At 36.9% G+C, this 565,064-nt stretch overlaps 3 protein-coding genes and 1 long non-coding RNA gene across 12 annotated transcripts; 2 read left to right on the forward strand and 2 right to left on the reverse strand.

Moving 5' to 3' along the window:
• Positions 1-15,530: 15,530 nt before the first annotated feature.
• SGCZ (sarcoglycan zeta) lies at positions 15,531-479,885 on the forward strand. Its single transcript, XM_066996283.1, has 10 exons — positions 15,531-15,784; positions 260,538-260,732; positions 330,943-331,044; positions 341,721-341,822; positions 388,746-388,833; positions 408,572-408,694; positions 433,923-433,995; positions 447,989-448,112; positions 459,783-461,400; positions 479,107-479,885. Exons 1-9 carry the CDS (start codon positions 15,746-15,748, stop codon positions 459,975-459,977), a joined length of 1,041 nt encoding a protein of 346 aa, XP_066852384.1. The 5' UTR covers positions 15,531-15,745; the 3' UTR covers positions 459,978-461,400; positions 479,107-479,885.
• On the forward strand, positions 32,452-139,806 carry LOC136790735 (uncharacterized). Its single transcript, XR_010831218.1, has 3 exons — positions 32,452-36,797; positions 38,390-38,440; positions 139,156-139,806. It is a non-coding gene; the product is annotated as an uncharacterized lncRNA (long non-coding RNA).
• A 21,110-nt stretch (positions 479,886-500,995) lies between the features above and the next one.
• Positions 500,996-556,984, reverse strand: SLC20A2 (solute carrier family 20 member 2). 9 transcript variants are annotated; one of them, XM_066996277.1, is made up of 12 exons: positions 556,835-556,984; positions 546,905-547,119; positions 531,715-532,265; positions 527,353-527,493; positions 526,044-526,129; positions 524,299-524,395; positions 522,206-522,322; positions 521,314-521,517; positions 519,259-519,847; positions 507,873-508,058; positions 506,507-506,591; positions 500,996-502,460 (listed from the first exon to the last, which is right to left on the reverse strand). In XM_066996277.1, exons 3-12 carry the CDS (start codon positions 532,001-532,003, stop codon positions 502,296-502,298), a joined length of 1,959 nt encoding a protein of 652 aa, XP_066852378.1. In that variant the 5' UTR covers positions 532,004-532,265; positions 546,905-547,119; positions 556,835-556,984; the 3' UTR covers positions 500,996-502,295. The 9 variants fall into 9 exon arrangements, with proteins under 9 accessions (XP_066852378.1, XP_066852374.1, XP_066852375.1 ...); XM_066996273.1 differs by lacking the exon at positions 506,507-506,591 and adding an exon at positions 507,075-507,159; XM_066996274.1 differs by lacking the exons at positions 506,507-506,591; positions 556,835-556,984 and adding exons at positions 507,075-507,159; positions 554,187-556,208.
• Positions 556,985-557,290: 306 nt separating this feature from the next.
• On the reverse strand, positions 557,291-559,716 carry SMIM19 (small integral membrane protein 19). Its single transcript, XM_048049749.2, has 3 exons — positions 559,503-559,716; positions 559,294-559,418; positions 557,291-558,196 (listed from the first exon to the last, which is right to left on the reverse strand). The coding sequence occupies exons 1-3, from the start codon at positions 559,676-559,678 to the stop codon at positions 558,129-558,131; spliced, it is 369 nt and encodes a 122-aa protein (XP_047905706.2). The 5' UTR covers positions 559,679-559,716; the 3' UTR covers positions 557,291-558,128.
• Positions 559,717-565,064: the final 5,348 nt, after the last annotated feature.

The following is a 565,064-nucleotide window of genomic DNA, read 5'->3' on the forward strand; positions in this document are numbered from 1 at the left end:
TGTGTTGTTCTCATAATTTTCCTGCAGAAGAAAAGGATGACTCACAAGTAAATGAAAGCCTGTTTCACTGGATATGAAGGAAATCCATTTTCTTTTTATGTGGTTGACATTCTTCAAGTCCAAGTCCATCAAACACTGTCTTTACAATATCTGAAAGCCCTACAGTAAAAATTTATTCATTTTTCGCATGCAGAGGTTGAACTCTCCCTTCATTTCTACAACAACAGAGGAATGAGCAGTCAGAATAGCCCATGCAGGAAAGCAAAGGTAAAGGCCATGGAAGCACAATCCAAGTCTCATGTATGCTTTCATACATAAAGATGCAGTGGCATTTCCATATGAGTTTGACATGGTCCGGAAGCAAAAGAAGTCTGGAAAGTCTGCCCTCATCACCATCTTTCCTCTCCCAGTGGCACGCGGAGCTAATGAAGAACTAATTCAGGCTAATTATACGTGTGTGATGCAGGACTTATCGCCAGCCCTGTGATACAGAGCCTTGTGACTCCACAGAGTCATCTTCAGACGTTTCCATTGTCTGGAGTGAATATAAAGCCATGAGGGCATTTGAATGAGATAAAGGGGATTCTGAAACTTACTGCGTTCAGGTGATAACCAGCTCTCTGTGTCAGCATGCATGTATTCTTGAGCAGTTTACTTACCCTGGCAAGACCCAGTGCTGTATCTTGGCTTTGAACTGTGAAATTGATTATTTTGATCTTTCATCAGGGGACTCCAAAGGACAAGAACTAATTAAACAAACCTGTGATGTGGGATTGACAAGCATAACATTTTCTTTCTTTCTTTTTTCTTTCTACCATTATCTAATGGGATTTTTAATTCTTACTAGGAAAAAAATATATATTTCATTAAATATGCCACAATTTAAAAGACACTTGATGACAGTGAGGTTAAAGAACTATTTTTCTGGCAGCTTTATCACAAAGTCATGGGACCAACTCACAAATAATACAGTCAAAATAACAAACTATATATTACTATTAATAATTTAATGTTTGTCACTTGTTTGCTTAATTTTATTTCTGTTTATGGAGAAGGAACAACTGCATCTTTTGCTAACTCATAAATAAATACATAAACTTTCAGCTCTTATTCACATGATATCTCTACAATGGAATGGAGCACTTAATATACTATGGTGCTGCTGTGCAGTTCCTGACGTGGGTTGAACCTATCCCCAAATGACTCATCATATTAGAAAGTTTGTTTGTACTTAAGCAAAATCTGACCATAGTTGTCAAAAAGTTGAACAGATTTTTTTTTTATAACACCCTTATACTGATTAAGGTAGGTTTTGGAATGAATGCAAAGCACACCTATTCAACCAATGTAATCAAAAGATTTTTCTGAGATTTTTATTCAAGCATTATTACAGAAAAAGCTAAATCTTTAAAATTGAAAACAAAAATATTTAATTTCTGCATGTAAACATATACCTCCTTTTTGTTAATTTAGGGCATCTGACTTGCACAGGAACAGGTAAGGAACATGAACAGGAGATGTTCAGCTCAGAGGTGAGGAATGACCAGCCAAGATAGGTAAAAGGTATGTTATACTGAACCACCATTCCTGTTTTTCCTAGAGGAAAGAAGTTCAGAAAAACACTCAAATATTAATGCATATCTTTTCATCATCAGGATCTCTTTTGCATTGCTTTTTAAAAATTGTTTCTAATTTTATTTTTAAAGTTTCATAATTGTATACATGCCTCTAAACTTGCATATCTTATTCCTCCCTTTGAAAGTAAAGGAGTCCAAAACTGAATTATTTTCTTTATATTTTCTTTATTCAATAGATCATATAATGAATTATTGTGCTGAAAATAAATTACATGGAACTGAAAACAACACATGCAAAATATTTTGTGTCTTTATACAGATTGTTATCTTTGACAGAATTTTTATCAGAGTTATGAGAAGCTGTGGTTTACATCTGGTTATTATATTGTTGTCTTTCTACAAAAAATCCACTGCAGCTTTATGATAGCAAATAGATCCTCACTGAACAGATTTTATAGAATTTCTTTTTTTTTTTTTCTTCATATGTAGTTTTTACAGCTCAGACAATGATCTGGGTGAATCTGGTGAGGGCAGTAGTCACTGTGAGTTCAAAACTGATTTAGCAAACTGTTAAAGCCTATTCTGTGATTCTGTGAAACTAATTTCTCTTGTGCAAGAAACACAAGTCATGACCTGAGTCCTAGGTTGGATAATACTGTGTAAGGCTGGTCAGAGGTAGAGCAATGGGAAGGGAAGCCTGGGGGAAGGTTTTGGATGTGGCAGCAGTGCATACAGCTGCATCAACAGGCCCAAAATATCTCAGAATATCCCAGACTGGGTGGGTGGTTTAGGGAAAGAGAATTCTTTGGGAAGGAGGCTCTGGAGCTAAAAGCAGGCAAGCTGACCTAAGCTTTTTGTATTTATGGAAACAAAGAAATCATGTCTGTCAGCCAATGCTAGTGGTAATAATGGGTAAGAGCATCTTAAAAACAAAGTAATCTAGTCATTTTTTCATTGACATCTGAATGTGGGGTAGCACAGGCCCATCCAGCGCCTGCCAACACCGGGGCTTCCCAGGCTGCGGGACGTTTTTGTAACTGCCAACAGTCTTAGGAGCTGGAAGAGTATGGATAGAGGGGGGCATGTGTTGTCGGGTCCATCAGAGGTGACGGATGAAGCTAAATTAATCCCAGCAGGCTGTCCGCCATGCTGCCCAGCGTGGCGCATGTGGAGCAGATCCAGGCGGTGCCAGTTGTGTGAGGCAGAGACAGCGCCTGGGAGACTTGGAGATCTCTCCTTGAATAAAAGGGAAGGTTTCCATAGAAACTTCTCTTTTATTTTAATCAGATTTAAAAGAGAAATTTAGCAAACTATAAAATCAAGCTTCCAGAGCCCAATTTCAGCTATTCCTTATTGATTGCATTACAAATGAACATAAAAGCCTGCAGCCTGGAACTGACAGCTAGAGACAGCCTTCTGCCAGCTCCATTGTTGCCTCTACCAGTGCGTAACCTCTATTAGGTGACAGTGGCAGCCACGCACGCTTTCTAGCACCCTCGGTTTTATAACAGGAGCTTTCTTAGGGCACCTGATCTAAAAAGCTCTTTGCTCGTTAATGAAAACACATCTCTTGGATTTAACATGCAATGCAGGCATCGCCCTTACACTGAACACCCCCTACTTCAGTAACTTACAAACAAGCAGACCAGATGCAAAATGGGCTCTTCGCAGCCATACTACATTTCCCAGGCTACTGAGAAGCTGGAGTGGGGCCTCACCTGCCCACCACCACCAACAGCTGGAGCTAGGGGCAGCCTCTCTGACCATCCCTTCTTGCAAGGGTCTCCTGAAGAGTAGAAGGCATCCAGTGGCAGCAATTTAATCAGTTAGCATCTCGGACATCAGCAAACACAATTTCACAATTTACTTCAACAAGAGCTTAATGTATTCCTGTGACAATCATTCAATTTTGTAGTTATTTTAAAGATGTCCATTTGTTCTCCCTCTTATGAGAGAGTTCCTTTGGACATTTCTTTAATATTCAACATACGCTAAAAGCAGAGATCTTGAAAATATTTTATCTTTATTTTCTTAATGCATTCATCTTGTTCCATTGGCAGGCTTTTAGTCATTGTTACTCCAGTCAAAACGAAACAAGTTTGCTGGAGAGGAGTAGGTGCAAAGCTTTCTAAACTGTTTTAAAGAGTCATTATATGCTGGCAATGCCCTGCACGCTCCCATAAATGTATTGATGCCTTTTCATCAATCCTATTCAAGGCACAGTTCTCTTTACCTGTTTCATATAAAAATGCTAAAATTTTCTATAAAGAAAGGTATCCATGGTCCTAGGTGGAGGACGTTAGGCCTAACAACCCTCCTAGTCACGTAATCCTTCAGTGACCCAGCAGAAAGGTGTTTTTTTGTTGTTGTTGTTGTTTTTTACATTTCTTTTTTCCAGTGTAACATTAGGAAAAAAAAAAAAAAAAGCTTCATAAGAGATGGGCAGGTTGTGACCCTAGAATGCCCCAAATATCAGAGGTTTGCCCCTATAGTGCTGGTTTGCATCTGCCCTGACAAAAGAGGACTTTGAATTCACATCCTCACAGGCAACGCAGCACTCAGTAGGCTGAAAGGGCAGATGGCACAACCTCTCAGCTGCAGAGAGTGAAGGATGGGATTGTCTGTACAGCCAGTTCTTTGTAATTTGGCACCACTATGCTGCGTTCTTTCCTTCGTCTTGTGAAAGGACCCTGAAAATTGGAAATATTCCCACTTTTAGCAAAAAATAAAACAAGATGCTGGTCCAAACATTTCTTTTTCTTCCATTTTATTTTAAAGCTGGACTTGTATCCTAAATGTCTGCTGCCAGGTTTCTGATGTGAGAATAGCTAGAAATAGCTGAAAGGTGGAGTAGCAGCAGTGTAAAGAAGGTTCTGGTGGCATATGCTACCTACACTACCTACACCTTCATGGCACTACCCATGTGTCCCCATTCAGGAGGAATTAACTTACCTATCCATGACGAAAACAGCCAAATTAATTTAAAATCCCAGAAAAGAACTCTACAGTTCAAACTCCTGTTCTTTCTCCTTTTGTCCTCTGCAAGCTTATATCTAGATTTCAAATTATGAAATATAGAACAGGTTGGAAATCACATATGCTGACTCACTGTGAATTGTTATGAGTAACTTAATAGCTCAGTCATCTAACATAGAGATACATTTACAAAAATATTGAAATCTGGGAAGAGGAATGAAGTGTAACAGAACATAAATAAAATGTTTTTGTGTTTTTTCTGAGAGGAGTGTTTTTATTCTCATCTTATATCTGACAATTTTTAGATAAGTATTTCCTCAAATATTGAAATATAGTAATGACCCAAAATAACTTTATTTTCTTTTGATTTCCCCCTTGAAATGGAAAAAGACACCCCAAAAAGGAATTTTCTCAGACTTCACTTACATCTCACCTAATTAAAATTTCAGTATTTTGACAGAGATAGTATCTTTTGCAAAGATTAAAAATGAATTTGCATAGTAATCAGAATCTTAATATTTTTAGCAATTTGTTTTACAGTTAAGGGTCAGTAGAACATGGACATAAAAAAATCACAAGTGTCATTTGTGCATAAAGATCTCTTCATGGTCTCAGTGCCAATCAACAGACGATGATGGTTTCTGGTTTTGTTTCATAAACTGCAAAAGTTAACAGAATATTATTCATTCTGGTTAACAGTGGACATCTCTGTACTTTACTGATTCCTCACCAATTTAAATTGAAGGATCAAATTGTCATCATCAATCTGTGCCTAGGAGTTGTCACTGTATTTGAGACCGCATGTTCATAGGTATTGCTCCAGAAGGCATATGCATACTACAGATAAAAACAAGTCCCTTCTACTTTTTTGCTCTATCTGTAATTAAACAAAAAAAAAAAAAAGAAAAAAGAGAAAAAAATTGTCTTCAACTGATTAACATTTATCACAAATTGGACTTACTGAACTGTACGTTTTACCAGGAAAATAAATAAATAAATAAATAAATAAATAAATGTTAGGCCCTTTTTGTGCTGCTGGCTGCCAGGTGGGATGTAGATAAAAGACAGGCTGGATGCAGCTCTTATAGACACTGGGAAGGCCAGTGTTTCATAGTAAAGCAGCTGGAACCACTGGCATTGGCAAAAATATTTAAATGGGTTCCAGTGAGCGCCTTCAGCGTTATAGGTGGAGAAATTCCCAAAACTGCCATGTATTTTTGTTGCATAAATATCAACAAGGATCATTTCACATTTGCTTGTAACATATTTCAGTGTATAAGCTTGCATATAGTCAGAGAATATTTCAGAGCACTAATGTATTACTACTACTTAACTATTACTACTATTTAACTCTTCTATGAAATGCAAAAATACATTCCTGGCTTTTTAGAGCATAGAATTTAAATATGACAAATAAGGAGTAGCAAAAAAGTGTGCCAAGAAGGATTTTAAAAAAATCTGTAAACAGGTTGTATGGATACATTGTTTAGACAAGTACACATCTTGCATTGCAAAAGGTTCATTTTTTGTTTGTTTGTTTGTTATTTGAAGTTTTGTCCCCTAGAACAAAGCCTTTCTTCAGAAATATCTCACAATTTTGTTTCTTGCAAATCCTAGCCCTTGCCAACATTCCTCACACAAAGAAGTAGGATTAATCCCTTGGAAAAGAAATAAGAAAATGTGGGCTAGGATTATGGAAAAATACTAGCAGCAGTAGAGAGTTAATATTAAGCACAGTTAATATTCCATCATTCCTAGATTTAACTATCAAGTTTGTACAGTTTTCTTTAAAAAATAAGTGAATACTACTATCAGCCATTATTGTCAGAGGTAACCCTATGCACACACCCTTCATATTAGGAGCTGAATGAATGGTTCATAAAAAGCATATAAAAGAACAGATGTTAATAATTTATTTAAATATAACCTTCTTGAAAAGATTAACTCATCACATTTCATCTTAAGTCATAAAACCCCTATGTTTATAATTACTAGTATTGATTATCTGTTTTTCCCTTCACTGGATGGGAATACAATGAGTATTAAAAATAGCATAAAAAAAATAGGCCTTTTTGCCTTTGTGGAAAGTGCTGACTTAATAACCCTAAAGAAAGTTCTTAACATAGAGACATTACAGTTTCACTCTTTCTGCCACCTAAAATTCTTTTATTTCTGCCTCTTAGTTCCACGCATTGAAACTGTGGTCCTCTAAATCTGATACACACTGTGAACAAATTTCAGATTGTTATTACAATTGTTACATATTAATTGCTCCTGAACTGTCCTGGATTTCTTATTTGCCTTCAGTTTATCTTTAGGACAGATCTGACATATGATTTTTGTTTTTCTTTGGTCACTGAGGCTTTATATCATAGGAGAACAAAAGGGAGAAAGTATGAAATCACAGTATGAACCACTTGGTCCTAGCCTGCACAAGTCGCTTCTCTAGGAGAACATCCTCTTCTGTGCAGTTATATATATATAGTAGTAATAGATGGCAACGTTCAAGCTTTCTTAGCCATTATGCTTATTAGTGCATGTGACATACCTCTCTAAATAGTCATCAGCAGTCGTTTATTAGGACTAGGTGGTATTTGAACCGTATTTGGGCTGAGAAAACTGAGCCTGTAGTGAACTAAAACCGTCAGAACAGTGCCTTCATTTGTTGCTGGTTTACTGAGCACAAGTCAAAAACTGAGATGACTATGGGAACTGTCATCTGTCTCAAGATATTCAAGAAATTCTCAGTGTGTGCGTGAATCTGAGAGGAATGGTGAAACTGCAGAACATTTCCTTATGAAACTTAACAGTAATGCTTCACTGAGATTAAGCAAAATGGCTTCCTTCCAGACTTCATTTCTTAGAACAAAAAGTATCTCCCTCCAGCACTAAGACTTGATTATACCCTCAGATATGCACAGCACTGAAAAGAGGAATAATTTATGCATTGGAAGGGCTAGCAGCAGCCTCCATGATGAACTGTTGTTCCTTAGGGACATCATCTTCCAAAAAGTGGTGCATTGTGCCAGATGCTCACAGTATTTCTGCTCTTAAATATTTCCCCAAATGTAGGGTAAGTTTGACCAGAAGCAACGTTATGTCCCTGTATTTAAGCATTTTAAAATGCTGTCTGAAAGGTATGGGAAAATTTTTATTCTGTACATGTTTCTGTACGTAAAGGAATAGAAAATATGAAAGACTTCTGAATGAGGTTCTGTGATTACACCATTTCAGCAAACCCAAAGTTCAAATATTAAGTTCCAGCAGGACACTGGAATACATATCCAGCAGTGACTTAGATCCATAACCTAATATATAAAAAAATATATATAAAGCTGATATAAATGAGCTATGTGCTTTCTGTATTGCGCAGAAAGGCACGTATGGGAACCCCAGGCTCAGTACACCATTTGCCTGGACTACACGATGTTTCCTGCTGCATTTAATCCAGTAATAGAGATGCTATTTTTTCCCATTTGTATTGATAAAAGCAGACTTATTGAACGTACTAAAATGAATATAATAACATGTAAGGCCATATAATGGTAATTTTATATATGTATATGTAATAAATACAGCAATATAATATAAAAATATAGCAAGATCATATAAAAAGTGTAGCAAGAATTTGTATAAGCACTGCATCTAACAAAGCCTGGTTTCCCTTAGATTTGTCTTATGGTTTAATGACATTTTAACTGAATTATACTAAGACTGTAGCACGAGCTCACCCCTGATTAGACAGCAGAGAATCCACCTGGGAGATAAGTCTAAGTGCAAAAAAAAAAAAAGCTTTTTTTCAAAGACCATTCATTGTTGGACCTTGCTGAAGATCAGCAAGGAGCACTAAGCTTGACTGAGTAGGGACTGCTCTGATGTCTGATAAATACGTGTTTATGATTAAAGCTTTTAAAACTTCTCTCCTTTAGATTTTTTGATTTCTGGTAAAATTTCATTGACTTTACCTTGCAGCTGCCCCCTTCATGAGGTATTAGCACAATCTTTGTTCTCTCATGTTTAAAGTTGTTTACCTTCACAAATGGGTGGGAAGACCTATTTAAGGCCTCTGTTAATGTGGGTTGAAGTTGGTCATTAGGTTCAAAGGTTATTAGTAGGGCTCTGACAGATGTCCATGAAAACACGCAGTTAATCGCATAAGTCCAAAACCATCCAAATGCCATACCTGCAGAAATCTGATTTACAAATATGTACAGATTGCACATTCACAGCACTTGGATATTTCTTGGTATTACTTTGGAATAGCTCTAGTTACAATTGTAAGACTGTTATATTTACGTTCAGAGCTGTAATCTAGCCTGATTCTGTGGGCAAGTATGCTCCTTGCTCAGAGGTATTATTAATATTTGTGTATTAAATATTAATATATACAGGTATCTTTGCATGGCACTTTCTAGATATTAAAAAGAAAAGGTCTCTGTCCTCAAGAGCTTACAGTCTAAATACCATTGCTGTAAAAAGCATTTATCTCCTGATAAAATCGAACTTACTATGAAACTATTTCTTTCCTTTGGAAATCACCAACTTCTCTAAGCAGTGCACTAGAAAATGAGTGTTCTTTCCTACATGAAGTGGGAATTTTGTTCCTGAATCATAACATTTATTTTAATTATAGCTACGGGTTTAAAGATTTTTCAACCTAATTATCTATTTGCATATTTACTCATTAAAATGCACTTTACTTGCTAGAGATCAGTAAATAGTATTGCTGGGAAGCGTAGTTGTTCAGGAGCCTATATGCATTAAAGAGGGGAAAGATATTTATTAAAATACCCTCAATTCTTTGAGTTATAAAATTACTGTATTTTGTTTAGATGAAATTGTGAACAGTGTTTCTTTTTGAGTACCCAAGCTGGTAGGCTGTAAATGGGATTACTATATAACAATACTTTGCAACTCAGACTCTTTTATTCATAAATTTACTCAGTTAAGTATAATTTCCTCCACTTTAGAGCTGTGCAGTAGTAAGGGAAGTGCGTTACTGAATTGTAGAATGTCACAGAGCGGGTCATTGGCAGAGCAAAAGCAGTATTCCAAACTATGTCCTCTCTTAGGCAGACTATTCTATACATAAATTTGATCTCTTGGAGCAATTTGGTAGAAAATGCATATTTTAATGAAAAATACTGCTTTATTTTTGCTCTTATTAAAAAAATATAAAAAAAATAAAAAACACCCTTTTTGTCGTCAGCTTGCATTTTCTCTGAATAACAAATTGCTTACTGTGTGTTACTTTAATTGGCAAACCAGGCATTATCATGATTTTTCCCAACAATGTACTACTATTATACCATTTCCAACACATCAGGGAACTATAAGCTTGATGGGCTGTATTTGAATCTCAAATCCTAAGAGTGAACACAATTTAAAATTGTTGTATTAGAAAGTACTTCCCCTCTATTAGCTTTCAAATAGGCCTTATACTGGCATCTTCACATGCAACCATTTGCCAAGTAGTTAGTGATGGAAACTTTGGAAAATGAGAAAGAAAGAGCAGAGACAGAGAAGAGGAAGAGTTATTCAAGGTGGATGGACTGATGAGAAAGGCAAGCCCAAAAGCTTTGGGAAGTCAGCACATGAGCTTTCCAAGAACTGCTTAATCTCTTAAGCTTTTATTATTAACATATCGGTATAAATATTGTTCTTATTTCTTCAGCTTTCCTATTTGCCTTCAGATTTCACTTCAAAGTTTTCTAGGATAACATGGAAGGGTAGCCTAGAAAAAAAAAAAAAGTGACCACAAGTTAACAGACCATCAGAGAATATAGTGCTGCAACTACATTAATTTGTATTCATGATCATAATAATTCCAAGTAAATGCAAACCGAGAGCATCGATCACAACATATATTTAAATATGCCATGCTTTTGTTCAATATAAAAGTACTTATGAAGTCTGTAGAAAAATGATTGGGATAAGTCTTAGCCATTTCCTTTTCCGATACATTTATTTGCTTGTGGTAAAGTTAAACATAACAGCTCATGGGAAACATTGCATTTATTTTCTCTCTGCTCTGTTTTTCTTATTATAATTTTTGGTTCTTCCTTACTTACAGCTCTCATAAGCCCTGGGGCAAAACACAGGTTTGTGGGCCCCTTTGCAACTTAGAAGCCTTTGCTAGGCCAATGAAAATTATTCTGTCTGGCCTGTAATGGGTTCTGGAGCATGGAAGATGGACTGGCATTTTATTGATTTCAGCCCAAATGTCCAGTTTTATGTTTCTCAGAATATTCTTAGTAAGAGAAAATTATAATATAACTTACATCTACCTATGTTAGCTTGACATCCACTATTATTTTTTTTAATGCACCTTGTGGAGCAGTATAAAAATATTTTCAAGAATATGGGTTTCCCTTGGGAAAAATGTTGTCATTCTGTTTAACTACGTTAGTACTCAATTATGCTCATCTTTGATGCTGAAGCCTGTATCCCTATCTCTAAATATTGGATCTGTGGTGCTTTTGTTTGCTTAGGAATGGAAAATACTTATGAAATGTATCAAATGTAATGCCTGTGGTTTCATTATGAAAGATTCCATCATTTTCAATTATTTCGTTATGATTGACATGTTTTTTCAGATGCATATGTGCAACTCTGGCTTGAGTTCAGGTAATATTTGTATTAAGTTACTGAGCATGTGGTTCTAGATTCAACCATCTAACTTCAGGTACTCCCTGTACAGTCACTTCCAGAGACTTCCAGAGACGATTCACACCTATAAGAAATAAGTCACCCTGTGGAAATTTTTATCTTCCTGCACGGACTATACCAAGAGTCTAGAGCAACCCAATAAAGTATTTATGACTAGAGAAGACAAACCCACCCAAGAAGCTCTTCTGGGCAACCTTGTCTTGGAATCTCCTCAATCCAAGAAAAAGTTTCTTCCAAAGATGAGAGACGTGTTGATGAGAGGACAAAGTTCTCTGTGCCCGTTGTTTGGGACATACACCTGTCTCTACAACTCTGGAAAGATAAAGAAATCATTATAGTGATCTAGTACTGGAAGTAGTGTGCCTGTTTAAGAAGTGCAATTTGTTGCTGAAAAGCTGTACCTTCTCACAGCACAGATTTGAAATGTTCTTCCCTGCTGTTTCTGTGGATCACAGGGGGAGTTGGCCACAATCCCTACATTAGCTTGCTAATACCTTGTGATTATAAAAACATTTTTGCAGACTTTATTTAGGAAAATATGCTCCCCTGCTGTTTGCATGCAGTCTTGAATGACTGCAGAATTTAATTTTCGGAAGCCCAGGAGGCAACTTTTCCCGATTTGGTAAAACTGAGCTCTGGCCTGGGCTACCATCGCAAAGTCCTGCCTATGTTTTCTGTCATGCTCTTGTACTTCCACGTGACAAAAACGTACAACAAGAATCTGCAGAAAGCAAGTATTTATAACCGTAATAAAAGGGAAAGGAAAACCAGAAGACTAAATACCAAAAAATAACCAAACTTTACATTAATCTAACACAAGTACTGCAGGGTTGAATACACAGTTTTTATGATGCTTATTCTTCCAGGATTCTTATCTTATACAATCCTTAATTATATCCTGACACATTATACTTACCGGGAACGTCTGACATAGGAAGACTAGGGCACATGAAAGACAGGACTTGGCAACAAAAGATTTTTGCGTAGTTGTTTATTGGCTAGAAAACAAAAGTTGGAAGCTGCAGATGAATGAAGACGATGAATACATGAATAAAGCCGACTTGTACATAAGAACAGAATTCTTTCACTGGTCCAGCACATAGTGACCTGCTGGACATGGGGCCTAAAGTCAAAACTACTGCTTGGTGACTTTGCAGATTGCTGCTTGCTTCGTGTTCTTCATTCCCAGACATTCATTTACAAGCACCAGGCTCAGGGCACATTTTCAGAGTTCAGACTCTGATTTGCTTAAAGATTTGCTGGTTTCTCTTTGGATCTAGCCTCTTGGCTTTGTTTCAATTCTCCCTTGTATTAATGCTAATGATAATATTTACCCTTACAGTAAAATTTTGTGTTGACACTTATGCAGAATACAATTGTTAACAGTGCTGAATGAAACAGAAGGCCCTCTCTAAGAAAAATAATTCCACATTGCATGCAACCACTAAGACACAGGGCCATACATGAATAATGAGGATGATAATTATAAATATCTGTGTCATCCCTGTCTTCTGAATGAGGGTCCTGCAATGAGAAAATAAATGTCTTACTGACTACACACAAGGTTAAAAAAACATAGGTATTGAAAGCAACCAGAAGTCTGGTAAGAATTATCTTTGGAGCACCTGACTTGGCATCAAAAAAAACACTTTTAAAGTCACTTGATGTGGCATATCACCTATGAAGAGTTAAACACTTTCTAACACATTACTCAAGAGACTGTCAAAATCGATTTTTGCCTTGTTTTCTAAGGCAATGAGGCTTATATGATTGCCCTGACAATTTTCCTTGTCTCTTCCCTAAACTCTTGACCAATTTCAACTGACCTCAGCAGAGGATTGTCAATGTATCACATCCCCATGTATATTGTGCCCGTATGAATACAAACTATGGAGTGCCCAATCCAAGGAACTCTGTGATGGGGCAACAGCAGCAAGGTAACAGCTCTGCAGACTGCTTGTTTTTATAAAGCTGCATTTTGTGAAGCTACTCCTTGATTTGCATGCGACCAGGTGTGGATTATGGAGAGGCTCAGGGTTTGCCTTACAGCATTGGCCAGGGCAAAAAGGTGCTCTCATATTATGTCACCTGGTTTGTGTCCCACACTGAGGCATTCCTCTCTTGTCCACAGGATTGCATATTGACAGAGCTGGGGAGGCTTAAAAGTGCCTTCTGAGAGAAGTTTTCCTTCAGCAGGGTCTCTTACAGAAGTCCCGCCAGTTTTGGTGGGGGTGTTTGTCAGGGAAAAATACTTTTTTTTTTTTTTTTTTTTCCTGTAGGTCCCACGGTACCTTGATTTAGCCTCCAGTTTGGCAGTCTTTCATTTGGACATGAGTCCGTTGGCTCAAACGGGAACTCCAGGCCAAGCCTTTAATCTTTACATATTGCTGTTCCAGATTAATGATAATAATGATATTTACAGTGCATTCACAACAAACCTGTAAGTCATGCACAATTTGTGCTAAGAGGAGAAATGTCATTTGACTGTGTCTGCCTTGCATTTGTAGAGTTTTCTAGAAGACAAAGGCTATATTCAGTCTTTAGAAATGGCTATCACTGGCCATCACCCAGGGCTTAAGCTTCTGTTAACCTTGCAGTGTCGGAAGCTGAAAACAAATCTGTATCAAACTGGAAGCACAGTTAAATCATCATGAATACTAACTCTATCTGAAGAAGCATGAAAAATGCCTAAGAGGAGGAGGTGATAGTACTAGAAAGTGTTAGTGTTGAATTTGCCATTCATGGAGTCAATAAATAAAGCCCCCAAAAGACCGAAAGCTGGAGACAAAAAAAATCATAGCCTTGTTCTCCAAAACTGCAAGTGACAGTCAGATTTATGACAAAGGAGCTTGGTAAAATCAAGATCTTTGTGGGGAGCAATTTGAATTTTTAAATCTCATTTTGTCACTTTTTTGGTGTCCCATGAGAGCCGCAAGCCAGCGAATCCTTTGGAAAAGGACATTAGCAAAGTGATGCTCTAAGGGAGATGTGGACTTAACCCGTGAGCCATCAGAAATGCTGCTCCACCAAAAGTGCAGTGCTTTACTGATACCCAACAGCTGAATGAAACCCACACACCTCCAAACCTCAGCCTAGGGAGTTTCACATCACTTCGTTAAGTCAGACACGCGTGGAGACCCCGAATACATAACATATATATACCATAAATAATGAGATCTATGTGTAATATAGGGAGAGGTGTACATGCACAGGGAGCTCGACACGAGGCTCCTTACAGCGGTGAGAGCTGCAGGGACAGCTCGAGCATCCCGGCGCCGGGGGGTGCGGGCAGGAGCCTTGCCCCCCCCCCGCGGCGTCGTGGCGGGGCGGCGCTGGCGGCCGCCGGCGTTAAGAACCGGGGCTGGGGGAGGAGGCGCTGCTTTGGGGGAGCCGGAGAAATCCCCCCCGTGCGGGCCGCGGGGAGAGAGAGAGAGAGAGAGAGAGAGAGAGAGAGAGAGAGAGAGAGAGGGGAGGGAGGGAGGGAGGGAGGGAGGGAGGGAGGGAGAGAGAGAGGGACAGAGGGGGAGAGAGAGAGAGAGAGAGAGAGAGAGAGAGAGAGAGAGGGAGGGAGAGAGAGAGAGAGGGAGGGAGAGAGGGAGAGAGGGAGAGAGGGAGAGAGGGAGAGAGGGAGAGAGGGAGAGGGAGGAGGGAAGGCAGTCACCTGGCGGCGAAGGACAGTAAAACAGGAAAGAAGGGGGAAAGCTCTGTCTCTCTCCCTTCTCTTCTGCAAGAGACCCACCTCCTGTTTTCCTCCCAACTCTTTTAGCCTAACCTTCAAAGAAGACCGTCCCCTACAGACTTTATTATTATTATTATTATTTTTAATTAGTATTACTGAGAGAATACCTTCAGCTGCAGAACAATTTGGGAGTCTATGCAGGACTTGGGGCATTTTGTTATCTCGCCAGCGAAATTGTTCATCGCTGTCTTGCACTCGCAGGGTGCTAAATTAGCTACCCGAGTAGGCATGACAGAGAACGGCTTTTATCAGAGACTCTTCTCTTCAGTTTGAACACATTTGCTTGAAATTTGCTGCATGATGCTGTCCAGGGAAGCCGGATTTTTTCTCGGGATGCAGCGATTCGCCAGCTTCTGAGCTTATTGCAGGAGAAAAAAAATAATCTTAAACTGAGTGGATTTTTTTTTTTGGCTGTCTCCTCCTTTCATTGCCAGAGGACGCGAAGCTCTTTCACCAGGGAAGGATCACCTGTCGCTTTAATCCTTAAGGGAGTTTTTTTTTTTTTTAAGTGAATTATTTTACTTATTTATTTATTTATTTATTTATTTATTTATTTTAACCGGTGGAGGCGTGATCGCGGAGAATGAGACTGAAGGGAGCCGCCGGGGTTTGGAGGACAAGGCTGAGTTTAGGCTGGAAACTGAGAGACTAGATTCCCACCCACCCCCCCCCTCCTTTCTGCCCCCCCTTTATTTTGTATTTATTTATTTTTTTAAAAAAAAAATCATTATTATTTTTGGCACAACTTCCCCGATTCCCGCACCGCTCCGCTCAGTTGCGCTCTATGGACAGATCCGCAAACCTGGACGCGGAGGAGCTCAAGGTAGGCGAGCGGCCGGGAGGATTTGGGATTTGGGTTGGATCCCGCCCTGCGCTTCTGCTGCCGGTGCGCGGAGCTCCCGCAGCCCCGGGCGGGGGGCGCGGAGCCGGGGAAGGAGGGGGAGAAGCGCCGGAGGGCAGCTGCCGAAGCCCGGCACGGCGTCCCCCTTTCCGCGGCTGTTTGCATTGTCGTGATAGTGTTAATGCTGCTGATGGTCGTGATGGTGGTGGTGGTGATGATGATGATGGTGGTGGTGGTGCTTCCCGGGTGCTCTCGGCGTTGCATCAGCGCCGGGCGAAGCAGAAAGCTCGCCCTGGGTGGAGGCGGTGGAGGACCTGCGGATTTCCCCGCAGAAGTTGCCTCCGAAGCCTTCATCGCCTGGGCATCTCCTCTTCCTCCTCCTCCTCCGCCGGGAGCGAGGGGAACCCCCCAGCTCCGCCCGCCCCCAGCACAGCGCCCCGGTCGCCTCCCCGTGCCCAGGAAGGGGCTGTGGGGTGCGGGGCAGGGGGCGCCGAGTCGACCCCCGGCTCCGGGGCCGCCGGAGCAATAAAACTTTGCGTTAGGACGGTGCCAGAGCGAGGATCCCCCCCCGGCCCGGCCCAGCTCCGTCTCCCTCCCCGCGGAAAGAGCATGCCTGAGAGCGCTGAGCATGCTCCTTTGCGGTGATGGAGATCCTGCCCACACCTGCTGTCAGCCCCCCAGCCCCGAGCTGGGGCTCAGAGGGCAGTCATGATAGTAAGGACAAGTCCTCTGTCCGTCCGGACAGGGGTTAAGAGGGCAGGGAGGAGAGCAGCGCTCGCGGGGACCCTCCTCGGGACACCCTCGGGCATCCCCGCGGCTCCGAGCAGGGCTCTCCGCCCGGGGAGGGAAACTCCGGGAAGCACCGAGGTGCTGCCACGGGCTCCCGTCCTTCTTCTGCGAGGCACATCTCCGAGTATCACCTGCCTGTAGGACAGAAATGAACAAACAGACCGAGCCCCCCGAGCCCCAAAGTCTTGCTGTAAATCCCCTAAGAAAATGCCCACCAGGAGGACAGCTGTTGGCATTAGATGTGCCAAGCGCAGGACAGAGGAGGCTAAAATGGGGGAAAGGAGCGCTTTGAGTAGTGCCGTGCTCTCCCCCTGCTCAGCCGGGCCAGGATTCGGGGGGCGATTGGTGGTGGTGGGGGGGGGGGGGGGGGTGGCGGGAGCCCGGTCCTCCAATTAAGGGGGAAAGTTTTGTTTTAGCCGGTTATTTTTAAAAGCTTGTCAAAGAAAATATGGCTATGGGAACACGACGTGTTGTAGGAATTGTCCTTAAGGACCCAGAGGCACATCCCACTGGGAGCGGGGCTGCTGCAGGGGAAGGGGCTTCCATTAATCTTGCAGTCATCTGCGCTGCAATTAAGACTAATGTGTACAGCTTATGCGACCTTGAGCGAAGAAGCAGCATAGCTGGGAAGTGGTACTACTTCTAAGCATCAGCACTTCTTTTTCTTCTTACTTTTATTTTTAATTTTTGAGGAGAGCTCCAAAGGGAGGCATTGCTGTAGCTGATGTTGGAATCTGGGCAACTTTCTTGGGCAAGCCACTGTGGCACAAGGCTTTTCCTGCCTCTCCCAGGCGTTTGCATCGCGACGTGGCTGCTGGCGAGCGATGCCCGCCACGAGCAAGGTGCCGCACGGTTGCACCGGAGCTGCCGGGGGGCGTGTGGCCAGCAGGGGGTGGCACAGGGCCGGCCAGCAACCCCAGCGCCTCCCTGCCCGCCACCAGGAGCGCCCAGGAGAAATTGCCCACCCGAACGGGGCTCTCCGTGCCGAGCAGTGATGCACAGCTCCTGTGCATCTCACGCTAGAGGTTTTGGGTTTTCCCGCAGTGCGAACCGGCCGGCCTCTTCCCCACCCGCAGGAAAATGAGGGGGGCAAAGCTCCTGGGAGCTACAGCGGTTCCCATCAGGTGACCCTGCGGCACTTGGGCACAATAAAGAGCAGTGCCAGCACCGCTCTAAGTTATGAAAAGCTTTCGTCAATTTCTGTCTAGGCTTAGGACTGAAATGACTTCAGTCATTTCACAGCTCCGCTCCTTACCCCTTAGGCCAACGCAGTCCCTTTGCCAGGCCAGAGGGACTTGTGGCATGCAGCTACAGGGTACCTGGGGTCCCTGAGGTGTCCAGCGCAGTCTCTGCCACATTATGTTGTGCAGAGGGTCACTATGATCAATGTCAACTACGGTTACAGGGAGACACAGCAAAACTTACCCAGAATCTTGGAAACAGGCTGGACAGTGTCTTTGGTGACACTGGGTTTCCTCCATGTATGCAAATAAGCATCAAAAAGAATAATGATAACTTCCCTGCTACTCCTACTACAAGTCAAATGTGCTGGCTCTAATGATAGTATATCATATCGATACTGGAAATATATATTATTTGATATATAAAGATTCTGTAAGTCTCAGATCAGGTATTAAATTTCAATTTGAAATGTGTGTGTTATTTATTGCATTGATTGTAATGAATTCTGAATTTATATATAATACTGTATAGTGACTGACCATTTTGAAAGGTCATTTTGTGAAAAACTGAACAAGTATCATGTGTGCAACACCTATTAATGAGGGTAGGTGTGCTTCCCCTTACTAGTTCATGCACAAATTCCTGACAAAACAGATCAGTGCTGAAAAGAGAGACTTCTGTAATAGAGATTTTTGGGCTGTTCTGCTTTTCTTTTGATCTGACTCAGCTCTCTCAGATGCGTACATGAACTTTCCTCTGACTTTTTAATTCACAAGCCTGTAGGGCTTTTGTTCTAAAGGAGGAGGATTGAAAAGAAACTAAATAATTATTGCATAGCTGGACTGTCTTAGGTCTAGTGTTGTCAAGTACTTTCTCTCACTTAAAGTATATGTGATTGCCTATGCCTACATTTTGAACATACATGAAACTGTATGGCTGCATATTATGTGTTTTATAGAGCTTTGTAGTTTGTAGATGTGTATAATTTTTACAAACTAACTTACAAACTTGCATTTAATGTATTCATTTTTTTTCTTAATGCATTTGTATTTAATTTCTTGAAATTGTTTTGAGTTTGTTTTGCCAAGGAAAGTGGAGAGGCCTTTGTGTTTGCTGGTCAACTGTTGATGTGTGATTTTCTTTGATGCTGAATAAGTCATTAGAGATTTTGTCCTTTGCGTTTGTCCAGTCATTGTTCAATTTAGAACTCCTTTAGTATATTTCTTGACTATTTATCTTATGTTTGTTTTGCAACCACAATTTCAGTGTGGTATTAGATAGTAGGAGACAGTATGCCTTAGTAGGAGACAGTATTTCCTGTAATCTATAAAGCACTCTGATACTTTTTTGGAGGAAAGTTCATTTGTAGTTGAATGTATGATAACAGTGGGATTCTTAGGATGGAATGAAAACTATCATATAGAGAAAACCATCTTTACACTCCCAAGATGTTATTTTTAATAGTATGTTTAAGTGTCTGAAAATTATCACTTTCAATATGCAAATAACATTAAATACTGTACATGATTTCTGAATCATTGTGTAACATATTAGCTGAATTTCTTTATTCATTTTGAGAGAACATTCATAGCCTGTTCATGGTTTTATTTTTCCTGGTGAAATAAAACTGCTTACTTAAGTTCTACATGAAACTGGCCACAGATGAGGTTTTGCAATGATAAATAATTTATGTAATTTATGAAATATTTCATAAAGAAATTCAAACAAGAAAACCATGAGAATTTAAACAAGAGATTATTCAATAGTTTTGTGGTCTTAAACATAACAGGGTTGTAAATTGCTTCACCATTTAAATCAAACGGATTAGTAATTGGAAGAATTCTGTAATTTTTTTATTTTATCTGTTTTAAAGAGGGAGACAGAGAAACTCATGTGCTTGGTGTGGTGTGGGAGGACTTTTGATAAGCCTGGGTAGGTGGTTATATTTCTGTTTTAAGTTAGTCATTCCATAATGAAAAGTATAGTACTCTATAACAATCATTATATTCTTAGCATAGTCTACTTCATTTATTCATGCTTGGGACACCGACATCTCTGTGTGGATACTAAGGCATTTGTCTTTGTAATGCTAAACCTACTCTATCCCACCTTTCTCTACCTATGTCCCTCCAAGAAATCATCATCTTTTACTAGGGGCCTATCAACAATACTCAGTAAAGACAATTAACCTTTGCATTCACAACCAGAAAATTCAGTCTTTAAACCATTCTTCATGAAAGGTCAAGCTGAAGTGGTTTTAAAGCAATATACTTGCAAATTCTTTTTCTCTGTGTTCCTATTGCAGGATTTCCTCTCAGTCTCCCAATATGTATGAAAACTAGATGTGAAGTCCAGGAGGCTGGAGAGAATTCTATGCATAAGATATAGTTGTTCAGCAGACATAGAAAAAAGGTCAAGACAATGGCAGTGTTCTCAGTATACACTTTTAGAAATCATTCTCATGCTATCACTACTAGGAAACTGTACTAACCTGTGGCTGAGCTTTTTGACATTGTACATTACAGCTGTGCTATGCTCAAAACTCTTTAAACGGAAAATACATCAAAATCTGAAGGCTTGGTTAAAAGGAAAAAAGCACTCTATCTTCCTGTTCTCCATGGCTTTTGGGATAAATATTGTGTTTTTCTCTGCCACTGTGTTCTGTACTTTAAAGAATAGATGTGAGAGATTTACATAAACCTTAGCAACACTATTTTTCTTCCTGAAATGGAAGAGGTTAGTGTGTGATACTGCTGCAAAGTGGGTTGATTCCATAGATCTGGATTTAAGACTTTGAGAAGAACGTATGCCTTACACTAGAGCCTTTCAAAGATAATCTAATTCACTAATGTAAAAATGTATTTGGGAGTCCCAGTCATGCTTTCTTGGTATGTCTTTTAATCTTTTGGATATTGCCTTCCCAATTTCCTGAATAGGTCATGAGCAAGATTATTTTTTAAGTTTTATGGCAAAAACATCACAGGTGACTTTTCCTGTGAAATCATTTCACCTTGCATTACTTTATGTAAACTTTGTAAATCCATGTCCAACATAGTAGTTTCTACTTCCTCTAAAGATCCATCATTACAAAGGACAAAAATAAGAGTTCGATTAACAAAGAAGCAAACATGACTCTTTCCTCGCTTTGACATGGAAGTTGCAGGGGCCTCTCCATGGAGAAATCAGTGTCATTTTCTTCTGTTTTTGTTTAAAAACCCAAACAAACAAACAAAAAAACATATAGAATGTGGCTTACAAGTTACACCACTGTCTTTATTTTGAAATACTCTGCATTTCAAGAGCTTACAGAAGACAAAAGTTCTGCTGTACATTAGGCTGAAGCAGTATAAAATGTCACTGAAAAGTGAGAATTACTTAGCAGTTCAAAAATGAAGATGAACATCTATCTACTAAGCCATCAGATCCTTTGATAATTCTAAGACATTGCATTTTAACTCATTCTACAAAAAAACCCTTCTTTGTGAAAAAGGATGTCATGAGCTTGCTGTTTGCGAGCACTGGGTTTTGTTTCTTCAGTGCCTGTTGGCTAAGCCACAACAGAGAGAGGTATAAAATGTGAGGCTTTATTCTCTGTTAGCAGTGTTACTACAGCCACACAAGGCCAGATTAGCAGTATTACTACATCACACAAGGCCAGATTTATGGGCGTACTGAGAAAGTCATAGAAAGCTTGTGGCGCTCAACACCTTTAATAAAAAATACTGTTATGACCATACCTCCCTTTTACACCTCTAGATAATACATTGAGGACAGTTGTGTGATTTAACTTCTGTATATTTGCTCTGCTTGAAAAACGCTATATAAGGATGGAGTATCTTTCTTCAATTTTAAATTAGCAGTGCTTTGTGAAATCAGTGTAGTTACATCAGCAGCAGCACAGCAGTGATACATCTCAAAATCAGTGCCACAAGCAGTAAAATGCCTCAGGCATGAAAACCTGACCTTTAGCCATATTTCTCTGTTTTATCATCTCTCTTCAGTTCATCCGGGCAGCATGGTCCAGAATTTATAGGCTCTACCTTCCTGTTCCTACAACTCTTAAACAGACAAATTAGAACATTAGTGAACAGAGGTAAAGTGAAAAATTACCTCCTTTTCAGCTTGTGAGAAGGTAATTGTATACATTTAATAAACATACACAAATGATTTTGAATGTGTGCATTCTAAATGCATTGCTTCTTATGCCACAATCCTGAGTAGAAAAATGTATATTTACAGCATCATGGATTCTGCATATGGCTTTTTAGGCTTTATCATCTGTATCAGGGTAGAAAGTGTAGGTTGTTGAACCAGATCTACTTAAGTATTTTTGTTATTTTCTCTCTGTAATATCAGTGTTCATAATCCTTCTGCTTCTCATTTATGTAGGTCTTTTCCTACTCAAAATTTTTCATAGGAAATTTTGAGTTGTATTCAAGAAAGGGGAAAAAGCCCCACCCTTTGTATTTAACACAAGCGATGCGATTACCCCAGTTCAGTAGGTACATAGGACAACAGCTTTTTAAAATCATTATAGGTTTTAATTCAGGAAAACCTTTATGGAAAATCAATTTAACTCAAAGTAGCAAAATTATCTGACTAATTACTACAAAAATATGTTTTGGTGTGCCAGGACTTGTAGCTGAGGAAAAAAAAAAAAAGCCATAAACCACTGAAATTACAGGTAGCATTTTGTCCATCTGAGGTTATTCAGTAATACTAAATTGTATTCTCTCTAGTTAAAGTTAGTCCATGTGCACAAAGCACTCAATGAACAGCACTGCCCATTAACTAGTTGAAGACAAGTAAATTAACTGTGTTAGAGGAGTGTTTTGTGTTTGCTCAACTTAGAATTTAATTTAACAGATCACCAACATACATAAAACAGTCAAAAGTTAAAGTAAAAAGTATCAGTAAGGCCTTTGCAGCTTTATAACCTGATATGTTTCTGCACATAAATCGACAGAGATGACAGAAGTCGAAAGGTAATTTAAAATTTCAGGAGTTAAAGGAAGAAGAGAGACAGCTGAACTGAGCCTCAGAATCTGAGTTTAAAGTAAGCCCTATGTTGAAAAGGGTATTAAATTTGAACTCAGAATGTTACCTAACCATCACACATTCAGTTTGCATACTGTATCCTGGGAGGGGGTCCTGGCTGGGTACCCCATCTCCACTCCGTCTTTCTTGTTTGCACTTCTTGTGGATCTGACATAAATGCCGTTTGGCTGTAAGTAGCTTAGGAAGAAGTCAAGCCATCAACAGCCTCATTATTAGAGCTTGAAGTCCAGGAAAGGTCATCGTTTCATTTAGGAGGTGCTACAAGAAAGGTACCCACACTACAACAGAGGCTCCATTCTGGAGAACAGTCCTCAAAAAAACCCACTTCATCCACCAGGCAATGACACTCTGCAGGTTCCTCAGTCTTCCATAGTAATGCTTCTTAGGCACGTCGACCACATCTCTAAGGACTAACATTTATTTGTCCCAGATGGACTGAGAGAAGAGGAGCGTCTTATGACCTGTCCTGCTTAGGGGCAGTGAGATTCATCTTTCAGATATGTTGATTTCTCCAGAGGACTGTGATCCAGTGTTCAAATTATGGGTTCATTACAAGATGAGTTCAGCACACAATAGCAGACCTTGGCATTCACTTGATAAATGGCCAAGCAAGGTAAACTGCCCACATCTTCCATTTAAAGGGAAAGAGTTTTTACTATTAGCTTAAGCTACTTATATTTTTAACAATAAAAGGTGATTGTACCACAACTTAGAGGTTTGTTTCAATTTTGAAGAAAAACCAATTTTCTGTACTCAAAGTGATTGCTTGGGTATCAGTAGAGCATTTAAGAATGTGAATCACAGTCTAATAGAGAGACTCCTGTCAAGGCTGTACGGTTTCAGGAAATATGTAAAATTTCTGTGCGCATCTTTTTTTTTGTTAGTGGTAATTTGTCTTGGCTAATTCAGGAGTCTCCCTGCTGAGCAGGCTGACTGTCGTAAATTCCATTCACCGGGTAATATATGTGTGAGGAAAGAAGTTGAATGATCTATGCCCCAATAAACAGCAGAGTGCATTTCAGAATGCATTACAGAGACTGGAAGTTTTTCCAAGAAGACTACTTGTCCTCAAGCTGAAACTCATGGCATTATTTATGGCTTTCAGTAGTTTGAAAATTAGCTGTGAATAATTGCAAACTAGGAGCCACTCACTATAAAAATACACTCCTCCAAGATGAAAAACATCCTGATCACCACTGAAGTTTAGAAGAGTTCAAGCAAAAAAAAAAAGTAAAAAATAGGACTAAGATCCATCTGTGCTTCGTTTTGCTTGAGTCATCACCAACAGATGGCAAGTACTCCGTAGAAATCACTCAACTGAATTACTCTAGTTTGTAGAGCACCTAAGGCACCACCCTTAGTACTAACATTATACTCTATGTCAAAAACTCAGTTTTCATTGGAGTTTCAGACAGCTACCAGCACACAGGCTGGTGCATTGTTATGCCTTCAGATACAGTACCTGTTATGTAAATATTTGTATTAATTATCTTCTGTTTTACTTCTTCTAAAACTAAAGGTTTTGGTCTTACCACAAGACTTCCTAGCTGTGTCAGACTTCATAGGTGATTGCAAAAATAGGCAGCAACAAGCTGGTTCTGACTGTCACTTCCTGTAGGGTTCACAAGTTGACATTACTATTTCAGATAGACTCCAGTTTAGAAATATATGCTACATGCCTTTTCCCAATGACTTCTGCAGTTAGGCAGACATGAGATGAATGCAGAAGCTCTCTGTCATATAGACTCATGTTTCCACTTAATCTTCATTCAGGGAAAATTGTTACCCATTTCATCAATATTTTATTAGATTTTCCTGAAAAATTTGGCGAAAGAATATCATTCTTCAGAGGCTAACAACAAGTTAGTTAGCATGTACTGTTTCCCCAGTACTAACACTGACAGTCTCTCACTCTTTTTTTTTTTTTTTTTTTTTTTAAGTATATCTGGCTTTCAGGAGAGCTAGATACTATCTTTAGAATTGATCTCATACCTTTCTCCATACGCCTCCCCCAACTCATTATGAGGTGCAAGTGACTATGCGATTGGAAAATGATCTATTTTCCCAGAGCAGACCTCTACTTAGTTAAGCTCCCTATTTCATTCAGCATTAATTTAGATGAGGTAGATAATATTCACTGTTCATGTAAATATGTGATCTACTCAGTCTACTGAGACCACTTGCACTATTGCTTAATAAAATTATGGGTATGTGAGTAGTGTCTCTGTTACCCATGTTAAAATCTCCATCATACTGCTGACAGTCATAAAGCAGAAGGCACCCTTTGCCAAAGTGCTGTCTGTCCTATTGAACTTAGAATTTTCTAAGCCTTGATTAATGAATGAATGTATCTAGTAGGCAGCAAACTGAAGCACGGTGAACGGAGCAAAGAGGGAGTGCTGGAGAGCACTGTACTGAAGCCTAGCACCTGATATGTCAAGAATTATAGATTATATTGAGTAAAATTCATTTCAGTTTTGGGCATAGGCTGCTGCATCAGACTACAAAGCTATTATTTTGTAACAGACATACATAGCTTGCCAACGCAGTTTTAAAATAGCCAAGTGGAATGTAAAGATTTCAAGTGGAAAGGGAAGGCTGAGTGGTACAATAACAAATGACAGCATAGTGATCATGTGCCGAGCTTGTGGCAAACTGATTCAAAATGGTTATACAGCTATCTGCACTATTATTCATGGTGATGCATCACTAGGATATCTTAATTATTCACAGATTTAGTGCTCTGTTTTGTAATTTATTTTATTTTTTTTTAAATCGGATAAACCCAGTGTTTCATGTTAATAGTACCACTCAGTACACAGTGTGTGTGCTATGTGCAATATGTAAATACACATGAGGAAATATTGGATGAAATTTATTTCTCTAAGAACTAGAAAACTCAAATGACTACTCAGAAAATTTGTAGGAAACACATGTCTGGGGACATTTGCTTTGGCATAGGAGGTGATGAAATGAGAAAATAAGAGAACCTATGAAAGCAACTGATGTTGCTATTGGCAAGTCTGAGTTGGGTGGTGTTAAAGATACTATCTTACTGTAGCAGTGGAATATTACTCCCAAATTAGTATGCAATGTTCTTTATTGCTTTCTGATCTAAGTATAGGACTGAAACTTGCACTCCTGGGCACTGCGGATTTCCCCTAAATCTGTGGTTGGCATCCATTTCACCTTGCTTTCACTGAATATTATCTCAGGGAAAACCTGTCCTCTTCTGTGGTACAGGTGTACAGTTCTGCTTCTTATATTGTCAGATAACCTGTTTGATATCCCTCTCTTTAATAAAGAGCTTATAGTGGTAGTAGAGACTAGTGATTACAAGTATTAACCTTGTTTCCATCTGTGGAGAAGATAGTCTAAGTCCGCTCTTAAAAACAAGAAAATAAATAGACTTACATTTGTCCCATGATGATGTTGTGCTTTTTCTTTAAAATCACAATTTAATTGCAATTTTTATGACACTATCATCATATCTTTGATTGTGTATATGCATGAGAAGTCATTTACATTTTAAACTACAGATATTTTAATAATTTATCACAATGCCAAAATATTCTATAACATTAATATGCAAAAATTTCCTACATCTTCACATGACTTGCCCCAAATAAACTCAGTGTCATGAAAAGGAAAGGAAGAATAGAGGATGACAGGAATGCAAGTCCACTTGAAGAAGCCAAGGGAACAACATGAGCTAAATGAAGATGCCTTCCATGTCTTACCCAAGTCAATGCAATACAGTTCTGTGCTTTTCCCTCACTCTTATCTGATCCACCGCAAGTCACACAGATTAAGCTTAACATTTCTAGCAGTGATAAGGTGCTAGAAATTTTAATTTTAGGGTCACTTTTAAATCAAGGCCCAAACTTGAGTGCAGCTGAATCAGCAGTAGCAAGTTCTGTTCAAGAGCCGGCAGTGGGCGGTGAGCAGCTGGAGCATCTAAAATTGGATCGTCACTCACAAAGTAGAACTAGGAAATCACAGTGTTAACTGCTTCTTCTGCATACAATATTTTTTCAGAGTGTGCATAAGTTGTGAATTGTCACTATCCATATTATTCCATAATTTGGCCCAAGGATCATGGCATAAAGGTAAATGGTTGGTACATTTACACAAATTGTCCACTTGCTGTAGAAGGTTAAGACGGTGTTTTTTGCTTTTTCTTTTTTCTTTTTTTTTTTTTTAATTTATTATTATTATTATTATGCGTCTGGTTTAAATAAAGAGATCTAAAATTGTCTTTTTTTTTTTTTCCTTTTTTTTTCCTTCTGGAATTTCCACAATGAAAAGAATATTATTCTATGCTAATAAGTTAAATATCTATTTCTACATCAGGTAAAAGCCTGGTTTCCCTTACCTGTTTACCCATATATATTTTTACACCAGTAACACAGAAAGAGTCATCATTTGAGGAACACTTTATCTGGAACAGATTTAAATGTAATATAGCACAAAAATGAAGCCAGAAAACAGAGTTAAAATTTTTAAATGATGAATTTTTATTTTGCACATAACAATTACTTCTGCTGTCAGCAGGAATAAAGTTTGCTATGGCAGGAAACTTGTAAAAAGTCAAATGTGTTCCTGTAAGATGCTTTGTCAGCTGCAAGTACACAAGAAAACATCTTTCTGGAACTGGGATTGTAGCTCCCTATTGTAACATTGATAAGGTTTGTGTCCTAAACACCTGCTCAGAAGTAGTTACAGAAATGTGATTTGAATGAAGAGAAGGAAATGCTGCACTCCTATGTGGCAAAGAAATCCTGCTTATTGACTTTCTGAGCTGGGGCCCTCAGCTAGAATACATGGGATTTGGCAGGTCATCTCCCAGTGAACTGAGAGATGCCTGTATCCAAAAGTTGAATTGGATTGAATACGGATGTCTTTGTGATCGTTTTTACACTTCATTAAAATTAATTCTTATCTTATATTGGTACAAGATGTATCACAATTAAACCTAATGAAAGACACAGTTCCTGTATTTTAATTTTTTATTTTTTTAATTAAAAAAATGCCTTCTGTGAACATATCGGGGAAGGCAGGTGGAGAGAGAATTACCTGACTGCTCAATTTACTCTATCTAGAACCAAATAATATATCTTTTTTTTTTTTTTCTCAGCAAAAAAATATACATTTAAAAATACACCTTTTAAAACAAGGTAAAATTGTAATGCATCCCTCACGCACAGTCTGTATCAGGATCAGTCTGATGAGTAGTTTGTTTTTATTGGTACCTTCTCCTGAAAAAAAAAAAAAAAAGAAAAAAAAAGAAAAAAAAAAGAGAAGAAAGAAAAAAAGAAACCATAAAGCTGTACATTTTTACAGGCCAGGGCTAAGAAAGAGATGGCAATGCTGTTTACCAGAGTAAATCAGGTACTGCTAACAGAATTTCAATACCAAAGGTTAATAATATCATCATCAGTAGCTCTTGAAAGAGACCTGACTGCCTAAAGGCAACTTAATTTTAAACACTGAGACAAGTCAATCAGTATACACCTAAAAATATGCATCAAGGGATGCTGTTTGCATACATTACAGCCTTGCTTTTTCTTTCTAACCTGTGAGATCTTGAATTCTTTTGTTCTTTATCAAAGAATGTTGGCACAAATATTTCTCCATAGGTATGGGACTGCTTGTTGCTGGTCACTGGGTAGAAAAAGAATTTCTCGGCGAAGGACAGGGCACATATGAATAATGTTCCACTCAAAATATTGCTATTCCTACCTCTCTCACTAGGATATATCTGGTGATGGAGGTGTGTTGATGAGATGAAAATGTAAATGTCAGCTCAGATGATGAACATTGACTGTGGCCAGAGAGGTTAGAAGGTGGGCCCATTTTCCCATTTTTACATTTTGCATTATCAGAATTGATAGTCTGTAACATTTAAAGTGGTTAAGGGCAAAGCAGAAAGGAAAATACAATAATGTTAGTAAAACCAGCTCAATGCTCTTGGGAATAGTACGCTGACTGGATCATGAGTAAATGGACATTTCTGACCAAGTACCAACAATTTTGTCAAGACTGTGTGAAGAAATAAATCTATGGAATTTAACTTCTTTTAAAGAAGACATTCTTTTAACGTCTTTCTAAAAAATTAACCAGTGCAAGCCCCAAGTATGTTTTGTGTGTATGTGTTTGTTTGGAATCCAAACAGTGTAAATGTAAGTAGGAACCTGCTTTCACTTGACATTTTTGCTTGCACATTTGGTCTGAATGTGCTATGATCAGATTTATTACGTGAGTAAATGTCCACATAGGCTGGTAGAAAAGGTATTTCTGTTCATGGTCATAGAGGTAAATTAAGTATTAGTTTCTAGTCATCTGCTTTGACTGTCAGCCTCAGGAAGAAAATAGCTCTGTACCTTTTGAGTCATGTGGAAGACTAAGATTTATGGACAATAATATAGTTACCCATAGACTCCTTGAAAGCAGTACAGCAAACCTGATTTTAGGTGCAATTTAGAACATAATGAATTCAAGCAAGTTGTAGTTTTATTGAGGGCACGCTCTCAAAACTTTTCTGAACGGTCATTTTGAAAGCTTACTACAAGCTAGGTCCAGTTATTAATACTGCAGCAAAATATCAGCGAAGAAAAATAGCTGGTGGCAAAATACTTTCTCCACAATGTATCAATTCTAAGGCTTCTTCCAGTTCTTCCATGTGTGGGATGTACACATGCCATCTATACCTCTCCCTGAAGAAGCAGTATGGAAGAAGCAGACATATCTGAAGCGACCATCACATGGGTCTTGTCTCTACTGTGAACAAGGCCATGGTAAAGAGATGCACCTTAGAGGTCATCTTATCATCTATGACTTAGAGTCAGCAGCAGCCTTGCCTGTTTTCTGCCTGGGTCGCTGCATCATCGAGACTTTTTTGCACATAAATTGACATAAAACCTAATACATTGCAACACATTTTTAGGACATTTAACCTTTGCTTCCTATCCTCTCAATAGACAGCAAGATCTGCATGAAACATCTGTTTTATCTGCACAATCAGAAGGGAAGATATTGTGCTGTTTTACAAACACATAAGCAGAAAATGACTCAACAGCTTACAGCTGATATAGATAAAGAGAACTGAAAATAGTAAGCACAGTATAAGATCTTGGATTCTATTTATTTTCCATTTTACCTTTTTACCTTAGTTCTGAGTTAGTTTTTTGGCCTTTCATTAGTTTTCTGAAAAACACCCCCTCTAAGAAAAAGATTTTTGCTGGCCAGTTTGCTCATAACCTATACTATACTGGCTGAACCGAAGCCATCTTTCTCTTTGAATCCTGCTCTTTTTTTTCAGTGCAATTCCTCAACCTTTTTTGAAGTAGTACGTGTATTAAAAAGTGTATTTATGTACATATGGAGCCATATGTGTGTACAGATTTTATAGGCATGTATATATTTTTTTCTTATTTTTAGAGTTTTAAAAATTCTTTTTAACAGCAGTACTTTAAAAAGTATTTTATTGTAAACTTAGTCTGTTGTTTGCATTTGATTTTATAAGCACTCATCAGAGTAATTTCATTCATTTCAGTAAAATGTGGAAAATTTTGCTGAGATTTTTAAATTAAAATTATTTTTCATGACCTGAAAGTATGAGCCCTACACTGTGACATGATTACAACAGAAGAAATATTTACACAGTAGGTGGGACAAAATCTCCTGTCATGGGGGGTGAGATAGACAACAGATTTGTGCTTGCTGACCTTGTTGCTGTCTAGTTGCTTTCTTTACTGCACATCCTCATTAACCACAGCAGAAGTTCAATCAACATGTAGAAGCAGGGCAGTGTGTGGGTCTAATTACTGCACCCGTGTGCATGTGCATGATGATGGGCATTCTGTAGACAAGTGTAACAACACAGTCAATAGGCTTCACAATTTGAAAGTCTCCACAATAATGGGCAAGGACACTTCAGGTTTCTGTAACTGCTGTAGCCATTAATCACTGTGAGGATCTTTTGATTGAATGCTTTTTCTTGAAGAGGCAGAGGGCATGGCACCCACCCAACTCCTGATCAGCAGCAGTGCCAGGGGCAGACTGTCCGACACTCAAGGAAAGATGTTGGAGGGCAGCTCTGGCTCTGCTGCAGCAATCCCAACCGCTGTCTCTTCATCCAGCTCAGACTCTGAGACCCTTCCCTTTCATGTTATAAAAGCTGCTCTGGTGAAAATACAGTGAGGTCTTGGGCAGTATTGTCTTCCCTCTATATCTATAAAGAAAGGCAGTCCCTGTTGTTGCCTCTCTCTAGCACCTGTGTAGCTCACCTTGAAGCATCTTTCCTCTCTGCTTGGAGATGGCTGAGTCTTCTTAACAAGGTCATTGGGAATTAATATATATGGAGGAAGTAGTCTCCTCTGCTACTGTCTTCAACTCATAAGATCAAGCTTCATCTCAGCTTCAAAGCAGAAAATCAAGCATAGGCTTATATTTTACAGCTAGTCAGTACTTGCAGGAGATGGAAGCCTGTGGAGGCTAGTCATAAGAATAAGGGGCAATGCTACAGATTTTGCAGCCATGTCATCAAAAATAGTATTCCTTTGTTTGCACTGAATAATTTGCAGTTTGTAATACAAAGAACAGAGATTTTATGTCTTTGTTTCCCCCCCCCCAGTTTCCAGCAAGAAAAACAAGCTCTCTGTTTCAGCAAGTGAATGCATTCATGCCTGTGATACATACACTATCTACGTGTGAGAATTATACCACACATAGTATGGTATGTTTAGGAGTGGTCTGCATGCAGATACCACATGAAGCACTGAAAATGTCTCACATAGTTATGGGAAACACAATAGGAATCTTTCTGCAAGTGATATAATTATTTTAGCCACGTTGTAACCAAACAATCTAGACAGCTCTAAATCTTTATTCACATGTAAAAAGATCATTTATGCATTGTAATGCACCCTTGTCCAAATAATTGTGCTGGCATATTGTATGAAAGTTTTTGTACAGCTCTGTAATAGCTATACTGTTGGATGACAGCAATATCATTAGTAGTCTAAGTATTTCTAACCATGTGCAAATTCATCTTTTATTCCGTGCTAATGTATCATGAAGTTTTCATCTTCCATATATTTCAAGAGAAATTAACAGTACTGAAATGCTTCCCAGGCCCAATCAGCTCTACTCATAAAGCCACACTTCCTCAGCAGAGAGTTGAACAATTTCATCTAGGTGTAGGGTAGAAGGGAACTTTGATATCCCAAGGCCTACACCTGGGGAAGGCTTTTGGAAAGCAGAAGGTGGTTCAGAGAAGAACCATAACACACGGAAGCTTGCCATTCAAGGTCACTTTGGTGAAGTGCAGGGCTGGGTAAGGCAACCTGAGGTAGAACTCAGTGATCTCAAATGTGCCCATTTGAATTCCTTTTGATGTGGTCCTCCACCAAATGTTCTTAAAACAATTGCAGCATAAAAATTTTCAAGAAAAGTAACTGAATAAAAGAGAAGATATATAGAATTAGTTCCACTTCTCCAGAAATGTAAATTGCAGAAAATACCCCTAAATACTTGTATATGGTGTCTCTGAGAACACTCCTCTGATAACTCATTATTGGTCTGATCTTCTGTGGCTGTTTTTGTGGTTTTAAATAACAGAAAACATTTCTTCTAACTCCTCAAGTAGCTTGAAACAGGAGCATCTTGAAAAATACCCCCCAGTGAAAGTCTGAATAAGCTTGGCCTGTTTAATTTAACAAACAAACAACGAAAAGACAGAGAGAGACTTGATAGAATGCAGGGTAACTTCAGCGTATTAAAGGACTTCAGTGTAATGCAGAAGGGCATAGTAATATGCGCTCAGGGCATGAACCTAAATGTATCCCTATCAGGCACAAGAATTTATAAAAGGGAGCATGATTAGCTGCTAGAGTAAACTTAACCAGGAAATAGATGAATTGTTGGTCCCTTGATGTTTACAGGTTGAGACTGAATGTCTTTCAAGAAGACATGCCTAAGGCAACCATGAATTATGCTTTAGTCTCATTTATGTTACCAGCTTAATATGAGTAAATAAGGAAAACAAGTGAAATAAGCCAATGACACCAAGAATAATGCAGTTGTTCCTTAAGACATTAAATATCTGGAATAATGGAGTGGTCTCAAAGTCTCTGACTGAAACATTGACAAAATGAAGCAATGTTTGCAAGTGCCATAAACACATTTTCAAATAGGCAGCAGAGAGTTGAGTAGCTATGTGCAGAGTAACTAATTTTCTCACTTTTGATTTTGGCCAAAGTTATGTTGAAAAGATATATTGCCTTTCTGAACATAGTGTAGTGTCCCAAAATCAGATGAATAAATGTGCAATAGTACCTTAGCTGGTGTGCATAGTGTACAAATTTCAACCACAGTTTGAACTTGATTGCATTTGTTATGAATTCCAATTTCTTGCTGATTTTTTCAAAATAATTTTGTTGCACAAAGGTTTCAAAAATAGATTCCTAGGAGATTCCTTTGTCAAACAGACATAGCATCTTTCATTTGAAAAATGACCCCCCTGGCCTAATAGAACCTAATAGAAAGTATTTCCAAATGGTGATTGTATTCCAGGCAGAAATTCAGAGCGCTATATTTTCTGCCTGAAAATACAATTTAGGAGTTGTAATATATTCCCCAATTAAAAATATCATGCGCAGCAATGATTTTATTATTCATTTTTTTATTTGGACCATTGAACTAATCTGAATAAAAGCAGCATCCTCAGGGGCACAAGTGAAGAGGTTCCCATTCTATGTTTACAAACATATCATTTGTTTTCCAGTAAAAAGGACAATAATTTTTGTTTGTTTGTTTAAAAAAAAAAAAAAGGAATTACTATGCCTTGCTGTGCTATTATTTTTAGTCTTTAGCTAAATACTTGTATTTCATGTCTGAAGGAAAGTACAGGATTACTTTCATGATTTTTTTGGGGGGAGGTGTGTGGGTAAATGGGTAATACTTCATAAAAGTAAGGTAAATAAACAGGAGAATGAGAAAGAAAATAAATGAAATCTCATGATTTTTAGCCATGAGAATAAAGCTAATTTTTAGTCATCTGAAAGAAATTGGAGCACATAAAACTTACAAATCAGAAACAGTTCCTCTTTATTTATTTTCTATTGCACTAAGCCTACAAGTGTAAACTTTTATTTCACATGCATTATATTTTTTTTCGTCCGTGTCAGTAATGATTGGAGTCAAGCTGTTACAGACTCAAGCTGCCAAGACCTGGCTCTGAAGCTCAGACTGTAGCAGCTGACTCAGGTGTGTTCTGCAGGTCCCAAATTAATCTCCCCGTGGATGTCCCAAAAGCATACATTGACACATGTATGTAATTGACACATGTATGTAATTGACACATGTAATGTAGAGTATATAGTATATAAAATAAACTATATGCTTTCCAAAAAATGGTCTACTTTTTCAATTGTATTAGGTGGTCTGATGAAAGATAATAGGGCATTCTTAAACATATATTTCTATAAACACAACTACTTTTACGCTTCTGAACATTCAAATACTACCTGTTTTTCGTTAACACTAATTTATAGAGGATAAGGGTTTATTAAAAAAAAAAAAGTTATTTGTCCAGGTTGTTTTTTGTTGTTGTTATTTTTGTTTATTTGCTTGTTTTAATTCTGGGGGCTTTTTCCTAGAGTTAAGCAATGCTGCAATGGCACCTGAGTGATCTCCTTTCCTGTGTAGATCTCCAGATATTGAAGTACTTAATGATATACTAGAATTAAAATTGAATAATGTGTATACATTCTCAAAGCTCTTTCTTTTGGAAAATACCATTATTTGTATTTTTCTAACATTTCTATTTGGTTCATTTTTCTTCCTATTGCTGTTGTGCCATGAGTGATATTTTCTACAGTGTGTTACTTCTACGTTATCATTATTTTTATACTATAACCAATTTTATGATGATGTTTATGCAGCTGAATTCTAATTTTGATTATGTCTAGCTGAAGCCAGTGCAAGTTCCAAACTAATTCTTCCAGACTAATTGTTTGACTCATGGCAAGGCATTGTGTTCAGCAAATGCAGCATAAAACGTAAGGATTGTGTAGACAAAGCTCAAAGGTAAACTTGGCGTTCTACTCTGCTGACAAAACTTGCTTATTTGTCTTGACATTCTGAACTGTTACACTTCGATAATTTTCTTTTGCACCACAAAATATATCTGGAGTATTACACAGCATTTATAAATTTTCTATCAAACACAAGACAGAAATTACATTGTCCTTTTTATTTGCTGAGTGCTATCTCACAAAGAAGTAATAGCTTGAGAAGATAGCCTGAAGCTTAGGATATGGTTATGGCCTATAAGTGCTTTGGTTTTTCTCAGCATGAGAGTTTGCTAATTCACATATTAATTGGTATTCACATATCATCACTTTGTCATTAGGAATCCAGTCAGTGCATTCAAGCACAATATTATGAAGATTATCTCTCTATATTTTCAGTTGGCACAGGGTACTTTTCCCTTCTTAAAAAAAAAAAAAAAAAAAAGGAAACTCATCCAATACTGGAGAGCAAATGATAGTTATAAAAGATTATACATATACATGGGTAAATTTTTTTTTAGTGTTTGCATGCTAATAAAATTACATAAAGACTTCTGTACATATCTCTTAAATCCATTATTAAATACAGCTTTGCTTTCAGAGAAAACCAGATTAAGCCACTTAGAGCTGTCTAACACTGGGTCACAAACAACAATTTTTCTTTCTTAGTAAAGTAGTTTAATCCATTAATCCTTACGTAAAATGTAAATGTTTATATTAGACAATTAGAACAAGGGGTTTTCATGCTCTTGTTCTCTTTCTCTCTCCATATACACCTGATTTATTATTCAATAACATATAGTCTTTCATATTTTTCTTTCTACACCGTAACTCCACTGTTTTAAAATCTAGATGTACGTTCTAGATGATACTAGGGAAAACAAGTTTTCTTATGGATAGAAATTGTAAACAAATGTTTATTACATTCTGATCTGAATTTCTGTCTATTTTGGATTTTTCTAATAAAATAGCTGTTATTGATTGAAAGTTTAATATTATTACTTTCAACTAGAAGCCAAAATATGTTAATTACAATTGTATCAGCATTAAGCCCCCAGAATTACAGAACTATAGTGGAAACTAATACCTCCATGGGGAAAAGTGAAAATTCTTGCATGATACTCTTTAAACCAAAGGAAGCCAAGGCAAATAATTTCAGAATTGTGTAAAATTATATGTTCTTTTATTTAAAGTGAAAACGGATGGGGGCATATATGCAAGCACTTTGGAGGAGAGGTTTAAGACTCAAAAAAAATCTCATTAGTTGGTGATTTGGTCTGAAAAGCAGAATGCAGTTCAAGCAGGACAAATGCAAATTGCTGCACTTCAGTAAGAATAATCAGCTGAGCAATGAAAGATAGAAACTGGCTAGCTAGGCAAAAGTTGCTTGAAAAATAAAAAGATTTGGATGTTTTATTGAAGGGAACGCAAGCTGCCAAATTCATATTGTTGTGGAAAATAATGAAAGAGAATAAATAAATAGTTAAAACATCTGCTATTATGGTTTGGGTTATTGCACTTTAAAAAAAATACTGACGAGATGGAAAGACTGTAAGGAAAAGCATGGAGAACAATCAGAAGTCTAGAAAGTATGACCTGATGAGGAGGGAAGTAATCTGTTTCCTTCAACCAGTGACAAGAAGTAATGAGCTAATGTTGCAACAAGGGATTTGTAGACGTTAGGAAATATTTTCTAGCTAGGAAATGGAATTGATTGCAGAGAGCTGTTGTGAAATAATAATCACAGGATTTTTTTATTTTTTATTTTTTTTTTATATAAATAGGTTACACAAAGGCTTGTGAGAATGATTTTGGTGCAGTTGGTACTGTTTTAAGAGGAAGAAGCAGATGAAGATATTCTGAGTTACTTCCAGTTCTATTTTATACGGCTAGTAAGTATATAGGTATTCCAGTATGAAATTACATAAAAAGAGAGGAAATTTAAAAGAAGTGAATGAAAGCTACTACCTCTAATACTTAAGTGCCTTTTGCTTTAAGCATTTTTTTTTAATCGTGACCCTCCTTAAATATCCTTCATGCTACATAATTCAGTTTCTGTGTCACCACTTAAAACAATGTCAAATGTCAACATGTTTTTCCTATACACTCCCCTTGTGCATGATAGGATGTACCTAGATGGAGAAACCTATAAAGGCATTACTTTATCTTCCCCTACATCTCTCTTTAGAACTTACTGTGGCTCTGAAGTTTACACAGTATTCAGCAAGTTACACCCCTGGAATGTTGTAAGACAAATTGTTATTTTTGTGGTTTCCGTGGAGAGAACCTCTTTTATTTTTTCCCCCATTCCTCCTTCCTCATTTATTACTTGCAGCACAATATGTCTTTAGATGTATGAAGAATTTGAGAACTCTCTCAAAATACTGTCTCCCAGGCCAAATGCCAATGTTCCCAGGAATGCCCACTGCTTTGTATCAATGTTGCTATAAAATCTAAATCTCAGCTCACTTGCATTTATTTCTGTCAGCTGATTTATGTTTCTAGTCAAAATGTTTTGAAAGCAGAAAATGTAGCTGAATGGCCTTCAAAAATAGTGGAGTACAAACTGAAACACTTAACATAGGAAAAACCTCTCCAATCTTACAGTTTCCTTTGGACTGTATTATTTCAACGTTTCATTCCTCCTTGAACATGTTTCCAGCATTATTCCATTTGGCCGCTTTAGAAGGAAGTCTGTTTCCTTGGCAAGATTACCCTGGGAAATTACATTTTCATATATTCTATTGCAGTGTACTCAGATGGTGCTTAGATGTAAGGTTGCTTATAATTTACAGTTGTGAAAATTCTAGAGAAATGAAACAAATGAAGGGAAATTCCATTCTCATTCTCTTGGACACCAGCAGTGACATCTAAAACATCTGTTCTCCCAAGTTCACTATAGCTCTTCTACCCTTATTCTGTACTCCTACAGCTCTGAAACCAGAACTGCAGTACAATACTATCTGCAATTCATCACACACCCATCTCACATTTTCCCTATTTGCTAAATCCTCTCTGTCCCCATGTACTCAGGCAGGTCCTAGAACCCTGCACAAGTTACTTGCTCCCATGCATGTCAGCATCTCCCATGATTTCTCTTCTCTTCTCTTCACATATTTTGTCCCAGGAATGACTTCCTACACACAATTGTGCTAAAAGCCTAGGCAGAGAAAATATTCAGTGACAGTAAGCCTATATAGAATGTGAGTTGTAGAAGTACATTTCTTTAAAAAATATAATAATGTGAAGAGTAAGGAAGAAAAAGTGTCACAATTCGCTGATGCAGAGTAGGACTTCTGTGCTGTATCACAGAAGTCTTTAGCAAAAAGCCAAATATGTTTTGCTTCCTGAGGTAGTGGGAGTATGGTATCAAGGAAAGAAAGGGAGAGGACTGTTTTATAACACAGTTCCCCTTTTATGGAAGTCATGAATTAAAACACTCCACAAGACTGAATTTCTCATTCATGGCCTCTGTTCCCCACAGATGGATGAAAAGTGGATAATTGTAAGTGAGGAAGCCAGAAGACCTGGTGCTGTAAGTACCATTACTGTGAGTCATGAGTCTGGAGCAAGTTTCTTTATGGCAAATTGGTATCTCTTACTCTTTCCATGAGGTTATTCATTCAATTTCAGTAACAGGCATCCCTTTGGGTCAGTCTCCTGCCATGTATATTCTTCCCTAGCACAGAAGAAGATGATGTCAGCATACAGTTACCTTTCTTTGACTTTGGAGACTGTTTTAACTGATGATAATTAGTAGACTTCCTTTTCAGAAATAAATTGTGAGAGACTGGAGAAAGTCTCTGCTAGAGCATCATGCTTGATTTAGTCAAGAAGTTGTTCTTTCTTTAAATGGGAACTGACCAGCAGGCCCATTATCACCAGCAATCTGCCCTCTGCCCCCTTTGGCTACTTAATCATAACTTGCCAGGATGCTGAAAAGTTGATTACTTGCTAGAAACTGATATACATATGTACATGTATATACTTTTTGTCTGTTTGTTTGTTTTTGTTTTTGTTTTGGGGAACAGATTGGTGTATTACTTTCCACAGTCAAGATATTAAACAAGATTTCAATGGCATGTGTCAAAGTTTAAAAAGTAATTTGTAGCCCATGAGAAACATTTTCCTCCTCTGTTGGAGAAGAGCCTACGGCTCTTCAGTTTTGAATCTCCTTAGATGGTTTGGGCTGTCTATAATTTTATATCCAGGCTTGCCTGACTCAAAAACATCACCCAGATTTCTGGACCCCAAACTATGTATTTCTTGAGTTTGATAGAGGTATTGTTACTGGTTCCATAGTATTAATCAATTGAACTTTCCACTTAAAGGGATAGTAGGAGCAAGAGCCTTTCTTTCACTCTGTTCACTCTTATTAATTCAGTTAATTTAGTTGTAGATTAGAAAACAGTTGAATTTTCCAAGATATAATTTTGGTATAACTTTTAAAGAAGCAATATACAAATCAGAGAATTAGATGATCTTGCTCTTTCTGGCAAGATTCTGGAACAAAATAACTGAAGACAAAGCAAACTCCAGAGTGCTAAAGTATGATCTTCAACTGTGGAGCTTTAAAAGCAAGCATAATTCCCCACATGCAGTACACACATTTTTCATGTCAAAGTTTTTGAAGAGATTCTCACAGTGTTTTTATGTTTCTCATTGAATGTTTTCATGTAATTTGCTAACACCATACAAATAACAGTGATAAAGATTATTCAACAAAAGGTATACCTTGCTTGTGCTATTTTTTATTTTGCGCTGTTCCTGGGTGTTGTGGTTTAACCCGGCTGGCAGCTAAACACCACACAGCCGTTCGCTCACCCTCCCCCCTCCCTCTCTGGGATGGGGGAGAGAAACGGGAAAGTGAAGCCTGTGAGTTGAGATAAAGACAGTTTATTAAGACAGGAATATAATAACAATAATAATAATAATAGTGATAATGATAATAGTATTAATAATAATAATGTGTAAGAAAACAAGTGATGCACAATGCAATTGCTCACCACCCGCTGACCGATGCCCAGCCTATCCCCGAGCAGCCGGCCCCCCACCCCGGCCAGCCACCCCTATATATTGTTTAGCATGACGTCAGATGGTATGGAATACCCCTTGGGCCAGTTTGGGTCAGCTGTCCTGGGTCTGTCCCCTCCCAGCTCCTGCTGCACCCCCAGCCTGCTCGCTGGCAGGACAGAGCGAGAAGCCGAAAAGTCCTTGGCCTGGTGTAAACACTGCTCTGCAACAATTAAAACATCAGCATGTTATCAGCGCTCTTTTCATCCTAATCCAAAACATAGCACCCTACCAGCTACTATGAGGAAAAATTAACTCTGTCCTAACTGGAACCAGGACACTGGGTTTTTAGACACTAGGCTGGTCATTGAGAATGACAGGGGAAAAGGAGTAGAAAAGCCACAGTTTGCAGCTCTTTTTCTCTCTTTAAGGATATGTGCAATTTTTTGCTAAGGCAGCTCTTGATTGACATCCACTGTTGGATTACTGGATATCTGGAGCATCAGAAGCTCCTCACAACCAGGCAGCTGCAAGGCAGGCACACTTGAGCAACAGTGAACAGTTTGACTTTTATGTCAAACAGTTCAGTGGCTACATAACTCAAAAAAGCCAGTGGAATAGGTGACTGAATAACCACAGAGTCAGAATTTTGTGAAAGTGTAAAATTCACATTTATGGGAATAAATATGAAAAGAAAGCAAATTGTAGAATTAAGATAAATTCCAGAGTTAAAGTAATTTATAGAGATTGCTTTATATATTACAGTTGAATCAATTTCTTTTGCCTAATTTAGAGCTAACGTTTTAGATTTTGTGTAGTTGTGTAGTCAAATGTTGATGTACCTAAGGGAAATTCATAATTCATAGGAAAAAGAAGGAAGAAAAGTGATGCAACTAGATAGGTTGGTGTATCTATATAATATGTATCTCATGGAAAGAGGTGAAAAAGGCTGTTTTTCTGACTGTTAGTGATAGAATAGGATTATCTTAACCAGGAAGATAAATTTAGTCAAAGACACTAGCACAAAAATTAGCAAAGAAAAAATGAATATTGCAGTAAATAAAATGATTTAACCAACTTGGTCTAGTTTAGATTCTCAGTGATACAATAAAACTAGGAAACTGCAGAACAGCTTGAGTTCCACAGTATCCATCTTTCCATGCTTAGCATATAGTAAATGATCAGTTAATCAAAATTTTTGTACTCTCCTGTTCTTTAAAGATTCTACTTTTAGATCATCAACTTATTTTAAGCCTGTGAGTGTACTTGAAAAATGGCTAGAAACCTTTTAGCTAGAATACTTACATGTATTACATTACTTTGGATTTGGCAATTGACTTCAATTATTATTCTTGTTACAACTGACAATGTAGAATATAATCTTTTAATGTTGTCTGCCTAATGTTACTGAAAGCTTGACTGTTTTTTTTTTTTCTTCCAGTTTGTTCAGTCACTGTTGAGCCATTTCATTATGATGTCTTTTGTTAGACTCTGAATGAAACATGACTGACATTACATGGCAGAAGTCTTTTTATAAAATAAGTTAAGAATTTGCACTTCTGTTTTTGAAAGTATCAAAGTCAAAAGTACTCAGAAACTTCATGCATGTTCTGTAGAGCCAAGAATTCTATAACTGCAACACCCCAAACCCTAAGCAGCTCAAAACTTCAGGCTTTTATTTGTTCTCAGTGAAGTTCTTTCCAGGGGAACACCACTGATAATTTGATAATTTGACTCATTTATACTATAAGTCTACTGAAACTTCTGTTAAGTTTACATTTCAACAACTTGCTAGTTCTGTAACAGGACTGAAGAAAATGGCATTCCTCTTCCCTGTTCCTTCTATAGAGGATGGTCATTCATCTTATAAAATCATTTATTGTATCTTTATTCATAAGGAAGCAGCAGTGATCAGAAATTCATATATAATTGTGTCTTTTCAAATTAGAAGAGAGCTCTTCAAAAGGCATCAATAGGAAAAGAATTTACTGATGTACTTGCTAATTGGTTGGGGTGGAAACGTGTGTCTAATTTTGAATTTTAATGTGTCGCTTTACCTTCTAAACTTTACTTCTTCTTTCATTTTCTCAGCTAGATTAAAGAGCATTTTCTTACCTATTTTTGCTTCTCTCCATAGAGATACTTCCATAGAGCAATCAAGTTATTCCTCTTACTTGTTGTTAAAAGAAACAGCTTGAGTTTTTTGAATCTTTAATTGTAAAACAGGTCCTTAGGTATTCATTTTTTGTTTGTGGCTTTCTTTCAATATTGTTCACAATCCTTGAGTGTCTGTTATGAGAAGGAAGTTCCAGAACTATTTAGAGATCTTTCTGATGAGCAGAAGAACAAGATATACTGCAGGGTCTCTGCCAGAATATACCTTTACACATAATAATATTCTCAGATAGTTTTGTATATATACACATATGCAAAGGTTATATTACTCATGGTGTTTCATGGATGACTTGAGTTCATGATCATTAATCTGTCTGCTGTCAGCCAACGCTTTCCAGAGCAATAGTCCACTCTTTTCTCTGTTTACTCTGTATTTAAAATGTATCCTTTTTTTCTAGAAATATATGTCCACTCAGTATTATTTAAATTCACACAGTCAACAGGGGCTCTGTCTCTTTTGTGGTGCCCAGTATCACAACTCTTTAGGTGACAAACAATAGCTGTCTGGTATAGTGTATGCCATTTCCCTATGTGTTGCACTTATTTCCTTGGCCATGCAGACCTTCTAACACAGCACCCTCTAGTCCAGTCCTAAGTCTCGACAGCAAGGAAAGTAGAAAGAAACAATTACTTTACTTCTTCAATAGTTATTAAAAGTTTATTATTATTATTATTCCACATTTATTTTTGCAGTCATCTTCTTAATGCATAATTTCAATGAACAATCTCTTTGTGGATTGCTCCAGTACTTACTGGGTAGCAGTGGTACTCACTGCATACCCATGGTATACAGTGTGGCAGGTGCCACAAAAGTTTTTAGGGAATCCAAACTTTTATGAGTTCTTCAATAAAACTACAACAAGCATGAACCTCAGTGGTGGGAAAAAGGAGTGCTACTACCATGGAATCTGTCCCTCAGCAGAAAATAATACATGAAAACACATGAAAACACACTAAATATCAGTTAGTCATTGATGCATATATCAATGATCTGATTTTTAAAGTGCCTCTACATTTTTCATAACATTCCTAAAATGATGTATAAATTATGAAACTTGTTGCCGTTCACAATTTTCACATCTTGGCTGTAAATCCTTGAACCATAACACCACATTTATCAACTATCTTGTCATATTTAATGTAATATTTTAAACTTGGGCTGTGATTATGTGTAGGTTCTAGCTATGGAGACTTGTTGGATTTTTGAAGTATACGTTTAGATACTGAGATACTGCATAATTTTAAAGTTCAAATTATTAAGGTTCCTTGTTTTCTTGCTTTGTGCAGATTTCAGCAATAATGTGATATCTTATAACAGCATTTAAGAACTGTACAGTATGCTCCATGCAGTACTGTGTAGCTCATTATGAGCCAAGAAGATACTTATGACATTTACTGAATGTCTCTTTCCTAGTTCCTAACAAGTAGCTCCTAACAAATTAAAACACATTAAACACATTGAAATTCATGAAGTACTGTCTGTGTCCAGTGGCTGCTGGATTAAGTTTTTATTTAGGCAGGTATAAAAATGGAGTTACACAAACTATGACAGAATGGTCAGCTTAGATTATTTAGGATTTGGTACCAGATTGATGGGCACAAACATAATTCCTGTGCATTTTACCAGTTTTACCACTATCAGGAGAATATGTTCCTGCTAGTTTACTTTCAGTATTACAGTCTGCCTCTTAATTTTTGGCATAAAGCAGATAAACAGATTTCTTCCAAATAAATTGCTCCAACTTTGTCAGTAAAATACAGAAACCATACAATATGTTGAACTACTGCTAATATCTGTGGCTGAGCTTTAAGCAGTGTTTCCATTCAATCCTATGTGTGCTGAAAACAAACAAACAAATACATATACAAACTTTATGTTGAAGTGTTGGTGAAAATAGAACAGGTATAAAAGTGTTTTTTGTTGTGTTTTTGTTTTGTTTTGTTTTGTTTTGTTTTAACTGAATCACAGAATCATAGGCTAACTTGGGTTGGAAAGGACATTGGGAGGTCTGCCAGCTTCTTCTAAAGGTTGTTCAGGGTTTGCAACTGCTTTGCAAAACCAGTTGGGTTTTGCAAAACCTCTCTCTACTGTTCCACTGTTGGACCATGGTCACAGAGGAAAAGGTTTATTTATTTTCAGTTGGATGAGGTTTGGGCCTTGTTTTTTCGTTTCTTTATATGTGTTTCTCAGTCCACATACTTAATGCTGTATTATTTTATTCAGGTTAGAGAAATGTTGCTTAACTGAGGAAAAATAATTAAGTATATAGTTGGAGTCAGATTTCAGAGTCCTGGGACCTCAGTACATAGGACAAATCTGCAGATCTTTCTGTGTTCAAACAACAAAATTCTGCCAGAGTCATATGTCCCTCTACACAAATAGATTTAAAACCCCTTAGTCTTTTGAAAGGCATTTTTACTTCATTTAAACTTTGCTGAGATTTGGAAGTGTTTTTGGATAATTCAGACACATATTGATACTGCCAAGGAATTTGTCACATGTGTTAGATGTAGAAAAGCTACAGACAAAGAAATAGATCGGCTTTGAAGAGATTCTCCAATTACATTGGCAGAATTGTTGCATGTGTATTCTGAAACAGTAGTTGCATAGGTGAGCTATGTTGGTTGCTGAAAATTGTTAAAGAAGAAGCAAAACACACAAAAAGAACAGTAACATGGAAACAAAACTAGCAATTGCAAAGGAGATACAAAGAAAATTAATTACAATAACAGCTCAGGACATAAGAAATATAAGTAAATGATAGGCAATTTGCATTACTTGGTTGCATTTTTTGTAAATTTGGACTACGTATTTTATTCAAAAGGCTCCTGGCCTGTTTGCTGTTCTATCCTATCTTTTTGCAGTGTATTGCTGCAGTACTCGAAACACAGTAGGTGGTATCCTTAAGCCACTATAGGAGCAAATTAAACATGGTTTCCTGCAAAATGCCTGTACAGCATATTATGAACTGCAATTTGCCTATGTAACTGAGTTACATAGTGCAAACGAAGTAGTGAGTAGTTTCAGTGGTCGTCTGACTCACACATTGACTGCTTTAATGATTTTGCTTATTTCAATTTTCATAGGTCTAATTATGGTCATTAAAGATATTTGTGTTCTCTCCATCATAATCATATGTTGGGTCAATGATTTCTCATGATTTATAACTGTTAATTGCTAACCAGGTGGCATAGGACTATAATAAACCACTTTGTTCATTAAAGCAAGTATTCTCAAATGGCCTGTTTTTTTAGCTTTTTTGGTTTGAAAATTTAGAAATGTCAGAATTAAATAGTATAATACCTACATTTCTTTACATCTCATGTTATATGGATTATATTTAAATCAAAATGAAGAAGTTGAAGAACTTTTTCTTTAGTGTGATATGCTGGTGTGAAAGACTGCCATTTTCAGTGTCCAGATCAGTGATAGATTCTGTTTTCCTAGACAGTTTCTGACCCAACCTAATTTCAAGTAGTACTTAACATCTGTTCTACTGTCTCTGGCATACTGCTGCTGCTACCTGTTAGAGGTCATGATCTACAGAAGCTCTCAGTATACCTGAATGTTCAAAATAATCCTACTGTGTAAACACAAGAATTTGTTGATTCAAGGTTCCACCTTCATCTATGAATTTATGCATATTTAATGTATCTTTGTTACCTTTAATTTCAAATGAGACCACAAGATTTGAGCTTTGTCCTATTAGACTCCCTAGGCTTTTTTCTTGAAAGACCAAACATCAGGTGGCTTTTCTGACTTCAAAGCTCCCTCTTTAGTGTCTTCTAACTTGACTATGATCTGACTGCAAGAGGATTAAATAGTTTTACCAGCTCTGGAGAGGCATTTGAACTTGAATAATTCTACCAGAGATATGGACCTGAAACTTCCTCTAAATCTAGTACTTAGCACAAAAACAAACCAACAAACATAGTTTAATGAGTTTAATTATGTATAGTTAATTATGTTTTTTAGTGGCATAAAAGTGAAGTCTGTTTACAGCAGAGCACACTGCTAGTATTCTGTTCCTGAAAAGGAGTTTAATATTTTCCACTTTTATTAATTTCAGGTACAGACGAATGTGAGAAATAGGTTTGAAGAGTGGTTCTATACTCTTTAGTGTCAGTAGTGATAAATCAGTGCTGGATTTACTGTCTATAAGCTGCAATACATTTTTAGAAATTTGCATCGCATATGAGAAAAGACAAAATGTGACCATCAAACATCTAACTCTTCAGTAGTGCCTTTTTCAGCAGAGAAGAAACAAGAAATAATATTGCCTAGTAAGAGGTCTGTGCTGGGAGCATTTCCATAATCCTCGGCAACAGTCTACTTTTCTGTGTTTAGAACTGCAGAGCTTCTGTTTTGTTATAGATAACTCTGTTCAGTACTTACAACATCTGTGTGTGGTGTAGAGATATAAAGCAATATATAAAGGCTTTTCTGCAATACACAATGCCAAAAACAAGAGAAGATATATTTATGACCTGAAAAACTGGGAAACGTTAATTTGGACCAAATCCATTTCTTTCTGATTTTTAACCCAGATAAGAGACCAGAATTTTTATCTGAATATAATTTTTGTGTTTTGCTCTTCACTAGCCAGAGTTGTTATCCTTTTGAAAATACTTCTCTCTCTGAGAAAGAAAACATTGTCATCCAATATCAAAAGTAAACAGAATTAACTTGATTCTTTTAAGAGAAAAACCTCACCAATTTAGTTACACCATAATCTTTAATAACATGTCGCTAAAGGTCAGAAATAACTATGAATGATTTTTAAAGTATGGTCATTTCATAAACAGGTCACACTCATTGCTATGTTTCTTCCAGTTTATTCAGGGAAAAGTAGTTTGGGAGATGGTGTGTTTTCCGTCTAATTTCTTTTTTCACAGGTACAAAAACCAACAACCCCAAAAAGTGACACAAAGTGACACACAAGCTAGAATTTAACAATCTTACACTTATCAAAGTCAGTGCAGAATCATGAAGACACATTTAATATATTGTTTTTAAAATGCATAATAATACTTCTAAGTTGATAAAAATAAATGTCTTTGTGAAAAAAGTGTGTATTTCTAAAGGAATGCAAGCATCTTTTATACTGAAACTTAACATGATTACTTATTTTAAATACACTATTTCTGTTCCTTGTATTAAGTAAACTCTTCTATTTCATTTTGAAATGATGTATATTACTTTAACTAACATGCTGCCTGGTAAGCATGTGATTGCTTGTATTAGTAATTGCATTTTCGTGGTTCAAACAAAAGAAGTGAATTTATCAGGGTAAAAGGTGAAGTGGATTAAGAACATTAGCTGAGTCAGATCAATGGGCCACCCAGTTTAGTTATTTTCCACGTCTAAGAGGAGGCAACAGGAAGTGCTAATTAGGGAATGCACCTGAGCCTCGCTATTTTGTGTGGTCTAGTCTTTGTCCTCTTCCTCTTCAGTATCTCAGAACCACTGTTTTAGGGGTGTTGGAGGGTAAGATCTTGCTTATGTCTTTTAATTTCCATTTATGTACCTGCTGAGTGAGTTTTTGTAGTCTTCTGAATTTACAGATACTATTTGCCTCCACGACCTTGAGATGTAGTAACAAATAATAGAAAGTGCTATTGTCTGTGTAAGGTACTCTTTCTTATTTGCTTTTACGTTCTTTTGCTAGTTTTATCAAGTAGCTCTTAGTTCTAGTATTATGCATTTTAGTGAGTAATAGTTATGTGTTTACTTATTCACTGCTTTCAGGAGTTGCTAAAGCTTAATCACGTTCCCTTTGTATTGTTCTCTCTGAATTAGAGAGTCCTAGCCTTCTTCATCTTTTGTTATATGACAGCTGCTGCAACACTTTAATAATTTCTCTTGCCCTTGTCTGTCCTTCTGTGGTTTCCACTGTATTTCTCTGGTATCTAAGTCAAATATGTCCTTCCTGAGATGTGGAGTCGCATGTGCTGCTCAAGATGTGGACTTGCCAAGGTTTTTAGAGGGGTTCTTTATAAACATGTTCCTTGCCTTACTCTTAATAACTTTTCTGAGGACTGCCCAACACCTTGTTTTTTCACTTTGAGTCCTGCTGTGTGTTGAGCTGATGGCATCAGAGAAATATCAATGATGACTCAACAACTGTTTCCTGTGTAGTTATTCTCAGATCTGGATTTGTGGTAGATGGTTTAGATTGTTGTTTCTTTACGCTTACATAATTAAGCATTTGCTACCTTTTCCACACTCTATGAGGACTATTTAGAATTCCTTACTATCAAAGAGTTCAGTATCATATGTCTACTGTGCACTTACCCTGTGAACCACCTCCTGCAAATCAATGTTAAGGATGCTGGATAGGACTGGTTCCAACAGTGATCCATGGTGGGCTGTTCTTCTTACTCATCTCCATGGGCATTGAAAATTTGTCATTAGTTAACTCAGATTCTTTGATAATCTCTGATGTGGAAACTTGTCAAATAGTTCTTAAAAGTATCATTTTTTCTCCACTTGATCCCCTTAAACACTCACTTACTGTTATCTGCTGAGACTCTGTGCAGGCTTGTGTGTAGGTTTTCTCTTTACAGAAGCCATGCTGGTTCTTGACAGACTTTGTACATCCATCTATCCATGTGTTAGCTCTTAGTTCATTCAAGTCTTAACTCACAAAGATTCGTTTTGTTAAGGATTGTGAGCTCTAGATAGGCCCTGGTGAAAGCTGCTATTTACATAATTGAATAGCATGACCATGAGATAAGACATACTATGACAAAGGATCCAATCTAACCACATAAGTATTCCTGCTACGAGGGGGAGGGTCATAGAGACTTTTTCTCTCTCTTGTTTCTTGTTATTGGTTATTTTGAAAGTTTCAGGCTCTTCTGCTGCTGCCTCTTATTTGAAATGCTACATCACTGAATAAAGGGGTCCACTTTTATGTGGTACTGATTTTCCTGGATAAAACGTTATGGAATGTGAGAAATGCTTATAGACTGATAATGCACATAATGAGGTTTCATGTCTGTGTATATATAAAATGCACACACACAGCATACAGCTTGTTTTCCAGATTTATTTTAGTATTTAAGCATGTGCAGCCAAGACATATTTGTCAATTTTAAAGTTAAATATTTTGGCAAATTATTGGTGGATGTTAGTAAAGCATTAATGTTCGATGGCTGAACTGATTCTGAAGAGCAACGAAGGGAAATAGCTCAGATAGAGTTATTACTCTTGTCATTATTAATGTGTACTTTAGCAGCACTTATAGTATTCCCAGTGCTTACTGTAGAGATAGGAGTATTTCTTCCTTGCTTCAGAGTGATCACAAGAAGTGCAGGTAACAAATGACAGTTGGGGGCAAGATATTATAAATGATTTAAAATGAAAATCAGGTATTACTAGCTGCACATCAAATTTTGATCATAACAAAAGTAATAAATGGAGAAAAAGAATTTAATTAAAACAGGAAAAAGGAATCCAGAAATGTAAATAAATGAAACTTACACTTCATTAATCTAATGGTAGTTTCTCTACTCATTTATAAAATTCCCTCAAGAAAAAAGTTACTTTAAAAAAAATTCCATTCAAATAGTTTCCTGTCAATAGTTTAAATTGATCACCAATTTCAAGCTAAGCTTCCAAAGCTAACCTGGGCTTAAAAAAATGGAGGAATCTTTTAGAGCTAGACAGGAATGATAGCCAAAGGATTCTGCACTATTACAGTACTATGAGGCATGTTGCCAAAGCGTTTTTATTTCTAACTATCCTAAAACAAGATTTCAGTGTAACTGTACTCTACACATTCTGCAAGTTTCCACACATTTGAACTTATGACCCTAAATGTTAACAGTTCAGGGATCTACAGCTGCTTACAGAGAATGAAATTTCCAAGATATTTTTTTTGCACAGGCTGTAGGAAATTGTAAGAAATGAGCCGAAGTGGCTGTCTCTTGCATACCTGAGGACAGAAGAGAGTGTGGATGGAAAACTACTATGTTAATTGCAAGGAGTTGAATACTCCAGGATAGTATATTAACAACAGGAAATCAACTACAAAGATATCTTTGGATGATGACTACAGATGGAAATGCATCCAGGAGGTTAACTTATCTAGGTGACAACTTAATGATCAAATTAACCAGGAATCTTCTTAGGTCTAGAGCTTAACTTGAGCTACTTCTTAAGTCTATGCATAAGATGGGAGAGAAGAAAAAGATGTGTAGTATCTTCATTATTATGAAAAAATCAAGATTTGCATCTTAAATTGATTAATGATTGGCTTTTTAAAAATTAAAAATCTCAAGAGGCTCAAATGTTAGTGTGAGAGAACTGTAACATACGGAAGCTTACACCCCAAAACATGGGGGATTTTTGGACAGGATGCATTTGTGTGTTTTTGACTTCGTGAACAACACAAGTTACAAGACTTTGAGTCTCACAAAAACAATTTTAGAAATCCTCAGGAAGTGAAGGCACAGAACATGTGAGAACTTGTTTTGTTTGCTTTCAATTTGAACACAGCACAAAAAAACATGAATAAAGTTATTCAGTTATTCTTCTATGAATGTCTGAATTGCAGAAAAAAATGCTCTTAGGATTTCTAGCTTGGTTTCCCAAGTGCTGGAGGATAGTTCTTATGCAGTCGTCTTTCATCCAAAGCACATAGAGTAAATATGAGCCAGGTCATGATATTGGGAAAGGAGGGTGGACCAGAATATGCATAAATTTTAAAGATACTGGAATGGTATGAAGTAATGGAGAAAACAAGGGAAACAAGGAAATGTATTACTAATGTTGTTGGAAGGCCTGAGATACTTTTAAAGCTATTATTAGTTTAATTTTTTATTTAAAACTATTATTCATTATTACTATAGGAAATGAAAGCACTTAGCAAATTCCAGAAGAAATCAAACTTATGTTTAAGGTTTTTGTCTAAGTAGCGATTGGAACTGGTAAGAAAGCATTTTGATCAGGATGGGAAAGAGTACAGATCAAATGTTCAAAGCATATGCATCCCAGGCTCCAAATGATATGGACCACACCACCTGCAGTGATTTATGAAAAGTTATGGAGAATTGTGAAGGTGCCACTGTGATACAATAAATGTTCTGCTGATCAAAAACATGATCCTGAAAACTGCAGCACTGTGCAAGAGTCCAAACTAAGTTTTGGTAACATACTGAAACAATGCTTTTACAAAAACTCCAAGTTTACTGAGCAATAAATAGATTATGGAAAGAAAAAAGAATATCAGGCAAACATAAACTTTATATCATATAATAAATAGCTGACAAAAGGAATGCAGGAAGTTTAATATATCTAAAATTTAATGAAACATTTTTGATGGCAGGAATTACTAAAAAATTGATTTGCAAAATCTCATTGAAAAGTTAATGGAAACTGGCTTGAGTAACCCAAGGACTGAAAACTGTCTGAAAGACCATAAACAAAAGGTAATAATAAGCAACAGCATATTGAGCTGAGATGTGAATGGCAAGAAAGATATGTACTGGGGTCTCACGGAAATCAATTCAACGTTTGATCTAATTTAACACTTTCATTAGTAACTAGCAAATGATATAACCAGCAAGTTAATGAGTTTCTTCAGATAAATATGTACTAGGAAGGAATAGAGTCACGAGTAAAGTCAGTTCAGAGATCTAGAGGTTAAAAATGGAACAAAATTATTTGATGTGAGAGGCCACAAGCTTTCATATGTGGTGGAAAAATCATTAAGGCATTGGTAATTGTGGACCTTTTTGTATTAAAGCACATTTAATATAGGGATAAGAAGAAAATCATTGCGTGGAAGTCCTGATCAGTGTTCTACATTTGGAAGTAGGTCTGTGTGCCAGAAAAAAAAAAAGGAAGGTGGTGAGTGTCCTGGTGTTCTTCCCTTAGAACATGAACATGGTGTTGGCACTTCCACACTTGTTATTGTGTCGACAGTGGCTAGTGCTTTGCTTTCTAGCAGTATCTATCCTTCATGTTTTCCACCCACTTGCAGACGACAACATAAATTGGTAAAACTGATGTGAGTGGAGAAGAGGAAAAGAATTTTATATGATTGCATTTGCATGGATTTTCAGGCTCAGACAAGAAACGTGTCTGCAAAGATTAAATCAAAAAAGAGGCTGTGTATTTACACTTAGCACTTTTTTGGGGCTGGTGGTGGTATTTTGAAATGCACACCTGGGCTGTAGATTCTGAGTGTTACTTTGAACCTGTTACTTTAATCTTTGCTTCCTTTGCTGGCTGTTTTGGTTAACTTTATTCAAAGTCAGTATGCAATAACAGACTGGTATGTCTTTCATAGTAACTCTGTTGCTAGTTTTGTTTTCTTGCTTGATATGACTATTTAATGCAACATTTTGTGCTGTGGGCTAGGATTTTCTAGAACAACTTTACTGTTCCAGCTGACAGTTACCTTTCAGGTGGTTGGATTATTCCCCTTCTCTTGGCTCATAAGCAGGAAAATGAGTTAATATTAACTTTAAGTCAATGAGGCAAAAATGCAAATTCAAAATCCAGCAATAGATCTGAGAGCTACAAAAGTTGCTCTCTTTTCCAGAAAGTGAGAAAATCTGGGCTGAGGCATTTAAAAATATTGAAATATATTTTATGGGGGACTTAGAGTATGTTTATCCTGCTTTGCAATGGAAACTCATAGCTTGAAATCTTGAGGTACTGAATGAACTGTGAAACAGAATAGTAGAACTGGATGGTGTCCCCACATCGCTTGGTTGTGATGATGGAAAGAATATCCTTTCTCATTGTATATGTTGATTTCCAGACTCTCAACTTGAAGAAAGACATGTTAATATCAGACAAGAATAAAAATTGTGAAACAGTTAATGAGAACAATTGCATTTATCTGTGATACTATTAAATTCTGAGTTTGAATTCTACCCTTTGCTTTTTGACTTTGGATGCTCCATTCATTAACTGATTGATAAGTTTAATCTGCCTTTTCTTCTATAAATTGGAAACAAGCAATAGGTTTTTCTAATATGAGTGACTATCAGAAGGGTTGCTGCAACACGTGCATGCTGTGCTGGATCTGAATAACATGTATTTCATTTTGTTCAGCATAAATACAGAATTCTCAGGTTTCATAACTTGTCTTTCAGTGGATGAAATGATATTGCGAACACCCAACAGGGAGTATGAGAGGTAGCTTGACTGAAGGACATTTTAAGCTCAAATAAATATCCTGTTTGTTCTTAGCTTTCCATTCTGGCATATAAACTACTTTTTTAGATGCTTGAAGTGGAATCCCATCAGTGCTTCAGATTACGACGTCCTCAGTTTTGCTTCCATTTTGTGTATAACTTTCTGTGTTTCTGAGTACAGCATAAAACCATCTATCTGATAGCTGTGTAATCATTAGCATGTAAATTGTGCTGCCATGCACAGCATTCAATTTAATGTCTAATGTATGTGAATGTACATGCCCAGATTGCAAAATACAGCTGTCTAAACTTATAGCAAACATCTTAAATCCACGTTTAGACACACACTGATTATAGATGTGCTTTTATATATCTCAGAACTGTGAATGTTCTCAGTACAGCTGGGAACTGAAAATCTTTACTCGCCTCATCATCAACTGGTAGCTATGTATAAGCTATATTAATGTTTTTTTCTAATGGTTTCCTTTGTGTATAGATTATCTGTGTTGATATTATAAGACAAAGAGTTGGAAAACTTACTTTTAGACTTAAAGGAGAAAGAAGGTGTTGTATTCTTAATCTAAATCCTACTTGAAAATGATAGTATTAAAGATCAATTTTCTGTGTTCAACTAGTTAATAAACATCTTCAGGGAGGAATTAGCTATAAATGACACTAAATCTCTTAAATTACAGAATTTGGTGTTTTATTATTAAATTATTTGGCTGATGCTCTTAGTCTGTAGATTGCATTAGCAAACATGATAAACACTTACATTTTCACTGTGTGTGTGTGCATTTATATACAGTGTAAATAATTTCAGCACAGGGGTGTTTTAGGCACTTGGTCAAAAGTCAGTGCCATCTGCACTGTTCCTTGAATAAACTGGAGTAGCATCAGACATCCAGCGGAGGGCACTTGTAGCCCTTCAGTCAGTCTGTTCTGACCGAGATGCTGTCTGTGCTACCAACTTCTTGTGACTGGGGCGGGGGGGAGTCTTTAAAGAGTCTTATCTGAACTGAGCCGAAGTACTATTAAGCAATTATGGATTATGCATGGCATCAGTTTGAAGATTTGCTTGCAGGTTTCTGCAATTAATTGGCATATTTGGCACATAAGCTGCTATCAAAAAGCAGGAACACCTTTCAAGTGGTTTCAGAACAGCAGCTTGTGCCTGCAGAAAGCCACCCTTGTACCAGGAGAGCCAAAAGCATTTTCTGCTCAAAATTGAGTCCAGCCTATTAGGATTGATAAATATTTAGACAATTACTTATTCTTTTCTGCTTTTCTTTGGGCAAAATGATTTGGTGTTCTTTGTGTGTTGGGGAGAAATAATTGAAAAGATCATGGACTGTTGTTTAAGTAATATAAATCACTACTCAAGGTTTCATATGGAAAATCATTTAATATCAAAACAATTGTATTTCCTTTTGGCTGTTAGTTTTTAAAGTCTTCAACTAATTATACCTGTGAAACCAAAGTAGGTGTTCAAGTCTGAGAGAAGCATATAAATTATTTGTTGTTCATGTAGCATCACAACCGTGATACTTATGTTCTGATACATGAACACAGAATTAAAATTTGCCGTGAAGAGTCTGTAGTCAAGTTAGGAAGTCCAACCTAAGACAGTTTAAGAACCGCTATGTCTAATAGATGAAATGTACAATATAATAAGCCCTGATGGGGTGGGGATGTTAATGTGTGTGACTTAGTGAAATGAAACTTCACCTTAGATAGTTCCTCAAATAAGCAGGTTTGGTAGCAGAACAAACACTTTAAAAATGCCCATATTGGGGAGGGGGGGAGGGAAACAGTCTCTATCGTGTTGAGTAACCAAGCATGCTCTTGCAAGTTGTTTCCAGGTAAGTCTCTTTTTTTAAACAAGAAAATTCCCATGAAAATTTAAAGCTGAACTGACTGAGATTCTGTATCACTATGGAAAAAAAGTTATTTTTTTCCTAAATACGTTTTATGAATTAGTCTTACTGAATGGATGAACTAGTCATTTACATTCTTGGCAAGTCTTTCCTCAGTTGCTGCAGTGATGCTGTGACTGTTGTGATGTATGAGGAAAGGAATAGCTTTCAGGAAGAGACTGATAGAACAACTGACGTAGTTTGAAGAAAAGGAAAAAGCTTTGTGATAAAATCATTCTGACCTGAAAGTTTGCTTGTGCGTATTGAGCAATACTGCTTGAGAGGTGATAAAAAAAAAAAGCCTTCTCCCTATAAATCATGTCTTGCTTAGAGTTTTTCTCCAAGGTGTCAACATACCAAACTAATTGGATAATAGGAAATGCGATTTGTCAACTAGTATCATCAGATTCATTCCAGTTATCCATCTCTACCATATTTCTTACCAGTGCCCTCTTGAATTGTCATTAAGTGAAACTGATGAGCTTCAGTGATAGCAGGGTCACCTTCTCTGGTTCACAAAGAAGCTGCTGAGCAACAATATTCTACAAAGGATTACAGAACTAATCCTCTAATTTCTCTCCCTCCGAAGACTGTGTTTCTTATCTGTTCAGGCTGGCATGACAAAGAAAAATGGCAATTTTTTTATTAACATATCTGTACATTACCTATGGCTGACATAATCCTAAATTTAAACAGTTATACTTAACACTGAATGAAAAGCAAGAAATAAAAAGGCAATAGCTGTATGCATCCTCAGGAAATAAAAGGGACTTGGAAGATATTTGACTGATGTAAGTCTGCTCTGTTTGAGAGCATAGATGTGCTGCATTAAGTCAGATGAGGTTTGTCTTTCTCAGATTCAAATTCTACATGTGGAAAGGGTAGAGAACAAAGTAGCAAAAAAGGCTATGTGGAAAATCTTGGGTATGTCTTTTCTGTAAGAAGATAGGGATAAATAATAAGCTTTTTCCATGCATATTAGTGATAGATGCCTTACTGTTTTGAAAACCCATGAAGTCCCACACCTGAATCTTTTCAAAGAACAATAAAAAAGCTACACTCTTGAAAGTATTGGGCAAATCTACATTAATATGAACCTAGCAGATAACTTTCTTTTTTTGTTAAATTCATCACAACTGTCCTTGATTAGTGTCTATAGAACTGGGAGCACTTGATGTAGAGCAACCAGAGGATGTTTACAATATTGATTATATGTTTTCTTGGTGTTTGTGGAAGGCGTTAGATAGCTCCACTAGATTGCCACTAGTACAAAGTGGCAATTGCTTGTGGGGATTGCTCCACTAGTACAAAGGCTACTGTTGTAATTAGTATTAAAATTTTCCATTTGTGAATGGCTGTTGGTTAGTCTTCTGGCACTGGATGGACAAGAACATTATAAATAGAAGAGAGAAAGTCCTAGCAGCCCTTTCTGATGGAAAGTACAGATCTAACCAAAACTTTGATTATTTATCTCAATATTCTCAGACTTTCATTAGTGGCAGACTCATGACTGAATCTTTGAAAAAAGTACAAGTCTACGAGTCTACTCTTGGTACATAATATGTACAATGAGTAGAGCTGGTACGAATTATATCGTACAGCTCTGGTTCTTCATCTTGTTAGTACTCCTCTGCTTGAAAGCTGTTTGAATTTTCAGCACAGACTAGTATTTGAATAAAAATACTACATGTACTTAAGTATTTGATGAACTTCTGAGACTGTGGATAAATGTTTTTTTAAAAGATTAAAATATGGGGGGGGGGGGGGGGGGGAATTGCAGAAAGGCAAGCCTGCAATGCATGGTATTCAGTCAAAGTCAGATGCAGTGGTAAAGAATTCAGAAAGCTATTTTAGTCTATAAAGGCTTGATACAAGATCAGATAGTAAGACTTAATTCCCAAAATTCAGTAAGTAGCAATGAATGAGGAATGGTGAGGAAAAGGAAGCAGCATTCTTTGTGAAAAGAGAATATTTGTTGTGATTATAAGCAGCCTGGACAGAGGCTGCTTGTTTTAATCTCTGATGCCATGCATCTACTTTCTGTCATTAAAAATCTATGCACAAAACCTATTGCCTGAATTACTGTCACGTGCTCGAAAATATAATTTATCATGTAATAACTTGCCTTATTCCTTAAAACTGCTTCTGATCCTCATCTGGACTAAGAGGTTTTTAATTTAAGAATGTGCAGGAAGGGATAGAATAGCCAGAATAATTTTACATCCAGTTGGGTCATTATCTATAGAGCATGCAAACCAAAAAACCTACCTAAACAAACAAAAAAACATTCCATGTGCAGTACTAAATATCAAACTTCTGCACTATGGAATATTTATTTTACAGTTTTAATAATGTTCTATAACTCATTCTGTTGAGCGGACATTTTCTTAACTAATGTAAGTTGTATCTTCTCAACGTCCATGGATTTTGCTTCTTCTGTACTATCGCTTTGGCATGTTGATTCAATGAATGTTATCTACTACTTTAGCAGCAAAACTGATGTGCACAAGGAGGACTTTGTTGATTAAATCTTTTTTGGAGTCTGTCACTAGTCACTGCCAACTCTAATAAATTTGTTCTTCCATCACATGTGCACCCTAGGCACTGGCTGTTTTCTTTCACAAGTTCACTCTTGTAGCATTGTTGTCTTATTAATTTGACCTCGCTCTCTTTCCACTAGCTTTGTTACCTCTGCTTGTCTCTCAAACAAGAAACACATCGTGATTTCACTTTGAATCTTGATTACTCTGTATGTCCGCCCTTCCCTGTATTTCTCCACTTCCAGTGTTTCCTGCTCTGCTTATATGAATTTCATTTTTTGCCTTTCAGTCAGGCTTTACAGTTAATTCTACTAAGAGCATAGAGCAAATTCTCACTAGAATTACTACTGAGTAAACAACCTACTTCACTTTCTTTAGCGTCAACATTTGTTATCTGCTGGTTCTGATAATAATTAGGTGATTACCTCTGAGCATCAAGTTCACTCCTGTTTTGCTTGTCTGCTCGCTGCTCAGATTTTGTCTTTTCTCTCTTAGTAAAGTGGTTTGGAGAAAATTACTTGTGTAGAGTTGGTGAAAATAGCATAAAAAAAAAACTTACAGATGTGGAATATTTTCCACAAGGGGGTTCTGAAACATTTTTCCCCACAGCCTGCTCAAAGCAGGTCCAGTTTACATCAGTTGGCTCAGCTGATTTTTACAATATATCCAAGGACACAAACTGCACAGCCTCCTTGGGCTACCTATTTCAGTGACTGACTATCCTCTGTGTGGACTACTCTCTAGCTTCTGCAAAGCTGCCTCTACCCTGCTAGCCCTCAATTTGTTACAATACCTGGATATACTCCCTTCCAACGAGAAACTTTTTGTTATATAGTTGCCAGGATTTGGTACTGTAGCTGAGAGTTGCCCTCTCCTGTTGTCTAGATATCATCTACCTGTAATCTAATGAGATTCATTACTGGAAAGAAACTTTATCCTTTAATTGAAGTTTGCCACTCTTATAAATGTATGCAATCTGAAGGTAACTTTTTGTCACTCTACATTTGCCTGAGAAATTAAATAAAAAATTATTCTTCATTTTAGAAACAAAGCTTGCATACAAAACATTTTGACTAAGCTCATAATTACAAAATAAAAGGAAAAAAGTAACAAACTGTCCTGATTGTATTCCCTGACAGGTGTCAGCTCAATGTTTTTGGCAAATACAGTAGTGGCATAATAATGATCTCAATGTTGTTCAGCTTTCCCTGTGTACGTATTGTTTGGGGCATTCAGCAATTGTCTTCATTGCCACCAAAGCAAAGAATGTGACAGTTGCATTTTTAGATGTTGAAGCAGTAATTCTCTGATATCCAGATGCATATTACAGGCAGCTCTTGTTGAAGTCAATATTGATTTAATCCAAATTACCAAAATACCTCTTAGTAAGAATAAAATAGAGAGCTCAGAGGAATATGGGAGACTATTGTGTGACTGAATATGACAACATTTTATTTTTGTTGATAAAATTATCTGAAAATTAACTAGTCATTACTGAAATAACATGCATTCTATAACTGAAACCATTTGCAGTGGGACATGCTCTCTCCAAGAGTTGTAACAACTAGAATTATTCAGCTCCCAGTTCTATAACCATGGGTGAATAGATGGCTACCGAATCTACATTATTACTACTGTATGGAAAAAATGCTGTTTCCTAATATGTTTAAATACAGCCTTTGGAACTGAAAACTGAGCTCTAATTTAAGGTTTCCACAGGGCAGACCTGTGTACATATACAGTCTGGAAACATCAAAGGAAAAAATACTGGAAAAAATACCAGATAATCTGTTGACCGGGATATCCTTATATCTTCTTCCTTCAGTCTGAAACAATATTAGTTTGACTCTTCTTCTTTAACTCACAGGGTAATAAAGCTAAAAAAATTCCACTGGATCAATTGTCTTCTTTCAAACATCTCTTAGTCCTACTTAGTCTTTTTCTGTGATCAGGTTTTCTTTACAAAGACTCCAAGTGATTAATACTACCTGTCCTGATAATAGAGCTAAGAAGTGAGACTTCATTTTTGATAGCTGCCTAGCACCTGCTAGAGTAGACAAACATGTGCAAGTAGCAAGATAACTTTGGAAGCAATTTGTGAAAGTAGAGTGGTTCTCCCCTTTTCTGTTTTGCTTGATTTGTAGCAGATACCAGGTTTGAACTTGAACAGTGCAATTTCTTGCTTTCATTTGTCTATCCTGTGCTTTCCTTTTTGCTCAAAGTGGTCCTGGGGAATGTTCAGAGCATTCAGGTGTCTTTCGGCCATCTGCTTCATGTCAAAAAGTTACTGATCTGTCTGCCAGGTAGGAAAGACTATTCCTCAATCTGTAATTTGATGCTGACATCTGGAGTTCAGGAGAAGGCTTATACAATTCTGTGATCTTTCAAATCTACTTCAGGTTTATGTGTATGTATATATATGTGTATTATATATGTCTGTGTATGTATACACGCTATTTAATAGGATTTACAAAGACTAAAAGAAAAAACAACCACCTCTGTCTTGATAAGCTAGCTTCACCTGGGCTCAATTTTTGTTGTAATATTATTACAACAATAGTTACTAACAAGAATGCTTCCACCTTGCAAAGGTGGAAAACATGGTCACTGAGAAAAATAATGAAGTAGTATAGACATTTCAAATCATATTTAATAACATGATTCATTCTTGTCTTCGTGCTTCTCTTTGAAGAATCTCAAAAATTCAGCTTTGAAGGGTAAGTAAAATGACATACGCAATGCTTTTAAAGACTCAGGCACTATTACCTCAAAGTAGCCTGGTGGTCTACCACATTTTATATTTCCCAGCTCTGTCACTTCCTCGCTTTGCTCCAAATAAACTTGCTTTACATTTTTTCCTGAACCTTAATAAAATTAATTTCATTTTTCTTATGAACACTTTTGATTTATATACCTTTGTATTAAAGTTGACATGGTAACATACTTTTCCCCAGTTCTTTCTTCTTCTGAGTTCCTTCCCTTTGTCTTTAGGGAATAGTCATGGAATCCCTAAAGACCACAGAATAAACTCAAAGATATCACCTCAATATGTACATAAACTAGGTTTTATGCTGTCCCAGAAGAGGTAGTGATGCTTGTTAAATAACCTTCAGAGAGAACCTGGGGCTTTGGGGATCTTCCAACTTATTTTGACCGTCTCCCTTTGATGTCCTGGACCTGTTGAGATCCCATGTTAGCATTGCTGCAGGCAGTTATTGCGGCAGTTTGGTAAAACTTGTCAGTAGATATTTTTGGTGTGTTTACAGTAATGTTCATATCAATAAATATAAGTCACTGTATAATGCTATGGCCTAAGTTAACTGCATGTTTCCTGTTGTGGTCTTCTGTATTCTTACTCCTTTGGAGAGCACATTGTGGATTATATTGCTATCAAAGCTGAAAAATCTTGGACTGTCAACAAGATATTTTGGTTTTACTAGGCCATGTCTCCTTTTCTGTATACAATAGATAGGCATAAATATTCAGTATTTCTAACCTGATTGTGTCAAACATACCTTAGCTAACATATAAACAGCAAAATGATGTTGAGATGCAAATGATTCAGGAGAAAACTTATTCCATGAAAATGACAGCTGCCTTCTGAAAATGGTCTTTTTAAACACAGAAAAAAACCTTTCAACGTGCACTTGTAGGGCAGATGGGATTGAAGTGAAGGCAGCTTTAGCAGGGTTAGGAACCAGAATCTTGCAGATTCCACATTTGGAAAAAAGTAGTGCAATGAGCAGCTGACAGTCTGGCTTATCATTGTAGTACAAAGCAGCAAAAAATAATTGTTTCTTGTACAAGGATGAGAATAAGAACAGGGCTAAAAAAGAGGATCCCAAAAGAATATTTCTATAGATGTGAGCTGCATCTGTCAAAAACTTGAAGTAGCATTTTTATTCCCTACCTAATTACTTTCTTAAGTTTTGCTTCAGTAACTCAGAACTGTTTAACTCTTCTCAGTTCAACTGCTGAGATTTACATTAAAATCTCACTCGTTTCATAACCAACATTCATCATAGTCTATTTATATGGGGTTATCTTCTATGAAAGAGCAAGAGTCTCTATTCTTTTTTTTGCCCATTTCCTTTACGTACCTTGGATATCACTGACGAACTGGAGTTCCCTGGCAAATAAAATCAAATTTGTTTTAATCTGTTAATTTTCTTGTGAAAAGAATGAAGAACTAAATAGACTTAGAAGATTATTTCTATGCCTTGACTGAACTAGAATTTATCAGTATGCCTATGAGACCACAAAGAGCAGTAATGAGAGAGCCATTACCACAAACCATGAAAGTTCAAACTTCGCTTTGGTGTGCCTCCTGACTTCTCAGTGTATAACCATATAATCTTTGTCATGCTTAAGTATTTTTCAGTGGATATGGGAAGTGGGGGTTGTTTTATGAAGTGTATGGGAGAAAGGTGAGAATAAAGGAAAGTGTACGCGTGTATGCTACTACAGACACACATGTTCTGTAGTATGGAAACAAAATAAATGAGCAGCTTCATCCAGAAATCTGATGGAGATCTGTGTGATGTCTCTAATTCTTGAACCTTAATCACTTAGTCCAAAACACCACATCTTTTGCTCTGGTAAATTCTCATCAAACATTCTTTTTGCCTTTCCTCAGCAGTCTGCAGTGAGGTCAATGCATAGATGACTACATTCAAACTTTTCCCACTAAACAGGACTTGTTTGACTTGGTTCTTAAAATTATTATGGAGGTGATTTTTACACGTTTCCAAGTGTCAAAATAGGACAGATTTTTTTTGTAAACTCCATAAACATGCTACCCTTTACAAAATGTGCAAATAAAGCATGTTCATCTTTATTTTCCTTGAAAATTAGTAGAATTTTTAACTGAATATTGTATTATTTATGTAGCACATAATGGAATTTAGAAAGGCTTCATCTGCCTCATAGTTGTTGCAATTTGGCATAATCATTTCTTCCAAAATTCTAGCTTCTTGTGAATGAATATTCTGGAGTAGTATGTGATTTATTTAATTATATAAGCATTAAAATATAAATAAACCAACACACATTGGAAAAAAAATTCAATTTTTCTACTTGAGTATATAACAATTTTGAACTCCTGATAACAAGTATACAAGCACTGAGTATTTTAAGGTAACATGGGCATATCATACAGATGATTATGTCCATCTATATCATCTACAGATGTGTTGATTTTCAAGAAAAAAGTGTATATTTGGTAACCTAAATATATCATCAATCTTATTTCATTCTCACTAGGCTTAGAAATGAGAACCTTCTAAACAATCAATTTCACTATTTAGCAATAGCGAAAAGTAAAGCCTAGAGCTATTTGAGCATACACGCATAGCATATGAGATGAAAATTCTAACCCAGATTTCCTCAACACTTGCATATTAACATCCTTTATGAAGTAGGGAGTTGAAATTTCTGCACTCAGTATAATTTTTCTTAAGTGTAACAGTTGGAGATTACAACGGGGACACCTCTGTAGTACACCTGAATTTCTTTTTTTCATATAATTTGCTGGAGGGATTTAAATAGGAAACAAAAGAGAAGGGCTGCTGTGGAAGTATGAAGGCTAGTAGACTGAGCAAGAAGATGAGAGTAGACAGTAAGGAAAAAACATATTAAACTGAAGTGAAGAGTAGAAAAAGAAGGATTTTCCGATAAGGCTGGAATGGGAAGTATCTGACAAGGACAAAAAAAATCCATTACAAGTGACAGGCATTTGAGAAACAATTTCAATTTCTAAGCTAACACTGACCTACTTTTTCACGCATGTAAATAGTCTAATAGGAAATTAAGATGGCATTTTCTCTGCATGACAACTCTAACAAAATTTTATTATTATTAGAAACAATTTGTCACCTAAGAGCTGTTGTTATCAGTATTTAAGTAAATCAATCAAAGCTGCTGTTTTTCCCAAGGTAGTTCTCAAATTTGGGAGTAACAAAAGTCTTTTTATGGTTTTAATAAAGCAAACAAACCGAGGAAGGAATAATAAAATGCATCTCAAAAGGATGTTATTTATTTCACTGTAATTTGTCACTGGCATGCTTTCTAGTCAAACAAAAGCACATCATGGGAAACAATGGCTTCATGTTATAAAATACCCAAGTGTAGTTAATATTACAGATTTCACATCAGGAAATATGACTTTATTTGGAGTCATACTTGCTGGAAAAGTGAAATATAGCTATAAAATATGCATACTGTGGATTACAAGTATTATTCGTCCTATAAATCCTCTGCTACTTCTTCATTTAGACATAACCTCAGGGATCTGAGGCAGACAAGGGAAAAGAAAAGCTTGATAGTACTAATTAGGAGAAAGAAGCTGATGGGAGAAATTGGATGAAAGACAGAAGGGAGAATGTGATAGAACAGGGGTTATGAAGGTGAAGCTGGAGACAAAGATGAGGTGGAAGGGAGAAATACTGGCAGTCATGGTTAAAGGGGTTAGAGCACAGAGAGACAGTTGTGAGGAGATCTTGAGCAGAGCCTGGTAAAAATGAGACGGGCTGAGACATATATTTTGGTGAAAGAACAAAAGTATGAATCATGAGGTTTGGGGACACCAATCCAGACTGCTCTGGGGAGCACTACCAATAGGTAGTATGAAAGCTCATACATCCTTGCTGTTTGCCATCTATCTTTGAAACCTGTGTATGAGTGTTTCTCACTCCATTTCCTGTGCTAGTTCATGGTGACAGCTTGCCGTTCCTACAGAATCCATCCTGTGTTTACACAACAGGAAGCTCTGAAATGTATTTTAATACTTCTGGTGCCAAACTCTGCAGACATCTCAAAAATCTTCTATGTGGAAATGATTTCAGTTTTTAAATTGCAAATGAGGCAAGCTTTGCACTGACAGTGTTGATTTATAGCATCTTTCACGTTTTGAGTGGCTGGTTTTGCAGACTTACCATTTTTCAAAGTTTCTGTGTGTCAGCCTATGTCAGTATACAGTCAATATGTGCTACTATTTTACATGGTGGATTGTCCAAATATCTCTAGATTCTGCTGCTTAGTGGAAGGTTGCTGTAACACCATGTGTGTTCTGATCCTGCTCCAAATACTTGGTGCCTTTAAAACCCAGATCCAAAGCTCCTTAGGATTCATCTCCACCCCATAACTTGCTTCAGCATTTGAGTTCATTCTTTGCTGTAGGTGTTCACCAGTATGACAAGATAAACCAAGATTTTAATCTAATAGCTCAATAAATGAAACTGCTATGAAATACTGACATGATATTAGAGAGAGGCAGTCATCAGGAATATGAATAAGCTGCTCACTGGTTGAATTGCCACTTTCCCTGCTATGGGGGAAGAGCAGCTGCCAAGTGCTAAGGCTGTTGGTTATTGATGTTAAAGGCTGAATGCCCTCTATCAGGACCATGCTTCAGTTGGTGGCTGGGGGCTGGTATTGATTGAGAAAAGGAGGGGGGGAAAAAAGGTAATCGAAGTGTACTTGGTATATGCTACAACGGTGGAGATAAGAGGTCTGTTTCTGTTGCTGAAGTCAGTAGGGATTTGCTACTGTCTTCCACACAGGGCCTCTGGCTCAGTAGGAACAGTTCTGTTCGTGGATCTGGCCAGCATGTCTCCACATTAGGCATTAAGCACTCTAACTATTTGAAAGAGAAACAAAGCCACTTAATATTATTTTAGAGGATCCCCACCTGTTATAGTGTAATAATTCTGCAACCATTGAAACTTTTCAGCCATCAGTAAGGGAAAACATTGACTTTTCTGTTCCCTAGGGACTTCTCTATGATGGCAATTAGAGACTTCCTATTAACCACATGCTAAGTGTATCTGCTTTTCTCTCTAAGTGATATTAGTGATGGATATTAGCTAGTATTTTACACTCACAGTTCTGCAAAAATCTTCAGTATCAGGTCTGAAGTTACAGGTTAAATTTTCTACAGATCTACTCTACTATTGATATACTTTTAAACTCCTTTTGTTTTATGTGTTGTTTTTTTTCAATGAAAATGAAAAAAAGGTACAAAATCCATCACAAATTTCCAAGTCTATTCCTATAAAACTTGACTCCCAGTTTCTCAGGCAACCCTCAGGTTGCTAATCTAAACAAATCCAAAATCATAAAAGCATATTTTGGTTTTTAGTTTTCTTTCAGACAATTAGTGTGGCTTTAATTGCAGATAAAATGCATCTGTATATTGTATTTTCCATCTTAGTGACAACTTCTTAGTCTATATTCAAATATATTCTCTCTGTATAGTTGTGTATATTTATTGATATGATTCTATCCTTACAGCATCTTCTATCATCTTAAATTATAAATTAGAGATTTTTCTTTAGATTTTAATTGCATAGAAGCTAGCTTGCAAGAGGAATTAGGACAGACCCACCTGGTAGCAAAAGAAGTTGCATACTTTGGATCCTCCTGGGACAGTCTGAGGCTGCCAGTTCCTATTTTCACATCCAAGTTTCCAATCCCAGAGGCAGAAAGTTCAGTTTACTCTGGTGACTGGAAAGAAACCCTGCTCTGTGTCTTGTGAGTAGAAAGAAAAGCATAGTTCATCTTTCTGATGGGCACTTTCATTATGGGAGAAAGGTTGTATCTTTCTGAAGAGCTTTAGCAGTTATGAGGTCACTAGTTTTGTGGAGGTCAGAAGTAGAAAAGGAGAAAAAAAATAGTCTTTAAAGCTCTTATCAACTTCAGTAGCTTTTTATGTGGTTCCCCTCTCTTTTTTTTTAGTCCTCTCAGTGTATGTGTGCATCATTTTTGCTGAAGGAAGAGAGATACGAAACTATAAAGATAACAGACTTTATTTCCCGCAGTTCCTGCTTAAGATGAATGGCCTCCTTGCTACTTAAAGTTAACATCAATCAGGTAAAGAGCAAAACTTCATTACAGTCCTTTTTGAGAAGAGTTGTTAATTTAGTCTAGTTGAATACATTCATTTTTCATGCTTTCTAAGCTATATTGGTGATCTAGGCATAATCTGGACACATTAAAGACCCGGAAATATTTCTGCCAATGTCTGTCTATAATGTCTTCACATTTTGACATAATTGTGTGCAGGCTTCTACATGCAGGGTGAATAAATGTGACAGTTTCTGCTTCTTAAAAAAAATAAATTCTATCAGCTTTGTATAATTGCATTTTTCACAGCACTGTCAACTGCGAAGAGTCTTTGACAAATCAGTAGTGTTCAGATTAAGCTCAAGATCCGGTACATCAACAAAATGGGCAACTCTTATCTGAATAAGGGAAAATAAACAGATTAAGCAGAAAGGTACTGTGGCACTTTACTGTAATAATTAGTGTTATAAGTATGCATAGAAACAGATTCTTTGCCTTTGCAGTGATCAGCCTGACAGCACTGGAACAACTATAGATTTTCAGCTTCTGCTTATTCCACTGTTGTTATTGCTAAAAGTCGGATACATAATTTGCATTTTGTTGGGTTATTATTTCTTTCTCTGTAAACCTCAGAAAACAAAAATACAATTTCCATCTATAAATAGATTGTGGAAACTGGAAAAGCTCCCATTCAATGTGTGTATGGGAAAGAGTGGTGAAATAATTTAGTGTCATGGCTATTACTCATATGCCACCTGAAAGATGGAGAAAGGAGGGGCAGCACTGGCATACCCAGATTATATTAAAATTGTAGAGTCACAGAAAATACCATGATTGCCAAAAGAAAGATTTTCAGTTGGAAACTAGACAATCATTTCAAAGATGACAATCATTTTATGGACACTGATCAGCCTTCCATGTTGATTGAAACATGTATGACAAATCACACATGCGTATTCCTTTAATGTATGAAGATTTACTTGATAGTGTTATCAATGTTCTTCTGTCAGAAATACATTTATCAAAGAGGAAAGGGGTAATGGAAAAGTGTGTTAAGTGCCTCCTCTGTTAGCAACCAGCTTTAGCATGGTTGAAGACCGTGACAGAGAACAGACTTATGCATTCTTATAGCCTTTCTAACCCAACTGCAAATGCAGTGATAAAGCCAAGCGAACACAAGTATTAAAGGTCACTTTTCTGTAGTTAAGATCACTTAAGACCATATATGTGATACTTCAAAAATTAGCTATATAAAAATAAGTAAGTTGAGGAATCAGCATGCTTTACATGGGAATAAGGGAAGCTATTGATGATGATGTGCAAATATATTTTTTTTAACCTTTAGCAAATGTTCAGAACTGCTTGTTCCACATGTGCTTTTGTGATATAACTTTAGGATAGAGAAGTTATTTTTTAAATTCAAATCTAATGGTCTTGCAAAATCATCTACTGCAACAAAAACTGCACAGGTTACAAAATCAGAAAATGCCTGGAGACTCTCTTGCATGTTATGACTTAAAGCAAACCTATGGCTTGCTTCAGGTCAGATTTTCTAAGACAATCTAACATATTAAAAAAAAAACAAAAAACTTCTTATGTTTCAGATTGTTTTCAATATCTTGAATGTTTTGGGGTTCCTCATTTAACTGACCATGGTAGTGTGTGTCTTCACCCTCAATTAGTGAAGCAAACCAGCAAGTGGAAAGAGATAACTGAATTTGTTTAATAAGAGAAGTAAAACAGGTCTGCATACACCTATACCAGTGACCTAGTACTCAGAAATACACCATATACTTCTCAACTCAAATTATTTCATTACATTTCTACTGTGGATTGGACTGGATGGGTTTCCAAGAAATTTAGAAATGGTGATACAAGTCATTTTGTGAGGAAGGTGAGGGGGGGAAGTCACATGAAATGAAATTATCTGTTCTTCAAAAGGAACATTGAATTTTGTATTTTACTGCAACAATTATCATGCCTTCCTCAGGAGTTTTGTCAAACACGTTGAAAATGTAACACCAACTGTATGTATTTGTCATACTTGTCAGCTAGCCATTTGCAAGCTATCCCTAGAAGACATTTTAAGGTGTTAGACATGCAAGGTGTTGCACCTAGGTCAGGGCAATCCCAAACAGGAGTACAGACTGGGAGAAGAACTCATTGAGAGCAGCCCTCTGGAGAAGGGTTTGGGGGTTGTGATAAACAAAAGGCTCGACATGAGCCAGCAGTGTGTGCTTGCAGCCCAGAAGTCCAACTGCATCCCAGGCTACATCAACAGAGGTGTGTCCCTTCCAACCTGAGCAATTCTATGATTTTACTTAACTTTAAAATTCTATTTTGTAATTTCATTTTCCTTTTGCGGCAGGTACTACAGCAAAAGAGCTCCAAGCAGGTTTATTTGAAGTATTTTAGTATTCTTTTGTACAGTTCCTTTAAGTATATATAATTATAAACAGCCTTCTATTTAATTTCATCTAGGCAATCTGTTGGACTTACCTTATTATTATCTCAGAAACACCTACAGATGAAAAAAGGAGGTTGACTATTTTATAAACATCTTAAGGTTTTAGATAAGTTATTTTCTTTCAAAAAGAATAGTGAACGTTTCCTGCAGTTCCTTTCTTTGAAATGACTCTTCATTATTCCTTAATTTTGGAGAAAAACTTTAAAAGTAGAATACTTATTCCACAACTTTCACATAGACCTTATAGAAAATACTGAGATGTCAGCTTTAAGAACTTATTTAAAAAAGATAATTCCCTTGCCATAATGAAGTGCACAGATATTCATATCCCTTATGCTTCTCTCCAGTCTTTCCAGAGTATGAAAAAATCATCCTGTATAAAATTGTACAGGAACCGTTTCTCCAAGTACATGTTTATACTGGATATATAATGGATAATCTGAAAATACTTAGAAAAAATATTAATAGGCTGCATATGTTTTCAGCACTTGAAAGCCAAACTGTGGTTGTTGGCTTACAGACTGTTACAAATTTCTAAATTAGGAAAAGCTAAAGATATTGTACTTCTGACTTCGTTTCCTGTCTAGCAGCTTTTTTTCATCCGTCTGCTTTGTTCTGTGTTGTACTGAGAGCAGAAACTTTGCAGTCTTTCAATATAATACATATTCAAAAGAGATTCCAGCACTTTGAAAACCTCTGGGTTTTAAGAGCAATATAATTTTATATATACTAACAAAAAATTAGTAATACAACATTTTGAAAATAATTGGTAGTAAACAGTCTTATCAGAAAAACTTTTTTCATACGAAGCAGAAACGATCTGTTCAAAGTATAATTTTGGAGAGGGATAAAGGGCCTGTTCATTTGTTTACTTTAATATTATGCAAATAAGAATGACATACTTCTTCACTTGTCACCTTCTGAACCTACTCTGAAATGAAGTTGGTCTATGAAAGTTTTTACTAGAGAAAAACATTTCAGTTTTGAACCATATACAGTGTCAAATCAGGGACTATATTAAATTAATGCTAGCATCAAGTATCTCTTGAGACTTAGTCCTACCTCCCTGTAGTTCATATTTTTACCACATTTTTTGTCACTGACTTAAACCAACACAACGACTATAGATGCAAGAATTCATTAACTGTTTACATTCATGTTTGTTCTTTTGAATTTACATTTGTAATAAGCAGTAAGAACTAAAAGATTAAACCCACTCTTTAACAAGCCATAGATACTCTGCTAATAGTATATCTCTGTTCTTACCTATTATGTAGTTTCCTGTAAATTACAATTTCAATAACGCTTTCTCTAGTGCGGCCACAAGAACCGTACTGCATGACTGATGGTTCTGAAGTACATTTCTGTTTAAGCAGCAAATAGTTGTGTCTTTTCTGTGTTACACTAGTGAATTTCAACAAATATCCTTAATTCTTGGGAAAGTTATGGATGTACTTAGAAAGACTTGGGGTGGGGGAAGTGTACTTAGAAAGACTTGGGGTGGGGGAAGTGTTCTTTTCAGTTCTTGCCCTCTGCAAGATGGTTTTGCTCTCTTGCTGGGCCTAAATGATGGTTGAAAAAGGCACAGGAACAGGTTAACTAAAAATAGTAGTATAAGGTAGGGGCAGCAAGAAATAACAGAAGACTGAGGAAGAAAAGAGAACTGAAGAGAGAAAAGGACAAAAAAAAAAAAAAGGTTAGAATGAAAACATAGATATCAGGAGTAAAGGAAAAAATACAGAAAAGAATAATAAATTCAGAGTAAAAATAATACTTGATATTAGATCTTTTCTATCCATTCCACTTTGAAATATTTCATAACATCGATTAATTATAGCTCTTCATCTTACATAGTAAAAACACAAAAACAAAAACAAAAAACTAAAAGATGTAAAGCAATAAAGAGATATTATGATTATGCAATAATGCAATAGCATTCATGTAAAACACTGTGTTTTTCAGGTAAAAATCACTTATTTCCATTTGGGATTGTCATAACTCTGCTTGGTATATTTGTCACGTGTCCATGGCAAAAAAAAAGGTTTTCATAACAATCTTGTTTTATCAATTAAAAAGTTTAAAATGAAACATTTTAATATTAATTATAATTACATAATAAAGACTTTGTATTTTAAAGCCTCTAAGCAAGAAGATATGTCTGTAATCTGGATATGTGGGAGAGAAACTTGCATTTGAACTATATATCAGATGATTGGAAGCACCTTGTTTCCTGTACTCCAATAAATTTAGGCTTGCAAAATTGATGAGCTATTTAGTTCTCCCAAAATAGTCTGGACCTTGTTCTTCTTGTTCGGATGGAAGTCACTTTCTGACTCCAATTTCTGCTTTGTTCCCCTTGCATGTGTGCTAGAAAATAACATTTTCCACATCCATGTTTCTTTTTTGACTGCCTGGCTCCCCATCATTTTTTGCTTCTGTCTTTTTATTCCTTTCCTTTTCTTGCTTCCTGCTTATATTCGGTCTCTTCTCATTCAATATTCAAATCTCTTCCAACATCATGAATTTTGTTGTGATGTAGAACCTAGAATCAGGCTAGACGAACACAGATGCAGTGGCCTTCCCTGATTGGCCTAAATGGATCAGCTGTTTGTGGGAGTGAAACAATGTGGAAGGTCATCAACTGATGCAAAAGCTGCACAAATATGTTTTTGACATATCGGTTTATGGAGATGAAATCTTAACATTCTATGAATTTTGAAATGTTTGGTAATAGTGGCAAGCTTATCAGTTAGCAAGGAAATCATCCTGTCAGGTGCTTCAGCACGTTTTCTTCTGAGCTGTGAGTTATGAGGATTTCTCCAAGGACATAACAGGCAAGTTTATAAAGTGGAAAAAAATAATGCTATAGATAAACAATGTGTAGACCTACAGATAAATATTTAAAGGGCAAAAAGAGGTATAAGTCTGACATATTTTTACAACTCAAAATTGATCAATTATTTTCTTCACCAAAAACAATAAACTGCCATAGATTTTGAGCAGTAATTAAAAATAAACAAACAAATCACACATTTCTTAAGGTTGTATAATCCAACAGCTGTGTGAGAATACCTTTCTCAAAGCCTTAGTCTTGGTCTGGAATTGGTGATGCTATGGCGTGTGACTTGTTGGACTGACCCACCTTCTTAAAGCAGATCCCTGAGGCTGGCCATTCTGTAAGCAGGCTGCCTGAATTAAGTGTAGGGCTCTGCACAGTGTTTGAGTTGGGGATCTTCTCAAACCACTCTGTAGGGAAGAAGTGATTAAGTTTATGTCTGAACAAGGAATCAAGCGTGCCATAACAGGTTACCAAATTTTGGCTATCTTACAAAATTATAGTATTCTACTTCAAAACGAAATAACAAAGGCCAAAGAGTTCCTTCTTCCTTCAAATGAATTATATAAAACCAGCTACCTTTGTATATGATTGGTTGTTTACACCAAATAACCTGGTTTTGCTATAGCCCATTATTTAGAAAGACCATAGAAATCTTCTCTGGGCTGCAGAAATATCTGTTATTGACCCTAAAAACACCACTTTCATAATTGACCATTTGTCATATTGAAATGAAACAGGAATTAATTGAAAGCAGAAATTATTTTTGATACGTTTATTCAAAGATGCCTTGTCCATCTTCTAGGACACTCTGTAAGAAGACAATAGCATTGATATTATTATTATTATTGTGACTGGTACATCTACCTCTGTTGCAACTATAGTTGTTTTTCACAACCACTACAACAGCAATCTTTATGTGACCATCTATCATACTAAGTCATTGATTTCTACAGAGAAATCAATGCAGAAAAGACATAGTATGATGTTATATTAGTGTACACATTTATGTGGCTTTTGGGCAATAATGTGCAATTCTTAATAGCTTTTGAGCATGCCAATTTTATTCTGTTTTATTCAATTGCTTTCAAAGGCTGTACTCACAAAGCAAAGGACCATGCAGAGTGAGGAAGAATAATGAAGTAGTCTGCAGTAATGGTTTGGTTTCCTGATAATTGTTTTTGCAACATTTTAAAGATAAAAGATTGGGTTAAATGTAATGTGGTCTTAGTTGGCCAATTTCTGAAATTGGCCTGTGTGATAACTTGTTCACGGACAGAGAGTAATCAAAAAAATTCAGACTGAGTAGACAAGTAAAGGTGTTAGGTATGCATTAGTTTAAATCTTTGGAAGGAATGCAACATGTTTTTCTTTATTGCTTCAAATAAAATTACTTACCAGATAACTTCTTTCAAATACTTATGTTCAATGGAATTAACAAGCAGAACCCCATTTGTACAATACTGATATGGTGTTTTGGCAGAAAAGAATATTTATTAACTCCAACTATTTAGCAAACTCATGCCTGTTTCAATGAATTACTTGGTTTCAAGTAGACGTCTCCAGAACTTCAGAAACAAAATACTTAGACTTTCAGATGTTTCTTAAAGATTTCCTGTGTTTATAAATTATTTAATTTTTTTCACATGAGCAGATTTAAGGGGCAAAATGAAACCTTCATCTTTCAAGGAATACTTTTTGCCCAACTCATTGTGATTAATTTTTTTCAAAATTTCAGGATGGACTGAAATCTGTTGATCCACATCTCTGAATGAAATAAATAATTTTGAATAAGTAGTGTTGAATGCTTTGTCCAAACGGCAAGCTTTCACACTTTCATTGGATTCCTTAGTTATTCCCAGAATTTTGGGCTGCTGTGGATCATGATATGCTTTTCCAAGAGCACAAAACTCTTAATTCAGCTCTGAAAGAGAATTCTCAAGATAAATGGATGTGGCTGAAACTCTGAGTTTAGACTTGCAGGAGCAAAAGCTCCCAGTTACAACTGCTTGATGTAGAGAGGAATTTCATGTCTGAGATGACTGATTGGGGAAAAATGTTCTGATACATTCAACTATATGCTGAACTGCAGTGGCAGAAAAGAAATATCAAAGTATGGAAAGCTAAAAAAAATGTTGGTGTGAGATGACCCTACCTAAGCAAATGGTTTCTCATAATTTATTTTGTTGTTAAATTTAACCATCATTTCTAAATATCTAATAGTCCTCCTGCCTGTTTTTCTTACAGCTTTTTCTTTTATCTCTAACTTGCAGAGATGTCCTTGCTTGCAGTCAAAGCTGTATGCCAGAGTACCGTGTTTCAGACAAGGTACAATGAGGACAGTGAGTCTTTAAGTAACTTCTATCACTTCTTTGTGTCTTGTTGCCACAGTATTACATTTAGAATAGTGGTTAGTATTACTACAATATTTCCTCCCCTATTGGTGAAGGGTCTAGAGGGGAAGATGTATGAGGAGCAGCTGAGGCCCCTTGGTTTGTTCAGCCCAGAGCAGAGCAGGCTGAGGGGAGGCCTCATGGCGGCCTGCAGCTCCCTCACGAGGGGAGCGGAGGGGCAGGCGCTGAGCTCTGCTCTCTGGGGACAGCGACAGGACCCGAGGGAACGGCATGGGGCTGGGACAGGGGAGGGTCAGGCTGGGCATTAGGGAAAGGTTCTTCACCCAGAGGGTGGTCGGGCACTGGGACAGGCTCCCCAAGACAGTGGTCACGGCACTGAGCCTGCCAGAGTACAAGAAGCGTTTGGAACACTCTCAGACACAAGGCTGATTTTTGGGTGCTCCTGTGTGGAGGCAGGAGTTGGACTTGATGATCCTTGTGGGTCTCTTCCAATTCGGGATATTCTATGATTGTATGATCTTCCAGTATTCCAATATGGCTGCTTAACATTGTTAATTATTGCCCTTTATTAACTTAATCACGCTGCAGACAAATATAATACAAATGTTTATCACTTTCAATAGTAACAGACATTGAATGAACCTTTAGGTTAATGTCTTCTAGTAAAACTTAGTGATTTAATTATTAAAGAGCCAAAGAACATGAGTGATGTGCAAAGGACTAATGAGTGATTTAAGAGATTTAATCTTGTATTAAGTATTTTTCTCTGATTGAATACTCTCAGCAGAGTATATCTGATCCACATTTTTTTTGAATCACTTCCTATGGGTCACAAGAAGTAACAAGATACAACTTTTGTATGCTGATGGAGATCACCTATATTAGGAAAAGGCATAAATAACTTTCTTAATCCTGTTAGCCACTAACCTTCCAGGTTGAATTTTTCATTAATCAGTACTTAATTTTTCTCTTAAGCAGTCTTTCACTTTTAGTTAATTTTTCTTTTTCTTTTTCTTTTTTTTTCAGCTAGTTAATTTCTGTTGACACTTCACTAATAATTTAAAAAAATCTATAAAGTCTCTGGTTTTCTATACTGTGTATTAAATACAAAAAAAAAAGATCATGCAGTAAAAAACAAAAACAAAAAAACCTGCATTTTACAAATGTACAAAGATACCTTCTAGAATTCTACAAACTTTTTTTTAAACTTCTGAGTTCTTTTAAAAACTGCTTTTAATGAAGTATTTTATGTGTAGTTTTTTATAAAGTACCAATATTAGTCATCTGTGTTTCAGATACAATATTATTGTCCCTCTTTGTAACAAATTTACCTCTTAATAGCCAATCCTTCTAATTTATTAAACTTCATGAAATATTCAGTAACTCTCCCAAAATGGCTGGTGCATATTCATTCATTATTCTTCTCTTATTTGTTTCACATCTATATGGGCTTTATATACATACTGATATACATACATGATATACATACATTCCCTAATGGTCATCATAAGGATTTTATTAGGATTAATAAAAGTGCTTGAAGAAAATATTTTATTGAAAAACACAAAATTATGTGTACCACCTAGGGTCAGTACATCTATGATGGAAATCAGGTTTGGCTAACTACTATTATTATTTCTGCAAATTTAGAGCTGATTTAAATTACCATATCAAGAGAGTAAAATAATCTTGATTCCAGCTGCTTCAAAACATGTGTTCTAGTCTCTTCAACCTTAATTAATATGTGGTTAAAATTTATTTTCTGAAGCCTAGTTTTTAAATCAATGCATTCATGTATTGGATTTTACAAAAATATATTTATATAGGATGTCTTGGGAGAGTTATTCTTAAGAGCCTTGTGGCCATCAAAACAAGCATAAACAACTCATTTCCTTCCTAATTAGAGAAGAAAACTAGCTTAAGCACCCCACCCATTTGTTCCATCTATCTAGCATTCAAACTCTTCAGTATCGTTGAACAAAGAATCCCTCCTCCCCTAGCCTAGCAATTTCGTACAGATTAATATTGGCTGTTCATTGACAGAATTAATTTTTTAAAGATTCAAAATACTCCAAAATCCTCTTAAACACTCATCTGCCCTCCAAATAACAGTTAAAAAAAAATGATTCAGGTGCTTTATACTGTAGGAGGAGATCTGTCACTTACTGCAGCTGCAATCCATGTCTCTTCTATCTGGCACAGATTTTCATCAGCCTCAACAGATGTAGCACGGTAGGTCAACACAGGGCAACCTAGCTCATCAGACCAGACTAATGCGTTGCTTCCTTTTATGGCAATAGTAAATTAAAATTCTTGCAGTATTCTTGGACTCTATAGCCCAGCAGTAATTTGGTGCATGTTGTTGTTGTGTCTAAGTATATTTTATACTGTTCAATGGATAGGTTACCGAAGGTTAGTTTTCATGTTTGTTTAAACCTCGTTCATTACTCATTTACTACATCCAAGTCCCTTGGAAGTTTTTCTTCCTCATTAGCTGCAGATAAGTCCATTAAGCTTTGACCAACATGGGAAAGAAAGAATCTAGATGGTGAATATTCAGTATACACCATTATGTAGTGATTCTTAAATAGATTTAAACTACTGAGGTATTCAGTAATGACAGTCTTATGCTAGATGGTTAATATTTACTAGTTCATAACAGTTGTTAAAATTATGCAAAATTAAACTGGAAGCACCTTAACATATTCCATACCTTCAGATGTGTAACAAATATATATCTATCTTTTTGCATACAATATGAATATGTAATAACATACTATGTTTTTAAGATACAATGATCAATTTCTTGGATCTTTCACTCAACAACCATTTAGAATACTTTCTAAAGGCCACTCAAGGCAGTAAGGTGGTATAATATACTCTATATAATATAATTATATATAATTATAATATATAATATTATTATATATTATAATATAATATATATATTATATAATTATATATAATATAATTAATATAAATTAATTATATTTCTAATAGCTTTACAAGATACAGGGTAAGGGACTATTTGGAATTTTAATTTCTCAGCTATTCTTTCGCATTTAAGTATGATGAGAAATTGCTCAGAATGAAGCTGTATTTTATAAATTACAAAGTACAAGGAATCTAGGAAAAAAAAAAGGAAAAAAATATGAAAGCTCAAATTAAATCTTTTGCCATTCTGAGAGTTGCCTTCATGAGCTTCAGTCTGGCAGAACATCTGCCAAAGATAAAACTAAGGTTGATAAAAGGAAGAATGTCTTATCACGCCATTCACAGCATAATTAAATATATATATATATATAATGTATGTATATATATCCTTGGAGGTATGATCCAAAGTTTTAAAATAAATATAAGAACTTCACGTATGAAGAGGACCTCTGAAACTGCCATGCTGAATGGACTTCTTGGTAGGACTAAGTATTATAGTAATATCTGACATCAGGTATTCTGAATTTGAAGCAGAATTATTTCCCAAACTGTGAGAATTCAGCAGTCCTCAGAGGGTATAACTAGATTTTCAATATCCTTCCTTGGTAAAGGACCCATTAGATGTGTATAAGAGATCTGTAATCTCAGATTACTCTCTTCCTCATGAGCAGAAAGTTTAAAGTGGAGAGCTTATGCCTGCCAATTTTGAGAGTTTATGTCCATTCCTAATTCTTGTGTAGCTTTGGGAGTTGTATGATTGGGACAGAAACTTAGGAAATGCTATGTTCATTCCCCAGAGATCCCAATCCTTCATGAAGCCATTAGTAATAAAAAAGCATAATGAAGTAGAAATCTAGCAAGAAAAGGGCACTCATATTTTCCCACATGTATGTCTACATGCAAAGTTTTGGTGCCATGCTCCAAGGACAGGCTCTGAAATATCTTCTTTGCCTTAACCTGTCTGGTGTGTTTACCAGCTGTGATTAGTGAAATACAAGTAATATCCCCAAACTGCTTTATATGTAGATCTGCAAAATTGATTACTAAGGATTAAGGATCAGATATTTTCAGACAGTGTATAACAAGTACCAAGACTACATCTTTGTTTTATCTTTTATATCTGCATTTCCCATGTGTCTATCACCGTATGTTTATTTAGTCTTTATGGTATTCAGCAGTTACTTGCAGCCTGAGAGTCTGACAGAAACTGGCTTCATTTTAATAAAGCATTTAATTTAGAACTCTAAATGTTTTAAATGTTTATTATTAATTTCTTCAGCATGTACCTGGTCCTACTTTCTCTTAAATGTACAGCTCCTCTACATTGTCATTTCACAGTCAAAAAACATTAGAGACAATCATTAACAGTATACAAAATCAAATGCAAACTGTAAATACTTGTAACTCGTGGCTGGAATTGCTCAGTTCATCTCTTAGATGTTTTGAATCACTAAAGAAATCCCTGTTCTCTTTTTAGGGATCAGGAGCTACTGTTGTCAAGGAACAAGAACTCAGATATTTCTCTTTGTGCCTTGGAGGACTATTTGTGGACTATTCATTTCATGACATCTGATATGCATGTACATTTATTTATTCCTGCATTATTATACCCCTCCTTTTGAAGATCTGTCCTGAACTCTCCAGAAACTGTGATGTAAATGCCACTCTAGTATGTAATCCAGTAGCTGAGCAAGAAGAAAAAATACATAGGACAATTTAGCATAAGGAAAATGCTTTTTGAAAAATTGACATTTTATCATTCAGTGCTGGAAGCTTGTCTTAAATTTTAGCTTTGATTCTCTAATTTCAGGACTAAGAAAATGTAATATAAGGTAACTGAGGGGGAAAGAAAAAGCTTCTTCACATTCAGTTTTCACAGCTGCAATAACTATCTATCTAATATTAAGTAATATTAATTTTATAAATATGCCTGTAAGAATAGTGGCCTCTCACTATCCTCCACCAGTTATAAACTAGTGCATACAAACATGCCAAATATAAACTCTGCACTAAACAACCTATTTTTCTGATAAATCAACTCTCTTTTAAGTCATGTCGTGGACATCTACCCAAAGAAAATAATAATTAATTCATTAAGTAAGTTTCATGTACCCTTAAGATATTTTAACAGCTGAAATTGTAACAGACCTCAAATTATTTCTTTCTAATTAATTTTTATATGGAACAGGAAAATTTGGAGGTAACTGACCTTTAAGTGGTAAAACCTCTTCTGCAACTGATGATATGAATTGTAAATGAAATTCCATTATAATGAGGGTAATGTAGCAACTACAGTAATTGCATTACAATGAGGAAAATTTTTGCCTTGAAAGATTTAAAAGCTAATTACTGAATGCCATGGTGAAACAAATGGACCTGTTTATTTCTATTGCGTTAATATCTGAATTGCTACTAAGCATTTTCTCAGTAAAGATATCTTCTAAATGCTGGTAGGTGCAAATATTTTTATTTAAGCTCCAAAACAGTTTTGTTTTTTTTTTCCTGCACTAGTTACATTCAACCTTACTGGCACAGTTGCCTGTTGCACTCCAGTAGAAAGGTGACTGAGGAAAAGTTGAAGTGCTTCTTCATCATGGTGAGTGATGAAGAAACTTTTCTCTTTTACAGTCATAATGGGAATCAGCTGGAGTCCTGTCCTGACAGGGTCTAAGTCACCCTTCTACTGTTCATTTACAGCCCCCTGGTTGTCCATAGGGCAGACAGCACAGATTTTATATGGGGTTCTCCTTTCATAATAGGGGGTGTGCTCATCCTATTTTTTCCCCCATGAAATGCTCTCTAAAAATCTTTCAAGAATAAAACCTCCACAAAATAATGCTTTTGACAGGCAGGGTGAGAGTCCATAAGTAAATGGAGTTTCTAATGAGATATATAACACACAAAAGAACCTGCTACCCATGTGTAATTTTAAAATATTTAGATTGGCCCTTCATATTTAAGTGTACATAAGAGAAAAGAAAAAAAAATAGAAAAGAAAGGAAAGAAAGAAATAGCACAGTCTGGCTTTTGTTTATCCTTTAGTCATTTAAATTTTAAAATAACCTTAAATTATCTTCAGAGAAAGTAACTACTTGAAATTATATGCTTTTCTCGCAAATCAAACAAGCAAATAGAAATGTTTCCAGTTAATGCATTTTGAGTTTATACCCTCCTTTAAACAGTGAGTATAAGTATTTACCGGGGTACTATCAGAAGCCAGTACATGCAGCCTAAGTAAAAGTCAGCATTTCAATGTAAAAGGTTGTTATCCAAAAGCAGAAAAAAAACACCAGTGTACAAGCATCTACTTCTCTTGTCAGTGGCTTACAGAGGTTTATGACACTCTCATTGCATCAGGTTCTGCAATATGTCAGAAGGTTGGGCTTGTGGCACTAGAATGAAGCGTTTTACTTTTCTGGATAGAAACAAACATCAGGAATATCAGTGCAACTTAGAAATGCTTCACAGCATTTCCAAGAACTAAGGTATACTTCCTCATCACCGGTTGAAACAGTTATAAAAGCAGGATTACAAGGAGTTAAAGCCCTATCTGCTTACTCACCATGCACAGCAGTGTTTTGAGGGGTGGTTGTGGGAGGGTAGTGGACAACGTCACAGCAACGTGGCTTTTTGGGAAGAGTGAATGTACTAGGATATCAGTTTTAGAACATCTCATTCTCATATAAAAGTATTAATTATTTGAATTAAACCAATTTCTTTTGGAAGGAAAAGCAGACAGTCATCAGGCACCCCATGAAAATATTTGAATCTTCAGTTATCTGCCTGTAAGTTCCCATTATGGTGGTCAGGCTTTGAACTGGAGAGATTTCAACAGAAAAGCAATGGTGCACAATACATCTTTTTGCAGAGAAACTAGCACCAAAGGATCTCACTGTGTGTTCTTGATTCAGCCCTTTTGGTCTTTTTCCACGACAACCCACATTCCTTTATTGTAATGTTCAACTCTCATCCTCAGAGACCCACAGAGACTGTTCCTCCCTTCAGGAAAGATAACAGGAAATTTGCCAGTAACTTCAATAGGGACAGGAATAAGTCATTTATTCTCTAACATCCAAACACATAAAAGCTTGTCAGTGTACAAGGAGGTAGTTTCATCCTTTTTTTCCCCTATTTTAGAGTCTATTTTCAAATGTTCAGACACTGGATCTTCAATGAGAAAAGTTAACTAGCCAGGATACTTAGAGACTTGGACACTATGAATAACTCTCCTGAAGTAAGCTAATTGTTTTTTTCAGAGACTAATATCTTACAGTGGTAATAATACAGGCTGTGACATTTACAGATTTCCTAAAAGACATAACTTTTAGATTAAAAATAAATAAGCAGGGCAGATAACCTCTGCAGCATGCACAACTGCCACAGGAGGGTTGAACTAGATGACCCCCAGAAAGAAATTCATCAGCCTAAGTTCTTCTGCCACATTAAGACTCATTAAACTGTAGTAACACAAACCAAAGAAGGACAAGCACTGGCAGTGGTTCCCAGGTGGGAAATGGATAACAGGGATGCTTCCTAACCAGTTTCTAATACAAGAAAGGTAGTATTTATATGGGAAAGACAGTCAACTCTGTTATAGTGATATAGCTGTCAGCTGCATTTATTGTCTTACCTTTTTTTCCCGGGAAAAGATTTCTCTGGCTTCCCCTGCATCCCCTATATCCTACGTAGCCTCCCTGGTCATGAGAAGACAGGTTTTTGAGGGGTGGGAATTGTCCCATGTTTATTCTACCTTTTTTTTTTTTTTTTAACACACATCATCAAGTAAGAAATAGAATAACTTAAATTGTGTCATGTAACCATGTAAGCCAGTTGCAATGGGGAATGTATAATTTCTTAAAGTCTTTCCTGCTTCTCTGGTTAAACATGGAACTAGTTGCTATTTCAAACTCTGCAATTAATAAAATTGGGTTATGACACAATAGAGATAATGGAACCCAACCACAGAAATGCCTTAAGAGAACCCTTCAGAGGAATATTTGGAAATATTTAAATAGCAAGTTCAAATGCATTTTTGCATTGAATAATCCTTGCAGAGTTGAATTTAATGAAAGAATGAACTTGGTTGGCAAGACTCAGGAGAGAAGATTATTAGCTGAACAGCTTTGTTTCATTATATGACTGCTAATTTAATATTCTCTTACAAGCTTAAAAATAGACATTTTCCTGTCATTTACTTTAAAATCATGCTTGTTTGACTTCTACATCTTAAAAGGTACAAAAATACTTGAAAGAGCTGTTCTCTGTATGCAGAAACCTTTCTTTTTTTTTTTTTTCCTGACTGTTATAGAGATCTATTATATTCGGAATGTTTCACTTCTATTATATTTTTGCAGATTTTTTTTTTTTTCAAAATTACTATGCCACGTGATATAGTTATCACAGAACAAGTGAGGTTGAGCAGAACCTCTGGAGATCATCTCATTCAGTGTTCTGCTCAAAGCAGCGTCAGATGGAGAAGCTTGCCTAGGACCATGTCTAGTTCAGTTTGTGCCCATTGTTTCTTTTCCTCTTATTGGGCACCACTGAAAAGAGCCTAGCTCTGTCTTCTTTACCTCTCCATCATCAGGTATTTATATACATCGATGAGATCCCCCTGAATTCCTACAGGCTCTGAGAATTCTGAGAGCTTGCTAGGTCTCATGATATTCAGGAACATTTCACGAGATATGCTCTAAGTCATTAACCAAGACTAAATTCTCTTTCCAAATTACTTTGCTCATACTTACATAGATGCAATCATAGAAACCAGCACAAATTGGAAATTTAAGCATCTGATTCTAATGAATAATTAATTATAATTAATTAATTATAATTAATCTCACCAGTTCCAAATGCAGAGGAAAGGGTGAATTGGTGAGTTATTTAAAAGGTGTTTTTTGAATAGGGGTTGCTGTAAATTGTCAGATAACATAGCAAGGAGCTAATCTATTAAGTGTGATGAAATTATTGTACTTAATGTAGCTAGGGCTTTTCTGAAGAGAGGGAAGGGGGGTGTGTGTGTGGTATGTCTAAACAGTTTATAATTTAAATTCCAAGCTAGTTCTTGAGGTTGGGGGAAAGAGAAGGAAAGTGTCAGGTAGGAAGTTCAAAGACTAATTTTGTCTGTCAACAGTTCCTCAAAGTATGAAATATGAACTTCCAGATGTGTAGACACAGATCTGAAATGAAAGGGTTCATTTTCAAACGTAACTCTGGGCTATCTTGTATTTGAGTGGGGTTTGTTGTTGTTGTTTTGTTTTGTTCCCCCCTCACACCCAATAATATGTCCGTGTGCTCCTTCTCCCAGTCAGCTCTGTGGTGGTTAACCACTCTTAATCAAAAACAGCACCTCCGATGCATTTTGTTTTTACTGTGCATGTGTAATTGAGTTGTGCAAATGCAGCAGAATAACTGCCTGTGTGATTGAGCTGGAGTTATGGTGATTATGCAGATGAATAATGCTTGTTTACTCAGGATTCTCTAGCACAAATAAAGGTACAAATATCCAAAAATCTCTTTAAGTCACCATTGCTGGAAGAACAGCTGCATTAAATGCCTGCCCAAAGCAGCTGGAGAGGTAGATATGGCTTTCCCTCTAGTGATCTTCAGAGCATCTCTGACAGCATTACAGGTGCCTTCAAACTTTAAACAGCTGGGTGGATAGAGAGAATAGACTTCTATAGGTAGCTGTGAAAGACTAATTTACAGCTTGTGGTTCTTATTATTTTAACTGCCTAAAGGTAAAGCTGCGTGTGGGTGGGTGAGTGGAACATTAGGTTGTTTGCTATCAATACAAAATACATGAGCTTCTGTGAGAATATCTGCTCTGTGGGGGTTATGTTTGCTAAGCTGTCAGCAAATGGTTTTCAGGTAAGCCTAAGCTCCCTGTTAAGTCCAAGTCATCATTTTTGACTTTTTCCATAGTGTCAACACCTGATAGTTTAAAAAAAAAAAAAAAGCCAATTTTTACTCCTAGTAGAGACTTCAGGGTTTCTCATTTGTTTTTAATTGCCTCATTTCTCTGATACTGTCCTTTCTGTGTCATTTTGAATCACTTTGCACTAGTTCATGTAAGCAACATTTAGTTACTTCTGCATTGCAGGCCTTAAATTTTTAGAGGAAAAAAAATCAGCATACCAAAGTGCCCTGAAGACACTGCAACAAAACTGCATGTTTCTGCTGGTCCTTTTATGTAAATGTCCATATTTAAAGAAAGGCATGACCTGGCTAATCAGCAAGATTTTACTGCAAAACTCAAAAGAGGTAAGTAATATTCCCAATTTGCAGTTTTTGCTTGCTAGAATTATTTCTCTGGAATCCCAAGTGGTCTAAAGTGCTTGCTCATCACTGTTGATGGAGGTATTTCTTCTCTGTTGCAAAGATATTCAGATAATTGTGCTGTTTGTATAACAGCTGTTTAGTCTACTCCCTGAGACCACAGGTTATATCAAGATCTTGAAAAGGAAATTGATTAATGTGATAAACTACCTTTTTTATCTAAGCTGAGTATTTGAAAATGCACTGTCACTTCTCTAACACTTGCTCACTCAGGCATTTATTCAGTGTCTTCAGGAAAAAAGCACTAACCTAGTCAAGTTAGATGGCAGTTACAGAACTTTGTTCATTTAAGTTTTTTCCTCTTGTTTTTGGATATGGTTTGAGGGAGGTGGTGGTGGTGGGTTGGTCTTTTATGTTTTTTGTTTATTCGTTTTCTTTTTTTTAAAGATATCACTTAAGCAGCCCTAAGTCCAAGCAGTCATCATTCCTTTAGTCTCTTTTCTTTAGGGTGTTGTAGCATGTCTCTGAAAAATTGACGTAACTGTTAAATCAGATTCTATTATGCTACTTAGGAGAAAATGCCTTAATTCATTTAACATCCCCCCTGTTTCATGGTGACCATGGGTGTTTCACTGTTACCTCGACTTGCAATACAGTGATTCAGTCAATGCATCATGTGGTCCTTAACACTGTCTAGTTTTATTACTCCAGTTGTTCAACAGCTGCTATTGATTTTTAAGCCTTGGATCTGAGAGAAAGCTAGCAGCAGCAGGCAACTGATGTTGCAGCTTATTCAAGGTAAGGGACACCTTTGGTCTTGCTTAGCTCATGAGACTTTACTCTCATTTTCTTTGCCCAAAGGACTGCTATGGCTCTGCCTGAAAAGGCTGTCCTGAAAAAGATATCAACGGAAGGGGAAAGGAGGAAGACAAGGAGGAACAACTGGCACCTTAGTGGTCAAAACAAAATAGCGCTAAACCTAAAGTGTTGAAGGCACTTGCCATTCACTCAGCAACGTGCCACAGAAACAACTGGATCCTTATTTAGTGTTCATGTAAGCCTGTACCTCTTACAGGGAGTTTAGTAATTTGTAATGAAAAGCATTGTTTTGAAAGGAAAAAAAAAATAAAAATCTGTGAAGTACTAACAGGGGCTCTCAAAAACATGACAGTGAGTATTTTTGTAACTTTCCTCCTTAAAATAGTTATTTCCAACACACGGCTATTGGCATGGCAGGAGGCACTAAATGAAATGCAAGTGCTATATTCAGAGTCTGTTTTCTTAATCTAGGAAGCAGCAGTACTTGACTCCTGGACCTTCTGACTTTGTGCTGTTTTAGACACCCTTATCTGAAATATTAATAATGAAGCATTAGAAACTCAGTTTGAAATACTAATCCAAATATTATCTTTCTAAGGAAAGCTCGTCCTTATATTTGGTCTGCAACCTTCTGAAGTGTGTAGAGTACTAGAATTTTGAAGTAACAAAGTACTTAATTGCTATGACAAAGTGTTAGGAATGAAGGAGGCAAGTAGAGTTGTAGAGGAAGGCAGAATGTTTGGTTTAAGTGATACAGCAAAATACCGCAAATGTTAAGTAATACAACCTCTATGAGCTGTGTGATGTTATTAATTTCAGCCTTGTACTAAGAGGAAAAACTCTTAGTTTGGCTAGTCCATTTTCAAAGAGTTGTTCATGATTTATATTTAAAAAAAAAAAAAGAAAAAGAAAAAAGATGGGTTTTAAGAAAATAAGACTTTATAACATGCTTGTAAATATGTATTGTAACAAAGTATTAGAGCCATTTAGCTGTTCTTTCTAGATGTCAGATAATGACAACTTGATTCCAAGGCTGGAATGGCAGCTGATGCTAAATGGTCCTAGTGGCAGGGCATGCTGCTAGTTTTGGTGTCCAGGATCACCAACTGTTTGAGAGAAAATAAAAATGACACCTGATGCCACATCTGAACAGTTAACAGACTTTAATGACAATGCTTTATGCCAAACACAAGGGACAGTTAGAGCACTGTACCAAGTTTTGCATGATAAATGCAGTGTGACATGACAATTAAAGATCATTTGGATCAAGTAATAACTGTCGCATCCAGCAAGCAGAGAATGTTTGACTACCAATTTGGCATGTGAGCATATGGCTAGACTCCATAATGGTTGTTACAGTGGTAGACCCTTCTAAATTTGCAGCTGCACCTCATCTGATGAAGCAATTTGAACACCATGAGATTAAGATATCAAAATACTTCAGATTGCCAAAATGCTCTGTAAGCATGTGAAAGGGAGGCCTGTAAATATTCTTAATGTGTAAAGCTTCCAAGCTGGTCTATTATAATTTTTATATATAGTTCCTACCTACATCTAACCAACACAAAATATGTCCTGTTTTTTTTTTTTTTTCAAGTGTATAATAATTGCCAAATCCTTTCAGCATGATTAAATGTGCTACACCTCCTATTTCAGTAAGAATTGCACTCCTCTACAATAAATCCTGGCCCATTTGAAGGATGTTTTCTGATTATCTACAGGAGAGTATTTCTTTTATTCATACATTATACTTACTGGCAATGGTATCAAAATGTCTTTCTAGGCACCAGTTCAGTAATCTAATTGCTTCTGGAATTTCATTGATTTTTATTTTTTAAGCAATTACAGAGAAGATTAGTTGATTGCAGTGATAGTGTTTTGAAGAGACTGGATTTATACAGCAAGAGGGTTATCTGTTTTTTGCAGAATCTTTTGGACTCTAAACAATGTAATAAAAAAGTCATATCCTAGAATAAACTTTTTTCTCTTGATGGAGGTTCTGGAGAAGAACCTCCGTGTCTGTTGATCCAGTGTTTTGGGGGGATGAAGAGGCTGTGTTGTCTATAGAAACAAGGTAATATTGATCCAGAATTTAGAGACTGACTAAATTAGATTGAATATGCTATTTTAACTCATTCACTGTTTCCAAAGGTGGAGGGAAGGGACAGATAAACATTTTAATCCAGGTGAAAAATTTCTAAGTGAAGCTTGTGTAAAGTTGCCAAATCAGGTATGTTTTTTTGTGGTCTGGATGCACATAAAGGCCACAAATATACCATTTTCCTCACATGGAGATGGTAGGTAGAAAGAAATTGGTTGTTGAGTTCTAAACTAAATCCCTACTGGGTTGGTCTGTTCACTGGAATGCATAAACGGTGTCTCTGTAAGGAAAACACACAGTGAAATATGCATACTTTCGATGAAGTAATTTCTTCCCTGCTCAGTTAAATAAAAAATTACCATGAACACCAAGCACAATTAAGTGAAGGTATCTTTTGCAACCCATCCTGTTGAAAATTTTACTTAAACACTGTGTATCTGAGATACTTAGCTAACTAACTTGGTATCTGAGACAGCAGGCATGACACTAAGTGCCTAAATTTTCATTTTTCTGTAAAAGGCTTGATAACAGGGAACTCTTTTATTTCATAACTCTTTGTTGGAAGCATCAAAGGGGATTTTATGTCATCCAATTTACTTACTTAAAGTTAGGTCCAGTGCTGAATTGACAAAGATGCCACATCCCTGGATTGCCTGAGTTAGTTTGAAATTTCTTTGTATCTTTCAGAGCTTAAGCTGTTAAAGGCCAGATGATATTTGAGAACATGTTTTGCCATTAACTTTAATTAAGCTTTGTCACCCATTTTAGGAGTCCAGGTATCTCCATTTCAGTTCTGACAGATCAGCCTATGGGCTGTTCATAATGCCAGAGGTTTGTTTAATAGAACATATGGGAGTGCTGGGTAACCGATAATATAATTAGCCAAATGATTACCTTTCTTATTGCCAACGTCCAAGATCAGATGGCCAGTGTGTGCTTGGATAATCAAGGTTCCTGTCTTGCAGGCTCCTCACTGTAGCTAATTTTGTCGTTCTTGGAGAGTGTGGGTATAGTGATTTCTATAGCTGACTTGTAGCTCTTCACTTCTGTTCCATTAATATTGTTGTAAAGATTATTTGTAGTCTTACAATCTTGTTTAAATCCAAACTATCTCATTGCAGGCTTCAAACGTAATTACTATGCAGTGTTAATTTACATTTTAATGGAGGGGGGGGAGTGGCAGAGGCACACCTCTCCTACTTCTCTACTTTGTGGATGAGGACATCTTATAGCAGTATCTGTTTTTCAGTTATTGAAACTGGATCTTTTTTTGCCGGTAGGACTACATTCCTTTGTCCTACAGCTACTAGTTTCATTACCCTCTTGAGCAAACAAGCTACTTGCTTCAGGGAAGAAACTTCTCAGCAGATTTTTAAGAAGGTACTTGGAAAATACTGCCAAAATGTTTCAGAATTTGTTTCACTGCTAAATAGGTAAATTAAATCTGTGAACAAAGGATCCAGATGTCATCATGAAATATCTTTGTGTCAGCCTCATCAAGGAAAGACTGAGCCCCAAATGCTCTCATAAATAATTTATCTCAAAGTATAAGTTTTTATGTGCTATATAAATGCGTGCATTACACAATACATATGCACAATATAAACTCTGAAGTATTTTAAAGTAATACTGTTGTCTTAGACTCAAGTGATCAACAGTGAGAGAAATGTTGGTTCTAGATGTCAGTATAGCCTTAACTCTGCCTCCACTTGTGCATAGTAATATCCATTGCATACAGAAGAAAATATTGGTGTTACATTGCTGTGTCCTCTAGACATCCTTAGTGCAGAGGTATAAATATCAAGGTTATAATGAAGCCAGATTCATTTAGTTCCACTGGCTTTCTGGACTTAGATATCTTTCTGTCTTAACCCATTGTGATTCAATTTAGTCAGTGATTTTCCCTTGACTTTTCTCAGAGAAATTATCTTATGCTACCCATGAAATATGACTTAATATATAGGAAGCATTTGAAGATATTTGCTATGGGACTCCGGTAAAGTGATAGTGAAACAATAGAGTTATTGTCCTTGCTATGAACAAAGAAGCAACATGCATTTGAAGTATAAAATATATATCACAGAATAGCTTTTGTTTTAACAAATGTGAAGCCTCGATGTATGCCAGTGCAGCTTGTGGTATGCAGCTCAAAACATCCACCTGGTGTCCAGCATTAGAGCTCTAATGGAAATTGTTTTCTGAACCAGGAAAGGAAGCGTTTTATCCCAGCAGAACGTGGGAATCCCTTGTACTTATATCTCTATAATTCTATATTAATATAATGAAATATTGGAAGTTACTAATGATTGCTTTGATGCCATATGACCTCATCAGAAAGAATTCCTTCATTTCATGTACTAGATCATCATGTGATGTTCATTGAAATGGGCAGTTTATCATTCCAGGTTCCTGGAAGCCAAATAAAACCATTGAAATTTAAATATCCAGCTCACAGACAACACTTTCCAGTAGGAAACACCTTGTTTGGTGATATATCTATGAAACAAAGATTGTTTGGATTGTTTGTTATGGAACAAAGAATTGACAGTTGATGCAAGCAATTGAGGGTAATGGTGATATCAGTTAAGATAGCTGAATGTTGCCAAGAAGAAATTTGTATTGGCAACCTCTGAAAAATATAACAGCTTTCAAAACTGTAGTTTTGTTAAAAGTAGTGTGATAATCCATCTATTAATAAGATTTTTGAGGAATCACTTTTTTTTTCTTTTCTTCTACCAGAAGAGCAGAGAATTATTTTTAGGGGATCTGGCTTAGAATATAGTTCTCTATCAAGAATCTAATTTTTTATTTACGTTACTATCTTACTGATTTCACTAAACCCAGCATTTTAGGCAGGATCCATCAGTACTACAAAATAACATGTAGCACAGATTTTGATTATACCTACCAAAAAAAGATTTTCTTGATTTCTTTGTCTTCTGTGAAAATAAGGAGCCAGGATTTCAGCTGCAGTATGCTAGTGGGATTGGATCATCTCTCTGGGTGGGTGTACAAAGCATTGCTGCTGACTCATTCATAGGATCGGTCAGTTCTGAATATTATCATGCAATTGTTGCAGTGTAACTGAAACCAACAAGTTAAAGAATGTGAAAACTTAAAACCTTCTATAAATGGACATTTTATCTTTGCTTAGTATGCATATACAACAGACAGATGCATGAATATTTATGCACGTGTATATACATACATATGGAAATATAGCACTAGTCACTTAGAAAAAAAGGCTATTTGTGATGAAGTTTTCTAAGGATGCATTTTACAGCGTATTATTGGAACGAAGGCTAGTTTCTGTCAGAGACTGGAGCATAGTGACATCAGGGTCAAATGTATCCTCATGTTAATTGGTATAATTAACTTATGACATAACATAATTTCAAGATTTTTCACTTTGTGAAGGGGGGAGAGAGAGAGTAGTAAAGGAGAATCTCATAAAGCTGGCAGTCTTCTTAGCAATGACAGGTGAGACTGATAGCACTGTGCTATTAGTGCTGCATGTATTCTCAATGCCCTGACACTAAAAATTCAGGTTAAGAAAAATACAAAATGCCATCCCTTTAGAAAGTACTGAAAATCCATATATTGTATACAGCAGTAATGCTCAGTCCATGCTCATTATTGATCTTCTCCAAAAACCTGCATGCATTCAAGCACATGCTAGTAACTAAAGTTGCTTTTCAGGCTACCTGTCTACTTCTGTTTCATTAAGCTCTTTCTGCTGTCTCCTTCATATGGAGGAAAAAAATAAAAATGAAAAAAAAAAAAACCCTTATTTTGCACTGAATTTTGAAATGTACATTTCACAATTATGTTCAAAGAAATTTCATTTTCATACAAAGTTGGTTAATATCTTAATTTTAAACCTTGCTTTTTAATCCTTATTTCTCTTTTTATTCTTACTCTCATTTGATTTTCTTTTAGTATTTACCATCATTATATAGTAGCCTTGTAAGAAAGACATGAAGAAATCACTAAATAAGGTATATAATAACAATGTCTTCTCTTTAGCTACTACAAAATTTTTCATGTTTGATACTGAATAATAATTGGCTTCACTTCTAGCTACCCTTCTGGATTGTCTCCAAGGCTGTCCACTGTATGCTAGTCCTCCTTTTTCCTACCCCCTCACCTCATATCCTGAGGGTAGGTGGTCAGATATGAATCCTTTTTTTCCTGAAGAAAGGAAATATCTGAGGCATAGTAGATGTTTGCCAGAACATTCACGTTCATCAAATAAATAACACATCATTTAAGTGACTAAACCAAAGACTGAAGTCTGCTAATACAAAAAATGCTAACCATTCTTTGTATTAGCAGTAGTTTTGCAACAGTTAGTGTCTACTTTAGCTTTTAAAAATCTTATTAAAGTATCTTTTATGTCACACCACCAACTTACAGGACAATGTGCACTCATATAAACCTGATTCTTCTCTGATTGATTATACCCTACAGGATCACAAAGTCAGCAAAAGAAAAATATATATATTTTTCTTTCATAAATGAAATTTATGCTTTCATAAAGCAGAAATGAAAGTAACTCTTAAATAGGGAGCAATAAGAAGCTGTGTAAAGAGGGCTACTTTACAAATTCTTGTTTAAGAATTTATAGTGCAAATGGTGTTTCCTGAACATCTGGTTCATGAATCCACTCTTCATGTAGGTAACAGATTAGCAACCTCTGTCATGCACTGTAGGTACTATTCCATCTCAAACCACTAACTGACCATTAACTAGCTCATCTGTAGGCAGTTCATCTATATGGAGTTAAGTGACATAAAAACTTTCATTGCCTGTAAGTAATTTCTCAATAAAGAGAGAGTAATTTTTTGTTGAGACATTTTTGTGGCAGGGGCATAGCTTTTGCACATTCAGATGATGTGAAAGAGAGGATGATGATCTGTTTATCTTGATATCTGCTCTGTTAATTATAGACTGTCATTAGGGTGAATCTTTCAGGCTGAGAAACCTTTCTCCATCAGTGGTTGAATGTGAAGGGCCTGCTAAAATGCATGTTTATTTCAACACATCCCTTTTGTAAATGTCTATACATTTGGATCTAACCTGAGGGCACCAACTTCTTGCCCAACTCTGAGCTTTTGGAGAGACTTACTCTTACCACCATACCATTACAGGGTACTATGGCCTTGCTGCTATTCATGCTGAAAACCTACTACTGATCTTTCACATACTATTTGTCCTGCACAGAAGAGGGTGGCTGTGACTGTAACTCTCTGTGAATGCCAACACCAGTGTAAAAGCCATCTAATGGAATACAAATGATTTGAAGACCTCTGCATGTGCAAACCTGTGGGAGCCTCAGTGGATGCCTCTGCCAAATTGCATTTAGTTAATAGCCATGCTTTTAAATCACGGGAAAATGTGCAGCAGCTGTTTACCTGGAAGAAGAGGGTTGCTATCTACTCTCTGCTGAGCTGACTCCTGGGTTTGGGGTGGGGTGGGGTTTCATTTCCTTGCAGTTACATGTTTCATGCCTTGCAGTTATCATTTCTTTCAGCTCATTTCTCAGTGTGGTGTCAGGAACATAATATTGTTTCTCAGTAGCATTCGATATGGCAGCCTAGCTCAAGGAGTTGTTTTGCTGACCATGCAACAAGGTGATGTTCTCAGAGTTTTGGGATTCCAGTGTCATGCTCCTCGTTGTGCATTTTCTCATGCTCCCTTCACCCAGTCTTAGGGGTACCAGCTGGTAGTACAGTCCAAAATCAATATTCAAGCACTTCTGCTTCATTTGTGCAAGTCCCCTTTCTATTTTTTGCTATAGCTGCTGTCGTTGTCTCCTGCAAGCTAAAAATATGTGTTCTATATTAAGCTGACTTAATCCTCTTACGACTGTTATGGATCTGTGCCATACCCCAGCATGTGGTGTCTGAGCATTGAGAAACAACCGTGGTCTAGACCAGGGTCTTAAGATACTGCTGTACTTCAGGACAGAGAGGTGACATTGTTCTGAATGTAGGATTTGACTTGGATAGTAAAATAATATAGCATTTGGGGTTTTCATATAGTTTCAGATCAAAGAGGGAAGTTTATTTCAACAAACTCACATTTCTAATTAAATTGGTTCTGATACATGAATCACAAAGTATCAGCATTTAAAAAAAAAAAAAGCTGAAAAAGATAATTAGAGGAAATTGTCCTCAGTCACTGAGCCTTTCTTATGCCTTTCTTTTATTCTACTGTACAAAACCTGTTCAGTCTCTACCTACTTCTTTTTCTTAAGCAGATATGGATATTCAAGGACAATTTCCTTAAAATTCACTTTGGAAAGTGAATATTATCTAGTTGCTAGGAGATAACTATTTGTTTCTCTAATAAGAGAACACTTTGGCTGCTTCTTGTAGGAGACCCCACTTATGGATCTCTGCTGTCACATTTTTACCTAGAGATAATAGGCTAACAAAAGCTTTTATACAGCAGTACATATCTGTAGATTTAAGCTAGAAGCAATTACTTCTAACAAAACAAGAACTCCAAGAAATGTTAGCTGTCCTTCAGACTTGTGCATTGTCTTAGGAAAAAAAATGACCTACAAAATCTTGAAAGAAACAAAGAAGAAAGGCTTCCAATTGTTATAAAGGTTAAACTTATGCATGAACAGCCACGTATAGCCATAGCTTGTATATGCCATATATTCAATTCAGTGTCAAAAAGCAGAAAACTGCATGGCAGGTTCAGGAAAGTGGAAAAGAGAGTTGGGCTGGATTGAGCTGCTAGTTCACCTATTCAAAAACGTACTATTGCCTATATTTGCGAGTGGTGTTCAAAACCTTTCCCTTCCGCTGAAGAAGATTTTTCTCCCTCAAGATTTCTAAGCATTGACCCTGGGAAACTGTGCAGGAGTAAGAACCTAAATTGCTTCTTCAGTGTTCTGTGTACTGAGGTTTACATGTTCAAGGACAACACTGCATCAGCATTGGTATGCTATACTGGTCTACCAGGAAACCTACAGACCTGGCCCCGGTACAGCACCTTGCCTAAATGTTCTGAAAGAACTTAATAATCTGGAATTCTGGAATGTTTAACTCTGTAACACCCACATCTGTATGAGCCATCACATTCTGTCTCTCATTTAGCAGTCTTGTTGTAAAACACTAATTTTAGTAGCACAACTCAGCTGTTCTAGGACTTAAGCTGCAGATTTAGGAAATGATAATGTTGGCATATGACTCCTTTTCCCACGTTGCTTGGCTTATGGATGGTGTATGAGAGCAAGAAAAGATCTTCCATTTAATATTTTTGTCTAGTATAATTTAAGGATGTTTCTACTAGGTACTGTGAATTATGAAGTAATGAGGATACTATACAGGTAAATGTGCCCTCTGAGTAATTTGTAGTTATAGAAATTGCTACAGATAGAACTACTCACACAGGGTATAGCTAGTTAATATGTCAAACTCCACCCTGATACTTCTCAGTTTTCTAAAAACAGTGATTTTGGAATTGGATCTCATTTATCTTCATGCAGGTAATCCCATTTTTTTCTGTAAATATCCTTTTGTGAGCAAGTTAAGACTTCAGGACTTCTTTTTTTTTAATTATTATTGTTTTTATTTTTTATTCCTAAATTCATGTACAAGGTTTTTATTAAGTGAAAGCTATAACTAATGTTTGAACACAGAATTATCTTGTAGGCTTTATACTTCTGGCTATGCCAGAGAACCTGCTACCCCCTTTGCCACAGGTATTGTTTTTGGTTTTTTTTGCTCAAATTCTGCTCTAAACGAGTAAAATTCCCATCTATGCATCTATGCAGTAGATGGAAAAGAAGAGGGAGGGAAGATGTTGGATATCTGCCACAACACCTTGTTTAACATTCAGTAGCTACTCAGCCAGCTGTTGCTGCTGTAGAATAAAAAACTCAAATACTGGTCCAAGCTTTCTGCTCTGTTGTGAAGCAGGTTTGTCTGAGAGTTAGGAAGTTACTGGCATTACCATTTTCTTGCTGTACATTAGAATTAATTTTTTTGTTTGTAGCTGTATCAAGGAATCAGTACTTTTGAGGGGAAAAAGAACACAAGATACGTCGTAACTGGTACTAGTTCATTCATTGAAGTGTCTTTGTTAGTAAATTAAGCTGATAATCAGTCTGCTAGATGACAAATGCAACGTTAGCCAGATGAGCTATGGCATCTTCAGTACTGGAAACATGAGGAAGATGACATGGTATAAACATGGAGTTGTTGGCTTATACAGTGCTGAGGACATTCATGTGAATGGTAGTCGTGTGGTTAGGACCTATAGACACAGGCTGGTTGGTAGAAGCAGTTGGTTGGAAAACTTCCAAGACCCTCAATAGAATCTGGGAAAAGTAAGCATTCTTTTACTCACTTACACTTCAGTAGGCTCAAGTTCTCTCTTAGTTGAGGTTGCAATTTGTTCAACTGTCAGTTAGAATTATGACTATTGGTATTTCTAACATCGCATTAGATTTCAACACATTAATGGTAGGATAGTTTCCTATGCCTCTGTGCTTGTCAGTGCCCTGGATTTCAGAGTATTCCTGGAAGAAATCAGAGTTCCCATTGGTCATACGCTTCCGAAATATTATCTTTTGAGTGCATCTTTACATATTTTGTCATGGCAAAGACTGATTTATGGCATATGCGCATCCTCCTTTAGCCCAGTAACTCTGTGAGTGGTTATGTGTCTGTGTCCCCAACTAGATTTCTTTGTTTCCTCTTTTGTCATCGCTACCTCTATGTTTCTCCAGCCCCTTCACAGTTACAACCTCAGAGTCTGGAAGTAAACTAACTTTAATATAGCAGTGGAAAAATAAATAAATAAATAAATAAATTCAAGCTAAAATATCTGGTTTTGGAGTACTTTCTTGCAGAATCAGTCAGTGTTGACATTTTCACCCTATAATGGATTCCAGCCACTGTTGCATTATCAAAGCTTTGTCCTGACACCTTCTTTGTTTGCCTTTCTTGGTACACAAAACTGGTGACAAAACACTGTTTGTAAAATTCATTACTTAAAATGCAAATTGACACATTTGCATTCTTCAAGTTCTGACTGTGTGATTACTATGTTGTGGTAACAGGTATAACTGTAGTAGCAGTAGCCATAATAATTTTTCAATTACACTGGTTTTGTCAAGTGTAAATCATCCTCGAGATGTAGCTGATCCTTAACAAGCCAGCTTTAAAGAAAAACATGAAAAAGTACTATAGCACTATCTATATTTTATAAAAGTGCTAACCCACACTTTATACCTAATTTATTTTACCAGATAACTCAATGCTTTAAGAGTCTAATTTAATTTAATTAAATTGAGATTCAGTATAAGGGAGGTAATTCTCATTCTCAAAGCAAAAATGTAATTAGGAATGAAAATTAATATTTCTTTTCATAATTACATATGAACATAGGCTATTTGACAAAATAATCCATGGATGTTCTGGGTTCATTGATATCTTAATTCACTGCAGCACCTACCCTTCACTATGTCTCATTTGGAAAAGAAATGAACAAATATAAGCTGAGATTCCAGCAGATGCATCTGAGTATGCTCAATGCCAGCATATTGGTGACACTTGATGACTGAGCAGACATTAAATCTATTGATATTGTATGAACAGTTATGTATGCATACATACATACATACTGAGTAACTGCCAGTGGGTAGCACCTATAATTTTGTGTGTAACTAAGGGCAGAAGAAAGCTCTCAAGACCAGAGATAAATGTATAAACCTTAAGATGGTGGGGGATTTTATACATCTTCACACTCAGTTTTTACTATTTGTGTTGAATTTTGCAGCTCTGAGAGGGAGGACGTTTTCTTAGTTTCTGTGCAACACACAGAACATTAACATAATTGAATAATTTTCTGTACCTTAATTTAAATATAAGTACGAGGCATCAATAGTCAGTAATAGATGTTATATTAATTCCCATGATTTATATCTCAAGTCTTAAGCCCCAAATAATTACAATTTATGATGTTATCCAGACTTTTTGATAAAGTCTCTGATTTTGCATTATTCTGAAGAAATCATCGCAACAAATATTTAGACATTATTTTGCCACGCTTTTTAAACATCCTTCAGGTTAAATGATCAGATGAGGTTAATGCAACTGCTGATTTTGTCAGTGAAGTGGCTTCTCAGCTGATATATTTTTACGGAGACATGACTGAGTTTGATTTACTAAACAAAATAGAAGGATCTATTATGCTCTTCTCCCCATATAATGAGTTTCTGTAAAATAAAGTAGTTACACTGATTGGAACTCTTGCTGGAAAAGTACTTGTTTCCTGTGGCTTTGCATAAATGTGTAACAAAGGGGAACTCAAGTTCTGGTGATATTTTGAAATGTAATGTAAATCTTTCTTTTGCTTTCTAGACATCTTAAACTGGAAAAAAATCTCAATAATACTTAGTCATTAGAAGCACTCATAAAATCAGATACGTAGGACTGGAACTTTGGGTTTATGCTGGTGCTATGTTAAGCTATTTAATATCTGTATTCTTGCAGTATCTTTATTTCTCACTTCACTTAATTGCTGTAGGACAATTTGAGGAAGAAAATCTGAAAACTGGAATGTTTTAAAGACTTGAAAAATACCAAAATACCTGAAGTAATTACACCTACGACATATAATGGAAGCACAGATCATCTTCATAAGTAGCTGCCACAATATTACATCTGTGATTCTTTTGGACTGCAAGTTGTACACATCAAGTAGAGTGCTCTAAATGGATGCATTGAACTCTGTCTCAGTGCTCATAAGTCTTGTGCAAATTGGGGAGTAAAAATGTTTTGGGTGCTTATAACTGAAAGAGAACTAATGAGCAGAAAGGAAAGATAGCAGATGCCGTTTTTCTTAAATGGAAGTGCTAGAGAATCAATTTACTACAGACAATTGTACATACACTCTGAACTTGTTGCTTTAGTTTCCCAAATGCTATAAATAACAAAAGCAGTTTCTACATCTCCCTGTGGAATGTAAATAGCAACTGTTGTTTACATGCTTACCGCCTGGAGCCCCAACATGGAGCTACTGGAAAAAAAATCTTTCTGAATAATATCCATCCTATGGTGAGAGTTCTGCTTTCTAATGTAAGCTTTATGCAAAGACTACTTATGTCTCCCAGGTTCAGAGTGAATGAAAAATATTGCCATTACAGAAAGCCTTGAATACTTCTTGGAACAGATATTAGACAAAATAAATCTGGAAATTTATATCTGTTTATCAACAGCGAGACCTTTGCTGTTTTTTTATTTTTTATTTTTTGTACCATGTACATGTCTGAATCTGGTTGCACAAACCTAAATGACAGCCTTGCCCCCAGCCTGACATAAACATGCCCTCCTTGCCCCTCCTGCTCTTCTATAACATCCTATTGTGAATGCTATGTGACAAGCAACTAATAAAAAAAAGAAAATTAATTTATTTAATGTAAACATATTACCAGCGAGGGTGCTATATTTTCTGTGCAAGAGCTGTGAATGAACAAAGAACAAAGAAGGATGAGCACTTCAGGTGAGATTCAGAGCTGTGAAATTAGATGTCTACCTTCAGCCCAAGTGTTCAGATGTCTCTCTTGGCTGTAAGCAGGAACTCAGTCCATACATTCAGCACAATCCAGAAAGACTGTCAGGGCGCTGGCTGAAATAACCTGAGTACTGGCCAGAGCTGTGATAGCAGGTGATGTAACACTGGAGCGAATCTGTAGAGCGAAATGGCCAGTGCTAAGGCCCAGATGTCCATGCTATAATATGGGTGTTTAAGTTTGCACTAGCCCTAGACTGATGCCTGTTAGTAGCTGGTGCTCTTCTGGCAGTTTTATGCATAGATGATAACCTTTTTGTCACTGCTAAGTTCTACTTTAAAAAAGAATTCCAAGTTTGTCCAATTATAGAGGGGTTGCCAGTGGGCTTGTAGAAGAAGAGAGCCTGCAGTTAGGCACGTTTGGGGGATTCATGTCCCAGATGTCATTATGCTACTGCTTTATTTGAGTAAAGTTACAAGAAAGGGTTGGGGTGAAGAGCAGCAGACTGGAATTATAGTCTGTGACATAAATTGAGTATGATCCTCCTGTTTTTCATCAAAAAGGCTTTCACAGTCAGTTTTAACTGAATGAATTAATCCTGTAACATAAATAAAATAATAAAACAAAAAAAAAACAAACATAAACCTCACAAAAACAAAACCTTTAGGACAACCAAGCAAAAAAAAAAAAACAGTTTATCCATTAGACGAAGTATAAGTCATGACCTCACGATATTAATTTGAAATATTCTAGTGTTTATAAATTCTGTTGATGTAAGAGTTGTATCTTGAATTGACACTTTTTTAAAGCTAAGTAACATTTCAAATTAATTTTCAAGCATTGTCTGTAAATATCAAGATGATGGATTTATGTGAATGAACTCATGAATATTCCAAGTACAAAGTATTCTATCCTCTACAGTGTTTGAACTTGTTAGACTTGTAGATATCACTGTAGTCTACTGGGGAGCCATTCTTCTGTGACATGTTTTCATTACTAGCTTTCATTAGTGCTTTTCGCACACTTTTCTTCGTGTGACTATTTAAATACTGTTACATAGAGGCAGCCAATATAACATTCAAACGGTAGTAGATAGATTTTTTGTAAGCATTAATTTGCATTTAAAAAATGTAAAATACTTAAACTGGAATGTATTCAGATCTTTATCTAAATACTTGTTGCAATCTAGTAATAAAGACCTGCTGCACTATGAGTAGGCACGTAAATGAAGGTTGATGGACTTCTCTTCCAATGTTTATTTCTTCCTAAGTGCACTCTATTAAATACTTTAACGCAGTTTGGATTTTCATTAGGCTTTCAGTTCTGAGCAGGATTCTATATGCATGTTTCTGTGATGCTCCAAAAATGTCTTCTCAACAAATGCACCTTTTTCATGGGTACACCCTAAAATCTCTGTCTCTATATAGATTAAAAAAATAAAATAAAATATATATATAAATAAATAATAATAATAAAATCTCTATCTCCATAAAGGTATTCCTGCTCAGAATTAAAAAGGGACATTTCAATTCAGCATCATCTCTGTAGCAAATGCAGTTTTGCAGGTGTGACTGCTGTAGTTGAACTAGACTTGTTGTTTATGTGTTCTTAACTCACCAGAGGAAACAACTATGTTGAGTGACAAAAAACTACTTGTTATAGCATTGTCATGTCTATGTATTTAGTATTCTTGACACGGGTAAACTGCATCTTCAAACATGGTTGCTTTAAGAATCAGGTGGAATGGAAGCAGCTACTATTCATTGTGTGAGTCAATGAGTGGAAAAGAGATTAGCAGTAGTTGGAGAAGCCAGACAAAGCTCAGAACAATGAAAGTTCAAGAAGACTAGTCACTCTCTGTGATGCTGTCTGAACAAGAGAGAAACTTAGACTGAAGGAACCAAACCAAGCTGGAAAATGGAGGACATGTAAACTAGCCTTAGGAAAAAAACTAAAATGTCAAGATAATATCAGCTTAGGTTGTGATGTTTAAGAGCTAGGGGGTGAAGAGAATCACTGTTTCTGAAAGGCTAGAGTTTGATGTACAGAAAGTTTCTTCCATATTGTCTCCTAGTGGTTATTAGAATGGAAAAAGACCAGTGTTGTGACCAAGTAGCTGAAATGCTAGGGATTTTTCATTTAATTTTGACTTTGCTTTGAATCTTACCAGAAGTGGGAGGACTACTTGAACAGATTGCAAGAATAGACTGCATTTTTACTGTTTTGTTAAAGGGGAGAAAATATACTGGGAGAGAATGAGAAGGGGAAACTGGAGAAATTGTGGACTTGTGCAATTATGTATGTTTATCACTCATGTTACTCATATCATAGTTATTTGGAAAAACAAAACACAAAAAAAAAACACAACAAAACAAAAAAGGCAATAGGAAAAGTGAATGGTAAGAGGAATGTAAATGCAAAGCAAAATAGGAACAGATATCTATACAATTTTATTGCAGGTGTCAGTGAGAACACTAGTTAGATAAAAGATCTTTCTCAGTTTTGTTGTGCTAAACATGAAATAGAATTTTTTCATTGCTGATACTGTGCACTCATCAATTCTGCTTTTCATCTGCAGTGTACTTTTAAAAAGGAGCTCGTTTAGTGTTTGTGTGTATGCTTTTTTCTCTGTTTGGTGGTAAGTGGAAATCAAAGCTTTGACATGTTCCATGTATAACAGTGAATAGAAAGCTTCAAAATGCAAATCCAATCATAGCACATCTATTAAAAAAAAAATAAAAAAAATAATTGAAGGATGTTTGAGAGGATGAGGTGAATGGGGCTGGTGAAAGCTCGTCAAAAGATGAAAGAAAATGCATTCTGGGCACTTGAACTATAAAAATACAAAACAGGAACTAGATGCAAATGTTTTTTTCTAAACTTAAATGGCCTTATGTGCACTGGTCTTCCTTGATATAAATGTTAAACTAACTTCTGCATAGAAAGGAAGAAGTGCATAACAAGATTTAGCTGTCTATAATAGATCTGGACAAGAGGTAACTTCTGCATCCATCGATGTTTTTTGCAGCTTTGTAAAAATTGTAGTTTCATCCTAATGTGAATCCCTTTGAATTTATTGCATATATGGTGCCTTAAATTCCATTTGGATCCATATTTCCATGACAGTCAACACTCTTCCAAGAGTGAGAATAACGAAGAAGAAAAAAATGCTTGCTTTTTTATTTAGATCAAGGACTTGGAGTCAATAATATGCTGTGAAATAGTGGCATAATTATATGCAGTCTTTGCTGAATGTATGCTTGTGATGTTGGCAAAGACCAGTGTGTTCCACATTACTTGGCCATTAACGAGGGATAGAGGTGATATGGGATAATTTTAGGTGTGAATTCCCAAAGGATTTAATATATTGAAGATGAATGTGAAGACCAAGAATAAAATGCTGCAGTCTACAAAACCAATTATGAAATTATGCCAGCTAATTATAAAACAGCTTTTCTTCCACTGAGTTAAATATCTTCTCACCAGTGTTTAAATAGTTGCTAATTCAGATGAATATGGAAGAAAATATGCCTTTACATTCTGCAAAGAACTAAGCAGCTGGTGGGATTCCTGAAGATTTTTTTTTTCTTGAAGCAGGATATTTTCACCTGAAAGCAGAAGTCAGAATGTGAGACAAATCATTGCCTTTTACTTCATATTCCACATGGAGTCATTGTATGATCTTTGAGTTGATCACTCACATTCCTCCTAGCCTACAAAACAAAATAGCATTCCTGTGAAGTCCCCTAGGAAAATGTTTTAGTAATATTTTTAGCTTGTTCCTATATATATGGAACAGGGTAGTTTGATGGCTCAGAATGGGGCTTTGAGATGTTTCTGCATATTAAGTAAAACTTCCATGAAATGTTGGAGCTATAAGAAACATAAATGAGCCAATAGCTGTCCCCCTACCATACCTAAAATGTTATAGACATTTTCTCTGCCTAGCAAAACAAAAAACAAACAACAAAAAAACTGTAAGCATATACAATGAGAAATGAGTATCACAAGTGGCTGTGAATCAGCACATTTCTCTCAACAGTTACTCAGATTTCTTATTTGAATTGTTCTAATATTCATACATACAGTGCCTGTTATCTATGAATTTTGCAGGTAGAGATCCTTGGGTCAGAAATCAGCATGCTTAAACAAAATTATTTCAGCCTGGGCTATTGCTAAGCTGACCTTGCTTTTTTGCTTTATTTATTCATTTATTTATTTTAACTTCTCTGACAGGAAACACAGACAATATGGTATCTTGGGGCATCCTATAATTACCAAATGTTGAGCATAATTATGTTCTCATAGGAGCAAAAGAAAAGTCATTCTCAGAATATGAACACTAGGAACAAACTACTAGAGGAATTACTGATGGAACTTGCTGTAAGGGAATCAACAAATCATTGTAATTGAATCCTTTAACATGAGCATAGACATTATCTTTATAGTAAAGAAGTATATAGGACATCATATTTCTGTGTCAGTTTCCTGAAAATAAAGGATAAATCATCCTCTTGAGATTCATGGCTCGTTTGATGGAATAGTACACTTTCACACATGAAGTGCACTTAATATTGCCCAGCACCTTGGAAGATGAAGAACTTTGAGACACCAACATTTTTTCATTTTTTGTGTCCGATCTAGTTATGGTTCTGCACATCAGCAATGTTAGCCAAATATTCACTGTCCCTTCTCTTAGGGGAAGGTGTATATGTACTCTGTTGCCAGTATCAACTTTCTGGTGTGGGTAACCAAGTAATTCGTAAACATCACAAAGGCTACTCTTTGTGCCCTCCATCTTCCCTGTGATTGATGGAATGTAACAGCAGTGTGTTGCTACATTATAGGAGTGGCTTTGGAGAAATCTGAAGAGTGTGTATGGTTACTGAGCACTGCTGTTCTTGACGCTAGGTGAAATTCAATCTGCTGTGTGAATTAGAGGTTGGTTTGCAGCCAGGGTAAACTGATGTAGCTGTGTTGACAGAGCTGCAAAAGAAAGCAGGGTACAATAAAATGTCTGGTGCTTTGAAAGCCCTTAAGATTTCTTTATAAGCATTGAAGCAGAACATGATCTGTTCTCCCTAGATTGGAAAAACAAGAAGGACTCCTGGCAGCATTCATAGTCATCCTGTCTAGGTAGTGGAGTTCTTGGTATTTAATTATGAGAGGAGGCAACAGACTCAGTTCTGCAGTGCTTTTGCAAGGGTTTTCAAATATGGCTGGCCTTAAGGACTGTGGTACAAGAGAACTGCAATAAAAGGAAGGGGGTGAATATGAAGGTGGTGATGATATTTGCTGAAGGATAAGTCACAGCAGCAATTTGAAAGTTAGTAGCTCATTAATATTCTACATGAAGTACTGCATATAAACAGGCAGTATAGGTATAGGAAACCACTGAAGGGGAATCATTATTTCCCAGTGCAGAATGTGCATGGGAGCTCAGGTAAGAAAATAAATTTGAAGTAAAAAGAATTTGTTAAATACCTTATGTATATATAAGAATTTAATTTTTTTTTAAATGCATCAACTAATCATTTATTAATATAACGTAGAAAACTCTAACGTGTTTCTAGTAGGGAATACTGAAGGGTTGAGACACAAGGAATGACATTATATTAAGAAGCTTCAGACAAGATAAGAAATATTTTAGTCTGGTAACAAACTCAGTACATAGTTTTATGACTTCCTGTCATCTGTAGGATGCATATTTGAACTGGGACTTGACCTTTAGTACAATAAGACCCTCAACATGTCAGGTGTCTGTGGTGTAGAATCAGTTTTTGTAAACAGGGAAATAAACATTTTGAAAAATAATTTGAAACAAAAGCTTTAGCAGACTTTCTCCTTCCCCTGTCATTGAAAGAAACAGACTTCCCACAACACAACTTTTTGCAAAAGGATGATTTAGAAACTTTGCTAGTACAGTTTTCTGGTGTAGCTCTATGATGGGCTTGGGCATCTCTGATTCTGGCTGATTCCGCTAGTGCTGCACAAGTCCTGTCTTAAGCAATCAGCACAAAACTAAAGACAGCACCTGGGATCAGTCACATATCCTTAATGGCTTTCAAAACACCTCTGCCCAGAGAGGGGAGATCTAGTGAACTAAATCTCAAAGAAACTTAAGAATGTTATCCTAGAACAGGTTGTTTGGAGATTGATGTGAATCATGCACAGCCTCTGATGGAAGCTGACCTCTCTTGGACTCCTTTCCTTTGAGGCATAGTACATCACTGTAGTAGGCAATGAACAGAATGGACTACCACTACTGGCTGATCTAGGGCAGGGTAAGGGAGAAAATGTGCTACAAATAAAGGACTTTTCCTCAGCACATCTGAAGTCAGAATGACAAGGAGCTGTTGGAATAACTTAACTTTTACTTTGTTGATACCTATGCTTTTCTCTGGTGCCATTAGCAACTTCATAACAACTGTTTGTCAGAGACTTTGAATTGTGGTGGTCTCCTTCAATTTGTTAATGTAGTTGTGTACAATTAATGTGTAAATTAATAAGGCTGTTTTTCAAATTTGGTCATTTGCTAAATAGACAAACACCTTTGGAAATAAAATCAGTGTATAATGAATGAAGCTGTCACAGAAGAAGAAAAACTTTCAGAAGCCTGAAACCTTGCTTGCAATCCCTAAATAGTGAGTTTCACATAACTTTTGAAACTCTAACTTCTGATCTTCATGGAAAACAAAAAATTAAAAATCATTGTATTTGGCAACAGATAATAACCAGTTACCAGTACAAGATGTGCAACTGACAGGTTGGGTTGCCTCACAATTACAACTTTGTTTATCGATTGTTTATAAATAATGGGTATGTTTATAAAAGGCATATGGTGCAATTAATTGATCCTGTGTTATGAACTCTTTTTCTTCCCACCAAAACCAATTACACAATGCAATGTTTTGGCAGAAGAATACTTCACAGTCCTGCTGCTAATGGATGGAAGGAGAAGGGTCAAGGGAGAGTTGGGTTTTAAACCTTTTTATGGCTGTGAAATGACAGCCTGTGTCTGAGGTGAGAGTGACAAGGAGCAAAGGGTGTGTACAGAGTCCTTCTGGTATGAGTCAGAGTGCCCTCACGGGCATGCAGTTGTGAACTCGGCAATATTTCAGAAATTTCTGCGTGTTTTTACTTTGAAAAGTGATATGTTTTACTAGCGCTGGAGATTCTTTAAAGAAACAAGGTGTCTTGTTAAATTCTGCTGCTTGTGTCTAAGTTTGATGCTAGTGCATTTGAAGACCATTTTATTGTTTCCCAGAACTTGTGCACATATATTCAAAGTAATCAAGGGTGGATGTTGAACACAACCATTCTTATCTGATCACACTTTTTGTATTTCCTTTATATTTCTATAAATAACTACATGAAAAAATAAAACAGGAGAAATTATAAACTAGGTTATTAAGTTTTTCTGTTAGCTAAAAGGAACTGTTGGAATTATGGCTGTCCTCTTCTAAGACCTAAAATATTCTAGACTTTTTTCTCCCATGGGAGAATATGCCAATGTATTCCTCTGTATTTCTTAGTCAACATTTAATAAGTTGTTAATAGTGATTCCTACAACTGTAAGCCCTCCAAAATGTACACCTACTCACTCCTCTTCTTCTTGAACTAAGAATGGATATCAGAATACAGCAGTCAATGGCTCTATGGCCAGGTGGAGGCTGGTGATGAGTGGTGTCCCTGAGGGGTCCATCTTGGGATCCCTGCTGTTTAATACCTTTATCAGTGATATTGGCAGTGGGATCAAGGGCACCCTCAGCAACTTGCCGAGGCGATCAGCTCCAGGACAGACACGTTCTGCAGCGGAGCGGGGGATCGAGACAGGCAGGGCTTTTTTTTTGGCATCCAGGCCACTTGAAGCAGCCGAAGGAGCTGCTGGGACCCGGCAGCCCTTGCAAGGGAGGCTGATGAGGTGTAGGCGGAGCCAGCAGCGCCCCCTCCCCGGCCGTTCAAAAGCAGCCCCTAGGGAGCGCGAGCAACCAGGAGGGCAGCAAACAGGGCGGGCAAACAGGGCGTGGTGCTTCAGAAAGGCGGGGCGCGGCAGTTTGCACGGCAGTTCGCGTGGGCAGGGTGAGCAGGGTGAGCAGGCAGGGCCCCTCGCCACTCTTTTGCAGCGGTCTTTCCCTCCGGTACTTGTAACCTGCCTGCAAGGAACCTGGCCGTGGTATCAACCAGGCAGAAAACCATGGCTTCCGCATCTCTTGCGGCCTCTCCAGCCGCAGTCACTGATGTGGCTACTCAGATGGAGGGCTCAGGGAAACACGCAGCCATCCAGGTCTTGGGCTGCAGGGTGTGCCCAAGTCTTCTGTCGGTATCTGACAGCAGCAGCGAGGGGTATGCCTGTGGGAGGTGTGGCCTGATTGAAGAGCTGCTCAGCCAGGTAGCAGAGCTTCGGGAGGAGGTGAGCAGGCTCAGGAGCATCAGGGAGTCAGAGAGGGAAATTGGCTGGTGGAGGTGTACTCTACTCTCTCTGTGACAGACTCATGAGCCTGCCATAGCACAAATGTCCCCTGCTATGCAAAAGACAAAAGTTCCCTCATCCCACCAGGCAGTAGGAGGAGACCTAGACCAAGGAGGGGAATGGAGGCAGGTTCGTGTTCGGGGTGGTAGGCAAGCCCTGTCCCTGCCCACCTCACCTTCCCATCTACCCTTATATAACAGGTATGAGGGTCTAGAACACAACAGTCAGAACAACGAAGTAGACGAAAGCCCGTCCCAGTTGGAGAGGATGCCTAAGGCAAGACAACCTATCCCCTGCATTGCTACATCAACTGTCAAAAAAGAAAGAAGGGTTGTTGTCATGAGGGACTCCCTTTTGAAAGGGACAGAGGGCCCAATATGCTGATGGGACCCAACCCACAGGGAAGTCTGTTGTCTCCCTGGGGCTCAGGTGAGAGACTTCACTAAGAAAGTCAAGCGTCTGGTACGGCCCACCGACTACTACCCGCTACTGGTCTTCCAGGCTGGTAATGACGAGGTAGCAACAAGAAGTCCGAGAGCGATCAAAAGGGACTTTAGGGCTTTGGGGCGACTACTTAAAGGATCAGGGGCACAAGTTGTGTTTGCCTCTGTCCTTCCGATAGGGGGGATCGATGCTGACAAACAGACTCATCACATTAACACGTGGCTTCGGGACTGGTGCAACCGGCAGAATTTCAGGTTTTTCGATCACGGGAAGGTCTACGTGACACCGGACCTGCTGGCACCAGATGGGATGTGCCTCTCAGAGAGGGGAGAGGATTTTTGCTCAGGAGTTGGCAGGGCTGATAGATAGGACTTTAAACTAGAGTCAAAGGGGGAAGGGGATAAAACCAGGCACGCCGGTGATGAGCTAAGGGATGGTGTGCTAGAATCAGAGGGACTGTGTGCTAGTGAGGCCCTTCAGTCGGCTACACAAGGTGCTGCGTGTAGGGAGGAGCATTTTAAGTGCTTCTACACAAACACATGCAGTATGAGGAATAAAATGGATGAGCTAGAAGTCTTGGCCCAGTCCCACAGCTATGACATCATTGGCATAAGTGAAACCTGGTGGGATGAATCCTGTGGCTGGTGTGTTGCAATAGGTGGTTACAGGCTCTTCAAGAGCGACAGGCAGGGTAGGCGAGGTGGCGGGGTGGCTATGTGTGTGAAGCATGGGCTGGACTGTGTGGAAATTCAAGTTGGCGATGGCAAAGTTGAGAGCCTCTGGGTAAGGATTAAGGGACGAACGAATAAAGGGGATGTTGTTGTGGGAGTCTCTTACAGACCACCTGGCCAGGACGACAACACCGATGAATTATTCTTTGCAGAACTAAGAGATGCCTCGAGATCAACTCCCCTTGTCCTAATAGGGGATTTCAGCTTGCCAGATGTCAACTGGGATCACCACACAGCTGACACGAGCGAGTCCAGGAGGTTCATAAAGCACCTAGATGATAACTCCTTGGTGCAGGTGCTGAGAGAGCCAACTAGGAAAGATGCCCTCCTAGATCTGTTGCTGGAGAACAAAGAGGGTCTTGTGGGAGACGTGGCAACTGGCAGCTGTCTCTGTCATAGTGACCATGAAGTGGTTAAGTTTAGAATTTATGGTGACAGAAGGAAAACTGTCACCAAAACTTCAGCCCTGGATATGGGGAAAGCAGACTTCAGGCTGCTCAGGGAACTAGTCAGCAAGGTCCCCTGGGAAACTGCTTTTGAAGGCATTGGCATCCATCAGTGCTAGTCAATCTTCAGGCACTGCCTCCTAAAAGCACAAGATCAGGCAATTCCAAAATATCGGAAGTCAGGCAAGCGGGGCAGAAGGCCAGCCTGGCTGACCAGGGAACTTCTACTGGAGCTTAGGTGAAAAAAGAAAGTGTACGGCTGCTGGAAGGAGGGTCAGGCGACAAGGAAGGAATACAGGGATGCTGTTCGTGTTTGTAGGGAGAAAATTCGTATGGCCAAAGCCCAACTAGAGTTGAAGCTGACCATGTCTGTGGGAGACAATAAAAAAGGTTTTTTTAGTTATGTGAACAGAAAAAGGAGAACCAAAGAAAACATAGGTCCGCTACTAGATGAGGAGGTTCTCCTCACAGACAATGATATAGGCAAAGCAAAGACGTTTAATGCCTTCTTCGCCTCTGTCTTCAACACTGATGATGGGCTTCGGGACCCAGGGTACCCTGAGCTGGAGGACCATGACGGTGGGAATGACAAACTCCCAAGTGACCCTGAACGTGTGCAGGGTTTGCTGCTCCACCTGGATTCATACAAGTCCATGGGTCCGGATGGGATTCATCCCAGGGTGCTTAAAGAGCTGGCTGACGTCATCGCGGGACCTCTCTCAATTATTTTTCAACGATCTTGGGAATTTGGAGAGGTCCCATTGGACTGGAAGCTGGCAAATGTTGTGCCAATTTTCAAGAAGGGTAAGAAAGAAGACCCTAGCAATTACAGGCCTGTCAGTCTCACGTCAGTGCCTGGTAAAATTATGGAGAGGATGATCCTTGAAGTTATTGAAGCGCACCTGGGGGACAATGCAGTCATTGGTCCCAGCCAACATGGGTTCATGAGGGGTAGGTCCTGCCTAACAAATTTGATTTCTTTTTATGATAAGATCACCCATCTAGTCGATCAAGGGTAACCAGCTGATGTGATCTTTTTGGACTTCAGCAAAGCTTTTGACACGGTTTCCCATAGGATCCTACTGGACAAAAGGTCCAGCATACAGCTAAACAAAAACATCATAAGATGGGTGAGCAATTGGCTGACAGGCAGGGCTCAAAGGGTCGTGGTAAATGGGGCCACATCTGGCTGGCGGATGGTCACTAGTGGGGTCCCTCAAGGCTCCATTTTAGGGCCAGTCCTCTTCAATGTTTTTATAAATGATTTGGATGTAGGACTAGAAGGTGTTTTGAGCAAGTTTGCCAACGACACCAAACTTGGAGGAGTTGTGGACTCGGATGAGGGTGGAAAGGGCTTGCAGAGAGATCTGGACAGATTGGAGAGCTGGGCGATCACCAACCACATGAAGTTTAACAAAAGCAAGTGCCGGGTCCTGCACCTGGGACGGGGCAACCCTGGCTATATACGTACAGACTGGGCGACGAGATGCTGGAGAGCAGCCCCGCAGAGAGGGATCCGGGGGTTGTGGTTGACAGCAAGTTGAATATGAGCCAGCAGTGTGCCCTGGCAGCCAGGAGGGCCAACTGTATCCTGGGATGCATCAAGCACGGCATTGCTAGTCGGTGGAGGGAAGTGATTGTCCCGCTCTGCTCTGCGCTGGTGCGGCCTCACCTCGAGTACTGTGTGCAGTTCTGGGCATCACAGTACAAAAAGGACATTAAACTGTTGGAGAGTGTCCAGAAGAGGGCGACGAAGATGGTGAAGGGCCTAGAGGGGAAGACATATGAGGAGCGGCTGAGGTCACTTGGCCTGTTCAGCCTGGAGAAGAGGAGGCTGAGGGGGGACCTCATCGCAGTCTGCAACTTCCTCGTGAGGGGGAGTGGAGAGGCAGGGGACCTATTCTCCATAATCACCAGTGACAGGACCCGTGGGAACGGTGTCAAGCTGAGGCACAGTAAGTTTAGGCTAGACATCAGGAAGAGGTTCTTCACTGAAAGGGTGGCTGCACACTGGAACAGGCTCCCCAGTGAAGTAGTCACTGCACCAAGCCTGTCTGAATTTAAGAAGAGATTGGACTGTGCACTTAGTCACATGGTCTAAACTTTTGGGCAGACCTGTGAGGTGCCAGGAGTTGGACTTGATGATCCTTATGGGTCCCTTCCAACTCGGGATATTCTATGATTCTGTGATAAGTTTTCAGGTGACACCAAGCTGAGTGGTGTAGTTGATAGGAAAGAAAGAAGGGATGCCATCCAAAGGGACATAGAAAAGCTTGAGAAGTGGGCCCACATGAAGCTAAGGAGATTCACCTGGGTCAGGAGCAATCCCAGACATGAGTACAGAGTGGGAAAAGAACTCATTGAGAACAGCCCTGTGGAGACGGGCTTGGGGGTTCTAGTGGATGAAAAGCTTGACGTGAGCCAGCAGTGTGGGCTTCCAGCCCAGAAGGCCAACTGCATCCTGAGCTGCATCAACAGAGGCATGGCCAGCAGGTTGAGCGAGGTGATTTTCCCCCTCTGCTCTGCCTTTGTGAGGCCCCACTTGGAGTGCTGCAACCAGTTCTGGGGTCCCCAGCACAAGAAGGATATTGATCTGTTAGAACAAGTCCAGAGGAGGGCCACGAGGATGATCAGAGGGCTGGAGCACCTCTCCTGTGAAGAAAGGCTGAGAGAGATGGGGCTGTTCAGCCTGGAGAAGAGAAGGCTCTGGGGTGTCCTCATTGTGGCCTTTCACTACTTAAAGAGGCTTGTAAAAAAGATGGAGAGTGACTTTTGACACAAGCAGATAGTGATTGGAAAAGAGGAAATCATTTTAAACTAAAAGAGGGGAAAGTTAGATTAGATGTTAGGAGGAAATTCTTCATGAGGGTGGTGAGGCACTGGAACAGGTTGCCCAGAGAAGCTGTGGATGTGCCATCCCTGGCAGTGTTCAAGGCCAGGCTGGATGGGGCTTTGGGCAACGTAGTAGTCAGACATGTCCCTGATGATGGCAGAGGGGTTGGAATTTGCTGGTCTTTATATGCCTTACAACCCAAGCAATTCGATCATTCTACGATATCCTTACCTATAATACAATTAAAAATAAAAATAATATGCTGTCTTCAAAAAGAGGAATATAACTTCAGCTCTTCCTTTTTAAAGGAAGCGAGGAACAGAGAAAAGTCCTCATATCTTGTTGACATTCACAAACTTAAAAGAGCTTGACATGAATGAATAGTAAACACTTTTTGTTGTTGATCTAGAAGGAAGAAAAAATCTCACAAGAAACTACAAGACTTATATTTGTCCTCAGTTTTAATACAAGTAGTGTCTCTAATGAGTTTAGTAATCATTCAGAGGTTTTCCTTATTTTTATGAGTATGCTATTTCTTCTAAGAGAAAATGTTTGGGTCACTGTATTTGAGTTTCTACAGCCTTTATTTTTAGTGCAGACAAGAGGAAGTTATTTACCACAGGAGAAATATTGGCATTTTTCTCATTCTTATCAAATCCTTCTCACACAGCATGTACACGTTCATTATTTTTTTGAATGATATTTGTTTTTATAAGCACTGTGGCACTGTGCCATATTCATTTGACAATGTGGCATGTGGCAAAGTACCATATATTATGTGTGAAAGGATTTCTGTCTCAAAGCCTTAACCTTAATGCTTTGAGAGAAGCTGGTGTATCTAAACATATGTGCCTGGTGCCATTTTAGATCCCTGCAATGTGTGAAATATCCTTGTGGAATCCTTCTAGTGTGGGAGGTGAAATGCCAGTGAAATACCCTTTGCTATTTAAAATGTCACCAGTCCCACGTCATGGACCCACTTCACACCCTCCAGGATCTTGGGACAGGGTACTCCAGGTGGCCCACCACAAACTACTGCCTTCCCTCCCTAAATGTGCATGTAGTGTGCTTCCCTATTTGCGAAGTGCTGCTGCAACTGGAAAGGTTCCTGTCCATTTCACTTGCGTTTTTTTGCCCTTTTGAGAAGGTGGAGTATGCTGTGGTTGATACAGTATGCACAGTAGCTCTCTCACATACTAAAATAGTTCTATAACTCTATCTTATCTAGGAAAAGGAATAAAGCACTGTTGATATATTTATTTATTTATTTATTTTTCCTAGGCTTTTGAAAATCACCTTCTGTACTACCCAATACAGGCAAAATTGGCCACTTTTAGTATCCCATAATATTATGTGGAATCCCTACTCTGTCAAGTACTGCAAAACAGAAGAATAAAATAACATCAATCTATGCAAATATAAAAATAATCCTTGCATATACTGAGAAAAAGAAAAGATGTTTCTAAGGAAGCTGCTGTTCTAAGCAGTAAAAAGGGGCACACAAATTGTTAATCCATCTTGCAGCTTGGCAGATTTACAAGACATTTTCCTGTTCAACTGAAAATATAGCAATAAAGCACTAAGGTTTAAATTGTTCCAAATCAAGCACTAAAGTGGACATTAATCTCTTAAACATAGAAGTTTAAAACACATTTTCCATTCTAATGAGTTATGATACATTTTTATATCTAGCAAAATGTATTTCTGTCAAATTATGCAATAGTTTTGACGAAAGTTGTAGAAACAGTTTGTAAATTTTTATATAAAGTTTGTGCAGACCTTTTCCCAACTAGATAGCATCCATCTTCTAATAAGAAACTTAAACTTTAAGATGATTGCAATCTTCATTTCCTAACAGGAATTATACGAAATGGCATTCATGTATCTTATGTGAAATTACTTGAAGATCAAAGTAGTATATGAAAGATTTTCCCATTAAGGACAAGCAACTTGTTAAAGAGCTATGAGCAGGTCTGGAACAGAATATAGTATCATCTTGTGAGAAGGCTCATAAATACTTCTCATGGCCATTCTGCAGAATAGTCTTTTTTTCTTGACATTTATCAGCTTAGTACAGGCTTCTTCTAGATCAGAACTTTTCTATATATGGAAGAGTGACAACTTTGACTTGATTTTTCTAAGGTTTTGCGTCTAATCACATGAGGATCCTCCAGCAAATATATTTGGGAAAGTTAATGTAAATAAAATCTTTTCAAGATATATTTTGCTCTGCATCTAACCGTTGCTAGCTAAAGCAGCAGTGCATAAGCATGCTAATTAGTTGTAGGAGCAGTGTTTACTTAGTAAAGTTGAGAATCACTCTCCTTAAATTTTTATGTGAAAGATGATTTTTTTTATAGTATTCTCCTAGAATAATTAGAAGAACAATCTCCATCAAGATAAACAGTAAATGTAGACCAGCACACCCTCAGAAAAAACTACAGCTCTAAAAACCTACCTTTGCTTTAACATGCCTAATGTGTTCTAAGTCTGAGGTCCAGAAATGTCTTGTAGGTCCTAATGTGCGGTGGGTATATGTATTGGGCATGCAAACTCTTCACTGCAGTTTTGGGAACTTTCAGCTGTCACAGCAAGCACTGGCCAGCATGTTTCATTGCCAGTGGGACCAAAAACCTGGCTAACAGCACAAATGCATCTCCATACAGTGCAGCATTTCTGACTCAGATGCAAGTTGCTCCTTTTTTTGCAGAGCCACTAGCGAACCAGTTGGTGTTGTACTGTGGAACATGTTAATCCATTGTGGGTGCAGGACCTTCCTTCTTTGGACTTGATGAAGTTCCTATTGGTCTGTTCTCTGCCTGGCTGCCCTGTACTTGACTGCATTAGCCATGCAGTCAATACAGTAGATAAGGCAAATAGAGGAAAGAGGCATTACTGACATGCCTGATGTTTCCCACTTTCTTTTTCAATAGTAGGAATATCAATAATAAAAGCTGACAAAACTTTAACCCTGCTTTGGTACCCTGGAAGACATTTTTCATTTGTTTGTGCTTTTTTGTTCCTTAAAATGTACCCTACTCCCCAAGCCCCATTCTCTTGTCCCTCCAATGAAAAACTCAGACCTCCTCGTGTTGCCTCCTAAACTCTACCACAAAGCACCCTGGATCTCTTCAGAGGTTGAGACAGCCACTGGTAGGTACACAAATTGTTTGAGAATGTCAACAGTGGTTAAGTTTCAGATAAATGGCTGTATTTGCAAAACCAGGTCAGTCTAAAACTTAGATTTTTCAATAATGAGTAATATTTGACAGAAATTTATCTAATTTAGGTTTAAAAAAAATCCTGATCTTGCATGTCAACTTTGATTTCTGACCTCAGTTTAAGAGTATGAAATGATGCCTTCTTTAAGATATAAAGTACCTTTTATAGTAATCTCTTTCTAATGATCAGTACTTCTTTTTTTTTTTTTTCCCCTCTGAATTATCATTACCCCACCATATTTTCTCTTTCCCACTTGCTCAGTATCTTGACCTCTCATCTTGCTAACCTAGCTTCTCTTCTTTATCCTGGATCAGGGTTCTAAGACTTTATTCTGCTTCATTTCTCAGAGAATTATTTTAGTAGCAACTCTGACAGCACGTGTCAAAAGAGTCATAAATTCAAATTCCCATTAAATTTCTTAGCTTGAATCTCTGTCACATCAATGTTCTTTATGTTCCTAGACTGAGAAATTTCCTTAATGAAGAACTGTGTTGATTTCTCTGGGTGGAAACATAATCAAGAGAAGCTGTGATCACCACACACATTATACATAGGACTATTTCATATTCACTAAAAAAACAGTTTCCCCCACCAGCCAGTTGCTCTATTTTCACTATGTGAGAATCATTTTAACCCATAACTGTGTGCAAGCAGAATTCATCCTCTGTGATTTTTCTGCTAAAGAGCAAAACAAACATGTTTTCTGAAGTTGCTATTTGCTTTCTGCTTTTGTCATAATCTCTGGGTGATGCTTTACCTCTTCTATCTGTTGTCCTGTGTTAGTTCCAAAGGTCTTTTCTTGTTTCTGATAATAATACTACAGTCGGTTTTATTCCTCCTATATACTTTTTCTTTTCAAGTATTCCTTCCATGCAAATGATGCAAATTGCTATACAAATCTCATAGTTGTCAGGTGGTTGCAGCAGGCTCTTTTGGAGGTGTTTGCTTCTGTACTAATGCATGGTATTTTACATATTGTCTCTTCTGTAATAATCTGAAATGGTTTCATCTTCAGTAATACCAGAAACCTATTTTCTTTGGGAACATGATCTTCTGTTAGAGCTTATTTGTCTCTTGGTAATTTAAGGTAAAATGTAAACTCTTGGTTTGACTCATTTTGGAGTGCATGTTAGAGAGTTTTGAAGAAAGCATAACAGCTTTTATTACCTGGCATCTTTTTGTTTTGCAGTTCAGTCTCTTCCTTATGTCACATTCAAGTTCAATCTTAGATGTCATTTATGCAATGAAGAGATTAAATTTTATATTCACTGATCCTTTTGAATAATTGTTTTCTTCCTTCTAACGTCTGTTTGTTCAATATTGTCCTCTCTACGTTTGCAAATAAGCACTTCTTTTACTACTTGTAATTTTGAACACATTTGTTTTGTCAGACTTCTCAGGTCTTCAGACAATATAGAAATCTAGGTGTTCAGTGCCTTTCATTTGTTTTCAAATAATTGCTGTTATTGTAATCAACTGAATGACTAATCTTCATTCCACTTCAAGAGAAATCCAAACAATCCACCTAATTGCTCCAAGTCTAATCTTGATTTCTAAGCAAAGTTTTATGGATATATATTTTGTAGGCAAGAACTTATGGAGTAAAGTAATTGAGAACACAATGCCTAAACAACTTACTACGTTTCCTAAAATGTCAGAGTTGTTACCGTTAGGTTCTTGTATTTCCCTGTTTCTTGCTAAATAGAATGTTTAGAAACAATACTAATAAAAAAACTTAATTGATCTTTTTAACTCTTCATTGGGTTTACTTTGACAGAAATAATGGAAGTTGATCATGAAGTTTTATCACTGCCTACTTAGATGACAAATACTTTTCAAGTTATTCTTCATAATAATGTAATGCAATTCCCAGTGGAAAGATTCTCCTGTGGATGATCCAGTATCCAAGTCATCATTTTGTATTTGTTGTACATTAGTATTTGCATTGCTCCTTGTTTCTTTCATTCTACAAAACTGAGATTACTGAGCAAAATGTCCACAGGTCCACCTATCTCTTGTAACTGTAAATGTGTAAATGTAATGATTTTGGTGTAGCAGGAATTCATAAGCAATGTAAATGTTGATCACTTTGATAACTATCTTCAGTCTATTTTGAGATGTGTAGAAGCTTGAAAATGCTATTAAAAGTTGAGTAAACACTGATATCTTTACTGAAAGGATAAATTGAATTCCTCAGGAAGCTGTTATTACATCATCACTTCTCCATTAATTTGTGAGAGAGATGTTGTTGCATAGAATTGGCAACAGTAAAGACTTGAATGCAGTAACCACTGATTATTACAGCAATTTTATCTAAATGTTCCTTTGTGATTTAGTAAAATCCTAACTTCTCCAGGACAGTGATGTTTGCAAGGAATAAGACTATTCTGGGGATTTGCAAATGATAACTTCGCACACCTATGTTTGACACTGAATGTGTCCAAGTTCTTCAAGAATACTTTTGGGGTAACATTTCATATATTTCATTCTTCTATTGCAAAAGAAACAAATGAAATACAAACTTTCTGGTTTTGCCAGACACTGTGTCATTTAAAAAATGTCACTGTGAGTTAAAATTGACAGGAGATTAGTTGACAGTGTGGATTATTCATTTTCTTTCATTTTATCACTAACTGACGAGAAAAATATTTTATTTTTTTTAAGCAAGAAGTCTTTCAATAATAATTTTCATCAAATGTTTCAAAAGGATTTTAAAGTGTTGAAATGATACATAGTGGCAGGTCTTTCTTATTACATACAGTGTGTATTGACAGATATTATATATTACTGTCATAGGTAGGGCTGTATAAATAATGCCATTTTTGATACTAATGGAAAGTGGGAGAAGGAAACAGTTTGATATGAATTGTTGTTATTCAGTAAAATAAACAAAAAAGTCTATTCAACTTCTCTACTCATAACAAAAGGAGACAGCCTTAACTAGATGGAAAGTATGTCCTTAAATATAAAACTTGATTTAGTTGTTGATATTTCACTCTTCAAAAATAGCCTGCACAAAAAACCAAACAAACAAACAAACAAAAAACTTACAAAGTATTACCATTTTAACTTCTTATTATTGTTATTATTTCTACTCACAAACACCTAAATCAAAAGTATTGGGTTGAGTATTACCTTCTCTTTCAGAAGTTTTAATTGAAAAGTTTTGCCAAATTTAGTCATTCTGAAATTGCTAACTTTTTTACTAATAAGTCTGTCCAAAAGAAATAACCATTACTACCATGTAGTTCAATGAAGTGCTTCCATGCATTCCTCCATTTTTTCCCAAGTCAGTCATTGATTTTTTTTCTTGTTTTGTCTTTGGAGGGCTAATGGAAAGAATTTTTCATAAGCGGAGACCAGGCCCCCAGTGAAAATGCCAGGAGAGATGGAGTCAGGTAGGACTTGGGAGAAGCAGGCCATGCTCTCAGTGTGACTGTTTCATCAGCTGGGAAGAGAGCAAGGAATGTCTTTCATAGAGAGAGTCTGGAGTTAGGAAAAATGTAGGTGAACCTGGACACCTCCTTCTGCAGAGACAGGGTGACTGGGATCATTGCCTAGTTTCTGTGACTGATACTCAGCCTTGTTCTCTCCTTGCCTTACCCTGTACAGATCTTCCTCCTCTTCTGTGTTTTGCTATCAGAAAAACAATTGTGGTGGATCTTCATGGGGGATGGCTGGAAGGGGAAAAGCTGGAACCAGAGGTTCTGGGGACTCCCGGGGACCTGCAATGGGCAAAAATGAGGACTACAGGTGACAAGTGTGCCCAAAACCCCACCTGTGGGTTGTTTTCTAGAGGGAATATTTATCTGGGAGAAGGGAGGAGAGATGTATTTTTTTTTTCTAGATGGCTTTAAAGGATAAAGACACTAAAGCTTGTTCCTCTGCACTGAGGTTTCCTATGTACATTTTAAAAACTCCAGCTTATTTTGCAAGGGAGGTATTAGAACATCCTTCCATTTGAAAAGTGGTCTTAAACACAAAATAAAACAAAACCCTCAGTCATAACATATATGTATGCATTTATAAAATAATTTGACTTTAATTGATAGCTTAGACTAATATTTGTTTATCTTAGACATGAAACAGTGAATTTAACTAGATATATCTTAATATATAGGTTAATATCATAATGTCTCAGCACTGTACCTAGATCAGTCACCAGTAGTCAATTAACTTCTCTTTTTTATGCAGAAAACAAAACAAACAAAAATGAAAAAAAAATGATTAAAAAAATTAATCTATGAATGAAATATATATATTTTTTTTTAGAAACAATCAATATAAATTAATAATTTAATGGAATAATATAAACAAATAAAACCTCAAAGGGACATTTAGGTTTTCACTGCCATTAAAATGCTTATCATTTTATGAACATGTTTCTGAGGATCTGTGTTTCTTCATTGTTATATTTAAAATATTCCAACTTATTTTCTAACTCTGCCTTTACATTCTCTTTTACTTGATTTTCTTAGCCAGAGTAGTAAATACAGTAAAAAGATTTCTGTTCTCTCTTACCTTTTAGTGATTATTGCTTTTTTTTTTTCATTATCTGTTTTTGCTACTGGTTAGATAAAAGTTGAGCTGAGAAGTAAGTCCAGTGATACACGGAGTCCAATATGCAGTTCCTGACAGTAGAAGATGTATCAAAAGAAGGCACAAGCACCTTGTAGAGATTATTATAGAATGACTTGATGATAGGGAAAATTTCTTAGTATACAATATTTTAAGATTTACTCATTCCCTCTAGGTTTCTAAAGCCTCTGTAACTAATATTCTCAGTTATTTAGTTTTTGTGTGCTTGCTTTTTTAATCTCCCAAAGTATTGCAGTCTGATAGATTTCTTCCTTGCAAGATATTGAATTTGGCAGTTTAAATATTACTATTAAGCCAGCTACTGTGTACTATATATTCTGGGCTCCATCCTAAACTTTCCTATTCAGACCTGGCAGATATAGCTGTTTGCTTACTTAACATGTGAAATAAACTTTTTTTTTTTTTTTTAAGGCCTGGTGTATGATATTTCAGTATTTACATTGTGGTAGCTGATATTTGTGATTATTATGATGTTGTTAATACATACTTCCTTTTTATTAATATTTTATTTTGAACAGTAATTGGAAGCTAGCAGTGTAATGCCCTGCATTGCTCTCAAGCTGTTTATTATTTTTGTCAAAGTCCCAGTTTGGTGGGTACATGGAAGCAGTGAAGATTAGGTTTACGCTATTATGAAGACCTGGCATTTCCCTGCTCTTTCCTTCCTCCTTCTTGTTTGCCACTATCCTGGATCCCCTTTCCCTAACTTTTTCTGCGCCCAGGGGAGAATTTCAATGAGCTTACTTGTCAATCATCCAGCTGCTGGTGGGAAGTGACCTCTAGTGATCCCTAGTCTCAATGAGGAACTACTGCAGATAACGGGAAGAGTTTTATTTGTCTGCAAATTGTAAAATGCCAAATGGAAAGTTACTGTGATAAGCCTCATACCTTATTGACATTCACCTGTCTGCATTAATAAACCGAGATTGGCAAATAATCCAAAAACCAGGATAGCTGTAGTACTGGAGGTAGGCTGAAGGGTATAAGGAAAGTCTTTCCTTTTGGGAAGAATATAACTGAAGATTAGGTAGCTCCATTTTCTTTTGGATCTCTTACTGCGTACAGTTTAGCTGCATACTGGAGGGCAAAAAATACATTACTCTAACTGGACATTGGTATATTCCTACAAACTTACTTAATAAATATCCCAAGTTGCATCCGTTATTTCTGGAATTATCCTACAAAATCTACAGATCCATAGCAGATGTTACTTTTGATTTATTCTGATTTCCTTTGTTTGGGAGGGCATGGTTTCGGATAATTATTTAAATTGCATAAGTAATTTCCTACTGTTTTCTGGAAGGCTCTATTTCCATTACTAGCACTTCAGGCTTAATAATTCTAACCTCAGGGTGAGGGAAAAAAGGGGATGAACTTGAGGAAAGCAAACAACAATAGTTAATCAAGTATACTAATGATGCAAAGCTTATTTTCTTCTGTATCTAAACTGTCTGTGCCAAACTAGGGCCTTGTCTAAGTTAGCAACTGGCAATTTGATTTCACTTTGCAATATCCAGTTCAAAACTTTCTTATATAATCTTTTACAACTGGACAATTACTTGTTTTTGTTAAAAAATTGGAGACAGAATTATAAATTATATAATTCACAACATTTTGCTTTGCTCCATTCTCAAGTCTGTGGTTGATTATTTTGGCTCATTAATCAAACAGCTTCTTCTTAGATAACTATTACTTACTGAAGCCATTAGATGAGCATCTGCATAAATATGACAGACGTCATAAGAAAATTATATTGCAAGCATTTTTTGCTTGCAATAAATTCTGAGAAAATATTATTGCATTGTTAAGATGTAAAAAATGCACAGAACAGTATGTTTCTATAGCTGTAAGATCTAAAAGTTAAAAATACCATCAGGGAAGTGATAGAATTCCTGTCAACACTTCTAAATTTAATCTAAGAGCATAACAGTTTCCTCTTGAGAAATATTCCTGAAAAGGGAAGATTTACAGAGAGGAGAAAACATTTCCCCTGTACCACTCTTTGAGGGAAATAAATCCCTGTCAGCACACTCAAATTTGCAGTTTTGGTGGCTTTCCAGGTGCTGTGCTGTGCTGTGCCTTCCTGCCCCACCAGCCTGTTCTGCCGCCATCTTGTTGCTTTTGTTGCTCTTGCCTTGTTCTCATGCTTACACTTCCTAACAAACTCTCTGCAAGTGTCTGTGGCCTTTGGAAGTTATCCATCCATTTTACATTCTGTGTCTGTTTCCAGTTTCCGTAATCAGAGTTATCTCCTCAGACTGTAAACCTGTGGAGATAAGCACTGCTTCTCCTTTGGGCACTGACGCAGTCTTGGTTGTGTCCAGAGCGCTGCTGCAGGGCTGTGCGATAAAGACGATTAAAGACTCGGTAAAAATCCTATTATACAGCTGGCTTGAAATGTCCTGATGAATACCTCATCTGTAGATGCTGATTCACAGAGCTGGAAATGTGTCACCTGAAATGTGTCACTTAGTCATCAGACTGAGCTGTCAGCAAACCCAAGGTGGAAAGCCCAGAGATGCTGTCTGGACTCGATCAGTCTGCTCTGTCTGTCCCTAGTAGCTGCCTGAAGCCTCATCTGCCTTTCCCCACCAGTGTGACACCACAATGCACTTAGCTGCTCAGCTCTTATGGTGTCACGTCACCTCAGATTTGCTGACCAGCCACTGAGCCCTGGCAGTTTTACTCAAGATAGGTACAGCACTTTTTCTCTCTCCTTTCAGTGGCTGAGAGTGCATCTTCCAGTGTAAAATACCTTCCCTGCTAACCTGTCTACTTTGTACCGATCTGTACAGAGCAAACATGTCTAATCCAGACTTCTAACCGGGAGAAATATGCAACGCTCATTACTGAAGTGAAAGTGTGCTGATTTCCAACATCTATCATCTCAGGATGCCATAAAATGTATTGCTGTATCTTTTCACCGATGTTCACTTACCTACACCAAGAATACCAACCTGCCAACTTAGGGCAAACTGCAGAGCGCTCCCAGAAGCATGGGCTCAAGTCTTATTTAATTTAGACCCTTGCTCCCAGCTACTTACTTGGGCCAGATGGAATGGGGAGGATAGACATGGGGAATTTCAGTGTGATGCAGTTTTGTCCATCAAAAAATAATGTGTACTGAATTCTACATAGCACAGTGTGAATACTTTGATCCTAAGCAAAAACAAACAAACAAAAAACAAAACAAAACAAAAAAAACAACAGTGGTACGGAAGGAAGACGTACAAAACACACAACTGTGTGTAAATTTGCTTTTGAGCATTTTCTTCAAAATATAATATAGTACTTGTAGTCTGAGGAGCTCTGGCAGACCATAACTGACATGCTTTGGGACCCCCTGGAAGCAGACCCAAACTGATAGGTAATACATAAATAAATGGATAGATAGATAAATCTGGGAAATAATTTCTGTGGCTTCTCAGATTTATTCTAGAATGAAAGCTTTGAATTTTTACAGAAAGACTGACCTGTTTTCTTAGACAAGCAATGGTCCACAAGAATTATTTTCTGATGATACTTTATGATACTCTTGATGCTTACGTGTTAAAAAAAATGTTCCACAGTTGCCTGCAAAATTAAACTTTTGCATGACATGCATAGAGTTGAGCAATAGGGAGTTCTATTGGCCCCAGTGTTTTGAGAGGTGAAAGACACTTTTTGGTCCTAGTACTTAAAATTCCCTCTGGTTTAGGTTTAGGAATCAGATTTCAAAGTTAACTGCTGCTGTGAACACTTGTGCAAGTAAATTTTAAATGTATATTTACTCATGTGGATTTGTTCATTCAATTAAAAAGGAGAAATATTATCAGAGCTTTCAGGTGAATAAAATATTCCTCTAAAATCTCCAATAGGGAATATCTAGAAGTGAAAAACTGCCTGCTTTATCTTAAATCAATCTTAAAATATAAAAATGTACAACAACATATTGAATCATTTTAATTGCATATGTTAAATGGAATATCTTTGGTATTAATTAATATTTAATAAATTGAGAAAAAAAACACTGAATATGCAAAGTTTTTCTTATTATTCTTTCTTTGTAATTAGGCTTTAACATTATTTCATTTAGAAATTGCCTCTTTGTTCCAAAAATAAATTTAAAAATATATAAATATGTGTAGACAGATTTCTGCCAGAATTCAAAAAGAAAATGAAGAAGATAGGTGAAAGGATGATAGAATGACACAAAGAACTGCAATAACTGCAGCCACAAGTTTAGGAGTTTGTTGATCTTCAGTCAGAAAGGCACTGACATAAGATTATTATTTTATATATAATTTGTAACATGATCTTAACTAGTTACTTAAAGGCAGTGACTATTTAGTGACTATTATGCTGAAGGAAACCTATACATGAAAGAGCCTGTAGAACATGGTATACAGCCTATACAAGAGGAGAAATATTTAGAGTGAACAGCCTGATGACTTGTTGATTTTACTTGCTAAGGTAATGTACTCTCTGCAGAGTAAACCCTCAGAGTAATGAAATAAAAGATTTTCAAGGAAAGTTTAGATGCATGGGAAACATTTATCAATTCTAAGATCAATAAGTCTGCAATATTTCTTAGGAAAACCTTGTTCAAGCTGTTCCATAAGGAGTAGTGAATCAAATAAAAGATGTGAAGATGTACATGAGAGAAAAGATATTGTTTCAGGTGAGGCATCTAAGAAGGCTGTTTGGGTCTCAGCAGTTCTGAATTTAATATTTGAAGAATGAAAGTCAAAGTAATATTTTGAGTTCAGCAATAATTCAGACTTTTTTTCTAATCTGCAACGTTACTGCCACCATTAATATACCATCTTTTATGGTACCGTTCATCTCAAACTTGTATGATAAATTCAGAAGTAGAACCAAAACATATCTTTTTATTTATTTATTTATTTATTTATTTATTTATTATTATTATTCTGGCTTAGGTATTTTATTTTTAAACTAATGCTTTGTTTCAGTCTTTCTTATTATTCTCATTCTGTTTTCTATAACTACTTTTTCTTAATTTTTTATTCTGTATAGCCATGCTGTTTAATACCAGTTTTGTTTTCTTTGACAGAAATGCCTTCCACTGGAAAGGGCTCTTGCTGTTAAAATGTAAGAATTACAACATGGCAGTTGTTTATTTTAAAATATATATACATATATAGGTGATTTTATAAAAATTTGGTCATACTAGGAAAAAAAGTAAAATGCCATTTTAAGCTAAAAATCTGACGACTCAGTGAAGACCTTACCATTTTTCTAGACAATACAGCATTAATAAATGTGAAGTGGGTCCTCTTCCAAATTACTGAAAACTGTCCCAATTCTTTCAATAATGCTACACAAAAATCATTCACGTGCACACTTGCACATTATAAACGTCAGTCATTTATGCAACAGGTATATCTGATTTTAATTTTCCATGTTAGTTTATTTGTTCCTCATTTATGTATTAGCGTGATATCCATTGGCATATGTAATTTTAATGTACTCGCAAAAATTAAATACATTTGGCATACAACAGTGGCATTTTAGTTTCTGTATGAATCCCTAGGACTCCATTACCTCTTTTGGTTTGAATGCAAATATCTGTGAGAAGCTACAACTTATTATTCAGGAAGCATCCTTAACTGTATCGAAAGGGGAAACAGATGACTACAGTATACTACAACAAGGTGGCCTTTATTTGCAGCAATTAGCTAGAAGCCCTTTATGAAGTGAGAATTGTGTAGCAGAACTGAATAGGGAATTCAGAATTCAGAATCAGTGGAGGTCTAAGGACTTTGTCCTCAGCAATTGCTTAATGTAGCTTAAATTACATAATGTAAAACAATCTATTTTACATGATTAAAAAAAAAGTTTATTTTCTTGTTAATGTTTAGTGCAATGTTAATATGATTTTAGTGTAACACATTTATTTAAAAATTAATGTGAGCATCTGCTCAGCTGTATGTGAGGAATGTTACAACAGGCAGTAAGATGCTGAACAGTTTTCTTCTGTTAAATCAAATCCATTTTCTCTGTGATGTATGCATACACAGACATGCCCAACAGAAAAAGCTGAGAAGGCAGATAAAGGAGAAGGGGATTCTGGGCTGGGAGTGGGCCTTACAGATTTGCTACAATATGAACTAAATTAAGTGGTCCTATAGTACAACATTTGGAAAAGCAAATAATTGGGACTGATTAAGATGAAAATTTAATTAAGGAGAATGTAATCTGTTCCTGCAAGCTTCACCATGGTATAGAGTTAAAGAACTTGCCCTTGTCCATAATTTTATCATGCTTAATTTAGTATTGTTTGGCATGGTCTACTTCTGGCTTCAAGGCAATGAATGTATTTTAAGCAGACTTCTTAGAAAACGGGTCTAAAATGAAGGCTATATTAACCTGCTAACCGATAGACTTGACAGCTGAAAGCTGCAAAGTTTATGAAGGTATTTGCATATGAGCCATAGATGCATTACTAGTAAAAAGGAGAGGAGGGGGAGTAAGTCCTTTCACTTTAAATAGCAGTAATATGAAAATAATTGCTCCCATACTTTACAAGAATTATTATTTCTGGTAGGCATAAAATGTAGCTGTCAACATGTTAGTATTAGCTATAACCAGAAAAAATACTCCTGGGGAAAAGTTTGGATCAATTTACCAATTACAGTTCTTGAATGCTCTAAATTATGAACAAGAGATACAGTAGCTTTCAATTGTATAAATTATCATTATATTTTCCTCTGCATTAAGGGATAGAATACAGTAGTCCCTCTTGACAGTACTAACTAGCCCACTGCTATATGGCAGTCTTCCTGATGTTTTTATATTATTTCTTCGGTGGCTATGTAATCCTGTTCTTTATGAGAGCTGGCTTGAAATAGGAAATTTCTTCTGTGACTAAGCCTATATACCAGCTCTACCATTTCCTATATACTGAACTTTTCTTCTTTTTGCAAGACATACAGAAAAAAAGCTGTAGTTAATGATGGCCTTGTCATTTTGCTGCCCAGCTGTGACAGCCAGAGTTAGCTGTAGGCTAAATCAGAGACTGGAGAAACACAAGCTCTGTGGCTTCAGAAATTTTCCATTCCTGAAATGCCTGTTGCTGATACCACAGTTGTTTCAGCAATTTCTGGGTTCCGTCAAATCCCTACTAAGTTATCGAACTTTTGAAGGTGTCATATCCTTGATAAAAGGCAAAAGGTCTGCTGCAACATGCATTGCCTGCTGGGATGTTGAACTAACTGCTTGTCCAAGCCTGTGAGGCTTTGCTCATTGAATCGTAGGAGGAAAAAATAAAATAATAAAAAAGGCAGCTATAGATTCTTTTCTTTTTTCTATTCTTAGAAATTTGGAAGACATAAAAAAATAAATAAATAAATAGCTCAGGTTACTTCCACAGTAATCCTTGCCACACATTTTTTTATGCTTACAAAATCTATGTACAAGTTACAACAATAAAGTTTGTGGAAAAAGTCAGCTGAATCAGCATCAAATTAAAACTTTTTTTGAGCTAAATATGTGGCTAGACTAGTTAATGGAGTGCATAAGATCTATAGACTTTGTTCCTAAGAAGGATTGAAGGATGTCAGAAAAAGTACAGGCACATTGAAGTGTTTACCATCAATATGACTGAATGTTAAAGAACACAGGGATGCAGGGATGAAAAAGCGTCTGGAAGTACCTTGTCCATCTTTCGACACATTATTAAGCCACACTAAAGGAAATATAAAACCAATTCTAGTGCTGGATGTATCCATAGCTGAAAGAAAATGATACCATACATTTGGATCATTGATCAGGCTTGCCAATTCCTCCACGTGTTGTCCTCAATTTGAATAGCTTATGTTGGTTTCAAAAAAGGAATTGGATAACTACTATTGCAAAGCTTTTGGGAACACTGGCAATGAAGTGAGTGGTAACTTACCTTCTCTCAGATCTAGGTCTTGGGTCCGAATGTTAAGTAGTGTGTGTATATATATATATATATATATATATACCTTTATACCTTTTGAGGACTAAGCCATATACTTCATATAAACTTTTTAGTAATGGATATGAATCTTAATGATAAATATGTTTCTGGGCTTAAATGACTATGAGACTGTGTAAATGAAACTTTCAAAAAAGAATTAAAAAAAGAAAAAAAGTGGTTAAAATCTTCTAGAGAGACAACAGGAATGTCAGAGTGGAAAAAAAAAAGAATAAAAACAATAGTAGATATCTTTTTTGAGCTAAATTGAAAGGTGAGATCTCTAAACTTTATAATCTTCTCCAAAAAGCAGTACTTCAGTATTTTCTCAGCACTGGCACATGTATGTATGCACATAAATATGCCAAACATTTGCATTTTAATGATACACAATTAAGATTTACAGGTGCTCCATAGATCTTGTCTCTGCTTGCATTTTTTGTGTCAAATTTTAAGTGCAGCATCTTTCCTGATTTTGCAAATATATAACATTTGCACTGGAAGAGACTGATTTAGCAAATGTGCTATAAAGAGAATTAATATCTAGTGTTTAGTATAAATTACTGGATGGCATAGACCTGTTAGACTAGTTTCTGCTGCTGAATTTGCAAAAAGACAGGATTTCGCGGGCTGTCTTGTCTGCTAATGTACTTGGTAGATCAATTCACTCACCTAAACTTCATATAGGGATCACTGCTGAAATGCACTGTAAATTAAGTCTTCTTATTTGCTAGCTCTCAGCAAGTCATCAGGTTTTGGCTGACTTTTTCAGTTGGGAAGGTCAAAAAGGTTCTAAAACACAATGTTGCTTTCAAAGTTTAGATTATGAAAACATCTGTTTTAATGGTAGCAGTAGTTGGGATCAGTGGATGCCCTACGAACTCTGTATACAAAAATAATAGTCTTAATTTATTCTGCTAAAGGCGAATATGTGGAAGGATCAGCAGCCTTTTAATTTCAATGGTGTTCCCTGGTGGGAATCTGCTTATCTATAGCTCAGCCGGTCCCCAAAAGACTGAAGCCAAGCAAATTCTATTTGGATGAAAGCTGGAAAAAGAGAGATTAAGAGGACTTGAACTATTTTCCTTTTTAGCTTGGTTTCCTGTTGCATTGATAAGCTGGCTGGTGAAAAGAATTGGAAAATGCAAGTCTATAGATGATTACAAGCAACAGTTCAATAAATGGTCATGTAAACATCCACAAACTTATACTGACTTGTAGCATTAAGCAAAATGTGTCTTTCTGTGGTATTACGGCGTAGCTTTATACATTACAGCACATTAACTCTGTGGGGCTGGATATACATCTTTACAAAAAGTGCAAGAATTGTCTTGTTTTGAGAGGGAATGATCTAATTAGACCCTGAAGGACAGAGTAAAAGCAAATGGACAACGGTAGCTTTAGAAATACATATTCAGTGGTGGGAGCATCTGCTTTATGCAAGGAATTGCCATTTTTCTGCTCTTCCCTCTGATTCACCTTCCACATTCTCTAAAGCCTCTATACCCAGGACATACCCAAGTCTGTTATGAACTGCACACCTTACCATAAAGAATTCATGCATCTCTGCATATCAAGTTTTTGAATTTTGGAGAGCATAGAAAAACAGTACATGGCAAGAAAATTAATAATCTGGAGAAAAGTTAACTTTCTGAGAAACCAATCTTTAAAACAGTTTTTCTAAAGAAAAAAAAAATGTACTGTAAAAACAGACTGTATCCTTCTCATTATTTCCTCGTTGTTTAACTGAGCATGAACCCAGAGAATCAGAAGTGTGGGGCCTTGCTCATCACATTTTGGAAAGAAGATGATCCTATATTATATGTTCAAATACGGCGATTTTCTAGTTTGCTAGCAGCATCTTGAAAAAACTTCTTGGAATCCCAATAGTTGTAATCACTAACATTTGCTACAAATCCAGGGTGTGACAGTTTATAATGTAACATGATTATTTTCAAGTGAAATTTCTTTTGATCTGAATTTTTACTTTACCTATGGGTTTGATTTAGGCCTTACTCCAAGTAGACTGTGGTCTACTGCAAGCCACCAGATTTTGTTTTTATCTACTTTCTTTCTCAAGATGCTTGTCTGTATGTTTAAACTTGCTTCTAAACTACCAAGATCTTCTGTTTTCTTTTCACCTGCTGATCTTGAGGGAAACTGATAACCTGACAACAGCCACCTGTAAAAGGACTGACAGAGAGAAAGAAATAAACTGCTAAACTGAAAAAAATGTGTTTTGCTGTTTCCTGTATGTCTCAGTAGAGTGATACTTATCAGCAAGAATTCTTCAGGGGATAAAACCCTCCGCTATGTCTGGGTGTCTACAGTGATGCTTCTTCTTTGTTGTAATTCTAAGCTGATAGCTGGAGAATGAAGTACTCCTAATCTGAGAGAAATGTGTTCTCCAACTCGGTGCTGTGAAGAGCAAAAGAATATGGTATGCCCCTGTCAAACCATGATCTTACTGCTAGACTGCATCTAATGTCTTTGGTCTCTTCTCTGGCTGTAGCATACCCTGTCTGTTTACTTAGTCAGGTGTGCACCATTCTGAGGAAGCCCAAATGCTGCTCTTCTACCATTTCTTTTCCTTCTGTTGTGTTTTAATTTCAGGGGAAAAAAAAAAAAAAAAAAAGTAGCTCTTAAGCTTTTCCTTCATTTTATGTTTTCTCCTAGGCTTACTCACTGTTTATGAGGGTATTGCAGGTTGCAGGAGAGATGGATTTGGGAAAAGCACTGATGTGGAACATAGGCCAGCAGAGGCTGCTCTGTTTAAATTTATAATGATTTGTATCTAGCTCTGTGAGCTTAATGAACTTTTTCTATCAAGTAATTAGACTACGGAAACAGAAGAAACTAGTTGACCTTTGTGGTTGTTCTCTAAGTGTCACAGAAAGACCTATATGTCATGATGGAGGTCCCTAGAAGGCATCAGCTCACCCAGGGTCTTTCTCCTGTGTTTATACTGGCAGAGCACAGTGCCTGGCCAACACAGCAAGGACACGTAGACAGAACTGTATCTTGTTGTCTACTGTTCCTAATGCTTAACCCACATGCTTATTGGTTTTGAGTATTTTTATCTTGGAAAGGAGATGAATGCCTGTCTCTATTTTTGAGGTAATGGTATCTCAAGTTACAAACAATGACGGTGATGCAGTTGCAGTTGATTTTATTAGGTCAGTTATGTCAGTGACATCAACTGTTGCTATTTATGGTGAATCTGTTAGCTATTGAAGGTGAAAGAATAATTCCAGTACTCTTAGTGATAAAGGTAATGAATTTCAGAGGAATTTTTTTTTTTTCACACGCAAGAGTTAGCCTTCAAATTTTCTTCTTGAGATAGAAAAGTTTAATTAACCTTTATCAGTTGCTCATCATGTCAGTGGATATACTTTGTCTTGTGGTGATGCGCAAATTCAGTCTCCATAAAATGTTATAATTAGTCCCAAAGCTGAGTCTCCTAAATCTAAGCAGAAAATGTTTGTTATGATGAAATGGTGACGACTAAAATTTGGCAGTGGAGTGTAGCACTGAATCATTACTACTGAATCATAATTACGGCCAGATTGGTCCACAATGTGTGGCTAGCGGCTGGTGACAAGGTATGCAATGAAGAATCACAAGATTGCATTACTGTCATAGCCAAAAGTTGTAGTAGTTTCAAAGATGTATAGATTTAATGAAAGGAATCTTGGAACTGCATGCTTGATAATGATATAAAAGTAACCACAAAGGAGAAAAAACTGTGTGTGTGTGGATTGGAGAACAAGTTAGCATAATTAAGAATGTATTGGCAAAAACAAAAGCCAAAGCATAAAAAATCACATTAAACAATTCAATAGCTCTCACAAGTCATTGACAACCAGTACCTTAAAATGGTAATATTACAGAACATTTATAACAAATTTTGTGTTCTGGTTTGCTTATACTTTTTTTTTTTTTTTTTTTTTCCCCTCTCTTACCATGAAGCTGATGAATGATGATTTGAAATAAATGAGATTTTCTAGGTAGCATTCTTGACTGGCCAAGTTTCTTTGCTGTCTCTCTGGAATAAGCCAGTGCATCTCTTAACTAATGGATCTGATAGAGATTCTGACAATCTAATCAAAAAAGATTAACTGCTGATATATTTTAATATAAATTATAAAAATAGTGCCTTTTTAGAATACAGGTTAATGGGCTGTTACAGATTTGTAGCATTCATTCAGAGGATAGTGGCTTGAAAGTGAGGGCTTGTAGAGTCAGGTTACCTACACAGTCCATTTTAGATACATTTGATATTTCCTGTATGTTTTATCACTTCCAGCTTTGAGTCTTTCTCATGTTTTTCTCAACAGCCAGAGCTACCTTTCTCTTACTTTTTCAACCTGTTTTACTGTCTAACTTGCATTGATCTTCATTCTGATCTTATCTGTTTCTTCTCTCCAACCTAGCTAGTTACATTAGCATTACTACTTTTGAGGAGAGAGACAGATATTCTCATAAGGGTTTTAACTCCTACATGTCTCACCTTTCCAAGTCCGTATTATATTCTGTTTCTTGTCTCTTCATGCTTGTGATGCAAAATTCAAGAGTTGCTTCCTTTCTGCATTCTTTCTGCTGGAATCACAATACTGCACAAAGCCGGAATGGTAGCCATGTGTGCTTTTGTAAGTGGCTTATCTGTATTTGTGCATACAAACCAAAACTGCAGTATATGTATATTCTTTGAACAATGCACAATTTGCCTATGTGCAGACCCAGTGGGTGAATTTTTATTCTTGTTTAGTCTAGTATAAGTGTGACAAGTGCATTTCATAAATATAAATTTCTACGGCATTTGCACTAGCAGAATAAAAGTTTAATTATGGTACAGTACAAACCACTTCCTTGGAAATGGGGGAAATGGTGGGCTAATGCTGCAAAAAAGAAGATCAGAAAGAAGAATAGAGGAGTTATGTATACAATATTTTCTTTTAATTTAAAGCTTTTGTTTTGTTTTATTTTTGCTTAGAAATCTGCTTTTCAGTACTTTGTTCAAGCATTTTCTGGTGTACCTCATTCAGTGACTGTGCCTGTAAAGGCCTGTAAGGACTTGAAGACTTGTTAATATATATGCATAGATATACCTCCTCCTGCAAGCATTTTGTAAAGCTTTTCCTAATCTTTGACCATTTTAAGCACTTGTCTTTGGATAGTTTTATAGTAGAAACTTGTTAATGATGATTTTATTATTCTATTGATAGCCTAAAAAAATAAATAAATAAAATCACGGTGTCTTAAAACTTACTAGCATCTATGATTTTGGGGGGTATGAAAGAGTCCATCTTTAAAGATACGTATATTTATGGTTCTCTGTATTCTTTCATGATTAACTATGGAGAAGTACGGTGGAAAAAATGGTGAAGTATTAAAAATTTCCCAGTTTACTGAAGCAAAGTAAGTATTTCGTGAAGGAATAATAGTTATCATACGTCAAGCCATGTTCTTGACTGATGTAATATGTATAATTTTAGCCTCTCTTCAGTTTTGTCTTTACAGTTTATTTTTTCTAGTTTTAAGTATTTACATAGCTATCTTTTTGTATTAAGGCCAGGGAAACAAGTAGTTCAGCCACTTGCCACTTGGGCATCTCTGTGGCAATTTATACCTCTGTGCATTAAGCTATTTAGGATGAATTCTTAAGTCTAAGTGATACTGTCACAGGTGAATACTGGTTCTTTTGAAATGCTTCTTCATCCTCTGCCCAAAATATTGCTAACAGTTGCAGAAATTACAAGTTTTATCTTTCTTAAAAAAGGAGAGGTTTTCTTTCCTCTTTCTTTAGGAATGAAATTCCTAAATTCCTTCCTATTACTAGGAAAAAGTAGTATTCCCTAATATTATTACTATTTTAATAACACCTATTAAAAACATTAGTAAAATTATTTTAGTAATAAATAATAAACTTTATTACAGTTTATAATAAATCAAAACAGTATACCTAAACTTTTGAGTCAGAACAGTTCATAGATTTGGTATCACTGTATTCCAGTTTGTTAACTGTAAATGCTTTAGTAGCCATGATATCCCACTGCCTTGTACGTTCTCCCAGCATCATGGTGCATGTTGCTATCTAGGTTTATAGGTAGAGAAGCTGGATTTATCAGCTTAACAAACACATAAATTTGCCAAAAAACAAACAAACAAAAAAAACCACAGAGAAAACAAACAAAAACCAACAACAAAACTAAAACAAAACTAAAACAGACAATCAAACAACAAAACAAACATAAAATAAAAAACTCAAAGAAAACCTGGATCTGAATGTATTTTTATCTAGGGCAAGAATTGGATGCATAGCACACTTTTTTCACTGAGTTCCTGTTTTGGTAATGGTTAATGGTTATAACATAGCTCTCACAGTGTGTTTTCTTTAAGGTATGTATTAAAACAAAATATTTAAAAACAGAAAAGGAACTTGGGTGAAATGATTTAGAAGAAAAAAGAAAAAAAAAGAAAAAAAAAGTCTGTCATGCAATCCAAGAAGATAAAAGGCAACAACCAATTTTTACATCCTTTTTGCAATACGAAATAAACATGCATGAAAAGAGATACTTCAGTTACTGCTTTCATTTGTGGTCACATGATTTAAAATTAATTTACCCTATTGTCCTGCTTTGAATGGCTAAATTCAGGTAAATTTGACTGAATGAGAATATAGCTGTGTAGCAAGTAAACAGGTTTTGTTATAGTCACTGTAAGAGCAGAAACAGTGATGGTGGGGGTGGGTTTTCTGTTGTTTTGTTTTTTTACAGGCAAAATGTACCATGTTTGTATTTATTGATGTGGGACTATTCTCTGAGTTACATTTTAATGTACAGTTTTTTACAACTTAATGTGTCAAGTATTCATAGAATTTTCAGGTAGAAAAATACTTTTAATACTAGTGAAATTTAAGATCCTAAAGTTTAGAAATGCATGTGTTAGCTTGGTTAAACCATGTTCTCCAACACTGTTAATTTCTGAAGAGGCAAAATGAAAATGAGAGAATAGATTTTTTTTTTTTTTTTAATTTATGTACTTCAAGTTTGTCTCTAGACAAGATAAGAGAGTTGACATAACTAAAAATGTATAAGGAAGCTGGACAATTTCAATGCTAAAATATCATTGCTGTTTTATAAAACTTTGTTATGAAAATGCTAGGAGTGGAGTTTTGACTCTTCCTAACTTTTATATTAGTAAAACTCATTTTACTCTTTCAAAACAAAAAGATCCATATGGATCCCTTAGAATCCTGAGAATCTTACTTTGCACAGGCACTTCATATTTACTTTGATAAAGTTCTTGCATAGACACAGACTTTTGTGCCAGGAATTATGAATACACTTCTATTTCTTCCTCTTCTCTTCTCTCCTCCTCCTTGCTTCCTCCTCCCCTCGCAACATTCTCTTGGTTGTCTTGTGTGTCAAAGCTATATTTTTATTGTTACATTGATGCTTGGTTTTGCAGACATTTCAATAAAAATTGGAATTTGAAAAAAACCCTTAGGACAGCACTGAATCAAAAGCCTTGCTGCTTCCACTACCATCTCCATGGCAAATTTGCTGAAAGAGTTTAAACAAAGTATGAATTTACTCCACAGCTAGATGGTAATGATAAGAATATGAATAAGGAACAATAACGCTTGAAATACTGGGTTATTAAATTAATTTCACTTATTGAAGCTGCTACCCAACATGGTAACAGGATTTTAAAAAATATTAATTGGATTACAAAAAGAAAATGCATGCTGACTCTGTCCTTTTTATTTCTTCTGGCACTCCCCATGGTCTTGGTTTCTGTTTGGAAAGCTGCAGTCTGAAAATCACTACGAAACAGAGCAGTCTATCTGAGATATCTTATATCCATTAAAAATATTCAAGCAGAGAACCCTTTTCAGCAGGATCTGAAGGGCATTGATAAATTTAGAAATTTATATTTTCTTATCTAATTTTATGTTGAAATGAAGCCATAGGTTACAAAGATGGAAACATGCAATAGTAACTGATATCAGAGCTTTTTCTTTTGCCCTGATTAGGTAAAGTATAGAGGAATGTACTTTATGAATCTATGGATATAGTTATTCACTTGTTTTTCTTCATTTTCTTCATTTAGATTCAGAGCAGCATGGTTTCCAAAGATGCTAGATATCCCCTAAACCTAATAAAGTCAGCTGAAGCTCCAGGTATTTTATGCTGCTGGAAATAGGACCTTAATTGTTCAGTGAAAAATATATAGCAAGCCTGTTTAAACAAATACTGCATGAGACAGTGTTTATTGGATTCTGATAAAGAGACAGCTTGCCAGAATTCATATGCAGACTAGGACTGTATTTTAATGAGCTACATTCATCTATCATAATTCTGTTAGCTTCAGAGAAACTACTACATGAATTACCCCAGCTTGCACTATTTGCAAAAAGTTAAAAAAAAAAAAAAAAAGAAAGAAAACATATTCTACAGCTAAGAATTTAGAAACAAATAGTTTAAGAAATTCTGCAGGGTTCTTGCCAAGAAAATCTTTAGAAAATCTTTGAGCCTTCCTATTCCACATTCTATTCAGCAGATCTATTCACCAAATCAGGGTTAGTTCTTCACAGTTTTGTTTCAATTGTGTTTTACACTTCAAAAAAAAAAAAGCGTACATCCTAGTACATCCTCATTGTTTCTGCCCATGGCATGTGTGGAGTTGCATCTGTACACACTTAAGGAAAAAATAAGCTTTTTCTTCTTTTCAGTCTACTTTGCTGCATTAGAATCATAGAATCGTCAATGTTGTAAAAAAAGCTCCAAGATCATCTTGTCCAATCATCACCCTACTACCAATGTCACCCACTAAACCATGTCCCTAAGCACCAACTCCAACCTCCAACATTCCAATGCCTGACTACTCTTTCTGAGAAGAAAAAATATTTTGGTGATCCTGAGAAGGGGAAGCACATAATTCATCTATATCCACAATACAGTTTAAAAATTTTCTCTGGAACAGGGTGAAGTCACTTCACAGTCTTTGCAGATAAAACAAAGACCATCAGGTCTCATCTGTGAATCCTCTCTGGCCTGCAGTTCTGATCATGCACTTTCTTCTTGGGCATTACAGTGCATGTGAAAAGCTGATGTGAGCTTTTTTCAAGAGTGAGAGCACCTCTGGTTACACCCAAAGAAAGCGAATACTAAGTAAAAGTAAAGTAAGCTGGCGATAGACAGAAGAAATGTTGCATTACCTTTTTTTTCCACGTCCATGTTTAAGTGACGGAGAGAATTTTGTTCTTTCTACAAAAAGACTCACACAACTTAGTCTAGGGCTCCTTCCAGAGAGATACCATTTAACTGAGTAGTGTCATTCTATATGTATCCAGAAAAATAGTCAATAGCATTAAACACTGAAGTATTTTTACAGTACTTTTTACAGTTAGAATTTTAGTTCAAAAACAAATTAATGAAACCTTGTTAAGCTTTCCCAATAAGCTTGCTATTTTGCTGTTACTATGTATTTCAAATATGAGGTACTAATATAGTAATTGCATAAGTAGATTTAAAGATGTATGCTCAACACTACAAAATAATGGTAAGAGATTTCAAAATATTTTCTAGTTGAATACCTGCCTAAGATCAACTGTCTTTTCTGTGATACATCTATCTTTTCTTTTAACAAACAAAACCCCAGAATGATAGTGATTCCAGAATCAATCTGTGCAATCTATTCTTACTTCATTGTTTCTCCCCATAGAAATACTTTCCTAATGCCCATCCTGAACCTAAGCTCACACACTACTCATTTCTTTTGCTGTTTAATGCAAATATTGACGAAGAGTTTAATTATGTTTCTCCTTGTACATTCTATGTATTTGAAGAATCTTGTGCTGTACCCTGTCTCTTCTCTTCCATTCCAGATAGGGACTCTCATTGCACAGTTGATTTGTGATTCTTGTGAGCTATAGTAATGCACAAAGTAACTATTAATATACTATTGTTCCAGCAATTATAGTGTTCCTAATGCCTTACAAGGTAGTGTCTGAGTTCAGTTACATCAATTCTGCTGTCAGCTGAAAAAGCAATGGAATGAAAAATGAAGATTAAAACTCTTGCTTTCTCCCCTAAATATCAACTTCTTCTTTTATTCCATATATGTATTGAACCAAAAAGTTTGCACACAAGTTCTGAGTTAGTTACAGCCTGACGGCAAGATGTTACGGTGTATTTCTTCTGCAGCTTGATTCACAGATTGTTACCTAGAGACATTTCAAAAATCCTCTCTGGTCCTGCCTTAAGATGGCACAAAAACATCCAAGTTCCTGGCATTAATGAATCTGATGGGAATGTTATCACAAATAACCGTATCATAAGAGAACATGTGTTGATATTTCTGCAGTATTTGTAGCTTTCCATGAAGAACAACTCCCTTAGTCTTTTGCAAGATAAAAATGATATTAGCTCCCTTATGTATGCTGGTCTGAGTCTATATAATAGTTATATTTGCAAATATGCCCCAGGAGGGAATTTACCAATTTCATGGAAATATGTTCTTCTTATCATGGCAGAAAGACTTGCCTTTAGTGGAGGAGGAGTTGAAGGGAAAGAGAAAAAAATATTTTTATTTTAAATAATAAATTCAAATTTCTGTGCTGCCATAGTAGCAGGCTCTTCTCTCATTTTTATTTACAGTTAGTATTTTGCGGAGCTTGATTCCAAACCTAAGGCTCATTTTTCTTAAATGTTTCTTATCACTCTTCTGGAAATCTTTCTCTGCAAGCACTTCTAATTTGACTTAATAGTATGCACGTATTTGAAGAGGCCACAGCCCCAGAATATCAGTTGGATTTCCTTTGGTCGTTAATAACAAAAACAAACAAACAAAAAAAAAAACCACTACATATGACAAAGATGAGCTTGCATTTGATCAGGTTATTCAGTTCCTTGCTAACTATCAAAAAACATATTGACAACTATTGTGCAACTGTCAAATGTAATCACCATTTGGTTAACCAGTTGAGAGTAAATAAAGGAAAATTAGTATTTATTATTATTCAGAATGGATAATACATTCTCTTCCAAAATCCACCTGACTTCTTATCGGCTCTTCTTAACATACACGTTTGTAAGAACAACAAGGAATATTACTCATTGGACTATTGCAAGGAAGCTGCAAGGATGCAACTTCCCCAATTGCTTCAACCTGCTCCTTTTGGTGTGCTGTTTCATATTCCATGAGTTTTCAGCAGTCTGATCACCTCTATCTTCTGATTTGTGTTACTAAAAAAAAAAAAAAAAAGGCACTAAAATTACACTGCTCTCTCAGTTGTTGAAAGTGAAAAAGGTACTCAGGTGTTGGTTGCAGCATCATTTACAGTTTGCTACTTGCAGTGACCTGACATGTGGTATGAGGGGCAATATCAGTTGCCCTGTCATATTTTCTGTTTCCTAAACTAGGTTTTCTCCTTCCTATACTGACCAGAAGAAAGGTTGTGTTCTTTCTGGTCTATCATGATAATCTGTTGGGCTGCCATATATTTGGGAGCCATTGATCTGGGGGAGTGGCAGGAGGGAACACAAAACACAAAATAACATACAGCTTTGTCGTTCTTTTCCACCAGATTTGCTGAGATGACTGCTTCCGCAGAGCACTGCTCACTGGAGTGCTCTTTCTCACCATGGTGGAAGTAGACTTGTGCCCTGGTTACCCTGGGCCTTGGCTATTGGTGGCCCCTGCAACTGTGAGACTGGAGGAGGGTAAGCTGGCTCCCTGGGTGGCAGCTGTGCTAATGCCAAGATAAAACCAAATGCTATTACCTCCATCCGTGTAGTTACCAGGGGACAACAGTATAGCCCCCAAGCTCTTCTAAATGGAATTGAGTTGAGTCTTCTCTGAGATAAAGGTAATTCCTCTCTTTAGAAGCTATGATATTTCTTCCCTTTCCATGCAACAGATTTCCCTTTTGACTAGAACAAATTATGTAGTTCTCACTGCAGAGAAATGAAAGAAATGCCAAGGCTATCATCCAAGGTAGAATTCAATTCTTACCTTTTCTATTATGTAAATGTGAAGCAGAACTATTATCTCTTTGATGGAGGCTGTACTTACTGAACATAAAGTAATACAGTTCAAGTGAAATTGCTAATAATTTTATATGGAATTACTGGTAGGGAAAATAACCTTTTTGTCAAAATATGACTTACTAAAAGATGATTCTCACCTTTACACAGAACCATAGTTACTATTGTTACATAAAGAAATAAATTCCTCTATATCCTATTTCCTCAGCCTGTTTCAGTTTTAAACCCAATTGTTCACTTTGTCTAGCAGATAGATATCTCTTTTGCAGGTTATTTCTTGAAAACCAAATGCTGTGTGTATATATATACACACACAGAAGGGCTGGCTGTAACATTGAGGCTTTCTAGATGGAAGTTTTAGGTAGCTAAATGTATTTCCTATTATTTTTCCAGCATCTTCACCTTTCTTCTTCCTGTCATGATTTTTTTTTTTTTTTGATTTATTGCGCTCCTAACTATAGTAGCGTATTTGTTACATACTTTAAAACACCTGCTATATGCATCTAAAAACTGTCAAGCAGAAAAAGAGACTAAATCTTTACTAGGGAGTCCTTCTCCATTCATATTTGTCAAGCATTCTATGCAAATTTCCAAAAGTCTATATTCATAAAAATAAATAAGAGACAGTTGGATACTATTTGACTGTTCTCACCATTTTTTTTCTTCTTGAGAGAAGAAAGCCTGGATTAGCCCAAGTTAGTGGAAATATACATACAAAATCTTAGACTGAATACCAGTATTTAGCCTGGAAATTATATATAACTGTTTCATTTGGGAAGGAGTAGGTAATGCCTACCATGCAAAGCCTCACACTTTTATTTATGTATTCTTCTCAATTCCTTAATAATCTGGAGTGTATAGAATTTCTGGTAAGAATGATTAAATGGTAGGTAGAGTGGAGAAAATGGAAATTATAGTCAAATGTAAATGAGTCCGTGTGTGTGTGTCTTTAAACTATATCTGTGGTTTGAATGAATAGGGACAGGGAGCTTGTTTAATTCAGCTTTTGACCTTCAGACAAGAGAAGGAAACCAAGGACTGATCTGAAAAGATGGTAGTGTTTAGGCAGTAGTCCGTAGCGATATTTGGGTAGTAAGGTCTCTCCTGCACTTAGGGCCAGAAGAAACAAAATTAGTCTGTTCTTATTGCAAATTCGCGTCCTCCCCTTCCACCAGTTGTCCAGTCTGACCTGAACCAGACTCTGGGTGAGTGCACCTTTGAGAATCGCTGTCCACCTCTTTCTGAAGCTAATTAGAAGGACAGAGATTTGTTCATTTTCTATGTAATGAAAAAATGAAAATCCTTTGAGGGTATAGTATTGACAGTCAATTATCTTTTCAAGAACGGGATTTAATTTTCAGAAAATGAATGCTATACACCTAAATGTATGCTTCAAAAGATGTCTAAGGAAAGATGAGAGAAATTAATTCCATTGTAGGTGGCCAATACTTTAACAAATAAACTTCTGCAATTATTTCCCTTTGAAACTGATGTACTTCTGAACTGTTTGAGGAGCAGAGGAAGAGGGCTGAAATAAAATCATGTGTATGTGATGAACAGTGTGAATTTCTCACATCTCCTTTTCGTAAGCATGAAGAGCTCCTTTCTTCTTTGATTCTATTCATTTAGGAAATGTGTGGTACCTCAGAGCAAACTTTGTTCCTTTTCAAATACTTCTCTGATTTCTTTAAATAAATATACATATATATATGTATATAAAGCTTGTATCTTTTATTTCATCCATTTCCTCACTCAACACTGGTTGTGAAAAATTTTCCTACAATATTAGATGCATAAGAAAAAAAAAATCCTTTCTTTTCTACCTCGTACACAGGTGATCCTGCTTTGGTGAAAGTGTCTTAGAAAAAGAATATTTTGGCAAACTAGTTTGACTTTGTTTTATGAAAAAGCCAATTTTTGTAAATGAAATACTGCTTTGCTTTTGAATATGGTCATACAGTTTTCTCTCATGTAGAGAAAATGGGGATTGCAGTCTGACAGACAAAACCTAGAGGAACTCCTTAATCCTCTTTTCCTTCTCCAAATACTTTTTTTTTTTTTCTAATTTTCCTGCAGGCAAACCTAGGCAGATTTGGTCTCTTAATTCCTTTGTACATTTCACCTGAATGAGTAAGCAGATGTTTGTCTTTATGTTTTACTTACATCATAAGATTTGCCTAGGTTGTTCATATCATTTCTCTTATCTAAAAATTTGGAATCTTTTAGGCTTTCTGCTATCATTTAATTTTAAATGAAATTAAATTGAATATCTTTTCTCAATGTGAAGGGCATATTAAAAATAATTTCTCCTGCATTTAGGAGAGAGCAAAAATTCTAAAACAAACAAATAAACAAAATCCTTTCTTTCTAGTAGCAACTTCATAGTAAGGGTACAAAAATTCCAAGCCTAAAGAACAGACTGCTTTTTTTCCCCAGTGATCCTTTCATTTTAATGAATTTATGTATGTTTGTCCAGCTAAACAGGATTTCACATCTATCACGAGATCACAGAAATGGTCTAACTTCAAAAATTTTAGTAATTTTTCAGCAAGTATTTTTAACTTATTTTCAACTATTTTTCCAAAACATACCCTTAGTAGCTAAGGTAATCAGGAGCCCAACGGTTTGATAGACATTATTGCTTTACAGACAGACAGAAAAGAGATCCCAAAGGCTTTGTACATAAATGTTTTAAGAATTGAGGAAGCCACAGGAATTGGCATTACATGCACAATGATTTTTGACTATGTATGTGATGTAGAACTTTTTTTTTTCTGAATATACAGTTCACAGACATTGTGTATATAAATATTGTCAGTTACCTAAGGGAACTACAGCAAAAATGTAAAGCAATGAAGTTTTACTTCTGATTTTGACAAGATTCAATAAAATATTTAATTTCTAATTTATGTATCTTTAATGAAAACTATAAAATAAAACACTAAACATAGGCACTGATGTAAAAATGTGGTTTATAATTAAATCCTTACTTGATATTCTATTCATCACAGAAAAAACAAGAGGTTGAGTGGAAGATGGCTTTATGCTGCTTCTCTTTGGGATGGGCTTGGTTCTCTGGTTCTCTCAACTCTTAAGTGTGTTTTAGCCAGCTAATATATAGTGTATATATACCAGCTTTCATGGGACTTTTGGGGGAGCTTGGGGAAAACACCAAAAAGCTTTTATTTGGCTAGTTTCAAGGACTGTTACCCAGACATCTAATCCTGAGTGATCACCTACCAGCTTGCTATGTTAGTTTTCATTAAAAAATAAAAAAAATAAAAATAATGTTTGTTTGCTTGTTTTTCTTTTAAATTGATTAGCACTGAGAGCATGATTGAGTAAATTTCTGGATAATTTAAAATATTTATGGAAGAACTAGAAGACCTAAATTCAAGTGCCCTTTCTTTCTGGTTTGCCACAAGGATCTGAATCAGATTTTCTTGTCCTAGAGGGCTAACTATTGGGTAAAGGTCAACAAGCACATTGGCTTTATCTGTCTAGCTAGCTGTTTGGAAACTTACTCCAAGTTAATAAATGCAAATCAAATCCACAAATAGTTTCAGGCTAAGAAAGAAATGCACATTCTTCATAAATTAATCTAATATAACTAGAACAGGATTTTACAATGCTATTTTTATAGACCATTTTTACAGTAAACTACATTTTAAATTTTTTATTAAATTTGCTCTGGATATCTCGTTATTTCTGCCTATTTTCTGTTAATGATAAGAGGTACTGGTGTCGTTATTGTCCTTCTAGTCTTAAGAAAATGCTCTTTATATGAACAACTTTATTCTCTGTTCTGTCCATATGAATACCTCAGCATTTTTATTGTGTTATTAGTTTTACTTTGGCAAACTTGTGTCTGCTGTATATGTGGTCGTAAAAGATTACTTGTAAAGAATTAGTAGCCATGGAATGTGGCCACAGGCAAAATATAACATGATCTTTCATGGGTTCATTTTTTAAGTGTAAATAGAATAAGAAAATGGATAAAAATAATAATCTGGTGCTGACAATATTGTCAAAATTGGTTAAAAATAAGTGATCAGCAATATCAGGGAAAAAAAATAATTCTGATGAGAGGCAATAATCATGAAACTGTATCCTTGTTTCCATATGCACACAATATTTAGTATAAGAACAAAAAAACAGGGTTGTAGTGTAAAGAAAAAGAAGTTTGACGTTCTATATTTAAAATTGCCATGGCTTTTTAAGAACCTTTCCATTCAAATTCTTTGGTGATCCTCAATACCTTTAGTTTAAGAGAATAAAATGTTCTGTATATTCTATGAAAGAATATAAAACAGCAAATTATTCATGCCTTAAAAAAGGTAATGCTTTGCCCTTCATATTCTAGTGTCAAGAAAGTCATGCTACATTAGTTTCATGCCATGCTGCAATAAGGACATGCAGTGAGAAAAATCCTGCTAATAAATTGCTGTGTAGAGAGCTAGAATTAATATGAATATCCAAGTCTGAATTTTGGTTTGCTTTTTATTTTTTTCATATCTTGTATATATTAAAAAAAAAAAAAAAAAGGAAAGAAAGAAAGGAAAAAAAAAAAAAAAAGCCTGCAAGCAAAATACATCAAACCTTAAGCTTATCATTGCAGGATATTCCATCCTTACCTCTATAAACTTATTATTTTTAAGAGTTTAATTTTCTATTCAAAATCTAATCAAAATCCAAAAGGTGGGTGTTTTTTTCTGTTGTTGTTATTTTTTTATTATTATTTTTGTGTAAATAAAAGAGAATAGAGTTGTTATGGATGAGGAGAAATATGTTGTTTAATTTGGGTTTCTGTACTTGTGTTGTTTGTTTTGGTTTTACTCTACTTAGATGTAGAAATTCAAACTTTAATAATGCAAAATTAGATCAGTCTAGAAAATGTGTACTAATAAAACTCTCAGGATATATTAGCATTAACTGTTACTTTGGTAAAAAGCCATATTTTCTGCAAAGGAATTACTTGAAAATGTTATATTAATACATTTTAAGGCTAAAATTTGAGCAACTGATAGCTAATTAATGCACCTCACTTCAGTAGTGAGCTAGTTAATTAGCCAATGGCTTCACCTTAGCTTGTGTTCACTCTTATGTGGGCATAGCTTGTGTTCTCTTCCTGATCTGTTCAGTGAAAATTGGCGTTCTTAATCTTTTCTTATTTTTCCCTTTTTTCTATTTTTTATTTTTTTTATTTATTTTTTTCCAATGGAGATTATTGCAGTCCTGATCTATGAGGTTGTTCTAAAGCCACTTCTTTATATTAATATTAATAGCTTCTCTCATACTGTGCTAAATATGCTGCAGCACTGAGCAGAAACTGTGAATCTCTTTCATCAGAACTTAGTTAATCTCTTTCCTTGAATTTGACTTTCTTTGCCAGGAGTGGTTCCTTTCTTGCTGAATGCATTTGCTTGTAATTTGATTATTGATCTTTGCCGAAATAAATTCTAATAAGTAGAAGAGAGAGATACCTGGGACACAAAATAAGGCATATGAATAAGAGAGGCATGTAAGCTTTGATTTTTCTGTATGCTTCTTTTTGCTAGCTGTTTAACTTTTTTTTTTTTTCCTACAAATTCAATGAGCTTTCTTCACTGAAATTTTAATACACCCTCAAATCATGCAATAATAATAATAATAAGGCAACAGATGCATTTATAACACCTTTCTGTTATGAAGAAAAATATTCAGTGCAGTAACTTCTGGACTTACAGGACCACGTAAAACTTGATTTTTCAGTTAACACTAAGATACAGCAGTGGGTAACTGCTTTGAGACAGTCCTCACAGCTGGGGTGGAGAGAGTTGCTTGCAAGCATTTCTGTAGTGAATGATAAAAAATTCCATGGAAGTCTCCAATCATGGTAACTAAAGAAAGTGAAGTTGAAAGTCTGAAGTGACAGATGATAAATTTTAGTTTAAGTACGCAGCTTTCACACTAAACGACCTTTCAGAAAGCTCATGGCAATTTTGTTGCATACATCAGGCAACTGCCTATGATGTTCTATTCCCACACACAGAAATTTGAAGCTCTCACGTCTTTCTATTATGAGAAATGTAACAAAGACTCGCATTATATTAAAGCTTCTAATTCAATGTGAAAGAAAGAATATTAAATCTTAATAGGGGCAAATTTAAAAAAAAAAAAGCATAACAAAAACAAAAGGTCAGAAATACAATGTTTTTCTCAAAAACAAAACAAAACAACAAAAAATAGATTATATCCTTTTGTTTTTGTAGCATTTTAATCTATTCTGCATCTTATTCGGTTTTGATGGCTTCCTGCAAATTCATGTTGTTCTTTATGTAATACCTGAATACTCTTCAGTTGTTTTTTTTTTCAGTAGACTTTGAAGACTCAATAGTAGTTTAGTAATTTTCTTCCTCCCATAAATATTATGGTACGGTAATTATTTTCACATTTGGTAATTGTCCAGAACATTAAATTTATATGGAGAGATGTATTGCTATTATACTTTTAACCCAATTGCATGCATTTCCCCATTTCTAATTCCTACTCCTGAGAAACTTGCCTCCTTGTAATGTAGATCAAGAACTTTTTAATTTGGCAGGGACTCTCACAGCCTCTTTATTTAATTTCCTATTTGTTTTTTTTTTTTTTTTTTGTGAGTGTGTGAGTGAGTGAGTGTGTGTGTGTGAGTGATGCCACAGGAGCCCTCTGTGAGAATGTCTCTACAAACCATCTCCTTTCAGTATTTTTGATAACTTCAGCATCAGGTAGTTTGTCTACACTGATAAAAAGACTCTGAGTTACCAGGGTTATCTTGAAATTGTGAGGCCAGGAGATAACTTTCCTGTGAAGGTTTGTTTTAATCTGAGCTCTGAGTACAAAATGCTTGTACTCCTAGGGGGAAAAGTGTCCTAGTATAAAATAACCAAAGGCAGAGAGACAAAAAAGTAAGGGGAAAAAAAAAAAAAGACAAAACAACTAACTGTACAGCAATTATTAGTTTCAGAAGAAAATGTTTATCATGTAGGTTGATGGGATCTGAAAGATGATTTTACATTGTAGTTTCTTACCAAAAATCAAATCAGTTTCTTCAGTGTTTCCTTCAAGGTTTTTATACCTAATTTTGAACAGAGTATGGTAGTTGCTCTTTAATATTTATTCTCTTATTATAGAATATGTAAACCAGTATGTTGTCTTAGAGCAGAATTGTTACTGAAATGCATTGCTATTTTAATTTGATGTTATTAGAAACATCATAATTTTATGGTTCAATTCAGTCATAATGTATTGGATGTTGTAATGTAATAAAAAGTTGCTTTAGTTAAAATACGCAAATGCAAGATTGTACTTTATTAATTTTTAACCAGACACTGAAATGACTGACACGTCATATGGGGATTTTGGTCTTTAACTTTATTTGCAGTGTCAGGAAATGGCTATATATGTGAAACAAATATTTGTATTATATCTCTCTTCACACTGTTCATGGTAACAAAAAGAATGCTGCTTGAAACCCTGAGGCACAGGATTAATTTGAATTATTGGACTTGGAGGCTTGAATCCTATTAGGAAAGGAAACCAACTCTTTACTGCTGACTAGAATTACTTTGAGCTTCTATTTTATTTATTTATTTTTCTTTCCTGCAGATTTATCTGTCTTATTTAGCACTGGGGCATAGATATTCTTAAAGATCCAGCACTGCCACATAAGCCATTTATGATAGATGATGATGCATTGGACCAATTCGCAAAAGGGCAAAGTAACCTGTCTGGGTGACTGGAATACTACTTAATCTTTTATACTTTACTTTTTCGTCATTGTCTGTGCATAGCAATCGGAATGGAGGAGAATCACCAAGTCACCTGCTCCTCAGATCAGAAGGTGATTGTGGCTTTGAGTCGATATTGAACAGCCACAGCACTGCCTGGTCAGAAAGAGCAAGTGTACTAGCCTTTTACTTCTTAAAGATCTCGGCTCTCATCAAGTGTCAAGGTTTGAAACCTGAAGGAGAATGCTGTTGCTTTACTGTGGATATCACATCACCAGCTGCCTTTCCACATAAAGTGGTAGATTTCATCATAGCATCTCTTCTGAAGAATCCAGGAGCAGAGTACCAAGGCAATACAGGTGAGTGATACAGTGACAGTCTCAGTGATGGAAAGCACTCCATGTACTTTGTCCTAAGAAAGGAACTTGATTTCTTCATTTTTGTGAATTTATACACATAATCACTTTTGAAATTGAAAATAAAAATGTGCTTAAATAGGAATAATGCAATGTAAAGATAGTTTTTCCCTAAATGTGAACAAATGCAAACTTTTGCATGGTTAGTACCAAATCTATTTCTGTAAGAGAAATTAAAATAATGTGGATGCTTTAAAATACTAGGAGTGAACCCAATGCTTTGGAAGAGCAGTGCTGTTGATTCTGTGGAATAAAAAGAAATGTGCTCACTTCAGACTGTAATTAGCTCCTAAAGATTATGGCTACTTCAGAGTAGTTGTCTTGCATAAATACACTCTGCTCTTCAAGAGTAACTGTGGCAGCAAGACCAGAAGATGAATTGATTTTAAAAATTATGAAATGATATGGACTGCCTAGACCATAGAACTTTTGCCTGGATCATAAGCCAACAACTGTTCAGTAAAGGTAGTCTTAATTATCCTCCCACCAAATTCAGGGTCTGTCGAATCCATTGATTCACTTTCTTTTATAAAGAAAATGCTAAGTGGCAGTAAAGCAGCATACTTTATAAAGAAGTGAAGTAATCAAACTTTCTGTGGTTCTTTGAATTATAGTGAAGTTCTGGAAACTTCATATGGTGATTATTGCCCAGTAAGAGATTTTATTCTACTACAAAATCTATTGTTTTGAGTTTTATTGCAAGTGAGCTTTAAAAAAGACAGACACTAGCACTGAACAGGAAGGGTGATAGCACATATTCAGTCTTGGAGCTGTAGTCTATAATACAAAACAACCATAATCCAGGACCTGAATAGGACCAAATTCTATCTATTAAGTGTCAAATGCCACACTGTCCCTTCCAACTCTCCTTGGATTCGTGGTTAAAGTCTTTTCTTTAAAAGTTGTATAACTTATTATCATATGTATCTTTTTTCTTTTTTTTTTTTTCCCCCCAAAATAGGTATCTTCTCAAGATATCTTACCAGAATTAATTCTTACTGAATATAGCATAATACAGCTTAATTTTATTCACTAATGTATTTTTAGATTCCACCATAACTCACATTTAATACTATGAACAGTACTAAATGCCCTTCCTTTTTCTTTCCAGTGATGCAATGGCAGTGATTTCGAGGCCTGGAACATGTGAACTTGTTCTCTTCCTCTCTCTTCCCTCACTGTAGTCCATGTCCCCACTTTTCCATCTCCTGGTGAGCTCAAGACGTTAGAATATTTTTCACGCAGTTCTTAAACTGAAGGAACGGTCTGCTTAGCCAACTTCATCTCCTTAGGAATGTGGCACATCCTGTGAAATAGGAGTCGATTATGTGAAATACTGCTACAGGCTTTCCAGCAGGCTTCAGTGGTTATACTCGTCTGGGCAATAAACATGGTTAGTTTATGTTTACTATTTACTGAATTGTTTAAGAGATAGTAAAAAAGGAATGCAAAACATTAAAGTGAGGTATCTTATCATACCTACTTAAACTTTCAAAGGAAAGATACTGATCAGAAGTTATAAATGACATAATAAACAACTTTTATCAAAAAGGAAAGACATTCAACAAATCTTTGGTGCAATATGAACATATGAGCAATTAATTACCTCGTTTTTAATGTGATTGTAAGAATATATTAAATGACTTACTTTCATGTATAGAAACCAGTGAATTACAAGGAAATTCTGAAGGTGAGTTGGACCTTCCAAAATGCCAAAATTTCAGTTTATCAGTAACGCTGCAGATATGCTTAACTATTTTACTTGATGAAACTAAATTTCTCAGTGTTCTGGAAAAAGCAGAGCTTCCTCTGAAAAAATATGGTGTTGGAGCCCATTGCAGTTAATATAGTGGCTGTCCTCTGCATGAGTTATATGGTATCCGGCATGTGTTCTCTGTGCTTTAGCTGTTCCTTCAGTGGGGACACTAAGGGGGCTTTCTCACCCTGTATTACTGCTATTTTGATGAAATAAAGAAAGCTTGATTGTGTGTAGGTTCTTACCAGTGTCAAATTTGGTTGAAGCTAAACAATTACTTTAAAAAATGTTTGTTTTTTTTTTCTCCTTTTCTTGCTTGAAAATAGCTACAGTACAGCTAGAGAAAGGACTTAGCATATAACGTAATCAACATCATTTCCTTAGGAAACCAAGCTAAGAAACACCCTTGTACACTCTAACTATAAGCAGTGGCAACATAGGAAATTATATGAAAAGCAAAGGTATCTTTTTCAATAGTATTTCCTCATTAATATTTCTTGGAGAAAATACAATATGCATATGTAGCAATAACTGTGTCGGGCAGACAATTATTTTCAATTAACTGTGCGTAAAATAAACTTTTCCCCTAAGTATTAATTTATTCAGTGTTTGTTGTCTTTTGAGTCACTTTGTACACCTATGCTCCCTCGTTCTCGTTTTTTCTCCCCCCCCCCTTTTTTTTAACAATGAAAATTCTAGATGAGCATTTCAGAAGAGTCCAAAATATATGGTTTGAATACTGTGAAGCGTTTTCTTCAATATAAAATATTACAACCTTTAGTCTGGGTATCTCTCAAAATGATGCGAGTTAAGAGTTGTATTGTTTCTGCATTCTATTGCATCCATTTTTGCTTGCTAATTAATATCAATCTGCTTTACAGTATTAAATTCAGTTAGCATACTTCTAAAGCCAAGATTATATTTTGTATGGAGCTATATGTGGAAATGAGACTAAAAGCAGTATATGGCGACACACATTTCAAAGACTAAATGGAACAGCACAGGTTTAGAAGAAACAATGATGTTTTAAATTTTAAATAATTTTCTAATTATTACATGTTATAAAAATACTTTGAGGATTTTTATGGACCCTACGAAGAACTTTTAGAATTTCCATAAAAAATAAATACTACTTAAGGTATTGTAGAAACGATAAATCTTTTTTGTTAATATAACGATTCAAAATTTTAGTTACTGTCCATGGGGAACTGTCTTTGTATGGCTTTCAAGATACCATAAAATGTAGGTTGAAATTAATATTAAAAGTTTTTTGTTTTTTTTTAGTTGCTTAAAATTATTATTTAAATTCCTTTTCACTAAAATAAACAGATGACTTAGACGCATCCATGTCTGTAAGAAGTACCTTCTTTTCTTGGTAATATAAATATTTAAAGTAAATTTAAGAGAAGTTTAAAAGAATAAGAAAGCACAAAAAGGTCACCCAACACATATTTTATTATTCAAAAGTACTTTATATATATCTAGAAAGATGCATAGGTGTGTTTCTTTTCTTAAGAAATGAAAAGAGCTGAGAAGTAGATACCGATCTCTACTAAGTTATTCATACAATGTTCGCAACATATAAGAACAGAAAAAACAGGAATTCATTACAGAATATAGTTTTGCCTTAGTTTTAGTCAGTATCGCTTCCATTTTTAATTGATTTTTTTTCCTCTTCTTGTTTTCAGCAATGCTGCTTTTTGAGCACTTATATTCTAAGAAAGGCAAGTAGCATCAACCCAACAAAACTGTACACAGTACTTAATCTCAGACTTTCTGTAATCTACCTTAAAAACTATACCATCATATTTTAAGAATGCCAGCTCAATTTAAGAAAAATAAAGTAGAAAAAAGATTTGCACCAGGTTTTCTATTTATCTGTTCTCTTGCCCCCAAAAGCTCCTACTAAAGTTGAGTGTAATAAACTTCTGAAGCTTCTTTTGTTAGGAAAATTATCTAGACAAATTCCTGATAAGATTTATTCTAATGTGACTCACATAAAAAACTGATTCCTATCTATTGTGCTCATATCTTATTTCTCTTCCAAAATCAAAAAAAAAAAAAAAGAGCTTGTAATGGTTTACCGTGATTACAAAGTGTGTATTGTGAATTAATAAAATCTCTATTTCAGCCATTAAGGATAATATACTTTAAGGTCCTTTCCAACCCCAACCCAAGCCATTCGATGATTAATGTATGCTTTTTTTTTTTAATATGCTGTATATAAAATATTAGCATGTTTTGCTAATTTGAAGATTGTTTTGTCGGATTTAAATACATTTTTTAAGATATGCAACTCCTAATACTTCCTGAGTCTTGTTTTCTGAGGAAATACAGTATTTTTTCTTTTATTTTTATTTTTTAAAGTATTTGCAAGTTCACTTATTAGGACAAGGAAGGGAACTGTTTCCTTATTTTACTTTGGTCAGCTATTCATAACAAATACTTTGCATATACTTGCAAACTTTGAATTCATAGTCCAGAGACTAAAATTCTATGAAAACTTAAGTGTCTGTCAGTTTGCGTTAAATCAGGGCCTCAATACAGGATGTTAAAGTAGCATTTCATCTTTATCCAGCACAAATGACAACTTGGAAATAAGGAATCTTTTCTGTATTGTCTGAGACAGAGGAAGAAAACCATGTCATTAATATACTGATAGACACATGTAGCCCTTGAGACTTCATCTTGGTAACCTTTTTCCAGCTAATCATAACAGCAATATTTTAAGCCTACAGATGTGGCAAAATACGGGGTACATATGAAAAATTATGTAACAAATTGTGCGTTAGCTTTCTGGAACACAAGAGCTTGTGTGCATTGTACCAATGATTTGTAAGAGATTGCATTTGCAAATTATGAACTTGTTTACACTCTTAGCCCATCGGAATTCAGCTGAGCTACACTTGAGCAGTTTAAAACTGAAAGGGAATTAAAAGTTTAGGAAACAAATATGAGTCAAATAAGGCATCCAATTCATTTCCTTCAACCTGTCTTTTAGAACTAGCTATATATATATTTTGTGTCACAGGTGTCAACTGTTGTATATGATGCTTTTCTCAGCAGTGAAAGCAATCATACTAATGGCTATGCTACTCCTGTGGATCATTAGTCCCATAGCTGCTACCTACTAACACATCTTTCTCCAGACCTTGGTTTTTGGGAGTTGAAAAGCACAGACTTTTCCCCCCCCCCCCAGTACGCATATTGTTTTAAATGTTGCAGTTGTGCTTCTGCTTCTCTGAATGCACACTTACTGCAAGTGTAAAGAAACCACATAATGATAATACCGTAAATCTTAAATAAAAAAAAAGTTTCATGTTGTTCTGATTCCAGAAAGTTGTTTTCCAAGTTTAAATTTATCACAGCTCAATAGATTGTTCCTTAGGTTGAAAAAATAATCTATATTGCAGAACTGAATACTGTATTTTTCAAATATTAGGAGTGTGTATCCCCGATAAACAACAAAAAATGTGTATAGAAAATGAGTTTAGCATTGTTGATAAATGACATAGAGAAAAAATATGATCGTTACATCTTTCTAAGCTTTAAAATTATTTCTACTAGAGCTTAGAAGAATATGTACTTTAGAGCACGACATACTGCTAAGAGGTAGCTAGAATGACTTTCCTTTTTATGCCAAGGTCTCTTCCCCCTGCTGATAACAGGTTACTCACAAGTTATTACGCAGAGGAAAACAGACATTTGTAATGAATACATCTAAGCAATATGCTATGTAAATCGGGAAACTGGGGAGAAACCCAATGCTTGAATGTCCACAATATGTAATAGTGTAGATTCCAGAGTTAATTTTAACATTAAATGGAACATTTCAAAGAAGGAAACTGAAAGTCTGCACAAAACTATGTAGATTTTCTGAAATGGAAACGCTTAGCCACATCTAAGCATCGAACATCAGCACATCCTTGAAGAGGAAAAAACCTGAGTAAGTCTGTTGAATGTGAGAACAATTTATTTTATTATTTTTTATTCTTTTTATTGCCAGAAACAGTACAGATTGTCAGTGCCAAGTCTACTGAAACTCATGTATAACAAGAGTGGAAAAATATGAAGCTGTATTAATACTTGCTCACATTTGCTGAAAATATGCTTAAACGTTAATTGACTAAACTAGGTTTTAATTTGTCACAAAGCTGTTTCCTTTCATTCCAGTTTTGATAGCTATTCTTAGGAAAAAAAAAAAAAAACATTGAAAATGACTACCGTTAGATACCGCCTTCCTATCGGTTGTATAGCCCAGGGCCTAATGAAGTCCTTCGCCTCTAATCCCATTTGCAAGGGTAACCCCATTTGCTAAGGTAACCATCTTCATGAACTAGCTGGTCAAAGAGCTTATAAAGTTAATTATGGGTGAAATCCAAAAAAACAAACAGTACAGTAGATTCTCCATGTCACACCAAATACAACAGCATGAAGTAGTAGTCATATGGAAAGTAGTCATAGTAGTCCCAGTACTTAAGATGAGCGTATTTTCCAGGTTTAGTGAACAAGCCTAATTATGGTGGGATTTCAATATACCAAATGACTCCGACTTGTTTTTGACTATAATGGGAAAAGACTCTGCTTAGTTAAATCACTGAATTCATGAGCCCTGAGAAGTCCTACTCTGCAGTAGAGGTTCACTGTCTGTTTTCTTGATTCTAATCACTCATTATACTTACGTTTATTACTTGCATGCTATTTTCTCTAGCCTGTATTTATGACTTAGTTGCTTTAGAAGTTTCATGAAGCTGAATATTATAATTTTAAATGTTAATGCTTCATATTTTGATAATACTAGACATCTGAAATGGTTGAAAGGCTGGAAGTAACTTAGCAAAACAGAAATATTTCTGAGAGTCATCTCATTTCTTTCACAGTTCAGCTTTGAAGGTTTTATTTGGATAAACTCTAATATATTTAATCAGATAACATGGGATCAGCTTGTATATTAAACTTGATTATGTGTAAAAGCCTCTAGCTTATCAGATGGAAATATGTTACTTTCAGTCACTCTGTTCTCTTTGTAAGCAACACTGTCTGAAATGAGACAAGATGTGTGCCTATTGTGTACATTGGGTTAACTGATAAAAGCATGTTTGAGGACTGCTACTGCATGAACTAACACTGCATTGTGATGAAGCACGTTGAGACTTCCATTTATGTTCTTGCTGCTAAATTTCAAGCTGTTTTTACTATACGTTATGAAAACTTTTCCCCCCCCCCCTCACAGAATTTCACTTTGAATTGTTTTTCCTCTCATTTCAAGGTGTTTTTCCTCTCGGTAGAATTTTCCTTCTCTGTCCCATGCCTATATCACTTTGGCCTGCCTCTATCAACTCTTCCTGGCCCTAAATGACATTGCCAGTTCCATAGGCTATAACTCTCTTACTCTCTTGTGGGCCTTTCCAACTGTCTTTTTTTATTTTTTTATTTTTTTATTATTATTATTGCCATCTAATAGAATGCGGTGGCTCTGCTGCTTTTTTCATTATAAAAGCCACCTCATCCATGATTCATTTAAAATTTCTGTTCAGTATTTGTTACTGGGTATTTATCATTTGAAAAGTTTTTCTACCTCTCTGTATTCTCTCATCCCTTTTCTCCTTTTGGTCATGCTAAAAAGGAGTAAAGGATACAATCAGGATTAGTGGGACTTGAACAAAATGTTGATTTCTGTGATGATGAAAACTCTAGCAGCACTCTCCAAAGGCTCATCTTGCTATCCTCTGGGTGTTTTACATTCCCACGCAGAGAGCACTCCTCAGTACTCCTCATCTGATCTGTCAGTAAAAAACCCAGCTGTGCTACTTACTGTAGCTCTAGGGAAAAAGAGACATTAGAGCAGAGACTGCTAGCAGGCAGCATATTGGGCTCCTCACAGGTGGCAGCAGCACCACTGCATCCCACCTACTTATGTATCTGACTCATTAGGTAGTTTGAAGGCTTTGCAGCACACACTCAATTGTGTATTTTGTTCTTTTTTTCATCATCCTTTTCTTAAAAAGATAACCACATGCATAGTGAGGTCCTTTTCTCCCATCAATGTACTTTTCTAACACTTTATTTTGCCTTCACCTTCTCTCCTTTCCTTTGCAAAAAGAAAATCACATTTACATCAAGCAAACTGGGAGATTTGTGACACTTCTTAATTGCTCAGAACATTAACATTATCATATCACACAGGTTTCTGTGAAAAATTTATAAAATAAAGGAATAACGATTTCTAATGCAATCTGTAGGTTATATTACTGATTGCTTTATAGTAAGAACTGGTATGTTGAACTAAGTTTAATACCTTCAGAAATCCATTTTTATAATGAATTGCATTTCACTTTCACCCTGTCCATTGAACACGCTTTGAAGGTTCATGTAACCAGCCCCATGCACATGGTAACAAATTCTCTCTGGAGTTCTCCAAAACCGGAGAGAAGTCCAGGTGCTGCAGAGCTGCCAGAAGGGCATCTTCTCTTTTTACTTTTTCCCATTTCTGCTCCAGCAGATGGATTTATCCCCCTGACTTGACATTATCTGGGGAGTAAGATGCAGTGGAGAGCTCAGGAGAAAATGGCTGATGCTCTGCCATTCAAGCTGAGCTTGTATTCACACAGGGTAAACTGTAAAAAGCAAGGTAACAGCCTATAGCAATAAACAGTGAACTTTCTAATCTACCAGCTCCAACCGCTTTCAACTGACCCATCTGCTATGAAAACAATAATGTTTGCCACAAGTATTTGCACATATTTGATACTGTGAAATTACATGTGGCTGAAAGACTATTGATTTTCTTTTTTCTATGCTTGTTTTGATTCCCTAGAACAATACATTGTACATAATATTTTGGGGTTTGTCTCTTCTGGGAGTCCACACTTTTTCAGATCAGACTGAGTAATTTTTAAAGTTGCTGCTGCTGTATTGATTTTCTGCCTGAATCCATTTTGCTAAGTAAACTGATATAGGAAGTAGGGCCTAAGATCATCTCACAGGCACAATAACCAAGCCCTGCCCCTTTCTAAAACACCAAAGCTTTATAATCTTTAAAACTGATTTTTATTAGACTTAGGTGACCTGTAAAATAGGAAAACCTCAGATCTGCTAGATAAGATGGAATAAAATTGAAGAAGGTGGTGAACCAATTTTCCCTCCCTCGCTGTGTCCTTGCAAGGGCGAGTCCTTTTTCATGGGTTTTCTGTTAGCCTTGAGACACTCCCCTACTGCAAAATCCATTCAAAAACCCCTTGTGGTTCCTCAGACAAGGTTTTTCTCTGCACTCCTGGGGAGGCCAGCTGGCCTATGCCTTACCCTGCAGGGAGCCAGCCCTTAAAGGCCTGCTGCTTTGCTTCTGGAAGCTTCCACTGGGCCAGGGCACCGCTGCCCCTCGTTCTCCCCTGAGCAGGGTGCAGGTGCTGCAATGCACACTCATTTCCCATCCATCCTTTGTCAGCTACAGTAAATTCCTCCTGCTGCTCCCTCTGGTCTCCATCGCTCTCTGAGGAAGACACCTTTACATGGCTGGACAGTGAGTCAGGGCTAGGGGGGCAAAGCTTTTCTTTCCCAGTGAGCGAGCGTGATGGAGCCATTTTGTCAGCCTGTGCCAAAATGGCTTCCAGGGCAGCAAAATGGCTCCCAGGGCATATGCCCATCCAATATGCCAAGCACCTGTTCTCCTAGACCTGTTTGTACTTTTTTTATTGTCTGCTTTTTTTTTCTTGCTGCTGTGCTTCTTGTTGTGTCAGCAGTAGTGGAGCTGGTGGTTCTTCAAAAGTTGGGAGGAAAGGGCACTAGCCCGTACAGCCCTGCACACACACACTACACACACACCAAGCAAGAGTCAGAGTAAGCAGGGCAGTATTTGCATCAAGACTCAGTAAACAGGCTTTATTTATTTATTTACTTAATGAGAGAGAGAGCAATTACTAATCAACTTGCACCACTTAAGATTACATTGGCTTTTATTCTGGAGTTCTGTGACTTCTGTGCCTCCTCCTGGAGAGGTAGCTGGCAGGGTTAAATGATTTTTCAGCAGTTCTTCACTAGTGGGTGCCCATTTCAGCACCCTTACAGACAAAAAATGCTCTGTTACTAAGACGTTGTGTTGTGGTTATCAAGTCTTTTTTTCATGCTAATGAGGAACAATTCAGAAGGAAAGAAACAATTCATAAAGTCTGGGGGGGATAAATTTTCCCCCTCCCAAATGCTGTTAGCTTAAATGAGCTTGTATGGTTTATTCACAGAGGTTTACAAAAACATGATATATTGCATGTTTCTTTGTGCAAAGCCATATGCAAGTTTTGTAATTTAAATGCACTGGCTCATTTTAGTGATATACTCAACTCTCTAAAACGTGAAAGTTTTGTAATAATGCTGGATATTCATTTCTATGTTTTACATGGTCAGTATAACCATCTACATATATCTGTTTCAATGTTAAAAAATACTGATGAATTATATTTTGCTTATTTGTGGTATTTTCCTGGCATGGGTAGTATTTCTAACTTCTGAAAAGATGCTTATTTGCATTCCATGAATAGTGGATTAGGAATTTCATAGAACTTAATTCAGTTTTGTTTTTACTTTTAAGAGGGTTGAATTTTTTTGGTGAGCCTTCATTCATTTCAGAGCTCCCTTGCTTTTAGAACAATACTGATGTTTTAAAATTCAGATCATAGAGGGACCGTTATTAAATTTTGTAGTGACGTTTTTCTCTTGGAATAGTGAACTATATCACCAGGGATCCATTTGATTATATTGTCTGATCTTTTGTATAAGAGACTGCAGACTTCTCAGAGGTTTTTTAGCTCTAATATGTGTCTTTTTCAGAGACCTTGATTTGGAAATGATTTGGTGCTTTGTAATTAATTCATTAACTTAAAAAGCTACTAATAATTCAAGCTTTTGCTTCTAGTGACTGAAAGCATTGATAAAAGTATGTGCATTAGAAAATTATAAGGTTACAGTTCTTTGAAACTGAAAGTGTTTGAAATACTTCCTGGCTGTGGAGGACAAAGAGGATATGCAATGAACTGAAAGCAAAATGTGTGGATTTTTAATAAAAGACCTAAAATCATTTAGCAAGTAAATAATTAAGAACAAAAAAAAAAAAGTTATGTACAGTTAAAGTGAACAGATTGACTACAACAACAGTAATTATCCCCTGGCTAGAGCTTTTACATAAATTTAATTTTCATCCTGCATGATGGTCACCAGCTTTGTGTAAGTGTTGTTGCTAGGTCAAGAAAACTCTTGTCTCTGGAAGCTTGATGTATCATGCTTATTAGAAATGAACAATTGCTGAATATTTTTCTCATTTTATAATGCTGTTAAAATCATTTTGAATTTTGTCAGTATGTATATGTGAACTTAGGTTAACTAGTAGCCTCTATCCTATCTTTTGTGGTCTAGTGTAATAAATACCTCATTTTCAAACCTAAATTAAAATCATCTATGCCATGGATTATAGCAAGTCTTCTGGTTTTATTTATGTATTTATTCTGCCAAATAGGGATAGTTTCTGCAAAAATAAGTTGTTTTCAAAAATATAAAAGTGCTAACTGTGAGCTGTTGTTACACAGCATCATCTAAGTAAGAGATTCTTGCTTCTTTACATCAGCTTGATTTTTGATGTACTACTTTTCTATGCGTTCATGTCTGAGATCTCACCAATACAGTTTTGTGAAATACACTTTGAGGGCAGTAATCTTACACAGTTTAAGCATACACAGTTGAAACAAATTGTCAATTTCTGTACAATAGTGGATGATTTCATAAAATCATTTTCCTGAATGTTGCTGCTATACAAATGTATGGAAGAGCATACTAAGCTGAAAAGAACTCATGCGTTTCTTCACTAGGTAGACTTCCGATTGGACCGCTGTACAGCTTTCTACTAAAATACCTATTCAGAAAGCTGCTCACTACTTTGAAAGTTCAAGTGAAGCCATTTTTAAGGTCAGATCTAAGGTTATTTAAAAAAACAAGCAAACAAAAACCCCACAAAACAACTAAAAACAAAAGTACAACCTGAGAGAAAGAGTATAGTGGCCTTAAATAAAGGATGGAAAAATCTGACTGGAAACATGATGGCACTGCTACTGTGTTGAGTGTGACAAGGGCAGGTGAATATTGTTTACAGTTAGAAAGGAAATATTTTACATGCTGTTATGGGTGACATCTGAAGAATGGGTTTTACCTTAAAGTACAAGTTTTGTTTATTTATGTCCTGTGTGGAATTAATAGCCAGGAAGACAACAACAGATTCCAAAATAAATTCATAAATAAGGTAAAGGAAAGGAGTGTGTGGATTTCTAACACCATGGATGGTGGTAGAGGTCTGGAAAAGTTTACTTTCATGGATGAGGATTTGTTTTAGGTGATTTCATAATTTCTTACAGCAGTTATTTAGGAAAAGACTTGGAAAACTAGTTTTTCTATTTCCATGTTATCCTGTTACGTTTCTGCTATCATATCAATACACAGAAAGCTGTGCCCAGGTTGAGCAAACCAGGGAGAAGGAAACCTGATTGATTGTAGGGCAGAGGCAGAAAAGTTGCATTTCCCTCTACTGGAGGAAAGAGTGAGAATACCCCAAGGTAGTCTTAGCAAAAGCTTAGCAGCTTCTCATTTCAGTGGAACCTTAAGCATGACATCAGGGACAGCTTTGGGTCTCATGAATGGCATGGGTCCTTGCTTTGGTGAAAGTCTACGTTGTAAAGACTTTGTATGAAGAAGGAGAAGGGACTTGAGTGGGGAGGGCAGGGTCAAACATCAGATGTGTTTTGCCTTATAGATTAAGGAAGAGAAACTGACTGTGAAGCAGGTGAGTAGCTGGCACCTTCTGCTTAAACTATGACATTTATTTTTACAGTCCATTGTAAGGTGTGTGACTGTGGTCATTCTAATATTTAAACATTTTGATTTGTGGATTTCATAAGTCATTCACTCTTCTAAATATTAGAAAAGTGTGTGCTTGTCCCCTCATCTCTTTTATGACTAATTAGAAGCAGGTCCAATGTCAAGACTTTTAATTACTCGCATCACTTTTAAATATAATGTAAAAAAGCAGAATGTGAGGAACGCTACCTTTTGTTTTTCTCATGAAGAAAATACATTTTTGACATTTTTTGTGCTTATGTATAGAACTCAGGTTTTGTTAGTTAGCTGCTTATTTCTTTTGCTTTTGTCTGCCCAGAAAAAAAAAATAAATTTCTCTTTTCCTCTTTCTCTTCACCTACCTTAAATGCAGTGGCAAAACAGTTCTTCCAAAACCAGGATCCATGTAGAACGACTGTCTGCCCACCCAGAACAGCTTTTCTTTTTTATTGATTGACAACTGCACTTTCTTATAGCACAAAGCATGCAATAGCATTTTCTTTTACAGACTGAAATTACATCATTATTTACATTTTCTCATTTTTCTCTTTTCTCAAAGAGTAATGAGTACAAAATTGTGCTGAGCATTGTAATACTATTGTCAGTAATACAGGGTTTGGCAATCTATTTGCATTACCAAAAGGAAAAGCATATCTTTGTGTTCATTATTGGTTAAGTTTGAAAGAGAATATCCAGAAGAGCTGATTTTCTAGTAGTTCAGAACTGCTCATTGGAACTTATCACTGCAGCTTCACAGGGATTAGCAAAGGTTGGACCACAAAACAAGAGTGAGTGGTATACATGATATTCTGCTGTGCTGCAGTGAACTGCCAATGGTGTCATATGTGTTGACTTTTAATAAGAATTAGAGTGTTTGCCGAGATGTTAGAAGGTTGTATGTTGAAGAGGGAATGTTATAACGCAAAAGGCACTTTATGCCATTTCTACATCCATTTTGACAACAGTAATTGGGGAAAAAAAAATCTGTAAATTATGTAACAGCTTTTAATGAGACTGGCCATTAGCAGCTGACTTTTCCACCCTTCATGTCGATGTAGTCTTCTGCTCTGTTGTCTGTTGCAACTCTGTGTAAAGGAGAAACTAGACGGTACCCTAATCTCAGGGGTTGTGCCAGTGCAGCCCTTGTGGATGAAATGCTTCTCTCTACACCAGGAGCACAAACGAAGCCCTGGTTAGGTATAATGAGATGGCTTGCCCTGTTGCATTTCCTTGCAGAAGCCTTAAAATCCCCTGTCATGACCCGTATACGATGGTTGCCAACACCACGTAGCACTGACACTAATTTTGTGCTGCAGCTCTCCTGAACCCAAGTGCTGCTATAGCACTTGGGGATTTGGGGAATAGTGGAGAAGACAGTAAGCTGATGCTGAGACTCCTTAGCATGCTGGGTAACTGCTCAGCACATCTGTTGTCAGACTGTGCCTGAAACGTATAGAAACAACAATCACTTGATCATGAAGTTGATGTAAAAACCTCCATGTGAAAAAGAGACTCACGTTCCTTTTATCTAAGATGCATAATGCATGTTTAGGAAATGTTAAAGTCCCTTGGTATACTTTTAATTAACATTTTTATAGAGGCATAGTATAAATTCAAGAACCCTTTAATATATAAACTGTTTTTTAAATACCACATAAGATTTTTATGAGAGATCCAATTTAATGAGAAATTGCTTTATAAAAGCTGCAAACCAAAACAATCTTGCCACCTGAGAGCTGAAATCTAACACTTTATTTGTAACAGTCAAGCTGTATCAGGGCAGTGTTCTGCCAGACGTTTTAAGCTTCTTAAAGATTATTTGCAATTATTTCTCGTGCAAAGCATAAATTCTTACGATTAAATACATTTTGAATAGCTTTCTAACATTTGTTTGTGAATACTGTTTGCTTATTTTGGGGATAGCATAGCTGGAACATTCCTTGTGTTTCAAACAACTGTGGGCAGCACAACTCTGTTCAGGAGGTAGCTCGTATGATTCTGTTTTAAAGCAGGTGTTCCTCTGATGTTTACTCTCAGTTGCTCAAACTTATGTGTGGCAGTGGCTGCTAATCACCAGGATTGAGGAAACACAAAAAGACTTATGAAACTATGATTTTGGTTGAATGGATCCAGCAAATATGGCTTTGAATTTGCAGTGAGTGGGAAGATTTGTGCATTTCTGCATAAACTGTAGAGGTAAGTTTTGTGCAGGAAATCTAATTATAGATATTTACATCAAGAGTAGCTATTGTGAAAATTCCACTGCTTTTTTACAGTAACATAGTCTTACTAGGAATGCGTCCAATCCTTATATACCAATTTAAAATTGCACTTTTAAGGAGGAGAAAACATAAAAAATAAAGTCACTAGCAAAGCAAAGTTCTGGGTTTATATTAATGCATTAAACATCAAGCGTGATACTGTTTTTAAATGAATATGACTAGATTGAGATTAATTGGAAAGAGAAAATAGAGTAACAACGTTGATCTCTTGAGAAAACAAGGCTGACATTTAATACAGCTTCTAAGTAAGACAAATGGGTTTTTTTTATATCATGCATGCTCTGTAACCATTAATATACTTGAAAAATGGAAAACCTTGTGGCTGCAAGACTTTGACACTTCTTTAAGTTTACCTGTATCAAGTTTTAAGACCTCTCCTTCCTTCTTTCATCCTCACCATCTCTCTCCCTCCATCCCCAGCAGCTTTAGGAATGCTCCTTGTGTTTGTTTTATTCACCTTCACTATACCTTTGCTAATCCAGGAAAAATATCATTTTTGCTTGTGAATTGAGATTAAGAAATAGCAAATGATGAATTCTGTTGGCAGGTCTCGCCTGCAGACAAATTTGAGTATGTTGTTCGTTTCAACATGCGTTTTTAAGTTGTTACTAGTAGTGCTGTAATCCAAAACAGAACCTTATGTTTTAGATATATGTTTCAAAAGACCATAATAGTCTCTGGATTTCTTGCATCTAAGTCTGCGGCATTAACTATTGGACAATATTCCTTTCTTACTAACATACTGTGGATGCTGTTTCATTTCTAAAATGGAATATTCCTCATTATCTTAGCAACAGCTTTTGCAAAAGACTTATTTCTCCCTGGCTGACAAAGCCACTATGAAATTGCAAATGATAAAAGAAATGGGAAGGAGAGTCCAGAAATAAATGGTGTAGAAAAAACTCTCTTAACCCATTCTTTAAATTCCGTTCTTGAATTTAGGAACAGATATTTGTAACACTACACTGTTGTGTCTGCTTTAGTTTAAATTATTTTTTTTTCTGTGATATACTTATATACTTTATGAGAATTAACTTCATCAGAAATTGTACTTTATTTTCAACTTCAGTTTTATGTAGATGATTTTTGTATTTTGTTAGAAAAGGATAGAATAGTTTAGCTGGAAAGGATCTACAAAGATGATCAAGTCCAACTGCCACTCTTCAGGGCTATCCAAAAGTTAAAGCATATTACTGAGGGCATTATCTGAATGTCTCTTGAATGCTGACAGGCATTGTGTCAGTGATAAAACTAAAAAGTTTTATCAACTCTTAATATTGAGGTGAATATTTCAATAACTTAATAGCATTATGAATTATTACTGTCTAAGAAACATAGTTGAAAACATCCTAAGGCTGAACAAATGCGAATAACAGGGACAAAAAAATAATAGCAAGTTAGTGGCATTTTACACAGCTCTGTTTTGCCACAGGTGTTACAGAACCTCTCCGTTCTGTAAAGAGTCTTATGAGGAGCAGTGCTTCCTGCTGCGTGAAAGAAACTTGAAGCGTTCATGTGTGAGCCTTCATGATACATTTTTTTTTCACTGTGTGCCATTCCTCTACTATAGATGCTCTACATGATACTGTTACAGGTGAATGTACATAAGAATTGAACGCCAACTCTGTTTTATTCTCTCATGTTTCTCCTGTCATGAGGACTATACAGAAAGGTGAACATGTACACCTAATGTTACTCCTCAAAGAATTCTTCCTAACTTTTTTTCAGTGTCAGCAGGAACTGAGTCAACTCAGTTTTATCAATTTTCTATTGGCACATATGCAAAGATGCATATTTATTGGGGAAAACCATGTAATGTGACTATTTGTGCTTAATATTTATGCATACATCTCTGTAGTATACAATTGTATGCAGGTGTATGTACTACAACCATTATATAATGATACACGTATGTATATGTATACATAAGCATTCGTACCCTTCATCACCCCATTTTCATCTGTACTGTCAGGTGATTCTGTAAAATTACAGTAAATTTCTATACTCTTGGTAGAACCTTGAGTTATTTCAGCAGGTCTTTCAGCCTTTTTGTTGATAAAAGTGCACATAGGGCAGGATCTTTGTCTTAATGCGTATTGAATAGAATGGATCATAATAATGCCACAGTCCAGCTCAAAACTTTCATTTGGTCATATAAACATAAATATAAAATAACACAATGCATGTGGTTTCATAGCAGTTGTTTTTTGTTTTTGTTTTTTTCCCCTAATGATTGTATGCCGATATTAATGTCGATGTAGTTTGTGGAGGTTGAAGCTGCATTTTACTATTATCTTCATGCAACTGAAAAAATAAATAAATAAAACAACAAAATGTGCAAAGCTGTCAGTTTTCAACAAATGGCAAAATTCAGGCAGTTTGAGTACTCTTGGTTCTTTACCTCTCTCTGAATGTGTATGTATATGCAGATATATAAAAAGACCAAAGCTGATTGATGGCATATTGAATGCAGTTGCTATTTTTTAATGTATAGCTAGTTCCATGTATATACATACTTACTCCAAATTAGAAATTATTCATTTTGACTAATGTGTTCTGTCCAGAACAGGTACTAAGAACATAGTAATAGAAACTTCAGAATGCTAGAAAACAGTTCTATAAACATCCGTGAAAAAATGTTGTTAAAATAAAGAAACACAAACCATGGCTGAAAGCATGTATTTTATTGTATCTGTGTGCAAGACCTACATGGGAAGGTAGGTAAGGACATAACCATGTTCCTGCTCAAGGATTCAGTGATACTCAGAAGGGCAAGCAGCCCTTGAAACGAAGTAAGAACTTCAATTCTGTTGCTCTAGTTCAGATGGTATTTTAGAGACCAGTACTTAGAAACATAATAAAGAGTTCAGAGGTTGTACAACTTTTCTGATGATACTGGTGATGTCATTTCTAACTACTGTGTTCGATTTACTTGTCTGCAAATCTAAAAGATTTTGGAATTTTGGGAAGAGCTCAGGAAGCAGTCACAAGCAAGGATTTGAGCTCATCGAATAAGGAGATACCAGAAGCTGTTTTGATTTATGAAACAAAATTACTTTTAGTTTCATGGGAGAAATGTATATAGCAAAAGATGGTTCTTGAGTCTAGGGTAAAAAATTGGAAAGAGATTTAAGATTCCGAAGCTTAGACTAAACTGATTCAAATTCTCCTTCTATGACCAAGTGACGCGCTTGGTGGATGAGGGAAAGGCTGTGGATGTGGTTTACCTTGACCTCAGTAAGGCTTTTGACACAGTTCCCCACAACATTCTCCTCAAGAAACTGGCTGCTCGGGGCTTGGACTGGCGTACGCTTCGCTGGGTTAGAAACTGGCTGGATAGCCGGGCCCGGAGAGTTGTGGTGAATGGAGTCAAATCTGGTTGGAGGCCAGTCACTAGTGGTGTCCCCCAGGGCTCGGTACTGGGGCCGGTCCTCTTTAATATCTTTATCGATGATCTGGATGAGGGCGTCCAGTGCACCCTCAGTAAGTTTGCAGATGACACCAAGCTAAGTGCGTGTGTCGATCTGCTCGAGGGCAGGAAGGCTCTGCAGGAGGATCTGGGTAGGCTGGAGCGATGGGCTGAGGTCAACTGTATGAAGTTCAACAAGGCCAAGTGCCGGGTCCTGCACCTGGGGCGCAACAACCCCAAGCAGAGCTACAGGCTGGGAGATGAGTGGCTGGAAAGCTGCCTGGCCGAGAGGGACCTGGGAGTATTGGTTGATAGTCGGCTGAATATGAGCCAGCAGTGTGCTCAGGTGGCCAAGAAGGCCAACAGCATCCTGGCTTGCATAAGAAGCAGTGTGGCCAGCAGGTCTAGGGAAGTGATTGTGCCCCTGTACTCGGCTCTGGTGAGGCCGCACCTCGAGTACTGTGTTCAGTTTTGGGCCCCTCGCTACAGGAAGGACATGGACGTGCTCGAGCGAGTCCAGAGAAGGGCGACCAAGCTGGTGAGGGGTCTGGAGTACAAGTCTTACGAGGAGCGGCTGAGGGAGCTGGGCTTGTTCAGCCTGGAGAAGAGGAGGCTCAGGGGCGACCTCATCGCTCTCTACAGTTACCTTAAAGGAGGCTGTAGAGAGGTGGGGGTTGGTCTGTTCTCCTACGTGCCTGGTGACAGGACGAGGGGGAATGGGCGAAAGTTGCGACAGGGGAGTTTTAGGTTGGATGTTAGGAAGTACTTCTTTACCGAAAGGGTTATTAAGCATTGGAATGGGCTGCCCAGGGAGGTGGTGGAGTCACCATCCCTGGAGGTCTTTAAAAGACGTTTAGATGTAGAGCTTAGCGATATGGTTTAGTGGAGTACTTAGTGTTAGGTCGGAGGTTGGACTCGATGATCTTGAGGTCTCTTCCAACCTAGAAATCTGTGATACTGTGAAATTAGAAACAAGTTGATTGCATTTATTTGAAAATGACGTCTGCAAGTATGAGGGAGATTCCATTACTTTTCAAATCATTAAATTTTTCAAATCTCTACTGTATGTGGGATGCAAAAATTAAGGCAAGTGATTTTATCTGGCATAGTTTTTGCAGAAGCTCAGACCAAGTGGTCTTTCAGTGGCTTTTTAACACAGAATATAACATATCTAATGAGATGCTTATTATGATACAATGTATTCATTTTATGATATACATTTCCTGCTTCTCAGAAAAGGAAACTATAAAATATGTTTCTCTTTATTATTAGAATAATAAATGCAGTCTGAATTATTGTAAATTTTGTCATCTCTTATTCATTGTTTGTTTGGCCAGTAGATAATTGAGGAGGGCAGATTGATGTTAGTAATATATGCAGAGCTGATGCAGATATTTTAAGAAAATGGAATAGAAAGTAGAAAGTTTTCCTGTTAGAAAACGAATAGAAAGTATTACACTCTATATGATTTTAATTGATTGTTTTTCATGTAAAATCAAATATCTCCAAAGTACTGCATAGAGGTTCACTCGGGGAGAGGGAAAGTTATTTTAATTGTGTTATATTGAAACATAAATCATCTTAGAGGTCTAAAAAATATTGTGTGTGTATGCTTTTGTCATATCATTCAATATGCTCTGAGTCAGATACCTAGTATGTTAAATGTAAATGTTAATCTTTTTCTCCTTCTCTGGTTGATTTATTGAGATTTGGAATTTGTTTTCATCAGGAGATTTACCTTCCTACCTACATTCAGAGAATTATTAGGGTAGATAAAGTCACATGGGGGTGCATTTCATAGTTGCTGAGATACAAACATATTACTAAGAAGCAGAACTATATCCGATCTAAGAAAAATTGGCAGAAATGGTATGGATGCTTTAGGATTAACAATTACTTTGCATTTATTCATGAGCAATTGGCTATATCCTTAACTTCAGCAACAATATTCTTTTTCCTTGCAGTGTTTAATTATGGCATCTGGATTTCCTTTTCTGCTTATGCTTGAAAATCTTGTCACACAGCGAGTATTTTTAGCTACTATAAATTAGTTCTTTTGAGTGTTAAAGTGTTTATTAACATTTTATGGGTTGTCCATTGGAAGAGATGGCATTCTACAATAGATAGTTGATGCTGCAAATGCTGTGAAATTCACAGTATGGCTTTAGCATATGGAATAATTATATGAAGCAAATATAATCTCAACATTTCTGTACAGAAAATTGTATTTATTTTTCTCACTCCAAATCATATGCAGCTTTCTTCCAAGTGGACACACAAGTAAGCTGTTTAATTTGTTGTGTGGTTTGGTATCCAAGTAAAGAATTGTTACTGCTCAGACTGGATAAGAAATTTTATTCTTATTTAGTCAAATTCTGCAGAAGTTCAGGAGGACTTACTGTAATAGTGTTCACATTTATACTAAGGAAGTTAAGAGTTTCTCAGGTTACTAATGGATATTCAACACTGTAGTTGGATTCTGTGTGTATATTCATAAATGCATTTCCTGTGTAGTAGGATAGTATACGTATATGCATTCCTATATGTAAATACATTTCAAGGAAGAACTTCCATAAGAAAATAGTTGATAGAATTGGACATAACTAAATATGGATTCATATGCTTAATGTTAATCATCCTGCCTTTGTCATAGGTTCTTTGGTACAAGGAAAAAATATGCACAAGGAATGCATTTTAATACAATTCAGATAGTTCTGTGGCAAGTGTGCGTAGAGGGAGGGGACCAAGAAGCACTTCTCTATATAGAAAAAACAATTATTGTTATGAGTTACAGATTAGAGTGGTGGGCATAATGAACAGTGCTTGATCTTTTCATAGAAAAAATGAAATTGTTTGTTCAGAACTGAATATCTGTGCTATATGGTGTACATCTCTCCAAGAAGAAATAGAGTAGTTTTGAAGTTGTTAAGTAAATTGGCAGCAACTTGAAATTCAGTATCTCAGTCCAAGAATGCTGCTAAATGACATAGCAAATCCTTTAATACTGTATTGAAGATCTGATCAAGGCCATGAACTGACCTGTTTTCCAGTACTGAAAGCAGTTTCTTCTGAACTGTATTTGAAAGTGAAATGGATTGACCTATAATGCTGATACTTAAACTACAGTTACAGCTATTGGATTACCATATGTTTCATGGACAGCAGTGAAAAGAATGTGTTGTGTTAGGGCACAATTTCCTTTTTATGTGGAATTCTTCATTTTTAAAAAGTACTTGGTGTCAGTAGTGGCACAAGCATATCTGGTATTAAATTGTCTCCAGCCTTTAAAGAGAGAGGAGGTCAGAAGAAATATATTTAATGTCGCCAGTACTAGGTAGAGGTTAGATTGTAGTAGGCAGTTTCTAAAAAGTGACAAAAATATAACCCAATTGCAAACTGCATGTAGAACTGTTATCATAGGTAAATAAATCATATAATATATCATTCAATAATAACTGTGCATGTCTAAATGAAATTCTGCAAACATGTATCATCATGTAACCCATAGGCAGTGTCAGCCAATTCCAAATATTTCTTGCTTTTTAGAGACATTCTTAGCTGATAGGATAGCATTACTTTGTCAAAGTCTACCATTTTAGTCGTGTATATACTCTGAAATCCTTCTTAGATCTTAGGGAGAACATTGTTTCAAATGGCAGTAAGTCAACTGAAAGAAGCTTGTAACATGGGTGCGCTGGATCACCCACTGGAATAGCCTTTTTTTTTTTTTTTTTTTCACCAAAGATACAGAAGTAATTTGCTTGTTTGAATTAGGCATGTAAACTTGCCAGTTAAGGTTAAATGACAGAATATGTCATAACAATATAAATGACAATGTTTGAATATTTTTGTTTGTTTGTTTTAAAGCAACTGCATTTTCTATTGATGTCAACAAATATAAGGAAGAAGTATGATGAGAAATTTGGGGGTGGGATGAAATGGTTTAGAAAGGGAGTGAATAACTACCACAAAAATAAAGGATATGGGAACTACATGGGAGTATAAAAGAAGCTGATAATTTTTTGAGCCAGAGGGAAGGTAAGAAGGAAGAGAATATATCAAAGAGTTTATTAAAAAAAATGCATTGAAATATCATTTAATGTTTTACGACAATACTGAGGATTTCCAGAACTTCTAGAGAAATAGGAGAGGTTCAGGGATGTTTCAGCAGGTTTAAAATAAGTTATAAGAAGTTTCTGGGGGCTTTGGAGAGGGAGGATGGTGTGGATTGAATTAGACCACCTTGGCTATATTTGAATAAGAATTCATTCCATCACCTAAACACCATTTTTATTCATGTTAACCTTGGGCTGGACCTTTCCTGAAAGCAAACAATGAGCCCTGTCTCAGCAAGGCAGAGACTTTCAGTGGCACTACAAAGGAGGCATATTAGCCAAGAGGAAATTTAAGGATTGGAGGCTATGCAAAACAAATTGGCAAGTAATAGAGTGAGAGTGGTGAGCAGGTGGGAACAAAATACTCTTACAACGTGGCTGAGAGCTGAGTTGTATTCCCATATTACAGACTAGGCACTTCCACTATACAGCAAACCAAGTAGACAGATGTGAATTTGAGATAAGGGCAGGCACCAGAGTCAGCTTTTGTGAGCCAGGGCATCACAGAAAAGGGGAAATTAAGCTGTTCTCATGGGGAGCAGCAAAGGCTATATTGGTGATTTTTAATTCTTTTTTAAAAGGTTTTACTGGAAGTCTCCGTTTGCTTATTGTGCTTGTAAAACTGTGATAGGTTTTTAATTTACTTTTTAGTGTTTTTAAATTTCCATTTTAAACATCTGTCAGGGTTTTGACTGTGCATTGTTAACAATAATCAGAAAAAAATGTGTTTTCAAGAGCTCTTTTGTTGAACTGGACCGAATATATTAATATTGAATTATTTGGTAGAAGGGACCAAAATTTAGGATTAGTGAATTTATGCTTAAGTTGAGAAGAAAACTCTCTGCTTCTCTGTAATACTGCCTTCTCAGTTATTCCCAAGAATCATTTCTGCTTTATGAATATAAACATGCAGTTTTCTGTGTCAATTCTTTCTTCAAATTCAGTCTGACAATGTATAATCTTGTTGTGAATTGTTTGAAAGAGTATCATATGACTATATCAGATTACTGAAGCAAAACTACTCAGTATTAATTTAAATGTGGGGAAACTACGTAGTATTAATACCAATATTAGTCTTTTTTTTTTTTGCTTTGAGAATTTTTGAAATGTATGTAGCTATACATACATATATACCTATATGATACAATGTAAGAAAAATAATTTCTTTGGTTCTTTGAGTGAGAATGGATTATACAAAACGATTAGGAAGTACTAGTTGTTTGACTCTAGATCATTAGTGAGTATTTTCAGTCCTAAATCAAGCACAAAGTATTTGATGGCTGATTTTTGACGCAGTCACAAAATTGCAAACAGGGAAGGGGGTTGAGTGGAGTTGTAACCAGTGTAAGTAGAAGAAAAATAAAAATTCATGTATAGGTAAAGGTTACTTTTTTAAAAAGTGAGTGATTTTGAATGTGTCAAAGTAACTAGCTGATTGTTTTGAAAACTTTTGAAACTAAAGGGAAGTGGGTTTTTTTGTTGTTTTTTTTTCCTGCTTAAGGACATAGATTGGATAGAAATATAATGGAATAACACCTCAAAGTTAGTTAACTGTGGTTGCATGGGTATACAAATATGTGAGATAACACTATTAAATATAAGGCATACCTTCTTTCCTCTGGAACTCTTAGTAGTTAAAAAACTAAGAATTTTGATTTTTAGTATTCAGTTTCAATAAAGTGCCAACTTGTTATTGGAAAAAAAAATGCATTTACCATCTTGTATCCCATCTTTTAAGTGTTATGCCCTTTCAGAAGGTAGAATGTTCTAATTGACATAAGACTTGGTTTTGTAGTTGAGAGAGGATGGGGGGAGCCCCGGTAGCACTGCATTCCATACTTAGTCCATCAACCTTATATGAGCTGATCCTTGATCAAAGACCAGTTCATGGCATGCTAAAAAGCAGCACCAAAATATATGTATATGACATCTGATCTTTCACTCTGATCTATTTTTTATCTTTTAGAAGAGCTATGAGTGAGTCACAGGGCTTCATTTATGTTAATGTTCAGAAATATGTAATGAGTTCATTCTCCAGAAATGTTTAAGATCTGGGTCTTTGGGAATTGATGCAGAGTCAAATTTCTCTTGAGATTCAAAAACCACAGTGAATACACATAGAATAATACTCAGTTCTTACATTATATTTTTATGTATGAAAACACAGCTCCTCAAACTATCCCAATATGGTTGTCCTCATGTGGAAGAGCTCTATGGCAATTTTCAATTGTAAATTATATATATCTACATTTTCTCTACTGTAGTAATTTTGATGCTTAGGATTCCTCTGTATACCCTCATTTACTCATGTTTGCCAGGTCACTGAAGAAAGGGAATTAGATTTTAGCTTTATGGGTGTAAGAGAGAATTTAGAGATTCTGACCTGAAGGAGGTTCTTAACCTCATATTTAGACCTTCTCCTCTTTTGTAGCAAAAGGGGAAAATTAAGTGTAAAAAGGCTTAAAGGATTACATTTTATCCCATACAGAACTCCTATGGTACTTGACGTGGGAACTTCTATAGTACTAAAAAATTCACCTTGAAGATGAGTAAAGCCATTTGAATTAACTTGTAATCATGCAGTAATTTTGGAATTTTATTCTACAACTACAGGAAACAGGAGGAACAGAAGCAAAGTATGTTTTTTGTCATACAGTGAATAGAAATGAGAAAGGAGTTCTGAGAAAGTGGGGAAAAAAAGTATGTTGAGATGTGAGGTAACTAAGAGTCATCCACTAATTCTGATTTTGGTTATTGTAAAGAGATACATGTCTTGATTGTTTCGTACAGTTTTTTAATCTTATTTTCAGATTCCTAGTTTCAGAGGTTGAAAAAAGCATATAGTCAAATGTGTTGCTGAAGCTGTTCCCCACATGAAGTCTGTCATAACTTAACAGCTCAATAAATCATAGGCAAATAAATATTCTAATTTAGTGGCTACTTGAATTCACTCTGATTATGTAATTAGATGTAATGACACAAGCTGCCATGCTGAAATGTTCAATAATCTGAGGATGAGGTGAAAAACACAACAATTTACAAGATAATATGTAGACATAAGGCTGCAGGATGAATGGTTCCTGATTACTGTACTTTGGATTTTCTTGGCATTGTGTATTGCAATTGGAACACCTAACATTCTGTTTAAAACCCTACATGTAAGATGCCATAGAAATTTTCATAACAGTATAGATAGTCTTGAGACATATGTAAGATTCCCAGTGAAATTCTTTACCAGGAAGTGCTGAGGGCAAATTGCCCTTATGGTTCCTAATTGCAAATAAGAATCTTGAGCATATGGGAGACCTGTGAGCTGTGGCTTCTTGGGTCCCTTTTCATTAAATTGTAGTATAAATGACCACCCTCGATTTTTTGCAAAGTGCTATAGAAGATCGTATTGTCCCTAGCTTCTTTCATATAGTCTTGCATCTAATTGTTACAGTTTTGGCTTGGATAATGGCTTCTTATTCATCTTGGATCTAAAAATCCTTTTACAACTGAGTGTAAAAGAAGGATGATATTGCTTATGTGCTTAACTCATTTGCTAATACAAAGTTTAATTTAAAAAAAAAAAAAAGAAATGTAAGCCTGCTTATGCAGTAAGCATTATTCATAACTTATTCTATCAATTGTGTTTACTGAGGGATTAAAACACTTGTGGAGTCCTTTCTTTGATAATTTTGCATTGAAGTTGTAATGTTTTCCCATGTCTGCTGGACGTATAATGTCAGTCACTTTGTGTTAAGTCTATCTGGTGTAACAAGTTTTGTGGGTGGTGATATTTTGCACAGTTTTTCAAATGTCCAAATGGTTAAAAGGTAACTAATAGTAAGTACTGCTGGAGTTGGGAGAATAACTGTAAAAAAAAAAAAAGTTTATTTTTTCATTTTGCTCACAAAGGAGAGATGTTTATTGTGGCTAACAGTGATGTCTAGGAGAACATCTGTTTAAATTCTAGGCATCTCTGTCAGACACCCATCCTTCCTCGACCCCACCCTGTTAATGACAGTAGGTCATGAATTATTTATTATACAGTGCTGTTTCTGTTTTTACCTACTTTGAATGTATTAAATGAATTTGTTCCCACTTGGCTTCTTGTAATGCTCTAGGATGAAGCCTAGAAAACAAATCTTGCAGGTGTTTTTATAGTCAGTGGTCATACATTTTGCTGGCAGTTACTCCTGCATGGCAAGATGCAGTGATTTATTTCTCTTACAATGTGTGTTAAATCTTTGCTATAGATTATACCCAGAGTTAACTTTAGTCAGTCTCATAGTTCAAAATAAATGGTAGCAATCAACATTCAGATTAGCCCAGTAGAGAACAAGAGTTCAAGAATCCAGACCTCTACAAGTTTCAACCACGCAAGGTGTACCTTATGCTGATCCTAAGCTTCTCAGGATCAATTTTTCCAGGCAACTGACACAGCATCCCTATTATTTTAAGCATGTCCCTACTAGCATGGAAAGAATGTTGGAGAGTAGAATGAAAGACTGTGCCATAAGGATCTTGCTACTAGCACACCGTTTAGCCTCTTTTGAGTAGTTTTAAAGACATTTAAAACAAGCTGGTCAGCAAGGCAAGAATCAGGGAATATCATCTCTAAAAAAAAAAAATGTTATTTTGTATGTTATTAGGAATTTCAAATTGGAATCACAAACTTTTTTTTTCTTTTGTCAGCAAATAATGTTTAGGTCAAGAATATGAACAGGTTATTAAAAAGGAAAAAAATACCATCAGGCAGGTTCATTGGAAGAGCCTAAGATGAGCTATTAGACATGAGATGTGAATTTATTCTCCAGTTCAGATGTATCTTATTAGCACAAGTTACTGAGTGTAAGAATAATTTACTGATGAGAGTACTGCTCTATTTTCCCTGTTATTATGCTTTACAAAAGATGCACCCCTATTTTATTCTGACATTAAGTTCTTTAGAAGTTCTTGGCAGCCATATAGGTTACTTTCACCTTGCAGTGGCCTAAATAAAGGATTTGACAAATAACGTAACCAATTAGCATAGACACATAATTGTCCGTTTGGATTAATTTCTCTGTAGCTCAATTTATTTGCTGCTGGCTTTATTAGAAACAGTGAGTGTGGTTTTATAGAGAAGTCAATACTAAACACAGCTGAAAACAAACAGGATTAAAAAAAAAAAGACATTGAAGATACAACTAATTGTTTGAAAAATCACATTCAACAGAATAGTTGAAGCAAAGAGGTGATGTTGTAAACTCAGGTCTCAGGTTTGGTAAACATTTTGCATCAATGTCAAGTCATCATTTCCTTACATGGAATTATACAGAACTGGGACCTTACCTTGTACCTTGCAAGGCTAGAAATAGGTATTCATAACTGTAACTTAGAAAAATATTCCTTTATTGCAGTAAATGTGTTTAACACTATTAAAACCTGTGGGGAAATAGTTTCAGAAATAGCCACAAATATCTTCTAGGAAGAGACTGTTGAGGACACGCAAGTCTCAGCAGAGTAAGAACTTTGTAGTGTCTTTATTTTAAAAGTTAGTGCAAGGTAGACTTCAGTACCTAACATGATAATGTTCAGTGTGGTCATGGGTGCAGATTTTAATTAAAACTTGTTTTATGATAATTATACTGTGGAAGTCTAGTCTAAATTAAAACATCAGTTGTTCTATTACTGTGCATAATCACCTTGAATGAAAAGTTATACTATAACAAAGATTTTATTTTGTCTGAGGATATGGACTAAAATGCTCTTCATATTAGAAATGTCAATTAAAAAAAAAAAAGTCAGTTACAGAAGTGTCAAAATCTAGTAGTCTTTGCATGTGACCTCTGTAGATCAGCCTCTTCCTTCCAGCCTCATTTTTTCCATCATCAGGATGGTTGTTTCATAAAACATACACCGGTTTTCTCTGTAAAAATAAGAGAACACGTGGGCGGTCGGCCTAGAACTTGAAGTTTGAAAAAGGACAAAGAAACCAATATGCAGTGGCAGTCTTGTAACAGGTTTTAACAGGAGAAAATGGAAAAGAGTTAAGTAACTTTTCCAGAACTGCCATGATTTTTGAAACTTATTTCTAAAACAGTTATTTTCATTTGACTTCAAACCTCAGAAGTGATAAAAATGGATGATATATCAATATGATACAACCTGTCCAGTGTCCTGTTGTACCTCCAGCAAGGTTTGGAAAGTACCAATAACCAAAAGGCAGTCATTCAAAACACATATTTGAAATATTGCCTTTCTACAAATGCTTTCCATGGCTCTCTTCTTTTTTTGTCCTCGGTAGGGTTCAAAGCCCTGCTTTTGGTTCATAAGTATTTCAGTATAGTCAATTTGAACCTTTCTGGAGCAGCCTGAGAGAAATCACGTTTTCGATGCACTGAAACTTTGAGTGTCAGGTGTTGGAAATAAAGCAGCACTGATGATGTTGAAGCTGTGATACTTTCTGCTGGGGTAGAATGTTCAATGGAGCTTAACATCAAAACATTCAGACCTAGTTGTTAAAGTTGTTATATAGTTAAAAGTCTAAGTTAATATCATGTAGGAAGAAAAGAAATTTAGAGCTAATTTAGTTTTTTGCATAATATTTTGGGATTCTTTATGTAGAATTTATTCTTAATGTAATGAAATGCTAATATCTTTCATTTTGGGTTTATTTGCTGGGGTGGTAGGAAATATGGGAAATTGTCAATATATGAATGTGACAAAATATTCTTGAATAATATTTTAGAAGTGTATTTCATCCTTAGTGGTGTGCCATTCCTAAATATGCCATATAGTAACATCTTTATTTCAGCTTATTTTTATCTTTGATTAATATGAAATGAAAAAAACACTGAATATAATTTTTCTTTGTGGGAAAGTGATTTTTTTGGATGATGCTTGTATAAAGAAGCTAAAGGTAAGTGGTTTAACCTCAAAATCAGTACAGACTTACCCATTAAAATTGTTTCTGTCAGCTGCCCCTCAGTGAAAATGCACTGCCAGAGAGTAGAGGAACCCCATTTAGTACTGTGTTGTCTGAAGTTTATATTCATAATTTAATGAGGGAAATAAAAGATATAATAATAATATTAGAGCTGAAACATGTATTAGATGGGATACTTAAATGTCCAGGTGCAGGCAAAAACATACACACTGAGTTTTGTCTGTTTTTTCTTAAATTCAATTGAGCAACAGCTCACACTGTGTAACAATAGCAGACTTCATATTTAGGAAAAATGCAATTCCAATTCAGTTTATAATGATGTTTTAGAGGAAGCTCCTGTTATTAACCATGTCAGTCTGATTGCTTTTCTGACTGCAGTTTTCAATTAGGCATAATCTGTTCTATTCATGTGTGAAAGGAGGGGAGGTAGGGGAAGAGTTTTTTGTTAGCAAATCAAGAATTTGAATAAGCACTTAAAAGAAAACAGTATATTATAGCTGTATGAAAGTTATTTTCTAGATTTAAATAAATGTAACTACCTTGATTAAAGGTGCCCTTTCTGAAATGCTGACCATCCCCAAATGCTTGAGAGTTCTATTTTTGTTAGACAGCTTTTTACTATCTTACCATATGACTGCTTTAAAACTAAGAACTATTTGCCCTCACTTATACTTTAATAATGAACTTGAACATTTAATACAGCATAAAATGTCTAAAGATACTGAGTCTTATTTTTCAGAAAGATGTTTTCCTACTTTTGAACAATTCAGTTAATTTAATAGGTTATAAAATAAAAATATATTTGATTATTAAAAAAAAAAAAGTTGCATTTCATTTCAGTTGTTTTCATAGCATCTGTCCCTTCCCCTTATCTCTCCTGTGCTTTGATAGAATAATGGGAAGACTGAAATCTGGGGAAGTAAGGGGAAGACCTACCTCTTTTGTTCTGAATCCCCAGTTGTGCATAGGTCTCCATATAAAGGAGCAAGTATATATGTATTTTATGTGTGTTTTTTTTATTTTTATTATTTATTTTGTTTGTTTACAACATATTTTGTGTTTCCTGTAATGGACTTGCATCAGGTAGGTGCACTCTGCCTGACTCTCCAAGCTTCATGATCTGTATGGCATTCTGCTCTTGGGAGGAGTAGGTAGAGGAAAACCATAGAGGGGTGTTCTGCCAAAACAATGATTTGATTATTGCAATTTGTTGCTTATAGAGTACAGTTCTTTTATGTTCTCTACTAGATCAGAAATAACTACAGTGACAGAAGCTGTAACTTTTCTTCTAATTTACTGCACAAGAGCTGCTCCTCTTCTGTTTTTGTAAAAGTCCTTGTGACCTTCCAGATGTGCTCTGCTAGAACATTAGGTAAAACCTGAAAGGGTCTGTTTCGAAGTGGGAACACAGAACAGAATCTCTATGGTCTTTATTGCAGTCTACCTGAAATGAAAAATGCTAGTTAAAATAGAAGGAAGGACAAATTGATAAGAATAGATACCATTAAAAAAAGTCATGCTATATGGAGAGGGGACTTTCAGTTCAGCAAAACCACATCTATTAATTACTGGCTGAATTAAATAAATGTTCTTTTTGTTTGTTACTAAGCACTTTGCCTTGCCTGCCTCAGCTTTTGGAGCTTCCTGCGTCATGGTATTTGACAAATTAGCAATACTGGCAGGCTTCAACTTCATTCCTTTTCGGTATTTCAGGTACCTTCTTACTTTCTCTTCTGTTTCCTGACCTATGTAGCCTTATGTAATACTTTTAACCTTTTGTTAGCCATGGGTGACCTTGTGTACTGTAGTTTATTTTGACATGAACTGCACATTGGAATGCCAGTTAATAGCTGCTTTTCTGCACTGATAACTAGCTAGCACTTTCTGGACCAGGCAGCAGCAGAAACTCTCTGCAGGTTCCTGGCAGGGATCATGTATTGATGTCAGTTTGCCTCGAACCTTCAACATTGTTCCAACTCTCATTGACTATTCCTAGTTTTGAAGGCATTTTCACTCCTCTTGTTTAGACAGTCTCTAGTTCCTCATTGGGATGCTGCCGTTAAGTTTTCCCTTAGAGGCTCCTCAGCTGCTCTGAACTCTTGTTCCACCATTCCAGCAATTTCATCTTCCTGTCTTAGGCTTTAGGCAATTTGGTGCAGTTTTCTAGTTTATCCTTGAAACTTGCAGTTGGTCTTTAATCTGTTCCTACACCTGACTTTTTAAAATCCAAACCCTGTATTTAAATATAGGAGTAGGATTAACATGCACAGCAGGTAATTGATTGTTCAGCTCTGTAACTGGCAAATATGGCCACTTAAAAGTGAATGCATGATCATAAATTAGGCATTCAATTTTGATTCCATAGGTCAATTTCATGAAAATAAGCAGTTCAAGTGAAAAAAAAGTGTTTAATTTATGCTATTAACATTATCTTAAACAAGAATAGGTGGAATGATGCCACAGCTGCACTCTGGAATTGCTTAGCTTTTAGGTAAAATTAATTTCAAAACTTCTGACAGTTTGAGTAACATTTTGTGATAAAGCTTCTGTCTTTGCTTGTAACACACTTTCAGGGAACATTGATACCACATTTAAAAAAAAAAAAAACTAGATCAGAATTTTGCTTTATGAAGTATGATCTCATTTGATATACTATTTATTCAGAATTTTGATTGTTTATGTGAGAAGGAGGGATACTAATCACGCTGCTGTGGTTTCAAGAGTAGGAATTAAATAATTCATCTCTTGTTTTAGCCTTTCTGTTACTTTCCATGGATGGCAGGCATTCTTAAAAATAGATGATTTTTTTGTTTTCTCTGTTTCTGAAGAGCGGTAATTCTTATGCCCTACTGCCAATAGTGCTGATGGCCAACACACTTACTTTTCATAATCAAAAATACTAGTAATTAGACATTCTATAATGAATGATAACTGCTGTTGGCCTAAAAAAATAATTTTCTGAGTAGGTCACCAGAGGTATCCAATCTTAATGTAGCTGATTTGAATGTCATGTAAAATGGGTTCAAAATGACTAGAACATGTTGCAAATTAACAAGTTGCAATCAACAAGTTTTGCTGTATGAGGTGTGTTTTTTTTTCTAACAACTGTCACAAATTATGGTTTGTTCACGTCTCTATATATTTGTCATGATCCTAAGTCATACTCTACAAAAGTACACGTCAATGAATTACTTCAATCTTGCCCTAAAAGGCACGTGTATGATCTCGGAGTCAGAAGACTTGAGTAGTGCTGAAAAATAAATCTTGGTCGCTTTTTTACAGTATGTTTGGTTTGCAAATGAAATTCTGGAAAACAAAAGCTGCACAGTTACAGACTGCAGAGATTTGTCTTCCTCAACTACCTCATTACAGTTCTGTTTGGCTGACTTGAAAATATTATTTACCACATGTTTTCTTGGCCAGGAAATCTTAAAAATCAATCAAAAGTTGTTTTTGAAAAAAAATAATTTAAATGCTGAAGTGAGTTTGTGTCCATATTTTCTGAACTGCTGTACTCAGAAGTTATTATTTCTTCCCACTATATAAGTGAAAAATGTAACATGTTTGATGAATGAATTTAGGAAACATTGTTATGTTTCAGTGAGTAGAATAACTTTTTTTTTTTTGCATTTGTAAAAAGGAATTGCAAGAATTTATTGTTTATGTGTGTACAGGCAGAATCTATTCTAAGGAACTTGGTTTTGATCTAACAATAAGTTGCACTGAATAGCCAATTCCAACTGCTTTATCATGGGCAGGAATTGGAATCCAGCTAATTCATTTTTTTGACAAGTTGTTTTATTTTTTATTTTCTAATCCTGAAGCTCTGTGGTAGCTTGCTTCTACAAAAAAAAAAAAATATATGATTTTGCAAGATTTGTGTAAATGACAAAATATGTTCTTAAGGTGCCTACAATTGTAAGTTCCATTCAGTGGTTAATAAATTAACTAGTAAACTACTTGTCTTTAGGTTTTATACAGTTCTGTGTACTTTCAGTGGACCAAATGATTAGGAAAAATGTAGTCAACTTGCTAAAGGATTTAGATTAGATCTTTTTAAAGAATGCATATCTCTTCTCTTTAGAAGATGTCTAAAACTCTGATTAAGGCAAAATTCTGAATTCTGTACTTTGCCTGTGGAATGTAATTTTAATTCTTCCCTCAACTCTGGACAAAAAGGCTGTCTTTTTAGAACCTTAATACTTGAAGGAAATCCAACACTGTTTGTGAAATGTTCCTGTGCTCAACTTTTGCGTTATAAAATCTGCAGTGATTGTCTTGAACAGCTGAGCAGAGTCTAGAATTAATTTTTTTAGATGCTGTAAGTGAACTCATATTGGTGCGAGCAAACAAAATGTAATTCTCTAAAACTTCCTGGGAATTTAAGAATTCTAAATGTATTTGGACAAATGTCTCACCTGTATACTCCTTGTCTAATATTTCCATAGTGGAATCATATATTAGAGTTTGTATAGTTCATTACATCTGTGTAGACATAACTAGTTTCATGAATAAACTTATGTTTCATGTCTCAAAACCTTTGAAATATAGAGACAGTATTTTTCACCTAGACCCACCAAAGGCACTTCGGATGTTATTTAATACTGTGTTGAATAAGCATGTTTCAAACCCTATTTATTTTGCACATGATATTGTATGAACTACAAAGGAATTTGTAGCTTCAGAATCCAAATCTTTACTGGGTTTGACCACTGTCGGGTTCAGATCTGCAACTACATGTTTAGGTCATTTATTGCTCTGTAAAGGTCTATATTACCTTTCTCTTTTTACCGCCTTTCCACTGCCTCCCCACCACCAAAAAAAAAGGTTATGAAATCTGTAGTAACCTGATCTGTGACCCTAGCCTTTTGGAAACCAGAGATTTAAATGGTAGAAGTACAGTCCCACATTTAAAAAAAAAAAAAAAAACTTGGATCCTTTTTGCTACAACTTTGAACAATTACATAAAATTTTGTAAAGGATAAAATCTGAAAATAATTGGGATTATATAAAAATAACCTGTCAGAGTTTTGGTAATTGTGCTGTTAATCTGAAGCTTACATCTGTGAGTATTCATGTTTTTGCATATATTCAAAATGTTAACAGTATGAAAACGAAAGATGGGTTGAAACAGTCTTGAGAATATAGGATAAAGAGGTTTTAGAGAGATGTCAGGCTGAGTATTAAGGAAAATTAAATGTTATGATTAAATGTGACATTTGGATATATTTAGATGATAGAATCATTAAGACAGTCAAATAACCTTAATTCTCGTCTTTTATAGTACTATTCACTAGCACCATAATTATGATTGTGGTATTTCAGTATTTCTGCAGATTATATTAATGCAACTGGGGGGACAAAAATATCTTTTTCTCCCTCTTACATTTTGGAAATATTTTCTGTAAGCTGTGTCATTACTATTCTGTGTCTACTGTAGAGATGCTCTTGAGAGTCACTGCCTTGTTTTGCTCAGACAAGCTGCTTTTGTTTCTAAAGGTTTAGCAAAACATTACATGTCAGGGCTACAATATGCTTTATAAAACCTATAAATTTTTTATTGAAGAAGTTGTCCATAATAGAGAATGTATTTTAAGTCCATCATACATATTTTTAGGAGCATCATTCCTTAGAGCATTAACAAAGGATAGATATATTTTGTTGTATAAACAGCTTATATTTAGTTCAAGTTATGATCATTAGTTTATAGAAATAATTTCCTTTGAATTTAAAGCAACATCACCAAAAATATAAATATTTTGGTTAACATAAAAAAAAAATTAACTAGTTCATGTAAAAAATAGTCACGTTTTAAAGACTTGAGCAGTTTGATCAAATTTGAAATTCATAATTGAGCTCCCTGTAAAATCCCTTTCTCAAATAACTTTATAAGGAAACAATACAGGAAATAGTAAAGGAGATAGTCAGCTGCCTGCAGGACTGTAAAAGATATTGAAATATTGAATTTTCACCTGAGAGATCTCAAAATATTTGATCTGAGTCCATCAAATTAGTGAATAAAGCATGTGACAGTTTAAAGTAAAACTAATTAATAACTGTGAAGAAGGATTAAAAGGAATAGGATATTACTAGTCAGCAATTGTAAGGAAACAAGAGGCAATATTAGTGTACATTCTGTCCACTGTTTGCATCTTAATTATTTTGGGGTTCTCACAATAAAAACCAATTTCAGATAGTGTAGAATCAGTGCTAAAAGTTAGGCAAAGTAGCAGTTGCTTAATTGCCATGTTACAGAAGGTGTTTTGATAGATAAAGGGTATTAGGGAAGAAAAATAGTACAATCTAACATTCTTAACCACCCTGACAGTAAAATAATATAATTAAGGATGTCAAAGTTAGAAAATACCAGAAATAAGACTAGCTTTATCTTGTATTGCATCTCAATCCTTGCATTTATGTGTAGTCTGTGTATTTCAGTAAGTATGTAGAGTTTCCATAGAAACTCTTTTCCCATCATTTAATAGGATGGACAAAGTTCAAAGAGTAAATGATAATTAATATGTATATATATATATTTCTTTTCATCAGTGTGTGCATGACCTCATTCTTCATTCATTACTATGTATTAAATCATGCTCACACTCTGAAGACAGAATTCTTATTTTGCTCTTTTTTTCCCTAATGGTAATCATGAAGCTACCTGAAAGCCTTCACAATCTTTAATTTATTTGTATACTATCATGAAAGGTGATATCCCCATTTTCATCCTTACTCTCATAGTAGGTGACAAAATAGGGGTCATATGATTTTAAGGCTAAATATTCCACTTGAGTGAATATTTACAGATGATTATCATTATGTAAGCTCTATTCAAGCGTAGCTCCTTTGGCTTCAAGTGCAGAAAGCTTTGAGCGTTTCTGTACATTAGATCCCATAGTCTAATTCAACTCTCCCTTGTGTTGTTCATTGAAATATACCCGTGTTAGTGTCAGACATCCCAAATGTTTCTCCCTGCAGATTCATTAAGGTACTTTGGTCAGTTTCTTCTGCTGCATTGCAGAAATAAAAGGACCAAAAGTAACAAAAAATTCAATATTTGCTGCAGCCCAGAAACTGTTTTAAACTGCTTTTGTGGTAACTAAGGTAACCTGGTCTTCCAAGAAGCTGCATTTATATTTATCAGTTTTCAGGATGTAGTTTTCTGTGTGTTTATTTTTAATATGCTTTTTCAAATTAGTATCTAGAAGTACACCAATGAAGAAGAGGCTTAAGTTTTTTCAGTGCTTGATGTAGGTGGTATGACATACGTATATCAGTCATAGATGAGTCATTTGACTTGGAAGAAATTAAGCCGACCTTGGTAAAGAAACAGTCGCTGAACTACTTAATGCACCTTGATCTTTGTTTTGAAGTTTTGCTTTGATGTATATTCAGGCCTGTGGGAAATGTTGCCAGCTTATGCTAATAGTAGCTTTTCCTGTAACTTGAATCACACATTGAATCACCGATTTATTTAGGGAGGGAGATTTTCTTGTCCAACCTCATGCTCAGAGCAGGTCCAATTAGATCCAACTATGCAGGTCTTGACCTATCAAGTTTAAAATATCTCTAAGGACTGAAATTCCACAATCTTCCAGTATTTCACCACTGCCGTGGTAATTTTTTTCCTAACACCTAATCACAATTTCCTGTTTGCATTTTGCATACAGATATACTATCTGTAGTCCCTTGTCTTAGCTTTGTTGCCCCCTCAGAAGAGTCTGGCTTGTTTTCCACCAACATCTGTAAATTACCCATGTTGGGTCTGCTGGTACAGGAAAGGTTCTGATGTGCTGGAGAAGCCACTGAAGGGGCTGCCAGCATGGTTAGGGATAGGACTGCATGCTGAATGAGGAGAGGTCGAGGGACCAGGATTTTGTTCAGGCTGGAGAAAGGACAGCTCAGCATCCAGCTGCCATCTTTCTTTCTAAAGGTGTTCAGAGAGAAGATGGGACTGCGCTTTCCTTAAGGATGTGCAAGGGCAAGAGGCAACGGTCACCGACTATAACAAGGAGAGCCTTAACTGGACATAACGAGAAGATTCTTTGCCATGAGAGTGAGTGGTTGTAGTCAGTGTCCCTGAAGACAGACGGTACTCAGTCAGACGCAGCTTGAAGGAGCCTGGGCCAAGGTGGAAGATAATTCTGCTTTAAGCAGCTCTGGACTAGAAGACTACCAGGAGTCCCTACCAACTTCTTTGTCTTTATGATGCTTTATTAAAACATTTCTCAGGCTAAAATTCCCCCCGTTATGATTGCTCATTATCTTTACTATATCTGTTGTCTTCTTCAGTGTACCCCTGGTGGAGAAGTGTATGAAAATTGTGTGACAAACCTTTTTATATGATGAAAAATACTGCTATCCTTTCATGCACAACAGCAAGGTACTGTAGATTTTTTCCTTTATTGTTTTGTTGTGCTTTTTATTAACTATGCTTCTTGCTTTTTTTTTTTTTCTGGTAAATGTGATGTGCTTAGAAGGGAACAAAATAATCATTCAGTGGTAGGTAAGGTCATTGGAAAGGTGAGAACAATGCATCACTAAAATCATAGCACAAAACAGTCAGGCTTGTAACTGACTTGCATTGAATTACCGGAATATTGGTCTGGCAAGCTCAGGCATTTCTCTGTGTGTGTGTGTTCTGAGAGACTACTAGTAGCAGACTACTACTGCTATGAGAGTGACTGCTTCAGGAATACGGTAACTTTTGGGAAAGGCAGGAGATATGATAGCAGCACTTTAAGAAAAGAAAATGTAGGAAGTATCCCCACAACTAGTGTGCATCTGAAAGGAAATTAAGACTTTGTATTTAAGATAATCTAATTTTAATGAAGTTTGCTTAAAAGAGTATATGTCATCTGTATTACCTGGAAAATGAAAGCTCAAATGTACACATTTTGTGTTTTTATAATGAAGGAATTACATGTTTAACATTGTATTTAATGTTCAAATAACTTTGGGTTTTGTATGTATGGTATTTAAGTTGCTATTTGAGGGCATTAAAGTTGCTTGTGCCCACTAAATGCTTGGACTGCTGTTAAAATCAGTCAGTTCTGGAGACAAACCTGATTTGGATTTGGCATGATTGTGCCATTCCAGAACTTTTCTTTCCCACGCATACTCTTGCAATTTCTCATGCTTAAGCATGGTTCCCTCACCACACCTTCATAGACATTTCCTGCACTCTAGTTTTTTAGATCACTTATGCGTTTACTGGTGATCTTTTAGTCTTTATTTTCAACAATGTGTTGTTTATTCTTTATAGCATGTTGTTTTAGCGATTACTGTACGTATCTGAGGTACGATGTAAATCTCATCCACTAAGTTTGTGTAAGGTTTAATTTGCTTCAACTGGTTTGGGGATTTTCTGAGGAGGCTGAAGTGTTACAAGATTTATTTATTTTTTCTGTTATTGTCTGAGATTTTTTAAGGAGAGTTTAATGACTAGATACTAAAATCCTGAAGACCTAGTTGGTCTTGCTGTAAAATAGTGGATGAATTTGGTAAACTCGGAAGGTAAACAACCATGTTTTACATGGCAGTGTGAAAGAAAGTAGAAATTGTGAGTTAATAATTTTCAGTGTATGAGCAGTATTTCTACTTAATTGCAATTTGTGTATTTTTTAAGGTATATAATAAATCAAGAGCATGGTGATGTATTTGGAAGTCAAACACAAATGGTAATCTAAATAGTAATATAATAGTAATCTAAATCCAGATTTATCCCCACTCAATTTGCATCAGGTCTCAAAAATACTTGTCTAGTTTTTTATCTTTTAAACTTAGAAATAAATAAATACATCCTGAAGTAACTCTTGAATATTTCATCTTGGACAATTAATAGAGCAGCAATAATGATCTAATTTATTCAAAGTTCTGTTGTTATGAACCTTATACCTTCATTTACTAAGGTAAAAGCCTTCACAAATTCACCACTGATTTCTGGTATTGATTCCTTCTCGTATGGAAAGAATATTTTTGTTAATGTTATTTCTACCCCTTTTTAAAATTCAGGTTTAAGGCACAGTATTGTCACAGTATTTTGTGCCTATCGAATTCATAGTGAATTTAGTTGCTTTCCTGTTAGAGATTTCTACACATCTTATAGGGCTTTTCTCTGACTGCTTGATGTTGTGTTTGTGATTGTGGCCTTATTCATTATATAAGATTATTTCATGGTTCATAGTTGCTGAGTGTTGTGCATATTGCCCATTTTGCAGTCTGGAGAAGTTTGGTTTTTTTTTAATTTATTTGTTTTTTTAACTTGATAAGAACTTCAGATCAATCTCTGGGGGAAAAAATATGCATTATGTTGAAGCATAGCTTTCTTACGGCTGTTACAGGTTTCTTTTCTGTAGTGTTTCTGCTGTCCATGTGTACATGAAGGCTGCAGCTTCAATGTGTTTCCCCCTGCCCCTCCCCCAGTGTAGTGCTTCCCATTAGTAAGAGGCAGAAATAAGTTCATAAAATAGTAAAAAAGTAGAGTAGACAAATTCTAATTCATTTGTAGTTAAAATACCATTCATAGCTCTTTTTCTTATTCCAAAGTTATAAATGCTATTTAATTTTACATGAAACATTGCAGAAATGTGTGTGTGTGTGTATGTATATATTTTAATTCAGAATTTGCAATTATACATAATTACTACAGGTAATACTACTGAAGGAACTTTGCTTGTGATTCGTGAGACCTCTTCTAAGACCTCAAAACTGGAACGAATGAGAAATGCTACATTAAGGTAGCACGAATGAAATAAGGAGTCATGCTTGAGTTGGAAGATTTTGTGACTGTTTAAATACCTGAGATAATTTACGGTAATCTTGAAAAGAAATAAAGCGCAATATAAATGCAAAATATGCAGGAAAAAGAAATTAGTACTTAGTAATATTACTGAGACACAGCGATATTGCTTCCCATTTAATTAGAATGACAAAGAAAGCAAAATGTTAACGTAGCTTTCTACAAGGAAAAAATACAAACAAAAAAAACATTATTTGGAGCTAAGCTCACTTCTCTCAAATAATCAGTATTCAAGAAATAACTGAATTTTTAAAAGTCAGGCTTTTACAGTCGAGTTGTTGAAAGCTAGATAAAATATATGGAATTTAAATATATATTTGTATTTATATCTAACAGAAAATACCTACAGATAACAATACAGTATTGTACTACAGGTAATCATTTGTTATACATTTTCTGAAGCGTAGACAATTTTTCTTCCCCTTGTGAAATAAAATAAACTTTGAAATGTACTAATGTCATGTTTCAGCTGTCAATTGTACAACAAATACAAAGCCTGTGACCTGTTCTTGTGAGGGCAACACTGTATTTTACTGGGTTATAAAACCATAGTTGTTTCTACACTAATTTCTCTTAATGTTTTGAATGGTGGGGACAATAATCCTACTGCAATGTATTTTTCTTTGTGTTCTCTGAAATCGAGAAATAGTTGTGTTTCCAGATAAGGGCTAACCAATACTTCTGTCCATCTTTTTGTGATTGGTTGAGGCTTTTAAAACCTGTATTATTCCTCTGTGAACTTATGATGAAAAGAAAGAGCTTTGGTCACAGAAAAAACACTATGACTTCCTAAATGTCAAGAGTTAAAGCAGGAACAGACTATGAGCGAGAAAATCATTCTTAATTAGTTAGAAAGTCTAAAATATTATAGAGAATCTGGCCTGAAGGAGATTTGGGGTGGTATTCCTGACTGGACTTTAGTTCAAAAGAGACATAAGTATATTGTATTTGTCAGGAAGAGGTTTATTGAACAGAATTTATAGGAGCTTTAAGCAACCGATATTTATAATTATGGCAGTGATTAGAGCAGCACTTTTGTTTGCTCTTACATTATATTTGGAATATTGCTGAAACTCATAGATACTTTTCTTCCAGGCTCTTTGCTGCATTTCAGGTTAATCCTAAGAGTTTATCTTCTGATATTTTACTTACAAGTCCTACAGTGAATGGACACACCTGCTGATCCCTGTTAGTTAACCACTTGCATTTCTGTTATTCTTGTTTTTTAAATCTATGGCTCAGCATTAGTAATCTGAGGTTCAAAAGGCTCCAAGGAAAAATATGTAAACATATTTTAATATCTTCTTTCATGCTAATATCTTCTTTCAAGAAGGTAAAAAGAAGATAAAAAGAAGATATGGCTTTTCCACTTGATAAAAATGAACTTAAAAAAAAAAAAAATTTTAATAACTGCTAGTGAGACAAAGGTTTGGGGCTGTAGGGAAGTAAAGTATTTCAGAAGTGGAGATATTTCCTGGAAAACATCTTCTTCTACTCATTTTTGTGGAAGACAAAAAATTGCAAAGGATGTCAAATTAATTCTCTCCATCCTTTTTATTACAAAATTTTACTCTGCTAGAGTAATAAGATGAGAGAGCTTGACAAATAATACATTTCAAAAGAAGTTTTAGATCTAAATGATAAAGAGAAGTTTGAATAGACAGACACAGGAAGTGTGTGTGTAAGTATCTGTGTGTGTAAATTTTTGAGAATTTTTTGGCCTTCTTTGGAAGGTCAAGGGTGTGAGGGAAAGAGAGTGAGATAAATGTAGTGGGTTAATTAATGTAATATATGGTCAGGATTTGGAATATTACTGTCTCACGAATTAGTTCACACATGCTATTTAAGAATATTCAAGGGAAATGATTGATTTGGATCATGACAGTGGCAAAACACTTGGATTATAGTATCTCTAAACCATTGATGATTGTTTGTCAATCTGCACTTCGTACAGTGGGTCATACCTTGTGTCTTGGACACTAGTTCTAGCTTACCTTTAGAATTCCTCTTAAGTGACTGACATTTTTATTTCCAAATACCAGGTGCCTGCTAAAAGTCACATGTAACGTAAAGGGTAGTAAATCTGCATATTTACATGAAGAAGGTAATGTTCTTTGAAATACAGACCTGAGGGCTAGAATTTATTTAGCTAATTTTAAATGTCTAAAATGCAGGCTTTTAGACTTGAGCTAGCAGTCTCCAAACTTGAATTCAGTAAAGAGAAACAGGAAATTCTGTGTCATGATTCATTTGACCTCTAATTTTTTATGATTGTATTTGAAGTCTTAAGTTTAATATTGAAGTAGGGGACAATCATTTTCTTTTATCAGCAAGATGTTACAGGTTGGCTGATGAGTTTGTATACTATCACATTACTGTTGCTGCGTTGTGTGATTTTTGTTTTGGTTTGGTTTTGTCTAAAAAGGTGGAGTGGGAAGGGACACAGTTTCTATTTTCTATTTTGTTTTAATTAGAATGCCCAGTACCATTTTCTCCAAAGTGACTATTGCAGAGATTGAAAAAGTTACCCAGATCAGTCATAAAAGACCTCCCAAGCGATAATAGAATGAGAAAAGATTAAGCACAACCTTGACTTCATTGCTCAACGTTTCATCTTTCTGCTTAGTAAAATATGAACTGAATAGAAGAGCAAAGATCCTGCAGTAATTTAGAAATAGAGCATTGGTTGAGTTCTTTGCCAGATATGCCAAACCTTTAACTGTGATTGATATTAGATCCTTTTGTGCATTATCTGCCAGTTGGAATGAAGTCTGGCATCCAAAAAGTGTTGGTTTTGACATTAATGCAGCTTCAGAGAAATTAGATTTTCTGTAAAGCTTTAGCAGCACTGAAGATAAATACAAAGCGTAATAAGCAGTGTAATGATCTTTGAATCTGCAGCTTCATCCTATCCAGTATCCCAGAAGGCTAATGTAATTTCAGAGGAAAAGGTACTAAGATGTATCACTTATCTTTCTCTTCCATGCCTATGCTATCAACTCAGATGTAATACATTAACATTTGAATTGGAAAAAAAAATTGTCAATCAGGAAATAGAGGGATATGTTCGAAGGCAGAAAGAAAAGAAAGAGAAACACAAGCAAGTTGATGTAGAGTGCTGTTACAAATTCTGACACACATTTAATATATTAAAGCCTCTGCTTTGAAGTATAAATAAAAAGCACATTCTGTCACTGATGTTATCATACTGATTTTGATAGCCTTTTATTTATGCACTACTAATGTGAAGACTTTTCTGTAAAGTAATTGTAGAATTTTGAGTTAATCAAGATATTTCAATACAAAATGTAAAAGGAGAAAAGCCTTGATGGCTTTAGAAGCTGTGAATAGATTATAACAGGTATGAATTAATTGAAATGTAAATTTTTATTATGACAGAAATGAGTTGAAGGTAGCATCTGTTCTTCTTATTCTCTTTACTCTACCAACTTTACTGGCCTTGTTTAGGTTTTTTAAAGGAAATCTGTGCAAACTCCAACCAGCTAAAATATAATTAACAAAAATCGTCTCAGTATTTTATAATTTCAGATAGCATACAGTTGGAACAGGAATGAATAGCTCAGGCAAAAAAATATCTTTAATACCCCGTTTAGGCTCGTGTCTTAAGTAACTGAAAGTCTGATACAAATATGGAGAAATAACCATTTTCTCAACCATATCTCTGACCCAGAGTCAGTTGTGGTGTTTTCACAGTTAATGTTACTCACATCCAGTCTTCTACTTAGTGATTTTTTTTCTTAATTTATTTTTTCCCAAGTGGCCAAAAAAAACTCAAATCCTTATTTCTGGTCCTGGCAGTAGAAGCTAGAGCAGCATAATCTCACTACATTTTTTTTTTTTAATTCATAAATATTTCTTATAGATTCCTGTTCTCAACTGTGTTCTGAAATGTTTGAACTTTCAGTCTGAAAGTAAGCACTTTCAGTTTCACTTTCAGACTTTCAGTCTGAAAGTAAGTAGGTGAGTCAAACCCAGAAAGTACTCTTGTTCATAGTTGCAAAATCATAAAATCCTTAAGGTTTCTTCAGCATAACTTCTAACTTAAATACATAATTTCATATTAGTGCTCAAACACGTGAATTTTAGGAAAATATTGGCTTAAATTTGGGCTTTGCATGTTCTGTCCACCTGTATTGTAAAGCTTATTTTCTACAGAACTAATATGGAGAAAATGCACTAGAAATATTGAATATCTGAGCTATTTGCTTCTGATTGAATGAAAATGTATTGATAAAAGAACTCTTATAAACTTCAATTTCACAATTTATAAAGTATCACAAAGAAGAAGGATAACTGAAGTCACTTCCATTCTGCTAATGAGTTTTTTAGTTCTATTTTAATGTGAAGCTGAGAAAAAATATAACAACTGGACTTAAAAACTTAAAAGGAAATGAAGTATTTTATGCCATTTAATTCTTTTTAGATAATGGAAGCATGATTGAGCATTTGTATCGTGGTTTGGTACAAGCCGCTTCAGCAGCATCTGTATATTCCAGTTGTTACTCCTCTGGTGAAATGGGAGTTCTTCCAGAAGTGTTTTTCTTTTGTTTATGGAATTAGATATACTGAAGCCTAATTTAATTATAATAAACGTTTTTCTTTATTATTTAGAGAGTCTTTGGAAGCTAAAGACAGACCAAAGAGGTATAGATCACTATGGAGAGTAAGTGAGCATTTAATTAAGTCTAATTGCTTTGATGTATGTAAAATGCAGCCAGTGATATTTTAAGTTAGATTGTACTTTCAGAGTAATTTCAATGCAGAAAATCTATGAATTGGAGGATAGGAGATCAATGTCCAACTACAATGATTTCTGTTTTCTTTGTGTCAGGCTACCTAAATCTTGGATATCAATGGATTTACACCAGTTGTAGTTTTGAGTGGCTGAAAGCTGTATTTGGATGTAGGGCTCCATAAACTCTGCATAAACTTAAACCTTTATGAAAATCTTAGGAACTTTGCAGTTATGATGATTAATGAACTGCAAGAATACTTTCTGGGGAAAGGAGTCTTACGTTATGGAGAAAGTCAGAAAAGACCTTTATTTAGCTTAAGACAGTCCATGTCTTGAGACATAAGATTTTTACTTTTTAGGTAGTGTTCTAGGTGTTGAAGACTACTGAACTTACATAACTAACTCAGTAACTAACTGTTGCAGAGTGAGGCTGTTAATTTCTGAAGTTATAATATAGGCAAAATTACATTGAATCGTGCATTGAAATCTGTGAAACTGTTCAACTTTTTGAAGAGAGAATTTTCAGAAATAAAAATGGGTTGCTGAAGCTTTTTCTTCCATGAACATTATATGCATATGGAGTTCATCATTTTACTTTCTTCAGATTCATACAGATGCACTCTTGTAAATGATGGAAATATAACAAAATTAATGCTCCACTGAAGTTGCTTCCCACTTACACTGTTTTTGTGTACTTATAGATTGAATAGAAGATATTTACTTATTTTTTGTACTATTTATGAACTATTTGGATTAAAAGGACAATTTAGTGCATATTAGAGTGGTTGAGACCCATAGAATTTCTTGGGAATGTATCAATATAAATAAATCACTTTTAAGGAAAATTTATGGAAGTTAATGACAGCTGAACTGTCCTACCTTAAGGAACATTATCTGCCCTGAAAGTCTGTGTGCCTGCCCTGCCCTGCAGCAGGATTACATGTATGGAAAATGGAGGGAAATACCACAAAAGTATAGTCCATTATTTAACAGAATCCTGTACTGGCTTTGAATGTATATAAATGTATATATATGTATCTGCACAAACATGCATAGGTGCAAAAATGTATACACATGCACACAAATATATATATATGTGCATATATATATTTGCAAAGATTTCTTCAACTTTAACATGGCATTTCCTGCTACTTTGATGTCATTCACAGGTCCCAGTTTCAAGTTAATGCATTTTAGAAATGTTGGAGGTTATTTTATTTAATAAAACATAATGCTGAACCTGAAGGAGAACCCCTTTGGTCTTGGATAACGCTTCATAAATAGCAAGTAGGCAGGTCTAGCTTAAGTGTCTTGGGAGGCCGAGCATTCTATCTGGTATGGTAACTAAGTGTTTTGTCTAAGAACTGATAGAGTTTTATCCAGTGTTTTAAAGCATAGCTTTTCCTTCAAATTAATGTCCTAATAAACGCATTTGCAAATCAACTTGGAAATAAAATATTAATTACACGAGCCATATACTAGCTTTATTGTTTAAAAACAGTTTGTTCCTAGGGATTATTTTTCCAATTCATTGTTTTTAGAAGCATTTAACCATTTATTTCCTAGCACAGTATTTTTGTACTATTTTAGATGGATTAGGCTTTAATTTGGGAAGCACGGAACTTTTGAAAATGCAGCAGAAGCGAGATGTAAAGCTGCATTTTTCAACACCATTATCCAAAGTGCTGTTGTGCAAGAGTTTTCTACTGATTTTTGTGGGTGTACTATATAGATAAACTATTGTTTAATCTGTTGATGACTGGGGGAAGTAAAAGAATTGTTTCAGTCTATTGTATCCATTCCTGAAGGTTGACCATGTAAATTGACTTCAGTCAGTATAATTCAGGCAAAGACGTGATCATCACAATTGTCATGTAGACAATAATGATGATTTAGGCAATATTTCTTTTACTGGTTTATTTGGTCTATTATAATATGAGAAGATTTGGTGTCTTTCTTGCTGCTCTTTTGCTGGGCAGTGATGCATTTTGTTGGGTACTGATCATGCCCAGGCACTGTTTCCTTTTAAATTGTGTGTTGCATTGTTAGATTTTGAGTTTTTCATTTTAGTTACTTGGGACATTTTAAAGTGTGTGGGATTGTTACTAGTAATGTAACTTACTAATAGTTAAGAATCCTTGATTATCCCTGTATTACAGAGGCCGTGTCTTTATGTTTCCATGTTGGTGTTCTGAAAATGGATAAGATACTGTGATTCAGATCTGAGGGCCAGGAAACAAGGTAGTCTTCCTGCTGTTCAGTTAGACTGGTTTGTTGGCTGGAACATAAACCACAGCTCTATAGCAAGACCATCTTTATGAATTTCCAGTAATATTCAGAGAATAGGTTGTTGGAACTTTTTTAATTTATTGTAGTTGAAACTCAATGCCCAACTTTTGGTAGCAGGGGGCTGCAGGGGTGGCCTCTGTGAGCAGGGCTCAGCAGCTGCCCCAAGTTACATCAGAGCGAACTCCAGCCAACTCTGCAGCCCCCATTCCATGTTCCCCTGTGCTACTCGGGGGAAGGATGTAGAAGAGGATGGATGGGGGGAAAGGTGTTTTTAGTTTGTTTTGAGTTTCTCACTGTTCTAGGCTGTTAGCAGTAAACAAAAAATTACATTAATCTCCCTATGCTGAGTCTATTTTGCCTGTGACAGTAATTGATGAGTGATCTCCCTGTCCTTATCACAACCCTTGATCACTTTCTCATCGTACTTATATTTTTCCCCTTCTTCCTTTGAGGAAGGGGAGTGAGAGAGCGGTTGTGGTGGAGTTTAGCTGCCCATCAGGGTAAACCAACCACACTTCACCTTTATTTTGTTGACTTGCTCTTTTGTCCTTTTAATGATTTGAATTTGTCTAAAATACTAGTCATCTTCCAATTTTTGCTTAACCCAAAGCTTTAAATGTTTCCACATTTATTGTATATAAGTTCTGATCTCCTTCGAAGTGTTACAAAAATAACTATTGACTGTTTTCCAGTCTCTATAAGAACCCAAAGTAATATTTTCTTAAATCTATTTTCATTTTTCTCCGATAATTAATATCACAATACATTTTGTCTCATTAATTTGTACTTTCTTTTGATTTTCTTGTTGTTCTAACACTATATGAGAACAATGAAAGGTGAGAGAAAAAAACTGAAGTTTTAGATGTTGATTCTAATTGGAGTGCTTGTGTATGAAGAATTACTTGAGTATATTCTGATACTGTAGTAAATACGAGTCACAGGCAATAGAGTAATTTCTGCAGTTGAACCCGGTGCTAGTGCTCTTAGAGATTTCATTAGTTCTAATTATAGCTAATTTATTTAAATTCCCATGAAAATAACTTAATAGTCTGGAAACCATTATATTGTATTTAGTTAATTACTTTTTAGTAAAAATGAGCAACCAGAACACAGAAGAATAGCAAACGAATACATCAGTCACTGAGACTTTTGAAAATCATTAGTGAAATCTTGGCTTGACTTGTCCACTTATGAATTAGTTCTTATAGCATATTTTGGAGCCATGTCTATGAAAGTGAGTTTGTACAGCAATCAAGGTTATCTGGGTTTAGTAAAGCCATACTGATGGTGTGACCTGGGGAGATGTGGGATTAGAATCTGCAGAGTTTTATTAATCCTTATTTTAGCAACGGTATCCTTACAATGCTATCTGTCACAACAACCGTGCTGACAGATATGCCTTTTCTGGAAAATTAATTTCTTTTTTTTCAGCAGCAGTGTTGTTCTAGAGAAAGGTTAATAGCCTCATCAGTGTAACAATTCCTTGATTAGTAGGGAGGAGTCATTTCATTTTTGTTTAAAGAAGGAAACAAAAAAAAAAAGCCGAAAGGAATTGTAGTGACTTTTTAATTCTGTGAAAGATACCTTTCTGGACAGTTTTGAATGTATTATTGAAAAGACCTTTCAACCTTTTTACAGAATCTAAAGAATAGTTAGCTACTTTTATGTTTTTTGTCAGTTTTAAATCTAATGTTCTTCAACATAGTTAACTTCTGTTTGTTCCAGTTTTTTGGATGAAATAGCTAGAATGAATTGTTCTCACCGATTCTGTGTACTTGTCACATAAATGAATCTTGAACGTAAGACTGAGAAAAGGTTATTTGTAAGATGATAGGCAGACTTTGTCAGGAAAACATAAATAAAATCTACAGAAATGACTGTAGTCCTCTGCACATTTTCTCCTGTAAATCTGTTTTCAGAACAAAACTCGAAAACAGGTAGGTGCAAAACTGTTCAGATTTTTTTCAGCTGCATTTAGTCAAAAGCAGAGGTTTCAATCTAAAAAGTATTAGCTTTGTAAAGACCATCTTGGTGTGCACTTTTTCCTTTTATTGAGGTGACCCATGACTCTTAATGACAGCAGGATTTTTTTCTTAGAGCCCCTGCACAGTATTCCAAAGAACATGACTCTGATTCTGTTTTCTTTATGTAGAGATGGGGAGAAAATACTTGAAAAGACGACCAAGAAACATGCAAATATAATCAATGTTTTTAAGAACCAGAAAAGAAAGAAAAAAGACCGAAGTTCCTTAGAAAAAAAATAATTTACGGGGCATACTTCATGTCTTTAGGGTACAGAAATTTGACACAGAATGCGTGGACTACTTTCTAATTGAGAGAATGAAATTATATGAAGACAAACTGGGAAATCCTGAGTTAAACTACCAGATAATGTAGCTAAAATTACAATAAAATTTCTTCTGAGCAAAGAGACTGAATAGATGGTGAGAACTAGGACTCTAATTTATGCTCTGCATTTCAAATGCAAGACCTATTTTATTAAGTACAGTACAGTTGTGCAGATGAGAAAAGGAAGGTAGGAATTGCATCTAAATTACTAGAGTCAGGTTCTATTGAATTCTGCCTGTCCGTGAATAGGTAATCATATTTTTCAGCTTGTGAAATAAGAAACTATGTTAGTTAAGTTAGTTCACATTACAATCCTTAAGAAGAAATACGGGAATTGTCCTACATTGGGACAGCAGTTGAACACCATGACTTTTTTTTACATCAAATGCTGTATCAGGGACCAAATACTTTGACAATGGCTGCAATATCCAGCAGTAAACTGCTCAGACAGACATTTCTTTTTATCACTGTTGCTTCATAATATTCAAAAGTTGGAAAATTAACAGTGAGTTATCTAGTTTTGTACTCTTTCATTGCAGAACAATGGAAGGTTGTTTTATGGCATGTGTGAAAGTAGTGTGTCCTGAAATAATTTAGTAGAAAGTTAGAATTGTACGCTTAAGTCTTGTTTTTTTCTTTCCTCTTATTTTTTTCCCCATCACTGACCTGCTGTGTTAAAATGGAGGATTCTTTGATAAATGCTGAGTGATTACTTTTTAAAATCTTTTCATTTTCTTCAACATCATGCACTAGTATTCATTCATTTACATAAATTAGTGAGAGGTTTTTAATTAGCTGTTAGAGATGAATGGTCACAAGGCCAAGCAATGTCATCTTTACAAATATGAGTTAAGCTTTTTGGTGAAAAAAGAGTATTTTTCACTCTTATTTCGAAGATTACATTTCATAGATTAAAGGAAAAGTAGATAGAGTGCTTTAAGGACTTATGCAATTCCCTTTCTCCACTTCGTTCTGCTAGTAGAGGTGGATGTGCTTGCTGTCTCTGATTTTTGTCTGTGTGTGTATGTATGATTTTTTTAGTTTCCTGAAGAGAGGTTAAGAATGACTGTTTTCTAAGTAATTTGTAGTCTGAGTTCAGGGCTATTTTTCTAAAGTTTGGATCCTGTTTTAGTGTGGGCGGGAATCACTCATCTCTTTTGAGCAAAAGCTTTAACCACAGTTCTCCTAAAACAAAGGACTTGACCCTTGCTTTGATTTTTACATCACAGGATAATGTTCCTAGTTCTTGAGAAGAGTTTTAAAAAGTGGCTCCAGGATAGAGCAAGGACTCTTCCACCAGCCTAGCTGAAGACAGTTTAAGCAAAGCAGTGAGAGGTGAGGAACCACTTCAGTGTTTTCCTATCAGTTACTGAGATATATTTTTTTAACAGGAACAAAACAGCCTTTTTATTTTCAATAAATAAATAAAAGCATTTCAGTGTTGAGTATATGCCCATTATACATGTTTTTGGAGAACCAACAGCAAGGGACATCCATTCCATGTGCTTTTTAACTAGTGCTGTTATTTAATAGTCTTTTGTGTCCATAACAATGTGCTCTCATGCATATTGCAAGTATGGTAGGAAAGACTTGCAGCGACATATGATACTTTGAATGTGTCTTGTAGTAGCATATTTGCCCAGCAACATATTCCATAGTGATATCTGTATATAGGACAATTGTTGAAATTTATTATCCAGCTATGGCTGTGTTGTAGGACTACAGCAGGCACCAGTTACGCTAAAAAAGTATCGGATGTTGTTTTTGCAAGGGTTCTGGGGAGAAAAGAGAGGCAAGTAAAATAGTGACTGCTATGTTAGATGTAATAAATGGCCTATGTGAATCCAAGTCCTAACTAAAGGACTAAGGGTGGCTGCTCTTTGAGTGGTTTTAGCTAATTTTTATTTTTAATTTTTTTCAGATGTTAGCCATTCCAGTAATCAATAGTTCAGATGTCATATCTTACTGCTTACAATGCTGTTCCATCTGCCGTCTCCTTTTGCTGATTTGATATCTAAAGATAAAAGTACTGACTGTTAACTTGCTTTTCTTACTGCTAAGATTTGTGTATCGTAGGCTGTTAGCAGGTGTTCTTCTGGGGTGACAAATGTAGTCTCTTCATGCTTCCTACTTGTGCCATCATTCCTTTGTGTTGTTTTCAATTGCAGAGAGGCGGAACATCTTTTTCATGAGCTTAGGCACTTCTCCAGGTCCCAGATTGATTTCATCTTGCCTGTCTTGTCATGTTTCTGAAAGTCCCCAGTGTTGTTGTTGACAGTTTTTAACATTGCAAGCTTTTTTTTTTTTTCTTTTCAGTTTTATTTTGACAAAAATGTCAGTAGGTTAAAACCAGGTACTTCACTGATGCTCTTCTGTAATGTCAACCACTAAATACAATTCAGTCTTACTCTGCCATCTCCTTTCAAGAGACATTTATTATTTGGCACAATTCTGTAATATGTTTTAGACAGTAGCTGAATGATCAGTTGTACAAACCTGTACTGTAGATATGAATGTCTATATGTTATAATATCTGGTCTTAACTAATTAAGCTAATTAAGACTTCTTAGAGGTACATATGCTTACTGTGGAGCAGCTGACCCCTGAAGGACTTCCTTTCCCAGGTGGTCAGCATTTTTACTGGATTTATGAAATCTTCACAGTTTCATCCGTTATGGAAAATGTCTTGATCCTAGCGTGCAGCTGGTCTGCCACACAAATATTTGTAGAAGATTGAGTTAAGCATCGCTCTGTTTTAGACGAAATGAAACAGACCTGATGACAGAGAGCACTTCTTAAAAGGAGTTACTTCTGTACATGAAACAAGTTGCAGAGACCAGTAAAATTGCTTGCAGCATCTAATCCCATGCCCTAACTATATTCTAGTCATTCTCAGCATTCTACTTTTATTTTCTTTTTTCTCAAAACAATAATGTTTCATCCATAGGGCACTGATGGGCTCAATGAAGGCTGAACATGAGGACTCACAATGATAAAAGTATAAATCTTTTTGATGTTTTCAGTTAGTTTGCATCTCCAGAATCCGTAGGATTTGGGGTCTGCTAGTCATAACACAAGGAAAAGGTGATTTTAGGTTCCAGTCATCTCAGGATTGCTTATGTTATTTAATTTAAGAGTTTTCAGATAAATAATCAATGCTCTTTGCCAGGTGATGATTTCATTACCTATGCCTTTTTTTCTCTTGTAGATTTTAAGCTGGGGTTTAGAGAAATAAAAGTTACCTATGATAGTGGGTTTTTTGAATATGAGCAGTTATCAGAGATCCAATAATCTTTAACAAATATGTGGCCATCCTAGCTTCTTTAGTGTTTTAATCAGTTGATTAAACCTCTAGTCTTTCAAATGATAGATCACTTTGGAATATTACTGTGTTCTCTGGGGGAATAAAGACCTCAATCCCTGATAAAAGAGTTCAGAATACAAGTAAAGAATAAGTTGTTTTAACTGCATTTCAAAGAGCGGTGACTTAGGTATGGAATTAATTCTTCAAAGGCTGTTTACGGCCAATTGTAACATTTGTTTCCTGATGGTTAATATCAAATATTCTTCTGTTAGAGATTTTTGCTTAAATAAATTGGTAGAATTTTGACATAATCTGAGAGTGTCTGAGGTTGCTGATTAGTCTGTGCAGTACTCAAAAGTACTCACTTCCTTTCAAAAACAGACCAGAGTTCCCTTCAGCTTTTGTACTCAAAAAGTACTCAAAGTCATCCACCACTGTGCTACATAGCCTGTTTTAGTTTTAGTTTTAACCTTTGCTTTCTTGTTTTGTTCATAAAAAGGCTTTAAAGAGTCTTATGATCTTAGTGGAGTCAGAGTAAGAGCTCCCACACCACCCAATCACAGTACTGGCAGTACTGATGGGAGGGCAGTGGCTTGTTTAATCCATCGTCCTATCCTGAAAAGCAAACTCTGGAAGCGGGACACATGTGTTGTGTAAGTATTGGGGAGGCAGAAAAGGTAATGATAATGCTTATTTCATATAGAGGGGAGTATATAACTAAAAGTAACCTGTTTGTCACAAAATGAAGGGGTTGTTTTGCTTCCTTGATCTTTGCAAAATGTTGGTCTTTCTGCAAGATGAAACTGGGGCTTGTAGTACCAACTGTTCATATGTAAAAGTTCATAACTTTTATCAGACATTTCATAGTGGTTATAAGAGACATTGGAAGACTTTGGTTTTTTGTTTTTTCTGGACTTTGGTTGTTGTTTTTTGTTTGTTTTTGTTTTGTTTGTTTATGCTTAGGAGAGTCTGTTTTTTACAGTCATAAAGTGGATTTCCTGTGCCTGGAAAAAGAAAGCAGAATATGCTAAGAAAGCTGTCAACATTTCTGTCTTCATTGGATTCCATGGTAAATTGTAATTTTTTTTTTTAGTATCTATAATGAAAATATGGATTGTTAATGTGAACCTTGAAGGCCAAATTTCATTCTCTATTCTGATGAGTTACAAGTGCAATGGAGGTGCTGGAGTGTTGCCTGCTTACATTAGAGCTGAAATTTGGCCCAGAATATGATGGAAGATAATTTTGAATATCATTTACCCAACAGCTGGTACTTAGCCTTCTCTGATTAAAATACAAACAGCAAGATTTGGTCTTCACCAAAGTCAACTGCAGTATATCTTACTCTAGTATGATTCAGAGTGGAAAGTGGTAATGCCAAATGAAAATATCCACAAAATATCTGCTGAGAAGAGTGACTAATGAAGAACACAAAATCTGCTTTTTCTCCAGAATGGTGAACACTTATTAAGTATGGATATGATATTTAAATCAAAGCATATAAATGCTTGTTTAGGAGCTTGTTTCCACAAGGTTGTGTCTTAAGTCCTTTTCATGGTATACATTTGTGCAGAGACACTGTAAGCCCTGAAAATTTCACATTCATAATATGAATTTATTTCTTTAAATACTTGGATTATAAAAGTCTGTATGTATCTGGTTCATCCTCTTCCTTCTGCAGTCAGCCCTTGTACTCTGACTAAGATTTAGGTGCTGTGACAAAGACTTGGTAACAATGGTCAGTTAATACTTGGAATTCTTAAAAGAAATTTAAATTGTTCAAAACCAAAGGTGTACCTAAATATTTTATATAAACCACCTATTTTTCCTAAAGCTAAGTTGAAAAGCAAAGAAACAGCAGATAAAACCTAAACTGAGTAAGGATCCATTGAGAAAGGCAAAGAACATTCAGTCCCAGCCGTATGCAGTTCTACATACATGGATGAGATTAAGTTGCTCCATAAACCTCACTTTATAGATGTTCATTTTCATATGAAAATAAACCTGAATTGTTCATTTTCACTGACAGGTCTGGCTTGTTTGAGAAGCTTGTTTCCAGTGCTCAGCATATGAGCACTAAATTTATGAGTAATTGGGGCTACAGAGAGAGAAATTACTGTCTTTATTTAAAAGCAAAAATGAGAAAACATCTTATTGGGAGTAAACCAAATGAAAGCAGTAATGAAACAACCAATCATACTTCTAAAGAGGCATACTGGGTGCTGTCACATGCAGTACATTGCAAACTGGAAATGCAAAGCAGGCTTTTATATGTATCCTCATTATTTAAGGTGTGAATCATGTACATTGCCACTTCTCAGACTGAGGATTTGAAAGTAGTAATGTGTAGTTTGTTATCAGGTAGTATTCGTTTTGCCATAACTGGGTGGTATTTCCAGTCTGAGAATCTTTTTATTAATACCGTGATCTTTTTCTGTATGTTTGAAGTTCCCATCTTTGCTATTTAATTACCTTCTAATTAAAATACCCATTTGAAAAGTTTATTAGGTTAAGCAGAGACAGTTAGTGAAAGGTGTATATTGTAGATTAAAACAGTGAGTCAGATGTGATGTAGAATTTAACCTGATCTATTTTGGAAGTCACTAATCAAAAGGCAGGAGTGTGAAGTGTGTTATAACCTCAATAATGACAGCCTGAATATGTATCAAACTTACAATGCAATCAGTATTCTTCAGGCTTTCCTCTGAGATTGCTTTAGGAGTGGGAAGACCTAATTAGAAGGCTGCTATAGTCCTACAAAATTCCACTGATGGACTGTCAATAGGGAATACAGGGTTATCTTTTCATCAGAACGTATAAACACATTTTCAGGTTTTTTCTTTTCCCCCTGCTGCAACTGAACTTCCACCAGGACCTGGGATACCAGAAGGAATTTCTCTGTAATTTTCTTCTGTGTTGCACTCTTCTTGATATACAAATCAGTGAAAAGATACCTCAAAATATATCATTTAGCATAGAGAATGCTGCAACCACATTATTAGTGACATTAATCTTTTCTATGTTAATTAAAGATTGGTAGTTCTGTGTACGTGTGACATAGAAAATCAATAAAATGCATTATTGCTTTTTTTCCTTTTTTTGTGGAGCCATTTTTCCTTACTTGCCACCTGTCTCTATGCTGAGAAGCTGATCTGTGTCTGTATGCTTACCAGGGAGCATTCATTATTTGCGAACATAATGGAGTTGAGTATTCCGGGTGTTACCACATACTGTTATAATCTTTCACATCCTGCTGAACCCAAAAGTCTAATGAATTAGGCAGGAAAGAAGCCAAAATCTAATTCAAATTTTAATGTAGTTAGTGTTGTTAAGTTATGCAAAATGGTTTTTGTTCAGTAATGAGGAATAAATAAATGGGTACCTGTGTCCTGGTCACGTATCTTCAGTAATCTAAGAACAGTTATCGAAAACTCTTGAAATTTAAAAGTCTTGACCATGGCATAATATCAAGTGACAATTAGTTCCGCCTTCACTTGTGGATGGAATTGTCAATGTGGTTAGCTCTCTTTACCAGCACTAACAAGAACAAAGGGAATCTACATGTGTCATTTCAGTGATATCTCAAAGAAGGCTGATCTCTGAAAAGACATCATATAAAACTCCGTAGATCTGGTATTTTATGAAGACATCTTTTTGCCAACTGATAATCTAGCAGATGGCATGCAGACTACTTTATCTAAATGCATCATTTTTATTTGGCGTGAATATCAATGTAATAATACTTTCTATTGAGTAAAAGGCACATTTCATTTAGATGGAATGTAAATCGGACATCTTTTTTTTCTATATAACAGTGATACAACACAAAAATAATGTACCATTTTCTCTACAGAATAACGCATTGATGAAAAGTAGCCCATCTCTGGGTGGAAAGGAGATGGAACTGAAAACAAAGATCAATGAAATTAATTTGCTTTAAAGTGTATATTTAAAGATAAACTAAGGAAGAAGGCTGGTTATATTACAGCACATTGCTACAATGTGTGCAGAATTGTCCTTTTTTTCAAGTCATTTAATTCATAAAGAGAAGCCTAGTTATGCTAGCACTAAATACAAGCTTACTGAAGGGCAAAACAGTTATGCAGTTTATGTTCTGAGCTATTTGGTGCCACAGTGAGAATGCTAGCAACTGTTTTAGATTTATCTGTAGTCTAGTACAGTCACGTTGTGATGACGTCGTCAACATATGCCATCTGAGACTATTGGCTAATAACAGGGTACACTTGAAGAAATGGATATCCATAACATTTTCTTCATTTTTTTCACAGGACAAAATCTCCTCTGCTAGGATTTGAATTCTCTATACTGAGGTTAGATCGAAGACAAAGGAAACCACTAAAATGGAAGTCTTTTACATGCTTTTTTTTCCCCCCTAATTTTTCCTTACTGTTTCTTTCAAAAGTGTGTCTCAATGATTTGTTGACCTGTGTTTGCTTGCATTCTAGTGAAAATTTTTGTGCTGACTTGTTTGTTATATTTTCTTAGAACCCATATGTGGTGTCACCTTCTGTTATATTGTTTCTGTAATCATGTAGGGCAAAATACCTTTAAGATTCCTGCTGCCAGGATAAAGTAGATCTTTTCTGAGCTAAAATCTATGCTACTGACAGGTACTTTTAAGCAACATTACTATGGTTCAAGGCTCTCCATGTTAACGTTGACTCTGCAGTTAGAGAATTCATTAGATATGCTTTATGAAATGGCATGGACTGCTTTTGTGATTCCATGCTCAGCTCTAGAGCAGAGAACAAAGTAATGTTAGCAACAAGTTTAAACAAAGTCTCATGGAGTAGATTCAAACTGAAAAGACCCTTTCAAAACAGATAGTGCATTAGGGAAGGGCTAGGTTATATCTGGAGTTTGGGTCTAAACCTGTGGTCCAGTTCAAACTTCCAGTCTTCTGCCCAAACATCTGGACATGAGTTGATGTTTGCCTCTTTGGCAAGATGTTCATTTATGATCCTGACTTTTTTTTAAAAAAGGACTAGGCAGTGATTTTTAATGGATTGCTTAAAGTAAAATAAGGGATTTTGTTTTCCAAATTACTGAGTCAGAGCTTTCAAAAATATTAATCCAGCAAAGTGATGCATGGACATAATTTCAAGGACATCATTGAAATGTGGTGTAGGTGAAATAGTCTTGGTGTGAACATTCATCTGTAGGAAGTGTATTTAACAACTGCTAATGCTTATGTTTTCTGATAATCTCATGGCCACAACTGTGCTTGCTATTTGTGGATAAATCTTTTGGGTAACAAACCAGACTGTTTTTATCAGTGGTGGTTTAAGTGTAATGAAGAAGACTTCTGCAAAGTATCTGTATTATATACATACATGCATGTATCCATCCATATTATAGACATATGTTTGTTACCTGTATGAACCATACATATAAATATATGCAAACTACATAAAACAAATACCTCTGTATTTTTTTTCTGTACAACTTCAAGCTTCTTACTGAGAAGTTTCATCAGTATTTCTCAGGGTACATAAAACATTCTGTGGAATTAAAATTCTGAGACTAATAAATGGAAATATACATGTTAAACAGTGACAGTTTGGATAATGATGCTTTCTGGTCTTTAAAGTACATTTTAGTTCTGCAGCTGTCCCTCATTTCAGAACAAAACACCAAGTATCTTTACCTTTATTTTTTTTCTATATAGGTTAATCATCAAGTTCAAAACCGGTGAAGTTTAAAGCTTCTAAAAATGTTGAGCATAAGTGTTGGTCAAACACTGTTCAGATTCATTTAAACATTGGTCTATGTTACTTGATCTTGTCTTTAGGATTATTGTCTTCCACCTTCATGTTCCGGTAATACCAGTGGGATGCCTCAAATTCAGTTAGTTTTTATTTAATTATTTTTTGTCTTGCATACAAAATGATCTTATGATTCATACCAGTCTTAGTATTATATCTAAACCACTTCAAAGAGTTCATTTATTTTATGATTCTCAGATATGTGAAATAATAAGTAATTGTGTCATTGTGTCCCAGTACATTGTGTCTTTCTTATTGTTGTCAGTTTGCAAGGTCTTCAGAATATGATTTTGTCTTCAGAGTTTGTGTTACTCTGCTTTAAGTGTACTTGCAGTCAGTTGTAGTCAAGAGAATAACAGACATCAATTTTCTGCCACTAAGTTTAGACTAGTAATAGTTTGGCCTTTTAAAGAGCACAGAGAAGCAATAGATGGTTGGGAACACATGTAAGTCAGAGAGGTTTGTGGAAGTGAAAGCTGTTTCCTGCTTTGAAAATCTAGTAATTGCCTTAATGGCTAGATGGAAAATTAGGGATGACTCAATGGAGAAGAAAAGGTGCTAAAGTGGGTAAGAAGACAGTAATAACGAAGTACAACAGGTATGGAATTGGGGATAGGCGAAGAAATTCTGTGGGAATGTGTCTGTAGTTTGTTTGTTCTTTTTTTTTTTTTCCCTCCTCTACTCCAAGATAGAACCCTTTCGCATATAACACTAGTTTTCACAATGCTGAAATGGTTGCATTCAGCCATCCAGCACAATTGCTGTGTCAGTGCTAGTCACAAGTTTGTGGGAAGTAAAATATAGCACCTCTTCATCCTACTTCCATCCCTATTGGCTTGGCAGAACAACGAGCTAAACTCTTGTTCCACTATGAGTGCCCTTCAGGTGGCTACAAAATGCTGAGTTTGATAAATGTATTTCTGCTTAAAGAGAAAAATTATAGAATAGAAATTGAGGAAGGGAAGAAGAGGATAGATGTAGAAGATAGGAATTAAAATATACTTTTTGGAACTGCATGTATTTTGGAATATCAAAGGTGGAAACTGAAACTAGATTCATAAAGATTTTAAGTCTTCACTTACAAGCAACATATATCACTTCATAAAAGTGATGGGAGCGTGGCAGGGAGATGTGCCTTGAGCATCATTCAGTGTAATACTCTGGATCTGTACTAAGTGCGTTTAATATGTACGTTAAGGTTTTATGTATTCATATTTTTTTTTGTATTCATATTTTTTTAATATGTACATTAAAGTTTTAGCCATTCACTGTGAGAATGAAATAAACTGTAAGTTTTATAGTTATGACCAACATCGTTCACACAGATGACAAATACCAACCAGACAATGAGAGGTCATGATAATCTTGGGGTGGGGGAAGGTTCTCCCTTGCCACCTACTACTGCTTTGACGTAATAGTAATATGATGACATAAAAGCATTTTTTTCGCTAAACTTCATAAAATGAAAATTTATAAGCAAATATGAATTCAGCTTTTCATGTAATTGATTTCATAGCCATATTTCTTTCACCCCTCTCCAAATTGTTTCACTCAACACGGTGTGTTTTCCTGACTAAATTTTGAAGGTATATTGCAAGTCAGTTTTTGAAAGTAAATGCTCTAAATTTTCTCCCTATTATTTAAGTTACATGAAATACCAGATTGCTTATGGAAACCTTGTATGAAATCAAAAACTGAAATAATTTTTAATTCCTTGGTAAAGTTCAGAATGGCAGGCCACTATATACATGATTTCCTCTATATTTAGATGCCATTCATGGAAAGACAGCATAAAAAAATATATGGTTTGTATTGCTTTATGTTGTCATATATTTACCTGATTTTGCTGTTTCATTTTCTAATGCAAACAGGTACAGGGTTACTATAAAATGGTATCTTTCATCTGGATGAAAGCTTGTTTCATTCTTTGAATAACACTTAGATCTTAACTAACATTTTGAGGAGGTTTTTTGGTATTTTGTTAAGGTGGTAAATATTTTCTTGGTGGAAAAACTGAAAAATTTTAGAGCCCCCTTTTCTAAGTCCAATTAACTGCAAATATATCTGGAAAAAGTGTTCACAAGTAGTTTTATTTATTTGCATACATTTTAATGCATAGATACACACCAGACATTTAAAAATACCTTGCATTTAGATGTCTATAATTACAGTCTATTTGCTGGAAGACATCTTAATATGAATAAAAGTAATAGCTTCAGTGCTTCAATCTAAAGTTTCTAAAGAGTATTTAAGCAGTTAACTTACGTTAATACTCAACTCAGTAAAAGAAAAGGTGAGGTTTTCAAATGACAGGTATATTTGAAGAAAGCCACTGTTTTTTTGCATGCGTTGAGTGCTGTTTTATTGAAATAGTTTAGTGGTCTAATGCAACACACATACAAAAAAAAAGTTTTCTCCACTGCTAAAGGCCTGTCAAAATAAGGACCCGGCTCTCCGACTGTGCAAGTCTTTGCATGAGTGGTGCTGAAGCTATTAATAGCAACTGAATGATTGCATAAAAGCACTTTCTAAAAGAAGAGAGTGGAAAAATGTTTTGTCCTCAAACCTGTTAATATAACTGTACCTTATTACCTTCTTGCTCATTAGTTCTGATATGGCACCTTCTGATAGGCTCTCCATTCCAAAAAAACAATAGATTTTATAGCTTAAATGAAGCCAGCAGGAGTTGATGATACCTAGCTGTTACTGTTGCTAAATGTAAAACATTAACTACACTGCCAATGATTCTTTTCTTTTTTTAAAAAAATTTGATATCTCTGAAATATACGTTCTTTTTATTTTTTCTCGATGTAGATTTTTTTCTTCATAAGTGGAATTTATAGATTTTCTTACACAAAGGATGTGTTTTATTTAGCCATCACTTTTTAATTAGATTGTTGCAAAAAGTTTCTTAAAAACTGAGAGCAAAAATTCACAACCAAACCTTTTGGTAACTGCCACCAAAATGAGCCTGTTCTAACCATATAGCTTATCTTTAAAAAATCTGGAATAGATTTTTCTTTAAAGAAAATATATTTCTACAAATGAAATGGTAATGATAATAGAAACATTAAAAAATATACTGAACAGTTAAATGCAAGAGCAAAATACTATAAAGAATAAGATATCCAACACCATGCTTTTGCTTTTTCTATTTTATTTTTTATTTTATAGCAAATAAAGATTCTTATATATTTGCAGAGTTAGAAATAAATTTCAGAATTTTGAATGAACAATATTATCCACTTCATTTGAACACGGTGTCCGGGCTTTTTAAAGAAGTATTACTGTTCTCAAATTGGAGGTGAAGAGAAGGAAAAGTACAAACTCAAAGTCTGGAAAAGATGTTGAAGAAAAAATGGACTCATTATATCAATCTTGTACTGTATCTGTCTGAAGGACCCATCTAAAAAATCAGCAAGGAAGCAGAAAAAGCTTTATGCATAAGATTAAAGATTTTCTTTTTATTTATCTGTTCATTTTTATGTGAACTTTTGGAGCAAAATTGTAGCTGAGTGTATGGAGAATATTTCCGTTATGATAGAAATGGATTTCCTTGTGAAAATCCAAAAATGGATTTTTACCATTTTATTTTATAAGAGGACATGGGAAGGCAAATCCTAGCTTTTGCAAGGACATAAGGCTGCAGATCTCTGGCTGGCTTCGCACAGAATCCATAGGTTGCTGGATACAGATTTTGCAGAAGTAACATTTTGGTACAGAGAGTTGTCTGTGATTTGTTTAATGTTACAGGGCAATTTAGGGCGGTCCCAGTATGTTGAAGTGTTTATAACAATGTATACAACTGGAATTTTAATAAGAAAATTTACTTTAAATTGTAGGTCTGTTCTTGCATGTAATTAACACAGTACTCAAACTGTAATCCTCATTTGTCATACAGTGTTGTAGAATTAGTAAGTAGGTAAATGGTGAAATAAAAAATACGGTAAACAGCTAAGAAAACAACTATAGTGGAAATGTTGAATTTCCTTTTTGTCTTACAACTTGTCAGTCCTTAAGATATTGTTTTGTTTTCTTTTATAACACTGTTGCAGAAAATATCAATTTCGTCTTCAACCAACCAACCAACCTTTGAATTGTATAGCTGTAGAAATCTTTAACACCTGAAAAACATAAAACACATTGTCTAGGTTAGGCTTATAGAACAACATTTATTTTTAAGACAAGTCTCATTTTTGTGATTTTGTTAGCTATTTTTTGAAATTTGAGACTGGACATATCATCAATGTTTTGAAATGGTTAGGATCCAATAATCATTTTCCACATCTAGGTCATCCACAAAAGAAAATGAATCTAATGTTTGTGATAGCTGTGATGTGAATCACAGTTTTCTGACATAAGTGGTACTTTCAGATAGTTGAAAATAGTATTTTCAGTAAGTTTGTCTCAGAACTAATCTCTTTTTATGTTAATGCGTTTTAAATGAGAAACATCTATAAAACTTCAGTCTCAAAATATTAATGCTTCTGAAGGCCCAGGTATCATTATCACTAGCTTGTATTAAAATCTCTAACTTACAGGAATAGTAAGGTGTTTACACTTACAAATACTTTCTCTTTGCAACTTATAGCACATATGCACAAGAGTAGGAAAAAAATTAATTGTGCTTTCTTAGAGTTCTGTAAACATTTTATTTACTGAGTCCAAAAAGCGGAAGTACTTTCTCATCTCTGCTGAATTAAAGAAAAGATTGGCTTTCATTTAGTCCCTGTCTCTAATTCTAGACAAAATGGAATCTACAATAATATTTGTTATTTTCACATACTGTCTTTTCTAAACAGATAATGCACCTATTTTTAACTGATTATTTCTTAAAAATATAAATTAAAGTAGAACTGATTTTGTGGTTTTGGATGGCGCCATCCCTAACTATCATTGCTTTTTATTAACTTGTTATGGTACAGTTTGACGGGTTTTTTTTGTTGCTTTTTTAGCATAGGGCTTTTGGAAAAAGTATGAGTCACATTTGATTAAAAAGGACTTTTAAAACTATTCAGGAAAGATAATAGGTTTTAACTTTTACAAATTATTTAAATGATAGATTGGGTACATGCCTCTGAGTAATTCATAAATGAAATATTTCTGTGCTCATAGCAAACTTTATAAAGTTAATCTTTTTAAAAAATTATTCTTATTTTCATATATTGGTTTTGGGTTGGAAACTACTTCAGTTTCAAAAGTAGGAGAGCATTCAATTTTTACATTAGAACTAACTTTAAAAAGTAAGACCTTGCACATGAGATTTCTTACTAAGAATTTTTGAAGTGTACTTAATAAAAGATGCAAAGCTTATGCTACCTGAATAAAATAGAGAATTAATGTCACCGGAAACCTTGTAGTATTAATGAGATGGTGCTTGATTTGGGTCAAATTGCGTATAATGAAAAATTAAATATTGTCCTTTTTTGTCTTTAAATTAAAAGTTGATACCATTCACATCTGTCTGCAGCTTTGAAAGTACCAATTAAAACCCTTACACATGAATTATGATTTTGTTTGTTTTTCTGTTTCTCTTGAAATCATAATGTCCAGTGTCTTGATACACATAAACTAAAACTCAACAAGCAAACGGGATAGTTGTGTTTTGTTGGTTATGATGATAAAAAGCATTTGAGGGAATGTAATTTGTTCATCTACAGATACAGATCTGTAGCTCTGCTTCTGCAAGTGAGAATGTGTATGGAAATGGTTGATGGTTGTTCCACTGAACATCTGAACCCTTGCATAAACAGTCCCAAGTAATTCTTGTCATAGTACTTGCTGTAAAATATATATATAAATATATATATATTTCCTGCAGAAATGTCATCTTTAGCTACTCAGACTCAGTTTAGGATTTGCATTTATTATGTATTATGTTTTAAATTGATCAAAGCATTTTGGCTTCTGTGTAAATTATGAATAAAGGTTAGAAGCTGCAGATTGTGATCATACAAAAACAGCTGGAAAGACTAGCACAGAGAAAGTCTCCTGCATATGCTGTCAGCATGGGGACCTCTACCAGCATGCTTAGGGCCATGGAAAGAGTCGTAGGAAAGTTGCTGTTTATGCAACTCAGGCTTGTTTTTTGCTATATATAGGTTTTTCATTTTGTAACAGTTTGGGTCTGTGTTTTTGATGTGGTGTCCCTGGTAACCTGAGAATTATCCCACAGTGTGGCGATGTTGTGTGTCAAAATGGTGTTTCTGCCTTTGGTTTAAATTTTTCAGTGTAGTTTACTTCTCTGGATTGAGTGATGCCAAGAGAAGTCGAGCTATGTTTAGTTTAAAAGCCATTTCCTGGTTTAAGTTAGACCCATCCTGACCTACTATATCAAGATGAGATCTCTGTAAACCAGGTAAATGCGTAGATGTAGTCTTAGGCGATATAAACTCAATTTACTTCTCTAGTTCAGGCATGTGGGCTTACTATTAAACAAGTGTTTTATATTTTCCTTGCATGTATTCATTGCATTGGTGAAGTTCAAGCAGATAACTGTGAAGGGTGGGAGGTAGGTGGCAGCTGAAAACTGGCAACGGCGTGGTTCCCATATGAAGCGTGATGCTGGTGGTGGAGGAAGGAGCAGAGCTGTGGGTAAACCGAGATCTCACCTCAGATCCACGTAATCTGTCCAGACAACTTCAGTGAAGCTGCTGGCTCTTTCAGATGTATTGGTGATTGTTTCTGTGATTTTCTTGTTCTGATGAAAAAATGGGCTGGCTTTTTCAAGGGAAATGTAGAGTTGACATCTGCTCTGTCCTGTGACTTACAGTTCCTTTTTGTGTGGTGTTAGCATGAATTAGAAAACATACTGTCTGATCAACACATTCAGGAAGAAAACCACAGAAAAACTATGAGAAATGTTAGTGGGTTTTGTGCAGCTGGTTCATTTTGACTCTGTAATGCAAATCAGAACCAAGTAGCAGGCTTAAAAAATGTGTTGCTTGAGAAATGTGTTCTGGAAGACTATATGCTATGCACTGTTATAGACAACAGCTCAGCTTAATAAAATATTTGATTCATTATTGATAGAGCAAATGGCATCTATTTCAGTTTCAAGCCAGTGGAAGAAATTTATCTTTCAGTAACATCTGCATGAGTCATATGCAGATATCACAGGGTGGCTTGCATACACGGTCTGTTTCTTTAGAAGGTGCTAGCAACACTAAGCAATGTATAAAAGGCCATGATCAAAGACATGGATGGTAAATCCTTAAATGAGGAATATTTTCATATGTTAAGCAATAATCCTCTACCAAGTTATGGAGAGTTGTTGGACTTGTTTTCTTCAAAATTTTCAGCTGTTGCATTGATGTCTTAAATGGAATTTATTGCAGACTCAGAAGCAAAGCAAATTTGATTTCTGCTTGAATGCTTTTGAAAATATTATGGGAAGTTTAACATATAATACTCCCATGCACACAGAATTTTACACTTTAATTTATAAATATATATATATTATATATATTACTGTAAATGCTGTTATGGTCTATCTGAAGCTCTTTGCTGTACTGAAGCCTGCATAAGAAGGCTAGTCTTCTGGGAAAGCTCTTCTGTGCTCAAGACTAGTGCTATTAATTGTGAGGTTTATGCCAGTGTAGAATGAAATCTGGAATTGAGTCTTTTTTAAATCTTTATGCTCTATATTAGGGGTATTTGTAGAACTCTGGGAGAAACTGTAACAGTGAGCAGTTCCTTGAACATAATAGCTTCATGTCTTGCTACAGAAACAGACGTGTAATACTATGAAGGTCCCAAAGTATTGAAGCTAAAGTTAATGGTATTTAAGTTCAAGTTACTGAGTTCAATTTAAATGTTGGAGATAGAATTTAACTATGATATGGGAAATTAGTCAGAGTAGGAGTTAGATGGAATTGCTCGGATGAGCTCTAGTGAGGAAATTAATGATCAGAGAAAAAATGGACTTTCCTGAGAATAAAATTGGTGGTGTACAGATGTGCAAAAAAAAAAAAAAAAAGAAAAAAAAAAAGATGACCTTAACACTAAGTTAGTAGGCTTTCAGTAGATGAACAGGCATGATTCTCCCTTTTTCTGCTAAAATAAGGACCATATTGTTATATAGTTGAGTGAAGACCAGGAATTATACACTGGTTATTAATATGTATCTGAACTGATTCTTATAATTCTGATTTACCTGGTGAATGTGTTCCATCAGACTTTCCTGTTGAAATATCAGCTGTACTCTGAATGTCATATTATTCTTATACAAAACACAGGATTTAACAGCAAGCAATTTTGCACCCAATCACAATCATATGATCAGCTTTAAATAGTGGCAACATGTATGCTCAAGTTTGAAGAACATTCCTAGTTTATATCCTGTTTATCAGTTTTAAAATTACTTAGGCAGCTGAAAGTTGCTACTTATTACTTCAGCATTTCTCATCATCTCAGTTGTGAAAATTTAAAAACCTCTAGTAACGTGATTTACTCTTTGCTTCTACTTGTGAACTTGGCCACTGACGTAAGTCATTTGAGTGAAGAAAAAATTACTCCAAGATTGTTAGACAGGCTAAGAATTGGGGTGCAAAAGGAATAAGAAAAATAGGGGCCTTTGTGGTCAAAAAAGAGCAAAGTTTTCTGCTTTAATTAGGTTCTTATAGCTTTGCATTTCTGTGACTAAGTTTCATAGGGAGCCTGTGTTGTTATTTAAGTTTAAAAATGTTTTTATTATGCAAACACTCTCATTCATGGGTGTGATTAATACAAGTTGTATAATTTGCATGGAAGTAAATTTCTAGTAATCGTATTCTTAATTATACTTTACTCTTGCCTCAGTAACTAATGATTTAATGTCCTATTGTAATATAATTAGGTGAATTTTAAGCTTTCCTTTTAGTTTCATCAGCTGTGATATGTATTAGTCTCCTTGTATTCATACATAGGTTTTCTTCAAAGTTTTCCTCTTAAAGGAGGCTTCTGAGCGAATAGTTTTGTATATTTCAATGTTTGGTTAGTCTAGTCCAAAAGTGTCTGCCTCTTTTATTTCCTAACATCCAATAGAGTTTATAACATATGGTTTTGCTGTGTCACCTATTTGTATTCTAAGAGAATTTCAGTTTAATAAGGGAGCGCAGCCTGATCGTGGGCAGAATAAAAACAGATAAAATTACGCTGCTGAGTGCCACTTCAGTAGTTCAGCGTTTTTGATGAAATGCTATATATAGTAAACAGAAAAAGCAAGTCAATGTGAGTGCTAATGCATGCACTCTTACAGTAGTTTAGATAGAGAATTTTATCATCAAAACATTGGAAATAAAGGGGATAATTCTTGTACAGAAATACAATAATTCATGTCCTTGCTGCATTACTCATAGAAATTCTTTACTGTTAAGTCTGATAATATACACAGTTAAATTACAATACCTGCTTTTTTTTTTTTTAAATTATTATTATTATTTCTGATGTTGCTGGAATAGCCCATCTGTAAATGTAGCTGAAAGAAGTTTTGCTCATCACAGAATAAATTCAGGCTACTGTTTGCTCATTCTTTAGCAGATGAACATGAAAACCAGAAGGGAAACTTGTGCTAGCCTGTACGTTCTGTTAGTTTTAGTCTGATAGTTAGTTTTGAAATAGTGGATCAGCTACGATGGGATATACTGGTTTTGTATGGTTATTTTTAGTGTCGTGTGTGACCAAGAGCTAGTTCTACCCAACTGCCCTGCAGCAAGGTGTAATGCTAACAGTTTTGCCACTGACATTGGAAATCAAAGCCCAAATTTATCTGCTATGCCCTCTGTAGTGAGAAGGTGAGGAAAGAAGCTCAGACGAGAGCCCCAGTGTATGCACTGCTGGGCCCTGAACACGGAGTGGGAGGGTTGCCCTACCTAAATATCTATGTTTTTGTGGGAGGGTAGGGTTTCCTTTGGACCTGCTGCTTAATATGTGGCTGTAAGAGAGCCTAAATATATTTCATATTGATTCAATTTATATAGGATAAATTCATCAGAATGAAATATCAGCTCTTTGTTGTAACAAATTATGTAGTTATGTTATATTACACTTCAATGATTTCTTGATTACTCTGCTAGCTGCTTTTCCATATATTTGTCTCATTGATGTCAGTCTTACCTCATTTACCCCACCATTTTCATAGAGTTTGGGCTTCTTTCCCCCTTTTGTTTTGGAATTCCCAAACCTTTCACAACTGCATCATATTACCTCTGTGTTACACCTTCACAATCTGTATTAATGTTTTATTGTTAGTGTTTGGTACCCAGCAGCATTAATAGTATCAGTGCACATGATATTTTTAAAATTTTGTTCAATAGTGAAATGTTAAACACTTTTGCATTAACTCCTGATGTTCATATTTTCATCCTATTACCATTTTAACAGAGGTATGTCATGCTACTATTTTTTAAGTACTTTATTATCTATATCATAGTTAACATTCTTATGCTTTCAGTCTAGTTTCAGACAAGACAGTTATGTTTTTTTTACAATTTTTCTCATAAAGATATTTAACTTATATTACTAGTTTTTTGTTCGTTTGTTTGTTTTCCAAAATGGACTGTGAGTAGTTTTATCTGTATTTATAAACGTTAATAAATATTTGAATTTTCTGGACTACAACAACTTTCTGTTCATATGTGCTTAAGTAAGCGAGATAGAACATGATTGCTTGCAACTAGAAAGCAGGTAGCAGATTATATTTCCTTGATCAGTTCACCTTTGAAATAAATTATAAAATAATTTAAAAGTTTGTAAAACATGTAATATTCCAAATTCAGTTCTGGATGATGAAGTCACATACCTGAGGACAGAATCATGAAATGCCTATACGAAAGGTTTTGAAAGGTAGTAGAACAACATTGTCTGATTCCTATGACTCATTCTTTTATTTGATGTTATAGTATGTAGCTTACAATGAAGGGTATATGGTTTTGATTCAGTTTTCTATTTAGCTTTCTTATGTTCAGATATGATTCTTCAGTTCTGCTTATATGAGACAGGGAGACTCCGTAACAGCAGAATAACAAATTACAGCTCATACCCGCTTTCTTCAATTGCAGTAATATAATTCTGTTCTCACTGCTTGAAGTCTAGGAGCAAAGTATATATCATCGTATCAGGAAAACCTCAGAGAGTTTTAACTTGTACTCAAATGTGTAATGAAAATCTTCCAGAAGTCAACAGAAAGTCTTTTGGATAAGCCTCTGTTTTAATACCTTCATCTGCTCATGCACTTCAGGGTGCTTTTCTAGTAGGAAGCTACATCTCAGATTGACTTTTCTTTTCCCCTCTTTTCTTTAAACTGCAACAGTTGACACACTTTTGTTGGTGGATTGCACTGCTGAGTTTCTGTGGGCTTTCATCTGGTTTTGGAAAGTAAATACTTAAGGACAGTCAATTCCCACCAAATACCTATTTGCTAGAAGAACTTGGCAAGACTTACTGGTTGTCATCGTGCTGTAGTTGTTATGGGCCAAAGTAATGTTATGGCACTGGAATTAGTAAAACTGGTTGCATAATCTGGATGTCAGTAATGTTCTTAGCCAAGCTTGCTTTGGTTTGCTTTCCTTTGGCATTCATGTTTGTCAGTGTAGTACCGGTCAGTAGTACCTTTTATGCAGGTATGCAACTGCTCTACCAGCATGTAAATAGCCATAGCTGTTTACATGCTCTTACCGTACCTATAAACCAGCAATGGAGATGTTCTCTGAAGAAGCATAAATTTAAACACAAGCTCCATCGTAGGCAATGAAAAACTTTAAAGGTTTCCTGCATTCCTAATGTCTGGGTTACTGAGTGAGAGCTGATGAAAACCAGGATGTATCGTGATTGCTACGAAGAGTAAGCCATGTAGTCCATGGGTCCTGCTACAGTCTTTTATAGCATCTTCGATCCTAGCTGCATCGTTCCTCACTTCTGTTTCTCAGTTCAGCAAAGCAGCATTTAGCTGGTAAAATCAGCCTTGGGCCCTTTCTGCTCCAAAACAGAGCCTGGGGGGGAAGGTGAGAGGGAAGTACTTCTCAGTAAATATCTGAAATTGCATTCATCTAAGCTAAGCAGATTCATGGAAAAATTTGTATGTGAAGACCTGGATAGAATTTGCATTGTAATGCATCAGGTAATAAAAATAGGTATTTCTACATTGCAAGATGCAATGCAGTTTCATGTTGAATTATAGCTGGCTTGATTGATAGGCGATTCAAAACTGGTGTGTTCTGAAAAAAAAATGTTTGAATGAGGAGTAACTGCAGCACAACTTCAATCAGTGATAAAGAGTTCGAAATAATAAAAATGAAAGCTTAAAGCAGGACTTGAAAAGTTTGTATGGAACATAAAGAAAAATATTCAGAACACAAATACAGTTAAAAGGACAGGAAAAATAATCATGGTGGAAAGATGACAGCTGCAAGGATCTAAGAAAAACTGTCTTTAGAATCTGACAGTCTGTTCTTTTGAGATTTCCAGCACATTGTGAAAGTAAATAGCTTTGGATAGGTCTAGAAAGAATTCAGGGAAGTACCCCAACTTGTAACAACATATAGGAACCTTTCTGGTTTTCCTGTTATTGACTCTCGGTCTGCATTATGATGGAAGAAATAAAGTAGGACAGATGTGGAAAAGAAACTTTTTCTTTATATAAGATATTTTATCCAACTATAAAAGGTTTGTAAAGGACTGAAATGTGAAGATCTCAGATATGATTAAAATGAAAAGTAGATGGCAAGTTTTTAAATAAGAATTCAAAGTCACAGCTACATTTATTCATGTCTATATTCTGTATATGATTCCTAGAAGTTAACTGTATACATTATATTGTATATACGATAGCTTTATAGGCAGTTAATGTGTACGTTATATTTGTGTGTTCCTTCAGTATCCAGGAAATTCTCATTTACTAAATATATTCTGAGGTACACTGAGGCTAATCATGGCCCTTTCTGCTGTTTCAGTTTAGTCCAGTGTTCACATTCATTGCTGTAATGTCAGGCGTTTATCACCGGGTGCCTGTGCTGAGAGAAGCTTAGTTTCTCTGGACTGTTCATATCATGGTGCTGGACAGTGAGTGGCTCTTCTAGAGGGCAGCTCATCCCAACTTAGAGGTGAATTACTGTGTCAAGGTGCTTATCTTCTGCTACTGTAATAGAAAAAGCTTTAGATAAATAGGCTGTCAATCTGGGAACTCATTTAAATGACTGAATTCCACTGCTGAGTTAGATGCGAGTGCATTTGAAGTGCGTGGGGGGATTTGGGTTTGTTTGTTCACAGTAGTGCCCCCTCCCCACCACGCCGAAATATTCTGAAAAGGTCTGGCTATTCAAATGGCTGCCTGCTTATTGCATATTGTACTTAGTGTACAGTGTACTTACGCTACTTGTTGATTAGCACAAGTCCAGAATAATGGGTGAGAGGAAAAAATAAATCCTTTACCCTTTAAATTCCCATGAGAACTAAGCTCTCCTGTGCTGGTCAGGGAGCACCTAACTACAATACAAAGCAACAAGAATTTCAGTAGTAATTGACATATTTTCAGCTAGGTAGCTGGCGATTAGTATTATTTACTTATGAGTTATAAATTTGCCTATTAATTATGTACGCAAAGAAAGCTGGATAATATTACAAGTAGGTAAAGGAAATGAATACTGAATGAAGAGTTGCCAGCTTTTAATTACGCAAATGAGCAGCACTGCGGAAGAATTATTTAGTAATCTTTTTGTGCTTAGAATTGCAAATCTGTCTCTATGATTGTGCTTATAACAAATGAAACTGGATTTGTGTAACCTCTTCTCTGTAGATCTTTTCAATTAATGAGATTGAGCAAAAGTATCAGCAGTCTTAAGAGACCATACGGAATGTGCAGTGGGTCAGGAGAGGAGAACTGAGATACTACTGCCAATTTTCTTCTTGTAGGGGATCCTCTTATGTTGTACTATATTATTCAGGAATCAACTACTTGTTTTTTTCTGATTTGTTTGTTATATTTTTATTAAATGTTTTATTAACTTTTTATAGTTGTATGTTGTTTTTATTTTTTATTTTTTATTTTTATTTTATTTTTTTTTTTTCCTGCTATAGAGCCCAGTTGGGTATCTAAGCTCTGACACTTCCCAAGCAACAGATTCTCTTAGACTCTCTCCTGCTTTTCCAGTAGTCTGAATTATTTTCCTGGGGTTCCGCTTGTTTCGACTCGTGTGAATTCTGCAGTCTGGTGCCACTCTTGCTGGCAGAGTACTTAGCACTCTGGCACTGGCTTGATGAGTAAAGAGCACTGAAAGAGCAGGCGAATTTGTAATCTCTTCACATCGCCCTAAAAATGTATTTAAGCTTCAGTAATGCCAACAGGCGCTAGGAAACGTGTTTTTAAAATTCATTGGGGGAAAAAAAAAAAAAAAAAGGAAAGAATAAAAAGCTCTGCAAAATAGTATTAAAATAGTATTATGGTATAGGGATACATGATGTATTACATGTGTTTAGGAGATTGTACAGTAAATGATGACTACATTGATCCTTCTTTCCTAACTGGTGAAAGAAATGGGAGTTAGGTGAGAGAGCACTGCTGTCCATCAGTGTCTAGTTTAATTTAGCTTTCCTTTTTTGAGTGAAAGACAACACTTGACTTTTTAAGTATAAAAAGTTACACAAAATCCTATGCAGGGGTATGTGTCTTCCCCTATATATATATATATATATATGGATATATATATATATGTAGGTATATATATATGTATATAGGTATATATATATATGCCTGAGAAATAAAGGGAATCTACCAGCCACCCATAGCCAGAAATACTACTGCTTACATTTCAGTGATGTATCTGTGTTACGCAAACAGGACTAATATGAGACTTTGCATAACATTGTGTAGTATTAACTTTGTGTAAGAACTTTTCTAGCTTTTTTTTTTTTTTTTGATGTGGTTGGGTGGCTTAAAAATGATATCTGGAAAAGAAAAATGCATACTTCTAGAAGTGGGAAACCTGAAACTCTGAATATGATCAGAACTGACCCTTGCCTATGGGCACTGTGCATGAGATCTGCCAAAATCTAGAAATATCTCTTCTGAATGGTAGCATTCCCCAGAATATCTTTAAAGTATCACCATTTGATATATTTTGCATTTGCATTTTTTTGACAGTGCCATTATATGAACAGTGATAAAAAGCACCAAGTTACAGGCTAGCTGTTGTTTTATTTGTCTTGAGCATCCAAGAAGTCTGGCTATTGAGTTGAAGTAAATAAATGAAGCTAGGTATGAAATAACATTCTAAAAGCATAGCTGTTATTGTTTTGTCTCTTGTCATTTTATTTATTTATGTATTTATTTATTTTACCTAGGGTTAGAGCTAAAGGATTCCAAAATTATTAGTTCTTTAAATATTAAAGAGTTACACATCATTATATGTGGAGGTCAGTGGTAAGGTTTAGCTAATACTTACTTTTTATAAAATTATTTATCTTCAATTAGCATGGATATGAAATTTTAGGTATCAAATTTCAAGTGCTGGTAGGAGAACAAGCCGTTAAGAAAAAGGGGAAAATATTTTAATAATAATAATAATAAAGTGATTCCAGGAAATAAGCAAATCTAATACCCAAACAAACCCTTTCTCAAAATAAGAGGAATTTGCAATAAAATTTCATGGAAGTCAGTATCCAACATACACTGAGCAAAGTGCAACAGAAGAGACCATACATGTAGACTCACCAGATGAACTCCTTTGGTGAAGTGTTGTGTAATCTGTGTTCTTTGCTCTGAACAGTGAAGTTGTGGTGAGATAATGTTCAAAATTTCACAACTTCTAGGAATTTTTATACTCCTCAAGTAAGTTTTTTTTTGTTTGTTTCAGTTAAACATCCTGCTCAGTACAAAATCATACGGCAGATCTCATTCTTAATTCAGTTGTTTATAAGCACTACTCGTTTGTTCAATAAACATGAATCAGACAGTGCAAAACAACAAAGTCTGTTTGTCTAAATTGAAAAAAAACCCACATGCAACCATTTGTTTGTATTTGCTTGCATATTCTTCTCAGAAGTTTAAGGCACTCAGTTGCTGTGGACAGCAATAAACTTATCTATATTATATTTGCTATGTAAATAAATCTTTCTTGTTTGGAATAATGTTTTGTTTTGCTTCCCTGCCCTTTATTTCTCCTATCTCCTCTATACATAAATTTTGTTGCCTTAGCACTTTATACATTTAACCATTACATTTTTTCAGTCTGATGTATTTACTTCTATGTTTAAGTGCATTTACTACCTTTCTGCTATTAGTGGCTTTACGGTATGCTTTTCACTGTTATCAAAGTAGTCTGAAAGTATTCCAACTTTGATTTCTACATAAGTCAAAAGTTAAAGTAAAGAAGAAAGATTGTGGTGTCTCCATTGCACTCCCTGGAAGCTTTGAAGGGATCTTATTCATTTTATGGTTGGACTACATTCAGAAACTATTCTTGCAAATGATCACTGTAACCTTGGTCTTACTCCTTTTTTTTCCCCCCATTATCTAATATAACTGTTTTGAGTCTCTGCTAAGTGTGAATGGCTAGTATAAATCTGAATCTGAGGTCTTGGCACCACAAACATCACCAAAAACTCTCCAACCCAAGTAGCTTGAAATTTAGATCTATGTTTTTACTTGGAGCATATATAATATAAAATTGTTTCTAATAAAAGTTATTAAACATTATAGTATGTGTAGAAACAAGAGCTAGGGAAACAGACTATCAGTTATTATAGCAGACTATCAGAAAAATCAAACGTTGTTCTGAACAGGAAAGTTTATGAAGACAGCAAACGGAAGATAGAGAAGTTTATTGTTGTCCACTGTTAATTTTGAATGGTTCTGCTGAGATTCTTACTAACGTAAAAATATACATGACTATTCACTCATTCAAGATATCTTCTGAAAACAGATTCTACTTACTGAACAAGTACACTGTAATGTGTTATGGGAGATTTTAATTCCTTGGTATTTTATTCACCTTTCAACATGTCTAGAAACGTAAATTATGGTTTTCTTTGTGCTTTTCCTGTCAGGGCTCTAAAACCTGTCCCAAATTATTTATGTGTGCAGGCATCAACACAAACCAATAGCAAAAGTCCTGCTTGTGTTTAGCTCTGGACATGTGAGTTGAGTCTAGTGATTGGAAAAAGAATTTACCGTGTTGCTAGCTCTTGTGTCCATGAAGAAATGAATATTTTTCATTGTCCCAAATACTGATAAATTTTCAATTTCATCTTCAGTAGTCATTATCATTTGTTCTTGTAAATTCCAAGAAATGAAATGCTCAAGGCTGGAAAAAAAACTCATTGTAATATTGATTCTGCTATATTCAGATTTAACAACTAATAAGGGCATATTCACAGCAAATATTACTAGATTCTACATTGCTCTTGCTCTGAGGTTATTCAGCAGCAGCAGCATGTGTTTCTCTCCTTAGACTTTTGCAACAGAGGCATTGCTAGAAAAAGGCTGGTATAGCAGTAGTGTGTTCTGCTAGTTACTTATTGATATGTCTTGTTAGGATGAAGAAATGTAAGTTGGTAAAGAGTGAAAAAATAATGATTATTTGCACTACTAAAACGAGAAAATAGTTCTCAGTCATTAAAAATAAATTTGGGTATGTATGTTGGTATAATTCTGTCACTTCTGCTTCCCTGACTTATAGTTGGAGATACTAATTTGGAGTCAAAACAGTGAGCAATTTGGGGCATTCTTTATAATTTAGAAAGACTTTGGAAAGATGGAAAGCACTTCTAGAAATTGTCTTTTATAATGGAGAAGTTAAAATAAGAAACGAGAATAGTTAGTGCTATTAATTAGTGCTAATAGTACAAGGAAAAATGAAGGGAGTTTCTAGGTTCAAAGGGATAGCTCTTTTTTTATATGTACAATATGTTTTTTTCCCCAAGTGATTAAGGGCATTCTTATAGAATACTTGTTTTGCTGCCTATCAAAGCTGTGCTTGCAGATAGTTTAAAAAGTTTCTGCTTGCCTTTGTTCATTTGGCATTTATAAATTTCTCATCTAAGCAGAAATGTATGCTTTTTTAATGAAAAGCAACAGAAATATGCCATTTTTAGAAGCTTGTTAGCTTGAAGACCAAAACCCAAATTAAAAGGATCTCTGAATGACATAAAAAGACTTACACATAGAAATCAGCTGAAAAACACATTTCCCACAGGACTTTCAATTACACATAATCTTATCATCATGACTTTAGTGTTTCTTTCACTATGCATATGCAGCTTAGCTTCGGGATTTTTTTTTCAAATATGTAAAATAAAAACCATGACTGTCTCTTATCTTTTTTTTTCCAAAAATATTAATGTGAATAGCATTCCAAAAAGGGTGCTGTTTATGTAGCGTTAACTGTTCCTTTCAAAGCCTTATGGTGAAAGGTAACAACTGTGGAACTTCTGAATAAATGCTAGTAGTTGTAGTTAGTAGGTGAGAAGATTGCCAAAAATAACTGAATGGGTTCCTTTTCTCCCTTTCAAATTTCTATGCCTAATTTTTATCAGTTTAGTAGTCAGTATGGTAAAATCTCACATTATTTACCAGCTCCAGATATAAATAAAAATATAATGCTTTTTTTTTTTTTTAATATGTACTTTTTATTTCTGCATCTAGTCTGCAATGTATTTCAGTAAGATCTAGAACTCAGAACTCAGGCAATCCTCTTTAATTGATGTTTCTACCGGAATAATTCAAGGCTGCAGATAATGCTAAGGAGTACAACTACAGGATCAGACCTGAATACCTTAATATGTCCTTGGCTTGCAGGTGAATTTCACTTAAAGTTCTCTCAAATTCCTTTTCAGAGTAGAGCTTGATTTTGTGGATATGGTTGAATTACTTGTCGCTGCTGTGTTGCTATTACATTTCTGAAATTTTCCAGCATGCTATTTTATAAATTTAGTTTCATATTCAACTCTTCATCACGTATTTGAGGAGCTTTAAAATGCTTTAATAATTTTGTAATTGCTAGGCTGTAATCTTCTAGAAAACATTGCTATTTCTAAGATTGTAATAAAGTAATCACTGACTTAATTGAGTAAAGATATATGTAATGCAAGTCTGTTAACTTTTTATTGCAAAAATAAACATGGACATTTGTACTTATAAGTGCTCCTGCTTATATAATTACTTGGTCACTTCTCAAAAAAATAGTAGTGGTATAGCTGAATATCATGTTCTTTATTTAGTCAGCTAAGGTTGTGATCCATGGCTCTAAATGCCTTAAAGTGGTTGTGCTGTTCTAAAGAAGCGGCAAGTTTGTGTTTTATGTATTGTCTGAAATGTCTGAAATGTCTAAACAATTTTTACAACATGTGGAAACGCATGCAGTTTTCTTTTTTTGCCAAGTTGTTGATTTCCTCTTCCTGTATTATTTGCCTTTTATTCTTCTTATTGCAGTAGCAATTAGATAATAAAATGTCATGCAAAAAAAAAAATATATATATATATATATAAAATTTCAGGATTGGATTTTTAAGGTTTAAGAGCTCCAGCCATAATTTGCCTTGAGAAAAAGCTTGACAATTAAGAAGCAATTGCAAGCATATTTTGTGGGTTTTGTTTTGTTTTTTGATTTTATTTTTTTTTATTTGAAGTATTGTGACTATTCTTAATTAAGAAAAAATCAGTGTTTCAAACTTCTTATTCTTCTACAAAGAAGCATAACTAAAATAAAATAAACGAGATGTAACAGATAAGTGCTTTCTTTGTTGCATGTCTACATTCTAGTCAAGAAAGGGGGGGGGGGGGGGGGGGGGCAGGGAGAAGGTGATTTAACTTAAAAAGAAAGCTGTCTGCTGTTGCAGGAGAGAATCCCATGGCCAGCCTATGCATCAATTCAGTTCTGAGATAGTTTAAAAAGATAGCTGTACAGGCCATTTTCCTCAGACAGTTATGAAAAGTTGTGTTAAACTAGGGAGGTATATAGCTATTTCTCTACAAGTATCTTCATAGTAATGTGTTATTGCAAAAATAGACATTTCTTACAGTAGGACTCTATCTAAATCTTGGATTTTGCATTCTGTTATTTGGAAAACAGTAAGCCTGCAAGAAAAATGCTCTGGAGATCTTATCAGCTGAAATAAATGAATACAAACATACTCTTTATAGGAACAGTCCTAAAGGTGACTTCTGGAATCTAGGGTGTTCTGAAATCATATTAATTCTGGGAAGACTTTACTAAATTCTTAAAAAGATATATTCTCCCAAAATGTTTAATTTGTCATTATATCTTATGGCACGGTTTCAGTAAATTCTGACTTTCCATATGTACATACTGTAGTGGATTAAAATAATATGTCAGTAATCTAAATTGTAATGATTTCACAGTATTTCTTTTGGTTATTTTTGACTTTTTTAAACATTTCAGAGAAATATTCCTACATGTAGAAAGGTGTGCATGTTTTTATTCTGTATGTGGCAAGCTTCATAAGATTTCATAGAATCATTAAGGTTGGAAAAGACCTTCAAGTTCATCTGGTCCAACTGTCCCCCTACCACCAATATCACCCACTAAACCATGTCCCTAAGCACCAAGTCCAACCTGTCCTTAAACACCCCCAGGGACAATAACTCCACCACCTTCTTGGGCATCCCATTCCAATGCCTAACCACTCTTTCTGAGAAGAAATGTCTCCTAATTTCCAACCTGAACCTCCTCTGATGCAACTCGAGGCCATTCCCTCTTGTCATAAAAGGAGGAGATGTTACAAAATGATGTGGAGGATCAAGGGGCCAACTATTCTCTGGACATGAGAAAAGATGGAGAGCAGTTCAAGAAGGAAGTTTTGGCCAGGAGATAGACAGAGGAAGACAGGCTTATTATAGTGGTTGTCTGGAAGTGTTCTTATTATTGGATGGAGGGTCAAAGTCTGACAGTGTATGGCTAACAAGATAGTGCAGGACAGAGGGGTTCACACACACTGGGCACTGCCTTAACTCGTGAAACTGAGGAAGCTCCTGCAGTAATGGGAAGCATTGTCAAAAGCCAAATGGAAGAGGTTTATTACTTAGGTAAATTGGACTGAATTCCATTAAAGTCAATTTAACTGTTATTTAGAGGGCTTCTTCATGAGAGCAGTAGGAAATGGATCATACACATGTAACTTCAAGTATTTGAGGATAACGTTCTAGGAATGAACTCATTTAAGATCCCAGTCTTCAACCAATGGCTAGGTAGTGATAAAATTAAAGTATGAAATGGCACGGAACAACCAGGAGGGAGACCCAAACAGGCTGGAGATAGAGACAAAAAGAAAAAAAATGTTTCAATTTCAAGTGTTGACAAAATTGATGAGGGAAGAGGAATACCCTGTCTTTTTCGAGGATAATGACTCAACTGGCATTTGGAGGGAAGGTAGTTGGGGAAAACTGATGAAGTACAGAATATATAGGAAAGCTTAAGCCAGGAGGGTTGGTGGTGATACATATTTAAAAATAAATGATAGAATCTTATATAAATCCTTGTGCTTTTCCAATGGTATCATAAATAGAAACTATTCAGATATTGTAGGATCAATGCACAATCAAGAAGGCAAAGCCTAGGAAAGATAAGGTCATGGAAACAAGATACTTCTTCATCCATCTTCTCTGTGGAGAGATAGGTACGAGTGTTCAAGTTCTCCTTTATTCTCCTTTACTGACAGCAAATTAGAAAGTCTCTATCAAATCAAACTGTTTATATAAGAGTTTGTAGAACAAACTGACAAAATCAGCTATAGTGAATTAGTTACTCCTAAGAGTTATTAAGAAACAAAACAGTGGAACAGATAAGTGCTAGCCGGGGTGTGTTGCCTCTTCCTTGAAACTGTGTTTGTATTAGGGGATGAGAAAGTGGCAAGTGTAATGCAGATTTTTTAAAACAGTCAAACCCCTCCAAGCAATGAGATTGAGAAATGAGGTTCTCTAGTTCAGAGAAGCTGTGGATGCGCCATCCCTGGAAGTGTTCAAGGCCAGGCTGGATGGGGCTTTGGACAACCTGGTCTGGTGGGAGGTGTCCCTGTTCGGGTAGTTGGAATTAAATGATTTTTAAGGTTCCCTCCAACCCAAACCATTCTGTGACTCTATGACTATTACTGTAACATTTCAAATAATTTCCTTTACAACTTTAGATACATTAGTAGAAATTATAATTGAGAATGGAATTAATGGCCTAATGTCAGGAAAAAAAAAGGTAGCATTTGTAAAAGGAGCTGATGGATACAACCTATTATAATTTTCTGAACAATTCAGTGAATATGTAGTTATGGGAGAATTTATTGACAGTTTTTGATTGACCTAGATTGCCAAAGGCTGTGCAACAATGGCTTTTGCGAGATGGAGGGACTGAACTAAATTAGCATCCACAGGATGAGAAGAAGGGTCCTGATTATTAATTTAGACCTATTTAGAAAATGGAAAACAAAGGGATATAACAGTAAGAATAATGATAAGGTTTAAAACTGAACCAATCTGCTGATTTGTGCTGTTATTCTTTACACGTGTTTATGTTAAAGTACAGACAATGAATTTGTGTGTGTAAAATAAGTATGTTGAGGATGCTTTTCAGGAGAGTCAGTATCTTTAGATACTGTGATATTCTTTAAATAGTATAGGACTGTTCCCCCTGTTTCATAAGTGATATGCAAGAGTAAGTAAATGTAATGTCAGTGTCATCTTGAGGTTAAATAACCGATGGAATGGAGTTCCATTTCAGCATACCAATCTAAAACTGTTTTCCTATAAAATATTTCACTGTTAATGTGGTGTGTGTGTGTAAAATACCTTTTTTCTCTTCAAATTTTTCTCCTCGTAATCAATAATACAGTATCTTTAACATTTATCTCAAGAAGTCTATGCAAAACTTAACAGTATCAAGGTAGGTCCAATATAAAATTAATGGATATTAATGATTCTTATATCAGTTGTTAGTATGAGTCACTTTTTCACTTGTTTCACCTGGCAATAACTTTTCCACTATTTTAGAAGGTTTTATGCCATGTGTACAGAATTTATCTCTCTCGTTAGTCCTATCCTTGTAATATTGCCACTCATCCTGATTATCACAGTAGTTCTGTTCCTTTAAGTGGCTTTTTAGGTATTTCAGAAAATTGGATAGCAGTTATGATTTTTCACTTTTTCCTAATGGAAATGACTTCTTCAGGCATGTTAAATCATGTCAACATTATTTTCTCTGAATATATCTAACACTGTAATTCTTGCAATTTTATGTTAGTTAAATCCATTACCAAATATTGGACTATTGGCACTTTTTGGGCAAAAGATGGAAACTGAAAAGGATTAGTTATAAGCAGAAACTTACTTTAAGGAAGGAGTAGATATATTATTCAGTCTAGCTTATTGTTGGAGAGTTGACAGATTTATTTTACAGCTGTGATGAATATGTTTTTTTGAACTTACTGCTCCATTTGTGGAATCAACCTAAATAACTTAATGTGGAAGTATCTTATGATTTACTTCAAAACAGCTGTTGTTTATACTTTAATACCACATCTTCAGTAAAAAGCAAGTTGTAGAAAAACGTTCATGAAGGTTTTCTACAGTGTCAGAGCGACAATTCCACCTCAATATCCTTGCTAAACAATTCCCAGCATTTTTTTGGCTTATTTTGTTGTACACTATTTTACATTAACCTGAGGATTTCAGAGAAATACTGCTAATGATACCTAGATCTATTTAATTCATTTTAGTTCTTGGTTGTGAGTTCACAGTTGTGTAGGCATAGTTTAGATTGCTTTCCCTAGCTACGTTACATATATTTATCAACTCTGATGGTCATCTGATACCATATTGCCCACACACTTGATTTGGAAAAGCTTTAAGAGTTTCCCCACAACCCAGAAGATCTTACTATCATTTGCAGATACCAACCACACAGAATACTGCCATCTCCAGATCACCAGTGAAGTCACTGAATGAAACTTGTGCCAGTCCTAACCAAAAACTTGGCCTCCATCTAATGGCAGCTTAGTTTTTCTGACTCTGCTGTGGAAATTTTTTAGTGCCTTTCTGAAAATCCGAGTAAGTTTTCCCCACTGGTTCCCCTTGTGCCTGTGCTTACACATCCCTTCCTAGACATTCCATGGGTCTCTTAGCTAGGACTTCCCTCTGTAGAAGTAGTGCTGTCTCTTTCCAACAGATGATGCTTGTCCATGTACCCAATGACATTTTGTGTTACAGACTATGAAGAACTTGCCAGGAATGGAAGCCATGCTCAATGGGCTGAAGTTCCTCAAATAACTTTTCAGGAAAGAAGTGAGCCTCCTTTGTAGGTGGAGGTTGTACTGACAACCTGCCACGGCCATGCTGCCTCAGCTTTTAGCAATGATGCTGCAGAGCTTTGCTGGCAGTTCCATACGTTCTGATTGGTACTCTTGGGTGAATGCTACTCAGATACTTACTGACATCTAATTTATTGACCTAACAGTCTGCTTGGACTGTTAAACACCTTTTTTGAGTGGTGAGGTTGTGGAAGTCTGCCTGAAATTTACTTTTTTCTCTATTTATTTGCTTAGGATTCTGTGAGCAGTTATTGCTTGTTTTCATCAAAATGCCAATCACACTCTTACTTAGATGTTTTCACAGAAAGGAATTAAGAAATATTAGATAAAATTGAGGACATAATCTTACCTCAGTATATTGGAGGATATCAATAAAAACGGTGTCAGTGTGTGTACGTACGTATAACAGGTGGTTGAATAATAAAAGGAAAAATACTAGCAATTGTGAGATACGATATGCAGTCTTAAATATCTAAAAAATAAGATGCATGTAAGAGAGTAAACTGAATTGAAAGTATTTTCAAAAAGAGTGTCCTATGATTTTTATTTATTTTTTTTCCACCAAACTGCACTAGTGTTAGGACTATATGTAGTACTATGTTATGTTCCAGGTCATTGATTAGGTGGTATTAATCCAAAAATAATTCCATCTGAGGCGTGCTAGGATGAAATACCTGTGATTCATCGGATGTACAAATATTAACCAGTTCTGAACATTGTGGAGAGAGATTTTCTTCCTACTATTATGATAAGCCAGTAATTCTCTGCTTAATGATGATTCTGTTTTACTAATCCTTTCAGTGTTTGTAAGATATTACAGTTATCTCTAACGTCTATAATTTGTGAAAAGCTTCAAACACAATCTAGTCATGCTGATCATCAAAAATAGTCTTAGTTACTCAAATAACAGAATGCTTACCAGGATGAAGATGCTCCACATACATTTTAATATGTTTTAAAATAGTTTTTAACTGTTTCTCTCGTATTAAGTCCTGGTTGATAATGGATGTGAATGTCCAGCTGTGTGTTTGTTTGTTTGTTTGTTGTTGTTGTTGCTTTGTTTGTTTTTAATATCATGTTCATAAGTATAGTTATAACTATAACTAGCCTTGCTAGGATTCTTCACTAGGTAATTCTTCACGGGCAGATATTTTACCTTAAGTACGAAAATGCTGTGAACAAGTTTCCTTTTTGTGAAAGCGTGTGTGTGTGTATGTATGCATATATTAATAGATTGTGCCTGGATGTCAGACACATGTATTCATGTTTCAGTATCAAATTTTTCATTTCACGGTGGATTTAATGTCCACTTCATCTTTTCTGTTGTCTTTCTAAATCAGATACATCAATGAGTGTTGTCTGTTTAGGAAAGCATGAGGAACAGACTGATTTGTTTATAGAAAATGCCATGGAACTTCTGTCATTTTATGAAAATTGGAAAGCAATTTTTAAATTTTAAAATATATTTTCTTATAGTAGTTGTTTAATGAAGGAAAAAATGCAAATATTTTTCCTTTTGATGATTAATTCATTTTAATTCTATATTGCATTGAAGTTTCAAAGCTTTTTAAGATCAATGATAGGTGAAATAATCATAATTCTGAAGTTAATAGCAAAATTATTTAATGCTTGTTTAATAAGGAGTATTTTAATCTCTGTAGCTTTTGGAAGCTCTTTGGATAAGTGCTATTCTTTCAGTCTTTCAGACATTTAAAAACATCTCATATAGGCCTAATCTTTCAGGTTATAGCCTGCACATGTGCTGTGGTTCTGTCTAGGACAAGCTTTTGCTTTTGCAAGGAGTATTATTATATCCCTGATTAAAACTTCAGTATGTTGATGTGTGTGCTAATTAGCTAAACACTCCCATCATTGACAAATTACAGTTTTGTAGGACCATAGGGATCTATTATGGGGAAAACCAGAGACATATGCTGTTTTTTGTTTTTAAATTGTGGTGATCATACTAAGGAGAAAATAGGTACAGGGCATAATGATCTACAATGCTTATTAATACATTTTTATCTTTCTATTTAAAGTTGCAGGTTGTACAAAAAATGAAGTGGGAGAAATCATAAATTATTTCATTTTCCTTTATAGAACACCTGCTGTATATCTTCATAAAATCTTGTACATCTGTCTGAAATATTAGCAGAATGAAGGTGGAACATAAATTAAAAGTTTGTCATAACTAATGACAAGAGGTAATTTGGCTGTCAAATGCAACACAACACAATAATTCAAGCAAGCAAATACTAACCTGTCTAGAAAGAAATGTATTGCCTTCCAAGTCTCTTTTCTAAGTTTACTTCAGAAGACTTAGGAAGAGGAAACCTTTGGAATGCACTGAGTACCCCATGACAGAAAAATGGATGCAGCAGTAAAAATACTGCTTGAAATTCTAAAGTCCCTTAATCAGGCCAGCATGTGACACACAACATCAGTCTTTGGGAAAAAAAAAAAAAAAATCTAACCAACTGTGTTAGATTTCATAGTCATTATTTAAAAACAAATGAACATGTCATCAGCAATCTGTGTGGTTTAGGGTAACTATGCATTCTTTTGTGGCTTCAGACACTAGATGACTGTTCTCACACTTACCTAAGAAAATGACTTCAAAATGCAGTCTAATTTAGAAACAACCAAAGCTCCCACTTTGGAATCTTCCTTCGGGAAGGAAATAGAGACAGGAATTATATTGCTGAAACATTATCTTCCAGACATGGTGAAATGCAGCATTTACCAGAAATTTCTTCTAGTGATGTCTGTGTGTTTAACCTAATCTTTTACCTTCAAACATTTGAAAGCCATCTATCAGGACTTAATATATAGAATTTTAATGCAGCATGTTTATTTTGATATGACGTTTCCAGATTTTGCAGAAGGAAGAAAACTTCCAAAATATGTAACACTCTCTTGTACCAAACGTAGGGAAGATTGTGCTGCTATTTGAACAGTTTTACCAGAGAAATGAAAAGCTGTCTTCAGATTCCTCCTTTAAAATAAGGAGTGGAGGCTACTATTGCAATACGATTTATGGGATTAGGGTCACGTTTCTTCTCTTTTTTCCCACCTTGTCTTCACTTATTTCGGGCAGTGTAAAGCACTCTGTCACCATGTCAGGAAGGTGATAGCAATATCTATGTAAAAAAGAATACTGTGTGAACAAAGCCCAGTTTAATGAGGAGCTTTTTAAAAGCTTCATCCACTGCTATTCAGATTTCTATCCATTTTTCCCCAGTTGTTTGTTGTTGTATCTGCTATATGAAAGAGCAGGTAATAGAAAGTGAAGATTAATTGCTGTGCTATATTTTTAATGATCAACTTATATTCAGGGTAATTCTGACATACTGTGTATTTTAGAAAAAAGATTAATTAATAATGGAACTTGTTTTATTATGTGTCCTACAGATGGTAGTTTCAAAAGTAGCTATTAATAAAGTTCCACCATTTCTTCAGTTCAACTTGGTTTATCAGAAATTTTGGGTTTTATTTCCTCACTGGAGAGTAAATGTGTTCTCCGGGAAGCACAAGTGACATTCCATTATGACAAAAGAGTCAAATATTTTTGTTTAACTACTTGAACTTATGTGTATATATATATTTACATAATATATAAAATCTGTTTATAATTATTATATATAACAGTACAGTTATAATTATATATATATAAGTTCAAGTAGTTAAATAACTATAATAAATATATACATATTAATAAATAGCATTTCTGAAAACATACAAGTGCATGTTAGAGAGTCCTGATCACTTAATTTGGAAGTTTTCTTGCAAAATCAAATTTTTTGAAAAACTAGAGATGGCTAATGTCTCTGAAACAGGTCTACAGATGAAGATTAGATTTTCACTTCCAGACCATTTTGAACTTTATATTTGGTTGGCAGAGCTTATTAGGGTTATAGGTATAGTAAACCAAATCTGACAAGTAATTAATTAATTTAGGGCACATTGTTCTCTTCTATTCTTCTCCTTGCTTGTTTTCACTGTTTTGGTTGTTTGTTTGTTTCTGGAAATAAGTAGGATTTTTCAGTCCAAATGACAAAAGCAATCAGAACAGCAATGTGAATAAGAAAGGATGGAGGGGGTATGTGGTGTTTAGGAGTTTAAGGAACCTCCTTTCCTCCTGCCAGTAATATGTGTTGAGATTGATCTAGTCCTTGCCTAGCTTACGTCTTTCTGATCCAGAGACAGTTAGAAAATAATTGTTTGCTCTTATCCTGGGAGTCTTTATATCAAACTTGGATAGAGACTTGTAGAGACTTGCCATTTTCCTACCAAGTAAATGTACGCTATACATTCAGATAACAAATTTTAAAATATATAGATAGATAGATAGATCATATGTATTAAAATAAAAATAATATTTATTGCAATACTATGATAATATTCTAAGATGTTATAATAAAATAGTTACTGCACAAAAATATTGATACCTGATTTTCAAACAGCTATTGCTCATTAGTTACAAGCTCAGAAGAAATGCTTACAAAGTGTTTTTTAAATGGTGTAGAATGGTGACACATCCGTAACAATACCATTATAGTCATGTTTTTGAGATACATCTCTGAATTCAGAATTTATATGGAGAAGATAGAAATCCATAGGTTGTAAGCTAATTCATTTCAGAAATAATAAGCTTCTTAGGAATATTTTACTCCTTTCACTTTCTTTTTTATTAGTGTTGTTACTTTTATTGCATATGTGAGTCATTTTATAGCACAATAATTGAAATACAGCTAAGGTGTATTTTCCTTTTTCGACTTGTGGAGTGTCGAAAATAGACAGTGGAGGTTTTCTGTGTATGTAATGTTACAGGTAGAGTTGTGCAGATTAAGCAAGTCATATGGTTTCTTTCTTTTCTGCATGGAAGCATGCTTTCCTTCCCTCCTTCCCTCCTTCCATTTTGAGTGGCAAACTGTGCATCCACAGCAATGGTTGGCCATTTAATTTCAGTCCCCTCACTGTCCTTTCTGCTGCATGGGGAAATGCAATTCTTTATTCCAATCATTGTAAGCAGCATATGCTTTTAGTACCTTTCAGTTCTTTTCCATAACAAGGCTCTGTCACCTGTTTTGAAAGAATAATATATGACTCAGATGAACAAATAGTACAGTGAATGAAGTTGCAGCATGAAGTCCATGCCAACATATATAACGCCATAATTTGCAGATAATCTAACTCATTGAAGAATCTGCCTCATCATGAAAGCACTAGAAAAGAAAATACCTTTTTCAAAAAAGGCAGATTTTTAGATAAGAATATGTTATGCTTCATCCTTACACAGAACTTGGTTTCCTAGGAGTCAAGTAGTCAGAGCATGCTGATACGTGTGACCTAGAAATGTAAATTGCAATATTAAATTCATTCCTTCTCCTGGACAGACACCCCACTTTCAGATGTATACATGCCAGATTGCCTTCAAAGCCTGTACAGATTCCCATGGATCTCATGAAATGATATCCTAGAAGCTTGACTATTAAGGCAAGAATGACTCTTTTTCTATAGGTGGAATCCATTAGACCATCCATAGAAGTAAAAGTTACTTGCTAACCAGTGTTGTCAGTGTTTCAGAAAGCAGAGTATTTCAGTGGTATTTTCCTATATGTTAACAGTATTTCTCATTGTTTTTTGTCTTGGCCATAGATAATTGGTAATTGAATCTAATTAGAATTAAAGGGACAAATAAATGTTCACTTTAAAGATAAATATTTTTAAAACTTTTTTCCTATGAAGTCAGATTGGCTCCAGACCAGGAAAGATACTACCCATCATTGAATGGATGTAAGCTTAAATTGTACTGCTTGAGATTCTCCTATACTATATAACAATAAAGAAAATGAAGAGACCAGAAAGAAATAAAAAATGTATACACTGTATGAAATATATTTCTGTACAGAGGGCTCAGGGAAAAGATAACAGGTTTTTGTTGTTTTTTGTTTTTTTTTTTGTCTGTCTGAAATTTAAGAGCCTGCATGATAAAGTGAGAGGCTTCTTACATAAACAAGAAGATCAATCTAGACTTTCTGAGGAAAAAGAATAATGAATGATTGCGATAACTCTTCCTCTTCTTTTTTTTCTTTTTTTTTTTGTCTGCTGGATTGATTTATGCACTATAAATGTTTGATTTCAGTCTAGATATATGAAAATGGGAGTGGCATAACATAGTATGTGTAGATTTTATTTAATTTAGCAGGAATAACATCACTAAAATTTTAGGCTAAATTATTTACAGACTGTAAAGGCCAGGAATATTGTTCTAAAACAAAGCAGTAAGCCCGTCCCTGGAGTTAAATAAATAAATAAAGTCAATTTTGGATGTCTCTAGTTATTATAAACAACTTGCTTACCTTTTACATGTTATAATTCCAATAGGGGTTGATTACCTATTTCTTGTAGTGTTTCAAGTAAATAAAGAAAAATTCTTATCCAGTCATAGAGTCCTAAAGAAATGGGCATTACTTTTCCAGACGTCTTACACATTTACTAAGTTCACATATGAAAAGCACAGTAATACCTTTCTGATAATGTAGATTGTAGTCTCAGGGAAAAAACAGTATGCAGATCTTACATTTCTTGGTTATATGTGCATTTGCAGTACTTATTGTCAATAAGTACTTTGTACTTATTGTAATTGTCAATAAGTTCCAGAACGTTCCAGAACGGCTCAGGTCCCCAACATAAGAAAGACAAGGACCTCTTGGAGCATGTCCAAAGGAAGGCCATCGGGCACCTCTCTTGTGAAGACAGGCTGAGGAAGTTGGGTTTGTTCAGCCTGGAGACAAGAAGACTCCAGGGAGACCTTATAGTAGCTTTCTAGTACCTAAAGGGGTCCTTCTAGTACCTAAAGGAGTCCTACAGGAAAGCTGTGAAGGGACTCTTTACAAGGGATTGTAGTGATACAACAAGTGGTAACAGCTTTAAACTGAAAGTGGGTAGGTTTAGATTAGATATTACGAAGAAATTCTTCACTCAGAGGGTGGTGAGCCACTGGCACAGGTTGCTCAGAGGAGCTGTGGATGCCCCATCCCTGGAAGTGCTCAAGGCCAGGCTGGATGGGGCTTTGGGCAACCTGATCTAGTGAGAGGCATCCCTGCCCAGAACAGAGGTGTTGGAATTAGATGATCTTTAAGGTCCCTTCCACCCCAATGTGCTTGGTGTGCGAACGTCGAAGAGTTGACTGAAGATTTTCTACCTGGGTTACAGGGTTGGAGGCTTGAGATGGAAAGAAGTTTCTACTTCTCAGTCAGAGTCCAAAGCACATTTTGTGCATGGTAAGAAAGTTTGAGGAGGAAGTGCATATCATCAGACAGACATCCTAAAAAGTAGCTCTGCAATGCTTCACTACTTCAGTAGCAATTTCCAGTATGTAAAGTGAAGCTCCTCTAGTGAATTTAAAAGCAGAGTAAAATAAATCACTGTTCTTCCACTAGTTAGAATCTGTGTGCAGAAGTGTGTTCATTGACTCTTAATACTCGTTTTAGAAGCCAAAGGTAATTCACATCTTGTCCTTGTCCTCTTCGTCAGTCCAGTTGTTTCTTGTTTTCTTTTTTCTTTTCTTTTTAAGAGGTATCAGAAATGCAGTAACAAAATTCCGTGTTCTCTAAGGTGTAGAAATAGTGTTATTCTAAAATACTCATCTAAAATATGATGATTTTGACTGAATTCTGAAAGTAATTGCCATTCTTGACTGTGCCAGACCCTCTTATCTCTTAACATTTTGATGTTCACCACCAGCTTTGCTTGTAATTCCACTGGTGATTTCTAAATTTTTTCCCATTAAGAACTGACTTATTGTGTCTTTTTATTTCTAAAATCCATCTTGCATTTTGAAATAAAGAATTGCTTTATGATTATTTTAGCATTCATAATACCAGGATTTGTAAAGTTCTGTAAATGCAATTTCTTTGTCTTGACTGGCATTTCTGTAAATAAATGATTGTGTACCTATTCTCTGAAGTTTTTATTGAAAATATTCAGTAAAAACAGATCCACAATTGCAGCATCACATCAGGTGAGTCATATCCTTATTTAATGTTGTAACTAATCCACCCACTGTAAATTAATTTTACAAAACATTTATCAGTGCTAATGTAAATGAATCCATGCTTGCATATTGGTCTTTGTTCTGTTGTTAATTTTTAGGTTGCTATTTTCTATTTTGCATTTCATTAGAAAGGCAGCTATTCTTTGAGGCAGAGCTGAAACATGTGAAGTGTTTACATTTTACCTCTTTTTTTTCTTCAGTTATAAATACTTTCTAAACCACCCCTCTAAATTAATCAAGTATTTCCTGCTTGCCACTTCCTTACATAGGCATACTCCACTGTTCTTCATCAAAAGCGTGAAGTATATATGCAAGCTAATTATTTCCATAATTCCCTGAGATACATATTTCCAATGCTTGATTGCTATTTCTTCAAACTCTTAACTGTTCTTTTACCTGACTTCATAGGTTCTATTTTTTGTGATCTCTCATGAGTTATAAATTTTAAAAAAAAAAAAAAAAAAAAAAGGCAGGAATTCAGAATCAGTGAATATTGCATTGATTACTCATTTGGACTCTTAGAGTGGTGTAAGATTGCACAATAGGTTCTTGTTCACCAAACAGATTCCTGTCTCAAATGATGTATTTATGACATGCATCAAAAAAAGTCCAACCAAATAATATCAAGGCTTAAAGAAAATATTCTATCATTGATTATTTTAGTGAGATTTTTCTTGCCAACTCTTTCTGTATTTATATAATACTACTTTTTTAAAATGATCCATCCTGACTAACTTTTAAAAACATTTTTTAAAGCAAGCTTATTACCTCTTATTCCAAAACTGTAGCAATATTTTAATTATTTGTTCAGGCAATTTGAGTTTACTGCAGTATAAAAATAATATATATTAATTATTAGCAGTTAGCTATTGTACAAAGGAGAGCAATTTTCAGAGCACCAGCAAAGTGATGAGATTAGAGTAATGCTTCTGCATGTTCCAGTTTGTCTTCATTAATTACCATCTTTAGTTCAGGAAATTAAATTAGCTTATTGAGAACTTTGATATATATAGAATGCTATAGTGCATATTTAAAACTTTTTGACTGTGTTTTTCACAGTTACCAGTGGCCCTTCCAGTAATGTGTTATTAGGCTAGAGCTTTTCATCTTACTCTTTCTGCAAGATGAATAGTGAAATGTGTTAAAATATTTAATAACAAATTCTATTTTTGTTATTGAAACATGCTAGAAAAGTCAAGATTGAAGAAATGTGCCTTAAGCTGGCAGTATGGTATGGTTTGTGATAGCCTCCAGTAGTTTATGCGGTTAGATAGTGAGGATGCTGATTCTCTAGTTGCATGTCATCCTGCTTGATAAAATACTGATTAAGTCTACAGCAAAATCATTCTTCTCAAATCTGAATGCTAGAAGTAAATAATGACCAGAATGGCCTTTAAGCCTGATTATGGGTTAGTTGAAGAGATGAGAGGTTGAAAAAAGAAAGCAATTTCAGTAGCCAGTTTATAAATGAAGCAGAAGAAAATTGTTTTCAGAAACAGTACTGCTTTAAGTCATGTTGCATGGAACTCAGACCATGGGTGATTTAGAAATGACTGTCATAATCTACCAGCAAATTATAGGCTCACCAAATATTCTGTAAGGAGATTTCTCTCATTAAACTGTTAAATTCTGAATATTTTATGGAATGCCTAAAGAAGACAAATATTTGTATTTCTGTAGCTCCCAAATGCTATTTCAGGTGCCCAAGAAAGTGGTCTCTTAACTACACAGGAAAATCTGTGATGGATGCATGGCATTTGTCAAACATCCTATACAGTTAACCTGGACAGATGTACACTGGAGTCTCTGTGTTTCACTAAGTATACGTAGACTTGGTAAGACATGGAGGTTTATTTACCAACAACATAACATAATTGCCAACTGCTTGTTCCAGTAGAAAACTCCTGTTTGCGTGGATCTTCTGCCTAAGAATCATGTGTCTGCAGTTGGCATTGCCTGTAAAATGCCTGTAATGAATCTATGTTGAAGAAAAAGATTGCTCTGAAAGAGAAGTCGCAGTTTGGAGGAGAGGGACAAAGAGCAGGATATTTAGTTTCTAAGAGGATTCTGATCAGAATCCCTAAAATATTGGGGATGACTAATGAAACTGAGTCAAGAAAATAATTATAAGCATTTATTAATTCCAGTGTGTTTATTATGTTGTTGCAAGTATTGGCGAGCTTTGGAACCCTGAAAATGCCAGTTTCCCTGTTGCTTTTGCAGATGGGAGAAAGCTTGACAGAGAAGCGAGGAGTGGAAGGTATGCACAGTGTTCCTGGTGTGTTGAGATCATTTTTTATAAAGGGATAACAGTGTCAGTAATATGCTGAAATTAGCTTTCCATAGACCTGGAGCTTGCTGTGGAATGTCTTTAGCATCCCCAGTTCACTATCTAAGACCAACCATTAAATATCCTGAAGCAGGAGGTGTTCAAAGTTTGCATCACCAGAAGTTTCTGTAGAATAGACCAATATATAGGATCTATCCACAGACAAACTGTGTTGCTCATGAAAAATGCATCAATGCAGTATGAATTTTCTTAAATGTTAGGGGCTGTATTTTTAGACTTCAGTATAGATCAGCAGCAATTCTCTTAATCCTAAATACAAAATCTAGAAATTCGTTGTAGACTATAGTCAATATTAGAAATATAGAAAAATAATTTCAGCATGCAGAATTGTTTTTTTGCAAACTGACTTTATACATTGTTTATTGTTACAAGTAAGAGAGGAACTATCCTGAACATTTCTGATCAAAGGGTTGATTCACTGATGAAGGCATAGGCAAAGCATAGGAAATTGTTGAAATTAGAGGTTCTTTTCTGGGCGCACCATACTACCATCATTTTGTTTCTGCCACACCTACAAAGTTTATCATTCCTGTTGAGATGCTGGTGAGAATGCTCATGACTGATTTTTAATTACTGTCAAACAAGATAAATTATCTCTGAATAAACATAAATTGTTTATTAATCTGACAGACTATCTAAAGGAAACTGGGGAGGCTTTTGCTTGTTGATAAGGCAAGTGCAATAGAGTGATAAAGGCAAACTGTTGAAGAAATAGTCTCCTCTATTTATTTATTTTGTATTTCCATTGTGTTGCTGCTGATTTTTGCTGACTTTGGAAGTTTCACAAATTTCCTAGATTGTGCTCTGTAAGAATAGCTTTTTGCTTTTTGACAGTCACAGCCAGTTCCTAGGGTATGCAAAGGTGTTTTCTGCTGATGCACTAGCTGGTTCCCCAGAATACACAGAGAATTAGCTTACTCTTGCCAGTTTTAATGGTGAGTGTTTGGCTTCTCTCCCAGTTGCTTGTTTACTGCAAAATCTGTTGCTTCTTGATTCTCAGTTCTGTCCCTTCTCCTATTTTACTATTTGTCTTCTTTCCATGCATTCTTCCTTCACATAACTGCACTGATTGGATCATGCCAATCTTCCCTGCTGTTTGTTAAGTAGTTTTCCCCCTTCCCCTTGTTCCTTCTCCCTAATTACTTACAAATTCCAGTATGAGTCACTTGTAGGGCTAGAACAGACTGCTTGAGGACATCTGCATGTTGTTCTTTTTATAGCAGTTAGCTGTCTTCCACACTAGCATCTTCAAATTTTTTCTTTTATTGCCAGTCTTTCTCTTCTTCCATAATTAAGGAATTTGTCTGACATTTTGCTGTGCCTAGTCTCCCTTGAATATTCTGTTCGCGTGAACCATACTGACTAATGACATCTGAGTCCGCAGTCTCCAGCTAATCAGTGTTTCATGTTTGTCAGTTTTCCATTTTGCTGACCCTAGCTTCTTGATGTGACAGGCAGCTGCACACTGCCTATTCATAGAGCTGGCTCAGTATATTTCCAGAGGTTTTCTCCCTTCTTTCAGTAGTGTTTGTAAGTATCTTACAAGATCAAATAGAATAGGCATTAGATGCTCCTTCAGTATCTTCTCAATACTAAAAAAACAACAACAAAAAACCCTTTTCTTCAATCAGTCTTCTCTTCATCAAGCTATATTGAGTGGTTGTCTTTTCATGGCAGAGAGAACACATCGTATATAGGCTGAGGCTCATTTAATCTTACTAATTTACAGGAAAGTCAGGAAAAATCTCCACCTGCATTAGACTATTAAAGGACCTAGCCCTGTTCCCTCCTGAAGAAATGAAGATGGTCAAGTGCAGTAAAGATGAGATATCTCATAAATCTCTCTCTGTATCTCTCAAAGTGCTTGAAAGAGCTAGAGGTTTTTGCCCACACAAATTATTTGAGTTCAGTTCTGTTGTTTAGCCTGTGATGTTGTTTGCATCCTTTGGAGATTGTTTAGAAATAATAATAATAGTAAAGTTTTTATTGCCATCTTCACCTGTTAATGTGCCTGGCAGATATGTGACATTGAATTACTATATATTAAATGTCTTCATTATTTAGTAAGTTTTTGGAACCCCTGTTCAATAAGGGAACAACTCTTGCATGGTTTATCTTCCATCCTCAGTACTTCAGGTGCTGTTTCATGCTAAATATGAACAGACTGTCAGGGAAAGAGTGTTTTTCTGTGTGCATTTTATGGGAGGAGAAAACAGACAGAAAGGGAATGGACAAACTGAAAAAGTAATTAAATATAAGAATAACTAATTATAAGAATAAAATGTGAGGGGGGATCTTAAAGCATGGAAGGAAATTCTGAAGGCAAAAATGGAAATAAATTAGGGACTCTGTCTCATGTATCATATAAATTAAAAACAGATATTTAAGTGATGAAGCAGTAATTTCATATCAGATTTCTGGTGTCTACCAAACGAGTCATCTGTTCTCTTTTGCTTTATGGTATCATCTGGAATACATGATAAAATTATAGACTCATAACTGAAATCTGTTTTTATTTTCTGGTTGTTTCTCCAACCATTTGCATCAATGTAATTTCATTAAAATACTGTTAGAGTATTTTGAGTACCAGGTTATGTATGAGGGTTATTTCAGCACAATAGCAGTAACCAAAATATTAACATTTCTGCCGTGGTAAAACACACCCATTGGGTGCTTAAATGTTTATATTTTGTTCTTTCAGACTGGACCAGCCCCATGTTGGTAGAGGCTATAAAATAAGAGATTGATATATGTATCATATGATATATATGTATATTATCTAATTCTGGCAGCGTGATTCATCTTCTTCTATTAAGATAAATTATGCTATTCTTCTGGCAGTACTCCATCAGACAGGTGAAATGTGGCTTATATTTTTAGAGCTCTGGGTAGAGGTAAGATTTTATCCATGTCTATGTCATGTTTATGTTCTTGTAAGATTTTTGTGTATTGATATTATAATTACTATCAATTAAGAAATCTTCTGAAAGGACAGGAAATCTAATTCATATTGAATATGAGGTCACCAAATTCACATTAAGAAGAAATTGGTAAATTAAAAGCTCACGGTAACTTCAGGACACGGTATTGATGTCTTTCACCAACTTAAGTCACAGAAGAAGCTCAATGAGTACAAGTCAGACCTTAAATTCATCATCTTATAAGGTAGTCTTATTTATCCTGCTGAGTATTTGAAAGTACGGAAAATTGACCTGGGATATTATGTGGGTTATGTGACAATGTAAACAGAAAGAGAGATTGCTCTGCATGGTACTTTGATGGTACTTTTGAAATTGATCCATTCTGGATCAAAATTATTATTGAGCATGTGTTTTAGCTGTTGTGTGGGTAAAGACAGCAGACTGGCAAAACTTGATTTTGCAATTGCCCAATAAGTTGAATGTTTCTGATGTGATGTTTGGGTAGCAAAAACTATTCTTGTGATTCAAAATGATTCCGTATACTGGAAGATCCATAATCAAGGTATCATTCAAACCATACATCATTTGACAGTATTTCTTATTTGCTCAATTGAAGTCAGTAAAGAAGTCGTGACTTAACTGTTGGTGTTGGTGTTCACAGAAAGGGAATATTGTTTGTTCTCTTCATTTAGAAATGTGTCTGTTTTGAAATGTAGTTAAGAAATAACTTTGCTCTCAGGAGACTGCAGTTTTATGTTGGACTCCTAAGAAATGCATGAAAATTTCACAGGTAAAATGGCAGGAATCTCTGGAGATACCTACCTGAATTGGCTAGAGTTGGAAAACAGACTGATAGTAATAACGATGACACCTTGCCAAGAGGAGCAGTATTAGCACTAGCATCTGCACACAATGCCAGTTTTTACATATCACTGACATTTGGGCCATTTGTTTAGACCCTACTACACTTGCATTGCACATAGTATTCTCCTGACAAATTTCAACAATTTCAGAAGGTTGTTTGCGTCCCTATTTTTTAACAGAAGCAGATGTGTGTTTACATGTTCTGACCTAATGGCTCTACTTCCAGAGCAAAATGGGCATACACTGGCTCAAATACTAAGGATTGCAGTGAATGCAAATTGAATGGTTTCTTTCTTCTGGAGTGAGACCTACTCCGTAGGATAATGTTCTCTGGAGTCTTCCCATCTATTGAGTCAAGCATGAAGTGGGCACTCGTGGAATGTTTTAATGTTTTGTAATGTGTTAGCATAATGCAAGTTTCCCTCATTCTGTATTCTTTATATGGATTTAAAATGTTTTCTTCATTTTTCCACTGTCCCCTCATCTTGTGCTCCTATGGTGTACCTGTTTCTTTCAGAGGTAATGCCGACGTTAAAACTCTCTCATTGACCTTGTCTTCTCTGCTGCCTTGTTAACACTTCCACTGACTCTTGCTTTACACCTTCAGTCCTGCCAGCACAGCTATTGCTGGAGCACACTGTGAACCAAATCAATGAATTTAATTGGCTAAAAATGCCTCTCCAAAAACATCAACTGTTTTTTGCTCAGAATACTTCAGTGGCATAATTGATTAGGTATGAGTAACCAAGGGAAGGGAAAAGGTCAGAAACTCCACAAACTGAAATAGGCATAAAAATCAAATGTAATGTCAAGTTTTGGCCTTGTTCCCTTCTGCTCATCTTTTCCTCCTACTTCTTCAATCTTCTTTTTATTGAAATAAATCTAAATTCATAGGTGTATAAACCATATTTTATCTTGTGTAGAATGAAATAAATTTACGCTACTTGATATGTTCTGTATGAGCCATATTGTATCTTTATAAGGATGTTCTTTTTGATTTAATTAAAAGTACCATCTACCCAAGTAATCAGTCGTCAGGTATGCCAAAGTATAGATGCTGAGGAAGAACTATAAGAATACAGAAAATATGTTGAATATTTGTCTTAGTTGTTTCTCAAACAAATTCGGTACAGCATGTTACTATTTAGAAACATTTCAAATCACAGAGTAGTGGGAAAAATATGATTCTAATCATTACAGATTACTTATTCTTGTTAACATGCTGTGAACTTCATTGTGCAATGAATATTGCAATTAAATGTGTTAAACACAGAACAGCTGTAAATGTTCCTAATAGTGGTAATAGGAACAGCTCATTTGTATCCATTTTTTTGAAGTGTTAATCTTATTGGAGAATGATATTCAAGATGGAAACATTTATTGTCCTTTTATAGACAATCGTTCCAATAACTGTTTACTGAGGACTAGCATCACAGGGAGAAAATTGTGTACCTCAGCTGCTGTCCTGCCTGTGGCTGTAATGAAGTCTCTGTAGTAATCTAATTCTATTGACTTAGCAAAAAAATGGAATTTTAATTGACAAAATAAAGCAAAGCAAATTGTCAGTAAAGACATGTGGACTTAAGCTTTGTTGATGATGATGTCAAAACTTTGTTCTGGCCTAGAAGAAAAAAACAGATTCTTCTGAATTATTAAACTTCAAAAGACATAAATTATGTAATCGACTGACTTTGCATACAGCTTTATAGAATCATAGAATATCCTGAGTTGGAAGGGACCCACAAGGATTATCAAGTCCAACTCCTATGGTGAGTTCTGTGTTATTTGCATGTTCATTCCTCTAGATTTTCTGGAGAGTGGAGGGGTTTGTTATCGTTGCTTAAGGAGCATGCTCTGAGTGTTTAGAGAAACAGAAACTCAGAGCTTTGAGTGTTTTGAGAAAATTTTAGAAACTGCACCACCATTTCTGAAAGTGGGCAGGCCAAAAATCTATGGCTGAATCAAAAAGCATCAAACTCTCAAATTAGAATCTTTAAGTCCCTCAGATTTGGCACCGTGTTCTTGCAGAATTAATCAGGTCTCCCAATGTAGTCAATCTGGAAGTAAGTTTTTCTTGTTGGACTCTGAAGACTGAGTCACTGAAACCTCTCTTGAATCATCTTTCACTGTAATGCAGTGCTGACCTAAAAATGTGGCCTTGTCCTAGTCAATATAGAATATGGAGTATAAAATATTTCTGAAATACTTTTAGTGGCACATAAAGCTTAACTGAGGGCCATACATAATGTTAGGACTTTCTACTCAGTAATCAGCACCTGAAGAGATTCATTCTAGGATTAAGGTGGTTTTTGGTGGTGTGGTTTTGTGGTGTGTTTTCTTTTTGTTGTTTTTATTTTCTGCCTGTTTGTTTATTTGGTTTTTTTTTTTTTGAAAGAAGTAGTCTGCATATGAATCTCAAATAGGAGTATTATTGAACAGAAGACAGGGCATGAGCCAGCAATGTGCCCTTGCCACAAAGGCTAATGCTATCCTGGGCTGCATTAGGCAAAGTATTGCCAGCCCATTGCAGGAGGTGATTGTTCCTCTGTAGTCAGCCCTGGTAAGACCACACCTGGAGTGCTTTGTCAGCCCAGTTTTGGGCTCCTCAGTACAAGGAAGACATGGAGCTACTAGAGAAAGTCCAACAAAAGGCAATGAAAAGGATGAAGTGCATGGAGCATCTCTCATGTGAGGAAAGACTGAGAGCTCTGTGACTTTCTAGCCTAGAAGAGAGAAGAGGAGGCTCAGGAGGGAACTCATCTATCAAGTATATAAATACCTAAAGGGAGGGTGCAAGAGAACCTAGCCAGATTCTTCTCATTGGTGCCCAGGGACAGAACAAAGTGCAGTGGGCACAAACTGAAACACAGGAGGTTCTGTCTGAACATCAGAAAACACTTTTTGACCATGAGGGTGACTGAGCAATGGAACAGGTGACCAAGAGAGATTGTAAAATCTCTGTCCTTGGAGACACTTAAAAGCTTTCTGGATGTGGTCCTGGACAGCCAGATCTAGGTGTCCTTGCTTTAGCAGTGGGGCTGACCTGATGACCTTCCTTCCAACTGTAGTGGGTCTACATGGCAAGGTTTTGGTAGCAGAGGGCCATAGGGGTGGCTTCTGTGAGAAGAATCTAGAAGCTGCCCCATGTTAGGTAAGGGCCCCACTGCTGACCAGAGCTGAGCCAATAAGCGATGTTGTTTTGCACATCTGTGAGAGCATATTTAAGACAGGGAAAAAAAACACTGTGCCACACAGCAGCTGGGAGAGTGAGAAACAGCCTTGCAGGTGCCAAGGTCAGTGAAAAAGGAGGGGGAGAGGTGCTCCAGGCACCGGAGCAGATGTCCTCTGTGGTGAGGACCATGGTGAAGCAGGCTGTCCCCCTGCAGCCCATGGAGTACCACAGTGGAGCAGGGTTCCATGCTGCAGCCCATGGAGGAGACCATGGTGGAACAGGTGGACCTGCACCTATGGAGGCTGCGGCCTGTGGAAGACCCCTGCCGGAGCAGATTCCGGGCCAGACGTGTAGCCTGTGGAGAGGAGACCATGCAGGAGTAGGTGACCTGGCAGGAGCTGCTGCCCGTGGGGGATCCAGGTTGGAGCAGTGTGCTCCTGAGGGATGGACCCCATGGTACGGACCCATATCTGGAGCAGTTCTTGAAGAGCTGCTGCCTGTGGGTAGGCCACGTCAGATCAGTCCAGCAAGGACTGCATCCCATGGGAGGGACCCCACAGCACAGGAGACGAGAGTGACCGAGAAGGAGCGGCGGAGAAGCAGCGCTATAGACTGACCATAACCCCCATTCCCCCGTTCCTCTGCGCTGCTTGGGGGGAAGAGGTGGAAGAGGGTGGATGGGGGGAAGGTGCTTTTGGTTTCTTTCCTTTGTTCCTCGCTTCTCTAGCTTGTTAGTAATAGGCAATAAATCTTACTATCTCCCTATGTTGAGTGTGTTTTGCCTGTCACAATAATTACTGCGTGATCTCCCTGTCCTTATCTCAATCCTTGAGCCCTTTTCATCATATATTCTCCCCGATCTTCTTTGAGGAGGAGGAGTGAGAGAGCGGTTGTGGTGGAGCTCGGCTGCCGACCCAGGTAAAACCACCACACCAACCTCAACCATTATGTGAAACTGGGACATACCCTATTGTGGGTCTCAGAAGAACCATACTCTTCAAATGCTTTTGAGTTATATTAGCAGTTTTGGTAGTGATTGATCCTGAAGATACTAAACAGAGGGGAGGAAAAAAATGACATAACAAAATAAAAAAACAAAAGCTGACAAATGTAAAATTGTCCATCAAGGGCAATAATTACACTATTATGTTTTTCCAGTAATGTGTAAAGTAGTGATGTGGCTTTTGTCATATCTAGCCAACAATTTGTGTCCCAGATGGACCATTTATACCTGGGTAGGTTGCTGACATGCTTTTGGTTGCCTTAAGAAACTCTTGAATGGCTAATACCATTAGGGTAAGACCCTGCAGGTCTTGTGTAGCCCACATACAGATGTTTTCAAAGGAAACATCTCTCCCTCCAATATTTATTTCTCTAAGAATGCAGCTGTATTACCTTGTCAGTCTATTCATAGTAGTTAGTTTGAGCCCTTTTAACCCGAGATGGTTATCATCTTCTTCTATTATTTTTAGAAACCAGTGACGCGGCAGTTAGCGAGGCAGTTAGCGCAGGCAGGAAGGGCGGGGACCCATCGTCGCTCTGTTGCAGCTGCCTTTCCCTTCCGTGCTTGTAACCTGCTTGTGTAGAACCTGACCACGGTATCAACCAGGCAGAAAACCGTGGCCTCCACATCTCGTGCGGCATCTCCAGCCACGGTCACCAGGGTGGCTACTCAGACGGAGGGCTTCGGGAAACACGCAGCCATCCAGGTCCTGGGCTGCAGAGTGTGCCCCAGCCTTCTGTCGGTCTCCGACAGCAGTGGTGGGTATGCCTGTGGGAGGTGTGCCCAGGTTGAAGAACTGCTCAGCCAGGTAGCGGTGCTCCGGGAGGAGGTGAACAGGCTCAGGAGCATCAGGGAATCGGAGATGGAAATTGACTGGTGGAGGTGCACTCTACCCTCTCTGAGGCAGGCTCATGAGCCTGCCAGAGCACAGGCGTCTCCTGTTATGCAGAAGACGGAGGTTCCCTCCTCCTGCCAGGCAGCGGGAGGAGACCTAGATCAAGGGGGGGAATGGAGGCAGGTGCCTATTCGGGGTGGTAGGCGAGCCCTCTCTCTGCCCACCTCACCTTCTCATCTACCCTTAAATAATCGATATGAAGGACTAGAACAAGACAATCCGAATGACAAAGTAGATAAAAACCCGTCCCAGCTGGAGGGGGCGCCTAAGACAAGGCGACCTACACATCGCATTGCCACATCATCCTTCAAAAAAGAAAGAAGGGCTATTGTTATGGGGGGCTCCCTTCTGAAAGGGACAGAGGGACCGATATGCCGACCGGACCCAACCCGCAGAGAAGTCTGTTGCCTCCCTGGGGCTCGGGTGAGAGACTTTGCCAAGAAAGTCAAGCGCCTGGTACGGCCCACTGACTACTACCCGCTACTGGTCTTTCAGGCTGGTAGCGATGAAGTAGCAACGAGAAGTCCAAAGGCGATCAAAAGAGACTTTAGGGATTTGGGGCGACTACTTAGAGGATCAGGGGCGCAGGTTGTGTTTGCCTCTGTCCTTCCGATAGGGGGGATCGAAGCTGAAAGGCGTGCTGTTCACATAAACTCGTGGCTTCGAGACTGGTGTGACCGGCAGAACTTTGGGTTCTTTGATCACGGGAAGGTCTATGCTACACAGGGCCTGATGGCACCGGATGGGATGTGCCTCTCTCGGAGAGGGGTAAGGATCTTTGGTCAGGAGTTGGCAGGGCTGATAGATAGGGCTTTAAACTAGAGTCGAAGGGGGAAGGGGCTAAAACCAGGCACGCCGGTGAAGACCTAAGGGAAGGTACGCTAGAATCAGAGGGGCTGTGTGCCAGTGAGGTCCTTTGGGCAGATCCACAAGGTGCTGAGTGTAAGGAGACGCACCTGAAGTGCTTCTACACGAACGCACGCAGTATGAGGAATAAAATGGATGAGCTAGAAGTCCTGGCCCAGTCCCGCAACTACGACATCATCGGCATAAGCGAAACCTGGTGGGATGAGTCCTGTGACTGGGGTGTTGCGATAGATGGTTACAGGCTCTTCAGGAGGGACAGGCAGGGTAGGCGAGGTGGTGGGGTGGCGATGTATGTGAAGCAGGGGCTGGACTGTGTGGAACTTCAGGTCGGCGATGGCAAAGTTGAGAGCCTCTGGGTAAGGATCAAGGGACGAACGAATAAAGGGGATGTTGTTGTGGGAGTCTATTACAGACCGCCTGGCCAGGACGATAGCGCCGATAACTTATTCTTTACAGAACTAAGAGAGGCCTCGAGATTAACTCCCCTTGTCCTTATGGGGGACTTCAACTTGCCAGACGTTAACTGGGAGTGCCACACGGCTGACACGAGCAAGTCCAGGAGGTTCATGAAGCACCTAGATGATAACTTCTTGGTGCAGGTGCTAATGGAGCCAACTAGGAAAGTTGCCCTCCTAGACCTGTTGCTAGAAAACAGGGAGGGTCTGGTGGGAGATGTGGTGATTGGTGGCCGCCTTGGTCATAGCGACCATGAAGTGGTTGAGTTCAAAATTTACGGTGACAGAAGGAAAAGTGCCACCAAAACCTCATCCCTAGATATGGGGAAAGCGGACTTCAGGCTGCTCAGGGAACTAGTCAGCAAGGTCCCCTGGGAAACTGCTCTTGAAGGCCTCGATGTCCACCAGTGCTGGTCATTCTTTAAGCGATGCCTCCTAGAAGCACAAGATCAGGCAATTCCTAAATATCGCAAGTCAGGCAGGCGGGGCAGGAGGCCGGCGTGGCTGACCAGGAACATTCTAATGGAGATTAGGCGGAAACAGAGAGTGTTTCGCTACTGGAAGGAGGGCCAGGTGTCATGGAAAGAATACAGGGATGCTGTTCGTGTTTGTAGGGAGAAAATTCGTGTGGCCAAAGCACACCTAGAGTTGAAGCTGGCTGTGTCTGTGAGAGAAAATAAAAAGGGCTTTTTCAGATATGTGAATGGAAAAAGGAGAACTAAAGAATACATAGGGCCGCTCCTTGATAGGGAAGGTCTCCTCACAGACAATGACATAGGCAAAGCAGAGACGCTTAACACCTTCTTTGCCTCTGTCTTCAATGCCGATGATGGGCTTCGGGACCCAGGGTGCCCTGAGCTGGAGGACCGGGACGGTGGAGATGACAAACTCCCAACAGACCCTGAACGTGTGCGGGATTTGCTACTCCACCTAGATCCCTACAAGTCCATGGGTCCGGATGGGATTCATCCCCAGGTGCTGAAAGAGCTGGCGGACGGCGGACGTCATCGCGGAACCTCTCTCAATTATTTTTCAACGATCCTGGGAATTTGGAGAGGTCCCGGTAGACTGGAAGCTGGCAAATGTTGTGCCGATTTACAAGAAGGGTCAGAAAGAAGACCCTAGCAATTACAGGCCTGTCAGTCTCATGTCAATGCCTGGTAAAATCATGGAGAAGATGGTTCTCGAACTTATTGAGGCGCACCTGGGGGACAAAGCAGTCATTGGTCCCAGCCAGCATGGGTTTGTGAAGGGTAGGTCCTGCCTAACTAACCTGATTTCCTTTTATGATAAGATCACCCGTATAATGGACCAAGGGAAACCAGCTGATGTGATTTTTTTGGACTTCAGCAAGGCTTTTGACACGGTTTCCCATAGGATCCTACTGGACAAAATGTCCACCATACAGCTAAATAAAAACATCATACGATGGGTGAGCAATTGGCTAACGGGCAGGGCCCAAAGGGTTATGGTAAATGGGACTGCGTCAGGCTGGCGGGCGGTCACTAGTGGGGTCCCTCAAGGCTCCATTTTAGGGCCGGTACTTTTCAATATTTTTATAAACGATCTGGATGTAGGAATAGAAGGTATTTTGAGCAAGTTTGCTGATGACACCAAACTTGGAGGAGTTGTGGACTCGAATGAGGGTGGAAAGGCCTTGCAGAGGGATCTGGATAGGTTGGAGAGCTGGGCGATCACCAACCGCATGAAGTTCAATAAGAGCAAGTGCCGGGTCCTGCACCTGGGACGGGGAAACCCTGGCTGCACGTACAGACTAGGCGATGAGACGCTGGAGAGCAGCCTAGAAGAGAGGGATCTGGGGGTCGTGGTAGACAGCAAGTTGAATATGAGCCAGCAGTGTGCCCTGGCAGCCAGGAGGGCCAACCGTGTCCTGGGGTGCAACAAGCACGGCATCACTAGTAGGTCAAGGGAGGTGATTGTCCCGCTCTACTCTGCGCTGGTGCGGCCTCACCTCGAGTACTGTGTGCAGTTCTGGGCACCACAGTATAAAAAGGACATGAAACTGTTGGAGAGTGTACAGAGGAGGGCTACGAAGATGGTGAAAGGCCTGGAGGGGAAGACGTACGAGGAACGGCTGAGGTCACTGGGCCTGTTCAGCCTGGAGAAGAGGAGGCTGAGGGGAGACCTCATCACAGTCTACAACTTCCTTGTAAGGGGGTGTCGAGAGGCAGGAGACTTTTCTCCATTAACACCAGTGACAGGACCCACGGGAACGGGGTTAAGCTGAGGCAGGGGAAATTTAGGCTTGACGTCAGGAGGGGGTTCTTCACAGAGAGGGTGGTTGCACACTGGAACAGGCTCCCCAGGGAAGTGGTCACTGCACCGAGCCTGTATGAATTTAAGAAGAGATTGGACTGTGCACTTAGTCATATGGTCTGAACTTTTGGGTAGACCTGTGCGGTGTCAAGAGTTGGACTTGATGATCCTTAAGGGTCCCTTCCAACTCAGGATATTCTATGATTCTATGATTCTATGATCTTCTTCTATTATTTTTAGAAACCAGTTGTCGAGTACCAAACTCTTGCAGAAGAGAAGAAGCAAATTAGCTGCTTCACCACATTCTGGAAGTGACAGCAAGAGCTTTGTATATAGCCATTAGACATTTTAAAAGCTTTCCGAGAAAATCCATCCTTTGATTAGTAAAGCCTTTTCAAGAGATACAAGCCACTTGCTTACCACCTTCTTCTTTATTGTTATAATAAACTTCTTATCGATTATATCCTGACTCTCAATTTTAGTGTCAAGGTTCGGGTATACACATACGAAGTACTTGAGTATTTGCTGCATAAGAAATATTGCAGTACGTTTTTCACTACATACAATAAACTTCCAGATAAATTCCGTAAAGAAAAAATGGAGTAATATTTTAACTGTAAGCTTAATTAATGCTACATATTGTGTAGAAAGGAAACAAAATGCTGTCGTGTCGCACAAAAGGAGAAGTGTCTAAAGCTGGCCAGGAGCTATGTTGCTGTCAGGGTGAGTGAAAAGAGCCAGCTGGTTCTGGTAAATTTGCATATAAGATATCCTGAGCTATAGCAAGTTATTAGCACTCTGCATTTGGTACCCCTTTTTTTTTTTCCCCTAAATGCTGATGTGAAGATTATTCCCTGCCAGCTATATATATATATATTTATTTTTTTTCTCTTCCTTAATTTGTACACATCATCTGATTGCTAATACGTTCCTTATCAGCCCACGTTATGACTTGATCCATACACTGTCAAATGATATTGGTATATTTTAAAATTTCTATATATGTTTTTCATCCTGTCTGTGAATTAAGAAAATAATGCACGGAGAATTAATCAGTAATGAAAATGTCTAGAAGTTGTGTCATGCATGTGATTGGCTACGATTAAAATAACTGAGGTAACACCAATCATACTGTTTTTTGGCTTATCTTTTCCACTATATGAGTAGTAAACAGTTTCAGACTTGTATCTGTGAAATTAGATGTTTATTTCTTAGGTTATTTTGAATATAGCTAAATCTTTGCTGTGATAATATTCTGTCAGGCTTGAAAAATGCTTGTAGCTTTAGATAAACATTGCCATTTATAATACAAAAAAATATATATATTAAATCATTCCAAGACATTTATTTCTACAGTTATTAAGGTTATTTTATTAAATCTTGATATGCCTGTACTGATAATTTCTGCTAATAAGACATATCAGACCAACAAAATGGAATTCTCAAAACAATAATCATGTAAGAGAAATAATGTTTTTATTTTTTGTTTCAAATATAAATATAGTAAATAAAACATCATGTTAAAATTCTAACATTTTTTAGAATATTCAATATTTAGAAGTTCTAAAGAAAAAAAAAGAATGGAAAAGGGAAGGGAAAGTTTTGTCATTCACCGAAGTTACCTGTGAGTGTCTGATGGCATCCTGTCTCCCGTTTTCGTGGGAGTTTGTTCAAATGCCTGAATATCAATGAGCGAGTAATCAAGCTTTCAATAAAAGCAGTCTTCAATGAAAATTTCAAACCAGTTTTAATCATTGTACTGATGTTTCAAATATATTCAGTTTGGTTGTTATTTCAGTTCTACACCCTTGGGAATGCAGGCAGGCTTTATTAATCACTTTTTTTTTTTAATCTGGTACTGAATAATTCTTTTCTCAAAGGTAGGAGTAAGAAAGCTTTGTTAATAGGAAGGACTGTCAAATGAAATGTATTAATTGAAGCTAGCAAAAAATCTGGGTCAGATTAGAGAGAACTGTGTGTCTCTAAGCAATCTGAATTACAACATTTGCTTCAGGGATCGTGAAACTTGAGACCTTCAGCTTGGGCTTCTCAGAAAACTACAAACCAGTTGGTAGAGAACAGGAAAAACTTAGTTTTAGAAAAACTAACTTTGGACCAGCTCTGATTGTAATGTCTCCAAATTTACATTGCGTGAAAACAAAAAGCACTGAAAGTAATGCCAAATTGAAGGGCAGTGGGATGAGTCTTCTGTTTTTCACTGGTTTGCTTATTGTCTGTACAAGAGTTTCTTCCTCTCCTTCCTGAGCTCTTGTTTCTCTTATGTGCAATGATGCTGACATCTGATGCTGATATTCCTGCTTGACACATAGATTTGGGATAGGAAAAACACGGGAGTCCCAGTCCAGTGGGATGTATGTGCATGAAAGAATTTCAGATCTGAAAAACATTGTAGTTATCCTGGCAAATCATTTATGAAGTTTCTTTCTTCCCCCATCCCCACTGAGATACCAGTCTTTTATTAGACTGCCTGACTTTCAAACAGGCATGAGTCATATCAACCTCTGTATATTCTCTCTGATAACTTCTGCTGTGTCTGTTAAGTATAATCATAATCTTCTGTAGTCATCTATGTTTCTTAAAGCATGTTGTGCTTTGATCAAAGGTATTGCTCCCAGTTTGGATTTCCACCTATTTTAGCAGCTGGACGCACATGCAGAGAGGTGATCTTCCTAAGAGCTCCTCACTGTGTCATGAGGAAGCTACTGCATTAAGCTCATTTTTGTTTGTTTGTTTGTTTGTTTGTGTTTTTTTTTGTTTTTATTTGTCAACCACACTTGGGAAGAATTTTTTAATTGCCTTCTTACAGGGATGGTATTACCATTTGGCAACCCCATCCCTACCATTTCAGATTATCAAATCTAAATCTATCTTCTACTACTACTACAGCTACTACTACTGCCTATTTTTCGCTTTCTGAGCAAAATGGCAAAAAACACCTTTCAAAACATATATTTATATTCTTGGGTAACTTTTTAAAAAATTTGGGATGAATGGAATCAACAATGATTTAGTAGTTGTTGAACTGATCCAGAAAATATATAGACAAAATGATTATATAACTTTTTTTACTTTAATTTTCTGAAAATAATATTTTTTTAATAAGACAGAAGTCAAATACCCTGCCTGCATTAACAGCAAATATTGGACTGTTTCTTCTGTTAGACTAACAATCTTTTAATTAAGAACAATGATCCTTTTATTTCTTTTGCTGGTTTTGAATCTTCTTATGTGACATTTAGAAAAGAGCTGTTAGCCATTAAGAAAAACTTGTGCTTGCCTAGAGGGTTATTTGCAAGTCATAATCAAGTTCTAAATGGGTTTTATAAACACTAGTTAAGTAGGTTGCTACTGTAACCTTAGGAATTATTCCAACAATCTCATCCTCTGGATTTAGATTATTTGCTCATTATCCTCTCCACATCTTTTGCTATTTTTTTGCTTTCAAAGTTTACCTCTGTAAGACATTATGATTTTTCAAAAGACTAAAGTAAAGTTTGAAAATGTAAAATGTCTCTGCTTCATTCATTAATTATTTTTAGGTATGAGGTATCTGTTTCTGTAGTACATAGTGGCCCCAAAATATCAATAGTGTGATCTTTTTATACTCTAATACTGAAGAGGATCAAAAAGTATAGGAGTAGCTGAAGATTAAAATTAAAAATTCAGTTGTGACATGACTAAATAGTTTACAATGCTGTGATAATTTCCTTTGCATTGTTTACGAATCTCATTCAATGTACTGTAAGAATTGATTTAATTTCTTTGTAGGTACTGAATAATGCATCCCATATTACTTTTGATTTGAATTAGAGCTCTCATTAGTTATGATACTACTGGAATTATTTTTTGTTTCTTTTAGTGTGAGTCTCTGGGTCGCTTATGATATTGTGATATTATAATTTTATGTGATATTATGATATTATGATATTGATACGTGCATATGTGCACTATGCAGTTTACCAGTTTCAGATGCTAAGACTGAAACCTTTGTTTAATGAAGCAATTCTTTAATTATTTTTGTTTAGTTGGGATCCTCAGGCATTGTCAGAAATCCAAGTAAACATTGAACCCATGGTTCTTTTGTCATCTTGAAATAGTCGCTGGTCATTTCATATTTACTATACCTGAATAATGGAATAGCATTAAGTTTAGTACTGCAATCAGTTTTCTTAAATATTCATCTAATAATGATACCTCTTCAATAAAATCTGTCAGTCAGCCTGTTTAAAATGTGTATTTTCATAATCTATTTTGAAAATTCGATAGGATGAAATAGTCAGTTGTCAAAAGTGTGTATGTTTATATGTATTTCTTTGAATGCGTGTACAAGTATTATTAAAGTGTGTGCGTGTATATATATAAAGTATATATGCACTTTATCAATCAGAACTCTAGGCTAAAACTCATCAGATTTATTAGGTGTGACCAGATTTTGAAAGATATTCTGTCATACTGTGTGGTTTGGCAAGGCTCATGGAGTTCATGTTTTAAAAATATTGTAGTAACTTACTTGCTCTTCCAGTGATCTGGAATTTCTGAAGTAAATATGATCTAATAATTTTTCAGTTACTGTGATAAAAGCATGATATTGACTGGAAATAGTCATCAAACTTTTTGTGTTTCTGTGTATTAGTACCTTAAACATTCCCAAGTGCTAATTCCCAGACCAAGCAGGACTTTTTTTCTCAATAATTTAAAAATTAGCTGATGAATTTTTACCTGAGTATACAATACATAGTGAGAATGCTGCCAATAATTGTAACATGGCCAGACTAACAACCCTAAAAGATAAAGCAAAAATTGCAATAATATATTTATAGTTATAGCATATGGCATATTCTTTGGGACTGCCTGTTTATTATTTAGGTATGTATTTATAGTTCTTAGAAAAAATGAAATCTTGATCCTTGGTGGTGGTAAGGATGAACTGATGTTACATGACTTTAGACAGACAAAATAGGAAATATATTGACTTGCCTGAAGTTGGATGACAGCTAGTTGGGTGTGGTTTTATGTTGAACAGTTCTGGAAGTAAAATGTTTATTTATTTATTTATTTGTTTGTTTATTTATTGGAAAAAATATTCAACAGATTTAACAACAACAAAAAAAATGCTTGTATATGATATCAAAAGAAAAAAAAAGTTATTTCAATAGAACATGTGGACTGTATATGAATTAACCTTTATAGATTTGTTCTTGTATAAAGTATCTGAGAAGAAGTTAATGGTATTCATAAGAATGGTCAGCTTCAGTTTGGGGAATTAAATTAGGGACTTAGCAGGGTTTTATTAATGTTGTTGAAACATTCTGTTTTAGGGGCAGTCCTACTTCTGGCATTCTCACAATTTGGAAGTTGATTTTTTGGCTAATTTTAATGGTGTTAATCACTTTGTAAGTTACATATAAAGTTGGATGGCAAGACAAGAAATGAAATGGTGTAAAAAAAAGGATGAATACTGTCATGATAAAGGGTAACATAAGATTTTGAAGTCCGGTAACATTTTGCCTTGGGAGGACTGAGGAATGTAACTGACAAAATTCCTGTTTACTAGCTTATTTAAAACCACCTTTGTAAACTTGGTGTTCCTGGTTTGACTTACTGATGCGTATTAGTGTTATTATATGGATGTGTATTCATGAATTCTGGTTGTAAATATTCACAGGGAGTTAATTTTTGCAGTTTATGTCTCGTTCATTAACAAGTGCATGGGAAAACCTCTAGCAGATGAGATGGTTACCTAAATATCTTTTAGCTTTACATTTTAAATATATACATATATAGACATGTATATTTATGAAATCAACAGTTGTTTGATCCTACAAAGGGATTTAATCTGGTTCTTATTTCTTATTGAATCAATTGACTGAGTTTTGCTCAGGCTGTTCTATGATCTTTTAGTAAAATGAAAGGCAGTCTTTAAATGTAAAACTGATCATTTTATCTGATTCATTTTGTGCACGTAAGCTTATAAACCATGAGAGAATTTTTTTGTTGGTTTGTTTGTTGGTTTTTTTCCACCCCCTGTGCACAAAGCCTATTAAATCCATGCTGTTATAGGCATATGTTTAATTTCATTTTTAATTCATGGAGAAAAGGTAATACCTCCCAGTCTAAAGGCAATGTGATATCTGAATATGAATATAAATACCTGTAAAAGAAAGTTAAGAATGTTAAAAAAAAAAAAAGTCTAAAAATGTAAAATGGTTTCTTCTGAAATGCCTTAAGCATTTTTGCTCTAAACATTTAATTGTAACCTCTCTAAGAACTTTGTAAACAGTTTCTTCTTGTTCATTTGCTAGAATAACTTAAAATAGTTCAGTATAAAAACAGAAGTTATGGCTAAAATTAAAGCTTAGAAGAGTTTTCTTTTTTCTGTTTCTGTAAAATATGGTACAAATAATGGCATACTTTTGTATAAAATATAAGTGTACATATAATGGCATAAATTATTAATTTAATTTGCCGAGTACTATAAAAAAGTGATAACTTCATTTTTGACATGCATTGCTAGAAACAATAGATTTTTTTTCTATTAGTATGAAATTGTTCCATGACTTATTTCTCCAAGACTGTTTTTTGTTTGTTTTTGTTAGTTTGTTTTTTCTGAATGACCTCACAAAGAACAGTAAAATGGTTTTGGAAGTAAAATGCAAGATATGTACATGAATTACTTTATTATCTTTTAGAATTTCTTGCTGATACATTTGAAACACAAATCCAATTTGAAATATCAAACAAAAGCTTTAATTAAAAATAATACAATGAAAACCACCAGATTCTTACTAAAAGCCTAGTTAAAATAGTAATTATATGTTTTTTCCTGAATTTATGCATCCCTTCTCTGCCCATAGAAATTGATTTCTTTATGTTCTCAGATAATCTTTACATGATAAAATCTATAAGATATAGGCCTTTCAGTTTTTCATTACTTACATTTACATCTTTCTTTTTCAGATGACACGAGAGCAGTATATATTAGCAACACAACAGAACAGCCTTCCAAGGACTGAAAATCCTCAGTTTTACCCAGTAGGGATTTATGGATGGCGAAAGAGGTGCTTATACTTCTTTGTACTTCTCCTGTTGGTTACCATGATTGTTAACTTAGCAATGACAATATGGATTTTGAAGGTTATGAATTTCACAGTGGTAAGTATCTCAGTGGCTTTATCCTATTTCTTATACTAATAACTTGTAGTTTCAGTTCTCTTTCCTTTATCATATTATATACAAATCCTATAACTTTGGATTAGAAATGGCATATACTTCTTTGAGCGTTGCTTCATATATTTATACTCTTTGTATATATTCTGATGTGAGTGGCCTGTGCCCTGTTTTTGTTAATATCTGCTGAAAATATACCTGTATCTTAGATTTATTTGTTTGCCCAACTGAAAGCATAACAGTGACTGCCACAAGTGTCTCTTGGTTGCTTTTCAGCACTGATAGCAAACAGTAGGAGTATGCTATGCCTGTTTTGTATGGTATGTTTCCTCTAAAGGAGAAAACCAGGTTAGTTGGGTTCAACTTGGGATGGCTTTTTTAGTATCTGTTGTTACTGTTTCTATAAAGCTTACTGTCCTCAATGGCCAGTAAAACTCTGTTTCACGTAGAACAAACAGTACCTGTTTTGATGTTGATAAGATCAGGTAGGTGGGTATAAAAACCACAGACATTTATGAGACAGCCTCCATCTGGAAACTTTAATAGCACCGAAGTGTTACTGAGTGTATTCCCAATGTACACGTACCTGAAAAATGTTTGTGTTCAGTAGAGGTTGTATTATCTGCCCAGCTGTTCCCAAAGCTTTGCTTGTGTAAAGGTGATTGGTGTGCTCACTAGTTGGCTGTGGTGTAGTATCTTTTTGTATATCAAAAGACAGAACACTCCTCGGATTAAAATAACAGTGGTTCTGCTCCAGTGTAATAGCAGTATAGTCTTTCTGGGTTTTGATGCATTTAATAGGGTATTTCTAATTACTAGGGTCATGGCACATTTCAATTCTGCATTAGTTTTTTGGAAATAAAAAGCAGCCAATAAAAACAGCCTTAAACACATCTGAAACTGTTCTATACTTGCCAATGCTCTCTAATACATAGTTTTACCTGAGATCGTTGTCTGGTGAGACGTATTGTAGAAATACATTGCAACTTTTGAGTTGCCAACAGTGGATAAATGTGGTATATTTGTATTTTGACAACTATATGACAATTTCATGTATTGAAGAGCTCGATAGAAGTTTTTTGTTGTTTTGTTTTTATTTTTTAGCATAATGTGCTTGCAAAATAGGACACATACGCTTTTGATACTCATATTAGAAGCATATTTAGGATATCATATCTGTTGACTTGAGTAAAATGGTCTGATATTTATCCAGAAGGGAATTAACCATGGAAAATTTAAAATATTGAGAAGATGTTTAAATAGCACAGCACTTTTCTCTGGGCAAAAGATTACATTCCAATAAAATATTTGAATCTACTGCTCAGAAATTTTATTTGTGTATCTCAGCAGTGGTAAGAAATCGGAAGTACAGCTTGAAATCTTTTGAATGGGAAAATACGTTTGTCAAACTGTTTAAAGAGCACAAAGGAGGAATCTCGCCGTGATAAAAATAATTGTTGAAATTGAACTGCTTGACATTTTGATATTATTTTAAATTCTTTGCCATTTTTGCACCAGCCAATATTGAGCTCTTTATGAAAATAACAGTAATTGTATGAAGGGGTCATGAAAAGCCAGGTCATGGGTTTTGTCATTGCTGGCTGACAGTTGCAATGATGTTAATGTGTGAGCTGTTGACTTTCTATTTTTAACTGTACAGCTGTAGCCACTGGACAACTGGCACAATAAAAGCCTTTCTGAGTTCAGTTCATAGATTCTCCAGTAGGGAAGTTTTCTGAATATACTGACCTTGCTTGTAAAGGTCATATTCTGAATCTGAGCTCATTATCTCACATTCTTTTTATGCACAAAGAGAAATATGGTCTCCCATAAGGCCACTGATTTCATAGTAAGGCAGTCAACTAAAGTGAAATTGTCCTTAAGATATGCATATTGAAAAGCCGATCAAACAAGCAAATTAAAAAAGAAAATGGTTTATTTGCAATTAGGCAAAAACATAGTACAGGCAGGTTTGTGCAAGTCTCTTTTTCTGAGATTAGCTGGTGTAACTGGAAATGGTAGATAAACTTTTGGGCATACAGTCTCTTCTTCCAATGTACAATGGAAGGAAGAAACTTGCAGGGTAAGTACAAGTTAAGAGTAATTTCCCGAGTTTAATATGTATCAGTTAAACAAGCAAAACCAAAAGTAATTAGTATCAGTGTAGCAGAGGGAATATTACATGTAGGAATCAGAGATAAAGTAATCATTTTTTGAAACATATTCCCCAGCTGATAGCTTAGTGGTGCTGTCCCTTAATGTCTGGTTGAGATCTGTTCCCTCACTGTTCAGTCATCTATTTAAAAAGATGCAATGTGAGAACTTCAATACAGAGAAGTCCCCAAACAATTCCACTGATAGATATATCTGTCTGTAACATACTATCTTATCCTGGGTTTATGCAGAAAGTAATTATTCAATAGTAGGTTATATTAGAGAAAGGTCTGACCTTGAACAAAATGTTCTGCAAATAACAGCCGTGAAACAATCCTCAGGCTAAACTCATCATTGGAATAAAGTTCTTTCTTGTCTAATGTGCATCAAGTGGATCTACTCTGAAGTGAGTGGTAAATTTTCAACCACTATGATATATCCTTCACTAGTGGAACCATCAAAATCTCTGAATTACATGCTTGAACTTTGGACTTCATCTATTGTATTAAATTATTTCCTGAAAAATAAACAACTGTTACCCTCAAGAATGATCCCAACTTTCCTCACAGCTCGTAAGCCTAATCTTCAAAGGAGACCTGATTCTTAGAAGAATCAAGCCAGAAACTAAAATTCATAGCTTTTCTGAGAATCAAAATCACATACCCGAGAGATGAGAATTTTATGGAACATTTATTATTTCCTTTCCTTGTACTAACATTGCCATGGTCCACAGGCTCCCCATGGAAATGTCTGTCTTTCACCTTCCCTCAGATTATAGTATCCTACCTCTCACTTAGTATAGGCCATGTGTGTTATTAGGTGTTTCAAGAAAGATGGCACATTCAAGTAATTATTTGGTGACAATTTACCCAGCGTAAATTATGGATATTAGGAGACATTTATTCTCAGAAAAAGTAGTCAGGCATTGGAACAGGTTGGCCAGGGAAGTGGTGGAGTCACCATCCCTGGGGGTGTTCAAGGAAAGGTTGGACGTGGTGCTTAGGGACATGGTTTAGTGGGTGACATTGGTAGTAGGGTGGTGGTTGGACCAGATGATCTTAGAGGTCTTTTCCAACCCTAATGATTCTGTGATTCTAATATGTATTAATATCCTGATTATTTCACTTATGCAGTATATATGAATTTTAAATGATAGCAATGAAATAAATATTTTTACTGTGCCTTCATTCTTGTCATATTGTCCGGTTCATAGCATAGGTAATTAGCTTATTTTTCTTAAAATATTTAATCACTTGAACATATTGTCTGATAACATTTTTTTTATTATTTTATAGAGTCTTCAAGTTACTCCAACCTCAATAGAACTATAATTTTATATTATTTACTCTTTATATAGCTGCCAGTGAATAAAGTATATTGACATTCTGTCAATCTTATTTTATAAAGGAGATTTTTTTCACATTTTTGTCACTAAATACCAGTGTACAAACAAGTGACTGAAAATTTTCTGTGGATATTTCAAATTACAGTTTAAAAGAGAAAGTTCAAAGTAGTCCTCTTACTGCTGTGAAGCAGCACTGTGAAGTGATATTGTGACGTGGGGCAATCAGTATAGGAACTTGAGATCTTTTGGTGGGGAGTCATTTAATATGAGTGCATTTATACATTTTCTAGTATTCATGCAATTGGCATTGATATGGGTGTTTACATGATACTGTTATTCCATTACATGTTACACTACATGGATGTTGGGGTTTATTAAAGTTGAAAAAAGTGTAATAGTAGGAATCTCTGTTGGGTTGGCCTGTGATTCAGCCACATATGATAGGAAATACTAGCACCAAATTGTATACTGGTTTCGGCTGTACAACTGTTTGCTTTTGTGTCTCTGTATTCTGCTTTCCTGCTAGAAATAGACGTATGAAAATATTGTTTGTTATGTTACCCATCTAAGAATGGAATCACACAGTTCAGGTATTTTTTACTGCTGTAGTTATAGCAATGTTGTAGTCAATTTTGTCTGATGTCATGGCACACTATTTTCTGTATTGTTACATGTTAAACTCCTCTTGCCAGTAGTACTGACTTCTTTTTACAATCAGGAATGAGACAACTCATCATTTGGGTTGGGAATGAGAAAACTCATCATTTGGGTTGAAACGTAAGCTATTCCTCGCAGAAACTGGAACTTCAATTTAGCTGTGAACATAAGCAGCTATTTGAATTTCCTGTCTGGAATTCATGTGCTTCATGTTCCCAGTTGATCATACTCTTCTTGTTGGCTGCCTAGCTCCAGCCCTGTGTATTTTGACAGCAGCTAGTTTGCAAGGTGGTTGAGTGCTTGCCCTAAGGTACGCATGCCAACACAACAAACTCTTTTTGTGTGGCAGCATATATAATAATGCAGATACATGCAACTATTAACTTGTCTCTGTATCTTTATAGATCGTCCCTATATTCTTCTAGGAATTTGACTTTTAGAGTCTTCTGGTGATTCAAAAATCTAAATCTGAATATTCTAATACATTTATTTCTCTAGACCAATGAACCCAAGTTCATTTTCTTGTTTTTTCGGTTGCTGTGGAAGAGCAAGCTTTTAACTGCTTATGCTGTTGGGGTACATACACCCATGAACAATTTGTCCATGGCAGCTTAGCACACTTCTCTAGAATGAAAAAGCAGCTGTTAGCTAATTTTCACTGAGGTGTCACATTTGTATCAGATTGGCATTTAAAATTTATGAAGTTGTTTAGTAGCTGTACTTATCTCAAAAATAATTTGATTGTTTGGCAAATAGACAACTTCTTTCATTTTCAAAGGCAGCAGTTTCTTATTAGGTTTTGAATGAGTATTATGATTTAATAATATCAGTTGCTGCATATTTAATAAAAATGTTGTCATATCTGCATATTTCATTTATTTCAGTGGCAATCATTTATTGCCGTTAATTTATACTGGAAGTAATCACATTTTCAGAGGAATAAAATTCAATATCTCTTAACTGGATTGAAAACTGTTACTCTACATCTTTCAACCTTTTAGTTTTTGAGAACCTCATGTCCCATCTGGGGATGAATGCAAGAAAGCTTTTGTTTCCTTTTTGTTTGCTCTTTTTTTGTACTGAGAATGATCCAGTCCAAAGCAGGCAATATCATTAATTATTAATGATTAAGAAACTTAGTCTAGATATCAGAGACCAATGTTCAAATTCATGCAATCTCCCATATAGATCATGTGCCAGGTAAGTGTCCTACTCAAAGGCTATTATTCCTTCTGATTGGATTCTTAATATTACTTTTTAATAGGTATATGAGCTCTGTCTTATTATCTTTTAATCTCAAACTTTAGATATCATCCCTATAAAAAGTTTTATTGAAAATTCCTATGAAATATCTATGTACTCATTAAAATATTTTCTGCTCAGAAAATATTAAAAATATTAAAAATATTTTCTAATCATATATTCAGAATATATTTTCTTACAATGCCTTTTAAGAAAAGTTCAGAAAATTGTCAGCTAGCTAAAATAAGTATCAGTTAAAAAAAAATACACATGTGCACACATTCACACAGATTCTTATTTATATAATTGACTGTTTTCATCTCCTTTTTATGTTGCACTGGAAGACAGAAACTTAAGATTCTTGAATGAACCTGTCAGCTCCATGCATGATCCAAGCACTTGCTAATAGCATGTCAGCTAAGGAATCTTGCTAGTAGTCAATTTCACTAGTAATTTTTTCACAATCCTACATTTTATTTTATTTTTAACATTTGTGTAGTGGCACACCTTTATGGAACTGGAGGCTATTTGGTAAAACTTGCATCCTCTTTTATTTGGAATGCAGTAGGTAGGAATGAATTGATTTATTTTTATCCTGTGTCACATAGTGTGTCACATAGTTGCTGTTCTGAGTACAATGATGAATTTGTTTTTAGTTGTTTCCAACCCCATTTTTCTAAATCACTTTGTATCTCATTTAGTATTTGTACCTCCTGTATTTTATATTTCCTTCTGTTGATCTTATGGGGGAAAAAATAACAAATTCCAGGGGCTTTGAGCGACTTGGTCTAGTGGAAGGTGTCCCTGCCCATGGTGGGGGGTTGGAACTAGATGATCTTTAAGGTCCCTTCCAACCCAAACCACCCTATGATTCTGTGGTTCTATGATCTCTTATTTGTAACATATATGTGTGGCAACAGACGGCACAAACAGCAAAATGTCACATATTTGATTAGGTATTTTACAGTGCAAGGCATCTTGCACAAAGGCAACTTCCTGTAAAAATTAGGAAGGTATTGTTTAAAACAGTACTATTTAACAGCATTTCTTATCAAATGTGAATTGTCTTGATTTGATGCGCAGGTTTCCTTATTTATTTTGGTTGGATGAATGAAGCTTTTAAATATTTCGTTTTGTTCCTGAGATGTAGATCTGTGCTCTTTAGTGTTTATTATTACAAATGATCTCTGATGGAGAACACATAGATTTCTCATTTTTATACTTGTTTAGTCATGCAGATTTAACGGCAGAAGATTAGTAAATCAAAGAATAACTACTTTGCACCCTACTTAACCTTGTAAAAATGTAATTTCTGTGTACACACAATCTATGAATGCAATAGTTTAAACAATTTCAACATGACCTTGTATTTGCAGTTTTGGAAAATTGTAGTATCCAGAATCTTGAAAGCTTGGGGAAAACAATGGAGGGTATAAATAATGTTTACTTTCCAAAGAAGCACTGAGAATGAAAGGAGGTATTTGGCTTTACAAGGTCACTGTTTGCTCATTTGTCTCACTGCTTCAGATTTGTTTCATGAAGCATCAGGACAGATTTGGAATATAAACGTAAGGGGCATAGATTCATAATTTGCGTCTTAAACCATGTTAGCCATCTAGTGTGCCACAGGTAACTTGCCACATGTTTCAAAAAAAAAGGGTGGGTTGGCTATGTCTTCCTTTACTACTCATGCAGTGATTCTGATATGCATTAAACTAAGACTCATGTAACTTCTTGTAAGAGTTTTAACATCTGAAGAGAATGCTGAGGGTGGCAACGGAAGGTAAAAAACAAGGCAACAGCAACTCTAAGTCTTCTGATAAGTTAGATGAGGATGAATATTATATTTATTATATTTATTTATTTGTATTTTCAGTTTGTGGAGGTCTGCCTTATATTAAATAATAATAATTTGTTTTAGCTGAGTAAACAATGTTTACTAGACAACTTATTATTAGTCATTCACTACGTAAATAGACCGGAACGAGTACTTCAGATTTTTTTTGAAATATTTGCTTTCATGAAAATTGAATTAACTTCATTTCCATTATTGGCTTTTAGTGGTGTTCCCTTTCCACGCGTAATCTGGCATGACATAAATGTTTGTGGAAAGTGAGACTTTCAAGAAAATATTATACAAAGATAATTTTGAATTCTTAAAGGTTTATCCAAGAAACCAGTTTCAAGAGTTAATTAGTCCAATTCTGTTGCTTGAATAGCAGATATTTTGAAGAGAGATGTTGAAGTGTTGTGTTTATTTTTAATTGGAATAAAAAGAAAAATATATATATATATTAGGGTTCAGGAAAATTATCAACACAAAGTCGTTATATGAAAAGAAATATAATCTAATGCATCAGTAATTGTGTTTGTCACAAATAGGGCAAATAAAGCAGTCTAGTTAATTTTATAGTTCAGGCCAAACAGTAATGTTTTGTAGTGTTATTTAGCAGTAATTAGAAAGATATGAAACCACTTGAACAAACTTTAGTTACTTAAAGACAGCAACAATCTGTATGAATAATGAAATGTGTCATGGTATCTTCTTTCTCTTGCATTATTGTTATGATTTATGTGGGTATGCAGTACAATAATAAATTACAGTCTGTGCCTGGAATCCTGTATTTATTCGTACACATCTTCCATCCTGAAATCAATAGAAATCCATATACAGAAGCAGCCTGTACTCATATCAGTGTAGCCTAAATTAGACCTAGCACATCTATAAGTTATAATAAATAAGAAATAGGAAGATAGAATATGTAGTGATATATATCTTACATGGCAGAGTATTTCCTTTTCTTTCTTATTAGTCAGGATATTGGATGTGTGATTAGAGTCCCAGGCAGGATTAAATGATGAAATCAATTTTTTTTTTAAGCAGGAGTAATACAGCAGTATGAACATTTTATCAAAAATGTGAATAATATATTTGTGTGGCCTTCAGGGGACCAATAGAAAAATTGAAAAGACCTTTACCCAAAAGATGCAATACTATTGGGGTCTGGTCATATTTTACTGTAGTGATAGATAAAATCTAGAAATAAAAATCAAGAAATCTCACAAAGGCAGAATAAAAATAACATTGCCAGAGAGAACACAGAAATAGTGGAACCACAAAAAAATAGAAGTCACTGTTATTACACCATCCAAAAGGCCTAGATTGCAATAGAAATTTGGCTGACCCTTCTTGAAAAGTCCAATGATTTATTATTGCCTGCAACATATTGCATACCCAGTCTGTGACATCATGCCATCATTCCAAATTAATCAGTCCAGCATCAACGATAAGAGACTCAGTGCAGATTTCTTTTTACTTCGCCATGCAATTAAGTATAACAAGTTGTTCGGGATTCCTCAAAGATCTTGAGAGTTTCAAGTCTACTTATTACATCTGAAAAAAAAAATCGGATCCACGTTTTAACATATGTAATATCAGATGTGTATTTTTTATGCTAAACAGGGCCTTTTTTATTTTCTTTGTTGTCTTCAGTGTACATCTCACTTAAGCCATGTTTGGAGGTCTGGGCATTCTACATAGGAATAGTAGAGGAGATGAAAATCTATTAGCTCTGTTGGATGAACATGCAATCCAAAAGATGTTTTTGCTTGAACTAATTGTTGTCAAATTATAGGTTAAGACATGCACTGTAATGTTTTACTTTATTTACCAAATGATGATGATAATTAGTGCTGAACTTGGTCTTTTACATTAGTCAATTTAAAGGAAAAATATATGATGCAAATAGTTAATAAGAAATTTGTTGGTGGATTTGTGCTCAGGGCAGATTGATGTAGGCTTATGTGTATATACAGATCCAAAACTTATTTTTTTCTCAGGACAGATATAAACAGTTTACATTTTGAATTTCCTGGGGGTTTCATAGTTGTGGGATTTTTTTGTTGTGTTCTTTTTGCTCTTCCATAATTAAAATGCTAACTATTAAGGGAAAGAGTTGCTATATATGCTTAGCTCTATATTATCTTACTCTCAGTTTGGGATTTTATAAATGATTTGCAAAGTGATTTCAATTACTTTATGATTTAATAACTACTTTTAGAATGATTTTTTTATTATCACTACCTTGAGTGTAATTTTTAATATGAATATATTAGAACGCTTATGGAGAAACAAATTGATTAGTAAAAGAGCCAGATGATTTTAAAATTAAAAAGATTAAAATTAAAAGATGCCGTAGAATTACTCAAGCTACAGTTTAGTTAGAGTTAGGGGGCACTTTTTCATGGCAACTCCAAAATTTCAGTGGAAAGAACCTGAAAGACAGATAGTTCTTGCTTTGCTATTTTCTATTTCAGTCATTATGATCAGAGATCTAATTCTTACATGTGTTGGAAAGATAACTTCTGTAAAAATTAATTGTAGTGGGTATTGTCATTACTTCAGTTAAGAAGTAATCCTACTCTGTAACAATTAAAATTAACTGTTTCCATTGTTGCCATTTCCTGAACAGATCGATAGTGATTAATAGGGGTTGGAGACGGTAAGAATTAAAGTATAAAAGACCGGGACAGAGATCAAGCTTTCATTCTGAGCCTTTCTTACTGCCTTTAGAAATAAAGGCAATGTTAGTGTGGAAACATACAGACATTTTTACACAGTACAAGTGTAAAAAATAACCATTATCTTTTCATTTTTTTCTGGATATACTGAAAAATCCTAATAAGAGGAAATAGAATGATTCTGCAAAGTCTCTTAAAAAGAATGCAGATGGATTTCTTGCAGATGTAGATTTGTTGCTTGTGTTGAGAAATAATTTATTATGGCCTCTTAATTTGTTTTTATCAGGCCCATAAGTTAAGACCCTTGTAGGAAATATCAAAATGGGAGCACCATCCATGTCTGAGTAAACATGTAATCTCTGTCTGGTCTTTTTTGTCTGTTTTGATTTGGGGTTAATGATGTAATGGTATATAAGCAAACTCATCTGTTTCCAAATGTCAAAATATGCAAACCATTTTTAAATTAGGTAAACAAACTTTAGCTTTTTTTGTTGTCATCCTCTACTTAAACTATTGCCTCAGCCATTTAAAGTGTAGAGTCTCCCTTCTGTCTAAAGAAATCCTATCTACAGGTCACTGCTGGGGAAACCCCTTTGCTGTGGTTAAAAAAGGGTCACACTCTTTTTGGGAGACCTAGACAAGATCTGATGGACAGACAAAAAGAGCAGAGTACGGAAACAGAGTCCATGGCAGATATGAAAGTTTTGGGGAATATGCCTTCTGTAAACTCCTGTCTCTTCTGATTTTTAACAGGCGTGTTCTGATCTCTAATTCTTAATATGAACTGTGGAAAAATAAACATCCTGTTATGAATTGTTATCTGAGCTTTGGCCTAACTGTCAAAGGACTGCTACACTCTTGTCTTAAGATTTAATAAAGCTATAATCTATAGCTCACTGAAGGTTAACAAAGCATTTACTTTCAAGAAAATAAAATTCAATGGCAGATGAAGGGCTTTATTACTATGCAAATTAAAAAATCATTTTCACAGTCTGAAGGGAAATATTTATGGATTTCTGATTCATGCTGTGTGTGAATAAAATTATTTCAGCTACCCTAAAGTTCAAGTGAAAACTGAGTTATTTATGTAAAGCAACAGTACGACAGAATACATGATAAGAATTTTTGACTAAATAGGCTTATAAAGGGGAAGCTGTTTAAGAATTTCAAACATTCTTAAACCATTGTTTCAATGAAAATTAAAATACAGATGTATTATACCATAGGATACAGTATCATCAGAGATTTTCAAAAGATATGAACTGAGCTGAAATATTCTAGCAGCGTCCTAGTACTCATTGACAGAAAATCTGAGTTTATCTGAGTAATCCAGTCACAAATATTTCACAATACTTTGTCCTAGTGAACTGAAATTGTTTGTTGGAGCACTGCTTCAACATTTAATAAGCTCACAATGTACAAATCATTTCTAGACACAGAAAAGATTTCCCGAAATAATAAATTTACATCATGTGGTCTGTCTGTCTAAAATTTTTATTCAATAACTTTATGACTTACTGGACTTCAGAACCACTGAATACATGTAGAGCACTCTGATAAAAGTTATTAGAGGTATTTCAGGAAATTTGTTCACACTTCTAAGGATATTTTTGTATGCTATAAGTGTTTTTGTTTGTGTTTTTGGATACACAGAATCTAGGACTGCCAAGTTTCAGGTTATCAGTTAATGGCTTGGTTTACAAAAAGTGATTGTAAATCAATCTTGATGATATGTATGCTGGTTTAAAACACTGTCCTTGCAGAGCTTTGCCTGTTGTTCTTGTAAAAACATCCTCCTGTAGATATTGAATGTGACTTAAATCCTTTTTGAGCATTAGGATCTTCACAACTATTTTTTATGTGATCTATAACAGGGTAGGCTCCGCTAAATAACAGATACGTGATAGATGAGTACTATCTTATAGAGGGTGTTTAAGAGCAGTATGTGATGACTCCATCTCTAAAACTTTGAAGCTTGATTGTGAAAGTATTCATTCTCTTGAAAGTGGAGTAGTAGTAGTGCAAAGTGCAAATACATAATTTCTGTGCATGATAGTGAAAATCAGTAACTGTGCATTGGTGGGTGTACTTGAGTGACAGGAATATGCCAGCTTCCTTTTTATTTACTGACGGTGTGACTGTTGTAGGTATTAATTTCAGGGGAGTCCACTAAACTAATGCAGTCAGAAGAAAGTGTCCATAAAGTGAAGAAGCAGGTTAAATATCAGGAACAGAGACAGACATTTAGCCTGCACAAGGAATGTTCTGGGGTGGTCATTCAGGTGGCTGGAGAGAGGTTGTGAAAAATAGAAGAAAGGAATAATGTTATTCTGACAACAACGTCTGTGGTTAATCTGTGGAGCACTTCAACACATGATGTAGATGCTAGAAGTTTATAAATGTTTAAGAAGTGTTTGGAAAATGCAAAGAAGTAAAATATACCAAAGGCTATCAAAGACAAAATAACAGAATGGTGGCAGATTTCTCAAAAATGCCATTATCTGAATATCCTGTTCTTCTGATTGGCTGTCATCTGCTTACTGCTGTCAGAAATGAAATAATGAACTAGGTAGACTTTTTGTCTCACCTAGAATGGCTGTTCTTAAATTTTTCTGAAAGCCACACTGAGGTAGTTCTCAGCTTATGCAGTGTACTGATAAAGCAAAGATTTGTATTGTGCAGTGCAATACTTTATGGCGTGAAAAAAAATAATAATTTAATGGTCACGTTTTGGCAAGAGTACTACGTGGTTTAGTCCCTGTCCCTGATCTGGCATGGAATTATTTGGGATCTTTACTTTCTGCCATAAAGAGGAAAAAAAAAAAATAAATGGCAGGCCTGGGTGCACAGCAGAACAAAGCTAAACCAAAGTGTTAGATTTGGATCCCTAACTTAAAGCACCATAAAAATGTGACTGTGCTTATGAATTACACCCAATCTATGTCTGGCTTGTTACCATTCTGTAAAAAGGTAAATAAGATAAATTCTGAAGGACTGATAAAAACAATACCAGTTTTTGGAATAAATGTATATGAATCAGTTTTGGGTATTTTCATAGTTTAAATTTTGAGGGTTTTTTTCACCTCAGATTTATAAATGTAAGTATGTTTCTATTGGATGTATAATTTTTGAAAAATAGTTCAAAATCTATAATATACTGTCTTGACTAGAAAGCATCAGTCAGTTGTTTAGCAATTTTTGCCTTTGGCTTCAGATACCTTAGGCAACGCATTGTACACTTGTTCATTTTTCCTTTGAGGTTTTATAGATGTTCTTTTATAAATAAGTGTTATAAATGTTTTAATTTTATGAAATTTGATTTAAAAATCCCATTCAAATTTACCATTGTTTGTTTGTTTTTTGTTCCTCTATCTCTTTATATTATAACACGTTAGAGAAGCAAAAGCACAGTTCAGATATCTCTCTGTCTTTTAAGAATTAATTATGGGTCTGTTACTTTCTGGTGTATAAACTCTTATAAGTGTATAAAATTATATATTGTCTGGTGTATAACCTCTCTATGTGTGTGCATGCCCTTTCTGTTTTCATGAGTGTATGAAACATACATGTGTACATATAGATATATATACACACACATATGTGAATCATAATCTTTCTTTCCTGGCTGCATTTTAAAATGTATCTGTTGATGACAAGAAAAGAAAGGAATAACCTGATGTTAAAAGTTATGAGATCAAAAAGTTGCATTAAAGGAAAAAAAAAAATTATTTCTGATGTTTAAAAAAAGGGGGGCTCTTAGCTAATAGCTAATAGAAATAGCCCCAGGCAGACATATATCCTGTAATGCAAAACAAGACTTATTTTTAAAACTACTAAAATTAAAATCATGACAGGCCTAGAGAATATGGTATACTGAAGTGTTCTAGTCTAGCTAGAATACTTAGCTGTGAATGATGATGATTTATTTTTTCAAAATGAATGTGATTGGAAAACTCGTGAATATTTAAAAACCAGATAATGAAATAACATTAATATATTTAGTAAAAATTTAGAGCATTTTAGTCCACTGAAAAAGTAACATGAACCAATGGGTCAATTAAAGTACCTAGACAGTGGTATGAACCTAGAGAGGTTCATTTCATTCTCATCCACATTAAATCATTTTCTCTTTCATACTCTTTAATTAAAAAAAAAAAAAAAAAAAAAAGAATGTCCTTTGAGTGGTGAGGTAAAATAAGCATTTTTTGTTAATTACGAAGTTGTATTATAGAACAGTGAAAAGCTGATTTTGAATTTTGGTAACAAGCAGCTTTGCTGGCTTTCTAGAAACACCTGATTCTTGGTTATTTTTTATGGATTTTGTCATACTCTTTAGTCATACTCTGTCTTTAAAGAAATAAATATTGTAACTTTTTTTTTTTCTGGTAATAATGAACATTATGGAAACAAACTTTTCTTAATAAGAAGTCTTGGAAAGGAAAAGAAAGAAAAATGGTACAAGAAATGAGGAAAAAAACTGGGGGAGAGAACAAACAATAAGATAGGAAAAAAATAGAAAAGGAAGGCGCTAAAGGGAGAGCAAACTCCGTAACTGTATTTCTTGTTCTTTCAAAAGCTCTCATGTAGGACTTTGCCTCGTTATGTTGTCACCTGAAATTAAAATAAAACTGGGTTTTTGAAATGGTTCTGGCATTTTATTCATGCAGAATTATACCGAATATACTTTATTATGTTTCATTAGAAATAGCCACTTGTTTAAACTCTCTCTGAAAGCCTCTCCTATAGGAAATAAAAGTATATTCTTAGCAGTTATGATTACCTTTCATGTCACTATCAGATAAATTGAATATGCTTAGCAATGCCAGTACTGCATTGTATGAGTTTTCACAATGCCTGCATGTTTTAACAAAGAAGCATGAAATGTATGATGCATTCATTTTTATACAATTTATAGGTTTAAATATATCTTGAAATATTTAAGTATGCTAAAAGAGCTTTAAATATCTAGAAGCCATTCGTTAGTTGTTCCTTTATTACTTTGTCCAATTAATGAAGGGCTATAAATTTTACATTAATTTAGAAATGCATTTGGCCTCTAACCATTATGATCTTTCAAGATGTGATGGTGACATAAAATAAAAACAATTGCTGGATGCTTGAACGATTTTAGAAATATTTATTACTCACTATAAAACTGTCTCTAAACTCTATAACGATGCTATAAAAATTACAGTACCAAGGGAGAAAGGTCTTTAGTAAGGACTGGATTCAGGCTGATAGCGAGGCAGAACAAAAAGGAGGAGAATGCAATGTGAGTCTCGAAAGTGAGTAGATTTAAAAGAAAAAGGGAGAAAAGAGAAAGAGAAAATAAAATGATCTCTTCAATATAAATTAAGTTGAAAGTTTCTAGGGGTTGATCTGAGGTTCATTAGCTGGGTATAGCTAGCTAAACAGACTCTAAGGAGAATAATTGGTGAGACAAAACACAGGTAAAAGTTGATAGTTCAGCACAGAATTATTGAAGCTGACAGCCTTCTGTTTTCCTGAGAAATGTTTGTGTGAAGTTAGGAACAGATGTTGAACAATATGGCACATGTGATTTCATGCTGTTTATGCAAGCTGACCCCTGGCGTTCTGTCTGAGGTCAAAAGATTTCCAAAATCTCAGTCAGCAGGAACAACAAACACATAGGTTGATGGCTGAAATCAGATGTATGTCTTGCCTTTCAGCACACGTCTGACGATTACGTATTTCAAATAAAATCTAAGGCTCACTAGAGAACACCTGAAATGCTAGGTGTTGTATAAATTTTCTGGGTTCTAAGGGTATGCTGGGTTTGCTGGGTATACATTGTATAATCTGTACTTATTTATCACTCTCCTTATTTGATTATTCAGAGTAGAAACTATTATTGCAAGTTATTCTTATTATGGAGAATTCATTTCAACAACACAATTTGTAATGCACAGTTTAGGTGAGGACATACTGAAATAAATTGGTAGAGTTAGCTAGAATTGCTTTTGTTACCTGAAGCACTATAATTATTTTTTTTTATATTAAGTAGGAAATATAATTCATGCAAATAAAGATGCAATTTTAATTTAAACCATAAATAATTGTGGTTTTTTGTCCAAATAATTTACATTGAGATTTTTAACATTTAAATGTTTAAGTACTGTTATTCAACCAAACCCAGTGTGTTTTAGTATCTGGCAGTTAACAGAGACATTTGTCTGTAGCTACTTTATCGAATGTACTTTTGCTACAAGTATTGAGGAAGACAGCAGAGAACTATTCAAAACCCTTGTTCCTTGCTGGCCTTCACTAAAGCTAACATTGCCGGGATAAATTACTGTATAACATATTTCTCACCTTTGGTTCAGACAAAAGTGCAGCATCTTCTGCCAACAGCAAATAGTGGATGGGTAGGGAAGAATGGAGAACAGGACAAGCTTATAGTCGTGCTTCCCCAGTGCTCTCCATGTTACAGACGGAAAGGTTCAGAGATTTTAAGTGAAAGGTGATAACATTGTGTTAAGAAGCAGTAGACGAAGTTGGGGAAGAATTACAAAGGTTTAAGATCATCCTTAGTGAAGTAGAAGGCAGAAAAATTTGGCTCTAGTCCCTTTCTTCACAAAATTTAGCATTTTTGGATCCTAAAATACCAAGAAAAATACAAGAGCAAAAAGGAAAAAATAACATGCCTTGAAAAATGATGTCATTTGTGTAATGGCAGGCAGATAATGTGATGGTAGATGATGATGAAACTGGGAAAGTCATTTGCGGAGTTGTAGAATGACTGCTTTAATCCTCAACTTTCCTTAAAAGGGTGATTTATTCATACAGTGCATTATGTTAAAGGACATACAGTATTTATTATGCTATAAAGCATCACAGAGAGGAAACAACAGAAGTTGTCAACAAAGCTGTTCTTGTTCTTAATATTGTGACATTCCAGTTAACCCTATGAGCTACATAAAAAGCTCTCTGCATGCAAGACAGGTGCTAGAAAGCAAGCCACCAGGAGAATGAGAACTCTTAAGAAGCAAAGGAGGTAGCAGGTGAAGCTTTACCAGGTGAAGCAATGATATTACCTTTTGATTTTTTGTTGTTGCTTGTTTTGTTTTCCCATTTTAATGACATTGTGTAAATAGACCTAAGCAATATTATTATCATGGGAAATGTTTTTCTTGGGCATTCTCAGCCAATCATATATTAAGCAAGCAAGGGAAGTTTGTGAAATAGAGCAATTATGAAATAATTATGAAATGATTATGAAATATTTGATGTATTTTTTTTACAGTGTTTGTCCATATTTGCAGTACTGATTCCTAAGAAACAAAGACTCCGATCATATATTATAGGGTTTATACATCTGTTTCTTTAACAGTGGAACTGATTGACCGGTTCCAAGGAGTAGTCACAAAAATTATTCAGTTCCTAAAGATTCTGTGAAAATAAGGAGGTCTAGAGACAAGAGACCCTATAAATATCTCAAGTAAAGGGGCAGATTTTCAAATCAGATCTTCAGTGACAGATCTTACTTTAACAGTTGTGGAAAAAATCACTTTGGAGAGAGCCCTTCCATATGCTTGAACAACATGGAAGAGCTCCAGTCACTTGGTTTTGTTTAACACCAAAATGAAGCATCAGTGAGACACCAGCTGCAGGATACTTGGAATTACGAGTCCAGTACTTACAGAGTTACTTTGCTTTATATCTTCCTCATTACCATTGTTTCCTCATCACTATGTATCATGATGAACTACCTTTATAATACAGTCTTTATTAAGCAGGGAGAAATAAAGGGTTGTATGTAAAAGATACTGTAGATTGGCCAGACTAAATTTGAATTGATTGTTAAACACAGGTTGACAGGAGGATGTCTGAGAGTGAAAGAAGAAGAGTCAGGCCCAGATTTACGTCCTTCAGACTTTCCCAGGAGAGTATAGGAACTGAAAGTAATGATGGTGATTTGCTTCAGAATCCAAAAGTTAGGGCAGAGAGGTGAGATGGCATCAAGGTTCTGTGATTTTGTTGGGAAGATATCCATGGCAGTTTTGGTTTTTTGTTTGCTTGTTTTTAAAAATATTTATTGGTTTCCCTAGTGGAAGAAAGGAAGTTTTCAGAAAGGAAAATATATTTCCCCATTATGCAGGGAGAATACTGTATAATTAATGCCATTCTTATGCACACAATAGACTATGTAAAATATATTTTACAGTTATCACAGGGAAGGTATGCTTGTCACATAATCTCCACATTTCAAAACAAATTGATATAGACGATAAAGAGCAGAAATTCTCAGTTATTGGTTGGACAACGTTTGTCACAAAATAGTGTTCCATTTCAGACCTTGTTTCAGATCTGTAATTCTGAAGAGAAACTCACAGAATAAATTCAGCAAACAATTCTTGGAACTAAAACTGGCAGCAACAAAAGATGCAGAAGGAATGAGATCAGTTTAAATACCGCATTTATGACATTAGAATTTTTCTCAAACCTCTCTCTCAGATCACCCATAATTTCCATAGATAATAACTATCTTTCTCTTTCTTGCAGTTCCTCCAAAGCAAATGACTCTTATTCCCTTGCTAATATCTCTTCTGCTCCACAGGTACTAACCATGCTTGTCTGTCACATTATCTAGCTGATTAACATCATTATGGTTCAGTCAAAGCCATTGTACTGAATTTCTGTTTCCTTGTGTGTCAGGTCTGAGTAAGCGTGTGAATTTATCCCTTTAACTATACCAGTTGGGCTAATAAGTGGTATTATTTTTTCCTGTAAACTGTTTTCTGCTTTCCAGCTATTTACTTCTGGAATTTCTTTGATGCCATGGGGGAAAGAACTCCATTCCCACTACATGGTTCTGTCCCTTCAACACTGTAGGCTGCCTGCCTGTGCAGTTCTGACTTCAGAGTCTGTTCATTGCATAGGTGAGCAGAACAAGGAACTGCAAGGAACTATAAAAAAAAATTAAATCTTTTAATTGTTGTACATGTATAAATCTATTTTTCTCCTGTCAGTTCATTTTCCCCATGGCAAAGGGCTGGGTAGCAGAAATAGCACAAACCAGTAGAGCTGCTGCTGCAGATTTCATGGCATTTAGACCACATCTTGACCCAGGACAAGTCAGTGCTGCATGCAGCTCCCATCGCCCAGGCTGTGGGCTGCTATTGCCATCTCCTGGCTTTCATGTTTTCCTCTTTCACTCTCCTCCCCCCTCTGTTTTTTGTTTCTTTATTTGTTTGTTTTTCTGTTTGCTTTCTACAACTTCCCGAAGAGGGGAAGCAGAGGGAGGTGCCGGCCACTACTCCCTGGGAACCAATGACAGGACATGCAAGAACAGCAGAGCATTGCACCAGGGAAGGTTCAGACTGGACATCAGGAAACATTTCTTTACTGTGAGGGTGGTCAAATCTTTGAACAGGCTTCTTGGAGAGATAGTGATGTCCCTGCTTGTTAGTGTTCAAGACTTTTGGACAATGCCCTCATGAATATGCTCTAACTTTTGGTCATCCCTGAAGAGGTCCGGCAGTTGGAGTGGCTGTTCACTTTGACCTTCCAACCAAGCTATTCTGTTTTGTAGGGTCTGACAGAAACCTTGACTGGTGTTTTGGTGCTCCCTCAGTTCAAGTAATAATACGGAATTCTGGACGAGTTATGGGCTTTGTCTGTGGCCATCACAATGAACAGATGTCATGATTACAGTCAGCATTGTATAGCGGTGTTTATGTCTTTGATTAGAGGATATATATTTTAAAAGTTTGGGGTCAAATAAGCTATTTCAGACTTAATATAAGCTTTGCAGAAAGGCCACAGCCTCAGCTTTTATTCATTCCCTTGGTCAGTAAGGACTGAGTGCACATTCAGAAGGGCAGAACTGAACACCATGTATTTCATTAGGCACATCACCTTCCCTAAGGTGTGTTAAAGAGTTCTCATTTACGTTAAATCACCACAAAAATCTGTTCCATAGGAACCTATTGGCAGCTGTTGTGAACTCAGCAACTACAGGATTCTCTTTGCAAAAGAAGTAACTTTTTACTGTAGACAAATAAGGGCAAATCAAATGCACTGACTCTTCATTTATCTCTTTTCTGGATCTGAGAAGACATAAAATAATCTTTATTATCTGCTTTAGAAGTGAAGTAGTAGAGATTTAAAGAAATCTTACAATAACTGCGTAATGCAGTTAAACCTAGGTAGGGCAGGCTTTCTACAATGAAGTCTAAGATATGTTGAAAAATAGTACCATAATATTAGATCTATTTGGTACTGTCATATGAGAAGATAAATTCAAATAGTGAAATATATCATAATAGCATAAACTATTACAGAGATAACAGTGTGGTAGTTTCAGTGATTGTTCCATAAAACAAATTCTGAGACAGAGTCAGGTCTAATTGTGCCAAAACCTCCAGCAGCTCAATTGGTATCACATAGGCGTAGTGCAACTTAGTTTTGCCAAATGTTATTTGTATAGGGATACATATGAATTACGTTTCTTGAAAAAGAGCCAAGTGTAATGTATGGACTAAACATTCATGGCACTTAACACACAGGCTCTAGAAATGAAATATAGTACTTCTTGATTTGTTGAATTCTTAGTTATTTGTGCCACAACTCTTCAGTAGGTATGAAAGCAATAAGGAATGAATGGGCTTGTTGTTTGTTAGCAGCAAAGTTTCAAAGCCACCATGTTACCACTCTGCAGTTTCCTTTTTAGGCTATTTTGTGAAATTAAGCTGCTCATTCGCAACTCTGAAAGCTGCTTTGGGACACTAATTCTGCTGCAGAAGGAGCAGTATTCTTTTTATAGGATTTATTTTGAAGAAGCTTTTTCATAGGATTCTGCCATATCTATTTTTCTTTCCACACAGGCCTGCTCGTTCACTTGCAATTAACCCTTAATAAGATGTGGGGTGCTCCATTTCTCTATAAACTGCAAGGAATTATGAGTCTGCAAAAGGAATTGGGTGATGTGGGGTTCTCTTCAAACGCCTTCAGCTTGGCACTACCCTGAAATGGAATATGTGAGGCAGGATCTGTGGCTTTGTATAGAAGAACATGTTTGTATTCAAAACACTGTATGGCTTCAGTGAAAAGCCATAGAAAAGGTGAAAAGTCAAAAAGCCAAAAAAAAAAAAAAAAAAGGAATCTGTACAAAACCATGTAATATGCATTTTTCCAGTCAATCATTAATAGGCAATAGAACACAATCAGGAACTTGCTTCAGAAGTTATAAACAATACAATGATATTGCATGGCTTGAAAATGATTTATTTACATTTCTTGATAAAGCATTGCATTTTGGTATGGAAACAGTGGTTTCCCTAAAAATAATTTGTACAGTTACCTTGAATAACAAATTAGTGACTTCAATATACGTGGTGGTGGTAGGATTTATTTCTTTGAGCACTGCAGTGTTACCTTGATGTAGATTTATAGAACTGTGCTTTTGTGCTTTCTGGAAGCTTTGCAAAAATCTATACTGAATTAAAGAACATGTTCTGAAACTTTCTGTGGAATGAGAAATTTACTCTGATGCCTTTAATGGAATTATTTCAGCTTTTATTAAGTTAGAATTCAGAATAATTAAACCCCAAATTTAGGTGAAGTTGGAAGATGAAAAGAAAGGGACTTTTAGTTAATTGTTTTAGTTGAAATTCTTTTATTCAGTCCAATGGGAACTTTGCTTCAGTTTTTTAATGATTTTGCAGTAATGGCTTTTCAGCTTATGCAATTTATATAGCAATTGTCTAATAATGGTGGAGAATTAACTCCTAATTAAACAGTCAAAAATAGTGATGCAAGATGTGGTAAAATAATAAGTGTCTTAAGGAGAAATAACACCGTCCTTTCCGTCCTTTGTTTTAGAGTGCTGTTCAATTACTTCTTTTGTTGTAAAAATATCTAACATTTCCGGTGCTATTTTACTGTTTAACAGGCCACGTCCATGTCCATTTGGCAGTAATTGCCATGATTTATTGAGAACTCTGCACTTTAAAACCCTAAAATTTGAAAGCATATGTGAATGAACAGAATTTGCACTTAGAGTTTTACACTGTGCCTAAACAGCAGTTGATTGGAAAATATTAAATATCATTCACTCAGTGAATATATGCTATGTATTTGAGTATCACGCGTTCTTCTTTGCTCTGATTGTCCCTTTCTCCACTTACATTTAAACCATGACATGGAATAGGATTAAGTATTAAAAAGTCGGAAGATTTTCTGTAACTTACAGAGCACTGCAATTTTTTAAGTGCATTAACCAGTGTGTGAGCAATCTGTGGACATTCTTCATTAATATCCTTGATGATTTTTTCTGAACATTCACAAAATGCTAATTAATATTAACCAAAATTCATCAGGATGTAAAATCCAACGAGGTAAGATGGCCTCTTTCATCACATTAAAATTGAATGAGTATTTTTTGTTTTGTTGTAGTTTTGAGAAAGTTCTTGTTCATTGAAAAAGTTCAATGACAATTGTCACTGGTATTTCCCTTTCAGAAGGATTAAATCTCTACTCATTAGATTAATAATTATGTACAGGTCATAAATGGCATGTAATAGCAAACATATAATAATTTACAAATCTCTACCACTACTTTATATACACTCAAATACATGTTTAGATACACCTAAAGTAATAAATTGTTTATACCGTCTGAATTAATAGTATGCCTGTACAACTCTGCAGGTACACCAGCTCAGTACAGACCTAAGAAAAGGAAAACTATAGAACCTCCCTGCATGTCTGTTCAGGCAATGTTTATTACTGGACTCTCAGATGTAATTATGCACCACTTCATGAGTCTATTGATAGGACAAGGAGTAACGTTTTTAAACTAAAAGAGGTGAGATTTAGATGAGATGTTAGGAGGAAATTCTTCACTCAGAGGGTGGTGAGGCACTGGAGCAGGTTTACAGGTTGCCCAGAGAAGCTGTGGATGCCCCATCCAAGTGTTCAAGGCCAGGCCAGATGGGGCTTTGGGCAACCTGGTGTAGTGGGAGGTGTCCCTGCTCATGGCAGGGAGACTAGAACTAGGTCCCTTCCAACCCAAACCATTCTGTGATTCTATGATTCATCAACAACAGTGACTCCAAACAGGTTTGGGCTCAATGGACTCAATTTGTTTAGTCCATTATATTGTGTTGTCTCTCAAACTATGAGCTGTTGGGATAATCTTGACAGTGAGAGAAGTATAATCTAAGAAAACAACTGCATGCATGTTTTAGATGTAAACCACATGTTTTAGGCAATACATGAGCTCATGCTGTCACAATGTGAATAACAGAAGATTGTTAGAGTTTCAGTGTAACTGCTATCAGACAAAAAGTTTGGGATTAGTTGATTTTGATATTGAGTGAAACAATGTGCTCTTTAGTCATACAGTATTGCTTGTCAGTGTCTTTCTTTCACTTGTCTGTATGTTTCCTCCCTGATTGTTCCTGTGATATTGGTGGTTTGGCCAATTTCCCATCCATTTTCCAGTTCATACAGTCAACACATCCTTACTTTGGCTACCACGATACAATGGGAGACAGTATCCAAAAGCTTTGCTAAGATCGAGATAAATGACATCAACTACAGAACAAGTCATTTGATTATAGAAACAGTTGCTTTGGTAAAGTGTGATTTGTCGAAAATCATGTTTTTGTTCTCTTTGTCCATTAATTGGAATATTTAATATAGCGTCAGTTATAAATGAGTTTAACACATTATTAACACAAATTCAAAATATATTTAAAAAAAAAAAACAGATTTAAGATTAAATCTTTCAACAGATAGAACACTGTTTGCTTTGCAGTGAAATAAATTGTTCTTACTGTTGCTTTTGACATTTTAATGAGTTACATTTATATTCACCCTCTGCAGGTGCTGGGATTGGAGGAATAGGTTACAAGCAAATGAGAAGGAAAGTAATATGTTAATTATTAATGTCTCTATGATGCTTGGTAATTCTTAAATTAATAAAGTAGCCTCAGGGAAGCCCCTTGATACTAAATTTTAAACCCAGTTTGAGAGGAATAATAGAGTGGACCATGGAAGCACTTGAAATGAATTACCAGAAAGATAGCAGATTAGCAGCCTCTAAACTTTTCCCTATATAGATTCAATCATTTGTTAAGCAACAAGTACAATACATCTTCAGAGTGATTGATATATCACATGATATAGCCCATACACTAAGGAAATACATAGGAGGTCAAAGGATTACTATTTTATATTCAAAGTACAAAGAAATTCAGGGAAATGGAAGTCTCCTGATCTGCTGAAAAAAGAATAATCAACTATAGTCTTAAATTTCTACCTCTGGAAACATTTCATTGTAAGCTTTTACAGCACTCTGGATTTCTCTGGAGTCATTTTACTTTGGATAAATCAGAGACTAGTCAACCATTCAGAAAAAAAAAATGAAGTAAATGACTGGTCATATTCTTTTTACTTGGAAAATGTCAGCAATGCTGGTTTCAGATGTCATTACAGCATTAAAGTAAGAAGAAAAAAAAAGGGGGGGGGGGAGTTATCTGCCTCCCTCCCCTGCCCCTCCTAGTTGTTACAAGTTAGATGTTAATGGTAATAAAGGAAAGGCTTTAAGGCTTTTCAACCTCTGGTTATAAATATTTCTACCAACAATATAAGAAAATACATATTTTCTTTAAAAGTGACTGTGTGAATTTATATATAAACAGAGCATAAAACTTACAAAACAAATTCGGGACTTTTTTTTTTGTCATAAAACAAATGTGAAAGGTCAAAAGAAACAGTGAATGGAACTTAAGTATTGTTAGTATTTATTAATTAGTTGTAAGTGAAGCCTGTGGTCACTTACTTTGGTAATACCTTACTCTGAAATTTAGGGAAAAAAGATGCAGGACACTATATATGACTAGATCATAGAAGAAAGCATGTCACACAAAATAACACTGTATTTTAGGAACATAAATTTCTATAAGTGCCTTAGCTAAGACTTCTGCAGTGGACAATGTAAGTAACTGCCTGTGCCTGGTTTCTGTAACTATTTCCTTGCAAATTATTTTCATTTCAGACAGATTTGTTTCCATTCAACATCATCTATGTTGTTTTGTTGTTAGTATTTTAACAATGTGCATCATAAAACCAAAATTAGAAAAGGTATTTCTTGTTTTAAAAGAAATCACAAGCTTAACTGCTTGTGCAGCTCAAAAGCTTGATGACATAAGCCAAACTTGTCTTACACAAAGATATGGCATACTTGTCTTCTTTGAAGATACGAGTAGATTTTAAAATTTGATTGTTATCTGCTGAGATATTAACATACATTAAAAATACTGTAGCAGACAATAGTCCTATTTCAGGATAATCTTCCAGTGATGCAGATCTCTGTTACTAGAGCTGCAGTTTTCTGCTAAGATAGTGGTACATTCAATAACTCTGCTAGAGAAATTAATCTTAATTTATATTTCATGGGCCAGATTTCAGAAACTGATAATATAAACTTAGTGTTATTTAAGTGGCATATCAGCTGCGTGCTTTTGTGGCTTAATTCTGTAGCGGCCTTTGTCTTTACAGAATACTGTGTATGGTGTAATACTAACACAGAGGTAAATACACTGGAGAATGGGTAACCGAAGCTGTTAGGGTACTGTGAGATGCGGTGCATGCTCTCCAGGTTATGACTGGGAAACCTGCCATGCTGCTGCATGCTGCTTCTCCACTCTTGATCCCAGCGCAGCTGCGTCTGGCATGAATTGTTATTAGACTAGTCTGCTTTTGTACGTGTCTTGTGTTGTTTGCTAGAAACATCTGAAAAATAGAGCGTGAGTAGTGACAGAGTTATTTAGAACAGTTTAGGGGGAGGGAGGAAATTGCCAAGTGGCTTCCTCCCTCTGAGGGAGGAAGAAAGGTCATGAAAAGATTTGGAATAGGCTCCTGTTTTGGTCCTAACCTTAAATCTAACTGGTCTTGTTTTCTTGTGAATAAGTAAATAAATCCTATTAATCAGCGCTGTGTCTTTGTCATCAGGTAAAATCATCTTCTTCTCCTTCTTTCACTTAACCTCTTCCATTGCTGGAGTGTAGAGGGGACACTTGAATGTGTGTATTTTTGTGTTTGTGGGAGATCTAACCTTGCTGTAACCTCTTTTGCCTAAAAGCAGCAGGGGCAGCTTGCCAGTCCTCCAGTCAGTCTCAGGGACAATCTACACCTCTCCGTCCCTCTCCTGGACTTTCTCCTTCTTGGAATAAGTAAGCTACCTTTTTCCCTTCTGTATTTAAGGGGAACTATCTGAGAGGAATTAGATGGACCATAAGGAGAGGGAATGAAGTGTAACTGCAGAGCAGGAGAGCAAAGGTGTCTATGGACACAAGGGAGTTGATAGGTAGCGCAGAGGTCTGTGGAACTAGAAGGGAAGATAAAACAGTAGTGGGTGGGGACAAAGAGTCACTAACTACCTGCCTAGGTCCCCAGTAGACTTCACAGTTCCCACAAACTCCATTTTTTTCTCCATTGGTTTCACCACCCATGAGTAACTGATAGAACCTTTTTTCTCTGGTTACTACTGCATTTCAAAGCTGTGAAGATGATACTGCTTTACTGCTTGTTATATTTTCTAACGTGAATTGTTATTAAAGGTTATTAAAAGTATTTTAAAAGTTATTAAAATGTTAAGATCGTTCTTCCTATTATATTTTGTGCCACAAAAGGTTACTGTACTGGTACAGGATTTTCCTCTGTTTTCAGAGTAATGAGTTCATTATTTTCTGCCTCAGAATAGAAGTACCTCTCATTTGGTAACTTGTACAAAACCACTAAATATCTAGAAGTATTTGGGTCAAAATGCCATCTGTAAATTAGAAGCAAGCACAGTCTTTGTCAGTGAGTTGTGAAGAATATCACTGCCGTCCCCTTCCCCCTCCCCGCCCCCCCCAAAAAAAAAAAAGATATACAGGTGAGATTGAAACTTAATTATACAAAAAAGGTGAAATTATATAGTGTGATCAGGGAGTGCTAAATATAGTATAATCAATTACATCAGTCAATTACTAGTAAGTTTCCAAGAAAAAATGGAAAATAAAATAACATTTCTAGCTAGTATTGTTAAAAGAAAAAAAAAACTTTAAAAATATATAAAAGCAAAAAAAAATGGGAAGGCTAGAAATGAGTGATATTTCCAGGTTCAATTCTTCCTTATTCTTTTAGAAATATATACATAGCCATCCTGCCTCTTCTTTACCTTGGCAGATGCTACAGTAGCAACATATGATTCTAGTGCAATTGCTAAGAAAAAAAAAAAAAAAAAGATAGTTACAGACCAACTGTATCTTGAAGTGTTAAATTCTGCCCTAAATAAGACCCTTTTCTCTTCCTTATGGGTTTGTCTGTCACTAATCCTAAAAGTGAAATGTATTAGTCTAAAATGCAGTGCTATTTTAATGTTAAGTCAAATATTCATTAAGTTCTAGTTGACCTGAACGGGAGACAGAAAGTGCTATCCACCACTGGAAACAAACAATATTTAATCTAGCAGTTGCAGAATCATTATGATAGTTTCTCAGGTGACAGCAGTAGAAATAAGTTAAATTGGAATTGCAGCATTATAAAATGGCATTTTATCTGTTATTGTTTAAATTATTGTAGTTCAGATTGCTGATCAAAGAATGAGGAATTAAGAATAGACTGTGTAATAAGGAAATGTGCATATTGTTAAGGTTGCTTTAGCATGAAAGAATGACCAAGGTTTCATTAACGCTGCAGTTTCAACCATTGGGTTAACTGCAGTAACATAATGAAGTGCAATTCTTCTCATTACTCCCGGGTAAGCCACACTAGTTAAAATCATAGAAAAACTAATCTATGTAAGTGGGAGATGATACTAGTAGCAATTACTGCATCAAGAACCTAAGAGAAATTTTAAAAACAAATTGCAGGGAAAGATTGGTTTAGATTTCAGGTAGAATAAAAGTATCTTGTGCTCAGAACAGATGAGGAAAAATGGATAGAACAAATACTTAATCTTGAATGAAAGACCCTAATAGATTTTTTTTTCTGTCATCAAATAAATTTTGAATACAGCAACCAATTTACTGTATCACCCTACAGAGATTCATGTAGCTACAAAAGGATCATAAATGGTAGGATGAAATATTTGGCGACTGTATAGCATTCATTAGCCTTTCAGCTGAACAAATCCAGGCTGAGTGCAAGAAAACAAGAGATAGAAGTTATGATGTGAACCAGGTTCTCTGGTATTTTATAGAAATTAATGGAAATACTGTAAATATTTCAGTCTTTAAGCACACTTGCACTGCACTAAAGATTGGTGTAGGAGGTAGTTTGCTATATCATTGCAAAATAAATATAACTTCCATGAATTAGATAGCTTTAGACATTAAAGCCATGCAAATGTATCCGTTACTTAGAAATTCTCTTTAAATGAAAAATGAAAAAATATTCAGTATTCTTATGGAAGAATATACATTGTCACAATGTTGCTTTAGGCAGAAATTCTCCATAATTTTCCAAGGCAACATTGGTGTTAATAGGCTGATTGTAAAAATTCTGATGGAGACCTTCTTAGAATAGTAATTTTCTCCATCGTCTAGATTTCATCAGGAATTTTTTAATGTTTGTATGTGTGTGAAAGAGTGAAAAATCAATGTTTTTGAAGAAATGCATCAGTTTTGACTCTTTCCTCATGTTAAGAGCTGAATTTCTAGATTCTCATTTTCAAAACTAGTTGCAGTCCAGTGGTCCTAAGTACCCTTTAGAGCAGCTACCTCAGAGCTCACCTGGGATGTGCTAGAGAATAGCTGTAGTGCTTTTTTTCCACAGGTGTGTGGAGTATGGATCTGTGTGGCCCACCACCAGCATTACTACCACAGTATGCAGGTAGAGAGCAGTGTGCAGACATCCCTGGTTATGTTGGTGGCATGTGGGTGGTGCAACTCAGTAATTTTTCCTTTAAACTGTACTCATATGTATTCTTTATTAGTACTGGTGTTAGATGATTATTCTGGTGTTACCTACAGGCATTTTGCAGTGTATGTGTGAGTCTCTTTAGAATACTTTATGATGAATTTACCAGGTTTTGATAGTACTAACACATATCAACGTGAATTGATATCATATTCACAGAACTTTTTTCGAAGGGACTGCATTTCAATTCAATAGGAGTAAGTAGATGTTGCACATGTATGTAGATTTTGTGATACCCAGTGCACTCACTTCCTTGATAGCTCTTTATCATTGCTAAATAGCTTTGAAATTTCATTGGTTTACAGAATAGTTAGATGTAATTCAGGTATGTAACCAAACTAAATATGTTTATTTAATTTATTTGATATTATTTATAACCATCTAACCTGTTTTGCTTTTGCTTTAATTAATGCTTTGTTATTTTTTTCCCAAATTTTCCATTTTTTCCTCCAGTGCCCTCAAATTAAATGGTTAGAAACTGTGTGTTCTGTTTCCTATAAAAATATAGATAACTCACAATATACATATGCGTGTTTGCTGTATTTGCTGTGATTATGGAAATAGTTTGCATACATATTTGCTGAACTTAAAGATCAAAAAATATATGAATATGGAAGGGTAAGAAAGAAAGATGATTATAATTAAAAAAAAAACAACATTTTTTAAAGCAAAAGTGTTGACGTTTACTCTGGTAGTTTTAAATGATGTAATAAATTATAAACTAGCAATAGTTTTTTTCTTTAATTTTATTTCATCAATATTTTTCCTGAATGTTAGAATATTTTTTAAAAATAAGAAACTCACACATCTTTTACAGTGATTATTGCAAAAACTGTAGAGAAATATAAAAAGCCATGCAGTGTGTCTGGCGTTTTCATTAATGTGCCTGGTTCCATTCTGTTATCTATAACCTGGTTCTTTATTCTGCTGATCAGCATTGAAGATGTACAGCATAAAACTGCTATGATAATACACTTGTTAGTGTCAGCATTTCTGCCTCATGTTGCTCAGTTCGTTCATCTAGGATAATCATATGTCATTGTGTACTATGTCTATAGGAATGGGAAGAGTATGTCCAAAAATTATAATCAAATTTTCAAAGGCTTACTGAAGTAACAGTGTTCTTGTGCACTTCCCATTTGGATCTTAATTTAGGATAGTGCTTTAGTGCCTCAGATTAAGTTTGGGAAAGTTTGTATTCTCTTTCTTTTTTTTCACAATTTAACAATTTATTTTTTGCTGAATTGGAAATGTATTTTAAAAATTTTGTCTGTAATTTACGCCACTCTCAAAACTATGAGAGTACACTATAGGTCAGTTTATGACCACAGTTATATTCACCATATTTTGAAAGACACATTTAAGCATAAGCTTTATTTTAAACAAGAAAGTATATCTGCCGAACCTATTGATTTCAAAGATTTGGTGCCTGAATTTTCTAATAAAACAGGTTATGTTCAGCATTATGGTTCCCGTTCACTTAGTGGGTCTCTTTTATGAAACAGCACGGTAGTTTTAAAATCTCTGAATATTCTTCTGTAGTTACAAAATCAAGTGTCCTCTAAAAATAAAAGGTTGTGATCCATTGTGTCACATACTGTTTCACTGTTTTTCTGCCCCCTTGAGAAACTTGTATATCAATTAAAATAAACTTTTAGAAGGTTCAGACTTTTTTGCTGATCTTACAACAAACTTATTTTCTTATTTTCAGTATTCTGTTTAGTAAAAGAAAATTAAATTAAATTAATAAATTCACAGGGACCTAATTTATGTGCCTGTGGTATTCCTAAAGGAACATAGTGCAGGTTTCACAAAACAGTCTGGACTGTTTCTGTACATGGATTACTGATATCAGGGAAAAAATCTGTAACTTAAAGGCTTAATAACCTTGAACAAATTTGTCTGAGTCAGGAAGTCCCAATTTTGGATGTTCAATAATCAGCAACAAAATGACCAAGCTGGGACATGGTATCTTGAAAACGTGGTAAAACCTAATAGTGCCATGCCTTCTGTGAAACAGCAACACCTTGAAGAATTTTGTTAAGTCCAATACAAATGACTACAGAAGTCTACAGTCTCTGAATCATTTCAATATGAAATGCAACAAATATCAGTATTTATCTTAAACACATAGATCACGGTTTTCTGCCACACAACTACTTGCTAAAACAAAATCTCAAAGCTAATGCATTACTGAACAGTCTGTATTTGGCTATGTAGTTACCTCATATACTCTTGGTCCCAGAACTATTTAGTCATGCTAACATTCGTTCTCTTCCTGGTATGAAAGTTTCTGGAACATTTGGATTTACTAGTATTCACAGCATCAGAAGTTTGAGCACCATACTTCTAAGTTGTTATCTCAAACCGTTATCTGTCCACTGTGCTTTTTTGTTTGCAAGACTTTTTTTTTTTCTTTCCTAAGAAGTCTCATAATGTGTTGGTGAATTTATACCCTTGAGATACACTCCTGATGTTTTACAGGAGCAAAATTATGCTACCTGAGGTTCCTCCATGTTGGCATCCCAGAAGTCCACCTCAATCAGCTAACGTATCTGCTCTCTCAAGTTATGTATGACAGGATGCATGTGAAGAATGAATACAGCTTTTACTCTGTTCCTATGATGAACTGGAAGTTGATCAGGTTCTACCCCTAGGCTCAATATAATTATCCCAGTGGTCCCAAAATACTTGCATTACCTCAATGCAAACTCACCTTAATCCACCAAGACATAGTTCCCACTCCCTTTTCATAGCAGATTTTTCCTTATTTTTATCAGTAAAAGAAAGCCAATTTTAGTCTATGTGCCTGACTCTGGCCATATATGGCCCTTTAGAAAGGAGCCTATTTTATAGCAAAGGATCTACAATTAACTGAGCATCTATTTCTATTTGTTGTTAGATGTCTTTATGCCCCACGGTTTCAAAGCTCATTGCAGGAGAATGCAGACATCTGCCCCTTTTAGTAACATGCTAGTAACACAGTCTGCAAGACAGCAGTGTGTCAAGCATTATATCTAAGCTTTGTGGTTAGATCAGATATTTTCATTTGATTACTGTGTTGAAACGTGCCTCCTACCAAGAATATTTCTCAGCTGTCACCTAAGTGGGGATTAACAATGACATATCAGGAAAAAAAAAAAAAAAACATCCTGCAAGACATGATTTCCGAGTATCATTGAGTAAAGCCTCTGACTCATTTTCTGAGTTCTTCCTCTTCCAAATCCTCATCATCAGTGTGCTTAGAGTTGTGAAGACACAGGTAGAATCTGAGTAAAAAACTTTTTTATGCCTTCTTGTAGGGCACATTCACATCCCCAGCAAATTCCGGTATTCTGTGACTCAGTATAGATTCACATATACAGTTGGACTTACCTTTTAACCTACATTTTCTTTCTAAAGCTTGCTAGAAGTCTAACAGCCTCAACAATGAACTATTAAAAAATCAATATCTCCCCATCTTGCAGCATACAGATGTGCTGTGATGAGCTCTGCAGCATTCATTAGAAGACCTTTTCGTGAAGGGATACAATGACATTTTGTACACAGCTATGTAGAAGTCTGTTTGGATGAAGTAACCTTTGCTTTCTTTGAAATGAATAATGATGGTTATTTTAAGAGGTCTGGAAAAGGGTAGAATACCTGCTTGGGTTCTTGTCTAATAACCTTTGTACAATGCTGTGTTCTTTCCATCATGAAAGACACTGGTGATTGATACAGTCATACAAGAAAGAAAAATAACCTCCATCCTTCCTAGCACAGGCAAACTGTATCAAGGAGCTTAATGAGTTTTAACTTCATAGCTTTATTTGCGAGAAAGCAAAGCCAATCCCAAGCTATATTATTACTGAGGTAAAGAACCATGTTTAAATTGTTGCAGGTTAATCTAGTGTAAAGCTATCTTAGATGAAAAAGTAGTAGTTCTAAACCTATTTTGAAAATGATGTTATGATAGTAGAGTATGGAAATTTTCATTTAGTATGGGTGTACAGAAAGCCTTAGAAAATGTTGATTATGTTTTCTCAATTCACTATGGAAAATTTGGCATAATATTTTAATTCCCTAGTAGCTTACACCAGTAACAATGTCTTTCAAGTTTTTCTCATCTGTATTTCAAGTTTTTCTCAGCTCTGTGGTCACTGCTGATGGTGCTGCCCCTTCCTACATTCCTAATATATCAAAATATCAATAATGTTCTGAATTATTTGTGGGACTATGATAAATATCCCCACTGAATTCAGAAAAAAAATATCTTAATCTGAAATAAAAAGTTTGATGTCACTAGAAGGTTTACTTAGGTTCAAAATGTAAGACATAAATGCTGATCTTTCAGCCTCTTTCATCTTTCAGTGATGCACAGCTGATGAAATCGTTTGGCCTTTCCTTAAATTCCAGAGATTTATACTTTGTCAGTTAAGGTTAATAATTATATAAATTAGAGGGAAACATTTTCTCAAAAACGTTCTATGACCATTTTTTGAAGGATACCACTATACGGGACTTAAAGAATAAACTTCATCGTTTATTTTCAGAAAAGGGGGAAAAAAAAAAAGAAAAGAAAAAAAAGCTTGCAGGGTTTTTAACCTTTTGTGCGTCAAACCTGCATTTTGTGCATCAGTGAAAAGAAATGTTTTTGAATTTACTTAGGAAATTAATACAACCCAGATTATATATTTGGGTACAGTGGGAATTAAAATTGTGTCTGTAGAAAAACAAAAAGACTGATGGACATATCAAAAGAAAGGAAACTCAGAAACCTGGCAAGCAGTTGCTGTACATAATCAACAAAAAGTAAGCTGCTCTTGTTGTGGTCTGGTAGATAAAGCCAGCACATAGCGACATACCACATAAAAAAAATGAATAAGTTCTGGAATATGGTCTTTGCTATACAAGCTACCAAAACTAGATATAATTATGTAAGTCTGAAATAGAATATATAAAGTTCAGGAAATGTGTTCCGATCTTAAGGGTACTTTTCCCAGCCACCACCAGCACTTTATCTTTGAGAGCTTGTACTTAAGAACAAGTCATCTCTAAAAAGGAAAAGTTAAAGAGCACATTGCTATTTTGGAGATAGTTGGTGATATGATAAATTAAGGGGATTCCAAGGTAATAGAGATGTATGTAATTTACATCGGTTTTTATTTCAGTGTATTCAGGGCTGTTACATTATTTTGTGGACATAACTACACTCACACATCAAAATCCACTACAGAAAATAACTGTTTAAATGCATTAGTCACACCACACTGATGCCCAGACCTTCAGTTTCTGAAAGACTTCATTTTTTTGCTAGGGTTTAACTACAAATGGCCTTACATGGTGAGGTACTATAGGAATCTGATCGGGGATGGAGTCTTACAAGACTGTCTGCTTCTTTTTTGTGATCACACAGGAATGAGGGAAGAGAGTGAGTGGAGTCTTGTTATTATTAGCCCACTGAATCTGTCAGACATTGCTAGGCAGGAAGAGGTCTGGAAGGGAATGCTGTGTGCCCTTTGCTGGAGATTTCAGTGCACAGTTATGTGGCCATGAAGTATCCAGAAGAGCAGAACCTAAACCAAATTAATAGGTTGTGTCTATTCCATCCTATAACTTATGCATTGCAGTTTAAGATCACACTGGAGAAGCAAACTTGATTCTTAACAGAAAATAGCAATCCATTACTGTCTAAATCCAAATCTGTCTGTCCTTGGAGAGAGTAAACACACACTGCCCCTTATGACAAGGATATATTCATTTACAATTTAGGAAAATAATAACTATTTCCTGCTGCCAAGAATACTTTAGTTACTTATTTATTTACTTACTAACTGTACTCTAGTGTAGATATGATTTTCCACACTGCCTTTCAGTCATTATTCCCACAGCATGTGTGTGAATATTCATGATTCTACTCTTTTCTGGATGTTCTTCGATAAAACCAGTGTCTGGCATTGAAAGGATGATAAAATCAGCAACCTTCCTGAGTGGGTAATGTTACTGCCCAGCAAAAGCTGAGGGACTGGACTTTGTCAGCAGGGATACTTCTTCTAGTCATATACCCAACCAAATCCACAACCCAAAGAGTTGTGGTGAATGGAGTCAAATCCAGTTGGAGGCCGGTCACTAGTGGAGTCCCCCAGGGCTCAGTACTGGGGCCAGTCCTCTTTAATATCTTTATCAATGATCTGGATGAGGGGATCGAGTGCACCCTCAGTAAGTTTGCAGACGACACCAAGTTAGGTTCGTGTGTCAATCTGCTCGAGGGAAGGAAGGCTCTGCAGGAGGATCTGGATAGGCTGGACCGATGGGCTGAGGTCAACTGTATGAAGTTCAACAAGGCCAAGTGCCAGGTCCTGCACCTGGGGCACAACAACCCCAAGCAGCGCTACAGGCTGGGAGATGAGTGGTTGGAAAGCTGCCTGGCAGAGAAGGACCTGGGAGTACTGGTTGATAGTCGGCTGAATATGAGCCAGCAGTGTGCTCAGGTGGCCAAGAAAGCCAACAGCATCCTGGCTTGTATAAGAAGCAGTGTGGCCAGCAGGTCTAGGGAGGTGATTGTCCCCCTGTACTCAGCTCTGGTGAGGCCGCACCTCGAGTACTGTGTTCAGTTTTGGGCCCCTCGCTACAAGAAGGACATGGAGGTGCTCGAGAGAGTCCAGAGAAGGGCGACGAGGCTGGTGAGGGGTCTAGAGAACACGTCTTACGAGGGGCGGCTGACAGAGCTGGGATTGTTCAGCCTGGAGAAGAGGAGGCTCAGGGGCGACCTTATCGCTCTCTACAGGTACCTTAAAGGAGGCTGTAGCGAGGTGGGGGTTGGTCTATTCTCCCACATGCCTGGTGACAGGACAAGGGGGAATGGGCTAAGGTTGTGCCAGGGGAGGTTTAGGTTGGATGTTAGGAAGAACTTCTTTACTGAAAGGGTTGTTAGGCATTGGAGTAGGCTGCCCAGGGAAGTGGTTGAGTCACCATCCCTGGAGGTCTTTAAGAGACGTTTAGATGTTGAGCTTAGTGATATGGTTTAGTGGAGGACTTGTTAGTATTAGGTAAGAGGTTGGACTGGGTGATCTTGGAGGTCTCTTCCAACCTAGACGATTCTGTGATTCTGTGATCCCTGCTTTGAGTCACGACTCATGTTCTGTCAGCAGGTAACAGTATTCAGGTTAAAATAAATAAAAATTTGATTAGAACAGAATACTGATATTGTATGTGTCTATCCTCAGATGGTGATTTAAGGCTTAAATACTGGGCTTTTACAATCCTCTCTGATTGTGGCATCTACATTGTTTTGATAATGATCATGCTTGAGAAGTCTTAAGATTTTTACAGATAAGATTTTGAATATAGTAGAATTACAACTACTGGAATAGTCTGGTGACTGTATGAGTTTTATTTTCTTTTGATGATTGACTCAATTCACACAGATTAGTGCTTGTGTAAACTAGAAATGTAACAGCAAAAGAGAACAAAATACAGACACTATGGTATAATTTGCCTCTGCTGTTTTATTTGCATCCCCTTTATATTCTAAAACATTAGCATCTGATATGTGACCACATACCAAAGTTGTGTATTGATAATGTAAATAGGCCATACGTGGAGGGAAAATAAAAAATGAAAAACAAAAAACACAACTGACAAATATATTTCATTGTTCACCCGAGTACTATTATTGCATTTTTGAAAGGCTCATCCCAAACTTTAAAGCATAGGCTGCACTTGTGTGTATGGAAAGCTGTTTTCTGACTTTTCCAGAATGACACAGATGATAATTTCAGCTAGTCTTTCCTGCTGGTACTAGAGAATTGGCATTGCATAGTCCTTTGCTATCTTAGGTAATATGCTTCAGCAATGGATTCAGTACTAGTGACTACTCACAAGATGTGCTTGGCAGCAATATACTCCAGATGGTGAACTAAAAAAAAGCTGCCTTTCTACAGCAGCAGTAGCATCTGGGTTTGTGGCTGCCTTTCCTGTTGATCTCTGCTCAACCTACTGGGCTCATTTTCTTCTTTTATATCATCACAGATATCTAATTGCTCGTAAGAAAGGCTCCTTTTAGGATGCATTTTCTTTTAATGAGAAGAGATTAGCTTTTCTGATCATCTTGATAAAGTTACAAGTTTGCTTCTGGAAGAAGCAGAATATGAGCCCTGTTTTTACTGTCATGAATCATATTTACCATGGACTAAATATCCGTTAGTGGTTAGAGTACAGTAGACGCTTCATTAGAAAAGACTCCAGTTTTCATGTGGTTTGAGAATTAAGCAGTGCAAGTGGGAATGATCTGGAGATAATCTTCAGCAGATTCACACCTGAAATAAAACTGTAAATTTAAATCTACACATTTACTTGTTACAGAGGCCTGCAAGAAGTTTAGAAAATCAGTATCAAGCTAGTTAAGGAATCTAAAAGGCAAATGTTTTGTAGCGAAACTTGAGGTGCATGAATTTAGAGTGAAGAACACTTGTCAAATGTACTGATAGGTCCACTCCATAACAGAAGAGCTTGATTGGGGTGAAAATAAAGCAACTTTCTCTGTGATAATGAGATGAACCTCTGAGACTAGTCATTGTTTCACATCAGAGTGAAACCTAGTTCTGTCATCACTGTTTTTTGTAGGAGAAAAAAAAATATTTGTTGGTGTTTGACAGTGTCTAGAAGGATGGAAGGTGTTGGTCAGTCCTTTATCTTTGGTAAAAATCTTGTGTGGAAAATACGCTCATTTGTCTCTGAACTTGAGGTAATCTCTGCTGCTTTAGTATTCCCCCCCCCCTAAAATGTTTGTTCGAACAGGAATGTAGATTCCAATAAACGCCTAGTATTTACAGGTTTAATGGCTATAGCGTGCCTTCATGAGTGAGTTTGGAGTTTTGAGTTAAGGACTAAAACAGTGGGCTTAACTTAAAAAGTTAAGGCTGTCTACAGCCTTACATGTATGCACCAGGTCAGTTTTCCCCTAAGACTAATTGTGTAACTGATGCTGGTTTGGTGTAACTGTAAGATGAGAACAGGATATAGCCTTACGGTAGGGTCACACACCATGCAGATGTGTGTGTGAACCCATGCAAAGAGGCAATGAGGACTTCTATCTTCCACTCCTGAACACTTCATTGGTAGTTTAGATGTGTCCGTGGTTTAAGAAAATATTACAGGCAAAGGAGATTTCAAGCAAGCAGGATATTCAAACTTTTTTTTTTCTTTATTAAAGCAAGCATGATATCTTATTATCAATTTAACCAATCATCAACTCTGGAGGTTTGAGTATAAAATTCTCCTTTCATTAGAGAAAGTGAGAGTCTTGCCATTAGTCTCACTGAAACAAGAGTTTTACTAACAAATTTTTATGAAAGGAGCCTGACAAATCAAGGTCCTTGGATCCCTAGTTTAAATTAAAGCCCAAATTGAACTTTGAAGTAGGATTTCTCCTGCCTGTTTCATAGACAGAACTGATTGGTTGAGATTAGTTGTTTAAGTGCTCCTCTATAATAACTCATGGAAAAAGGTCCAACCATAAATGTCGTTATTTGTAATACTGCCAAAGTGATAACTTTTGCAGCCTCATTTGTCAGGTAAAAGCTCACATTTTTTATGTGTGATTGGTTTGAAAATCCTCTCTTTGATAATGGCTCTCTGAAAAAACACAAACCATTTCTGTTAACAAACATCCTAGATTGCCTTGGTCTTGTCCAACTGTTTGCTTATTGTAGGTTTAAGTAATTGTGCATTCTGCAAGCAACAGAAGAATAATTCCTGTAAGTATTTGACTTCACAGTAAATTTATCTGTTTCTCATTTATGTTATGTATTGTATATATTGTAGTGGCTCAAATATTCTTTTTTTTGAAAAAAAAGTGGTTTTTTTGTTTTGTTTGTTTTTTAATTTTGTCCATGAAATTATATCTTAGCAACTAAGGTAGAACAATAGGAGTTTCTTAATTTTATTGAAAATTAATACATATAGCTTACATAAATTGATGCTGAAGTAATAATAAATGCTTCAGAACCTTTGCAACCCACAATATAATTATAATTATTTAAATGCCAGTCCCTAAAGATTGTGCTTTATGGCCACCTGTAATTTAAAATATTCAGTTGTACTAGAGAACTGTTTATGTGGTAACAACTTCATATCTTTGAACGATGAAGGCAAGATTTTTTTAAGATATTTTTCTCCTCCAAATGATCCATGTTAATACTAACATGATTACTACGTAACATGGATGACCCTGTCTCCATCCTGTCCTAATATTCTTCTTCAGCATTTCATCAGTGTAAAAGGGAATAATGCACAATATGCATACTTGCTCTGCTGAATAATGCTTCTAGAAACTACAAAAACAGGTAAAATGGGAAATGAATAATGTTACACCGTTCTGTTTGTAATGGCACATGACCCTCAGGAAATCTACTCACCTCCCATATGTATTGATATAAATTTTGGTAAGACCTGCTATTTCAATCTGACAAATAAATTGGTGACGGTAAGATAGCCCAATTCAGGACTGGAAAATGGGAGTCTGATAAAGAAACGTGGAAGTGGTGTATATGCATTTCAAGTTTGTATATGGATTTCCATACTTAGGCTGCAGAAATGAGAAGAACAAATGGGGTGCTAAGAGGAGAGTATGTATCTGTGTGTTTGTATCTGGTTTGCCATGACAGGGTTTTTCAGTGTAACACAGATGAACATACCCTAAATAAACAAGACTGTGTTTAGCACAAAAGATATATGTATATATATGTGTGTGTTGCAATGCCTCACATTTTGCCCATTCAATAGAACAAAGAAAGCTGGGGTTATTACAAAAAAGGGCAGGATGACTTCTGGAATAATATATATTGAAATGCAGGTTGTGTGTTTATAATTGCTGTTATTGTTGAAGGCCCCCATCTCTCCCAGAGAGCTGGTAGTCTTTGTCAAAAGCAATATGTCTCCTAACAAAAGAAAGATAATGGAGGATATATCCTCCTCATTTTATATATGAAATGAGACACAAGAAAATGTTGGTCTACCTAATCTTACAGTAGCAGCCTGAGGCACAGCTGGGAAGAGCAGGTGAAGACTTTGTCCTATGTTACTTAATTGCCTCATAAGGAAAAACGTCAGGGTTTCCCGAAGGGAACCTGAAATTATCAACAGCACCACCAAACCTCTGTGAATGTTTCTGAGAAACATGCATGCCACTTGGCAGCAGAAATGCAGTAAAGGTCATTTTCTTATTTCTCCAGTAGCTGTTTATACATGTTATTTGTATAAACTTGATAGCACTGATTAATATGATGGTGCAAACTTTTTTATTGCATTGCTGAAACCTATCAAACATTGCTATGTAATATAGACAAACTTACTGAAACCGCTTTCTCAGTGGAAGACTATGTCCAGTCACACAGAAAGTTTTATTTTCAACCAGAGTAGTCCCCTAATCTAGCTCAGACACAGCCTACAGAAGTGCTAGCACAAGGAGGAAGCCAGGTACCCATTGCCTAGAGGAAGGGTGAACAGATGCCCTTCTCAGCAGCAGCCTACAATTAAATTGGCTTAAACTGTTTTTTTTTTCAACACAGTTTCACAAAAGGAGAAAGAAATAGCAACAGCAAGTAAAACATCAAGAAAGGAAATAAAATGCTCATGTTAACCCCCCAGAGAAAAGAAACTGGGACCTCTTGTATCACCAGTAAGACAGAAGTGGTAGATTTATTTCTGTGTTAACTCAGTTCCCATTCATATTAATTCCTTTTGTGCAGCACAAACTAGTCATAAAATGAATTTTGGCTAAACCGAGATCAGAATTGCATCCAAATATACTATTTTACTCAGAGGATTTGACAACCAATAGGGAGCAGACAAACTCTGCAGGCTGTAGAAGAAAGCAAGAAAGTGCAGTCTATGACAGTGCTCCTTGACTTTCTACCCCTGCTTTGGGAAGGGTCTTCTTCACGAATAGTTTTCTCTCATTCTGCCCATGCTGATTTGCTTTGCTTAATGTCTGCATGTACAGCTTTTGTAAGCTGATCCTTCAATTTGCATTCCAATTGTCCAATTTAACTGTGGTAAGGGGAGATATGGCAAAAAGCACTGAGCAGTGCAACAACTCAATTAGTCATGAGTTTGGTTTTAGTGCTTCATTTTTGCGGATAATTAGTAGATTATCATAAGCACCATGTTATTATTGATTTCATTTTAAATTTGATTTTTGTAGTCTTTTTTTGTTTTTTACTTTTAATTTAACTTTTAGGATAGTAGAATAATGCATCTCTAAACAGGGCTCCACCATTTAAAATTCTCAGATTTTCACTGAATCTATTTAAAAGGAGTAGCCACAGCCACATCTACTTACAAATCCCCTCCAAAGGACTTATCTTTGTTGACCACAATAGGATTCACCTAGTACTGTTTAAATTAAATTCAGCTTCATAAAAATTCAAGTGCAATTAGCTGTCTTACTAGTTTCTGACAGCATAAACTTTTTTTGTTACGAGCATCAGCCATGATTTTTAGGGTGGAATACTTTTTTTTCGATTATGGGTTCAGAGTATCTCATGTTTTATACAATATCAGTCCTTTGCAAAAGAGTCACTTGGAAAATAACCAAAAATATTAGCAGATGTATATTCTATGGATATTTTGAACTTAGTATTTTATGAGTTTAGATGCTGATTGTTAATTTTTCTGTGATGCTTTTTTAGGGCACCCTGGACTTACGGGAGGGTAAATGTACACATTTCCTAAAGCTGCACTCAAGTTGTCATTGTGAAATACTGTTTGCACCTGTAATAAATGTTCACAGAGAAAATATTTTATTGTCTGGAGGAAGAAAAAGGAAAAAGAATTACTGTCATATCTTCATATTGTCCATGATTCTTTATCATTTTTTTCATGGCTTTTGTTTTGTTTTGTTTTTATATGGCAAAGATCACCAGAAAACTATGCTAACTGAGCCTGATTTTGTATATTGAGAGGGAGTCAAACTACTGTAACTATCACTTGCCAGATGTAATCATAAAAAAGGTGACGGTTGCTTTGAGACATTTTTACCAGAGCATCATCGCTGAAGAAATGATGTTGCCTGAACAAGTGTGCAGATCAAGGAGATTCAGCTCGAGCTGTGACTGTAGAGGAGGAGTTATATATATATTCTCCTTCTTCTTTGAGTTGCAGAACAAAGCTACATTTTGCCATTGTCTCAAGGAGTTAACGATGTACTGGTGTCTTAAAATGACATAAATACTGCAACATCTTGCAGTAACAAATGTTAATATCAATGTCGGCTGTGTGTATATTGCTAAGTTTAAGAGGATCATAGAACCACCACTGTCCTAGAGGACAAGTAGCATAGATTAACTACATCTGTAGTGCCTAGTGTTTGACTTGCCTCTGATTTGGATCCCATATGGTCCCTCTTGGTCAAAAATATTATCACTGTTTTTAGTTTTCAGTTCTAATTTTCTGAAATAATGTACTCCATTGATAAGTTTTGCATAGTACAGAAATAAGGCAATTGCATATCTTAAGATTTAACAAAAAGCATGTTGAGTTTGAGGTTGCAGGGTTTGTTTGACTGTGCTGAAGTACTATGAGTAAAATGAGGACACAAATGTGACTCAGACTTGTCCGTGCTGCCTACAGCAATGGCCCATGATGTGTGTGCTTCTGTTCTGTCACCGTGCTTTTGTAGTTGTATGAAAAACTTCAGAAAAATTGCCAGGAGGCATTGACATTTCTGCCTTTTTTTTTCTTTTTTTTTTTTTTTTGTCTTATAGTATATCTGTCTTAACATTTCACAGTCTTACTGCTATTACCAGGACTCATTGAAGACCCATCTTCAGGATTTTAATTCAAGATATAGTTGGAAGTTTTAAAATAGTATTTTTCTTACCTCTACACAGGTGTGTTTCATATAGCTTGGAATCTCAGCTTCAATTGTGAGTTACATTGATTTGTTGGGTTTAATTAGAAATGGGTATTTTATGGTACAAAGATCATATTTTCTTTCAATTTCTTTCTTTGTGTACCATGATGAATCTCCTCAACCCAACAAATGATTAAAGAATTATGTACAAAGTATGCTGTAGTGAGTATTCTGGATTAATTTAACTGACCAGTTTGTAGGCTATTCATCGGTTTAGCATTGTGTGGATCAGAAAATAGTGGCTAAACAATTTATTTAATGTGCATACACAATATATGTACAAAATAGACGTAGGTCCTGTTTGTAAAATTGCACCCAGTCAATATTATTTTTTGAAATTTGTTGCCATGAAACCACACCTTCTTTCTCACTCTGTTTCTTCTACAATGTCTTTTCTGTGTTCTGTTTTTAAAACCTCATAGCTTAGAATTGGTGACTGAGTAGAGCTTCCATTTTGGTCAACAAAATCTTTGCTGACCAAAAAGTGTCTCTTTTGTAAACCTATTCTTCAATGCATCCATTAGAGTATAAATATCCAATTTTACACACTGTTCTGTGAATATGGTTATTTTGTATCATTCTTCCTACAAATGAACCTACAAAAACTTGGATTATTGCTTAGAAAAGTGTGGTTCTTCTCAGCTCCTAAAATGGCCATCAGCCAATATATCTCCACTGAAAACAATGAAGAGGTATTTCACGGCCACGTCTTTTTAATCTTTGTCTTTCCTGTTGCGTTCATTTGCAAACACCAAAAATAGTGTTACTTTCTGTGTATGTGTAGCAGCTATCAGAATCATTCTAACATGATTGTTAACATGTTACTCTCTAAGGAGTATTAAAAGAAAAAAAATATGCATGGGGAAATTAATTCATCACACAGCTGGTAAAAGAACCACTGTGCTCATTTAGTCTTAATTCTTTTGTAATATGAACCAAGAAAGTACATAGATATTTTCTGTATTGTATCTTGCTTTTATATTTATTTCCTAGGTACTAAAATTTCTACACTGAACAGCATCGTTATAGAATTTTTCTTCCACATACTGGGAGTTATTTTTCAGATTGTGCCTTCTTAACTTTGAATCCTGTCTGTAACTTTAAAGATGGAGCTCCTTGAATCTTTAAAAGTAAAGTTTTGCAGTATTTTTTCCAGTCATTTAATAGTTTGTGTCACTTCTATAAACTTTTCTTCAATTTAGCAATGTATTTCATGTGTTTCTATTGACCTTTATGCTTTGAATTTCATATAAAGAAAAAAAAAAACATACTGTAGCTCTCAGAATGTGGCAGGTACCTATCTTTTTATTCCACCATGACTCAGATGAAAGTTTTCATTTTTGAGGTGAAAGTTTTGCAGAAACTTTTATTTCACTATAAAGACATATTTTGTTGGAAATAATATCAGATATGAAAAATTCTGTAATATCATTTGTTTCCCTAACACTGCCTTACTAGTGGAATACTCTTAATTTGAAACCTGTAGTCAAATACTTAGTTCTAAAAAGTGGTTAGTATAATCAAAATAGTGAAAGCCTAATATGCTATAATTTATTCTGACAAATTAATTGCTTCACTTATTATCAATTACATTACCAGCATTTACAGAAGTCTTATTCTAAATGCCCCCAATTCCTACTTACTCCTCTTGTATTTTGCTTCATGTAAAAATTAAAACTTGTAAATTAAGTAGTTTTCATCAAACTGCATCTGCATAAGAGCTTGCAGAAATTACTTATATGTCATTGATTTCTCCCTTAAGATGGATCAGATTAATTTTATCTCATTAAACTATCTTGATATCCCATCTCTGTTGCCTCCTCCAAGTCATTGGTAACGATACTAAACACATGAGTTCCCTGTGGTACTCCAGTAGCCACTAGCCTCTTGTTAGAGGACAACGACCATTAACTACAGTTAAAGTGAATCCAATCATCCAACCAACTTCTATTCATATAGTTATCCACCCATCCAGACCATAATGTCCTCATTTGGTTACAGGAATATTCTGGAAGAAAGTTTCAAAAGCCTTGCTAAAGTCAAGGACCCACTGTTCTCTCCTTGTCCACAAATCCAATAATTTTATCACAGAAAGCAGTTGGGCTGGTTATGCAATCTTTGATAAATCCAAGATGACTTTTCCAGTCACGTTCTTTTTCATTATTTGTCCAGAAGTGTATTTAAAGGGGATTTGTAAAAAGGTTTTTTCAGGGATCAAAGTGAGGCTGTCTGGTCAGCAGGTCCTTGGACTGTCCTTTTGACTCTTTTTAAAGATGATTGCAACGTGCCTTTCTCCAGTTGTTGAGCTCCTTCCCCATGGCTCATGATAGAGAGGGGTCTTGCAGGTACATCAGCCAGTTTTCTCAACACCCTCAGATTCAGCCCATTGGGTCCTACTGAGTGGGTCCTATTGACTTGTAAGATTTGAATTCCCTCAGTTGGTCCCTGCATCAGTCCTCATTCACTGCTGGTATCTCTCTTCTTAAAACACTTTGTTCAAGCATGGAGGCCTGGGAGACCTAGCAGGTGAGGATCAGGTCTCCCCTTTGTGTAACACTTACTTGATGTTAATGTGGAATATGCAGCATCACATTATATGTAATATTTAATATATCTAAGATCTCAGGTAAAATGAATTGTCTTCTATCACATCTTTTTTCATTCTTTCTTTTTTTTTCTTTTTCTCTGTATTGCCAGTATTTGTAAAAGAGCGTCAATCTTCTGTTTAACATTTACTGTTAAATCTGGCATTCTGCAACAATGAGAAATCCCAGTTTTAGTGGTTGGATTCTCTGAAATTTTGATGTAGCTGGTGAGTAAATAACTTGACTAGTAGAATTTAAGCTAAATTGCAATACACTAGTACTATTTGTAGGTTTGCACTTTGAGAAATAAAAGAAGAAAATGGGTTCCTGTTTTTTTTTTTTTCTTCTCCTTTCTTTCCCCTATGTTAACAAAGTAAATTCTCATTGGAACCCTACTGTTAGTGCTTGCCAATTACCTGCAACTGCAGGAGCACTGGTAAAGCATTGCCTTAATTAGGGAGGCCTAAAAATGCCCTTGAGAACTAAGCAAGCATAAATGTAGCTGAAAGGTTTTGTTCCTTCTTGACAGGCATCAAACTGTGTGCAGAAACCACTGATGGGTGTTCTTGGAAATACCTTTGCTAAGCTGCTGTCAATGTGCTGTTATTCAAGTTAGGTAAATTCACCATCTTGATATTAAGAAAAAATGTTTATGATATATATATAAACTATTACTGTTTTTGTAGTGCTAGGCAGATATGCAAGGAATCATTCAGAATTACTTGCTGCAGTTTGTTTATTATTCTGTGTCTATCAAACTCACGGTAAGACTTCTCAAAATATAAGTTTTAGAAAATATTTTTTGATTTCTGCAAATTGAATTTGTTTCTATATGTGTAAGAATTCTGTGGTTCTAGGAGGAGTGAAGTGAAGTGGTTTTGGAAGTGGAGGGTGCCAGACAGATTTTAGGGGAAAAAAAAAAAAAAAAAACAGTGCCTTACTCACTATATCATAAAATAAGAGTCTCCAACTCTGAAGTCAGAAACAACAACAACAAAAAAATCTAACAAAAAACATCAGGACAGAATCATCTGCAGAAATTCCATTTCATCAAAACAGTACGTATTGCCATCTCATTTGTTTAGAATTAACTCTAACAAAAAAGCTACCTGGTGAGCTTTTTTCCCAAGACTTCTGTGGATGTTCTGTATGAGCTGAGATAAATAACTACAGACTAAATTATTCCTGCTGCTTGTCAAGGAGTTAGGAACAATTAATGCTCTTTGTTCTCTTATACAGTACAATATGTGTTATTTGTATTTTAGTAGGTCATCTGAGCAACCAAGGTTTACCTCCTCTACTAAGTTCTGAAAGAAGTCATACATATAAGAAGAGGGCCTGGATGCCATCTCCTTGTTTCTTGGGGAGAGGAAGAGTATTTTCCTCATGAGGACATCTTAATTTGTAGTTCTGGAATTTTTCTTTTGAAGTGAATTCATAACTGGGAATTCCTATTGAAATAATGATGGCTTTTCGCGTGCAGCTGAATGACAGAAGAGCAACCTTCCTTAGAAGTAAGAATACAACAGATTAGTTTCAGACTAAAAATTTCTAATTGGTCATTTTGATGAGGTTTCAAGTTTAAACAAAACTTTCCGTGTCAATATTAGTGGTATATTTTTATTGTTTTCAGACTGTAATGTTAATATTTTTATTTTTTCACCCTTGGTTTGGTCTTGATTACAGTGTATGAATCAAAACTTTCCTTGAAGTTGACCATTATTGTGACAAAACATTACAGCAAAACGTTTACAAGCCTTTGTTTTTCTTCTTAGTTTTATCCAACCCTTCCTAGGTATCCCCCCATTTGTGGTAGTCTTTCATTTTTTAAAGAATTCTGTATGCAGCTCCAACATTGTTGTGAAAAGTTCACTAGGGCAATATTTTTGAATTTCATGTCATTTTTGGAAGAAATCTACTTTTACTACATTTTTGGAGAAAGAAGAGGAAAGTTAAAGTCTTGACGTCTGGATTTACTTGTACTCAATGGCTTCATGGCCAATGTGGACAGCAATGTTGTGAAGGAATAGAAAAGTCACTTCTTGTGGTGTTTTTTCATCGTTGTTTTGTTTTCCGTATCTGTCTATCTATGAAATTATGTGAAGTATTGCTTTATGCAAATGTCTGTACTTTGCAAGTAGTTGAGTGGTGACTGAATTGGAGGGAAAATCTGGTAAAGATCCTCATAAGGCTCATTTTCTTGGGGGGAAGGTGTGTTCTCATGCATGCAGTTCTTCTTTATTCTGCAAGAGGATTGTATTTGAAAATTTGTATATATCATGAGAACTATGGGAAATAGTAATGTTTTTGTAGTAAGCTTTGGGAAGTGAAGCTGGGATAAAGCAAAGAGCTGTAAAAGAGAACTGTTCGTACAGATTGCTCAAGGGAAGAATAGGTATATGGTCTTGGTGTAAGTTTTGCATAATGCAGTTGAATGTAATCAGGAAATGTTCACACTGAGTATTTAATTAGACTCTAGGTGATCAATCTTGGTAGGGACTTTGTTAATTATCAAGTGGTGGAGTTGCTGAGAAAGTCAAAGTAATGTTTCAGAGGACTGTACTTTACTGAGGATTTTGGATGTGTGAGAAGTGTTTGAAGTGATAAATGTTAAAGAAGGGGGATGGAATAGGAAAAGGTCTAATAAATTGTTTGAAGTTAATAATGATTCCTTCCCAGGTACCAGAAATAATGGATGGAGGTACAGAGGTATGAATGACTGGAGCCACAGCCTACAGTAATCTCTATAAACTGTAATTGATTATCTAAGAATATAATATATTTCCATGAGGGCAAGAATATAGAGGTTAATATACAACTTAATACAAGAAAGGCTTTCAGTAAGCAGAAGCAGTGTCAAAAAAAGCCCCAGCTATGTTAGTTCTGAATTAGAACAGTAGGAATAATTATTCTTTTCCAATTTTTCTTTCCTTATAGTACTCACTGCTGTGTTAAGTTTGAATTTTATAGATCTGCAAATACTCATGTAGATCAAAATGCGTGTAAACTTTCTCCCAAAAAGCGTTATGTTGTACTCACTGCAAGAAGGGAGTGGAAGAAAGACTGTAAAATCAGCATCTCTGTGTCTGATTGTTTCTCTCTCTATCCAAAGATGTATGGAATGTCTTTAATTTATATTCTTTCTCTGGGAAAATTCTGTTAACTTCTGGCATTTCTCTGACATTCCAGCATTTTCTGGGATTTGTTATTTATAGCATCTATGATTCGTCCTCAGACCTCCTCTCATTTCTGAAACAAAAGAACTATATCTTCCTGGACTCTGACAGAAAAACCTTCCTGTCCACTGAAATCTCTTCCTAATCAGCTACAGTTATTATGGCATCTTACTTGTTGTTGTTCCATTGGATCTTTTCTTTATTTCCTCAAATACAGAATTCTGGCCCTTTCAGTCCTTCGCAAGTCATCCTTTCCTTTCTGTGTCAGCAGTAGCACATTATCACCTTAATAACTGCTAGTTTTATCAGCACTTCTAACAAATGTCTGAGTGTATTTCCTCCTGCTCCCTGTGATCCTCTTTCTGAAAGGAACACTATCCTGAAATTCAGTGGGAAACCCATTATTCTGTTGGATGGCCTGCTCTCTGCTACAATACATAAGGGAAAACGGACACAACTGGATGATGCTGAGTACAGAAACTTAAGGGATTGTTGTTAAAGTGGCTTTGTAATCAGGTATATTTGAATATCTAAATTAATGTATTTTAAACAATCTGTAATTCTTGTGTATATGTAAACTCAAGCTTTTATTAATGCTTCTGTAGTTTTGTTACTCATTTCTTGTAGTTATACTCGTTATCCAATGTCTACTACTTATTATATTACAAACTTTTTTGTTAGGTATCCTACGCCGTTTATTTATCTTTGTACAACACTAAGCACAGTTGGACTTCTAGCAGGTAACACAAGTAACATACCAAACATTGTAGTATATTAATACAGACATGGGAGTAAGATCTTTTCTTTGAAGCACTTATGCAAATAATCCGTTTTTAAGAGTCTGTGCTTTGGCATATATTCTTCTACTCTCAGAATACTTAGGCTATTACTCAAATTATTTTAACTGATATTTAATACGTATGTGTTTTTGAATGCATTATGTATTACACGTTTACTTGGGAAAAAAAGGATATCAATTTCATTAAGAAAATCCAAAGTTAATACAAAAATATCTAACGTGGAATGTATGGTTTAACTTCAGTGGCTCTTTTCAGAAGATGGGGGTCCACATGTTCTGATCTACACACAACAGAGACAGCTGTGTACTCTGCGGAATGGAAATATATCAGTGTGTAGATTATCCATAGACATGATGGAACTGCACTATCTGCTTTGTGAAAGAAAAATATTGTCATGGAGCTGTGAGTGGGAAACTGCCTTCTTAAATGCTGAAGTTTTTCTTTCTTTGAATGGTATCTGCAAGATTTCATCTCCTTACTGTCCTGCTTCCTCAGCCATTATTTTACAAGGATTAATCTAATCAATAGTCACAGTGCAAGAGAGAAATCACCTTCAGGAATGTTTAACTGAGGGTTATAAAGTTCTGGTGGGGATGGACTTCACTGTTCCTAAGTCAAGAGCTGCCTGCAATTTCCATGAACTCTGACATGAAGTGTGGTACATTTTAGCTGACAACATAGACAAGTATGTTGTATAGCTTTTGATTTGGTGGATTTTATGTAGGTGGTTTTTATAACTTAGGTATTTGAGATACAGATTCTAAAAACAACAACAAAAACTCTCAAGAATAATTAAAGAAAACTATTTTCTGTATCTCAGAAAAATCATTATCAGGTTATCTGCTGTTTTAGTCTGTACCTGCTTACTGTGATGAGCCAGTTTATTCTCATTTTTTTGTGTGTTTGGTGGCTTTTTTTTGTTTGGTTGGTTGGTTTTTGAGTTTTTGGTGTAGAAAAGGAGAAAATAGTTGCTAAGTGGCTCTTGGGCAAAGTTCTGGTTGTGTTTTCTAGTGTTGTGTTGAATGAGGAGAGGAGGGTAACTCAAAGGTTGCATTCAGTATGTCTGACTTGTTTCTGTTAATGACATCCAAGGGTTCAAAGATAAGCAGTGGCAGTCAGCTTTTTGGGTTTTTTTGATAGTTTCGACTATTTAAATTCAAAACAACAACAACTAAACAACATGATTCAATCTATTTTTAATGAGAAAGCAGAGGTAACTTGTTCTAAGAGTTACCATCACTCAATAATACGCATCCATATGTCAAATTCACCATTTAATTTCTCACATTTATATACATAATCCCCAGTTCTACTGAAAATAAGGAATGTATGCAGTGCCTCTGATCAGAGCCTTACAATGGAAGTTCTTTGTAACTGCACCTTCTGTCAAAAACACAGGGCCTAGAAATTATTTAGAATATTGAATGCCTTTATAGGATGAAGGGTTACAAAGAAGCTCAGTAGTCACTTCTCAAAAATTTTGCATGTTGCTAATATTTCACGTTGTAATGCTCTGGCTCAGGAATGTTTGAACGTTGGGAGACATTAAAAACAAAACAGAAAATAGATCATCAGTTCTCACTTAAATATGTTTGAAGTTGCTAGTTCAGTGGCAATTCTTTTCAAGCTTTTACTATTTTTCACAGCCAAGAAAACAGTGCTCTCTGAAAGCCAGTGGAAATGTTGCACAGAGGGAGTGTGAAGCTCGCTGTAGTGGGAGAACTTAAAATGTCCTAGCAAAGGAGCAATGCCAAAATATTATAGAAAGCTTATAACTATTACAGAAAAATAGAGTTGGGGGTGGGAGCGGTGTGTAACTGTTTGAAATGTAACTAATAAATAACTAATAATTAAAACTGGTTTGCCAAATCAAAATTACTGCTAGGCTGTAGTGAAGAAAAACCTATTTGCGTCCAAAGCAAAATGCTTCACATAACTTCAGTGGTGCCCTAACTCACATAATTTCTTGTGAGAACTTGATCTTCCCGGGCTTGTAAGGATTGCTTTAGGAAAGATTTTGCTAAACTGTGACACCATCTGTCCTCAAGGCCTCTGCATATATGGCTAATCTTTTTTCTGCTGTTTGTCTGAGAAAGCATTCTGTTCCTCTTTGAGGCTGTGATGAAAGAAACTTGTTGTTAGGGTGTTCGTTTGGTTGTTGTTTTTTTTTCCCCTGCAAGTTGATTTTTTCAACTTTCCAGAGTGATATTCTTTTGTGGTACATTGGTGACATGAGCTATGATGATTTTATGTATATGACACTCAACACTCCCAATGTTTTTCCATACCAAGATCAATTGAAAGGTAGACCAGCAACAGCCCTAGAAGGGGAGGCAAGCCACAGGGGGTGAAAATTAAACCAAGAAGAACTCTTAAGAATGAAACCAAAAATTAATAATAATAATAATATGAAGGGCAGTATGGAGAATAGAAGGAAGAAAGAAAAACTAGCCAAAAGAACAGTCTATTTTTATTTATTTTAATGAGATTTAGACTTCTCAGCTCCGGAGCAATTCTGAAAGTGAAACCCAGCACTTCCAGATCATCCAGGCACACTGGCTGTAGTTTCTTTTACTTACAAGCATTTTATAAGTAAACATTTTTTCTTAATGTCTTTTTTTTTTTTCACCTCTTGGTGTACTGGATACTTCACTCCCTCTGAATTTTGAAATGGCTGTTAAATGTCATTTTATAAAATTAAATTATGAAAAACCTAAGCATTGAGATTTTTTTTCCTAGCTATTTCAGTGTCATAATGACAAACATTTTCTGAAGATTATCAAGTGAACTCAGGAACAGAAAAGACTTTCCCTTTGAAGTATTTTGGTAACCAGAAGTAACATTCTCAGTCACTGTCTCCAAAACTGGCATAACTGTAGTTTGCAGATATCGTTCCCACTTTCCCTAGCAGTAGTTTTTAATTATTTTTTTTAATTATATTTACTAGGTTATTGAATGAGAATTTTAAATAGAGTAGAATGATTTTGTTTTGCAATTGCAAGTACATTTATTCAGATGAAATTTATTGTAATACCTTGAATAATTTTTCCACTTTTATGAAGTGACCCCAGTGTCATGACCTCATATGTTTGCAAATGAAGCAGTGTATCCAGAGGGTAAGAATGATGTTTATTGTGTTTCAGCAAGTTTATAAGGGGATATTTAAAATTGAAACCTGGTATCTGTAATTTCTTTGAAGTTGACCTAAGTGTAAAATTTCTAGTGGTTCTTAGATGCCAGCCTCAGCAGCTGAGTAAAGTAGTGGAAATGAGAGTGCAGTACCATCTAACAGTTAATCTAATTTAGCAGACTGTCAATAACAGAGATGATCCTATTTTCTCCTTATCCTAAACTGTGTCTTCCAACAGCAATATATCAGATGTAGTTATAGCAGCTTGCAGGATCTACTCATTCATCCAGTGAAAAACTTTGGGGCAGATTGGGAAGGGAACAGAGGGAAGGATGCTTAACACACCTTTTTTAATTTTTATATCCAGAAAAAAAAAAAAAGTTGGTAATGAATGAGCTAGATTAAAATATAACTAGTTTAATATAATCTAGTTTTATATAATAACTTTTATATATTTTTATATATATATAATAACTTTATATATATATGTTTATATATATGTTTTATATATGTTATATATGTATATTTATGTTTTATATATAATAACTTTTATATATTATATAAATATAATATAACTAGTTTTATATAATCTAGTTTAACTGTTTACTGTTATGCACTAAATGCACTGCTCTAGAGGATCTCAACAATCATTTGATGACCTAAAGTCTAAGGAGGAAATGAGAAAGTGCAGTCTTTACTTCATTCTGTATGGACACAGACCAGCTAACTGCAGTGGGAGCTCTGATCTATGAGACAGAGGATATTAGAGAGATCCACTTTAAGCTTCAAACTTGCAAGTGCTCCTGGATTGTGTGGTGGTCAGGTTACTTTGCAGAACTCCTCAGATAATGGCAAAGATAGGAAAATATTCCCAAGTTCCACATGTGCAGAAAAAATGAGGGCTTTAAGTCCTTTCAGAGCTTTAAATGTTTCTTTAGAATATGAAGAAAAAGATTCAAAGATATCTTTATATATTCTGAAATTTTGTATTGTCTAACTATGGTAATTGATAAAGTAATGTTTCAGATACTACTTCCATAATCTGACTAAAGTTACTATTTTTTAAGAATGAAAACAAACCAGTGGAAGTTCTTTTGTTTTCCATTCCCCATTCTTTTGGTGAAGGTATCCTTTTATGTGTATCTATATTCATAACATGTTAGATGTTCTGAACTTCTGAAAACTTGAGGCCAGCACTTAGTCATTAAGAAGCTATGGTTTCAGAATTTATCAGGAAAGTTTTGAAAATCTGGAGACTGCTATTATCCTACTCCAACCATCTGTACCCTGCAAATATTCCATGAAGCTATTTCCACTACATCTTAAAAGTAAATTATTGGAGAAATAGATCATATCATGGAATAGCTTCCTTATGAGGAATGGCTCTCAAACTTGGAAAAAGAAATAACGAGCTATAAAGTTAGGAGGGGAAACGTTAAACATATTACTCCAAATTGCTTTTAAACACACTTGAACTGTGAAGATCTCAGTTGGGCGAATCTAATGTATAGATACATCAGAGAAGGCTATACCAAGTAATGAAAGATATATCCATCAGAGATCATTAAATGCAGTGATCAAGGTCTCACCTCAGTCTTTAGAGCTGGGAAAATAGCATTCTGTACTTGTCCTATTTTATTCTTTCCCTAATCAAGTGGTACTGACAGCTGGCAGGACAGGATGTGCTGCTTGACAGACCTTTGGTCTGTCTCAGTACATCAGTTCTTGAATTCTTAAAATTTATTGATGAGAGCATTATAATGGTAATGCTGTCTTTCTGTGTTTCCAGAGTTGATTCAGAATCCTTTGAGGGGACTTCTACTTTGGTTTGATAAATCCATACTTTTAAACAAAGCCCATGCACCCATAACTGAATGTGTCCCTTTTGATGGGGGTGTTACCCAGAAATGTTTCTAGCTTTCAGGTTGTGAGTTTGTTTTAATCTTTCTGAAGCTTTTTGTCTCTGGTACATCTTAGAATGTATCAAAGAAATACATGCAGCCTGCAATACTTGCCAGTGACCTTCTTTATGGACATTTTGGAAGAAGCTACAAACCAAATTGCTCTGGCCATATAAGGCCACTTCTGCCACATACATTTATTAAGGATTGACAGAAAACAGTGTCTGGGAACAGTTTTCAGCCACCCAAACAATTTCTGCAACTTGCAGCTCTGTCTATCCCCCGCCCTCTCACCAAGGATTGGATCTTCTGTCTATATTGAATCTTCTGTACTGCGTATGTACCGTAGACCTGTAATGTGAGCAAAGGAGTCCTTGTGTTCAGATTTTCTCTGTGCTTGTAGCAAGCTGTTTGGGCTATTCAGCTGGAAGTACTGGAGATCACTGGACCACACAGAGATTATATTTTTAGCTTAGCTGTTATGACACATTATTTTTAACCATTGGGGTGTGAGATAATGTCAGAACAGGATTCTACCCTCCAGGGTATCATGTATCACATTACTGATAAGCCTTTCACCTACAGAAATATCAGCTATTTGAGAATGACGTGATCTTTCTCCTTAGTCCCTGGCACAAAAAAGTAAGACTAGTGTTTATAATAATAATAGAACTATCAAAAATGGGGGGTGGTGGAAGGCGTGAGGTGAACCTTTTAAAAACCTCTTGATTTTTGTTTCAGATGAGAGAATATTCTGAAATGACACATTTCCATTTGTTACGTATGCCTGGTTTCCATCCAACTTTTTATTTATATAAATATATATCATACAGTTGTTTGAAGCTTTTGCTTCTTAATTTTGATATAGTTATATGCATTATAGTTATATGCATTAGGCATTAAAGAGAAAACATTGGAAAGTAGTGTAAGTATGCAGTGTTTGTGTTTTCCAGACTTTAGGAAAGTTACAGCGATGTAATACAAACAAAGCAGTGTAATTGGTTTACCAAATCAAAATACTTTTTATTTTTCAGTCTTTTTTTACTGCAATGAAAACTTCATCAAATTCTATTCCACCATTTTTTCCTACTTTTGAGATGATAGAAGTGGAAATACTGTGTTAGTCTAATTTAAAGTAGCTTCAATAGAAAAAGGGAGAATTTTTTTTTTTTTTTTTTTAGAGTTATGATCTGTACGTATTTGTGCATGAGAGCATTAACATTCTGTTCTCTTTTGTTTGGGTCACAGTAATGATCCCTGAACTCAGCCAAGCATAGGATCTTCTCCTCCCCTACATCCATGGTTGGCCTTGTGCTGTAGGGAAAACTGAAAAGAGGCTTTGCCAAGGCATTACCACAGTTATTCTCTGGCCATGCGTCTAGAATTCATAACAGAGACCGGATAAATGTGAAGGCTCTGCTTCTATGTGCTTGGGCACTTAAATTTTATCAAGAGGATGCTCTTTAAAGCTTTGTGTTGCATCTTTGCTACCTTCTGACCATAGGGTTTCAGAACATTGTTTCTCTGTTGGAATAGATATTTGAGACAAAATTTCATCTGCATTTGCATCCTTCTTAGAACCCTTTTCAATTAGGTTACATACTGTTTGATAACGTAGTATTAGTGATTAATGTACTTTAAAGCTTTTGATATAATTTTATGTCAGCCTTTCTATTTCAATATATTTTGAAATAGTAAGGAACATTTACAAGTTTAAAAACTGGCTTACTATTTGAGGAGCATAAATGGGTGTTATCACCTCTCAGCTGATTTCATAATCAATGTTTTTTATCAGTGACCTGACATTGATACCAGAGGTTATTATTCAAAGGTTGATAGCTGCACACAGAGCATAATAAAAATATTGGATGTATGACAAATACCAAGGATGACAAATCACTAATAGTAAATTACAACACAATATAGATCAAACATATTAAAAAAAAAAAAAAGTCATAAAAAGTACTTAAACTAATTTAGCTAGGGATAGAAACCATTGTCCATGCAGCAGTGTGAGGGATGTTATCTTGAAGGAAAGCCTTTAGAAAAGAGTTACAAATCATAATGGATAACCTGAGCTAGCAGATTAAGACAATACATGTTATCCTGGAATATATTTAAAACAAACAAACAAAATCCCTGACTTTCAATTTCATTTTGGATAGATGTCCTGACAGGAATACTGTGGCTTTTCTTGCACTTCTACTCCTAAAAGAAGAACAATAAGTTGAAAAGAACTTTAAAGTGCAACTGTGTACACGCACAGTGGTTTGAAAATGTGTTTTAAAATGAATTTCTTAAGGAGCTCAATTTGTTTCTTGTATTAAAGGGGGACACTTCTTTGCTCTTTAGATCTACCTTCAAACTTACTGAAGTTTGTGAGATAATTCTCCATCTTGTCAAGAAAGAGAATGCCCTTAGAAGTCCTTATGCGAGACTGATGCAAGTTCTTTCAACAAGAAAAAGACTTCCTATACTTCTGTAAATACACTGGCTATGCCAACCCTGAAAGTTTTATTTTTTAAATTGAGAAGCTTGCCATTTAAAATTATTTGAGCTCTCAGTCTGTGTCAAAAGTCTTTATTGCAAAAAAACTTTACTGTCTTTAATTGTTTTTAATTGCCTCAATTTTCTCTTAACCATGATCCCATTTAAAAAACAGTGTCAGTTATGAAAATTGTTTACCTTTCCCTCAGGTGCAAAGGAGTAAGTTTCTCCAGATCTGAAATGCAGGCACCACTCCCCAGCTGAAATCATTGCCGTGAACTCCTTAGCTTGTAGTACGCTATTAAGTGACATAATTTAAGCACATGCTTTACATGACACAACTCCTTAAAATGCGTAGTATTGAAGAATCAGACATTATTTTAAAATGAATGTACAGCCATCATGTTGTACTGCCTATGCAGTTGCAGCCCCTACTCTTCTGCCTACAACTTCTTGTAAATCTATGAAATAACATACTTTTCTATAAGCATAGTTTGTGATCTGTTAATTTCCTAATTTGTGTTCCCCTTACCACTAAACCTGCTGTGTTACATTATGTGCAGTGCTACCATTAGATTTTATAGGATGCTTAGGTGCAACTATTCACCCAGATTCAGTCTCCTCACATATTTTTCTCTTCACAGTTATTTCTATACAGGAAATAAAATGGCACTTAGAAGTTAATTTAAAAAAATTAAGGTCAGGTATACTTATAGAAATAAGCAAAACGTGGTAATAATGTAATAACTGTGATGAGTTCTTTGGACTACTACTACTATTTTTTTTTCAACTATCTTTTCGCAGGATTTCTAGGTTTAAAAATATAATCTAGAATATAAATACTGCTAAAGCTAATTGCTAATGTTAATTGATAGATTTTTTTTTTTGTCTGATTATACTTCTGCTTATTTAAAGAGAAGAACACCCTCTAAAATTATTTAAACTTTAACCTGACACCTGGCCTAATGTACATGCCAGACTGATTTTTTTTTTTTCAGTCTCTACCTATACTGGTTTAGAATGTCAAATAGCTTAGGGAACATTAATTTTATTTAAAGTAGCATCATTCCTTTATCTATAAAAATAATTCTGACGCCTTGTCATCTTGATGGAAAAGGTTTGGGTTTTGTTCATTTTTTTTCCCTGTTTTTGTGGGGTAGTGTTGTTTTTATGTCTTGACTAGCAAGCATGCTGTGTGTTTCAGTGCAAAAAGTTCCAAAACAGTTGGTGGTGATTCCTGTTTGCTACAAAATGTACTCCAAAATTAGGACTGTAAAGTTGCTCATAAAATATGCTCTCTGTATATTGCAAATATCTAATCTTGATGCAAAGCTTGTTGAATTACCTAGTGAATAGGTAGCATACTTAAACTGAACAGCACAAAGCATTTCTAGTAAACTCATATAATGCGATGGGTTTAAACTGGAAAAATACCCAACTGGAAGATTTATGACACATTAAGTTTCAAAGGATATACATCAAAGGAGACTTTGGGTCCTTATTTTACATTTTAAGAATTGAGTTGTCTTTACCCTCTAAATAATTAATACCACTAAGAATTTAACATATAAAATGTTAAATAACACTTGGCGGTAGTAATGTATTATTTTGGAGCTAAAAGCATGTTATTCTAGCAACTGGACTTCAAAAGGCGGAGTAGAATAAATTGTATCATCACTTGATCTATTATTATAGGAAAAAGTGACAGATCAAACTCTGGGGTCTCATCACATAGGTGCTTCTGTGCTGTCAGCCTTCTAAAAGGTAAAGGCTGCTTCACACCTGCCTTCTGTTTGTGTGAGCCTTCCCAATGTTCAAAGCCTGATCCAGGTACGCCAATGAACTGCCTTGCCCTGCAGACTGGCAAATGGCCAGTACCAAATGCTTCACAGGATGCATTCAGGAAGCCTGTTAATGAATACTCAGTTATTGAAATCCTAACTCTGACTTTTTTTTCTTCAAATCTCTGTTACTTAATGACTGGCTTTTATTCTGAATCACAGGGATTTAGTACTGTATTGTGGCATTTTGTTGTGCAGATAAAATTAAAGCTTGAAGAAAAATGTTTGCTTTTGCTTCTGACTTTCATTTTCATATCAGGAGACAGCTATTTGTGGCTCTTACTTTTTTTATGCTCTAGTTCTAGCTTTTATCTCTGCCATGTTTCACCTTACTCATGTCATCGCTAAATATTTTTTTTCAACCTTTCTTTACATGCAAGGTTTTCATTTCTTTAGTCATTCTTTGTCCAGTTTCTGAACTTGTTCCACATCTGCATTATTTTAATCTCACAGGAAGCAACGCTTTCCAAAAGGTTATACCTCTTCTGTAGTAGTAAATGGATACAGATACTTCCAATGGAATTTTTGGTTACAAGGACACAGAAATATTGGTAGAAGGGACCTCTGGAAGTCCTGTAGCCCAGCCTCTGCGTAAAGTGTCATGAACACCAGACAGGTTCAGCTGGTGTCCTGACAACCTCCAAGGGTGAAGCTGCTGTAGTCACTCAGTATCACATTTCCACATTGTCCTCCTCTCATAGAAAAATACATTTTCGTGATGTTCAGCCTGGGACTCACAGGTTGTAATTTGTGGTGATGAATGTTTGTTATGTTGCTATTGCTGAAGATCCACATCTTCATAACTGCTCGCTGGGGAGTTAAAATCTCTCCTTAGCCATCTCTTCACCAGACTGAACAGTTTCAGCTCCCTCAACATTATTTTATAAATCCTATGCTCTGGGCTCCTGACCATGTTAGCAGCCCTATACAGGATTTTATTTGGTTTTAAGCATCAGTCTTGATCTGGTGCAAATATACAGAACAAAACTGGCCATGTATTCCAGATGTGGGTTTGTCAGGACCAAATAGAGGGGACTAGGAGTTTCCTTCAGTCTGCTGGTGGCCTTCTTGCTATTATCGCACCATGTGCATTTGCTTTATCCACAGAGAGAGCATGCTGTTTGCTCATACTCAACCTGCTGTAACCCCCAGTCCTTTTCAGCACAGCTGGTAGGTACTCATAGGTAAACACCTAAGGTGTTTACACCAGCCTGTGCTCATGCATTGTTATTCTTACCCAGTGCGTAACTACATGTGTCTCAGCATGAACTGTGAGATTTATGTTGTCCCCATCAACAAGTTTCCTAAGTAAGCCCTGCTGTTCAGTATTATAAACTTCTCCTCCTCATTTAGCATCATCTGCAGATTTGCTGTGGGTGTGTTCTGTCTCCTCATCCAGCTCTTGAACAAAACTTTGAGCAGTATGGGACTCAGTGCCTGGGGCACTCTGTTTGGAGCTGGCTACAATCTGTACAGCAAACTTCTGCCTGCTTCCCAGGAGGCCCAACTAACAGCATCTTCTTGTTGTTCATGCCTTCTCTGTTCATACAGGAGAGCACTGTGGGAAACAGTGTCAAAAGTAGTTTCCAACATTATCTGTGTCTCCCCATGTTAAGGGTTTTTCTTTCTTAATCCAAAGTAGATGTCCTAATTGCAAAACTGTTAACTTTGAGAAGAGATCTTAGTGTTTTCTTCTCTTTTTCTGAAGTTAAACTCTCAGTTTCTAAATAGTTTCAGTCAGGGCTTAATTTTTTCAGTCAGAATAGGGATGAACCAGGCATATATCTTTAGCAAAATGCATTGAAGGTGATAAATGCATATGTGTGTATTAGAATTTAATGCTTTAGACAAGCTAGTCAAAAATTTGATATCAAAAGTGATGAAGCAGCGGAGGGGAAACAATTCTGAATGAAGCTGAGTTCTGAAGCTGGAGGCAGCATACACTGCAAGAAAAAGAGGGCTGCGTTATCAAAGCTTTATTCTGTAACATACACATTTCCTTATAAAAGTCTCTTGCTGACCACTTTGAGCATGGAGACTTCTAACACCCAGGCTGTTGCATTTACTGAACTATTTCTGCAAGTATATGTGTCTCAGAGGTATTATTAGCCACCCTGAAATTACCTTCTGCTCTTACTGTTTGTGTAAAATTGACTGAAGTGTTTTCCTCGGGAGTATGGAGATTGAGTATAGCTCAGTATTATAACAGACTTCACATTAATTGTTACATTAGGCTCTATAAGCTAGGTAATTTTTGTAGAGTGCTCTATATTTTAAGCTGCTATTAACATCAACCAAAAATAATCTAACAAAATATTCCAAACATGCATTAATATAAAAGGAAATGTTATGATGGAATTAATAATGACTACTGTGTAACATATAGGATTTATTTAATTATTGTTTTCATAAGAGGCATAATATGAGCCTCATTTCTGGTACAGATAGAGATAAGGACTATTTCAAACCAAAATAAAAAACCCTTTGCTTAAAATTCCATTGATTATCTTCAAAGATAGTAAGGAGAAACACAAGCATAAGGTCTCCTGGAGACCCTTACATGTAAGAGGCCTCGAATATAACCAAAGTCAATCCAACCAGAGTTTGGAAACCTGATAAGTTTAATCAGTATCAAGATCATTGCTATTCAATGCTACTCAAGATCAAGAATGAGGGATGAAAATCATATCATATAGTGCAGGAACAAGTGGTGTGTCTTCCAAGTTACAGCTCAATGAAAAGAGTTACAGTAATGAAGCTACAATATTGAGAGGACATGCACTAGCATCATAAAATCATGCTGAGATAAATATGGGTAAGAATCAGAGACCTAACAGGTTGGACTCCATCTTATATACTCATTTCTAGGATCTAAGGATCTATTTTTTGGTATCAGCCACTTCCTAATCACATCTATTATAAAGCTATGGAGATGCACTGTAACTTGCTTGATAAAACTAAATATCATGACTATGTGGCATTACATAATTTGCACATAAATACAATAACAGGCATTGGCAGAGACTGGGGGAGGGAACTGCTTTCCGATCCCATTGCTTTAAGCATCTTAAAAAATACCGTTATTTTTTTCCCCCATTTCTATTTCAATGGATTTTTCAATCAGGTTTTGAAGCTTCAGACACAAATGACTTAAGGCTTTCCCTTTTTGCAGGTACTATTTTAAAACCACAAAGAATATAAGGAAAATATTTAAACTATTTTTTTAAATTCTTTTTATCTCATATTCTTTACTTTTTGAAGTCAGTGGGTGGGGAATGGAATATACTTCTGTCCTGCTTTGCAGCTAGAATTTGGAGAAGTGTCACAACCCTGGGTCAGGAAGAAAATTGGTGTGTGCTTGTTTTGTGTCATCATGATATTATATCTACAAATGCAGTATTCACTCCTATTATTTTCTTCCACTTTGTTCTAGTTTTGGCTGGGATAGAGTTAATTTTTTTTCCTAGTGACTAGTATGGTGCTGTGTTTTGGATTTTGGGATGAGAACAATGCTGATGACACACCAATGGTTCAGTTGTTGCAGAGCAGCACCAAAGCAGGAACTTTTCAGCCTCCCTTACTTCCCTGACAGTGAGGAGGCTGGGGGTGTACCAGGAGCTGGGAGGAGACACAGCCAGGACAGCTGGCCCAGGCTGGCCAGAGGGATGTCCCACATTGCACAGCCTCATGGTGAACAATAGCCTGCGGGGGTTGGCTGGGGGGCGGCTGCTGCTGCTGCTCAGGGATGGGCTTGGCATTGGTCAGAGAGTGGTGAGCAGTTGCATTGCGCATCACTTGTTTTGTATATCCCTTTATCATCGTTATTATTGTTGTTATTTTCCATTCCTTTTCTGTCCTATTAAACAATCTTTATCTCAACCCAGGAGTTTTACCCTTTTTTATGATTCTTTCCCCCATCCCACTGAGGGGGAGTGAGAAAACTGCTATGTGGTCCTTAGCTGCCAGCTGGGTTGAACCTGAACACAGTTTCAGTTTTATTTTCAGGGAAATATATTTTAAGAACAGCAGGGCTGTGCCGACTCCTTACAGATTTGATATAATATATAAGCAAATAATAACTCTGAACCATACTGTTCTCCTTTTATTCCCAGAATAGGAGGAAGAGGAAGACAAAGCTATTTTTATTCTTTTGTGTGTGCCAGTGTTATGTATAGTAATATTTATGACCTTGTCATATTAATCATTCCTAAAACCATACCTTCACCCCCTTCTCGGTATTTCTAGTTAATCATTAGCATGTAGTGCCATTAAAAAGCCATTAATTTTGACATATGCTGATGCCAATACACAATTAAATTAATCTAATAAAACAACATATAATCTATTTCAAACGTATGTGATAAATTTAGCTTGTGCCAAGAGGAATAATAAAACAGATGAACTTGACAAAAATTTTTAGTTATTTAAAGCTGGAGGCTGTCTGGTATACCAATGTAGAAGAAAACAAGTTTGGCATACGATGTGTAGGTTAACACCCTTTTCTATTATTCTTGTTTTGGTCAAATTTCTTAGACACGTAAACATAGATTCTAATCTCAGAATGCTAACACATATATTTCAACTCTGAATCTAAAGATAAAACATCGAATTTTTTTTTATTTTTTTTTTCTGAGAAATGTGGTAAAACTGTACATGTTAGAGATCAGAGGACAAAAGAGCAGTCAGGTTTCTGGTTGCTTGTTGTTTGTTTTAACATAGTGTATTATTTACTACAGAAATACATTAATATTTTGGGTTTTGTTTTGCTGGGTAATTTGATTTCTATCCCCCCCCACCCTTAGTGCAGTCTAGTGATGAATTAATTCATCACATAATTGCTTAATACATTCTTGAAATCTACTGTGGATTCTTGGTTACAAGAAAACTTTTGCCTATATAGGGCACTTCAGCTAATGTAGCTGTCTTCCTGCAGCGGGTGTTGTGTTATAATGCAGATACTCATCACTTGGTGATTCTATCTGTCAGAGTTATGCTTATGAGACTAGCTAATGAAAAATGCAATTAAAATCTGAAAATACCTTCCGGAAAGAGTGAATGGTATTTGCCTTTCTGAAACTCTGTCGTCTTGATATAACTGAGTTCATTTAACCCTGTATGGCATCAAAAGTCAGGAGCTTGGAGATAAAATACTTTGGTTGTGAGATTTATGTTTAACAATGTTTCATTTTTCTCCTCCTTCTCATTGTTACAGAAGTTGTTTATGCTGGAGATAGGGATTTATGTGGTACTGAATGTTTGAAAAATCTGGATTTGTAAAGGTACATTTAGGAGCATAGGGTTAGGATACTTTTAAGTCTGCATATGGTGTCTTATCAGACCAGATAGGATATAATGTTTACAGCCTTTACACCTATATTTTGGAAAATAAGTTTGCATTAATTTTTTTATCATTATTTATTTATTTTGATACACTGGAAAATACTACCAACAGCGATAATGGGTTGTCATTATATGGCTCTCGTTCACTGGATGGGAAAAAAAAAAAAAAGACCAAGCATTAGATTTTGTCCTTTGTTGTGTTTGTTCAACTTTATTGTAAATCTGGAGCTTTATTAGTATATTAAAACTCAGGGATGAGGAAAAGTATTATGTATACGTGCTAAAATGCTATGTACAGTAAACCTGTTGGCAAAAATCTCAATACCTTTCATCTGACCCAAGATTTCCCTTATTTTAGGTGATAGAAGACTCAATTTCTTTGTATGCACTTCATGCTAGTCCAGTATATTTCAACTCTGAGTCCTTGTAAAGATGTTCTGTTCTGTTTTTCTAATATAAGAAATTGCAAGAAATGTCTTAGTTTTTGAAGTTATGAAAAGAGTATGTAGAAAACATCTTATGCCTGTCAGGGTGATGAGACAATGGCAGAGTTTGCCCAGGAATCCCCTTCCTTGGAGATAGTCAGTGCCCAACTGAATGCAGCCCTGAGTTTGTCTTGTCCAGGAGCTTGTGTAAGACAAACTCCAGAGGTGCTTTCCAACTGCAATGACTGGGTGTTTCTGTTGCTTTCAGTTGCTTTCAATTGATTGAAAGAAATCTTAGATACAGTTTTCAAGATGGATTTCAAACAAGTAAGGTAGAGGTTAGAAATAAAATTTAAGATTTAGGGATTAAATTTAAGAGAAAGAAATGCTATAATAATTATGATCTCTTTCAGTCTAAAATGGACCTCATTTAAAGGAGAATAACTTGTAGTTTAGGTTGGATTTGTACTATAGGAATATTTTTACTACTTTAATAATGAATATCACAATATTCACTGTCACAATAGTGCATGAGGAAGTTATTTTATCACTGGTGATGATTCAAAACACCAGGTAAGGAAAATCAGACAGCAGAGGGAAGTAAAAGTTACTCAGTTTGTCTATACTCTTTCCTTGCAGTACATTCTTTTTTACTTTTGAAAAAAAAAAATATATATATATATTTGCTGTAGTTTTACATGTGTTTTTTGGTGTAAAACACATCACAGCAAGGGAAGAATAATGTTTGTGTAGAGATGGTTTATATAATTATTCTTCTATATTTTTTCCCTGCTTTCTACTTTGAGGAAATGTTTGTTGCTAGTTACTTAAAATTCCTGGAAAAATTGACTCTCTAAGTGCACTTACTTTGGAAGTAGAAGAGAACGTCTGTACCGAGATTTCCTTCTCCCCTCCATTTTTGTTTCCTCTTTCTTTTCCCATCAACCTATTTCTGATGATGCAAGTGTATTTCCATATGGATTGCAAATACATCAGTCCAAAAACTTGTACATCCCAAAAAATGGGTTGTTTCATCTTCACTAAAAGCAGAAGTTTTTGATACTCCGCATACATGCGGATAGGTTGGAAATATAAATATAATCAATGAAAAGATTACAGATCTGATTTCTGCCTATGAAGTGAATTTAGAGAGAATTTATCATTTGTTCTGTTCTGAAATGTGATGCAGTAATTGCGAAGAAGTTCTTCCTTTAACTTACTATTTTTTTAACTTAGTATTATTTTTTTTCCTCTTGCTACATTGTTCTGCCCTACCAAAATTTGTATTACCAAAATGTGGGTATTAAATCACGGAATAATTGTATGATCTGAGATCAGTCTTTCTTACCTGTGGACTTAAAGAATGCTACTAGTAGTGAAATTGAGAAATTTCATGAGACTTGTAAGTGAAAGGAAAGAACCCAATAAATGAATATATTTTTTTAACATTTCAAAGCCATACAGATTGTTTAGTGTTAAGGATCTTCTCTTTATGGTTAGTCTGTGCCTGTTACACTGAAGTATTTTTCCTTGGAAGCAACTAAGATACTCAGCCTTGAAAAATATACCTGTGAGTGCTTTTTCTTTTAAATTAAGATATATCTGGGATGATATGCCTTGGAAAATAGGTATGAAAGGGTGAGGTTTAGACACTTGAGAAGTAAAAGTGACTTGACATATGTTTCTCTCCGTTTTGTATTTTTCTTTAGTGAATCATTAGACGCAGAATGCTTGCCTAGAGTTTCAGGAAGTGATAGGAGTGATAGGTTCACTGTAAAATATTTTTTATATTTCTTTATTTCACTAGAGCAAAATGCCCTCATGTTACATATAGTGAAGATCATATATTTAAGACTTGAAATATTTGGGATTACTTTATTGTACTATAGCACTCTTTTTTTTTTTAATTTATTTTTTCCCCTCATACCTTTCATTTTCTTAGTGTGTCTTCTCAGTACGTTGGGGAAACCTCTGTACACAGAAAATGTATGAAATTTATGTAGAAATGACCACAAGAGCATGTAGTCTGACCTCCTTGTAAACAGCTGAGTTTCTTTCACAGTGGTTTAAAAAAAAAAAAATCAAAATGACAAGACAGATGACTGAACTGTCACTGTAGTGAAGGATAATGACAGATCAAAGGAAATATGTGATGGTTCACACTGAAGAGGGAGTATGCAAAGAATAAAATTTCTCAAATATTTTTCTCAAAAAAAATGTGGAGAAAAATCAGTGTTGTTTTTTTTTTTTTTTTAACTTCCCCTGCCCAACCCAACCTTCTCTTTCTTCATTCCCAAGCCCCATTCAACATATGGAATTGAATATATTTTTGTTAAGGTGAAGAGGGCAATACCTTCACTATTTTCCTTCTTCAAATGCTATAGTACGTCCTTTCTCTGCTAGTGGAAGGGGCTTTCCAGTAAAAATCTCCTTTAATTCTCTCCTGGTTTCTTACTGTTTTGGCTTAGCACCACACCGCTGCTCGCTCACTCTCCCCAGGTGGAAGGGGGAGAGAATCAGAAGGGTAAAAGTGCAAGAACTTGTGGGTTGAGATAAGGACAGTTCACTAGGGAAAGCAAAAACCATACGCAAAAGCAAAGCAAGAGAGGGAATCCATTCACTGCTTCCCATCAGCAGGCAGGCGTTCAGCCACTTCCAGGACAGCAGGGCTCATCACACGTAATGGTTTCTTGGGAAGACAAATGCCATCACTACCAATGTCCCCCCTTCCTCCTCCTTTACCCCAGCTAGTATTTCTGAGCATAATGCCATATGGCATGGGATGTCCATTTGGCCAGTTTGGGTCACCTGTCCTGGTTCTGTCCCCTCCCAGTTGCATCCCCAGCCTCCTCGCTGACTGGTCAACATGAGAAGCTGAAAAGTCCTTGATTTAGCGTAAACACACTGCTCTGCAACAAGTGAAACATCAGTGTGTTATCATCAAAAATATGAAACACAGCACTGTGTCAGCATCTATGAAGAAAATGAACTCTACCCAGCCAAAATCACAACACTTCTTTTGATCTCTCTAATGGTCTGTGCTTATATGCATTTTTCTAATTGGTGGGTCGTCATTAAAGAATCCAATTTTCTTGCTAAAACTTGCATTTGTCCTGAATCTGTGTTCTCTGGATAGACTGTGCTGTGTTTGCTTAGCAGAACTCATCTGTCAAAACCTGTCACTATTCTCAGGAGACACCACATCTCAACTCTTTTTTGTTTTCGCTCTGCGGTCTGTTGTTAGCCCAGTTTTTCAGGACCTTCTTTCCTGTATCTTCCATCCTCTATATAAACAAGGATCATGCTCACCCTTCTGTGCATCATGAAGAATATGAGTGAATGAATTTATTACATTTTTGATCTGAAAAATCGATCGCATATGTAATTGCTCTACAGAATACCTTATGTATGTATTCTCAAATTGCCTGTTTGCACAATATTAATCACATTGATTCCAGTACTCAACTAATTCTTCAGCAAAAGAGGAAAAAACAAACAAACAAACAAAAAAAATATGGGTAATGTTAGTTATGCAGACAAAGAACAAGGACTTTGTGTTTTTGCAATTCTGTCAGTGTTTCACCACTCATTGACACAATGATTTTATCATATTACTGAAACAGTTTAGGCAAAACATTTGTGTAGGGTCTTAAACCAACTAAGTGTATATGCATTTTGGTGATCAATGAAATAGGCAATAAATGTGGAAACTGACATCATATAATAAATACAATAATACTATTTGTATTCAAAGGCTATGTTAGGACAAATTATGATTCTTAACATATCTAAAAGGGCAATCACTGAAATTTAACTCAGAGATACTATACTCTTCATCCCTTAAAAGCTTCCTTTGTTGTCATTGTTTTTAACTTTTTCTTTTTTTTTTTTTTAATTAAAAGCTGTCTGGGAAAATATGCAGAGATATGCAAAAATATGCACTTTGATTTTTGTAAGATAGTGTTTGAAAACAAAACTTCAAATTCTCTAGAAATAAGCTCAGTAAAACATAAACATGATTATTTTTTTTCTGCAGAAAAATATCGTAATTCCAATCTATTCTACTGGGTCATTTATTTATTTTTAGTATGTGTGTCTTAGATACTTGTACCATGGGCTTAAAAGAGGCTTCAATGCATTTTGTACAAAGGTTTCAACAAAAAAGGCACAAATCCAGTTCTGCACCTTGTGAAGATATGTACTTTTTTTAATAGTCTTTGCATGGAAATCTTAAAATAATTGTAGACAATGACAGGAAGCGATTTCCAAAAGCTACTTGTTTTGCCTCTGCTACAATATGGCTTTAACTGTTCATCATTCTTCAGAGATGTGTATCCAAAAAGTTCATAAAAATCTTCATGGATAGGTATTAAAAAACCATACAAAATCTTTCTGTTCTAGTTCTTAGAGTAAAAATGCTCTACTAATAACGACCTGATTCTCAGTTTCCTCAGTTTAGGTTCATTGTTTATTATCTAATTATCAGTGGACACAAAGAAAGTGTTTTCATATTTTAAGATTATTGTTGTTAAGATTATTGTTGTCTGTGCCTCTTTAATTTCTCTTCTCGAGTGTGAACAACACCATCAAGTTTTAACATGTTTAACATGTAACTGCGTTTTCCATTGTTGTGTTTCTTTCACTGCTTTGCATCTCACTGATCTCATGGGCATCTTCCAGCTGCCTACAAATTTTTTTATTATCTACTCTGGTATAGATTTCATGGTATTTTAAGAGTTCAAAGTAAGTTGATCCTTTTGCCACTATTTTGTCTTCTAAAAGATAGATACCAATTCTGCCTTTCTAGTTTTCACCTTTGCAGTTTGCTCTCATCCATCCTTTACAAAGACTTTGTGCATGTATACCGTGTAACTGGGAGCCACACAGTAAAAACTAATGTGGTAAAATATGACTGGCTCAGTAGAAAATAGCAATTTGTGCAAGGGACCCAACGGCTATGATATAGGTATGCATATTTGTTTATTATTAATTTGGTCTCATGAACCAAACATCCCTGATACACACATAGTTCAAAGATAGTCAAAAGAAAGCTATCTTACAAACTCTTGCTTTTAGGACTGTAGGCTGCTCAATGTTGATTCAGCAAGCTCCAGAGCATCTGCTCATCCATTTTGTGGAGATGACAGTAGCACAATGGTGTTCTCATGCCTTCAGTGATTCTGGCATCTCAGATCTTTATTTCTATGAAGGAGAGGCAAGGTAGATGAGAGAGGATATTGCACGGTTTGGATGGATGTAAATGAAAATTCCTGGAGAAGACTGTCAGGAGATGGAGAATTTACAGAGGCAAGAGAGCATAGCTGAAACCCTTGACTATGAGCTGTCACTATGGCTGCTGATGCGATGACGTTGAATCTTCTGTGAGACTAAATAAGTTGATTCTGCCATTGGGAAGGAAAGATGGAAAATGGTGTCAGTATTTATTTAAAAAAAAAATGAGAATTCAGGAAAGTACTGATGAAAGGATATAGTAGTAGAAAGAGGAAAAAGAAAAGTATATTGAACTATAGCTGGTCTTTGTGTAATACAAAGGAATTAAATCAGCGAGGAGCTGGGAGCATCTATGTGAGCTGTCTACTGAGCTCGAGACTTTTGGTATTTCAAGTAGTACGAGAAGCAGAAGAACATGTGAGTTCTCTGTGGTTTGAGAGTATTCTGATGGTGCATGTGCACTTGTTACTTGCTGTGGGACTTGCTTGTGCTGCAGATCACTCATTGATTGGGACCTTTCTGTTCCTTTTAGAGACTGTTGCTGCACTTTGAACAGAACTTCTGGTTTAATTTCGTCCAAAAGGAATTCCCTTCACATGCAGAAAAAGTGCCCCACAGTCTGAGCCAACATGGAGTAAGTGGGGAAATGAGGGATTGCCGCACTCAACTGCTTTGAGCTATGTCGGTATTGTAGACACATTAGCTAATCATTTATGGCTTGCAGATTTTGGCTACCACAGGCTAAAATTCAGTTTACTCAGCTCATTTGAAAATACCTAGCTTATATAAGTATTCTTAAACACTTTCATCCCTTCAGCCCTTCCCCTGCAGGATCTTAATCTTTATCATTTTATCAATGGTGCTCAAATTAAAACAGGGAACCAATTATGTTGGCCTTTTGACAGAAGGAGAAAATTGAAAAAGAAAAGGGAAAAAAATCAAAAATGTTGATATTCTTGAGTATTTATCAGGAGCTTTTCTTCTCAATTGGGTAAATGGGTTCATTAAGGAGCTACCATTCTAATTCCTTTTTCCCCTTAGGCAAGTCTCCCAGGAGATCTTCTGAGAGTCCTCTTACTGAAGTTTGCCTTCTTGAAATAGATTGCCTTTAGTTTGAGTTATTTTCTACCTAATCTAACATCCAAGAATCCTGTCCTTTTGTGAGCAATCTCAAATACATTACCTCTTAATCTTCACTTTATTAGCTGTTTCTTTTCTATTAATTAGGGACTGGTTCAGTACCTCATTGTTCTTTTCATGGAAGTGTTTCAGGAGTATCTTGATCAGGCTGTCTACTGCTTTATTTGGAAACAGTGTCAATATCCTATATTGTCACTGAGGACAATAGTGCTCTGGACTACTTTTCACATATATTTATCATCCATTTGGTTCTTCCAGTCTGGGAAGGAAATTATAAAGTCACACTAAAATTGACATTTTTCTTTAATTATTATTTATAACCATTTGCAGTCTTTTAAAGGCAGGAAGACAGAACTTATGATCTGAACCTCAGAACAACAGCATTCATCCAAGCTCCCTTACTGCTTGTTCTCAACAAGAGGAACAATACGAATTTGAATTCTTGAATCCACTTCTCTCCATATATATTTTTATTATTTCTGTTATTAAAAATGAGCTGCATGAATTAATAATCAGATAGCTGGTGAATACTAATATAGTTGAGTTTTAAATATAGTTAGACTTCAGAGAAGGACAGTAGGTAGTTGTGGTTCTCATTATTCAGGGTGTGGCTGCTTTTTCTCCAGTGCTGGGGTAGGTTCCTCATTTGTTTTTAGTGACAGGCTACTTCCCTAATCAGCTGCTTCTCTGGAGGGTGTCCAGTTTGTTCTCCGTGACTGGTACCTCTGCATTCCCTTCCAGCTGGCTGCGTTCTTTTTCACTGGAGATCTTCATGCCTGGCACATTACTGATGTCCTTTTGATCATTTGGGATTCTTGGCTTCATCATTTTGCTTATAGATCTCCTACCAGTTTCCTAAAGTGTATTTGCAGGGATTGTTTCATTCCTTGTATCTGTTTTTAGGAGTGCATGGGTCTATGTTCCTTCAGAGCATAGACTGTGGGTTGTCTGGGTTCCAGGTTCCTGTATGGACACAGCTTCAGGTAGTCACTCTGTATCCAACCAGCATCCTCATAGCTAACCACTAAGATATAATGACAGAGATAACTCTGATGCTTTTAAAGGACTGAATTGTGGTACTAAACTATGCTTCTTACTATGCTTCTTATGCCTTCTCCAGTCATTCTTTTAAATTGCCCTGTTACAAAAGTCAGTGGGATGCTGAACTGTTAATTCACAGATACGTAGCTTTCATGGTCCTTCAGTGATCAGGAGTTTAGCCATACCACAGGAAGTTTGTGATGCATGAGAATGCACTATAATCCCTCAAAATGAGGCAGTAATTTATGTATTTATTTATTGACTTGTCTTGAAATTATTTTCTTTACAGGACTTCCCCCACTTGGCAGCAGAGTTGATAGCTCAGCATGGCAAAAAACTTTGAGAAGCTATTTGCAAGGATATTTGGTAGATCTGTTGATTGTTGTGGTTATAATACATTTCAAAAAAAAAAAAAAGGTAGCGTTAGTTGTGATTTTTAATCCTTTTGAATTAAAGAGAAGAACTTGAAGCTATCAGTTATGAGTGTTCTCATGAGCAGGTGGTTAGATAAAAGGAAAGTTATTTTCAAGCAACTTTGTGGCATTTATTGCACTTTCATTTCCTTTGCCCTGATAGGATCTCTGCAGCAAGCTACCTTGCTCTTAGTCTCATTTATTTTATTGAGCGTATCAGTAGAGCAAGGTGTTGTGTGTTGAAAGATGTGTGGTAGATGTTTTGGAAAATATGCAGTATTTGTATTGGAATACAAAGTATTGTTTATAAACTCAGACACTACGAAGATTGCAATGTTAGATAGTTATATTTCTTGAAAAGTAAAATTCTGAAACTGCCAAATTTATGCAACATTTTTTTTCTCACTTGAAAATAAATTCTGCAATGATAGTAAAAGGTTGTTTAGCCTGACTTGAAAATTGATTACTTCTGATTGCTTTTTTCTATATTGTGAGTGAAGAAGCAGTATAATAGCTACTACTTACTGATTTTTTTTATTTACTTTTTTTTTTTCCAACAAGAAAAGCATACTTGATGAACATAAGTGCCAGTCCAGGGAATTACTGAAGGATGTGCTGGACTATAGGCACTTTGATACCTTAGCTGTATTTGCTCATAAGTTTATTGTAATTTAGGCTTATGCTTAAGTAGTTTCTGAAGAAAAAGAATACAGAGTAACAGTACAAGAAAATTATCTAAGATAACACAGGGTAAGAAAGGACCTTTTGGATCATTTCACCTAGCTGATACCTTAAGTAATGCTGAGATGAATGCATCCTCTTAACATTGTTAAATTGTATCTTAAAATTTCTTAGGTGGCTTACCTAGCTATTCTCAACAGATGGATTTCTTTGGGTTCTACAATCTGAATCAGAGAATATTTTAAATCTAGGACTAAGATCTACAGACAAGACTCCTAACTTGAAAGGTTTATCTTAAAATAGTACTCAGTCTCTTCTGCTGAAGCCACATGGATTTTCTGGTAAAATTGAAAGTTCTGTTGAGATAAAAAAATCATGGTATTAATGGTATGGACTTGTGAAATTACTTCTTTATTTTCCTATAAAATTGTCATTATTTATGCAAGCTGGATTGTCAGCTGAGAAGAAGGTAATCATTAGATTAATGTGGTATCTACATTTATCGTTTCTAGTTGAGGTAAGGAGAAAAAACAAGTTGGCCTTATGAGATACAGGGTAAATACTCTGAGTACAAAAACGAATTGTTTTCCAGCAGGTTTGTGGAATACAATCTTCCAATTCATTTGTTCTGATAGAAGGTATCTGATTCCAAGAACATCATAAATCAATAATAGAACAATATTGCAAAAAAAGCAGGTATGCTGGAATAAATATGTGAGGTAATGCTTCTCTGCTTAGCTACATTAAGTTCCTATGTTCATATGCTGTGGTTGTTCTGGTTGTTTTATTCTACTAAGACATGGATGAACTAAAGGCAGACGGAGCAACAGGAGGCATTAAGGCTGAAAAGGACATACAAGGAGCTGCAATGGACCTTGATTATTTAGTCTAAGCAATAATCTGAAGGGTTAAATAGAAGTAAAGTGGTTGCATTACAGCACTGGAGGCTCAGGTTATGGGTTAAGAAAATATTTCAAAACGTAAAGATAGCTTAGAAAGTACAATATACCTAAAATATATATATATAAATATAAATATATATATAAAAATATATAAATATATACCTAAAATACCTAAAGAAGGTATACAATCTGTCTTTAAGGAAAAGAAAAAAAGAAAACCCAAGCCATTATGTCAGGAATAGTTAAGGTATAGCTGATTTTTCAGTAGTGCAAGACAGTAATAGCCTTTTGCAAAACCTTTCAGCTAAGTCCACTACTTAATTCAGTACATGATTTGTAATGTTCTGAATGGGAATAAATGCTGCTGAAAAGGTTACTGAATGTCCTTTCTTTCTTTGCTGCCCCAATTCTTCCAGTCCTGTGATACACAGTCCAGAATTGTTTGGAAGCTACGTAAGTGGAAGTGAAACGAACTAAGCATGTACTAGGGATGGGTGAATATTTTGTCATAGCTTTCTTTCATAGAAAACAAGGTTGAAATACTTAGTTAAAAAAAAAAAAATCTTTGCAAGAAACAGTATTCTTTAGTTATAAATCAAAATATATAGATGTTGAGGAACTGGCTCATTCTCTAAGTTCAGTTGTCTTGAATGATTATTCTTTTCTTCTGATTAGCCAGTCTCTTTTGAAACAGTTCTGAAGTATCTTTAGGTTTAAATGAGCATGAGCACATAGAGTTTAGTGGCACAAATGTTGAAAGTTTGCTTGTGTCAGACAGTGAAAGGGCAAGTGCAAAAATAAGAAACCCATGAGATCCCATCAATACACAATCTGTTTTGTGTATGTGACTGAATTGTAATGCATTTCCACCCAAACCATAAATTATATTTTTAATTCTCAAGTTATCGTTAGTTTACCATCAGTCTAGCATTAGCTTAGTGTAAGGTCTGGAATATAAGAGAAGAGTAAGTGCTAAAAATCCTTTGTAGAGACTTCTAGAGAAATGGAAGAGCCTCTGGTCTATCATTTTAATTGTAAGCCTCATGCATACAAACAAACTTTAGGAGTGTACAAATTTCAAATCGTTTCATAAAAGTAAATATTTGTCAACAAAGATGACCTCTATTGCAAATAGCACGTTTGTTTATTGTCCTCCAATGTCAGCGTGCTAGGCAATCTGTAGCTTTTCATTGCTCTTTCTGAAGTCAAGCAACCACTTAGTTGAGAGAAAAAAAGGGGAAAAAAAAAAAAAGGATAATATGTGATTACATTTTCAGTATGACTAAATTAGCTTCTTCAGGATATGGTGTTGAAATTACAACCAAGCCTCAAAGGCATGGAAGGAGGCTGAATAACTGTGCAATTTATGTAGACTAAATAAACACATGCATACACACACATCCAATAATTTATTATTAGTCTAATTAAACCATTAGCAGTCTTGTCAAAATAGTATTAGTCCAGCTAGAGTAATACCCAAAACATGCAATTATTAAAGCTTGTTCACAGTAATACAATTAAAACTGACACCTACTTCTGCTATCCAGTCCTTATGCTGGTGTTTGGTTCACCCTTCCTGTGTATAGTAATGAGTCATTCTCATTCTTCAGCAGAAGCAGTATGGTGTTGGTGGTGGGGGTTTCTTCCACCTTGCTCTTGGGTCCATCTTCTATTTCTACATTTGCTGACATAATTCAATTGCTTCATTATTTTTGTTTTTATTTTTTTCTATAGTGCTCAATAAACTATGTGTTTTAACCAAGTGATGAACTACTCAGCTCACTGGGATTAGTACAGTTTAAATATGTTTTCCAGATTGGAAGTTAGTTTAAAATGATTTATAGTATATATATTACTTGAACAACTTCATATGTAGAAAGGAAGAGGGAAAAGATGACAAGTAGAGGAAATAATGCTTCTGGATTTACCGCATCTCAGTGTTTACCTCTGGAAGAAAGACAGACCTTCTTCATCTGTTTTATGTTCCCAGTCCATTTGCCTACCTTTAACTAGTTTCTGGTGTTCTGTAACCAGCTCTACATAGACCTGAAACCTTTCTAGCTCTTACTTGCTAATTTTGCCAGTGATTACAGTGGGAAAAACAAACAACCAAACAAAAATGCCATTTCCTGACCCTATTTTATGCTTCTATTCTATCTACATGATGTATGGAATTTTAAGGAGTGCACAGCGTTTTCCGACTTGTTAAAGATTGATGCTTTGATTTTGAATTGGGATGGAAATGTCTTTATGTTAGTCTGACTACAGATTAGCTCAATCATAGAATTTTCATTTTGGTGACAGCGCTGTGCTGGCTACCAGAGTCATTGAGAAAATTGTTTCATTTCACTGCTGTCTTCATGGGTTTGCAGCAGTGTGTGGGAACACCACAAAACACCAGACCGTTCGTGTTACTTTTCACTTCAGCTGTATTACTTCACTTCAGCTGCAAGTGAAGATAAAAGGGTTAGGAGTTTCAAAGCCAAAAGAGCTGCAAAATGAGATGACATTCCATGTCAGCCTTAGATGATTAAAAGGTTTTGGGTGATTTGTGGCTTTTTAATACTTTGCCTATTTTGGAAAATAGTTTAGATGGCATATAAATCTTGGTAGACTCATTCTGGCACATTGATGTAACAAAACATTAAAGAAAATCATAAAACAGAGAATATGCTTCCAAAAAAAAGAAAAGAATGTTTCATGTCCAAAAGTTTTAGCGATGTTGGCTTTCTGCTTTGCTTTTTGTTTGTTTGTCTTTTATACTGATTGGTCTAGACTTCACATCCTTCTCACCACATAGTTTCTATCAAAACTATTAGATTCTACTTGATTTTCAACAGGCCTGAAAATCTTAAATACTTGAAATGTTGCATGCATAGAGGGAGAAAAATGGCATCGTTAGATCCTATGTTTCAGAACATACAGTTCATAATGTATTGTTAAAAAAAAGTGTAGGAAGATTGTACCTTAATCTGGAATACACTGTGAGGACAGATCGTGTGGATTTCTGTCTTTTTCATATGATATCGAAGGACATATTAATGTACAAAAGAAAAGTGACATAGCTATCCAGGCCAGAGAACAAAATCAACTTTTGAGCAAGTGAGATGCATTTGATCCTATTAGCTGGTCTAGAGAGATATGTTTTCTATTCATATAAGCACATATAGACTTTTATTTTCATTTCAAGTTTACTTTCATAGCTGAAGAATCCAGGCTGTGCTTTACATGTTTAAAAATCATAAGGGCACCATCTATTCAGGATATTCTATTTCTACTTAGGTTGCATAGTAGTCTGACTTTTATTCCTTTTTAACAGCTTTTCCAGTTAAAATCTCATTGTCAGTACTGCCTTCCCACAGATTGTATAGGTTTTTTTCCTCAGTCAATATGTATCCCTCAAACATTGTTGCACTGTACTATAGTAATTTCTTCCTCAACTCTTCCCGGATGATATCTACTCCTGGCTGTCATGTACACAGTCTTGGTTATTATTTTCAGCAGATGGATGAAGACAGATATTTCCATCAATCCAGGTTTTTGCCATTACAGTGTTTTTTCCTGGATATTTTGCTATCAGTTTACAGTTACTGACATTCACAGTTACCTTTCCTTGCAAGCCAGGAAAATCCCCTCTGTTTTCACTGCTGATGCCTCCACCCTTTTTCTGTTTGTTTGGTTTTTTGTTTGTTTATTTGTTACAGGAATGTAGCTGACTATATTTTTCCTTTATACATCCATGCACATGCCCAAACACCAAATTTACTCCAGCTGGAATTGTGCTCCAGCTCTGTTTATGGAATACAGCCTTTTGTGTGTGTGTGAACACAATACAAATTATTTTGTTTTTCTTCCTCCTAATCTTTCATGTTTCTCTTCCGTTTTATCCACAACGTGTCTGCTAGTGTCTTTATCTTCTCAGTTATCCCCATCATGCTGTCTGCCCCTCCACATTATCTGTTTTTTGCACCATCACAGCAAATCCAGTTTTCTTTTTCCCTCTTTCAGTATCTCACTGTTTACAATGTTTCAGCCACCTTTCTTATAATCTCATCCTCTTTTTTTTTCTTTTTCCCATTTGCATAACACATTCATACACTTAATGTTTCATCCGTGCTATTTCATAGCACTGCAAACATAACATCTAGATTCCTTCTCAAATTTAGTCTCCTCTATGATGCCTGCAAGCATTGAACATGTATTAATTTGTTAGGACTTTGGGTTTAAGTACTTTGTTTAAATACTATACCTTTTTTTACCCTTTCTCCGTGTTTTGTGCAGTGCTTCCCTCTTCAGACTGTGAGCTTTTGGAGACAGAATCTGGATTTAAAAGATCTCTACATTATAAGAGTCCTTTTGTGCCTACTGACTATCCGTTTCATTTGAGATGCATGATAAATTACTACTGGAGGGTCTATCAGAACTCTGTTCTTGACTCAATGAGAGTTTTAATTCCTGAACTGCAGTATCACACTCTCCTACTTGTTCTCTTCAGGCGAGGAATATTGAGTTCTCTGATCTTTAGTAGTAGTATTTTGTGGCTGGCAATTACAGACGTTCTACATAACCAGATGTAGTAACATATTGAATTTGAATTTTCAGTTATAAAATGTGTTTATATCTGAATCAATAAATCGGTATCTATTTCATTTTGAGTATATATTCGCTTCCAAACACGTAACATGACTGTTGTCTTTTCTCAGGTTACTTTATCCTATTACTATTTTGTATGCTATTCCTATAGCACATATAAAAAATGGGATTGTTGAAATTTGGAATTAATGGGCATTAGTGCGGATTGTGCATGGAAAAGCAATGTATGATATCTTTACCTTACTTTCTTCTCAAAAAAAGCCACCACCGTTTCATATCCCACTCTGTTATAAAAACTCAGGTATTTGTAAGCTTTCTATATAAAATCATTTTTATAGAGATCTCTTATTTTATTTTATTTTTTTAAGCCAAAAAAGCATCTTTTTTTTTTAACTATCATTTCTTTAAGGAGCATTATTTGATAATTCAGTTGTCATAGTTTGATACAATAGCGTTTTTGCCAACAAAAGTAAAGCAGTTCTTGGCTTAACGTAATCAATTATAAGCTTTGCTAAAGATTATATGGACTCTTGGAGCTAAATTTCTGCTAAATTTAAATTTTTCTGCTAAACATTTGCTAAATTTCTCTTGGTACCACAACAGTTTAACAAGAACATTCTGTAGCCTTAGCAGTAGCTTTTGTTATTCCATATTTTGTTTACTTTGGAAAGTTGTATTTATTTTATTACTCTGCTAGTTTCTGGCTGTGTAGTCAGACATCTAGGCTCATGCTTTCGTAACTGACATGTGAAGGCATGATTTCTGAACGTATGTTCTTTACATATTTATCATAGCTTGCAAAATAGTCTCACACTCTGTCCTCATTGTGTTTGGGAAATTATATCAGCTGAATTGCATTGTGTAAAATGCAAATTATTTCTTCTCTTAAAGTACTAACATTATCAGAGTTCTACTTCAGATACTGTGGTATCTGTCAAAACCTGTCATGTTGGCATCATTATTTGCTTTAGACAGGGAATAGCTATAGTGGCTACAGTACCTTTGAAAAGTATAAATGTGTTTAATTCAGTGCCCTCTTACAGCTTCGGCTATAGCAGCTGGGGACACTGCCATCCGTCTGCGTAGGACCACCCAGCAGGTGGAGGTTACTAGTTTCACAATTCAGCCAGCAGCGCAGAAATGCAAGTTCTCACTGTTCTGCTGCAATAGAGCTAGTAATTTCTTCTAAGCATTTAATCAGCAATTAGGTTACTTTTGCTAATTTTGCATTTAAGTAGATCAAGTTAAATTCCACTGGCTGCACACCTTCTGTCAGGAATATAGCAATAGACCTCTAGGGATAATAAGTTTTGAATCTCTCAGTGTGCAAAGTGATCCTGTCCCTAAGTACCAAGCAAGTTTCATTGCTTGTCCAGTAAGAATATGCTATTCTTATATGTATATATTTTAGTAAGCGTTGGATCATTTAGTTGCCTTGTTTCATCCAGCCTTTTGCAGTAGCCCTTTTTTAATTTCCATCTAGATCAAAACAAACAGCATTTTGAAGTTCTTTTCACCAGCAACACACTTTTAGTAAACATGAGCAGCTACTAATAAAAAGAACCCTTTTTCTTTCTTCCTACAGGATATTTTCCTGTGTACGTTTTTTCAAAGTATAGCAACAACATAGTGTTTTTCTAATACTACACTACATATAATCAATTGCTTTAGACAATATTACATTCAGTCTTAAAAATAATCAATTGCTTCGCTTAGAAGATGTAATTCAAAATCTAGCTTAACCTCCACAATAAAGGTCACTTATGATCTACTTTTGTACCCTTGCATTAGGTCCAGCCAAGGAATAATGTGTGCAGTTCACCACCAGGGTGCACAGTTAAATACCACAGTTCTAGGTGAAGCTTTGCCAGTAAGTCATTTTGTCTTGCTCCTGTAAAAATGAACAGGAGGGCTGGGGACAGTGGAAACTTTAGCAGAAACTGACTTCACGTAAACTTTTTCATAGGCCCATTGAAATTCCATTCCTAGACACAGGATGGTAGTGTTTCAGAAAAGCAAAAGAAATACATTGTAGAGAGAGAGTTCAGAGTATTTTTGTACGGCACATCTTCAGAGGTCCAAAAACATAATAATAAAAGGGTAATCTTATATTGGACTAGACTTCTGTGTATAATTGTATCTGTCTCCATTTTACTAAAAACTGGTTGCCTAGACTCTCTAGGTGTCTTCAGTCATACTTGAGTTTGCCAGCATCAGAACCTTTGCTATGCTTTGGCTATTAATCATGAAAAAAGCATTTATTTTCATGAAAAATGTGCTTCTGAGTCATTGTTTGATGATAAAATAAAACTTAGACCTTTCATTATTGTTTTTTCCATTTTTGTAAATCTGGCAGTCCTTCCTGTTATCATATGGCTGTACAAGTTTACTCTTCTGTATTTTGTGGGAGTTCCCTTTCACTTCACCATTTGTATTCTGGCACTCATTACTTTATATTAGGTCAGATACTGTATTCCTTTTACCTTGTTCTGGATAAGGTTATTTCATAAAGTGAAATGTATATATATTATTGATTGTAGGATGGAATGGGAAATTTGAGAGTCACTAAAAAAGGAATACGACTTGAAGGAATATCTGAATTTCTACTTCCACTATACGTGAAAGAAATCAATTCCCGAAAGGTAGGTGTTTTTTTTTTCTTTTTTCCCCCCTTAATTTACAACTAATATAAATGAGTCTCTTCAGCCACAAACTACAAAGTTTCATTCTTACACCTCCTAAATTAGTGATCAGTAGATGTTTGCTTTGAGAATACCTTAACAGTGAAAACTTCCTTCACGTCAAAACCATTGTTTCCCCTGCAACCTTGCCTTCCTGATTAAAAGAAATGCCTTATCCTTAAGAAATGAGACTTAAAGCCTGTATATGTTATACTTGAAATGACCATGGCATTGTGAATGGAGCATTTGACTCTTCATCTGATGTGAAGTCGAGAAATACAAGATTGTTTGTGTGCACAAAATATAGTGAAATAATGAAGGATTAGCTAGGGTGATTTTCCCTCCTTCCCCAGTTAAGTACAAGCAATCTTGTTAAGCTGTATAACATCTCTATCATATAATTTTTCAAAGCAAACCATTTTTAATATTGTTTAAATGCAATTGTTTTATCATTTAGAACCAGGGTATTACAGAGGAAAAAAGAGAATCAAAATATTATGCATTCAGAAATTCAGTGTAGTTCATTTTGACTGAGTAGTTTGGACTCATTTGTGCTGTATATATAACATCTCCAATGCAGTAAAAGTAATTTTGAAATAATCAAAATCTCTTAAGTTCTTTTTACCATACAAATGTTAAGCTATGATCAGAGAGGAATGTTACAATGGTTTTCAGTCAACCAGGTACAAAGAACTTTAATATGCATAGAGCAAAAGTTGACAAGAATGAAAACATATTTACCCTAAGTGCCTTTATGGAAAATTCTTCCTTTAGAATTTGTTGATGTCTATCTTCTATGTGTATAAGAAATGTCTCAAGTACATTCATAAATGAGATCATGACAGTTTCCCATCTCTCTTAATTAGTTCATTCTCATGTTAATAGATGTGTGAGATGAATGGCAAGTCTCTTGGTCCTTTTTTTTCTGTAAAACTACTATCTTTCAATATTTAACAGAGAAGCAATATTGTTCTAGGTAATGAAAAAATCTTTAATATTTAATTAGTGTATTCCCCAATGATTTTGAATTTTGATCACTTTTTAAACATACGTTCTTTGACTTTTCAACTCACCATACATCCAATCTGTTGCAAAACCTTGTGTATAATGTTTATTTTACAATAGTAGCTAAAAATATTCATTACTAGCTAAGGTAAATCTATATTTAAAAAAAAAAGTCAATAAATTTATTTCTAAATAGATGCAAATATCATACCTTTGATATTGACTAGAATGCTGCAAAAACAAATCTACTATTACCAAAACCCAACAATCAACAAAACAGTCAATGCATAAATGCATAAATGACTTTTTAAGTAGCAAACACTTCTGCCAGGTCAATCAATAAGACCAGATTCTGCCTTCTGAAATAGGAAAGGCATCTACAAAGGGGAACTTTAGCCATATTATTTTTTCCTAGACCACTTTGCCATGAAAAGGCACTAGTACCTCTAAAGTAATTTATATAATCTTCTAATATTTCCTTTATAGTTTTGAAGTTATAGAATTCTTTAAATCAACTAGAATATTTTGTGTTTTATCTATTTCTAAATAAATAAAATACTTTAAGGTTGCTGTTAGAGCTTCGTATCAAGTACAACAGATCCTTTTAAAAGCAGGCCTAAAGCATGAGCTTGTTTAATACGAATATTCCAATCTGTAGACTTTGTGAAATCTTTGTAAAATTCCCAGGCTGTATAACCTGTATCCGCACCCTTCAGGGAAGCATACCTTTTTCCTAGAGATTGCAGAACATTATTCATGGTTTGTGCTTTTTTCCTAGTTCCTTTCTACAAGTGGATGGTGTCTATTATTGTTCCATGTCCAGTACGTGAGAGTTATGATTTGGGATGTTTGCTTGCACAGGGCTTCATATTGTGGAACATTGGTTCTTAAGAAATAAAGGTGAAAATTTCTGTTTCACACAGATTCAAGTAGGGTCCTAACTTCACTCAGAACTGTTAAAAAGAAAAAAATAAGAAAAATGCATGCAAATGTAAGTACTATAAAGGAGCAGAACCCAAGGTGTAACAGTAACCTAACATAAGGTCACTTTAGTCCTGTGAGGCTCATGAAAACAGATTTTAAGTGCCCTCAAACCAACAGAGTAGATCATGAGCTAGACAAAATATTTTAACTAAAACATTTTTGGTTTTGCAGATCTACTGATACCTATCTATTAACATTAAAGCATTCATTATCTAGCTAAAAAAGTAGTATGTATGTGGACTTGGCTCTCATCTCTCAGCACTCCCAGATGCATATCCCAGCCCTTTGCAAGCTTGTTCAGTAATTATTGTGCTAACGTTTCATTAACTTGTGGTGTATGTTAATGTGAATGGCACGAGGGAATGATGAAAACAACCCTGGAGCTCTGTTAAGCTTTAAGGCAGAGGTTTGCAGCATCTCTGCATGGAGTGTCTCCAGGTATATGGCATCTGCATGTGACATTAGCTCTTTTGTCACTTACAGAATTGAACTTGGTGCTGTAGAAATCTAAGTGTGAGCCACGTTTCTGAGCTCTCATTATAGTCAGTAGAGAGCTGGTCAATACAGACAGTGGGCTCTGAAGAAAGCACCAGCTGTTAGTACTTGATTTGGGTGTGGTACGAGGGTGGGGAGTGCTTCCTCTCTTCCCCCTCTTTCCGTAGAAGTACTAATGATTGAAGTTTGATGCATACAGGAATTAAAATGTACCATGCAATCCAAAACACATTTAAAACTCTATATTTGCTGTCTTTTACATGCATGTTTTATTTATTTTCTGAAAGGAGAATTTGCTCTTTAAGTAGATTTAGTTATTCCCCTTTAAAAGAGTGGAGACAATGGACTGACATCACTCGATTAAATCCTGAGACAAGCTGTAGTGTGTTTAATAAGGTTTTTGTGGAACAGGTGTATTTCCTCTGCATCAGCAGCATGGTTTGTCGAACGCCCCACCCGGGAGCTTTGTGTAGGGCTGTCGGCCCTGCAGGTCAGGGCTTTACCGCTTTCCCACCACACAGTACATAGCAGAGCTAGGTGGGAAGACCAGTGATGTTATCAGCAGGATGCAGCAGAAGATGCGCTATGTTGTGACTAAGAGGTATGAGCAGAGTTTTTGTGCTTATACAGGAGCTGATAAATTTTTAGTTAGCTAGATTTGGAGTTGATAAAACATGTTTACTGGTAGCACAGGGTTCACTTCTGATTCTGATAGTGAACTACTTCTGATAAGAGACCTGGAGCAGTCTGTTGGGTAGCTAGGCTGAACTGAGCTCTTGGTTGCCACAGTTTCGATATTAAGGGTGACTAGGTATAATAACGTAAAGCTCGCATGTGCCTACACATGTTGAAATCAGTGCTTTTGTCTGTGGTATGCCTGGATCCTGAAATAGGATTGTTTATGCAAGGTTGAATGCAAACCTGAAAGTCCTCTTTAACAAAAGAGCTGTATTGAACTTTGTATATAGGTCGCCTTTTGTCTCGTGAATGTTTCATTGTGTTCTGGTTTAACCTTGTCAGGCAGCTGAACTCCACCACAACCACTCTCTCACTCCCACTCCTCAAAGGGAAAGAAAGGGAGAGAAAATATGATGAAAAGGTCTCAAGGGTTGAGATTAGGACAGGGAGATCACTCAACAGTTATCATCATGGGCAAAACAGACTCAGCATAGGGAGAATAATATAATTTACTGCTTCTCACTGGCAGACTAGAACGCTGAGAAACTAAAAGCAAATTAAAACATGTTCCCCCATATACCTTCTTCTACCTCTTCCTCGCAAGCAGCACAGGGGAATAGGGGCTGCGGTCAGTCCCTGACGCTTTGTCTCTGCCACTCCTTCACGATCACTCTGCCCCTGCTCCACATGGGGTCCCTCCCACCTTGGGGTCTGCAGGGCTGGTTCTCACTCCTCTCTTCCAGCTGCTGTTCTGCAGCATTTTTTTTTTTTTTCCTTTCTGAAATCTGCTCTCCTGGAGGCCCAACCAGCATCGGTCACTGGCTCGGCTCTAGCCAGCAGCGAGTCCCTTTGGAGCTGGCTGGAGCTGGCTCTGATCTGACATGGGGCAGCTGCTGGGATCTGCTCACAGAGGCCACCCCTGCAGCCCCCTGCTTCCAAACCCCTGCCAGGTAAACTCAATGCACATTGAAATCCTGAATATTAAAGATAAATCCTAAAATAGTTGGAGTTAAGTCAACCAGAAAACAGATATGTATGAATTCTTAAAAATAAATAAATAAATCAAAACTTATAATTTATAATATTTCTAACTTTATGATTTATCTCCCACCTTTATACAACTTTTGATAGAGAAGTAGTAATGACAACTTCATGTCTGTGGTTAACTGAATATACATTCAGGTTTTGGCTGTAGAATTTATACAGATTAGAAGACTGCTCAGAGCATGCTGTTTCCCTAACCTTGGTCATTTTGGTTAGCCATTTCTGCTACATTTTACCACTGTGCTTTCTATGGACACCAAGAGTGTGTTTGTGTGTGTGTCGGGTCATGAAAAAGAAAGACTGAAATATTCTACACAAAATTTCATGTTTTCACATGAATCTGTAGCTTCAAAAAATTACTTAACTGCATGTCAGAACCTGAGTTGTTAAGGGCTCATTTGATCCTGAGATGACTTCTTTATAACCCTGGAACAAGAGTACACATACTCTGTTGTTGAATTTTACTGGTTCTAGACTTCTGGTCAAATTACCAGGCTGAAAGCAGACATTAAGGCAGTGTTGTATTTTCCATTTTTATGTCTCTTGCATTGGTCTGGTGCAAAGAAACAATGCAAACTAAGTTCTAAGATAATTAATTAGATGTATGATGTCAAATAACACACAATGCAATAACCTGAATTACTACAATATTTCTGTTCTTCAGTATTGAATTTCTTTATCATCCTGCTAATGGATCCATGCTGCTGCATTTGTGAACGGAAGCAACAAAAGCAATTCATGGTGCACTCTTCAGAATGCATTCTTGGCTTCACTGATCTTTTTCATTCACACATACGGTACTTAAATGTTGAAGAAAATCAAATTTTCTCTTTGTTAAATAGTCTCCCTTACAAATAAGGCAAGTAATTTATTGCCCATCAAACTAGGGGCGTACTAGTGGAGTACTGTTTGGTGTTTGTTTTTTTTTTTTTTCAATACAAATTAACAAGGTTAAAAGTTGTTTCCTGAGTTTGTTTTCAACATATACCCCTAGAGAAAACAATTTAATGATTTAGTTAAAAGTCATTAGAAAAAATCTATTAAATGAGAAACATGGAATGAATATAAACTAACCAAACACACAAAACTCTGAGAACTCCCTGTATGTCTTATATTTTTAAATATTTGATTTTCTCGTAACTAAGAAAAACAAATGTTTCAACAGATATGTTGAAATTTTAGGGAGACTTCAAAGCAAAACTTTAAGGTATTAATTCTCTAGATTTTCACTCATGAATCTGAAGATCCCTATAAATATTTAGATTTTTTAATTTATTTTTTTTAAACCTGAAGCAATCTTAACAAAAGCTATTTTAACATATCTTCATATTTTTTCCACTCTCCCTCAGTGCATAACCATCAACATTGAACTAACATTTTTGACTTTCAGCCAGCACAGAACACATACTTTAGTTTGTTTTGGGGCCTTAGATGCCTTTGCAAGAACCCTGAATTCTCTTTCTGATGTGAGAGTTAATTTCGGGTCTTTGGGCTGACTTCCTAATGGCCTCTCTTGTCCACTGAATGATGATTTTGTAACTCACATAGTGATGATGAGTACTGTAGTCACAGTAAAAGTTCACCTTCCATATTTTGTCCAGACCTTTTATTTGACTTGAAATATTTTAACACTTATTTTCTAAGTTTTTCTTTGCTTTAGGATACCCTGAAGGCAGTTCTTTCTGGCTGTACAGAAATGCTGAATCTGTTTCAGGTTAGTTTAAGAGCAAAATACTTGGTTATCAAAGGAAACCTTTCTCCTTTCAGCAGCTGGTTTTAGGCTCTCACTAATAGCTAAGTTGTTGACCTGTAGAAACCATGAAGTTTCTTCCAGAGTATCCGTATGCATCTTAAATGGGTATATGTCCTGAACTGTCTTAACAGGCTATAGCTGGATTTATACATACAGAAACAGTCAAATATTTCTGATGACTGTGACTAATGAGGTGATGGCTTTATTTCAAAATGCCATATCCTAGATGAATATTTAGCAAGATATTCAGCATTTGTAAAACTTAGCTGAAACTCCATCCAGTGTGTGTCGAAGTTGAATATCAGCAAAATGATTATGAACAGGCGATCAATGTAGTTTGTAGACTAAGTACTGCTTTCCAAAAGCGTAACACATACATGACTTATCTAAGATTCTTAAAAGTTACACAGTTGTTAGCTTCTTTCTCATTCTTTTTTTATCTATGTAATTACACTAGTCATGAGTTAATATGTCTGAGTTACTGAACTTGACTGTGCTGATAGCTCAATTAGAAATACATTTTTAACTTAATTTTTTTGGCTTCACTGCAGTTGGGTTCATAGAAATCCCAAGTAAAGTGATATTTTAATAATTTTGGGGGGTATTAGAAATGCTAGAAGCCTTCTGTTCTCCAGGCTGAACAACCCTGTCTCCCTCAGCCTGTCTTCATAGGAAAGGTGCTCCAGCATTCTTTTTCTTTCCAGATTGTACAAGCCTAGACTGAAGGGAGCTCCAGATACTTTCTCACAAAAATCATGTAGAGGAGAATAATCACTTCCCTCTACCTGCTGGCTATGCTGTGTCTAATGTAGCTCAAAATGCCATTAATCTTCATTGCCACAGGTGTTCCACTAATGGTTTGTATTTAATTTGTTCACCAGCACTCCCACCCCACCTTCTCTTCAAGATCCTTTGCTATAAAGCTGCTTTGGTCCTCAGCCTGTATACGTACATAAGTTATTCTATCCCCGGTACAGGACTTTGCTTTTGACTCTGAGCTTCTCTCCAATGTGGTTACAAAGAAGCATTTTAGGAGATCGCATCAAAAGCCTTGCTGAAGCTGAGGAAAGACAATGGTCTATTGAGCCAGTCATCTTGTTACACATTTGTTTTTTCCCAAACACCTTGTTTTCCTTTGCTTTGTAGTGATTTTCAGGGGATCTTCTCCATAGTCTTTCCCTTAACTGAGGTGAGGCTGTCTGGGCTATAGTTACCCAAGTCACCCATCTTGTTCTTCCTGAATAGGAGTCTGATGTTTCTGGTTTTGCAGTCATCAGAATTATCTGCAAAACTTCAAAGATAATAGCATGTTAAACATTGCATATCTCATGGTGCTTGTCATCACCTTCTGGTCTAGAGGACTAGCTAGTGTTAAGTTCAGTTTGGTTAAATTGTCAAGCTGGAAAAGATGTTCATAATCTGTTGTGAAGTCCTGCAAGGACCTTGTATTTGTTGATTTGGGGTTTCAAGAGGAGGAACAGGTTCCCCCAGCCTGTGCCCGAGCATATTCCTCTGAAAAATCAAGGCTTTTTTTTTTTTTTTAACTATATATAGCCTCTCTTCTGCTCTATCAGATGCTCTGTTGCCATGCAGTAAAAGTAGTTTGAGTCCTGCAGCCCTACTACTACTGAGATATATAGATATCAGGGAAACCCCAATTAGGAGATGTTGCTGACCACCATCAAAAAATCTCAAAGATACCTAAGAATCTGCCACCAGTATGAAGTGCAATGCTTGTTTCTGCAGTTAAATGTCACACATCTCTGATAAAATCTGAAATGCTTCCCCGTTCTATTTTTTTTTTTGATACCTACTCTTCAGCATTGCCCTTGGGATCACACACCTGTCACTGAAAATAAAGTCATTATTATGGCATAAAGGGCTCCTTAACTCACTTTGGCTCTCAACATGATGTAGTTCCAATGTACTGAAAACACAGTGTCAGTTTATTGGCTATGAACAAGATATAAGGGTTTCTTTAATCACAAGCTTTGCCAAGGGACAAGTCACTCATATTTGTTGGTGGTCTCTGTAGGGACTGCCACTCTGAAATTAAGTTGGCTGTACTCACTCTTCACTGACAGCTGGTAAGACCTTCATGATTCATGATTTTGCCCTTGATTTGCTATACTTCACTGAAACCTGTCTGGGGGTCATCCAATTGTGCAAGTCTGTCTTTTGAACACATCATTCTTTCATGTCAGCCTGGAGTCCTCTTTTTATTACTGTGATTTGTTGTTCATTGAAGGAGAATGTCTGCTTGTTATACTGAAAATTCTGACTTAATATTACCCAAGCTCTTTATTTTCATTGATTACAACTCATGAATAAAGTCAAGAGTGACTGTATCTACCAAATTGTATACCACCTTGAAGAACTGATTTTGATTTGGGAGCAATTCTTCAGACAGAAGTGGGAAGTTAATTAAGTAGAAACTGTTGCTTTTTGTTTGTTTGTTTTTCTTGGTGGTGTTATTGTTTTTGGTATCAATTGCATCTTCAGTTTTAAAGTACTTCCTTGGTGTAATGAATCTATGTTCCACTGGGGAAAATTTCACTGAAACTCTGCAATATTTCAGTTTGGTGATCATCATATCCTGTGTCTGATCCTAACAGTCATTCAAACTGATTTTGCTTTGAGCTGTTTTAACTCTGTAGGGCTTCTGAAACTGAGAAATGACTTCTTGGTTGTTTTTTGTTGTTGTTGTCATGTGTCTCCCTCCTCTACCCCCCCCCGCCCCCCCAAAAAAAAATAAAATAAAAACACACTTCAAAGTAATAACATTGGAATTTACAGAGGCTAAGCAATTCCTTAAAAATAATTCATATTTAAAATGAGTACAATTACTATTAGTATTTCCATAGACAGTATGATTCAAACTAGGAATATAAAAAGCAGATGTCTTGTAAAAGACTGGAAAAGAAGAAAAAAATACATCTTTATCTCTTTATGCAGGTATTTATGCATGTGTCTAGGGGGAAACAATATTTATCCTTCCCATGTCATTTTATAAACTTCAGGTAATCCTTTTTTTTGTTCCTCTGCAGAAACCCTAGAACTATAGATGCACAGATGATTTTAAAAAATAAAAAATAAAAAAATAAAAGGCGTGGGGGGGGGGAATAGATGTTAGGGGAAAAAACATCCTTGTAAGCCATTAAGTACAAAGTACATAATTTATTTCCCCCAAAATACTGCCATCTGTTAGCCCTGGTGTGGGGACTACTGAATTTCTTACAAGTCATGCTGTGCCCTTATTTGTAGTCTTTTGGTAGGCAAAGACAAATTTTTTCCAAAGATCATTGTAAGCAGTGTGCTTTTCAAGTTAGGAGGAGACTTAACTCACATTCAAAGACTTGGTGTGTTAACAACAAAGCGCTCTGAAATAAAACTGTGCATCTAATACTGTTGGGAGCTGTCAGCATGGAGTTATGAAGGAGAAATCATACCTGACCAACCTGACAGCTTCCTACAACAAGCTTTCTACAGCAATGAGTGTGGTGGATGAGAACAGTTAATGTTGATTATATTGCCTTTAACAAGGCTTTTGACCCTGTCTCCTATCACATCCTCTAGGGATGAAGTACACATCAAATAAGAGGATAGCGAGGGAGGCTGGAAACTGAATTGCTAGGCTTGAAAGGTTGTGCTTAGCGGCAAAAAGCTCAAATGGAGGCCAGTCACTTGTGGTGTACTCCTGGCATTGATACTGGGGCCAGCAGTGTTTAATTTCTTCATTAATGACCTGGACCTGGAACGTTTTCAGTTGAGAAATACAATGTATTCTGCTACACTGCCCACTACATGATAATAGAGAAAATTAACGAGTATTTGGAAGTTTAAGATGGAGAAAATGAGAATGTGTCTTTCTTTGACTACTTGTAGTGAAATTCTGAGTACAAGTTGTAGTGTAATCATCACATCTACTGTGACATTCCCTGATTAGGACACTGTTCCTCTCTTACAGGAATGAAGTGCTTTTTCCTCCACAGCCTCTGATAGCTGACTACTACTGGCAGACATCACAAGAATGGTGTTTATAATACTGTCTATCTCCCGGAGAGAGCTTTTTGTTTTCTCACTATTCAGTGAGAACCAAGTTGTTTTTTACTGCTTTCAAAATCTACAAGATTCATTCATTTTCCTTTTTTTTTCTTTTTCTTTTTTTTTCCCCTACATATGTGCAGGCACATCTTATATATTTATGCACAATGCTTTAAAATTACTGGTCAGTCTTAAGAATTGGAGCCTTTATTCAAGATACTAAGTATGCTTTTTGAGTTTATACTATACAATCTTTTCTTGTAATAAGAAACAGATCATGGTATAAACCTCCAGTTTCTGAAACAACTTGTCACCAGCAATGAAATTTTCTGCTTTGAGAATGCTCTTACAGAGTATATTTGTTTATTTTTTACTACTCCATGAAGGAGGTTCCCATCCATCTCATACTGTGATTTAAACTTCAGACTCCTTCTATACTTCTGAAATCCCTACCTAGATGACTTGTTTTTTTTGTTTTGTGTTTTTTTTAATGTTGCCAAATCAATTTCTCAGAAAAACTGTTAAGCTGCCATCCATTTTAGGAAGCAGTGTGACTGCAGCATTCATTACCTATAAAGAGGGAGTATCAAATTAAAATAAAGTATGGAAGATAAATTAGTACCAGTACTACTTTTTTTTTAATAAAGTAATAAAGAATTACTAAAATATTTGCAAGTGCAACTAACATTTTAAATCAAAAATTGTTTCCCCTTTTCCTTATGGTAGGCAGTGCAAGAAATATAGCAGTAATATCAGTATCTTGTTAATTCAATCCATCTTTAAAAAAAAAAGTTGATGGAGTAATAATTTTTCTTTTTAGATGTAAAACATGTATGTCCCACTTTTCATCATCTTATGCATTATGCCTTGAAATCTTTCCTAAGATTGTTACTCAAAAGCAGTTCTGAATTTATTATTTAAATAAGTAAAATGGAAGCGCTGGTTACTTCAGAAGAGGTATAGTGTTTTGACACTGCCCTGCATCCAGAAGAGATAACAAATAGTACTAAGATTACTTGAAAATATTACTGGCTTGAAGAGCATTTTCATGATACTAATTGGACAAACCAAAACAATTTTGCATCTTTTCATTACAAAGGTTGTGCTCTAGAAAAGAAAGCATAATGTTGTTACCTGTATTACATTTTAAAAAGTCAGCTATAGCAACAATATACACCCTAGCCCATATATGTATGATCCCTTTTTATAATAAAATAGACTTTAAAAACTCAGCAGTGATCAGACTGTGCTTTATTTGAAAAAGCTTAGAATTAAACCTAACCAATAAATAAATAAATAAAATAGGGTTGTAACTAGGTATGTTTCAAGGATATATCTCAAGTTATAGAAAAGATCTCAAACTAAACAAGCAAACAAAAACTAGTGCATTGACATATGAGATAAACTAAGGGCAAGAATTTTTTTTAGAAATTCAGTAATAAATAAATACTGGAAAGAACTTTAGAAAATAGATGTTAGAATTTTAGAATTTATGAGTGGGATTGGGGTAAAGAAAACTCACAAGGAAAGCAGAAGTCTTATAATAGAAGCAGCTGAGCAAGTTAGCATCCTGTACTGGAATTGGTAATTACGGTTTCAGCATTAAGATTGTACAAGAAACATCTGGGGATTTACAGTAAAGTTGGCTCTTGGGCTTCAGCCAGAGGCTCATTTGTTTCTTCAGCTGAATTCAAATCAGTCATTCTGCTAAGAAAGTAACTGCAGTTCACAAGGTTTGTTAATTTAGGGTGGCAATCTGTCGTGCACAATTCTGCCAACAGCTACTACAGTATGCTCTTGCAGAAGTCTTTGCAAGTATGAATGATAATTGCAGTAGCATGGGTGTAGGCTAGTGATGGTGAAATGTTTGCTGGTCTGGAGCCTAATTAATTTTTAAAAACACGAAGTTATTGTATGTCATCTTCGTTAGTAAAAGTGAAATCTCCGTTGATACTAAACTTGGCACTCCAATAGTGATCTACATGAAAACTGCCACAGTAATTTTTAGCAGAAAGGAAAACTGAAGTTTATACTAAGAGGATAGAATGAGTAGAAAAATATTTTTTTTCTCTTGCTAGAATCAAGACATAAATAAAAGATCTCTTAAAATGGTTTGGGCAAAGTTTATTTTTGTCTCTGAGTTTCTCCATTGGAATGGAGAAACATCAGCTCGGAATCTTCCTGTAAATCAAATCTGTGGTGTCTCTGAGTAAGATAGATAACTACAGAATCCCTAAAGACAAGTCCTTGATACTTGTCTTGTCATTTTAATAAAATGTAGGCAATTTGGAATGCCTGCTCCTGGCAGGCTGATCCAAAACACTTGACGCAGAAAACTTGGAAAGGGGATCTTTTCCTTTTTTTTTTTTTTTGTGGGAGCATGTACTGTATGTTCTACAAGTAGAAAATCAGGTTTTAGAAATATTTTAGCAAAAATATCACTACAACTATCTAAATCCGGGATACTACAGCACATTCTCTTAGGATGCAGGTGCTCTTCTGTTGGTAAGATATACTCCAGTAGTACGTGCCAGTGTTTTACAACACTGATTCGCATTGAATTAGGATACTAATTTTTGGAGTAGCTTGATTAATTAACATCAATAAGGGCAATATAATGTTGTTTTTGGTGAGGAAAATTGTATGTCAGTGTACAAATTGGTAGAACTCCTGTATTGCACAGGTGAGGCAAAGGGACTACCTGAAAGCTGCTGATACAAGGACAAAGTGTTTCATCTTTGTCTTACATTAATGGGTGTTGATTGAGTAGTAGGAAGAAATGAAGTTAAATGCATGGAAAAAAAAATAAACAGTATGTTAGGGGTAAGTAGTATTTGTCCTTAACTGTGGAACTTGCCGTTCATTTCTTTTTCTCCAAGTTTTCCTCCCATTAGTTGAAAAAGAATAGCTTGAAATGCTTCAGAAGTTTTTACGTACACAAAACAAACAGAAAATTAATATGAACATCTGAACTGTTTTCAGTAGAGTATGCTAAAGGACATGTTTATACTCTCCCAAATGGAAAACTACATTTTTTCTTAACTTTGTACTTTGTTCTTAGTTTCAAGGCCTTTATCAACTACTCTTTGCAGTAGTAGAGGAGCATTAAGAAAACTATTTCAGTCTACAAATACAATCAGTGCTAGTATCTCTGTATTTCTGGCTTATTTTTTCTGTACCTTTCTAAGGTTTCTGCTGTTTATTTGTCTGGGATTTTAACTGTGGATTTCACCAATTTGGTGTAATTGCCAGTCAAAATATTGGAAGAGACACCTGGTGAGCATGGCATAGATGCTTTGTGTGAATTCAGTAGCCTAAATCAATAACTACTACTATGTAGAACTTTTTGTCATGTGCATAAATAACAGGAACAATAACAGGAATAAATCTGATTTTCACCTATAGTTTACCATTCAGATGACAGTATCTGTGTACAACCATATTAATGGATCTCTACGGTCTTCAGTTTAGAGGCTGTGTGTTTCATCCATATCCCTCTCTCTTAGTGCAGTAAGAACCAGGTGGGCACCAACCACCTCCTTATCTCCCATGTATCTCAATTTCTACACAAGAAACACCTTAGGACAGAGAACAGCTATCTGATATGCATGACAGTTGGGTCAGGATCACAAGGTATGCTGCATATTTCAAAAGGAGTTGCAGATACATCCAGCATAATATACCCTTGCTTCTAAAATTACTCCTATTTAATAAACTGAGTACTAATGTGGAACAAACACAGGAACTGAAGTAAATAAACACAAACCAAGCCTTACCTGTGTGTGATTCCAAACTGGAATCTAAAATATGCCTCTACTCTAGCCTAAAAAGACCTTCCTGTCTGGGAAGAGTCCAAAAGCCCTTCAGTTCTCTTATGGCAATGATGGCGGTTATCCTTTATGAGACACTTGTTACAAACCATCTGAGATTATCAATTTCTTCTGTGTGGATTTCTGTCTGAAAAAATAAGAGACATTCAGTTGCACACTTGGGTCAAATTTCAACTCATTAACAAAACTTGCTTTCACATCAATTTTAGCAGACTAATCCTAGATTAAATAATTAAAAGTATTAAGCATATGAATGTTTCCCATTTTAGTTATATGAAGGTCAATAGACACTTCCACCCTTATTCTGATGTTCTGACATCTGTGATTTTTATAGTTTTGTTGTAGTATTTAAATAGTAATTTAAAAATGAAATAGAAGATTTTATTATTTTTTTAATTATTTCTAACAGGTCAGGTAAACATTTACTCTTGAATATAAATGGCAGTGAATTACTACTTTCCTGTAGCAGGGCACATATAATATCTCAAAATTTAGTGTTTATCTTGCGGTTCTTTTCAAGTGTGATTCTAGCTCTTTAAAACAGAATATTATCTAATCCATATCATCCCATATAGCATTTCAGTTTGCATCAAGAGGTGTACTTTTGAAATGCATCTCCTGTGGCTCTTCTATTACTCTCCTTTGGTACACATTATGGCATGGTCTGGCACATGCAAACTCTACTCCATTTGTGCAAAAGTTAACTGGAATATGCTGACCTACCCCACCTCAAAAAACATAAGTAGTATGAACATTAGGTCCTCAGCAGCAAAAGTTTCATTCTAGACGCCTGTTCTAATTGCATCCTGTTCACGTAGGTATAAAAAAAAATCTTTCTTTGCTAAGTTATTACCGTAGTCTTAAGCAGAAGACCAGAAGACTTGATTAATATTTTCAGCTGTGACCTGGACTACGCACTCCCTCACAGACACTTTGGATAGTTATCTGTGATTTAAAAAAAAAAAAAGTAACCGTTAAAGAAATCTCTGAAGACTGAAATTTCCAAACCAGAAACGTTACTGGTTTATTTATCCTGAGAATAAATAATGATAATAATAAAAACTTTTCAGTTTTGACTTCTAAAAGTTCATTAGTTTCTTAAAGCTCTTAATTACATTAGACTTAGAGCATCTGTTCTTCTTGCTTGTAATCCTATTTTGCTTGTCTGTACAAATAAGAAACTATTTTAAGTAAGGTTCAGTGGGCAGAGAATTTGCATAGAATTAGAATCTATTTATCCATATGTGTATGGTTGTTCACAAATTTCCACAGAAATACCTTTTCTTTGTTGTTCAGCTTTCTAAAGGATTTTGTCCTTTGGGGTTTTCTTGTTACGTGGTGTGGGTTGTTTTTTGTTGTTGTTGTTATTGTTGTTATTCATCCCTTTTAGGATCTTCAGATGTCTAACATCTCTTTAAGAAATAAGCTTTAGAGTTTATTTTACAATTCAACGTTGACCCAGCCATTCAAAAATGGTGATTTTCCCACTCTATTTAGCATTGGTGTGGCCTCATCTTTAATATTGTGTGCAATTCTGGGCTCCACAAAGGATGGGAAAGTCCTTGAAAGCATATAAAAATAAATCATTATTGAACAAAGCTGGGGATTTCAGCAATTATCTGCCTAGCCTTTTGCATGTTTTGGTCTTCCAATCTAAGGAAAGAGTAAAGGGTAAGGTTGTTAAGACTCTTTGACAGTAAACAAATTAATCTTATTTAGACTGAGGTAAGCCTTTAAAGATAAGAGATTTCTCAGAAGAATATTGTGCACCTACAGCTTTTGTGTTTCCTGCTGCTTTTGATACCAGGGGGTACTATTTCTATGAGTTACGTGAATGCTTAGAATTTAGACTTTTATTATCTTTATACTATTTGGGTTTGAATTAAGACGGATACAAAGGTTAGGAAAAGCAGAACCAGGTTTGTGTTTTTTTATTTCTGAAGGTTGATAACTTTTTCCAGGATTTCAGACAAGACAGCTTCTGCACATTAATTTCTTGCCTGTAAAACAGGGATAACATCTTTCCCATCTAGGAAGGTTGTAAGGCTAGATACTTCAAGATTTTGTGTGCTGTTAGATGATGTGAGCAAATAAGAACATCAGGCACAGTAGTATTAGTACAATGTACAGAAGTCTCATATTAGTATGGAGTATATCAAGCATACTGAGTTTATCTATTAATGTTCAATGCCATCAGTTACTGTTATTATTTTTTCCCGTCTAGAAGATCAAACTTATAAACACCATCCTAAGCTTATCCTTCTATTATAATTTATTTCCTGTCTGTTTTGAGACTGAAGATCTATAAATTGCTTGTGAGAAGTGATTTGTTTTTTTTTTCTAATCACAAGCTATAAAGAGTAGAATCTAGCATTATTTTGTTGTCTTACTAAAACAATTTTGCTAATGAGACTACCAATACAGTTTCCCTATTAAGAAATGAAACCAATAATGATGTTACTCCTGATTGGGAAAGAAAGATAAACAGCTTTGTTAAAAGTTGTTTCTACCAAATGTCTTCAAATTTGAGATGCTTCACAAGCAGGAACACTAACACTAGTAATAGAGCAAATGAAAGTAAACAGCAGCTCTGTCAAGGTAAGATAGAAAAACAGGAAGATTCAATCCATCCTGCTTGTCTTAAATGTGTCATTCCACTGCAGTACAAGTGAATTTTGACTCTCAATGAATATATTTATAGCATCTTAAATACCATACTTTTTACAAAAAAATATATTAGAAATGCAATGTTATCGCTTCCATTAACATTTCATAGGTGTGATGTTTCCAACACCTTCTGTTTGCTGTGTTTTCCTTTCAAAGGTGAAAAAAAGTCTGGGCAAGACAACAGTATTCAAAGGGTAGCATTTTCTGAGCAATTGAAGGTGTCATTGACTTAGTGGAGCTAAGTCATTGACTTCTGAATTGCCTTCCCCTCTTTGTAGAATATTATTTTTTCTTCATCCTCTGTGAGAATTAATCTTTATCCTCCACAAAGATTAACATAAAACTTTTTGAATCTCTGTGTGCCTGTACTTGTGTTTGTGTTTAAAAGAGGGAGAAGAAGAACATGAGTCTCATCAAGTACATAAAGCTGTGGGAGGTTAATATTCAAGTCTCTGATCTTAGTCAAGATGAACTAAGTCAAGAGGACTTCATTTACTAAGCTGATGGGTTTGTTTGTTTGTTTGTTTCTGGAAAAGATTTTCTGGTTTTGATTTTAAACTTTGTCTTGCAAAATTTCATCTAATTTCATGTAATAGTTCCTAACTAGTTTGTTTCCACGCATCTCTGAAATTTCCAGAATTAGTGAGGAAGACCTTCTTGGTCTGCATGCTTTTAAAGCACAGCAAAAGCTAGCAAGCAGTTTCTGAGAGAGCTTGTGAAGTTTAGAAATGCTCATTTTGGAAATATTTCCTGCTTAAAGTGTTTGAACTTTGACCTGTTTGCTTGGCAGCAGATGCAGCGGGCAAGACTCAGGTAAAAATTCTATACACTGGAAAAGTACTTGCACCTTTGAGCTTTATTTTGCCTTTTGGAATTGCAGAACTTGGTAAATAGTGCTTTATGGTATAGGTGAAAATCTTGGTCTGAAAGATACAGGACTACAGGCTGCTGGCTGGCCTTTGGATCCAGACTCATCTTGAGGATGGCCACCTTTTTTCTGGCTCTAGGATCCCAAGATGTCTAGAGTGTTTTAGATTTAGCTCTTTTACATTTGCTGGACCACCATTGCAAATATTTTATTTCTTCAAAAATGTTAATGTTTTTGAAGATGAGCCAATTTGTAGTATAGGCATATTGTTCCTTAGCCAGAGGGGAAGACAGGGTCCAGGAAATTATTTTCATTTATTATTCTCAACAAAAAGAAGCATACATAATGTAATGGCATACAGGCCAAGGATGCAATTAAATAGTATCCACACAATTTCAAGCAGATACAGGGTTGGACATGAAACATTCAACATAACTTGTGTTTTAAAATGAGAGGGCTCATTCAGAGGCAGAAGTGTCTTAGCTCTGATTCCACAGTGTGCATGCAGACACAAGTGTAAGTGGTATAAAACCATCAATATAAATGTATGTATATATTTTTGAGTGACTTTTGTGGCTCAAGTCAAGCAAATGAGTGATTACTTCAAAGAAATCTGTAAAAATAAATTTCCCATAAGGGTTCAGCTGTTCAGCTGAGATATTTAATTGCAATAACAATGCATGTTGTTTTGTTTGTTTTTTCATGCAAAATTAATTATTTGTGCCCAATGTTCCATCTCTTTCAACAGTCACAGTACTGTATGGTCATCTCTCAGACTTCAGATAGTTTTCACTCCCCCTCTCTTCCTATGTAAATTATAAATTATTCTCAGAAGCTCCTGCCTTTACTGTCTTACAGGAAATTCTAGTCATGGCTCTTAGTAATTTTCCCCCTTCCCTGCTCCATTAGGACATATTAAAGAGGCAGTTAAAAGAAAAGGAAATCATATGCAAAGCCTGAGCTATTAGTTTTACACCAGCTGAATGACATTAATTGAATTGAAATAGCCCAGAAAATGGGCCAAATTTAAGTAAAAATATTTTAGAAAAACTGTACCAAACCTGAGCTGTTACTATCATTGGGCAGATGAATACACTGAAAATATTGCTAAATAGAGACCTGGCCATTTTCTGTATCAAAAATATAAAGTAGCTAAACCTATTTTTGTGAAATCTCTGGGAGCTTGATTTCACTTGAACCAAATAATTCAATTTAAATAGATAAAATGACAATATTTATACGTCGTTAAGTCCCGATGTGAATCCTGAGAGATCTGTGGTAAATGTTGTCAGTTTAAGACTACAGAAATGCATTTATTACTAGGATATATCATGTTGCAAGCAAGACCGGTGAGATTTTCTAAATTACAAGGGTCTGCAGAAGTTAACTATAGTTGTGTTTGCATTCCCAATGTACAAGAGATTGGAATTAAAAATCAATTTTTTAGAAGGTAAATCCTAAACAAGAATCTTTTATCATATATGTTTTTCAGCTCAGAGTAAAAAATAAAAATAAAAAATAATAATAATAATTTAAAAAAATGGAAAAAGACATTCTTGGTGGCATTTGTGAGGTGTTAATTGGTTGTTTGCTTGCTTTTGGTGAAGAGTAGAACTGCAGCATTCTTTATCAGTAGATTTGTAAACTCCATAATTTTTCATGGATTTTAGGAAAAGGACACCTCTGTGAAGAAAGCACAAAACAATGGATAAGGCTTAAAGATTTTTGCCAAAATACAAAGGCTGTTAAGTAATTAGTTTTTGAGATAATTCCATTACAGATTAGGATTTCTTCTTCATCAGTAAATGTAAATTAGTAATTTTCCCTAGATGTAAGGTAAGACTAGTGTATATTAATCTTTTTAGACTTAACTTTTTAAAAGTATCAGATGGAAGATGCCAAATTAATGCTCATTATAATATTAACTAGCAATGCCCTTGAGCAGAACAATTGCCATTGTAGTTAATGCTAGTAACTGGATCAGCTGTTGTAGTTTTCTGTTTCTGGAATTGTCCAACACAGAAACCTTGAGAATGAACCACAAAAGTATGCATGATGTTTAATTATTATGCTCCTTCAGTCCTCCCAATTTCTTCCACTTAATGACTGATTCAGAACCCACAATAAAAAGATTTAGATAGCTTGGGGTTTTGTTGTTGTTGTGGTTTTGTTTGTTTGTTTGTTTTTTAAATGCATTATCTATTGTAGCAGTAGGTGTTGTGTTTCTTTGTGATAATGTCTAATCCCCTCTTAAACTACATAGTCTTCTCTGTATCCATCAGGTCAATTATTTTATTTGTTTTTTAAAAAAGGTTCAAATTTGTTGATGTTATGCTTTATTAGTTATCTCTAGTGAATTTATTAGGACAGAAAGGAAAGAGAAGTCCTAATTTTCAATTTATTATGCATTACAGCAGTGATCTTGTTTTCAGTTAAATCAACATCTAAACTCTCAATGGTCTATCTGAATTTAGGTCCTGTCAGAAGAACGTACATTCAAATCACCAGTTTAATTTTTACATGTTCTTAGCTAATATCCTTGTTTTGAAATTTCGTGATTCCTGTATAGGCCTGTGTTTTTATCAGAGTTTTCACACAATGCAGCTGAAGAGGTATCAACTCCAAAGCCTACAAACAGCAATACAAACATTTAAATTTTCACTTATCTTTTCTGTTGTTGGTTTATTTTGGACAAATGTTTCTGTTGAAGCATTCCAAATGTATCTCCAACAGTACAGATAAAAAACACAATTATCAGTTAGCCAGCAGGTCCAATCTCCAAATTTTTGTCAACATCAGTGACGTAAGTAATTTGACATAAAAGTTTATAAACTGAAAAGTTGAAAGGCCATTGACACCCTAAAATACTTCTTATTTATCAGCCTAATAACTCAAAAGAACACTTAGTTGAGTTTGATATAAATTGAATTCATAACAAGGTCGTTTTTAATTATACGATAAAATGCAGTGAGATTTCACCTGTTGTGTACAAGTGCGTTTGTAACCAGGAGCCTTTACTAATAGCACAGGTTCATCAGACTATGTTAGGCTCTACTTAGATTCTTAGTAATTTTATGTTGAATGTTATCTGAAACAAAATCAATAGCTACTAGACTTTTACAGATTTAATGAACTGTAAAAGCAGTGCCCTTTAGACATGCTAGTCCTTTTGGGACACATTTGTGCATGGTTTTTACCTAAATTGCAGACAAACTTTGATTTGAAATACATTTAAGCTGGTATTTTGAGAAGGGTTGAAATATGTGTCCAGACCTGTCTCTGATTTACATAACTTAAGCCCACTATCTCTGCTATCTTATTCAATTACTCTGTATTTATGCAAATATATTTTAGTATAGCAGTGAGTAAATTAGTGAGAGTCACTGTATTCGCAGCAGTCTGCACATTGCATACCTAGTCTTTAGAGCTTCTTCTATTATTTTTTATCTGTGTTTATGAAGAGTAAGGGAAGCAATCAAACAGCTGTGAAGATAAATTGGTCTTTTTGACATGGAAGAAATGCTTTGAAACGTTGTGGTATTTCAAAGCTGGCGCAAATAGCGTTTTAATATAGATATCCTGTAGATCCTCAATACCTTACTCCTGATTGTCTTAATGGAAACAGAAAACATCACATTGTGTTGTGAAAACTGTAGTCTGTTAACATTTACCTGCAGGTAATTAAAGTTGTGTGCCTTTGGTTCGCTTGTAAAAGTCTTTATAGTATTTTATTAATATGACTGATAACAGTGGAAGTCTGGATTTTTGTACTCAAAGAGCATGTTTTTGTCAGGCAAAATTTCCCAGAAATACTTATCTTCAATTGATGTTATGAGATATTTTCAACTTCTGATATCGCTCAACAGCATACAGTACTGTGCAACTTGGGCACTTTATTTTTCTACCCACATCTGCTACTGCTTCTGCCTTACCTGTCCAACAACCAATAATAACTTGAGTTTGTGTAATTTATGATCTGTGTAATAACATTTTTCTTTCTTTACTGGCTTTCACATATAATAATTAGTGTGAAACAGATGGTGTGTGTGTTTTTTGCTGCTGTTGTTGTTAGTTTGTTTTTTGTTTGTTTTCTTTCAACTGATGTATCTATAGTATTTTTCTGGTACTGCTTAGTTTATCCTTTTGAGTTCAGTCCTGCCCCTGTTACACTAAGCCTTTTTCTTTTAAGGTTGTCCTATATACGAATCTCTTTTAAAGAATTAAAAGAAGCAAAAGGAAATTTAACTGTGATAGATATGGTATTACACAGTATTAATGGTAGTGACAGATTTAGTTGCTTGGTGACTATCTGTTTCCTCTTTGAGTTGTTTACTTGTTTTGAAGTTCTTCTAAAACTCATAATTGAAACACATTTTTCTTCACACTGGAAAAAATTCCAACTTCTCTGTGGTTAAAATATGCTTGTTCTGAAGAGCAAAGGAAACCTTGTTTGTGTTCTCAATTTGTTTTAATTGAGAAACCCCAACTCTAATCCTAACACCCCACCAACCCGTGGCTAGGTCTGTTTAACTTTGTGTATGTACTTAGATATTCCTGGGGAACAGGAGGAACAGCAATTAAGAGCCCATGAACGTAATATTAGGACTGATGATTGGAGTTCTCACCTGGAAGAGTAGTACTTCAGTTCCAGGTCACAATCCCACTAAGATTTTGTAGATTTATCATAGAATTTGAAATGTTTTTAGCCACCTTAACATTTCCTAAGGTAAAATTGCCCAACTCTTACTCAGTACGTTAGAGTAAATGCCTTTCTGTACATTTCATTCATCAAAACTTGATTCTTAATCCCTGGGTTATGAAGGATGTATAGGGCTGATTCATTATTACTTCAGACACAGTTCCCAGATGATTTAAAGTGCTTCTTCACATCATTAAAAATCATTTCCACTTTCTCATCTGCATGGTGTACTCTTTCTTTATATAGCGTGGGCTCAGAATGATGCTAAACCTCTCTAGTCTCAGAAACTGCTACCAAGCGCAGAGTGCTGCTGTGTTTCAGGCTGGAGAGACTTGGTTTATATTTGTTCTCCTGACTGTAGAAAACAGTAGTTTATCTAACTGAGTCAGGCTGTATCTCTCCATTTTTCCCAAATCAGGGGTGTGGAGGGAAGGTAGAGAGGAAAATACAGGGAGGGAAGAGGCTTTGCCCCTTTTCTCTAAGAGTTCATACAAACCCTTATGTTGCCATTGAAATTGTCAAGTACAGTTTCCAGTCTTTGCTAGGGAAGAAAAATAATCAAGAATGTCTAATCATAACCTTAAACTAACATAATAGAAACCCCCCAATGGGATATTCTTACCACAGGAAAATATTGCTTTCTCTTAAAACCCTGCAAAGGGTGTTAGTCTGTCTCAAGCAGTATTGCTTTGTGACTGCATCAGTTGCTCACAATAGTATGGTATCCTCTGAAGTAAAGGAAGGTATACCTTTCAACATTTACCAAAAAAAAAAAAAAAAAAGAAACATGGATCCTAAATGCGACAGTCTTCTAGTGCAGTTTTCATACATTATATTCATATACTTCCTAATAATGATACCAATAAGTATTATGTAAGAAATGATTATTTTAGTGGACTGCAAAAGTAAAAAGGAAGTTGGTTTAAACTTGAACAAGCCATGCTAATTTGGTGATATCATAATTTCCTGACTTTACAGTGTTATCAGTATTTCATTTCTTTAGTTCCATTTCCAAGTTAAAAGAAGCAAAATGAGAAAAGAGCTTTGTACATTTCATTATACAAAGACATACTTATCTTAGCAAGGTCACTGTGAGGGGTAGAGCTCAGGTTCCAAGTTCAATTCCTACCACATGAGCAAAATGATTAAATGATAGATTTAATAAGCTTTTTACCTCTCTATAGGCCTGCCAGTAGACACAGGTAGCAAGAGTTGTATGTCAGTGTGTTTTCTAGTAGTTTGATGAGAGCGGTAGCATCACTGCTATCTAGGCTCTAGAATACCTGGTTCTATTTCACATTTTGGAGGGAATGTGTTCCAGAGGTCCGAGATCAGTCTTCTCTTATCTCAATTCTTTGAAACACCAGCTTGCATTTCAGGTCTGGTTTATCATCCATCCTTGCAGCAGAATTCATCCCCAGCCAGGGCAGCCTCTACAGTTGATGCTAGTTTTGTATTCAAGTTCTGTACTTCTATTATATCTAGTTCTTACTAATTTTTAAAAGGAGTTGTGTATTTTCTCTCATTAAGCAACCAAACAATAATGCAAAATAACCAAACAATCTTTTGTAACCTTGATTTGAGCAGCAGCTTTTTTCTTGACCTGTACTCATGGACAATTTTAACAAAGGCAGACATGTTTAGAGTGGTCCCTTTGGTCTTCTCTTACTGCTTATGAGCATTTTTCAAAACTGGAAAAACTGTCAATCGCTTCCCAACTGTCTGCTAATACCATCAAAATATATGATCAATGCACAGGCAATTTAGGTACCTTGTGTTCACATCCTTCACAGAACATCTGTGAATGGCAGTGCTTCTCTTCCTCCGGGGATCATAGAAAATTTTCTAGTCAACACTGGCTAGATGTCTCGGTGTTTTGTGCTCACAATGAAAAGGGTATATGTTTAACAAACACTGCTAAGCTTAAAAGCTTTTTTGGGTGCTTGTGTACACCCCAGAACTGGAAGTGCATGTGCCTGGTTTGCTACAATTTTAATCAGAACTTTTTATCTAGCTGCTTCTCAAAAAGAGGATATTCAGTGGTGACTAAGAAGTGTAGGGGTGTTACTGTTACATATCTTACATGTTGATCACAGTTTTCAAATTTGTCTGGGTAAAACAAACTGTAGACTGTGTTACTCAGAAACATATGGACACTGAGCCATAATAGTTTGGAAAATGTACATTGATTTAGATAGAAATCTGCTGAGAATTGAAATATGCTTTCCTAGATACAGTAACTAAGAAGAAATGATTATGTAGACTAAGGCTGCAGCCTTTAAATAAAATTCTTTATAAAAAGAAAACTATGAGGTTAATCATTTGAAGCGTGAAATCAGACCTAAGGAGAGAGAATGATGTAATGCCCATGGTGGTCTTTATCATTTCAGCTTCTTCCGTTTTCTTTTCTGATTCTCTTCTGTGCTTGTAGAGTGCAGACTTAGAAGTCTACTAAACTGACTTCTTTCATGGAGTTCTAGTGACCTCTGTGAAGCAAGCTTTTTGTACTCTGTGGTGCTCCATGATCATTAATCACTTAAGCAGCTTTCAAGAGACCTGCTTTGTTCTATATACAGGTTCCATCTGGCTGCACATAACAAAAATCTTCATAGAAGTCCTCTGAGATAATTCTTCTGAGAAGCCAAAGGATTGGAATCTTCACTATTTCAATCCTATATTGTTCCTAATCCATATTTTATGCACTGTAACTCAAGCTTGTCTTGGAAGTAAAGATAAAGACTGAACAGGCATCACAATGACATATTTTGCAAAATGCCATTCCTCCAGGTCAGTGCACACATCTATAGAAGGAGATCCCAAGCCATAGAGCAAACCCACAAATGCCCTCAATGGGGCATTAATTCTTTCTGAATAGATACTGGGAAAGAATAACATGAGACTAGTTCATCTGTGCTTTCCCCCTGGTTTTGGCCATTTATCTGATTAAATAAAATAAAGAGAAAAGGAAACTTGCCTACTGTATTGATCACAACAGTATCTGAAGTTTACTGGATCCTTGCAGTGTAAGCTTGTTTACTCTTTCTTACACACCGGTGCTGTCACATATTTGTAACTACAGTGCTTTTACCAAAGGAAGAAGTTTATTCAGTCCATGGCCACAAAAGTGCCTCCTTGTTGCTTCTTAAGAGCATCTACCCATGATTGCCCTGATTTTCACAACACAACCAAACAGTAAATCCATAGCAGACCACACTTCTTTGTTTCCAGGACCATAGAATCATGGATTCTAGACAAGTAAAGCTTCTCAGTTTTCTTCAACAGAAACTTTGTGAGTACGACTGATAATTGGATTACTTTTTTTTCTCAAAAAAAAAAAAAGAAAAAAAGAAATCTGTAATGGAATAAATAAATAATATATTAATTAATTAATACACTGAAAGACACTGGAACAAAATAAATGCTTTCTTAGTTATGTTGAAGAGGTGAAAAAGATGAGAAAAGCTTGTTCAATCCTGGACTTTCTCATATTTCAGATTAATGAATTCAGTTGTTGGTTGTGCAGTCCTCAACTATGGTTTTATAATATTGAGAATAGTGATCTTTGATTCTGCTAGAATATGCTAAAGCAATCAGGTTTCTTCCATTGGTCTGGGTTTTTTTTTATTTTGTTTTGTTCTGTTACTTTTTTTTTTTTTTACTATGATCAAATTTCTGAAATGCATACATACATACATCTATGTTGCCAGACAAAGTAACAGGAGCAGAAAACCAAATGCTTTGAATCTTCATGGCTTTATTTTATAATCTGAATTGCTGTGTCTTTTTTTCCAGAGAGCAGAACCCTAAGCATTAGGTAGAACAGTTACGGTAGAACCACACTTGATATTTGTAGCTACAACCTTTAAATCTTACAGTCACTTTGAAAACCAAGCTTGATGAAAACCAAAGTTCATGATAGCATGTGGCCATGACTTTCAAAGAGACTATTTGGTCTTTGCTATTGTTTAATCAATATTAGTATTGTAGTTAATAGGCATACTAATTAACGTTACTGATACTAATTATAATTTTGTAGGCATGGTTTAGAACACTAAATTAAATAGCAAGATGATTAGGTATGAAGAACAATAAAAAGGGACTCCTCTGAATGTCAGACCTTAAATTGCTACTGTTAGGCTTACACCGATTAACTAGGAATTAACTCAAATATCTATGTTATACATACATTCATTCTTTGTGATTATTTAATGTAAGAAAGTAAGAAAAAATGGAATTAGTGAACCTTTAAAAATCTTGTTTTGTTTTTTTTTCAAATGAAGTTAGAAAGCCAGTCTTAAGCATGTGCAACAGCCACGTATCTAGTGGAAACTTGTACTGCACTGCAGGTTTGGTCTTGGAAGGAGAGAGGAGTTTTGTGTTTTCTGTAGTATGCAGTGCCTAAATACAGTTTGTCTGCATAGTATCTTTATGAGATTATGTGAGGTTATGTTGCACTTGTCATAGATATTACCAGCTGGAGGCATGGGGACATGATACAGTGAAACTTAGAAATAACTCTGATTCTTGTATTATGGAATTACAGTTCCTGTCCTTCCACAAGGAAGTGTTATTTTATTTTTGAGTTGCACAGCATTGTCATTATCTTCCTGTTTGTAGCCTGGATAGTATGGGTGATGGGAAGTGAGAGAGACATATAAATTCCTTCGAACTAAAAAGTTAATTAGATCATCATATCTCCTACTTGGTTCTAGCTATGAAGCAACTACAAAAAACTGTGGCAGTATTGACACAATCAACACATCTGCATGTTGATTTTACTGTTGTTGTGGGTTGACGTTAGGAATCATCACAAGTTAACAAATACCATTTTAACTTTTTTTTTTTTTTTTTTTGGTCAGGACAGAGGTGCCTAGATGTTCAGTTCAGATAAGATAGTATCACTTTTCCATATGGAAAAGATTAAAACTTTCAATATCTAAATAATTTTTGGCAAAAAAAAAAAAAAAAAAACTAAGCGCTAAAGATCTGTGAGGTACCGGGGGGATCAGTTACCAGGGGTTAAATATATTTCAAATTAAACTTCATATAAGACTTCTTGGTGTTTTTTCTTGCACCTCACCTTTAAATTATTAAATGAGTTTGAATACAAATTGTCAAGGCTTGCACGTTTTAATCTGTTTGTTACCAGTTTAAGAATAGAACTGTATTTTATGTGCTAACCATTCCAATAGAAACCCAACTTGGCTACTTTAGAACAAATGACTTTTCCCTCAGTTTCTTCTAGTTCTTGTTTTCCTGGTAATTCATGGTGGTTTATCCCTGCTTATAGCAGCACATCAATAAATCAGGTGGAAGAAAAAAAGTCTGAACATAACTAGTCTTTCAGACCCTGTTATCTTTCCTCACTCTCTGTGGTGCCTTCAGCTTTGGTTCCAGTCTTTCTTCTTTTGTTATCTTTCTCTGTTCTAAAAATCATAGACATTTCACAGCAAGAGGAAAAGCCCATTTAAATCTCAGTTGGAGGTTCACTGCTGGAAAACTAGTTGCAACATATAGCCTTGTATAGCCTTTTTTTTTTCAATGATGACTCGAAGAAGTTTGTGTGAAACTTTCTATATTTTAATTAAGTTTATACTTTGTGCACTTTTTTTATTTTAATCAATTTGTGACAAAGATATATAAAGCAAAATTCTGTGCTTTACTACTTGCACAAAAAAAAAAAAAAAAACACCATATAGTGTGTATAAATATGTTTTGGAGCTACCTTAGTACCCCAGTGTTTTTGGTAAGTCTGTACAGATCATGTCTCTCAGTATTGACTTTAAGATGCTTTAACATTAATACAATTTGTTTGCTGTAGGTCACTCTTTAATACATTCTAAATATTTGGGTGGTGGTAGTGGTGATATTTATTCCAAGTGGTCTAAGTGGAAGAAAACAGATTTTAAAAATACTGTTCTGAAGTTTTTACTTTGTTGGACTGTTGCATGCTTTGTTTTCACAGCAGAAAGATCATGAGAAATTGATAATATTCTTCATCAATCAAATAAGATTAAATTGAACACTAATATACAGTATATTAATGAACTTTACCACATTAGATAGTATTTTGAAATAAATAAAGTAAAAATATGACTCGAGATTTTGACAGAATTTCCCTTCAAGCACATTTGTAATGTAACATCAGCAGGGAAGAAGGCCATCTGTCCATGCGTTTTTCTGTAAGGATATTCAGATTTATTTGGAAAACAACCAAAACATTGTAGACCTCCTTGTAGAGGTTGGCAAATATGTGGTATAAAATGGAGTCATTTAACAGATTTAAGGATTTTATGCAATTCAAGAGACTGAAATAATGGGGAAGGCAACTGCCTCAGCAGTTAAATTGAGTCTATGCCCTGTCCTCATCAAATAATAATAATGGTAATACTTGATAGCTCTTTAAATGTTAATATGTACAGTAAACACTAAACTAAGGTAATATCAGCTGCTGCAATTACTTCTGGAGTTCTTCATTTGCATAGTCTGAAATGCCAAGAAAGGATGCAGACTTTTTTTCTTCTCTGTGTTACCTTGATGCTTTCTGTCCTGTATTTCCTGAAATGTGTAATGTGCTCTCTCCCTAAAGACTTGTATAAGTGGTACCTGTAGTTAGTATATTGAAACTTGAAGTTACATCAAGGATGAATTTGGACTGTAAAACAGATTCAGATACCTTGCGCAGTTACTGTGAATACAACAATCTTGTTAAATGCACAAAGAGATTTTTCCTTAAGTAAGAATTTCACCATCAATTTATTTATGTGATGAACAGGTATTCAACTTGACAGCCATAGATTCTCTCATCTGATGGCCTCTTGGAGTTTATCACTAACTCACCAATCCTTGAAAGTATAAAAGAATGTTACACATTGCTGCTAATATAACTAAGGTCACTATATGTAAGGAAATCTTACAGATTTTGATTCTGCATATACTTTATTTTCATATATTTGAAATTAATTCTATCAGAAGTCTGTGCCTATATTGATATTATTTTTGTTAGTGGGTAGAGCTTGGTATTTTACCTAAAGGATGGATGAGGGTGAGAAACCAATCTAGAAATTACTGTCTTGGGGCTTTGTGGTCTACATTATGTTGGAAGACAGATTAATTATTGTTCTGATCTGAAATTCTATGAATATAGCAATTCAAATTTTTCATCTCTTGTCAAAGAGATGAGACATTCATTTCATAAATATGATTGGACTGCAGCATTTCTCAGACTGTTGAGTGAAATTGCTTTCCCTCCTTAATTATTTCTGGCTTACAAATGCAGTGTTTTTCTTGGATAGCCTTGGTGATATGAGCTGTCATGACATGCAGGAAGAAAGACTACATTATGTAAGATTTAATTTTCATCTCTGGATTATATAGAACTTCATAGTTTGACAACAATACTATTTATTGTGCTCAAAAGTTGAGGATAAACCAATTTAAAATTAATGCAATATGTTCCTTGAGGATAAAAGGAAGGGAAGTTGCAATCTGTTGCTGTGGTTTCAAATGCAAGACCCTGTAGGGCAAATTCAATTCATCAACAATATCATAAAATCCAAAATTGTTTTGGAAGGGTCTGGGCCTAACAGAAGAGTTTTCAAATAATAAGCACATGAATAAGTTACCTTTAGCTGGTGACACATTAGAGATGTATCACACTGAACGCAAGTCGAAGAATACCTCTTAAAAAGGAACAACTCTAGATGAAGACTAAACCAGATTTTTCAAGGAGAGAAATTTTAAGAAAATGTATTTTTCAGATTGTGTTTAACCTCTCACAGTCTCACACACTATAAAAGAAAAGAAACAAAGAAACAAACAAAAAACCTTGGACTACAAATGAGGAATTCTTAACATTTCAGTTATATTTATTGCATAACCCAAAGATACATTCAAAGTATGGCATATACAAGAAACATGAGTACTAAAGCCCTCTGAAATAGCCTTAACACGTGCACTTTAAGCTATAATGGCATGTAAACTCAGTGATTCATAGTTGAAGGAACAGGACCACCTATGTGGATTCAAGGTACTCAGTGCAACAGAAAGTAGCAGTTTGTTTACCTTAGGAATTTTGTTTGTTTGTTTGTTTTGGGGTTTTGTGTGTGTGTGCATGTATGTTTTGTTTTGTTTTTCTCAAAGAGAAGAGAAGCAAGGCAGGAGGGTCAGGAGACAATTCAACACTTACATTTTTAAACAGATCGGTCATACCGAAAATTATTTCCATTTTTAAATGATAAAAGAAATTGAACTTCCACATAACTTTGTTGTTTCTGATAATGTTCCATGTTGTAAAAAATCAGTTTTGAGTCCCATATTAGATGATCCTATGTGTTACAGATGAAATACCTATTGTAATGAAGCAATACATGTATAGAAAGAAACAAGCTCTTGAATGCTATAAAAGATATCAATCATAGGAATTGGTGCATTTAGTATTAATCTTGGTTTTGCTTTGTTGGATAGATCAGCTCTTACACTGACAATGACGTTTGGGTTTTTATACATCCAAAGTTTGTATCTTTTAAAAACAATTCCTGACAGCTAGCCGTGTGATAAAGCCTGGATTTGTCTTGAGAAAGAATGCTTGAAAGTGATTTATTGGCCAAAGTAATTTTCTACTAAATTGTAGCAATTAGAATAAATAAGAATTGTCAGTATGCCATACAATTTTGTCTTAGCTTTTGAAATCCATGTACAAGTGGGCATACAGAACAGCTGAAGCAATGGCAGCTCAGGGACACTTGTCTGAAATGAGTTTCATTATTATCTCCCTATCAATGATGAAATGATTTTAATAATTCAGAAATGTTTCTGTGAGCCCTGACACTTAGTAAATTGTAAACAAATGCAAGCAATTTTCAGTACTACAGGAGTGAGGCAGAGTTCCTTATACGTGACCATTACATTTTATACGTGTGCTAGATTAGTCAGTAGCTGGACAAACGGAGAAAGAGCTGTCCTCAGTAGGTCCAAAGGGGCACTGTGCACCTATGCCTATGGGAACTGCGGGAGCCTGAAATGCTGCCAGAATAGGTGGACACTTTTGTGTGTCCTTGGAATGATTCTTAAAGGCAGCATAGATCTAGCCCAAAAGACCACTGGAGAAGTTACCAGAAATTCTGGAATTTGTTCAGATTTCCATTAAGTCCATGTATCTGTGTCTGCAGCTTTATCCACTCTGTCTTTTTTCTCAAATGCAAGAGGCTTCTGATTTTAAAGACAAATATGTGTTCTCTGGTATCATTACCTAAAAGTTCTAAATGAGCTAAAACACAGTCATTCCTTAAATCACTGAAGCGTCAGTCATGCTTTGAGGTAATATTTGGTTGCAGTTTTAACTCTTTTGCCGTTTTAAAGTGGGCATGAATTCCTTTATTCCTAACATCAACAAAGCAATCAGTGTTTTTTTCTTCCACTTTCAGAGACGATAAATTATATTCTAATTATAATCTATGTCACAGAACTGAATGAAACATTTTAAGTTATAAGCAGTCAATCTCTTGGCACTTCTCATTCAAGCAGTCTGAGCTCACTAAATTGACTTAAACTTTAGTAATCCATTGTCACTGTTACTGTTAAACTGATTACTTACGTTTTCTGAATGGGAACTGTAAAATTCATTATGTGATTTGGGACTTTATTTCTAAATTCTTTGAAATTTCCATACCATTTATCATCATGCTACAACACTTGAAGAAAGTTTACATCTAATTCATTCAGTCCTGATGAGTTATAGCTTTGGAAAAGCTTCCAGATACAAGTAATAACTGGTAGTGTGGTAGAATTGAATAAATCCACATAAATCTCTATTCATAAAAGAATACCAGTAGACATTTAATACAATACATTAAAAAAAAGATATGAGACAATAAAAGATAGATGTTTCATCCTTAAAAGGATAATATGGCATTTCTGGCATCTTCTTACAAAGTTAAAGTAAAGCTGAAATAGTTGATAAAAGACAATTGTGTAAAAGAAGGTAAACTACCTACATGGTTTACATTTCAATCCTCTTCCCTGTGGAAATCTGTTTTAAAATCATTTCAGATAAAACCTCTTGCATTAATATCTAATAAAATCTGTGTTAGGTCCTGGCTACACTGGAAGTGAATTCTTTTGAGTGTAGCACCTCAGCAATTGAAAAAAATGTTGAAAGTAATATCTGAAATGTCTGAAAACCTTCAATTTTCTGTGTAAAAAAAAAAAAAAAACACCAACAACAAACACCTAGGTAATAAGTTTGTTGGTGTTTTGGATAGCAGTTGGGATTGGGTGCTCTGTTTTTTCTCTCCTGCAGCAAACTTAATCTAGAACATGAGTTTGTTTTTTGTTTCTTTACCTTTACTTTACAATAACATTTCCTAAGTGCTGGTACTGAACTGACAGTAGAGGACATTGATTTAAATGATGAATGAACTAGAGAGGGTCACCCTAGACAATGCATCATTTTCCGCAAAGAAGCAGCAGACTTCCATGACTACAAAGGCCCTCACCTTGACAGTGAAGTTTCTTGGCAAGTTCTCTGCCCACCTCATGGGAACTGATAGCTTAGTCACCAGGATGAGTGATTAAGGGGGTAAAAAGGGACAAAGTATTTGACATATTTAACCTGTTTTAGGACTCTTCAGCAAAGGGTGCTCAATTGTGTAAATCATATTAAACCAGGAAAAAAATTCCTGGGAGACTGAAGCAAATATGGGAACCTACCCTGGAAATATGCAGTGTGACCTTGTAGCTTAGCTTTTCAAGAGAAAATGCTGATAGAGAAACGTATGTGGGACTTAGAGTGTTTCCCAGGTTCTGGGTTTTGGTCTTATCCATTCTTGATTTTACACTGGCATGAAAGCCAGATACACTGCATCTGTCCTTCGTTGGTCTTCCTTCAGTGAGCAGATTCAGATGCCTGGACTAGGGAAGATTTGGCTTCCTCTAATGGTTCCTTGCAAAAAGAAACACGACTATGATGCCTTCTTCCATGTAAATCACCTGCCATATTGTGTATACATAACATAAGAAAGGTTCGTACTCCCAAAAAGGATGCTGAAAGAAGGCAAGATTGAAATCTATAACCTTGTCTCTGACTGCTTGTTCAGGAATTAGCTGGGGCATTGGTTAAAAGCAGGATGGTATCAAAACATCTGAAGAGAGGATTATACAGGAGAGCATTTAACTTCTTTATGTTTTGATTTGTGTCAACTTTCTATTTTGGAAACCTTTGTTGACAGGATGTTGTTCTGAAAATACAACCTTCCTGGTTTTGAAATTATCATTTCATTATTCATAATCATTTACAGATACATCATACAAAAATAAAACAGAAATATTAATAACAATAATGAAATTGAAACTCTCCTCCCTAATTCTATATTAAAATGAAAACAGTATGAAAGTCTGTTTCATGTGATGCAGTGGGAAGAACATGAGTTTTGAAAATTTCCATTTTCCTCTGTGTAAACTTTGATTAGTGTTGTTGTGTTTCCACTGCTAGCAGTCATTTTGCATGATTTATGATACATGGGGATGATAATGTAGGTTGTGGTTAGGTCTACCTTGCCTTTTGCATACTTAAAAAAATAAAATAATTGAACTTTTCTCACAATAAACTACACAAATGCTGACTCAGGGTAGAAATGTTCCAAGCTAGAATTCTTCCTTTCCCCTAAGGACATTTAGTACTTCAGAAGTACTGACCTAGAAAGAGCACAATGTTAAAATGTAGTTTTATGACATACCCCATAAAGAGAAACTGATGGATGGCTGACATTCAAAGACTTTGGCTGAGGTAGGACTATTTGCTGATGACTGTACAGGAAACAAATTAGATTAAATTAGAGCTCAGGAAAATGAGAAGTACAACTGTGTTTCATCATAGCTTTTGTAATTGTATTGGATGAAAAAAGATCCACTAGCTAATATTAGCCGGATGAAACAAAAATAATTCTGTTGTGTTTCCCACATCTGATGCATTGTTCCACGTGTTTTATTTTTGATTACAGAGAGATGAAAGCATTGTATTTTTATAGTTGTTAGCACAGTTACTGAAGTTAATGAATAAGAGATCTGAAGATAACATTTTTTTTTCAGGAATATCAAGACTATATTGCAACATATTTTTTAGATTGATTGCCAGGCTATTAGAATAATCAAAGTAATTCTAAAGATATATGCATGGATATTATATATGTTTTCATTCAAAGGTCTTCTGGTGCAAGCTGATACATCCGTTATACCATCTCTATATAAAAGGATATTTTTCACCACTCTCTGAAACCTAACCACCCTGGATAAAAGATGAATAATTTTAAAATATAATGCAAATATATAGCATATTCAGAGGATGAAGATTGAGCAATTCAGATTTTCTGACTAGAGGGTTACAGGTTAGCTGAAATACAGCTAAAACTAGCTGAAATTTATTTTTATATTGACATTTAAGCAGAGAACAGAACATTTTCTTTTGTTTGTTTGTTTATTTGTTGTTTTGCTATGGCATTGGCATAGCGCAACAGCAAGGATGAGTAAAAGTAAAACCTAAAATACTAGGTATGTGTCAGTTTGTTACGATTCTCTTTAAAAGAGGTAAAGTTTGCCAGCGATGGCAAACCAGTTGTTCCAAAGAAATTTTTTGTTTGTTTTTATTTCTTTATTTATTTTTTTTTTAAAGAAAGAATATTCAACCTTAGAGTATAAATCAGTTACAAAACTTGAGTTTACATAGCTCTCCACTTTATTGCCTGGCAATCTCACATATTCAGGGTGCTAACAATCTGCATAATTCCCCATGGCAAAATGGATAAACTTAAAAACAAAATAAATGTGCTCTTCAGGGGAGGAATTATCACGCAGCCAGTTACCAATTAAGAGGTAGTCAAAATAGGTTACAACAGGACTACTGAGTTTGACTGACATGGCAGTTTTCCTTATAAAGATTCTGCTGCAGTTTAGACAGCTCAAAAGTGTTTGCAGTTCACAAGGGAAAATTTATTTTTTGCACATAATTGCATTTTGTGGGGGTTATAAGGTCTTAACTATAAATGTCACCCTGATGTAAAACATGAGAATTATCATGACTTAAATTGATGTTGTATATTATTATCTGAAAGGAAAATGAAATTCTTTAAATCAGTTCTTGTTGGCATCTGCTACTTTGAATACTTACTACCTGAAGTTGGTTTAAATCCTTAATGACTGTGACAAATTCATTTTTGAATGAAAGATCAGATTCTCAACAGAGGTCAGATTCTCAACAAACAAAAGTTCTAATCTACTTTCTCCTACTTTGCCATAAATCATTTGGAGAGAAACAGTATAAATGCTGGAAGACTGACACTGTGGTTTCATGTTAGATCTTTTGATATAGAAATATTTCTATAGTCTCAAACAGATTAAAAAGTCTTTGTTCATTGCTACCAAAATAAAATAAAATAAAAATAGAAAAGATCTGGGTAATCAGTTTAAACTATTGTTGGTCACTATTTTTTGGCTTGTTTTTATTTGGTAAGCCAGATCATTTAAGTGATGGGATGAAGGTTGGAGTATTTTGTTGTTTTCTTTTTTCTTTGCTGAGAAGCAAAAGATAATGTCAAACTGTATCCTGAGTGAAGGTAAACACTATTCCTTTCATCGCTCTTGGACTCGGAGAAACTGAAAATACAGTCTTACATTGCTGAAACCAGAGCTAGGAAATATTCAGGATATGGCTTTTATTTTCATTCTGAGGGCCATGTCTTTCTGTTTTTGTTTCCTTTTACTTTTTCAGCTGCATAAATAATAGACTCTGAAATATTTTCATTTTTTAATGTTTTTAGTTATATTTAAGTTTCTGAAGAGTACTTCGATCTTTATTTATTACCTATATATCATCCTCCTTTAAGTATATTTTGTCCCTAAAATTCTCGAGACTTGACATTCTTGTCAATAATTTTGTCAAAAAAGGAGTCACTAAGCCACTTCTGCACATCAAATATCCTATGGGAGCCTGTTACTAAGAGAAAGCAGAAGGAAAAGTTTTGTCTGAGAAGGATTGATGTGATCAGCTCTTAGAATGTAGATCAGTTGACAGATTTTTTTGTTTCTTTGTTTCAGTGTCAAACAACTTAAAAAAAAAAAAACTGACAAACTAGTATATTTTTTCACTGCATTTTAGGATCAGATGGGAAGGTGCATTGATTTAATTACAATGCTAAGGGTAGAAATTTTATTAATTTTATATTTATTTAAATTTGAATTAGTACACTAATATCTTTGCATAGTTCTATATCAGCTAAGTTCTTTTAACAAATTTTGTAGATTTTATTTTAATTATAGCCTTGAGTTTAAAGGATAAAATGTGTAAAATCATTGTGTTTTCAGTGAACAAGAAGGTCCAGAATCCTGGTACTGCTGACTAGATTCAAGAAAGAAAAAAAGATGCTGGCCAGCCTCTTTCTGAAAAATTACATTGTTATCTATTTTAATTTATCATAATGTTGCATATACAGGTTTTTGAATAAGTTTGGACACCTTTACATCACTTGCATATATTCATACACTCAGAAAGTTCTAAACTTAAGAATTCGTAGGAGTCATTCTGTGGAAGCACAAACCAAATCTAATTTTTGTTAATAACCTTTGCTCAAAAATCAAATCTCAAAACACACAATAGAACTATTTTTCACTGCCATTTAGGATAAATATGGGGGGGAGGGGTGGGGGCGGAGATCTTGGTACATTTTTTAGAGTCTTAAGTTCTGCTGAAAATAACTAAGGTGCACCAGAAATATTTTACAGAGATTTTAGTAAGGTTATAAAATAATAAGATTATAGTAGAAACTTAAGTGTAATGGTTTGTACTGACAATTGCTGTAGTATTGAGATACAGAATTGCCTAGAGCTGTTTGGCCATCCCTCTGTCTTTAGTAGAGCTTAACTATTTGCCAGAAACACATAACAATAAAACCACCATAGGGCTACGACTAATAACGAAAGGCTGAAAAGAATCTTACTTTTTTGTATGCCTGCATGTACATTGTTTTTCTTATGCAGAAGTACTCAAACACCATGCATTAAGTTTAACAATGTTGATAAGGAAATATACTCATTTTTAATTTTCCATATTGCTTTACACTTGTGAATTTAATAGAAATTCACTCTTTAGAACTTTACTGGTTAATTCTGCAGGTTGAACAAATGGTCCAGGTCTGTGACATTTCTCATGCTGTTTTAATCTAAATGTCAGTGTGGAAAGCTGCAAAGTCACAGAACAGTATTTGTTTTGGAAATTTGTGGTAGAAAAGTATCTAGTATGGAAAAGTTAGCCAGTTACAGAAACAGAAATAAATTCACAATAGTTTGAGTGTAAAAAGACAAATAGTTAATTATATCTTTGGAAAAGATCTGTGGTATTAAAAGGTGGCAATTATCTATGACTGCAAACTTCACACTGGTGCTGTTGCCACTGAAAAATAATATGCTTCCCTGAAGGGACATCTGCTGTCTCTTTCACTGAACCATAATCCTCTACACAGAATTTTCTGTCCTCTGTTTTGACCTTGAGAACAGGGCAGGTGATGGCTTTTAGTCAGTGATTGGCAACTCTCAAAGCAGATTTTCTAACAGAAAAGCAATTTATTGAACCACCAAGTCATGTCCTACAATAAAGATGGGGATGAAAATCTTCTTTCCACAGATGACAAATTTTAGAGGAGACATGCAACAAATTCTGAGCTCAGATACAGGCCAAGTTTGTGTCATAGCAATGGCAAAGCTTCTTATTAAATCTTTTGCAAGGTTAAAGAGTGTACAAGAGCAAAACCTGAGTTAATACTTTTCAAGGTTACTTTCTAAATGCTGGTGTGTCAGAATCAAAGGCTGATGCCTGCCTGATGTGTAGGGGATATTTTCTTAAGCTTGAAATACTCTTTTGCTACCCATCTTGTTCAAGTTGATGCAGTTTTTGTATTGATTCTTTGTAACACATAGTGATAAAAAAATACACATTTTATTAAAAAAAAAAAAAACATATTTCAGTTGAAGTTCTTGTTCTGGTTCTACCCAAAGAACTGGAAAGCAAAGAGTATCTTGCTTATTAGCTGCTTGCATACCTATTCAAAAACTGAGACTGTACCAACCAAATATGTATCAGTCACCTTAATTCCCTTTTATGTGAACAATCTTTACTAATAGAGGTTTTTAATGCTCTTTTCTGGCTAACAGAGTATGAGATAACCACACCCTCCTCCCTCAGATGGGAAGAAAACTTGTCAGCATGTGTCATCTCCCCTCAGAAATTCAGCCGTAGTCATAGAGTCAGGAATAGTATGTGGTAGAGAAAGGAAGAGGTACATCACCCAAGGAAGCTTAATGAACAAGTGAAAAGGATAAAAAAAAAAAAAAAAAAAAAGAGAGAGAGAGAGAGAGACAGTGATCCTTTCTTATGAGAAGATAAGGAACTGGTCCTGAAGAAAGACTGGACCGGCTGTACAAATTGTGGACAGGTGTAGGTCTTGGTTCCATAATTAAAGCAGAAGAGTTACAAATCAGCTTCTCCTGCTTAAAGCCAAAGACTACGTGGAAAGTTCTGTGGCTGTTATAGCTAGATACCCCAAAGGGGCTGTTCTCAATATTACCACAGATGCTACCCTCATGAAAGAAATGCTGCAAAGACATTTTTGGATGGAATCCCCGTGCTTTACAGTTGATAAAATATATGCAGAGACCATTGCCGTAAATGTTGACGTCTTCAGCCCTGGCTATGGCAATAAAAATGTTTTCTGAAAATGTAGAGAAATACGCTTTTCATAATAGATATTACTAGAGATAATGGGTGGATTATCTGCAATTCCTGTCATTGCCACTCTTATTTGGTTTTCTTTCTGATGCCTTGAGCAAAGCCTCATGATAAACATCCATAGAATTGATAATGCTTGCATCAAGCAAGTGCAATAATGAAGCCTGAAAGCATCTAACAATTGGTGTGATAAGCAACAGGTGCATGCAGGGGAAGCTCAATGAAGTAGCAATATTCCTTTTTTTGTTGTTGGTGGTGGGGTTTTTTTGTTTTGTTTTGTTTTGTTTGGTAGTGTGTATCAGAGTTCATTTGAGAGGTGTGTGCTTCTGGTTATTTAATCAAGGACAGTAGAGAGAGCTAGCATTGCAGAAAGCATTGTCAAGTTAATTAAGATCCAACAGTCACTGATTCTTCTTGAAGGAAGGCTTATCAGGAACTCTCAGCATTGTAGAGAATAATATAGCTAAGTGAAGAAAAACAAAATACAGATAAACAGTTCTGACTTGTTGTTGAAGCTGACACTAATGCTAGTGGTATCATTTAGTCATATTAGATAATTTAATCATAGGTTACAGCCACGTTAACTTTCTATAAAACATTGTTTAATATTCATCTAAAATATTCTAAGCATTTTTAAATTAATGGATAGTCTTGTCTTTTGTGTCATTTTTATTTAGCATATTATTTTCAATATTCACTTTTTAATATTTTTTATTAATAGCAAGTCTTCCTTTGCTGCTTTGTCTTAGCTATACTATTCATTTCAGATCTCTGCTACTTATGTAATTCTGAAATTCTATTTTGTACATTAAATTGCCCTTGGAATTTTTTATCTTTCTTAAGCTTTAGACTTTGAAAAGTTATATCATATAAATCACACCGAAATAAAAACTTGTGATGGAAATATTACTTCCATATAGTCCTTTGCTGGATATCTGAAAGGTGCCACAAAAATGGAACCCAGAACCTACTCATATGTTGGAGAGTTCACATTTTTCAGAACTTTCATGTCAGATTTCCCAGAGGTTTAGTTGAGCATAATGAACTAGGTTTAATTTGGTTATTTTTCACTTTAGATTGGGGATAGCATTTGATTTTGTGCGACTATATATCAGCATATAAATTGACGTGTTTTCTGTTATGCATCAAGTGAGGAGGGGTTGACACTTACTTTCTTCAGTCGTAGACATCTCAGGAGCTGGAATTCTGCTAAAAGAATTACGTATGTCCAGGTTATCAGACCCTGACTACAACATGATTTATTTTCTATCAGCTAGTGAGTCTAAAATAAATGCAATTTAAATTCTTATAGAGCCATGGTGGGATATAACATGTCTGAATATGCCTTGATTTATATATTTTTTTCCTGTAATATTTTCAACCTTTTCCTGGACTTAATTGCTAGTATCCTTCAAGTTCTAATGCTTTAAGGTAAAAAGGCATGAGAAACACACTATTGTTGCACTGTAACAGAGTATTATGGTTTACACCAAACAGGAACTGAAAGACTGCTTTCCAATGTTAAAATAATATAATGGACTGTTAGATTTCTGTTGGATTTAACCTTCATGTCAAAAATTCATTCAGTAACTGATATACCTACACAGCAAAAATATGATGGTTTGCAAGGAGTGATGTACAGTCACTCTACCCTTACTGTTTTGGCTTTAGATTTTAAATTTAGATTTGCATTGGTTTCCTACATTTGCCAAAATTAAAGTTTTCTGGGTGCTTTTCAGCTCAGTAATATACAATTTCACTTGCTGTGTCACAAGCTTAATGACTATGGAGTGAGCTTTTGGCACTTTACAAATGTACTTGGAGAAAGCTTGTTGTCTTGTTTCGTTTTTAGTTGGGATGTTTATACTTAAAGTCCATTCAAAATTTTGTTTGATGATTCCATCAATTCGAGAAAAGTTGCATCTTTTATCTGCTATTTGAATTTCTGCTTTATCACTAAGTTTTTCTATGCATGACTGAGTTCTGCCATAATAAAAATTTCATGGTGCATTATATGAGGAATTAAAACAGGGAGGTTATTTCTGTCTGGAGGTTATAGCAATGATTGCTGTGCATCTTTACCAGTGCATGCAGCTCTCCAGAGTGCTGCATATGATTCTCATGCTATTACTATACCTATCAGGTTTGCAGCATCATGAAGCTGGATGATATCTGTGACCAAGAACAGGTCAGAAACCAAATCAGTACTTTTGATTTATGGTAGGAATGTGTGGTAAAGTTGATAAGGAAGCAGACTAGCAAAAGCATTGCCATAGTGTTGCAGTTTTCCAGACTTTGTTAGAATTTTAAGGAATTCAAAATATCAGAAGAAAAACTTGAGACTGAAATCAAACTGAGCGGAAAGCTTTGGTTATTCCACTTCAGAAAAGTAAGTAACAAGAAGGGGAGAAACTGGAGGAGATGATGTAGAACAGGTTTTCACCGGAACAGGTTGACCAGAGAAACTGTGGATGCCCCATCCCTTAAAGTGTTCAAGGTCAGAGTGGATGGCCTTGGGCAACCTGACCTAGTGGGCAGCATCCCTTCCCATTACAGGGGCGTTGGAACTAGACGATCCTTAAGAGTCCGTTCCAACACAAGCCACTCTATCCTTCTATGTGTAGGGCAGTTTTAAGAACTGACTTAAAGGTAAGGAATCTTTCTCTTTTATAAGATATTGAGGTTCTGTAAGGATTTGATTGAGTTTAACTTAGTATGTCATGGAAAGTTGCCCATCTTGCATATTCAACTTGAATATCTGAACCTAAAGGCTGACCAAAGGCAGAAAAATTAGATCTTTTGAGGTGACAACTGCCTTTAGCATATAAGAAAGCTGACATGGAAACAGGGCAGAGATCAGGAACTGAAGTAATATCCTTTGATGAACAAAAATTAACTAGAAAGTATGTTTCTTGAGCATTGTCAATACCTAAACATGTGATATTTCCTTTGGTATCAACTAGGCTGTGTTTTATTTTTTCCCAAACTGTTTGCTTGTGTTTTGTTTACATGCCATCCATAGCTTTACATTTCTTTCGTGAGTCAATTAAGTGAGGTCTTTGTCCTTCCTTGATTTGGAAAACTAGATAGAATTTGTATCTCACTGAAAATACTACATCAACATTTGAGGGAACACTTATGAAATAGGTTTTGATATAAAATCTACAATCTACAACTCATTTTACTGGTGCATTATTAAAAAAAAATAAAATCTGACCATTTATTTTCTCTTCTTTCATTGATGACTATTATACATCATTCAGACTTGCCATAGGAGAATGAAGTAAATTGACCTAATAGTTGCCTTGAGTACTTTTCCAACACCCCCCTCCCCCCCCAAATCTGCACTATCAGAGTTAAAAACAAAACAAGGCAAAACTGATTTTCAATAAAATTTAGCCATACCTGGAGTGTTCCCTTAGAGCACAAATCCAAAGGTTAATTATGATTTTGCAATCACTTTCTCAGTTCTGAGTGTAATTAGGGATTAAATTGTGACCCCCAGATCAGAAAGGACAAAAAGGCATGAATGAAGACCATACGATTACATTTAGAATTTTATTTTGGGAATGCAAGAATACAGAAAATCCATAAAATATCTAAAGTATCTAATCTAACTGGGTCATACTTATATAAATTCTGCTCATCTTGGAATCGTCCAGGAATTACTTGGACAATATCTTATTTACTTTCACCTGTTTGAGGTACCAACCTTTTTAGTACCATACTCTCCTGACACTTCGGAAAAATTGTTAAGAATATTCTTGAGAATATTTTTGGAAACATTGAATATAAGTAAATAAGAATGTTGGGAGTATTCTTGGAAATAATTGATTTTAAGTACTCAAGATCTCAGAAATTTTTGGCATTTGTAGGTTTGGTCTTTTCAAAACCTTCCTTATTGAAGTTCCTTCATGTTTGTTTAATGCTAATGATTAAGTTAGTGTTAACAAGTTTGGCTCTGGGTTTCCTAGCCTTATCTGTCTGTTTTCTTACTCCCTGGAGTTTTTTATTTCACCTTGGTTACCACTTTCACATTTGCAAGGAAGGGAGATAAGAAACATGCTGCTGTTCATTTTCTGGATTCTGGACAACTGGTAAACAGCTAAGGAATGATCTCCCCAGCCCCTCACAGCTTCTTTGCTCTGGTTTCTTTTTGACTGACACCAAGTCTTTCATATTCTCTTTCTAAACTCTTGCAGTAAATTCTAATTCGAATAGACTAGTTTCAGTTGGAAGGCACCTCTGAAGACTCCAGACTACTTGCTCCAAGGCAATCTTCTTGCTTTTTATCCCTGATCTGCCTGAGCTGCAGTCCTCCATGTAGCTCATCCTGGATATTATCTCTAAGCATGTGGAGGAAAAGAAGGTGATAAGGAGTAGTAGCCATGGTTTCACCAAAGGGAAATCATCCTTAACCAGTCTGTTAACCTTCTGGGTTATAACAGGCTGGGTAGATGAGGGGAAGAGCAGTGGATGTTGTCTACCTTGATTTCAACCAAGGTTTTTGACACTGTATCCCATAACATCCTCATAGAGCTCAAGAAGTGTGGGTTAGATGAGTGGACAGTGAGGTGGATGAGAGCTGGCTGAACTCAGAGGGTTGTGATCGATAGCACAGTCTAGTTGGAGGCTCTAGCTAGTGGTGTTCCCCAGAAGTCGGTACTGGGTCAAGTCATGTTCATCAGTACCTGTATGAACATATAGAGTGTACCCTCAGCAAGTTTGCTGATGATACAAAACTGGTAGGACTGACTGTTACACCAGAAGGCTGTGCTGCCATTCAGAGAGACCTGTACAGGCTGGAGAGGTGGGCAGAGAGGAACCTCATGAAGTTCAGCAAAGGCAAGTGGGTCCTGCACCTATGGTGGAATAACCCCATGCCCCAGCCATTGGTATGCATGAGGAATGCTTACAAAATCGTCTTGCAAACAGTATGACTTGTTCCACTTGAAGATTTTCATTGGCTTTGCAAAATACATAAGACCCCATGTAGTTGGGCAACAGAGACCTGTTTTTAGTTTTCTTTTTCTTTTACATTCTTATTAACTTAGCATCAGGAAATAATATTAGGTGAAGAAGAACTTCTTCAAGGATGTTCCTTCAAGTTGGTCACAACTTTTACAGTGTATGCATACAAGTATATTCTAAATATGTAGCATAAGTCTGTTCCCAATATTCATAACACTGAGCTCAAGAAATTAATGGAACTCATTTAGTAGCACCACATTTCTTTATTGCATATAAGATAATATGTTCTCTAAGTTCACCTCTATAAGCAAAGATATCATACACAGCTGTATAATTGCCAGCAATGGAACAGGTATTTGCCCTATTGTTATGTGTTGTTGTTTTTTTTTTTTTGTTTATTTGTTTTGTTTTTTTGTTGGGTGTTATATAGAGCTCTTTCCATTAAGTAAATACATGAAATTATTTACTAACATACCAATATGTTTTTTATAGTTTATCAGCCTAGGAAATTATATGAAGAAAGTAACTAAGCATATTCCTAGGCTTGTCTATCTTCAGAACAAATCTTTACCCACAGTATTAGTGTTTATATATTCATCAAAACATTGTTTTAAGTTTCCAATTTATAGGAAAAAAAAAAAGTGTGATGACAAACTTCTAACTTCATACCAATATCTGAATGTAAAGTATTTTGTGGATTATCAAGTCCATTACACTGCAAGCTGAAGTTCACATCAAAATAATGCCAGATCTAGTGACCGAGAGCTACAATTATCCAACATTTTTATGCTATAGATATCTGTTAATTTGCATTCATATAGCTGACACTCATGTCACTTTATAGTCATCTTGCAGATCTGTAATTCCACTGATTTTAGCTAAGTCTTCTCCGAGTTGCTAACTCCTCTGAGTAGACTACCTTTGAATACATTGAACATTTCTGTCTCTAGGCTTTTCATGTGAAAATAGACGTGCAGGTAAATGCTGTAGATAAAATGCTGGACTGCTTAAATTGATAGGAGTTTTGATACTAGTTATATTTGGTCCAGAATGTAAGCTTGCAGCTATATATTTTTCACCCAGGAACTAAGGAATGTAGAGTTAAATTCTTGACTTTTTCATTCTTTTTTTTTTTTTTTAATAAGACAAGGAAAGGAGAAGAAAGAACGCTTGATTCACCTAATTTTTCATTATCCTGTCCTTGAGAATTTGATACCTGAGGTCTTTACAATTAGAGCCAGAGCACAAGAAACCTGAGAGGCAGCCTGAGAACCATGTTAAGTATTTTCCAAAGGTGAAAGGAAAGACGATTTTAGGTCACGCAGTGAGTATGGTTTGGTAGTGTATGTTACCAAACCCTTAACTGAGAAAGCAAAAATAAGTTTGGGAGTACCTTACTAAAGGTGAGATTATTCTGAGAAGCATCTTCTTCGAGTACTGAAGAGTGAAAAGTGAAAAGGGCTCCTTAAAAATATATTTTGGCCATGCAGCTTTCTGTCAGGACAGCCGACTTTCCCAGAGCAGAAGTTGTTTGGACTAATGATCTTCAAAGGACCATACGGAAAGTGGAAATCAAATCAAGTGTTGAGAAAAAGGTCCTAAGCAGCTGCTTTTGTTGCCAAAAGCTCCCTTGATTGCATCACATGCTTAGCTCAAACCAGTCACACTGAACGCAGTATCTCACTGATAATTACAGCTCTTTATCTAGAAAGATGGACAAGTCAAGTAGCAATGTTCATCTGCCAGATTCCATGATGCAGAGCTAATTAGGACATGAGAGCGGTCATAGGGTCCAGTGGGAGATGAAGCACACCTGAACTCTTAGAAATTAGCTCAGAAAAATTTCAGACTTTCCAGGGAACTGAGTACTATTTAAGGGTAATAATCATTGTGAAAACATCTGCTAAGAGTGTTTCTTGCAGAGCAAATACCTAGATTCAAAAGAAAGGATTACTTGAGTAGAAGTTTTAAGTGCAAACCTAATGCATCACCCAGTTAAAAATAAATCTTTTTATATGGCTCCTTAACTCCTTTCTCCCTCTTCTTAAAAACCTTTCAAGAACAGGAAGAACTGCTTTGTCAAGTCCACACTCACAAAAGTCCATCTAACCTAATAGGTTCAATCCAGGGATGACCAGCAATAGATAGCCAAGGAAGTATCTATGAATGAAAGGATTATATAATAATCCTCAAAAATATTTTCCTAACCTCTAGTCATTTCTAGCTAAGGCTCAACTAAACCCAGCTGTTTCTGTCAGATGTCCTACTGCTATTGGATAAACTTTTCTTACATCGGTTGCTTCATAGCCTTTCCTGCAGATTTTGTGGGATGTGGAGAAGTTGCAGCCCCCCCTACCTATTCAGGAATACATATAACTGAGCTGAAACAAAACTACTGCAAATCAGGATTGAAGAATTTTTAATATAGCACTATGTCCAAGTAAACAGGTATAAGTGAAAACTAGAAAAAAAAAAGGTCTCAAAAAAGATCTTAGAAAGCACAGTCACCTTCAAAAAAGCAGAAGAAAACAAATGGTGTGTTATATGACCTCCTCATCTAGCGTTCTCCTTCTTTGCTTTTTAAGAATATTGGTAACAATGCTTGTTACCATCACAGAGATGCATGGCGTATTCAGAAAAGTTTTAGCAAATGCAATCCAAATAATACAGGTTGTACAGATTAATAGAATTATGTAGAATAGCATTGATTAGGTTGTTAGAAAAGTATCCATAATCAATATATGTAAAAGGATAATGAAACAGGTTTGTGTTAGGGTTTTTTGAATTTTTAACTTTGTAATAACCTCAGGAAATAAAGTCTAGTTTATATAAATTAAGTTCAACTCTGATTTCTAAATTAGGGATTCTATGCACTAAATGTTTAGGCTTAAAAATAGTATTTTTGTTATTCTTTTATACAAAAATTTGATTTGAAAAATACTTTACAAAATTATATAAAAAAAAACTATTATATTTGATACAACTCCCCTCTCAGCATGCATGTTTGTATTTAGCTCTAACGTAATTCTACCTCATTTTTTTTCTCTCATTTATTGTCTTATACATGTTTCCCAGGATAGTCCACTGGTCTTACAGTCTGACAGAAATGTAACAGTGAATGCGAGAAATCACATGGGACAGTTAACTGGACAACTGACAGTAGGTGAGTGTTCTTTATTGACTGTTATGTGCAACAGTTTAGATTTATGAATAGTTTAATTAATATAGAAAATAAAACACTGAAAAGTCAGAAAAATTCTCGTCACTGTAGTCCAAAAAAAAACAAGACACACAGTAGATCATAAAAGCATAATTCAGCAGTAGCTGAAGGCAGAGAAAATAGGAATGGCCCCAAGTAGTTAAAACATAGCTTAATGAAAAAAAGATTACTTTTGAGACAGCTGTAACAAAACAAACAAAAAAAATCTGCAAAACATGTTTCAACAACAATTTCAGAGGGGAAATAACCATCATTTTCTTACAAGTTCTGTCAGTCTTCCATTATTTCAGTGAGAATTTGTTTCTCCCCGTTACTCTTGTAATGTATTTAGATCAGCATATATTAAAAATCAGTTGGAGTAACAGAATTTAAAAAACAAACAAACAAACTCAAATACTTCTGTAGTCACCACAAACTTTAAATAGAAATTGATCATACTGCCTGTCAGTCATTAAAAGGTGTCTGATATTTTGCAAAATATTACCAAATCAACATTCCAAATGAAGTAGGGGAAAAAAAATACGTATCTCTTCACCTGTAGGCTCTTTGCCTTGATTCTTTTCGTGTATTTGTTCCCTGTGTTTATTACTTCTAATACATTATAAACACTTTTTATCACAAATCGTATTTACTGTGTTAGTGAATATGTATTACCAATGAGTTAATATTTTGTTTATATTTTCATTAGTATAACAGTAATGAAGATGTTTGTTGCTTTTCAAGAATACTGGCTGAAAAAATTGGTACAAAGTAATGTTCTAGATTTGATAGAAAACAATACATTTTGACTGGGAATGGGGTGAAATATATACAAACACATATATACAAATTTCAGAAGACAGTCCGTTAGACTCCACATCTTTTCTTTTCACATTACTTCTGGGTTAAACTCTGTTTATCCACTCTTTTTCCTAATGTGCTAAGGATATACTGACAAAATAGTTTTAAATTAAACTGTAGTTGTATTGACACTGAGATTTCATACTGGCTGGAGACTGTGGCTTCAAGTTGTAAAAAATCTTTGGCAAGTGAACAAAGAGTGACACACCATCTGCACTGATTTTCCTGAATGAGCATATCAAATGAGTGTGCAAAGGTAACCAGAATTGCTAGCAGATACAGATGAGGAAGATTAAGCAAACACCTGTTCCAGCCGTATTGCTCTTGCCCGTGTGTTTATGGAACACAGTTCTGCTTCATCTAGTAGCTGTAATACTAAAACCTTCCAATTCAGCTCCTAATTGTTAAAAAGGTGAGTTGCCTATGGTAGACATTCACGGTGGCTGAAATATATAAGATACTCTTATGGCTGGCACCATTCTTGCTAAGTAAATCTAACACTGAAAACATGAGTGTATCTAGGCTGGCCTACTTAAGATGTTGTACTAGAGGCTAATATTATAAAAACATGAAGTCCTGAAGAAAATGTGTTCTTATGTTACAGTCATTAGAATGAATACCTGTAAGCTTCTTAGTGAGTTTGTAGCTGGTGCAGTGTCTGCAGAGCAGGAGTTTGATAAATTGTAATATTGTATTTATGTTCTTTCTTCCTATTTTTTTCATAATGCCTATATGGCCTTTACTTATATTTATATAAAAATATTTCTTTTATGTCAGTTCTTCATAGAATATTGAATGCATATTAAAATATATCTTATGTTGATACTTATAATTTAATATTTCTTAGTCTAGGCACTCGGAGTACAATCAGTGAAAGCCTGAACATTCTACTATTGGAAATCAAAGAAATTAATGGGCAGTTAAAATTCAAAATGTATTGTTCTTACATTCCATTCCAAAAACATCTGTTGTGTAAGTAGACTAGAGACAGACAAAATCTTGATTTTTTTTGTCTAGGTAAAAGCATAAAAGCATATGCTGAGAGAAGGGGAGGGGACTTGTCTATAACGGGTTTGCTGACATCAGAAAATATGTTAAAATGTTCTGGGAAGTCCCTGCCTTCTTCAGAACTGCTGTTTGTCCCTCCACTGATGCTGCATGTTGAATCAGCTCTTTTTGTGAAAGGGGTGAAAATAAACAGCAGAGGAAGCAGCAGGGAGAAATACTTGAGTACTAACAAACCAACAACAACAACAACAAAAAAAGATGATCTAGTAAACAACTTTGAAATGTTGCTGTGTTAATTTCTTTTAAAAAGTTGGAAAAATAATAAAAATTACAAGAAAGAGTGCAAATTTATATGCATGGTAGGATCATTCTGAAAGGACACCTATGCATTCAGGTGGATAACAATGCACCTCCTATACATGTGATGTCACTGACATTTTATGTGTATTTCAACTGATATAAGTGATGTTAAAAAGCAGTAAGTAGCCTAGTCTCTTGTGTTTGAGGTTAAAATTGCTGGTCATGTCAACTTTTAGGAAAATGAAAAATGTCTGTTGTATTTGGAATTGGGCAATGGAAGTTAAGTGAATGTAAAGCCTGGGCTGGGGTGGTAGCAGTGAAGAAGGAGAGGAAGTCACCACTATAGCAATGCTTTCAGTTGGGATCTACACAGACAGAGTTAGAAATGCAGTTTTGTCCTCAGGTCTTGTTGTGACATATGGTCAGGAAACTGCCAAGTTTGTATGTGGATCTCCAAAAGGACTCCACAGCCATCAATTTTTAGACATGCCATTAAATACCAACAGACCAGATGTAGTACAGACAGAAAGGATATCTCCAGAATAAAGATTTAAAGATGATCATGCATTGATCTGTTTATCTAAGATAAGGAGAAATAATCAGACCTCCCAACCTTTCTTTAGGAAAACCCTCTGCATTATGCATTCTACTAGGTTACCTTGACACAACCTTTTCACTCTGTTCAATCAATGTTTGCATAGTTTAAAGCAATATGGAAAAACATCTACTTATTTTCTTCCTGTCTTAGAAATGCAAAATAGTTATTCACATCAAACCAGAAATCTGTTATCTCCATAATGTCTGCACAAATCTTCTTCCTGTCTTTCAGTGAAGGACATAAGGAAGACAAGTGCTAAAGGGATCAAAATTAAATATGGCTGAAAGGAGACGTTTGAAGCCCACATGTGTACTCACTGTAGCTTCATCTTTGGCTTTGATTATTACTCTGTCAACTTTTTTCATTTTTTTTTGCAAACTTTTTTTTTTTCTGCAATAATTTCTTCTGACATGCATTTCTACTATTGCTTTACTGTTTTCTATTTATAAAGATCCCTGGGGATATCTGAAACCTTTTTAGAGTATGATGAACAGATAAACGAGCTCATCATTTTTGCTAACCTTTGGCCTCTTTAAGACAGAATCATAACTCATGAGCTTCAGAGCTGTGCAAGTCAGTTTTAGAAAGCTCCTGAACCAGTAGCTCTACTTATGGAGATTTCTACATCCACACAAATTGTGAAAAAATATTTGATTACCAATGAATGTTATATCACACTTCTTTAGTTACTTTTTCAAAATAACAGGTGGATGTATAATTTTCAATAATCAGCTCTGATAATGATCGTTAACAGTACTAAAAGATAAAAATTTGTCAAAGTTGATGACACTTTCCATCTATTTACCACAGAATTTGTGCTGTGTATTCAAGATTGCTTTTTCTTTAAAATGTCCTTGCTTGCTTGCTCTGTTCCACCAAGAGTACGTGGCATACTGGGCAGAAATTATTGGGCATTGAAAACAATGGGTGTGTAACCTCATGGGCGTGAAAATAGTCCCTTTCATCATCCTTATCTAAAGGCCAAGTCACCTGTGCCTTTATCTTACCTATTTCTTACCAGGTAGCACATCCCACTACCCCTTCAATTTCAAAGTGTTTGAAATAACTCATTATCTGAGTATTGCCTGTGATGTTCCCTTTGCAAACACCTCAATCCATTTGATAGTAGTTGTCTCTTGTCATCAAAGAAGATCTGAAACAAGAGAAAACATCTCAAGTATCTTGCTTTTAGAATTGCATGTAGCAGAGCTTGTCTGACTATAATAACGCATGTGCACAATTGGTTCTAAATCTTAGGTATATATTGTCGGACCTTTACTTATTTAAGTTTATTATGAACTTGAACTAAGTGTCTATTAAGGCAGTTGAAGTAATAACGTACTTAAGCAACAGTGGAAGGGGAATACTGCTTCTTTATTTTTTAATCTTGCTTGCATAGTTGGGAGACTCAAATGCAAGGTCTCCTTCTCAGCTAAGCATTGCAACAGCAAAGTAGGCTCAGAATGGTTCTACACATATACCCTTTTTCACAGTAGAAAATGGAAATAAAAGGTCTCAACTCCTCTCTTATCTATGTGGTTGTTTTTATATCGGTGATGGTAGAGTGCTGAGGGAGAGAAGGAGTGATGTTGTTTTTCAACCCCTCATTAGCTGCATCTACCTCTCAACTGGGCAAATAGGGATCAGAATTTATTTGTGAAAAACAAGTAAAATCAATTCTTTTTCCTTTCCCTTAAAGGGAAGTTTGCCTACCTGTAGTCCCAAAACGAAAGTGAATTTTCAAAAATCTAAAATACCTTAAACTTTCCACTAGTAACATTTTCACATTAAAACAAATGTTCTGGTAACCACTGTGGTGCAGTAGGATTATGTATTAAAACGTATTACAAAAACAAAATTGGCAAAATGAGTTATCCATTTCTCATGACTCTCTTAATTTATATTCCTTAACTAAAACAGACTGGAAAAAATATATTGGTCTTTAAAACTATCTTAAAAGGTGGAAATCAGGTTTGTAGCCAACCTTTTGCAGTGATGTACAAACAAGAGTATTTGACACTGAACTTCAGACTGAATATGTAATAGTTTAAAGTGTTCATTTTGGAGATTGTATCATTACTCAGGCTCTTCTCTTTGTAGTTGCAAGGGTTTTAACTTTTAATTTTATTCTCTCTCCCTTTTCTAATCCAAGAAAATGAACACAAAATCCATAATTCTTGTGCTAAATTATTTGCATTGCTTACAATTGTTCAGTTATTTTTGCACTGTAAATTGAATTTTCTGTTGAAAGTTACTGTCTAGTGTTTTCCCTTGTTTTACCTGTTGATTCAGAGAATATTTAGATAATTTACACAGCTTAATATTATTAACTTCAAATATATAAGTTCTAAAATATAGTGTTTCTTAACAAAGTAAGAGCCAGTATAGAATGTATAGTATTTATATCCCTATACTTTCTAGGTATAGGAATTTTCAGGAGGAGAAAATATAACTCATCTACTATTGTTAGATCTTTTCAGATGAGGTAAATGTGAGATAACTTGTGCTTTTTTTTAATACAAGTTAGCTACCTTATACTTACTGCAGGGTTAAAGGACCTCTTTCAGCTGAGGGGATTAGCGCAGAAGGTAGGAAAAGCAGTGCCTGAGAGGCCATATGGCCTTAAGTCTCCTCCTGGAACAGCATGCGAGAAGAGCCAGGAGCTAGTCAAAAACTGAGCCATGTTGCTCATAACAGTGGAAATGTCCAGCTGGAATCCAGCTCTCATCCCTTCTCATAATTTACAGGGCAATGTGACGTTGTCTCCGTTTCTGTCTGTCTAATCCCTGGAAAAGTCTTATTACAAGCCATCTGGGCTATAACAAGTTTTGCAATAGTAGCTCACATAAAATATGTTCAGATATACTCTTAATGACTTTGGCTAAGCTATTATAAAAATATACTCGCATTGATTAATTATCTTGAAGTGTGGTATTAGGAAAATAATAAGCTCTGAAAACTGGTAAAAACTTCAGCCTCTTTGCCAGCACTTTGATTGGTTTGCCAAAGTAGCCTTTTAAAAATTAACATATTATTTATTTGAAATTCATCCATATTCTGCATTTATCTGTTTAAGTCATCTTGCAATAATATGAAGCCTCTTGACTTGTTTGTTTTGATTCGGCATCAAAAGGCAGTAATAATTAATGGACTAGGAAAAAAAAAGTAACAGTTGCAAACAACTCTTTTCGAGTTTTTATTTCTGTTTCAGTTCTAAGTTAGTTACATCACTCTCTGCATTAATCTACTCATGTAAATTTGACATTCAGTAGTGGTGAACTTAGGCTTTTGTGACTAGACCTTGCATTAACTGATTGGAAAATAATGCTTTTTAATACATACATTACATAATTAAGTCAGGAAAATATTAAATACACAATATCATCAGCTATTCGTAGTCTGCTTTGTGCCTGAGTAACAAGATCTCTTTGAAAATGAGGTATTTTACATATTATTTTACAATTCTTTTAGTCATTTAGGTAAATCTTCAATTTCTAAGTAATATCTTTTATGTCATGATTCTTTTGTTATATGACGTGCAGACAAAACACTATATTGCTGTATAATATTTGAAAACCCTATGGCGTGAAATTTATCTTACATCTCCCTTTTGATTCGCCTGTTGAAAAGCATGCTATCAAAAAAATAGTAAGCTATTTCTCTGTCACTCATTAGGACCAAATAGTAATTTTTTTTGGTAGGTATGGCCATTATTTAACTTAAAAGATCCTTCCTGAAATACAAGACCATACAGTGTCAGTTGATATGTCAAGAATTCAAAGTTTCCCTATGAACACAAATGCAAGCAGTAGTAAGACAAAAATTAAATTCTGTGCAATTTCTGTTTGGCTATTTCAGGGTTGAATGTGTGTTTGTTATTGGTTCAAAACAGACTATAGCAAAGAAGGTCTACTCTATCGATATAAGATCCCCTGCTTTAACTTTTTTTTCTTTTTTTTTACTAGCAGATTCTACAAAATCTTCAAGTCTAAAAAGTAATTACTTTTTTGTTTTTGTTTGTTTTTGTTAAAATACTCAGGCTGTAAAACTTCAGGAACTAAAAGTTTTCCACATTCGAGTTTTGATCCAACTTTTCCTCTTTTCTTTTTCTTTCCCTCTGATCTCAGGAAGTCTGTTTCTTCCTAGCATACAAGGTACAGCTTGTGTTAGTTTGTATCTGAAGCTGTATTGATCAAATGTGTAGAACATCTTTTGCTATCTGTAACTGACAAACAAACAAAAAAAAAATGCAATGTACTTTTACACTAGTCTGATACTTCTCTATATAATATTTGTAGCGTAGACAAAATAAATGCAGGTTATTTCCTCTCTTTCTAAGCTTATTCATCACCTGTGTTCGGAATTTTGAGGTCAAATAGCTCTTTTTCAATGTATTTTTCTTTCAGTAGTCTAGATTTGATGTGAAAAGGACAAGCACATGGAGGAAAAGATGCCTTCCCATAGTTAAGTTCCTAAAGTTTGGGCTTCAGAAAGCCTTCAAGTTGTATGCAGCTCCTGGGCCGGTTGCATTCCTTTTTTTCTTCTGCAGCTGTTTCAGTTTCTCATATATCTTCACTATAAATCTTGAAGGAAAACTTCAGGTCCCAGCAGCTGGTGATCAATGCTGGGTACGCAGAGGGCTGGCTGCATGCAGCTTTCCTGCAGGCTCGCCTCTGCAAAAGCAGCAGTCATGGGCCTCTTTCTTTACTCATCAGAGGGCAACGGTTGATCTTCTGCACCCACTGTCACTTTAGAGATGGTAGGAAAAGGATGAAAGGGAACAGTTAGTCAGTGATTTTCTGACAGTGGTGCTAGAGGGGAAGCAAAAGCATGAAGGCTGTCCAGCGCACTAGGTGTGAGCCCTTAATGTTTCATCCCAGACTTAACTCTAAGGCTTGCTTTGACTCTGGGGCATCTGTAGTGAAACCGGATATAAGCTGACATGGATTTCAGTTATCAACAGTTACTTCAGCAATGCTGCATCAGTCCTCCGCTCACCTTTCCTCTTTATAGGCTTTTGTTTGTTGTGGTTTAACCCAGCAGGCAGCTCAGGCCCACGCTACTTCCTGCTCATTCTCCCCAGGTGGAAGGGGGAGAGAATCAGAAAGGTAAACGTGCAAGAACTCATGGGTTGAGATAAGGACAGTTCACTAGGGAAAGCAAAAACTGTGCACGCAAGCAAAGACAAGGAATCCATTCACTGCTTCCCATCAGCAGGCAGGTGTTCAGTCACTTCCAGGACAGCAGGGCTCATCACACGTAGTGGTTTCTTGGGAAGACAAACACCATCACTCCAAACATCCGCCCCTTCCTCTTTACCCAAGCTGTTGTTGCTGAACATGATGCCGTATGGCACGGAATATCTTTGGAGAGTCTGTCCTGGCTGTGTCCCCTCCCAGCTGCACCCCCAGTCTCTTCACTGGCAGGGCAGCACAAGAAGCTGAAAAGTCCTTGGCTCCATGTAAGCGCTGCTCTGCAACAACTAAAACATTGGTGTGTTATCACCACTTTTTTCATCAAAAATCCAAAACACAGCATTATGTGAGGCTCTATGAAGAAAATTAACTTTATCCCAGACAAAACCATGACATTTTTTACCTGATTATATTTTAAATCCAAGTCTGAATAATTCCACTGTTTCCGGATATTTGGCACTGATAATTAGGAAAAAGGATATTTTGTCTAAGTTCTCAAATATCTAATCCTCAGTATTAAAAAAGAAAAAAAAGAATTTTTATGTATGATACCAGAGGATAGGCAACTCTAAGCAGGGGTTTGGTTTAATTGTAGAGGTAAAGTCTTTGAGGGAAAATGTCATTAATGGTTTGCATGGTGGTACAGAAGTGCTACTGTTTAAATATTAATCCATTGCCATCTGTCTTGCTGTTGTTACCCATGCATGGTTGGCCAATATAGACAGCATATCTACAGCCCAAATGTTCAAAGCAGGAAAAAGTGATTTCCTTTTGTAGGAGAGAAATCCCCAAAGTCAAAGAAATAGACAATATTTGGAGATATCTAAACAGGTTTTGAAAAATCCAACATACATCTTCAAAAGATGGCACAAATTCTTTGGCCTTAGTATTATTAACTGCTAAAGCTTCATTTAACTGCAAAAGCATGTGCTGTGCATGTGTCATGACATTCACAAGACTGCTGCTGTGTGCTAAGCATTATTAAATTACCTACAGCATCTGGCCCTTTAACAAGTCCCTGACAGGACATCAAGATTTTATTTTTACTTCTTTTTTTTTTTTTTTGTCCCCACCCCCCGATGTTCAGACAGGTCATTAATATTGGTAAGATTCTATTATTCTACTAGGAGTGACTTAGGTGAAGGACAAAAGAAGGACAAATAAATGTGAAGCTGTTTTAAACTTAACCAGGAAAATAATTTTAAAAACCAGAATAGTGAGATCTTTCTGATGCTCTCCTTTACTTCAGTGCTACAGAAAACACTTCAAAGAAGAAAGTAAAGAGCATGCTGGTCTTGTTAAAGATGTTGAGGTAATAGCAAAGAGTTTTATCAAAAATGTGGGTGAGAATTAATTTCCTTCAGGACTTGGATTCTATATTCAGCTATCTTTAAAAAGTCTGATTTTTAGCAATTGTCTTACTGAGTCAGCTATGGGAAAATAGCCTTAATTTCTATATTTGAAAGAGATTTATGCAAGTAGTTAGTCAAGCCTGGAAATGTTTGTCTGGTCTTTCTGGTTTGTTTATTCATGAAAATAATTTGTCCATACAAAATCACAAACCTCTGAGATATAAAGTCCTAGTTTATATTTCTTAGATGCCTAGTGTAAAAGAAAAAAAAACCAACTTATTTGCTAGAATTTGCTCTCAGCTATCTCTGGACTATCAGAAACTGCAAGTCACTATTATGTTATAACTAACATGTGTCTTTAGGTCACTGTTTTAACTCACTTTTCATTTAGAGTTTACAAATAAAATATTTTTATAATTACATTTGATTTACTTATTTATGTCTAAAAATATCCAGTTCCAAAACCAACTTAAGTATAACATTGAAAATGAAATATCACATTGGAAAATATCAGTTAATGTCCATGGCTAGATCATGGCTGTTTTGTTGTGCTTATTAATCAAGATAATTATATTTATTTGCCTTTTAATAATTTTACTTCCATTCAGAACATTATGGAATTTCAAATTCTGTCTTATGCCAGATTTTTAATTGTGTCATCTGTAGATGGGCAGAGGTATCTTGATGTAATGTCTCAGGCACATAAAGGACTTTCAAATATATATTTAATATTGTTGGTTTTTTTTTAATTTCTATAATAAAGGTTATTCCTATGGTGATAAATATTGCAGTTGCAGCTGAATGACGAACAGATGGCACTGAATGAATGATTGGTTGAATATTTTAAAATTTCTACTAGATTTCTTCCTGTAAGGAAAAGCATTCCATAAATCTGAAATTAATTAGTGACCTGGAATAGTTATCCATTCTTGAATCACTAACATCAGTTACAGATCAAAATATTATGGAGTGAGCATTTAAAAAAAAAAAAAAAAAAAAAATTAAGGACTACATTGCCCTTAAAAGTTATTCTAACTTTAGAGTCCCAAGACTTCATGGGTTTCTATTTGTGAAGATTAGGACAGATGGTCTGTTTGGAGAAACTGTTCTGTTGTTCCTATCTCCAATGGGTTACCAAGGCACCTGGACTCAGTCCAGGTCAATCAGTCACTGAAAGCTTCCTACCCCTTTTGCTTCTGGAAACAAGTGATTTTTTGTTAGGGAAGAGGATGGAGAGTGGTTGTGACAAAGACCTGCCTTTTAAGAACCAAAGGGAAGTCTACTAATCCTCTGTCTCTAATTTGGTCTTTCCTGGGTCTTTGTTTGCTTGTGTGTGTGTCTGTGTGTTTTTGGTTTTGTTTGTTTGTTGTAGAATTTATGTATGAAGCCAGATGCTAACTTACCACATCTGTTTTTCTCTGTGGTGGAGTGATTCTACTTGGCTTGTCATATTACCAAAGCTTTTCCTTTCAGGAAGTCCCTGAATAAAAGTCTAGTTATGTTGCAGGTTTTACCTCCAAGTTCATAGAACCATCTACATTTCCTTTTAGAGTTAGATTTCCTTCCTTCAAAATGATACATTCCTTTGAGGACACTTTGGAGTTTCCGATGATGCTAAACTTGTCCCATTGTCATAAGATCCTAGTCTTATGACAGTCTTAGAAAGCTATGAATATAGCCTATAGCCTTTCTAAGTGGTATATGTGAAAGGTAGACTACCTAGGAGTGATTCAAATCACAGATGAAGGCACAGAATTTAAGTGTAGCAGGGTAGGAATCTGAGGTAGATGTGAGGTAGATGTCTTCATCAGTGGATTGCGTCTTCTGTGTGCTACAAGTCAGTAGTGAGCTCCATCAAGAACCTTAATCAAAAGAGACACTTTCAGAAACTAAAAAACCTAAATCTGCTTTTATCCTGCTTCTGCAGCGTGCCTAGCCCTTGTCCCGCTGCCAAGGGCAAGGAGACAGGTAATTTTCTAAAGTGATACTGTAAAAACTGGGGTGTATCCTGAGAGCTAGGCTGAGCCCTCATCACCCTATACTATAGTGCATAGTGGATGCTAGTTGTTCTGATGTCTGCAAATTGCAGATCTTGTTTCATTCTTGTTTCTGCTATTTAATTTACATTTAGAAACCTTTTTAAAATTATAATTCAGTGCATTGTAAATGATACCATAGACTATTTCCTTGTCACAACCGGTTATGTCTAAAGTTCATGAAAAACTAGTAAAAGCAGCTGAAAAAAACAATTTATATCCTTTTAATAAAATCAAAAAAAAAAAGAAATGAAGAAATATTGAAAAATAACCTCTGTAAAGTAAGTGTAAATCAAGTGTACAAATAAAATTTAAAAATTAGCTTCTAATTTATGCTAACAAACTACAAAAAAAATGTTTACCTAAAAATAAGAAAAAAAAATCAGAATAAGTATGTCTAACACTTAAAGAGAATAGTACCAGTAAGTAAGATGAAACTGAAATACTTTTCTTTTTAAATTTTCACAAAGCAGGATACATAAGAGTTAGTGACAAAAAAAGGTCACAAGGTAAAAGTCAAGAAGAGAAAAGGTAAAGAACCCTTAGGTGACGTGAGTATATTTCACTTTATTCAATATAAATTCCAGTGAAATTCACCTCAGAATGCTAAAACAGGCAAAGGTATTTGCATGATTAGCAATTATTTTAGAGGATGTGGTTGACAGATAAGGTCTCAAGGGATATGAAGAGGTCAAACATCAGATCTGTTTTTAAGAAAAGAGAAAACCAAGGTTGTAGAGACTTAAAAATAAGTGATTTTCTATAGAATATCTGAAGTTAATTCTATATCTTAGCATCTTCAATAGAAAAATCAGACTAAAATTACCTAAAGAAAATACATTACTAGAAATAGAAACAGTTTTAGAGAGGAACAAATACCCTTATAATCCACAATATGTTGTATTTTCCAAGGACAAATGCAACATTATTGTTTTGTCTCAGAGTTTGATCTATAAAATGAGGAAGTTTCATACTCCCCTTACTGCCTTATGCTTGCTCATGCTATTTGATTTGAATGTGATCTTCATTAGCACAGCGTGTAGTAATGTATCTCGTAATATGTTCTGTTCTGTCTTTTTTTTAATTCTCCTTCCTTTTCCATGGAATATGCTGTAAATAATATATGCTGTAAATAATACAGAGATTTAGCAGGCATTGGATTTCCATAAAATATGTAGTATCCAAGCATAACAGTAACCTCATAGCCCAATTCAGCTAATACAATGGAACCTTTCCCACTAATTTTGTACAAAAGTGTAATGTGTGGACTGCTCCGGTAAGTCTTCATTTCAGAAAGGCATATGTTCAGTTTTGTAAATGATTTCCATTGTGATAAAAAACAGTTATATCCCAGAAAGCTACAAATTCCGAGGTTGAGTATAATGCTGAAAATTTGGAGAATTCTCTTAAGATTTAATACTTCTCAGGTTTCATTCATCATGAGAAGGAAAAATTAATAAATGTTCTATTTCCATATACACTTTGGAGTACAACACAATTATAATTAATTTGCATGAGCTGAACATTTCAGCTCGTCAATAAAAGCGAAGATGATAAATAGAGCTAATAAGAAGAAATCATCAAATGTAGTGTGGCTATTTGCTGATATCACAAAAAAAGACTCCTGTACAATGGAGGAGAACATATGTAGAAAAGATAATGCAATAAACAATAATAATGTAATAAACAATAACATATTGGGTTTGGTTTGTTTAATTTGTTTAGTTTATATAGTTTGTTAATTTTAATTTAGTTTGTTTAATTGATATTTAAATGTATTTAATAACTTAATTTTAAATTCAGTGATTTCTATATATGTATTATTTAGTTTTAACATTTTTATAACTTTATATATATAATGTGTACTGTTTATGTATGCTTATAATGTATTTATATGAGAGAAATCAGTTAGATAGGAAACTCACTAATCTCCCCAAAAGTCTCTGTTTAACTATCAAGCTCATGTTTGAATATACTAAACTTGTTAAGGTTATAAATAGAGCAAAACATACATATTCCTGGCATATCTTCCTTAGACTTGCTTAGCCTTCTTATCTAAGGACCTGTATAGCTACAGTTGCAACCTCTCAGCTCAGTCACAGGAGCAGATGAGGCATGTGCTCTTAGCCATTACAGAAGAGGAAAAAAAAAAAAAAAAAAAAAGGTAACTTCAAGCTCAAGCAACCATAAAGAAGCACATTTTACTTTAATTAACCCATACAGTTGAAGAAAAACCTATGGACAACTGTGTCAGGTCATGTCATCAGGTTTAGCAATGTAATTTCTGAAAATATCCAACAGAATATAACATGATATACAACATGATACAACATGATAAGGATAGCAGGGGGAAAAGCACAGGTTTGTTCTTGTGTAGATGTGGCCTCATATAGAAGTAGCACACAGATGCTGTCTGCTGCAACTTTTATATGACTTTCACATATAATTTCATACCTGCAGATCCAGCCCCAACGTGCGCCAGGAAAGCAGGCTGCAGAAAGGATTTTTTGCAAAGGTGACAATTTATATATGTCTTTTGATGAAGCTCATAGAGGGAAAATCTGTCTGGGAGGGCAGAATTTTCCTGTGAGCTTCCATTTGACTGAGTCCTAAGCTTTATATTACTAGTCTTTCAGGGGTACCAATGGGTCTGTAGAACATGAAGAAGGAAGAACCATGCTACCACCATACTGTGGTTCTACTTAGTTTTCTTCATTTATATATATTTCTTACATAAATGTGGGGAGGGGATTGTCCCTATGCCAGTAGTTTAGGTTGACAAAAGGTATTATTCATTATAGTCTGTCTCTAAAAAAGACAACCAGTATGTGCGTTATTACTTCTGGCCTAGCACTTGTTCAAGTTTCCCTTGTCTAAGCAAGGGAAAACCTAAAAGGTCAACCTTTCAAAAGAGCAATAGCCTTCTGACACTTCCATAGCAGGGCCAGGAACAATTGACAGTGTCATTTAGGGTTTTTTGAAGGGTCACTTTCACCCTTTTTTGATATAGCAAAGATGGTCTCTTCCCTTTCTTAGCAAACAGAACACAGAATAAGTTCTCATTGCCATGAATGTTTGCTTGTGCAGATCTCTTGCTCTCAGCTGAAAGCTCCCTTTATTCAAATTCCTCAATGCTTTTATTCAGCTGGTGTGATTCCTTCATTTGCATTATTGCATTTGCATTAACTGAAAAATATCTGAGACCTCTGGTGGCCAAAATAGTATGATATCTAGTATTCCTATGAATATTAACAGAATTTTATCTATGTGTATATTTCAAAAATATTGGTTTTAGACCCAGTTGGCGGTTGAATCTTTAATAAAAAAGGTTTATCTCTTCTATCTCCAATCTCAAAAGCATCAACACATTTTCATAAACCTGCCTTACTGTGTCATCCAAAAATATCCTGTATTTAATAAATTTTAAATAACATTTTTCATGGAAGAATCAGAAGACAGTACATTGAATTTCATTGTTTTGCATTTACAAAGATCATAAACTCATGGTAATTAGCTTTGAATTCTAGGCTCTGTATTTAATTTTATGTGGTTGAATTTTATCTATTTCTGTATCTGAATTTGTTGTCTGTCTGGTGGACAAGGAAGGTGATTTAGAAACCAGACACTACTGCTAGTGTTCATCTACATCTAATGTAAACACACGATGTCTTTATCAACAGAAGAGAAAAAATATAACTTTTAATGTATTTAATATTATCTAAAGGTAAATGCCGGAAGGAGGCCAAATGTATCACATGCTCAGATGTCTGTTTCTCCCTTGGCTGTTACGTGAATCTCATTAAGTAACTACATGTAGATCTCTACAGTTACATGAGTTGTATTGCACTCAGTGAAATCACAGACTGCTTCCACTCACCAGGCTTTAGGTTTTTTAACACTGATGATCTAAAGGTTATTTTTCCATGAATATGATGATCCTGGTCCAGAAAGCCTCACAGCACCCATTTGTCTCTTTGTCAGCTGGCCGAATAACTGGATCTGATCAGCAGCTCCAGTTTGGATAGCCTTGCATTCAGCAATACATGTGTTCTTTGATCACATTTGTTTATTACACATGATAGGATAACTCTCCATCTACGTACTCCCTGAAGTTAATTTTAATTAATATGTTCATTTAAAGATGGTGGCAACTACAATCTACTTTTTTCTGCCAAACATTCTTTTCAGACATTTTCTTCTTTCCCCCATGATTGCTAATATTAAGGCTGTTTTGCAACTGTTTTCAGGACCTCAAAATTAAGCAAAATTAATGGCAGGGCATACTGTGATGTCTTACTAAATGTATAAATAATTAGTATGTTAATTCGTATTTCAAAGAAACATTGCATTGTACAAAGTTGATAGTTACTTTTCCTCATACATTTCAGTTTCATCTTATGTTTCAGTAAGTTGGGAATGAATGGAAATGCAATGTAGATGGCTGGAAACAGACCACAAGATAAAGCAAAGAAAATGTTAGCTTTACACTTTACTGTTTTTAACATTTCTACTATTTTAAATCTTGGTGTTGAGAGTGGGAATGACGTGTTTTGCTGCTGAGAAAGATGGAACATACTCTTCTTAGATCTTCTTGGAATATAGATTTAATGTCCCAAATGTTTTGTTTTGTGCTAAATGAGAAATATTCCTATAGAATCATAGAATGGTTTGGGTTGGAAGGAACCTTAAAGTTCCACCCCCCTGCCATGGACAGGGACACCTCCCACCAGACCGGGTTGCCCAAAGCCCCATCCAGCCTGGCCTTTGAACACTGCCAGGAATGGGGCATCCACAACTTCTCTGGACAACCTGTGCCAGTGCCTCACCACCCTCTGAGTAAAGAATCTGTTCCTAAGCTCTTTTAGTTTAAAATTATATTCTTATATATTCAGACATTCTTAAAAAATTGAAACTATAATAATGTTTGGGTGGAAACCATGGGTGCAATTAGGAAAATTATGGGTTTTAGTTTGTCTGTCTTGTCCCTACAATTCTGACTTTCTACATCACTTTTCATGTTTACAAGTATCATACAAGTATTGTTATTTCTGCTACGTAATTTTATGGAAAACTGGAAGGGAAAAACTACTCTGAAACTAGTAGAAAATTCTGAAACTACTCTGAAACTAGTGTGGAAACTACTCTGAAAAAAGAAAAAAAAATAGAACCCCAAACCTGGATATTCTTGCCTACAGCACAAAACATGATACAGTGCATTGTTAATCAAAATATGCATAACCACAAAATTTATGAAGAAGTTCAGCTCTGCCAGTAGAGGAAAACTGAACTGGCCAGCAAGCTGTAATGACTGTACATGCTCTCCAAGCAGTGAAAGAAACCACTGTGTGCTACCCAGGATGAACAGCAACTTCCACAACAACAACAAACCACCTGCCTATGCATAAACCAACAACCATTTATACTTCCATTGCATGATTATAGTTTTATACAAATCAAGTTTTCAACCTGATCAGAATTAAATCATATTTGGTACATGGAGTATTTATCCTTCAGCCTTTAAAGTTAGATTTTAATAATCATATCTAAACTCTAAGCTGGCTAAATTCTTGGTAGTACTTATTATAACTCCAAATGCAGGTTGTAATTTGTTTTTTCCTGAATAAAGTCATACAAGTCACATTTGACTTTAAAAAACAAAATTTTTAAAGCATGCATTCTTCATGGTTGTTATTATGGTATTATTTAATAAATAATCAAGCTAGATACTATAAAAATTCAAAATAGACAGTTTCTGCCTTGAAATTTAATCTTCATTCATATTAATCTGTGTTACAGTAATATAATTCTCTGTATCTATGTTGTATGTGCTGCCCAACATTTTCCTTTAACATATATTCACTGTAGTCTAGTTCAAATTAATAATTTTATATTTTGTACCACTTTTACCAGTTTAATAATAGTTTCAATTATGCAACTGCTGTGCAACAAGCATGTATTATAAACAATCATTAGTATCTACAGTGTATGGATGAATATGAAATGTATATGCTTCATCCATATGCTTTAAATGAATGGAATTTTAAAGATTCTTAATTTAATTCAGCATTATACAAATGAAATTACAAGTATGTAATTTTTCTGGACACAAGAGGACAAGAAAATATTCTAGGGTCTTGCCTTCATCCTGATTAAAGCTATAGAAAAGTTGACTGCATCTCTAGTGTAAAGTACATTTGTCCTTAGCATAGCCAGTAAGTTTTTCGGATGGCCACGTGTTTGATAGAAATTACCTTTCCAAACATAATTTAGAAGTCAGATTTTTTTGCATGTTTCCCTGGACTGACATATTCATTATCAAAGCAGATAAAATATTCTGGATTAGTTAAAAAACAAGCATGCAGAGTGGATAGTCTGATTGCTCTACAAGTTTGAGCAAAAAAATTCAGATGGTTTGCTTTCTTAATGCACAGAGAGATGATTCTTCATTTTGTTAATAATACTATTAAAGATTCAGACATTTTGTGAGGCACGAATGTTTGTAGACTGTTTTTGCAACACAGCAATTTGCATTACAGCTGAGAAGATAATACACTAATACATTGCACATGCAACTGCTTACTCATATTTCAACTGGGAAATGAAAATGTAATGAAACAGTATTCCATTTTGATAGCATTGATTACTCTGTAGGCAGTTTAACTTTTGTAAACCATTTTCATAATATTTACATCAGGGTCCACATCAAAGAGACTGTCTTAACATGTATTAATTTTTTGTTAGAAATCTCTCAAGTGGCTTGACACTAACCACTGTTTCAGCAGTAAGTAATACTGAGTGATGCACCGTTAAGACGTGACTGCAACATAAAGTAAAAGCCACTTTTGTATAGCATAAAAAAAAAGTAGAATTAGTCTTGTAATTGTAGTTTGAACTAGCTGCATTATAGGGCTACTTATATGCAATGTGATGCCGAAGAGGTACAAATGCCAAGCAGCTAAAATATGTTCATTTCTTAGTAGAAGGAATTGTTTGTGTTTGTTTTTTGTTGTTGTTGTTTTTTTATATATATAGCCAATCCTGCAAATTAAGGTCTGCTACTGCAGTTCCTCATCCAAAGTTAGTTATCACAATTATTTTATTTCTTATATATTTTGATATTGAACATTTACAGATTAAACTGAAAACTTCCTCATTATGAAAGTAAACCTATGAGCCAGTTTGATAGACTGAAATGACATACATGGATATCTTTGTCTACAACATCTTCTGCATAATTTTCACACATTGGTGCTGATGGGTCATTCCAGGTGTACGTTAGAAATCTAATTAGGGATTGGGGAAAAAATGTTAGGTAAGTATTCCCTGAAATTCTGAAATTTGCCTTACAGGTATATACTGTTCCTCACTTTTCAACAAAATTTTCAGAATGAAGTTTTTGCTTTCAGTGATTAATAAAATTAAATAATAATAATTAAAAAAATAATAACAGGCAAAACACTGAAGAATAAGGATAAAGCGTGTAAACTGCAAATATAGTAAACTTAACAGTTTGGTATCTTCAAATTTTCTTTATTGCACTTGTAGATGCAGTCCCATAGATCTGTTTGATTTCATAATTATTTTAGATTTTTGGAGCTTTGAGACATATGGTACTTATATTTCATAATGTGAGATGAATTGTGGTCTGATTTTTGTTGGTTTTTTGTTTGTTTTGTTTTTGTTATTTTTGCCATTCAAGTTAGCAATAGAACTGGATGAAAAATACCATTATCTGCTGCATTGAGTATTTGATTTTCATGGAGTAGGCTCCTATATTTTTTTTTCCCGTTGGCCAGAAGCTCTACTTTAAGCTGAACAAAGCCCAGAATGCTCTGAAATGACATTTCATCAAGCGTGCAGAGTATGCTCTTAAGTGTGTTCTAAATTGTACTGTTCTAAACACCAGCACTGTTTAACATCTTTGTCAGTGACACGGACAGTGGGATCAAGTGTACCATCAGCAAGTTTGCCAACAACGCCAAGCTGAGTAGTGTGGCCAACACGCTGGAGGGAAGAGATGCCATCCAGAGCAACCTGTTGGAGCAGGTCCAGAGGACAGCCATGAGGATGATGGCGTAGATGTTTTCAATAGTTATTTAAAATTTTAACCTGATGTGCAATAGTGAAATAATCACTCCATAAAATCATTTAATATTATTTTATAATACAAACTATCTACCAGACTTATACATAAGACCACTATTTGATAAAATCCCCTTAAGCCTCTTGTACTCCATGCGTTTAGGGTACCCCATGCATACTGATAAATTCTTGATGAATTCTCTTTTTTTTTTTTTTTTCTTTTTTTTTTACAAATTATCTCAGATGAAACATTCACTTCCTTTATTTCAGGAGCTGATGCTGTGGAGGCCCAGTGTAAAAGGTTTGAAGTGAGGTCAAGTGAAGGTGGAAGAGTGTTGTTTTCTGCAGATGAAGATGAGATTGTCATTGGAGCTGACAGACTGAAAGTAACAGGTATGGTAATTGTATGGTATTTAAATGAATGTTAACATTTTCCTTTCCTCACCTTAGTAATAATTAATCTATCAGTCATCTGCAAATATTTTCATCCTCTGGAGAGAATATCTTCTCATCATCAGTGAGATTACTTGACCAACCAAAAGATATTGCATAATCTAAAAACCAAATTGCTATAAGGACAGAGTTGAACTTAAACTCCGCAGGATCACCTGTGGAGGACCACCCATTACCCATAACACAGTGATTTGCTTTTTATTTGTTACAGTTAGTAAAGCATTGTTTTGTGGTAGTTATACCATTTGCTTAGGTAACATGGCATCACAATGATAAAAATTATTGCTATATACCATGACTCTTGGTTTTTCTGTATTCAAAGTATCAAGTCTAACTTTTGTGTGAATTAAGGATGTAATTTTACTTTAGGAGGCTCAGCTGAATTGTAGTAAGTAGAAGTCTTTTCTTGACCTCAACATTTGTTCAATAGAACAAGAAATACAGTTCTTATTGTAATATGCATACGTATATATGTATCAGTAACCCATTTGATATTAGAAATGTGTTAACTTATGAAAACAAAAATCATCTATATTTGCTTTAGATAAATATTTAAACTTTGATTAACAAAATCTTACCTGAACTTGGGCTGGACTTGAGCTATCTACTCACAGTCTAGAATGAGATTCAAAATTTAAATTTGCTTCGTCATTGTTGGATGTGTAGCTTTAAGTCAAGTCTGTATTTGGGTATGCCTGAACTTCAGAATTTGAAATATGAGGCTACTAATTTGAAAGTTCAATTGTGTAGAAAGTACAAGATGATTCTGGTTTTTTTTTTTTTTTTTTGATGATTATGATAAGATCCCTCTTTGGTCTGTAAAACCATGATATGCATTACTAGCAAGTATAAGCATTTAAAAAAAATTATTAGATAGTTCTACTTTAATGTAACACCAGATAAAGCATTAAAATACAGCAGGAAATTCAGGGTCAAGCTGAGACTGAACTTTTTTTATAGGCCTCAGAATAAATAAGATTGTTGCTTGCCAGAATTTGTGGATTACTTTTCTTACCCTTTCATTCCTGTCTGATCTCTGTTTATCTCTGTAGCCAAACAACCTTTTTAATACTGCTAAACTAAAAGAAATGACATTCACAAGCAGGCAGTTTAGTGAGGCCACAGTATTCAATACAGTGATTTTCATCTATTTACTAAATTTGGTTTTAGGAGAAGCAGAAATCGATGTTTTGTTGACTCAGCATTTTTTTCACAGATAGTAATTTTACAATAATTTGTTTCATAATAAAACATAAGAGAATAACTACGGTAACATGAGAAGAAGTAACGTGAGAGAGTCATACTGGAACCCTACTAGGGCTCAAACTTGATCAGAGTATTAAGTTCTGAGAAAGCTAATCTTAAACATACAGTTGACACAGGGGATTCCAAAGTGTCTGCAATAAGTTACAAATTAAAACATCTTACAAATGGCACAGAGGATTAAACTTCCTGACATTAAGAAATATGATCATATGTTGTAGATATCATGGCAATTTTTTTCAATCAGACTTCAAAACCAAAGCACGGCTCAACTGTGTTTAACTTCAGCGGCCATAGTTTTGTACCCACAGCACCTGCTGACTTCAGTGGTATTAGAAAGCAGAAGAGCTAATGAAAATTTGTTTAGTGATGCTTGATATGGCATATAAGATTTTTCCTTGTGAAAAGAACAGGGTTTTCTCCTTAATTCTAGAATTACACCTGACCGTATGTATGTTTATATTAAGCACAAAATAAAAATAATAAAAAAAAAAAATGTCTAGGAAAGTCTAAGTTAATGTTGCTTTCATATAACCTTCTGAGTTTCAGGGATTGCTGTGTACCAGTTGACTCCCACCAAAGAATCTTAGTACTAGAGTTGTTTGTACAAATAATTGATTTTCACTTTGTAGTTAAGAAGAAAAATAAACAAATGTTAGGATTAGTTATTTTAGGGTTATAAAAATGTAGGCATAGACATTAATTTCTTGCTCACAAGAAAAGGGAAAAAAGGGAAAGAGAAAACAAAAGACTTAGGCAGCAATTAAATATCACAAAGAAAATTGGCCATTGGAAGATTTACTAGTTCCTAAGTATTTTCATTTAGGTCAGGGACTTAAATACAAATTATATGTCATTTAAATAGCCTAATGTCCAATATTTATGGCATTTTCTTCAGAAAAATATGTTAAGGTATTTTGTAATTGCAGTTTGAAAGAGTAATATATTTTTTAAAATCTCTTGAAAATTATTGCCTTCTTATGTATTTAAAAATAGTTTAATGAAGTTAGGATCATTCTTTCACATCTCTGGATAATAATCTTGATGTCTTAAAATCAGATTTCATCAGTAAACTATCTCATAATCAGGCTACAAAAAGTTAGTTTCAAAATTTTATGCTTTAGATCCATAGAGCCCAGTTTACGTCAGCCTTTCCATCATCTTGTAAGAGAAAAACATATTCTACAGAAGAGAAGAGTATTAGATAAATAAGCATTTCTGAAAGACTTACACAGAAATCTCTCATATCCCAATTTCTGTATCCCTAAAATGCCTTTTTCAGCAGAAGTACTAATCTCCAGCCAAATATTAAAACTGTAATGAGCTGTAAAATGCTTTACTGTTTACTTCAGTCTAAAGCTGAAATTACTTAAAATGGATTTCCAGGAGGAGACTAGAAGTTATATGATGCATGCAATCTCAAGAAAGTTATTTAAAAAACATCTCCCAGAGGGGTAAAATAAAAATCTTATCTTCATGGAAAGATAAAATAGCAAAAGCTTTATTTCTAATTCTTTGAATTTTGTCCAAAGCTTGTGTGATACCTTTACATTCTTCAGCAAATACATGAAAGATGATGAGTCCCTGTGACTTGCATCAATCAGACTGCATTACTCTATATGATGACATGACTGATGAAATGTGGCAAGGCATCATAATGTCAAATATCAATGAGATTTTATTTTAGTGCATTTTTCTCAAGTGTGTGTTTTGATAATCATGGTACCTTGGGCTGAATATAGGAAGAGTTGTGGAATAACAGAGAAAACAAAATATGTGTATCAAAAAGCAAAAATAAGCTGTGCTTATTTGGGGATAAAACTATCACATATAGTACTACAATGAAAACTTGACTTTATTTTCTTGCCTAGCTGTGAAATGTGTCTCTTTGGAAACAATTCACTGTGAGTGGGTCTAATAAATGATGCATTTTGATAATTAATTTTCATAAGCATGCCCATTCTATGGGCATTTATAAACTACTATGGCAATGTCAGACTTCTCAATTTAGAAAGATGCTTTTGTATTGCATTGCTCTAAAAAAATAATGTTTCATAAGGCAGTATAAAAAATTCTTGATTAATAAGTAAATGAAAGATTAAATTTACATCTCATTATTTTTGTAGTATTTTTGTTTTTGTCAATTTTCATACAGTCAGTCTATTCCAGTGAGAAGGATACAGAAGAAATAAGCTAGTAATACAGATACAAATATATTTCCAAGATAAGAAAAATACAGTCAGAAATAGTACTTTTATTTTGTTTAAGAGACATTGCAGCAATTTATATCTTCCTTAATTATCTCTTTCAGATTAGGCATTTGGCTGATTGAATTTAGACGTCTGCTTATTCTTCCTTTTATCATTAATTTTAATTTTTTCTTTTATCTGTTAGCTTTTTTTCTACTTTATCGTTCCAGGAAAGGAGAAAGACAGTTCATTACTTAAGCATATTACACATTACTTAAGTAATTACAGCAAATCTAAAGGTTCAGCTTTTCCTTTTTGGTATCAAACTGTAGACCATCATTGAAACAACAAATTTGCTTCAAGTGGTGGTCATTAGTAACCTTGTGAATAAAAACATTTTAAAGGCTACCTATCCAAAGTTTTTCTACGTGGCAGTGGTTTTGGACTGAGTCTAACAGTTTTACCTTAACAGTAATTACCAGGGGGAATAAGAGGCTACAAAAGTAAACTGAAATCAATATTCCAATTGAAGAAGAAATAATAATTTCTTCTTACAGAAGAAAGAATAATTTTTAGAAGTTCAATCTCAAATTCCAACCCCCACATAAAAGAATTATTTGTATGACATCACAAACTTCTATGACCTTTTTACTTTGAATTCTGAAAATTTAACCACATTCTTTTCAAATTTTCTACAAAGACGTTTTTGGGCCTGTCTAATTCTGCTTTTCCTTATAACGATACAACTTTTGAAAGCTCTTCTCATTGAAAAAGAGAAGAGAAAGATGTGATGAAATAAGCACATTGGCAAAGAGCAGGGAGATAAACAGGAATAAGTGGCTAAGTTCCTAGTGGATTCCCAGGTTCCTTTCTGCACCTTTGTCTATCCCTTATTTATTGCCCTATCCAAATGAATGGACAATGTCTACAGCTTTTTAGAGTCATCTTCACTCCCTCTGGAATTACAGAGCAAGAGTATCTCTTCGACTTCTGTTACCTTAATCTTAACGCAAAATTTTCTGCCCTGGCTATCTATTTCATACTTCTCTTAATTTCAGTGCAATCTTTTTTGTATGTTGTTCTTGCAGAAGAAGTTGAAAACACTGGATTGGCGACACAGGTGGGAATACAAGCGTATATTGAGATTTGGCTGTATGTCTGGCACAGTACTTGTGAGGAAACAGATTAAGAAGGCTTAGCTCAATACACGTATTTCTGAGACATTGTTAATAAAGGATGTAATTGTTTCTATAAAATCTTCCACTTTATGTGTGTGTTAGTACAGTTTATCTTCCACCTCTTTTTTAACCAAAACTGAGTTAGCAGCTGTGTATTCTAGGCAAAACACATTTGGGGGCAAACAAACTGAATTTTTTGTCTTCTGACTTTTGAGGTGGTTTGCTAACTTAAGGCTAAAAACATGTTATCGGAACCTTTAATTTTATGTATTTTTACAACTGTAATTTTATCTCTAACCCTTCTTCCAATACTCTTTAGCAATATGGTAACTTGATTTCTTACAGATATAAATCAGTTGCACTTGCACATGTTGCTTTTCTATTAATAATTTTTTTTAAAAGTCAAGGAAAAAATGGATTTACAAAATAAACAAGGTCTTCATTGGAAGCCATTGCTGTTCTGCAGTCAAATCCAATTGTGTTTTCTAGAGGCCACAAACAAACTATCACTTTTTCTAAATAACACAGTCTAGATTGTTTGGGAAATGTTATTAACTTTTATGGAGAAATAGTTTATTTTGTTTTCTATTACTTTCTGAACTGCTGGCTTATTTTCCTTCATCTCTTATTGCTGCTTATCTGAGTAGTGTGATCTGTTTTAGCACAGAACCTCAAGTCGTTCCTGGATAAAGCTGAATTTTATTACAATAATAATTAATATTTTATCAGTAATATTTTTCCTCTAAAAATAAAGAAGAAGCTAATTAAATCTTGTCAGTTAATGTTTTACCAAGCTTTTAGTAATAGCTTTATAGAGTACAACTGCTTCCATTATTTATTGAAACACCAAACTTTTCAGATATTTGTAGCTCCATGTCTGTATTGTGTGAGCTGATATAACTACCTGAAGAGTGACAATTGTAATTGCATTGAGGCTTGTGCATGGTTGAAAAAGTTTGCACACCATTGTGACCTCATATGAGCCTTGTCAAATAGTGAAGTTATGTAGAAAGATGGAAGTAAGAGAAAGACGGGAGGAGGCATACTTCAGTTTTTATGGAAACCGTTTGAGATTAATAGTAGGGCATATGTAGGTTTAATCTATTTTGACACCAGTGTAGTGTCAGGGAAAAATCTATGAAATGCTGCAAATAATTTTCATTGCACTTTTTTTTTTTTTTTTTACATTACAGTTTATAAACATTAAAGTTTGTAATTATAAGGGATTCAGCATGGCTTTGATCAAATCTATATACTCCATTGGATTAAAGATCAAAGCCTTGATGTATCAAGGAAAACTTCAGAATATACCTCCATACTTACATTCTAATAATATTCTAACAATATCTGGAATTAACATGCAGATAAGTGTATCACTACCTCAGTTTTGATTTTAAGATTATGTTGTAGGACTGTGAGTCTGCAGGCAACTGAAATATAGAAGGGTCTTCCAGAGTAGTTAAAATGAAATGATAAAGTAGAAATATGGCTTATAGCTATAAAAAGGAAATATGACAGAAATATGAGGAAATATATATGAATTACAAATTAGGTTGGAAGGGTAGAAATAAAATATTTATAACAAGTACTGAAATGTAGAAAAATAAATGCTTATTTGATGTACATTGTTATGACAGTAGACGTATATCTAGTTCCTTCAGAGGTTGGCTAGAAATTTTGGTATGAAAGAGAAAGAAGATCTTGGATTTGCCATGTTCAGTTGGTAGATTGTCATTCAGGACAGATGGAGCTTGTAGTATGAATTTAAACAAGATGAAGAGAAACACTGAATCACTTTAAGCTTGCCTACACAGCCAAATTGTAAGTGACCATAGTAAAACTATTGTATTTGATGTTGCAGTAAAAACTTAAACCTTTAAGTAGATATGCCAGACTCTCAGGATCCTGACAACTGAATAAACTAAGATTCTTACATCAGCATCTGTCTAACAAAAATGCATTACATGTATAGAACTTCTATTTCCCCAGTTATGAGCATAATAATGTGTACCCCAAAACGTACTGAGTGAATAAGATTTCAGATATGCTTATTTAGATATCAAAGAATCACTTCATGTCCAGATTTTTCTGTGTGAGAGATCAGATTGAAAGGTGTTATTATTGCAGGAATCTGAACACTTGGCAACAGAGCAACCTTTCAGGGCATTCCTTTCAAGGAGCAACTGTAGAGTTGATTTCAAGCAGATGTATGTGAATGCCAAAACTGAAAGTTTTGTAGGCAAGTTAAAAGTGGTGAAACTAAATAAATAAATTACTTATCCAGGACATTGCCCAGATACATTTCTATCTTCTTGTTGAACATAGAATGCATTCCCAGCCAGCTCAGATTGCAATCAGTATGTGCTTACATCAGCCTGCAGGTGCATATGTAGATCGTTGGAGATCTGCAGTTATCTAAGGATAATGGCAATTTATTTGCAAGAAAAAGATTTTGACTTTTGTCAGTTTAAGAAAAACATGCTAAGGAACATAGTGACTGGACTTAATAAGTTTCTCTGCAAAGGACATAGACCCAAAAGGAGATATATGTGCAGACAGCTCTGTGGACCTGGCAGCCCAAGAAAATACAGTCAGCTTGCTACAGCCATTCTACTGAGAAATTTTCAAGAAGGTTGTGCTCTATTGACGGAAATAGCATATACTCAGGTACAAGAATGGAAAAGATTAAAAACAAAACAAAACAGAAAAACAATACTCTCCTGATGTTTAGGTAGAGGAAAATCATCCCCTACCTGGCTACCCAGAGAGTAAATTTTTCTGTAACCTGTTCTTTCTGAATGGCTCTCCTTCCACCCTTCCATATTCAGCTTTTTTTGGGGGTGGGGTGGGGTGTGGGAGTGGGGAGAGGAGATATTATCAGTTATTAAAAGAAATCTGGACTATCATCTGTTTCATTCAAAAGTGCTGGCAGAATGTAGCCAACAGCTTCCCTAAGTTAGTGAAGAGACTATTTGCTCTGATCGAGTACAGGAATACAGGTCAATATTGATCAAAAGACTGATTCTAACTTCCCGATTGAATCTGTCTTCTGGTTAAACCTTTGACATCAAGCTTAAGGTATTGGATATTTGTTGCCAATCTAAGAATGAAGATTATTAGGGAAAACTTCCAATAGGTGTAATCATATCCCCAGTCATATTGCACATTCCCTGTTGAATGACTGTGCCAGAGTTCAGAGATGTAATTTACAGCAATTCCAGTTTTCATGGATCTGAATGGCATGATAACAGGCAAGTCTACATGGTCTATATAAGTGTTGGAGTCCAGTAGAAAATTGTCCCATTATTAGTAAACTGAGATAATTCTTAAACCAGACCAAACCAACTAATTTTGAAACAAACACTAAACATTCAGAAAAGTTTGATGAAGGAACTGGATATGAATTGGATTCAGATTTTGTAGTAAAATTCCAACTCTAAAAACCTGAGTTAAACTTGACACTTGCATGCCCTCAGGCTTTGGTAGATTTGAAAATGCACATTTAAATTAGAGCAGTCAGACCCATCTCTATTTTTAAAATATAGCTACTCACAGGAGGGAAAGGTGAATCATAAAGGAGCTCCTGCATTCTCACTTTCTTTTTTTGCCCTAAAATACTTTCTTGTGATTTATTACTGCCTGGAAAAAAAAAAAAAAAAAAAAAGGATTGTTGAACATAAGGGTCAGGCTGCAAAGCACTACAGGATTTAGGTTCAGCAAAAAGGGTATTTGGATTTGGAGACAATATAATAATGATAGTGCAGACCAAAAATACCTTGCTTTGTCCTGGAACAGTATTCTAGTTAAATGCTGGGAAGATGAGCTCATTTAAATTTCAATTTGTGAAGCTTTTGAAACAAGAGGAATGCTATTACATTTTAAGAAATATTGCTAGCATCTGACTTTTTCCAAAAAATACACAGTAGTTCCTCTTATTGTGCTTCATGTAATACATGTCAGAACTGCGCTTTGTTTTCTCTGAATTCTATGTGAAGCCACTATAGACTAGTGTTGTTGTGGTTTTTTTTTTTTGGGGGGGGGACGGGGGGGAGTGGGGAGGAAGGGGCTTATCTAAATGGCAAAATTTTTACCCAACATTCAGTATGACCTAATGTATTTAGTAGGCATAAATTGCATGGTGCAATTATATGAGGGTATGTCATAACAAATACTATACTTCCAAAACATGTGTCAATGAACTAAATTTAGGTAGAAAACAACTGAAAGAATAAATATAGAACTTTAAGTTGATTCTAAAACAAAGACATAAATATAGATTAATGGGAGTGTTTTGTTGTTGAATAAGCATATGTTTCTGCCTTCGAAGTTTAACTGTATTTTTTACCTTAAATGTTCAAAACATGATATACTACAGGGTGATCTTTGTCTGCTGTAACTTTTTCTCTCTTCTTTCTCTATATATGTACAAACAATGATTCCAATAAAATGAATAAATGAAAACTATATATATATATATACATTTTTCTGATAAGGAAAAGCTGGAAAGGGTGAATCGTTAGCAGCATAGTCTGTACTTTGTATTTCTGACTTTGGATATGACACATTGCATCATATTATTGAAGTATTCACAGGAAGGTACTATTTGAATCCATGGCAATCACAATTCGAAACAAAGCTTTACTCAGATGAGAAGTTAGCACTTTTCCACCAGTAACACTTTGGACTTCACTATTATCCATAGATATTTATAAAACAGGTATGCAGGCAGAGCTTTGAAAAATGTAGGTTCAAATTATTTTTGCTCTGCAATACATCTCAAAGCTTATTCATAGCAAATTCCTATAAGCTTGGAATAATTTCACTCATAGGAAGCCATTCCAGAAAAATAAAATCAAATCTCCTATAAAAATATGGCCTGAAGCCTTCAGCCTACATTGAGACTGTAAATTCCTGTCCTCGTTGTGGCTAGTGACAAGTTTACATTTCACAGTGTCTGACAGCATTAAATTCAGCACACCAAGGCACAAACATAATAAGCAATCATTTTGGCTATAGTAAAATATCATCAATGTATATAAGCCTTTGAATAAATATTAGAATTAAAAGTATATAACAACATGAGTTTGCACAAAGTGCAGAAAGTACTAAAGTGCATAAGTATGTATAAAGATTAAGCGTATACAGAATTATAGATAAAAGTGTACAAGGATTCAGAATGGGTAATGTAAATTCCAGAAAGAAGACTAGCAAAAATCAACATAAATAAATAAAAGTATATGTGATAGAAATCATCTCATAAAAGCAAAACTCTCAATATTTAAGCAGAAATGGATGCATCTAAAGAATGTATAACTGCTCTGAGGTTCAGAATGCACATGGATTTAGACGTCATGGGTAATGATGAAAGGGCAAAGAACATATGTGGTAACATTGACAAGCACACCAAAAAAAGATTATACAGGTGAAGCTTTTTTATAAATGGAAAAAAAAAAAAAAAGTCTAATGCACAGGATCTGGTGATAGCATTTTTGAATGCTTGGGGGCCTCTTGTCTGCTTTAACTACTGAAACGTCCATCTTTTAGGAAAAATTATAGGTAAAAATGCAGGCTATGTAAAAGATTTATGGATTATAAGGATGACACAGTCCTGAAAAAGTAATGTAAGAAGTGTACCTAATCCATGGGAAGGAAAATTGTGGTAGGGCAGCCACCATGTTATGAGAACATCCCCTCTTCGAAAGTTACAGGAAAACACAATGACAAAGAAAAATCAAATTGACTTCCGGTGGTCAGTTTTGAAATTGCAGAGAATTCGTAAGACTCACAGGAATGTGAGTCAAAAAAAGTTTGGATTTTGGAATCCAAAGATGAATCTTGGATGAATTTTGGATCACAAGATGAATTGAGAACATCATGTGATGCAAGAAAGTCAAATATCATGCTGGAGTGTATAAACAAGACTAAAGCCTGCAGATTTGCTTAATTCTACACTGGCAAGGTCCTATCCAAAGCATTTTGTCCAGTTTGGCATAACCATTGTTCAGTAAATAACTGGACAAAATCCAGAGCCATGAGATTGATCAGTTGTTGATGTTGCTGTTCAGCTTGAAGAAAAGAGTATCAAAGGGAATATGATAATAGTCTTGAGGCCTTGAGAATCAGCCTATTGAAAAACAAGGAATCCTCTCTATCTGTAAAAATAAAAGTCTTTTTAATGGAAAAAATAGTGAAACACTGGAGTAATTTAGCTGTAGAGAATGTAGAATTTCATCATTTTGTTCCACATAATTATGCCAACAGCTGTTGAGGATGAGATGGTTGTTCCTGATTTAGTTTTGAACTTAATGATCACAGCAAAGAATGAGCCTTAGAGGAGATCAGATTTTTATTATTATTTTTTTTATCTCCAGTAACAAACCAACTAATAAGAATTCAATAAAATTCCTTCTTTGTAAACTTAGCAGCAGTGTCCTACTCTTTGCAGCTATTACTAGCACACTTCTCACAAGTCTCTGCCTGTTTAAATCTTCTTTGTGTTAATTTTAAATGTTGCATGTAGTTCTACAATCCACATAGAATCTTTTAATTGTAAATAATTTTAAATGCTTCATATTATTTATTATCCCATTTTAATACATTATGACTAATGTTTTGGGCTTTGCTGAGGTCTTATTTATCAGAACAAACTAAAGGAATGCTACCTCCCACTTGAATTTATTCAGGAATTAAGAAAAGTTCCCTTGCATTAAAAACAGGAATATTTCTGTGGGATAATAATTTAAAGTTGATATATGGAGTGTACATATTATTTACTAACAATTTATAGAAAATGTGAAATTAGTAGATTATGTGAGCTTTTATTGTGAAACAGTGAGTGTTGCAGACAATTTAGCAAGGTCATTTAGGTTTCAGTAATGTCTAGAAGATGGCAGTATAGCAATACACTGCTCTTCTACCTACAACACTCATAGAAGAGTCAGAATTTTGGCAGAAATTTACACTAGAATAATTCTAACTAACACGTTAGTTTTATTTATACTCCTTAAGGTTTTTTATATTTCATAAAACATTTGGTATGAAAAAATCAAACTGGTAGTGTACAAAAAAAAGATCAGTATATGCATTTGCGCCCATCTCTACCCATTTCTCTCTCTGTTAATCATTCATGAAGTCTATAAATTACAAAGCGCTCATTTTAACTTTTGCATGTATTTTTGTCCAAACTAACTGTAATTTCCTTTATTCTATTTTGCAATGTAAAAGAAAAAGAATAGCAAATAATTTTATTAATTTCTTAAGATCACAGTATCACACAGTATCACAGATTTCTAGGTTGGAAGAGACCTCAAGATCATCGAGTCCAACCTCCGACCTAACACTAAGTACTCCACTAAACCATATCGCTAAGCTCTACATCTAAACGTCTTTTAAAGACCTCCAGGGATGGTGACTCCACCACCTCCCTGGGCAGCCCGTTCCAATGCTTAATAACCCTTTCGGTAAAGAAGTACTTCCTAACATCCAACCTAAAACTCCCCTGTCGCAACTTTCGCCCATTCCCCCTCGTCCTGTCACCAGGCACGTAGGAGAACAGACCAACCCCCACCTCTTTACAGCCTCCTTTAAGGTAACTGTAGAGAGCGATAAGGTCGCCCCTGAGCCCCCTCAAGATTTTCCTTGTCGTTAATTAGAGCAATACTGACGTCTCTTTGTAAATTCTTAGCAAGTCATAGCATAATGGGTTACTCTGAGAGAGCTGGGATAGCTCTACTGCTATAGAAGGAAGGTTATGTACTCTGCACCAAGGTCCAGCAAGTATTGTTTGTACAGCCAGTACCTACTTTCTTGGATTTCCTTGCTGCCTTTCAGCATATGAGACAGAGACAGGCTTTCAGTGACAGACACGAAGCTTACCAACTCCAATGTCTGCACCACTTCATCTAGGCTTAACGCTGTTGCTCTGCCTTGTTCCAATGAAGTCCTCCAGCGTTCCCATCCCACCCACAAATCTATTGACTATTTGACAAGTCTATTCAGTCTATCGTCTATTATCAGTCTACTGACAGCTTGACTATTTCTGTTACTTACAGCTTTATTTCTTTACTTTGTGAATGCTTTCATTTGTTAGAAGAGCTGTCATTAAGATGAACACAAGTCTTTCAGATAGAATAGAACTTCATTACCTACTACCATTACTATTCCAAACTCTTCCGTCAGCCAAACCAGGTTTTCACAGCAGGCACTGCTCCAGTGGCAAGCCTCCTCTTTCTGATTCCTGATCATCAGACAAGCATCTTAAGGTAAGCCTAAACAGTATACTGTACATGGTTACAAATAAGTTTTCCCCTTGCTTGAAGTCTAACGGCACCATCCAGCATATACGGTCTTGAAACTGGAAATTGCATTGGTGTTGCCCCTGAATGGAGTTTCCAGATCAGACCAAGCATCTTTCTTGGAGAACCCCTTTCAATTGCTTTAGACCTCAGCTGATCAGTTCTGTTAAGGAATTCATCTCTTTATTCTTCTTTCCTCCTTCTTATAATTTAATTCCTAGATTTGAGTGTTACCTGGTTATTTAGGCTGCGATAAGATGAACACAACAGTGACAATAATTTTATAGTCATGGGACAGATCTAAGAACCCCTGACAGCATAGCTTCTTTCTTTAAATGTATGAGCATTATGCGTATGTTTGTTTCGTTATTGGATAAGCTTAATCCTTGGAATTTAGTTGCCCATGCAAAACCTGTAATTAAAATACCAAGATGTATTTTACTGTACTCATTTTCAAAACATTGTGATAGCAAACATTCTTTTCAGTAAATTCATTCTATAGAAATTTTTTATCAAAGCAAATATAAAACTTCTCCATCCTTGCAAACCCCCATCAAGTGAAAGGAACCTGGAGCTTGACATCAGTTTAGAGCTTTCCTTTTAATTGTTTAGAAGCAAGAATGAGCCCTGAACAAATAAACTAAATTGACTCCTAAGTTCACCAAAGCTTTGTACTTAGACTGGACTCATCAGTTAAGTAGTCAGTATTTCTGCAGTCTTTTTTTTTTCTTTTTTTTTTTTTTTGTAGCAACTATGAATGACACAGGTTGTTATAAATTTTTCTCACTTATGGTATGTCATTTTAATTATCTCACTGATATAAGCACGTTTACCTTTTCCAGAACTCCATTGTCTATCCTTTGGATTTGAATCTGCAAGACCAATAGCAAAGCATTCTGACACTAGTCCTACAGTGCATGTGTGACAGAATTTTGGTCCTGTGAGTTGTACCACTGAAGCCAAAACACAACAAGGAACATTGAAAGACTGGAGTAATAAGTAGCCATTAGGATCTTGGATCATGGCTGAGATTTTATTGAGTCACTTGGTTTTCCTTCTGCAGTAATTATCATTCCCATTCTTTTTCCAAAAGGTTTTCTTTTTAAAATTGTAACTTCATATTGTACAACTGTGCATAACACACACACTCATGCACACACAAATGTCTTCCAGTTCTTCCAGACAGTCTTATTTCTTTACAAATTCCAAAATGTCATTTAGCTCGAGTGGAGACTTTTCCCTTAAGACTTTTCCCATCCTCGTTCTGAAACAATCTGATACATCAAGTGTGATAGAAGTGACAGGCAAGTACCGTTGCTTAGATCGCTTACAGTGTAACTAGAAATACTGCTCTTTTCATGTCCTTTTTCTGCATCACTTTCTGCAAAGAAAGTGTGTTATAGTTGTCAAAGGTCTAGATACAGTACATGTAAAGCTTTCAAAGTACCAGGATACCACATGCCAAGACACAAGATGTATCCAAGATCAACAAAGCAAAATACTAGTGGTAGCAGAAGGCTAGATTCACTTGAAAATTTCTTTCCCTAGTTTATGGTCAAAAGCATGAGTTGGAGTTGGTAGTTTCATCTGGAAGTCTTTTCTCATTAAACATCAAAGGGAAACACTTTTTCTTGAAATATTTATTTTCATATCAAGCAAACCAGCTGCATTATTTTTGCTATTTTTATCTTGCAGAATTACCAAATGATGGACGATTTTTTAAATGTATTTTTACACTCAGAGTGTGGAGTAGAGAAAACCCAGTAGATAAAGCATACTGTGCAGAAAGAATATTTATCAACGAGTTTGTTTCATGTTTGAGCTGTCAGGATTGTTTTCAGGCTTTTTATAGTTGCAGGTTTTTTTCTTCTCACTGTAATTCTTGGTCTTGCCTACCCAGTTTATATTTAGATTTAGGATGAAAGCTAAAAACCAATTAGAGCTTCTGAACTTAAACTTTTAATGATTTTTTTTTTCTTTATGACAGCAAAACTAAAAGTTTCTCAGAACAGTTTCATTATGGGAAAGTATTTATGTGAAAAAATAGTATAGAGGAGGAACTTTCAATACAAAACAAGGAAAGGGGCAGAGGGAGTACCCTGCTGAAAAGAAAAAAAAAATCAACAACACTATTTACTATGCTAAGATGTCTGAAGGGCAGAGTGAGAGTAAAGGACCGGGAAGATTGAATCTAAAGGAAATAAATTTATTTGGAAGGTTTAAGAATATAAGAACAGAGGTCTTTCCAAATGAGGATCTTATCAGTGAGAGCTGGAAGACTGGATTGCTAATCGTTATCGTTATAATAATTAACTGAATAATGCAGGAAAATAACTCTTAGACATGGTCTGAAGAACATGCAAATTAAGAAAGGATTTCTTTTTGTTTCTTAAACTATCTCTAACAGGGTCTTTGTTCATAGCTGGACATAGGAAATATGATATTTCTGTAATTTTAACTTAAAAAAGCTAAAGCAAAAAAAGTGATTTCAAGATAACTGTCAAACTGCCTGACGTTCTGTTCCCCAGACCTGACAGTCCTGGTGGTACCTGGTGTTCAGTATTCTCTTCTGAAAGCACCTGAATATAATGCAGCTTGGTTTCTAAGAGGACATGAACAACAGGTTTCTCTGGTAGCTGGCCACACAGATTTTTGATGCAGAAGTAAAGCCTTTCTGTGCTTTTTGCCAGATATTCCTTAGCAGCAAGGCAATTAAAAATGCTTAAGCCTTCTGGTGAATTTGTTTGGCTGTTTTGAGGTTTGCCGGGTAATCTGAATTGTTGTAATTGGATTCCTGATACCGCTCCTTGGTGACTGTTGAGACCAGCACTGACAAATTACTCTGTGACAAGTTCAGTCTAATCTTGAAATGCAGTGGTAGACCTAGCAGTAAGTTACTTCCATAAACCCTCTTCCCACAGCCTCTGTAAGGTACATGGTGACTCTCTTGTGGTTCTTGCCTGCAAAAGCGTTTGTGTCTTACTTTGAGAAAAGATGTTTATTTTGGCCAGCTTTAGCATAATGCAACAAGCTATAATGTCTTGTCCTTTACTTGCAGAAAGCATGCGGTCTTTCTAGTGATTAATAGAGATCATACATAGGCCCATGTTTGCTAACATGACTGTTGCTGGTATACAGTCATTGCAGTTAAGAGGTGAAATACATCTGCATCCATTTTGTTGCTAAATTAGAAGGTTTGCTTAACTGCTATGTGAACTTGAAGGTGAGAATATTCTTAAAAGACAAAAGTATTGTTGTGCATTCACCATCTCCCTCGTAGCTACAGAATTTCTATTTAAAATTGCAGTAAAGACATTTGCCATTTTGCACTGTAGGAATGCCATACTGTAATGTGCTATATTCAACTGAGTACTTTACTAGAGAGGAACCCAGATAATTAATAAAATGGGGGGGGGGAAGGCAGTTGTAATAGGCAATAAATAAGATAAGTAGTGGCAATATCAAATAGAAACTTCCTAACAACCTGACGTTATAGCTTCATTTTATTTCTCATATTCTCATATTTGGGGGGGGGGGGGGGGGGTGAAGATGACTTTCAGTAATTGGAGGTACTAACACTTTTGTTTCAATTTGGTTTAACAGGCACAAAATGCATTATATAAATGTATGTCCATTTCAGCATTATCAAAATGTGTGAGGTTTCTTCTCATGTTTTATTTTTTTCATGAATTCAAAAATATTTAAACGCATTTCTACAGTGACTTTTTAATGCATATTATATACTTGTATATGATAGACTTTTTCTGTGTGTGTTAGTGCCCTCTAGAGGGTAAACAAATGCATTTATCTGAATATTTGATTATAATTTATCAATGGCATCCTAATTGCTATACAGTAAAAATGATATAATAGATCTATTTTAAAAATCTCAATAATAGTCCTACTGTTTTGTGGTTTCCTTTTGCATAAATGAAACCCAAGTAAATTGTAAGAATGCAGCAGTAATTATCACATAATCATAACAATTCTTCATTATGCTGCAGCGATGGTAGAGAACAGAAGCAAATGCATATTATTGCAAGTAACCTTTTTTGAAAATGTTCTTCCTCAGCACATTTTCTATATTCTTGTATCAAATCTTTGTCACAAGTAGAAAACTGGTGATGTTGTACTCACACTCACATTCTGCAACGTAGATTCCAAAATCTTGAGATTGGGTTTTTGAAATCCCAGTATAGAACATAAACCTCACCTGTTAGTAGGTAGTGCTAATATTTCATAAAAGCAGAATTATCATGGAAGGTAGAAACACTGAGAAATACAGAAATCTTACAGATACTGGGATCATATCATTTAAGTATTTGACATTTTGATATCTGCTGTCTTTGAAATTCTGTTAACTTCTAACAGGAAGGCAGACAGGAAATAGAATATGGAATTCACATTCCAGCTTTTAGTAACACCATGTACCAATATCATCAGAGCCTACCTTGGCAATCAGTTCTAGGTCCTCAGACAAAAAAGCAGCAGATATTTGTGATCTCACCATAAAGTCTAGATGCAGATCTAATTGCCACATGGAAATCCAGGTTGTGTCCTTTCCCAGATAAATAGGCTAAGATGAGTTGTCCACACAGTAAAAATGCCCTTGTATCTGAAAAAGCATTGATTTATGACTTGGGATATTCCATCTGTCAGCTTCACAGGTGTTGATCAGGTTCTTTTCATATGTGTCTCTTTTCATATTTCCTAAAGAGATTATTGATATATATATTTGACAAAGCCAATAATCAAAATACTAAAAATGTGAAGTCAGTACAGCTCTGTAATCCATCTACCTGAAAACAAAGATCGTTTTACATCTTGAATTTTCTCTAATAGCTATATTACTTTGAAACACTGAAACTCTCTATCTTGAAATTAGGTTTTCCTTCAGGTTAAACTAAGAATTTCAAATTTGCTTTGCAGATCTTAAGAGCTTCCAGAAATAGCACCATTTCTCTCTGCAAACTGAGAGAAGATAGACACCAGACAAAACTTTCTAGTTCAAAAGTTCCATGACAAAATGCCAAAAGTGAAAACAGTCATGATCATTGGCACATACACTGACATAATGCACATAATTTTTCTGGAGTAGAAAATGGTGATAAAACAATCACCTGAAAGGTTGTTGTCATTTTGTGCACTTTTTGCATGCAAAGAGATAAGAAAGGATGGAGGCAGGCAAAGTCTGGGAACACAGAATAAACTCATAAGTTTGGTAATATTTTTTCACCCAGTTAAAATTATTGAATATCTGAGATATAATCTTACATATCCTGAAATCAGAAAAAAAAAACAGTGATTATGCAAGATAAGAATTACATTTAAAAAATTAAAACAGATTATTCACAATCCTTGCATGTAAGTATCTATAACTCTAAACATTGGAGGAGGTAAGCTTGCTCCTGTAATAGAAAGTATGATATCCAAACAAGCTGAAAATTACATGTCCCTACAAAACAACCAAATTTAGGCTTTGAAGTTCTTAAAACAATTTCTAATCCTTTATCCAACAGCTGGGAGTTTTGCAGTTAATTTTGAGTGTTTAATAAAATCATAATTATTTTTTATTACAAAATTGGTTATATAATTGCAGATATATGTGCCGTCCTAACATAAATTTGTGGTGACTTCAAAATTCATTAAGCGCATCTTCAACTTGTCTTGAATACCATATATGGCATAAAGCAGTTGCCACTAAAATAGAATCATAGAATCACAGAATCATTAAGGTTGGAAAAGACCTCCCAGATCATCTGGTCCAACCATCCCCCTACAACCAATGTCAGCCACTAAACCATGTCCCTAGGTGTCAAGTCCAACCTTTCCTTAAACACGCTATATATCTGTATAAGCACCCTATCAATCAGTTCTAACACTAAGGGTGACTTGGATGACTTCTGATATAGTTAAAGTGAGATTTCCAACCAAGCTTTTCCAATGTAGATATAATTCAGGTGTCTCAATTGATGATCGACTGTTAAAAGCAAAAGCTTAATTAGGTTGGGAAAAATGGTGCTCTAGTCTCAGTTCAGTATCAGTAGTTAACTAAACCTTAGAGATACCATTTTCTCATTTTTGGCTATAGGCAAAATATAAATCATTTCTACTCCTAAGTTAGGCAACTAGTGAGATGTTTAGAATTAGCACAGGAACTCCTGATAAATTCCTCTGAGCTTCGTACTTTTCAAAATCAAACCATTTAATTATGGAATATCTAACTGAAGGGCAAATATCCTTTCCTTTTGTAAAAACCTAATCATAAAATTATTTTCTTTTAGACCTTTTTGAATCAAATTGTGTAAACATTCCTGGCTGGGTTATATAGGTGAGCACCAAAACATCAGAGAACTTTCAAGTTCAAAGTGGGAGATTATCACTGGTTGCTTTTGAAACTAGGTGAGAAATAGTGTTCTTATTTTCACATTTTCCCCTGTGAGATTCCCAAGTTTTTCCACAGCATTCTGTACAAATGCAAGACACTTGTAGTAAAAAATAATATGAAATGATAAGGTAATTCAGTTAGTCTTGAAGTTTAAGCCTTCATTTTGTACTTGGGAGATGCAAGTTCATGTCCCATTCTTTCACATCCTAGCTGAGTACCCTGGTTATCAAGCTACTGACTGTTCGATTGTCCTCTCTTTCATTGAATCATTATTTTTCATCAAGGAAACAGCTATTCTAATTTGTAACTGAATTACGTACTCATTATAGTATAAGTCTGGGTTTTCCAAATCCTAGGGTTGTCTTCTAAAACCAAGCGGAAATACAGTCTCCCTTTTTGATCTATTAATTACAAAAATAATACAATTAAAATTCAATTTTTGAGTGTTGACAAGGACATTTTCTACTCTGTTTCCCACTATTGTGAACCCTGAATTATCTACACCATTTTACAAGAAGAAAAAAAAAATAATAATACAGACTGTCATTGATATTTAGGAAATAATGTTGTTTTGTTGTTTTGTTATATTTTTTTAGCAGTTATTTGCTGTGAAATTTAAATGTAAGGCTTAAATCTATTCATATATATATATGTATATAGCTTTTGTCGCTTTTCAGGGGGACTGTATCAATTCAAGCAGAAAATTGTTGTTAATCATTTTTATTTTCATATTTATCTCTGATTTGTACTCTATGGGAAAAAAGTCAATGTCGTGAAAATTATTATTTTTTAAAACTTGTTATTTGTAAAACCCTTATGTTTTTCAATTTCATTTCAGTTTTGAAGAAATAGTTTTAATTTTAATTCTCAGCAGTTTTATTTTATAATGACTTTTTTTAATCCAAGAAGTAGTATTTAGAATATTCATATGCAATTATTAATTTAATTATGTTACTCCTATGATCAGTTCAAATTTTTGTTTTCAAATTGATTCACTTTTTCAGCATAGTAAACTATGCAAAACATAGATTTTGGATATGAACCTATAAGCAAGTAAATGTTTGAGTTAACAAATACATAGGCATAATCCAGTTTTATTTGCTTTGCAACATCTACCTAGGAGGAGTCTTAACTGTACACCATTATTAAACAGTGTATCAAATGTTTGTACTCTATGCAAGTTACCATAACTTGAGAAAATAAATACTGTTTGTTGCAACTTTTCAAGTATTTACTGGAGTTTGGATTTGCTTTGATCAAAATTTATTACACTGAAGATACAGAATTTTAATTTATCAAGGAAGTCAGTCACATTTCTTACCAAAATGAAAGGCTTAGCACAAGTCTTTACTCTAGTAATGTTGCCATGTAAAAAATACGCATCAAACATTTGTCATGTTCAAGGTCTTTGAGTAATGAATCTAAATCGTTCATTTCAGAAATTACTTTTAAATAATGACTTATCTCTGAAGCCTTCAATGCTCATGTTTTACTCTACATATGAACAGCTGCATCTAGTCGAGACATACTACAGCTTCCTGCCTGTATTATAACTCCTATGTGGCCATATCAATACCATAAATTCAAATTTTAGCCTTAGTCAGTTTTGCTGCTGAGAGACTCTGCAAGATTGAAATCCCAACAATCAGGCCAATCGTGTTTCCACAAAATAACAAAACTTCTTTCATTTTAGTTCTGTATTCCTCCCTAGGAAAAATCCAGTTTCATCATGCTTTTTTAATACAAGTATCTAGCTAAATTACATTTCCAACCCCCCCCTTTTTTTTTTTTTTAATTAAAAGCCTTGAAGAGCTGCACAATCAATGTGTGGTCCAGAAGCTGCATTACGACTCCTTTAGGTCTCTAATCTGCCCAAGATAATTTATAATAACTGAGCTTTTAATAAATAAGTATTTTCTGTGGTCTTTCTATGATCATTGATATGTCTAGACAAATACCTCTGTGTTTTTTTTGTCTGGCAGTGGTCAACCTTTCCAAGGTCTTAGTGTTGAACAGTGGCTAGCTAATCCCACAAAGACACTTTTAGCTATATGCACATGGTGAAAGAATTAAGTACTGAGGGTTTTTTAATAGGAATTAAACTCTTAGAATAAAAAGTCTATGTTTTCAAGGTCTCTGCAGCGGTAAAGCAATCTTGAGTAATTACTCATATTTCTCTGTGAAATCTTTGGATGCTTTAACTTAATAATGAATTTACAATGAGTAAAATGGCAAGCCTCAAAAATGATAAAAAATTTACAAATTCTTCTTTAAACACTAACTCAGAGGACAAATTGGCATTACAGCCTAATACTTTCATAATCGTAGTACTTCATCATATTGTTACTTGACATTTCTAAAAAGCCTAGGGAAAGATCAAGGCAATAAGATTCAACTGTGCCTGTGATGCTGCAGTGCTACATAATTTGTGCACATCAAAATGCTACGCAAATCCATTGTTGGTGCATTTGAGGTGATTTTCTTGCAAGAAGAATGTGAGTGGGATAATGCTAATATATGGTTGATTTTTCTCAGCAAAATTATTTATTAGTTTTTGATTCTTGGCTTATCAACTCTTTAGCTTGTATTGTTTTTGCAATATGCTCGGGTGCTGGTCATTTTATTCCAGTCAGTTATTAAGTCACTAAAAAGTACCATTGTTTTTCTGTGAGCTAACTCATAAATCAAGAGATCATTTGCTTGTTAGATAAATGACAAAATTTCCTCAGCATGCACATATGTAACTGAATATAATCCAGTACCAAGTATCAACATTGTGTTTCCATTGATTTTATGAAACTCAAAATTTCCCAAAGGCTGAATTTCAGTAACCAGTAAATGGAGCAGAAATGAGTAGTTTACATTGGTCTCTCTGAATTCTGAATATACATGTAGTTTCAGTTTTGGTGGAAATATGTGACTATTGCTTGGGCTGAAAGGATTACTTTGATCTGCTTTGTGTCAAAAAAAGTGCATTTTAGATGTCTGGTGTTTGTAAATCTGCTATGCATAAATAGGTTTCTCTATAAATACACTTCTGGCCTTTTTGCCTGACTGATGTTACTTCCTGAGATTTATCCAGCAAACTCTATAGAGACTGTTGTTCTTTGACCAAGACTTTGTCTTCACGGATGCTTCTTCCTTAGTGAAGTCTTTACTTATCTCATTCTTTTCCACTGGAAGCTGGAGGTGGGAGTAATTTTATTCAGTTACACTTACACTTTTGATTTTACATCCTTTACACGTACTCACTGCCCTTGCTATTTTATTTCCTCTGAAAGGTTCACTTTCTATAGCTATCCATTCTAACTCATGTTCCTTTGAATTCAGTTCCCTAACTACTTCCTTTTGAGCTGTACTTGAAAGGGCTTGAAGGTTCAAGTCTTTTTTCTTTTCTTTTTTTTTTTTCTTTGTCTCTGTCTAGAATTCCAGTCATCTCAAAGTAGGTCTTGGTTATGATTCTGTAGGTCAGGGACTACAATTATTACATCTTTGTCTTATTTCTGTAAAAAATAAACATTTTAATATTGAAAGTGATTAAATACCTGCAATACATATCTTTCATTAAAAAATCATGCTATTCATTTAGAATCCTGATTTTTATTGTTATATATATATTATGCACAAAAAAAGTTTTTCTGGCACCATTTCCTAAGCAGTACAGAACATGATCTAACTTCTCATCAAAGCAATACATGGTTGCTATATAATAAATTAAAAAATAAATAATACCTTCCTGTAGCTTCTCTTCTATTTTGTATTTTTAAACAATGCTTAACAAGCTTACGTCTCCCTTTTTCTATGTAGTTTCTTTCCATTTTTTTTGATCCTGTTACTTTACTGCTTGAAACATGTCAGTAAATTCTGTTTGGTTGATCTTTCTCACTTTTCTTGCTAAATATGAGAGAATCATATATGCCTGCTTTTCTTCCAGTGTAAAGTAAAAGGGAGATGTTCTTCCTTGTTATTTTTTTGATAGCATATTTTTTGAGCATAAAGTGTTTACCACAAAAGCTGTTATACCTGCAGTTTTGGGTGTGTGGAGAAAAAAACATACATCTTCAAGTAGCAAAAGAAACACATGTGGTTTGGTTTGAATTTTAATCATATTTTATTTAACTATATCAGATTAACTCTGCCTGCTTAGATTTTCAGTCTGTTTGAACAAGATAGTCTTTCTGTCCAAATTTCAGTTTTGTAAGGGAGAAAACATCCTCTAATTTTTTTAAGAAAGGCTGCTGAAAATAGGAGATGTTAACACTGGCTTAGAACCAGCTGTCATTTATCTTCTATTATCAGTCTTTCCCTAATATTATCTTTGGCACTTCTGATTGATTTAATGTCTGACCCATCACTATAGTAATGTTTTATGCATCTTTGCATTAATTCTGCTCTTCCAAACATTACAGCTGTGGTCTTCTCATAAGATTGATATTCTGCGCAGTTTTTTGCATCTTCATATCCCATTTCCACCTTCAAAAATACAAAGAACCCTTGGACTTGAAAATATTTAAATCTGCTGATTATAGAGATGAATGTGATCTGCAAGTACCCTCTGATGCACAGTATTCAGGTCCACTGGGATTTTTTGCATGCCATTATGGATGGGGGTAAGATTTCAGTTTGGAGTAACAGAAATTAAGGCTATACAGTCATGCTACTCCTATCCCTTCAAGGTAGCAGAACTGCAAGGGAACATCAGGTTTAAAAAGCAGATTCTACACAGCACCTCTGTGAATACTTTTAGGTGTAAAGATGTGCTTCTTTTTCCTGCCTGTGGTTCTCCATAACATTTGAATGCCTAACAGCAGAGGTAGACTATTGCTGTCCATAAAATGGAAATTGATATAAATGACTGTTATGTGTTCAGTCTTTGTGTCTGAGAGATGAGAGAAATACTGATTTTATAGTGCTGTTCCCTATGTGTCAGTTTCTTGAGTATTCTATTATTTTAACAAAAAACTTGCTGTAATCATATGTATACTATTTTTTTTTCTCTTTAAAAAATCATTACATTTAAAAATGAATTGTGTGGAAATATGCCTTTTTTTCAAATAACTTCAGTGAATATTTCTCAGAGCCCTAAATTTTTCATCAAAAAGTATTTTTTTCAATGAAAAGTCTCAGTTATTAAACTACAAATGTGAACTTTTCATATGCAGCTTGGGTCTGGTTATAGAAATTAAAAGTCAATAGAGAATAAGTTCAGTCTTAGGAAATAGGAACCCATTTTTCTCTGTTCGGATTTTGAGTGCCCAGTAGGTGGTACTCATCCCCTACCAGCATACACACTAAAAAAGGACATTCCAAATAAGTCTCTTTGAAAAGCATTGTTGTCAAAGGGCTGATGGAAGGAGGCTCAGGAACTCTTGGAGATTTAGGCTAGCAACTTCATATGGAAGACTGATATTTCAAAACTTTTGGAAGCTTGAGATCTCAATTTAAGTAATCAAAATGACCATCAGTCAAAATGAGTAGGTACTTTTAAAATGTGGTTTTGTTTGTGTATTTTTTTTTCAAATAAAATTATGATATTCTTTTTCTTATCAGAAAAGCAATCCATCTGCAGTGTTAAAATGAGTGTTCAAGCAAGTCAGCACTGAAAAGTTTGGTTATATAAATGTTTTCAGATATTTATGTGAGATTTACCTACTGATAAGCGGTAGTCTAATGTCTCAAGTGATCTGTCCAGATTTTGACATAGAAGTGCTAGCATAAATATGAAAAAACACTGATAGGCATTAACAAAGGACTCAATCTGATATTTTACCCTAAAAATGTCAATTTGTGATCATATATTTCAATGTGTTTTTATTTTTCAAAGTAATTTTACTGTATTTTATTTATGTATTTTAGGCACGGAAGGGGCAGTGTTTGGGCACTCTGTGGAGACACCCCATATCAGAGCAGAACCTTCCCAAGACCTCAAGTAGGTGTTCTTCAAAGAATTGTTTTAAAATCAAGTATTCTCAAAGTGAATTAAGTCTTGATTAAAAGCAAATAGTAGATATCACTGTCTGCTTAATGACTCTTACATATCCAAACCACGGGTAAACTCCAATTTGTTCTAACTAGTCAAAAAAAAACTATAAACGTCTATCACACAGTGTAGAATACATTACTTCTTGGAAAGACTCGCTTCCTGTAGCAGAATACTTGAGAAATATACTTTCACCAGTGTTCAGAATAGGAACATATGGAACATTTTTAGGATTAATTGACTACAGCACTGTTTAATTGCATCTGATGCAGATTTTGTTTTCCTATGAGCTGTTATTGAATATATATATATATATATAAACATTTTTTTTAAGTGGTGTTTCTGGGTTGTTGGTTTTTGAATACTCCATGCATACACTTCAAAATTTCATTATCAAGTGAGTCTACCTTTGCAAATGTAAAAAAATACAGAGTTTGTTGTCCGTATTCACAAAAGTAGAGGAATAAATAAATAGTAACATATCAAGTCTTAAACTTACTAGATTTTGTAGACCAAGAAAGATACAATTTAGAAAAATATACAGTGAAAGCTTTTTCTTGTAGCGCTTGCATGTGCCTCAGTAAATACTGATCTGTAGTCTACATGGATGGATAATTAGTATATATGACTATCACAGAAAATCAAAGGTCTTCTCTTGTGTTTCTCTCACCAGAAGTGTGCTGTATCTGCCTAGCATTGTTTACAGTGAATTGCTGCAGGAAAATATTGCTTAAATGTCCTTCCTGATATTTGCAAAGGTATTTAAGATAATAGACCAGTAAGGATTATTGCAGAAATCATGTGCAGGAAGTTGTCCATGCAAACAAAATTTTCGAGAGGCCCAAAACTTTGAGAAAGAGGCTGGAACTTGTCTCACTTAAAAGAATGTGGAGACCATTCTTTGTCTAATTATTTCTAATATTTAAATAATGGTATAAAAATGCAAAAGTATGGTAAAACAGATTAGCCTGTGTCTTCAGGATTGACTTCACTAGTGTTAAAATCACCTCATGTTGCTTGTGCAACTTATATTTCAGACGTTCACCTCTCCTGTCTTTTGGCTTTATTCATTACCATGATGCCCATTGCTGCTGAATGTTTTCCAGCTCCACCATTCCGTCAGCTCATTTTTCCAAGGAGGACTTACTTAATGAGAATTCTACTGAATCTTCATTCAGCTTTCTGCCTTCTCACTAATAATGAACTCATTAAAAATTTTTTATTAAAAAAAAAAAAAGATGAAACAACAACCCTTATGTTTGGTCAAGCAGCATTAGCTTATGTGTAAGTGATTTTATTCTTACTATATTTCATCTATATTGTATTCTAGAAGTTTTTATACATAAGTGCTGCTATGTGTTTGGATTTGGTGATGCTCCTTTTTTAAAATTCTCAACTTTTTATCTTTAAAATTGATGACATCTACTGCTAGGACATAAATTTCTTGGCTTTGGCATGAATCTTTCTAGAAGGTAACCTGCAGTCATTTTATGTAACTTTAAAGAACTGTAAATAATAGCACCTTTCTTTGATTGTTTCTGACCGTAAAATGCACTTAGGCACTCAGACCATATATAACCCTATGAAAATTCCAGTTCTTACTTCAAATGATAAAAAAAAAAGTGTGTTTTTTTTTAAGGTTCAAGCCTTGCATTAATTTTACGTCAAAATAAAATGGCGGTTTTGCTAATTTTAAACATGTTATCAGCAAGCAATAATTTACCATTAAATTGATTGCTGAATATGCTGAAACTAACCTGTCATCAACCTAAATATGACATATCCCAGAGGTCTACCACTATCACAGAAACAAAAAAATGTCAGGGTCCATGTTCTGGCCTATGGCCCAGCTAATACAAGAACATTGATATTGTAAAATTATTTTTTCCTCTAAAACAGAATAGTTGTGTCTTAAATACTGAGTGGGAATGGTCTTTGACTCATGCGACCCTCTGAAGGGAGCCGGCAAATTGTTTGGGAGAGTCATAACTGACTCACAATTGATAAACAAAAAAAAAAAATAAAACACCTAGATGATTGATTTGCAGTGTTCTGGCCCAGGTCCTGCACTGTTTAATATTTTAATATAATCTTAGTCAAAATGTCCAGTAGTTCATATTGGCAGTCATAAAATTCTGTAGAGCTTTTTTTCCCAAATGCAACATTTCCTGAGCTTGGGACTTTTGAAGTTAATGGAGACTTGGGAGAGAAGAGAGTTTGCTGAGCTTTAAAATTATTTTTTTCAGTAGGCACAGATGTAGGCACAGTTTGATAGCAAGATGCAGTGCATGAATGCAAATATATTAGGCTCATGTGAATAGTTGTATACAGGTCAGAAAGACAAAATAATTTAATTTGGTTCATTAAAATACAAAAAAATCCTTAGTTTTTCATATCAGTATATGTATTTGCAGTCAAGCAATAAATGAGTATGTTTAAATAACAGCCATTTTTATAAAATAAATTTATTTTTAAATAAGCATTATATAAAATATTTTATAATATATATATATTAATCAGAAAAAAAAAAGATGTTGGAAAATAGTCATATGTAAAACAATTTACTGCTGAATTTAAAAAGTGGAATTTTGACCACCTTGATTATTAAGAATAAAACTGAAGTATAAAATTTGGACAAAGACACACACAAGTTTCATAGTGGTTGAGGTGAAAGCCCTGGAATTTTAGGCCAATCTGTTCTGGACAGGGAGCCAGAAAGAAAAAGATTCTTATTACCTTCAAATTTCTACAGCTCTACCTCTCCTATCCCTCCTTGTTCTATACCTAGAATTTGAGGTCTTCAGAGAACCATTTGAAATATTTTGTATTAGAAATACCTTGTGTAAAAAGGTAATCTATGTACTCAGCCACTTTGGTCATAACTTTCTCCTATCTTACATTTCCAAATAATAACTAGCAAGATTTTACTTTCAGAAAATGTTTTATACAATCCTTTGTGAAAGCTGGTAAGCCCTTTTGTATCAAAACCTAAAACATAATTAAATCTGACCTTCATTAGGTGGGATAAGCAGCATAAGAGAATAATGCCTTAGAATCAGGAAAATGAATTATATCTTAATAATTTAATCTTCATATTTCTCTTGCTAACTTTTCTCACAAGAACACTGTTAGGAAAACTAAACTGTCAATATGATAGGTCCCCAAATATTGGTTTTAGGCTTATAGTACATTAAAACATGGTGCAGTAATAGGTAATATCTATGCACAAAAGAGTCAGGCAGTAGTTAAACGCTGATAGCTTTGCCCTGAATAACCTCCTTAATAAGGGGGTAAATTACTTTGTTGTTGTTCTCTGGGGATAACTGCTAGAACAAATTTAATAGTTTTTCTTCTCTTCTCTGTCAAGCCTCTGATACCATTGACTATCAGCTAATCCTGCAAGCTAATGCTGGGCATAATGAAGTGGAAATTGACCAAGCAGCAAGGAAGCACCCAAGCTACTAGGATCCTATTTTAGGACAAGAACTGAAAACACACAGATCTTGAACCAGGGGTCTGTTTCAGTTGCCTGATGATTTGTAAGGGTCCTCTTTTTTTTTTTTTTTTTGCCATTTTAGGGGTAGTTTACTAATAGGACAAAGTATCGGTTCTGTAAAAACCGGAAGCCGGAGAATACATCAGAAAGGAATTTTGACAATAAATTGAGAGCAGGCTGAGAGTAACAAAAGAACAGGGTCTCTGCTCATCTATTTTACCCAGAAATCAAATAATAAATCAAACTTTTTCAAAAGAAAAGATGAAGTACTGTGAAAAAGCCAAACTTTATTCCTACGTTATTTTTAAGGACGTCAGGTTCTAGCTACTTTCTCAATATTTGTTTTTAATAATTACTACGTATGTTTTCAGATTTTGTGTTTGGTGTTCAAATAGTTATTTCAGTGTTTGGGCATGTGTATTGCAGAAATATACATTTGCTTATTTGTAAACAGCAGTTGCCTAGCTGTTGAAAACATACATTTTTTTCACGTACATGTTCATACAAAAATAGAGGTGGTTGTAGTACCAATTTAAAAATTGACAGAATATAAACTTATTTATATATATATATTTATATGCTTTTATATTTAGGTATAAAACCCAAAATATATTGAATAAAAAGCAAGAAATCAAGTAAGTAAAAGGTTCTAATTACTATGCAGACAGAATAGGCTCTTAAACCAGAAGAATAATTTGCTTTAGTGTTCAGTGAGGATGATTATATTTGACATAGGAGAGGGGAAAAGGCTCTAATGGAAACTGGAATATGAAGCAAGAAAGTATTGCTGTCATTATAGATAGCAAAATTCATTGAGTTTCATGTGATTAATATAGAATGCTGGATAATCTCTATCCCTTATTTTTGCATGAACTAGACATGAAAATAAGGTCAAGTAGCCAAAATTTATTAAGTTTTCAAATTGGAAAATAGTTACTGTGGGACTGATGGATTAGTAAGGTTAGCACTTGTAGTGAAATGGATGGAAAAAATAGGCTAAAAGAGTAATCTAGAAGGTTAGACCTTTTAGACTCACTAGTATGCAATGCTTTTTAATATTATTTTGAAGGATTCTTTAAAGAGAAGAATTAATAACAGCTTGAACATAAGTAAAAATTGGGGGGAAATATAAGGTGGGTAGGTTGTGCCAATCCAAAGAAATATTTTTCCCTTGATAAGCTATCTTTGTGCAAACATAAATTAGGTAAATCATCCTACCACATTCTAAGTAAAGAATTTAATATAGTGCCATATCTAATTAGAAATAAAAAGACAAGACAGAGAAGAGCACATTTAAAGAAATTTTAAGTGGTATATAATAGGGATGTATTGTTCAAATCCTTCCTTCAGCCTGGTGGGAGATTTCAAGGATGGTTTCTTCAGGAGTGATCTTATTTCCAAATTTAATTAACTGTCTTTTTGCTAAAAGGAGCTACATAGACAAGCACTGACAAGGAGCACTGACAGTCAGAAGATCTTGAGCACTAGGATAAGAATACAATGAAACTCAACAGTATGATTGTGAGTATTAGATGCGGTATTAGATAGAAATACCCATTCTACCTCTCACATGCAGGAGTTTCTGAAATAGCCTTTCAAAAGGAACTAAAATTCTTTATTATCAGCAACTGGATTGTGTTTGCTTTATGATTATGCCATGCCATGGTTGCAGGGACACACAGATAGGCTCTGAGCATAGCTGTCTTGGGGCTAACAGTGTTGTGAGCATAAAAATAATATGCTATGAATCCTATCTCAAAACCCATATAAAGCTTGGAGCAACAGGAAGTATTCGCTCAGTGCTGAATTAACGAGCAACAAGGCAACTTTACAGTCTGGAGATCAGCATGAAGGCAGCTGAGGATTTCCATTTACAGCTCAGATCTGACAGTCGCTGTGGCCAGCAGAGACACCTGAAGTCTCAAAGCTCTCAGCTCCCAGGAGGCTCGTTGCATTTAGAGTTGCCCCAGGGCTGTTTTACCACTTGCAGGCCCAAGCTGCCATCATGTGTTCAGGAAACTCTAGTTCCATGTCGTTCCAGCCTAGGACTAGTAACGAAAGCACATGCTTTGTTCAAGTATTAGTTTTCAGAGATATGCCAAGTAGAAGTGTTGTACTAATTTTTAAATGGAAATGGAACAATGGTCATTAATGTCAAGGGGCTGATGCTAGTAAGGCCAGAACTTGTTTCTGAAATGGTCTGGACTCCGTACCAGATGCTATCTTGCCCCACCATACCTGCATACTCTTGCATACCTTGTGGCAGTTCTTCTGATTTGATAAACTACTTCTATTCCATAAACCTTGTACTATACATCATTAAGGCCAAGTACTGCTGCTGTACCAGCAATAATATTTTCATTTCCTGTCTTCCTTATGATTTTAAGTGAATAGGCTTACTATTGCAATAATAAAAAGGGCTATTTATATTTTTTCATTTGGGCAAAATTTCATTTCCTTAGTCTTTTCTTATAATATTTTTTTCACCAGAGACTTTTTCACTCTATTTGTTTTTTTTCTCCTTCCCAACAGTATCTCCATTCTTCATGCCACTCTTTAGCCACTTTCCCCAAAACCAAAATTTCTTAATTTTGTTGTCTTTCCTCTGTCCTCATCTCCCTGATAATTTATGAATCAGCTAAGTAGTTTTCTCTGTATTTGAGGTAAAGGCAAAAGTCTCAAAGATCCTAAATTCCTAAGTGATTTCTTCAAATCAGCACCTAACTAAAGGAGAGATGCTAACATGCTTTAATAAGAAAAATCAGCTGATATTATCCACTATTTCCTGCTGCCAGTTTGTGCATTTGTATACACAGGGCTCCAGACTGCCCTTAACCTCTGACATTTCTTGCTTCATGGTCAGGTCATGGTCATGGTACACAGAGCAGTAATGTGGATGTAGGTGCAGACAGTATGGTTTGAGTTCTTGTCCATATTAGAGCGAGACAAAGGATCAGAAGATCATACAGGCTGGTTATGAGAAAAGGGAGGTCCTGAGAATGAGGAACTGTGTGGTGGATAGTTACAGGGGCTACAATTTATAAGACTGTAAGTTCTGCAAACAGCTCCTATTGCCTATATCCATAATCATACAGAGGACTTCAGAGGTAGACTAAGCTGTAGAGAAGAATTAAGGATTTTTTCTTATCCTGCAGGCTTCATTCTATCTTTGGTTGTATTGGAAGACAGAATTCACTGCCAAAAAGAAAGAAAAAAGCTATTTGCCTTCATAGTGTAAAACATCTAGTCTATTTTGAATAGTTGAAACTAAAAGTAATCTCTCTGATTCTTTCTGAAATGGTACTTGCCCTAAAAAAAGTGACAAAGTAAACTCACCAAACCTTTTGTGAATTCCTATATTTTTTTCTTAGCTGGAGTGTTTTGTTCTTGGGCTGTTCAAGCACAGTCCAAGAACTAGCCACTGGAGGGTGCAATCCAAGCTTTCTGCTGTGCGTAAGCTGCAAAGGTTGAAACTGACTTGACAAAGGAATTTCAGCAGAATAATTTTTCATATGAGATGCAGTTTCATCAAGATGTGAAACAGAGCTATGTCCAGTTTACCTCAGCTAAACTATAGCCACTTCTATCGGCTTACGGCTTTGGGGGGAAATAATAATAATAATAAAAATACTATTCAATAAATAAGGTTGGTCTGGGTTGTCACTTCCAAATCATATGTCAGCCAGTGCTCATGTGTTTCCAGTTGTTCCAATAGCCGTGTTTGTTTTTTTCAGCCTCTCCCAGGCTCTTTACGTTCAGGTCTTACTCTTGACAGCTACTTGAGAATTATCTGTGGGCATGTTGTTCTATCTCTTTCTGACAAGATTGATTTCTATTTTAAGAAAATATATTCTGAAAGACAACTCATGTAATGAGACTATTTCTGGAAAGAACATAAACTTTATGTAATAATGTTTAAACACAGGGGCAGCAGAATGGCAGGGCACACGTAGAAGGGATTTCAGCTCAGAACAAAATCAAAGATTATGGGAAGGAGAATGCCTTGGGTGGAGTAGAGATAGCTCTAAAATGTCAGGGCTATGAGGAGTCCTTTTCTCATGTATTTGCTTAAGGAACTATCGAGGCTTGTCTCATATGCATATCTTTGTCCTACAGCCTGAAAATTTAGACTGTCAAGCAAGTTGTGGTATTTCTCTAAGAAACGAAAGCTCCCATTCTAATCCTTACATTTCAGTTAATTGTCTGGGTTTTCAAAAGTTTGAGTTTTAGTGAACTCTGGAATGCATGACTTTTTAGTGCCAAAGATTCTAGTTAGGTTTTTGTTTTGTAATGTTTTAATATCACTTCTGATTTTGATACGTTCCCTATCTTTAGCTCTTCTGGCTATGGCCTCACCCACTTTAAGAAACAAGCGTGCATTAAGTTCTCTTTAACTTTCCTCGCATCACCTGTTTATTTTGTCAAGCTCTTGCTTTAAACATTTGCTCTCTCTAACCCTCCTTACCTTTCCTTGATACTGCTTTACTTTTTCTAGTCCTTTAATAAGTCCTTTAGTAAGGCTTTTGACACCGTTCCCCACAACATTCTCCTCAAGAAACTGACTGCTCGGGGCTTGGACTGGCGTACGCTTCGCTGGGTTAGAAACTGGCTGGATAGCCGGGCCCGGAGAGTTGTGGTGAATGGAGTCAAATCTGGTTGGAGGCTGGTCACTAGTGGTGTCCCCCAGGGCTCGGTACTGGGGCCGGTCCTCTTTAATATCTTTATCGATGATCTGGATGAGGGCGTCCAGTGCACCCTCAGTAAGTTTGCAGATGACACCAAGCTAAGTGCGTGTGTCGATCTGCTCGAGGGCAGGAAGGCTCTGCAGGAGGATCTGGGTAGGCTGGAGCGATGGGCTGAGGTCAACTGTATGAAGTTCAACAAGGCCAAGTGCCGGGTCCTGCACCTGGGGCGCAACAACCCCAAGCAGAGCTCCAGGCTGGGAGATGAGTGGCTGGAAAGCTGCCTGGCCGAGAAGGACCTGGGAGTATTGGTTGATAGTCGGCTGAATATGAGCCAGCAGTGTGCCCAGGTGGCCAAGAAGGCCAACAGCATCCTGGCCTGTATAAGAAGCAGTGTGGCCAGCAGGTCTAGGGAAGTGATTGTGCCCCTGTACTCGGCTCTGGTGAGGCCGCACCTTGAGTACTGTGTTCAGTTTTGGGCCCCTCGCTACAGGAAGGACATGGACGTGCTCGAGCGAGTCCAGAGAAGGGCGACCAAGCTGGTGAGGGGTCTGGAGAACAAGTCTTACGAGGAGCGGCTGAGGGAGCTGGGATTGTTCAGCCTGGAGAAGAGGAGGCTCAGGGGCGACCTTATCGCTCTCTACAGTTACCTTAAAGGAGGCTGTAAAGAGGTGGGGGTTGGTCTGTTCTCCTACGTGCCTGGTCACAGGACGAGGGGGAATGGGCGAAAGTTGCGATGGGAGTTTTAGGTTGGATGTTAGGAAGTACTTCTTTACCGAAAGGGTTATTAAGCATTGGAACGGGCTGCCCTGGGAGGTGGTGGAGTCACCATCCCTGGAGGTCTTTAAAAGACGTTTAGATGTAGAGCTTAGCGATATGGTTTAGTGGAGTACTTAGTGTTAGGTCGGAGGTTGGACTCGATGATCTTGAGGTCTCTTCCAACCTAGAAATCTGTGATTCTGTGATTAATAACATCACTGAAAAAGATTTTTCAATGCCATTTTATTCATTTCTTTTCCTCCTTGGTAACTAATATTTTTGTATTCTCAGATGCGATTCTGCATTTGCCAGTGTCAGGAAATTGTTTTTCTGATTTATCTATGTCACATAAAATTGAAATACTCTGTTATTTTGGGTGTTGCTGTGATGATGCAGGATCACTGAACTGAAACCAGTGCCATGTACAGGGCAATTAGAACTTAGATTTGAGCCCAGTGTGGTGATTTCTGGGCTGAGAATTTCAGGAGCTATAATAAGGTCATGCTGACACATGCCACAGTCAGTGACATGCAAAGCAGAGACATAACATCAAATGTTTACTGAATGCTGTTTTGATTTAAATCAAGAAGGTTTCTTCTTTATAAGTGTATTGTTCATAAGTTGTTAGATATTGAAAAAAAAAACGTATGTTGGTATTTACTGGTTTGTGCTGTTACCTACTCCATAAAACATTTTTAAGGCTCTTGCTGTGAAGTCACAAAATATACAGAGCCAAACTGTTCCCTTAAAGGTTCGTTTCCCAGATAAAGAGAGCTTCACATGAAGATATGAGAATTTCGCCTTCTGATAAAGGATACCTGATGATCAGTGAACAATATTAAAGACTCCTGAGACCTGTACATCTTCCATTGCATTTCCATAAAAACCTTGATTTCTTCCTGAAAATACAAACATTTGGTTAAAAACATTGGAATGCAACAAGCTTCTGAAAAAATAGCTCTTCTAGCAGTGAATCACATGCACTTTGTGGAGGAAGTAAATGTATCAAAAATATTTTTAATCATGTATAAACATGGTAAGGGCATATATATATAATCTTGTAAATAGTATGAGATTGAAATGAATGAATAAAAATCTTATTTTAATAGCATTTCCATTGTGATGTCAAATGCCGCTAATCAAGGATTCTCTGACTGAATAGTTTCAAAATCTAATAAAAAAGGGCTTCTAAGTTTTTTGTCATCATGATCATAAAAGTCCCTGGTTATCCTTTGCATACATTCTTGGAGTATGCAGCACACTTTCCAGAAAATGGACTGACTGAAAATTCTAATTTTATCCAACACCCTCAATGTTCAGTGGACAGGGTCTCTTGGTCTTACTAAAGGACTCTTTTTGGCTTCAAAGTTTTCTTGAGCATTAGGACAGCCAGACATTCTTTTCATAATAATAATAATAAATTTTAAAAAAAAGTATTTAAAATTGTTTGAGGCCTCTGGAGAACTACATTTTCAAAATTATTTTGTAAAAAAATCTTAATTCTAATTTGGAACAAAAAAAATTCATGGAGAAAAGGATTCTGTGCTGTTTTGGGGTCTGGAGTGTTCTTTTACAAATAAGAAGCAGGAAGAGGGATAGGTAGAGGTTTGAATCAACATTATTGATGTTCTCTCTCTGCAGCACGTCCCACAATCCACCACAGCTCTTTACCTACAGTCCAAAAGACTAGAAGACTAGTCTCACAGTTATTTTAATTGAGAGAAATCTACAAAAGAGTTATCAAGTCAGTGTGTGGGTTTTCCACGTTTTTATATGTGAAAAAAAAAACTTTTTTTTTTCCTTTTAAATGTTAGGATTCCTATGCTGACTGAAAAACAAACCAATAAACAAAAAAAAAAAAATCAAAACACCAAGGTATGTTGGCAAGTTCGTCATATGTAAAAGTTAAATATTTCAAAGTATTGATATATTTCTTGACCCTTAAATGTCAAGATGTAAGTATAGGGGAAATGGGCACCTGCTTTATATGTTCATTCTCTAGTTGGCAGCATAGTTTTTAATCCTCCTTTTTGATTATAAATTCCAGATTGCTAGAGGTTCATATTAGTCATTTAGTCATTAGTCAATAAATAGCATGGACTGGATAGACATGAAACAAATAAATTATTTACATTTGCACAGGGGAATCTTCTATTGCCTTCTATTTTAGGAAATACCTTTTGCTAGCCAACAGAGAAAAATTAACATAGATTAATTATATCCCCTGTGACTTTGAGGGATGTGCAAGATGTAAATCTAAAATATTTCTTAAAACCCAAAGTGACTTTTTTTTTTAAATTATTTTTCTCTAATACAATCTAGGTCATCTTGTAAACAGAAATTAACAAATGAAAAATAAATGTTTCTGCATTTCTGATTAGAAATATTTTAGTACCTTCAAAGCAATATATTCAAAATATTTGAAAAGTTTCCTTTTTTAGCAATAATACTTTAATGAATTCAACTCAAATTCATACAGCTTTGATCCTCTGAAATTCATCTTTCTTCACAAATTAACCATTGATAATTAAAAAGAAAAAAGCCCTTCTCCACTCTGGATAGATCTGTATCCATCACATTGAATTGACAGAGAATTGACGATTATATTATTTTAAACCTTGTATTAAAATTCTTTTAATCTTTCCCAGTGTTGTAGTTTCTGTTTAATAATAACACTAGTTACTTTCTCCATCATAGCTATTTGTGTTTTCGGGAAGAAATATTGTATGAATAGGATTCACTTGCAGAAGTAAATGCCACTGTGACAGGCCATCAGTAAATCTGAAAGGAAAGCAAATTCTTGGTATGCTATTCTAAGGCACTTTTTCTTGGAGGGATGAATATCAGATGAATGCAGAGTGTTAAAATAAGTTTTTAGTAGAGATTAAAGCTTTCAGAAATATGACAAAAATATTATAAAGAAGCCACATATCAAATATAATTTATCTCAAAACATTGAGGAAATAATTTCTCAGCATATAGGTTTTTGCATTTCCAGTAGCACACTGTACATTGCACAACTAAGTAACTTTTCAGATGTAGATCATCTGAAGAATAATGACAAGAAAAAAACATTAGTAACTGTAAAACAGATGCAGGTGCTCATTTTTACTAATAGATGAGTAGTGTTTTTAAAATTACTTTTCTGATCATCAGCCATTCACTGACATTTCTAGCACTTTATTTTGCTAAAAAATCCTGCCTGAAAAAGAAACATCTTCTCTGGAGTATCTATAAGTCTGATATAAACAACAACTTCTCAATTTCAGAAATTAATTTTCCAAATGTCTTCATTTTAAACAAATTGGAAGTCATTTAAGTTAATGTAGTTCATAAAAAACAACGATGAAACTAGAGGAAACAACTCGACTATACACTGTTGTGTTTTGAAAAGAAAAAAAAAGTTTATTATTCAAACAAAATTATAGCTTCTTGAATGACATTCCAAAATGGATTTTTATTATCCTCCTGCTGGAAAATTTCCGTCAGGTCTAAGAATGATTTTGATGTTATGAAAACAGAAACATTTATGGCATAAATTCAATGTAATAAATGTAGCTAAAGAGCAGTTTTATCCTCATTATTACAGAATGGGAGCCAAAACTGGGAAATATTAAGAATTTGGGAAATTAGTTCATAAATCACAAAAATACGTTGCTGAAAATTATGGAATAGAAGTATCTAATCATTTATTATTTATGCAATTCAATTTCCTTTGAAATTAAAGGTAGAGCTTCATGAAGCCAACACAGTACTTTCAAAAACCTAATTTCTAAACATTCTGTAAGGAAAGGCACAGTATCTAAATGCCTGTTTTGTTATTGTTGTTTTGTTTTTTTTGTTTGTTTTTGTTTTGTTTTTGTTTATTTGTTTGTTTTTTTTCATTAGAGTGCTAAATTACTCTAGGTTTACTGAAGTAGGATCTGTGCAGTTCAAAATTGTATGCTGACCGGATTGCATTGACTAAATTCTCATGGAACAAACTTACCAGCTTTCTCCATTGTGCTCACCCTTTCAGCAAAGTTCAAACTCACATTTTAGACACACCGCAACAAAACAATGCTTGTTGCATAATATGCAATTTGTACATAATTAAGTGTTCTTGATTTATGGCCATGGTAAAAAATCAGAGCTGATAACAGGAAATCAGATGTGCAGTTCTGTTTCTCTGTATTGGAGTTATTTGTTATTTTGTAAGGGGCAGCATTCTGTAATACTTTCCACAGAACCCAAATGAAAACTAAGCTCTCTCTTTGAATGTTATTTTGTTGTTGTTGTTGTTTGTTTGCTTCCAGCGTATGCATTTGTTTTCTAAAAGATTTAGCAAATTCCTAATTAATTAACTTATTAATTAATTAATTCTGCTGTCTTATAGCCATCAGAAGTTCACATTAGACCCCCACCTGAAAAACACTGACGTTCATGGTTAAATAATTTATTATATTTCGATTCTTCACTGGCATAAAGAAGCACAAAAAACTTCTATTAACTTCTCCCCACACAGTGTCAAAAAAAAAAAAAAGGAAAGAAAAGAAAAGAAAAGAAAAAGGCTTAACATGTACAAAATACAGATTTTTCTACTGCTCCTATGTATGTGTATCCTATGTATGCTTTTATTTTTTTATATAGGTACCCACAATTAATGTTCTGCTCTTATGTGAACTTTGCTTTTAATAGTCTCATTTAGTGCTACCAAATAATTTTTCCTTTTTTTATCCCATTGAGTGTGAGTGACATGTAGCAAACAGAAATATTTCACAGACACCATCTTGGTGACTTACTTTTCATGCAAATGGGGCATTTTGGTTTCAAAATATATATATACATTAGAGAGAACAGCTATAGAGAACAGTGAGAGAATTACATGTAAAATAACTGACTTCTCTACCTTTCAAAATACATTTCTATCTACAAGCATTGTGAAACTCTAGTTTTTAGGACCAGTTGTTTTTTTCAGTGGTTTGATTCAGTGCATTTTTTCTCAATGGTTGTTTTTGTCTTTCAGACTTGAATCTCCCACTAGATCCTTGGTGATGGAAGCACCCAGGGGAGTGCAAGTCAATGCAGCTGCAGGAGACTTAAAGGCCACATGTAGGAAAGAACTGCACTTACAGTCTACAGAAGGGGAGGTAAGCTCAGCTGGTTGAAAAATGTTCTACGTCGTCTCTGCCAAGCATAATACAAATAATGGAAGGGTAGTTTATTCAGCAGCACAGTAAACATCACAAAAAATGTTCTGCATTTGCCTACATTAAAATCATTTTGGTTTGGCATGTTCAGTTATTATTACTTATTTGCTTTTTGCAAATATTTGATTCATTAAATTTCATTCACATTGAAAAAAGTTAAATAGATGTAGATAAAAATATTTTTTACTATATCAGTCAAGAAAAAGGCTACCCAGTCCTCCAGCTTCTCCCTGGGACAGAGATCTCTAAGTGTTGGTGGTAAAATGTTATTTTGGATGAATCTGACAAAGTAAGAGAGAGAGAAGTTTGGATTAATTTGTTCTAATACCTTATTAAACTATGATACAGTGTTTCAACAAATCTGCTCTACATGCTGCTTATTTATTCTTTAACTGTTAATATATCTGAAAGAGAAAGAGTACTTCAATGGACTGTTCACTGTATGGTTCCATCAGTATCAGGATCAACTTGACAAAAGATTTTGTTATAGATTCCTCATGTGTAAACCTATATGAAATCATGAAAACACTGTTGAATTGTGTCACTGTTTTGTTTGCCAATCCATGAATGGCAGAAATGCAGGAAACATGACTCATATGAGTCCTTTCATCTTCATTCTTTAAAATGATATAAGGACCAAGAAGAAAAAAAAAAAAAAAAAAAAAACACCTTGTACAAGTCTATCAAAGGTTCCCAGTTTCTTATTAGACGCTTTGGAGAAATATATAAATTTTTATTGTTCTCAGTGAAACTTGCCAGGTTACTGCACTTTTGGAAAATTGGATGTTTAATGTAAATATCTAACTGTGAATGGAGTTCTTTAGAAATTTTTTGCTTTTTGTTTTCGTATTTTGTATTTTCTACCAAATGTTCCCAGATGCAGCTACCCAAATAAGCCTCAACAAACAAAAAGAGCATTCACATCTGTGACGGATAATCCCCTGCAATGCACACTCTTTGCATTGCAGTGTAAACAGGAACATTTTTGCCGATATGCTGCATCAAAGACCTACTTTGATAACAGTTTTCTATTGATGCAAGTACCTGTCCTGCATAATTAAAGCACAATATTTTCCTAATTGACAGTCTCAAATGCTATATTAAAATACCATATGCTGCATCTTATTTCTGAGTTGCTATAAGAGCTCTTCGCACAATCCCTTATCTTTACTTACCACCTCTTTAAATAGGAAGTCTCTGTTACTGTTTCCTAAAGTAGCCAAGCTATCATTAAGGAGAATCAAACTCTCTCTCATTGGTAAATTGAGGAAGAAAATTTGATTAAATAAAGGGAGGGTCCTCCTTCACCCTTGTGTTTTCTGTGCACAGTTTTATTGCAGGGGTTCCAGCTTCCCATTCCCCTCCATAAATCCATACCTGGCCCAACCTAGTATGTTTCCTGCATTAATTACAAATTTTGTTCACATAGAATTTTTCTAGAATCGATTTCTTTGTTCTTTCTCTTCATGATTCTATGATATTTCCCTTTAGAAAAGTAATACTCAAATGAAAACGAAAATAACCAGAAAGACTTTTACTTTCAATTTCCCATGATCTCTGAAGCAATGGTTGTATCTTTAATGTCTTGGTTTAGCACCATGGATCTCTATGTTGCTTTGTACAAACGTTTAATCTGGAGATTCATCAGGTATTTTTGCCTGTATCAAAGCTCTGAGTGTATTGCATGACTGCTGATTTTTCTTAAGTATTTACTACAACTCACTGAAAATGTATTTGGAAATAGTGTCCTTTGACCTCAGTTAGTCTTTAACAATAGAAATCCAAGAAAAGTTAAAATGACCATGTTCTGACTGTATTTGTATTATCAAGAACTGGAATTCAGTTAAGTATTAAATTCTTTACGGAAAAAATAATGATAGTATAAAGCAGGCTTTGCTGAACTTCATATTAAAAATATTTTTTATATTTCTGGACATGGTAAGACTGTACGTCTATGTGATTTCCAACATACATGTTAGATTGATAGATTTGAGAAAAGAAGCTACCAACGTTTCCACACCCTTTTCCAAGTAGTTTTTGTCTGAAAACACGTATCTGAGAAAGTTCAAGGTGTCTGACTATCTCTTCAGTACTGACAGTTCCAGCAAGATCTTTAAAAGAACAGTCCCCTAAAGAGAGAAATTCCATCCTGAGATCTTACCAATGCCTTCATAGTCTACTGTTTTGTCTCTTAACCTGGAGAGGGTCAGAGGAAATTGCAGAAACACTGTGGAAGGCATGTGATAAGCTTCCACAACATCACTGATTGTGCAAGGTTACCATAACCACTTTAGGGTATTACAGCCTGGTGTGAGGAACCTTGTGTAAAAATCTGATGGACAAATGTCTATAACAACGTACTGATTGGAGTCAGTGCTTGAAGCCCAACAGATAACATCACAGATTGGTAGGCAATGTGGAAAAAAATGTAAGGACTTTACCATATCCAATTATTAAGAAAACATTCTAAAACAAAACAAGGTATCTGTGTCAAAAAATAACCTTCATTTTAGCCTGAAAATGTATGCATTATCAGTTAGGTTTCTTTCATGAAGGAATGAATGTTGTCTTTGTGAACTGGATCTGGATAAATGAACCATATGTGTGCTAAGATACTTTTTCTACTAGAAAAAATACATTTTTGTATTATTTCCATACTAGTCAAATACTTTAACTTTTCCAAGCTTATTCCATAAGGCATCAGATACATGAACTGATATTTTCTTTCTATAGCATAATTATTACCCTATCATGCCAGGAAATATTTATGTCGAATCTGGAATCAATCAGTTTTAGCCATGTAGAAGAACATTATGAATTTACTTTGGATTAGTCTATGAAACATATATTTTCCTTTTACTTAAGAATAATTTCAGAATATTTTTTTGAAGAACATAAATGTTTACAAAATAATTTTCCTGTAGTCTTATTTCTCATGCAGTATAATCTTTGGCCTCCCACATCACAAACTGAAAGCCTGTGAAAGCATTCTCAGTTCTGCTGCTTGATACATTTTCTTTTTATTTACTGCAGTATTATAATAATCCTTTTAGTCATATTATGCATTATAATGCATGATCTCAGACTGAATACTGGGGGCTGTAATTTCTATTCAGATTCTGCTGCCCTTTATAAAGCTCTTGAGCTGCACCCTTGCGAGTCAAGGCATCAGCAGAATCCTTTGATTCAATTATAGCTTGGCATTTAATTGTGAACTATGTATTATTCTATAAATAAACGATAACCAATGGTTTAAAGCAGCAATCATTTACAAGCAAAATGCAATGTAAAGCTCCAGGCTCTAGCTGAATCTATTGGTTCACATAAGAAGAAAAAGAACATTTATTGTCTGGAAATTCAGTATAATGACTGCTAGTTGGCTACTGCTTCTTTCACATATAAACACATTGCAAAAGTACAGATCAATTTTAAATTCTGTAGATACTAGATTTTGCTCAACATAAAAATCTGCAGAGCTGTACCTGAAATACATTATGATGTAATGACAACATGCTTAAATGATCATATGATACTGTTCGCTGATTGGTCCAGCTACTAATTTTAAGGGTTTTTAAATACATCACCCTTTGAAGGCAAAGGCTGTTAACTAGCCTCAGCTCTTCTGAGGGTTGTGCAGCTGCTATGTAGTTTTGCAAACAGTTTCCAGGTAAACTAAGCTCTGAATTTTCATCGCATCCCATTGATTAGCAAAGACCAAGTAAATAAAAGGAGAAAGATGTACTGAGGTTTCTCATTTTTTTATAAACATATTCGTATTAGTAACCCCGTCTGTGACTTTCCTCCTATTTACTTCTTTATCCTCTTTTATTTCTCTGTCAGATTGCATTCATTCATTGCATGGTTTGTGGACGATATTTGGTTGCTTCTAGCATAACGAGAGTGATCCCTTGGCAAGGCTTATAGCTGTCATGTTAAAGTGAGCAATACTCTTTAACAGAAAAAGTTTACACAAAATCAGTGTACTGGACAAGAGAGAAACCAAGTTTATATTAACCATTTGAGTGCCACTCTAGCATGCACCCAAGATTCTTTTGTAGGGGCAACAAACACGTTAGTACTAGCTTTCACTATATAATCCCATCCTGTTCTTTTAAGTCCAAAAGATATATTTAATACAGAGATTAATATTTAACAAAAGTTAAATCTTCACTTTTAAATCCAGCCAACAGTACTGTTTTAAAGCTTTGGTTTGGGTGTTTTTCAGTTCTAAAACAGAAAATATATATATATATATTTAATTAAATAAATAAACTGAAATGGAATTACCTTTCTGCAAGCCATTTGCAATGAATATGGAGGAATGACCAATCAACGGCAACAACATTTCCCAAATTGGTTCAGTTCAGCTCAGTTATATTTGCAAAAACAAATTTAAGTGCTTTATATGGATGAAGTGAGTACAGTAAGAAATAAGCAATGGTATGCAGTAGAGCTTGAAGATCCAGTTAATTCATAAAAATGTCTAGCAATTGTGCTGCATTTTGTTTTCAAAGTCCTTTTTTTGTTAGTATTAACCAGTTAACTTGTGACAGCTGTCTGCAAGGAAGATGATTAGTGAAAATGAAAAGAAAATTCTCTGATTTTTTTAATAATTAATTTCTATGGAAAGAAGGGTTTCAAGACTTCTATAAAGCTATTTTGACAGGTATTTAAAAATATTAAAATGGCATGTTATTTTTAAACAATATTTAAAAGCTTTTTATGTTTAAGTAAATTTGCAGTAAAAAACTTCATGTTGAAATCTATAATCAAAACGTTCTGAAACTACAAAACCAAATGTGTTTTAATTAACATCACCCATTTTGAACTGCTTGTCCACAAGCAAATTTAGAAGACCAACACCACAAGCAATTTTATTAGAAAGTGAAAAAGTAACAATGAATAATTTATTTTATAAATGAAACATTTTCCCATGAATATCACATTTTTATCTAGTTCTGATTTGCATGGTAATTAATTAATAAGATTTTGTACTCATTAAACTGAGCACAAATATTCCAAATACATGTCTTTCTCTTTCTGCTTTGTCACAAAGAAGTCACATCTGTCCCACATAAATCATATAGAAGTCACATTTAATGAAATTGCAAAGACTTCTAACATCATTTAGATTTTGATTCTGGGAATTGTTGCGTATGAGACAATCATTGACATACCATAAGTGCTGGAGCTTGTAAACTTCTACTGGTCACCATTCACAACAACCCCATTTAATCACCCTTGAAATTGAAAGAATAAATATACTGGAAAGTTTCTGCTTCTGTAGTCACCAATATAAATTGCAGTGGAGTTATAACTCAAATGATGCAATATATGCAAAACATAAATTCTTCCATTCTCAGAGCAGCTATTATACAATAGTACATTTAACATATATATACATTAGTTTTCAAATCACTTGCGGTTGGCAGTGATTCCAGGAATACTATCAAGTAGGGAACTGGAGCAGCGTTAACAAAAGATGGCTCTGTCAAGGTGTGTCATGTATAATCTTGAGACAGAGAACATTCACTACACCAGACCACACTTTGGCCTAAAGCTCTACTTGGTCTTCTGGTCAACTGATCATACTTCTGTAGAGAATGCATTTTCAATAAATGGATTGTACTAGATCTTTTGGCCTTCTCTGAATATTTAGTACATCCAGTTTCATCACATAGTAGTCATAGTAGTCATCACATTCATTTCAGTGTTTACCTGTTCCATAATAGAATTAATTGTTAAGACAGTTCATTGTTAATATATGGTTCCAGATATTGTGCCAGCATATGTTTAGACTTAACAGTATATATGCTATCAAGTTAATAGTTCTTTTTCTCAAAGTTCTCTTCAGATTTAATGGAAGGTACTTTAGGTGAATTATTTTTAAACAAATGTCAAAAGCACAGGTAACTACTAGAACAAATGGCCAATACGAACTAAAGTACTGCAGTTTATCCTGCACTTCATCTTCAGCTTGAATTTGAAAACATATCAGCAAATGAGAAAAAGTAGTTAGGAGTCTAGTGACCCAATCTATATAATCATATTTCTATGTATGCTTCCAATAGCATATGCAGAAGAGCAAAAAGACTAGACAAAAATCTTGCGTTGTTGTAATTCAAATTAATTCTGAAGAGCCTAATAGAATCCAAATGGTTTATGTAGTGAGATCTTATTGCACTGTCTCTTCATACTGGATGATGAACACCAACCTGTCAGCTTTCCTTCTTTCACATTTCCCCCTGTTTTCTGCCATTTCTTACCCACACTAGCTCTCAGTATGCCTTGCAGCTCTCTAACATTATCTGTCTAGTCTGACCATACTTAAATACAGAATTTTTTTCAGTATTTATAAATCCTAGCTCTTTAATTTGGGTGTACTTAAGCTATCATCTCCTCTATTGTGAGGATGGGACCTCCTGTATTGTGAGGTGAGGACCAGGGAGGTGATTGTTCCCCCGTCCTCTGCTCTGGTGAGGCCGCACCTCAAGGACAGTGTTCAGTTTTGGGCCCCTCAAGACAAGAAGGACATTGAGGCCCTGGAGCGTGTCCAGAGAAGGGCTACGAAGCTGGTGAAGGGCCTGGAACACAACTGCTATGAGGAGCAGCTGAGGGAACTGGGGTTGTTTAGTCTGGAGAAGAGGAGGCTCAGGGGAGGCCTTATTGCTCTCTACAACTACCTGAAAGGAAGTTGTGGGGAGCTGGGGGTTGGCCTCTTCTCACAGGTAACTAGCAATAGGACTAGAGAGAATGGCCTCAAGTTGCACCAGGGGAGGTTTAGGTTGGAAATTAGAGGACATTTCTTCTCAGAAAGAGTAGTCACGCATTGGAATGGGTTGCCCAGGGAGGTGGTGGAGTCACTGTCCCCAGGGATGTTTAAGAAAGGGTTGGATGTGGTATTTAGAGACATGTCTTTGTGGGTAATATTGGTGGCAGGGGGACAGTTGGACCAGATGATCTTAAAGGTCTTTTCCAACCTTTATGATTCGATGATATAATCAAGGACCCAGTGGAGAACTTTTATAAGATGTGGCTTGTATGAATATTGGATTCTTTACCTCATGCCTATATCATGCCTGCTGAAAGGTCTCTCCTTCAATTATTTTATTTTTATTTTTTTGGTAGATATTTATATTTTCTGACTTGTCTTCCTGTCCTTCTCCTTGTCATTGTTCAGATAGGTTAACAGCACAGCCTGATGAGCAGATGACTTCCAAATCTCAGTTAATAAATATCACAGTCACCTTTGAAGTTCTAAACACTTGCACAAGGCACAGGCTAGGGCTAAGTAGATTTGCCAGGTTAGTTAGTTAGTCTTTGACATTTCTTTGAAGATACATATGCTTACAGTCTTTTACATGTTCATATCTGCCAGTCAATAGCACTATCATTGCAGAGGCTTCTGCTAATCTGTAGAAATTACTGATTGCAAGCATTCTAAGTAGAGAAACCAAACAGTTGTACATCCGTTGCCATTTCATATAATACATCTTGATACCTTGCTACAACTGTCAACTCTTTTTCCAAAATACAGAACAGGAAATACTAAAATAATCTAATGAATATTTCATTCTAACTTCCTTAGAAATAGAAATAAATAGGTTCATTCTTCTGCTTCTTTCTCAACATCTTTGTTTCTCTCATACATTACTGCTACAGGCCTGATGAAAATCAAAGCCTGTGTGTAAAATGTGCAAGATGAAATTCCTCAAGATCCATATTAGATAGCATAAAATACATGTAAAAAGAGTACAGTTTTTCCATTCCTTTCACACACACTATAGCCTTATTCCGTTCACTATTTTAGTTAATCAGAAATCAGGTCTATTTAAAACAAGTATAATAACTAACATCTTTTTCTCATTCTTAAGATACACAAAATAAAGCAGGGATTTAGGATTTCTAAAACTAAAGTATACAGGGGGAATGATCCTGCTAAATGCTCAGCTTTCTAATATGAAACAGCATTTCTCAGAATAGCTGCTGCCTTTTCCATTTTGTACTTTCTCAATCAGTCTCCCACAATGTTTCAAGAATGGATAAAAGTTTTGGTTTTATCCTTTCATATTTATCTGCTGAGGTGTGAGAGTCTCAGGAAGAGCATGACGGGTTGGCATAGCCTTGATGTATATGAAGTATTATATAGCTTATCTCGTACCTTTCACAACACAAAAGATTAGAGAAACACCATGTATATAGGCACTTCCCTTAGCTACTAGCAACAGTGTTCCCTGGGAACGTAACACTCATCATTTTTTTGTCTTGCCACTTCCCTTCTCTTCAAACACCTCATAACAGCGGGCAGAAAAGGGTATGTAGCATAAGTTTTTTTGATGTTGGAAGATATTTCATCCATGAATTTCAGTTTTTAGCAAAAGATAGAAGGGGAGAGGCTATATCCTCAAACATGGACATCTGAAATTCCTTATATAGTGGGCTTCTATGCTGAAATATTTGGATCCCTGCTTAACTAATAGATAGCAATGTCGCATCTGCAAATTTAGTCTTTTATGTAAATTTAGTCTTTTATTTTAGTCTTTTATCTGTAAATTTAGTCCTTTAACATTGACCTTTTAACCTTGACTGCATATGTACACAGTAGGTTTTAATGCTGCCTTTTAGCCACCTTTATTAACCCTCTTCATCTTGGGCTTTCCCAGCGATTTGCTATAGGAGTCTGTTTAAATTGCACAGCCTTCCCAGGTTTCTGCAAAGGCACGGGGCTTGTCAGACTCACTGCAGCAGATACACCCTCACAAGAAGTCACATCAGTTTCTCTCAGATACTGTACCCCAGATGTTGTGGGATGCTTGCTGGGACAAGATCTTTGAGATACCACTCAAGATTATGGCAGCAGAAAAATCTGAATTTCATCTGTATCACAGTGTGTAATTTGAAAGCACCAATAGAAATGCATGCACAGCTATGCTTGAAAATATAATTTAAATTAAGGAGCAAAATAACTGAGCATTGTATTGCAATGCACAATGGAGCAAGGCCCACTGGATTAAAGCCTTAGAGCAGTACAGTACAGAACATCTGTAATTAGGGGTTGCAGAATTGTAGCTGTCCTGATGTAAGAAAACATATAAGATTAATGAGTTCATAGAATAAAAGATAATAAAGTTCAAAGTGACTGAAAGATTTTGATCTTCTAGCCTGTTCTCTGGCATAACGTCCTCTCCCTTTTCTTTTTTTTTTTGTGAATAAATTCATTTGAATCAAGACACGTCTTTTAGAAATCATTTAATTTAGATTTATATATTCCTCAAGCACCATGTTATCACATATATAATGTTCTAATATCTTGGTTTTTTTCTTTTTTCACTTCACAAAAAAAAATTAATAATAATAATCTTTTGCTTGCCTTCCGTGATATTCTAAGTATATTAGAGCTTACTGCAAATCAATGTTAAAAGTCCAAAAGGCTACTCAAGATCAAAAGCTGCTGATAAAAAGTATATGCCATTACTGGCTCCTGTTTAATATCTGTTTGAGTTACTGTTGAATTTGAAAGTATTTTATCGTGTTCTGACATCAGTGTTTGGTCTTTCTCCAAGTACAGAACTATGCTCTGAACACTATTCAGTATAAAAGATATGCTTATACTTACACTGAGCTTACACCGAAGAGTGTTACTGGGTTTTTATTCAATACTCTTGATAACTCCGCTATTGCTATGATAATAGTGGACTTGTTAACATTTCTTTTATTCCTGGTATGAGAATTGAAAGAGTACTTTTTATTTTCTGTAACTCCACTTGACTGACAATTATGTCTTTTGTTTCTTTGTCACATTTTACCAATTCCTAGCTTCTCGTTTGCTTTCAAATTCTTTGTTTTGCCCATCCGTTATTTTCTTATTACGCTTGCTATAGTTACTTTCACATTTGCTCCTAGCAGAGCTGAATGTTCTTCATAGCAATCTTCTTCTGGGTTATAATTCCAGTAGGACAATATTAAATTGTTCCCAACGCTGTCCACAGTTCTTCCATCTAAATTATTTCTGCTGGGCTTTTTGGCTCCTAATTATTTCAGGTTTATGAAATTGGACTTTAAAAACAACAGTGAGTGTATGCATTCCTCAGTCATATAAATTACAGAACAAATATATCAATTTGCTGTACTTCAGTATTGTAATCAATTCCTCTGTCAGTCAGGATAAGAATTAAGAAAGGCATCATGCCAAGCAGTTGTCACCTGAGCCTCATAGATTCTTCCTTCTAGTGTAAATTCCCAGCAATGACAGCATCTTCCTCTGGGGGCAGGAGGCCTTGAAGGAGTTTATATTGTTTTCAGCTACTTTGAGCTTGTCATTTACAGTGCTTCTGCTGTGAATGGTAACATGAGTGTGCACCAGTCATTCTGTAGGATTTTATCCAGTTTCCTCTCCTCAAATTGTTCCCAGCCTGCTGTCCTTCACTTCTCTCCAGCAGGGGTTCAGTAATGCTTCTGCAAATGTTTTCCTGCCATATACCACTGGTTTTGTTATAAAATAATGTTTGTTTCCTGTTGGAAACAGCAATGCATGTCATATCGTTTCAGGTTCTTCACATGCACTGCCAACAGTGTGATATAATGGTGTCAAGTTGGCTTTGTTGATTTTCAACACCTTATAAAATCAGTAGCAATATTTAAGCAATTCACCTTTTCCTGTTTCATACTGTTATATGCAGGCTTAAAGCCATTTTATTTTGGTTCATAGTCTGTACCTGAGGTAATGACTGATCTGACTTTGGCTCTCATTTACTCCTTCCATAAATAAAAAATGAACTCTAAGCAGCTGGAAGCTTATGTGTTTGTGCCAGTGGAGAACATGCATTTTTTGTGCTTTACTTATCTGATTTCATAATGATGTTTGTTCAAGACCCTGAAAATGTAACATATGTGTAAATATTACAGAACACAATACAGATAGATGAAAATTACTGGTGTTTACAGTTTAATACTGTCTCTTGTTATTTCCAATGGAAGGAGATTAAAAAAAAAAAACAGCAACAACATTTTTTAATCATATGCAATGTTCAGAAACAAATGGGAATAGCTTGATGACCTTCTTAATAAGACTTTAACCTGAAATCTTTTTTCCTCCTAATTTAGGTCAAATAAGCTCTTTATTTTGTGTGTATGACTCTGCACCCTTATTTAATTATTCTCAGAATGTAGCTATTGTTAAGCCCCTACAGTTTAGCACAGTTCAGCACATATTTCCTGCTGCTTACAAGAACACACTGGGGAATGTGCTTTAATATCACTTCACACTTACTAAAATACAAACTCTTCCAGAGCAAGGATGTGCTACTGCCATGAATGAATAAATTTTAATCATAAAATGCACAAGTGAGAATTTAACCTGTTCAAGAATATTTTCTAAATGGTTTTGTATGACACTACTTGTATCTGAATAAACATGTTGGGTGAAATATTTGCATATACCGAAGTAATGAGTATTAATGTGTATACAACTACACTGTTGAAAAACAACAAATATTGACAGCTTATGTATTTGTAAAATGCTGTGACCCTGCCTCAAAGTAAATTCTTTAAAATATATGTCATGACGCTGACAGAAATTTACTTATTCCTTTCTTTTCTTTCCTCTTGTAGATATTTTTAAATGCAGATACTATTCGCCTGGGAAATCTACCAGTGGGCTCCTTTTCCTCCTCTTCACCTAGCTCTTCAGCTCCTCGCCAGACTATCTATGAGCTCTGCGCCTGCCCCAATGGTAAACTTTATCTGTCCCCAGCAGGAGCAGGCTCCACATGTCAATCCAGTAGCAACATCTGCTTGTGGAGCTAGAAGGACTCCAATTTCTCCTCACACCAGAATAGCCTTTTGTTACTACCCCTCTGCTTCACAGTTCTGCTCGGTTTCCCTTGTGACAAGTTCGACGCTTCAAATGGCCTGCAGAGCAACTTCTTCCAGTGTAAGCAGGAATACAGCGCTGCCTTCTCTTGTGGTTTGTGTTACCACTCAACGTAGAGATGGGAGTGAGATATTCAGAAATCAATGTATTCTTCATCAGGAAACCTGGAACATAATATCACCTTTTGTCCAAAAGGGAGAATAATACAGGTGCCTTTGCTACATGAAGTGAAGCACATAGTTTTAGATTTTTGCAGGACCTGGATATGAACTGCACATATATATATACAGTACATAAACGAATTTGCCCAGAATCTGATGGTGAAATGAATTGGTTACCCCTGTATGATAAATAACTTTACTGTCTGAAAGCACAATTTTCCATTCATCTTTTTGGATGTAAACTTTTATCCCTGAATTTTAAAATTTTGAAGCATTGTGTGATGCTTGCTTTACTAAACAATTAAATTCAGTAAATGGTTTTTAACACAAAAAGAGACAGAATCCCTCCGTGAGTTTGGTTTCTTTAAAAGTGTGTTGTTACTCTTTGTCTACTAAGTCTAGGGTTTTGTACACTAGGTAAATTTTGGAAGTGCTCAGCAATATTACCTTTCAGAGTTAAAAAGACACCTGCTCTTGTTTGTCAGATCTGAATGGCCTTACATATTAATTTTGTGGCAACTGCATGTGAAGTGATTGCTTTCAGTAGAACATACAGTTTCTGGAAAAGAACAGGGTAAAGAAGGAAATACTGTTGATGTGGTTTTTGATCAGTGTGTTGCTCTTCACAAGGTAATTATAATTGGCAAATGCAAAAAAAAAAAGTCTTCAAAGGTACATCTTTTCCATTTTCTAGCTATGTCTAACTGCTGCCGTTTGAACACAGTACAAACATTAGTACTAATGCAGTGTGTAAAGCTGAGAAGCAGTGCACTAACAACTGGTACCACATTCATATTCATTATTCTCTTTTGTTTACCATCTGCTGCTAAGGTTTTCAAAGTAATAGTAATAAATATATATAAACACGCATTAAATGACATTCAGTATTAAAAAGTACATTGACATTATGCTGACTTCATCAGGTCTGAGTTTAAATTATGCAGCCCCATTTGCACTCTGAGCTCACTGCTGACTTCCTTTTCTGACAAGTTTGATGTGGGATTTCTTTCTTCTATCAATGTTCATACTTGTTTAGTTTGTTTGGTAATTGAAATCTTACAAGAAAGCTTTGGTATGCTGCTAGTAGGCTTATCACAACATTGATTAACAAGAGTATCTTGAAACTTGCAGAACCCAGGAATGTAAAACAGTATAAAAATGTTTCCCATTGTGGAAGATGGCTTGATTACATAAGGTAAGTGTGCTTTTTAATACTATTCTTTAAAATACGTCATCTACCATGTAGCTTTAGAGGCTTCTGTATGTAAGACCATCAATGTAATGACAGCTTTTGCAAGGTAACTCTGAAGTCAGGGCAAACAGTGCAAGGTGGGTATTTCTACACAGCTTTTTTTTTTTTTCTTTTGAGAAAAAAGAAAAAGAGCAAACTAATACTGTGATTACCTTTCTATTTTATTACCACCTCATCAGGTTGATTTTGTTCTCACTTCAGGTGAAATTCACTCCTGTGCAGAAGACCAGCACAAGACGTGTCCACGGCTTGACTGGTGCTTGCCTTTCCATTGGGCCTGTTCAGAGGTGTGAATTTCACTCTGTAGCGAGAATACTCTACTTGCTGTTTCTACCAGATAAAATAATAATAATAATAATAAATAATAATAATAATAATAATTTCTCTCTTCAGAAGAAGGCTATTAGGAAATAATTCATTATTTCTTTGAGAATTGTATTATTTCACTGGGAAAAAAAACAGTATTAGAAAATATTTCAAGAAAATGTATTAGAAGCCTGGGGATTCTTAGTAAGAGGGACAGAAACAGATACAAATGACAGTGGTAATAATAAGACATTTGAAAGTGTATCCGTACAATATACCCTTAAAACTATAAGGAAATAGATGCCTTTGGTGCGAGAGCACAAGAAAAAAAGGATCAATCATATTCCAGGTGTACAATATATAGATCTGTATGAGGATATACCTACATGTATTCATTATCTGTGCACACCTACAGACACTGGTTGCTTCAGTGATGAACAGAGTATAATGACTAATCTATTCAGTGAATTACATTTTTCCTTCTTACAAATCATACACAAGTAGACTAAGATTTTTTTTTTCTCCCCACTAAACCTACATGATTTGTCATGCATTTTCCATTGAGCAATTCTTATTTGTTTGCTCTTTACCTTATATGATAACTTACCTGTAGTACAGTCAAAAAAGGTTTCTGCCTTCTTTCTGGATAGACCCAAGCTTTATAAATTTTCCACAAATTTCTACAAGTCATGTAGAAAAATAAAACATATCTTTTGTAACAACTCATGTTAACAACAAGGCTGAAATAATTTACTGCTTTGTATGAGGAAAACTCAGAGCAGATGCGCAGATGGTACTTTGGACTTAAGAAAACCAAGCCAGTAAGTCCACAAAGCTCTGCACTGTCAGGATTTTCTTGCTTGGAATCATTGCATTCTGCTCGGTAGTATTTATTATACCAATATTAGTGCAAGTAAAAATAGAGCATATTTAGGAACCTTAACAACCTATGAGATAGATAGACATGTCCACCACATAAACAGTTCTCATAATGTCTTAATATTTTGGTGAGTTTCAGAACACCTATATTTTACTTTAAATCTACTGTAAGCTATGAGAAGGGGAAAAGAAAAGCTCGGTTTTCATTTTAAAGGACATTTCTAGCCCACATGATTTTTGAGTATAGGAAAAGTGATTTCAGTGCATCTAGAGAACTACAAACATCAGAACACCAAATATCTATAAGCAGTGTCATCATTTCTGAGTGGAAGGAGAAACAGATCTGGTATTTTTTAGTGTTTGGAGCTGGCAATAGTAGAGCTCTTTGATTCATAGCATGGTCCAAAAAGTGACATAGTCCAACCACGTCGTTTCAGATGGAGGGAAACTAGAAGATATCAGTACAAATGCCATGTTAAAACATGGAGCCAAAACGTAACTATTTCAGTGCTGGTGTTTTAATGCTGAGGCATAAAATAAAGGCCATTCTGTACAGAGCTATAGGAAATTTCTGGATACTTTTTGACACATTCCTCATAGATTCCTGGCCCTGTCTCCAAGTTATTTCAGTCTTTGTTGTCCATGTATAATATCTAACATTCTGGTTATGATTAAGCCCCAGCTGAAGTATCTCTAATTAGAGTGCTTATCTGAATGAAAATTTTGATCACTTATTTCAGAAAAGAGATGTCACTTCTTTTTATGGCTAAGGTAAGAGTTTCCCCATTAACAAATCACTCTGTTGTGACAATTGTAGAGAAAGATTGAAGACCTTAAGGTGTTTTTAAGCATCAATATTGGTGCACTTAAAAAAAAAAAAAAGTGGCTAAAAATGTCCCTTTGAGGCTCTTTCTAGTATATGAATACATGTATCAAATAAAGCTTCTTTTTGTACCCAAATATTTGTTTGGGAACCACTAAGATGATGTTGCAGCTGTTTGGCTTTTTCAGAGCTATCTCTATGGCAACAGCAAAATATATGAAAAGACCTTATTAAATACATGTATTTAATATATACAATAGATTTATCTTCTGTAAAAACTATCATGATATCCATGTCATAGGATACTGTCTCTTTCTTGTTTAAAAAAGAAAAATAAAAACATCAACCAACCTCTCTGAGCACTGTTAGCTGTATCGTTTTGTAATGCAGTTCATTCATTGGTTAAGTGATAAGACCAAAGACTGACACTTCTACTTTATCTAACACTATGACACTGCTGCTTCTACTAATTCTGTTGGAATGAAGAGATGACAAGTTGTAATTACAACATGAAATTGTAACATAGTTTAGATTTGTGCAGCATTTTGAGCTGTAGATTTTTCACTTTTTTCCAGGGTTTATTTTTGTTTGTTTGTTTTGTTTGTGTGTGTGTGTGTGTGTGTGTGTTTTGTTTGTTTGTTTGTTTGTCAGCATGGTGTAATTATGTTACTGTTCATACATACCAGGATCTTTCATTGTTCATAAAAAAAGCAGAGCGTGTATTCCAAAATGTGCCAAGACATTGCTTGTTTCAACTGAAGTTATACTGTTTTGCTTGCAAAACAGTGGCTTGACTGGATAACGCAATTCACTTAAAAAACATTTTAGGTACAGAGGGCTATTAAGTCTGGGTTGAAGATAGAACTACACATGTCTAGAAGAATTTTATGAAGGATGTTTAAGATATTTGGTAACTAACACCATGTATTATTTGTTGTTTTTTGTTTGTTTGTTTTAGATTCTAAACCATTGTCTAATTAAAAAAAGCAAAACACTATGGAATTACTATCGGCTGATTCACTGTAATGCATATGTAAGCTGGATCTAAGGTTAAGGGTCATATTGTTTCAATCAGTACTCAGTAAAGGTCTGCTAACCATTTTTGTTTTGTAACTTTCATGCTAATGATTTCCTTGTGTATATAATATATAAAAAGATGGGAACTATTTTCTTACACATACTATGCAATATGTTTGTAAAACTGCAATATTACCAAAATTACAAAAGCTGTGCTTTTGTACTCTGTTGCTTTATGTAAAACAAATCTTTTTTCTATTTAACAGATTGTCTGTCTTATAATTGTAGATAACATTATTCAAAAGCAGTTCACTGAAACTTTAAGATTTTTTATTTCATTTTCCTTGGATTTTTTATTTTATGCTAATAATAGCAAGGTTTTGGAAGTTGGAAATCATTTTTCCTTTGAAAGATAGAAATTTTACAGCATGTAATTAACATAGTCCATTTGAAATCTCTCCTGTATTTCTTTCATTTGATCGTAGCATTTTCACCTGGTGCTACTATATAACGATAAATAAATGTGATCTATAAAATAGGAAACATAATCAGAACTCATTTCAAGAATAATTGAATGGAAAACTTTCTAAGAGTGAGAGGAAGATGTAGGATAGCTGATAAAAAAGTGCTAGTTTTTCTGTATATTTATATTTATTTTTTGCATTTTTCTATCTAAATTAGCTGTATGGTAATGGCTTTTCTTTTCAAGTTTTTCTCCTCACACACAATATTTATTTTATTAAAGTTTTATTGCAAAAGTATTTTTGAAAACAGAAATGTAGACTTGTGTGAAGAAAACCAAAATTTAAAGACATATAGGTTTTATTTCTGCATCAGCTTTACTAAAGTTAAGACTTAGAGTCCTGCATCTCATGTACTGTAACAGTATATTACACTGCTCAAGTTCCTTTGTACCCTGTCAGAATAAACATAAGCTGTATGTTTAAACTGCACCAATTTACAAGCCACTTGGCAATTACACAGTCACGTAAAAGGTCTTGTAGTGATCTCGTCAATATGAACAAATCCTATCTACATTTAAATTGGATAGTGTGATTCTGCTAACCATGTAGCCTTGCATGTATCTCTGGCAAAAAGCAGAGTAGGCATGTGGGTGGTTTGTTTGCACTAAGCTACTTGATGCCATATTATGATTTTAGCAATATCCACAGTAGCCAAACAATAGCTAGCTGATAATGCCTAAAAAATTGTATTTTCTCTACAAGAGCAGTGGTATAGACCTATGCAGGTCCTGGTAAGCCTCATGTGACTAATACACTATAGCTGATACAGCAGGAAAAATTACTCTTAGCCATTTTATTCAGGATTGGACAAGCCCAATCCAGGAAGAGCTAAATGACACACACACACACACACACACACACAAATAATGGAAGGTTTAGTGAAAAAAAAAAAAACATAAACATTATGTTGATTCAACACAGTCCATATTAAGAATACAATTTAATACAATTTAATTTTTTGTGTAAAAATTGGGTCTCCTTTGGAACTTTGATCTTTAACCAATACATTTCTTATACAGGCCAGAACCAGGACAAGTTTCGGAACAGCCAAGGAAAAAGCATATATTCTATGCTTGGTCTGATTCAAGTCAGTGTTACATATACTACCAATAAACCGAACCTAGTTATCTGAGGGAAAAAAAATGGAACAAGAAAGTTTCCCTCAGTTTTGAGAAAACTTAAAATCTTTTAAGGGCATCTTTTAAGTTGACCCTCTGAACAAATGTCCTGCTCTTCCAATTTCTCTAGTTCTAAAGACTTTAAGTAGTTAGGCCATTTATATTATCAAAAAAGTCTGGCCTTTGGCTTAGCCAAGTTCATTGAATGCATGACTTGATCTGAGAAGAAATGGTGCCTTTTTATCACATGTATACCTCTGTGTTGGTGAGACCTGTGAGGGAGAAATTCAGCTTCCAGCATAATCTAGAGCATATTAAAGAGTAGGACTTATGCATAAGAGAATCATTCCTTAAAATCAGATATCATATTTTCTGTGCTTTATGGTACTTTGGGAGCTTGCATAGTCATTCTTCAACCCTGAGAGATCTTCATTCTAGCACAATAACCTATTTCTGAGTATTCTGTTTCAGAACAGTTCCAAAAAATGCATTATTGTTTTCTTTCCAGGTGATATTTATTCAGTTTTCTTACCTAAAATTCTGCAGCAGTTAGTGAAAGCAAAATCCTCCCCCTTGGCCGCCACCGACTCATACCTTTTCATCTGAGCTCCAGCAGTTCCCCTTAGCCTCCTTCTTTCTTCCCAAACCACAAAAGGATAGGCACCAGAAAGGATTTTGCTAAGTCTCTTTATCAGGTTCCTGTGTAACTTACTGGAACTGTATCAAAGGGGAAATTTATATGAAATAGGAAGATTATTTGCTTAGTGTAAACATAAGTTATATAAGAAGGAAACAAACACAGGTAAATATCAATTTGAGCTCAACTTACTAGACTGAACAGTGAAAGATTTGGGATTATGAAGTCCTTAGTATTTTTTTTTTCAAATAACATTTATCATTTAATGAATGTATTTAAAATACCATAAAAGAAATGTGCAAAGCATTCTATCCTATTAACTTTTTCATTTTTTGAAAATACAATAGAGAAGTAATCACTGAACTCATTGTTTCTCCCTCTCTACTAATGTATTCATTTACTTCAACAAATTTGAGCGAATAAACACAACCTAAAATGTTACATAGTGAAAAATCTAACTATTAAAAAAAAATACTAAAACCAGAATATATTGTTCTTATAGGTCATGGGTGACATTCTCATTCATCCTAGGTTCTTTTACAACAGCATGCTTTTCTGTTGTTTTGTGTGATCTTTGGGAGATTGGGAGCCCCTGATGATGAAGGAAGTACAGTGCCTATGTAGTAGCAGAACCAGCTGTGGTAGCATCTCCCACGCTTATGATGGCACTGAACAAAATGTGGGAGCACGTGCACTTATGTGAGCAGGGAGGGCCTCCTAGGTTTAGCTTTGTGAAGTCAACAGTCAGGATGCTTTCCAGCCCTGTGCTCACCAGGGTGAATAAGAGATGGCATTGCAATGACTTGGGACAGACAGGCAGCGTTGTATTTGTTCTGCATAGGAATGGTAGAACAGTGATACACATGTAGTGAAGCCAAACTGCCCAAGTTGCAACAGTACAAAACAGAAATATAATTGAAAACTGGATTATTTTGTTTAGGTGAAAAAGCAGTCACTAGACTTCCGTAGGCCTAATAATAACTCAGAAAAATGGACAGAAAGTCAGGCGGAGGTGAATCATTTTTATGTCTTTATATCCATGGAACTTTCCCTTTACTTTCTTTTTAAAAACACCATTGGAAAGGAGAAAAGCATAAAAAGGTATAAATTTTGTACTTCTCAAATAGAAGGTGTCAGTGAACTCTCTGTGTATAAGTGTCTGTGGTTATGGCAGAAAGAGCTGAAAATAGCCCAGTATACGAGGGTGTATTCAGACAGTGTTAAAGGGAATAGGAACACTGACAAATTCCATGTCTTTAGATTAAGCTTTAAATGTTCGTTAAAGTTTGTGCAAAAAAAAAAAAAAAATCATGTTCCATGATTTTTTATACTGCATTTCTAAAAGATGTCATTAACGTTAATAAGACTTTCCCTCTGAATATTGTTCCTACTTCTAGCTGCAAGTGCTACATTGACTCCCACACATGGAGAGCTCTAAACTGAGTGTGTAGTCTTCATTCATTTGTTAAAATCAAATTAACAAATTATAAGATGTCCAAGACAAGTCATAAAAGGAAATGGAAAAAAAAAAAAAAAAAACAGAGAAGGAGCATGGAAAGAGAATAAAGGTGTGTGCAAAAGAGACAGAGAACAGACAGTGGTATTAGAAGACATTTACAATTTAAGGGAGAAGATAATAATTTGGTGTTAAAATTTCTGTTTATTTCTCTGACCTAGACAACTATGTCATGCCCTAAGCACGAGCAAAGCTTCTGGATACCATCTATTCAGAAATCATTTCCAAGACCAGAAATTCGCTATTCATAACAGACAATACCACCAAACCTCTGTTGCTACTCTGGCCATGATGAGAGGCGTAGCTTTGGACCCTGTACAGAAGCTATGTAGAGGATAGAAGGCTGTATGTACAAAAAGACAGTCCTGGGCAGAGAAGGTAGTCACTGAGGCATACATTAGCCTAAAGCAGTGCAAAAGGAAAACAAGTGGAGCAAGAGTTAGGAAATGGAGACCTGTCTGATGAATATTTATTTATTTATTTATTTAAAGGTAAGAATCTGGACTCTAGGGTGTTTTTTCTATTAGACCTTTTTTTTTAACAGCATCTAAGGGCAAGTGTTGATTTCTACTGAGATCTGTTTCACAGCAGACAAGAAATGCATATGCATAGCTATAAATATATAAGAATTAGGCCTATTTTGAAAGCATTTTAGCGACAACAGCAGCTTTCTTTTTTTATGGAATTTAGACCCACCAGCTAAAGAACTGGGCTGCTGAAAGGTTTTGTTTGTAATTTTGTTTTGTTTTTTTTTTTTGTTGACACAGTACTTTTATGTCTACACACATGACATTTCACAACTCTAAAGGCCAGATGAGTCCTCTTATAGCACTTTGTAAGGAAATAGTTTATCTCTCTAGTTATGTGTTAGATCATATACAGTGCAAATTTTACATATGAGTATCTGTTCTCCATGATGACTATTGCCACCTCGTCTTCATGTGTCCTAGTATCAACTGCTAGATTATGGCAGACCTACTAAAATTCTGATATTAAACTACTGTTACTTCTAGTTTTTTGGGGGAAAGTCTAGGACACTGTACCAGCCCCTTCTTTGATAATAACCATCTCTTCTCATGCATGTTAGCATACACTTGTGAGCAAGTCACCACATGATTAACCAGATTACTGGAGCCGCTTCCTAGAATGATTTGGTTATTTACCTCCAGTTTCCAAAATCTTGCATGGCTTTAATATAACGTGGGTTTTATCTTTTTGTTTAACTATAGTACATTATGTACTTTTTAAGAGATTTAAATTATATATCTAAACCACACAACTTTATTAATGGCCATATGTTTCTGAGAACTGAAAGGGAAAAATACATGTAAATCATATTGTCTCACATTTTATAGAACAGTATAATTTCAGTTGATTTAGGCAATTTTCCTATCTATTTTTAGGGCACCTAACAAGCAAATATTTAATTAAATTTGACACTGTATGGTTTGCCAAACAAATACCACTTCAGTTAGACTATTGTGATGACAAAGTATTTACATTCCAAAGAAAAATTTCTAAATGGTGTATTATTCCCTTTTAGAAGTATATAATGTATTATCATGTTGTGACATATGACGTTATATCAATTTTTAAATAAATGTAAATAAAAATCTTTAGTATAAACTTCTGTGAAATGTGCACCTTCGATTTATTGAACTTTTCTATTAACATAGTTTATCCAGAAGTTACATTAAGCTACATGCTAAGCTATGTACATACTTTTCATGTTTTATGTTGCTTTCCATTCTTTCACATATCCTTTGTAAGAGGGGGTTATGCTTGTTAATGTTTGCAGTGTTTTTGTGTGCAAATTTCATATATTTTTTGCTCTATTACTTAATGCAGTATCAATTTATCGTTTGGATTTATTTATCCTGAACACTAATTTGTCACTACACTTAACATTTAGGTTAAGCTCCCTCAAAGCTTTGCATATGTATTTAACTAGAATATGTGAGTCCCTCCAGTAAGCTTAATGGAACTTCTGAAGTTTGAAGTTGGGAGCATGATAAAATTTTTTTCTTGATCAGTCTTGATAAATCAAGCACAGTAAGGCAATACCTTGCAGAACTAAAAATTACTTACTATAAAATAGCAAAGGTGAAAAACTCTTCTGAATATCACACAGTGCTTCACTTTTGCTTAGTTTAGTTGAGTAAAGCCACTCTTGAGAAGATACATTAATCAATATTTCCTTTTTCAGATGTTTGACTTCAGCACACTGTTTGTCTGCATCATACCCATTTTTACTTTTGATTTGAATTATATCAGCATCTATTATGTTGAAAGTATTCTGTGCAAGTCCTAAAAACCCTGCTGACTTCATATGAACATACTCTATTGTGTCTTTGAGGATAAGTGCCATCAATCAGCAAGGTGAATCAGTGGCATTTGGCAATGTTTCACATATACAGATCTAGAAATTTTCTGTATTTGAAATCTGAAAACATGGATAAAACCTTTATCCTGCACAAAAAGGGTAAAGGCGGCTTGATTCACAGTTCATCTGCCAGTGCAGTTTGTTCATGCTGATGGTCTCATGCTAAAATTGTCTTCCCAGCTCCATTGGATAGTGTGAATACACATCATCAGGCAATGAGCACCCCTTAACTCCGCATGCTAGGCTGAAGAAAATCAATTTGAATTCTCAAAAGATGAAGGTAGTACAGATGGCCACTGTATGTTGCCAGCTGTTCCACAACACTGGAGTCTTGGAGAGGGATTTAAAAAACAAACAAGAAATTGGTTTGTAAATTGTAGCAAGCTATTGAGCTGCATCGCTGCCCTATTTATTATCACGGGACACTGAAGAGCTCAGACAAGTGGAGAAAAGAGTTTTCTTCACACCTGCAATAATCAGTAATCACGGTATGGTGGAAGGGAGAAGATGATGTAAATACCAAGTTTCACAGCCTTGCCCCCATGAAAATGTCAGCTCTATAATATAAGATTTCATATGGAAAGATCTGGCTATCAGCTGTGTAAGAATTGACTATAACTTGTCAGCTGTACTGCAGGGATAACAATTTTCTGAACAAAATTTTGGTTATGTGTTTTCAATCATGTTAATTACTCTGCTTGTGCCTTCTCTTTTTCTGCTCTTTAGTCTAGTAACTCCTTAGGACTCTTTCTTTAAGAGTCTGTAGTAAATACTAATATTGTGAAAGTTCTGCAGGCTAATGGGCTTACCTTGTCAAGTTTAGTAGAAACAGTGCACAGAAGTAAAGCTTCATTTTACAAGCCAAATTTAAAGGTCTTGCCATAATTCTGAACCAAACAATCCTAACCGCCCCCTGAATGAAATACCTTAGATATCACACTGAGTAGTTTTCCTGTTAGCATTTCCATTGCTAACAGAGTTCTGTGGACTCTGGAGAACCAATGCCCAAGTCTAGGTCAGACCAATCTCTGATAGTGGCAGCAGGGGACGATATTTAGGGAAAGCATATGAATGCTCAAGTTACACAGCACCTTCCCCACAGACTCCCCTAGTAGCCACAGTTGTATTCCCCACCCGTACCTATAGTGTCTGTTCATGGCTCTGTTGTCTGTGAGTTTCTCTAATTCTTTTGCAAAGCTGCTGGCACGGCTGCCTTTTTTTGGCAGCAAGTTCCTAACATTCATCACCTGCTGCTTAGAGAAGTGCTTTCTTTCATCAGTTTTAACCTGATCTACAGATAATTTCATAGAGGGCCCCTAATTTTGATATTGTGGGATTTGATGAAGAATAGCTCTGCAGCCACTTTATCCACCACCTCCATGATACCATAGAGGTTAAACACATCCCCTTCAAGCTTTTCCAAAGGTTCTTCAAAGTCAAGAGTCTTAATCTTCTCCTCAGTTTCTTCTTATAACTCTCCAGAACTCTCAGATAAATCCCATCCAGTCCTGGTCACTTGCTAACACCTAATTTATTGGGTCTAATCCTTCTTCTACATTTACCCCCCAGTGACCTAGCCCTTATGACTTAACCGCTACAGAGAATGTACTCACTGCATGTAGGACACTGGTACCACCAGCAGTTAAGGTCTTTCTGTCCCTATCCTTTGTGCTGGGCTTGTGGACCTGGTGAAGAAGCACTTGTAAATTTTGCCCTTGCTCTCTTGTTTGACATTGCGCATGCCAGTTGGCCTGTCTGGCTGGCAGGCTGGTTTGTCTACTCTATTTATTGTGAATTTGATGTTTATTCCCTCCTGACCTTTCAGAGACACATTGAACATTAACCGCATCCTCTCAGGGGTCACATCAGTCTGAACCAGGTGCTCTTATGTGCCTGTTGGCTTTCACCCAGCTCCTAGCATAAATACTGTTCTACAACCTTTTTAATTTTCAGTGCCAGCAGACTGGCTCTATTTCGATTAAAGTACAGTCTTAATAGGACCACTGAGGGTTTTTTAAATCTATTACCCTCAAAGTGTTGGTGCAAAGGGTACATGTGTTCCTCTGGCATTGTTCATCTCTCCTGACAGCAAGGGTCATGCCTGCTCCGAGGTCCCAGAGGTTCTGCAGAAGCTTGTAGCCACTCTTCTCAAAGCACATGAATCAAGTTTTGCTGGAAATCTAGAATAATATGGACTTAGAACACTGTTCAGAGCTTTTGCTCTCTTTTTCCAAACCTGCTGAATGCTGAAGCAGCATTTTTAGTTTTGTTTGACCATTTTGTAGTTTAGCAAAATCTGGTTTAAAATAACTTCTGATAACTTCCTCCTTTCTTAGTAATTACTTTTCTAATTTTAGTCTGCTTATCCTCATATTCTTAAAATGTTTATGGCAATAAAAATGACAATCATAAAAGCTGTCACATATATTGAGTTGGCATATAAATTATGTTCCTTTCTGAACAGTTAGCAAGTTAAGACAATTTTTTTTTCTGGTGTGGGGATGAAGGGGAGTTTTAAAAAAAAAAGTGATGCATTTAGAGGACATTAAATGACATTTATGGAATACCAGAGGAAATTTTGCATTATGGGCAGCTTGATGAACTTCTCATTTTCCAAGTGCCTCACAAAGCACTCATACTGGGATTGCTCCAGTATGGTTTCCAGCCCATTGGTCTTGTGGAAGGTTTTTCTCCTGACTAAATTGGTCTCCCCACCAATCTAGCAAAGGTTTCTAACTGTTGCCAGGCCAACCTATCTACTCACTCAACCAATCCTATAGAGGTCAAAGGGTATTTAAAGGGCTCTATAGGAGCCCAGGAGGATCAGCTGTGTGCTTGTTCGGTGATCAGTGCTTGGAGCTGCTGCAGCTGGTGGCTCCTTCCACCTGCTGGGCTTTTGGTTTCATGATTAGATGCTGGTCTAGTTCCTGATCCAGTCCAGGCTTTTGTGCTGCTTTTACTGTATTGGAGCTGACTTTTGAAGCAGGTGTCACGTTCCTCATGAAGAGAAGCCTTGTGTTGTTGGTGCCCAGGCTGTGTGACGCAGTACAGCATGGTAAGTACTAATGAATTGTTGAAATTCATTGTAAGTTGTTGTAATGCACTGCTAAGTATTTACTGCACATAAAAAAATAAGCCATTTACAAATTTGGGGTTTTGTATTATTTCATATATATATATATACATAAATATACGTATATATATATTCATATATATATGTGAATATATATATATTTACATTATTGGGGCCCATTATCTTCCCTGCAGTGCTTTAGAGCTATAGGCTTATGAACAGTTCTAAATTATATCTTGCAAAATCTAGAGGAAAACTAGATGAAATTAAAAGTCTGCAGTAAATTGAGTCATCTGACTTTTGAAAGAAGAATATTGTTTTTAAAGGGGGTGAACCTGATTCCCCTTGTGCTTTAAAAACTGAAAACCAAGGTCAGTAACTTTTCAATTGGCAAATGAACAACTTGTAATGCATTAGTTACTTTAATAACAGTAAAAGTTTATAGTATCTTTAGAACTGTATTTTAATATCCTCTGCAAATAGATTCTAATGCAGAAGCTCTTCTTTCTCCTTTGTGCTTGGTTAGTAACTTTTGTCATGGATTGTAAGAGTCAAGTATTTATTTTTTAAGTGTGGATGATTTTTTTTTCCTTTCAATCTCCATCTTATTTTATATGAGAACTATGGGCATTATTTTCAACCCATGATAAACAAACCTGAAGAGTTAATTATTATATAATGATAATATAACTATTATTATATGCCAGACCCTTATGCTGAGATATGCTTTCATAATTTATCCTGACTTCTGGGGCCATGCTATTTTTCTACATTGAGGAAAACTTTATTAGAAAAGACTTCAAAAACTTCTTGTTACTGGTGTACTTAAAGAACATCTCTGGTAGTTGATTTTTCTTCTATCTATTTATATAAATATAAAAAATAACTTGATAAATGACTGGATTATTCCCTCACCACAAGATAAATTTATAAGAGAAAATGCAAGGGGTGATAATCCAATGAAAATTATCTCCGGGTTTAGTGATATGAAGGAAAGTGCATGTATGGTCAAAGAAAGTAAAATACAATAATAAAACTCACTGCATGCATAAGTGTTTATGCCACAGGCGAAGGCTCACACTCAAATTCTTCATACCCATGTACTCAGCTTTTTATATGATACTACCATTTAATAGTTATTTATTCTCCACAAAACATATGTAGCCTTAATTGCAATATTACTGACACCCCCTTCAGTAATTAGATATAAAAATTTACAGTGTAGCACATTATTATTATGTAGCACAGCATTACGTGTGGTACTTGGCTTTTATGAACTTGGTAAGGGACTTATAATTGTATTTATCCTGACTGAACTATTTAGAGTTTGTGCTAACGAAGTTTGTAAATGAAGACAGTATTGTAGTTATACTCACCGTTATTTATGAGATTCAATGTCTTTAGAAGTCTTAAATTTTATTTTCAATAATTATGATGAGTAGATATCAAAAATATAGCGATTACAGCTTAACAGGTGTCAGCTAATACTGTGCTTGAGCGCTGTAAATAGCCCAAGGAGTATATTCATGTCTAATTGTCTACACTCCAGAGTACAACAGCTGCCACTTGTAGCAGATGTATCATCTGACTGATGATATTCTCCAATGTGTCGACAGGCTCTTCTGGTGCAGCTGATTATATATGATCGTATTTGGCATAGCTGCATACCCTTAATAGACACTTTTATCTTTGTTCACTGAACATTGGAATACTTTACTCAGATGTTTATTATGCCAGCAATAATGGAGTATCAGCCAAAAAATTGATTAAGATAGCTGTTTACTGGACTGTGGAAAATGAATCGGTGACTTTAACAAACTAGTGTCCACATAGCAAAATATGCAAGAGTCGGGGGAAACAGCAACCTCTGCAAGAAACCTTTACACAGAGAACAGAGTCTCTTCTAATCCATAAGGGTGATCCCACTGCACTGCTGCTACCTGTGCAGTTTAGTATATTAAGGTATCAATTCCTACAAAGTTCTCTTCAGCATGGCTGCATTTGACAGACATTCATTTCCCAGGTCTTTAGTATGGCTGCATTCACAGACAAAATGAAAAACAGAAAATCAAAGTGAAAAAGCTATGTGGTAGGTATCAAGTCTAATTTTATTATACTTGAAGAGAATCTTGTACCCAAGGAAAGAAAGACCCTATAAAACTACTTGAAGCATTGACTGATTAATGAAAAAAGATACTAGGATCCAAAGCTTCGAGGATGAGTCTGACTGAGGCTTGGGAACAGGATGACAAATAATTGCCAACAGCTTTGTGACTTGTAAAAATGAATATTTCTGTGAATTTCATATAATGCTCATGTTTTTTTTCATATTCTTGATTTTCCTGTCAAGTTAATCACCTATCACTTCCTGGAGGAATGATTAGAAGACTGAGTGATTTAACTAACATAGGTCTGACTTTTTTCCTCCACCCTTTCTCTTCATCTATCTTTCTTTCAGAGCTGAGGTTTCACTTTTATTAGTTACTGTAAATAGTTTATTTAGATACTCAAACTTGATTTTTTTTTCCTTCTCATCTTCATGCCAGAACTCCATCTTTAAAAGCAATCTAAAAGAGGCTATATAATATTGACTCTAGCAATCTAATGAGGAAGGAAGTTCATTCATGGAAACTGCTACAAAATGAAATCCAAGTAATGGACTCTGAAGTCAGATGAACCACTCTCTTCTCTTTGTGCTAGGAGTCAAAAGGCAAGTAAGGCTGCAAAGATTGCATATATTAGACAAGAAAATGCTATACAGGAGTATGTTTCCTACACAGGGAAAGGATAGCTGAAGAGCCAATGGAAGAACTAGTTGATGAGAAATTAAGATATATCTTGTTTGGTATAAACTTACTGTTGGTAATCTGACCGAAGAGCAGAAAGGCTTTGAGTCTAATATGGATGTCCTCAAAATGGGAATGGAGTAAGAAAAGTATACAAACCAAAGAGGGGGCATTAGTGTTGTGATTGACTTCAGTACTTCCTCTTTACTTTTCTAATGCCTTTTTTTGACTTTATTTACACGTACAGTTCAGCTCTTCTCCCAGCAGTATTAAAGAAGAAAATAGCATACTCATAGATTTTTCTGTCTGCAAACTGTATCCTCCACAAAACTAAGTGGTTGTGTGTTATGCTTTGAGTTTCCAGCATGATGTTTTATGAGTACAATAACATTCTGATTAACATAAGACAAAAGAAACAATGTCCTGTGATATTAGTCACAGTTTGAGGAGAGCATGAGGAATCCATTTGGGCACGACCATTCCCCTGAGCTCTGGTGATAGTGTTAGGCTGACAGCCACCTGTGGGCATGATTCCTCATGTAGGCTGTGAGACAGACTCTAGTCTCTGGTGTCAGTGGTAGCTTTTGCAGGCTATTTGAATTTGCTACATGGTTGACGTGAGACCATTTGATTGCTTGGTGGCAAGTCTTAGGCAGTTCCCACAGTTTCTTGTTTCACAGAGCTTTGAAAGAAAGAACTTGGGCAGTAAAGGATATGACAACATAGTGCTGAGTATCAGAAAACAAAGAACATTGGTCATATGAATAGATTTAAAGAAAGGAAGTCCCAGCCAAGGCATGGTGAGCTCTTCTACTGCTGCTAGTGTGGCAGGAGGCTTTTTTTCCTCATAGGAAGAAAACTAATTTAGGAAAACAAGCTTCAAGGTATAGCAATGTCAATGTAAATTCAGCATCTCTTGGTGAGTCAGGATACTGTACACACACATTTGAAGGAGACACATCTATGATACTAATTCAAATAAGTGTCACTGTTAAACATGTTCCTTGAATTGTTCATATAAAGCTACAAGCGACGTTTATTCAATTGTATAAATATTTTAACCTCTTAGATTTCTCCTTGCCTTTAAGATAGTAAGAGGAGCTGATGCAATTGATCTTCAGGTGCAAGCACAAAAGTTATCATTTTATCCTGGACACTATCCTGCCTCTGAGGCAACTGAGCTGGCTTCAGCAAGGTGAATGACAGGGCCCACAAAGAAAAGAGAGAATTGTCCAAATGCAAGTCTGCATTTAAAAGTACAGGCACGGTACTGTAGATTCTATTTGCTTGCAAGTAGTTGATGTAGCTTGAGCATAGGTGGTGGAAGCAATTAGACTATAGGAGAGACATTATCATGCTATCTGATACTTCAGCATCCAGGAAGGAGCTTTCAGAGATTGTTATTGTTCAACAACTGTATAGTGTTTGGGTTTATTTAGTTCTATTCACTTAATGAGTGGAATGAAAAATAAAGTAGGTCCAGGACAGAATCACAGAATCGAAGGGGTTGGAAGGGACCTCGAAAGATCCTCGGGTCCAACCCCCCTGCCAAAGCAGGTTCCTTAGAGCAGGACATTTAGTTTTCTCTAGAATACTGCACCAGAAGGAAAAAGATCAAATCACTCCGAGTTGACAAAGTCAAAAAACAGTCTGAATGAAGAAATAATTGAATGATCATATTTGATACCAGGGTAATTTGTGGGAAAATTGATTTTGGAACCTGTGGTAGGTAAGAAAAATGTAATTGTTTGCAGCTGTCTCTGGTAGGTGTCCAGGATAGATCTCATGCCATGCAGTCTCTTTTCCTGATTCCCCGGGAAAGATTAAGGTATTGCCTTAAAATAAATGAAAGATATGGGACAGAGATAGAACTTCTGGTGTCAGCCACTAAAGAGGTAACAATAGATAACAAAGCAGCAGGATTTTGGAAGTAAGCTACTGAGAACTGATAAATCCTCCTCCACTGGAGAGTGATTAATTGTAGAATCATGGCCTGCACTGTGTGAACTCTCAGATGACTAGAGTTAATAAAGTTGAAGTTGTATCAAGTTACAAGTCTTTGCATCTTGCTCATCCTGAAGGGCGTGGAGTTCTCTGTTGAACAGGTACAGTAGTAAGCATGAAGATTATATGGGAAAACTCTTAAATCAAACCTTTACTTCAGCCTACCTTTGAATGTATTCACAGATGGTACATTATATAAAAAAATAAATAAATAAAACAGCCTGCTGTCTGTTTTTCTTGTATTTAAATGCCTGTTACATTTTGTCTCCCTGGGGGATCTCTCCTATTCATTCATATCAATTTCAGTCTATCCAAAATATTCTACTTCCTTACGACTTTATTCCTTAACCTTTCTGACTGCTGCATTAGCCCTCCGTAATTTTTCCAAATCCTTTTTAGAGACCTTCACCTTTGAAGCTCTTGATCCACTTTGTTTCCAGTGTCTTGTTTTCCCTTGTGTTCCTTGTCTTTCCATGCTCTAACAGATACAGATATAAACTTGGTCACCCTACACTGGTCTATCATTTCTGCTCTCCCTCCCAATAAAGCTATTTTTGTTGTTTTGTTTTTCTTTCCATTTCAGGTCTTACAATATCCCTGCTATTGTGATATTTGGGAATTCACCAAGTTGAGAGTCACAGTCGGAGACCAGTAACCAACTTCTGGATTACTACTTCCAAGGGAATCTTAGATGCCATTCTGAAATGCTGTATAAGGAATACATGCAACTTAACTTCACGCTCAAATTTCTTTTCAGATATCACTGGTTTTAATTGCACAATACCACTTTCCTAAATCTAAAATCGATTTTTTTAAGGAAAAAAATTATTATTAAGGATGTTAGAAAGGAGAACTTAAAGGTGTCTACATCTTTCTTTTGGCAGTTGTCATTCTTTGTCCCAGTACTTCAGAGTCTTTTAGAAAGTATTTGGGAGTTTTATGATCCCTGATTCATGCTGCCAAATGCTTATTACTAAATGTTATAGAAAGATAATGTGACCTTTAGAATTTTTTGTTGGCAAAGATAAATTAACTTTTATAACTTACATAGCCAGAAGAAATAGCCATTATCTACTTTCTGTCTGGAAGCATATCAGAACATTTTGCCCAAGTTGATTCCTGTTCCAGTAAGCTATGTCTCTTTTGGAGGGGGAGAGGGCCTATTCTGATTTCAAATCTGTTTCCATTACAGTGCATAGGAAATATTTACCAGTGTGTAATGAATATTTACACTAAAAATGTACCTTGTTTCTACTCCGCATTGCTTTAGTACTACCTCTTTCTTTGAATCTTGACTGCTAAACAAAAACATCATTTTGACCAATTTTCATTTTCAATAAATATGCTGTCACATTGTGATTACTTCAGGTAATGATTAGGTTGTCATTCTTCCACCTTTTTTTTAAACAACTGATGTCTAGTGAGATTTTTCTATTTTCCCCACCAATCTTGTATCCCTCACTTGTTTCTTTTCTAAAGATTCCTCTATCATACATATAACTGTGGGAAGTTGGTGTTTATTCTGTCACCAACAAAAGACTTAATAGAAAATTTCAGGCTTTTATATAAGATGGCTGAGACCTTCCTGGAAGGCCTAAGATGGCTCCAGGTCTGCCCTGGGGAGATAGATATGTACCAGATTCTTGACAAAACAGCACTGGTGTTATGGCTATAATTTGGCATTTGTTATCTTGAATTTTACATCCAGGAATTTTCACTGACCAGCATTCTAAGTCCTAATCACCATATCCTGTCCAGATTCACTACTCCTTTCCCCCATTCTGGTCTTAAAGGTATTACTTTGAATTTTCTATGTAAAACGTATATTATTTGCATGGCTTCAAGATACCAAATTATTCAGATGGCAGTGTAATTTTTTGATGAGAAACCTTCAGACAGAAGAGCTGTGCCACCATACCTTCACAGACAAGTTTATTTTTCTTTTGCTCTTAGACATGTGACCATAAAGGGGAAGTTTAGAATTAGTTCTTCAGGAAGGCTACTGAAGGCAAATGTTCCCACCTCCATTACTTTGCAGGTCTTCTCATTTTGTACTACAAATACCGTGTTTACTGCAAAGTGCACAAAGCATTTAAAGCTGTCTCATGACAAAAAAAAATCTATACCCTTTCTATGAGAATTCTTCTCACTCTCTTATATTTTGACTGTTACTGCACACTCATGCTTGGTTTCTCGCACAACTTTATCTTTCTTGAGAGAGAAACCTGAGAGGTTCTGTCACACCTGATTCAGAGCTGTGATTGTTCTGGTCTATGGTTTACACCCATTCTAGATATGTATGATGAAGAGACCAAGCTTTCATCACTTAATGGTTCTGGCTTTGTCCTTTAATAGTTATATATAAAAATATGAATATATTCACATATGATTTTTTGCATCCCACCTGTTTCAGGAAGCTGAGGTATCTGAATGTATTCACACTGTAAACATCCTGAAGTATTTGACAATATGCAGTATTCATAAACTCGATTCAGAGCAGCTCAGATATGCCACAGCATGGTAGTTAAACCTTTTGTCTGAAGGAGATGTACTCACCAGCATGATATCCTTTTGAGACATGCAGGTCAGGCTACATGTGCACTTGTATTATTAAGTTGCTTTTCACTCTTAATCCATTTCCTATGCAAGCCTCCAGTCTTTGTGCCCAGCCTTCATACTCAGATTATATTTTTAAAAAATTAACATCCTATTTGAACGTATGCTTTCAAAAACAAGAGATTATCTTTTAATTTGTTTAAAGCCTCGTGCCTGCTTCTGGAATTGTATAAATAATAGAGGGGTGTAACTCTTAACTGAAATTGTTAGCTTATAGGGAAATTTGTTCCTTTGAGATATGCCAAGTGGTAGGGGCAAATATGAAGGAAAACAGAGGGTTTTCTATGACAGCAGGTAACTTTCCTTTTGTGGAAGCTTTTTAGCTAAACTGACAATCTCCCTGAACATGGAGAAGAAAACCAGTCAAAAAAAAGGTCACTTGAAAACCGTTGGAAGAACTGGGACGTTCAAAAGGTCCCTCTTCAGTCAAGAGAGACACTTAAATCGTCATGCTCTGTTACCCTGTGTTTGCCTGTCACTGCACAGCAACAGTGAGAGAGCACCCTGGTGGATACTTTTAGATAAGTATTGGTAGAAATGCTTAGTAAAAACTGGCAAAGGTAAAATACTTCTGGCTCAGCAACCTTAGTGAAGAGTGCAAACATTGAATAAACTTGCAGAGGAACCCAAAATAAACGAGAGAAAAGGGTTTTTGGTGAGAAGGGGTTGGTTGAAATATGAAGAGGGCTGTGTTCAGCTGTTCTGGAAATGAGAGCGCCACAATGTGGGCTGTCAGAATATGACAAGAAGGTCATTTGAATAGCTTGTGGTTTTTGGGGGTTGTTTTTGTTTTTTTAATGGAAGGCACAGTAATGCAATACAACCTTTAGCATTCGACATAGGCGTCTTTCCAGATGGAATTCTCCAGGATGATCAGCATTCTACACCCACAACAAAAACTTTGCACCAAGCAATGATTACAGAGATTTTTTTTATTTTACTGTTTTCTGCACTTCAGCTTTTTGAGCAACACAGACTGTTGCAGTCCTTGTGTGCATGTGATAATACCTCTGCCTTTGATAGCACCGCCATGTGCAACATTTCCTGCAGCAATATGACCACTTTGGTCAAGCTTCTGTACACAGGAGCTCAGGGCTCACTGGATTTGGAAACTGATCTAGTTTAAAAATCCTATTTCGCCTCTTCAAGCAAGCTAGTCAAGGTGTAGCATGGTGCAGGAAGTTAGTTCTAGTTTTCCATCAAATATCCTCCCAGAGGATATCTAGACAGAGGAGTCTCTGAAGGCATGCATCAAACATTTACAAATATGAGGAAAGATCAGAGATTGGCCAGACTATCCTAGATTACAGTAGGTTTACTGGAAGAGGAAATAGAGCAAACTTTAACCTTAGCATTGACCTCAAGTCTCTCACTAGGCTTAACTCTATGCCATGTGCCATGGTGAATTAGGTTCTCATCACCATTTGGGAATCAACAGAGAATTTTTTTTTTTTTAGATGAGTAGTCATCTCTAAGAATAGAGATACTTGTCTTCATGAACTACAAAAAAGCCAACACTAGACAGACCTGTGCAGTCAACGTATCAGTAAACAAGGGAATGTTGCAATCTTAAAGCTCTGTCTGATTTGATGCCATACATTTAAAATACTTCCCCTTGAAGCATCTTCAGTTGCATGCACAAAGTCTACTGTCCAGATTCTACTATCCCAGAGTGGGGGAAGAAAGAAAGAAACTAGTAATATTTCATGTATTTATAGAAGCATATTTAAATATTATTAAACAAAAATGTTAGACTTGCACAGAATCTCAAGATTAATTGATTTTCAAGTTTGTGCATGTGATGTCAGATCTCAGACTAGAATGAATAGCTAGTCAATGCATTGGAAATCAGAAAGGCTGCATGGTGACCAGGGTGTGTTTTTTCTATTTGAAATAACAGACCAAGAAAATGTGGATTGAAACACCACAGAAAGAACCATTCTTCTGGCTGGAAAAACTCAGTCCAGTTCTAAATGGCTTGTACTTTGTGCTCATGTATTTTCATCAAAGAATTTCCTTACTATTGTCAATTACACTTGACAATCTGCACTGGAAAAAGACAAGTATGTTTACCGTATAGCAAGATGACAGTGCAAATCCCCAGAGCAGTAGCACCTCCTCACAGAGTTATTCATTCTAGGTGGCTTCACAGGACTTTTAAAGCTTTCCTTAATGGTGTATTGCCTGCATTAGTTTCATGTCAGAATATTCAAAACCACCCTGTCCATCTTATTGAGGCAACAACACATCCCTTTCAGCAGAGCTTTCATTGTGCAATACATTGCACATAGTAGCAACCACAGAAATATTTCCCCTGCTGAGATCATGAGCCTTCACTACATGCTGTTCAACCATCCAATTTTCTGCTGTCTGACCAGCTCACACCCCAGGGTGTACCTGCTGAGGACCTGAGGGGAATTTGTAATGTAACTCCCAGAAAATGCCTGGTTGTCACAGATTGACATCACAGATCTGTGCACGTAGCGAGGCATTAAGATGCCGGTTTGCTGTGAAGAGTTCTTCAGAAATCATTTACAGGGACCGTTGATCTTTGCGTACTGTCATCCTGCTCCTTGCTGTCCCCTGCTATTTGTCTTGCTGTGAGTGTGGGCTTTCAAGTACAAAGTATTTTGTCTCTTTTGAGCAGGCTCAGGAGTGCTGAAACTGTTTGTTCAGAGTCCAGGGTTTTGAATTCAAGCTTGAAATGTGGGATGGGATATGAAAAAAAAAAAAAAAAAAAAAAAAAAGAGAGACCTGAGTGGAGGAAAAGGACTGTGGGATTATGACACCCCATTTCTTCTGCCAAAGAGTTGTTATAATATACCTTAGTGGTCCATAGTCTCTTGTGGAAATCTCCCCCATGCAGCATCTGGACTGCAGAGGTCGTAAGTCACAAGGTAAAGTACCAAAAGGAGCTACCCAAGGTAAATCCTAAGACTTCTATAGGAAACAAACCTTTCCGGATGGTGAACAGCACCTGGCTGGCAGCAACTCTGCTGTCCACAGAAGAGTTAGCTTGTACAGAGATACCACCACTGCCTCACACTGATGCAGGTGGACCGTAGGGCCTTCACTGTGCTATGGCACCTCTTCTTGCACTGAAATTATTAGGAGTGCTGTCTAGGCAGAGGCAGAGCTATGTGAATGCAGACTGCTTGGCACAGTTCTGCTGGGGGGAAGTTTGCTGGCAGGGTATTTCCCAGTAGAGCTTTATGGTTTATGTAAGGTTTTAATCTTGTTCCTTCCAAATAGTCTCATATCCCTTGCCTTGGTCTATCTACACTTTGTGGATGTTTTTAGCTGTTCAGAATTCCAATGTTTGTAGGTCAGGGACCTTCTTTTTTTGAACTTGCCAAATGGTTTTGTAAAAGAGCGATTTTCCTCTGCTGAATACTGATGTTGCTACTCATCTCCCTTCTGAAGCAGATCCTGGGAGTTCCACCAGCCTGACTGAGTGTCTAGGCAGCCAGGAAGCTGCCTGGCTTCCTAGCTGGTTGAATAAACAGTTATTTGGATCACTGAAAGAACCTGCTCCCCATGCAGGCCACCTGATGGACCGCAGGCTGAGCTGCTTTCTTTTCAGATCTCTTTGCTGGGGTAGAATAGCAAGTTGCTCATTTTCCCTAGGCGGCCAACACTGCTGCTGGCTGTGTCCCTCATTTGCATGAGGAAGGTTCGGGTGTTTTCTCAGCTGCTGTGCTCAGAGACCTGCCTGCTGGAGGTAGGTGATGCATTCCATTTGTTGAATCCATTCATGGAACCTTCCTCGGGCCCTGGGGCTACCCTGGAAGCCAGGTAGCCTTGCTGGTGGCCACCTAGCTGGAGGGCTTGATGCCCAAGCTGATGGTTGCCAAGGGCTTGGCTGAAGAACTTGGCTTTAATGAACTTGGTGCCTTCTTGCTGTGTGAGCTGTCTGGGCACGCCACCTTTGGGTTTCAAGGACGCATTTCTGGTTTTATTCTCTTGCATGTCATAAGGAATCACTCCAATTACTTCTGTTCTCTGTTGATCTGCTAAAATTGAAATTGCTTTGCCAAGGCAGTTCATTAAGTTCTGTACTTTTTGTATTTCACTTGTTGTACAAATAGCACTGGGGAACACTGAAAGCTGTGTTTTAGCTCTAACCTTCAATTCTGGCTGCAAATGGGGGAAAGCACCACAATGCAGGTGTCAGGTGTTTTTTCAGTTTGTGCTTGTGGCAGGACTATGTGAGCTGACCAAACAGACACAATTATTTTTTTTTAACTAGTAGCAAAGATGATACAAAGGATAATTTTACTATTTTACTTGTTTTGCTCTTTTGTGATGTAGTTTTTTAAGTGATAGTATTTGTTATTGCTCTGTATATATGATGACTAAGTAAAAAGTTGATTATAAAAAAGTGCACACTTGGTAGATATAAGTGATAAATCTGAAAGTACTTGAAGAAAATGCACTTTTCATTTATAGTTTTAGCCATAATGTTACTTTGTCTCTAATATCTCTAATTACATACTTTGATAGATAGATCTGTCCTTATAGTAAAGATAAAGGAAGCTGCTGTAACTTTGAGTTCCTAAATATCTGGATACAAATATCTACATATAGATAATAAATGTGGAGGTACACAAACAATCAGGTCTTCAGATGCGGTAAATCATGTAGCATATGATTTAAATCGAAGAGCCATCTGTTGTACATGGACATATATACCTATATCTGCTAAGTAGAGCAGAAAGGCATGTTTTTATTTTTGATATTTTCTTAGTTATTTTCTCACCTCGAATTTCAATTGACAATGTTTTGAAAATTTGAGTTCAGGGAGAGAGAAATCAGCATATGGCCACCAGCTATTTTTATAATGTGACTTTTATGACATGTACAATACATAGTAGATGATGTCATTTGGTTTGAAACTATTTTTGTATTCCCTTTTAATTGTGTTTTTTTTTTTCCTAGGTATTTTCTCTTCAGCTTCCATAACCAAGATAGAAATTAATGAAAAAGGTACAGCACTAGCACAATCGATAGCAGCCATATTTCTTCAAAGGACTTAATTTTCTGTTTTTCATGTTTCCCAAATAGCTTTTCTGCTGCACAACAGGGGAATGTGCCAAACCACTTGAAACTTAATGGTAAATGTATTTTTCAGATAATCAGAATTCCAAACAAATGCTTTTACCCATCAGATCATTCACTTCCCATGATAAATCTTTACAGCATATGTATAATCCTTCAAATTACTTTTTAGTCTCTTATGTAGGCTGAGATTTATTTTTTTTTTTATCAGGATGGGTAATTTTTTGCACTTTACACATTTCTGGGAGATATTCTTAAAATTATAGAGGAGATTCTTTCCTGCAAATCTTTTTCAGTTGATATAAAGACTATGTATTAAATCTACTCATGAGGTAGTTTCTTCATTTATGTTCAGAATCAATTAACAGTGCTGAGTGTTTATAAACAGTAATTGTTGAGGTTGCATATGAATCAAACTAAGTGATTAATTAAACATTTTAAACTAAATTGCAAATGCTCATTACTTTTTAGTATTTTTCTATATTTTACCTCTTATTTATTGCTTGGGCCATATGCTCAGCACTGACAAAGCCTCAGTTTTAATTCTGTATTCAGTTTCGGGTGAAGCATTTAAAGAACGGTACGCATTTGGAGTGAGTCAACAAGAGAGTAACAAAAATGGGATGTTATCTACAAAATAGCACACATGCAGAAGAGACTTTAGCTTACAAAAACAAGAAAAGCTGGGTGGTGGAGTGGGGGAGGAAGGTTTAGGGAATCAAAATAAATAAAACCAAGGAGGAATGTGGTAGCAGTTTTTCTTTATTTAGAAGGCTGCTATGGAGTGGAGAGAGAGTGAGTCTGTTCTTCATATAAGCTTAACGGAGGAAGAGGAAAAAATAGGGTTTGAATTCTAATGGAAAAAATAGTTTTGGAAATGACGGAAACTTTTTAAATTTATGACCTGAGCAGGTTATCGAGTCTCCATAACTGGTGGTGTTTTAAAACAATTTAATGATCAGGAGTTAGAGTAGATAACTTTTGTTCTCCTTCAGCTCAGTGATACTGTATGAAGTGTAGGAAAATTTAAAAATCGTTGTTCTCATAGTTATTGATAAAAATATGCGATACAGCAGATATTTCTAAGTCCTATAAAAAGTAGTATTGAAAGATTCCTCAGACAAAGTGATGCTTTGAAATTGCTCCTCAACAAGCTCTTACATATGAACTTTCTGTCATCAAGTTAGAACATTTCAGCATACTTTGCCATTAGGCATCCAATTTGTGAGTATTTGCCTACCTATTACTAGTGTTGGTGATTCTTTCCCTGTAGGAAAATGGCATTATACTTCTAATCAGCATTTGGAAGAATGTTCCAGTTTTGAGGCAGAAATGTGGGAGATTCACAGGTATAAAGCCATCCGAGCAGCTCCAGTTACTTAACTCCAGACTTGCCTTCTTGTTGCTATCATGAGGAATGTAATATGAAGTGTGATGACACAGAATGTAAGATGTGGCACTTCATACAGTTATGTGAAATTATCAGGAGACTGGAAATTGAGACATTGAGGGTGAATGAAATGAATGGCAATGCCAGCTTTGGTACATATCTGGCAGAATGATTTGGGACCAGTGATTCCAACAAAAGTTCAACCTTTCCTTTTTGGGCATGTTCAGATCAGCGTCTTTGATTTTTGTGTTAATACATATGTAAATGCATTCTGGTCTCCACAGCGTATCCAGTCCTTTTTCTGTAGATTTTCTAGATCGTAGATGCCCTCTTCAGAGACAATCCTGAGGGCTAATCCTAGTACAGCTGAACAATTCTTTATTCCTGACAAACAGCTAACGAAGAGGCATTTTTAACAGAATTTTGTACAGAGCTCAAAGCAACTAGAAGCAAAAATAGAACAAAATAACTGCAAAACTGAAAAGCATTCAAGGAACATAAGTTTTCCTCAAGGAAGAAGATTTTTGTGTGTGAGGCTTGCTTCGCTAGGCTTTTTCAAATTAGATAGTTTACCACTGTGTAGTGAACTTAGCAGAGAATGACAGTTCCTCATTTCAGGAACATTAGACCTTTAGAAGCCTACAATAATATTTCTGGTCCCTTTGGATTAATGAAAAAATATTCAGAATAGGAAACCTTTATCTTTTTGTTTGCACCGATCTTTTGCAAACTACAGTTGTTAAAACTTTGGAAAAAAAAATAGGTTAAGGTTGGTGCAGCAATTCCAGTTAATTCAGTGTTTCATCAACTGCTTAAAAATTAAAGGTGACACAGAAATAGCTTCAACTATTCTTAGACACTTGTTTCCCTACTTTTTCTCCAGGGTCCAACAGACGGCTCAAAACAGGTAAATCTTCATTAGTTTCTTACATTGAATAATAAGTTCATATATTTTGAATTTGCCTGCTACCTTTTGAAATCATTTTTCATTAAGAATATAATAGTATTCACATCTTCATTAGATCCATTTTTCACTTGGATTAAAATGGATGCTTGAGCCCTTTCTTTCTAATTTAAACAAATTTTGCTGTAGAGTCACTTGCAGCTATCTTTTGGGCATTTGTTAGACAAGCATAGAAAGGTGGCTACACTGTGGAGAAAAAGAAAGAAAATGTGTTTCCAAAAGCAACTGGAGCAGCCTGTTACTGGCTTCTTATAAAAGCTTGGGTGCTTTTACATTGTTGTTGTTGTGTTATACTAGTGCAAAGATAAAATGAAAATACAGTTAAAATGAGTGACTCATTGTAAATGTACATCACTTGCAATTTTAACCTAGTTTTACAGGAACTGTCTTGTAAGTGTAGCACAAATGCAGATAGTACCTCTGAGTATCTTTTCTTCACTTGCTTCCAGGCTCTCTACTTCTTTGAAAAGGTAAAATGTTGCTGATACAGGACTTCTCTTCAAAAAGATCAAATACGGAAAAGCATATTTTAGACAAGCATTGTTGAAAACCTTTGGCAAGAAAAGGTTTTAATCTTAGCCCTAGGGGTAGATTTTAATAGATTAGGATGAAATCCAACCAAAATTAGCATTTATTTTGTATGATTAAATTCTGATCACAGTTTATAAAAATATATTTGAGAGGTTATTTATGATCCTCTTAATTAAGGGATAAGGTAAAAAAGTAACCTCAGAGGGAAGACTGTATGTCCTCTTATGTCCTAAAAGGTCCTTTAAACTGGGAAATCTCCAGAGATTATAAACTGAAGCAGCAAAATCTGAGTTTTATTTAGAGTTTTTTCAATATTTCCTTTCCATTCTTTCCATTGAATGTTTTCACAGATAAAACATAATGAAAATGTATATTAGTATCTTCAGTTTCTGCCTTTCATCATTGCACCTGCAATTGCTGAATGCAGTTAGTTTATAAAGTCTTGTAAGTCAAGAGGGACTTAAAAGAACTTGAACTTTTGTACAAAGCTTAATATCTGTCTTTGACATTGTCAAGGGAAATGTCAAGTCTTTATCCATGCTTACACAAATAGGCAGTTGAAAGACTCCTTAACAATAGCATTGCTCTTATTTACTGCATATTTTATATTCTGTTATAGTTAGCAATGTCTGATTTATCTCTCTCTGGGATTCTTTCTTTCCTTTCAGCATCTAGAAGGAACATGGTCAGAATTGGTTCATACAGAATAATGCTGTATTCTGAAAATATCTTAAGGGAAATTCAGTCTGTCTTCTATTATCACTACAAGGAACAGGATCACTGTGAACAGATTTTCTTGGGTGTTCAGAACATGATAATTTCTGTGTCTCATACATGTATGTACATACCATTAGTTTATATAAAATACAGTATTTGGGGGGCAAAATTATTTCCTTGTTGTAATGTGTTATTAGCTTGAGTGCTGTGCAACTCTGAAACTACTTAATGGTATAGAGAATCTTACAGATCTCTTTAAGAGGCTTTTTCCAGATCAATTTTATTTACATGGGTACAAAAGGATATGGATCCACATATGGATGTCCAGCAGAGGTGATATTTGACATATCAGCTGTTGACCACATATGATGGAAAACATTGTATTCCGTATGCTGTGATATCTCAGTTGCTCAGGAGTAACAAAAACATAACTTTTCCCACACTGTTCTACCCTCTACATCATTTTCCATATGACAATCTTAGTGTCCATCCTCCAATAAACGAATTCTGATGCTGAGAGTATATACCTTCATAGAAATAAAGGAAAAAAGTTATAACTTCAACTATTCAATACTGGCCAAATACCAATAGAGTATTGTTACAATTTTTTTTTTTTTTTAAATGCTTACAGATGCATTGAGGGTTTCCCTGGATAAGCATTCACTAGGCAATACTGACTGAGGTGGTCTCTTTAATAGGGATACTCCATGCCTCTCTCTGTGGGCTCATTAATTTACCTGTTTTGAGTCTGTCGTGCCAGCTATACTCTATCACTGCACAGCCCCTGGCCCTTCTCCAGCTTTTCCTCCTTCTCAGCTGTTCATCTGTCAACACGGAGGGTGGATAGCACTGCCCGATAAACCAGTACTCAGACTGATGGTGGATGCAAACAAGAAACAAATAACCAGAAGTTCTTGGCCTTCGAAACAAGTGAATGTTGTCTGCTGAGGTTATCAGGTCCCCAGTAACATTCTTCTGTTCTCCATCCTTTTCCACTCTGCTCCACAGAAGCCAGTAGCTCTGGACTAAGGCTTACAGTTTTGGACAGCAATACATTTGCTATGTATGCCCTACTTTTTGAGGTGTTTCTATATAACTAAATTCTTACTGCATGACAGCTTTTTGCCTCCAGTTTGTACATAAGCAACATTCTTACATATCCTTAAGCACTGTTTAGAGCAGGTGTACTTTCACATTGGACTGCTGTCAAATGGTAAATACGATTTGAACCAAACATGATATTGCCTGCTTTCCTTTAGTGATGTTACATGTTTTTATCTGTCTGCCACAGCTCATATAAATGAAGGGAGCGTATAGACAAACCTTAGACAAAACCTGAAGTGTATTCAGGAGACATAACGATAAGAACATGCTGGTCTGAACATCCCAAGGATAGTCAAAGTTTTGGAAAGCTACCATAACGCTCCTGGAGGAGAAGAAAGGGAGAGTGAACAAGTGGGAAAAAACACCTTCCCCTGACCCTACCTCAGACACTATTAACAATTACACCTTTCACACTTTTTCTTCAGGGAGCCAATCTACAGAGGGGTCAGGGGGAAATGTCCAACAATAGTTTCTTTCTTTAAGGTTATCTCCTTGAAGCTATAACTTCTGGTAATCTAAAGGCTTTTGACTTGCATATTGTGAAAACAGCATTTCTTTTATGAACTGCATATTCTCACAATTTCTACTTAGTCAAAGTAACAATAATGCCACCAGTATCTATCCAAATCTGTTTCTACTTACCACAAGGCATAATTTGAGTTCACATTAAGGCACCTTTTTGCACAGTCTGTTGTTCAGTCCTAACAAATACTTAAGAACATTCTTCAAAGCCAGGCTTACCTGTAAGCACTTGAGCTTCTGAGTTGTTTTCTTTTTTAATGGTTATTATTTTATTTTATTAAGGTCTGGAAAGGGAACTTAGAATCCATGTAAGTAATTTCACTGAAAAAGACAAGGTGAAGGAAGTCCTCAAACTCCTCAACATTAAACAACCGTAGAACCCAGGAACTCTTACCTGCTTGCTTCTGAACTTGAGTCACTTCCAAACTACTTCACAGTGAGGTCATACCACCAGGGTTTTACTGTACTGAGAAGGCACCACCAACATAGCTAGCTCATAGAGTCACTAAAACTATTTCACAGCGATGGTAGAAAACATGAAGAAAAAGCAGCCAACTGGGGAACACTGAGTCCATTTCACCATGATAGAAAAGCACCCTAAATGACCTGAGCCTCAAACTCCCCTGGGGAGTTAATTCCCCACAAGTCCTCATGCTTCCTATATAGCAAAGGTCAAATGATCCACACCTGGCAGATTTCACTTAACAAGGGTGGAGCCAAGAGACCTTGTGGAATAGGCTCACCTACCTGGCTTCAGTCTTTTAAGGTCAATTGCTCCTTATCACTAATAACCTGACAAGGGGCTTAATGGTTAGAGTTGACCTAGTGAATTAACTACAACAGGTGCACAAGGGTCATATTTCTGTTAGTTATACTGTGAGGAAAATTAGTACAGAGCCTGTTAAAATAAATAAATAAATAGATAAAAGATAAAAGAAAATGACCTTAAAGGCAAAATTGCTATCATAGATTTTCATCTGTCTAGTCACAACAGATAAAGAATATAGCAATCAGAATTACTTTTCTTGACATTAATGTTATTTAAATTTGCTTTTCTGAGATCTTTATGTAGGACTTTTCAAAATCTGGCCCCATGACCCCTGACTACACTATTTACTTTGGCTGCGTATAAATTATCACGTATAAATGCCAGGATCCCGATCCTCACTCACTATTCAGGTCAAGGACTGGGCTGAAGGTTTGGGCTTTAATTTGGTTACATGCCTACATTGCTGTTTCCTGGCAGGTCGTGGGAAGAAGATTGGCTGGCTTGGGGGAGCTTATGTACATGTGGCTTTCAGGCTGCAGCCAAAGCGTTCTTCTAGATCTGGAAGTTTGAAGAGGGTTGCAGTCTCCAAGCTCAGATACAACCACATATTAGTCTGGCGCAACTGATTTTTGTGTTCCTTGCACTAGCTGTTCGTTCACCTCCTCTTCAGAGACAAGGACATGTGTCTCTTTCGTGCTCCTTTGTTAGTAAACAAACCAGGACAGATTAAAGCCTATTTCTTCAAGTCAGTAAGATACTGGGCTACAAAGATGGTGAAGAGCCTAGAGGGGAAGACGTATGAGGAGCGGCTGAGGTCACTTGGCCTGTTCAGCCTGGAAAAGAGGAGGCTGAGGGGAGACCTCATCGCGGTCTACAGCATCCTCACGAGGGTGTGGTGGTGTTACTCGGGTGGGCGGCCGAGCTCCACCACAACTGCTCTCTCACTCCCCCTCCTCAAAGAGGAACGGGGAGAAAATACGATGAAAAGGGCTCAAGGGTTGAGATAAGGACAGTGAGATCGCGCAGTAATTATTGTGACGGGCAAAACAGACTCAGCATAGGGAGATAGAAAGATTTATTGCTAATTACTAACAAGCTAGAGAAGTGAGAAACAAAGGAAAGAAACCAAAAGCACCTTCCCCCCATCCGCCCTCTTCCACCTCCTCCCCCCGAGCGGTGCAGGGGAACGGGGGAGTGGGGGTTATGGTCAGTCTATAGCGCTGCTTCTCCACCGCTCCTTCTCGGTCACTCTCGTCCCCTGTGCTGTGGGGTCCCTCCCACGGGATGCAGTCCTTGCTGAACTGATCCGGTGTGGGCTTCCCACAGGCAGCAGCTCTTCAAGAACTGCTCCAGATATGGGTCCGTACCACGGGGTCCATCCCTCAGGAGCAAACTGCTCCAACCTGGGTCCCCCACGGGCAGCAGCTCCTGCCCGGTCACCTGCTCCTGCGTGGTCTCCTCTCCACGGGCTACAGGTCGGGCCCGGAATCTGCTCTGGCAGGGGTCTTCCACAGGCCGCAGCCTCTGTCAGTACAGGTCCACCTGCTCCACCTTGGTCTCCTCCACAGGCTGCAGCGTGGAACCCTGCTCCACTGTGGTACTCCATGGGCTGCAGGGGGACAGCCTGCTTCACCATGGTCCTCACCACAGGCCGCAGGGGACTTCTGCTCCAGCTCCTGGAGCACCTCTACCCCTCCTCCTTCACTGACCTTGGTGCCTGCAAGGCTGTTCCTCACTCCTCTCATTCTCCCAGCTGCTGTGTGGCGCAGCGTTTTTTTTTTCCCTGTCTTAAATATGCTCTCACAGAGGCGCAAAACAACATCACTTATTGGCTCGGCTCTGGACAGCAGTGGGGCCCTTACCTAACATGGGGCAGCTTCTAGATTCTTCTAGAAGCCACCCCTATGGCCCCCTGCTACCAAAACCTTGCCACGTAAACCCACTACAGAGGGGGAGTGGAGGGGCAGGCGCCGGTCTGGTCTCTTTAGTTACCAGTGATAGGACCCGCAGGAATGGCGTCAAGCTGAGGCAGGGGAGGTTTAGGCTAGACATCAGGAAAAGTTCTTCACTGAGAGGGTGGTCGCACACTGGAACAGGCTCCCCAGGGAAGTAGTCACTGCACCAAGCCTGTCGGAGTTTAAGAAGCATTTGGACTGTGCACTTAGTCACATGGTCTGAATTTTTGGGTAGACCTGTGCGGTGCCAGGATTTGGACTCAATGATCCTTACGGGACCATTCCAACTCGGGATATTCTATGATTCTATACCCGCCTTTGGTATCAGTGAGAATGCAGGCCCTCACAACTGAAGTTTCTTCTGGATGGTGTTTCTTCTGAATAGGATAATTTCATTTCCCTTTTGAAGGCTTACAAGGATGTAGTAACAAAAGCAAAGGCATAAAACAGCACCTGAGGCATAGGCTACTTTTCAGCCTGCAGCAGACTATAGGTATGATATTATCATTTCAGACAAATATGATCTACGTGATGTAAAGTGTTCTGGCATGCTTACAATCTGCCAAAGGCCAGAAAATGGGACCTTCATTTTAAGGCTGTATGGAAAAGTAAACCAAAACAACAACAACGGAGAAGGAACTTTTCCTTCACCTAAATTTTATTATTATTTTGCAACTCCTTCAGCTGTCTGCAAGGAATTCCCCCCCCCCCCCCCAAAAAAAAAGAAAAAAAGACATTGTGGCATAGAGGTATAATTTCAGTTCACACCAGAAGACATTCTTCTCACTGAAGTACAGTTAAGCCCCACAAAGTGCCAAAAAAACTGCCAAAAGGTAATGTATTTACAAGTTAGTTTTACATGTTGGCATTATTTAATTGTCTGGTCTTGCATTCAGGGCTCGATCTATCTGGGGGGGAACATGTAATGCCATGCAAGGTTGTTTGGTTGCATGACTGACAACATGATTTTAAAATTTTGAGCTGTTTGTATAGAAGCAAAATACAGAATAGTACACTATCCCCAAGGGAAACATAGATACTACCTGTTGCTTCTCAGGTTTAAAGTTAAAGGTGTAAGCATCTGTTAAGGTGTAAGAAAAAGTGTAATCGGCTGTTTGAGCACAATTCTTACGTATACATGAACATTTTCCTCTCCGATTTCCAACTTGGAGGGCAACATTTTTCATCATACTCTTAGAGCAGGATTCTGATTCTAACACTGGTTCCTAGTGCAAATTTCCAGAGAAGAGAGAAGCAAACCAGTCCTGACTGCTTTCAATGAGGTGGAGATGGCAAACAAATGTAAATGAAGAAAATAAACCTGTAGGAATGTTTTCAGATAATTGTCATTGTCCAAAAGCTTTGAATTGGTTGAAACCTTGAAAGTTAATTCATGTAAACTCAGGTTGCATCACTGAATTTGAAGTAGTAAGATAGACTTACACCATTGCAGAGCCTCAGTCACAGTTTAAATCGGCACTGCCTCGAACTTCACAAGAATGAAAGAGAAAAGCACATCTTTCTACCTTGTCAGCTACTGGCAGACCTAGAGAAAGTAAAAACAAAAGTTGTTAAAATTAAAAAGAAAGGTTTTTTTAGGACGTTTCACCAAATAGGTAATACTGAGTAGTAACCAGACAACAAATGAAAGGGAAGATGAAATAGTAGAAGGTACTTGCATGGCCTTAATTTACATGGCAATCGACAACAACCACAATCTGCAGTGATTTATAAGTGCCTTACACCATTCACCCTTGAGACAGAAAAATGGGATTCCCATATCATGTAAGGGGAGTGCATTCTGTCTCAAAATATGAGAGTCTGGGGTACGCGACTGAGTACTGAAAATCATAAGACTAGGCAGCACCGAAGTCAACTGAGAAGGGAGGAGGGGTCTCTCTGGATGTTCACGTAATAGAACGGAAACTCAGATTTTAGCCCTAGGCAAGTATTTTTACGGACAGGCTGGGAACTGATTCTTTTCAAGCCAGGGACCATTTCAGCATCCTCAAAGCTAAAGAAACAATTGACTGCTCTGTCGAATCGTGTGCCTGGTGAAAAAATTCTGGGGACCAGATCTGGGGACCGAGGACTGCCCACTGCAATTTGGAGCAGCAAGTTTCTCACCAAACCCCTTTTTCCCCCATTGTTTTTATTTGCAACTCACCTACCCATTCCTCTAGTGTCGATGTAGATTTTCCATCCTTTTTTCTCATGTCCTCTCCATGGTCACGTTGGTCAAACCACAGGATGGCACGGGCTTTGTACCCAGTCTGTCATCTTCCTTGCACAGAAGGACACTTACCCCTGATACCTCAGACACTGGTTTGTACAGGTGGGGAGGAAGATAAATTCTCTAAGTTGGTGGCTTCTTTATGCTGCTATTTGTCTTACCACCCATTCACCTAGGTAATCAGTGGTTTTGTGCCCTGATGCTGATTTCTTGTGCTCTCTGAGGCAGACCACCTAGGATCATATTGTTAACATACATACTTAGGGGCAGATAGCTAGTGGTTTTACTGAGGGTGAGTGCCCTAACAGCTCCTACCATATGATCTCTGCCTTGTATGTGGTTAAGTTACCTGGTGCTACAAAGCACTTGGTTTCAAGGCAGCAACTCTGTTTAAAAAACAACAACAACCAAACTGCAGTTGTGGAAGGAAGCAAGTGATTTTGTTTGTTTGTTTGTTTTCCCTCCTTGCATTCACCCCTCTCTCACAGTTTCCACACCTGGAAGCTGATAATAGCACAGCATATTTTTGTGGATGTTAAAAATACTCTTTTGCTTAGGAAAAATAATATCCTTCTGAAAACTGCAATTGGTTTAAAAAGAGATGCAATATGCACATAAGATCCTTCAGCTCCATGTTACAGCCCTAGACAAAATGTTTTTATCAACCATGCCGTGCTAAAATAGCATCACTACTCAGTAACATAGCATCAAGAACTAAAGTCAGATAATACTTCTAGTTGTCTTGATAAAATAACCAAAGCTTGCTTGTGTCAATCAGTATGAAAATATAATTCAACTCAGCACAACAGAAATCATTTCTTCTCCCAGGATCTAAGATCATCAAATATCACACAACCAGCTTAATTAGATTCTGATCTTTGTACAGCTTCACCTTTAAACTCCAGGAAAAAAAAAAAAAAAGAAAGAAAGAAAAAAAAAAACACAGTTCATATGTTTGTTTCTTATAATTCTTATATAATTCTTATCTGCTCTGCTTTGGTGCTTAGAGAGCTTCATAGCGGCAGTAAAATCATAGTCGAATTCAGACTTTCTTTCTTGAACCAGGAGATGGAAGCAGTGCTCCACCGGACTATCTCAGTATCCCTAAAGCAAGCTACACACAAGAACACAAAACCAGAGGTCTTCAAACCTTCCAAATCACCTTTCAAATCACCCATCAAGTGCCTTCCCTAGAGCACATAAGCAGAAAAAGACCTTCATTCAAACAGCATTCTATTCTCCAAAAACATATAGCTATCCAAATCCTTTTCAGCATCAGTGGCTTCTCTTAAAGCCCCTGCTCTGCCATCGTGCAGTCCCGGGACAGCCACGTCCCCACATTGGGGCTAGGAGCTCTCACAAAGCAACCCAACTCCCTCTACCTCTAACAGACAACACAGAAGCCCCAATAGTGTCCTATACTTTTGTGTTGCTCTGTCCAATGCATTTCCCAGGTATGTTTGTTTTTGGACTTTCCCCCACACATGGCCCTGCAAGGTACTTTAAGCCACACACCCCAGAACAGGTCTTTGGGCAGGCCCTTACCCTAAGGGTGCAGATCTTTATCCAGTCATCAGAGCACAGCATACTTTGGAGTCAGGTACTTTGGTACATCAGCATTCCCGTCTCGGCTTGGAGATGAAAAGGACAGCTTGTGCATCCCCAAGCCTTGTGCCCTTTGAAGCCCATTAGGGCAGAGCTCCGGGGGAGGGTGGGGAGTGGGGTGGGAGGGGCGGGCAGGTGAGGACTGGCAAAAACACCCTGAAGGTGAAAAGTGGCTGCAGCAGCAGGGAGCAGGACCACTTACTTCGGTCATCCCTCCCACGGAGAGATCCAGAGACTCCAGGATATCTATGCACTGGGTCTGAAGGTCTCTTTCTCCTTGGACATCTACTGCCTGCAAGACAGCGTTGGGAAACCCCCCATTACTCTCAGCTCCCGCCTCAGGAGGCTCTGTGGAGGATGAGGACAGCCAGGCCCCACTCAGGGGCCAGGTCCCAGCCCCAGGGAAGTGCTGGGCAGCTTGGGCACCAACTCAGGTTGGGGAAGGAAAGACTCACCATGGCTGATGCCACTGCCTGACTACAGCTCCACACACAACTCGAATACCACACCCCAGCATGAACAGGCATGCGCTGGGTGCTGTGTCCCCATGGACTGGACCACAAGACAGCAGGTTTTGTGATCTGCTGGGGTTTGCATTGGCCTTTCCGCACATTACCAGCCACCCTGGCTGTCCCTGAGGAGCTGTGACCTGCAGCCAACATAGCCATGCTTTGCGCTGTGACCACGGTCAGCATGGCTAGGAAGTGTGGCAGACAGTGCTTGCTGTGGAGCTGGGGAGGCTGGAGGAGAGGAGGGGAACTCCCAGTAGTACTTTCTTGGCAGTGGCTTCACGTGGTGGAAATCATGGAGTGAATCACAGAGGCTGTAATGTATATATTTTTAAACTGCTGTAACCCATGTCTAGAACTGGATGCTGTAAGGCAGTCCTATAGCAGGAACTGTTTGCACTGATGGAGGATGAACCTCACCAGGAGCTGTGCCTCACAAGTGCTGCTATGACCTGACTTGAGCTGGCTTTGGTGCCCTGTAACCATGCTCCTCTCCTGTCCCAAGCAGCCACTGTTGCAAAGAGGGCTTGAGCCAGGGACTCAGTGAGCTCGGTGGCCAGTTTGTGGACATTGTGCTGTATTGGGTTTATATGGCAACATGAGCTCAGAGAACAAGCCCTGCAGACCCCAAGGAGGGCAGGAGGTGCTCCAGGCACAGAGCAGAAGTTCCTCTGCGGCTCATGGAGAGGCCCCTGGCGGAGCAGGCTGTCCCCCTGCAGCCCATGGGTCCCACACGGAGCAGATCTCCACGCTGCAGCCCGTGGAGGAGCCCCCGGTGGAGCAGGTGGATGTGGCCTGGAGGAGGCTGCGGCCCATGGAGAGCCCCCGCAGGAGCAGGCCCCGGGCCGGAGCTGCAGCCCGTGGAGAGGAGCCCACGCAGGAGCAGGGGGTCTGGGGGGAGCTGCCACCCATGGGGGACCCGTGCTGGAGCAATTTGCTCCTGACGGATGGACCCTGTGGTACAGAGCCGTGTGGGAGCAGTTCTTAAAGAGCTGCTGCCTGCGGGCAGCCCCCGCAGGCTCAGTTCGGGAAGAACAGCATCCCGTGGGAGGGACCCAAGTGGAGCAGGGGCAGAGAGTGACCATGAAGGAGTGGTGCAGACAAAGCGGCAGGGGTTGACCACAGTCCCCATTCCCCGGTTCCCCTGTGCCACTCAAGGGGAGGAGGTAGAAGAGGGTGGTTGGGAGAGGAAGGTGGTTTTAGTTTGCTTTTAGTTTCTCACTGCTCTAGTCTGCCAGTGATAGGCAATAAATTACAGTAATCTCCCTGTGCTGAGTCAGTTTTGCCTGTCATGATAATTGTTGAGTGATCTCCCCATCCTTATCTCAACACTTGAGCTCTCTTCATCATATTTTCTCACCTTTTTCTTTGAGGAGGGGGAGTGAGCAGTTGAGGTGGAGTTCAGCTGCCCAGCAGGGTAAAACCACCACATGCAGGGCTGGCACAGACTAGAGGAATGATATCTGTGTATTAACCGAGGGGTGGTGGTCACTGAGGATGCATGGGGTGGTGCGGAACCTATGCAGGCTGTGAACAGTGTTGAGTTGGGTGCCAAGTGCTGGGCTGCAGGGAATTCACTTCCATTTCCAGCACTTGAAAATGCAGGACCTGGCCCCATCTCCAGGCCCTGAAAATGCCAGACTTGGTCCTGCCACTGCTCCCTGAGCCCAGCACCGGCCCCGCCCCAGAGCCCCAGCACTGCCTGGCTCAGCTGCTGCTGCTGGGCCCAAACCCCTATGGTCCTGAAGGCTGATACCTCCTTGTTACCAGCACAGGGCTGCTGCCCGCAGACTGAGCGAGGGCCCAAACAGTGCCCGTGAAGGGACAAAGCTGTGAAGCCATGGCATGTGGGGTGGCACCTGGGGTGCTGCAGAGTCCTAATGTGATTCCTGGCACCTCAGCTGGGCTGCAGGAGCTTCCTCCTCTTCCCTGCACACTGAGGATGAGGTCGGGGGGATCAGGATGAAAACAGGCTGCTCCCAACCCAGCCCCATCCCCAGCACACATGGCAGCCATCACCCGAAATGCGTCTGGCTGGATAGACCACAGTAGGTGATCAACGTATATGGGGGCATCAGCTGTGGAACGGGGCTGCACTTTTGACCCTGGGATCCTGTTCTGATTTTCGAGCTGTGTACATTGTGGTTTTTATACATTGTGATAGACTAAAATGCTGAAATTGTTTCTTCCTCCCCTCCAGCATGTTATACTTGCATGTCTCCTCTTTTAACTTCTCCAGTGCTGCTCGTAAGCAACTCCCCAACAGCCAGCACAACCCCACTTCTTCCCTTTCCTTTCTTCAGCTTTCTAGGACTTTCTTTACACTTTTCAAATTCATTACAAATATCCCTGGCAACAATGCAGTGTTCTTGTGGTTGGCAACATGGACACCACCTTGGAGATGGCACGGGCCAGGGAGCTTTTCCTGCTTCAGTGCTCTTTCCCATCACAGCTGATGTGGTTGAATAACACTTGAAAAAACTGAGAGGCAAACAGTGATCGGGGCTGTTTATCTTTTTATTATAAATTTAGTATGAATGACCAATGGAAAAGTCACAATGGAGTACCAAGACCGTTTATCAAAATTTTAGCAGCATTTAAACAGTAATAGATTCCCAAACCTCCTCCAGACACGCCTTGCCCTTCACCTCCCACCCACTGAACAGTAACCTTCACTAAAATGTGCTTTCCGAAGCCGTGCAGGGATTTAGCTCGCCATCTCCCGTGTCAGTCCCCTGAGCTGCTGTGAAAAATCGCATCCTGAGCGCTGGCTACCAGCAGCTGAAACCCCCAGCCACGAAAGCAGGGCTGGGCTGGTTTCCTGCCCCAGGCAGCCCCATTCCTGGTGGATCACGAGGTGGAGATGGAGGAGACCGATGGTCCGTGCTGGTGCCAAGACTGATGGCAGGTCAACGGGGCCGGGGCTTGTGGGGAAAGGAAGGAGGTGAGCAGTGAGACACTTCACAAAATGAAGTCTGTGTACTGCCAGCTAACATGGACGACAGTGTTCTGCCTACTAAGCAACAAGAATGAGTAGAACTAGCTTTCTAATGTGCTTTTTGCTTTTTTGTTTCATTTTTAGTTACATTAAGACATGAAGAGTACAATCCCAGCCTGGCTGCTGGTAGCTCAGTGAAAATAACATTAAATTAGAGGTGGGGAAACACAACACACACCCACACATGTAGACAACAATGTAATATTGGCAAGCTATTCCCCTGCTTCTTTGGTACTTCCTAAACTTTCTTATCCAAAATATATGAGGGAAATGCACCATTTAAGAGTTACTGTTTGTAAGTATTTACAAAGCCAGAACCGTTACGCTATGATACACAAAGATCAATATGATATGAACAGTTATCTTATGAAAAGCACTTATGCACATTTTGTTCCAGTATCTTAATAGCTTTAAAAAAAGTCATGTTATGCAGCCCTGTACCTCGCTTCTTCTGATATCAAATGGACAAGAAACATTTCCTAATCCATACTCTTCTTCAAAAGATTAAAAAATTGCCACCAAAATGATACACTATGTACAAATTTTACTAAATATTAAATTCTAGGCAATTATTTTCACCCCACTAATAATATAACTTAGGTATTGTTACCTACTATATGCATATATATTTCTTTAATATATAAGAAATGGCACCACATCACCATGTCACCAATATGACACATTGTTATGTACAGTAGATAAGAAGTTAGATATGGAAGATGGAACCTCTCTGACAGGTCCTTTCAAGGGAACGCTTCTCCCCTCGGTACTAGCTTGGCCACTTCCCCTTTTCCCAGCTCTTCAGACGTAAGGCAGGATACCGTACACCAGCAGCGCCATCACCCCGGCGCTGAACAAGCCAGCCACTGGGACAGTCACAAACCAGGCCAAGAAGATGTTGCGGAAGAGGCGCCAGTCGACGGCTTTCTTGGAGCGGATCCAGCCAACGGCCACCACGGAGCCCACCTTGGGAGCACGGGAGGGAGAGAGGAAGACAAATGTGAGGGGTACATCCCAGCGCCCCCAGCATGCCCGCACTTGCACCAATGCCAGTCAGCTGATACCAGGCGATGCTTGAAACTGGGGCACTGAGATAAAGGAGCCTCTGGTGACGATAAGCGCCTCTAGTCAAGCCCATCACTCTGTGCCCTGCGAGGAAACCCAGCCTTTCTGGACCTACCAGCAAGCAAAGCATCCAGAGCCAACATCCTCCCTGCATAAGAATACATCGGCCTGATGCTAGGGGGCATGCAACCTACACCGAGAAGTCTGGCTTCAAGTGGGGAATGGGTTAACCACCAAAATATCCAGCACTGCTACCAGGGCAGCTGGGGAGATCGGTATTTTCGATGATAAAACACACTGCAGTACGGGCAAAGCTATTTTCCCTCAAATGTGTTTTCAGTTCGTGAACTCGGATGTGAAACCAAGCATATTATTTTTTAGGAAAGAAATGTGCTGAGAAAAATGCCTCCAATGCAAAGTGATGCAAAAATATGGTAAAAACTTCAGAAATGCTTTCCCTTCTGCCCTGGAAGTGGCATTCTGCCATTAACAAACCTATGTATATCCATGCAGCTCTATTCAAAGCAGATGGTAAAGCAGCAAGAAACATGGAATGAATATTCAGTTTTGAACGAAATGAAACTCCAAGACACGGCTGGGCTTCTGTTCCCTTTCTGCAGCCTGAAATGCCATCCCTGCCTCCTCTTCCCTGCTCATTTTCTTAATGGGAGTATCAGTCCCTGCCTATAGATTACCAAGGGACTGATGTGCAGAGCTAGGGAAGTGATAAATGCCGGAGTGTGAGATAGGACAGGGACATCCAATCCATCTTTTGTTAATATCTATATAACTTCTTACTACTGCCTAACATTTCTTTTTAGAGATTAGAGTTCTTTGTTGAGGACCTTATCACTCACACGAAGTCAAATGCTCCTGTGATAGAACAAGAGAAAAATGACCTTGATATTTTAGGACTGGAAAGGCCTTGGCTTAAAGAAAGTGTGAGATGTCATTACGGAGGAGCAGACCCAATGCTTTGAAGGTCAGCTTCAAGACTGTGCCAAAGGACTAGTGTGAAATTCCCTGAAATATCATGCCTTACAGGAGGTGCAAATCTAAGGGAGTAAAACTAACATTTTTGGTTTGATTTGTTTATTGTTTTGTCTATAAGTTATAAAACTTGATCCAATAAGGAAATGTGCTAAATAATATTTAATCTGAATACACCGTGACTGGACAACGTGTTAGGCTGTGCCTAGCAGGTAGAGTGTGATGCCTGTGCCTTGTGGGAATCTCAAGAAAAAGCAGCACCTTGCCCAACTGAAAGGAACTCCCCACTTTTTGAGTATCTCAAAGCGTTAATCCAAGGAAACTGTTTTTTCCAGCAGCTTGGCTGTTAGGCTCTGCTTTATATTTTGCACGTTTTTAGCACCAGGCTGGCATGCTGCAACAAGGAGCATTGCTTTTTGAGCAAGCCTGCAGTCTACGTACGGTAATCTCTGAGTCCTTCCTGAAATTTAAAAGGTATCAGCAATGGCGGCATTGGTAATCTGTTTTAAACATCATTAAAGTTTAGTTGATTAATAGTGATTCGGATGGACTAAAGGTTAGGAGAGTAGCTAAAACTTCAGTGTATGGCAACTACACCGGCTGTGGAATTTCAGATGACATCTACTTCAAGATTGGTTTGAATGAAACCAGTGCAGTTTGCCTTCAGTATGCTCTGCTTAGAGCAGAACGACAGGAATTACAGAAATGCATTCGGCTCCCTTATTCCTGTGCAATGATGCATCAAAATCATACTCAGACTATTTTAATTCCGTAATAGCAACACAGAGAATATTTACAACCCCCCCAAACAGTAAGAGCAAAACAGAGCTGACAGTATGACCTTGGCAAAGTTGCTTTTGCACACAAATAACCCTAACTCCTGCACTCTATCTCAGTATGTGAACACATTGACTCCCTTACAGCTGAGAAATGTCTGTTTCTAGATCTCACACTTCGTAATAAACAACAGGCACTGTGCATAAGCTTCAGCACTGACCACTTGCCTACCTGGGAAGCAGATGGGGTAGGTGTGCATTCACAGCACACCAGCTTTTCCATGCTAAATCTCAAGAGAGGCTGAACAGCCAAAACAATATTTCTGCTGATTTTTAAAAAAGGCATTTCTGTCTCAATGGCAACTGCTTCTCTGATGTGTCTGCAGCAATCTCTGCAGTGAAAGACATTTCCCCATGGAATGAATGACAGTTAATTGTTCCTTTCTGCCTTCCCTGGGCCCTTGAAGGAAACAATGAACACATCTATTATAAGTGCTTGCTTTATCTTTTGTTGACCAATTGGTCTCTCAACTCCAGACCTTGTTTTGCTGAAACATGGAGTCGGGTGTAATAACGTGACATCCTGGAACAGCCTAATCCTATTGAGAGGTGGATCTTCCCATTAAGAACATCCCATCTAATTATACATGGCAAACTGCAGGTAGCAGGCACAGCCTAACTGCATTAACTGCTTTTATGGAAGTGATTTTCAAAGAGTTATTGTGCCCTGCCCTTCAAAAAGACCAAGCCTTTAACTGTGTGGAGTCAATGAATACATTCTAATGCAGCCCTCTCATTAGCTGATGGCTTCCAAGAAATTTCCCTTTTACATTCAAAGTCAGTCTATTTGTCTGCACCAAAGTGTATTTTCTCTTTTCTAACAGCTGACAAAATGCTCCAGGCACACATGGCGGATAATCAAAGCTGCATTATTCTCCCTGGCAAATTCTTCTTCTCGTTGGGCATTTGACTTACAGTCAGCTGAAAGGGAGGTGTTTTAGGGGTAGCATTTTCACAAGTGGCTCATGTTGTTATTATTTCTTCCCCTGCTCAAATCAGAGGAACCAGAGTTAGGCCAATACTGGGAAATGTGAACAGCCTTTCAGAACAGCCCAGGCTTGGCTACTGCTCAAAGGACTCTACAGCAGAAAGAAAGAAATGATTTTGCAACTGGGGAGCTTTCTGAAGAAATGGTTTTCACTAGAAAAGGCCAATTGAACTAACTCTGGGTGTTCTGCAGGATGTGTGCATTTCAAGACTCTTTCAATGTCACAGGCGAGCCTGCCTGGCTTCTCGCCACCTGCCTGCCACGCTGCGGGGCAGTGAGCCCCAAAATCCTGCACTAGCAGAGCTGGGATAGCTCAGAGGCCCCCAGAGTGCAGCAGCAAATCCCACAGGATCTGACCCTGCTAGGGCTTGCTGGTGCGTCCTGAAGCAGAGGGCCTTGCAGCTCTGATTTCAGGGGGTCCTCCCCATACCCTGCCAGAAGGTGAGGCATACAGCCAGCTCTGAGTGCCCAAGAGTGCAAGCAAAGGGAAGAGAGAAGGAATATTTGACATAGAAATTTGCTGGGGAACCAAATTCCAAATGCCCACTGTGTTCTTCTGGCATTGCAAATGTCCAAGCAGTCTGTGTTGCCTACAAGCCCTACACGTTTTCTCCTGCTGCATATGACACAATTAAATTCTGCTCTTAACTGAGCTTATCTACAATTCAAGCTCGGCTTTTAAAAATATATACATATATATATGCTCAAAGAACAAATTACAGGGGCCAGATTCTGTATTATAATGCACAAAAGTGAGGATGAGTTGGTTTAAAAGAAGAGAGACATTAAAATATTAGCGTAAGGATGTAACACTGTTTTTCATACAAGCGGCTGTAAACTACATGTAACCTGGATCACAAAAACTACAAGCCTATGTTATTTTAGGAAGTCTATATTAGTTCAATACGATCAAGCAAGGATCAAAGACATTCCACACTTTTGTGCAATTACTTGTAACTCCGATTTTGCTCAGCTGCACTTGCTTTAGATGCAGTCCCTGGTGTTTTGCAATCACTGTCTGCGTGGTGCATCACATAATGAAGGCAATCTGCAGCAATCGGTATCTCTTGTATTTTGTTATGGTTTGTCCTAGTGATGTGATTTACTGATGGGATCACTGCAAACTCCAATACCTTGCAATGGGTGGAGCTTATTGGAATACCCACATTTGAGGCTACAAGTACCGTTAGCGCACACATTACTTCAATGCAAAATCCACTGTGAAGAAATAAAAAAAAAGACAGATGGAAAACCTGTAGTAAAAGAGTTATATGCAGGAAATCCCATGCCATGCACTTATCAAGAAAGTGAAGTATAAATGATGAATGGTGCGCAGCCTCTGAACAAGGGAGAAACGCTACACGACCAGGTTCAAATGGCACCGTCGGAGGGAACTAGGCTCTTCATTGCCACATGCTCCTGCAATTGTTTGCTTTGAAATTGAGGTCATGTGTTGGTCAGTGATGTTTTTCTTTAACCACTGCTAAGGAGTCCATGCTCAGCTGGATGCCTTGCCCAATTGCAACAGCTTTACCGTGACAACTCCAGTGCATTTTTTTAGAAGCCTGATTTTTTTTAACAGCATTTTCCCCTCTCCGTGTTTCCCTTATAGAAACGGGCCATTATCCACTGATCCGAGCAGCACAGTTTAAAGTGTACAGTCCAGACTGCCCTGACTGCAGTCTCTCGGCGAAGGCATACCTTGCAGTGTGTAGTACTGACAGGAAGTCCAACATTGGAAGCTACCACAACTGTGAACGCCGAAGCCAACTCAATAGTGAATCCACTGCGGGAAGCATAAGAAAACACTTCACAATCACTCTTTGCATCAGCTCGGACTGATACCATGCAGTGTGCCAAAGTCTTACCCGTTTCTTCTTCAATCGTTTATCTCCAACTGATTTTTGTCACAGAAATAAAGTTAAGAGAACAAGGAACTGCTGAATAATGGAAACAGTACAGGCTAGTCACCTGCAGTAAACCGGCAGCAGGGCTCATTGCATCAGGAACTTTTGTTAGTCTATGCTGCAGTGAATCATGCCTAATTAGTGATTCAGCTAAGCACCAGCAGAGGTCTAGTATGCATCAAGGACAAAAATTACTGTAATGAATACATATGTTTTTAATGGTCTGAAGCATACTGGGAAAGCCATTGTATACTCGCCACTTCCACAAGCACCTCCTGGCATGTTAGTTAGGGCACCAGCAGAAGACTCTGATCATGTAGACTATGCCTCAAACCCACTCCATGTTAGTTTACAAGGATATTTTTTCTTTCTTTCTCCCTCTTTCTTTTTTTCATCCTTTCTTTCTTTTTTTTCATCCTTCCTTCCTTTCTTTCTTCCTTCCTCTTTTTAGAAAGATGCAGAAGTCGAAGCCAGGTTATCATTAAAATCAAAGCACAGCAAAAACAGCAGACAGAAAAAATACTAGAGCAGCAGTTTCCCAGACTGGTTCACACACAAAGTTCATACAGCGTTACAACAACTGCGCACCTACCTTGATGGTGTGATTGGAGTGAGGTCTTTACCCATGGTCTGGATAACTCTTCTACCCCAGACCCAGAGACCCACGCAGATCCCAACACCTCCATAAAACAGCAGCCAGACAGGAGTTGACGCCTCTTGCATGACACCACCTTGCTCGTAGATCAGCCAGAGCGCAACGAGGGGACCAATCGCATTGCTGGAGAAACACAAAAACATCGCCTGAGTTATAAAAATACAGGTAATTGCCTTGAATGGGATTTTTTTCTGTATGATTTTTCTCCATAGTGCACGCAGCACTGCTCTGAGTTTACCTTACAGGCAAAACATTTTCTCACTTCTGAAGACTGCAGCACCGGACTCTTATCGTGTTGCTTTTTCAGATGTCACTTCACCACTGATAACTGTACTAAACACTGGAAGCAATTTGTCTTTAACAAATCATTTCCTGAAATGTCAGAGTTGGCAATATCTCATATGTCTGTTCTGCAACAATAAGCAGCGTTTTCAGTGCTGTGTTGAAATTATCTCAAAGGTTACCAAATCAAGAGCTCTTCACCTGTAAAATTCAAGTCTTAAATGATCTCCTTTGGTCAAAGAAGGAAATTAACAAAAAAATTTACCATCCTAGAGAAGAAGATGCAAACGTTATCTAGTCTGACAACCTGCATCTTTTGGAGATACGATCAGAATGCATCCAGGAAGGTGACTTAAGTCCTCTCTAAAGGCACTGCAGAGCTGGTTGGGCTGGATCAGAGAAGACTGCTTGGTGATGCCGAGCTGGTGTAAGCTTTTTTCACTATCCCACTGCTGCTATCTAGAAATACACGGAATGTCAGCAACACTGAAGCCCCCACTCCTCAGGCTGCTCACCTGATATTGGTGCCTTACTCACACTCCAGAGCCTGGAGGCAGGCTTCTGACTTTGCTTATTCCAAATAAATCATTACATTTCTCGAAACGAGAGAGAGCAGAAAAACTCAGAAGCTGGCAGACAGTTACTTTAGAGGCTTAATTACTAAAAAGCAGATAAGAACTTTGTCATCACTTTTTTTTTTTCAGTTCTTTTGCTAAACTGAGTGGCTGCTTGTCCTGCTGAACAGCATTTAGAACAATTTGTAAAAGCATGAAGAGCGCGGCAGTGCTGCAATCATGTCTAAATAACAAGAAGAGCAGAGCAAACCTGTCCAATGTCATTCAAAATGTTTGAACACCAACAGGAAGCTCCCCTCTTTGTAAAATGATAATGGAGAGCGGGTGGTGGCGAACGCCGCGTGCAGGACTGACAGCTATGCTCGCCTTGCCTAAATTTAGCCACTGGTCTCGCTCCAAAGCACACAGTTGGAATAAGGGCCGTTTTTAACGTGAAATATTGAGTGTGGCATGTCTGAGCAACACGACACACTCCTTCCTTTCTCCTGGTTTGTGAGAAACCAAGCTCCAAAACCCCAGGAGTGCTCCTGGGGCACAGTGACCAGGAAGGCACGTTCCCATATAAACACACACAACAACCTTCAAGCCGCAAGGCAAACAAAAGTACTTGAAAATGCTCTTTGATATGAAAAGAAATTAATAATTCTTAAAGATTTTGAGGAAACTGCTGGAGATTAATTAGTGAGCTAACATGAATAATAAAATCCAGTGGGTTTCAAGACACTGGATAGCGTGATGAAGAACTAAATACACTTTAATTAAAGAGTGATTTCCACTAGCAAAAACACTTGGTTTGATACTGTGCTTGAGTATGCATTTGATTTGTTGAGTTTTTGTGAATGTGTGAGTGAAGTGATGATATGTGAAAGGTCCTTAGTGGCTGAATGGAAGATTTTTTTTGCTTTGAAGGAAGAAAAGATACTTGATCGAAGCATTTCTACTATTTAAGTTGACTTGCAACTTCTTGGCCAGCATTTGCAGGTGCAGATTAAATGACATGCATGTTTTCATGCCTGATTGTGCACGAAAAAGATGAAGCCAATTCAATGTACCTTCAACTCATGGGTGCCAAAGGCAGCTGAGAAAGAGAGCAGCTAAAACACTGATCAGATGAATAAAGGGAAAACTGATCACCCCTTCTTGTAGTGTTGTACAACATGGGGACAACCTCCCCATTGAAAATAACAAGTACCTTTGGAGCAAGTCCAGGCACTGATTCCTGACTGTTCTGAAGAGATTATGTATGGATATTTGTCAGTCCTAATGTAAATGGGAAGACAGAAAAGGATTCAAAACCTACAGCAGAAAACTATGCTCTTTTGTACCAAAATCCAGTTTTAATTATTTGCAAATGCTACACCTCTGTGAATCAACTAAGCTTAATCCTCTAAGAAAAGGTTATTTTCTTATTGTGGCAACACCGGGCTGCTGACTTATGCCTAGCCCTAGAGGATCGGAGTGCATCATGCTGCCAAAAAGATCAGAAGAGATCACAGATCACACCACCCCACAGAGGGGAGCACTTCTGATACCATCCCTGGATGGAAAGAAAGCAGAGGAGCACTGGATCAGTGCATACCGAGAAAGCTCAAAAGGTAATTAACTGTATTTTTATACATGGGTATCTACAACACTGGGTATCTATCTGTATCAGAGGGACATTTCTCCTCTCCCTGTAAATTGTGCTCTATGTGGCTTAAACATTTGGCTCCTAGGAACAACTGCATCTCCCAGTCTGAATACCTGCAAGAGGCTACCAACAACCAGCAAACTGGCAGTGCCTCCAATCTACCACCTGCATGGCTCTTTGGGAGGCTCCTTCAGCTTCTGGGCTTGTTCAGTAGGTCCAACCCCAGGGGCTTGTGGCATCAACACTTCCTACACCAGCGGGGAATAGCCCTTGAAGAAGCCATCAGTCCTGTCCCACCACAAAAGTCCTGCCAAGACCAGGATCTTGGTACCGCATGCACAAACATTGCCTTTACCATGTGCACACAGCCATCCTTGGGACTAGAAGAATTCATCACTAGAAGACAACCGATCCCATAAGGAGAGTAACAGAGGGACAAGACATCAGTAAAAAAGGAGTTGTTAGATACTTTGCTTTAAGACCTGTTGTGGTGAACAGATGTCTCCTACAGTTGAGTGACTAAGCAGATGAACCACAAGGGCACTGGCTATACTGGGATGTGGTTTGCAAAATATTTTGCACGAGTTCTGTCTCATTTGACTCAAGACACGATCAGCAGGAAAGCAGACCTAAAATCTTCCAAGCGTTTGGCCAAGACTCATTTCACAAGTATTTTTAAGTTGTGATTTTCTCTTACTCTCCCACTACAGCTCTTTTGCTTGCCATAACCAACTCATCTTCATGCTGGAGTCCCATCTGGAAAAGTCTTATTTGCAGTAGTTTAGAGGGAGAAGATAAAAAAAATAAATCCTGAGATGGTCATCTAGGGGGGCTGGGACCCCCGTCTGCTTCTGTCTCTGTAAAGATGCCATTAGGTTCCTATGCAGCTGAAGTGCTTTTGAGCACATTACTGCATTATTTAGCCATTCGGTTTAAAAGCTGAGACGAGCTCCTCTTGTCACGCTACTACTTTAGTTTCATACATCTAATACACATTTTTCCACTGAGCACTTGCCATTGCAAGTTAATTGTATGCTGAATTTCTAACACATTATGGCGACAGAAGCCCAGCTCCTGACTCTGTCATGAAGCATGCCCTCCATGCCCAATATTTTTTACCATCTCTGCTGGCCCTGGCTGCTCGCAGTGCGTAGCACCGTTCGCCGTATCCAGACGCATGATCCAGGATTAACAGCCACCTTCGGCAGCGCTTGCACTTGCAGACACGGGTCACTGTGGCGCGGTGGGGTGGCTTGGACTGTATCTGAAGTGCTTGCTGACCCTCCTCGTTATTTTGCTAGCTTTCTCGGCTAACATAAATTGGCATGACTTCTCTTTTCCTGCTCGTTTGTGCCAGCTGAGAATCTGTCCCAAAGCATTTATAAAGCTGTTGTGAAAGACAGCACTTGACAGTGCATCTGAACTATAAATAGGGTTGGCTTCTTCTCTCCCCTGCGAGACAGATAGTATTACCAACAACAAAAAAAAACATTCAGCTATCTTGGGACAGGCTTAGAAATTACCAGTTTGCAATGCACACACACGCACACGCATGCGAGTAGAGATTTTTATGTCCTCTTGGGTCACATGTGCAGGTCTTTCTTTGTAGGAACAAGGATTACAACTTTTTTAACTAAAAAGTAAGATTTTTTTTCAGTAGTGGAAGGACGCCATCAGTTGAGTGCTCTGTAAATCACCAAACCTCAGGCAACTTGCCATAATATTTTGTGAACTAAAAACATTGCTATTACCTAGCTACTTATCGGGGGCAGAGGGGATAGTAAGTTGCTACAGACTGTGTGATGATCACACTTTGATTCTTTGCTACCTGAAACTCAGATTGTGTTTTTGCCCCTTTTTTTCCAGTTGATTGAAAGAAACTCAGCACGTACATTACCACTGACTCAAACTGAAGTACAAGCAAAATAACTGTCTGAGAAATCTATATTAAACTTCCAGTATTACACATACAGTTACAAATTCGTCAGTCATTCAAGTATTTTCCAAAACAGGATTTCCCAAATGACAGCAAACTGCCCTCTGAACTTTCCACTGGGAAAATACATGGGCTGATATTTCTGTCTTTACTGCAGTCACGCCTGGAGACATCACACAACCGAGTAAGGGTGCAAGGAAGGTATGCCTGTATGAACCAACAGGAAAAAATACGTCCTCATCTCCAGTGATCTCAGATTATCAAGAGGGGGCTCTTGCTTTTATCCTGGTTTCTATAGCCTACAGTTTTGAGATATTGTGTACACCATAGCGCAATAACAGTGTGACACAGCTATGGCCCATAAAGTACAAGCTTTGGGCGTGTTATGAGTCATGAAGACTACATATTTCTTCCTGCAGCTCATTGCTGTGTGTTGTAACTGATGGCCCTGAAACTGTAACTCTCTGCACATCCCAGGAAAGAGCAGACTACATTTTACCACTCACCACAGCACAGGAATGCACATTTCTGCCATTCCCACCTCTTGGACAGGCAGGGTTGGTAGAACTACCCAGGAAGAAACGCCTCTCCAAATAGCACTGAGCTGCACCACCAGCAGGGACAAGCCATTCCCAAAAACGCCTGTGCAGCAAGGAGAGAGCCCCTGGTTTCTTTCTGCTCTTCTCTTGCTAGCCTGTGTGGCAAGAAAGTGATGGCACAGTTCAGGTGGCACCTACCTGAGCACTTCAGGACACAAGATTCACATCTACTGAGGAGACTGGCTGCATTTGCAGGAGGGACTGCTATCAAAAACTGAAGAAATCAGATTTCAGGCTGCTCTTGGTAATCGTAATGGACAGATAAGCTTCCTAAATATGCTAAGTGATCTTGAATACAGCTCTCAGGCAGGAAAGAAGAAATATTCATTTTGTAATCTGGCCTTATTATAGCTCCCATAGACCCCTTACTCAGCCAGAAGACCGAATCCCACTAAGCTCTCTGTGTGCAGTGAGGTACTGACAATGTTCTGGCCCTTTCTTCCTTTCAGCCCCTTGTATTTACTCTGGGAAGAAGGGAGAAGGTGAGTCCCAGTGCTGCTGGTATGCTCTGACCCATAACTCCAGTTAAGCGTGTAGGAAGGTGAAGGGAGAAGTTTCCTCTCGCTGTATATTGGGCAAACAGGTATTTTCTAGTTTCACTTTCATCACTTCGAATATCAGTGTCTTCCCTATCTGGTAGCAATTCAGCTTCTAAAACACTGAAAGAATATTTAGAAATATATAAATACTAAATACTATTACTCTAGGTCTGAAATAGTTTTAATTCCATCTTCAATAACATAACCTGAACCATCTGGATAATACAAGAGTTGTTCTTTGTCAAGCCTGAGTCTGTGGTGGTAAAGTCCTGGCAGCCACCTCTAGCATTGCTGGCCAATTCCAGCATGGACAACCTGCCCGAGATGCCAGAGGGATGCCTGGCTGGCTAACCAGTGCCTTGTGCTGGAGCTGCCCAGGGTTAGCCATACACTTTCGCAGTTGCTTGGATGTGCTGTGGGGCAGAAGCACCATTTGCTCCCAGCTTTCTCATTCCTGACCCCATAGCAAAGCACAGGAGATGCTTATGGGGCTGTCGATTCTCTCCAGCATTGCCAAAATGGCCTGACAAACTCCCCTGACTTTCAGGAACAGCTTAATTCAGGCTTTGGTATGCAGCGTGAGCCCTACAGCTTCGGCAGCTCTCCCACTGCCTGCACCTATACAGTAACTCTGTAGGCTGCTGTGGTTGCGGCACCGAGCTGTGGATCATCGGGATTCCTGCTGAACAAACCTGTATTTACAGAAAACAAGCTCAGTCCAGCTCAGCCATAGGTGCATATAATCCCCGATGACCAACAAAGCCCAGCCTCTCTGGAAAGCTGGCTCTGAACAAGCGTTTAGGAAGCTGGCAGCTCTCCCCCTGTCACGCTCCTGGCCCGGGGCTTTTATTTTCCATCCTGCCCTTTTTATTCTCCCGTTGCCCTTGCGATGACCTGACGTGCTCCCTTTGTGCTTGGGTGCTGAGCCAGTGCGACCTGCTCGCTCGGCGCCACTGATTAAATCCAACAACAACATTTTTTCAGAGGTTCTGTCCCAACACATTTCATTGGGATTTTAAATTCTTTAGATTTCATTCAGCCCATGTGCACCGGAGTGTCACAAGGCTCTGGGCCCAGCTCGCTTGGTCCCAGCCTTGGAAGGGCTCCAGCATCCTCCACCCGGAGCCGCCGAGGGCTGCAGCAGGCAGGCAAGAGGGGATGGTCTGAACAAAGCAGTCACCCAAATAAGGAGCTTCCATGGCTCCCTCTTTCTTCTAACACACAACTGCACCAGCCTGCATCCCCGTCGCTGTCGGCTCAAACACCAGCCACAAACATCAGTGCCCATAGCAAAGATTGCTGGTATCGCCTCGATGCTGAAAGACATCTCTGAAGAGACTGGGGTCTAGTTAACCTCATATGCTGACTGAGTTCTGAACTCAAAGGCAAAATCCTATTAACTCTCCCTAGTCCAGGGAAAAGGCCTGGACAGTGAAACAAGGGAAATTCCCATATGATTTTTTCCCACTAATGTGCTATCCAAACCATCTGAGGTACTTCTGCTCCATCAAGAGTTTCAGAGCTGCATCATGGCCCAGTCCATGCCATACACTACTGTCTTGTGTTTAAATATGTTCTAAACCTAATCAAACATTTAACTACCTGCAGCTTGAAATCGTTCTGTTAGGTTTTAATTTTTCTCTCTCTGTTCCCCTGATCTGCTCCTGTCCCTTCCAGGGATAGCAGCAAACAGCCTGATGGAAAATAAACAGAACACGTGGGAGGAAAGACAGCTCTGGGACATGGAAGGAAAATGGAGGAGACAAGTCCAAAAAAAAAGATGTGGATGAAGTAGGTGTTGCCCTGAATGTATGAGTGAGGAGCTTAAAACCAAATGCGGAGGAAAGCTGGATTTTAATGACATGATTCAAGGATGAGAAAGAATAGGAAAGCAGCAGCAGCACTTAAAATGAACAGAAGGAAGGGGAACGAGGGAGGGAGAGGGAAAAAATAGCAGTGCTCGGTGGAAGACGGATTGCCAAGGATGGCTTTCTCACTGAAATGTGGACAGAAAGATGTGCTATTAGCTAGGTTCTGCTGCATTATTTTTAAGATTGTACAGTGCCTCCTGAGCTCTGCAGATCCTTATGTGACTTGCTGAGGAACCGAAAACAAACTAAGAAATGCTTTGCTCTGCTAGACACAGACTGGCAAAATGTCTGTGCTACATAACCCACAGCATAGATATCTGCATCCCCTGAGCGTTGTATCAACTCAGCCTTTTTATCATACAGAGTGGTCTTTAGTTTTTAATGTTTAGCTGGAACTAAGTACAATTGCAGGGATGGGTTCCTTTGCAAACCGGGATCAGATCTCATACCCATGGCTGTCCTCTTGCATTTCTAGCAGGTCTGACAAAATTAAGCTAACTTGTTTTTTCAGTTTTGCAATTACGTGAATTCAGCTTAAAAGAGATCTTGGAATAAAAAGCATTTAATAAAAACATATGCTTGCTAGCAAGTTTGGTAAGATCACACTGACAGAAGTAGAGATCTGCAAAACACTAAACACGAATTTTCAGGAAAGGATATTGCCAAGGCAACAAGCCAGTCCAAATGGAGAATTCTGGGGAAACTAGGCTATTGATGCAACGAATCATACTGCACAGAGTCTAAACCTTGTCTTTCACTGCTCCCAGCTCCTACCAGTGACCAAAAGTTGGGGTTGTTCAGCCTGGAGAAGGGAAGGCTCCAGGGGAACCTTACAGCGGCCTGCCAGTGCCTAAAGGGGGCTACAGGATAGCTGGGGAGGGACTCTGTGTTAGGGGGTGTACTGACAGGACAAAGAGAAATGGCTTTAAACTAAAAGAGGGTAGGTTTAGTTTAGCCATTAGGAAGAAATTCTTCCCTCAGAGGGTGGCGAGGCACCGGCACAGGCTGCCCAGAGAAGCTGCAGATGCCCCATCCCTGGAGGTGCTCAAGGCCAGGCTGGATGGGGCTTTGGGCAACCTGGTCTGGGGGGAGGCGTCCCTGCCAGCGGCAGAGGGGTTGGAACCAGACAGTCTTTAAGGTCCCTTCCAACCCAAACTATCCTATGATAACTCCAAATTCGATTTCTGAACAGACTACATCCTTACAGATCACTTCTAACAATCTCTACTACCCTTGTCTGTGACAGAAAAGGCAAGTGATGCTTGCGTGAATATGTCAGACCTCAAGGAATATCTGTAGACATCATCTAGAGGGTATAAAAGAGTGGCAGGGGCACTTACTGTTGTAGGCTGCAAACTTTCTGCAATGGTTTTCCCTCAGAAAAGGAACAAAGGAAAGCCATTTGTTTGCTGTGCAAGTTAGAAGCTCTGCAGGACTACTTGACACATGAGAAATCTCTGCATAACCAAGTGCTGCCTCCTTGGCATGACATGATGAACACAGTGTGTTTGGATTTCCGGTGGGATTTTGGCAGGGTCCCTCAGCCAAGGCCCTTCAAGAAATTAAGCTGCCGTGGGATGAAAGGCAGGCAGTCTCAAAAAGGCAACCTGGAAGAGATGCAGAAAGCGCAGCAAGAACAGGACAGTTCCCTTATAAGCATCGGTTAAACAGATTGGGATTCCTCCTTATGGGCAAAGAAATAAACAAAAAAAAAAGGGGCTCAGAAAGCAATGGGACAAAGTCCTGAGATAAAAAGCCATCAAAATAGAGCTGTAGACAAGAAGCTCTGGAACATACATCCCCTTGGCCACAGATGCTCGGAGTACATGAGAAGAAATATTGGTGCTGTTTGTCCTTCTCCGTATGTTTTTTCCCCTTGGCACCTGCTGTTGGTTACCACCAGAGCTTGGGTACCAGCCTCCCTGGGTCTTTGCTCTTGCCCAGTATGCTCAGAGCAGAAGTCCTGACCAGCAGAGAACATCCAGGAAAAAGGAAAGTCACAATGGTGCCCTCTGATCCAGAGGGAAGACATAACTGTGTGAGGGCATCTTGGACTTCTTCCCAGAGCCAGATCCCTGTAATGAAGAGAGTAATAACAAGAGCGAGGACAAGAAGGCTCTTCAGAAAGCATTATTCTGAATTCCCAGGACACTGTATGGATGGGAAGGGCAGAAACATGTTTTTAAGTGTTTTTGAGATGAGCTGTGAGTTAAATTGGGTGGCTGACAACAGCTAGGAGCAATAACCATTCTCGCTGTGTGGGACAGTGTTTGCCCAGATGCCTAAGGAGGACTATGAAAGCTATGAATGCTGTAAAGCCCCTCTGCAACTGCTGAAACCGACACCAGCAGCACACAGCTAAAACTGCAAGAGTTCAACAAGAAGGAGGCTCAGCACGGCCCAAGCTAACCCGAAAGGATTGCTGCTTCTACAAGGAGTTCCTCTGAGCACACCACCGGAGGGGGACTTCAGCACGGTACTAAAGTGGATCAGTGCAGGCTTGGGAAGAGGCACTCCAGCCCAGTCCTAAAGGAAAAAAATATGCAATTTTTCCAGAGGAAAAACACACAAACCAGCCTTCAGCCACGTGCCACCAAGAGGGCTGGGAGCAACGCGGCCGTGTAGATGAAGTGATGTTGAAAGCAGGTGAGCAAAGTGAGTGCAGACAAGGAAGGCAAAAAATGCTCCACCCTGAGCCTACTTCCTCAGTCCTTTGATCAAAAGTCCTATACATCACGGAATAAAAAACAAAAAAAAAAGAGGGAAAGAGGTGGTCAAATGAGTGAAATGTATGGATGTTTCTCTGACAGGGTATGACCAGGCAATGGAGGGCAAAGAGGTGCAGATAAACATTTCTAAGACCAGCTCCAAGATTTTATCAGCTGATTCAATACAAGCATGAGGAAAGACTCTCAGAGGACAATCCTTTTCCCTTATTACTGGGAAACAATGTTAATGCCACAGGGTTTAAGGACAGACACACTTAAGCCAAACGATTGAGGGATGAACTCACTGGCTTCCTTTGTCATAAAAAGGAGTTATTCAGCAGTGACAGCAGCTCTGGATAAAACTCCTGCCAGGAGATGGGAATCTTCTTAACTGGGCACTGAGGAGATTCACCATAGCCCATGTCCTCTCTCTGCACGGGCCTCAAGAACATGCCCAGGGCTACTAGGGGTTATCTCCCTTTTTTTTTTTTTTTTTGGTAAGAGAGCTGTGGCAGCTGGAGAAGTTGTATGTGGAGTTTATAAATTTCAAAATAACTCCAAGGCTTGTTAGATTTTCTGGGCTATTTAGTGATACACCATCTCACATTGTCCTCGACCCTCCTTGTGGCTGGAAAACTCAAAGCAAAAGCTTCAGCAAAGGGAGCTTTATAAAAGCTGGAGCAATCCAAATGAAGACATTCTTCACACACCTCTTCTTGCCATGCAATGTGATGAGAGAGAAAATTCATCTAATGATAAGAATAGCCTAAACCTCTCATTTGCTGATAGTCTCCAATCTTGTAGTTAAAATAAGCTGTGAACTCTGCAGGGCAGGGACCATCTTGTTTGTTTTCGCAGTGGTCAGCAGCCAGGGCACCGATCCCTGGGGGACTCTTAGTGCTTGAAAGCTTGCCACAATTAAACCTGAATTAAACTAATTACTCCACAATAACTTAGCAGAGAACAGAAAAGATGTTACCACTGAGAAGAAAATAAACCATCGACTGAGCAGCCGAACTCCTGAGAAGCACCGGGGACATCAGCGTAACAAGCTTTGCAAAACACAGCACTAATTATCATCTGCCTGTACAAGTTTTCTGACCGGCCACATCCCCAAGCTGTCAAACCTTGCTCCAAGATGTAAATTATAAAATCGCTGGTTTGTGAGATCTCACCCTCTTACCTGACATCATTCCCTCCATGGGCAAAGGATCCAAAACAGGCTGTTAAGATCTGGAGGAAGTGGAAAAGTAGATGGACCTGAGACGTGTCTTTCTCTTCCTTGTCCTCTTCCACAGGATCTTCTGGGGGCCGGTTAGGATCTGTGAGTTCAGAGGCCAACTTCATTTCCACTCCACCTTCTTCGGCCTCGATCTCTGCCTCAGCCACTGCATTGCAATAGCTGGAGTAGCTGTCGTAGCGAACTCGTTTCTTAGAGTAGGACACTGTGTCTCCCACTAACTTCTCACTGTCCTCCGGAGTGGATGTATCTGCTGCCTTAAAGGAGGAATGCACAGGCATGCCACAAATAGCAGCTGTGTAACAGGTATAGCTGTTGTTGCGTCGTAACAGTTTGTAGTTGTTTTCTTGAGTGGGCCTCTCGTCGGTGGCCCTGTCCAGGTGCATTTTGTGTAGCAAGTCTTTGTATAAACCTGAGTCCTTGTGCACAGTGTGATAGACGTGGCCGTCGCTCCTCACCTGGCCATCGAAGCTGAAGGTGCCATTGGAGACAGGTGATTTCACAGAGGTGTGCGTCATAGAAAAGGCCCTTCCTAAAAAAGGCAGAGATTTAGAGTTGTTACTGCTCTGAAGTGCGACTTGGTAGCCCCCTCCCACTTCACAGGATGATAAAATAAGTGTAAATGACTAAAACAACAGCCATCCTAGGGTACGGGACAAAGAAGATTAATTTGCAATACACACTTCAAATAATAGAAGAGTCGATCCACTGTGAAATAAATTCTCCCATCAAAAGATGGGAGTACACCAAAAGAACAAAAAAAGTTTTGTTCCAGCACTGGGTCTCCCACAGACATGCAGAAGGACCTGCAGCAAGTCACTGAGAACCAGCTGCTCCAAGGTGATATTTGAAGCCTAAATCCTCAGTTCTTTGGAAAACTCACTTCTGTAAAAATTCTGGATTATTGTAAAATAAGCTCTTCTTTTTCTCAGATTTCGTCTGCTTTGGATATGCATACTAAGTATGTCAGAAAAGGTGGTCTTACTGCAATTTGATACTGAATATGAGGTCACTTTTCAAATGCACCTATATTTAAGAGACATTTGCACAACTTAAAAATAATTTTAAAAACAGAAAACAAAAAAGCTCACATTCTGCAGAAGTATTTTCTCAGCTATACAAGTACTTTACATATTTTATTTCTATGAGCATGGTTATTCCCACTGTATACATTTAACATCACTGAATGCTGTAGAATCTGTACCACAGCTAAACTGGTATTTCTGAAGAAACTCTCTTTACCTCCTGACTCCCCACGTTTCCACAGTGCAACATTGTGCAACTGTTCACAACCGTTTTAGCTGGTTTTGAAGTGGAAGCGTGCACTCAAAGAGCTTCCCATCATGACTTATTTGATTTTGTGAGAATCAAATATTTACTAACCAAATGATGGGGTTGTGTCAGTAAATGCTACCAGAGTCAACGGACTGCAAGTGGGTGGCAGGGGGGGTGATCCCACCACACAGAACAGAAAGAACTTTATGCACGCTAGCATACTTCTCGTGAATATATTTTCAGAAAACGATGCGTGAGATTTTTCTAGTGGACATGCTCCAAATGGTCATACATTTGTCAACTAAAACCCAAATCTTTTCATCTCCTGTGGGAACACTCTGGTAATCTTTGTGGCTGAATTTAACCTTCATACATCAGCTGTTTGTGTTCTCTATACTTTTCCATTGCTTAAAAGGACAGAAGTACCATTAAGAATATCAAGTAAAGCAGAAAGGAAAGTAATTTCTGCTTTCAGCTGTTTATAAAATGCACATTCAGACGAAAAAAATGTAATTGTTTACAAGTCCTTTCTAGAAAATGTCACTTGTAAACAAGAATATTTCTCAACAAGTGGTGAAGAGGGATTAGAGATGGAAATTCCAAACACTAACTCACTACTTACTGTTTACTCACTACTCTGTTTACTACAGAGACCTACTTGCTGCAAGAAACCCTATCAAAACAAGGGGAAGATAAACCCTCTGCGTTGTCTTAGTTTCTTACCATATGGTACACGTGGATGGTTTCCATTCGCAATAGTATCTGATGCCCCGGCAGCTTCTGTTGCTGAGCCAGTAAGAGGAATTGAGCTCTCATCAGATGTTTTGGCACCAGGAAGCTCTTTGAAGACTGGTGTTTCTTCATCTTGAATTTTATCAAGACTTTCATCTGATATCCTTGACAGTGCAGCATCTTTCTTTAACCGGCCTAAGGAAACAACAGGACTGTAATTTTAAACCCAACCTCTCTGTCTCGCTGCTTATGTTTCCAGTGTTTGCATCAATGGCATAGATCCATGTGGATACAATAGCTTGGCTTTGTTTCATACACATTTTTTATTTATTTCTAACACTTAACTTCACTAAATTCACTTGAGAAAATGCTAGAGCATCCTATAACTTCACCGACATAGGTACCTGAAGTAAAACACCAAGCTACTCATTTATTAATTAAATCTGAAACTTTTCTCTGCGTTTTTAATGCCGTGTTTGCTGAAAATAGCAAAGCAAACAAGCAAAACACTGCTAGGCTAAAAGCTGCGATCAGTTCAGCTTACTGTAAAGTTAAAGAAGTCACTTAAAGATAATCGTTCTGCCAGGTTTCTCTGTTCAACATTTCCTTAACAAAATATAAAACGGATTATATTCCAGGATTTATTTTCCTGTTTCTGCAAGACTGTGGAAGATGTAAGCACTGCAATGGATTGCCTAAAGAGGTTTTGAATTTCTTCCACTGCAGGTTTTTAGATGCAGGTTACACAAACACGAGGAACAGCTTCAGCACACCCTGCCTGTGGGTGGGGACTGGACTAGATGACCTCTCAAGGGCACTTCAGTTCCGAAATGAAATTTTCCACCATTCGACATCACCCGTGTTTCATCACGCAGCTACTTACTTTCTATTTTTCTCTTCATCCAGGGACACACAAAAATCCAAACTAAGACAGCAAATACTAAGGATACACCGATTGATATCAGAGCAATGGCCCACATTGGCAGTATCAGTCCTAGTACTGTGAAGACACAAATAAAACCCAAACAAACTGAATTAGCATGACTTAGTTATCTCAAGCAATGGAAGAGCAGTCACACAGAAGCCCGTGTTCACCATCTATTCAAACTCAACATGAATGAGCTGCTCATTTTTAACATATATGTTAGAAACAGCAAGTATTCAAAAGGCCCAGGCCTCCAGGTCTCTGTGACCCCACTGTAACCTCATTTCCAAAACATCCACACCAGGGCTGCTGAAACAAGTTTGTCGGGACTGTATATACTAATACATGTTAAACTGCGTTGCCCATTAGGGTAAGTATTTTCCCGACCTTTGCTCTGGTCAGTAAATCCTGCTGCTTAGCTTAATCTGAGCCATTATCTGCTTATGATAATAGCTTAATGTAGCACTTCAGAGCTGAGGTTTCAGCCCTGCTATGCGCAACCACGCAAACAACTTGTGCTCCTCTAAGCATTGCCTGGCTTCTGTTCCCCCAGCACATTTCCTTGCTTTTGTTCAATTAAATAGTGTGATCAGTCCCTAGATGAAGAAAGAGTTTGGACTCTGACTTTTCAGACCTGCCTGTGTGTGCCTATCTTGAAATCCATGTGGTTGATTCATATTTGTTAGTAAACGTTGCCTGGACAGAAGCCTTGGAGAGTAAACATATATTGTAAACATATATTTCCTGTGTATCAAAAACAGAGTCCCACCTTCTCATTCACGCTCTTTAGAGACTGCTAAGCTGAAACAAAAGGGACATTAAGATTCTTATTTCTTTTATTTTGCTTAATGAGTCACTGCAGACTGCCTGACCTACTTCTGCAGTACAATTAGTCAGGAAATGTTGGTTATACAGCTGATTTACTGTGAAACATCTTGGATACTTAACCAATGAGGATTTTGAGTTAAGAAAAAATCAGAGCTGAGTTATGCTTCCTTTAAAGAGGGAACTTTGCAAGCTTTTCATTCATTTCAGTGATGTTGTGCTATCAAGCAGAGTCTACAGAATGCATTTATTTAGTTTGTCAGGTTTTAGAGAAAATGGATTTCTATTCAAAAAAGGTCCCTTTCTAAACCTCTTTTTTTAATTCAGGGGATATATTCAGGAGTCTCCCTTCACTTGCATGATCATTCATGGCTCTGGGCAATAATCTCATCTAAAGATAACACTCAATGACCAGACCCTTCAATAAAGTAGTTGAGAGCATTGAACATCTTTTATTTTTCTGAACTCTCTTACTGCAAGTGTGTTTAAATACATGTTGCTTAAATAAAGTAAAACACACAAATATAAATATATAAATGGAAATATAAGTATATAAATATAAATGCACATAAAAATATACAAATGTACAAAAATATAAATACAAATAAAGTTAGAGTCACAAAAATGATGCATCATTTCCTTCTACTGAGTCGCAATGAAAAAACACAGCACCCAAGAGAGAAGATGCATTAAATGCAGAAACAGGCTTGGCGCTTCTCATCATTGAAGGGAAATAAAGAAGTAAATTTAATTAATAGGAGCTGTGCCAGATTTGCCAGAACAGTGACTCTGTTGATTTCAGTGGAGTTACAGCATTAGATGTAGTGCATACAGCCTCCCTGACCACTCTGAACATTCCCTCCTTTCTGTATGTATCTGCAATACCACTGAGAGCTCAAATACAACTATTTAAATTCAGATATATGAAGCCAAACTGGGAGGTCAATATTTCCCTTTCCTCTAAAGTGGAATTTTTTCCTAGCTGTGCCTTGCCCCCCTAAATAGAGTGATCAAGAGGGAGTAACAAAAACTCATGTATGAATGGAAGCACATGCAAATAAATGGCTTACTCTTGCCCTCATTAACTCCTAACAAAGAAAAGAGCTGTGCAGCACTCACGGCTCTGTGACAGCACGCCGGTGGAGCATCTTTACACAAAACTAACACGACACCGTGGCTGCAGGAAGCCTCCCTGCTAGGCCTCCCACGGCAGACAGCTCACTCACCTGGTGCCCCCGTGTACATGATGGAAAACACATTAATAGCGATGGTAGCAGCATAGAACACTGGAAGTGCGCGGAGACCATTGGGCACGGGGTCTTCCTGCAGAGAAACCAGGAAAAAAAGGGAAGCATTAGCTGGGTTTTCCACCAGATTAACGTCAGCATGAGCCAATGTGAGGAAAACACGTGCTCCCAAGCCAGTGCCAGGCAGGTGGAACCTCCAGAACGATGCTGAGGGAAGGATGTTGACCCGTGTGGTTACACCTGAACCCACAACGCTGGTCTTGGCCAGTGCCAGCAGTCTGGGGAAGCTCAACACTGGTCATGGGCACCATGGGTTATAGCTTCAGGTCTGCTGCAGACCTGCTGGCTTTAATTCTCACACCTGGGGGGGGCAAGCTTCTTTCTGTGAGTGTTTTCCTTCATAGGGGGCTGTTCTGGTTGCCACATAGAGCATTTTACCTGAACCTAGCCCATGGCTGTGCCTCGCTGTCCGGCGCAGAGCTCAGAGGTGGGCACAGGAGGCAGGCGGCCACCATGGCCTCGTGCCTCTGCTGCTCACAAGCTGACGGCGCAGCGGAAATGCACTGTGCAAAGCGTGGAAAAAGCCTTTGTGAAGAGAGAGCTTTGGCCCCTTGACAGGCTCCGTGTGGCTGGGAAGAGCCTGGCGAAACCAAGGGCTGGTTAGTCAGGTTTTGTTTCTTGCTGCCACGAGCAACAAAAGGCGGTGGAGAGCAGGGTGCAGTGGCCTCGCGCCACTCTCCGCAGGGGCATGCGTACAAGGGCACATTCGTGTGATTTTGATGATTAATTTCCTAAGCTGTTAGGTTTTGAACGTAATAGAGGAACTTTTTTCCCTAGAATATCTCGTCCTTCGTGCAGCTTGAGTCATTTTAAATTCAAAGCTGTGTCCATTCAGACTTATCATCTGCTTTTATCACTGACATTTATTTACATCAGAACTAAAGAACGATGAAGCTGGGGTTACAGGTGGTGTTATTTATAGCAAAAGAATTAATTCCTCATCTATTTAAGTTCCCTGTATAACCACTAACATAGTGTCCCTTATTTTAGATCCTTGTCATGTGTTGTACCCCCCATTTTAGCATGCTGAATGGTGCGAGAGAAATAGAAAGAGCAAATAAAAGTACTCTGGTTTCCAGCCCTTGCAGGGTGGCAAGCAAATCGTCATCTACACTGGAGACAGACAGATTGATGCTACCTCAAAGTTGCCACTTCTGACTGAGGTCACTAAAACACGTGGATTCAAATTTCTTGAGAATCTAGGAATACACAGATGCCCGTCTTCTAACATCTGATGCACTAGAAAACCAAAGCTTAGAATTTCTGTGAAATATTAATGAGAGTATCCCCCAGTGAGGACTATTCTTTTTAAATAACAGTTGGAATTGCTATCATGAGGCTAAGTCAAGGCCGAGAACTTTGTACTAATAAACCAGCATCTCAATGTATCATCTTTCAATGAAACATAATATACAATATCAATTAGCTTCTGATGCACTTGCATAGCACTTTCTAAACCTCAAATATGTGTTTTGTTACTTACTCTGAGCTTTTAGAATCGCTAAGAGCAAATACAGTTCCAACAGCTAGACAAAAAATGACAGGTCTCCTATCCAAAAAGCAAGCCACAGACTTTCAACCCAGTGGAAATGCCAGCACTCAAATGACAGGCTAGAACACAGTCTTCGTAAGAAGCGTTCATTATAACGGTGAAATTCATTTACCTTCTTTAAAATGAAGAATCTAATCAGCACAAAGAGTACTCCAGACATCAAGCCAGACAACAGTGGGGAAATAAACCAAGAGGCAACTGTGTTGAAAAAAAGAAAGAAAAGAACATGAAATATATAACATACTTGCATAATAGTTAAGCAGCTAGTGGTCAGTGAGCAATGCATTCAGAATGGTTCCTGTACTGTACATCTGGAAAGAATATTCCAGATATTTACTTATAACTGGTGCAGCTAAATTACCACCAACACTCGTGAAAGCTAAAGTAATGCTTGGCACTATTAGAAACGTCAGCCAAAACATTTCCAGATAATTTTGCAAGTTTATTTATCAAATTAATCAGGAAAATTTCTTCCTGGCTGATGCAGAGTAGACCAAGAGAACCCCTGTCATTTCCTAATCACCATGACTGTGAGTGGTGCAAGCAAGTGGGAATAACTGCACCTAGTAGGACGCCATGCTGCTCACAGGGTAAAAGTCTTGATTTCCAAAATGCCACAGAAGCATCCACTGCAGTGAACAATGTGCATAATTTTTTTTGCGGGCAAGATTTGCAAGTGTTCAGGACTGATTTAACTGAAGTGGGTGGCAAAACTCCCACTGATTTCAATAAAACAGGATTAGGGCAGCGCTCTGGAAATCCTACCCAGAGTGATTTATTGTTTGTGACACAGTTAACAGATTGATTCTGCTGTCATCTCAGGCTTGCTACAAACTTTATTTTACTTTTGACAGAATTAAAAGAAAAAACGCCTTACTCTAGCTTCTCTAAAGCTCAACTCTATTTCCATGCCTTCAACCTCAAGTGCTTTTAATGCAGGGTTTAGGCTGCGTCTTGGGTTACAAGGCTTACAAAACAATACAGAAACCTCCTTCACATCCACGCTTGGCAATGCTGACCGTGGCAGTGGGAGGCTGTGATTTAAGTATGTGCCGCGCGCCCAGCTTTCGCCTCCCTGGAGCTGGTGGGTGGAGAAAAACATGACGGTGGGCATTCACATGATGGCTAGCGTTGCTCAGAGCGAGAACGGGGTGGTATGAGCTGCCACAAAAAGAACTGCAAGAGGAGTGTCACCTTGAAGCATGTCTGGGAGGCACGATGTCTCCTCTTCAGCTTACTGCTGGGGAAGCACAACTTGTGTTTTACCCCTTTCATGGGTAAAATGCAAGTGCTGCAGCCCTTAGGTAAAAAATAATTTAAGAAGGGAGTGCTACCAGCACAGGGCACATTTCTGAGAAAGCTTCTGCAGTCAGTACACGCTGTTTGACATACCCTGCCACATTAAAGGAAATGGCAATTACCAATCTTGACAAGTTGCATCCACTGGACTCCCTGTGTGCCAATTGCGACAAGGGAAAAGCCAATTGTAGCACCTACGATGCAATGGGTCCCCGATATCGGGAGTTTCAAGAAAGATGCAATCAGCTGCCAAACAGCAGAACCTAGAAAGTGAAGGAGGGGGGGAAAAAACACAAGCTGTAAACAACAATAGTAACAGTAGTGTCACGCAGAAAATTCTTAGCCACGTACCCACGTTCTTTTACGAGTGCTGCCTACGCTCCACATGCACAATAGAGATCTCCCAAAGAGAGTTTTGTTCCTGCTCTGTCTCTAAAAGCAGACACTGTGACGGTCTAATAGCAGCTTTAAACACTCCATCTTCTTTGCAATTTTTTTATTACTAAAGCACTTAACGCTGCACAAGAGGTCTGCTCTTTTTTGAAGGCTTTCACTATTTTTCACTATTTAGCCCATCGGACTGAATACGCAAACAGCTCCCGGTTTCAAGCTTAGAAAGCTCATTAAGCTTAGAAAACCTGATTCTTGAGAGATGAACCTGGAAGCCTCCAAGAGATCAGTGTCAGAAGTGTCACAGTTTCACCGATGCACTACCCATGCTCCTGAATTCAGACGCTACAAGGAAAGGGCTCAAATCCTGGCTCAGGGAATATTTGGGCCTCTTCTCAGTGGTGCGTGGCCACTGTCCAGAGTCCTCTGCAGGGAAAACAGACTGAGGAGGGTGAGAGGATGCTCTCACCACCTTCATTTGCAGCACTGGACAACTCGGGCTGTTGAAAAAAAAGAACCCTAGCACCACAGAGCAGACCTTGTATTTTCAGTAGCTGGATCAGACAGACGGCTGTTGGACACCCAGCTCCACGTCAACCCAGTTTCACACTGAAGCATTAAACGTCCTAGAAGGACCCAGATTCCCTGCTCCGCTCATGTGAGGAGACCAAAATCATTTTGGCGGTGACTCAGGTTTTCTGTTGATCTTGCCCAATATTAGAGAATTCTTAGTATCTCTTCTTGATCTTGAGACTTCATGGTCTTGAGAGGAAATCTTCGTGTGCTCAGAAGCTCTAACAGCAGCAATCAAACTGCAGTGAAAGATCCTGTAATTTCTGGCTCGTGTCACCAGTCCCAACAGACCTGCAGCAGACACGGGTGACAAAGCCAGGCTGCTGAACACACACTGTCACTCAAATCCCAGCCTTCATCCTCAGCTCTACCAGGAGCGGATGGCTTGAAGCTCTTGAAACGGAGCCTGGTTACATACCACGGTACAAAAGCACCAAAAAAGAGCTGCAATGAGGTTTTGCAGCTCCACAAGACAGGCATCGAGAAGAGAGAGAGCAAGGAGCCAGTTCCTGATGCCTCCTGAAGCTGCACAATGTCCCTTGTGCAAGGAACTACGAGCAATGCCAGAGGGGAGGCATGGCAAGGGAGCAGCACTGGCAAGAGAGGCTGGTGAAGACAGATGGGAAGATACAGAGAAATGAAGAGAAGAATGCTAGGTATACCTATAAAAAAGATTCAGAGGCTGCTTTGTCACTTCAGACAAGCTGTTGTAAGGTCAGCTTTCCCCCTTACAAATACCAAACCGCTCAGCCTCGCCAGACCAACTTGCTGGCATCATATGCAGCTAGGTTTGGAAGTCAACCAGTTTGTAAAACTGCCCTCTCCTGGGGCATTGTCCCAAAACAACTGGTACTCCTATCACTATCGGAAACTCTAGATCAAACAAGGAGCACCTGCTCTTTAATTTTTTGGCCTCTCTTCCCCTACGCTAAAATAAAAATAAGTACACTTTGAAACCTCTGACATGAACTTAAGAGACCAGCAAGTGGAAGTGAGGTGAAAGGGAAAACACATGGTAGCATCTGTAAAGAGCCAAGCGAACAAACAGATGTCAGCCACAAATAGGTAATTACAAAAAAATCCTTTAAAAAAAATAAGGAAAATGCATCCAAGGCAAAAAGTGCAAATGTGTGGAGAGGGGTGGCTTTTTTTTTTTTTGGAGGGAAAAGAGGGAGTATGGAGCTATTTCTTACTTAATCAGCTTCATCTAGAACACAAACAGAAGGAAAAGTGGTGGAGGGCTCACAGATGGTCTGAGGAGGACAAGGTGTGGTCTAAAGAAGTTTAAGTGAGAAAAAAAAAAAAAAGAAATTAAGCCAGAGGAGAACTTTCCTCTGGGGCTGGAAACGCCCAAAGCCAGACACCTGAACTATCAACACCAGGTCTCAACTCTTCCGCAGTGTAAAATGCATGCTCACGAGCTTTGCAAAGCCAGCCCAGAAGCCAGAAGGCTCGCTAGAGTTTGTCCTGGCCCACGACACAAATACTCCAGCACAGCAGCACCTTAAGAGCAAGAGTCCCCAACCTCCCAGCACCCAACAAACGTTTCGGTAGGTTTCATTACAAAATGTTACGCTGCAAAATGTGGGCACAGGTTATGTCACCCCCGGACCATCCCATCACTCCCTGCTTCCTTCTCTCTTACAGGAGGTGTTTGCCCTGAAAATCACTACCTGCTGTTTGCTGCAAGCATCAGAAGATCTTCCAGCAACATCTGGAAAGAGGACACTGCGGCTGGCGGACTCTTCCAGACTCATTTAAGCCTCATCAAAATTCAGAAGCTAACTCATGGAAACATGATCACGATGCATGAGAGAAAAGGGGAGGAGAAATGCAGAGGAAAAAGAGAACAAGGAAAAGAAAACATACAGGAAGGCTCAGAGAAAACACAACAAAAACATCCAGAGAAAAGCTGGCAGTGGATTTGAGGGGAAAAAAACGGAACCTGCAGTTTGTAACTTGTGCTTAATTCAGAGATTTAAAATGTGGAATTTATTCCTAATGCCCTTACAGGAGGAAGGGAATGCAACTGGTCATGAAGTTCACACAGCCTTATGTAAATACACATGCAAATAAGTTGTTTTCTTTGAGCTTCTGACCAGCTGCCTCCACAGGGGGGATGAGGGACATAAAACTTTGCCCTGATGGGTTCAGGACGCCGTGAGGAGATACAGGAAAGGGAAAGGACCCTTCCTCCGCAGGGGTTCGCAGGTGCTATAAAGGCAATGATGGTCAGAAGAGGCAGGGCACTTACGTTTCCGCAGGCATGCACCAGTCGGAAGTGATGGAGCTATCTCAGGAAGCACAGAGACTAACCACCCGTCCCACAGCTCAAGGGAAAGACCAGCAGCCTGCAGCTGGCGCTGTGAGACGTCAAGGAAGGGGAGCCCATGGGGAGCCCAGGGGTGCTGATGCTGCTTGGAGCCGCCTGCCCTGCATGAGGAGCCTTCGGGGAGCAGCCACAGCGCCGGCAGCAACCTCCGCTCTCGGCTGGAGAACGCAGGCAGCCTTGAGGAGGCTCGGGAGCAGCGAAGGCCAAAGGGGAGCCTCTCCCCTCTCACGCAGACAAAACCACCTCAGACTAGCCCAGAAACCGGTCCTTAAAGCCCATCTTGATCCGTTACAGAGAAAATAAATAAATGAAGAAATGGGAAAGTAACCACGTTCAGTTCAGCAGGTCTCTGCATGGATCCACCTATTTTGTCTGCAGGCTCTGCCTGAGGACTCTGGGGAGAGTGTTTGCTGCTCGCTGCATCCTGCCCTTTAAAAGCAGGTCTGCTACTGATCCTTATGGGAGCTCTCCAAAAGCTCACAAAGCCCCTTGCACATAAACAAAGGAGAAATACCAAGGCTTAATGTTACTTACCTCAGAATATGCCATTTGTTCTAAACGGAGATTAATTTAACTGCAAACAAAGGTGCACAGAGTGGACCCCGAGGTACACAGAACTGCTGCTGGTTTGAGTCAGAGAAAGCAAAAATACCTTAAATGTGTGACCGTCTGCCCGTACTGCTCCTTTAAGTTTTGTCAGGGGCCAGGATTAAGCGTATGATTAATTGCAATCACTCAGTTAGACAACAAGTTTAAGCAAATACATTTGATTTCTGTAATTTTTTTAAACTATTTAGATAATTCCTTTTAGTACTTACTCATTGCAAACTGCTATTTCTGCAGGATCTTCTGTACTGTCGTAAAAAGGGTATGCTCACATATTTTCCATTTACAATAAAAATCTCCAAAATTATTTTTTTCAGTACCCTACGAATATACATATATATGATCCATTACATTAAACATTTTTTCTATTAGTTAAATGGCTGAACAGCTGAAAAATATAACTAATTAGAAGTACTTTAAAAAAAACAGGAGCCTAAAAGGGGAATACAGGCCCCTATATTTGCACAAAAACAGACAGGCACATCCAAAAGATGGGAAGATTTAAACTTAATTAAAATATTCACAGTGAGCAGGATGACAAACACACAGTGAATGTTACTTGGAACGGGAAAGCATTACTTACCAACCATAGCACTAACTTCTCCTGCCATCAGCAGACGCTCGGTGCCGTTGTACAGGTTAACATCGATTATACCTTTCCGGATCGTTTCTCCTACTTTTGCTCCCAGCAATACTGAGCCAGTGGTTTCAAAAACTGAAGCCAAAATGCAAGCCTGGCGCAAAGTCACTACACCAGAGCCCACGGCAGTCCCGAAAGAATTGGCAACATCATTTGCACCAACCGAAAATGCTAAAATAAAAGCAATGATAAAACCCACAATGACCATCCACAGGTGCTCATCCATTGCCATCTTTCCCCACAGCGTAGATCAGTTTCCCCTTTGCAAATAGTTAATAATCAAGGCTGGAGGGCACCGTAATGGATTTGGAAAGCAGATTTCTTGTAAACAATGAGTTCTCTCTGGAAAGTGCTGGGTGGTGTTAGAATGTGAAGAAACTGCTAACTGCCGATTTTCACACTACTATAAATACTGTTCATTTGCCTGCTCTCGGTCAGCAGTGAAGCACATTCCATATTTTGCTCCCAAACTGGTACAGCAGCGATGACCTGTCCTGCAAAAGAAAGAAATAAAAGAGAATTAAAAAAAAAAAAAAAGAGGGAGTTCTCGGCAGAGCCCGTCTCAGTGCGTGTTTTCAGTAGTAAACAGATATTTAAACCCACTAACGGGACCCTGCTTCGGCACATGACTGTTCTAAATCATAAAGCAATTCCGAAAGGTTAAAATTAGGTCACCTCCAAAGCAAATCATTTCTTGCAGTATCACTGCCCGAGAAAATGTTTTGGTCGCTTTGAAAGGATTTAGACAGGTTGGGGTTTTGTTCGCGTCGCATTCACCAGGCAGTGCGATAAGCCCTCTTTCTAAGAGGAGGATTCATTTTGGCTCTTTGCACCAAGCGAGCATAGAACATGTAGGACGTACAGACTGCACCATGCAGCCCGACTCCCAGCCCATGTACATTGCTGTCGTGTTTTGCCAGCTGCAGCCAGCGATGCACCCCTTTGAAAAACGATTTTATCTAGATGTCTGTCTACAGAACGCCACTCTGAAGAGCATTAATATTCATATATTGCTGTTATCACATCCCAGGCAGCAAGAATACAATTCTCTTACAGCTTCTCAGTCACTGAAACAGCACAATGATCACAATATACCCATGTATGCCTATAGATCTATATAAGTCTAGAAAAAAAAGTGAATAAAATGTTAAATCGTAGAATGGTAAGGGGTCTTAGAGTTCAAGCTTTCAGCTCTTTCCGATAGATAGTTACCAATTACTACTAACAGGCACATTATACTCACACCATTTTTATACATATCTTTTAATATTTTTTGATGGTTTCATTTTTACAATGTCCTTTGCAGCTATGTCTTAATTAGTCTTTAATTAGTTTAATCTGAAAGATGAGAGAGACCTTTAAACCAAAAACGCACAGAGAGAAAAGGGCTTTAAAATATAAAAGCTTCACCAAACAAAAGTGCATATCTCTATCTCTAGGTCGACAAGAGCCATTAAGTATATTTATATAAACCAAATTTAAAAAAAAAAAAATCCCTTTTACATGATGCTATCACCTATCTTTTACTGTTATGAAACAGAGGCAGTTAGAAACCAGATATACCATTTTCAAGAGTGTGTCAGGAAAAAACCACTATTTCCTAGACTCGGCTCAGCCAGACAGTGTGAATCCTTCACATAGTTGTCCCCCCCAAGCTCTTTATCTTTATGTAGGCTGTCATGGACACAAAGCATCACTGAACCCGAGCTGGATCCTGCTAAATGGAGCGACCAAGGCTGCTAGAGGCTGGAAGAGCTGCCCCAAACACCCCCCGCCAACACAAATGCATCTGCCTCTTCCATGGGCTGCTGCTCTTCCCCTAGCAGCCACCACGAAGCTACCTCATGCCACCTTCTGCCTTCCCACCCGCTCCGCATGGCTCCAGAAAAGTGCCATTTTGGAGGTGGTGAGGGGGCAAAGAAACATCCAGCAGCAAATTCCCAGCATCATAAGAAACATTTCAGGACACCTGGGGGCCGTCAGATGAAAAACACCGAGCCCAACACCTGTTCTCTCTCCTCAGCCTCATTCAACATAAACCCATTACCCACAGCTCAAACCAGGCTGAATTTCTTTTGATGACCCCAGTGCAGTGTAGGTCTGTGGTAGGAAGGAGGAAGGGTCTCTGAAAAGGAAGTCCAACACCTTGGACATAATGATGAAATGAAGAAAATTAAGAGAATTTGCATATTCCTGGATCCAGAGAACGACCAAGAGGGAAACATGCATTGATATTAAGTAATTGTTCCCTGGATAACCTGAAAGCTCACGTCAAGGATTGACATTTTCTCCAAACATACATGTCGAGGATAAAAGATTTCTCTCCTTTCTCCAGACTCCAAAGAGGCTGAGCGATTGTTGCTCCAGTCATTTCCAGATATGGAGCAGACATCAACCCCTGAACAACTTGCACTCTAAAATAACATCTTGGAAGGTCTTAACTGCTGAAAACATTTGTGTAAGGATTTTTATACTATGAGATAACATGAGAAAACGAAGCCCCAATGCATTTTTCATGTTTGAAGACTTGTTGCCCCTGTATAATTCATGAGTGCTCAGCCCTGTGAGTGGGAAAGGACTGGGGAGAGACAGAGAAAGGCTAACACTATTTGGAAGAAGTAATTCTAGTTAGTGCTTGTCTGCCTGTGAAGGAAGCCAGAACTCGGATGCCAACGCCTGCCCCATACCCTATGAGCCTTTCCCAACCAGCCTAGCTCAGTGCACGGTGAGAGCCTTGTTATGTAGGTTGCTTCAGATGTAACCACAACAAAAAATGTGATTACTCAAGATAAAGTGTTGATGAAGCAGTGGCTTGAGAGTTTCAGACTTTGGCCCTGTGTTTTCAGGTGATTGGGAAGGATTTCAATAGCCCAGCAGTGCAAGAACTGACTCACTGCTGCCTGGGTTGGGGACCATCGCTTTCAAGTTCTCCACAAAGAGCGTGAGTGTGCAAGCCTGGGGAAAGAGAAACATTTTGCCTTACTCCGTTAAATTCATTCATTAAAAAAACTCTATTTATGTATGTCGCGTTTTTACTAGGAGATAAAGTGCTGGACCAGGCTCCTTCCTTGGTGATGGAGATTCAAGACCAAATTTCTTACCCTTGGATTTGCACAGCAACTTGGCCAGGTTACCCTCTGTGCCTCCGTTTCCTCTCCAGAAAATGAGCAAACCTGCCTGAAATCCACACACACTGTGGTTACAAGAGCCCCATTCGCTTCAGACCCGCAGGACGCAAGCAAACCCTTTCTCCCAGCAGAGATGTCCTCTCCTCCACCTACCAAGCAAGCTACCAATGTGCTGCGGTGACCTGACCTCTTGGACGAGGGAAGGCACGGGGGTTGTGACATTCCCCACCATAGCAGAGCTCACAGGACAGGGTTTGTCCGACCCGTCTCCTCCAGCTTCCCAAAGAAGCCGCCAAGCCACAAGGCTGCCCTAACCAGCCTCCCCGAGGGAAGAGCTCCAGACAGCCCCTAAGAAAAGGAGACTGGAAGCATGCAGGCGTGGTAACGGGGGCCGAGGGAGCTCCTAAAACTCCTCTCGAAGGCCAAAGAGTCTCCCGAAGTGTGCTGGCAGGGCTCTCGGCACAGGGCTTGGAGAGGCAGCTGCACGACGTCCCTCCCTGACAGGGGATACAAGGAGGGAAGGATGCCTGCGGCACGGAGCCACCGCTCCTGTCACGCTATGCAAGGTGACAGTTCAGCACTAGGAGGTCCAAAGAGGCCCTCTGCCAAAGACTCGACTCGTTTTCACCAGGGGCAGAACACAGCAGCACCTTGTCTTGAACACGACCAAAATCAAAGTGAAAAGAGGAAAGGGAATCAGCACGTTTGGGAACTAGCAGGCGGGCAGCACTCGGGTGGCTAGGTGTTACTACTTTCCCCCTAAGCAGGAGATGTTAAACGTTTAAAGAAAGAAACAGGGGGGGAAAAATAAAAGGACACATCTGCTCCACTGTAAAAGTTTTCAGAAATGCAAAATATCCTGCAAAGTAGGCCAGTGACTAAATACAGACTAAATCTTGTAGCGTGCTTCTTTCTGGAGCCCAAAATACATCTGGCATGCTCGGGCACGCTGAGCTATGCCCCTCATCACCTAATCTTACTCGCGAGCCTGCGGTATTTCATGTTACCACTGGGACGAAAAAGAAACGGGGGGGAAAAATTGTCATGCAGAGGTGACTGACAGATCGCCGGCTCTTTGCACGAGAGCTGGAAGTCCGCAGCCTGTCGTATTCGCCTTGCGTTTCATCGACACGCCTCTGCGAATGCCAAACGTGATGAAAGTGCTAGGAAATCCTCTGCCTCACCTGCGGGGCCGGCAGTGCTCCCCCTCCGGATGCCAGGCCTCGGGGGAAGTGCTGCACCTACTGGGAGCTATATCGGCATTAAAGGCGAGGTTTTGAGCTAACACGGTTTTCTTAGGATCAATAATTGGCGTGGTGTACTCTGCTGGGCTGTGGGTTGAAGCTTTGGGCTCTTGAAGTGGACGTGGTAACCTACAGAACTCACACCTCGGTGAGGAAAACCTGATTTTTGGCAATGCTAAGCACGTCCCTGTGTCTCCCTGGCAGACGATCCAGACACCCCCCTGTGATTTCAGTTTGCTCCTAGCCGCACATCTTCTCAGGGCTGTGCCGACACAAGGCGCTACTCCTTCCTTCCCTGAGGGAGAGAGCAGAGCAGCAGGCAGGTGAGGAGCACCTCCGCTCATCCCGAGCGACAAGCAAGTCCGCAGGAAAGCGCCAGGAACCAGGAGATCATCTTAGGACATGTTTATATATGGGTATTCACCAACGGAGCTATTCCGGAAACTATTCACAGCACACTTCTAAGCATAGGCAAGATTTTAGTGAACAATTAACATGAAATTGGAAAGATAATGCTGTCAGCTCTTAATTCGTAGCCAGCTTGCTGCTGAAGAGCCACCTAACAACAAGGACGAACGATTAAATAAAAGCTCGGGACTAAGTTCAAAGTCTGAGGAAGCAATCTAAGTGCATTACCCACCGGCAATCCAACGGGGTGACATAGAGGGAGCAAACAGAGACCCGATAAGCGCCCTTTACTCTTCTCTCTGCTGAAAACCAGGGGAGAATCCCTTGCATTCACATGAAACATTAAAACACACATAACTCCCGCTGCAAGCACCCCTGCACCTCTCCGAAGAGCCCCATGCTGGAGTTTAAAACTTCATCCTGCTGCAGACAGGACAGGGATTCAGCGAGTTTCCATTTTCGACCGCTGTTGTGTTTTTTTTTTTTTTTGCTGTTGTTGCCCAAGTATGAGCAAAAAATCAAAAGACAGCAGCTAATTTGGCATTTCTAAAGATAACTATTACAACTACTCCACTTCGCATTATGGCAAGAGGTATGGGGGAGGATGATCTCCTTTCCCCTGCAGTGCTCAAGGCAGCAGACATTTCATTACAGACACATTTAATTCGCACCGACAAGACCTTCACTTCCAGTTACCGGTGGCTGAAAAGTCTGTCTCAAATGCTTACCACACCGGAGCTTCCACGAGGTTATTCCACACCTCCCAGATTTTTGTACGCTGTGCTTTACAGCAGACCCATTTGTCTATAGCTTCCCACCTATGCATATAGGCACAGGGATCTTCTAAATTCTTAACAGCTCTGGCATTGCAGCTTGTTGGTACTAAATACAGCGCTGCACAGAAATCAGACCTGGTTCATAAGCAGAGCTCCTGGCACAGTTTGCAGAAATAGTTCTTATCTTTTCTATTTCCTGCTCAGGCCATAAGGCTCACAAAGTATCAGCTTGAAGCTACTAATATTACATCTGCAATACGAAAGGTGGTACAATTCAAGTGGTTCAAGACGAAGAACATCCCTATATGGCTCTAAATTACATGCACAGGGCTTGTCACAAGGCCAAGCATGATGCAAGTTTAATACTCCAGGACACAAAAAGCACCCTCGACTTACTTTAAAAAATTAATTACCGCATACACAGAAGCAGTTTTTGTATCAATCAGTTCCTATTTTAACACGGCCGTGATGTGTTTGTGCATACTTGGCACTAGACTCGACATGGAAACAGCTCTGAAGTTCGCAGCTTTCCAGCGGCTCCTATCAAGTTTAACACTGCAGAGAGCGGCTGTCACCTTCAGCTCCCAAAACTTGCAGGGGATGCTTCGTTTTCCCAGTCCCTATCAACCTCTGTTCCCACACTGAAAGGTCAAAAATGCAGATAAAATACTTAGAGTGAAATTGCGCTGCCGAAAACTTTCACTAAAAGCACAGACAGCAGTCATGCTAAAGCAGCAATTCTACAAACCAGCAAAGCGAGCTAGGTAAAGTATCAACAAGTACTTGTTGTTCATCTGCTGATAAATATCTTTTTCTCTAACTAAAGTACAGCTTTATCCTTCAGTGACTGAACAAAGTCCTTCTAAAATGCAAATGGTTTTTATGATTTCTAGGATCCATTCAGAAAAAAAAAAAAAAGTGAAAACAAGTGCTTGTGGCTATCAAAAACACATTTATATACAAGAAAGCCAAGCACAGAAATCTTTAGAACTCACCCAGAATCTAAAAGTTGTTTCAAGAGAAACAGGAGCTCGGTTCTTCCAGCAGCTTGCCTTCCTGATTGCAAATAGAGGCTGAAGTCTAAAATAGATAGCCTATCGCTCGGCACAGCCACATCTGAGCATGCAAACTTCCAGAGGGTATAAGGAGCGCTGCAACTTACGCGGGCAGTCCTCGGGTAAAACTCTCGCTGGCACAGGGGAGCCCGCAAGACAACACCGAGAAGCATCAGCGCGAGTCCGGAGCCGCATGCGGGAGGTGGAAATCTGCCTCCTCTTAAGCAAGGAATTCTGCTGGGGGTGGGCACTGATAAAACACAACACTGCGTCACGGCTGCTCTCGTTAGGCAAACCAATCCAAGGAAGCTCATATTAAAAGCAACAAAATGCTCTCTCTCTGTCTCTCTCTTTTTTATTTCCCTTTCCCCAGGCACAGGCATAGACAAGAACAGGAATCTCATTTTTTTACCACGAGCAGCAACCACTGGGTGTTTTGGCACGATCAGGTGAGCTCTGAGAGGCGCCAGCTCTCCTCTTCGCAAGCACACCGAACATACAATTAATTCAAACGATTAAAGTGCATTTAGCAGGAAGGTATGCACATCCGATCTGGGAAAGATGTTGCATGCTCGTTACTTTACCCATGTCAGTAGAGGTCTCACAGGCTACGCAGACTGCAGAAAATTGAAGATGTGCACGAGTTTGGGCTGGAGTGATGCCAAAGCAAGCAACTTCACTTACAAAAGTTCAACCTAAATTGCCCAATCAAAATTCCTTGAACCACTTTCTTTTGAGTGGGAAGCATTTTTTTTATGTGTGTCAAGGCAAAATTAATGTTTGCCTAAAAGCACCTACATTAAATACGTGCTTTAATACTAAAGGATACAATTAAAGCTTTTTATTCAGCAAAAATAAATTTAAATAAAAACTGCATTGTCATGGTTTTAAAATCTGATACATACACTTACTAGAGCAGGTTTCTGATTTATATATACATGGCTTTTCATATTTAACATTTTTACTGAAACTTTTAGGTTTTAGTCCATTCCAAGCCACTCAAAGCCATGGCACCGAATTCAAACATAAACTTAAATCAGTAAATTTGCAGTGTTCTCCACATTTCAGAAAAATCAAATCATTGATTTAAACTTGTAAACACAAACTTGTAAACCTATTTTTCAAGTATGAATAAAGTCATAATACTACTTAACAAGGAGGTAAAGGATTTCTATACTAGTTAAGCTCAGCTGCAGATCACATTCAGGGATAATTTGTTAAATCTGAAAAGTCGTTTTATTTGTTAAGAAAACTCGCCTGGATTAGTAAACCTACATCATCTTCTACTGAGAATTAGGGCAAAACTCCAGCTAGAAATCTCTAATGCAGAAATGACATTAAGAATCCCCAATTCAAAAAAAAAAAAAAAAAAAAGATAAATATCAGGCCATGATTCTTTCTAAGAAATGCTGACTGTTTACCGAAGGTCAACAATGGCCACAAAATGGAGCCCAGGAAGTTCCGCACCAGCATGCGAAAGAACTTCACAGTGAGGATGACGGAGCGCTGGAACAGGCTGTCCAAGGGAGGTTGTGGAGGCTCCTTCTCTGGAGATATTCAAGGCCCATCTGGACACCTACCTGGGCAACCTGCTCTGGCAGGGGGTTGGACCCGATGATCTCTGGAATCCGAGGGTCCCTTCCAACCCCAACGATTCTGTAAACACCCATCTGCTATTAAGCTTGCCCTACAGTGAATAACTTTGTGCAAAGCTCAATCTCTAAAGCCTGGCTGTAGGCTCTCTCCTTGTTGTTCTGTAGCAGCTGGTGAACAGGATCACCAGTTTTAGGAAAAGTGAGAGAGGCTGGTGCTCTGGCACTGGTTTTCCCTTGTTCACAACAGGGAAATGTTCACACGTTGATAATGAGTAGATTCACCTTTTCCTGCAGGTCTACCCACATCCTATTTTTTACAAGCAGTGCCAGTCAATTCAAGTGAGAGCAAACCTCATTGTAAACATGAAGTCAGCCTGTATTTATAGGTCTGGATTCCAGGGTTTTAAGGAAGTGAATAAACAAACACGGAGCACTTATTTAACTTTATAAAAGAACTCAAAATATTATTTCACATTCTGTTTATAGCCGACATGCTGTTGATGTCTGGCTTGGTAAAGCTTGAATGTGAACGGTCACGAGCTCTGGACCCACCCTAGCTCTCCTTAAACTACCGCTCACCCAGCACAGAACATCTGGAAGCATACAGATGCAGGTAGAAAGGCTTTCCAGAGGGTAATCAATCCTTGGCTGGGCTATTTCATCCACTGCACAAGCCAGAAGCTACCAGCCTGCTCTGTGGGAACCATCTCGGACCCGAGCGGACAACAAAGTGGAACCATTTGGGTGCCGCTTCCCACGAGCCAGCCCGACCACAGCGGTGGTTTCTTGTTGACCTAAACTTCAGAGCAGTAGCGAAGGATATAATAAACAGCACAGAAAAAAAGGAAATATCTTTCAAGTTTTTGTTCTGCTAAATCAGCACTGTGGACCTCAGGCACGGGAAAAGTCAACCCAAGATTGGTTGACCGCTAAAAAAAGTTACAATTTGGGATACCACTAAAGAAACAGGGAAAGGAAAATTTATACGACCACAAAATGAATGAGGAGGATTGGCTTTTGGCAATGGTGGCACCAGTTTGGTTCCCAACAAAACAAATATTTGTAGAAATGATAAATATTATATGTTACAATCTCAATCAGATATTATAATTTTTGTTCAATTGTAATTTACTCTGGAAAGTCTACAATTGAGAGATGCCTGTTTGATTCAACAAATCCAGTGTAGGCAGATTTACATTCTGCTTTAAATAAAGTAATAGGACATGCTGATTAAAGTAATCAATTTTAAAAACCCTTTGTTTTGCCTTTCCCCATCAGCTATTTCCTGAAAGATGCCCAGCTTCTCATTCATCAGTAACCACTAAATCAACATTAATTTGCAACTTCAGGCCACTGTCCTATTGAATAAACCGGCGTTTTTTTGCCATTCAGATGGGAAGGCTACATATTTAAGCAATCATAGGTATTTTAAAATATATATGGCCTGAGCAGAAAATAATGAGGGTTGACTGTGATTTTCTAGCATGAAAAACTGTAAGAATTGGACTCTGAATACCTGTAAACTGTGTTTGGTCAGAAACAGAGATGTAATAAAAACATTCCAAAACTGGACAACATTGTTCCACTTATACTCTTGCCGACTGAAATAAGGTTACTGACCAGCACCGGGAGCTTTTGAGGTGTCTTTTGCATACCTACTGATACTCTGCAATCGGGAGCCACAAGCAGTTGGAACCAGGGACTTCTGGTTTCCTTGTGTTTGTGACCCTGGCCCTCCTGGGAACCAGCATCTCCTCTCAGTCTGCAAAGCCAGAAGAGCAAATGGATGGCGATAAAGGAGAAATGAAGGTGGGTGGCTCCGAACATCTCTTCGGCAGATATCAGACCTGGAGACACTCCTGAGCAAAGCCACAAGCACTGCTCGAGCTGGAACGAGCCTGCTCCGATCAACATCTGCTTTTGCACGTTGGGTGGCAAGCTCCAACACATTGTTATCTCTTGGGATAATTTCCAAACAGAAAGAGACGTCTCTGTATTTCACCGTGAGGTAAACAATCTCAGGGACCATCTGGAAAGCCTGATATTGTAGATATAAAAATTAAAAAGCTGCTGGCCATCAGGGATGGACTGACACCTCCGCTCTGAGGAAGCAAAAAATTAGGGTGGGCTTTCTCATGGCTCTGAACTCTGCCACACTGCCACACTGTCTTGCAAACCTTTTTTTTTCCAGCAGGCCCTTGGGCTCCCAGAGTGGACAGGCCACCCCAAGGAGGAGACATCTGTTACCAATGGTCAAGGTGAGCTTGCTGTACTTACATGAACAGGCAAGGAGAGCTGCCGTAGCGCAGAGCGTGACTCTGCTCGAAGCCACGCTTTGTCTTTTGAGCGAGCGAGCCCTGGGAAAATGGAAAGGAGGAAGCCACAACTGGAACTGCTGGAGGCCAAGCCTGGCACAGAAGAAGACAGAGGCTCCGGATGCTGCGTGGGCTGGGAGAGCAAGGCTGTCTCCAGCCCCTGCCACAGCACAAGCCTGAGCTGAGCCAGGAGGAGTTCAAAGGCAGCAAACCCATTCTGGAGAAGCAAGGCTTTGGCCAACACTGATTCAAGCACTGCCCCCGTTAATGCCGGGAACAGGACTTGTGTTGGCCCAGCTCTGGCTGATTCACCAGCCTGGGCTTCCTACATGCACGCTAAGCACCACGGAATGGGTGATCTGCTGCTCTGAGTCTCCCTGGGCTTTATTAGCCACCTCCACTCCTCAGTCCCCGTCTCTGAAGTATCTAACGTGGGCAAGGCGCTTCCAAACACCCTGGCTGCTGCTGACAACTCCAGCAGCATTATTCGGAACTAATGATGGAGCTTCACTGACTGAATGCAGAGCACAACTGCCTCTGAAACACTTGTGGCAATTTGGAAACCCAGTCAGCGTTTTGCAAATTCAGAGGTTTATGCAAAGATCCCCTTGGTATAAAGCCAGAATGAAGTTGCCAGAAATCAACAATGGGAGTTTTCAGATAAAGGAAATGTGACACCTCGAGCCCCAAACTGCCTGCCGTTCTCATTTCATGTGGGGTGTCAGAAGATGACTGCTGTGAAATCCTTTCCCATTGAGCTACTAGAGAGCCCTGGGGCTCCCCTGACCCAGCGACCCTTTCTCTTAAGAGGGAGCTGGAGTAAGTGAATAGGTACCAACATGTCAAACCCTCCTGGCTGGCCTGCAATGGCATCCTCCAAAATCAGCGTGTCCACCATGACAGACCAGGCACTGCTAAAAGGCGCTAGCTGACTGCCAAAAGGAGGAAAGAAACAGCCATATAAACATAGAGAGGAGGGATGAAGACCCTCAGAGGTATGCGGTAGATCAGGGCAATACCTTCTGCCTTTTTTTCCTAGGAGTGTTGCAGTAATAAAGATATAAAGGTGGAAACACCAATGAAACACCAACTGAAATCTGTGGTCATGGCTTTATTTTGTTGGAATAGGAGCCAAATATTACCCCTAGGAACCTGGTGATGACACACGCAGGGCCCAATATTGTCTGGAGACAGGTCCAAGCCACAAATGGGACTTCTGTCACCAGAGACAGCTCCCTCCTCACACTGCCTAGCACATCCTGACCACACGAGGAACAGCATCTGGCACCCAACAGGTTTCTTTCCCCCCAAAGCTCCATAGTAGCTCCTGTGCTAGAGCTAGCACTGAAAACCTCATAAAAGGCTGACCTACAGGCCAGATTAATATAACGGGTTGGTCACAGACCTTGTATCAAGAACTGTCCCTCAGATGAAGGACTGCTCGTGGAGAGATGGCTCCGTGTTTTATCTGGGGTTTTTCTAACCTGGGAGCAAGCCCTGGTAACATCAGCGTCTGTGTTTCAGCGGTCCAGTGCCCATGTCCTGGTGGAGCACATGGAGCATTCCTAGAGGCAGGGGCAGGATAACGGGACACGCTGCCTCCAGTGAACTGACGAGTGTATTCTCCTCGGCAAGAGCTCGAACAGCTAGAATTTCTCTGCTTGCTGACATAGCGGCTATAAGGAGAAAAGAAAGTCATTAAGGTAGAAGATATTTCTCCGAGTACATGGCACCAGCTAACAGCATCAACGGTTGGTATGCCTCAGCCTCTTAAAAAGGTGTCTATAGCTAAGCTGTGCTGGTGGTGATGATGCACTACAGAACCTGCCCAGAGGAAGAAAGACAGCGTGGATGCTGCAGAGAGGTCAGAAACAGCAAAGGGGATCCTAGGAGGATCCTTCCCCTCCTCCCTGCCTTTCTGGGGAAGGGTGAAAATCAGAGCTGGCCGTGCTAGGACTCTGCTGTGCTCACCACAGCTTGGACTGGGACTTCTCTGCACCTGCCTGACATGAGGAACGTGCACCTTGGCACGGCCCTGCAAGTGTCCAAGGGAGAAAAGGACATAAAAAATAAATAAAATGAGGTCTATGGCAGCCAGTATGATGACAACGCCAAACGAAGAGGGTCCTCTGGAGAAAAGGGGCAAGCGTGAAGCACGGTTCTTGTAGGATTTGGAAGGGACCACTGCCTCCTTTGTGGTACTGGCAAGGAAAAATGATTCACTGTTATCCACAAAACAAATGAGCAAGCGGATGAGCTTGTAAAGAACATCAAATGCTTACAAAAAAAGGTAGATAGAATATTTTTTCTTTTAAAGCATTAAACAAAAAATCTATCATTAATAAATAACTGGTTGTTTCTGGTCACTGAGACCTTCAGCAGTCAAAGTCATTTCCTCTCGTATCTCTTCTACACAGAAATTAAAAAGGGAAAACTAATTATGCCATTTTTACAACTGTCAATCAGTTCCCCAGCCTTGAATTAACTACATATTGAACTGAAACCGATGAATAAAATGATGTGAAGAAAACAGTTGCTCTGAAACCGTGCAATACTTCACTCCCACAAAGGGCTTAATATTTCAATCAACACTTTCTCCAAGTGTTTAACCAATTACCTCCTGCAGTTCGGTTTTTGTTTTCTTTAAAAGAAAACTGCTTGTTTTCTTCTGCAGATGTGAACTCAGTTGAATCACTTCATGTAATACTAGTAGCTACACAGATTACAATACGTTTGGGTTATATTGCAAGTATTTTTTCCTTTGAATAGGACATAGCAGGGTTTTAAAATAAATGTGATCCTTTTTGATTTTAAAGTTTTCTCAACTGAGCAAAAGTCATTTTCCGTTCTCCGAAGTAATCCAGAATTTAGAACATACTTTTCACTCAAGTACATTCAATTCTGGAATACACTGAGGTTGCTAATCTAACATGAGATTCGGGTAGGAGACTACTATGTAACTACTTCAAAACATGACCATCAGCTACTGACAAATGTGTTTGAAATTAAAGAATATATAAAAATGGTCCCATCGGCTAATCTACTAATCCTGGGACTTACTCAGAACACATAAGGAGAATTTCATGGCACAAACTCCAAGACATGGCTCTCCAGCAGGAAAGCCTTCCAGAGTAACATGCAGAAACCCGCACCCCACGAGCCCACCAGAGCAAGGCACACACCACGCAAGGCAGAATGCTGGGGAAACACTACATGCACGCAGAGTCAGAGGTAATGCGAAGAAAAGAGAAATGTTCAGGTCTGCTTGTTCCAGTCAACAACAGTAACTGAAGTTTATTGATTTCAGTTTCAGCAGCTAAAAATCCATGGAAACATTTTTATAGTATACAGACAGTACTATCCCATATCAAATTGTCTATGAAAGTAATAATATAGGCCAGGATTTTCTCACAGTCATTGTGGTTTACTTATCAATTAGTACAATAACACCTATTTTAAAATAGAAATATTACGAAGTGCAAATAGCTTTTTTATCTCAGTATAATTTAGCCATTCGATTATATGGAAAGATCTAAGTAAAGAGATTGGAAAAATGACCCAGAGTTACAATATAACAGTCATCTACAAAAATAGCTGGACACATTCTCAGCCACTGTCTCTCAACTGTTCCCTTTATATCCACTGCAAAACTGTTTCCAACATGCTAATCACATCTATTCTGAAGCAACAAAAATTATATGATTTCAAACTATTTTCATTAGAAAAAAACAGTCCTTTAACAACTGCTTTTACTCTTGCATGTAATTATATACTCTTAAAGGCCAAATATTCAGCCAGAATGCAAAAATAACCGTAGCCTTTTATTAAGAATAAAAGGCCAGATACGACTTTGTAAGAAAAACAAAGATACTCTTTGCTTCTACCAGCAGCACTGCTCAACATAGGAAATCATATTTAACGTTAAAATTTTAAATACATAAATATCAAAGTCTTAATAACTCTGTATCAGAGACTTACTACAACTTGCTGGATAGCATGGGTAGTATTTCCTTGGAAGATACTTCAAGTAATAGCCAAGATTTTCCAGTAACTACCTCTGTAAAAGCTATCTCTTGACTCAGTAGAACGTAATCTGCACTTAACACCCCACAGCCCTGCCAAAACATCTTACCTACCTGGAATGTTTTTGAGAGCAACAGTCAAATAAAAAAAGACTGAACTGATTAATATTTGATTATGTTATCTGTCTAAGGATAGCTTAACAACAATATTATAAGGTTACTCAAATCAGAAGGTCAGCACTATCTTTTTTTTTCTTTGACTTATGCACCTGTCACGCTTTTTAGGAAAAGGCTGTTTATTAAATGCAAGCAAAACCCCTGATTTCCTATTTTGTAACTGTCATGGTCCGATCTTCTCCCTACTCGACATATGTATCAACAAAAAAACCAAAATGGAATTCAAGTACAAAGCAGCAGCTATCTAATCCACAAATAAAACCACAGTGATGTTATGCTCTTCCTAAAACAAGCTTGAAGCCATGATTATATTAAAGACACAGATGTGAGGGGATTTTTCAACTTCCAAACAGATAGGCAAGCAAGGTATTACAATCCAGGGGTGCAGGTGAATGAATAAGCAAGCAAACTACGTGATGTTTGTGCAGCGTCCTCTCAAATCCTGCAATCCCTTCTAGTCTGGGTCTACATCTCCCTCTTCTTTACTCATGTTCTTCTCGCATGGCTTGGTCTCAGAAACTTTCCATGCCTGTAACGGAAACTTGAGCCAACTTCTTAAATGTATGATTTCTTCATCTCCACTCATCATCATCCACTTCTGTTTCTGAGAAGCTCCTCATCATGACACCTGTATCTCAAGAAGCAAAACAGGAAACATCACAGGGATGAAGCAAGGAAAGATGAATAATAATATGCCTCTGTGTCTTTAATAAAATCCCAACTGTCATCCAAGTTCCTTTTAGGAAATAGACTTCCTTTCACAAAAGTTTCACCAAACTAGGTGCGTGAGCACCTAGTGCCACAGCTGGGGTAAGTAACTGGTGATACCTCCTCCTCATCATGAAATCTCATCCTCATCATGAAACCTCATCATCATCATGAAACCTCCTCATTCATGCCTCCGTTCCTAGCAGGATGAGCAGAAGCAATCCTGTGCTAGCTAGCCTTATGTACCGTGGGAAGCCTCTTTGGGTGCCAAGGCTGTTGAACTTGTCTGCAGCAGCCAGCTCCATTGCAGGAAGCTGCTGACCCACCTACTGACCTACCCATACCGAGAACAGTGCCAGTTATCTTTACACAGGACCTGTTTGCACAAGTAAGCAGAGGTCTCTAGCCCACAGGTGATATGAGAAGTGAGGATGTCAGCCTCTCTTTTCCTTTCCCCAGTGCTCCTAAAGCCACACAACATCCACAGGACATGTGCATTTTTACACACTTTGCAGCTAGCTGAGGAGGCGCTTCCTCTGCATCGCAGCACTCTCACTACAAGGCGATCAAGGCCTAAGCTATTTTCAGCCTTTGTCCCCAAAATCACATCCTCAAGCTGCGGGGTGGAGTGGAGGGGTCCTCCCCACCTATCTATTTCCTTGGTATAATGGGGGAATAATGCTTCATTTTGACAGACCTTCCGTCGCCCAGAGCCTGGGATCAAGCGGGCCCAAAGCCAAGAGCAGCGCTGTTGGGCGCCTAACAACAGAACGGCAGCATACGGCTGCCACACGGCCGTCCTGCACCCAGGGTGAGCAGCCCAAGCCCTCTGCCTGCCTCAGGATCTTACCCGAGCACTGACCGAGGGGTCTAGGAGAAAGGAGCAGGCAGCAAAGCCAGGCTGCGAGCCAGCTCCCTGCGAGACAGAAGCGCGGAAGCCATTTTATCCCTCCCTGTTAGGGTTAAGGCCGTCTCTAAGCAAGTACAAGCACCAAAACCTCCTCCGAGCAGAGGCAGAGCAGAGCCCACCTCTTATCAGCTCCCATCTCAAATGCTCAGAATTCCACCTCCCATCCGAAATCCTCCTCCCTTCTGCAGAAGCCCTTGAAGCAGCACTCTCTGTACACTGGCACACTTTGCTCGGAAGGACAGCGCTGCCCTGCATCAACTCCTCTCCACGAAGTGAGGCTGGTGTCCTGCTAGCAAGGAGGGACAGCTGCAGGGACAGTCCTGTCCCTGCACCGACAGGCTTGGCTGCGGTTATTGCACATTACAGCAAAGAAGATAAGTTAGCCTTGGACGGTCAAAGCGAGAAACCCTCTGCCAGCACTCTGGGTATTGCAGGAACAATAGCTGTTAAGTAACTGGACAGAAATGTATGCGTTGCGCAGGGATTGTATGTCAAAGAAAAATACGCGTTCCCTCATTTCTGACCTCTTCAAGAAGTCCTTTCCCTCAAAAGTGCTTACGAAGCAGACAGCCCTGAAAGCCTGTGCCTCGGTGATGATGGCTGCTATTCCCAAATACGCTATTCCCTACTCAGAAAAGGCAGCCACCACAGGTTTAAGAGCTTAGAGTACAAAAGCAGAGGCAGCCACACGCGTCCCGTCAGCAGGACACCCAGAACATACCCAGATAACCGGCCAATTATTTTCTACCCCAGTGATCCTCAGGTTTTTTTTACCATATTGATCACTGTATACAAGAAACAGAAACCATAATTTCACTGTTTCGTAATCATCGTAGCTCCGTATCATTTCTGAGCACCAGAAATGATCTGGCGACAATTAATTCAATTAATTATCGACATCCTCACTCATTAATCAGGTGTCTACACTCAGCATCTGCACAACAGAGATTACAAGACATCTCCGCTGCTCACTGTTACATGCAGAGAACTGCAGGAAAAGATTAATATTTGTAGCTGAACCTAAATGTCAAAAAGATCTGACGCCGGCTGTCACCTGGAAGCCTGAAACAACCAAGGAATTTTTCGGTTTTCTTTTGAAGAGACAATGTAGTGGCAGGCTGGTGCTTCTAACTTTGATCTTCAGAGCAGCCAACGCTGGCAGGGGAATTTTGTAGCTCGATAACAAAACACAGAAACCTCCTGGGCTATTAATTCAATTACTACATTTTGGCAAGGAAGCTTTCCCCTTATACCTTGGGGAACATCTTTAGATAGAACAGCACATGTTTTAAAGGCACACACGCCCAGAGGATTTGGTGTAACTGTTCATGTACTTAATTTCTTTGAGGGGAGAAATATTCCACAACAACTTGCCTGCAGGACTGGTACTTTTCCTTGTTTCCCCAGGAAACAACACTTAAATAACCACGCCAACTATCCATTGCACAGTCACGTACATTGTTAGGCCAATTTCAACCACCTCTGATGGAAAAGGACAGAGATATCACAGGTGCTCCTCTCCTACAAAAGACCTGTGCCACCAAAACTGAGGAAACTGCCAGAAAACCCGCCTGCACTAGCTCAGGTACTCACAGAGCTACTTTTTATCTACGGGGCAGTACAGTGATGCTTTAGGTGCTCATACTAGTTTCCATTTTCACATGGGCTGTGGCCAACGTGTTGGCAAGCAGTCCTCTGGCATCCTTAAAGGCACTCAGTCAACAATTGTCACCTTTCACCACGGAGAAGCTGGAAAAGCAGACATATGCTGCAGTATAGGTGGCCTCAGGAAACCCTTAAAAAAAAAAAAAAAAAAAAAGAAAACCAACCACACCACAAAATGCTTCTCAATCCTTTTCAAGAAAATCCTGCCCAGGGAGTGTCTGCTGCGAACTGCCAGGACAGGTCAGGTTCTGGTCCGTCTGCCTGAGAGTTGTGCCTACCGTGATCGTGATCGGGACCAGATGCTTCGGAAGGTGGAGCAGCTCCCGGGAGTGAACAATGGTGCGATTCACCCAGAGGGGAAATTCCTTCCTGACCTCATCAATTAGCATGAAGGTTTATATCCCTAATTTATTTTTAATCCTATTTACCGCAACTCTGGCTATTGTCATCATATATATAAATGTCCAGGTCTGCTTGGGATCTGACTAAACTTTTGGCCTCAATAATATCATGTGGCATAATTGCACACAGTTTCAAATGTACTGATTTTCTATTTCATTTAACATCCCTTTGTTCTTGCACTATGGGAACTATTAACCACCTCTGCTCCTTCCTGGGGCTCCAGCTGGCTTGCAGCACAAGCTACTGTGCCATGCTGCTTTCTGGTACAGAGCAGGAACAGGATCTGCGGGCCTTTAAGCTGCAATTTAGCAACTTTATTAGTTAGCCAGTGAGATTTCTATAAGCAGAGTTTCTGGGATCTGGTGGAGGTTGGCAGCTCCATCCAAATTTCACAAGCCCCTACCCGCTTACAAACTCCCCGTTTTGACTTTTTCCACCTAAGATATGCCACCCGTAGAAGCAAACTGTTTCGCCCAGTGCTGTGCTCTTTGAACCCCCCTGAGATGTTGAGAAATTCAGTTCTAAAAGAGCAGAGAAGCAGCACGCCATCCCCGGCTTTCCAAGGTCGAGCAGGAACCTCTCCCTCTGAGCAAAGAGCTCCCCTCCCACCTCCATGCCTGAATAAAGAACTCCAGCTGAGCAAAACCCATCCCATCCTGCTCTTGAACAGTATTCCTGAGGGCTGCAGGTTCCTCTGTGCACTAACTTCAGCCTGGGTCACTACTTACGGAGGAGCTGAGGATGCACTCATGCGGATTATTACGCCAAGTACTCACTACAGCCCCAGGGCAATTAGTCACTGCCATTCCTGCTAATGCAACACTTGCAAGAGGCATCAAGGTATAAAGCCACACCTTCACTCAACAAAAGTTTGGTGAAAACAAAAATTACAGCTACACATACGAGCAGCAGACAGAGAGGAGAGAATGTTAAAGCAGCCTCGAGGTTTTGGCCCCCCAAAACACAGTTCTCCTCTCAGTAATGTGGGCTGTGTTTTCCCCTCCCAGCTCCTGGAGCTAAAACTTTGGGCGCCTGACCACAGGTTGGTAACCCCTAAGTCCCCAGGAGAGAAAGAGGAGGTCTGGATGATGTCTCACGGGAGTATCTCACAGCCCTCCAAAGAGATGAAAGAGTTTTTACAGCATCTCTGAGAAACACCATGCTGTTTTACCACAAGTGTTTTGATTATGGGCTTGGAACTGGCAAATTACGGCTAGAGGATAGTTCTTTGCCTCAAACAAAAAGCAAATTACACCTTTTCATCCCTCTTTAGAGGGATCTTCAGGCAAGGAACCAGTCAGGAGGAAACTCCTGTCCCAGCCTTAACGTGAGGTCCGAAAGCAGATGGAGCTCTTTAATGATCAAAACACTGCTAACAGCACCGGTACAGGCACTATTTGGCAACCGTCAGCTCATTGAATAAAGCTGCCCCGTGCAGCTTTTTCCTCTCTACAGGTCTACCATCTACTGACTGGAGCCAACAAAATCACAGGTCTCATAACGGCAGCTAAATTGCTCCGCTGCATACCCTCAGCGACTCCCCCATGATGTTTAACAGGCACACAGCAGTGTTAGACTCTGCTCCCGAGCAGTGATCTTAATACTTCCTTTCTAGAGGCCGTGAATGCCTTCCCGTTCTTTCAGCTCACATCTGTAAAGACTGAACCGAGTACTTCTACGATGCTCTTAGGCAACCCACTCAAGCTGCGGTCCAAGCCACAAGTTTCAGAGCACAGCCACACCAGCTTCTCCAGGACCTCTGATCAGTGGTTTGCGTTTGGCATGTCAGGATTTGCTGAGGTTGAACGAGAAGACAGTAATGACAGAGAACTATTCTCCCATCAGCATTGGCAAAAGCAATCTCAGAGGCCTTAAGTGCAATAAATACTTTTACTGCTTTGGGTCGTCACTGAGTTTCAAGTCAAAAAGATGTGATACTTTCTGTTTGTCAGATACAAAAGCACAGTTTTGGTACGGAAATCTTTTAATGGACTCAACAAAGGTATTTTTGGCTGCTGGAATTCTCAATCTGTTGTGCTAATAATAGCTTTAAATAAATGTGCAATACAAGCAGTACATACTTTGCCTACGAAAAAAATCTGCTGGCCACTTACAGATCATGTGAACTCAGTTATTTAGTTGTGCTACAAACACCAGTTATTCCAAGCCTTATCTGACCGTAGATTTGGATCTAGGTAGCGATGGCTCTGCCACACACCAAGCGCAAGGCAAGCCACAGTTCATCACCAAAGGGAGGGAAAGTTCCTATAAACAACGGTTGCTGCCATTTAATGAGATGGTCACGAAGAAGAGATAAGACTGGAAAAGCCTGAGCCTCTGCCTCCACCCTCCCGACCTTCCCTGTGCAAAGAAAAAGCAAGTCTTTTTCCTCTACTATCACTCCACCCTTTCTCTGATGTTACAGTATAAAAAAATTGGATGCCTTAGACTATTGCTCCCTAACGTCCACCAACCAAAGCTCTGGAAGACCATTTTCTCACTTTCTTCCTTCCAGCTCTGCAGCAGTCAGTAGAAGGGTTCCCCGAGTCGCGTTTTACAACTGGGGTCACCACCTAAGTTGGTTGTGGCTCACGGGAGCACGGTCTGAGCAACGGTAAAACAGAGCAGCTCAAATACAGCGGGTACTCTGCACCAGGTCAGGTTCACAGCAGCTGTTCTATTCACAGAAAGACATCTGAGAGAAGTGCCATAAATAACGAGATCACATGGAGTCTCCTGTTGCACAACCAACATCCATCTTTCCTACCCAGGAATTTATGCTTCACACCCTACGCCGTCAGTCAAAAGCATGTTACAAGCTGTGTTTTCGGGATGATCCAGAGGATATTTTGGAAAGTGATACAGCCCTCCTGCTGGCCGAGTCTTTTCAAAATACTCTTTCTCTTCTGTTATAAAAACAACAAATGTTTCTATAATCTTGTCCTAACCAGGGTCTCTCTCAGCAGCAAGCTATAGATCCATGAGTGCCTTTTACACATCGTAGGTATCTAAAACCAGATACAGCACATGCGAGTCTGACAGCCTGATGGAAACCGAAGGGAACTACTTTGAAGAAGTTTTCATCCATGTGTACAAACAGACAGCATTTTCTCTGACTCCAGTTTCAGCAAATCCCCAATTTGAGCAGCCCCTCTGAGGATTTACAATCCATGTTACAGTTAGATTAAAATTAAACCCCGTTCTCCCTAAACATCTCATTCCTAGGCCCCTGCGAGGGGAGAATCACTTTTCAAAGTGTCTAGTTATAACTAAGAATAAAGGCATATAGCTATTGTATAAGAATTAGTTCAGGTTTTTTTCCCCTCTTTCTGGAGTCTTGCCACAAATTGCTTTCGAGGGCTTGGTTCAGAAATTCCAAATTCAGTTTGTTTTTTCTCATTGAGAACTAACTCCTTTTAGCAATTCTGTTAATCTTGGAGTTCAGGGTTATTTTTATTAAAGTAACGCCCAGAGTTTAGGTATTCCATAAAAAGACCAGGAATTATTTTTATTAAAGTAACACCCAAAGCTGGACATTCCTTGCAAAAAAATATCAGGCAAAGCGCTTCCGTTCTTAAAATGGTTCTTCACCCTTTCCATGTAAACACAGAATTCATGGAGATGACCAAGCACTGACAAGTTTTATCAATGTTTTTCTGTTTGTTTCAGAGTTGAAAAAAAGGTTATTTAGGCAAGTTAAGCCTTTTGCTCTTAGCAGGACTGCTTCTTCTCCCTTATCTTCTGTTGCAGAAAAAGCAGCACCAATTTCCACTCCCCAGCATCAGGTTTCTTACTGGACATTTCCACCAGCTTTGGGGTGTTGTGCCAGTGTTGACAATGCTCTGCCAGTATCTCTGGTCGCATTCAGCATCTGTCCCTTAGCCAAAAGGATTCCCACTGCCTTTGGTGAGACTGATTTTGGATGAAGCTTGGTAGGCTGCAAGAAGCTTGCTCCTTATCCCTGAGTTCATGCCACAACAGAAATGGGGCTGCAAAGTAAAGGATCTTACCTCCATTCTCATGGGCCTGAGGCACGGAAACCTTCTGCTCTGCGGCGGCAGCCCTGTCTTGAGGACAAGATCAAGTGCTGCGTTTTTGTTTGCGTGGCCGTGTTAATAAACTAGGTCACATCACCCAGGTTCCTCACCGTGACTAAAACACAGCTCAAGCATTTGGAGGAAAGAGGGAATGCCTTTTGATCCCTGCTTCCGATTCTGAGTTAAGCACCTGTGACTGAAGGGTGCACTCTGTCAGCAAGCCTCCTCCAAGCACTTGTTGTGCTCTTCGGGCATAACAGGCCAAAGACATCATAGCATTAATGACACGTTGTCCAGCAAGATGCTCCTTCCTCACTGAAGAAGGCACGTACTGACAATTTTCAACTTCTTTAATGTAGAAATTAGGGCTGAGGCAAAATCTTTTCACTTCCTCTGAAGGAGAGGTTGAGTGGCAACATACCCACCCTTCTCTCCGCAGCGTGTATAATTTCAGCTTGCCCAATAGTGGCGGCACTCCTGAGTTTGGGAGGACTTTAAAAGGAGTGATTATGCTCACGGAAGTAAGCTAACATGAATAAACTGCTCAGGCAACAGGGAAACATTCCAGAGCCCTGTGCTGTCACCAGGCTTTTGGCCAATGCTGCTTAATCATATATGCAAAACATAATTACAGAGAGATTCATCACAGGTTTGAATATTCTCAGTGAATAATTCTGCACTGTGCTGAAGAAGCTTCCCTGCAAACCGTCCTCAGACGAGGGCACCGGGATCTCCTCCTGGTTTTCAGAGCTTCTGCTGCTGTCGGTAGTACAAGTAATACAGCACTAGTTTCCTCTGCGGGTCTCGCAACCAATCAGCCAGTTTCAGAAGAGAAGTTCGAGAGCATCCTTAGCAGCACCCGAGCATCACACTGCTGAAATTTATAACTGCTAGGGCCAGGAGTTACCGCAGCAGCTGTTACAGGCTGTGTTCTCAACTGGTCCCAGCTGGCACATGCCAGTTCCTACTATCCGGGCACATAACACAGACCGGATTGAAACTCAAAGTATTCACGGCATGGTAGAAGGTATTTCAGTACAAAGCCCGCAGGTTGCAGAGTCTGCAATGTCTTCGGCCTTAAACACAGCTGCACTCATCATTTATACAAACCTAAGACCCTCTTGAGCCTTGTCATTGGATTTATAAAGCTCTATCTGAAAAGCTTTGATCCTCTTCGCAACACTGAGTGCAAAACCTAGCCAGCCACATTTCAGCGAGGAGCACAGAGCCGACTCTTCCACCACTTAACAGAAGACTATAATTTTCACATAAGATTACAGAGTCATGGTTGTAACTCTACTTGAAGACTGCCTTTACAAAGATCTGACTGTTCAGCAGCTCCCACGGGAGCAACAAAGCGGTCAGATTCTCTAGAACATCCGAGATTTACCTGACAGCTACTTGCTAATGCTTTTTTACACTACCTTACAGATGCTAAGTTCTAACTGATCTGAAAGCCTTCCCTCACATGCCTTGTGCGATCAGACACCATTAAATCTACATATTGTAATAGCTTTTTTAAGAGTATTGGGTAAGCTAGAAATAAATATTTGCCTCTGTACAGCGTTCTTGAGAATAAACATGACTAAATATAACTTTAGCACAATTTTTTTTAGAGGTCATAAGCTTTTCCCATCCAAGATACCTAATAATTCAGAATAAGCAAAGACTGAAAATATGTTCATGTGTATGCCTCCAAGCCTGACTACTGTAAATTGGCACATACAAAAATCTATTGTCTCTGTGCTATCTGCAACGTTGCGAACTAACAGGTGAAAGCCAATGCAGACATCTCTGAGGCAAAATATGAAAAGTTATGCCCTGACTGCACCTTCTGTCCCACGTGTACTGTAAAACTGGAATGTAACACAACCAACAAAACAGGGTACAGTTTTGCTGGGACAGAACTTCAATAGACGCACTTCATATGATCACAGAATGGGTTGGGAAGGACCTTAAAGATCATTTAGTTCCACTCCCCTGCCACGGGCAGGGACAACCCCCTCCCCCAAACCAGGTTGCCCAAAGCCCCATCCAGCCTGGCCTTGGGCACCTCCAGGGATGGGGCATCCACAGCTTCTCTCGGCAGCCTGTGCCGGTGCCTCAGCACCCTCTGAGAAAAGAATTTCTTCTGAATATCTAATCTAAATCTACCCTCTTTCTGTTCAAAGGTGTTACTCCCTGCCCTATCACTGCACTCCCTGACAGTCCCTCTCCTGCTTCTTTTTTTCCACTCGCGTCAGGGTAACACATCACTACCCAGCTCAGCCGAGGGGAAAACCGTACAATAACTCCCCACAGACGGAGGGGCGGACTTTCAGCCCCACGCAGGGGCTCGCTGTGACACGCTGCTTTATTGAAACGCCCGGCTGCCGAGACGATCTCCGTCCCCGGGTGGGCGGGCAGCGTGGCTGAGCCCCGGCAGCCCGATGCCGACACGCTCTCCCGCTCCACGCCGCAGCGCCCCGCCGGCCTCGCCATTCTCCCGCCCCGAGCCCCCGCTTTCTCCTCAGACGGCCCCTTCCCGCCTCGCCGCCGCCCCCCGCCAACGGCCGGGCGCCAACGGCCCCCGCGCGCGCCGCCGCCGAGGGGAGGGGCGAGGGCGGGGCGGCCCCACTCACCGCGCGGCGGGCGCCCTCCGAGCAGCAGCAGCAGCACGAGCAGCAGCAGCACGAGCAGCAGCAGCACGAGCAGCAGTACCAGCAGCAGCAATACCAGCAGCAGCCGGCGCGGCCCGGAGGCGGAAGCGGCGTCAGGAAGTGAGGTCGGCGCTGAGGGGAGGGCGCCGTTTCCGGGGAGGGGGCGCGGCGCGCTGAGCCCTGCCGCGGGTAGGGGCGGGTGGGCGCTGACGGGGGGCGCGGGCGGCTCCCCCCCCCCACCCCCCAGGCACAGAGAGCCTCGGGGAAGCCATTTGGCGAGCGGAGCTGCAGGCGCGGCCTGCCAAGGGTTTACCTATTTAGCACGGAATTGGGAAATAAATAATCTTTACCATGCGCTCCCGGCTCCGCACTGTGGGTGCTCCGCTCACCCCCAGCCTGTTCATGCAGAACTTAGGAACAGCACGATACATCTTCGAGTAGTTTTCGTGGTTAGATGCTTTTATTAAAAAGTTGTTTCTGCGTCATTCTTTAAATTAACCGATTTCATGATTTACTTGGGGAAAAAAATAAGTAACCAGGGTGTGATGTCTCTTCTGAATAAACCCTGTGCTTTTTGGTAGTGTTTCCGTTCGCACAAATGTTCATAGACAATCCTATTCTTTAAACCAATTTGACTAAATTTACCTAACTGCCATTGCTATAGCATTACAGTATTTGCTGCAAGCATCTTTTACACCTGCGTCTCACTGCGTACTTCTTAGTTCTCGGAATGTCTCAAAGAAAGGCTCACAATACTGCATACAAACCAACGTGGAGATCACAATCTGCTCCACGGCCAGCACCGCTGCTGGTTATCAAAGCTCTCTACCCTCGTTAGGTGGTAAGGCCACACAGTATCTTCACTCACATTTACTGAGTGTTCAGCAAATTCAATGCGTGATCAAGGAACCAAACAGTTTCCTGGTAGGCAGGTCCTGCCTTACTTCCTCCTGGGTACTGTTATCAGAGACGGCAGGAGCTGATTTCCAAGGTTCCGGCAGTAAACATCGATAAGACAGCACTTCTCCACCCTCAGGGGCTTCTCTGAGCAGGTCTGTCCTGTGTCGGGTACTTCCATGCCGAATATTTTGGTAGGCATTCAGTTCACTTCAGGGGGCTCAGAGAAAAGCTACCGTGAGCAAAGCTTTTAAGACTGTCCCTTTCCTTTCCCCCTTGCCTTCAGCTGTGTATTGATTAAGAGGCATTGAAAATAGCTCCACACTGACTCCTATTATCAACGCGGGAAATAAGTCCTGCATTCCTACAACTGTGGGCATCACTCCACTGAGAGCTGTACACTTTCAGTCTGTTTTGGTGGCTGCTGCTGCTGTTCATACTTCCGTGCTGAAAAAAAGGAACACTGATCAGCACAAATCACACTCATTATATACATGTACATACATTTACGTACGTGCATGAGTACATACGTAATATATACGTTATATATGTATACAGATAACAAGCAAGAAAAAGATTTAAGATCTGACAAAGTAATTTTGCAGCTTTGGTACACAAGGCCTGGTCTCAGTCACCACAAGGAACTTGTCCTTTAGCATGTGCCCTTTGAAGGTCTGAGCAGTAGTGTCACAGCAATATTTCTGTACGTTAATGGCAAAAAAAAAATCCATTCAGATCATTTCATTAAAAAATAGAATTAAAGCCTATGGCTTCAGAAGTACTACAACAGGCAACCTGAACAACTTGTTAGTCACATAGCAGATCTGCGCTCATCTCCTCCACAGTATAGGAGCCACATACTAACATTTACTTCAGAAGTAATCTGGTTAGCAAGGCAAAGGAAGATCAAAGAGTTGTGTGTGGTGCAACATACAACACCAACGAGCATTCCTCTGTTGGAAGTACGCCCTTTTTTTGTTTGTACAGAATGCAGTGGCCTGGATTAAGAATCTTTCCATTTAGAAGGTAGTTTCAACTCATTACATATTTCTTGCCCATTTTCCATCTAGGTGTGCATACATGGCGAAGCCATGTGCATACGTGGCGAAGCAAATACAGGTGTTTTGGTGAAGTAGGCCTGTGGAATATCAGAGCCACAGCACTCTTCCCCATCTCCATCCTGATATCCAGCAAGATGGGAATGGCGGCACTTAGTGGTATGGTAAAATTCTCATTTATTTTCAGCATATGAAGTTGAAATACTCGATTCCCCACACAGTCCTCAGCAGTTTTACAATTATGTCCACTTTTTGGCCACATTCACACATCCCTGGCCTTAGGATTTCTTTTTACCTTCAACACCAGCTGTGTTTTGACAACTGCGCCCCCGCTCTGTACTTCCTCACACCTCAGTCCGGCGCCCTGTGCTCCTGCGGAACCCCTGTGCAGGGGGCCGCAGCCCCACGCGGCACCCCCACCACACGAGGACACGGGCTCAGGGCCACCCCACGCAGGACCCACCCACGGCCCTACAGCACCCTTACCGATGGAGTACATCTCCAGCTGCTGCCGCAGGCGGATCTTCTTCATGCTGTCGTAGAAGTTGGGCTCGGGCGGCGTCTCCGCGGCAGGAGGCAGCGTGAAGATGCGCAGGATCCTCCTCTTGTTCCTGCGGGGCAAGGCACGGTCACGCGTGGGGCCGCCACGCATTCCCTCCCTTCCCTTTTCCCTTTTTTTTTTTTTTTCCCCTTACCGCCGCGCGTAGACGAGGAGGGCGAGGCTGGCCAGCACCACCAGCAGGTACACGTTGGTGGCCTCGTTCCAGGCTTCGTGCACCGAGTAGTCGATGGCGCCGCCGTCGCCCAGCGCCGCCGAAGCGCCGCCGCCGCCTCCCGCCCCCCCGGCCGCCGCCGCTGCAGCCGCCGCCATGGGCGAGGCGGGCGGTGGGAGGCCGGCCGTCAGGGGCGGCGCGCGGGCGGCGGAAAGTGACGTCGCGCCGCCTCAGCCTCCCCGCCGACATCTTGGGGGGAGTGTGCTTCCTCGTGGCGTTGTCCCCCAGAGGAACACTGTGTGTTGTTATTAGCTCCGTGCTTTCATTTCTCCTCTGTCTGATGTTCCTAGTCGCGGGGAGAGGGGAGCGCTTAGAGGATGTTTTCTCCCCCCATGTGGCACAGGCGACACAACTTGCTTTTTGCTTTCACGCCGCCTCTGTCTGAGGGAAAACAGGCAGGCAGAGCAACAGTAGGATGCACGACTTGAGAAGCTCTGAAAGCTTGGCCCGCATGGAGCTAAAAGCACCTTCACCCGAGCTGGTGACCACGCTGTGCGAGAGCATGGGACTCAGCTCAGCGGTGACTGGCGTCCAGAGAAAAAAAGGCTCAGATTGTCGAGTGCTTTCACTTCTCGCATAGCAACTAAATTTGGCAGCTTAAGTTGCCAAAACAGAAATAGCACTTTCCAGATTTTTTTTTATTTATTTATTTTTCCTGCCAAAGTGGGAGCTGCTGGCTATGCGGCTGCTGGAGAAATAGAGCTTACTCTATGCCCTATACATGCCTAATGCCAAAAAAGCACAACTACGTGATTATGCTTTGGCAAAAAGGGGGAGCAGAGAGACCATTTTGGTGCAGAAATTTGAAAAGTCATCTGAAGCACTTACTGATGCAGATGAACTAGGTGGGCAGAGGATGTCGTAACACTCGCACATGCTTATTTTCTTTGTGCTGCTTCATGTGGCACGTTTGAGCCGTGTTAGGCTAAGTGTCGTGTCCCTTCTCTGCACTGCTTCATATCTATCTCTGGTCCTGATACTTCCTTTCACCGTATCTTCAGATACCACAATTATTTTGGTGTTGACATAAGTACTTTTGAGGGCATGATGCACCTAGCCTATTTCAAACGTTCAGGATGAGTCCATTTTGTGCCTAGGAAGTACCTCTGGTCCCATACTGATTTGAGGAGGGGATATAGACACCTCACTAGGATTGGATCTGCTATGCCAAAGTCTGACCAGGTGAGGGGAACTTCATCCTTTGGGTACCTGTTTTCTGAATGCAGGATGTGCCAAGTCACCTAGCTTCTGTGCTATGGGACAGATTGATATCAAGAGGCCTCAGGTCAGGACATAAAGGGGTAGGAGACGAGAACATCCAAAAATAAAAGGCTAAGTCACTGTTATCATGAGAAAAGTTTCTTGCCCCCCATGGTGTGGGAAAGGAGAGCTGAAGAACATCAATTAGACATAATTCTAGGTCATTAAATGGGGATGGCACCCGTGCACAGAACTGTGGAAACCACTAAGAAAAGGAGCCTTCAGTTACGAAATATGACTCAAAACAGAAAACTAAGCCTGATTTCACAGGGACTTTAAACAGTTTTTCACAAAGCTGAGGTTCTTTGTTCATTTTTTTAGTATGTTTAACTTTTTGGCTCACAGGCCTGGCAAAGTGCAAATAAAGTGCATGGATCTTCTTTATGTTTCACTGCTACCTGTATGCCTCACTTCCAATCAGGCTTCCTTGTACTGGGTGTAGAGAAGGTATATTTAAGCTCTGTCTTAAGGTGCTCTTTGTGTTAATCCTGCAGCTTCGCTCTGGACATCCCAGGACTCGGCACCCAGGTTCCCTTCTGGATGAAACCAAGGCCTGTATCCACAAAACATCACTTCAGCTCTTGGGGTTTTCTCCAGCACATAGGAACAGACTCTGGGTCACTCAGCAGGTGCTTGATCTCTTAGTTAATTAAATGCTCAACTTAAGGCTCAGATAATCCACCCACCCCTAACCTAGAAGAGAGACAGAGAGACTTTGTTCCCCCACATATCCCTCTGAAGTTAGCAAATGTTAAACTGTGGGTAGGACAGGGTTAGGTTGTGGAGCACAATGTTTGCTGCTGTGGTGAGTATAACAGCTTTGCAAACTTGAGAGCAAGGAGTGATCTCCCACTTGTTGGCCTTCTGCAATAGGATTTCTGGGTGTGTAGGCCTTCAGTGTGACTTTCTTTAGGAATCTGGCTCAAAATCCAAAGCTGGTAGACTCCAAAGCTAGGTTAGCTTGCCTTGGCATGTTGTCCTTTCCTTTTGTAGCCTGGGCTTTTCTTTTAGACTTAGGCTCCTGAGCACCTTCAGAAATTGGAGCATAAGCTGCTGTTGAATTTGATCAGAGCAAAGTCAGGCCTTGCAGTTGTAGTTGTGTGCCAGATGTGACCTGTCTTTGTAGATTACGTAGTTTATTTGTTTGGATGAGGTGGGATGGAATAGCCAATCCTGTGGTATGCTGCTAATGCAAGAGGAGGACATTAGTTGTTTTCTGTTTCTTATTCTAAAGCTGCTCTTAGGGAGCAGACTCATTTTGTGCTATGCCTATGTAGCCTCTGACCTCTAGCATCCTGGGCTGTGATCAAAGCATGTCGGCACCAAACAAATAATATATAATAATAATAATAATAATATATGGCATGGCACAAGCTGTTCTGGCAAAATGTAGCCAGTGGGGACCCAAGCTCAGTGGCTTGGTTATCAGCATTGCACCTTTCAGCTATAGTGAAACTACACAATCCCTCACAGGAACCAGCTCTCAGGGGAAAAAAATGGATAGCTGTGTGATTTAATTTTTTTTAAAAATCCCAGCTTTTTCAAAAGTGGGAACTTTGATCATTCCATGGAGAAATCTATCATGAGCTTCAGTCCCATAGAAACATTGAGAGAGTTACTGAAAAATCTTCCAGCTCTACAAGGAAACAATTCACTTTCTGAAAGTCCTTAGCATTTACCAACTACTATAGATTTGACTGAAAGCTGCTGAACATTTAACAGCTTTGAAGATCCAGTTACTTCCTATACAAAATGTGAATGCTGGAAACAGAAAGCTTTCTTTTCAAAATTATGACCAACAAATCTGAGTGTGTCTATATATAAAAAATATATAATTTTTAATGGATTTTGAGTTACCCCGGGCTAAACAGAATCAGAAATTGCTGAGACATAAATATCATTGTAATGTAAATATATTCACCATTTAATCCTGATAAATACTGGATTATAGACTTCAGAACACAGACTGGCAATTATTTGAAATCATGTGGTCATCTCAAGTATACAGTATTTCAATTAAATAAAACCATAAAATCCTTTTTCTTTTTTAAAAGTACTACCTACCATATAATTTATTTGGTTGAACTCTACAAATATATGCATTATATCATGCTAGAAGAACTTGAGAACCACTTTTTTCTTGTTCCCAGGGTCTCTCAACTATTGGTAAGACATTACAGTCATAATGATAGAATCAGTTTACAGTTGCAAATTCTGCCAAATATCTCACAATTATATTTTGTGAACAACACTGCCTCTGTTTCACAGAGATAATGATCTGATGTTTATGTGGCACCAAAGGAAAACATTGATTTAGAGTTGTGATAGAATTTCAAAAAGTTCATGTGGTATTCTAAACTTCTGATACATTTAATAGTTACCACTGCATTAAATACAGAGTAGCATGGACTTTGAAAGTATCCCTCAAAAAAAAAAAAAAAAAAAAAAAAAAGAAGAAGAAAAGGCTTTGTTCAATTAAACAAAGATGTGCCCACTTTCTGTCTTCAGCATTTACCCAGACCTACATAGCAGCTGGTGTGGATCTGCATACAATACTTTCTACGTTGGATGGTGTTGAACATACAGATGAGTTACTGTAAAGGCTGCTCACCTGGATTTAGGATTATAGGACTGCTTTTAGGATGTGACCTGAAAGCTGTGTCACACAAATTGAAACACACTACATCAAACTTCAGCTACCAAGGAGCCTGCTGCTAGCAGGCAGTTTGGAAAAACAAAACAAAACAAACAAGAGAAAAATAACAAACACCAACCAGCATAACCTTGACAGTGCTATTCTTTGGATGATCTTGAGGAGAAAAAGAAAGCAGTGAGCCCAAAATGAATCTGATACTCTGCTCTGAGACAGTTTCCATTCTGTGTCCTGTGGTACCAACCATACCCAGTAAGCCCTAAACCTTTATTGGGAAATCCGTTGGGAATTTGTTCTGGCAACTGTGTAGGACCAAGGGCAGAATGAGTGGAGCCCATGCCAGCAGTGGGACCTGGTGCCCTGACACAGTTGGCATCGGCAGACAGGCTGTCAGCAGGCTCAGCTGGCACGTCCTCGGCCTACCTGTCCCCTCTGCTGCTGGTACAGCAGTGCCCCATCTGGGAAGCCAGCAGGTTTCCATCTGGGAAAGAAATAGCACCCAGGTGCTATTTCTTGAGTCTGGGAGACAGCTTCTGCTTTGGTTGTCTCTCCGGCTGGCTGGGCTGGGCAGGATGTGTTCTGGGGGTGACAGAGGGGGCGTTGCCCACCAGACATATAACGGCTGCTTATACCGAGGCAGAAAAGCCCCCAGATGTTTGCCAAGGCAGTCATTGATGGTGAAAACTGGAACGGCCAGTAGAGGGAATTAGACAGAGGGGAGGCAACTGCATGTAGGGCTGTCCTGCTTCTTCCCTTTCCATGAACCCTTGCCAAACTCCAGTTAAGGGAAAAGGAGCTGTAAACGAGGGAAGAACAGGGTTCATGCTATCTTGAGATTGTGGAAGGGGTTAATTGGGAAGAACAGAAAGAAGGAGAGGCTGCAAACTCCTCTGATTTTACTGAAAGGGTAGAAGGAGGTGACATTCAACCTTGGTTGAGGTTGGACCAGGCTGTGATTAAAAGGGATGGTAACGTACACAAGAAGGGGAGGTGGCCCCTTCGTGTGGGGTGGCTCTTCTGACAGCCCTTACATCCGCCTTGGTACTACAGGCTTGCAAATGCAAACACAATGCCTTCTTTCAGGGGTATATTGAAATATGCTAGCAAAGCACTGGCTCCAAGGCCAGATCCTGGCTATGTTTGGGCATGAGAGGCTGGAGCCGCTAACTCGAGCTAAACTGACCTTCATGCTGCCATCTAGTGTTCCCTCATAGACGGAAACGACATCACCGAAACAAAACTCTAAAGCTTCATAATGCTGTGTTCAGAAAAATGTAATTTATTCTTGCTGAAGTACAACACACAAGCTGAGTAGGAGCGAGTGGGGAAGAGATGTGGAGGGCCCACTGCTAAGGGTGAATGTTTAGGGCAACACCACTTTTTTTAAATTTGTAACTATTTCACCCAGGCAAGGGGTTATCTTACCTCCAAGGCAAGATAATTATTCAGAACGAGAATTTGTTACCATTTATTTTTCACTCTGGGAAATTAATAAGGCTGCTTGCAAGGTGCAACAGAAGAGCAAGAATCCAAGCAGAAGCTTAACTGAGAGACCAGCATGAGAAGCCTGG

This window comes from Anser cygnoides, chromosome 4, assembly GCF_040182565.1.
Source record: "Anser cygnoides isolate HZ-2024a breed goose chromosome 4, Taihu_goose_T2T_genome, whole genome shotgun sequence".
Taxonomy (NCBI): domain Eukaryota; kingdom Metazoa; phylum Chordata; class Aves; order Anseriformes; family Anatidae; genus Anser; species Anser cygnoides.

What these genes read in the sequence shown, in the direction of transcription:
- SGCZ (XM_066996283.1), top strand. Translation starts at nt 15,746, where the DNA reads ATGGACAGATCCGCAAACCTGGACGCGGAGGAGCTCAAG. An exon ending in TGGACGCGGAGGAGCTCAAG is followed by an intron (nt 15,785 to 260,537) that starts GTAGGCGAGCGG and finishes TTTCTTTTTCAG; the next exon opens with ATGACACGAGAGCAGTATAT. An exon ending in AACTGGACAACTGACAGTAG is followed by an intron (nt 388,834 to 408,571) that starts GTGAGTGTTCTT and finishes CCTTTATTTCAG; the next exon opens with GAGCTGATGCTGTGGAGGCC.
- SMIM19 (XM_048049749.2), bottom strand. Translation starts at nt 559,678, where the DNA reads ATGGCGGCGGCTGCAGCGGCGGCGGCCGGGGGGGCGGGAGGCGGCGGC. An exon ending in CTCCTCGTCTACGCGCGGCG is followed by an intron (nt 559,419 to 559,502) that starts GTAAGGGGAAAA and finishes CTTGCCCCGCAG; the next exon opens with GAACAAGAGGAGGATCCTGC. An exon ending in GCTGGAGATGTACTCCATCG is followed by an intron (nt 558,197 to 559,293) that starts GTAAGGGTGCTG and finishes CCTTTTTTTCAG; the next exon opens with CACGGAAGTATGAACAGCAG.
- SLC20A2 (XM_066996277.1), bottom strand. Translation starts at nt 532,003, where the DNA reads ATGGCAATGGATGAGCACCTGTGGATGGTCATTGTGGGTTTTATCATT. An exon ending in GATTCTTCATTTTAAAGAAG is followed by an intron (nt 524,396 to 526,043) that starts GTAAATGAATTT and finishes GTTTCTCTGCAG; the next exon opens with GAAGACCCCGTGCCCAATGG. An exon ending in GATGAAGAGAAAAATAGAAA is followed by an intron (nt 521,518 to 522,205) that starts GTAAGTAGCTGC and finishes TTGTTTCCTTAG; the next exon opens with GCCGGTTAAAGAAAGATGCT.